We start from the raw sequence: 572314 nt of genomic DNA, 5'->3' as shown, positions 1-572314 counted from the left end.
GTAAACTTTTAATAATTGTGAGCCGTTCTTATAAAATCAGGCCTGCTCCCCAGTGTATTACCCGGTTGGTAATTGGAAGTTTGTGCTGTCATTAAAAATGACAGCTCCCTCAGATAAAATCCGGGCGCTAGTAACATGCAGATAACTCAGCCTATATTTAACTCAGCTGGTGCAGCCTTCCTGCCACAGTTAACTCACTGAGGTGCTGGATGACACCATAGAGCCATAGCCAGAAACAGCAGCTTTGTGCTCCCAAATGCCCAAACCTGAAACAACTGGGATTTTTAAAAATAAGCCCCGACTGGACTCGCTTCTCTCTTCTCTACTGACACTGCTGCTCATGTTGAAGTTTATTTATATCTTCAGTCAGCCACAGAACAGAGGTCATTTCTATTGGCCTAAAATTTTAGAGGCTTTTCTGCTTGCCTAGGAAAGCTGAGCCACTCAGCACTTAGGCTGGTAAGGCCAAGCTTGTCTTTGTAGCAGCTTTTCTAGCTCATCGCATCCCTACTCCCACCACCGCTATTTCCTTCTCTGCGATTTATTTTCAAATGTGAATAGCTGGAGAAGGTGCGTCCCTGTAAATGAGCTCTCCTCCTCTAATGGGTTCTCGCCAGGCAGCAAACCTTCCATAAAAGAGCCACTAATTAAGCAGAAAGCAGTTTGTCTTGCCCAGCCACGTTCCCTGCTCCAGCAGTCCATTTGGAAGGGGCACAACACCCTTCTTTCGAGCCTGACTTTAATACCAGTGCTTTGTCTTCCTGCCAGTGGGAAAGGTGTTTTGTACATATGTATGCTGGTCCCCATCTTCTCCCTCGTTTAGAGGAAGACTCGTGGCTGTGGTCTTTTATTTTCACGGGATTTCTTGTTCAAGTTTCTCTTCAAAGCTCACACTGGGCCCAGCCTTTCTGGCTGGAGAGCTCATCGGGAAAGCATGTTGATTTGCAGTTGAGGTACAAGCTGCTTTCAGGAAAGACGCCTGTCAGTCATAGAGGGGTCTGTGTAGAGAGGCCTGAAACTCGCCGTCTGTCCGAGTAGGCATCACAGGCTTAAGATGGCTAACCCGGGCAGCAACACAGGCAGGCTGCCACGGTGCCCGCTGCACAGGCCTCCTAACAGAACCTTTAGCTCCCGGAGTCCAGCCTCGTTTTGTCAAGTGTGTTATTAAAGTGCAGGCGGCTAGGAAAAGCAGAGCCCTCTTAATTAGAGAGCTACATGCTTGCATAGGAGGAGTGTTCTGTTCGTGGCATAATTGTCACAGCAAATTACCAGTTAGGTTAAATATTGAGCTGGTAGTTCTCCGAGCTTCAATTATTTGCTCCACCCCACTCCCCCCACCCCCGCCAACCCTCGCCATCACCTGCTATCCTGCACTTCTAACTTGATCTTCTGCCAAGTGGTAGCTTTTAAGGGAGGCTTAGAAAAGATACACTTTACAGCCGGAGCAATACATCTGGCTTTGGGCAAGTTATAGGATGCCAGGAACATCTGAATGAGGGGGTGCAATTTTTTTGCTAGGCTGTGTGGAGAGTTGGTATCATCTTACAGGTCTTCTAACTAGTTGTAAAGTGACTAGGGATAGAAAAACCTAAACAGGCTGGAAGAAGAAGGCCTAAGTTTGTTCCCCCAAGCACCCCAGGAGCAGTCCCTGTGTGCAGAACTAGGAATAGCCTCCAAGCTTGGAAATTAAAACAAAAACTCAGTCAGCTTAACTAATAGTGATGTCTTTTTGGAGGGCTGAGGTTCTGAACTGATGGTTCTGAACTAAGGAATCACTCCTAGCAAACATGAGAGACCATATGAGTGCCAGGACACAGGTCGGGCGTGTGCAAGGCAAGCATCCTACGTGCTGTACTATTGCTCCAGCCCTAACATGGATGTCTTTAAAATGAAACCCTGGTTTGATATACTACAGGAATTGCCATGGAAATATCAAATTTCATACTTTGTCACAATATTCACCGTGAGGGAAGGCCCACAAGATGGAAGAGCAGTAGAAAGAGCAAAAAGCAATGGAGAGCAGATTGAGAGAGAGAGAGAGAGAGAGAGAGAGAGAGAGAGAGAGAGATGGGCACAAGGACAGAAGGGTGTTGGAGAGGCAGGAACAGAATCTGGTGGGGGCCGTCAAAATGTGTGAGTTTGTCAGCATAAAGGTGAGAAAACTGGAGTGGTAGGAAGAAAAACGTCCATTTCAAGCCTGAGTAGCAGCTCACTGTGTAGGCACAGGAGTAGGTGACAGCAAAGCAGGTGGCACATATGGTACCCGGGAACTCAGTCCGGCTGCTTTTGTTGGAGAAGTCTGCTGCCTCACAGCAGAGCAGCCTGGACTTAGATTTCCTCAGTGCTTAAGCCCTTTGCAGTACAGGTCTCAGTGAGTGTCCTTGTCTCTATCGACCTTCCCGTGACTGGTGTTCTGGCAAGGCCAGGTACTGGGAAGATTGCTCCAGTGCAGCCTGCTCTGCTTAGCCAACAAAATAGCTGAGGAAATCCTGCAGGGGATGTTATTGGAGTGTTGTACACTCGATTCCTCACAAGCTTCATGCTGGGCTGCTCATTTTCTTTGGACAAAGATAGACTGGCTCCCTCTCTTGTTGATGGAATGAAAATTCTCCCCTGCATTATGGCTCATGTGATAACTTGGGTGGCAGTGGTGTGGGGATAATGAAGAGTCTGTTAATAGCTCTAGTTAAACCCAGTAATATCACTCTATCAACCTTCAGCCGGCTGTGGGAATCTAACCCAGTTTTGTATTCCTAAACGTCTAAAGCCTGCCACCAGCATCTTGTGAGCACTAATAAGGAGCTGGCTGTCATCTGTCTGTTTCCGGGAGCATATTTATAAACCGGTGGCTCGTTTCTTAACTCTAGGACGGTGCCTCTTCCAATTCCAGCTCCCCAGCCTGAGGTCAGTCTCTTTGGGTAAACTGGGAAGCTGAAGTCATTTTGGCCACAGCACCATCCTTCCCCCATCTCTTAGTTACTGGCATGCTGGTTTAATACCCCCAAAGGAAGAGAACTCATTTTATTCTGGAAAATGGGGAAATGAATTTGCTTCAGGATCTGCCTCTAATTAGTCCTGTGTAAGCAGGGCTCGCTCAGTGGAGGGAGCAGCATGCTGTGCCTATGGCGTGTGCCCAGGCGTGCCATTGCCTCCGATAGATCACAGGTTAGCCTGCTTACATCCTTGCTGCAAGAGAGCGAGTGGATGAGGCCACCTGACCGCCCCTTTGCCTTAGTGAAAATGTCCCCCGCTTCACAGGGAGAAGTAACCGGATTGGATGTGGCAGGAAAGGCAACTTTCAGGTGCACCTGAATGGAACAGGGAATGGCAGCCACATGCTGAATCCCAGAAAGGGGCTTAAGGGGGGGACTGGGGAGAGAGGTCATCTTCATCTAAATTAAATAATGGAAATGACAATTATGAACAGCAATGAGCAATGATTTGGCAGCCAGAACTACATGACCGTGACAAATGGCTCCCCTGAGAGATAGGGTTCAGACAGTCTCCTCTCGGGGACCTCAGTGAAGGGGTCTCACCAGCAACCTGGGGCGGGCGCAGGGCCCGGTGCTGCCTGATTTAGCCTGGAAGTGAAAATCACTGGAGCGGTTTATAGAAACACCAGAGCGAGCCGTGGCACACAACCAGTAGGCAGGATCCAGAGATGATGGCAGAAATGTTTCCAATGTGCTCAGGGTAATTAGTTTTGAATTACCATGTGCATATTTTAAACATTTAAACGATCATCCCAGGTTTTCAAAAACAGTTTCACAGGGCTTCATGTCGCTCCCCCTCCCAGCGCCGCCTCCCGCCTCCCGGCGGGGACTCTGAGGCAGCGGGTGCTGCCACGCTGGGGATGGAGCCAGGTGGAGCAGAGCTGCTCTGCAGCTTCGGGGAGGGACGCGGCGGGAGCCCTGCTAAACCCTCGGATAAAGGAGGATTAGGCCTTCGCCCCGGGTCCAGGCGCAGCCTTGCTAGCTGCCCAGGACTTTCCTTCCTCCAAGCCAGCATGCTTTGTGCCAATTTTTCAAAAAACAATTTGTTCAGCTTTTAAGTTTTTTATTGCGCATGAAAATGCAATTCCATTTGGGTTGGGTTCTCTCTCTCTCTCTCTCTCTCTCTCTCTCTCTCTCTCTCTCTCTCTCTCTCTCTCTCTCTCTCTCTCTCTCTCTCTTATGAAGATCTGGAAAGTTGGGAAGCTTGAAAAATGATTAGGCAGGTAGGAAGGACACAAGGGGGCCAGGGGAGAGGTGGGGTACAGGGAAGGAGGCACATGGTGTTTTAAATGCTGAACACACTCCCCCACCATTCTGGGCCAACTCCTTTACAGCAACGTCCAGCAACCTCGGTTTTTTGTTTTTGTTTTTGTTTTTTTCCCAGTGTTCTTCGACCCAGAATGGGAACAGCAATTTCTAAAATCTCACGTTTAGGAAATAATGAAAAGGGTAAAGGTATTACAGCTCCTGAGTCGCACGAGCGCCCACAGGAATTGATAAAAAAAAAAAAAAAAGTGGGGGATCCCTAGTGTCTGGCAGAGGCCACTTGAGATTCTGGAATGAGTATTTCTGTTCCAGATCTCTAACTTTGGGAACCTCAGACCTTGCGGAATTTAGAATAGTGGCTTGGAAAAAACTGCCCTGTGTCCTTTTGTCTCTGCTAACTGCTATTTCTCCAGCAGGTGGAGCTGGGAGAATGAAAACTAGGAGCCTGTGCTTGGGACTTTGGAGTGGGAGCTATCTGTGCTGAGATTCTGATTGAATGAAAATTGTTCATTATGCAAACTGTCTGGTTCAATACACTGAGGTGGCCCCCAGGCACAAACCCCAAGTAGTAGCTTTTTCTCTCCCCAGATTAAAACATGTGAATCGCTTTGATGTAATCTTATAACAAAGCCTAATAGAAATTTTATTTCTTCTGAAGTTGTCTGTCATTTCCTACTACCCCCCTTTCTGTCCTATTAATACCCTTCCAGTCTAGGGTATGTGGCTGAGTTTAGACTGTCTTTGAGATGGAACAGTATGTGTTCCTTTGCATAGCCTGGGCTATTTAAATACAGTTACACGATTTGCAATATGCTTACTCTCTTGATTCCCCCCCTCCTGCTGCTATTTATCATTTTAATGGAACGCTACAGAATATCACATTATGCAATGTGTTTAAATTGATAAATTATATTAGAAGAATATTGGATAGGGGTTTTTTTTAATGGTAAGTGGGGTTTTGTAGAAATATTTTCTCATTAGTAGATCAGCTGCTTGCAGGGTAGAAATGGTTAGGATTTGGGAATAAGCTATATTTATGACCTATTTGGCTAATTAAAATTAAAGCATAATTTTAGCATGGAAGTTCCTGCAAGACTTTGCAGAGAGGGTGGAGGAAGAAACTTGCCCAAATCCAGTTACTTTTAAATGTCAGTTGCCATAACAACTTCACATGAGCCATATTTTTACTTGAAAATTCCTTTTAGGATTCAGTTGCTATAATAATTTGCCTCCGCTCTTTTTAGGAGGTATATTTTCCTATTTTCTCTTTGTGATCATTTTAAGGCTTGCGTTACGGTAACAAAAATGACCATGCAAAACTTCCTCTCTTCTTTTTCCCATGTGCTGGAGCAAAGTGCCTCCCTCCACCCCCAGTGTGGACTCAGAGGAATTCTGAGAGGAGGTTCCCCAGGCCCAAAGGGAGCCAAGTTCCAGGGTTTGTTGCCATAAGAGCCAGTGCCCTACTGGTGGGAATTACTGAATCAATGGAATTTTTTGTCTTTCTCTTATTGTTTGTGTGTTTGTTTCATGTTATTTTTTGGACCACATCCAGCTGTTCTCAGGAATTTACTTGTTCCCAGGGATCACTCCTGGTGAGACTCAGGCAACCATATGGGATGCCAGGGATTGAACCCAGGATGGCTGCTTGCAAGGCAATTGCCCTATCTGTTATACTATCTCTACCGCCTCTCTTTAGTTGTTTTTTGTTTTGTTTTGTTTTTGCTTGCTTTTGGACCATACTTGCCATTGCTCAATGGTTACTTCTGGCTTTGCACCCAGGAATCACTCCTAGAGATGTTCATAGGTCCATATGGGATACTAGGGACTAAACCCAGGTCAGCTGCATGTAAGACAAATACCCTACTTGCTGCACTGTCACTCAGGTCTTTGTCTTTGTTTGAAGGGATGCTATGTGGTGTTTGGGGGACCATGCAAAGCCAGGGATGGAACCCAGGACTCCTGCATACAAAACTATACTTCCAGTTCTTGGAGTCATCTCCCTGGCCAATGGAACTTTTTGAACAAAGTATGACTCTTCAGCATTTTTTGTGTGTCCTGGGAGGGGGATGTTTGCTAAAGGTAAAGATCAGTTTGCCCCTGTGAAGGAAGAAGATGTCTGCTTATATATTCTGAGGGCAGATGATGACCGCCACTTGTCCTTCAGTGGAACTCCTGGCATTTGACAGGCAAGTGAGGCAATCCCCAAAGTATTCCATTAGAAGCAAAGTGGTGGCAGAGTAAAGTTCAGTGCCTTTTTGTTCACTATTTAGCTGTCAACCTCCATTCATTAAACAATGTGACCTCAGAGAAGCACCTGCTTCTAAAAGTCTTTCTGACCATGGGCACAGCAGAGGGCCTCATTGCTGCCACCTTCCAGATCTCTGAGGCCAACATTGTCATTGTTTTTGTTTGTATTTGCTCTTGTGGGTCACACCGGAAATGCTCAGGACTTATTTCTGAGAAGAATCAAGAATCACTCCTGGTGGTGACCAAAAGACCATAGGAATAACCGTGATTGAATCTGGGTTGGCCACGTGCAAGGCAAATGCTCTACCCACTATGCTATTACTCCAGCCCTGACATTATTATTGTTGAGGACAAGTCATGGTATCAAGGAAAAGGTCTTACAACTGACAGGAACATTTTTAGGGGGGCGTTGGTCACACCAGTGGTGCTCAGGGGTTACTCCTGACTCTGCGCTCAGAAATTGTTTCTGGCAGGCACAGGGTACCATATGGGATGCCGGGAATTGAACCAGGGACTGTACAGGGTTGGACACTTGCAAGGCAAATGCCCTACCCTGTGCCCCTGACAAGAAAAATTTTTTGGTTTTTGTTTTTGGGGTCACACCCGGCAGCACTCAGGGGTTACTCCCTGGCTCTACACTCAGAAATTGCCTCCTGGCAGGCTTGGGGGGGACCTTATGGGATGCCTGATTTTGAATCTCCATCCTTCTGCATGCAAGGAAAACGACCAACCTCCATACCATCTCTCTGGCCCCAACAAGAACATTTCTAAACATTTCTGGTTCCATGTCCTGGAAGGTCACCATTCTCACCTCCCACTTTCCTGGCAGAAACAAATTAAATGTCCAACTTGAACCCTGCCACCAACAGCTTCAGTGGCCTCAGCTGCCCTTCCTCCGTTCTGCCAGCCTTCTGCCTCTCCTCCCATCTTTCTCCAATCACCCAACTCATTATCTCATCTTTGGGGAGAACTTTGAGGTTTTCTTTTTTTTTTTTTTTTTTTTTTTTTTTTGGTTTTTGGGCCACACCCTGTGACGCTCAGGGGTTACTCCTGGCTATGCGCTCAGAAGTTGCTCCTGGCTTCTTGGGGGACCATATGGGATGCCGGGGGATCGAACCGCGGTCCGTCCTAGGCTAGTGCAGGCAAGGCAGGCACCTTACCTCCAGCGCCACCGCCCGGCCCCGAACTTTGAGGTTTTCAAAGTGATAGTGGATCTCCCTAACTGTCTACCAAGAAAGTAATGAGTAGAATAGAGGTGAGCCTCCACCAGACATCCTGTGGGACAAATCCCTTCACTCCCGACTTCATGATTTTTGTGGAGAGAGTTCAGTCAATGTCCTCACTGCAAAGGGTAGAAGTGAGGAGTAATTGCATGATTGGAGGAGAGAAAAAACCTCCAATATTCCGTAAGTGTGTGAGGGATATATTTTTTTTGGGGGGCCACACCTGATGATGCTCAAGATTCTCTCCTGGTTCTTTTCTCAGAGTTCACTTCTAGCAATGCTCAGGGGACCATATTGGATGCCAGGGATAGAATTGGAGTCAGCATATACAAGAAAAGTGCTGTACCCCCAAACTATCTCTTCAGTCCCAGTAATAATTCTTATATTTTCTTCTCTCTGAATCAAACTTAGGATATCAATTTTATTCTGTGAAATAGTCAACCAAACTGGCAACACGAAACTTCTTTTTAAACCTCAGCAATATGCCTCTCCAGAGAGACTGGTGAAAGTTCGCACCTGGCACTGCTCCAAGTTTTGATTGTTCATACTTGTTCCCCTTGGTGTCTGGGCTACACCCCATGATGCTCAGAGTTATTCCTGATTCTGTGCTTAGGAAACACTCTTGGCAGTGCTGGGGGTGGAGGGAGACCACATAGGATACCAGGGATCAAATGTAAATTGGCTGTGTGCAAGGCAAGCACCTTAATCACTTATTCACAGGCTCCAGGTTCTGTGAATCATAGAATTGTAGTTCTTTTGATTTATTTTGGTTTTTGAGCCACACCTGGCAGTTCTCTGGGTATACTCTTGGCTCTGCATTAAGAAATTGCTCCTGGCAGGCTTGGGGGACCATATGAATGCCAGGAATCAAAACCAGGTTCGTCCTGGGTCAGCCACATGCAAGGCAAACACCCTATCGCTGTGCTATCTCTCTGGTCCCCTGAATTGTAGTTCTTGACATTTCTTGAACACTCATTTTGTGTGTGTGAGCGAGTTTGTGTATGTGCTGATTGACTGAACTATCTATCCTATGCATGGCAACCATCTATCCACTGTATACCTCTCTGACACTAGTGAAGGGTATTTTCATCCCCTCAACAGGTTAAAATAAAGCATCTTCTGGGGGCTTTGTGGTGACCTTCTTATAGCTCCTGAAGGCAAATTGAGGGCAATGGGTGAAAGGCATTTCTGGAAGAGTGGTTTAGATTCAATGGAAGAAAACATTTTCTAATTATCAGAACCAAGTGATGACATAATAAGTTACTTTCAAATATAATGAGTTCATCCCTTTTCTATTCAGAAAGGACTAGTAGAAGCTAGAGAGATAGTACAGTAGGTACTTGCCTTCTATGCAGCTGACCTGAACTAGATTCCCCCACACCCCCATATGATCCATGAGCCCACCAAGAGTGATTCCCTGAGTACAGAGCCAGAAATAAACCCTGAGCACTGCCATGTCTAGCTGAAAGTAAAAAACAAATATATTTGCAATATATTTGCAAAGCCCCTGAAGGAGCCCTGAGTCTGACCTTTCAACTCAGAACTTCATATGAGGACAGCCCTGAGGAGGCATCTGCACACTCTCCTCACCTCCTGCAACCATCCTGGTCCTCTTCTTCCCCTTGGATTCCTATGGACTAAATGCTTTGCAATATCCCCACTCAGGTACTGAGGCAAGTGCAGGGATGAAGGCTGGGATATTTTCCAAGATCAAAAATGGTTTTAAAGACATGGGAACAAAAATTAGAGTCCTCGAACTCTCGGGAAATTTTGCCAGCAGGAAGGGGTCAAAAGGGAATTAGGCTTGGTCTAGGGAATGATTGCAGAACATTCCTAAAAGGTACAAGCCATCAGAGTAACTTGAATGGTGATTTTCAGCCCTCCCTTCCCCTTTCTCCAAAGTTATTCCTACTGGAAACTATAAATTTGACCCTATTTGAAAAACAAAGCAAAACAAAAAACAAAAACAATAAATAAAAAACTGAGTGCTTGCTTAGAGATAGATCGTACAGAGATTAGGCATTGTTGGCTTTACATGTGGCTGACCACACTTCCAAGCCCAGCATCACAGAATCCCTAAGCCTCTGAGCACAGAATCAGGAATCAGTCCTGATCGCCCTCTAGTGCAACTACCCCCAAAAAATTTCAAAAAGTGTTCTTTGCAGATATATGTATGTTAAGATTCTCAAGATAAAATGGACTTAAATTAGAATGAATTCTTTTTTGGGGGGTGGTCACACCCACCGGTGCTCAGGGGTTATCCCTGGCTCTATGCTCAGAAGTTGCTCCTGGAAGGCTCGGGGACCATATGGGATGCCAGGATCACCATCAGTTCTGGGTCGGCTGCATGCAAGTCAAGTGCCCTACCGCTGTGTTATCTCTCTGGCCCCAAACTAGAATGAATTCTATGGGGCTGGAGCAATAGCACAGAGGATAGGGTGTTTGCACACAGTCAACCCAGGCTAAATACCTGGCATCCCATATGGTCCCTCAAACCTGTCAAGAGTGATTTCTGAATGCAGAGCCAGGAGTAACATCTAAGCACCAGTGTGGCACCCTAAAAAATTAGAATGGACTTATTCAAAACCAGTGGAAAATGTCCTTAGAAGAGAAGGATTGTGGATATACAGAGAGAAGATGATGTGAAGAAAGAAGCAGAGACTGTAATTACACTTCCCTAATCCAAGGGGTACCAGCAGCTGCCAACAGCTCTCAGAAACAGAGGTAGGGAACATATTCTCTCATGAGCAACCTATTGATGCATGAGACCCTACCCCCAATAATGAGTTGTGACTTGGCCGTGTTCTATCCCTTGCAGTCTTCATTTTGTTTTATTTTGTGGTTGGGGGTACATCAAGTGGTACTCAGAGGTTACTCTTGGCTCTGTGCTCAGGGATCAATACTGGCAAATCTTGAAGGACCATGCAAAGTGCTGGGGATTGAACCGGAGTTGAGTATCAAGCCTTACACTGGTACAACCTTACCAGTTGGTTGTACTGTCTCTCCAGCCTCCAACACAACAGTTTGTAGACAGTTGTTGCAGCAGCAAAGGAAGTCAGCTATGGTTCTGCCATCTTGAATTCTCTTGTGTATACTTTTACCTGGGTCAGTACAGAATCTGGGAACACTCTCAAATTTCCATGTAATTCCATGAACAGCTGGGATTCCTCACTCTTCCAGGGGCTGTTCAATGGGCTCTTTATCTCTGCCTCAATCTTCTCTTCCCCCAAAATGCACCTGGAGGACATGGGCATTAGTGCAGCAGGTAGGGCATTTGCCTTGCATTGTGGCCTATCCAGGTTCGATTTCTGGTATCCCATATGGTCCATTGAGCACTGTCAGGAGTAACTCCTGAGCACTGCCAGGTAGGACCCAAAAATAAAACAAATAAGCAAACAAACCCAAGTGCTTTCTAGTTCTGTTTGCTTCCTTCTACTTAGGGCATAATTGGGCCATATTCCTAATAGCAAGAGTTTTATTGCTTAATGATGTCTGAGCCCCAGCATGAGTGAATACAGGGCCAACAGCATAAGCCCAAGCACAAAAAGGCATCTCACCCACAGAAAGGACATTTCTGGAAATCTATACATATGCACACACACACAAACACACACACACACACACACATGCACACTTATACAAAGCAGCAGCAGCTAGCATGTGGCCCACAGCTCTTAGCCACAGTCTGCTTGGCATAAATTTAATCTTCTTTGACCTGGACTCAGCTGTTTTCCTCTCCTTTCTTCAACATCTTATTTCAAACCGGCAGTAACCGAGTGCCCATTGTCACTGACAGTGAATTTTCACATTGAAAGACACTTTAATGAAAGCGTTGGCACCATGTTCTGCAGCTCAGTGGATATTGTTCCCTCAGCAGAGTTTTTAGTTAATGAGTTTGGGAGTTTTGATCTGGGAAACGCTCGGGAAGAGAGGCTGGATGGCCCAGCAGTGACATTGCTTTGGGGACATGCTTGAACCAACACAGTTTTTCTAGAAACTGCAGGTTAGCCTGGAGGTGACTGCAGGAGAGGCAAGTATGCTGGGAAATCTGCCCACTCAGCCATCACACTGGCCCACTGCTTTCTTTGGGAGAGCCTCAGAACCACTCATGCTAAGCCTCTGTGAGCTATGGTGGCCCAGCTGCTTCTCAGAAAAACATATTGCTTCTCTGCACAGAGGAGGATTAGCATGGAAATAGAGACATCATTCTTTAGAGGACCTCTGTTGACATGTCTTTCCCACATCAGTATTGGGGAATCAATCCCTGGGCTGTGCTCAGAGGAGAGAGGACACATACATCCTGCTCCAGGAAGATGGTACTCATGGAACTCTTGCATTGGGCCATGTTGCTTCACAATGTTGGACATTCTGGCTGTCTCAGGCAAGGATGAGTTCAGACCAGGATACCTTAGGTATGGCATCTCTCTCTCTCTCTCTCTCTCTCTCTCTCTCTCTCTCTCTCTCTCTCTCTCTGTCCCCTTTTTAAATTTTTTGGTTTTGGGGTCAGATCCAGTGTGCTCAGGACATACTCCTGGCTCTGTACTCAAGGATCACTCCTCAGGGGCTCAGGGAACCATATGGGATGCCAGGGATGGAACCTGGGTCAGCCACATACAAGGCAAGCTCTGTACTATTGCTTCAACCCATCTAATTCTTGGAACAAATAATAACCTTTTCCATCTTTCTCACTTTCTCCTCCCCACACTTTTAATATTCTTTTCTGTCTGTATGAAAGCACCAAGAACAGAATGTTGTACAATATGAAGGGAGTGAAATGGGAAAAAATCAGAGGTTACCCTCCAACAAGAGCTGAAATGTGGGGCCAGAGCAAGAGCACAGTGGCAGGGCATTTGCCTTGCATGCAACCAACCCAGGATGGACCTGGGTTCAATCCCCGGCACCCTATATGGTCCCCCCAAGACTGCTAGGAGCGATTTCTGAGTGCAGAGCCAGGAGTAACCCCTGAGCACGCTGAGTGTGGCTATAATAAATAAAAGAGCTGAAATGTGTCTTGAGACCATATCTGCTCCCCAGGTCTGGGCCCTGTACAAAAGAGGAAGTCCAGGCCCCCTGCTCTTCCTGGAAGCAGCACCCATCGACAACCATTTATGGTCCATATGGCTCTGCCCCTGCTGCTTCATTATCAGTAGTACTGACTCCCCAGAAAGTTTCTTTCTGCCACAAAGATAGCTCAGAGGCTAGAGCACAGATTTTTATGCAGAAGATGAAGGTTCAATTCTCAGCACCACATATTTCCTCAAACACCACCACAACTGACCCGCAAATTCCACTGGGTATACATTCCCCACCAACCCCAGAAGAAGAAAGCCTATTTTGTCAACAAATCCATCAGTCTTCCTCCCATGGAGAGGAGGGCAGGGTGGCACAGAATAATTGAGAGGAGAATAATATTTGGGTGCTCAGGAGGCCAGGAGAGCGCTGTTTCTGCTTTTCCACAGAAAGGAGGCATCTTTGGTGAAGTCCTTAGCAGCAGCAGAGGGAGGGGTGCTGGAGGGAGATGCGGGAAGCTGCAGTCTGAAGTGTAAATATGATGATTGTTGTCTCTTTCAAGGGAAGTAAATAAATCAGCTTGCTGGAGATTGGAGAGGTGGCTGGTGATGTTGTGTACTTAGACGCGTCCTGATCCTGGCCTCTTCACAGCGCTTCAGACATTGATTCATTACACCTTCCACTAGCCCACCCAGGGTGGGAGGTGGAGGGCCTTATTATCCCTGCTCTCAACTTGGGGTCTGAGAGAGGCCAAGAGGCAGTAAGTTGGGAGTTGAACACAGTAGTCCCAGCCACTGTCCAGAGCTTCTACCACTAGATTATGCTCCATTTAGAAGCAAGTAATTGTCAGGTAACCTATTTTTCGGGGGCTAATTTCAGCATAGGAAGAGGGCTTTGTCTCCTCTGTATATTTATTTACCTGAAAAATGTATTACATTAAGAGCAGGAAAGAATTATTTTAATCACATGCCAAGCTTGTCCAGGAACCAAGGATCCAAGCCAGGGAGCTGGAGAGCATCTGTGATCTGCCCCTGGCCAAGCCCCTCCTGAAGGGGTCCCTTTGGCACACAGAGAAAAACCTTGGAAAGGAAAATGCATGGTATAAACAGGTTTATGGCCTTGGGCTTCTGGAAATTGTGGATCAAAATTGTCTTCTCACTAAGAATCCATTGAGCAGGAAGACCTGGTTCAATCTCAGGCACTATATACTATATATATATACATATACATGATCCCCTATGCACAGAGCCAGGAGCCTTGAACACCACTGAAAGTGATTTCAAATCCCCCAAAATTAAAAATTAGAAACCTGGAAGAAAGAGCTAAGGACTCAGCCCAGGAAATGGCTGTATACTGCTGGTCCTCTCAACAGCTGACAGGAGGCAGAAGCAAAGCAGCAGAGGTTTGCAAAGAGGAGGCAGGTGTGTGAAACTTGATCAGTCCAGGTCCAAAATTCAGTCGGACAGTCTAAGAAAGCCACACAGTGAGGAAGGGATGGATTCAGACCTGGGGCACAGTACCTGGAAGTGATTTTCTGCAGTTCTGGGTCCATCTGAGGTTCTCCTAACCCCAGGCCTGCAGCTCTCCTGGGGTGCCTGAGAATGGGAGGTGAGAGGTGCGAGTTACCAACAGAGCGCTGTCTTGTGTGTTACCAAGGAGCAAGTGAGCAGAGGAAACTGCTTGTAGGTCCCCAAAGACCAATTTCCTGCAGGCCCAGCAAGTGCACAGAGCCTCTGCCAGTCTCTTATTGTCAGGGCAGTGGCTCACTGATGGCAGTGAGTAAAGGTGGGGGAGGGTTGTTGGCCCCTGAGAGCCTATGGTTCCTTCTCTAAGGGAGAGCACATCTGGGCACACCTTCCCAGATACCGTTTGGGTCCCATGTAAGCCTTGGGTACCCTATGGGGAGTAGCAGAAGCAGGAATCACTGGCCATTGGGTTTTTCTTTCTTTGACGGCTACACCTGGCTGTGCTCAGGGCTCTTTCCTGGATCTGTGCTCAGGGATCACTTTTAGTGGGCTGGGAACATAATATGTGGTGCCTGGAATCAAACCTAGGTCTGATATGTGCAAAGCAATGTTGCTGTATTGTCTTTCTCTATGTGTTCTCACTGCCGCCATTATGAATCTCAGATTCCCTTGCTGTTCCCCTTCTGGTGTCTCCCCTTCATCTTCTCCCTCCCCACTTTCTCTTTCTCTTTTTCGCACTCTGCCTCTTTGCTGAATTCTGCATTGACATCAGCACTTCCAAAAACAACAACAAAGGAAAGTAGGTCATGGCAGTTCCAGGTCGGAACTGAGCCCTGGAGCCTGCTGAATCAGGGGCTGAAGCCCATCTCACGGAAGATGGAAGAGCACCCCAATCTCTGTGCCTGCTGCCCTGCAAATGAGTCTGGTATTTTTGTTTTATTTTGTTAATTTGTTTGGGGGCTACACCTGGTGATGCTCAGGGATTACTCTTGGCTTTGCACCCAGGAAATACTCCTGGCATGAGGTTCAAGGGACTATATGGCATGCTAGGATTGAGCCTGGTATGACTACATTCTTGACAAGCACCCTACTGACTGTACTATTGCTACAGCCCCTGGTTTCCCCTAGTAGACAGTGGGGTACAATAGGTATGTATATAAATATGTTTTTGTGCACTGGCTCAGAGCTGGGAAAGGTTGGCGTTCCCTCACTGAGGACAGCTCCCAAATCAGAAACACCGACCTGACATGTGCTCTTGGGTTCCAGCCTGCAAACAGCCCTGCTCTCCCGTAGTCATGTGCACACAAGCCCATCGGCTCTGCCTTCTCTGGCCTAATCCTCGGGGGCTTCACACAGTATATTTTCTCTGCTCTCTCTGGTCATGGAACTCCCAGTTCTACTTGAAAGATTACCCAACACGCTAATTGGGACTCCTGCTATGATTAAAAAGAAATTTCAGATTAGAGCCACCATGCCATGGAGCTCAGGAAGAAAACAGCTCTTTATAAACCCAGCAGGAGGCAGCTCCAGAGTGGAGGTTTGTGGTTTGTTGTTGTTGTTGTTGTTTTTATGATTTTTGAAGAAAACTGCATCGCTGTTGTTTTGCCCACAATAAGTCAAGTGTAAACAGCCACCAGGTAAAGAGAGGTGTACTTTTGAGGAGATAAAAATCATAAAAATTGCAGCTTTCCCCCCTCTTTTTAATGCAACAACTGTAATGGAATTATCTCTTGTAAGCTTAGCTTCTGCCACCTTCGGCCTGAGGACTTGGGAGCTGCCTCAGTTCACTCAGGCTCAGCCTTTGCCTGGGATAAAGCTTTTATGAGCAGCCAAGGGTGAGGAGCACATTTCAATCATGCTCCCTGAAGCGATTAGCTCTGGAGGTCTCCAGAGGTGGCCGGGGGGAGATTTAAGCTGTGGTCAGGAAGAGGCAGGCACAGAGCGAGGGCAGCACTTCTGAATGATTTTACTAGCAGGGCTGAGCTCATTGCATTGATACTCTTAGATCTCATTAGCTTGGGGCGGGCAGGCTGCACATTGTACCAAGTCCCCTGGGCATCGTACCTTTTAAAACAGCTCTCAGCTCTCGTTTCAAGAGGTAAAAGGCCTCCCGACTCCTTTTCTACCCCAATCATCAGCCCCAAGCAGTCAACCCCTTATTCAGATTTTGAAACTTTTAACATTTGGCTTTATGTAAATAAGGTATCTCCCTAATATCAGTTTTATTTAAAAAAAAAAGGCTAGAAAAGAACATCAATGTTTGCTGATGAAAGAATATAATTGTCTTTAAGGGTAATTGGCTAATTATTGAAGATAATTGTCTGCAAATAACTGAGAGGCAGGTAACAAAGAGGAAGGAGGCTGGGGAAAGGGTCGAAACAAGTAAGCAGGTTCCTAGACCAAAGGGGTTAGGTTGGGACCAGAGGGCTTGAGGCAAATACTGCTCCTCTAGGCTTCTCCAGAACAATAACATCCCAGAATCTAGAAAGACCTTGGAGGATCTTACCAGGTTATCAACATTTTGGCTAGCCAACTAAAAACACTGAGAAACAAGTAGCTGTTGTGATCATGAATTTATTAAATTTAAGAAAGAAATCCTTTTAGGACACCCTCTCCCAACCGAAAACAGGGACACAGTTTCAGAACAAAGGGTTATCTTTAGATTGAATAAATTTGGCTTAATGAAAGGCTGGCTGCATTAATGCTATACGGTATTGCAAATCGGCAAAATGGCAATTCCCAGCTTCTCTTGGTTTTCAAACTAGTGCTTAGAAATCAGTTCCCAGGAACCTTTGCGTCTCTGCCTAGTGCCATAGTTTATTGAATGGAAAGATTACAGAGAGCCTGGTTATAAAATATTGTCTCTTTCTTTGGGGGAGGGGAGAGTCTTTCCGTCCACTTTCACTCCTATTTCCCTAGATTAGAGAAAATTTGGTTAGGAATGACTGTTTTCTCCTCAGCCCTTGCAGTTTCCTACCTCCTCCATGCCCTTACAGCCTGTCATTGCAAACGCAGAGCGCCACCTAAGGGTAGGGGTGAAAAACTGCAGCGATGTCGTCTGGGATGGTAGGTTAAATTTAGTTTTAGTCTGAACTAATTCATAACCTCTCATCAGATGCACAGCTCTCTATATGTTACCAGAGGCCTTCCATTGAATTCTGGGGTACTATGGACACTCTCCTCCCTCAATCTTTCAACTCTGGCATGGACTCTCTTAAGGAACACAGAAATAGGCAAATATTTCTCATCTTTCATTACTTAGTTTCATGGTGAATTCACAATTAAAGTCTCAAGCTTTCACTCAGAATCATACAAGATAAAAACTGGTCACTTCAGGGCTGGAGAGGCGGCGCTAGAGGTAAGGCGTCTACCTTGCAAGTTCTAGCCTAGGACAGACCTCGGTTCGATCCCCCCTGCGTCCCATATGGTCCCCCCAAACTAGGGGAGATTTCTGAGTGCATAGCCAGGAGTAACCCCTGAGCATCAAACAGGTGTGGCCCAAAACAAAAAACAAAACAAAACAAAAAAAACTGGTCACTTCAGGGGCTGGAGTGACAGCACAGCAGAAGGGCCTTTGCACGAAGCAGGCCCAGGATGAACTGGGTTCAATTCCCAGCATCCCATGTGGTCTCCCAAGCCAGCCTGGGGCGATTTCTGAGTGCAGAGCCAGAGTAACCGGCTGGGTGTGATCCAAACAACAACAACAACAACAACACACACACACACACACACACACACACACACACACACAACCTCAAAACCTGGTCACTTCAAGGGTTGGAGACATAGTACAGTGGGCAGGGTTTTTGCCCTAAATAGTGCTGGTCCAGATTCCTTCCCTAGCATCTCATATGGTCTCCTGAGCCTGCCAAGAGTGATTCCTGACTGCAGAGCCAGGAGTAACAACTCCTGGGTAACAACCACACATGGGTGTGGCCAAAAACAAAAAAAGAAATGAAATTGGTTGCTTCGGGCAGAGAGATAGGAAGTGGGTAAAGTGGTGCTTGTCTTGCACTCAGCTGACTCAGTTCAATCTTCAAACCTCATGTGGTCTATTGAGCCTGCTTGGAGTAAAATTGGGTGAGGCATATAGGACCTCTGTGCCTTTTGGTAGGGGAAGGGGAGCAACTTCCTGTGAACTTCCAAATTAAATCCACGTACAAGGCTAGTGCTCTACCTGCTGTACTATCTCTTTGGCTTCTAGGAGCAATTTAAAAGCATTGTAATTGAGGGCTGGAGTGACAACACAGTGGTAGAGCGTTTGCCTTGCACACTGTGGACCCAGGACAGACCCGGGTTCGATTTCTGGCATCCCATATGGTCCCCCCTAGGCTGTCAGGAGCGATTTCTGAGAGCAGAACCAGAAGTAACCCCTTGAGCACTGCAGGGAATGATCCCAAAACAAACAAGCAAACAAAAATAAAAGCATTGTAATTGCCTTCTCATTTTTCAGCCAATTTGCTATTAGACTATTTAAAAATTGGAATAAAAGTTTTAAACTCATGAAAATATTCCCCAAAGTCAAGATGACATATTTGGCTGAAAATTATTATGATGATTTTAATTTCTCAAATGATCAAAAACAATAAAAAGAAAATACAAATTCTTAAAATCATCCAAGGTTCACGAAAAACTCTAAGGCAAGGCCAAATATTGATTATGAAAAATGCTGAAGGCACAAAGAATCATTTTTATTTTTGTTTATTTACTCATTTATTTTTGGTTTGGGATCACACCCCGTGGTGCTTGGAGACTAGTTTTTACTTAGTGCTTTCGGGTTGCTCCTAGAAGTGCTTGGAGGGGGGTGGTCCAAGCAGTGTTAGGGTTCAAATCTTTGCTTATACTCAACCTTTTGAGCTATCTCTTCTGTCCCGAAGAATTGTGGGGGTTTGTTTGTTTGTTTGTTTTACTTATTTTTTTTTTGGCTTTTGGGCCACACCTGTTGACGCTCAGGGGTCACTCCTGGCTATGAACTCAGAAATCACTCCTGGTGGGCCCAGAGAGATAGCACAGTGGTGTTTGCCTTGCAAGCAGCCGATCCAGGACCTAAGGTGGTTGGTTCAAATCCCGGTGTCCCATATGGTCCCCTGTGCCTGCCAGGAGCTATTTCTGAGCAGACAGCCAGGAATAACCCCTGAGCACCGCCAGGTGTGGCCCCCCAAAAGAAAAAAAAAAGAAAGAAATCGCTCCTGGCTTGGGGGGATCATATGGGACACTGGGGGATCGAATAGCGGTCTGTCCTAGGCTAGTGCTTGCAAGGCAGATGCCTTACCTCTAGCGCCACCGCTCTGGCCCCTATGCTTCAGATTTTTGAGTCATGATCCCAAGGAAGTATTTTATTATAGTGACTTTTGGGCTTAGTTTTCAGGGGCTATTGCTAGCTCTGTGCTCAGACATGATCTCTGGCAGTGCTCAGGGGATCATATGTGGTGCTGGGAGTGGAAATGAGGCCAACCAAATGCAAGGCAAGTGCCTTAATTCCTGTACTATCTCTCCAGTTCTCAAAGAATTGTTCTTAAAAAGTAGGGCTGGAGTGATAGTACAGTGGGTGGGGCATTTTCCTTGCACGCAGCCGATTTGTGATTAATCCCCAGCATCCCATATGGTCCCCTGAACCTGCCAGGAGTGATTTCTGAGCTCAGAGCCAGGAATAACTCCTGAGCACAGCCAAGTATGGCCCAAAAAACAAAAACACTGGGGCTGAGAGTTCCTCTAAATGATAGAATCTTGACCGTCAAGTAGGAGGCTGATGTTTCAGTCCCAGCACACTTCATGTATTAGAGCGCTTCCCAGCAGCTCTGACAAGGTGCTTAGGAATCTTCCAGAGGTCAGATGGTCATCCTCAGCAATAGTCTTCTTTTCATATGTAGGAGAAGCACCCCCAAATCCCAGAGTGGTGGGCTTGCTGATGGGGCTAGAGTTCCCTCTCTGCCTTCCCTACTAGGGCCTGCTAAACTTCATGTGAGTCCTGTGAAAAAATGAGGACCAGGGGCCTGAGAAATAGTACAACAGGAAGGGCACTTGCCTTGCATGCAACTAACCCAGGTTTGATTTCCAGCAACCCATATTGTCCCCCAAGAACAGTCAGAAGTGATCCCTGAGCTCAGAGCTAGGAGTAAGCAGTGTTGGTGTGGCCTTCTTAACCTCTTAATAGATAAATAATAAAATTAGGACCTAGGGGTAGCTGCCTAAAAAGTAGAGAAGCAGCCCTGGCCAGCATGGAGGATTTCTCTTCCTATACCCCTATTCTTGGTGGGAAGAAAAGCAAAAACAGCGGTGCTGGAGGGTCCCTTCAGCTGGATTCATAATCCCAGTTACCCCATCTGGAAATATGAGGGTCAGGAGAACAGAGAGAGTGTCTTAAGAAAAGTAAAACAATTTTGCAAGTCTATCTGAGCTGAAAATGCCTTAGGGTGGGAGGGAATATTGGTCCCCCAGTGTGGTTGTTCTCTCAGCCATGGCTCATGAAGTGTGAATTCACTCATGACAGCATGATCCTGGGGCTGCCCCAGTGCTCCGGTCACTTCTACTGAGAAAAGAACATGCAGAGCTCTGGAGAGCAAGTCCAAGTTCTCGCTTGGACTCAGAAGCACCAGTTTGAGTAACTCAGAGAATCACTTCCATGTGCTTAGGATGCAGATGGCAGTCAGATCTCCTCAGGGAGCTGGAAACCACACCCCCTACCCCTAAGGAGTCAGTCTTAACCCCCAAATACCACATGGTATGACACAAAAACAAAGACACAAATCCCAAATCCTACTCAGGTTAAAGAAGCTTTTTCCTTTCACCATGACTGGCTTTAAGAGAGGATATGGGCTACAGCTTGGTCTGAGCCCTGTTCCTCAGGGGTCTGAGTGAGACCAGGGGACCCCAGGAGCAGCTTCTGCCTGTGGCTGCAGGGCCACTTCCTCACCCCCCTGAGGCTGGGGACTGGGGGACAAGCTGTGAGGTGGCAAGAGTAGCCTTGGGGGCAGAAGTTTGGGGAGAGATTTCCTGTAGGCTTGTCTGGGTATGAAGGAAGAGGGAAGTGATGTTTGGGGTGGAGAAGGGCTACAACTGGGCAGGTTTGGATAAGGTTCTGTGATAGGGGGGCACACAGTCCCAGCAAATGTGGCCCCCCCAGCAGTCTCTTGTGAGGATTCCAAGTCTCCCCCATCACTCTTTTGTGGGTACAGAGCAAGGCAGGACCCTCCCAGCATGAGTGAAGGGCTCCTTTCTGATGAAGCAGCCGCCTGCTGCCCCCGAGACACAGCCTGGGGTGCTCTGGGAAAAGGGGCTGGTGTGAAAGTCAGAAGAGCTTGTATCTAGACTTGCAAAGTGCCAGACGCTCGGCGGCACTTTAAATGACACAGATGAAACAGTGAGAGACTCTTGGGTGGCAGTCGGGATGAGGGGTCAGGGACCTCAGGTCTCTGAGGCTCAAAGCTAGGATAAAGAAGAAAAACACCTTGGAGACCCCGGTGACCCCAGCATGAAGAGAGAATGTCAATGCAGCTCACCAGCAGGACTGGAGCCGGCCCAGAGCTGAGAGAAGCCAGCGGGCTGGGCGATAACTGTCAGGGGCACCGGGACCCCTTGAAGCTTCCGGATTTAAGGAATTGACAAAACCCCCCATGGTCACATCTCAGGGGGCCACACCAGGGCCAGGATCTGCCTGTCACCACCACCCTCATGGCTGATCACTGGTCTGTTCCTTCTGTTCCTCTCCTCATTACCCCTTTCAGCACCCAAGAAAGGGGGACTCTGCTGCCCACTGCTTCCGCCCTGTGACGGGCACATGTCTGATCCACTCCACACACACCCACCAGCCTTGCATATGGTGCCCTGCTCATCTGGAGCTATGTGACTGCCCCACACTTGCTCAGGAAAGAAGTGACAGTGAGTGGTATGTGTGCAGTGTCTCTATGTCATGCCCTCCTGTTTGTCTATCCTTCAGTCTATCAGTCTGCAGGATACCTTGCTCTGCCTCTGGTCACATGAAGGTTTGTTTTCCCTCTCCAAATATGCCCTTTGGGGTCTCCCTCTGACTCTGCCTTCCCTTCCCTTGCCCCAAGTTCGCCTGACCACGTGCCCCACTAAACCATCATCAAACAGCATCAGATTTGGTAATGACCCTCCGTGATGACTGATCTCGGATCTGCATCTCCGCTGCATTGGGGTTGAGGGTGGGGATAAATGTGTGGTCTTGCTGGAGGTCATCCTTAAATTTGGGGCAGGAGCAATGGCATGCAACAGCACTGGCCGCCACTTGTCCAGCCCCTGAGCACGCGGATTTCCTTCTTCCTTCCTGTCTACCTCCTGGGAAATGGCTTTTACAGAGATTGAAGAGCTTAATACCTTGCTCACTTCCTCTTTCATCTCTGAGGCACAAATGGGAGCCGCAGAAGCCAAGCTGGGAAGTGCCCCTCACCCCCCACATATTGACCCCCCTATGCCAGTTGTCTGGGTGCAGGAGGAAGGGGTGGTGAGGCACTGGGGGAAAGAGCCATGACCCGGCACACTGCAGCAGGCAGTGTTGAGTCCTGCAGCTGTGCAGGCATGCCATTAGTGTGCGCACACACAGAAATCGGGACAAAAGGCACAGCCTCCTCCCTCCTGGTGCTTAGAAACTCAGCGCTAATGAGAAACGAGAGCTGCCTGGAGAGGGAGGCGGGCCGACCCACTTCTTGTGGTGGTGAGGGGCCCTGAGGACCAGCTCACTCACAGCACTGCAGGCTTCCCTGTCCTTCCTGCCTTGGGTAGCTTTGTCAATGGGGCACCCTTGAGCTCCGCCTCTCTCTCTCTCTCTCTCTCTCTCTCTCTCTCTCTCTCTCTCTCTCTCTCTCTCTCTCTCTCTCTCTCTCTCACTCACTCTTTCTCTTTTTTTCTCTCTCTCTCTTTTTTCTTGGTTTTTGGGTCACACCTGGCAGCGCTCAGGGGTTACTCCTGACTCTACGCTCAGAAATCACTCCTGGCAGGCTCGGAGGACCATATGGGATGCCAGGATTCAAACCACCGTCTTTCTGCATGCAAGGAAATGCCTTACCTCCATGCTATCTCTCCAGCCTCTCTCTCTCTCTCTCTCTCTCTCTCTCTCTCTCTCTCTCTCTCTCTCTCTCTCTTTCTGTTTGAGGGCTATACCAGTGGGTGCTCAGGGAATACTCCTGGATCAATACTTTGGGGTCACTCCAGTTAGTGATGCTTAGGGAATCATGTGGTGCCAGGGATGGGATCTGGGGCTCTTGCATGCCCTCCAACCTATTTGACTATCTCCTCACTTCTCTCTTTCTCTTCAGGGGCACCCTGAGCCCGTTAGCTCACAGGATTCTTTTAGGACCACAGACTCCGCTGATCCCAGAGGCCCTCTTTAAAGAGAAAGAGGAGGAATACTAGGCAGAGCGCGTAGGCGGCATCATTGTCCCCAGCCTTCCTTGTCCCTGGGCTCTTTGTGTTGCATTCTTTAGCCAACAATAGATGTTTCTGTGTTTTTCTGAGCGTGTGTATATATTAATGGCCTGACAAGGGGAAGACCGGGAGATTTATACTGAAAGTGCAGTGAGTTAAAAGGGACAATTAGAGGAGCAGAGAGAGAAATGGAGCAGAGAGTTGTAAGGAATATTTTAATGCACAATCAAGGGTTCTTGGAAATATTTCCCGAGTAGATAGAAAGTAAAAGAAAATCGGTCCATTACAAGATGATAGTGGTGAATTGGTGACAATGGCTTCTAGTGATAGCTAAACTACTTAGAGCCAGAAATCAACCCAGCTAAGTTAGGAGCTTCATAGTAGAGTGATGGGACCAGCCTGCCCCTAATTCCCACCTGGTCTGTTTGAGAATGTGCTCATAGAAAAAGGTTGGCATCTCCCTAGGGCTGATGAATCTGGCTCCAGGAAGTTGGGTGCTGAGGAGGGACCAGCTTGGCAGAATGATGAGGACCAGGAAGAGTTTGCTCAGAGCTGTCGATCCTTGTGGTTTCTGCCAGCTCTGGGGAGAGCCCTCCCAGAAAACTCATTTTCTTTGACCTGGACCACAGCTCATCCACCAAGAAGCCATCTTTCTTATGCCCCAGCAGCCCCCACATCTGCGCACAGAATGGTTGGAACCCTATTTACATGGTGGCAGAGTGCTGGTGATTAGTTAGGTGACGAGTAAACATTTGCTAAATGGGATTCTTGGCTCCCTGGTAGGAGAGAAAAGAGGAAGATGTAATTGGGGATTGCAAGTGATTTTCCAGAGCTACTCAGGGAGAAGGCAGCTAAGAGAGTGTCTGGACAGCATTCTTGGAAGAAAGGGATGAATGAGGAGGGTTGCGGGAACAGGAAGAGAGGCGGCACCAAAGCGGCAGTGTTTAGGGTCCTTGTTGTTTTTGCCTTTTCTTTTGGGGTCATATCTAGAGGTCTGAAGGCTTACTCTTGACTCTGCTCAGTGATCACTCCTGTCAGGTTCAGGGGGCCATATAGGGTACTAGGGATCAAACCCAGGTTAGCCACGTGCAAGGCAAGTGCTCTGCCTAATGTACTATGGATCCAGCTCAGGGGCCTTCCTGATTTTGGAAGTAGCAGGTGTCTGGACATGGGACTCCAGCTCAGGCTAGTTTCCAGGGAATGAGCCAGCTTTCTGGCTCAAGGGGCAGATCTGGCTGAGCATAAGAGGCAAGTGGAAATTATGAAATCCACTGTTGATTGTGGTGTGCCAATTGTGGTGTCCACGTGCTCCAGGAGCCTGGGTATGGAGCAGGAAGGAGGCCCTGGATAGAGGAGGCCCTGGATAGAGGAGGCCCTGGATAGAGGAGGCCCCATCCCCTTGCCAGACTCCCTGCCAACCCTCCCGTGTTCTGAGGTACCTACCTCAGTGTAGTGACAGTGCCTGTCTTTTTGTCTTCCCTCCCCTGCCTCTGTCTCTTTGTTTTCTGTTACTGAAGTTGTGATGACCAGGAGTTGGGCACAAGCCTAGTTCTGATGCTCACACATGTTTAGCTGTGACAGGCATGAGGCATCATGTTCTCTGTCTTGGTGCTGTTGGCCAGGTGCTCACTCATCTATCTACAGTGCTGGCACACGTGCCTGTCAGCACTCACATGCCCTAGCCATGGTGCTCATTTGTTTCTGGTTGTGGGGCTTGCCAGGGGTCATTGCTTTTTTTGTTTGTTATTCTGGACATGCCCAATTATGCACAAGGGTAACTCCTGGCTCTGCACTCAGAAATCACTCCTGGTGGGCTCAGGGAACCTTATGAAAAGCCAGGGATTGAACTCTGGTCAGCCATGTGCAAAGCAAATGCCCTACCACTATCAATCAGTGACCCCTTAAGAGGGGGTCATTGCTTTTTTGTGGTGCTTTACACACACCCAACTGTGGGGCAGTCAAATCACTTGTAGGAGCTGGAGCAATAGTACAGTGAGTAGGATGCTTACCATTCATGTAGCCAACACAGCTCTGATCCCTGGCATCCCATGAAGTCTCCCAAGCCCATCAGGAGGGAGCCCTGAGCAGAGAGCCAGGAGTGAGCCCTGAACACCACTGGATGTGACTCTAAAACTGTGACATAGGGGAATCATAAAGGTCTTAGAGATATTAGCATCATGTTTGGCACATGTGGGATTCTAGGAATTCAAACTCATGCCTATATGCTTGCAAGGTAGCTGCTCTCCATGCCCTTGCTATTCCTCTGGGTCCCATCAGACCTTTGATCTGCACTTAACTGTATGAAAAGTTCAAAGTCAGCTGAGATCTGCAGTCACTGAGACTTCATAGTGGCTGAATAGGAAGTTGGGAGGAGAATGGAGAGGAAGATAGTTCACTTCTAGACCCTGGAGAAAGCACTGAGTGAAGATGGTGGAGGGGTTAGGCCTGGGAAACAGTGGAGGGCAGGACTCTGGAACAAGAAGTCATAGCTCCCTTCTCTGAATCTCCCTGAGGGGTCCTGGTGAGCAGAGAAGCTTCAGCTTAGCCCTAACTCTCCCACCTGCTCCAGTGTTCAGGGCAGCCATGCTGTCATGGCCAGATGGCACGTGAGCTGCTCAGAAACAGGGGAGCCATGAGGAGAAAACTACTATAAATAACCCTGGCGCCCTGGGCCCCTCGGCCAGCCTCTACTCACAGTGGGCAGCCAGAATCTGTGCTGCCCTTGACGGAAGCATATCATTTATAAAACATTAGCATTCCTTCCACCGACATCTCACTTCCATACTCCAGCACTTACCAAGTCTTTTTAAAAAATTTAATAAAGTGCTCGGACTTTTGATTTTCCCACTGAGGCTGTCTACAGTTGAAAATGAAGTCCAGCAAGAGAAAAGGCCCAACTTTGAAGGAGCAGCCAAATCTTGTTTCTGGCCCCGGGAAGACTCTTGGGGAGCCTGATGGTTGGTTCCGCCCAGCTCAGGCAGCCTTGAGTGGCCTTTTACAACCTTATGCAAGAGGAGACTTATTTAGCTGGAAACACAGTGTTCAATGCTTCTCTCTGGGAAGGTGTTCCTTTCTGTTTTCAGTTTATTTTTTTGAGGATGATGGGGGGAGGATTACACCTAGAAGTATTTGGGGGTGGTCCCTGTGGTGCTGGGGGAACAAAACTTGGTTCTCCTACATGCAAAGCCTGTATTCTGGTCACTTTCCTTTCTCTGAAGCCAGAGAGGCAGGTACAGCCTGGCTTGTCCCTGGCTCCCAGGACCTTGCAGTTCCTTCCCAATCCCTAACGATAGAAACTAGTTCAGCGCCTCTGGGGAGCAGGCCAGAAAGGAGATGGCACAGCAGAGATGGCACTGACCTGTGCAGCCAAAGCTTGGAAGTGAGTCATGTGTGCGCGGGTGAGGGAAGAATCACAGAACGGAGACCAAGTGTGCGGGTGCGCACAGGCACGCGAGCTGCAGTGAGTCACTGTGCCCTGGACCCAGGCAGCTTCCTCCTGCCAACAAATCTGCTGTGTTCTCAGAGCTGTGCCCAGCCAGGCTCGCCCACCACACCAGAGCCTGGTATCTGCCACCCCTTCAGGAATGCGGAGCAAGGAAATGAGAAACAGAATCTTGTCCAAGAGAAGTTTTTATTATTATTTTTTTTCTCTCTCTCTCTCTCTTAGTTGGATTCAGTTTTTCTTGCTCCTCACACGCATCTCTCGGGTGGGGGATTCGGGTTTGTGCAAAGCGCAAAGGAGATGGTGTCTGCCCGAGTCCTAGACAGCAGCACAGTGGCCTTTGACCCAAGTCACCAGCCCATCTGGACACCTCTAGCCCTAGCAAATCCCTGGTCCTGGTCCCTGTGCTTGGCCTTCTCCCACCTCTGCTTATTCTCCAAATCTTCAGACCCTGGCAGTTGAGGCCTCTGAGATAACCAAGATGGCTCTTGAAGTGCCCCCTTCCCTCAATCTTTCCCTTCTACCAAGGCCACTGGATACTTTCCTGACTACCACCTGGCTCAGACCTTGTCTGGGGTCCCCTCCAAGATTCATAAGAAGTCAGCAACAGTGCTGAGCTAGAGCTGAGTCTGGGTTCAGACTCAGAGTCTCCCTGGCCTGACCAGACTATCACTGGTGACATGCCAGGCATAGGGCACTGCACAGGCAAAAGGACTAACACTGTGAATGCTGCTGCTCTCCCACAGGCCCCCCCAAACCAGCAGCCCCATCCCCCTTCTTAGTCAGGCCCATCTGCTGGGCCTGATTATCAGATACCAACAAGCAGCTTTTCACTCTCACCCTGATGCCAGCACCTACAAGCTCAAGCTCAACCTCGAAGGGTGAGGGAATGCCTCGGGCGGCTGATGGGTTTGTGTTGCATAAAAAACCAGTGATGCTCTAACATCTAAGAACATTGGTCCCCTAAAGTGATCCTCGCTACCTCTTTTCTTTCTTTCTGGCTCTCCCCCACTGACCTCTTGGAGAGCCCAGGTTCCATGAGGGGACCACATTTAGATTCTGGACCCAAATCCTCTATCTCTCTTTTTGCTAGAAATCACCAGTACAATCCTTAGTTCAGCAGATATAGTTTTCCATATAGTTTATAAATGGGAAAAGACATATAGTTTGGTAAGGGTGGGGGACGGGGGTGTGCATCTGTGCGTGTGTTATATATATATATATGTATATATAAGTGGACATAGTTATAAAACTGCACCTTCTGTGAGAACTTTGTTCCACTGGAAGTTCTCAATTTCAGCCTGATGACCTTTCCTTTGGTAACTGGTTCTTGGAGCCCAGCGGGTGGGCCTGGGTCGGCCAGGGTTGCCTGAGACAGCAGGAATGAGAGACATCACCCCTGAGGGAGGAACTGAAGGTGGCACATGGATAGTATCAGGGCAGGTGACTGAGTGATCTCCGGCAAGAACCCACATGTGCCAGCTCCTGTGCACCCAGAGGGCTGCTTGGCCCAGCCTCTGGGTCCATGCCCCTCCCAGTCCTGCTTCCTTCAGGAATGTCAGGGGCCCTCAAGACCTCACCAAAGGACCAGGATCCCCAGAGCCCAGCTCCCGGGGCACACAGTCCTGTTGTTGCACACGAAGGATTTCCTTGGCCGGCCTTGGGCAGCCTTGCTGGCTCGATGTTGTCCATGGGTGCTCTGCAGGGGGTTGGCCGGGCTGGCTGGGTGCAAGGCCCACATCCTGTCCCTCCTGGAACTGTACACTTTGGGTTTATTATCGGCCGGGCAGGGCCCACACAGCAGCCAAAGCCTCTGCCAGCCTCTGCCTGAAACCCAATAGATCCTCCACTTGTTAAAATAGAAAGAAATTCTGTTCCTTGGTGGACATGTGGCAGTGCTGGGTGTTGACGTCCTGGGGGGGTCAGCGGAGCGTCACCGCCAGGCCCAGTATCCAGACCAGGAGAGAGGCCTCCAGGGTGTGGCCCGAGGAGGCCTGCTGTACTCCGATGGGGGCGCGGATGGGGGTCCTGCGGGCACATTTGCCCTTCCTCTTGGGCCGGCCTGTGGGCATGATGTCAAAGCTGAACTTGTGCTGGTAGTCGGGGGCATAGTCCTGCAGCTCCTGGGCCTGCTTCCCAGCGCCCGCCTTGGAGACCTGGTTGCGATTGCGGTGGCTGGTGCAGTTCTTGCCAGGCTTCCTGTGGCCTGGCCTGGAGCCGGGCAGATGGCCATGCGGGTGGCTTTTGTCCCGGGCGGGACTGTGCGGCAGGTGGTGTTCCTTGCGGGCGGCCCTGTCGGTGGTGGTGAGCGTGTGCGACTTGATCTGGTGCGGGGAAGCTGGCCCGGTGCAGTTCCGGAAGTCCTCCGCCCGCAGCTGCTTCAGGTCCTGGCCCTGTCTCAGCTCCGGGGTTGCGCAGGGGACAGCTGAGCTGGAACCCCGAAAGCGCCTCAGCCATTCCCACAGGGAGCGAGCGCGGCAGCCGCAGTCCCAGGCATTGCCATTGAGGCGCAGGAACTCCAGGGCAGCCAGGGGGGCCAGGCAGTCGCCCTGCAGCTCTGAGAGGCTGTTGTTGAAGAGGAAGAGGGTGGTGAGCCTGTGGAGGTCATGGAAAGCCTTGTGGTGCACCCACTGCAGCTGGTTCTCGTGGAGCAACAGGCGGTCCAAGTTGACCAGGCCGCGAAAGGTGTCCTGGCCCAGGCTCCACAGCTTGTTCCCGTGTAGGAACAGGTGGCTGAGGTTGACCAGGTCCACAAAGATGTCATCCTGCAGGTACTCGATATGGTTGTCCTGCAGGTAGAGGTACTGCAGGCTGTGCAGGCCCCCAAAGATGCCGGCCGGCAGCATGCTGAGCCCGCACTTGTAGAGGTAGAGGGCGTGCAGCTTTACCAGGCCCTGGAAGGTCTCAGGCGCCAGGGTCCGCAGATGCCGGTTGTCGCCCAGGTCCAGCTCCTCTAGGTGCACGAAGCCTTCAAAGGTGCTGGGGTCGATGAAGGTAATGTTGTTGGAGTAGATCCATAGCGTGACCATGGCGGGGCTGAAGTGGCCCTGCTGCAGGAAGGTGATGTGATTGTTCTGCAGGAAGATGCGCTCACTGTCCTCCGGGATGCCCTCGGGGATGGCGGCAAAGTTGTGTGCCTGGCAGCTGACAGTCATGGGGGCTGGATAGCACACACAATCCCTCGGGCAGCCGCCGCCCAGGGGCAGCTCCCCGGCCAGCAGTAGCAGCAGCAGTAGCAACTCCGCACAGCATCCTGCAAAGAGAGAGGGAGAGAGTATGGCCAATTCAGGGGCTGGAGACGAATGGCAAGGGGGTGGGGTGGGGAGGGCATGGAACCCTGGAGGGGCCAGCACTCTGTTCTGGTCTTTGGTGTGTGTTTTTGTTTAGGGGCCACACTCAGCAGTGCTCAGTGCTTACTCCCAGCTCTGTGTTCAGGGATAACTCCTGGCAGGCTTGGGGAACTTGATGGGGTATGGAGGATCAAACCCAAGTCAGCCATGTGCCTTACCCACTGTCCTGGACTTGACTGTGCTTAGTGGTCTGGGATAGTGGCCTGCTTAAGGGTCTGGCTCCCAACAGGAAGAAGGCAGGTTTCAGGGCCTGAAGGACAGTACAGGCTTTGCATATGACTGGCCCAGGTTCAATCCCTCATACCCCATCTGATCTCCCAAGCCCCTCCAACAGTGATCTCCGAGTGAAGAGTCAGGAGTAAGCCTTGAACACCACTGGGTGTGGCCAAAAAAATTAAACTAAAAAAGGCAGAGTTCAGGCCCAGCCATCTAAGCCCCATATTTCTACCCTCCGCTTCCATCTCTACTGGGATTCAACTACTGGATGTGAGTTTGAGGAAAGGCTCTGATCATCCTCATATTCCTTACTCCTACTCACTGCCTCTGACTCTGTTCACCCTGTTGAGCCAGGTTCAGAACCCCTAGAAGGGCCAGCAGCCTCATGTTCTGGTCCCAGCATGACTGACACTTACTTGCCATTCTCTGCATGAACAAACACGGTTTCCGACTCTTGTTCCACCAAAGAGAATTGAATTCACGTGGAGTCCTGAGGTGTCTCTTTATTTAAATGATTCCCCATAACAAGCAAGTCGTGCATGCGTAACACCCAAGTTCATCTCGGAAGACATCTCACTTACAAGGCCTCTGCGACTTCCAGGCCACACCCCTGTTTCTGAATAACCATCCTGGCCCTTGAAGAATGGTGAGGACGTACTGAGGGAGTTCACACGAGTGAAAACAAGGAAAGGCAGCCCCCTGCCCTCCGCCCCATTTGCCTTCCAGCCCCCTCAGAGCTCTCCTGCTCTGACTGGAGCAGCAAACTCAGCCTTGTGACCGTCCGAAGTATTTCCTCTGTAGCTTCCTCTAATTGGGCATTAATTAGGCATTCGTTAAATGGATCCTTAAAATAATTTATTTTCGGATGTGTCCAGCCTGTGGTCGGATAATAGCCCCGTGCTCATTATTGAGCAGCCTCATTATGGACGATCGTCATTACCTGCCTTTTTCTAGGATCGCAGCTGTCCTAAGCAGCCAGCAAGCTCGTTGGTGAGGAGGAGGCCTCAGGCCTGCAGACTCCAATTGCAGGACCTCTCAAGGGATTGACCTCCTTCCTCTGCCCCTCTAGCAGGCCTCTGTGGAGAGCCAGCCTGGCCCAGGACAGCCTGGCTGATTCCTCCTCCTGTTGCTGCTGTGCAGGAGAGAACCAGCCTCCCGGCCACTCTCAAGCAAGCCCCAATCCCAGGCCTGCGCCAGCCCAGGCAACCAGCAGAATGGGGCCACCACTGCCACCCTCCGCCCCCAATCCGAGCAGCAACAGCATCGTAAATAAGTGACAGCCCCCAGCTGTTGGGAGTTATGGGTTCCCAGAGAGTGGCAGCTGCTTCCCGTCCCCTTGTAATCACCCGGCTTCGACCGAACGTTTCCAACACATAAAAATCATTGCACATAATTTGGTTTTTGCATAATTGGGTTCAGTTGCGATTTCAGAGCAATTATGACCTCGGCAGTGGTAGCGGGCGGTGCAGCTGTGAGGACTCTTTCTGGGTCGGGCCACAGTTTCTGCTGCCCCTATGGCGCCTCCATCCTCCCACCACTGGGTGGCATGTGCATGTGGGCCAGGCTCCAGGCTGCGGCTTCCTCAGCCTCAGTTTCCCATTTTGTAATTTGAGTAGGAGATGACCCTCCCCACTGGAGGTTCAGGTCTCAATCATCTTCATGTCCGTCCCCCCCGCCCCCGCCGCAGCAGACCCTTAGGGGTTTGCCCACTGCCCTGACCCCCAACAGCCAGAGTTGGAGCAGAGCCCAGCCTCAATGGCGTCCTATCACCTCTCTAGGCTGTACCCCTATCCAGCCATGCCCCTAGGGAGGAGTCCCCCACTCTCCATCTGAAGGAACCTGAGTGCTCCTCTGACTAAGGGCTTTCACAGTGCTCAGAGCTTAAGGAAACCAGTGCCTTAAGGCAATGCCACCAGGCCCTGGCAGGACTTGGCGGGCTTCAAAGGCCAAGACCCTTCCTGCTCAGGTCTGCCCTGGGGAGGCTAGAGGTCAAGGGTGGCTAAGCCAGATTGATTTGGGGAAATCTCTACATGTGCGTGGTATAAGGAGGGGCAGGAGCCATAAGGTATGGGGAGAACACTTGCGTTGCACACAGTTCAATCCCCAGCACTACATAGTTCCTTCAGCACCACCAAAGTGATTCCTGTGTACAGAGACAGGAATCCTGCCTGATCTGTGCAGGGTGTGGTCCAAACACCCTTTCAAAAAAATAAGGAGTTTGGGCCCGGAGAGATAGCACAGCGGCGTTTGCCTTGCAAGCAGCCGATCCAGGACCAAAGGTGGTTGGTTCGAATCCCGGTGTCCCATATGGTCCCCTGTGCCTGCCAGGAGCTATTTCTGAGCACACAGCCAGGAGTAACCCCTGAGCAACGCCAGGTGTGCCCCCCCCAAAAAAAAGGAGTTTGTAGAATACTTCGACTCACATCTCTCTGATCCCCACTACTACTGGTGCAGAAAGGGACTTGGAGTTGGCTTTCTTCCCTCTCACCCCCAGAGCCCTGGCTGGCACGGGTGACGATAGCCCTTCTGCTTGCAGTTGTAGCTCAGCATCCCTAAAGCCCTGGGACAGGACTTTGGGAAATGATCCCCTGGGGTGCAAAACAAGCTGCACAGAATTCAGTGCTCAGCAGTCAGCATGTGGACATGCTTAGGGAGAGGATGAGGGAGCCAGAACATATGCCCTTCCCCTGAGAGGCGTCCCTGAGGAGGACGGGACCCCCCCCCCCCCGCCCCCCGACAGGGGCCTGGAGCTGCCTTGCAAATGCCAGGGATCCAGAGTCATCCTTGTATAGCCCAGACACTCGCTCCCCCTGGAAGGGGAGCGATCAGCAGGGTCTGCTTCTCACTTCTCTATCCTGGAAGCTGGCCCCATCTCCAGGGCCCTGGGCCAGCCAGGAGCCTCAGCGCTGGATCGTCACCTGCACAGGGAGGCTGGCACTGTGGGTCCTGAGCTCCTCCTGGGCTCCCTGTCGTTTTGGGGGAGCCCTGACCAGTGTCTGATTGCTGATTAATGCACTAAAAATGAGCCTTTGCTTTGCATTTTAAGATGCCAAATTATCAGGGATCTGAGTCTCTGCTGAAGAGCCATGAACCCCTTCCCCTCACCTCCTCTTGAATGGCAGAACTGTGCTGGAAGTGGGGGGCTGTAGAGGCCCTCTGCACTCCCTAGCCTTTGGTTCTTCTATCTTTTGTCCAGGACCACACACCCACGGGGTGCTGCTCCCCAGCCTGCCTCCCCCTATCTGGGTCTGCAGCTGCTTTCATGCTTCCTTCATGCCCATTTGCTGCTTGAGCCAGACAACACATGCGCTAGGGAGCTGGGGCTTGTGAAAGACAGAGACATGTCTATAGCAGTCATGGCAGGTAAGGGGTCCTACACTACCAGGCAGGTGTCAGAGTAGGTGCCTGCAAGGGGCTCAGGGAAGGCTGTGCTGTTCCTGTGCTGTCTCCTTCTCCATAAAGTCCTGTGGCAGCACAGAGGATAAGGAGAGGGGTGCACAGGAGAGAGGTGCAGTCCTCAGGTCCTTACTCTCCCTACAGCCAAATATCCCCTGCTGGGTGAGAGCTGAGGAGAGGGACTGAGCATAAGCAGATTCTACCCAGGGCAGATGTGCTCCCGAACATCAGGTCCACAGGTGAGCCTGCTGAGAGGGCTGGGAAGAGTGTGCCAGACAGAGGGAAGAGCACATTTTGGCAAGGCTGGCTAGCTCAGTCACCCACTCTTACTTCACCTCATCTTCCTTCACCCCACCTGGCCCCCACGTCAGCTTCTAAACAGTAAGGGTCAGGTTGGAAATCAAACCCAGATCTTGCAAATACAAGCAAGAGCTCTGTTACTGAGCTACATCCTGGCCCAACTACCAGATTTTGGTTTGTGTGTATGTGTGTGTGTTTTTTTGGGGGGACACACCCGGCAGCACTTAGGAGTTACTTCTGGCTCTATGCTCAGAAATCGCTCTTGGCAGACTTGGGGGACCATATGGGATGCTGGGATTCGAACCACGGTCCTTCCACATGCAAGGTAAACGTTTGCCCTATCTCCATGCTACCTCTCCACCCCCAGGTTTTTTTTTTTCTTTTAAAGTTGCTGTGGATGGGGGCAGCAGGGCACACCTAGTAGTGTTTAGGGGCTAGTCCTGGCTCTGTGCTCAGGGATCACTCCTGGCAGTGCTCAAGGAGCAAATATGGAGCAGGGGATTTGAAACAGGGTCAGTACAGGACACATAACGCCTGCAGCCCATATGGATCATCCACCCCCCTCGCTCTTGAGCACCAGGTTTTTCCTATGGGATCCTCAGAAAGTATCAGATAAAAAAGGAAAGAAACAAAAAGGATGGGTCTGGAGCCATGTACAGCAGATAGGGTGCTTGTCTTGTAGGTGACAGACCTTGGTTTGATCCCCAACATCCCATATGGTCTGCCCTGTGTCTACCAAGAATTATTCCTGAGTGCAGAGCCAGGAGAAATCCCTGATTACAACCAGACTGGGTCCCAAATCAAAACAAAAATCAAGAGGCTGGAGCGATAGCGATAGCGGTAGGGCGTTTGCTTTGAAATGGCTGATCCAGGAAGGACCTCAGTTCGATCCTCAGTGTCCCATATGGTCCCCCAAGCCAGGAATGATATCTGAGTGCATAGCCAGAAGTAACCCTGAGTGTCACTGGGTGTGGCCCCTCAAAAGAAAAAAGAAAAAAATTTAAAAATCAAGAAGGGAAGGAAGATGATGAGAAAAGGAAGTAATGGGGGGACAGGGGTCAGGGCTTCGGTTATACAGGTGACATGGGAGAGTGGTATGGCTGTACATCCAAAGCACAGACTCCAAAAAACTGAAAACATGAGATTTAAGCTGCAGCTCTGTAATTGCCTGCCAAGGTGGCAGGTGTGTGTGGGGGGGGTTGTGTGTGTGTGTGTGTGTGTGTAGCATACGAATACTGGTAGAAGTTGACCCTGATGGTGGAACTGGTGTAGAAAAATATGTGTAAAACTCAACTATCAATAACTGTAAACCAAGATTATTTAAATAAAAACAAAAATTATTAAAAGAAAGAAATGGGGACAGAGCGGTGGCGCAAGAGGTAGGGTGTTTGTCTTGCATGTATCTGACCTAGGACAGGCTGTGGTTCGATCCCCTGGCATCCCATATGGTCCCCCAAGCCAGGAGCAATTTCTGAGAGCATAGCCAGGAGTAACCCCTGAGAGTCACCAGATGTGGCCCAAAACCAAAGGAAAAAAAAAGAAAGAAAGAAAAAGGGCCAGAGTGATAGCACAGCAGTAGAGCATTTGCCTTGCACACAACTCACCTAGGACCAATCCCCAGCATCCCATATGGTCCCCCAAGCCTGCCCAGGAGTGACTTCTGAGTGCCACTGGGTGTGGTCCCCCAAAACAAAACAAATAAATAAAATAAAGCAATAAAAAGATAAGGAAACAAAGGAACAAAGTAAGGAAAAAAAGAAAGGACCAGAGTGATAGCCTCGCTGCCAGAAGTGATTTCTGAGCGCAGAGCCAGAAGTAACTCCTGAGCGCACCATATGTGGCCAAAAAAACAATAACAAAACAGAAAGAATCAGGCAGGTGTGTCCTTTCACAGAGCAAGACAGAGTGCAAGACACGCATCTGGCTCTGGCACACAGGTGAGGATCTGGCATCACAATGGGCCTCACCCAGAAGACTCTAAATTTAGGTGATCTACATGGCATAGTGGGGACAGGGGAGGAAGGGGGAGGGGTGGAAGCAGTGACTTCACTTAAAGGGTGGGACAGAACACTCAATTTCCAGATCTCAGGTCTCACCATTTGAGTCTGGCCAGTACCAGAGGTCACCTCTCCCTGCACCAATGGTTTTTGGTTTTTGTATTTTTTAGGGGGAAGAGGATACCACACCTAGTGGTGCTTAGGGGTTACTCCTGACTCTGCACTCAGGGATCAATCCTGGCAGGTTTGGGGGATCATATGGAATACTGGGATTGAACCCAGGTCAGCAGCATGCAAGGCAAATGCCTTACCCATTGCACTATCCCTCAGCCCTCCCTGCACTGATGAGAGAGAAGCAGAGAGGCTGAACCCTAGAGTCTTGGGGAATTCTGTGGGAACACTCTGAGGCTCTAAGAGCCCATCTTCCAGTTCTGCAACTGCGCCCTCATCCTGCACAGAGCCCAACGCACCTCCTCCTCACCAGATGTTCATTAAGAAGCCAATCGATGCTAACCCAATGGCTCCGCTGGTCAGATAACAGCCTCAGGCCAGGCCGGCTGAGCTTACAGGGCGACTGGCGCCGTGGCCACTTGGCACTGTCCTGATGCTGCAGCCAAGCACAGTTTGCTTCCTGGTGGTCCTCTCCCAAGCAGGCCTGGCCCAACCTTGGGCAAGGAAGCCAGGCAGAGCCAAGATGGGCCTCCCTCCTCACTCTGCACAGACAGGCCTGGACAGAACAGCTGGCTCCTCTCCTGGGCCCAGGTCTTTGACCCACAGCCAGGGTAGTGAAAGACTACAGGCTTTGAAGTGAGAGGAGCCTGGCTGCCTCTATTTATTTGTTTTCTTGTTTATTGGTTTTGGGGTCACCCCAGCTAGGCTCAGGGCTTATTCCTGACTCTGTGCCCAGGAATCATGCCTGGCAGGTTCAAGAGAACCACTGGGTGCACGTGGCCAACACAGGACAGACCCAGGTTCGATCCTCAGCATCCCATATGATCCCCCGAGCCTGCCAGGAGCGATTTCTGAACTCAGAGCCAAGAGTAACCTCTGAGTACCACTGGGTGTAGCACAAAATTTTAAATATTAAAAAATCAAGGGAACCACTAGGGATCAAACCAGAGTCTGACAAACATGCAAGGTAAGTGATTCAACTCTTGTACTGTTTTTCTAGTCCCATCAGATTCTCAACTTCTCTCTCTCTCTCTCTCTCTCTCTCTCTCTCTCTCTCTCTCTCTCTCTCTCTCTCTCTCTCTCTCTCTCTCTCTCTCTCTCTCTCCCCCCCCACCCCCTTTTGGATTTTCGGCATACCTGGTGCTCAGGGGTTACTCCTGAGTCTGTGCTCGAAAATCAATCCTGGCAGGCACAGGGACCATATGGGATGCCGGGATTCGAACCAATGTTGGTCTTGAGTCGGCCGCTTGCAAGGCAAACTCCCTACTGCTGTGCTACCTCTCCAGCCCCTTTCTTTTTTGGGGGGGCTATTTTGGGATTTTGGGGCCACATACGGTGATGCTCAGGGTTTACTCCTGGCTGTGTACTCAGAAATCATTGCTACTGGCTTGGAGGACCATATGAGACATCAGGGATCAAACCGAGGTCCATCCTGGGTCAGCTGCATGCAAGGCAATTGCCCTACCACTATGCTATCACTTTGGCCTCTCTTTTTTTTCTTTTTCTGGTGGGGGAGGTACATTTGGTGATACTCAGGGATTACCTCTGGCTCTGAGCTCAGAAATTACTCCTGGCAGGGGCTGGAGAGATAACATGAAGGTAGGGCATTTGCCTTGCATGCAGGACGAGCAATAATACTAAACCTAAGCATGTGGTTCCCATTACCCTGATAAGAGACACAAGTCTCATCAGGGCCCACAGGACACACACACACATTCTACACACACCCTGCTGCTTCTCTTTTCCCCCTCCCCTCTTCTCTCATCTGTTGGGGATTGGTCCCTGTCTTCAAGCCTATAGCTGCCCTTCCCTCTGCTTGGAACACTTCTCCAGAGACCTGCAGGCTGCCCCTACAGGAAGGCTAATCCTCATTTCCAGTGTTCCTTTCCCAAGTCATTTCTGACAGACCTGCCAAAAAGTCTGCTTAATTTAAATGGTCTAAGTTTGGGTCTGCTACACCTGGGTGCTCAAGAACTTCTCTCAGCTCAGTGTTTAGGGTCACTCCTGGAGATGCTCAGGGGACCATGCAGTACCAGGAATCAAACCCAGAGTTCCTATATGCAAATCATGTGCTCAGCCTTTTGATCTATGTCTCTGCCTGGAGCCACCATCTTAAATGGATCCCTTCCCAGAGATAATGCAGGGTATAAAGCAATTGCCTGCCAGGTGGCTAGGCCCAGTGTGATCCCCAGCACCATATATGGTCTCCCATGCATTGCTAGGAGCAGCCCTCAAATACAGAGATGTAAAAAGGCCCATAGCACTATGGTCCCAATAAATAAGTGCATTAAAAAATAATGAAAATAGGGGCCGGAGAGATAGCATGGAGGTAGGGCATTTGTCTTGCATGCAGAAGGATGGTGGTTCGAATCCCAGAATCCCATATGGTCCCCCGAGCCTGCCAGGAGCGATTTCTGAGCATAGAGCCAGGTGTAACCCTTGAGCGCTGCCAGTATGACCCAAAAAACAGACAGACAAAAAAAAAAACAAAAAAGAAAAGAAACATGCCTCTTCCCTATTTTACTTTCCTCCACTTTTTACAGTCTCTCCCATTCACACTTACTGATGTTGCTTGTGTCCCAGCCCATGAAGATAGGGAGGGTGTCTGTGGCATTCCATGTATCCCAGATCTGACACACAGCTGGTTCTTTCTTTAGTGAGCCACACTCAGCAATGCTCAGGGTTTATTCCTGGCTCTGCACTCAGGAATTACTCCTGGCAGTGCTCCGGAGACCATATGGGATGTGAGGGGTTGAAAACAAGGTTGGCTGTGTGCAAAGCAAATGCCTTCCCTGCTGTCCTATTCCTCTGGCCCTCAGTTGGTTCTTATGAGTATGAGGTCCAGGGTGAAAGCAGACATCTACTCAGTTGTTTTGCAGGGGAGGGCACTTTAGAGTCAAGCAGGCAGGCCTGACGGGGGCCTTTTCATCGCCCAGAAATTTCCAGCATGCTGAACTTTCAGGGCTAAAACAGGAAGCCCCTAACAAACCAGTTAGTCACCGGATCTGGGGGCAGCACTATGTCTCCCCAACTCTCAGTATCTCTGGGCACAGGCAAAGGAGGGTCTAGGTAGGCAGGTGCAAAGCACGTGTGCTCCCAGACACCCACATGCTAGGCCTAGCCCAGCCATAGAGCCAGAGTGAGCAGGGGGTTCATGCACACCTGGGTCTCCAATGCATGTGCGTGTGAGATGTGCATGTGCAAAGGGAGCAGGTTTTATTTCTGCAGATCCTGGGTGGGGCTGGTGGGCTGGCACCCCACAGGGGGAAAGAGAAGCACACATCCTCCAGGCATCCACTCTGGCCTCACTGTATGCTTTGCCTGGCCTAACGTGCTGACTTAGGAACCCACTCCAGTTCCCCACAGCATACCCCACACCCAGCTCAGTCCCCCTGGGAAGTGGGTGGGCCCTTCCAGGAACAGCTTTCAACTGCTCAGCGCCTGCCTCCCTACCCCACAAACCTCAGTGAGCCTGGCTGGAACTCAGCCTTGCTAATTGAGCCACAAGCTCTGCAAGGCCTGAGGAGGGGGGCTGGTTGGAGAAATCTTGGCTCTCCTCCTGGAACAACCCCCCACAACTGTGATTCCCCACTTGGGGCAGGGACTCAAGAACTTCCACCCCCAGGTCCTGCCCAGCAAGCCCAACTCCAATGGATGTACAGTTCAGCTGGACAGCCTGGGTCAGGTCCCTAAGTCCCTGAGACCTCAGTTTCTTATGGGTTGGGGAGGGCATGGGGGTTAGAAAATCAGCCCAGCTGCTTGGGAGCTGCTGCTAAAGGGAAAACTGTCCTTAAAGGGGGCTGCTGCCTCCTCCCTCATGGTACCCCCAATCACCAGCAGACCCTAGACTTTGCCCCACCATACCCTGGTCTCCACAGACCCCAGTGTCATAACAAAAGGACCTGACAGATCTGATGCCCACTTGAGGCTCAATTCCAGAGTTCAAGGTCATCTGCCAGGCCATGGTGTTCTCTAAGGCACATCCAGGGGACAAGGTTTTATTGTTGTTATTGTTGTTTTGTTTTGTTTTGGTTTTTGGGTCACACCCAGTAGTGCTCAGGGATTACTCCTGGCTCTAAGCTCAGAAATTGCTCCTGGCAGGTTTGGGGGACCATATGGGATACCAGGATTCGAACCACTGTCCTTCTGTATGCAAGGCAAACACCGTACCTCCATGCTATCTCTCCAGCCCGTTATTGTTGTTTTGTTTTTGTTATTGGCCCATATCCTGCTATGCTCAGGGCTCATCCTTGGAGACCTTGAATTTGGGGGATTGAACCTATGTCAAGCACATGCAGGGCAAGAACCCTACCTATTGTACTACCTCTCTGATCCTCCAGGGACAAGCTCTTGTCTTCTCTTCTTTCCACTTTCTCCTATTCATCCATCCCATCCCAAATAACCAGCTTTTAGGCCAGGGATAGTAAAGAACTGTCCTAGTGTGAGTAAGGTCTTATGTTGGATCTCTGGCACTGAAAAAAAAAATAAAAAGGTCCAGCTGCCAACATTTTCCAGGAAGCTAGAGTGCTATCACCTCATGAAATCCTGCTGGGCTCAGGAACTATGTAAGTCAAACTCACATCATTCAAACTCCCTCCGTAGTTTGGGAGTTCCAGAAGCTACACTGTGGCAGCTTAGACTCCAGGCCTCCAAGTACCCTTTCTTCTGGAAAAACCTTGGAATTCCTCCCCCTTCATCTGCAAATCCCCCCCCCAAACCACAACAAGCTGGGACCCTTTGCCCACAGAGCTGATGGGGCAGGGCACCTCAATAGGGATGGGGCAAGCTCATGGGCAAGTATCTATAGATACTGCTAGGGCATAGGTCTGTGAAAGGTTTGAAGACTCCTCAAGGCAAAGGAGACAGGTGAGGAAGTGGGGAGATAATTTAATAGAAGGCTTAGCAGGGGAGAGGCACAACGGGCTCTGAAGGAGACAGCAGACAGGAAGATCTACCAGGAGTCCTTCCAGGAAACATTCTTTCCCTCTCTGCTCTCAGGAAAAGGTGTGATGGCTCTGTGCACAGCTCAGACAATGCTGATCATCCCATATTAAGTCTGTCCCCTCCCAACTCCTTCAGTCATGGAAGACACTGAACTCCATGGCCCAAAGGAATCTTTTAGGGTCTAGCTTCTTCAACTGTGGGTTGAGGCCCCAGATGGGTCACATTACTGAATACACAAGGATCACAAAATTTTTGGCATCAGTAAGGCATTTGCTTTGAACATGGCCTACCTGGGTTCAATCTCAGCATCCCATATGGTCCCCCCACACAGCCAGGAGTAATCCCTGAGCATTGCCAGGTGCGGTCCCAAAACAAACAAAAAAATACAGTAAAATGTTTCTGAAGGAGCAACAAGCAAAAATTAATTCAAAATCAAATGTATAATGAATCTAAAGTGTTTCTGGCATCACTGGCCCATATTGCATTTCTCAAGCATGAATGGGTCATGAGTAGGTGAAAGTCTAGGATGCCCTTGACTTAGAATATCTGCCTTTTAAGTACAAGGTCTCAAGTTCAATCCTCCATGCCCCACATGTGCCAGTCAGGATTTTGACAGCTCTGATGTATGTGATCCTTGGTGCTGCCAGAAATTTCCAGCAGCAGATGCATGTGAGCACCACCACTTAAGGGATTGTGACCCCTCCAAGCACATGTGTGAACCCCACAACCAACTTCAGTACAGCAGCACAGCATGCGAGCCCTTAACCTGTAGCACCACCTCCAGTCTCACAGCCATGAAGGAAAATGGGGAAATAACAAAGTTAAATTTGAAAACAGAAAAAGGAACTGAACTGTGTTCGGCCTAGAATAGTGAGACAAGTTCCTTCCCTCATAAGTTTCCTTTCCAGGTCCAGGCCCTGAATACAAAGGAAGTGAACCAACCAAGGTATTAAAGGTCATTGGGCACACAAATGTGGTCAAGGTTGTACTGGAGCAAGAGTCCAGCTTGCCTTGCACTTGCTAGGCTCGATCTCCGGCATCCCATATGGTTCCACAAGCACCACCAGGAGTGATCCCTGAGTGTGCTCAGGAGGACCTTCCCAAGCAGTGACATCTGAGGGAACACCTGAGCGCTGCCAGGTGTGACCCATAAACAAACAAAGATATGTGAAGGGGCCATAAGAACATGCTATGCATGCAGAAGTCCCAGATTTGATTCCAGCACCACAACCCCTCAACCCCTGAGCACTAATCAGAGAGAGAGTAGCCCCCTACCACAGTAAAGAGCTTAGGTCCATTCTGGGGTGGCAAGAAGGTAATTGTGTGGAGGTCAGAGAAGGGAGGAGTGGAGGTACAGAGGGAGAGAGTACAGTAGGTAGGGTACTTGCCTTGCATGGGCTGACCCAGGATCAATCCCTGGAATCCCATATGGTCCCAGAGCTCAGTCAGGAATGATTCCTGAGGTCAAAGCTAGGAATAAGCCCACGTATCACTGGGTGTAGCCCAAAAACAAAATCAACGAAAAAACATGAGAGACAGAAGAGAGAGAGAAGAGAGAGAGAACCTCAAAGAGCTGAGCTTTGCATGTGGGTTCAAACTCTGGTACTACATGGTTTCCTGATATGTGTGCGAGCACACACACACATATGCACACACACAGAGCACTAAAGGAGTTCTGTGTAGGACTTTGAAGGATAGGGACAGTGGTGAGGTCAGGGGGAGATGAGAAGAGTGGCATTACCAAAGCTGAGAATGTTTCGAGCAGGAGAAATCAGCATTAAGAGAGCTCTGAGAGTTCTTGAGAGGATGGAGATGCATCCACCAGAGCTGACAACACAGAGGGAATTGGTGGTGCTAGAAAGTTCTTTCTGGTGGGAATGTGGGGACAGTAAACATACGGGGCAGTAGAATGACAATGAGTGGGAGGTGAGGGAAAGCAGGCAGACAGAAGCCAAGGGCCCACCAGGGACACTGAGAGAACAGGTGACCCCAAACTCTCACCCGCTCTCCAAAACAAAAGCTGGGTGCTGGCTCCTTCAGACACACTTTGACTCTGCTTTTCTCACACTGGTCATTCAGTCCCACAGTCCAGCCTGTCCCTGGTGTAGGGAAGACTGTCCCTGAAGAATCAGGAGCAGTATCTGTACCTACCCAGAGGCTTTGAAGAAGCAGTCCACCTATTTGTTCAGGAAGTTTTGCTCTGACAAAACTAGAAAAGTAGGAAAAGAGGCAGGACCTGGAGGGACTTGGGGTGCAAGTGTGTTGTTAACTTGTGTATGTATGTTTTGGAGCCATGCTCCAGTGGTGCTCAGGAGTTACTCCTGGCTCTGTGCTCTGGAATGACACTGATGGTGCTCCAGGGATCAAAGCAGTGGCAGGGACTGAACCAGGACTGGTCACAGGCAAAACAAGTTTCTTAACTTCTCTACTATTTCTTCAGCCCATGCTCTCTTTCTTTCTCTTTCTCTTTTTTCTTTCTTTCTCTCTTTCCTGCCTCCATTCCTCCTTTTTCTTTTTTTTGGTTTTTGTGCCACACCTGGCGGTGCTCGGGGGTTACTCCTGGCTGTCTGCTCAGAAATAGCTCCTGGCAGGCACGGGGGACCATATGGGACACCGGGATTTGAACCAACCACCTTTGGTCCTGGATCGGCTGCTTGCAAGGCAAACACCACTGTGCTATCTCTCCGGGCCCCCATTCCTCCCTTTCTTCCTTTCTTTTATTGTTTTTTTTTTTTGAGGAGGCATACCTAGCAATGCTCAGGAGTTACTCCTAGCTCTGCACTCAGGAATCACTCCTGGCAGTGCTCAGGTGTCTATATAAGTTGCCACGGATCGAACTATGGTTGGGTACTTGTAAGGCAAGTGGCCTACCAGCTGTAATATTGCTCCAGCCCCTTGGGTTTTTGTCTGTGTGTGTGTGTGTGTGTGTGTGTGTGTGTGTGTGTGTGTGTGTGTGTGTGTTTTGTTTTTTTGGGTCACACCCAGCAGTGCTCAGGGGTTACTCCTGGTAGGCTCGGGGGACCATATGGAATGCCGGGATTCGAACCAACGTCCTTCTGCATGCAAGGCAAATGCCTTACCTCCATGCTATCTCTCCGGCCCCTGTTTTTGTTTTTAACATTAAACATCACAGTCTGTTGGTGATACTTTTTCTGATTTATTTTGTGGTACAGGGATGGAATTCAGGACCTTACTCATATGAAACATGCCTCTACCATTGAGCCATATCTTGGGTCCCTGTTAGCTTTCTAAGATGGTAAAAATTAGATCCTATTTGCACGTTTATAAGCAGGATTTAGGAGGAGGAAGAAGAAAGAGGGAAAATGGATGCAGAAGGGTTAGGTTTTAGTGACTTCTCTACTAAATAAATGGCAGTCATCAGAAGGGAAGCAAGATAGGGTTAAAGGTGGAAGTTTGAGGAAAAAGAAAAATGAAACAGGCATGTTATGTCCTGGGAAGCTTGACCCCTGAGTCCCAGCAGAGCCTTGTGGGGCTGGAGCCAAGGATGCAGGAGTGTTTGCAAACCCAGATTTCCGGCATCTACAACTCAGCCTCAGCCCTTCTTGCATCTGGACGATTGGGGCATTTTGGCCCCCTTCAATCAGGTCTCATCATTCCCCTGCTGAGACAGATTCAGCTCTGCAAATATTTACTCTCCCCCTTCCTCTGGGTCTGGCATCATGCCAGGCTGACTCTGGGGACAAAACGCTCAGTTCTCAGCTTTCTCAATCTCAGTCTTCCTGCCTAGCTTCAGGATCATGTGCTGTATGTACACATCTGTCCCCATTTGAGCCATCTCACAGCTAGATCTTTTTCCTGATATGGGAGATGGGTCAGTGAAGTAAATCTTGGCTGAAAAGAAAAGGCTCAGTCGCAGCCTCCCAGGCAAGTTAGGCCACACCCATGGTCTGGGTTCTACCACCCACAACCCTCTCCTGAACTGGAAGTGAATGATGCAGATTAGTGCTCGAGGAGGGCTGGAGAGAAGGTACAGGGGAAAGGCACTTTCCTTGCATGATTATATCCCTGGCACCACCACATATGGTCTCCCAAGAGCCACCAAGAATTATTCCAGAGTATGGCCCCAATCCCCCCTCCAAAAGATAAAAACTTGCTTTTAGAGGTAGTGCAGGGGTGAAGGCACTTGCCTTGCATAGTCATCCCTAGCTCAATCCCTGGTACCACATACTGTCCTCCCAACCCCTGCTAGGAGTGATCCCCAAGAACATAGGCAAGATTAAGCCCTGAGCACTGCCATTGCTGGTGTGTTCCAAACTTAAATAAACAAAAAAGAAGACTGAGGGACCAGAGAGATGGCTGAGCATAAGCAATTCTCCAAGCACAGAGCCAGCAGAAGCCCCTGAGCACCACCAGGATCAAGCACAATTCCAGCTTGCAAGAGCAGGGCCTGTGGGGCCGGAGAGATAGCATGGAGGTAAGGCATTTGCCTTTCATGCAGAAGGTCATTGGTTTGAATCCCGGCATCCCATATGGTCCCCTGAGCATGCCAGGAGCAATTTCTGAGCGTGGAGCCAGGAGTAACCCCTGAGCACTGCCGGGTGTGACCCAAAAACCAAAAAAAAAAAAAAAAGAGCAGAGCCTGTGACAGAATCAACAGTGGTGAGAACATTGGAGGTACAAACTGGAGGTGTCTGTTTTCACTTGAGGCACAGCTCATACCCGTACAACTCCAACTCTCTGGATAATTCTGCTAACTACCCACAATGAGTCTGCTTTTTGTGTAAGTTAATCTGGTGTCTGTTACTTGCAAATAAGTTTCCTCTCTGATAACCCATCCAGTTGTGTCTAGCTTCAATGCCCATTCATGGTCTGGCTCCCCACATTCCCACACTGCAGGAATCAGTGCAGTTCAGTGACTCCCATCTCATGTCTCCCAGTAGGATCATCTTCCCAAGTTCCCTCAAGAGCCCCTTGTCCCCTTGCAGTGGCTGCCAGAGGCAAGACTGTCAATCAAGGGCCCCAGCAGAGCCAGCAGACTATCCCTAGGAATGACGAAAACTGGAGGCAGAGATTAGTCCCTCCCACTTGTAGTCCTGCAGCTACTTCACCCAGGAACTGTCATGAGGACATCATCTCCAGTTGGGCTTTTCTACCCAAATCCCCGGACACCCAGGTTCCTATTCTCCCCAGAGCTGGACTGTTAGCTTCTCCTGGTGGAGCTGGGGAATCATTTGTGCTGCTGGGGAAGGTCAGTAATGTTCAAGTCAAGTGCTAACTATTGTACTATCTAGCCTGGTCTGAAGGTCAAAGCCAGATAGACAATGGAGCAAGAAAATGGAGAAGCCTGGAGAGATAATACAGTGGGTAGGGAATTTACCTTGCACACTATCAACCTGGGTTTCATCTCCAGCATCCCATATGGTCCCCTGAGCACTACCATGAATAACAATGCTGAGCACTGCTTGGTGTAGACTCCCCCCTTAAAAAATATAGGTGGACAGAACCTGGATCCACAATCCCTTTTAAAATTGAATTTTCCATTCCATCAGCCAATAATGACCTAATAAATTTTCCAATGAGCCAGCCAGAGTAGATTTCTCTTTCTAAGAACCAAAGAAATATAACTTCCTACTAACAGCTCATCTAGGACCAGGGGCAGGATTCCTCTGGGGTGACATTTCCCATCCTCAATGTGCCCTCTTACCATTCTCTACTTGTCACCTCCTTCCACTACCAAGCATGGAACAGCCAAGAATCCAAGCAGTACCTGTACTAAGTCATTCATGTGTCTCCAGTGAATGGATAAATGAATATTTACATGATAGAATTTTGGGGGCTGGAGTGATAGTACAGCAGGTAGGGCATTTGCCTTGCTAGTGGCTGACCTGCATTTGATCCCTAGCATTCAATATGATCACCCAATTCTGCCAGGAGTGATCCCTCAGTGCAGAGCCAGAAGTAATCCCTAAGCATAGTCAGGTGTGGCCCCAAAACAAAACAGAAGATATTTCTAGTCAATGGGGCCAGAGAGATAGTATGGAGATAGGAAATTTGCCTTGCATGCAGAAGGACGGTGGTTCAAATCCCAGCATCCCATATGGTTCCCTGAGCCTGCCAGGAGTGATTTCTGAGTGTAGAGCCAGGAGTGACCCCTGAACGCTGCTGGGTGTGACCCAAAAACCAAAAACCAAAAAAAAAAAAAAAAAAAATTCTAGTCAAAAGCAAAAAAGGCTGATGCCTTAGTTAGCCACACTGACTTGAAGGTAAATGTAGACACAGAGTAGCAGGCCAAGTCCCGAAGATGCTACATCATGACTAAGAAGAGAAAAAATGATTTTACCATTTGCTTCATAGACCTTTTCATTTTGACCCCTCCGCAGAATCCCTCCTGAATGACCTAAGCACCCTGCAAGGAATTATTTCCATGCTGGTCTGCTTCTTGATTTGTTTTGCTTTGGTGTGTGCAGGGAGGTAGGAGAGTTTGAGACTTGGTTTTGCAAAGTATGGTACTTTGGGGTTGTTCCTGGCAGTACTCAGGAGACCTGGGCCTTCCTTTTTGGGATGGATAGTCCTTAAAAAAATATTAGAAACTGGGGCTGGAGTGATAGCATAGCTGTAGGGTGTTTGTCTTGTACAGGAGTCTCAAACTTGCGGCCCGTGGGCCACAAACGGCCCTCCGTACAACATTTTGTGGCCCTGCCCTAGAGGAATCTTTTTTTGTTTTGTTTTGTTTTAGTTGTTTGGGTCACACCCCCCAATGTTCAAGGCTTACTACTGACTTTGCACTCAAGGATCACCCCAACTTTGCCTCCTGCGGCTGCAGGTAAATTGAGTTTGAGACCCCGGTACGTGGCCAACCCAGGATGAACCCAGGTTTGATCCCCAGCATCCCATATGGTCCCCAAACCTGCCAGGAGTGATTTCTGAGAGCATCATTGGTTGTGACTCTCACCAAAAACAAAAAAAAACAAAACAAAACAAAACAAAAAAAACAGTGGGGGAGTGGTTACTTCTGGTTCCAGCTAGGTTCCTTTCCTCATGGATTTTGCTTTCACAAGCATGGTAAATGAGCTTACCAAAAATCTGCCAGACTTTTTGTAAGAAATGTGGAAAGCATCGGCCCCACAAAGTCAAACAATACAAGAAAGGCAAGGATTCTCTATATGCCCAGGGAAAGTGTTGTTATGATAGGAAGCAGAGTGGTTATGGAGAGCAGACTAAGCCAATTTTTCCAGAAAATGGCTAAAACTACACAGAAAATTATGTTGAGATTGAATGTGGTATGTTGAGTCAACTGCAGGTCTAAGAGAATTCTGGCCATTAAGAGATGCAAGCATGGGGCCAGAGAGATTAGCATGGAGGTAAGACGTTTGCCGTGTGTGCAGAAGGTCAGTGGTTCGAATCCCAGCATCCCATATGGTCCCCAGAGCCTGCCAGGAGCAATTTCTGAGCGTGGAGCCAGGAGTAACGCCTGAGCACTGCCGGGTGTGACCCAAAAACCAAAAGAGAAAGAGAGAGAGAGAGAGAGAGAGAGAGAGAGAGAGAGAGAGACAGACAGAGAGAGAGAGACAGAGAGAGAGACAGAGAGAGAGACAGAGAGAGAGAGAGACAGAGAGAGAGAGACAGAGAGAGAGAGACAGAGAGAGAGAGAGATGCAAGTATTTTGAACTGGGCGGAGATAAAAAATAGAAAGGGACAAGTGATCCAATTTTTTTAAACTTCATCTTTTATTATGAAGACAAGTTTTGGGTTGGTGTTTGAGGAGGGAAATGTAGTGTCACGAATAAATTTCTGTTGAGGAGAAAAAATAGTGGGAGAGTGTAGTTAGGGTAGAGAAGGAATCATTATGACAATGACAGTTGGAAATAATCACTCTGGACAAGAACTGGGTGTTGAAAGGAGATAAAGTGATGTTCATGATACCCCTCAGTAACAATATTGCAAACTATAGTGTTTAAAAGAAAGAAAAAAGGAGAGAGAAAAGAAGAAGAAAAATGTCTGCCACAGAGGCAGGCCAGGAAGCAAGTAAGAGGAAACTGAGAGTATTGTTGGTGGGAAATGTGAACTGGTGAAGGGTGTTTGTTGTACATTGTAAGACCGAAATTCAATGATGAACAACTTTGTAACCATGTATCTCATGGTGATTAATTAAGAATTTATTTACCAAAAAAATTTATTAATATATATGTAAAAAAATCCTAAGCCTCCTACATCAAAGCATACTCACGATGAGCTATTTTCCCAGCTCTAATCTATTTCTTTAAATGAGCAATTGGAAGTGAAGGGCAGGACAGAGAGATGGTATAGTGAGCAGGGCACTTGCCTTGCACATGACCAATCTGAGCGTGATACCCAGCATCCCCTATGGTCTCTCTCTCTCTTTTTTTTTTTTTTTTTTTTTTGGTTTTTGGGTCACACCTGGCAGCGCTCAGAGGTTACTCATGGCTCTATGCTCAGAAAATCGCTCCTGGCAGGCTCAGGGGACCATATGGAATGCTGGGATTTGAACCACTGACCTTCTGCATAGAGCCTTACCTCCATGCTATCTTTCCAACCCCCCATATGGTGGTCTCTTGAATCTGGTCAGGAGTGATTCCTTTGTGCAGAGCCAGGAGTAACCCCTGAGCGCTGATGGGTGTGGCCCCCAAAACAAAAAAATTAATAAGCAATGGCTGCTGGGAAAATAGCCAAAGAGCTGGAATTTATGCTATGTACATAAAAGATTGGATTTGACTCCTTATACTACATGGCCCAGCTCTAATGAGGAACAATCCTGCTAAATGGACCCAGTTCTCCCTACACACACACACACACACACACACACACACACACACAAGCAATGGGCTTAGGGATATTAATTTTCTTATTTTCTATACTATATATATGTATATGTACTGTATTCTGATGTGCATACTTACTAATTAAAGAAATAAATCATGGGAAAGAAAGACACCCTGCAGAGTATAGCTGAGAGTCTCAAGTCCTGTTCTTGAATTGCCTCCTCCAGCCACTGACCTAAGCCCTGCAGCCCCCTAGAATTCACCACCACTACCCACTAGCCTCTGAGTCTGGCCATGGGGCTCTGGCCCAGGAAGTGCTCAGCACTTGCTCCCCACTGTGCTTCCCAAGCCCTGCTTCCCTCCAGAAGGATTTCTTTAACATTACTCTTCATTTATTTCATTTTGAAAATAATACTTGCCAATTATGGAAAACTGTGAAAGGCAGCAAAGAAAGAAAGAAGGAACTAAGAGCACAGCCCCACCCCTTGACAACCACTAGCAGCGCCGTGCTGAACCTCCTTTCAACACTGCCCGCATTTATGCAGGGACACAGAAAACGTAAGTAAACTTTTTATGTAAAGAAATAAAAGACGGATCGTGCTATATAGGCAGCTCTGTCTCTCGTGTCAGTTGAGACCATTCATTCATTCAGCAGCTCCCCAGGTGTCTCCATCTGTAAGACCCTTCGTGAATGCAGCCAGGGGGAGCCCAGCGTGCAGGTGACCCCGTCTGCGGATGCAGTCTGATGGAAAGCAGACATTTCATGAGCAGCCACATCCACTTATAACCACACCCTGTAAGGAGGCGCACTGGGAAAGATCTATGTAGCTAGGACAACAGCAAGGGCTCCCCCTGTCAGTGGGGGTAGGGAGTCCAAGAGAACCTAAATTGAGAAACTAGGGGTTGGGGTGCTGGTAGAGGCTAGGGATCAAGGTCAGAAGCAACACATAATTAAAGAAGTGTAAGGCAGGCAGGAGACTTATGGTCCCCTGAGCATTGACAGGAGTGATCCCTGAAAAGAAAGTCAAGAGTAAGCCCTGAGCTCTGCTGGGTGTGGCCCAAAACCAAATAAAAACAGTGTCTGGTGGACCAAGGAGATAGCTCAAAAAGATGCAACCCATGCCAGCCTATGCTCACCCAGAGTTTGATCTCTTGGCACCACATGGCCTTAGAGCACCAGCAGATGGAGCCAAGGTGCTCTCTTGCCCCAGCACCATCAAGTGTGACTGGTGGCTGCCAGCATTGCAGAACTCAAATAGCGCCGCAGCAGCACCGGCCCAAGCACTGAATCATCCGGCCCACACAGCTGGGCTCAGCATTGCATTCATTATGCCCCCCTACCCCAGCCCTGAGATCTGCTGGGGAGGTCCTTCCAGCCTCCACAAAAAGTATGTGGCAACAAGCACAATTTTTAGAGACTGCGGAGTATCCTACAGTATGGACAGTTCATAATTTATTTATCTATGAAACATTTAGATTGTTTCTCATTTTTCACTGTCATAAATTACCATAGCAAAGTTGGTAATAACAGTTGCCTCCTGGGAAGCAAGGTGGGGAAACTTCACAGTATACCTGTCAGGGCTTCTGGTTCATTATTCTGTGATGTACCCAGTGATTCTTTTTAAGAATCACTTTTCAGGGGGCCGGAGAGATAGCATGGAGGTAGGGCATTTGCCTCGCATGCAGAAGGACAGTGGTTCAAATCCCAGCATCCCATATAGTCCCCCCGAGCCTGCCAGGAGCAATTTCTGAGCGTAGAACCAGGAGTAACCCCTGAGCGCTGCCAGGTGTGACCCAAAAACCAAAAAAAAAAATCACTTTTCGGGGCCAGAGTGATAGCACAGCAGTAGGGCATTTGCCTTGCATGCGGTCAACCCAGGACAGATCCAGGATCGATTCCCAACATCCCATATCGCCCCCCAAGCCTGCCAGGAGCGGTTTCTGAGCATAGAGCCAGGAATAACCCCTGAGTGCTGCTGGGTGTGACCCAAAAACAAATTAAAAATGCCCTAAAACGAAACAAAAATAAACAACAAACAAAAAGGAGTGAAAACTAAGATATGTTGGGATGAACATTTTAGAAGGGGGCGTATTTTGGACCACAACTGCTAGTGTTCAAGACTTAATCCTGGCTCTGTGCTCAGAGATCATTACTGGCAGGCTCAGGGGACCATACAAGGTTCTAGGAATTAAAACAGCATTGGCCACTTGCGAAGCAAATGCCTTTTCTTTGGCCTACATAACTAATTCTTTCCCCACATCAGATCTGTTGCATCAAAGCTCTTCCTGAATGGATCTCCCAGAAAGCTCTGCCCCAGGGAGTCTGCTCAGATGCCCTTTCCTTTGTTTTATCTCCCCACTAAACTGCGAGCCACTGACACAAGAGAACTATATACCTTCTGAAAGATGAGATCTCTGGGTAGGAAAGCACTTAAGTGTCAGACCTGCCATCTTGGGGGTATCCACACACAAAGAGAAAAATAAGGCTGGATAAATAAAGTGGACATGCAGAGGCCAGAACGACAGTATAGTGGGTAGGGTGTTTACCTTGCACATGGCCCACTTGAGTTCAGTCCCCTATAGCACATATGGTCACCCAATCCTGCCAGGTGTGATTCCTGAGTGCAAAGCCAGGAGTACATCCTGAGCAAATATGACTCAAAAGATGTGACTCAAAAAAACAAGGGGCCGAAGTGATAGCACAGCAGGCAGGGCATTTGTTTGCTTTGTATGCGCTGGCCAGGGTTCCATCCCTGGCATCTCATTATGATCCTCTAAACCTGCCAGGAATAATTTCTGAGTGCAGAGCCAGGAGTTAACCCCTGAACCCCACAGGGTGTGGCCCCAAAATAAAATTAAAAAAAAAATCAAAACACACCAAAAAAGCCCCAAAGTGGAGATGAGCCAAGATGGCAGAGCCAGGATTCTAAGACTGTTCACAAACTGCATCCAGTAAAGGGAGGTGAAATTTGCATTTCCAGGGTTGGGGATTGAACTCAGGACCTCACACAGAGGAGGCAAACATCTCACTAAGCATACACTCTCCTTTGAGGTTGTTGCCCTTCTGAGTCCTTCTCCCAGCCTCTCCTCCCAGCCACGGTCTTATTCCCTGGCCAATACCTCCCCCCTTCATTGTTTATTTCCTCTCCTCATGCTTCACACTCACCAGCCTGCGGAAATGGACTAGGCAGATGGAGAAGGAAGTGGAAATTCTGTGTAATACCATCATCTGTATCACAAAACTTGTCTTAAGTGCCAGCCCCGGGGACTTGCTGGAGTTGGTGCGACAGAGGTGGGGCTGAAGGTCAGATTAAATTGGACTGGTAACCCCAGGGGGATACTTGAAAGCAGTTGCTAAAGAAAGCCTTTCCAGCAGGAATGCGGGGCTCGGCGGGCTGCCGGGCAGTGGGCGGGCAGGCAGGCCGGCAGGTCAAACCTGCTTAGCGGTCTGGCTGGTGACAGGCCGGCTCTCACGTCGTCCTTCCCAAAAACCCAAAATTGTGCCCCCCCACCCCCATAATGAGTTGGTTTAAAAATGGATCTTGAATAAAACTGTCTGCAGTTTCCAAATTTCAAACTGCATTAGTCAAAATATATCAAATTTCCGTGTACTGACTTACCACCTGCTCAAAATCTGATCCTTTTTCAGCTGGAATATATTGAAATATGAATCACCTCCTGAGAGGAAAAGGAGAAAAGAAGTAGAGGGAAGGTCTTCTCCAAATATGCTGGTGGGCGAACTGGAATCCTGGGAGACTAGCCTTCCCCCACAGTAACTCCTCAGGGCCCCAAATCCATTGTCCACATCCTTTTGATATTTGTTTCTGGCCTGAACCCTGTGCAGTGGGCACTCTGCCATACAGAGCTGAACAGAATCGTTTCAAGTCCTCTAGCTTTTAATAAGCACCTACCATGCACTTGGCACTCAGAGCACCGGAGGGGCCAACCTTGAATCAGCACTAAATCCTGAAAGTGGCTTTTGTCCTCACCTGCTTCTGCGCCTTCTGTGGTTTTTCGGGCCACACCCGTTTGATGCTCAGGGGTTACTCCTGGCTAAGAGCTCAGAAATCGCCCCTGGCTTGGGGGGACCATATGGGACGCCAGGGGATGGAACCGCTATCCTTCCTTGGCTAGCGCTTGCAAGGCAGACACCTTACCTCTAGCGCCACCTCACCGGCCCCGGACTCTGATATTTTTATGTTGTTGGGGTTTTGTTTGTTTTGGGGCCACACCCAGCAGTGCTCAGGGATTATTCCTGGCTCTACATTCAGGAATCACTCCTGATGTTTTCATTTTTTGTTTTGTTTTGGGTTTTGGTTTTGGGCCACACCTGGCTTCACTCAGGGGTAAACTCCTGGCTCTGTGTTAATAAATTGCTCTTGGTAGGCTCAGGTGACCATATGGGATGCCAGGGATTGAACCTGGGTCCTACCTGGGTTGGCCGCATTTTAGGCAAATGCCCTACTGCTGTGCTATTGCTCTGCCCCCCCACCCCATGTTTTCAAAGGACCATATGGTATGATGGAATGGACCCCAGGCAGGCTGCATGCAAGGCACTTACCCTATACACTCTACCCAGCCCCATATATTTTTATGTGATTAAAAACATTTTTTGTGTGTGTTTTCTCTTTGGATCACACATGGTGGTATTCAGGACTTACTTCTGACTCTACACAAGGATTACTTCTGGTGGATCTCAGGGACCATTTAAAAAAAATTATTTTTTTGGTTTTTGGGCCACACCCGGCGATACTCAGGGGTTTCTCCTGGCTATGTACTCAGCTTGGGGGACCTGGCTTGGGGGACCATAAGGGATGCTGAAGATCAAACTCGGAGGTTGATTTGCCAGTCCATCCCTGCGGACTCTCAGGGACCATTGTGTGTGTGTGTGTGTGTGTGTGTGCCACACTCGGTGTGTGTGTGTGTATGTGTGTGTGCCACACCTGGTGATGCTCAGGGGTTACTCCTGGCTATGAGCTCAGAAATCGCTCCTGGCGTGTGTGTGTGTGTGTGTGTGTGTGTGTGTGTGTGTGTGTGTGTGTTTGGGCCACACCCGGTGACACTCATTGGTTACTCCTGGCTATGAGCTCAGAAATCGCTCCTGGCTTGGGGGGGGGGTGTATGTGTGTGTTTAGGCCACACCTGATGATGCTCAGGGGTTACTCCTGGCTATGAGCTCAGAAATCACTCCTGGCTTGGGGGACCATATGGGACACCTAGGGATCAAACCTCGGTCTGTCCCAGGTTAGCGCTTGCAAGGCAGACACCTTATCGCTAGTGCCACCACTTCGGCCCCATCAGGGACCATTTTTGATGCTGGGGGTTGAATAGGGTTGGCAGCATGCAAACAAAGCAAGTGCCTTACTCCTTGTACTATCTTTCAGACATAGGCTCTATAGCTTTGTTTTCTACCTTCTTGATAGCTCCTTCTCTTCCAGATCTGTCTCCCCAGGACTCTACCCTTAGAACTTCTCTCTTCCACAGCCACCTAGCCTTAGATGAAATGCCATCTCTGCCAGGAGAAGTATGTTTCCATCCAGATCTCATCAGTCTGTCAACTGCTCTCCAGACACAGCCATGAATGCAGACATCAAGATCCAGTTGAGTACAAACTCCACACGCCCTAACAAGTGAGGCCCACATCAAGCCTTCCTGATCTCACTCAGTGGCAACTCCATCCTCTGAACACTCAAGCTGAAACTGTAAGCATTATTCTTCCTTTCCTTAATGCTCTTTCCCCCTTATCCATTACGTTGTCTTGGTTCCACCTTTAAAATATATCCCATGGGACTGGAGAGATAGCATAGTAAGAAAAGCACTAGTTTTGCATGTAATTAATCCAGGTTCAAGACCCACCACGAGTGATCCCTAAGCATAGCTGGGTATGCACCCTCCCCCCCCCAAAAAAAAACCCAAAACAAGAACTGAAAACAGAAGTCTGGAGAGATAGCACAGCTGGTGGGACATTTGCCTTGCATGGGACCAAAACCTGGGTTCAGTCCGGGGCATCCCATATGGTCTCCGGAGCACCATTAAGAATGACCCCTGAGGGGGCCGAAGAGATAGCATGGAGGTAAGGCGTTTGCCTTTCATGTGGTAGGTCATCGGTTTGAATCCCGGTGCCCCATATGGTCCTCCGTGCCTGCCAGGAGCAATTTCTGAGCCTGGAGCCAGGAATAACCCCTGAGCACTGCCGGGTGTGACCCAAAAACCACAAAAAAAAAAAAAAAAAAAAAGAATGACCCCTGAGTGCAAAGTCAGGAGTAACCCCTGAGCACAGCCAAGTGTGGCCCAAAATACAACAAAACAAAAAACAGTAAAACAAAGAAGTATATTCAAATTAGCACCCACATCATTCCAGCCCATTGCCCACACTCAAACAATGCCTCACACATCCAAGGTCTATATTGTACCACTGAACCACAACCCTGGTCCCTCCCTGCTTTGTGTCAATCATATCACACCCAAGGTTTATATCAGGAAGGTTCACAGAACCTTTAAGAACAGTAAATTCTGGGGCCTGAGAGATAGCACAGTGGTAGGACGTTCGCTTTGCATGCAACTGACCCGGGACAGACCCGGGTTCAACCTGGCATCCCATATTGTCCCCATAGCCTGCCAGGAGAAATTTCTGAGTGCAGAGCCAGGAATAACTCCTGAGCATCACCATGTGTGGCCCAAAAACAAAACAAACAAACAAACAAAAAACACAAAAGAACAACAACAAAGGGACCAATAAGTTCTATCCTGCCACTTTCCTACTTGAAACCACTCAGGGCCTTTCCTTTGTACAGAATAAGATGCAAACACTTTTTAGACCCCACAGCATCCTCAAATCATCCCCATGACTTCACTCTAGTCTTCCCATCATTAGCTGTAGCTGTACCACCTTTTCTGTTCCTAGGCCACATTCTTCCTTTGGCAGCCTTCTTTAAAGGGAGAGATATATAGTACCGTGCTCTTGAGATATAGTACAAATGCTCTTTCCTTGCACATGGATAACCCAGATTAGATCCCTTGCATCCCATATAGTCCCTCAAGCATTGTAGGGAGTGATTCCCTAAGCACAGAACCAGGAGTAAGCCATCAACATCACTGGGTATGCCTCCCCTCAAATCATAAAATACACAACATAAAATATACCACTTTAACGATTTCAAAGCATACACTTTAGCTGAATTTGAATTTAGTACATTTACAATGTTATGTAGTCCACCTCTATTTATTTCTAGAACATTTTCATTTTCCCAAATGGAAACTCCATTAGTAGTCACTCCCCCACAACCCAGCCTGACCTTAGCCCCTCTCAAGGAATCCATCTGCTTCCTGTCTCTGTGGATTTGTCTGGGAAGGCTATTTCTTACTAATGGGTTAGTCCCGAGTTTTGCTTTAAGTGTTAGTACTGCTCCAGAGCCTTCCTGGACCATTCTTTTAAAACAGGCCACTTCTGCTCAAGCATCACCTTCCCGATCTAAACAGAGGCACCATCCACCCTTTCACTCTGGATTATACAAGTACCTCCCTTCCCCTCCCAGTTCTTTTTTGTTTGTTTTGATGTATCACATCCAGTAGTGCTCAGAGGTTACTTCTGGCTCTGCATTCGGGAATCACTTCTGTCAGGCTCAGGACACCATATGGAATGTTGAAGATTGAACTTAGGTCAGATTGAGTACAAGGCAAACACCCTATCCACTGAACTATCTTTCTGGTCCCATTCTTCTTAAACTCTTAGCACTCTCCCACTTTTATTTTTATTGTCTTCTCCCTTGTCTACTTGTACCCAGTCTGGAATGGTGCCAAGCATCTTGAAGGTATTCAATTATTTGTGACTTGAGTAAAGAGAAACATTCTTGGGTATCACCTCCATGAAGTTGTCTATGATGTTCTAAAAACATGGATGAGGAGTTGGAGTAATAGTATAGTGGGTAGGGTGTTTATCTTGCACATGGCCAACCTAGATTCCATCCCTGGCATCTACATGGTCTCTTGAGTCCTGCCAGGAGTGATCCTTGGGCACAGAGCCAGGAGTAATCTCAGAGCACCAAAAGTAGCAAAAAATAAATAAAATAAAATAAAATAAACACAGATAATAGAGGAAGGAATTTATGCAATTGCAATGAGTAGGGGCTCAGCTTGCTTTCCATAGTGGAGAAGGAAAATGTTCTGGGTGGAGGGTGCTGCATTGGCCAAGGTGTGTTGGCATGCAAGAGCACTTGTGTTCTCTGATTGGAAGTCCCACTACGTCTTCTCTAACTCTGCAATTCATCCCGATTTCTTCACCATTTTCTCACAGTGAAGACACGTACATGTCAGGGAGTTTGGTTTGATTCAAGGTTGGACTTTTTATTTTTTGGCTTTTGGTTTTTCCAGCCATGCCAGGTGACACTCAGGAGCTACTCCTGGCTTGGGGGACCATATGGGTTGCTGGGGGATAGAACCGTGGTCTGTCCTAGGCTAGTGCGCCCAAGGCAGATAGATGCCTTATCGCTTGCAACACGCTCCGGCTCCAAGGTTGGATTTTTGAATTGTACTTATTTATCTTTGGTTTGGGGCCACATTTGGCTGTGCTCAGGGCTTACTGTTGGCTCAGTTCTCAGAGGTAACTCCTGGCAGGCATTGTGGGGACAATAGGGTATCAGAAATCAAGCCCAGGTCAGCCAGCATGCAAGGCAGACACCTTATTTTGTGTAATATCTCTAAAGTCCTGGTTTTGTGGTTATTTTTATATTAATTCTTTGTGGTGTCTGCCCCCAGCTTAGTGCTCAGGCACCCATGCTGGGGATCAAACATGGAGCTTCCACATGCAAAATGTGTTACAGCCCTTTGAGCCACCTCCCAACCCTACAAATTAAGAACAACAGAAACAAGAACTAAATGTCTCTTTCGTTTGCTGCTTCTCCCTCACCTCAGTCCTAACCTATACTGAACACCCCCACCAAAACAAAGGAAAATAGACAAGCTTCCTGTCTTTTGGGGGTGGTGGTTTGTTTTTGTCTTGCTTGGTTTTGTTTTGGGATTTTGTTTTGAATTGTTTTATTTTTAGTGTTTGGCCTACATCCAGCAATGCTTGGGTGTTACTCCAGGATCTGAGCTCAGGGAATAATTCTAGCAGGGCTCAGGGAACCATAGGGTATTAGAAATCAAACCTAGCCCGCATGCAAAGCAAGCACCCCTGTACTATCTCTTTGGGCCCTGCTTTCTGTTTTGTTTTGTTTTGTTTTGTTTTTTAATTTGGTTTGGTTCTTAGGCCACAGCTGGCTCGGCACAGTGATGGTGGGTTCCAGGAACCATATAGGGTGCTGGGAATTAAGCTCAGATTGACAGCTAGGAAAGCAAATGCCTTACTACTGTATTATCTGATCCCTTCTGGTTTCGAGTCATCCTTCAAACATAAGAAAGACATGGAAAGGTAGTAGTGATGAATATTACAAACAATTGTCAAAGGTATCTTGAGAGCCTGGAGACTCCCACATGGGCCTTCCTGATATCATCTTACAAAGCTGAGCCCCCCCCCCCCCAACCTCTCAGGTGCTGGGTCATCTGTCTGGGCAGAGTCCTTCATCTCTCCAGATTGAATCAGGCCCAGCTGACCCTGGCCCTGTGAAGGAGAGGTCCTTCTCCAAAGCCGGGAGGCTCAGGAGGACAAATTCAATTGTGCACAAGGCAGATGCTATTAACCTGTCTGTGGACTTCGGTGCCCCCACCCTCTCTCCCACTGCCAGAGTCTATCCAGGCTGCCTTGCAGGTCCCAGACTACTGATTCTTCAGGGCCCCTGGCTCCCAGCTGCCCTCAGTTGCACCCACTTCCCATCACCTGCCTCTAGGATGAAACAAGCTAAGAAACAGACCCCTGGGGAATCAGCCTATCTTTGGAGGCAAGAGTGACCTTTAGCCCTGCTTGCTTACCCCCTCCAGCTTCTTCAGGGGTCCTCCTGGGGAAGGGCCCCAGACACAAGCGGAATGATGTGAGAAGAATGGCAAGGTCTTAAGTTCTAAGTTAATCTAAGGCAGTGAATGTTTAACTGGGACCAAATGGCCTCTCTGTGCCCCCCAGGACATTCTAAGGATCATCCCATCCCATTATGCAGTAGAAACTGCATAATGAGGGACCCGTGGTATGAGATGAAGAGGTGAACCTGTAAGACAGAGGGGCCACAGGTCAGACAAGGGTTGAGAATCACTGGTCTAAGGCCCAGTTGAACCGCACCAGGGCAAGTGCCCACATGTGATGCACACTTGAGCTGTGGTTATTTCAAAGACTTGTTGTGAAAAAGAACGTTGGCTTTTATTGAGTACATATCAAAATGGAATTATTTTTAATGCAGCCCTTTAAAGAAAATTATTTTTAAGTGGATTTCACCTCTGACACTGAACTCTTTCTGTCTGATTCTTTTTTGGTTTGTTTTTTTTTTTTGGGGGGGGGGCACATAAAAAAAAAAAAAACCCTCCGAGATGCTCAGAGGTTACTCCTAGCTCAGCACTCAGGAATCACTCCTGGCCAGGGTTGAGGGACCATATGGGATGCTGGTGATTGAACCCAGGTCAGTACTGGGTTTGCAAGCCAAGTGCCCTACCACTATGCTATCAATCCTGGCCCTACCACTGAACTCTCTATTTCCTCTCAGGAAGCATTATAGGGAGGTGGATTCTGAGACTGGCCTGAGTGGAAGGCGGGGCCTTTGGGAGGGCGTGGCACCACCCAGTGGTCCCGCCCATTTGGGGCAGACTGGAAGAGGGCGGGCCATCCTCCAGGATCACTAGGCTTGCTGAAGACAAGACCCACCTACAAACATGTTTGTAATCATGGTGCTTAAATAAAGATATTACAAAAAAAAAAAAAAAAAGACCCATTCCAAGGCTTTCCCTAAATGATGAGGCAAAGGGCGCTCCCGCTGGGAAGTGTGTCCCCTGGCAGTTCCTGGGGGCTGCTCCCACAAGAGCAAGGGGTCCTGCCCTCAGACACTGCCCCTCCAGCATAGGCAGGATGCACTGGTTGCTCTGTCCAGTCTCCAGCATTAAATTCATGAGCCCAGGAGAAGCTCTGGCTACAGCAATCAGAAGATCCCCAAGCAGGAGGGTGGCAGGGTTGAGAGGAGAGCAGAAGTGAGTGAGAGAGATCAGGAGGGAGAGAGGAACAAGGTGCCTGTTTGGGGGTGGGGATGGGGGGCCAAGAGTGGAGGAGTGTCAGTGAGGAGAAGGCCCTATGGAAATGCCAAAGAGGAGTTGCAGAAATTCACGGGCTACAAATAGTGAAGCAGTGCAGCTAGGGCAGAGAAGGAACCACTATGACTAACAATGATAGTTGGAGCTGATCACTCTGGTCAATAACTGGGTGTTGGACAGAGAAAAAGTGATATAAACAGTACCCCCCATTAACAATAGTGCAAATCAGTGTCTAAAAAACAAGAAAAGGAGGGGCTGGAGAGATAGCATGGAGGTAAGGCATTTGCCTTTCATGCAGAAGGACGGTGGTTCGAATCCCGACATCCCATATGGTCCCCCGTGCCTGCCAGGGGCGATTTCTGAGCGTAGAGCCAGGAGTAACCCCTGAGCGCTACTGGGTGTGACCCAAAAACCAAGAGAGAGAGAGAGAGAGAGAGAGAGAGAGAGAGAGAGAGAGAGAGAGAGAGAGAGAATGAGGGAAGGGTGGGAAGGAAACCAGGGCCATAGGTGGTGGGAAATGTTCATGGTGAAGGGTGGTGTACATTGTAAAACTGAAACTCAGGGCCCGGAGAGATAGCACAGCGGCGTTTGCCTTGCAAGCAGCCGGTCCAGGAACAAAGGTGGTTGGTTCGAATCCCGGTGTCCCATATGGTCCCCCGTGCCTGCCAGGAGCTATTTCTGAGCAGACAGCCAGGAGTAACTCATGAGCACTGCCGGATGTGGCCCAAAAACCACACACACACACAAAAAAAAAAAAAACTGAAACTCAATCATGAACAACTTTGTAATCATGGTGTTTAAATAAAAGGGAAAAAAGTTCACTGGAAGTTTCTGTGCAAAAATGGGGCTCTAAGGGAGCATGTCTTCCATGTGCCAGGGAGCAATAAATACATGGGGACAAGTCAGTCCTGATGGAAAGGAAAAGTCTGAACAGTGCATTCAGACAGGCCACTTGGGCCAAGTGGAGTCTCCTTAAAGTCTTCTCAGCTCCCCTCCGAAGGTCCTCAGAAGGGCTGCCCAGCTGCATTTACTGTAGAGTGGAGGAAGGATGTTCTTCTGGTTAGATCAGGCTGACCTCACAGTTCCACAGGGGCAAAGCTAAGAAGAGATGGGGTCTGTCATAGCTTGTGTCCTAGGTGGGGGCCCCCCTCCCATCAGACAACCAACTTGCTCCTCAGCTTTGGCTTTTTGACCCACCTGAGCTCAGTTTATCTAATGGCACATGTCACCAGGAAGGACTGTGGTGGCACTTGGGGCCTTGGAGATAGCCCAGAATCAGGCGTTTGTGCTATGCCTGTGCAAGGATCTGAGTTCCAGGCCTAGCACCCCATGGCTCTCTGAACATTGCCAGGAACAGTCTGGAGGTCCCCAGCACTGCCAGGGCAGTTCCAGTGGCCTTGCATCACTGTGCCTTAGCAGCACGACATCGCCAGGCCTAAGCCTTGAGCCACATGGCCCAGTGGGCCAAGTATCACCAGGAGATGTCCCCTGGGGGCCTCAGGAACATTGCTCCAGGGAACCCTGACCAGAAGAAAAATTTTTCGAAAAGAGAAAAAAAGGCTGTGGCTTCATATCTTTCTGGAGAGAGAGACAGCCTGTTCCCTATGCCTGCTTCAAAGCTCAGAGCACCCTTTCAGGCTCTCCACAAAGCTCCTGTTTCCAGCCCAGGAACGGGGCCAGCAGGTTTAGGCAGCTGGGATGAGAATACCTATGGAGCTAATGAATGATTGGAGCCTGCAGCTCAGGTCAGCAGCCCCCACCAACCTCCTCGGGCCTCTGTGATGGCTCATTATTCCAGTATTCCCGGGAGACAGACTGAACCTTCCCCAACACCGCCTAATTGCATTCCAGCTTGACGTGGCATGATGACATGTATCCCTGCCACACTCGACTCCCAGGAAGACTGGTGGGGGGCAGGAAGCTTGCACAAGAGGTGCTGGTGGAAAGTCTTCTTCTGGAGGTGGGTGGAGCTGTTACCTGGAGGTGGCCTCCCAGAAGGGCCCCCCTTTTGTTAAGAATAAATCCTAGTAGGGTGACTATGGAACTAGTGCTTAAGCCACGGCAGAGCAAACAGGAGAGCAAAATGAGGATGACAGGGTGAGGGCTTCATCGAGGGCTCTGTTGAGGGCTCAAGTGATGGCGGAGTCTCAGGTCAGTCTTGGGAGTAGAGGCCTCCCTGGGCTGGTGCCTCCCCTGAGCCCAGGGGAGCTTCTCAACCTGGGAGTCTCCCTGGGATGGGCAGGAGTCCTGTCTGTGTAGCCCAACCTCAGGGACAGCCACACCCACTCAGAGCTGAGCTGAGAGCCATGTCAGGCTCCTCATCCTCTCCTTGCAGCTATCACCAGCCACTTGAGCTGGAGACACTGGTAAATCCCCCAGTTGAGTCTCTGCTGGCCCAGAGTGTGGCTCCCCTGACTTTATTCCAGTGACCCTAGAGCTTCCTCCTTCCCTCCTATGGCAGTTCTTAACCCATCCTCTTTCCTTAAATCCTAAACCTTGGCCTCTCACTTTCGAATATATGGGCCTCAGAACTACTGTCCTGGGGCCGGGCGGTGGCGCTAGAGGTAAGGTGCCTGCCTTGCCTGCGCTAGCCTAGGACGGACTGCGGTTCGATCCCCCATCGTCCCATATGGTCCCCCAAGCCAGGAGCGACTTCTGAGTGCATAGCCAGGAGTAACACCTGAGCATCACTGGGTGTGGCCCAAAAACCAAAAAAAAAAAAAAAGAACTACTGTCCTTCTATCCCTCCATTTTACTTTCATGTCTCTGATCAGGGTCACTCCTGGCAGAAATGGGGTACCATTTACAGTGTTGAAGATGGAACCCAGATCATTAGGGTGCAAGGCAAACACTTTAACCCCTGTACTGTAATTCCAGCCCCTTCCACTCTGCTTTCAATACCAGTAGAGCCCTGACTGGGAGCCCCTTTCTCTCCAGTGTGTCCCCTGCTCCTCACTGCCCCCTCTCTGCCTACAGACTCACCCAGGTTTTTCACTTCTCCTGTTGATCAGGACATCTCCTAACTACCCTCCCCACAGTGTTCTCCTACTCCCTTCCTGGCCTGAACAAACTGCTAGAAAGTTCCTTCCCTGTGTTAGATCCTGTTTTCTTGCCTGTTTCTCTCCATTCAGATTCCAGCACTAGGAATCCACCCACCCCACACACCAATACCCATGTGCCCCAGACTCTATGCCCGTAGGGCAAGCACCCCTTGAAATTCTCTTGACATGCCATTTCCCTGTCAAAACCACAGGGAATCTACTCAGGGTTTTGTTGGTGGTGTTTTGTTGTTGTTTTTGGTTTTGGGTGGGTCACACCCAACAGTACATAGTGCTGACTATGACTCTGTACTTACTCCTTTTGGACTCAGGGGACCATATGTGGAGCAAGAGAGTCAACCGAGGTGAGCCCCATGCAAGGCAAATGGCCTACGAGAGAGAGAGAGAGAGAGAGAGAGAGAGAGAGAGAGAGAGAGAGAGAGAGAGAGAGAGAGAGAGAGAGAGAGAGAGAGAGAGAGAGAGAGAGAGAGAGAGAGAGAGAAAGGTAGCTTTTCTCCTTGTAAACTCTACGTTCTCTTCCCTTTCCCCTGCCCCAGGTTGGACAACTAGAAAAGTCTGATGACGGGGCCGGAGAGATAGTATGGAGGTAAAGTGTTTGCCTTGCATGCAGAAGGTCAATGGTTCAAATCCCGGCATCCCATAAGGTCCCCTGAGCCTGCCAGGAGTGATTTCTGAGCGTAGAGCCAGGAGTAACCCCTGAGCACTGCCGGGTGTGACCCAAACCCCTTCCCCCCAAAAGAGGGAAACTTCTGCCTTCATCCTCATCTCTACCTTCTCTCTTTCTCTCTCTCTCTCTCTCTCTCTCTCTCTCTCTCTCTCTCTCTCTCTCTCTCTCTGGATTTTGGGCCACACCCGGTGAGACTCAGGGGTTACTCCTGGCTATGTGCTCAGAAATCACTCCTGGGGGCCGGAGAGATAGCATGAAGGTAGGGCATTTGCCTTGTATGCAGAAGGACGGTGGTTTGAATCCCGACATCCCATATGATCCCCCGAGCCTGCCAGGAGCAATTTCTGAGTGTAGAGCCAGGAGTAACCTCTGAGTGCTGCCGGGTGTGACCCAAAAACCAAAACACACACACACATACACACACACACAAGAAATGGATCTTGGCTTGGGGGGACTATATGGGACTCAGGGGGATCGAACTGTGGTCCATCTTAGGTTAGCACGTGCAAGGCAAACCGCCCTACAACCTGTGCCACCACTCCAGCCCCCACTTTCTCTTTCTTAACATGACTCTGATGGTTCCATTCCAGAAGTCTGAATCTCATCTCTGAAGGATCCTCTGTCAATGTCATTCCCTCCAAGTCCAGCACAGCATAGAGAGATGGCTCAAAGGGCTGAAGTCAGGTAATGGGAAATGTGCACTGGTGAACAAACTCTGTAACTGTGTGTCTCACAATGATTCAATTTCAATTATTTTTTCTAGTTTTTGGAACAAACCCAGAGGCGCTCAGGGTTTACTCCTGGCAGCTTGGAGGGTCCATATGAGATGCCAGGGATCAAACCTAAATTGAACTCATGCAAGACAAGTACCCTGCCCCCTGTGCTACATCTCCAGCCCCTAGATTTAAAAAATTACTTTAAAAAACAAAGGTGGGGGGCCGGGAAGGTGGCGCTAGAGATAAGGTGTCTGCCTTGTAAGCGCTACCAAGGAACGGACCGCGGTTCGATCCCCCGGCGTCCCATATGGTCCCCCCAAGCCAGGGGCGATTTCTGAGCACATAGCCAGGAGTAACCCCTGAGCATCAAAAAAAAAAAAAAAACAAAGGTGGAGGGGCCAGAGAGATAGCATGGAGGTAAGGTGTTTGCCTTTCATGCAGAAGGACGGTGGTTCAAATCCCGGTATCCCATATGTTCCTGAGTCTGCCAGGAGCGATTTCTGAGCATAGAGCCAGGAGGAACCCCTGAGCGCTGCCAGGTGTGACCCCCCCAAAAAAAAAACCAAAACCAAAACCAAAACAAAACAACACAACAACAAAAACAAAAAACAAAGGTGGGGCTAGAGAGATGGTACAATAGGTAGAGCATTTTCCTGGCACACAACCAACCCTGGTTTGACCCCCGGCATCCCATATGGTCCCCTGAGCCCACCAAGAGTGTTTCTTGAGTGCAGAACCTGGAGTAATCCCTAAGCACCACAATATGTGACCCCAAAACAAAAAGACTGGAGCACATGCTTTACATGCAGAAACCCTGGGTTTAATCCTCAATACTGATTGCATAATCCCCAACCTAGCAGTTACCTTGAGCACTGAGCCAAGAGTAGCCCCAGGGCACCATTGGGGTATGGCCCCAAAACAAAGTAAGCAAAAGGGGTCTAGTGAAATGAAGTAGTGCCTTAGAAGGTAGGGTGCTTGTTTTGCAAGGTCCAAATCAGTTTTGATATTCAGGACCTCATATGGTTCTCTGTGCCCCACCAGGAATGATCCCACATAGCTGGGTGTGGGCTAAAAACAAGCAAAATAGATCCCCTGTAGGGGATCTCACATGTTAACCATGTGAGAGAACCACAACCATAAAGTGCAAGCCTGGTGAACACAACCATAACTGTGTCCCTCGGTTTAGAGTGCAACTCTCGCTCAGCACGTGTAGGAACCTCAGTAAAATGAGCACAAACCTCAAGAAAGTTACAGCAGTAGGAAGAAGCACCATTACCTGACAAACCCCCAACCCTGCTGAACACTACCTCTAACAATGAGGGAGTACCACAGCAAGGAATGTCTGCAAAACGCCCCCCCCCCCCATCAACCCAACAACATCAACAACAATAATGAAGGGAGAGGGGCTGGGGAGAAGAGTCAAAGAAAGGGCTAGTGCACAGGCTTTGAATACAAGAGGCTGAGTTTCGATCCCTGGCACTATTGGTCTTCCTATGCTGGGAGCAACCCACAAGCACAGAGCCGAAAAGAGCTCCCAAGCTCTTGGGCTGAAGAGATAGCACAGTGTGTAGGGCATTTACCTTCCATGCGACTGACCTGGGGGTACAATCGGCAGCATGCCTTATGTTCCCCCGAACCTGCCAGGAGTTATTTCTGAGTGCAGAGCCAGGAGTAACTCCTGAGTGCTGCCAGGTATGACTCAGAAACAAAAGAAAAAAAGAAAAAAAAAAAAAAAAAGAGGAACTTAGGCTGGAGCAATAGTACAGTGGGGAGGGAATTTGCTTTGTACATACTCGGCCCAAGTTTAATCCCTGGCATCCCATAAGGTCCCCCAAGTATGCCAAGAGTGACCCCTGATCGCAGGAGTAAGCAAGCCCTGAGCACCCCAGTGTGGTCACTCCCCCACCAAAAAAAAAAAAAGGATTTTGCTCTCTAATTCACAGCAAGGAAACCATCCTCTTTTCGACAGCCAGAGACTGGGAGTGGGTGGTGATGGAGGATGGTCCCCTTCAGAGACTGGCAGCCACACAGCTTGCTTCCCGCAGACTCTACACTTGGTCTCTGGGCCCTGGGCATTCAGCAGGGAGCCAGAGTCAGTGCTCAGCTTGGCTTGATGATCAAGGGCATGAGTTGGGGCTCCTCCAGCCCTACAGAAAGGCTCGTGCCTGCCTTCCCTGCCCCCAGGCCCACTGTGTGTTCTGTCTGCAGAGCCCTGTTCTCTGCTGCTTCACACTCTTCTATTTTTAAACCTCTCAAGCACTGAGTGGTACTTAACATTTTTTGAATCAGGGACCCCTTAGGGAATCTTAGGAGAACCAGGGGAGACCCTCTCTCTGGAGTAGGGTGCCTCTAATGTCATCTCTCCTAATTTTGCATGACATCAATGTGACCACTGCCCTTTCCTGAGCTCTGCCGTGTGCCAGGATCATGAGATCAGCATCACTGTTACCTGATTTTCGGAGCAGGGATGGGACTCAGGGGCAGAGCACTTGCCTGCCAAGCAGCTATGGCAGTCACAACCCTGATTCAACTCCCCCACACCACAAATGGTCTCCTGAGCACCACCAGTGATCCCTTCTGAGTCAGGAATAGTTCCCATGCACCTGCTGGGTATAGCCCACCCCATCCCCAACAAAAAAAGACCAAGCAACAAGGAAATCCTGCTTAGGAGACCCATTCCATACAATGGGGGCCTTTCTGCTCTCTTTTCCTTCTTTCTCTCCTTTTAAATAGTCTCTTCTAGGGGGCAGGGGCCGGAGTGCTAACACAGCAGGTATGGTGTTTGCCTTGCAGGCGGTTGATCCAAATCTAATCCTTGGCATCACATATGATCTCCTGAGCACCATCAGGAGTAAACAAAGAGCACAGAGCAAGGAGCAATCCCTGAGCATTGCCAGGTGTAGCCCCAGAACAAAATAAACAAAATCTCTTTTGAATTCTTCCTCCAAATTATTTCTGAGCCACCTGCCAGAAGTAATTTCTGAACACAGAGCCAGGAGTAACCCATGAGCACCACCAGGTGTGGCCCCAAAACCACACACACACACACACACACACACACACACACACACACACACACACAAAATAAATCTCTTTTGGTGCTAAAGAGAACAGGTGTGAAGGTACTTGCCTTGCACATGGCTGACCCCAGTTTGATCCTCATATGGTTCCCTTAGTATCTCCAGGAGTAACACTAGCCAGATGTAAACGCTGAGCACTTCCAGGAATAGCCCAAACCCCACAAAAAAAGAATAAAATAAAACCTCAGGTCAGCATGATAACAACACATAGAGTGCTTACTTTTCATGTGGCCAACCCTGGTTCAATCCCCAACATCCCATATGGTCCCCCGAGCGCCACTAGGAGTAATTTTCTTTTTTTTGTTTTTTTCTGTTTTTTGTTTTTGAGTCACACCCAGTAGCACTCAGGGGTTATTCTTGGCTCTGCGCTCAGAAGTTGCTCCTGGCAGGCTTAGGGAACATATGAAATGACGGGAATCAAACCAGAGTTCGTTCTGGGTTGGCCGCGTGCAAGGCAAATGCCCTATTGCTGTGCTATTGCTCTGGCCCAGGAGTAATTCTTGAGTACCAAACAGGGAGCAACCCCTAAGCATGGCCAATTGTAGCTCCAAAATAAAAATCTCTTCTGAATTCTTTTTTTTTTTTTTTTTGCTTTTTTTTTCTCTTTTCTTCTGAATTCTTAAAAAAAAAAAATCAGTATACAACTAGAAAATAGCCTTGGGATTCAGAGCTACTGTACCCTACTGTGCCCTACTGTACTCTACAATCTCAGGATATTGGTGAAAAAGACTCTGGAGTAAGTATGAACCCCAGGTTAAAAATTCCTTCTCCCGGGCCTGGAGAGATAGCACAGCAGTGTTTGCCTTGCAAGCAGCTGATCCAGGACCAAAGATGGTTGGTTCGAATCCCGGTGTCCCATATGGTCCCCCGTGCCTGCCAGGAGCTATTTCTGAGCAGACAGCCAGGAATAACCCCTGAGCATCGCCGGGTGTGACCCAAAAATCAAAAAAAAATTTCCTTCTCCCTTGGGGCTGGAGAGATAGCGCAGTGGTAGGATGTTTGCCTTGCAAGCAGCCGACCCAGGACCAACAGTGATTTGGATCCCAGCATCCCATATGGTCCCCTGTGCCTGCCAGGGATGATTTCTGAGTGCAGAGCCAGGAGTAACCCCTGAGCATGGATGGGTGTGACCCAAAAAACAAAAAAAAAAATTTTTTTTCCTTCTCCCAGCCAGAGTGATAGCACAGCAGTAGGGCATTTTCCTTGCACATAGCTGGCCCAGGACAGACCTGGGTTCGATCCCTGGCATCCCATATGATCCCCTGAGACCTGCCATGAGTAACTTCTGAGCGCAGAGCCAGGAGGCATCCCTGAGCACTGCTGGATGTGACCCCTTCCCCCATAAAAAGATTTCTTCTCTGGGTTCCAGAGAGATAATACAGCAGGAAAGGTGTTTATTTTGCATGCAGTTGACCCAGGTTCGGTCCCATGAGTCTGCCAAAAGTGATTTCTGAGCACAGAGCCAGAAATAAATCCTGTGCACAGCTGGGTGTGGCCCAAAATGGTCGAATTCCCATATGGTCACCCTGAGCACAGAGCTACGATTAAACCCTGAGTGCTGCCGGGTGTGGCCCAAAACAAAACAAAACAAAACAAAAAGAAGGAACTCTCATTCACTGCTGGTGGGAATTTTTATTGGTCCAGTCTTTTTGGAAACAATATAGCCATTTCTCAAAAAACTAGGAATTAAGATTCCAGAAGACCCAGAAATTTCACTTTTTGGAATATACCCCAGGAACTCAAAGCACAAAGCAGAAAAGACATTTGCACTCCTATGTTCATTGCAGCACTATTCACATAATAGTCAATGTCTGTAAACAACTCAAGTACCCAAGAGCAAATAAAGAAACTATAGAACACATATACAATGGAATACTACTTGAATACTAGGAAAAGAAGAAGTCACGCAATTTGCTGCTACATGGATGGATCTGGAGAGTAGGGTGCTGAGTGAAGTTGACAGAGGAAGACACAAAATGCTCTCTCAGAAACATTGTAGGGGAGTAACAAATGCCCAAAGGCAATAGAAACAGTGAGCAAAAGAACTGATTGACAGTAGGAAACTTGCCACGGTGGGTGATGAGGGGGTAGGTAGACACAGGTCATTTGTGGGGGAAGTGGTCACTCTGAAGGAGACAGAAGCAGAAAGGAGGTATAAAGTGGGGGGGAGGAGGGAAAATGGGGAGGGTAGTGGTCATTGGTGAAGAGATTGGTGTTGGAACATTGTATGACTAAAACTCAAGCATGAATAACTTTGTAATTTAGAAATTCAATTAAAAAATTCCTCTCGGGCCGGAGAGATAGCATGGAGGTAAGGCGTTTGCCTTTCATGCAGAAGGTCATCGGTTCGAATCCTGGCGTCCCATATGGTCCCCCGAATCTGCCAGGAGCGATTTCTGAGCATGAAGCCAGGAGTAACCCCTGAGCGCTGCTGGGTGTGACCCAAAAAAACAAAAACAACAAAAACAACAACAAAATTTCTCTCCAAAGAAATAGAGTAGGTGGGGGGGGGCAGAGTGACAGTGCAGCAGTAGGACGTTTGCCTTGCACGCGGCTGACCCAGGATGAACCTGGGATCGATCGAGATATCTCCAGCATCCCATTTGGTCCCCTGAGCTAGGAGGGATTTTTTTTTTTTAACTTGATTGATTGATTGATTTTTGGGCCACACCCGACGGCACTCAGGAGCACTCCTGGCTCTACACTCAGAAATTGCTCCTGGCAGGCTGGGGGACCACCTGGGATGCTGGAAATCGAATCTGTTCCCTCCCGGGTCACTGGCATGCAAGGCAAACGCCCCACCTCTGTGCCACCTCTCCAGTCCCCAGGAGCAATTTCTGAGCGCATAGCTAGGAGTGGCGTAATCCCTGAGCATCACTGAGTGTGCCCCCCCAAAATAAATAAAATTGTTAGTCTTAAACATTTTTTTGAAAAATAAATAAGATATGGGCCCGGAGAGATAGCACAGCAGTGTTTGCCTTGCAAGCAGCCAATCCAGGACCAAAGGTGGTTGGTTCAAATCCCAGTGTCCCATATGGTCCCCTGTGCCTGCCAGGAGCTATTTCTGAGCAGATAGCCAGGAGTAACCCCTGAGCACTGCCGGGTGTGGCCCAAAAACCAAAAAATAAATAAATAAATAAATAAATAAATAAATAAGAGTAGGTGGGGAGAGAAAGACATATATGAAATAATGGGTGAAAGGAGTCAGGGGATGCAGGTACATTGATGGTATGAAAGAAGGACATTTGAACTAAATGTTCAAATTATGCAGTTAAAAACACTTTGGTCATAAGACCCGAAATTTAACAACCAAACTTCTTTTTTAGTTTGTTTTATTTTGGGGGGCCACACCCGGCTCAGGGATTCCTCCTGGATCTGCACTCAGAAATCGCTCCTGGCAGGCTCAGGGACCAAATGGGTTATATGGATGCTGGGGATCAAACCAGGTCCACCCTGGAATGGCCACTTGCAAGGCAAATGCCCTACCACTGTGCTATCATTCCAGCCCAACTTTTAAAGGTACCTGTTGGGGCCGGGCGGTGGCGCTAGAGGTAAGGTGCCTGCCTTGCCTGCGCTAGCCTTGGACGGACCACGGTTTGATCCCCCGGCATCCCATATGGTCCCCCAAGCCAGGAGCAACTTCTGAGCGCATAGCCAGGAGTAACCCCTGAGCGTTACCGGGTGTGGCCCAAAAACCAAAAAAAAAAAAAAAAAAAAAAAGGTACCTGTTATACTAGCTGGCTAGGTGGAGGGAGGTAAGGGAAGGATTCTGGGAACATTGATAGAGGGAGGCCAACTCTGGTGTTGGGATTGATGCTGGAACACTGTATGGTCAAAACTCAACCATGAATAACTATAAATCACAATACTTTAAATAAGCAATCAAAAATTCCTTCTCTGGAACAAGGAGATGGTTCAAAAGATGGAACACATGCCTTTCATTTGTCAGACTCTGGGTTAGATCCTCAGCATTAAGAAAAATGTCTGGGCCTGGAGAGATAGCACAGCGGCATTTGCCTTGCAAGCAGCCGAACCAGGACCAAAGGTGGTTGGTTCGAATCCCGGTGTCCCATATGGTCCCCCGTGCCTGCCAGGAGCTATTTCTGAGCAGACAGCCAGGAGTAACCCCTGAGCATCACCGGGTGTGGCCCAAAAACCAAAAAAAAAAAAAAAAAAAAATGTCTTCCCTCAGTAGGGCCTACCAAGTGTTATCTTCTGGCCTCTAAGCTACAGAACACTCAGCCCAGCCATTCTCCCTACCTGCTAAATTTTAGGTCATTCCCAGAACACCCCAATTGCTTCCTTCAGTTTGAGCCTCTGAAATTCTTCTTGCCATGTTGTCTCACCTGTGAAATGCCATTTTACCCTCTTTTTTTGGGAACCACACCAGGTGGTGCTCAGAACTTTATGGTATGGCTCTATGTTCAGGAATCACTTCTGAAGGGATTTAGAGAACTACATGGGATGCTGGTGACTGAATCCAGATTGGCTTAGATGCAAGACAAATGTCCTACCTGCTGTGTTATGGCCCCAATCCACTTTACTCACTGTCTTTACAAGAAGACCAAGGTTCCCGTCTCCAGAGCTGATTCCCTCTCCAGCAAGAGAAGCACAAATCTCAAAGAAGTGTTAGCTTTCTTCACCCTTTCTCACCTCCCTAGAGGCACTCAGGTCCGTGCTGATACTTCACAGACTCCACCCCATACCCTTTTCCCTGCTCTCCTTTAAGTCCTGATTTTCAAACCTAAGGATCAAGGTTGTCAGGAATGAGAGGTGGCTCCTAGATGCCTAGGAGCAGCCAGGACACAGCTTCAGCACCAGCTCAGGCTGTGCCCATAACGAGCACTCCAGTGGGGGGTGCTACTGTCCCGTTTCCTTCCTTCTTCTTTCTTGCATTCTCAGGGGACACATGTTGCTTAAAATCTGTGGCTGCTTTCTTTCCCAGTAACACTAAATGAAGATGCAAGGAATCCTGTTTCTTTTTTCATCGACTCCAACCAGCTGTGTTCAGGGATATTACTCTGAGCTCTCCAGAGTTTCTATGGGTAAATTGGAACTTCTCAGGGAAACAGAGACCAACTTCTTGAATTATGGGGGCTGGGGCAATAGTACAAGGTTAGCCTTGCCCATAAACGACCCAGGTTCTTTCCACCAGCATCCAATATGATCCCCTGAAAATGCCAGGAGTGACCCCTGTGTACAGAGCTATGAGTAAATTATGAGCACAGTAAAGTGTAGGTCCCATAAAAATCCCTAACTTTTTGAGTTCTATAGAATTCTGCTACCCAATATACTACACCACACCCAATCACCACTCAGCAGTGCTTGGATTATGGACCAAAAGCAGAAAGCAGGATTCATGGACAGACATTATTGACTGTCCCTTCACTTTTTCTGGTTCTGAAAGTGAAGCTTCAGGTCCTGGGTCAAGCACAAGGCACCCACTGTAACCACACAAACAAAATGTTTCATAATAAAATTCATCTGACAGGCAAGGGAAGGGGGTTTCAAGAGTTGAATGACAAACATAGGACTACTGTATCAGTCAGTTGTCGGTATGTCATCTGAGAATAGTTAGATAAAGTGACAAAGATATGAACAGGCCTAGAGAACCCAGGATGTGAATGAACTGGAGAAATCACCAATTTTACCAGCAAGTTAAAAGTAGAGATGGAAGGGACTGGAAATCAGAACCTAGAAGCTGTGAGGAGATGCAAGACAGATGTAGGGCCAGCCTATAAAAGAGGGAAGGTTACCCCAGTACTCTCTCCTCAGTGCTCTGCTGACTGCACTTAAAGCTAGAGAGTAGAATTCCATAGGTCAGCTTCTAGGATGGATTGGGGTTAATGGTGTTCCCTAGCTCCTCCCCTAGCTGGTGGCACAGAGTCAGCATTTAAAGGTAGGATAGAGAGTACAGGGGACTCTGTACTCAATCAATCCCTTGCATGTCATATGGTCCTCCAATCTCTGACAGGAGTGATTCCTAAGCACAGAGCCAAGAGTAAGCCCTGAGCACAGCTGGGTGTGGCTCAAAAGTAAAGAAAGGGTCCAGAGAGGTAGCATAGTGGTAGGGCATTTGCCTTGCATGCAGATGACCTGGGACGGACCTGAGTCAATACCCAGCATATCATATGGTTCCCCGAGCCCGCCAAGAGAGATGTCTGGGCGCAGAGCCAGGATTAACCTCTGAGCATCACCAGGTGTGACCCAACACCAAAAAATAAAATAAAAATAAAGGCAGAGACATATCAGACTTAGCCACTCTGCCTCCTAGAGCAAGGTCTCAGCCTTCTGGTCCCCTCCCCCATTTCCATAGAACACACCAGAGAGGCCCAAAATGGGAGCATTCACACTTGAGGTTCCCTAAAGTTGGCTCTATTGTCAACCCCAATCATCATAATCTAACCTTTACCTTGCTTAAAGTAAACCTTCCAGTTCTTTGAGAAGGTATGGGGAGGGAAATACATTTAGCAGAGGGGTGCTATGATTCCACAATTAATCTGAAAGCCTCTTATTAGTGTCTTGGCCTAAAAGTTCCTCAAAACCCACAAAGAAATGGGTCTCCTCCACACCGACTACTCCTCCATACTGACTATCCGACTGACTTCCAGCTTGGGGAGCAGAAAGGGTGACAGCCAAGCTGCGGACGGAGGTTTCATAATTCAAAACATCAGCATTGGGGGATGGGGCCATGGGGAGAGGGGTATGAGATTAGGTTGTACCCCTGTGCCAGAAGCTGAAGGCTAGCCTAGGGCACATCATCTCGTTCGCTCCACTTGCAGATTTATTAAAACGGGAGCTGATTCTGACACAGTTTCTTTTAAGCAGCTCTTCCTTGCAGGTGTGCAGAAATTTGAGATAAAGAAAACCATTACAGGGAGAGCACAATCTTCAAAGCCCACCTCTGAGACCAGAAAGAAATAAACAGTAGCCTGTACAAATGTGCAATTAAGTTTCCAAATACTTAAGAGCCATGAGAAACACCATCCCCATGGAGAACAGGTCTTTAAGGCAATTTTCTGAACCCTATTCAGCACTCACTCAAAATGTCTTTTAAAAATAACATATGATTTTCCTCCATCTCCAAAGCTTCCCTTGTTCTCTCTTGCAGGTAAGAATGAGACAGCTCTGGAGTGAGAAATGCAGCCTCTCATTTTGATAGGAGATGATGGACTGTTTCCAGGAAGGCAGATAAGAAAGCCAAACAAGCATGGCTGTCCACGGGTGCCTGAGGCTTGCTGAGATGTGGGGAGAACCAATGGACTGTCCCCTCCAAAGAAGGTCACATTTCCAGAGACCAGACTGGACTCTGAGGAAAGGTCTCTAATCACAGTCCAGGCTGAGTTTGACAAATACCATTTATTCCTGTGTAGATATCTGAACGATTGAGAGAGAAAAGACTCTGTTCTGCTGCGAATTTTGCTAAGAACCAAAGATTCCACATCTTTCTGTGTGAGGCTGAGTGTGCTACCAGGATATGCAAGTAGGACTCAGCACTACAGATGCACAAGGGGCCTGGTCCTATCACCCAGCAACAGTGCAGCCTAGGGCAGTGGCTTGGCCTTTCTGAGACCCAGCCTTGAGCTTTATTTGTTTTTGTTTGTTAGCTTTTTGGGGTCACACCTGGTAATATTGAGGGATCACTCCTGGCTCTGCACTTAGGAATAACGCCTGGCAGGCTCAGTCCATATGGGATGCTGGGGATCAAACCCAAGTTGATCTAGAGCAAGGCAAATGCCCTACTTGCTATACTCTGTCCGGACCCATCCTGAGCTTTAAATGAGACTCTCTGAAGAGCTGCTGGGGACTGAAGATATAGCACAGGTGTGAAGGCATGTACCTTGCACATCACCACCCTTTGCTTGATCTCCTATACCGCATATGATCCCAAGAACACCACCAGGAGTGATCACCTGATCACCATGAATATCAACTGATGTAAAAAGCATAAAGGATTGTTGATTTAACCTAGAAGGTTAAATCATTTCACATCCTGGAAAGAATTCTACCCAGTCTCAGGGAAGGGGCCAAGAAGCAACATAGACCACACGGAGTGGCCAGTCCAGAAGGAAACTCATCATTCAGTGTCTCTCTAACCTTTGGCCAAAGCCCTTAACATCTCTGAACCTGTTTCCCTACCTGCAAAATGATAGTAAGAGCCAATCAGTATGAGCTCATCTGTACAAAGTGCTTAGCCAGTGTCTGGCACAGCCTAAGTGCTTAATAAGCAGTTATTTTGTTATGCTGTGGCCCTCCCTCCCAGAACAGACTCCATGTGCTACGATTTAATAACATTTTTCTCTGTATTTATTTCTGCAGTTACTTTCTATTTATGGCAAGTGATACTCAATCTCCGTGTATAGAAGTGTTATCAAGTTTCCCTTTTAAATACATTTATTTAAGCTAAAGTGGGTCAATATACGGAAGGAGAAGGAAGTGAAAAAAAAAATAGTGCAGGTGGCTCACAGACGGCAGAGACTGTGGGAAGGTGTGAAGCAGAGACTGGGCTTTGGGAAACACCCCTATACTAACCTGTTTGTAAACCAGAGCCAGGCCCCAGCCCCCCTCCCTGCATTCAAGGCCAGAAACCTTAGTGCCTCTCCTTCCTGGGGGAGCTTATGTGTGATCCTGTGTGTTTAGGGGAGAGTGCAGGGTTCAGGTGGAAGCCCCCAACCCGAGGAAGTCTTGCCCCAAATACCCAAGGGAGCTGTGAGAGACTCCCTGTTTCTCTTCCTTCTCTGCCCCCCTTGGGTGCTTGGGTCCCAGGAGTGAGTTCTGGGGAATCCTGAGAAGACCCTGGATTGCTCGGGGATTTGAGGCGTGGGGGGTCCTGAAGAAGGGGAGATCCTTTAAAGAGGGAAACCAAATGCTTCTGTTCACAACTTCTAAAGAGAGACCTGGAGCAGCCAGGAAACAAAACCTCCACCCCAGCTTACCGCTGAGGTGTTACTACTTGGTCCCAGTTGCCTGGCAACCGTGCAGGTGTGTGATAGGGCGTGCGGTGCTCCCGGGGAGCCAACCAGCGCCTGCGGGGCCGGCCCAGGTGGAAAGGGGCGGGGCGGGCTCGCAGTCGCATCCAGCATCCTTGCAGCCGCATCCAGCATCTCTCAGCGGCTGCATTCCCTCGCGCTCCACCACCCTCCCCTGACCTCCTCTGGTCTCCTCGGAGAGGGAGGAGCCAGCTGGGACTCGAAGAGGCCAAGTTTGGGATCCTCGTCTAGCACCCGTGATCGTGCCTCCATGGCTCTTCCTAGCCAGTGTTGAGTGTTGGGACCAAGCGCCCTGACCCAGGGTGCAAGCCAGTCACCAGCACCTCTGTCTACATCCACTCTAGTGCGCACCCGGACTTTCACAGAAGCCCAAAGAATGGGGACTGCTGGCATCTCTCTTTCTGGGATCTGGACTCTCCTTTGGTAGTAAATACTCTTCCTTTGGTCCCTGGAGAAGGTGCTAATGGAGAAGCACCCCTGGAGGATTTTACTGTTGGACTCCTACAGTAGCCATGCAGGGTATATGCCAGCACAGCAGCCAGGAGGAGTGGGAATTAGGCCCGCCAGGGAACTGGGCTTCAGCTCCAGCCAGTAGCATAACCTTGAACAAGTCACATCACCTATGTTTACTCTCCTCTGTACAGTGGGGAAAGACAGCACCTACTTTCAGTGCTGTTGTGCCCATGAAGTTAACACTGAGAATATTTGGCACAATGTTTAGTAAATTCTCAGACCTCAGGGAATCTCAAGGAAACGAAACAGTTTCCATTAGGACTCTGAGATGGTTGTCCCCAAGCATAAGTTCCAGAGAAGACTCTCTCCCAGGACACTCAGCATCCCAACCCCTCTATAAAATCTGTTCTAGCAGCCTTTTTTTTTTTTTTTTTTTTTGGGCCACACGGCATTGCTCAGGGGTTACTCCTGGCTGTCTGCTCAGAAATAGCTCCTGGCAGGCAGGGGGGACCATATGGGACACCGGGATTCGAACCAACCACCTTTAGTCCTGGATCGGCTGCTTGCAAGGCAAACGCCGCTGTGCTATCTCTCTGGGCCCCTCTAGCAGCCTCTTGATTGGAACCTTAGTAAAGGATGCTGGGTCTCTGCCTCCTTTTGCTGCCTCCTGGTGATATATTTGCAACCATCCTGTCCAAAGGCTGAGGGGACAATCTCTGTTTCTCTCTAAGGCTGATTCGTCCAGGGGCCTCATATTCTTCCTTCACCAGAAGGGTTGTTGTTCATATGCAGCTTGGGGAGGGCAGACACTCACCCCAACCTGCACAGGGGTAGCAACTCACCCAGCCCCTGGATATAAGTCTGATGGGGCGACCCTTCTCCTGGAGGATATGGCCCCTACTCTCCTCCTGCTTTCCTCTACCCTTCACTGCCTTCCCCTTGCTGCCAGACAGATCAAGTGTAAAAGAGCCCCTTTGGGAAATGTGTGCGATTTCTGGGAAGAGGAAATCTCCAGGACTAAGGTAAACCCCTGCAGCCTTCTGGTGGGGGGGGTGGGACCTGAGAAGCCTGGCTGAACCCTAGGGACTGACAGCCTAGCTCACTCCATGCCCCCTGGCCTGAGGGTGCCTCCAAATCCCTGTACTTCAAATCTACTTGGCTCAGATGTATTTTCTTATATTAATCCATGGACTCCTGGGCAGCTTTTTGACATAGCTGGTTACATGGGATTTTTCAAAGCTCTACCTTGCAATCAGGCCCTGGCATTGAACTGTGGAGTTCAGCTGGCTAAGAATCACCAGGAGCAGCCCCTGGGCACCCCAAGCATACCACGGGAGAACCCCTACCTTCAAAATTAAGCTCTGCCTATTAGTGGAAAGTCAACATATTAACATTAATAGCTGTGCCTTACTGCCTTAGTGCCTCAGCTCCCCCCTCCCCTCTTCTGCTTCTTTACAATTTTTACACTTTTCTCATTTTCCACATATGGCACATATTATTTTTATAGTAAAATTAAAGACAAAAATAAGCAAACAAAGATGCATTAGTGGGTCTGCTCAGAAACCTGTTTCATTATTATCAGAAGTGTAGCAGAGTTTCCAAAGGGACCAAACAATGAACAATGGTTCCTGTCCTTGGTTCCACGCTGTAGCATGGTGCCACATGAAGCCAGAAAAGGAGTGTTCTGAGCAGATGTTCCAGGGGACACAGCTGTGGTGATCACAGTGATCACAGCAGAAAGAGGAGACATAGATTCCTGGGAGTCACCTGTCTGGAAACCAGTCAAAAAAAAAATCTACAAGCTATGAGCCCTTTATACCAGGTTGCCTACATCCTGGCCTCACCCCAATGCTCAGCTGTCTCTCCAGTGATGTTAGGGAGAGACCAGAGAGATAGGACAGCAGGTAGGGCACTTGCCTTGCACAGGTCAACATTGGTTCCATCGCAGACACAACATATGGTGCCCCAAGCATCGCTCGGGGTCATTCCTGAGCACAGAGCCAGGAGTAGCCCCTAAGCATGCTGGCTGAAATCCCCAAAACAAGATAGAGAAGTTAGGAAGATGGTGGGAGCTATCTCATCTGCCCACCCTGCCCAAATCTGCCCAGAGCTCTGCCTCTGTATCACCAACATGTCCCAGAGTATTGCCAGGTGCTCTGCCGACATCTCAGCATCCTTTTCCCAGAAAGCTCAAGGACCAGAAATGAGAGTCTCAAGGATGCTGGAGAGAACAGAGTGCAATGTCCAATGAGAGGAAGTGTGGATTTCCCGGTGCTTGGCCTGAGCCTGGAGAGACAATGTAGCTGCTATGGCACTTGCCTTGCATGCAGGCAATCTGGGTTTGATCCCCGATTCATGGCATTACCAGGATAGGAAACAGGGATAGCAACTCACTCAGCTCCTGCCAGTCTGGTGGGGGTGACCCTTCTGCAAGATATGGTCCCTACTCCCTTCCTGCTTTCTTCTACCCTTCCCATTGCTGCCAGACAGATCAAGTGTGGCTCTACCTATGGTCCCCAAGTAATGCCAGGAGTTATCTGTGAGCACAGAGCCAGGAGCTCTGACAACAGCTGGATGTGATCCCCATAAACCAAGCAAACAAAAACAACTATGGTTCCGGGCTGATCTTCCACATGTAAAATCCCTTCCATTCTCAACACCCTGACATGAGGTGTTTTTAGCCATGCCCCAGGTGGTATCCTGGATCTCAGAAAGGATCTACCATAGGGATACATCCACCCCTCACACCCCGCCACATGCCACCCGCCATGGCAGAGCACAGCCAAGCTGGGTGGTCTGAGCTCGCCTCTGACTGGCATGTTTTCTGTGCAGTGCAGGAGTCGCATGACTATTACATAAGGCAGGACTGGGGTCAGCTCCACTCTCAGTGCCCCAAGTATCCACCATCCAGCACATTCACCCCACACTAAGGACCTGGATCCAGACCCCTGCTCTCTTCTCCCCTCCTCAGTGGCCCTGCAGGAAGCTCCTTTTCTTTTCCTGCATGGACGACAACTGTCAGAGTCACCAGCTTGGGACCCCTAAAAATGGAGTGAAGGGGGCTAGATACCAGGCAAGTACAGATCAGGGGGAAAAGTCAGAGTTTACCCTCATCCAAGTGTGCTCATTAAAGGCAGGGTAGTAGCCAACTAGACTAACCCCTCTGGGTGCATTCTGCCTTGGGAGCCTAAAGTGTGGGATAGTGCTGGGACTCCCATTCCATACCCGTGGAGACCTGCATTAAGACCAGCAGCTGCTGATTTATGACAATAATAACAAATTCTTATCTACCCTGCCTGCCCCATACCCACCCTGCCTTGCATCTTATTCTAGTTTCATGATTTGTTTTTCTTTTTAGTAAGAGGGGTCCCCAGATTCTATAAGCCTTAGACTCCACTTCACAAACTGGCTCAGAATACCCAAACCTGGAAAGTGCCTCCAACCACACTCTGTTCAATGAGACATTAGCCGGTTGCTCACTGAGATATCTGGGGGTCTAAGGGTGTGCATGGCCATAGCACCAAGCAGGAAGTAAAAAGTTTGGCAAGACTTAGAGACCCAGATCATAATTACCTCTTCATCACCATCAAGGCAATGTCTATCCCAAATGCATTTGAGGACAGAGGGCAGCCACACCCTCAAAACTGACATCAGTACCAGAGAGTTTGTTGAGATTCTACATCTGTTATTTTGTTTCTATTTTGTTTTGTTTTGTGGGCACACCAGACAGTGCTCAGAAGTTACTCCTGGATCTGTGCTCGAAAATTATTCCTGACAGGCTGGGTGCAGGGGAACCATAAAGGATGTCAGGGATCAAACCCAGGTAGACCATGTATAAGGCAGACACCCTACCTACTGTGCTCTAATTAGTTCTTTTTTGTTAGTTTGCTTCTGTTTTATTTTGGGGTTATTCCTCAGGAATCCCTCCTGGCAGCAAGGCAAGCACCTTACCTGTAGTACTATCAATCTGGCCACAATATCTAATTATTTCTGCATCTTATGTGGTCTGCAGACCTGAGCACCCTCTTTTGATCTTTGGGAATAACAATAAGAGAATAGGAGCTCACTTATACAATCCCCCATTTCATGCAATAAACATTTTCATATGTTTGCTCATTTAATTCTCTTTACTTTGTGGAGTGAATATTACTTTTTTAATTAAACTAAATTTTTTAAATTGTAGATGAAATAATAAGATTATAATAGTACTAATACAGTGTGTGTGTGTGTGTGTGTGTTTGGGCCTTAATCAGCAGTGATCAGGGCTTACTCTTAGCCTTATGCTCAAGGAACACTCCTCTATATTTTGTTTTGGGACTACGCTGGCTATACTGAATCTTAGTTCTAGTTCTGTGCTCTAAAGTCAAGGGGCCATATACAATGTCATGAATAGAACCCAGGTTGGTGACATGCAAGGCAAGTGCCTTACCTGCTACATTAATTCTCCAATACCATTGTCCTAATATCACATCTGTCTAATACTTCCAGTCCCCTCCCTGCTTGGTGCTTCAGTTCTGTATTTAAATTCCAAGGGTGGGTGCCATTAAATACTGTCTATTCCTTTGCTTGATTCTCTGCATACCATAGCCAAATGATCTCATAGATGTCTATCTTTCTCCCTCCAAATGAATATTCTTTTCTTTTTCTTTTTGTTTCGTTATTATTGTTGTTTTGGGGCCACACCTAGTAATGTGCAGAGGTTAATCATGGCTGTGCATTCAGGAATCACTCCTGTAAGAATCAGGGGGACCCTATGGGATTCTGAGAATCAAACAGCCACATGCAAGGCAAGTGACTTACTCGCTATACTGTGCTTCAGCCCTGGATGAAGACTCTTCACTTAATTTCACTTATCAAAAAAATCTCTCTGAAGGGTTGGAGTGATAGTACAATGGGTAGTTTTTGCCTTGCACTCAGCTGACCCACATTTGATCTCTGGAATCTCATATGGTCCCTGGACCCAACAGGAGTGATTCCTGAGTGCAGAGCCAGGAATAACCCCTGAGCACCACCAGGTATGGTTCAAAAAACACAAACAAATAAACAAACAAATAAATAAACAAAATCTTTGAGCAGGGAAATAGTTTGCAGAACTAGAGGTTTAGTTTCACCTTCAGCACCATAAAGTAGAACTGGGAGTGATCTCTGAGGACCAAGCCAACCATCAAGCACCTCTGGGTGTGGAATTCCGCCCCCCCAAATAAGTTCTCTGTCATGATGTGTATTCAGGAACTTCCATCAAAGGCTCAAGGTTTGTTATTGGATCTTTTGGACTGCGTGAGCCTATACATTTACCCCACAAGTCTACCTTTGCTCCCTCCTTCTTTATACTCTAGCATTTTTGCCATGAAATAAGTGTTTTTGGAGCTAGAACAAAAATATAGTGCCTGGGCATTCGCTTTGTATGTGAGCCCACCAAATGTGATCCTTGAGTGTAGAACTAGAAGTAAGCCCAGAGCATAGCTGAGTATTATACCAAAACAAACAACAACAAAAAACTCCAAAAACATCTATCTTTCAGGGCTGGAAAGATTGTATAGGTGTAAGGTTCTTGCCTTGCAAGCAACCAACATGAGTTTAGTCCCTCACACCTCATATGGTTTCCTAAGCACTGCCAGGAGTGATCCCTAAGCACAGAACTAGGAGTAAGACCTGAGCATAGCTGATATGGTCCAAAAACCCAGCAACAACAACAACAAAAAACCAACCTCTCCCCCTCCCTCCCTCCCTCCCTCCCTCCTTCTTTCCTTCCCTCCTTCCCTTATTCCCTCCCTCCTTCCTTTCTTTTTTTTTTCTTTTTTTTTTTTTTTTTGTGGTTTTTGGGTCACACCCGGCAGTGCTCAGGGGTTACTCCTGGCTCCATGCTCAGAAATTGCTCCTGGCAGGCACAGGGGACCATATGGGACGCTGGGATTCGAACCGATGACCTCTTGCATGAAAGGCAAACGCTTTACCTCCATGCTATCTCTCCAGCCCCCCTCCTTCCTTTCTTCCCTCCTTTCCTCCTTCCTTCCTACCTTCCTTCCTTTCTTTTTCCTTCCTTCTTCCTTCCACCATATGCAAGAAAAATGCCTTACTCCTATTTCTCCAACCCTTAAATATATCTTCCTTTCCCACCTCTTGGCTTCCAGTCACCTGCCTTCTACTCTCTGTCCACAGGGCTTGCAAGCTGCCTACAGGTCAGGACTGAGGACCCCTTTCCCAGTTTTACCAAGTCCTTCTGAGCCTTAAACCTCCTGGGGTGTTGCTCTGCAGTGGGGGAACAATGACTGACTGGAGGTGATGATTGGACTCGGGCCTGGAGCAGCACCACCCAGGTTTGAAGTTCCAGTCTGAAAGCCCAGATTAATCGCTCTGAGCTGGTTCTGTCACACACAGGGATATATTTTCTTCTTGGAATTTACAAGTAGTTCCATTTGAGAAATAAACAACCAGAGATAAAAATTACATTGTCACAGAGCAGGTGTGATAGATGTCGGAAGGCAGCCGTTGTAGTCGCTGAGGAGGCTCTGCTGGCGGAATCCACCAGATGAGACCTAGAGAAGCCCCAGGTAGGGGAATGAGATGCTGATGGGCTGTTGGTGGACCGGGAGGCAGGCAGGGACCTCTGCAATTCACATTCCATCTCTCAATCACAGGCTCCCAGGCAGCAGGAGTTCAAGTGAGAGGATGACTGGCAGGAAACCCCCTCAGGCCATGCCTCTTAGTTGGAGGTGGCCCCCCCCCCACACACATTCCACCTGCATAAAATGACAGGCCCCAACTTAAGAGCTAGCAGGGGGCGCTCTACTTCACTGTGGCAGTTCTGTCCACTGAGACACCACCCACCAGTCTTGTCTCTGCTCCTCTTGGTGATGTGAGGTAACCTGTGCTAACCTGAACTAACCTGCAAAGACTGGCACCAGGAGAAGGCCACAGTAAGTCCAGCTTGGGGCCCCGATAAGAATCACTAGAATGAGGCCAGAGAGATAATACAGTGGGTAGGGCGCTTGCCTTGCATGTGATTGATCTGGGTTTGATCTTTGGCATCCCATATGGTCCCCGGGGCCCCTGAATACACAGCCAGGAGTAAGTTGTGAGCATCCCTGGGTGTGACCCAAAAACAGAATAAGAGAGTCATCTTTGGAGCTGGAGTGATAGCAGAGTGGGTAGTGTGTTTGGCTTGCATGCAGCCAATCCAGGATTCCATCCCTGGCATCCCATATGGTCCCCTGAGCCTGCCAGGAGTGACTTCTGAGTGCAGATCCAGGAGTAACCCTTTAGTGTCGCTGGGTGTGGCCCAAGATTTTTTTTTTTTTTTTGGTTTTTGGGCCACACCCGCTAACGCTCAGGGGTTACTCCTGGCTATGTGCTCAGAAGTTGCTCCTGGCTTGGGGGACCATATGGGACACTGGGGGATCGAACCGTGGTCCATCCAAGGCTAGCGCAGGCAAGGCAGGCACCTTACCTCTAGCGCCACCGCCAGGCCCCCCAAGATTATTATTTTTTTTTTTTTTTTTTTTTTTGGTTTTTGGGCCACACCCGTTTGACGCTCAGGGGTTACTCCTGGCTATGTGCTCAGAAATCGCCCCTGGCTTGGGTGGACCATATGGGACGCCGGGGGATCGAACCGAGGTCCTTCCTTGGCTAGCGCTTGCAAGGCAGACACCTTACCTCCAGCGCCACCTACCCGGCCCCCCAAGATTATTTTTAAAAAGTCATCGAAATGTTTACTAAGACTTACTCAGGACTCAGAACTAACCCCCCAATCAATCTTCCTAACAACCCTATGAAGTAGGGAGTGGGTTTTTGGTGGAAGGGGCCTTCCCTGTGATTCTTGAGGAACCAGGCCAATAATTCATTGTGAAGCCCTGAGGCTGCAGAGCTGCTTGGGCTTGTAGTGCAGGGGATTAGCGGGGCAAATACTCAAAGGGATCATGTGGTACTGTGGATCAAACTGGAGTCAGTGGCATATGAACCTAATTCCTGGATTATCTCTCTAGCCCTGAAAGTAGTACTTGGCAGTGCTATGGATTACTCCTAGCTTGATGCTCCAGGGGTATGAGATGGACCATGTAATGCCAGGGACCAAACTCAGGGTTCCTTAGACAAACTATGTGTTCTAGTCTCTGCACTATCTCTCCTGCCTGAAGTCGGTTCCATTGCCATCCCCACTTTATACTTGACAAACTGAGTTTGAGAAAGATTAACTGACTCACTCAAAGTCCCTGGAGTGGATTGAATAGTTCCCAGGCCCTCCCTCCTCTCTCCCTACCCCCCAAAAATAAGGTATGTTCTTATCTAAATTCTTGGAACATATAAATGTGAACTTATTTGGAAAAGTAATCTTTGCAGATGTAATTAATTAAGGATTTGTGATGAGATCATCCCGGACTACCCAGATGGGCCCTAAATTTAAAGACAAATGTTCTCGTAAGCATCAGAAGACAGAACTGAGAAGCCTCGTGAAGACAGAAGCAGTGTGGAGGGAAACAATCACAGGAGATGTCAGGCATTTCCTTCTCAGAAGATGGGAGCAGTGGGGAACAGCTTGTCCTCCAAAAATATGGAGGGAATATGACTTGACGAACACCTGGATTTGAGCGTTCTAACCTCTGGAATAGTGAGAACACATCTTGGCTGTTTCAACTGCCAAATTTGTTCCCATTTCCTTAAGAAAGTAACAAATGGCAGAGGCAGGACTCACATCTGACAGGCTAACCCCAAACTCAGTACTGTCCACCAAGTGATAAGGCTGGGCCCCATGGTCTGGCTGCCAGTTCTCCACTGCTCCATTGCTATTAAAGTCTATGACCTTGGGAAAGTTATTCATTTTCAACCTCTCAACCTCATCATCTGTAAACTAAGGGTATTGAGGGTTCAAAGATGGCTCAGTGGGCTGAATGCATGCTCTGCTTGCAAAAGATCCAGGTTCCATTTTCTGTAACACATGGTTCTCTGAGTATCTTTGGGCTCAAACCTCATATACTGAGTAAAGATAGTGTTCAAGGGTTCTTTTTGTGGAGGACTACACCCATCTGTGCTCAGGGCTTATTCCTGGCTCTATGCTCAGGAATCACTCCTATCCTAGTGGTGCTTAGAAGACCATATATATAGGGAGTCAGGGTTTGAACCTAGGTTAGCCATATTCAAGGTAAGAATCCTACCACTGTGCTATCCTTCCAGCCTATCCCCAATCTCTTCTTCATGACAAGCAATTGCAAGGTTCTTTCAGGAGTTTCTCAATGTGCCCCATTTTAAAAAGCATCTTCACTATTTCATAGTCCATGATCATTCAACAGTTATTTTCTGAGCACTTAGTATGTGCCAGTTGCAGGTAAGAGCCAGAAACACAAAGTCAGTAAGGGGACAGAATCTCTGTACACATGCAGCTTGCACCCCAGAAATAAGCATGAGTGATTACAGCCTCTAGCAGCTGACCCTCTAGATACCATCCTGGTCCTGCTAGCCTCTCCTGCCTGGGATCTGCGATGTCTTCTGCCTTCTCTTCCTTGAAGCTCTTCCCCACATGACAGTCATGATGATCTTCAAAAAATATAAATTCTTCTTGGGCCCAGTGAGGTGGCGCTAGAGATAAGGTGTCTGCCTTGCAAGCGCTAGCCAAGGAAGGACTGCGGTTCCATCCCCCGGCATCCCATATGGTCTCCCCAAGCCAGGGGCAGTTTCTGAGCACTTAGCCAGGAGTAGCCCCTGAGCATCAAACGGGTGTGGCCCCCCAAAAAAACCAAAAGAATATATATAAATTCTTTTTTATTTTTATTTATTTATTTATTTTGGTTTTTGGGTCACACCCGGCAGTGCTCAGGGGTTACTCCTGGCTCTATGCTTAGAAATCACTCCCAACAGGCTCGGGGGATCATATGGGATGCTGGGATTTAAACCAATGACCTTCTGCATGAAAGGCAAACGCCTTACCTCCAATGCTATCTCACCGGCCCCCAATATAAATTCTTTCTAATGTAAACCTCAAGGGACTGGGCAGATCACTTAGAAAGGGACTGGAGCTCATGTCTTGCATGCACACATCCTTAAGTTTGATCCCTGACACCCCATTAACCATACCCCCCAAAGTTCTCAGTACTGCCAGGTACAGCTCTAGCAGTCGCCAACAACCCTAGGCCTGAGCAGTGCTGAAGCGTTGAAAGTGTGTCTCCTATGACTCCCCATTGTGCAAGCAATAAAATTCAGTGACACAGGGAGATGGCTCAGTAGCCTGGAGCACATGCTTGGCATGCAAAAGTCCTGCATTCAATCCTGGTTCTCCCAGCAGTACTAGGAGTCACCCGCTAAGCACTTAGCTGAGATAGACCTTGGTTACTATAGGGGTGTGGCCAAAACAAACAAATCTAGTGATATACATTCTACATAATTTGACCATCCTGCCACCTCCCTGACCCTCCGTTTTGTGCCCTGCCAGCCTCTTGCTGTTTCTAAACAGGTCAAACACACAACCTCCAGGAACCTCCTCAGCCCAGCTCCTCTCCAGCCCAGCACCTAGATGACCTCTCACTCCACCCTGAGTCTCTGGTCAATGTCACTATCACCACAGTAGCTTGCTTGAATTGTAAACAGCCAGTGTCTTCTCCTCCCAGGCCTCATTGGCTCAGGTGTCCCTTTTTTGGATACCCCAGTGTGATGTCCATGAGGCAGGACTGCATCTTTTTTTTTTGGTTTTTGGGCCACACCCGGCGTTGCTCAGGGGTTACTCCTGGCTGTCTGCTCAGAAATAGCTCCTGGCAGGCACGGGGGACCATATGGGACACCGGGATTCGAACCAACCACCTTTGGTCCTGGATCGGCTGTTTGCAAGGCAAACGCCATTGTGCTATCTCTCCGGGCCCAGGACTGCATCTTTTTTGCTCATCATGGTGTTCTCAGCACCCCACTGATGATTTTATTTTATTTATATTTTTATTTTTGAGGCCACACTCAGTGACATCAGGGGTTACTCCTGGCTCTGTGCTCAGAAATTGCTCCTGGCTTGGGGAACCATATGGGACTCCGGGGAAATGAACTGCGGTCCATTCTAGGTCAGCCCCGTGCAAGGCAAACACCCTACCTCTGTGCCATCTCTCTGGTCCCTGGTGATTTTAGATGTCTGTTCAATGTGTATAAATGAGCATTGGATGCTATATGTTCACAGCAAGTTAGGATTCACAAGGAATCCTAACGCAAGTGCCCTTTGAACTTATCTCTATAAAGGAAGTAATTAAACAGGTGTGCGGTGGGACAGGAACAACTGCAGGCAGCACATCTGTTTGTGTGAAGACCCTGATGTGGCGGGAGATGGTACATGATGGGAAATGAAATCATCAGGATGCAGGTAGGGGAAGGGCGTAAGGCAGGAGCTGCAGACTGGGTCTAGCTATCACTAAGCCCTGAAAGCTCTATTTGAAGTTGGGTCCACTGTTCCCAAAGCCACAGGAAGTCACCAAAGGGACTTGAAGCCATCAAAGGAATGTGATCAGATTGTATTTCTGAACATCGAAGGTCTGCAGAGAGGACCAGGAGACTACAGAAGAAACTAGAACACCAACTAGGAGGATACTGCACTAGGCTGATCAAGAGACGTGGAAGCAGTAGGGGACCCAGAGATATCTTAGTGCCTTGCAGGTGTGAGGTTGAGAGTTTGATCCCTGGTATCATCCAATATGCCAAGTGTGATCCCCAGCAGCTCTTTGGCTTCCTGACATCACAACGAAGTGTGCACACACCAGTGAATGGCACCCAATTGTAGCATGAGCACCACAAGCAAGTGTGAGTGACTCCCAGCACTGCAACTGAAACAAAGGGAAGGGAAGTGGGAAAATAGTCTTGTTTGGTTTGTACATGGGAGCCACACCTGGTGGTACTCGGGGCTTACTCCTGGCTCTGTACTCAGAGATCACTACTGGCAGGGCTCATGGAATGATATAAGTGCAGGGATGGCTACCTATAAGGCAGGCGCCTTTACCCCTGTAATCATAAATATATCTATATATAAATAAATATATATATATATATATATATATAGTTTTAAGATGGTAGGTGCCAGAAAGAGGAGAATGGGATGGAGGAATGTAAGCAATGAGCATCGATGGACTTAACTGGTGAAAGATGACAAGGGAGAGGATGACTCATTGGCACACAGCATGGAGCAAAGCAGGTCCCTCGCCGTCCTAGATTTGGGTACTTCTATTAATGCGGCCAGAGATACAGAGGCTTCTTTTTTAGTAAAAGGCTTATCAAACTTTCTGACTCACTATGCTAGCAGGCAAACACTTCCTGATCATAAGTATTGCTGGGACAAGAAAGCTCTTGTGAGCAAGCTTAAGCGATCCTGGGGCCTATAGCAAGCTGCTGGGTCACAGCCTTGACAAAGGTGCTAGAACATCACCTACCAGCTGAGAATCATTCAGAGACTCTCAGGAGGCAAGGGGGCAGGGAATCTGCTTCAAAAATAAGTGAGAGGTCACAGGCAATGAAGACATGCCCTCTTCTTCCTTCATGACAGCGAATTCTTAACACAAGGAAAAAAGAAATAGAGAGGTGCCATCACTATACTAACATCTCTATTTCTAGAACCTTCCATGACACCCTTCCCCCATATTCTACTGGATCTCTAATATCTCTAATATCTTAGATAATTTCAAAGACCAAAAAAAAAAAAAAAAAAAAAAGAATCCACCTAAGAGGATCCATCCCAGAAGCTATAGTCTAAGTTTGAAGCACAGCACAGGTCAAGGAAGAACTCCTTAGGCATAAATGAAGTACTCAGGAAGAGCTGTTTCTCAGGCTTTCTCTATCCTTTAACAATTATGCTAGTGATACCACTAAAAATGGTAATAGTGGGGGCTACAGAGATAGTATAGTAGTTAAGGCATTTGCCTTGCATGTGGCTGATTCTGGCTCAAATAGCAGCATAGTGAATGGTCCCCTGAGTACTTCCAGGAGTAATTACAAAGCAGGAGTAACCTCTGAGTACCACTGGCAAAATTCCCCCCAACACACACAAAATGCTAACTGAAATACAGTTCAATGGGCTGGAACGTATGTTCTGCACACAGAAGCCCAGGGATCAGTTCCCAACAATTTATTGTCCCCCTAGTACTGAGCTGCAAGTAGCCCCCAGAGCTTCTGGGTCACCAGACCAACAAGCAAAAAGAAACCAAAAAAAAAGATACCTATGATTGCACACCAATGAGACTGTACTTAATACAATAGAACAAAACACTTAAAAATAGCTAATAAGGGGGCCGGGCGGTGGCGCTAAAGGTAAGGTGCCTGCCTTGCTTGCGCTAGCCTTGGACGGACCGCGGTTCAATCCCCCGGTGTCCCATATGGTCCCCCAAGCCAGGAGCAACTTCTGAGCACATAGCCAGGAGTAACCCCTGAGCATTACCGGGTGTGGCCCAAAAATCAAAAAAAAAAAAAAAAGCTAATAAGGGGCCGGTAAGATAGTATGGATGTAAGGCATTTGCCTTACATGCAGAAGGATGGTGGTTCGAATCCCGGCACCCCATATGGTCCCCCGAGCCTGCCAGGAGCGATTTCTGAGTGTAGAGCCAGGAGTAACCCCTGAGTGCTGCCGAGTGTGACCCAAAAATAAAACAAAACTAAAAGCTAATAAGGGGCTGGAGAGATGGTGCTAGAGGTAAGAAATTTACCTTGCAAGCGCTAGCCGAGGACGGACCGTGGTTCAATCACCTGGTGTCCCATATGGTCCCGCCAAGCCAGGGGCAATTTCTGAGCTCATAACCAGAAGTAACTCCTGAGCATCAAATGGGTGTGGTCCCCCCCCAAAGAAAAGGCTAATAAGAGGTTAGTGAGATAATACAGCATGTAAGGTACTTGTCTTGCATACAGTCAATCTGAGTTTGATTCCCAGCATCCCATGAGCACTGCCAAGAGTTTCCTGAGTGAAGAGCCAGGAGTAATCCCTGAGCACCTACAGGTGTCAACCAGTAAAATGAAAATAAAAAGCTCTTAAAATTTTAGGGTTGGAGTAATAGTACAGTGGTAAGACATTTGCCTTGTATGTGGCTGGCTGGGGTTCAAAACCTGGCACCCCATATGGCCCCATAAGCCTACTGCTAGGAGTGATCCAAGAGCACAGAGCCAGAAGTAACCCCTGAGCATCTTATGACCAGGTGTGTGCTACCAATATAAAAAACTAAAACCTGGGCCCGGAGAGATAGCACAGCGATGTTTGCCTTGCAAGCAGCCGATCCAGGACCAAAGGTGGTTGGTTCGAATCCCGGTGTCCCATATGGTCCCCCGTGCCTGCCAGGAGCAATTTCTGAGCAGACAGCCAGGAGTAACCCCTGAGCATCACCAGGTGTGGCCCAAAAACCAAAAAAAAACAAAACAAAAAAAAAAAAAAACTAAAACCTAACTTGCTTCATAAAAAAAAAAAAAAAAGGCTAACCAGGGGTCAGGGAGATAGCTCAAAGGACTAGAGTGCATGATTCCTGGTATTGCATGGTCTTCTGAACAATGCCAGGAGTGACCCCCAAGAGTCGAGTTAAGAGTAGTGAGCCCCTTCGTTGCACCAAGTGTAGCCTCCAAACAAATATGAAAGACAAATGGTAAAATATATGTTCTGCATAATAATAAAAAACAATACCTTATAGTCTATAGAGATAAACCAATCACATTATGCTTTATTTTTTCCTCCAAAATGTCTACTAGATGGTTACTTTCTAGCCTATGGGTGGATGCATAAAACAACAGATAATTCATTATCACTCTGAGGCAAGAATTCCATCTTTTTTCTATCTCTGCTATAAAGTTCTTGAAATAAAATCAGACTGGCTAATTTTTTTTATGATGGAGCTGTTGAAGCCTACCACAGATGCACATCTGAATCGGCCTCTTCCCAGAACTGGACCTTCCTATCACACCCATTCTGCTTCTGGAAGTCGCTCTGCGCTGTCTCAAGGACTCGAGAAAGAGGGATGCCAAGCCCCACACTCATCCTCTTACCTTGCATGCATGGGTACCAAATCCCTTGTGACAAGAAGCAACATCAGAATAGAAGTTTCCACTGCAAGCAGGGAGAGGCCCTTTCTGGATTCAGAGAGAGCCAGCCTGAGTGGGATTTGGAGTCTGACCTTCGCCAATTAGTCCCTTGCTCAATGTAACCAACCGAATCGCGGATTCAATTCCATTCAGCAAACATTTATTGAGCATCTCAGTGCCAGCCGAGTTCCCCTGTTCTATAAGTGCAATGAAGCTCAGACTTCACACCAGATTAGGTTATTTGTATTCGAAGGCAAAAGGTAGGTTTTAAGTACCTGTAAGAGGCAGTAATGGATGCCTTGGGGGTGGGGTCTGCCTGGGCTGGGGCTCAGGGAGAGGAACTAATGGCCTGAAGGTCAGGGCACAGCACCTGGCTCAAGACAGGGAAGAAAAGGTAGATTGTTTTTAGATAAAGTCAGATAAAACCTGGGGGTAGCTCTTCCAAACCTGCCTCGACTGGGCTGGAGACTTAGTGTGTGTGTTTGCACACAGCTGAACCCAGTTCAATCTCTGCCACCACATATGGTTGCCCAAGCACCTGCAGCACAGATCCTAGAGCACAGAACCAGGAGTATACCCTAAGCACTGCAGGATGTGCCTCAAAAAGAAAAAAAATCAACTCCACCACACACACACACACACACACACACACACACACACACACACACACACACACACACACACACACACACACACACTTTCCTCCTCCTCTTTTTCTGGTACCAGGAAAAGAACACCAAGCCCCACACATACAAGGAGAGTGCTCTACCAATGAACCACATCTCCAGCACCCCACTCCCACTTTCTTCTTTATCAAAAAGATAACACATGCACAGAGTAAGAAAAAAAATTAAGGTCTACAATGAAAAATGAATCTTTCAGACCTTCAGTCCTCAGTATCTTTCTTCTGAGACATCCCACAACTAACAGTTTCTTTTGTGTCTTTCAAAAAAATTTCTATCACATCCAAGTATATCTTTCCTTTTAGAACACAAATGGCTGTGCAGTATATTACCTTGCTTTCTCACTGAGAAGTATGTCTTGGCATCCATGCCATGCCGGCACATATAAAGTATTCACTCCTTGGGGCTGAGAATCCCATTGTACAAGACACTGCACAGGTGCCTTCTGCCCACAGGTGGAAGGGCTGAGTGAGAAAAATTCACGAATATGGTACTGGTCTATTCAGAGACTTGTGACAGGGCTGTGGCCAGCAAAGCCAGCAAGGGAGAGAAGGGGGTGTTTATTGACCTCTGAGCTTTCCCCCTTCCTTGTACATAAAGCTATTCCCAAGAACCCTTGTAGACATGCAGCCATATCAGAGCAAGGGTTGGGACTGCATAGAGGGAGACTTCCTCTGAATTCAAAGAGTCCCTTTGGATTTATAAAGTCAACCTGCGGAACTGGAGAGATAGTAAAGTAGGTAGGGTGCTTGCATTACATGTGCCTGACTTGGGTTTGATCCTATATGGTCCCCTGAGCACCACCAGGAGTGATTCCTGAGTGCAGAACCAGGAGTAACTGAGCATCTCTGTGTATAGCCACCCCCCAATTAAAGTTACTTAAAAAAAAAAAAAAGCCAACCTTATGATAGAAATCCAGCTGAGAGCTCAGACTGTGACATGCTCCAGTGAGGGACTCAGAGTACACAGAAGAGAGGATGAGGGGATAAGGCACTTGCTTGCCTTGCGCACAGCTGACCATGTTCAATCATTAGCACGAAGTATAGTCCTACAAGCAGTCAAGAGTGTTCCCTGAGCACAGAGCCAGGAGTAACCTTGAGCACCTTAAGGTGTGTCTCCAAAAGCAACAAAACTAAAAAAAGAACAGGTAGAGGGATCCTAGTCTAACCATAATGGATTTAGCAGAGTCCATCACATGAGTGCTCCAGCAGCTGCCTGAGCTACATCAGAATAATAATTACAAGCATTATCCAGAGGTTGAGGTAATAATAATTATCATTATTCTCAGTGTGATCACCGTTCAGAGAGAGCCTTGTCTTGACAGTGGCCAAGAAAGAGCTGTTTGGTCCAGGAGTCCAGTTGGTTCTGAATCTCAGACTGAAAGCCTGCTCAGCTTTTGGATCCACCGAGAGCTGAGACAGGCAGTTCCCACTTATCACCGCTTGGCATCTGGAACTCCCAAGCCTTTGCCAGTGCCTAATAAACACCATACTTCATGCCTCGCCATTGTCACCCACACATCCCCTGATGCCCGCTGATGATGTCTGCCACAGCACACAGTCAGCATTTCATCCGCACACGACTCCTTGATGACCTGTTTTCTTTTTTAAGCACCGAGTGCAGCCCGAATGATGTCATCATGACATAATGAAACTAAATTTGTGTGTTATTGGGGACAAAGAAAAGTAGGGTAGATACAACAGAACTCACACACCCCTAGGAGAACCAGCTTTGGGCCAAGGAGATGGCTCAGAAGCTGGAGCACATGCAGCCATTTTTGGCACTACATAGTCCCTCCAAGAGTGACTGTGGGGTGCAGACCCAAAACAAAACCTACAGAAAATTAACCTTGGATAAAAAAAGAAAAAAAAAGAAAAGAAAAGAAAATTAACCTTGGAGCTAGAGAGATGCTCCAATGGGCCAAACATATATAGCACAACATGATCCCTGAACATCAGCAGGAGCAATCTCCAGCACAGGGCCAGGCAGGAATAGTCCCTAAGAACCATAAAAGTAGCCTCCTAACAGAAAAGCAAACAAGAAGGGAAATGGCCTTGAGTTTGGTGTCAACCAAACCTGGGTTCAAATCCTAAGCAGATACTTCCAAAGCCCTGGCAGTCTAAAAAGTCATTTAACTTTCTAGAGCCCTAATTCCCTAACCTACGAAATGGACATAGAGCTTGTTCTAACAGTATTTCTATGCGGAGTAAGAAAGATAATAAATTATTTATTATCTTTTTTTTTAGACTGGCCTTATTCCAAAAATGATTTCAGGCAGTTAAGATAATATATGTAAAGTGTACAGCACATAACAGCAGCTCAATAAAATATCAATTCCTTTCTCCTGTTCTTCTGGCCAAGGAACTAATTCCCTTCCCCACTTCAAGGTTCTACCACCCCTAGAAGGGTCCCCTTGGATTTTGAGCCTAAAGAGAAGAAAATTCTCAGCAATGAAACAAATCATACTGTAAATGACTCGTCCCCTTTATTTACAGCACAGGGCTTCAAATTACTTTTGGCCTTTTCAGAAATAAAAAAAAAAAAATCAAACCCACCCTTAGAGGTGAAGGATCCACCCTGGCAGAGGCTATTAAGAGGAAAATGTTGTGCAGCCTGAAGCAATTTCCCAGGAACTCAGCAACTGTTTCAAGCCAGCACAGCAGAACTGGAATGAGAGTGTGGCCTCCCTGAGCACCCTAGGGCCCCTGCACTGACCCCTCCAGACTGGGAACACTTCCATTCAAAATCTCTTTGCCCCAAAATCCAACTCCCTGCTCCATGGCTTACAATTCTTAGTTGTGGAAGAAAATACATTTTACCATGCCTGATGTGTGCTGACAGGTGGAATTTCTGACATCGGTGTGAGGAGCTGACAGGGAAGTATAAGCTAGAACCAAGAGTGACCAGGCCTTCCTCCAGCTCTTCTGGGACTCTGAGACAAGAGCCCAAGATCTGTGTAGGCACTGCAGTGTCTCAAGACACAGAAAACACTGTCTTCTGGAATCAAACCCACTTGTTTCATTTGATTCCAGCCTCAGTTAAACACAGCCCTTCCAGGGCCCCAGGGCTCTCCGGCCAAAAAGCATCACCACTCCATCTGCTCCCTGACTCAGTACCTTCAATTCACAAAGCTATACTCTAGAATAGACCCCTGGTCCTTCAGAGAAAGCACAGGCAAGTGGCCAAGTAAACCAAATCTCTCAGAATTCAAATCACTCGAATGGCATGAGAGAACTCTACTGCCAGCCATCTCCTAGCCTCATTTTCCTCTCTGGCAAAACTAGTAAAACTTTTGAGCCAAAGTGATAGTACAGGCAGGATTCCTGCCTTATACATGACCATCCTGAATTCAGTCCCCAGCACCCCATATTGTCCCCTAAATCTGTCAGGAATGATTCCTGTGCACTGCTGGGTGGCCCCCAAACAAAATCAAGAGTGTGATTTTTTTTCCAGGGATGGGAAAAGGATCGTCAAGGAGGGGACTTACAAAGATTCAGTGAGGTGATGGAGGTCCTCCAGGACCCTGGGTGCAGGTCCCACAGGAAGTTCACAGGAAGTCTGGGACATATCCTGATGCCCCAGCAGCTCACTGGACACTCCTGCTGTCTAACAAAGGTGGGTAGGAGCGAACCCACATAAGCAGGAGGGCCTAGGATGTATTCTGGAGGCACAAATTCTGGGGGTTGCCTAGGGGTTCATTCAGAGAAGTACCTCTCCCAGTCGAGGAGAGAAGGTCCAGGGAGTACAAAGTTTACTGGCTGAAATGGAGCCTCAGCACCATTATCAAGCTTCTGTGATATCTCCCTGCAGCAACACAGTCAGTTAAAGATAAACAAGTCCTTACCCTCTTGCTAATTGGTTCAAATCGATTGACCTTCTAAGTGGGTCTGATGTACAACTGGTAAAAGATGGTCTGGATGCCAAGCAACCTGTGCACTGAACTAGCTGCCGCTCAAGCAACTGAAAAAGGCACAGAAACTCAAATTTCACAAGGCACCTCCCCCAGATAGGTTGCAGAGTCAGTGATACTCCTGCTGGCCAGACACTAGTTGGGTCAAGGCGAGAGGTGCTAACCCTAGTGGTGTGCTGGCTGGCTGCAGACCAGGAAGCTCGATTTTCTTGGCATTTTCCTCACCTGTCTCCTGACCTGCTTCCTCACTCATCCTTTTACCAGGAAAGCTTGGATCCGTGTCACTAGCTCTAACTTTGGCTCACCGCTGCTTTGCAAGCAGGAGCTGATGTTCAGGATTTGGTTGTTGTTGGATCTGAAAGAGTCTGGAAGCAGGGAAAGACATGAGACACCTGGAAATGGCCTCAAAATTGGGACCAAAATTAGTGTGGCCAGCAGCTCTCCTTACCTACCCCAGCTTCCCTGATTTTCCAGGGTGGTCAGCTAAGCTCTAACTTTGCTCTGCCCAGTTTATAAGGCTCCACTAAGTTCTTTCTGGTCCCCTCCTCCAGGTGTATCTTGCTGTTTTGCCTTATCAGCCTTGCTTTTTACAAGCACTTAAATTCATGAGAAAAGGGAAAAAAAAAAGTGAAATCAGATAGAAATGCAGGTCTGTTTGCTGTTTTCTCCAATGAAATGGTACTGGGTAAACAGCAGACGCCTTTGATGAAATCCCAGCAGGCTTAAACAATAAAGCTGGTTACAAACTCAATCTGGCAGAGATATCAGATCTGAAATTGTTTCAAAAAACATGTCAACATTTTCTAATGCTCCCAAAAATCTTCCTGGACTGTCCACTGTGGAGTCTGGCCTGAGGATAAAGAATGGGGTGACTCAAGGGCTCAGTTCTGCCCAGGTCCCTCAGGAGGGGTCCAGGAGATGTCCAGACATCCTGGAAACCACTGGCCAGTGGTGCCACACAGGCCAGGCCTCTTCCGCCACGTCCACACCTAATTGGAACTTCCTGACTCCACCCTTAATTCCCTAAGCTTTTTACTCCTTACTGAAGCCAGCAGAAGCTTTTAAAAATGTAAATCAGATCATGCCATTCCAATACTTAAAAATCCCTAATGCCTTTGCCCTGCACTCAAGAACAAAATCCGATGCCTCCCACAGCCTGCAAAACCGATGGGATCTACCTTCTACCTCTTCCTTCTCCCACACACTCACACCTGGCTCTAGACTGAACCCTCCAACATCAGCCTCCTTCCTGCCTCTGGACCTTTGCACTTGTCACCAGACTGTTTGGGCTTCTCTTGCCCCAACCCATGGTTACTACTCAGTTCTCTGATCCCACCAGCACTGCAGATGTCTGGTGTGTATTGCTCTTCCTCAGGTCATCTCAGTATCACATTGCAGCTGATTGTCTACATGAATTCCAGCCCCTCTCTGAGATCACTGTATGTGTTTATTTGTTAACTGTTTCCTCCTTTCAAATGCAATTACTCCACAGGCTCCAACTTGTCTCTTTGCTGGTGACTGGCACCCGGTAAGTGTCTTTTGCATGTATGAATGAACAGCCGGCACTGTCACCTCCTCAAGGCATTCTCTAGAGTGATGCACAGGAGGCTGGAGTACAGCAGCACAGACAGAAATGCCCACCAGCCACCTACAGGGTTCCAAGGTTGCCCTCACCCCACTCAGAACACTCCTTGGCCACTGTCTTGACTTTAGTCCAGTAGGCTTAGGGGGGGTCTCCTCTCATGAGAAGGAGTGGTGGGAACTCAGGCAGCAGCAGGGCACTGAGATGGCCCCTATTTCACTGCTTCTTCTGGAAGCTGCCCCCACCAGCCTCTCAAGCTAAAACCCAATTTGGGGAGGTTCACTCCTGGAAGGCTTTCTTGGAAAACCTGGGTATTGGTGCACATGGGCTTCACGGGTCTGGGGCTTAAAGTCAGGGACAATGATGCCACCCTCGGGTGTGGTCACCTATCCTAGCAGCCCTGACTGCCATCGATTCCTGCCTCTGTGTACTCATTACCAGCGAGAGCTGCCAAGCTGCCAGAGCAGCCAGACGCTGCGAAGGGGGCAGGGAGGCCTCTTTGGCTCCTAGGTCTGGATTAAATATTTATTATGTTTTGTTTGGCCTTTGGGGGGGTGGGGCAGGAGGGCTGTTGCATCTGAGTTAGCTCACTAGGCCCCACAGACTCAGGGGCCAGGGTGGTGCCCAGGCTGGGTGCCCCTCTCTTCCAGCTTGCCTGCACCTCAACCTCTGGCAGGGCTGACCTAGGGCTCCCAGGACCCACCCTTGTGGTGGGATTTTTGGCATGCAGATGCTGATAGATCTGGGTTATCCACTGCCAGCACACACGGAGCCACTGCACCCAGGAAAAATGTCCCTTTACAAGGGAACTCCATCCTCCCACCTGCATTCTATGTGGACCCTCTTCCTCTCCAGGGGTCTCAAACTCAATTTACCTGGGGGCCGCAAGAGGCAAAGACAGGGTGATCCTTGAGTGCAAAGTCAGTAGTAAGCCTTGAACATTGGGGGGTGTGACCCAAACAACTAAAACAAAACAAAAAAAGATTCCTCTAGGGCAGCGCCACAAAATGTTGTACAGAGGGCTGCAAACAGCCCACAGGCCACGAGTTTGAGACCCCTGCTCTAGCCCAACATCGAGTGACCCAGGGAGGGTGGCAGGATCCTGGCTCCACCAACCTCACGAAGTCCCAGAACTAAGCCCCCTTCCCAGTGCCTTTGTGCGTGATCCCCAGAAGCTCCCCTGTTACAAATGTGACATTGGAAGAACAGAAGGTAGAAGTGGGTCAGACTAGGGGTCTTCTCATTAGCTGACATGGCCCCGGGCATGTGTGCTTGGATCCCTGCACTCACCCATCTGGCAGCTCTGAGCAGGAAAAGGGGGATTCTCAGCACCTGCTAGGGGTCCCTTCCTCACATGACTCCTGTCCCTCCTTCCACCCAGGAACAGGCACCTTAACAGTGCAGGGCCCACCTAACTCCTGGTGCTTGGCCACTGCTGTTCTTGGCTGTCCCTCTGCCGAATATACATACAGTGAGACCCTGAGAGCTCCCTGAGTTGAGTGTGTGTTGGGAGAATAAACAAAAAAATACTAGGGGGTCTACTTTCCAACACCCCATTCCATGATGTACTCTTACACACACACACACACACACACACACACACACACACACACGAAGGCTACTGGGGATAAGCTTCAGCCTCCAGCCCAGCTCCTATTTAAAGAGAAGCCTTGCTGGAAAAGGAACAAAAGCAAAGCAGGCTATAAATAGCCACCTCCCTCCCAGCTTTTCCTGCCCTCCGGCCTGGCCGCCTTGCCTCGCTCCCGCCTCAGGGCCCAGCGCAGTCAGAGTAGGCCTGTCCCCCAGGGGCAAGTCGTGGGGGCTCAGCTGCCTTGTGGCAGAGCACTGGCCACTGGGGCAGGTCAGATATTCTGGCCTGGGTGGGTTTAGGGGCACAAGGCCCACCACCTGCCTGTGCCCAGTGCAAAGAACACCCACGTAGGCCTGAACTGCTGTCTCAGCAGAATTGCAACTGGACAGGAAGAGGAGTAGGGGGCCCCATAGCCACAGCTGCCCCAGGCTCTCCTGCCCCCCAAAACCAGGCTTTCTCTGAGTTGGATCTTGGGCCAAGAGTCTAGGGTACTGGTCAGGAGTCTAATGGTGGCAGGACAGGAGATAGGAGAGGAGTTACCCTGAGTTCCAATTCTGTCCCCCTAAGTGGCCCAGCCTGGGGGTCCTACCCATTTTCTAGGTGTTGAAAACACTGTCTAAAAAACCAGTGTGTCTTCCAGGCACGTGGGAACTAAGGGAGTGTGAGATGGGCAGATCATAGTCAGTCTCTCTGTAGCTTCAAAGACTTGGCCAAAAAGAAGAACATAATCGCTTATTTATGCTTCATTTTCTATGTGCTAAGAATTTACTTTGAAAAAATAAAAATAAAAAAAGAATTTACTTTGAGCTTACTTGACTGACCCTTGAGACATAGCCTCTGTTAATGCTCCCATTTTACAACTGGAGAAACTGAGGCTTGGAATTGGCTCCTAGACTCCTCTAGCACAAAGCAAGGTTACAAAACCAAGTGGGGACTTACTTTTTCTTCTTCTCTCCTTCCTTCCTTCCTTCCTTCCTTCCTTCCTTCCTTCCTTCCTTCCTTCCTTCCTTCCTTCCTTCCTTCCTTCCTTCCTTCCTTCCTTCCTCCCTCCCTCCCTCCCTCCCTCTCTCTCTTTTTTTTTTTGGCTTTTGGGTCACACCTGGCAGCGCTCAGGGGTTACTCCTGGCTCCATGCTCAGAAAATCACCCCTGGCAGGCACAGCGGACCATATGGGATGCTGGGATTCGGACCACTGTCCTTCCACATGAAAGGCAAACACCTTACCTCCATGCTATCTCTCCAGCCCCGACTCTCTCTCTCTCTCTCTCTCTCTCTCTCTCTCTCTCTCTCTCTCTCTCTCTCTCTCTCTCTCTCTCTCCTCTCCTCTCTCTCCTCTCTTTTTCTCTCTCTCTCTCCTCTTTCTCTCTCTCTCTCTCTCTCTCTGTCTCACACACACACACACACACACACACACACACACACACATATTTCTAGCAAGCTCAGGGGATCATATTGGATGCCAGGGATCAAAACGACACTTGGGTTGCCCAAGTGCAAGGCAAACACCTTACTCACTATACTATCTCTTTGGCCCCATCAGCCTTTCTTTCTGATATTTGTGCTGTGGGAGGTTGGGCGTTAGTTCCTGGGCTAACCTCTCCTGGTGGACCTGGCTGATTCCCCAAGCTAGCCCAGAACCACAGCTAGAAGAGCCTCAGAAAGAATAGCACCACCACCTACCCTGTCCCTGATGCCCCCCAACCTACCTCCACCAATCCTGGGGGAGGGGTAAAAAGATGGGAGCTCAAACAGACCTACTTTCAGGCTTTAATCCTTGTTGCTTAGAGGTTTTTTTTTTTTTTTTTTTGCTTGGGGAAGACTTGGTCTGATCAGAAGCAAGACATAGGGAGCTGACAAGCTGCAGAGGATGGGGGTGAGGAGAAAGAAATACATATTTATTACTCTCAATTATTAAAAAATAGATAACACCAGATCTGAGATCCCGGCAGATGCTGCAGTGCCGTTAGTGCGAGAACTATTACCTTTCCTTTCCTTTCTCTTATTTTTTTTACAACATATTTTATTTGTGGCTTAATTCTGTTCAGATTGGATCGCGCCTAACTCATTAGTGAAAGAGTCCTGTCCTGTTCCCAGTGGATGACTGTAAGTTCTGGGGACTAGACATGGGGGCACAGCCTGCAGTTGGGAGAAACAAGGGGGAGTTGGCACCCCATGTCAGAGGAGGGGGTGGACAGCAAGGGGAAGATTGTGCTCTGGTTCTAGGCTGCACAAGTGAAGTCCAAGCAGGCAAGGCCCCTCACCCGCCAACAGCTCTCTCAGGATCCCCACCAATAACACCTCACCCCATGCAGCTGTTCTTTTCAGGCTGGCAGTGAGGGGAAGAATCGATTTCCTTCCGCTGCCTCCCCGAGGGGCACTGAGAGCTCTTACCCCAGACTTCAGAGGGCCTTGCCCAGGGGCACAGCCAGCTCCCAGTACATTCTTCTCACAGAATCCGACTAGCCTATGAGAAGGGGCCTCAGCTTGGTGTCAAGATAACCCAGACAGGCTGCAAGAACGGCTTCTGACCCCGGTGGGCGGGGGGTGGGGGGGTGGGGGGGGGCCTGATCCTAAAAGCAGATAGGCAACATTTCCTTCTCTTCTGACTTGGATCCTACAGCTCAGAGCCAAGAGGGAGACAAAGTTAGGGGAGGAAGCCAGGAAGAGGAAGACTGGCATTTTCACCTTGGCACCAGGTGGCCTCATACATGGCAGTTGGGTCCTATTGTGAGGCTTTGCCACCTGCCACCAAGGCACTTTCCATGTGGTCACAAATTCTCAGAACCCCTAGAGACAGGTGGCACTGGCCCCACTTTTCAGATGACAAAACTGAGGCCCAAAGAATTGAAAGCACTTGGCAGAAGATGGGCAGCTGCTAAGTGGCAGCCTGGGGCCTGACTCCCGTCTGTCTGGCTCCACAGTCCTTGCTCTCATCGGTTTGGCTCCATTTCCAGAGGCAGCAGGAAAACCCAAGCAGACCAGAAATAAGTTTGAGAGGAATCAAGCAAGCGGCACAGACCAGAGACCAAGGCCCTAGGGGTAGGGGTGGGTTTGGTTTTCCTTTCTAGAGGGAGACTTTGTTTCAGAGAGAAGGGAAGGCAGGAGAGCTGGTTAGGGGGATGAAACATCAGCTCCGTGGGGAGACTTCCAATTCCAGATCAATCAGTGAAAACGCTTGCTACAGTGGCCCTGCTCTGCCCAGGGCCTAAACCCTGGCGTTGATCAGGGGAGCAGAGAACAGATTCACCCCTCAGTGATCCAAGGGTTCAGAAGTTCCTGGGTGTGAACACTCACAGGGCTCAGCTGGGACCCCAGAGCATGCAAGAAACTCCTACCACGAGGGCTGAGATGCAGGTGACAGTCATCAAGCTCCTATTCTGGGTCACAGTACAGAACCAAGTTTTTTCAGCCTTTTTCTATAACCTACAAAGGCATCACTGCCTACAAAAGAAACATGGCCTTAGCCCCAGTATAAAGCGGAACAAATTCAAGTTTAGAGAAATAAGGTCATTTCTGTGACTTAAACCTGGATCTGGACAGAGCCTGCAAGTTCTACCATGCCACTTAGAGGTGGAGGTTTGGCTGATACAGATACAGACACACCCCTGCTACCTGTTGGGGGGCTGAGAGCTTCCATCAAGCATGGACTGCCACCAGCAAACTGGTGAAGCAAACAGTGGGGCCTGTTGCAGTGAAGAGCAGCTGAGAGAAATCCTGGATATGGGGGATGTTACCAGCCATGTTCCTCGGACATTTTGTGGGACATTTTGTTTTTGTTAGAGGGGTTCTTTTTTGGGGGTAGGGGGTTGTCTGTTTTGTGTTTTAGGTCACACCTAGTCATGTCCAGGAGATCACTTCTTTTGTGTGTGTGGGAGAGGGGTTTGGGTCACATCTGGCAGTACTCAGGGGTTACTCCTGGCTCCATGCTCAGAAATTGCTCCTGGACCATATGGGATGCCAGGATTTGAACCGATGACCTTCTGCATGAAAGGCAAACGCCTTACCTCCATGCTATCTCTCCGGCCCCATGGGGATCACTTCTGACTGCATTCAGGAATCACTCTTGGTGGTGCTTGGGGGGACCATATGACATACTGGGAATCAAATCCAGGTTGGCTGCATGCAAGGCAAGTGACCTATCTTCTATAATCTCTCTCTCTCTCTCCAGCCCTGGGTTGGAGGTTTTTTTGTTTGTTTGCTGGAGAGGGGCGAGTGTCAGGGTGGTCTGCTGTGCCCAGCGACTGCTCCAGGTGGTGCTGAAGATAGAGCCTAGGAATCCAATCCTTTGAGTCATCTCAGTCCTGAACATTTGTAGGACATGCCAGCATGACACCTGGGCCTTCAGATTTATCAGCTGAGCTCAAAGTTTCCTTCTAGCACCAAATTTGAAAGATCCTGTAAATCTGTCAAAGTCACACAAATCCCCTGGTTCAAGTCAGAAGCAGATGCATGCTCTTCCTTAACACTTCAGCCTCAGGAATTTCTGGAGCTGTAAGTCACCCCGATCCCAAGGAAAACTACGGCCTCATTCTCTTGCCCCATACCTTCTGCTTCACTGGAGATGTAGGCAAGTTCCACATGTGCACACGCATGCATGTGTATACACATAAGCATTCACACACTTAGATACAAACTCACATGCATAAGCTCATGCATTCAGACACAAAAACACACATGAGTATATGCTTCGTGCATCGCATACATGCACACTCGTAAACATACATATACTCATGTACACGCGTGCACACACAAACACTACATGTGCAATACTGGTGCACTCACATAGCACACTCACATGAATGCATGCATGCATTTGCACAGAGTCGCATACACACGTAGTGCAGAACTCTCTCAAGTACAGTGACCTTCAGGTCTGACAGGTTGCCATTTGGGATGGTGTCAAAATTGCTCACCCAAGGAGCACTACTGTTGTCTCACCAAGCTCTCTCCCCATCTCCTGGCAAAGACGATGGTCTCTGGCCCTTTGTTTCCCCCCTTTCCCAGAAGTCTCCTCAAACACAGATCAAGGCTTATGCTAAGAAGATGGCTCAGAGACTTTAAGAACTTGCCAGCACAGATTGTGAGTTTAAACCCTAGAGCTGATGCATGCAGACTGAGGTAAAACAATTGGAGCTTGTTTTGTCTTGGGGGATTCATACCTAGTGGGACTTATGGGACCCTGTGGTACTAGGGATTGAGCCTGTAAGGCATGCACTCCAGACTTCTGAGCTATATTTTCAGCCCAAAGACAAATTGTTATTATTACTACTACTACTACTACTACTACTATTACTACTACTACTACTACCACTACCACTACCTTACCAGTACCACCACCACCACCACCACCATTACTACTACTACCAGCTACTGCTACTACTACTACTACCAGGGATGAAACCCGGGATCACGCACATGCAAAGCAAAGGCTCTATCCCTAAGCCACATCCCTGGCTCCAGTCCCACTTTTTGTGATCCCTGGTGAGAAGGGGTTTATAAGATTGCTCAGGGGCTTAAAGCACTGCCCTACAAATGTAAAGCTGGGCATTTTAACCTTAGAGCTGCCCACAAGTGCTGAGGCTATTCTAACAGCTCTACTGGCACTGAACTCTAGCAAGAGGGCCCAGAAGATTGGTTAGTGGTTTAGAATGTGCTGAGGGCAGCTGAGAGACTATGAGCTTAATTCCCAGTAAATCGCAGAGATGATCCTAACAGGAAGGGAAACATTACACATATTTGTTTTTGGGCAATACCTAGCTATGCTTAGGGGTCACTATTGGCTCTGCACTCGGGAATTATTCTTGGTGGTTCTTGGAGGCTCCATATGGGATTCTGGGTCCTGGATTCTGGGTTCTGGGTTCTGGACTCAAATGTCCCAGGTAGGACATTTGCAAGTCAATCACCCTACCCACTGTACTATCTCTCCAGTTAGGACACATTTTAAAAATAAAAGAACGAGGGGTGAGGAGGGAATAAAATAAAATAAAGAAAAAAAGGTAAAGATTTGTGCACAAATATTGGTCGTTGGATGGTCTCTGACAGCAAAATAGTTGGAAACAGTCTCATACACACTACCTAGAGGGGCTAGTAGCTATACAATGGAGTCTTTGCAAACATTAAAACAGGGTTAGGGCCCGGAGAGATAGCACAGCGGCGTTTGCCTTGCAAGCAGCCGATCCAGGACCAAAGGTGGTTGGTTTGAATCCCGGTGTCCCATATGGTCCCCCGTGCCTGCCAGGAGCTATTTCTGAGCAGACAGCCAGAAGTAACCCTGAGCACCGCCGGGTGTGACCCAAAAACCAAAAAAACAAACAAACAAAAAACAGGGTTAGAATCACCACTCTGGGGACTGAAGCAATAGCATAGTAGGTAGGGCATTCGCCTTGCATGTAGCCGGTCAGGGTTCAATCCCAGCATCCGATAAGATCACTAGTCTGCCAGGAGCAATTTCTAAGTGCAGAGCCAGAAGTAACCCCTGAGCACTGCTGGTTGTGGCCTAAAAGGCCAAAAAGAAAAAAAAAAATCACAGGGGCCGGAGAGATAGCATGGAGGTAGGATATTTGCTGTGCATGCAGGACAATGGTTCAAATCCCAGCATCCCATATGGTCCCCCGAGCCTGCCAGGAGCGATTTCTGAGCGTAGAACCAGTGTAACCCCTGAGCGCTGCTGGGTGTAAACCAAAACACCAAAAAAAAAAAAAAAATCACCACTCTGGAAATCTGGAAATTGCATGGATGCAATAATGCCTTGTTTTGTTGAATTAACAGACAGAACAGTGGTTCGAATCCCAGCTGTGGACAAGCCATGATTTTCCAATGTTTTCTTCCAATTTGGGAAGTTTCAAAAAAATGTACTCTGGGGAGAAATGGCTGATATCTAAGTAAGGCAATGTGAAGACATGACCACACACACAGAACTGAGTCCCATGTTCCTGAAGTAAATGAGAAGGACTGTGGGAATTGACTGAGCTGTGGCCTGGGCTACCTTAATAGCTGAGAACAAATGTCAGCACCCAAGGGGAAGGGAGAGCACAGACCCACACCTTATCCTTCATCCTCCTCTGTCTTCTGCTGTTGCACTGTGGCACCCCATCCCCACCTTCAAGAGGTTGACGAATTTGGGGCAGCTTCCAAACTCTGTTCTCCAAAGGAATACTGGAAACTACCCATGAGTTTGACCTTAGGATGCCTACCCTCAATCCCAGCTGCAGATACCCCAGATATTGTATTAAGCACACTCCTACCCTAGGGTCTTTCCCAAAAAGTTGCTCTCTCCCTTCACTTAAGGCTCTGTTCAAATGTCATTTACCAGGGAATCTGCTGGGCCCATCTCTAGGAAGCAACTTTCTATTCTGTAATTAATCCTCTTTAGATTTTCTTCCTAGGGGTTACCCCACCTGTGAATAAAAAGTGTTATCCATTGTCTCCACCTCCCTCCCCCCACAGATGGTAAATACCTTACAAACAAGCGACTTGGTTTTTAATTCATTGGTTTTTCTTATTTGTTTGTTTGGTTGGTTTTTGAGTCACACCTGGTGGCACTAAGGGGTTATTCTTGGCTCTGTACTCAGAAATCGCTCCTGGCAGGCACAGGGGACCATATGGGATGCTGAGAATCGAACTAGAGTCTGTCCGGGGTTGACTGCATGCAAGGCAAATGCCCTACCGTGTGCTATCATTCCAGCCCCTCATTGTCATTTTTTTAAATAAAATTAATTCTTTTTTTTTTTTTTTTTGGTTTTTGGGCCACACCCGGTGGTGCTCAGGGGTTACTCCTGGCTGTCTGCTCAGAAATAGCTCCTGGCAGGCACGGGGGACCATATGGGACACCGGGATTCGAACCAACTATCTTTGGTCCTGGATCGGCTGCTTGCAAGGCAAACGCCGCTGTGCTATCTCTCCGGGCCCATAAAATTAATTCTTTAACTGAATCACTGTGATAGTCACAAAATTGTTCATGTCTGAGTTTCAATCATTCAATGTCCAAGACCCATCATTTTCTTTACCCTTGCACTTTTCCTTCCCAACATCGCCCCTGTGCTCTTCCCTGCCTGCATCTAGGACATCTCTCTCTCTCTCTCTTTCTCTCTCTCCCTCTATTTTTTCTTTTAGACACCGTAGTTTGCAATATTGTTATTGAAGGGTTATCATACACATCACTTTACCTCCTTTCAGCACCCAGTTCTTGTTCAAAGTGATCATTTCTAACTAATATTGTTTTATCCTCAGTGCCAAATCAGCAGCAGACATAAAGGCAATAACTGTGAAATAAGTGGGGTTTTTTTTGTCAAATGGGGATAGACATCCCACACCCCTCTTGGCTGACAGGACAGAGTGACCAGTTCATCCTTGGAGAGATAATCCATGGGTGAACGTGAGTGATCTTGAAAAGTGTCTGGCATGGAAAAGTGGTTGGTTCAATGGAGTTTTCCTTCTGGAAAGTGTAACTGGAAATATCAAGAACATGAGGCCACAAGCCACGTGGCTATGTTGGGCTTTGTAAATAATGAGAAATCATGGGTAGAGGTAGGCAAAGAGCAGATGCAGGAGGAGCTACCCACTTTCCTAGAAGTTTTCAGAGTTCAGGTCACACATCTCCTTGTAAAAACAAAACAAACAAACAAAATAACTATTTTTCACCAGCTACCTTGTCTCCCTGCAATCAAACTGACTTTTGAAAGGCCAAGATATAGTCCAGCAGGAGCCAGAATGATAGCACAGTGGGTAAGGCATTTTCCTCACATGTGGCTGACCTGAGTTTGATTCCCGGCATCCTGTCTGGTTTCCTGAGCCTGCCAGAAGTAATTTCTAAGTGCAGAGGCAGGAATAACAAGAGCACTGCTGGGTGTGGCCCCAGATAACCAAAAAATAAAAAAAAAATAGTACAGCAAGTAGGGGCTTTCCTGGGTTCCATAGCCAGCATCCCATATGTCTCCTCTAAACTGCAACAAATATGACCCCTGAGCAGAGACAAGAGTAAGTCCTGATCACAATCAAATGTGGACAACAACAACAACAACAACAACAACAAAATTACCCTTGGAAAACAGAACTAGCAGGGACCAGGGGGCCAATGACAGGAAGCTGCTAACCACTGCTACCCAGAGACAGCCCCAGAGCAGTGGTAACCTGTCATTTGGGGACAAAATTTCCCTTTGGCTAGTGCATTCTCCCAGCATGGCCCTGTGAACTGTCCAGGCCTCTCTCTCCCTCTTTCTCTCTGCCCACTCAGAGATTCTATTTCAACCACAAGTCTGGGCAACAACTCCCAAGTCCTCACGTAGAGAAGAGGAAACAGTTCCAAGGAACAAGTCATTTGCACAGACTGGAGACAAGACAGAAGAGGCTGCGTCTTCCCGCCCTGGCACCATCTGAGCCCAGCTTCTTCGGGCAATTTCATCTCCTCCCGTTCAGCCTCATTTAAACATTTCAGATCTCTGAAGCCCAAAGTGTCCACAAGAGGTTTTCATTTGCCATAGAATCAATAGTGTAAATTTTGTTCCATAAAAATCTGCCAAGTGCAGTCCTAAACTTTTCCAAGAGAACATGCTCTCTTTTTTCCACGTTCCTGCCATGCTGTGCGTCCACTGTGGTTCAGTCAGTCGACTCATCTCTGTGTGTCTGTGACCACCGAAGAAAAAGGCTGTGCTGCGCTGGGGTTAGCCAATGTAGCAGCCTGTTGCCCAAAGGAACATGTAGCTGAACCTCAGTGTCCTTGTTTGGGGATAATCCCACTTGTCTTGTGTGCTTTTAATTGAGGAACTGGCAAAAGTTTCTGTGAGACTCCTATACTATTGCCTCCTCCTGAGAAAAGACTTTCTCCTAAATCCTGGTCATAAGTTTTCTTGGGGGAGGGGACTGAAGCAATAGCACAGTGGATAAGACACTTACTTTGCTCATTGACAACCCACATTTGATTCCTGGCAGATATCCCATATGGTGCCCAAGTACTACTAAGTGATTTCTGAGTGCAGAACCAGGAGTAACCCCTAAGCAGCACCTGTTGTGGCCCAAAAACAAAAGTTTTTTCCTGGATATGTGTGTTTTGTGAGATTGGGGGATCAGTGAGAGAAGTTCCAGGGACTGAATCAGAACCATGCATGTTCTTGACCACTAAATATCATCCCCAACCCAACCTCTTTCCCTTAAGCCCTAGATTATCATGATTTTGTGGGTGAGGAAGTGGAAGAAGACACACTTGGATGTGTGCTGGGGGACCATGTATAATGCCAAACTACTAACACAACTGTAGCTGCAAGCAAGGCAAGTGCCTTAACCACTGTACATCTCTCCAAGCCCTCCTGACTTAACTGTGTTTATATTTACATAACAATTTAAAAATTAGGGTTTGGGGGCCAGATCGGTGGTGCAGCAATAGGGCATTTGCCTTGCATGCAGTGACCTAGGACAGACTGCAGTTCAATCCCCTGGCATCCTGTATGGTGCCCCAAGCCAGAAGTGATTTCTCAGCACAGAGCCAGGAGTAACCCCTGAGCATCACTGGGTGTAGCCCCCAAACCAAAAGAAATAAAAATAAAAATAAATAAATAAAATAAAAATTAGGGTTTTTAATCAAGTATCTTGGGCTCCTAACATCAGGATACAATCATTCAATCTACATTTCCAGTTAACTCATAAAAATCTGACGTTATTGATCCCATCCTATTTACTAAATGTCAATATGTGCTCCTTTTTATTTTGTGTAGGGTGGTGCTTCAGTTGGATCCTGGGAAGAAATAGAGAATGCTCACAGATTGAGTAATTTGATGGCTCTGTAATACAGATGAAACAAGAAGTAAAGCAGGCCCCAGAGAAATAATGCTGCTGCTTCCCCTTTCCCTCAGTGAGAGCAGGGACAGAGCACAGAGGCCCTGGCAAAATTGTATAACAGAAAGTCCTTCCATAACACTGGCTTTTATCATTTGGGCCAACATCAGCCTGATTCTAAAGACCAGAATCTTCTTTACTTGAGGCCTTTCTCTCATAGTGGTGGTGACTCTGCTTACACACAGTGGAGGGGTAAAGTGCAGGGGTTGATGGGTGTGCTGTTGAAATGACATCCGTGAGAAGCCATTATTAATTGTATAAAAAGACTTTTTGTAAACAAAAATAAAATAAAAAGTGCAGGGCAATGAAAACTCCAAAGGAAGAGCCGCCTTAGAGGGTGGGAGCTGTGACTAAGTCTCCAGTTCCCTCACCTTATACTATAGATTGTATCCCGGAGTTATGCAAGGGGACTGAGCCCAGAATTCACCAAATGTTTCACCTTTAAATACTCACTATGACTTGACCTTCTTTCTTTTTTTTTTCTTTTTTCTTTTTTTTTTTTTTTTTTTTTGGTTTTTGGGCTACACCCAGTGGCGCTCAGGGATTACTCCTGACTATGTGCTCAGAAATCACTCCTGGCAGGCTCAGGGGACCATATGGGTTGCAGGGAATACAATCCGTTTACAACCACTACCCTGTGCCCTATCACTGTGCTATACTCCAGTCCCCCCCTTTTTTTTCTTTTCCCTTCCTTCCTTCCTTCCTTCCTTCCTTCCTTCCTTCCTTCCTTCCTTCCTTCCTTCCTTTCCTTCCTTCCTTCCTTCCTTCCTTCCTTCCTTTCCTTCCTTCCTTCCTTCCTTCCTTCCTTCCTTCCTTCTTTCCTTCCTTCCTTCCTTCCTTCCTTCCTTCCTTCCTTCTTTCCTTCTTTCCTTTCTTTCTATTTCTTTCTTTCTTCTCTTTCTTTTTGTTTCTCTTTCTTGCTTTCTTTTTCTTTTCTTTTCCTTTCTTTTCTTCTTTCTCTTTCTTTTTGTGGTGATGGGGAAAGCATCCCAGGCCTCATACATGCATACTGCTGAGTCACACTCTTAAATCTGGAGCTATTCCTCATGTGTTGCTTCTACTAAGGCTTGGAGAACCAAGGTATCAAACCCAGGCTCCTGCATACTAAGCTTAGGCCTTGAGCTATCTCCTAGTACCTTATCTCCTTTTTACCTTCTTTTTGTTTGTTTTTGCACCATACCTGGTTGTACTTAGGGTTTTTCCTGGCTCTAAACTCAGGGATCATTCCTGGCAGGGCTCCAGTATGTGGTACCAGGGATTGACACTAGGTTTGTCACATGTGCAAGGCTAGTGCCCTGCCCATTGCACTCCCTCTCTGGCCCTATTTCCTATCTTCTTATTTCACATGCCCATTTGCCCTCTAGTCTACGGACACTTTTCTCCCAAGACTTGCATTTGAATCTCTTGGTCAGGTATACTCCAGAGAGCCCTGGGGTGAAAGGTTGTGAAAATAATAGGAACCCAAGGCAATTTCCCATTGGCTGAGCAGAACTGTCAGAGGAAAGAGGGCATGTAGTAGTTGGGTTTCTTTTTTTTTGGGGGGGGGCACACCCAGAGTCGCTCAGGGGTCCCTCCTGGCTCTGAGCTCAGAAATTACTCCTGGCAGGCTCGGGGGACCTTATGAGATGCTGGAGATCAAACTCAGGTTGGCTGCATGCAAGGCAAATACCCTACATGCTGTGCTATTGCTCTAGTCCTAGGGTATGAGTCTTGGACAGGTCAACTTCCCTCAACAATACGAAGGCTGAAGAGTGGCTATCAAGGATGGAACAGAAAGAATCAGTCTTCTTCATGGACTTGTAGATCTTGGCACGTGGGGGAGGAAGATAATTTAAATCAATTGATACAACAGAGATGGGGGTGCATGACGGGACATCCAGAACCAGAAGAGAAAAAAAAAAGTTTGCCAGGGACGTGATCCGCAAGCTGAATCTTGAAAGATTGGGGCTGGAGAGAGAGCACAGTTAGGGTGTTTGTCTTGCAAGCAGCCTATCCCAGGATGGATTCAGGTTCTTTATCTAGGTCTTCCAAGCCTACCAGGAGTAACCGGAGTGCCGCCAGGTGTGCCCGACCCCCCTGGTTTGATCCTTGGCATCCCATATAGTCTCAAGCACCTGATTCCTGAGTGATTTCTTTTTTTTTTCTTTTTTCTTTTTCTTTTTGGTTTTGGTTTTAGGGTCACACCCAACAGCATTCAGGGGTTACTCCTAGCTCTATGCTCAGAAATCAGCCCTGGCAGGCACGGGGGAGCATATGGAATGCTGGGATTCGAACCACCGTCCTTCTGCATGCAAGGCAAATGCCCTACCTCCATGCTATCTCTCTGGCCACCTGAGTGATTTTTTTGTTTTGTTTTGTTTTGCTTTTGGGCCACACCCAGCTGTGCTCAGGGGCTACTCCTGGCTCTGTGCTCAGAAATTGCTCCTGGCAGGTTTGGGGAAACATATGGGATGCCAGGGATGAAACCCGGGTCTGTCCTGGGTCAGCACCAAGCAAGGCAAAAACCCTACCACTGTGTTATCACTCAGGCCCCCCTGAGTGATTCTTGAATGCTGAACCAGGAGTAATCCTTGAGCACTGATGGGTGTGGCCTATTAACAAACAAAAAAGATGTGTTAGAGGGAAGGGAGAAAAGAATGGGCATCACTTCAAGATGCACAAATGGGAAAGGATAGGTTTTCAGGACAAGTAGGGGTGTGGTCCCAGACATGGTGGGGGTACAGAATCTGGGTGAGTGCAGGGAAGATGTGGGGAAGGCTGGAGGGGCTTTGTGCAGGACAGAAGGCAGTGCTGGACCTATAAGCAACATCTCAGGTGGAGTTTACCTTAGCCAAAAGGTAAGTTGCAATTGGGCCCTGTGGTAGCCTCAGGGTATCCTGGCTCTCTCCGAAGCCCAAGTAGAAAGACCCAGGGAAGACTTAGGGAAGAGCCTTACTGGGAGAAGGAAAATGGGGAGGTAAATTTGGCCATAAAGGCTGAGGAGCAGCATCCAGGGCAGCAGGAGAAAGAAAACCCAGTACACTGACTTCAGGGAAGCCACCAGGAGGTTGTGAGTGGCTGGGTTCAAGAGTCTGCGCACAAAGAAATATCTAGGGGGCGGGGGTCCAGCAACGATCTAGAGCTGGGACAGAGGGAGGATGAGTAGAATAGTCAGAAGTCCAGGCTACAGAGAGAGAGAGGGCAAAAAGATGCCCAAGGTCTCTAGGGTCAGGAGGGCCCAAAGGGAGGCAGCTCTGAGCACTTCAGGTTCCTCAGGACAGCTCTGGGCCTCCAGTATGCAGTAACTCTCAGCCTTGGCTTGCTAAGAAGGTTCAGTGGGGACCCACAGCCTCTCAACAGGAGGGTGGCAGAAGGCCTTCGGGGCCTGAAGCCCCACAGTTCTGACCCAGACTACCCACACTAACCCTCTTCTTATCCTGGGCTCTGACAGTGCACATCATTAGAAAAATATCAAAGCATTGAGTCAACAGGCAAGTTAGTTCCAGTACAGATGTGACACTGAGGTCAGAGGGGAGGAAGCATGTGCTGGGTTCAGTGAGTCCTGCAGGGAAAACCAACTGCAGCATTGACTCTCCAAGTCTGGAGTTCTCTTCCCTACCCACAGGGGTAAGAAGCAGAAAACCAGGGCAAGATGTAGATATGGGGAGCATATAATGGGAACAGAGGGTAGTCTACAGCCATGATAAGGAGGCATAGGGTAGCTGGCAGAGGCAGACAGCCCATGTTCACAAAGTCTGACAGGAGAGCAAACTCCACACAGCAGTGGGCCACACCAGCACATGCCAATGAGGCAGCCAGCACTGGCTGCTGGTAGCATTGGGCAGGACTGCTCCCTCAGCATGCAGCCTACGCTGCACCAATGACCCTTGAGCACTACCTCCCTTGAGCCAACCAGCCAGCCTCAGCCCCTAAACCCACCTTGCTGCAACTCCTTCCTTCTCCCAGCCTGCTTCCACAAGCCCATGAATAGAACATTAAAGGCAAAATTCTGAAAGAAAAAGGCGCTCCCTGGTAGGAGTCACCCCACTAAATGTCAAATGCAGAGCAAGTCTTCATGCCTCTGTGCGTCTCATTAATGGAGGCACCTTAGCCTCCACATCCCCAGTCCAAACCCCCATAAATAAATCATCGTAAGAAGAATGCCAATTCCCCCCCTACGGCCTCATGAATCTCTCTTTAAGCATATGTGAAGGCCCTATCACTAAAGGCTGGCACAGGTGCTGAGCTTGACGGGCACAGCTAGGACCATTTTAGAGACAGAAACAAACTTTCACTCCTCCTCCGTGGGCTATACCACCTTGGGAGCTCCAATTTTCTCCAACTTTTGCTCAATTTCCTTCCGACCCATACTGACCATGGTGCTACTGACTTTTCTATGTTTTGGTTTTTCTTTTGGGGCCACACCTAATGATGATCAAAGCTTACTACTAGCTCAGGCATCATTCCTGGCAATGCTCAGGGACCATACGTAGTACCAGGGATCAAACCCAAGTCAGCTGCATGCAAGGTAAGTGCCTACCTCCTGTATTATCCACCACTCTGGACCTACTACTGACTTCTGCAAGCTGCCAAATGGTTACAGTGGTCTGTGAAAGAATCTGATGAGTTGTGCCCACCTACCCCTTCCTGGGAAGCCACACACACTGTATGGAGCTTTGTTTTGACACAAAGAGCTCAACCCTGTCTACTCCTGCCCTCCCCCAGTAAGTAGGCACTAGCCCACTCCTCATACCTATGTCATGCTTGTGGATTCTGGCTTTGGGGTGGTACAAAGGGCACACATACACGGGGTAGGGGACAAAGACATTCATGGTCCTGGAGCCTGCTGCATGCTCACCAGGGGTTTCTGAGAAGATTTGGGCAGAATATACACAAAAACACACACACATGCACATAAACATGCACACACACATAATGTCCACCTTTTGCAAGGCCAGCACAGGGGACCCAGAGCCAGTGACTGCTCTCAATGAGGGAGCAGGCGCTGTTTGCAGTTTGGATCCCAACTTGCTTCACTGATAAGACAGCAACCATAGATCTGAGACACCTTCCGCATCCAAAAGATCTCACACACACACACACACACACACACACACACACACACACACACACACACACACACCCTCCCTTCACTTAGTGTAGGGAAGTCTCCATCTGACGGGGCTCTCTGTTTGCTTACACTACCTCATTCTCTGCACACACACACACACACACACACACACACACACACACACACACACCCTTCCTTCACTTAGTGTAGGGAAGTGTCTCCATCTGACGGGGCTCTCTGTTTGCTTACACTACCTCATTCTCTGCCTTACTTTATTTTCTTTCTTTTCCAAACCACAGCAAGTATTGGCCACACTGAAGCCCCACTCTGCTCAGAGTGGCCAAAGCAGCCGGTCGGTAGTCTTACAGTGACTGTCCAGTGAACAGGTTCCAGAACTCTTGAGCAGGCCACCCCCCTAGGGTAAGCTCTAAAAGGAGACAGGCCCACATGGAGGAGCAGCTTTACACAGGCCACCAATCACCACCTTCCTGGGCCAGCGTGCTCCAGGGCGGACACTCCAAGGCAACCACGGAGTGTCTGGGATGTGACTGTGTTAGCAGTCTGGAAGGACAGCAGGGAGAGCAGATCCCCGGGGACAGCCCAGCCTTCTCAAGGGCATGAAAGCAGGCAGGACAGACACAATGAAGCCATAGCAGGAGAGAGCAGGTGAAGGGAATGTCTGCCCAGACACAAAGGGGAAGCAGGGTGGGAGAGGACACCTGAGACTATGGTGCAAGAGACAAGGAATCTCAGGCTCTCGTTGGACAAACAGCAGGTGGAGAGTGAATGGATCTACCAAGCAGCTCTGTTATGAGCTGTCATGAGCAAATGTACCAACAGTACCCAGCACCTTACAAATATATAAATCAAGGTCATGAGTGCATGAGCAGAGTGGCCAACAAACCCCAGAACTGCATCCTGACTACCCTGTGCCAACCACATGACAAGGCAGGGGGATTCACTTGTGGGCCTGTAGAGAGGGGCACAGACCCATCTTGCAGGGTAGCAATGGTAGCAGTACTGACCAGGAGTGGCACTACTGTATGGCAGTGCTCCCAAACACATTGATGACAAGACCAGAGATTGCCCATTGGGCTATGGTGCCAGAAATCCCTAACTGCAGGGGCTAGGGAGAGTACAGTAAGTGGTTAAGGTGTTTGTCTTGCACACAGCTGACCCAGATTCAATCCCCACTACCCATATGGTCCCTCAAGCACTTCCAGGAGTAATTCCTAAGTGCAGAGCCAGGAGTAACCCCTCAGCATGGTCAGGTGTGGCCCAAAAACTAAAAGAGAAATCCCAAACCACAGACACACTTGAGTAACACTTATACATGTGGAGTAGCAATAGGGATCCAATCCACCACCTCACTGACCTCAGGTTAACAAGGCAGGAGATTCTTTTACCACTGAGACATTTCTATACCCACCATCAGTAATTTTCTACACCTGTTGTCAGCACCTGAGCAGGAAGCTAAAAGAGCCCGGTCTCTGCTGCCCTATTTGGCAGTGCCCCCTGGGTGTGCTTGGAGAGCTGCGGTAGTTTCAGCTAGCGCTGGTAATGGGCACCAATGTCAGCTGTGCATCGCCTCCGAGTCTGTTGATATCTAAGGAGTTCCTGTTTGTGGGTCCCCTAGCCTTGGAGCTGCTTCTCCCTGATCTTCTTCCAGGCCTTGAGAAGGCCACAGACTCCTAAAGTCCCTCTCCCTCCTCCTTGGATTCACTTCTACCCAGGGAGGCCTGGCCAGAGCACCTCAAAGAAGAGACTGCTTCCAGAACTCTATGGTACAAAGGTCCTGCCTTCTGCTGTCCCTGGAGATTCTGCTCCCGTTTCACCAGCTATTTTGCTTTCTTGGCCATCTGTTCCCTCCTGTCATCTCTTCTCTGCTTTAACCTTAACCACTACTTTGCTGCATATGGTACAAAACAGATTCATTCTTGACATCTCTTATGATGTGTGCCCCCTTCTCATTCCCACTAAATGAACCTCTGCTCTGTCCTTTTCAGAGCCCAGACTCCAAAGCATGGAGTTGGACTCAGCCTACAAGCTTCCCTCCTGGGTCCCATCTGCTGTCACATTGGCTACAGGTCGGGGGGGCAAACACCCACCCTTTCCCCTGCTCTTTCCTTTTCCTAACAAGATATTTTCTTTTCCTACTTGGCTTTAAACCTCTGCTGGCACCAAATCCACCGTCTGCTCCAGCAATTTAACGGGTCTCCATAAACAGAGCCACTTAACTCTCCAAAGAACTCAAGGCTGGTGGGCTGAAACTGAGAACAGAAGCTCTAGGACTCGTATCTGTAGCTGGGAGTTAATGTGCCCCTGCTAGCAATCGGGATCCTGAACAATTTCTCTGCAAAAAACAGGACTGAGAGCTGCAATGAGAAACTGCCCCGCAGCTGGCATGACAGGAGCCAAACTCAAACACATTTTTCACACAGTCTCTGAACATAAGAGGAACTCTGCTTTCTTTGCTTTCATTCTGGTTACTAATGAGAAAATGTTTGCAATGGTTTTATTTAAAAACTCATTCTACCACTCCTTTCTAATGTGGTATTCCTCCTTTTGGCTTCTCTTTTGGAGGTCTAAAGACCAGGACCTTTATGTTTTGTTTGTGTTTTTTTTTTTTGGGGGGGGGGGGTCATTACCGGCAGTGCTCAGGGATTACTCTGGCTCTATGCTCAGAAATCGCTCCTGGCAGGCTCAGGGGACCATATGAGATGCTGGGATTCGAACCACCATCCTTCTGCATGAAAGGCAAACGCCTTACCTCCATGCTAGCTCTCCGGCCCCAGACCAGGACCTTTGAGGAGAGAAAAGGCTCAGAAGTTCCCAGATAAAGAAACTGTTTTGGCAAGATGGATTCCAATAGGAACCAATTTCTTTCTTTCTTTCTTTTTTTTTTGGTTTTTGGGCCACACCTGGCTTGCTCAGGGGTTACTCCTGGCTGTCTGCTTAGAAATAGCTCCTGGCAGGCACGGGGACATATGGGACACTGGGATTCGAACCAACCACCTTTGGTCCTGGATCAGCTGCTTGCAAAGCAAACACCGCTGTGCTATCTCTCCGGGCCCAGGAACCAATTTTTTGAGCAAGACAGAATTGGTTGTTGTTTTGGGACCACACCTGGTGATATTTAGGAGTTAAACCTGGGCCCGGAGAGATAGCACAGCGGTGTTTGCCTTGCAAGCAGCCGATCCAGGACCAAAGGTGGTTGGTTCGAATCCCGGTGTCCCATATGGTCCCCTGAGCCTGCCAGGAGCTATTTCTGAGCAGACAGCCAGGAGTAACCCCTGAGCACCGCCGGGTGTGACCCAAAAAAACAAAAAAAAAAAAAAAAAAAAAAAGGAGTTAAACCTGACTCGGCATTCAGGAATTACTCCTGATGGCTTCGGAGGAACATAAGGAGTATCAGGGATCAAACTCAGGTCGGCTGCATGCTAGGCAAACACCCTAACCTCTGTACTATCACTGATAAGGACAAAATTGAACTGGGAGGACTGAACCTCTACTTCTGCACATAGTTTAGATTTAATATCCGCATATCTGACCTCTCCATTGGGCTCTCATGTTTCCCTTTTACATTTCCACTGCAGAGCAAGTATGTCTGGGCCATTCTTTTTTTTTTTTTTTTTTGATTTTTGGGCCACACCTGGTAATGCTCAGGGGTTACTCCTGGCTATGTGCTCAGAAGTTGCTCCTGGCTTGGGGGACCATATGGGACACCGGGGGATCGAACCGCGGTCCGTCCAAGGCTAGCGCAGGCAAGGCAGGCACCTTACCTTTAGCGCCACCGCCCGGCCCCATCTGGGCCATTCTTAAAACCTTTTCCATGGGTCCGTAGAGATAGCATGGAGGTATGGTGTTTGCCTTGCATTCAGAAGGATGGTGGTTCGAATCCTGGCATCCCATATGGTCCCTCAAGCCTGCCAGGAGTGATTTCTGAGTGTAGAGCCAGGAGTAACCCGAGTGCTGCCGGGTGTGACCCAAAAACAAAACAAAACCAAACCTACCTCCTTTCCTCTCTTCGTGTGGCCAAACCAACAAGGGCCACCATAGCCCAGCTCTGGAAAATTCTATCTGTTCCCAACTGACCAGAGTTTCTCCCATTATTCAGCTCAGCTTTTCTCAACCATTTCCCAGCCATGGTCCCCTTCCCATCTTATTTCTTTCTTGGGGCCCATTATCCTGTCAACTGCCATCCCTATTCCCAGTCTTATGGTGTGACCTTTCCTTGATTCGACTTTCATGGTGCTCCTTCAAATATTCTAGGGACCCACAGGGGGCTATATGACCCCTAGTTGAGAATTGCTGATCTAAGAAAACTCTGGATTCAAGTCAGTCAGGCACCTCCTTCTCTCTTTGCCTTTCCTTCTTCCCACAAACAGACCCAATCCAGTCCCCAGACCAGCCTATCTGGCTATGGAAACCCAAAGAAATGCATCTTATGGGGTTGCAGGACCTAATCTAGCTCTTGCTGAATTATTCAGGGGTGGCGTTAACTTATAAATGAGTGTTTGACTGATTTTGTGGTTGATGTACAGATAAATTCTAATGAAAGACAGCTACAAGATTTTAAATTATTAATTAGACTGCCACTTAACAAAGCCTATTTGGCACTCTATTTCCTTACTTAACAAGACAAAAACTTTAAGGTTCTGTATTAGCCCAGAGGCTGTTGATTTGCATTCTGTTTTTATAGCTCTAAAAATGAAAACCATAGATCCTGACCTTAAGCAGGCTACTTCTGGCAAAGAAAACCCCCAGCAGGCCACCCTTCCTTCCTGGATTCTGTTGGGTGGCTGGGGGCCGGCCTCTTTGCTTGCCTGCCTCCCTTTCTGACCAGAGCCTTGCTTTTTATAGCCCTAGTCCTGCCTGAGGTAGGCCAGAGGATGGAAAAGTAGGCAGGGCTCCTGCTGAAGCCTATAGCACTGTCAGCACCAAGAGACACTGAGCACAAGAGGTATGGCTGTGGCCTGTGGAGTCAATTCATTATAGGATGCAAGGCAGCATGTAGTTTCCCAGATGTTCTGCTGACAGCACCCAGTTCTCTTTTTTGTTTGGCAAACAACAGAAATGAGGGGCCAGGGATATAGTTCAGTGGCAGAATGCTTGTTCTGCTTATATGAGGTCCTGGATTTAATCCCTGGTGAAGGAATGAAGAAGAAGAAAAGAGGGAGGGAGGGAAAAACAAATGGAGAGAAAAAGGAAGAGAAGGAAGGAGGGAAAGAGGAAAAGAGGCAGAAACAGAAAGGAAGGATGGGGAAGAAGGGAGGGAGGAAGAAGAAAGGGAAAAAGGAAAGGAGGGAGGGAGGAAGAGAGAAATGAAAGAAAGGAGAAAGGAAGAAAGGAAGGGAAGGAAGAAAAAAGGTGAGGAGAAAGGAAGGGTGGGTGGGAAGGAAGAAATAAGAGATAAAGGGAGGAAGGGAAGACGGGGAGAGGAAGGAAGGATGGAAGGGAGAAAAGAAAGAGGGAGATAAAGTTGGGGAAGGAATAAATCAGAAATGACTCTTTGGTCCAAAACCTCCTCTCATTGAGGTTCCAGGCTCCCCAAAGCACAGTTGTCAAGGCCATGACCAGAAAGAGGTTATTCTCAATCTTTTTTCTTCTATTAAATTCTTTCCCAAATCATAATTAAACTAGAAACTGCCTCAGGTCTGAGACCCCATGCAGAGCTCTGCACCTGACAGGCTGGAAGCTGCAAACTCTCCTCTCTCTCTCTCTCTATTTCTCTCTCTCTCCCTCCTCTTTCCTCTTTTTCTCCCTCTTTCCCCTCTTTCTTCTCTCTCCTCTTTCTCTCCCTCCCTCTATCCCTCTCTCTCAACTAATTTTTTTGTGTGTAATCTTGGGGAACAATTCAGGAAGCAGAAACATCAATGGCTGCCTCTTAGCATAACACCAGGCATCCCTTTGGTTTTGGACACATACCACACAGTGTCTGAGTGAGCTGCAAAGGGGTGCAAATGAGAAAAATCTTAGAATGAGGATTGGGGCTGAGGGAGAACACTGCCCAAAAAAATAAACAAATTGAAGGTCCTTTGCTCACACCATGTCCTAGTCACAAAGTTCTGGTTGCAGGAGCCCAGCCCCTCCCAGGCAAGGGTCTCTGCTGTGTCATAAAGCCAATCCAGCTAGAAACCTCTTTGTAGGAAGGACCTCTCCCGCAACTAAGCTGTTCAGGAAGGGAAAAATAGCCCGAGTATCAAACACACGTGACTGCCAATCCTCCAGTGGCCTCCTCGTGAGCGTGGTAAGCAAGCTTCCCCCTCCAGGGAGCGGGCCCAGCAAACACTGGGCTCACTGGGCTCCTCCTGAGTTGGGCCTCTGGCCTAGCAGGGAAGGAAGAGGCTGGTTCCTCGAGGCTGCTCAAGTTTCCCTTGGCACCTCAACCGAATAAATGGTGTGTGGGCTGCTTAGTGGCTCGTTTTTTTAACTGTAGACTGACAAAAAGACAAAAAACCCAAAGGCAAGTGAGCTGTCAGGCCCTCTCTTTTCTTGCCAAGCCAGACCTGCATGCATCCCATTACGGAAGCCTTCCCCAACGGGCAAGTTGACCTGGAGTCTCAGCCATGGGCCTGAGCTCAACTTCCTAACAAGCACCTTCCAGTGTGCGGACAGATGCTGAGCAGCAGGGCTGCAGGTCAAGATGACTTTTCACCCCAGTCCCGCAGGGGTGAGACACCAGGATGAAGCTGGTCCCTCAAGCAGCCACACAGATTTGCCCCACACTACGTGGGGTGACACTCAGCGGTCCAGCCCCTTGCAGCAGCCTCCCCCATCAAGCACCCACATGAAGGGCACAAGTCACTCCCAAGTTTGTGATTCTGAGCTAAGGGGGCTACCGAGGCACCTCTGGGGGGCCTGGCTGGCCGGGACCATCACAGCCCCGTGTGGAACCAGGAGAGACTTCTTCACGCACCCGTCCAACCTGCCGAGTAGGTCCTCAGCCTTCACCCCACCTCCAGTCGCTCTAACCCACCGGGGTGGGTAGGGGGTCCGCTTCCTCGCCACCGCCCCCAGCCCGCTGTCTCCTTCCCATCCCACTGTGAGGTCACAATCCCGTGCTGACGACACCTCGGTCTGTTGCCATGGAAACAGGGGCGGATTAAGGCTGGAGCTCGGAGCTCAGGGATCAGGCCCCTCGGCTACCTGAGCTCCCGCCTCGGCCGCTCCCGCAGGGCCCGGGCAGCCCGCTGCAGGTGCCGCGGTTCCCCCACACCCGGCCGCCGGGGCCCCCGCCGGCCGCTCAGGGCGCTTCGAGGGTGCCGCGGTAGGACCTCGGAGGGCTTCTAGAATGCAGGCGGAGAAGTAGGGTCCGGGGGCGATGGGACCCGCGAGCGCCCGGCACGGTCACCCACCCAGCCTCCTCCCGGCCCCAGGGACAGCTCCCCGCGCGGCAGCCACGTGGGGGCGCGGCGGGACATCCCCGGCGCCCGCGCCAACTTTGCGGCGCTCCGCAGCGAGCCCGGCTGCCCGGGGTGCGGGTGCGGGTGGGAGGGGGCTCGCCGAGAGGGGCGCTCGTGGGAACCGGGAGTCTCCGAGTTGCGCCCCCGCGCTCGCGGCGCACGCTTGCGGGCGCGGTCGGTCACCCTGCGCAGCTCTCCCTCCACTCTGCATCTCGCCACTCCCGGCCTCAGGAAAGTTTGGAGATCGGACGCCGGGCGCTGAGCGGTCCCCTCGGAGGGTGATAACCAGAGCCCAGCGCCGAGGACCGAAGGCGGGCATCCGGGAGCCAGGTTCCCGCGTCCCAGCGGGGCTGGATGACCCGAGCGCGCGACGAGCTCCCGGGCCGCGCGGACACTGGCCGCGAGCTGCGCCCGAGCGCGGGGTCGTCCTCGGCCCCTCCGGAGCCGCAGGAGCCGGCTGGAGCCCGCAAGTGCAAAACTTTATACCGGCCGAGCGAAGGAAGGTCCCGGGAGGCCGGCTGCGCCGGCACCACGGACAGCTCCGCCGGATCTCCGAACGCCCCGGCCGGTTCCGATCCCTAGGCCCCGCCGCTGCGCGCACGGGGAGCGCCTTCCGTGGGTCCCAGCGGCCGCCGACCCGGGCTGAGCTTCGGCAGCGGGGTGGGGGGGGGGTCCCCTCCAGGAGCGAACCCGCACAGCCCGCCTGCCCGCGAGGGGCTCGGGGCTCGGGGCCGCGCGCCTCCAACTCCCAACTTGCCCCCCGCGGCTCCAACTCACCTTTGCGAAGCATGTTGGCCGCGGGGCCGCCGCTCCGCGCTCGGCCTAGGCGTGCTCCCTCCCGGGGGTCCAGGTTCAAATCGTCGGGCGCCGGCTGCAGCTAATCCGAGCGCGTCGAGGCGGCGGCGGCAAGCCCGGAATCTGCTCTTGCTCTGGACCCGCGGCCCGGCCCCGCAGGGGCATGGTGAGCCCGAAGCCCCGGACCCAGGGCACCGGCACCCACCAGCAGCCGCGGGGCGAGCGGTCCGCGCCACGGAGCCGGCGGCCTGCTCGTGCAGCCGCGAACACTTTGCAAAGGGCGATCTGAGGAGGGGACGCCGCCCCCGGCCCCCTTCCCTCCTTTCCGCGCCCCTCGGGCTGCTGCAACCCGGGGCGCTCCGCTCGCACGCTCCGCCGAGCTCCGGGGAAAGCGCCCGGCGCGCGTTTGGCAGGACCGAGCGGCGGAGAGGAGAGGAGAGGAGCGGAGCGGAGCGGGGCGCCTCCCTTCCCCGCCCCCCGGCTCCCCCTTCTCCCTTCTCCCGTCCTCCCTCCTCCCTCTCGCGCTCTCGCTCGCTCGCTCGCTCCCTCCCTCCGCTCCCCGCCCCCGCTCACGGAGCGCCTCCCATACAAAATTTATGAAAGTGCTCTCTGCTCGCGGAGCCGAGCGCCGTCCTATTCCCAGGGCGACCCGCTCAGCCGCGCGGCGCCGCCTCCCAAGGTGTCTTCGCGGCGCCCGCCCCTCGGGACGGTCCCGCCCCAAGCGGGCCGGCCCCCGCCCCGGACCCCCAGCGGATCCCCGGGACCCTCGAGAGCCTCTCGGGGAGCCCAGCGCTCCCACCCGTGGCCCAGCCCTCCCGCCCGCCCGCTCGCCCTTCTCGGCTGGAGGTCACCGAGAGAACCGAGTGGAAGCACGCTCTGTCGGCCGGCGGGACAGGAGCCCCGCACCCCAGGGTCCCGCCCGCTAGCCCACACCCCTGTCCATCGCTGGCCCGGCTCCCCTTCCTCCCGAGAGGCTCGACGGCTCCTCCCTCCGCGGGACTGTCCCCCCTCGGCACGGCCGCCTCGAACCCCGCGTCCCAGGACACTGTTCTTTGCAGGGCAGGTGCGGGATGGGTGGCCCTAGGCTGCTGCTCTACCTCCCGCTGGCCCGACCCGCACCCCAAAGTGAAGGAAGGCCCCCCGGGAGCCCCGGGGAGGGGGACTGACTCTCACTCTGCCTGAGGAGTTCGAGTCTCGGTCCACACAGACCCGCCCCTCGCTTCGTGGAAAATGGAGGCATCGCCTAAGAAAGCAGGTCCCACGGCAGGCAGGTCGGTTAGGCAGAGTTTCGAGCAGCCGAGACCGAACCGTACGTGGAAGCCAGCACCCCCTACTGGATTGGGAAAGAAGGGGTCCTGAGAGAGGGGGGAATGGGCAAAATCCCTCATTCCAGACTATTGAGGGGGACTATGGGTGGGATGCATTCATTCCTTGGGGATGTAGTCAACGCAAAAGACAAGATCCCACTCTTCTTGGAGCTTACAGTTTAGTCTAGTAGGAACATGAGTTTGGTGCTTGGAAGAAAAGCAAAAGGGGAGTTCCTTTGGAGCAGAGGGGTGGAGGGTCTGAGAAAGAGTCTAACTGAAATGAGTTTGAGCTAGGTGATTCCTAGGAGAAATACTTGTCAAGAGAGGGAAGAGAGGGGGACCTGAGCGATAGCACAGCGGTAGGGTGTTTGCCTTGCACACGGCCAGGACGGACCCCATATGGTTCCATTTCTGGTATCCCTATGGTCTCCCGAGCTGACCAGGAGCAGAGTGCAGAGTGCAAGAGTAACCCCTGAGTACCTACTGGTGTGACCCACCCACCCCCAATACAAAAAAAAAAAAAAAAGAGAATAAAAACACCAACATTATTTGTTGCATTTGATGAAACACACCTGGTTTGAGATAACTACAGTGGGCTTGGATTTCTAGAAACTTATGGCTTGATGTGGAAGGAAAGTATCACTAGCCATTTTAGAACGTGGCAGGTGGGTAGGAGAGATAGCTTAGTGGTCTAGAGCATATGTTTTGCATGTACAAGGCATGGGTTTTATTCCTGGTGTGATCCCCTAAATGCAAGGTCCCCCTAAGAGATGTTGGGGGAGGGAGGATGACACAAGAAGATACAAAATCTGAGAATTCTGTATGTGAAGGACCCAGAGAGAAAATTTCTCAGTAGACAATACACTTGGGTTAAGTCTTGGGACTGAGTTCATCGAACTGAGAAGGGGAAATGCCATTCCAGGAAGGAGAAAGATAAAAATGCTTGAAGTTTAAAAAATAACCTTGTTGGGCCAGAGAGATAGCATGGAGGTAAGGTGTTTGCCTTGCATGCAGGAGGACGGTGGTTCGAATCCTGGCATCCCATATGGTCCCCCAAGCCTTCCAGGAAGCGATTTCTGAGCCTAGAGCCAGGAGTAACCCATGAGTGCTGCCGGGTGTGACCCAAAACCCAAATAAATAAATAAATAAAAATAACCTTGTTGAGGCCAGAAAGGGAGTACAGCCCATAGGGCTCTTCCTTGTGTGTGGCTGACCCTGATTAAATTCCTGACACCACATATGGTCCCCTGAGCACCGGGAGAAATGATTGCTCAGTACAGAACCAGGAGTAAGCCCTGAGCCCTGATTCTTTTCACTCCCAATACCCTTGTCACAATAATTTATAAGAATGCATCATCTTGGAGTGGTAACAAAAAGTGAAGCATTCCCTTTTTTGAGAGGTGGGGCCTGCCTGGCAATACTTGGGGTACCCTGATGTGTTGGGGAATAAAACCTAGGTCTTCTACATGCAAAGTACATGCTTCAGGCCTTTGAGTCATCTCCCCAGCCCAAGTGAGACAATTTTGTTTTGGAGCCATACCCAGATCTGCTCAGAGCTTACTCCTGACTCTGTACTCAGGGATTACTCCTGATGGGGCTCAGGGGACCATATGGGGTACCAGGGATAATACCCAGGTTAACTACATGCAAGGCAAGTACCTTCTCCTCTATACCATCTCTCTGCTCCTCCCACTCCAGTAAGGCATTCTCTCTCTCTATTTCAATCAACTGCAGGGCTGCAGTGCCCTAGTAGGTAGATATTAAACCTGAATTCCACGACACCAAGGATTAGGAGCCTTTTACAAGTAAACCGAGGCCCAGGAAAGTTGAACAACTTGCTCAGTGACACATAGCAGATCAGTGCCAAAGTGTGGGCCTGAATCAGGGTGTGCCAATCCTCCTTCCACCTCCTCAAGCCGCCTTCCTCTGACCTCCTGCCCCACAAACTCCAACATCTTAGGCAAAGTTGGCTGGGGCTGGGTAGAGAGTGTGAGAAGCAAAGTTATTTCAGGCCTCAGGAGGGCTGGGTACTGTTTCTGGAGATAAGCCAGGGGATGGGGGCGACTGTAGGCTGGTGGTGTGGTGTAATGTGGGGGTGCACTGTGGCTGCCTTCTTGTCAGGCAGTAATTACTCAGACTGCTGAGTAACTCAGGCAGGGAGACCCCCGTGGACAGATGGAAGTATTTTCAGTCGAGGCAGAACAGCAGACCCCAACATCCTCTACTGCAGGATCCCAGGGGACATGTTCACATCTGTCAATAGGTCTAGCTCTCCTGGATATCGAGTTTTCTAGTGGGGAACCAAAAGTGCTCCATTGGGCACAGAGACTGAGAAATGCTTAGAGGAGGGGCTTTTCACATCTGACATTATTTCTACCTGGGAAAAGGTCCCAAGGACTCAGGTGCCTTTTGGGAAAAGCCACTGCCCTTCTGAAGCCAATCTTTCCTCTTTAGAACTCCCCCTGAAATCAGAACTAAGGAAGTCCAAGTTGGACTCTCATTAAGATGTGAGGGGACCTATTTGGCCACATTCCTATCTCAGACAATATCCTGAGAACATTGGCCAGTGGCCTGCCGGGCAGAGCACTGTCCACTTCTGGTCCACTACTTGGCTGCTCATTCCCAGCCTACTCAGCCATCTCTCCACTCTGGGCAGCCTCCCAGGCAGGTTCTGTCCCTGGCTGCTTGTTTTTCACTTCTCCCTGCACCTTAATTAGGAGTTTCCAGGCAGGGAGGGCCTCCAGGGGAGCCTGAGGCCACAGAACTGCCTTAAAGGCCTAGCAGTGCACACATCACCATCTACAGAAAAGGGCTGCCAGAGGGCTGAGTGGGCAAACATCTGTAGGACACTGTTGCTCTCTGGGGGCAGATCTTGCTGAAGGCCAGTCCTGCTGATGCATTACTCTTCCAAAGGTCAAGGCTGTCTCAGTGCTCAGCCTTCTGTGGGAATTCCAGAAACTTGGGGGTCATGGGCAGGAGAAAATCGGTGGAGGCAATGCGGGACAAACACTGGAGAGGATGCCAAGTCCCTAGGCTGCTGCCCCCTCCCAAAGCAGCACCCCAGCTTCAAAGCATTCCCTTGACAGGACTTCACCAATGAGCATCTGCTTGATCGAAGGTGACAAGGACACCTAGTGCTCGTGAGTCTGTCCGGCGTCTGGTCCGGCCCAATGGTACCTTCCAAGGTAGAGAACAAAGTCCCATCGCGCAGCGTCTGCTGCCCATCTAGAGAAGGGGGGAGGAAGGAGGCAGGAGAACTTTGGGAACGAAAGCTGAAGGACACCTAGTGGTGTCCCTGTCACAAGACCTGCCTTCCAGAACCCTGGGCAGGGAGTTCGCAAGTAGGTGAGGCCCAGGTTGGGGTCAGCAGGGAGGAGAGGAGGAGACAACCGAGTCGGGTGGCTGGGGCAGTGCCAGCTCAGGGGATAACAGGAGCACTTCCAACCAGCCTCCCAGGAGTTCAGACTTCGGCAGCCAAGATCGGACCCACTCCTAGTCCCGCCCTCCTCCTCCTCCTCCTCCTCCTCCTCCTCCTCCTCCTCCTCCTCCTCCTCCTCCTCCTCCTCCTCCTCCTCCTCCTCCTCCTCCTCCTCCACTGTCCCCGCCCAGCGGGGCAGGCTCCTCTCCGGCCGGCGTCTCGGCGATCGACCGCAATGCCTGCGCTTTCCAGGCTCCCCTAGTGCTGCCTTGGGGCCCCCACGTGTGCTGGGCGGCGATGGCGGCGCTGGTGGCGTCGGAGTCGGCTTCGCCGGGCGGTCGCCACGGCCCTGGCAGAGGTGGGTGCGACCCGTCGGAGGCCTCTGCACCTCGCAGCCCGGGCTGGGACCGAGACTAGAGACGAGTCCGGGACCCAGGAGCGTAAGAGCCGCGGCCTATGTCCGCTTTCGCCTGCACCGACCCTGGGCGCTGTCACCGCCGCCCAGAAGCACCTTTGCAGCCCGGGGGGCTCCATCGAGGAGCCCGGAGCCCCCTAAGCGCCAGGGCTGGCCCCGCTCTTTGGCCGGCAGGGGCACGGAGACCACCCGAATAGGCTCGAGCAGACGGGAAGGGAAGGATCCGGACAGGCACTCACTCCAACCCGGGAAGTGACACCAAGTTTCTTGCTAGCTAGTCACTCACTGGGTACTAGATGCGGAGACCAGAATATGGTCTTTCCCGCTGGGAAACTCGCGGAGGCTCACAGATGTAAACAGAAGATCGCAGCCTTGTGATAAAGGAGGCGCCTACTGACCCCTGGGGACCCGTTGAGCTGCCAAGACTAGCGACTCCCACACCCCCGGGTCTCAAAGGACTTGGGCCTGCGAGAGCAGTTTCTATGAGGGGACCAGGGAGGCTGGGTTGGTAGTTCCACTGCACAAAAACAATAGCAGTGATAACATTCAGATCTGGTATCTGGGGAACAGGGAGCTGGCTCCAATGGCTGGAGCTCATGCTTTGCATGTGGGAGCCCAGGGTTCCATCCCCAGGTACTACATGATCCCCAGAGCATGCTCCGTTGGTCCCCTTAGCAGCCTGGAGTGGCCTCTAAGCACTAGAACTAGACTAACTGTGGAGCACTGTTGGTTGTGACCATCACCTTCCCTCGCCCCAATCAAACTGAAAATACTAGTTAGTGTCTGGGCCCCAGTTTGCCGTATTTGGCACCAATATCATCACCATCACCATGTTGAGGATGAGAATCAGAGTTGGAAGAGTCCAGTAAGGGGACCTAGCAGAAGTTTTGCCATAGCATACAGGCTCAATAAATATATGTTCAATAAACTAATGCCTTGCCTTGTCACATTTCTTTCTGGCTCCTAAAAATATAAAAGGCTTAAACTCAGCTAAGTTATGGGGATAGGATGTTGAGCTAGGGCTGACACTTTATTTAAGGGCTAGCTTTTTTCCCCTTTATTGATCTTTTTACTTGGGGGTGGGACAATCTGGACGTGCTTAGGGCTTATTCCTGGCTCTGCACTCAGAAGTTATTCCTGGTGGTCTCAGGGGATCAAAGTTGAATTGGCCTCATCCAATTGCACTACGCATTGTACTATCACTCCAATCCACCCCTTTATTATTATTATTATTTTGTTATTTTGGGCCACACATAGTGACGCTCAGGGGTTACTCGGCTATTCACTCAGAAATCGCTCCTGGCTTTGGGGACCATATGGGATGTCCGGGGTTTGAACCATGGTCTGTCCTAGGCTAGCACCAGCAAGGCAGACAGACGCCTTACCGCTCTGCGCCACCACTCCAGCCCCATTATTATTTTTGGAAGCCATCCAAGTAGTGTCCAGGGGCCTGCAGGCCATTCACCTGCCGTACTTGACCAATCATGTCAGATGGCTCAATTCTCAATTCCAAAATGTGGTGTGTGTGGATCAGACCCCTTGGTACTCAGGGCCACCAGAGTAGAGCTGGGGGGTAGGATATTGAGGGAGTATTGAGGGATGGTAGGAGAGAGACATAAAGTTCCTAGAATCAAACTTGAGGCCTCAAGTATGCAAGGCATGTGCTTCTGAGCCCTGTGCTGCTGCCTCCCTTAGCCCCATATTTTCTCCTTTAATCAGAGATTTGATCAGGGTTTCCTGTATTTGCTCCCACTAGAATATTATCCCCTAAAAGGTAACATTAATTTTTTGCCCTTAATCTGTTTGTTTATAGTTCTGTCTCAAGTTTGTTCTTTCTACCTTTTCTCTTGTGGGAAATGAAACAGAACAGTAGGACTAAAGAACTTAGCTCCATTTAAATGGGGGGGGGGGCGGAGAGATAGCATGGAGGTAGGGCATTTGCCTTGCATGCAGAAGGACAGTGATTCAAATCCCGGCATCCCATATGGTCCCCGGAGCCTGCCAGGAGCGATTTCTGAGCGTAGAGCCAGGAGTAACCCCTGAGCGATGCCAGGTGTGACCCAAAAACCAAAAAAAGAAAAAAAGAGAGAGGGGAGAGTATAGAGGTTAGTAAGGAGAACTGTATTTGAAATTAGTGCTTATAAATATTCTCCTTATATATTACCTAACTCAAGCTGAATCAGGAGGTCACAGTTATCTCAGTGACTGGGTGAGGAGAGAGGCATTTTCCTAGAGTCTTGACCTCAGTTTTTTCTGAGGGGTGGTTCTCTTTCAAGGAGCAGTTGTGGGGCTGGAGAGATAGCACAGTGGTTGGGCTGGGCATTTGCCTTGCACACAGCCAACCCAATGACTAATGGTGGTTTGATTCCTGGCATCCCATATGGTCCCCGAGCCTGCCTGCCAGGAGCGATTTCTGAGCACAAAGCCAGGAATAACCCCTGAGCACGGCCAGGTGTGACCAAAACAAACAAACAAAAAATCAGTTGTATGGACTCTTTCCTGTTTTCCCATCAGTCCAGTCCTCTATGTCCCTTTGCTTACATGGGATAATAGGTGGTCCATACCCAGTGTATGGGCTCAAGTATTTAATTCCTAATAATCTCACAACATAGAGATTAGTCATGTAGCTTTTTCCTGACTTGATGTGTTGGTCCTGCAATTTCAGGATGAAGTTTTTTGAGGAGCAAAGCTGGGCCAACTCCCTAGACAGTTCGGGTCTGGGCCTTAAATTAGACTCCGTGGAGCTAATAGATGAGCTGAGTCTAGTTATGGCTTGGGTCAGGCACCAACTCAGGTTTTTGTATTTATCCTAGGTCAACCTGCTCGACGCCATTTGGCTAATCAGATCCCCCCTAAGATTCTGAACGACCCACATCTGCAGGCTGCCATCCAAGTCCTGCCTTCCAACTATAACTTTGAGATTCCTAAGACCATATGGAGAATCCAACAGACCCAGGCCAAGAAAGGTGAGTCCCAATCTTTGAGCTGGGGTGTCAATGGGGAGGTCCCTCTTTCTCCCCCTCCTCTCAGATCTCTGCTCTGTCTTCCTTCCAGTGGCCTTGCAAATGCCTGAAGGCCTCCTTCTCTTCGCCTGTACCATTGTGGATATCCTAGAAAGGTGAGGCTTGGGGCATCATTTCCCCCTTCTGCCCTTCTGAACCTCTATTTATCCTGATCTTCCTACAACCACACGCACAAAACTGGAAACCTGGAGAGAAACTACCAACCTGCTCAGATTTCTCTCAAAGATTTCCTCCACGATTGGGCAGGAGGCATAAATCTATCTTATTTATTAATTTGGTTTGTTTTTGTTTGTTTTGGGGCCACAACAAGTGATGCTAAGGAGTTACTCCTGGTTCATGTATTACTCCTAGTGATAATTCCTCAGGAGACCATATGGAATGGCAGAGATCAAATTCAGGCCGGTCTCTTGCAAAGCAAGCAACCTGCTTGATGTAGGTATGACTCCAGCCCCAGCTTGAGTCTGTTTCAGTGTCTTCAAAGCTTGACTCAGAGCAGGTTGTGAGGAACCCTGAGGAGAATCCGCAGAGCTGACCCTGGGTTGGGCTTGGTGATCAGAGAGGAGTCTGACTGGGGGAAACTCAGGCACATTTAGGGGACCCAGGCCAGGAGGGACTTGGCACAGGGAGAAGAACCTGCTATGAGGCTTCCAGTTCTTCCATCTCCTTCTGTCTTAAGTTCTTAAAACAATGAGCCATCCTGGGGAGCAGGGCTGAGTGCTCAGCCATCTGGAAGCTGGCGGGTGGGGTGGGGAGGGGGGAGGGATGGAGAAAGGGAGGTCATCTCTTGGTGGTAGGAACCTCCCACCTCCCTGCTGCTGCCCTGCCCCCACCTATTTCTCTTCCCACCCCAGCCCTACAGCCGCCTTCCTACTCCCACCCTCTTGCCCCTTGGGGATACTCTCTGGGGCGCAGGCCAATTTGCATACATTTTAATCTATAAAAAATTAAGTGCTCAGGCTGAGTCAGGCGCCTGGGCTGCATTCTAAGGAGCTGGAGAATCTGCTCCAAGCTCAGCCTGATTGGGGGAAGCGGGAGGAAGAGAGGCTGACTGGCAGGTGCTCAGATTGCCCATCACACACTCCCCAGAAGAAGGGGGAGACACGCCAGTGCTGAGGCTGGCCTGCCCTGGGGTCAGTCAGACAGCTGGCTCTCCAGCTCCTTTCCTGTGGTGAGTTAGGGGTGCAGGGTCTCTACCCCTTCCCCCAGTGTTTCAGGCCTGGCAGCAGATCACAGGCAGTGTGCTGGCCAGAACCCATCTTCCTGAGGCCCCAACCAGGCACGTGGGTGGTGCCATGTGCTGCAGGGAGCTGTGCACGGGTCTCCCCATTCTGGGCACATCCGTGACTAGGAGGAGGCAGTGGAGGTCTGGGGGTGATCAGGCAGTCATGTTTTCATGAGTGTATGCCCACCCCCATGTATACTCACAACCCCCATGTGCCTGCCCATCCCCATTCCCATTCCCCTGTGACATCCCCACTCCCCATGTAGGAGCTCACCCCCATGTGTGCTCACACCCCTCCCACCAGTACCTACCCCCATATTTGTGCCCACACCCCCACAGAGCTGGCATGTAGGTGGGATCTGAGACACTCAGGGCTCCTGGTGGGCCCCGTATGACTGAGCTGCATGCTTGGTCGAGGGGTGGGGTCCTTCTTGCTGTCTGCACCCAACGGAGGAATCTGGGTGCTGCAGACACTGTCTCCATAGAGCACAGTGCCAGGAGCTGCTGCCAGGGCTGGGGGAAGTAGCAGCTGGGCCCCTCCTACTCTTTGTTGGCAGAAGTAGCAGCTGCCAGCCCCAGGGATTGGGCGAGGTAGGGAGAGAGGCGCTGGGTCTTGAGCGACCACTGCACGACTTGGCACTTCCCACCTCACTCCTGTTCCCCCCTTCCCTGCCCACAGGTTCACAGAGGCAGAGGTGATGGTGATGGGTGATGTGACCTACGGGGCCTGCTGTGTGGATGACTTCACTGCCAGGGCCCTGGGAGCAGACTTCCTGGTGCACTATGGCCACAGCTGCCTGGGTACCGTGGGTCTAGGATGCAGGCTCCCCTCCATCACAGAGCTTTCCTTCCTCTTAGCAAAGAAGAGGGCCCTTCTGATTCTGGGGGTGGCCTTGGCCTTCCTGCTCCACAGGTAGATCTTTCCTGGGGATTGGTCGCCTTGGAAACAGAGCAGCCATCCCTGATGCAGGTGTTGAAAAGGCTGTTGGGGGTGGAACAGTGGAACAGGCTGGGTGCTGGCTGAATGACATAGTGGAGCCCATCGGATCCATGCACCCAACCCTAGCCCCACCCCGTCCAAGTTGAAGCCACTGGCCTGGCTCCTCAGAGACCTTGGACCCAGTCAGACCTTCTGCCCCTCCTGCCTTGCCAAACCCAGAACACTCAAACTCCTGCTTCCTCTCAGTTCCCATGGACACCTCAGCCCAAGACTTCCGGGTGCTGTATGTCTTTGTGGACATCCGGATAGACACTGCCCACCTGCTGGACTCTGTCCGCCTCACCTTTCCCCCTGCCAGTGCTCTTGCCCTGGTCAGCACCATTCAGTTTGTGTCAACCCTGCAGGTAAGAGCAGCTGCTCCCTGGGCTCTTCCTGAAATTCCCCTAGTCCCCCACCGTGTGTCTGACACATCCTCCCTGTCCACCTGCTCCCCTTTACTTGATTCCTTGTAGGCTGCTGCGCAGGCACTGAAGGCCGAGTACCGTGTGAGTGTCCCACAGTGCAAGCCCCTGTCCCCTGGGGAGATCCTGGGCTGCACCTCCCCACGCCTGCCCAAAGAGGTGGAAGCTGTTATGTAAGTGAAAACTGAGGAGCAGGGCTCCATGTGCGGGAAGAGAAACTGATTCTATAGCTGTCAGTCATTTATTCAAGGTCACCCACAAAATGCACCCTAGTGGGGATCCCGGTCTCCTCCCCACCCCAGCCTTCCCTTCCCCTGTCCACTGTCCAGAGGGCAAGGAGTCAGAGGGCCTGATGCGGGGGTGGCTGGAAAAGGTAGGAATATAATTGGGGAAGATGGATGGGCACACCCAGGCTCTAGCCCCATTAATTTAGCATCCGGACAACTAACAAGTGGGAGCTGCGTGTCTCCTGCTGCCTAATTATTTTAGGTAATGGAAATGCTTAATGTTGTGTGAATGCTGCCAGCCTCAGAGCCAACTCCCGGCTGAACCGGGGATGGGAGTCCCATTCCCAGCTAATGGCAACTGACTCAGTCTCACCTCTGCAGAGTATGCTGGTCCCCCCAAGACAGGATACCCCACATTTGGCTCCCTGCAGCAGTCTCCCCCAACCCCATGCCTGGAGCTTGGAGATGAGCCCTGGCTTCACTGTATGTACAGTGGCAGAGGGAGACACCCTGAATGTTGGCCAGACATCGAGATTTGGTGTCATAGCCATGAGAGGAGGCGCTACTATAGTGGAAAACAGCTCTGCTCTGGGTTCTCTGTGGCCTGAAAAGGGAGTGACGGGGACAGAGGCTCTTAATACATGATCGCTACAATCTAGGCCCCCATCATGTTCCGACCCTGCTGCTTCATAACAGAGTAACTCTGGGCATGTTTCTTTCTTTTTCTTTTTCTTTCTTTATTTTTTTTTTTTTTTTTTGTGGTTTTTGGGTCACACCCGGCAGTGCTCAGGGGTTACTCCTGGCTCCAGGCTCAGAAATTGCTCCTGGCAGGCACGGGGGACCATATGGGGCGCCGGGATTCGAACCGATGACCTCCTGCATGAAAGGCAAACGCCTTACCTCCATGCTATCTCTCCGGCCCCCTTTTTCTTTATTTTTGCTAAGTTCTTTGACCCTGGCTATGCTCAGGGTTTACATCTGGTTCTGTGTTCAAGGGTCACTCCTGATGGTTCTCAGGGTTCCATCTCTAATGCCAAGAATCAAACCAGGGTCAGCCATATGTGAGGCAAAGCACCTTCCTGCTGTACTCTTTCTCTCTTTCTGGTCCCTGGGCACATTTTTGTTGTTGTTGTTGTTGTTATTGTTGTTTTGGGGCCATACCTGGAGGCACACAGGTATTACTCCTAGCTCTGCCCTCAGAAATCACTCCTGGCAGGCTCGGGAGACCATAAGGGATGTCGGGGATCAAACCTGGGTTGGCATTGTGCAAGGTAAACACCCTACCCGCTATGCTATCGCCCTGCCCCCCCCCCCCCCAGCACATTTCCTTATGTCTCTAAACCTCTTAAGGGAGGGTCTTTTCTGGAAAATGGGGAAATGGAAATGAAAAGATAGGTTGGAAAATTACTAGGACAAGTGATATTAGGTGTGGTGGATGCTTTGTCTAGGCCTGGGCCATAGAGGCATGAGTCTCATAAACTATAGTTCAAGAATTGGGTGCAGGGGCCCAGAGCAGTAGCACAGTGGCAGGGCATTTGCCTTGCATGTGGCCAACCCAGGACGGACCTGGGTTCCATTCCTGGCATCCCATATGGTCCCCTGAGCCTGCCAGGAGTGACTGCTGAGTCAGGAGTAAGCCCTGAGTGCTGCCGGGTGTGGCCCCAAAAACAAAAACAAAAAAGAAGAATTGGGTGCACATTAATTGTTGCAGAGTAGCCACTGTTTATTCTGAAACCTCACATATGGCACTGATGACACTCTGGACTCTATTTCTAATACGAACAGGGAGACTCTTAACAAATTAGGGTCTCCAAAGCCCTAATCAACCTTCCTTAGCTATCCCCACTACTCCTCCCCCAGCACAGTTCTCAGATCCTGCACTAATCATTAGAAAATTTAGGGCCGGCGAGGTGGCACTAGAGGCAAGGTGTCTGCCTTGCAAGCGCTAGCCAAGGAAGGACTGAGGTTCGATTCCCCGACGTCCCATATGGTCCCCCCAAGCCGGGGCAATTTCTGAGCGCTTAGCCAGGACTAACCACTGAGCATCAAACGTGTGTGACCCGAAAAAAAAACAAAAACAAAAACAAAAAAAAGAAGAAAATTAGAAAAGTATATTTTCCTTCCTTCCTCCCTTCCTCCTTCCCTCCCTCTCTCCTTCCTTTCTTCTTTTCCTTCCTTCCTCTCCCTTCTTCCTTCCAATTTATTTATTTATTTAGGTTTTTTTTGGGGGGGGTCACTCCTGGCTCTATGCTTAGAAATTGCTCCTGGCAGGCTCGGGGGACCACACGGGATGCCGGGATTCGAACCACCGTCCTTCTGTATGCAAGGCAAATGCCCTACCTCCATACTATCTCTCCAGTCCCCCAGTTTATTTCTTAGGATTTTAGACCATATCCAACATGGTGCTCAAGCATTACTCCTGTTTTTGCACTCAGTAATCTCTCCTGGCAGGCTTGGGCAGCCATATGGGATGCCAGATATCAAACACGGAATGAACTGCATGCAAGGCAAAAGTCCTACCCTCTGTGCTATATATATCACTCTGGCCACAGCCAATTTTTATTTATTTATTTATTTACTTTTTGTTTTTTGGACTACACCTGGCAGTGCTCAGGGATTACACCTGACTCAACACTCAGAAGTTGCTCTTGGCAGGTTTGGGCACCATATAGGATGCCAGGGATTGAACCTGGGTCCATCTCGTGTCATCTATATGCAAGACAAATGCCCTACCGCTATGCTATCACTCCGGCCCCAATTTGTTGTTGTTGTTGTTTTTTTCTGGCCACACTTGGCTGCGTTCAGGGTTTACTCCTGGCTATGTGCTCAGAAATTGCTCCTGGTTTGGGGAACCATCTGGGATGCAGGGGATTGAACCCAGGTCCATCCTGGATCAGTCACAGGCAGGGTGCAGGCAAGGCAAACACCCTGCTGCTGTGCTATCGCTCCAGCCCCTTTGTTTTGTTTTTGGTGCCAAACCCAGCAGTGCTCAGGGGTTACTCCTGACTCTGTGCTCAGAAATCGCTCTGGCAGGCTCGGGGGACCATATGCTATGGTGGGAATCAAACCCGGATCCATCTGGGGTAAGCCACATGCTGTGCTATCTCTGGCCCCCCAATTTTTAGTTTTTGAATCATATTCCTTTACTCCTGGTTCTGTGCCTAGGGGTCACTCCTATTGGGCTCAGAAAAGTACCTGCAGTGCTGGGGGGACTGAGCCTGGGCTAGCCACACACCAGGGTAAGCACCCCACCCACTGAACTATTGCTCCAGCCCAAACTCCTGGTTTTCCACGTGAGAAGCAGAGACTTCAAGAGGTGGAAGGATGCTGTGTCCTAGTGCACATGCCTCAGCAGCAGTACCACTAGCCAAACCCTCAACTCCCTGGCTTTTCAAGCCAGTTTCTGTTGCTTCACTTCCTGCCCTACTCACTATTCCTTTACCTCCACAGATATCTGGGAGACGGCCGTTTCCATCTGGAGTCTGTCATGATTGCCAATCCCGGCATTCCTGCTTACCGGTACAAATACACAGGCTGTCAGTGTGGGAGAAGTGGGGTTCCCTGCCCTTGAGACCCTCCATCAACTGGAGCTTCCTAATTCCTGAGCATTTATCAGCCTCGTTCTCTAAGGCTTTTACCACCTGGGTGCTAAATGTATTGTCAGACCCTGCCTACCACAGTGCAGCATAGTGTCCAGGGATGCTCCGAGAAATGACACCTTCTCCCACTTCTGCTTGCTTCTGTTGCCAGAGCTTCCCTATAGTTATCTCTGCTCTGGCCTTTCATAATGACCAGCCTGGAGCCCAACGGTTTGGGAATTAAAAGTCTGAAGTGGAGAAGTGGGTCCAGCTTAAGTTCGTGAGTTGTTGTATCCAGGGGCCTGACCACCTTTTCTTTTCTAGTTATGATCCGTACAGCAAGGTCTTGACCAGGGAGCACTATGACCACCAGCAGATGCAAGCCAATCGCCAAGAAGCCATAGCCACAGCCCGCACAGCTAAATCCTGGGGCCTGATCCTGGGCACTTTGGGCCGCCAGGGCAGCCCCAGGATTCTGGAGGTCAGGGATGGCCTCTGGGGGGCTGGGACCGCAGAGCCAACTGGAAGATGGTTTGGGGTGGTAACCATAGCTCCCCAACTGTAGTGACGCAAGCTCTACTGCCCTCTCCCCACAGCACTTGGAGTCTCGGCTCCATGCCCTGAGACTTCCCTTCCTGAGGCTGCTGCTCTCTGAGATCTTCCCCAGCAAGCTGAGCCTGCTTCCTAAGGTGGATGTGTAAGTGACCCAGCATCCCTTACAGGCCTTCACTCTGGCTAAAGCAACTTAGAATCTGGTCTCTGCTGGAGTCAGTGTGCTCTGTTTTATGGCTATAAGATTTTGGGGATTTTTGGACTGTTCCATTCTCCGTGTTGTCATTCACGGTGGTGATCAGGCAATCATGTGGTATCTGGTTGAGCCTGGGGCTCCTGCATACAAAGTGTTGTCCAGGGGCTGAAGAGGTAGTAAAGGAGGTGATGTGCTTGCCTAGAACGTGGCTGTGGTGGCTACAACTCTGGTTTGAATTCCCAATGTCCATATGGTTCCAAGTCTTACCAGGAGTGATTCCTGAGCATAAAGCCAAGGCTAAAGCCCTGAGCACCACTGAGTGTGGTCCTGAAAAGATTCTTTCCGGAACATTTCTTTCTGGGGCTCCCCAGCTGTAGGCTATGCCTGTATTAGGGCTTTGAGGCTCATAAGCACCAATAATATCACAGTTGTCTTGTGTGAGATGAGTTTAGCCAAGCTTGAATTCTACTTTTTCCATAAATAAGCTGCCCTCAGAAAACTCAGTCAGTGGAGAAAACAGGTAACACTAGCATTTTTCAAGTAGTCAGGCGAATTTTTATTTTAGAATTAATAGGGGACCGTCATTTCTCCTCTACTTTCTGGCTAACCAGTGATCCTGGATGTAGGAGACATGTGTTGGGGTCTCTTCAGTGTAGGTGGCTCAGAGATTTGAATTCAAGGCCTGGCCCTTGAAAGCACTGAGCCATCTTTTCTGGCTACCCCATCATTTTCTTTAGTGTGCTTCCCTGGAGAAGGGGAGGTGCACACCTCGAATCTGACCCGACTTCCATTCTCAGGTGGGTGCAGGTGGCATGTCCACGCCTCTCCATTGACTGGGGCACAGCCTTCCCCAAGCCACTTCTGACACCCTATGAGGTAACAAAAAGTTTTAAAACTCCCTGGGGGCTAGTGGACTTTTACCTGGTTCCCTTAAGGGCAGAATCAGAGGTGTGTGGGACATTGCTAGCTGGGCAAGTGCCTTAATGTCTCAGGGCCTCATGTTCTTCATGTGTTATTGGGACTAATGGGGCTTTCTGGAGCTAGGGATGGGACTCAGTTATAGATTACATGCCCGGTATATGTAAAGTCCTGGGTTCTGTCCCAGCTGCACATAAAATGACAGGACTGAATTATGACATTGTGTGCACAGATGTTACTGTCCGATTTTTCTTGCCTAGGCGGCGGTAGCCCTGAGGGACATTTCCTGGCAGCAGCCCTACCCAATGGATTTCTACGCTGGCAGCTCCTTAGGGCCCTGGACCGTGAACCACGGACGGGATCGGCTCCCTCCAGCTCCTGGGCAGCCCACTGCGGGAAAGGTAGGCGGGGACTCCGGGGACGAGCGGCCTGGCCTTGCAAGACGGGCCAAGACTACCGCCTCGTGGCCGCTCCGGGAAATGCGCCGGGGCCCGGTGGAACGTGTCGCCAAGGTGGTATCCTGACGGAACATGTGGCTTCAGGTGCAGCAGGTGCGGTCCGGGCGCCCCACTCCAGCCGCGACTTGCGAGAACTGCAGCTGCGGAGATGAGGAGGCACCGCCGCCGGCTCTTTGACACGCCCGGGGCTCGGGCCTCGCAGGTATCCGAGTCAGTTCTGGGAGCGCCCGGGCTCTCCCTGTTGTCATGGCAACGTCGCTGCTCGGGGCGGGGCTCGGCGGGGCATTGTCCCGCCTCCCCGCGCGCCGGACTTCCGCTTCCGGTCCCGCGCGCGCGCGCGTGTCCTCGCGTCATGGCTGCCCCGCCGCCGCTGCGGGTGTTGTGCCTGGCGGGCTTCCGGCAGAGCGAGCGGGGTTTCCGCGAGAAGACGGGGGCCCTGAGGAAGGCGCTGCGGGGCCGCGCCGAGCTCGTGTGCCTCAGCGGCCCGCACCCGATCCGGGAAGCCGCCGAGCCAGACTCTGGTGAGGAGCGCGGGCCCGGAAGTGCGCTCGTGTGTACCTTGCGCCTTGCAGTCACCGCGCCCCACTGCTCGGAGTGCGAGGAGGCCCCTGCAGCCTCCCTGCGCTCCGTCCTCCTTCCTGCCCTCGTCCCCGCGCACCCCGCAGCCCGGCCCCTTTCCCATTCGTTCTCCTACCCCACGCCCTCGCCTCCGTCTGTCTCCGCAGAGCTCTGCGCCCCGGAGGAGCTGCCTCGAGGCTGGTGGTTCTCGGAAGCCGGGGCCGACGTCTTCACCGCGCTGGAGGAGCCCGCGGAGTGCCGAGGGCTGGAGGCGGCGCTGGACACGGTGGCCCGGGCCCTGCAGCAGCTGGGCCCTTTCGACGGGCTGCTCGGCTTCAGCCAGGGCGCCGCCCTCGCCGCCCTGGTGTGCGCCCTGGGCCAGGCAGGCGACGCCCGCTTCCCCTCGCCACGGTTCGTGATCCTGGTGTCCGGCTTTTGCCCCCGCGGCCGGGACTTCAAGGAAGCCGTCCTTCAGACGCCCTTAGCTCTGCCTTCACTCCATGTGTTTGGGGACACGGACCGTGTCATCCCCTCGCAGGAGAGCAGGCAGCTGGCTAGCCGGTTCTCTGGAGCCGTTACCCTTAATCACACTGGGGGCCACTTCATTCCGGCAGCCGCACCCCAGCGTCAGGCCTACCTCAAGTTCTTGGACCAGTTTGCAGCGTGAGAGCAATAAATGTCTCAGCTTCTTTGCAGACGCCTTATCTCTAGTGGGGCCACCTGACTCTGGGCATCTTCTGTAATCCTTACTGTCCCGTTTTCCGTCTACTTTCGGACCGCTATTGCTGCATTCCTTATCGCCAATGGAGAGACAAGTAATTTTAATGTTTTTGTTTTGGGGCCGCTAGTGCCACCGCTCTGGCCCCCCCGAAACAAATAATTTTAAGCTTCAGAAGAGGAGCTGGAGCAGTGGCACAGCGGTAAGGCATTTGCCTTGCACGCAGCTGACCTAGGACGGACCACGGTTCAATCCCCCGGTGTCCCATATAGTCCACCAAGCCAGGAGTAACCCCTGACCATCACCGGGTGTGCGCCCCCCCCAATAGAAAACAAGATTCAGATGACTTGAGCTTAGCTTTGCACTTCCGAAAAAGGGCAACTGATGGTCTTAGTGGATTTTGATTAAAAAATAAGAAAAATACCAGTGTACTCCGGATGAGAGTAATGAGAAAACCAGAGGCCAGAGCAATAGCACAGTGGGTAGCATCCTATATGGTCCCCCAAACCTGTCAGGAGTAATTTCTAAGTCCAGAGCCAGGAATGACCCAAGCCCCACCGGTTATGACCCCCCCCAAAAAATAAGAAAACACAGAATTTGCCCCCACTGTAGCTTCCACACATTTAAGCAGTAATTTGGATTTGTGCATCTTTTTTGCCCTTGACACAGAAAATTCTGTCAGGTCATACTTAGCCCTGTAGTGTGGGCCTGAAGGTTCAGTGCTCTATTGAATTCAGGTCCTTTGCATGTCATGCAAGTGCCCCAATCCTTTACGTCATCTCCACTACCTCAGAAGTCTGAATTCTGACTAGAAACACAGCCTCTGGCAGTACCACACATGAAGGTGTGTCCAGTTAGGTGCTTCCCATAGACCAACTATCTGCTGAGACATGCACATGTGTAAGTGCTTACCTGAAGGAAAAGAACAATCTGGCTGGCTCAAAACAAGTTGCGGAAATTCTGTAGAATAAAACGTTTTGGGGAAAGGTTACCATAAAGATTCTGCCTAGGTCATGGTTTAAAAGGAAGAAGTAATGTTTTCATAACTGTTAGCTTGATATAGAGGCCAAAAATGTCAGAAGTAGCCATTTTCCAAACAACCCCACTTAGGAGTTTCTAGAATAGGCATTTTATTGAAAGATTGCCTGTTCAGCCACTCTTTCCTGCTCCCACACCCCTCTTTTGACCTAACTGCAGAACACCTTGACAGGTCCCTTTTCTGGAAGATTTTTTTTTTTTTCTTTTGGTTTTTGGGCTGCACCTGGTAGTGCTCGGGTTACTCCTGGCTCTGCCCTCAGAAATCACTCCTGCTAGGCTTAGGGGACCATACAAGATGCCAGGGATGGAACCTGGGTCTGCCCCATGTCTGCCGTGTGCAAGGCAGATACCCTACACTGCTATCACTTTGACCCCTGTTTTGTCTTGGGCCACACCCCAATAATAATAAATTACCTGAAATTTTTACTTCTTTTAGATAGCAATGTGTGGCCGGGGGGCGGGGCGCAGGAGTCAATCAGGCATGACCGACTGGGTTTAGGACCTTTTATAGTGGGGTATGGAGTGTCTCTTCCTTGTAATTGGTTGTTTTTGGTTTTTATGTCACATCCCTCGATGCTCAGGGGTTACTCCTAGCTCTGTACTCAGGAATCACTCCTGGTGGGCTTGGGTCCCTATGGATGCTGGGGATCAAACCCTGATTAGCCCTGGGCAAGGCAAGTACCCTACCGCTGCACTATCTTTCCAGCCCCGTTCTTGTTATTTTGTTTTGTTTTGTTTTTGGGGGGGCCACACCCGGCAGTACTCAGGGGTTACTCCTGGCTGTCTGCTCAGAAATAGCTCCTGGCAGGCACGGGGGACCATATGGGACACCGGGATTCGAACCAACCACCTTTGGTCCTGGATTGGCTGCTTGCAAGGCAAACACCGCTGTGCTATCTCTCCGGGCCCTGCGTTCTTGTTATTTTAAGTAGGTTCTTCCCTTAGCAAGAGAAGATGCTGAAATGGACTGAATTCTTCCTACAGACCTGTTAGGTTTCTGATTTCTCTGAACAGAGGCAGAGAACATAGGCCCATGTGGCCTCATGGCAGTCATAGACGGTCTGCTACCTGCCCCCTTAGTAAGGTCCCTACAGATGGGAATGGCATCTTCATCTGGTGCAACTTGGTGCAACTTGGATCATTGTGAAGGTTAAGACAGAAAGGGAATGCTATATTGGGAAATTAATGCAAAGCTTAAAATTAGAAAGAGAGTACAGAAAAGCAGTGTTAGGTGAAGTGTTACTTCTTATGGGGAATCATGTTCAAGCTAGAAAGAAACCTAGTTCAATGGTCCCCAGCAAATTAAGTAGCTCTCCTGCAAGTCCGTAACAATAATTGAGAATCTAGAGGGCAAGAGGATATGTAGCTCAGTGATAGAATACTTCCCATGTGTGAGTAATGGTCAATTTCCTGACCATTCAGCCAGGTTGGCCCAAAAGCAAAAAAGGGGGCCAGAGCTTTACTACAGTGATAGGGCATTTGCCTTGCATGAAGCTGACCCTAGTTTGATCCATAGAACCCTATATGGTCCTCCTAACCTCTCTGAGCATAGAGCCAGAAGCTTCGAGCATTGCTGGGTGTGACCCCAAAACATTTTCCAAAAGTAAAAATATATGAGAACAGGCCCGGAGAGATAGCACAGCGGTGTTTGCCTTGCAAGCGGCCGATCCAGGACCTAAAGTGGTTGGTTCGAATCCTGGTGTCCCATATGGTCCCTGGTGCCTGCCAGGAGCTATTTCTGAGCAGACAGCCAGGAGTAACCCCTGAGCAACAACAGGTGTGGCCCAAAAACCAAATATATATATGAGAACATAGGGTGTTATGCCCAGCCCCCAGAGAGTAGAATACTTAAAACTCAGGATTTGATTACTGGAACCTAGGAATTCATTTTTATGCTTTGCCTGGCCCCTTGCATGTGAATATTTTAAAACAACTGTATTAGGAAAGGTAGAATGTAAGTCTGGGAAATGTGTCTTATGATTAGCTCTATTAAGGGAGGGTACAAACTTTAATAATTGAGGGTTTTTTTTTTTTTTTTTTTTTTAAGTAGGGATGCCTCCAGAGGTATTGCAGGTAGTGTAGGCCTGGTAGTTAGTGGGGGGTTGGTGGTTGGGGTGGGCCTACAGATGAACTGGTTTTTGTTCTCCAGTATTCCATATGGTTCTGAGCACTGCCAGGAGTAATTTTTGAATGCAGTCAGGAGTAACCCCTGAGCATCTACAGGTAAGACCAAAGACATAAATTAATTAAAAAGGAGCGTGACTGGACAGATAGCATGGAGGTAAGGCAGATTGCCTTGCATGCAGAAGGGCAATGGTTTGAGTCCCGGCATCCCATATGGTCCCCGAGCCTGCCAGGAGAGATTTCTGAGTGTAGAGCCAGGAGTAAACCCTGAGCACTGCCGGGTGTGACCCCCCCCCCAAAAAAAAAAGAAGCTAGGTACATCTTAGTTATGAGGGACCCCATAGCTGGTGGCTTAGGGGGTTACTCCTGGCTCAGTATTTGGAAGTTATTCCTAGTGGAGTTCAAGAAATCATGATACTGGGACTTGAGCCTAGGCCTCCTGCATTCAAGACGTGCTCAGGTTGTTGATTTGTCCAGAGAGGACCCTCTTTTTTTATTTGGGGGGGGGGGTGTACACTCAGCAGTGTTCAGGGATTACTCCTGACTCTGCACTCAGGAATTACTCTTGGTGGGCTCAGGAATCACTCCTGGTGGGCTTGGGTTCCTATGGATGCTGAGGATCATATGGAATACCAGGGATCAAACCTCGGCTATGTACAAGGTAAGTACCTTATCCACAATACTGGCAGAAGTGGTGGGGGCACACCCAACAATGCTCAGGGTTTAGTCTTGGCTCTGTACTCAAGAGTCACTCCTGGGACCGAAGAGATAGCACAGCAGTAGGGCGTTTGCTTTGCACACAGCCAACCCGGATTCAATCCCTGGCATCCCATATGGTCTCCTGAGCTTGCCAGGAGTGATTTCTGATCTCAGAGCCAGGAGTAGCCCCAAAACAAAACAGTCATTCCTGGCAATGCTCAGCTCAGGATCATATGGGATGCTGGGAACTGAACCTAGGTCTGCCATGTACAAGGAAAACACCCTACCCGCCGTACTGTCACTCTGGGCTCCAGACTTAATCATTTTATTTAACAAGTGAGGGAATAGGCAGAAAGACTAACTTACCTAAAGTTGGATTCAGATATTCAGATCCATTAACTTTTTGTTGTTGTTGTTGTTTTGTTTTTGGGTCACACCCAGCAGCGCTCAAGGGTTACTCCTGGTTCTACGCTCAGAAATAGCTCCTGGAGATAGCCAGAAGGATGGTGGTTCGAATCCCTGCATCCCATATGGTCCCCCGTGTCTGTCAGGGGTGATTTCTGAACACAGAGCCAGGAGTAACCCCTGAGCGCTGCCGGGTGTGACCCAAAAACCAAAAAAAAAAAAAAAAAAAAAGGAAAGAGAAAGATATCGCTTCTGGCAGGCTCGGGGGACAATATGGGATGCCAGCATTCAAACTACTGACCTGCATGCAAGGCAAACGCCTTACCTCCATGCTATCTCTCTGGCCCCTTAATTCCAATTCTTTACTAGTTTTCTCTGCCACATAGTAGATGAGCAGAAAGGGCACTCTTTTTTTTTTTTTTTTTTTTTTTTTGGGTCTGGGCTTTAATCCATAAAATAAGTTGGGGTGGGATGCACTAAGTAGTTTCCATGAAACTTTACAATCAGTTCTCTGCCCCTCCACCTCCACCGAATTTGGGGTTCAAGTTGCAATACCTGGTCTCTTGAAAATACCGTTTTCAGGGGCTGAAGAGATAGCATGGAGGTAGAGCGTTTGCCTTGCATTCAGGAGGATGGTTGTTCAAATCCTGGCATCCTATATGGTCCCCCAAGCCTGCCAGGAGCGATTTCTGAGCATAGAGCCAGGAATAACCCCTGAGTGCTGCTGGGTGTGACCAAAAAAAGAAAATACTGCTTCCAGAGCAATAGTATAGCAGATAAGGCATTTGTCTTGCACGGGGTTTCAACTCTAGGCATCCCATATGATCTCCCGAGCACTACCAGGAGGTGCAGAGCCAGGAGTAACTCCTGTGCTGCTGTGGCGCTGGGTGTGGCCCAAAAACAAAATTGATCTAGGGCACTGATACCCCGGTACAACATATGGTCCCAAAACAAAGTATTTTAGTTGTTTTGTTGGTTTTGCTTTTTGATTAGCTTGGGTGCTCGGGATCAGACTTGGTTGGTTGCAAGGTAAATGCCCATTGTACTATTTCTCAGGGGCCCTAAAAGTATTATTTTTAGAAGCTGGGGATGTAGCTCAGTGTTAAGAGTGCATGCCTTGGGGCTGGAGAAATAGCATGGAGGTAAAGTGTTTGCCTTTCATGCAGGAGGTCATCAGTTCGAATCCCATATGGTCCCCTGTGCCTGCCAGGAGCAATTTCTGATCCTGGAGCCAGGAATAACCCCTGAGCACTGCCGGGTGTGACCCAAAAACCACACACACAAAAAAAGAGTGCATGCCTTGGGCTGGAGATATATATATATATATATATATATATATATATATATATATATATATATATATATATATATATATACATACACACACACATATATATTATACAGTAGGTAGGGTGTTTGCTTTGCACGTGGCTTAACTGGGTTTGATCCCCAGCATCCCATATGGTCCCACGAGTTTGCCAGGAGTGAGTCCTCAATACAGAGCTAGGAGTAGCCTGGGCATCAGCCAGGTATGATCCCAAAACAAAAACAAAAAAAGAGTGCATACCTGGGAAAGTGAGAGTTTCCTGGGTTGATTCCTGGCACTGCAATAAACATAAGCACTACAACAACACTGAGTAGTTTAGAAAAAGAACTATGGATTAATAATATGTGGTAGTTGATTTAACCATTCTTTTTTTGGGGGGTGGGGGTCACACCTGGGCAGCACTCAGGGTTCCTCCTGGCTCTAGACTCAGAAATCGCTCCTGGCAGGTTCGGGGGACCACATGGGATGCTGGGATTTGAACCACCGTTCTTCTGCGTCTACGGCAAACGCCCTACCGCTGTGCTATCTCTCTGCTCCCTTTTGTGTGTGTGTGTTTTTTCTTTTGTTTGTTTTTGATTTAACCATTCTTAACAATGTCTTTAGCAAATCCCGACCCAATGTCCAACAGTCAGCCCCTGCAATGTGATGGGGCCAGTGGCAGGTGACATAATTATTTCTGAAATATTATTCACATAACCATGACAGGACTTTTTTGTTTTGTTTTTAGGCCACACACAGCGGCGCTCAGTTCCTCCTGAGTCAGAAACTGCTCCTGGCAGGCTAAGGGGACCAAATGGAGATCTTACCTGGGTTGGCCTCATGCAAGGCAAACACCCCACCCGCTGTGCTATCCCTTCGGGCCCCTATGACAGGATTTTAGCTTCTCAGCTTACTCTTCACATTAGGTTTATTGAAGTAGTTCTCAATTTGACTTCAGCACCTAATGAATGAGGTGAGGATACTAACACGGTCGGGCTCGGGCGAAGCTTTAGAGGAAACTGGGTCAGTTTACACACGTCCTCGCCTCAGGCTTGGGAACCGCTTCTCCTACCTGGCTCTGAGCAGAACAAGGAGTGAGGGGAAAATTGTGACCTTGGGGGCCGGGCGGTGGCGCTGGAGGTAAGGTGCCTGCCTTGCCTGCGCTAGCCTAGGACGGACCGCGGTTCGATCCCCCGGCGTCCCATATGGTCCCCCAAGAAGCCAGGAGCAACTTCTGAGCGCATAGCCAGGAGTAACCCCTGAGCGTCACAGGGTGTGGCCCAAAAACCAAAAAAAAAAAAAAAAAAAAATTGTGACCTCGTCGTAAAATTGGCTCAAGGGATACTCTACCCTCTTCCTGGACTCAGATAGGGGCTCCTGGAAGCAGGTTGCGGCCTGCTTAGGAGAACTTTTCTTCCTCTGCCCGCTTCAGCCAGTCCTCAGGAAGCAACCGGCTCCGTCTTCAGATTCCAGCAATTTCCCGATCCACAACCACGCACACCAAGCCCGGAGAAAGACTATAAAAAAGTACCAATCCCTAACCTGCCTCTTGGCACGCTATCCTCCGGTGCAAAACCTCGGCTGGGAGGCCAGGCTCGGCCCGTGAGGAGGAAGACCAGCCTTCTGGCAGACCGTACCCACTCCGCGCCTCCCTGCATCCTCCTGCATCCTCCTCCATCCAGCGTCCTCCCTCCCTCCCCTTCTCCCCCCTCTGCCCCTCTCCCCCTCGGGCTCGCCGCCCCCGCTTCCTGCGCTCCGGGGCTCCCATCCCGCGCTGCTGCGGGCAATGCGGCTCGGCGTGTGCGGCGGCGTGGGCGTGCTGCGGGGCGACCATGGCTGTAGACTGTTACCTCCGGTTCCCACAGTAACAATCGAAAGCCACGGTTGCCCTGGAGACGCGGGGGCGGGGCGAGGCGGGGCGCGAGCTGACGGTCGGCCCCGCGGCGGCTGCAGCCCGGCTGACGTCAGGGTCCGGGGCGGGGGGCGGGGGCGGGGTGCTGGTGCGGGCGCCCCTCCCTCCTTCGCAGCCCCCACTCCCCAGGGCTGGACGCGCCCACGGCGGCGGCCCGGCGGGAGGGATCAGCACCTCGGACAGCGGCATCGGCGGGGGCGGGGCCTATGTCGCGGGGCGGGGCGGGCGGGGGCGCGGTCCGGGGGCGGGGCCAGGCGTCGGCGGCCGTGACTGGAGACTGTTACTGAGGGCGGCCCGGGCAGTAAGCAGTCTAGAGCCAAGGTGCCGGCGCGCTGCCCGGGGGTGGGGTCAGTCCCGCCCGCCCGCCCGCCCGCCCGCCCGCCCGCCGCTCTTCGGCCCCCGCCGCCCCCGCCTCCGCCCCCTGGCCCGGGCACGCGGCCCCTGACGTCAGGCATCTGTGACGTCAACGGCGTCCCCGCGGGGCACTTCCGGGCGGGGGCGGGGCGGGGCGGCGCGTGCTTGGCTTGGCTCCGCCCCCGCCCGGTCCTGAGAGAACAGCTCCTCGCGCCCGGACGCCTGAGGGGCGCCGGGCCGGCCTGAGGGGGCCCCCGGGCAGAGTGGGGTGGGGGCGGGGGTGGGGGAGTGGGGCGCCCGGTTGAGGGCGGAGAAACGGGGTCCCGGAGAGCCGCGGGGGACTTAGGGGCCGGGCGGGGGCGGCGGCGGCAGGTGGGCGTCCGTTCGTCCGTCGCGGCTCCCGGCGAGGCTGAGTCACGGCGCCACCTTCGCCCACTCTCGGGTGGGGGCGGGGAGATGGCGCAGGAGCGGGAGCCCCCCGCGAAGCCGCGGTCCGTCGGTCGTCCTCGGTCGGTCCTCGGGCCGGGCTCGCTCCTTGCCTCCGCGCTGCGGCGCCCCGTCCCTGTCGCGGCCAGGGGTCCCCGCCTCAGCCCCCGGCCCCCATCCGCCCGCCCCGTTGGGGTCCGCCAGCAACCTGCCGCCCGGCCTCCGCGTCCTCGCCTCGGCCCGGGTCCTCCCGCGCCCGGCCCGGCCCGGCCGATCCCGCTCACCTGCCAGCCGACCGGCCGGCCGGTCTCCGCTCGCCGCCTCGGCTGCCTCGCTCGCTCGCTGGCTCGCTCGCGGCCCGGCTCCCTCCTGCCCTCCCGCTCGCAGCCGGCCGGCGCGGCGGCGGCTTTTATAGGGCGCGTAGTACTCGTGCGGCGGCTCATTCATGCGGCCGGGCTCCTACACACTGACGCGCTGCCGACGTCAGCGGGGAATTTAGGAACCGGGAACGGCGGCTATTTTTAGAGCGGGCGGGGGGGGCCGCCGCGGAAGAGCGGAGCGGGGCCGGGGCGGCAGCCCGCGTCCCCCCAGCCGGGCGGGCGGCCTTCGAGGGCTCCAGTTTCCGGAACTGCGGCTCCGTGGGGAGGACGATGCGTGGAGACACGGTCGTTTACCCCGGGACCCTTCGGGGTGCAGGCCACCCCCACCATCTCCCCAAGTCTCCATCCGGTGGCTCGCACCCCTCCGTACCTGGACCCGACGTCCTGCGACGTCACCGATGCCCCCGGGGGGCCTCATACCCGTCCGTGTCATCCCCCTCTGGGGGCCCGCCCGGAAAGGACGCTGGACCCTCGGAGGGGGCCTCGGTCGCCCTCCGGCGCTGTTTCACCCGGAGGGGGGATAAGGAGGAAGAAAAGTTGGGGTACCTAAGTGTCTGGGAGGGTCTTGTCTGAGGCCGCCGGACCCAGGAAGGCCCAGTGGAGGTCTAGATGTCCCTCCCAGGGAGGACTGGAGACCCTACAGAAGACAGAACAGCTGGAGAGGGTGGCTTGGGGTCCCGGGAAAGGAGGAAGGGTGTCTTGGAGGAGCCGGGGAAGAGGAAATTTCAGCAGGTACAGGGGAGGGACAGTTTCCTCTGCGCAGGCTGCCACTCGGTGAATTCCATTTAGGACCCTTTGGCGGTCATTGCGGGGCTCCGATGTAGGTTCGAGGAGACCGAGGATGCGGCTGGGAAGAGACTATAACTGATGGCTGGGAGAAACCGTTTCTTGGAGGAGTTTAAGTTCCTGGAGTTCAAAATTGGCAGGAAAGGCCTGTACCGAGTGGAAGGAACAGAGTTCTGCTGGACGAGATAGAGCAACAAGAGATCTTAGTCCGGCCCAACTCCATCAACACAAGAAAATATGGATTGGGCTAGGGAGGGACTGCACCAGGAAAGGCTGGTACAGCTAAGGATGGAAGGAATGTGAATGAGTGTAAAAAGAGGGAAGTTCACTGGAAGGCAAGAGGACCGGGTGCAGTGGGATCCTTTCATAGCACTTAAAGGTAGGGGCGAGGGGCAGTGAGTTCAACCAAGAAGAGCGCTAAACGTAAACAGTGGGGGTGGGGGCCTGAGCGGTAGGCGTTTGCTTGCACGCGGCTGACCCAGGTCGGACCTGGGTTCGGTACCCGGCGTCCTATATGGCCCCCCAAGCCAGGAGCGATTTCTGAGCGTATAGCCAGGAGTAACCCCTGAGCGTCACCGGGTGTGGCCAAAAAATGTAAACAGTGGGTACCACTGACTCGAGAGGTTTGTTTCTACAGTGGGGAGTGCTGATGAGAAGGAAAGGAGGGGCTGGAGTGATTACACAGCAGGGAGGGCATTTGCCTTGCCTTGCTGACCCTGTTCCACCCCCCATCTCTCCCCAAGCATTGACCCCGAGTCAACCAGGGGTGATCCTGAGTTAGAAGTAATGTCTGAAGGACCCTGGGTGTAGCCCAAAAACAAAACAAAACTAAAAACTGGGGCCAGAGAGATAACATGGAGGTAAAGCGTTTGCCTTGCATGCAGAAGGACGATGGTTCGAATCCCGGCATCTCATGTGGTCCCCTGAGTCTGCCACGAGCGATTTCTGAGCATAAAGCCAGAAGTAACCCCTGAGTACTGCCGGTGTGACCCAACACACACACACACACACACACACACACACACACACACACACACACACACACACACACACATACACGAAGAACAGAAATCAGAGACGTAGTAAAGTACATAGGGTGTTTGCCTTGCAAACTGGGTTTGCCCCCAAGCTCCGGACAGATACATGGCAAAGACCTTTTGGATCTAGCTTCCTACAATCTAACTTCCTAAATCTAGTTTCCTAGAAGCCCCTACACACATACACATGTCTTTTCTTTCCTTGTTTTTCTTGTTGTTTTGTTAGAGTTGTCTCGGAATGCCTTCCTGACTTAGTGAAGAGTTCCTATTCGTCAGTCAAAAATCAAGTCTAGGCAGCGCTTCTCCTGAGGACCCTTCCCTAGCATTTCGCACTTTTCTAGCTCAGGCTCGCAGCGTCTCTCTTGGCCAACGCGTCATAGAACCCGAAGCTTCAGAGCTCCGTGATTATTGCTAGAACTTTCTCACCCTCCTTGTGAGGACGTGGTGGGGAGGCGGAGGAGAAGGTAACGAGGAGATGGAGAGGAACACGGACAGGAAACGGGGTCAAGTTAAAGACTGCTGACGAGAAGGACCCGGCTGGCCCAGGAGCCACAGTCCTGAAGTCCGTGGAGGAGAGGAGAGGAGAGGAGAGGGCGCCTCGCGGGGGCGCCCGAGACTCAGCGTCTCGTCGGAACCGCGCGTGTCCGCAGCAGCAGCAGCAGCAACAGCAGCAGCAACAGCAGCAGCGCCGCCGAGTGACTCACTGGCCTGGCGGGGGTGTGCGGGCAGCGGTGGGCGGTGCGCTGCCCCCTCTCGCCCAGCGGCCTCTGCTGGTTACGAAGCTCCCCAAGGCCTCGGGAGACGCGAGCAGAGCGAACCTCCTGTTACCACGGTAACTGCGCCCCAGACTCCGGTTCGGACGCCGAAGGAGGGCGGCCAATCAGAAGCCGCGGGCGTTTTAGGGGACCCACTCTCACCCCTACGTGTGTGTGGGGGGCGGAGATGGGGGAAGAGGAGCGTGGGTCGCAAGGAGCCTGCGCTCGCTAGCAGATCTCAGACTGCCACTAGGCCGCTTGGGGACCCTTCCCGAGTCGCCAGGAGAGTGCCCTCGAGCTAGTGCTCCCCTTTCTCTTTGAGGGGGCCATTCGCATGAACCGGATTTTCACGCGGGATGGGGGCCTTGCGGGCGGGGGCGGGAGCCACTAGTTCAGTCACAAAAGCGCGCCCTCTTCATCTTGATCTCAGGGCGATGGTCCTACAAGTGGCCCCTTCAAACGAGTGACAGGTTAGCTGGGTACTGGATTCGCTTCTGCGGGACCACCACGATCGGTGTCTTGACAATTCCTGACTTAGTAGGATTATCCGTAGATTCTCCTGCAGTCTCTCGGGACTTGGAGCGATAGTACAGCCTGGGTTCAATCCCAATACTCCAAGTGGTCCCCCGGGTCCCACCACGAATAATTCCTGAATACTGAATATTGATGGGTCCCTATCAGTGCTGTGGCTCCATCAACATTGTGCTCCCTCCCCTCCCCAAAGAGTATCCAGGGATCTCTTTAGGTACCTCTTTACTTACTTTTGGCGGCAACCACGGAATCCTACGTGGAACCCCTTGGAGAAACCCAACAAAAGCGGGAGTTGGATCCTGAAAGGGACCAAGAGGTGTATCTATGCAAACATGAACAGCACCATATGTGGTGTTGGAGCCTAGAGAGAAGATTCGGTTACAAACGGGACATTTCTTTTTTCTTTTTCTTTTTTTTTTCTTTTGGGCCACACCCGGCGGTGCTCAGGGGTTACTCCTGGCTGTCTGCTCAGAAATAGCTCCTGGCAGGCACGGGGGACCATATGGGACACCGGGATTCGAACCAACCACCTTTGGTCCTGGATGGGCTGCTTGCAAGGCAAACGCCGCTGTGCTATCTCTCCGGGCCCACAAACGGGACATTTCTATCCATGCGGAAGAGTGTGGATGGCTATGGAGGGGGTGGGTGTAAATGACAGCCCCCTCTAGGAATGTCTGAGCAGTGTCTGCCCAGGGCCCTGTCTTCTTGCTCCTGGTCTTCTTCCCTTAGGATTTCCATAGCCTACTTTCCACCATCATCCACTGCCACCCGGGTCCTCCTCCTCGAAGGCCTGAAGTCTCCAAATCGGAGCAATGTGAGAATGTAGAAATAGGTGCTGGGGCGCACTCAGGACTCGATGAACCATGTGGGAGGGCGGATCTGGGCATTCCCCGAGTGAGCGAGTCCCGGGCCGACGGGCCAGCTGGCACCCCAGGTGCGCCCGAGGAACGTCGCCGCGGTGCCCGTCAAGTCCCGCGCTGCCGCGAGGTGGCGCTCCAGCCGCACAGCGCCGGCCGGCCCGGGCCGCTCCAGATAAGAGAGTGCGGAAAGCGCGGCGGGCTGAGACGCGGCCGGGACGCGGGGAGGACGGACCAGCAGGACAGACCGACCGCGGCCCCGGCGGACGGAGGGCAGCAGCGCGCAGCCACGTCCCCCCTGGATCCGCCGGCAGCCGGGCCCGGGGCTTCCGACATGCCCCCCAGGTGGGTCCTCGAGGAAGCGGGAGGGACGGGGGCTCGGGCGGACCGGTCCTCGCCGCTGGCAGCCTCAGGCGCATCCTCGGGCGCGGGCGTCCCGGGGTGACTGGCGCTCAGGGACCGGGATCGGGGTGCCGCCCCGGGCAGGCTCGGGACCTCGGAGCCGCGGTTCGGCTCCGGGTTCACGGCGGGGTCAGCGGTCGGGCCGGCTCTGCCCGCACATGGGCCGGGGCGACGGGGGGAAGCGAGGGGAGCTGGCGGGCGGGCGGGGCGGCAGGGGCGCTGCCCTGGCACGGCTCGGCGCCTGGCAGCGGGGCGGGTGGGGCGCCGGCGAGGAGCTGCCACCGCGCGGGAGGGACGCCCCGACAGGCTGCGGCCGCAGGTAACGGGCCTCGAGGCCCCGCGGACCAGGGGGGCCGGGGCGGGCGGGTGCGAGCGCGTCCAGGGCGCTCGGGGCTCGGCTCCGGGCCCCGCGGCCGTCTGTCCGTCGGCCGGAATGGGGCCCGAGCGCGAAGGCTGGGAACCGAGCGACGGGGGCTGGCTCGCGCCTCCAGGCCGGTTTGAAGTTGGGAAACTTTCCCCCAAGTTTGGGGCGGCGGAGTTCCCGCGGGGCAGGGGCCAGGGGCGCCGGGCAGGGAGGGACGCGGCCGGCGGCGGAGGCAGCGCTGGGGCCTCGGAGCCCGGGAGCGGGCCCGGGTGGGGCGCAGGCCGGGGTCAGGGCGCTGGCGGGTGCGTGCCGTGCCCGCCCGGGGCGCTGCCCCCTCCCTCCCCTGGGAGCTGCGTGGCCCCCCCTCCCCCCCACCTGCTTCCTGCCTCAGCCTCCTGCCCCGATATAACGCCCTCCCCGCGCCGGGGCCGGCCTTCGCGCTCTGCCCGCCGAGGCGGCCGCTGCCTCTGCTCCCCGCGCGGCCCGAGCCGCAGGGGCCCCCGGCGGAGGAGGGTCTGACAGTCCCCGGCCGGCCGGCCGGCGCTCCCCTCCTGCGGACCACCGCCCCAGCTGGGTGGCTTCTCCCGAGGCGGGTGGCGTTTTGGACTCGGCTCCCTTCTTCCCCACTTGGGCAGACTCCTCCGCCCTGAGTGACTTTTCCTGAAGCGGACATTTTCCTCAAATCGGGGAACAGTCTTCAAAAGGGTCGCTCCGCTCGAAGGAAGTTTTCTGTCCAGGAGGCCCCAGAACCGGCCTGGCATCGCAGGGGCTCCGGGGACACACAGATCGTCCTGACCCACCCGCCGTACTCCTGCAGCCGCTCCCGGCCTGGGTCTGCAGGGCCGGGTTTCTGCGCCCGGAGGCCTCTGAGCCTCACCGGTGCCCAGGCCGAGGGGCCGATGCCCTGGCTCGGCGGCGGGGAAGGGGAAGTGGAGGGAAGACGTGCGGGTTTGGTCGCAGGCAGCAACGGCTCTGTGCACCTTTGACCCGGCTGCTGTGTGTCCCTGCAGGAGAGCGTGCTGGGCAGACGATGCTGGACACGATGGAGGCGCCTGGCCACTCGAGGCAGCTGCTGCTGCAGCTCAACAGCCAGCGCACCAAGGGCTTCTTATGCGACGTGATCATCGTGGTGCAGAACGCCCTCTTCCGCGCGCACAAGAATGTGCTCGCGGCCAGCAGCGCCTACCTCAAGAGTCTGGTGGTGCATGACAACCTGCTCAATCTGGACCATGACATGGTGAGCCCGGCAGTGTTCCGCCTGGTGCTGGACTTCATCTACACCGGTCGTCTGGCTGATGGAGCAGAGGCCGCAGCTGCCGCGGCGGTGGCCCCGGGGGCCGAGCCGAGCTTGGGCGCTGTCCTGGCCGCCGCCAGCTACCTGCAAATTCCGGACCTCGTCGCACTGTGCAAGAAGCGCCTCAAGCGCCACGGCAAGTACTGCCACCTGCGGGGTGGCGGCGGCGGGGGCGGCGGCTACGCTCCCTACGGCCGGCCGGGCCGGGGGTTGCGTGCCGCTACACCCGTCATCCAGACCTGCTACTCGTCCCCAGCCGGGCCTCCGCCGCCGGCTGTCGCCGAGCCGCCGTCGGGCCCCGATGCCGCGGTGAACACGCACTGCGCCGAGCTGTATGCTGGCCCGAGCCCCGCCGCTGCCCTCTGCGCCCCGGAGCGACGCTGCTCCCCTCTCTGTGGTCTGGACCTGTCCAAGAAAAGCCCGCCCGGCTCTGTGCCTCCTGAGCGGCCTCCCGGAGACCGAGAACTGCCCCCCGCGCCCTGACAGCCCTCCCAGCGTCGGCCCCATTGTCTACAAGGAACCGCCGCTCGCCCTGCCACCCCTGCCGCCGCTGCCCTTCCAGAAGCTGGAAGAGGTCGTGCCGCCTCCCGACCCTTTTCGGAGCGGCAGCGGCAGCCCAGGACCCGAGCCCCCGGGCCGCCCCGACGGGCCCAGCCTCCTGTACCGCTGGATGAAGCACGAGCCGGGACTGGGCAGCTACGGCGATGAGTTGGTGCGGGAGCGCGGGTCCCCTGGGGAGCGCTGCGACGAGCGCGGAGGAGACCCGTCCTCACCTGGGGGGCCGCCGCTGGGCCTGGGGCCTCCGCCACGCTACCCAGGCAGCCTGGACGGGCCTGGTGCCGGGGGCGACGGCGACGACTACAAGAGCAGCAGCGAGGAGACGGGCAGCAGCGAGGACCCCAGTCCGCCCGGCGGCCACCTCGAAGGCTACCCATGCCCACACCTGGCTTACGGCGAGCCCGAGAGCTTCGGGGACAACCTGTACGTGTGCATCCCGTGCGGCAAGGGCTTCCCCAGCTCCGAGCAGCTGAATGCACATGTGGAAGCTCACGTGGAGGAGGAGGAGGCCCTGTATGGCCGGGCTGAAGCAGGCGACGTGGCCGCGGGGGCCGCCGGCCTAGGGCCCCCTTTTGGAAGCAGCGGGGACAAGGTCCCTGGGGCTCCTGGTGGCCTGGGCGAGCTGCTGCGGCCCTACCGCTGCGCGTCGTGCGACAAGAGCTACAAGGACCCCGCCACACTGCGGCAGCACGAGAAGACGCACTGGTTGACCCGACCCTACCCGTGCACCATCTGCGGGAAGAAGTTCACGCAGCGCGGGACCATGACACGCCACATGCGCAGCCACCTGGGCCTCAAGCCCTTTGCGTGCGATGCCTGCGGCATGCGCTTCACGCGCCAGTATCGCCTCACTGAGCACATGCGAATCCACTCGGGCGAGAAGCCCTACGAGTGCCAGGTCTGCGGCGGCAAGTTCGCTCAGCAACGCAACCTCATCAGCCACATGAAGATGCATGCCGTGGGTGGCGCACCGGCCGGTGCACTGGCGGGCCTGGGCGGCCTTCCTGGCGTCCCTGGCCCAGACGGCAAGGGCAAGCTCGACTTCCCCGAGGGCGTCTTCGCCGTGGCCCGCCTGACTGCTGAACAGCTGAGCCTGAAGCAGCAGGACAAGGCGGCAGCCGCCGAGCTGCTGGCACAGACCACGCACTTCCTGCACGACCCCAAGATGGCGCTAGAGAGCCTCTACCCGCTGGCCAAGTTCACCGCGGAGTTGGGCCTCAGCCCGGACAAGGCGGCCGAGGTGCTGAGCCAGGGAGCTCACCTGGCGGCCGGACCCGACGGCCGGACCATCGACCGTTTCTCTCCCACCTAGAGCACCCCTCTCCGGCCCACCTCCGCGCCGCCTGCGCCATGGCCTGGGTCCGCCTCTGCGGCAGCAAGTGGTGCTGCATCTAGACAACTGTAGCAGCAGCAGCAGCAGCGGGCAGCGCCGCCGCCCCACCTGGCCTCACTGCTTTGTGCCTTAGCCCGGGGTTGGGGGTGGGGGAAACCTCGGGTCAGGGGTGGGATGGGGGAAAGGGAGATTTATATTTTTGATATCAGCTTTGACCAAAGGAGACCCCCAGCTCCACTCCGCCTCTTCCTGTGGTTCGTTGGCCCCTTCCCCCAGCTCTGTGCTGCTCTGGGGGGCAGGGTGTCACTGTCGGGGCGCTCCCAGCCCTACCTCCGGCCCCTGGGACCACACCCATTCTCACTGTGAATCTCCCCGCTGGGGTCGGAGTGTTGGGCAGAGTTGGGGAGTGGGGAGGGGACTGAGCCGGCTGGATGGGGCCCCCCACCTCCACTCCCGCCCACCCCGGGGACTGATAATGTGAAGTTCCTCATTTTGCACAAGTGGCACTAGCCCCAGGGCCAACCTTTCCCTCCTGATGTTAGAGTATGAGACAGCCACAGCCTTCCTAGTCTCTCACTCTTACGGTGTCCCCCTCATTACCCTGGGGCCCCGGACCATATTTATTGCATGCACCCCCGGGGCCCCCATCCCGAGCCCAGGCTGGGCTGGAATGTGGTCTCTTTAGCTCCCTCCTCATTTGTATATTTTCTACCTTGTACACAGGCTCTTTTAGAGCCGCTTCCATTTTCTATACTCGAACCAAACAGCAATAAAGCAGTAACCAGTGACCCCGGACCCTGCTGCTCTCTTACCCCTGCACAAAGACCTGGGTGGGCCACACCGGGGTGGGCAGAGGGGCCAGATCGGTTCCCTCCTACGGGGGCTTGGACTTCTTCCCTTCCCATCCCGAGACAGATGAGCCAGAGGTCAGTAAGTTTCATAACTAAAAATTTATTAAGGAAACAAAACCAATGCTGCAAGTGGAACAGAAAGGAGTTGGATCTCCCACCCACCCGCTTTCATCTGTGGGAGAGAAGAGGGTGGGGACCTGTACCCCACACAGCCCATGCTTCTGAAGTCCTGGGAAGGTTCAGAAACTGGACCACTTGCCTTGGTTCTCTGGCATAGCCACACTCTTTCAGGCATGACCTGGGTCTGAGGAAGGGCACAGACTTGCTGCCGTCCAGTGGGCAGGGGCTGTTGATAGCCAAGACAGAAGGCTCTGGGGGATCCCCCATTGGTCCCATCAAGACTTACTCCTAGCAACTCCTCAAACCTCTGGTCTCATCCCTGTACTGGGATATGGGGACACATTCCCAGCAAGAAACCTCCTGAGTAAGGCTTTAACACAGGTGCCAGCTAAAGAGGCTAAGGAGCCTGTGTCAAGTTTTTCTAGGCAAATCTAGAAATGGTTAAAACCCCAAGCTAGACAATGCTCCTCTCCCAGGCACTGGCCCCACTAAAACCCTTCAGACCAGGTAGAACAAGTCTAAAAGTTTCTAGGATCACTTAGGCCAGGGCACGGCAAGGGTATAAAACAGCTTTATTAAGTATGTGCCATGGGTACAAGAGGAGGACTCAGCATGAGGATCCCTTTGGCAAAGGAATGGAGGGAGGAAATGGAGGAGACCACAACAGTGAGATGACTAGAACAGGAAGGAGGGTGAAGGGGATAATTCAGGACGGAGAGGGACAGGAGAGAACTGACAAGAGTCTGAGGAAGTTGTGTGAAGGTGAAACTAGAGCAAAAGAAGAAAAACGAGGGGTGAGGGAACAAGCAAAGGCCACCTGGAAGCATGGGGCAAGACTACATGTCCTTTTCCTCTAGACTCACGACTGTCCGAGGGCAACACAAGCTGCCAAGTGATAAGGGCAGGAAGAGCAGCATGACGGGAGCATGTGTGTTTGAGGTCAAAGGAGTAGAAGAGGTGGGATGCCAGGGATGCTGTCTTAGGACATGGTGTCAGAACCCGACTTGGCCCATGGGAGAACTGGACCTCAGGAGAGACTGGGCACTCAATGGCATGGCCAAAGCCTCTTGGACACACTGAGGATGGTCTCTGAAGACAATTAAAGGGACCTGTGACTTCACCTGCACCTGATGGAAACTTTAAGCCCAAAGCCCCATCTCCACCTGAGAAAAGTGGTTGAGTCCCTGGCGGAGTTCTTTCCCCAGCTCTGGAACTAGACAGGAGGGAGAAAGGCTGAGAGCATGGGCGGCCTCTGTGGCTGGTCCACCTGCTTTCACTGCAGCCAGCTACCGCCCTGCTAAATCCCAGCAGCCCAGGAAGATCCCAGCAGCTTCCGCCCGACCCTTGGGAGGGGCTCTGTGAGGAGCAACTCCCCCACAGCATGGCCACGGTGTGGGTTGGAAGAGGATGGTTTATTTTCTGGGTGGATTGGTGGCTCAGGCATGTGGGCATCTTCTGTGCTACACTAGGCGCCTCGTGGCCTCTCAGGAACGGTTCCACAGGGTGGGCCCTGGTGTGGGCCCCTCAGCCCACCTGGGCCCATGAGAGGAAGGCTGGGATGTCCCGCACAGGCACATTCCTCGTCAGCGCCTTCACTCGCAGGTTACGGTCATCGGTCAACAGCACCACCTCCCGCAGCAGCCGGATGGGCTCCTCTGTTGGCAGGAGAGAGCAGGACTTCATTGAGGTCAGGAAGCAGAGGCAGTAGCTGCCTCCCCTCTCTCTGGGGAGGAATGTGGTCCCCAGATGAATGGTGGGAGAGGATTAGGGCCACTTCTTGGTCTTTCCCTCATTTGGACACTTAGCCAAGGGTATCCCTACCCTTCTAGTTGAGAGGGCCACACTGGGCAGGGGGGCTGGCTGCCTTCCTTCACCCTGAGAGATGCCCAAAACTCTGGTCTCAACAGATCTGTCTCCAAGGACTTTGGACAGAAAGAGAAGGCCCTTTCCTTCCACTACTCCTGTCTGCTCAGCTGACTCACAGCACTCTCTCTGCACACCCTCTCCTTCTCACTGCATCCAACCAAGAGGTAGAAAAGTAAAGACAGGAGACAAAATGTACCCAAAGCTGCCAGATGTCAGAAAAGGGGACAGGCGCTCTGAGGAATGGAGGGTAAAAGTTCATGGCAGAACTGTGCCATAATGGCTGGCCCTGAGGCTATAGATAATTTTTTCTCAAATAAAAATAATCTATATACATGGTAAAAACCTGGGACAGTACAAAAGAGCAGCAAGCAAGGGTAAGGAGGAAGGATCATCCTTCCTGCTCCCTTTCAGTGTCTGTTCTGCTCCCAGAGGGATATCTGTGTGTGTCCAGATACCTTTCTGCACATTTACAAGTATGTATGCTTGTTACATAAGCCTCTCCCACCACAGCATTATGATCATATTAGACATACTTTATTCAGTTTCTATGTATTCTAAAGATCTATGTTGGCACAAAAACTGGTCCTTGTTCTTTTTATTTAGTCACCATGAGTTATGATATTATTAATATTAATGTTCCCTCATTGTTTTTATATATTTAGAGTGAGGGCAGGATGAATTCCCCAAACTTACAATGTATGGGGAGAACTTAAAAAAAATTTACTCACACAACCTACTCTCTCCTCCTCCCCAATGCGATCATTTCCCCACCCTAGCAAGGAACTTTAGGTGGGTCTCCTCAGTGCTGGCCTGGCTGGGTATTTCCTATATGAGGCTGAGAAGACAGACACGTGAACTGTCCACCAGGGCTCGGGGCTGTTAATGTCATACCAGAACCGAGCAGTTCCAAGTGTGGCAGCTCCAGGGGTTGCCATAGCCTCTGGAGTATGGGCACAGAGGAAGAGAGAGACTCTGGGGGCTAAGAGTGGGGGCCAGGAAGAGGACCAATGAAAGAAGGCATGACGGGAAGTGCAGAGCTGTGGTGGGCACTGAGAGAAGATGGCGGCCATGGGTAAAGAGATGTTTTTAAACTGTTCAGCTGCCTGGGCCTGTCCTCTGGGGTGTGTGAATGTGGTTTGAAGGGTGTGGTGTATGCTGGTGTTATGTGGGGCTCCCAGCTGGCTGCCTGAGTCTGTCTGCAGACCCACGATTCTGGACCTGGGACTCAAGAGCAGGAAAGCTCCAGGCCTTTGGTCCAGTTAACCAAGGCTCAGCATTGCTGGCAAGGGTCTGCAAAGGTTTCTGTGGAACTTTGAGACATTTTTAACAATAAACATCCTCCGTTTTGACACTGGTAACTTCACTTTGTTAGAAACCAGAGACTGTCATCTTGTCAGGCCCCATCCGCCATAATCCACATGATTTTAAAATTCAAACATCGTTTACACATAAACATTTGGTGATAGTTTCTCTATGAATCTGACAAGTTAATCTGCTAAGAATTCACACTGACAAATGGGGTTTGATTACACCAGCCGTTGCTGATGTAATTCTGATAGGGGCGGTCCCCAGGATGGCAATGGGTTCCTGTAGGCTGTTTGGGGTCAAGTAAGGCGTGGGGGAGATTATGGGGTCAAAATGTCTGGGTGGGTGGGACTGCAACAAGGCTTTCTGTCAGCCTGTCTACCTCTCCCTCTAGGAAGCTGCCTGGGAGCAGAGCCCACGTTCCTAGGCTTAACTCAGCTAGGATGTCTTCTTCCTACTTGAATGTTCTAGGGAGTTTGTACAAGTCACAAAGCGGGGTGGGCATCTCCAAAAACACAGCTCTTGGTCTATCATGTAGGACACTTTACTCTGGAAGAAAGAGGGGCCAAACTAACAAGAGGGGAGGAAGAGCAGGAAGAAATAACCTCCAATGCAGCCAAGGTAAATGACTAGAGCAAAAGAATGGGAAACCAGGACTCAAAGAAATAACCTAGGAAGACAGAAACCAAACGAAGACAATGACTAGCACATGACACTGATCTAGGAGCCTGAGAAATCCTTCCAAAAAGACAACTAGATGTGTCCTGGGAAGCAGGGGAAGAAAGTATTAGAGCTTGTGGTCTCTGAGGGGCTGTAAAGAATTGACAGCTCTGATTGAGGGTGAGGTGCTCAAGTCCCTATAAGATCACAGGGTGGGGGGCCAGAGAGATAACACAGTGGTTGGGCTTTTGCCTTGCATGCTGCTGACCTGGGATGGACCCGGGTTTGATCCCTGGCATCCCATATGGTCCCCTGAGTCTGCCAGGAGTGATTTCTGAGGGAAGAGTCAGGAGTAACACCTAATCACCACTAACTGTGGCCCAAAAACAAAACAAAACCAAAACCAAAAAAAAAAAACAAAAAACCCAAAACCCAAAAAAGATCACAGGGTGGGCCTCTGCTTGCTAGACTAAATTCTGCTCACCAAAAAGATGTCGCAACTTTGCTAAGAATTCTCAAGCTCTCACCTGCCTCCAACTCCAGACAGTCTACAAAGTATTACAGTAACCACAGAAACAGGTAGAAAGGATGCACTACTGCAGGGGAAGTCCCTCCGCCTGGTATGATGAGGATAAACATTATGGGATGAACTAGGAGGGCAAGAATGGCCAAAAACAAAACAAAACAAAAACCCACTGCAAATTTTCCAAATTGCAAAAGGTTGGGCTAAGAGACCATGGTCAGAATAAAGTACCTCATCTCCTATCATAAAGGCATTCTCACTAGGGCCCGAGTGATAATAAAGTAGGCTGGGCTCTTGCCTTGTACGCTGCTGACTGGGGTCCAACTCCCCAGCACTCTTTATGATCCCTGAGGCCACCAGGGGTGACCACTGAGTGCAGAACCAGGAATAAGTCCTGAGCATTGTGCCAGGTGTGTCCCAAAACCAAATAATAAAAAATTGTTTCACTGTCAAGAGGACCCAGGACAGAAACAGATACAGATACATGGGTTAGGGAAGCTCACCACCTAGTGCCTATCTTACTGAATTAGGCCCATTCTTATTTGGCCCAGGGGCTAGCACATTCCCTGGGTGGGAGCTGACTGTGGGGAGGAAGGGCAATCTATGACAGGGAGGTGTGACTTGCAGGAAAGAAGGCCACTGGGTTGGTCTTAGGCTTGTCTCAAACTTTCTAGGCTGAAACTGATAGAATGACCCCTAGGAAGAGGCAAAGCTGCCTACCTTTGTTGGTGGGCATAAAGTCCTTAGCTTTGTCTTTGCAGTAGTGGAGGCAGCAGGAGAGGATCAGGTCATCGTTGTTACCCTGCAAGAAACCGTGTGAGACATGCCATGGGCAGGAGGGGGCGCCATGAGGAGGTGGCACAGGTATCACTGGGTGCTGGGAGGTCACACCCTCTCTTACATGCCTAGGCTCTGCTGGGCTGTGTCCAACTGTGCTTCGAGATCTAGGGGACGGGAGTCTGCCCCTCCCAGGGCTGAATAGTGGCTGCCCCCTATGCCCAGAAAGACCTTCCTTTACCCTCTTCCTGGAGCCTCTATTCTGAAGGTTGGCTACAGGCCCTCCCTTTCTAACAGGGTCTCAGGGGCATCCAGATGCCCAGGATGACCTTCCTTTACCCTCTTCCTCCTAGAGCTCCTATTATGAAGGCCGACTACAGGCCCTCCCTTTCTAGCAGGGGTCTCACCAACTGGCCAGTGATGTCCTCACTGCGGAAAGCGATAGATTCAAGTTCATTGCCACGGCTGGTCAGAGCCCGGAGGCAGGAGTCTCGACTCTCGAATCGCCGCTCGAGGAACTCAATGGATTTTCGGGCCTTTTCCTGTACCACACGGGCGTAGCCTCCAGCACGGTGGTCTGTCTCCTGCCCCTTGGCCAGGCCGTCCAGCTCATTGATCACTGATAAGAAAGAGTTTCCGCAAGTTATTAGCCTGTGTGCTATCTGCCTACACCATTTCTCCTTTCCAAGTCAAGAACCCATCTGATCCCACAGGACTCTTCTAGAGCACTGAGGGACCCTCGAGAGCAAGTGTTCCAGACTTATTTTTGAACCATATCTGGCAATGTTCAGGGCTTAGTCCTGGCTGTATTCAGGGGTCTGGACACCACTGAGTAGTGGTACTCAGAAACCATATGTGGTGCCAGGGATAGAACTAGTGTGGACTGTGTGCAAGGCAACTGTCTTATTTTCTATACTCTCTCTGATCCATGAAGTTAGTGTTCCAGACTTTTATTTATTTATTTTTTGTTCGTTTTTTTGGGCCACACTTAACTGTGCTCAAGGATTGCCCAGGGTTGTGCTGGAGTACCACATGGGATGCTGGAGGACCATATATGGTGCTGGCTGCATGCAAGGCAAATAATTACCTTACCTGCTGCACCATCTCTCCAGCCCATGTTTTAGACTTTCTACAGTGGTCTATTCCTATCCTCCCCTTCCTTCCACCCTCAGGGCTCCACTGTATCCCCGGGTATCTTACAAGGATTTTCTAGAGCTGCTGTATTCAGAAAAAGAAACCTGGCCTCGCTATTACATTCCTTAGACATAGGATCAAATTGAAAGGATCCCTCAGGAGAAGCAAGGGTAGGGAGAAGCTAAAAGAAAAGAGGCATTTTTCCTTATTCACTATAACATCACAAATAATTGTTCAAGAGGGAAAAAGTTTTATGTCCCGTCCTCAATTGTGTGCAAGGACATCACCAAGTGGGAAGCTGTGATCACAGCCTTCCTCGCAAGACCCTTAGTATTCCCTAAATCTGTGCCCTTGGCACATCCTCCTCCTGATACTGCACGTGCGTCTGTGTGCGCCTGTCTGCCTATGTGTCTGGGACACAGCTTCATTTTCGAGTGAAGATTCTTTCCAAAATTCCAGCCAAAAGCCTGAGGTCAAGTGGGAAATATGCACTCCTTGGGGGTTCCGGGAGTGTTTGGGGTCTGAGGCCTCTTCTCAGTGTAATGATTCATGGCTTGGAGTTGGCGTGAGCATGCTGTTCCATGGTGAGCCTGGCACTCATTGTCTGGGTATTCAGAGATGCTTTCTGGAAAGAGCCCATATGGACAAACAAATGGACAGACAGAGAGACAGACAGACAGACACACACACTCTTTCAGCAACCTGAGGCTTCGATGTTCACACAACGTATGGCGGAGGCTGAGGAGCAGCAGTGGCTGAATGGTACAGCAAACAGAACATCAAACAGGAAAAACTGGTATTCCACCCCAAAATCTGCCTTCCTGCTTCCAAACTAAACAGGCTTCAAAGGGGAAGCTTGTTTGTGCTTCTGCACCAGGCGGGGCTTCTTAATGCTGGGGTCAAGGCAAAGGAGCATGTAGTAGGTTAAAGAGCACAAGAAACAAGCAGGGATGACAGCTGCCTTAACCCTTCATGTTTGGTGCACACAGTGAGTCTACTGAGGAAACCTCTTGGACAGAAGCCCTTAGACTCTCCGTATATCCAGGGCTGTGCACAGAGGAGGAGGGTTCAGGACACTGGCTGGACTGCTAGTCTTGGGCTGTTATTTCCTGACATACTTGAAGCCATCTATTCACTTTATATGCATTCTCTGGGTGTTCTCTTCTATTTTTGTGGAGGGACTAGTGGATGTTAAGGAGATTCAGGGCCCCATTCATTATTCTCAGTTCTTCGAAGAGGCCAGTGGCTTGATACAAGGGCCCGGCTCAAGAATGTGATGCTGCTTGGGCCTTGTGTTGCTAATAATACCTAGGTTACCCCAGCAGCACTAAGGGCCTCCAGAGCTACACCACTGTTGCTCCAGGACCCTGGAGCATGAACCAGGACCATGAACTTGGGCCAGGGGTAGGCTAGGCATATGCTGTAATGATTGTCTCTCATTCCCACCTTGCTCCCTCCCTGCCAAATATGACATTCCTTTCTTCTCAAGGTCAACACCTGCATGCAACTTGCCTTCTGCCAATTCCTGAAGCACAAGGAGACAAGACACAGTAGGACATAATCAGTGCTGGTGACCAGTAGGGCACTTGCTTGCACGTAGCTGACCCCATATGGTTTTCGAGCCTTGCCAGGATTGATACCTGAGCACAAAGCTAGGAGTAAGCCCTGAGCACTACTGGGTGTGGCCCCAAAACAAACACAACACAACAGAACAAAAACCTGGCTTGCTTGGAATGGTACTGGCTCATTTCAAGTTTGTCTTAGGTGACTCCTGACCTATCAGCTAACCTCTCTCTTAGAATATTTCTTATTGTATAGGCCAAAAGCGATCAATTTCCTTTCTTCCTTGTACAAATCTCCTGGTTAGAAAAGCAGAGATTTGGGGCCGGCGAGGTGGCGCTAGAGGTAAGGTGTCTGCCTTGCAAGCGCTAGCCAAGGAAAGGACCATGGTTCGATCCCCAAGCATCCTATATGGTCCCCCCAAGCCAGGGGCAATTTCTGAGCATGTAGCCAGGAGTAACCCCTGAGCATCGAATGGGTGTGGCCCAAAATACCAAAAAAAAAAAAAAAAAAAAAAAGAAAAGCAGAGATTTATCTCAAAGTTATGCCACTACAAGACTCTGTGGGGAGCAGCAAAGCTGAAATAATTTGATGTCTTGCTGCTCAGTCTTTTGGGGGAAAGAAGGAAGAGAAGCTGCTCAACTTTTGAAGATCAGCAGCAAATCTTCCTTTAGGTCTCAGGGCCTAGATTTAAAAGGTTCTGGCCAGGCCACATGGGGAGGGGGAAGGAAGACAGGGAGGGTGGAGGCGGGACGAGGGCTGCTTCAGTGCCAACATTCTCAGGTGGTGCTAACGTGTTTCCCACAACCCCCCAGGGTTCTATAGCCTCTGCAGGGGCGGATGTTTCCTGCCCTTTGTTTCCACCCTCATCTGGCACTAAGACACTTGGGACTGGGAGGGAAGGCCCAATGGAACATCTTGGCATGCATGTCAGAGGTGGCTTGGCAGGCAGACTGCCAGTCTGGCAGCCTTTCCAGAGGACAGGGATCCTGAATGTGCTCCAAATAGTGGCTGTTGAGGAAGGGACGCTGAAAGCTTGGGCTTTCCAATCATCTAACTTCCCTCCCTTCGCTAATAATAGCTATTTTTACTATATCATCTTCATTAGATTGGAGCCCAAAGCACAGAACTTGGGCTGAGATTGACTGGTGCAGAGCTCCAAGAACTTAGGGTGCCTAGACAGTCCCTAGAGACAGACCAGCTGGGCTCCTCTGCCTGAAGCCTTGCGGGTAGACACAAGCTAGCTGGGTCCTGAGATGCTGACCCTGCCCCAGCACCAATGTTTGACAGTGGCAAGAGCCCAAGTGACGGGAATCTATAGGCATGAGCCAAGGGCTTGCTCTGGAGGGTTTCTGTCAGCCTGGCCTTAGGGTGACATAGGCCAGAAGAATGCTACCTCCAACCAACAGAATGATCATGAAAGCTGCAAGACAATCAGACCAAAGGCATCTAACCACTTCAAAATCCTCCCAGCTTCCCTGCCAGACCACCCAGCAGCACTGCCGTTATCTGCCAGGGCTGAGTGTTTACCAATAACGGGAACCAGCTTTGCTGTTTTGCTGCAAGCTTTATAAGGATAAAAACAAGGGCTGGGCTCAGGCAGCCTCTGGTTGCTGGGACACAGGAGTCCATTTGCTGAAGCAGTTTAAGCCATGGATCAGTTATAATAATTTGAACTGCTTTGATTATTAAACAAATTTCCTTGTCCCACACATTCCCTACTTCCCTGCAAATCCTGTCTTACACATTCACCAGGGTGCTGGCTGGCTGGCCCCTAGGCTGAGGACCATTGGAGAGGGGGTTGCTGAGCATGTGCAGGGCTTGCTCTGGCCTGACTCACCAATAAGGGGCACCACCAGGATGTACTTCCTGCTCTCCAGAAGCTGTGCCAGACTGGCCAGGTGGTCAATGAAGCCATTGGTGTCTGGTACGAGAAACAAGGGTCTGATCTCGAGTTCCATCTGCCTCATCTGACTCTGGTCTTCCAGGACGGCCTGCAGAAACACAGAATGGCGAGCCACAGTGAGTGGGCAGGAACTGTGGATGAACAAACAGGGCCCTGACTCCACAGTGTGTCAGCATCCTACCCTCTCACCCCTGGCTCTACTCACTCCTCCAGAATAACAGCAGGCCCTAGTCAGGCCTGAGGGACAGGCCCAAGGCTAGGCAATCCACTGCAATAAAAATCAACATAGACCAAATGGCTCAGGGGTATGAGGCATGATTAATTAAAACTCTGTAGAGGTGGCTTGAGTAATATAGCAGAGCAGGTAGGGCATTTGCCTTACACTCAGTTGACCAGGGTTCAATCCACAGAAACCCATATGTACCTGAGAACAGCCAAGAGTAATTCCTAAGTAAAGAGCCAGGAGTAACCCCTAAGCATCACTGGGTGTGACCCCAAAAGAAAACAAAAACTGAACAACCCACAGAAAAAAACTCCAAAGAAACCATTCTGTAGGGGACTGAAAAAGGACAGTGTGGGTATTAAAAACCAAAACTAAAACAAAACAAAATGAATAAACAGTAACAGAATGGGGTAACCTTGAGCTGGGGGCCTATGAGATAGCATGGAGGTAAGGCATTTGCCTCGCATGCATAAGGTCAGTGGTTCAAATCCCGGTGTCCCATATGGTCCCCCGTGCCTGCCAGGAGCTATTTCTGAGCAGACAGCCAGGAGTAACCCCTGAGCATCGCCGGGTGTGGCCCCCAAAAAAAAAAATCATCTTCTTTTTTTTTCTTTTTTTTGGTTTTTGGGCCACACCCGGCGATGCTCAGGGGTTACTCCTGGCTGTGTGCTCAGAAATAGCTCCTGGCAGGCACGGGGGACCATATGGGACACCGGGATTCGAACCAACCACCTTTGGTCCTGGATCCGCTGCTTGCAAGGCAAATGCGGCTGTGCTATCTCTTTGGGCCTCATCCTCTCTTGATTGGTAACAATTCAAAGGGTCTCTACAGCATACTTTGGAAAGGACAGGTCTAAGCTTGTCAGTTGTCAGTTACAGATGCACAGAGAACTTCCTTGAAAGATATTTCCATCTTTCAGGGAAGCTCTATGTACATCTGTGAAGTCCCAATTGTGTGCGTGCGTGTGCGCTCGTGCAGTTCCATGATGGTGCGTAGGGTTTATTCTTGGCACTGTGCTCAGGGATCAGTTCTGGCAGAGCTTGAAGGACCATCCATCCATCCATCCATCTATCTATCATCTATTCATCTATCTTTCTTTCTTTCCCTCCCTCCCTCCCTCCCTCCCTCCCTCCCTCCCTCCCTCCCTCCTTCCTTCCTTCCTTCCTTCCTTCCTTCCTTCCTTCCTTCCTTCCTTCCTTCCTTCCTTCCTTCCTCCCTCCCTCCCTCCCTCCCTCCCTCCCTTCCTTCCTTCCTCTCCCTCCCTCCCTCCCTCCCTCCCTCCCTCCCTCCCTCCCTCCCTCCCTCCCTCCCTCCCTCCCTCCTTCCCTCCCTCCCTCCATCCATCCCTCATGGCTCCATGCTCAGAAATTGCTCCTGGTAGGCTCCGGGGACCATATGGGATGCTGGAATTCCAACCACTGACCTTCTGCATGAAAGGCAAACGCCTTACCTCCATGCTATCTCTCCAGCCCCGAGGAACCATTTCTAGTGCTAGGGATTGATGGGGTTGGTTTTGTGCAAGACAAGCACTATTTCTTCAGCCCCCCCCCCCCCCGAATACCCGTGGTGTTGCTCAGGCCAACCGGTCTCCTGAGTTGACTGCATGCAAGGCAAACACCCTACCGCTGTGCTATCTCTCTGGCCACCCAAATACCCATTTTTGTCACACTTGAGATAACCTTACACTTGGTATGCCTGTAACTATTGAACATGGTCACCACTGTACTTTTTTTTTTTTTTTTTTACCACTGTACATTTAGTCTCAGGACTTAAGACAAGATGCAACCATGTTTGCTGGAATCTTTTCAGATAGCATGCCCCCTGTATGTGGTGTTGGAGGACACCCATGCCAACATGAGGAGCAGGCAAGCAGGTCCCAGCACTATCATGCCCTCTCCTGGCCTTTTCCCACATACCAACTTACAGGAACACAGAGAGAGGCACAAGGCATCGGGGGAGTAGATGTGCGTGCCAACTGAGATGGGAACTGTAGCTTCAGCTGTGGCCACTAACAGTCAGTGAAGACTGCTGAGGTTTCATTGGCAGTGACAGTAAAACTGAAAGGGCATGACTTCCAATGTTGGGGGTGGTTTTTCTGTGACCTGTTGGGGACCTTTCCCTATGAGTAAGTTGTCACTGCCACTGCCACCACAGTTGGTGGAAGGCACAGGCCACAGGCCACTGGCAGGCATGAGAAATGTGGCTGAGAGGCCCAGTCTGTTGAGGTCTTCCTACTGAGCTCACCTCATTAGGGGAAAGTACCCATAACTACTTTCCCAGGGGACATGGGTTACTGTCCACTCCACACAAGACTGTCAAATGGAGTATGACAAACATCCACCAAAGTTGGCTTGGACATTTAAAATTTTTGTTACTTTTTACTGAGCTATAATTGGTATAAACCACTGTGTAATGGCTTGAGCATTTTTTTTTTTTTTTGGTTTTTTGGGCCACACCCTGTGATGCTCAGGGGTTACTCCTGGCTATGCGCTCAGAAGTTGCTCCTGGCTTCTTAGGGGACCATATGGGACACCGGGGGATCGAACCGCGGTCCGTCCTAGGCTAGCGCAGGCAAGGCAGGCACCTTACCTCCAGCGCCACCGCCCGGCCCCGGCTTGAGCATTTTTAAAGAATACTTCCCACTTAGGTTCAGTTAACCACTCCTTCCTTTCTTCTCCGTGTGATCTTTATTTTGGTTTTGGTTTGGGGGCTACACCTGGTGATGCTCAGGGGTTACTCCTAATACTGAGTGAAGTAATTCTGGCACTCAGGAATTATGCCTGGATGGGTTCAAGGGACCATATAGGATGCTGGGTATTGAACCAGGATTGGCAGCAGATAAGGCAAATACCCTACCACTCACTCACTATACCATCTCTTTAGCCCCTTCTCCTCACTTTTTCCCAGAACCTGGTATTCTATAGCTAATTTTCCACTAAAGTCTCCAAATCTAAGTGAGAGGAAGCAGAAAAAGTACTGACTGACCCTAGCTGGGCAGACTGGGGAGACAGGTACCTGTGATGACTGAGTCAGGGACCTGATTACACTACGTCTGGCCCACTCAGTCCTGTTACCTCCTATCTTGCTTTGAGAAATGATAATGTAGCACTGGCCTGTCTCTAAGAAATGGAACTAACTGCCAATTTTTACTTGTGTGAATAATAAGCTTCTTAGATCTTGTATCATACTACCCTCAGAGCTGGCATCAGGGACTTGGGAAGTAGCTCACATGGTAGAGCACATGCTTGGGCTCAATCCGATGCCACATTACCAAATGCTTCCTGAGAACAACGGTGAAAAGTATAAAAGGTAAGAGCTGGTAAGAAGCAAGAGGTCTTTTAAGACAGGTGGCCAAGGAGGCTAAGATCAAACTGAGCCCATTGTGTATTCTGACACAGAGTAGAAAAAAAATCTAGGAAGAGTTCAGTGAAGCTCTGTCTTTGAGCTTGGAGTTCTTTGAGCTCTGGCTCAGGGCCAGAAAGGTAAAGAGGCCACAGCCTTGCTGGTTCCCTGGGGGTGATGTGGGGTCAATCTGTTTGAGGGTGGTTGGGGTTATGCTGCCATCATCCGGTCCCAGGGACGCCTGAAGACAACTTCCCTTAACCTGGTCCTGCCCAGTGAGTCACCACACAACTGCTTCCTGTTCCCCACATGCCCTCAAGGAGTCTCAGGAGATTAAATGAAGCTACCCCCTTTCTCCTGGGGTACACCAACAGGCCTCTGGGGGCTGAGGGTCGTACCTGGGTCATGAGACCGGTCTGGTTCCCTTCAAACAACGGCAGACGAAAGAGGGACCAGGAGTCTGCAGGCCTCTTCTGTGGGTCTGTGTTTCCGGTCCTCTCTGAGTGGCGCTGTGTATGTGTGTGTTTAGCATTTGCCCTCCCAACTTTTCCAGATTTTACCCGTCAGATTCCTGGCAGCTGTGCACGGCGCCTGTGCCGGCCGTCACGTCCCATTCTGATCTCTGGGTCGCACGGTGAGAGAAGGACACAGGATGCGCAGGGAGTGAAAAAGTGATGTCGGTAGGGAGGGTGCCAAGTCCCCACTCACATGGGACACTTGGGGAGAAGGGGAAGCATGCTGCTATGGAGTTCAGAGGCCGGTAGTAAGATTTATTTTTGTTTGTATGAGTAAAAAGCTGGAACAGCCTCTGGTGGGGGTGAGGGGGATGCAACAGGAATGCTGGGACTCAGGCGCACTAGCCCTGGCCTGGAGTTCAGTGCGATGACTCGGAAAGAGCACTCCATAGGAAGCCTCTGTCTGTAGCTCAGGTTGTGTCACAGTGGGCCTCAGATATGAATGCTGGGAGCCCAATGCAAGCCTGAACACTTTGAATCAGACCAGTGGTAAAAAAGTACCAACTATAGTATGGGGAAAAAAAAGGACACAATTCTATTCTAGAAGGACTAAGCAACCAACTATCTCTGATGTATAGGATCATCCTTGAGAAAGCTGGTAGGAACTAGAAAGAAAGAACAGACAGAAGAACAAACAGTAATATTTGATAGGGAAGCTAAGAAGCATAGGCCCCCTGCTCGAGTTCCTTCTTCTGGACCATAGGGATGATCTGAGGATCAAACCCGTAAGAGATTGAGAAACTGAGAATTACAAATGAAGGTAATGCAATAAGCTGATACAGGAGCTGTGGAACTTGAAGAACCCAAAGTTACAAAGTAGAGCAAGATAAAGAGAAGAGCTTCTGAGGTGTTCCTTCTGCTCCACAGGGAACAACGTTGCTTCCCCTTCCCTCGACTGGAACACAGAACCATCTCTCCTGGCTCCTCTGGCCAAAGCATGTTGTCACCATAAATGAGAAGTTTTGTAAAACAGGAAACTTCCACCTTTATCTTATATGTGAAAGTATCATGCAAAGTGCTAGAAACTTATTTGAAGTTTTAGAAACTTATTTATCAAACGTCATTCTCCTTTCTTCTAGTTCAAATGCATTTTCCATCTCTGTCTATCCAGGTGGGTGGTTATCTGGGTAAACCATGAAGGAGCAGATCCAAAAGTAGAGCTGGTGGGGCTGGAGCAATGACACAGTGGAAGGGCGTTTGCCTTGCACATGGCTGATCTAGGACAAACCCAGGTTCAGTTCCCAGCATCCCATATAGTTGAGCCTGCCAGGATCAATTTCTGAGCATGGAGCCAGGAATGATCCCTGAGCGCCGCCGAGTGTGGCCCAAAAACCAAAACCAAAACCAAAAGAACCCCACAAAAAAAAAAAACAAAAAAAAACAAAAGTAGAGTTGGATAAGGCAGAGAATAGTTGATTTCTCTAAGAGTCACAGTGTTCATTTTTTTCTTTCTTTTAATAATATGGACATATTATATCATTGTTGCTACAGAATTGGGAACTGTACCTGGCAGAGGTGCTGGTTCCTCTCATTTGTGAGGCATGTGGCCTAACTAGAGTTTTCTCTTGGCCCCTGTGAACTTATTATTAATATATTTTTGGGCCATACCCGGCCATGCTAAAGGGTTACTTCTGGCTCTGCACTCAATAATTATTCTTGGTGATGTTCAGGATAGGCACATATGAGCACATGTGGGATGCCTGGGATAAAATCTGGGTCATATGTGCAAGGTAAGCATCTACCTGCTGTAATATATTTCCAGTCTCTGTAGATGTATTATTTAAAATAAAAAAATGGAAGCGAAATAAAAATAAGATTACTTGGTAAGAAACAACCAACAGTGCAAGCAGGTTTTTCTTGAGCTGGAGAAGTCAAAGGGAGCAGATAGTCCATTTGCTCTAGAAAGAAGACAGAGCCAACAGATTCCCTGGGGACAGTATGGCCAATATCTCCAAAATGGGTTGCACATAGCAAAGTTTCTGCTTAGGGTATCTGGGTGATCACAATCAGCTCCATCGACTCTAAATTATACTTTTTTTGTTTGTTTATTTGTTTTTTGGGCCACACCCGGCGGGGCTCAGGGGTTCCTCCTAGCTATCTGCTCAGAAATAGCTCCTGGCAGGCACGGGGGACCATATGGGATGCTGGGATTTGAACCAGCCACTTTGGGTCCTGGATTGGCTGCTTGCAAGGCAAACACCGCTGTGCTATCTCTCTGGCCCCCTAAATTATACTTTTATTTATTCTTTTTGAAAGGAGAGTTTCTACCTGCAGTGGTTGGGGGGCTAATCCAAACTCTGTGCTAGGAGTTAGCTCTCAGTGGTATTCAGGGCACCGTGTGGTACAAGGCATAGAAACTTACTTAAAAGGGTTTTGGGGCTATAGAGAGAGTACAAGGTTTAAGGCATTTGCCTTCCATACAACTAATTCTGGTTTGATTCTCAGCATTGCATATGGTTCCCTGAGCACCACTAGGAGTGAACTCTGAGAACAAAACCAAGAGTAGTTAAGACCTGAGCAACATGTTTTGTTTGTTTGTTTTTGGGCCACACCCATTGACGCTCAGGGGCTACTCCTGGCTATGTGCTCAGAAAACGCTCCTGGCTTAGGGGGACCATATGGGACACCAGGGTATCGAACTGCAGTAAATCCTAGGCTAGTGCTTGCAAGGCAGACACCTTACCTCTAGTGCCACCGTTCCAGCCCAAGACCTGAGCAATATATAGAGAACAACCGAGATGCCTTTCAACAGATGAATGGTTAAAGAAACTGTGGTACATATACACAATGGAATATTATGCAGCCATCAGAGGAGAGATGAAGTCATGAAATTTTCCTATACATGGATGTACATGAAAACTGTTAAGGTTCAGCGAAATAAGCCAGAAGGAGAGAGTCACACACAGAATAATCTCACTGATTTATGGGTTTTAAGAAAAATAAAAAGACATTATTATCATAATCCCCAGAGATGAAGGCTGGAAGGACCGGCTCATGATATGAAGCTTACCACAAACAGTGGTGAATGCAGTTATAAAAATAACTACATTAACAACTACCATGACAATATTAATGAGTAGAAGAAATAGAATGCCTGTCTCAAATACAGGCAGGGGGTGGGGGGAGGAGGGAGATAGGGGGCATTGGTGGTGGGAATGTTGCACTGGTGAAGGGGGGTGTTCTTTGTATGACTGAAACCAAACTACAACCGTGTCTATAATCACGGTGTTTAAAATAAAGACATTACAAAAATATAATAAAATAAAAACTATAAACACACATACACACACACCTGAACAACACCAGGTTTGGTCCCAACACCTCAAAAAAAATAAGTGCACGTAGGGCACTTGCCTTGCATGTAGCTGACCCGAGTTCAATCCTCAGTCCCTGTATGGCCACCCAAGGACCACTAGGAGTGGCAAAAACAAAAATCTGTCTAAGGTGTTCTAGCTAATCATTCAGCAGAATGAGAGGAACCCATGGATATTGGAGATGAGAACAGAGATGTGAGAGAAACAGTCTGTGGAGAAGTTGATGGGCTCTAGAATGGACTTGACCCAGGAGGGCAGCTGCCCAGCTCCACAGGCTGATAAATTTTCCTGCCCTAGCGTGAACGTGCCCCTGGCCTGGTAGTACACTGGCTCCCACCCTGTATCCGACAGCTAGGAGCCAGAGCTGAGTGTCTGTCTTCCGCTAGCTTCCATACAGGTGTGGGGGGCTCTGTGCAGGCTCCATTGTTCCACAGTGGCCCCCCCCCCAGCTGGGTGGCAGTATGAATGAGCTGCAGCTATATTTAGAGTGAAACTCCTGGGGCCACCACAAAGGAGTGACTGCATCTTCAGGAGGGTGGGTGGGCGGGAAGGGGACAGAAGAGTGTAGCTATTTTCAGAACACATGTCATTGCTGGCTACAGAGCAAGACTGTGGCTATAATACTAAGGGAAACAATAGCCGTGGCTAGAGGAAGAGCCTGTTATGTTTCAGGTGGGATGTTTGCAACTGCTCAGGAAACCTGACCCCACCCGACAGCAGCACAAATCACAGCAAAGCCTCATGGAGGCGGGGGATTCACAGGGCCAGGCCCAGTATGAGGTGCCAAGAGGCCACACCTCATGCCTAGAGAATTGTCAGTGACTGCTTTGCTCTGTGGGTCTGTTTAGGGATGAAACACTTTGACCAATCCCTCAAGCCATCATGTTCTCCAGTGTCTGGACATCACCCAAGAATTTTAATAGGGGGCTAGAGCGATAGCACAGCAGGTAGGGCTCAATCTCTGGCACCCCATATGGTTCCCCAAGCCCACCAGGAGTGACTCCTGTGCAGAGTCAGGAGTAACCCCTAAGCATCATTGGATATGACCTAAAAACAAAACAAAACAAAGAGAGAAGATTTGTAACTGAATGAAAAGAACTTAGGTGGAAAGCAGCAAGGTGGGCAGAACCAATTCACTCACTCTGGAGAGCCATATCAAACAACAGGGCGAGACTGCAGAGAGGCTTTGTATGAGCACACTTGGCTTCCCAGCACCCAAAGCTTCAGCTGAGCACATATGGTTCCCCTGCAGCTGGGGCTTACTTGGGTGCCACAGCTCCAGATGCAGAGACCCAAAGCACTGTCTACACCCCTTTTCTGACCTCCAGTTGGCCCTCCTCACCAGACTCTGTGCAATGCCGGAAGAGGGGAGGGAAAAGCTGCAGAACAGGCCAGGCCTCATCCCCCCACCCCCCCGCCAGCCCCACAGATGAGCCCAGGGGTCTAGGTGGATGCAGGGAGGTGGGGTGTGTGGCTAAAATCCCAGATCTCAGTTGGACTTTATAGCCATCATGGGGGCCAGGAGAACTTTTCCCCAACCCCATCTTCATATCCTTTTCCCCAAACATGTGTGGTTCCTGTTTCGCTGCATCTGTAAAAGGCACTGGGAGCTAGGGACTTGCCTTACACCTCTCAGTTAGCGCCCCTGGAGACTGATGGAGTTCAGAGCAGTGTAATTTACAGTCCATCTCTCCGATCTTAATTCACTCGATGCTCTTCTCTTCCTTATTGTATTAGTGTGACCCAGGTACCTGCCAACAATAATGGCCTCTCAAGCAAGGAGCCTCTCCCCTGCTCCCAGGACAATTTATACCTTTTCCTTGGGATTTTCCCCCATTAAATTAAACAAAAAGAGGAAAAATAAGAAAAGGTTAACATGGGTTTGGAGAACTGCAGCCCCGTGGTTCTGGGCAGGGAGCCAATGGCCTGAGGGCACACACATGTGTGTGCTCTCCCAGAAGGGCCTTCACCGGCCCTGTTTTACAGCCACCTCGGCACAGACTCCAGGGTTCACGCATATGGCCAGACAGATGTGTCTGGCTTACGTTCAAGGCTGGAAAATGAAGAATTATGGAAGTGAAGGGCCCCGGGCATTAAAGCAGGGAGGAGGGGGGAGAAGGAAGGGGGGAATTTTTCCTCTGCTGAGAAATCCTCCTGTGGCTCTGAGGCTGGAGGAAGAGGGCGGACAGGAGGCAGGGCTGCCATCAGCAGTGCATGTGGGGCCTGTTCTTAAAGGGCCCACAGCAGATCTTGGGCATCTGGGCCTAAGAAGCCTTCCTTAGAAGTAGCTGGGTAGGCAACTGGGGTACTGGGAGTCAACTCTTATATAAGACCTCTTATTTGTAAGATAGTATTAATAGAGAGACTGAATGAACACTCTTACCAAAAAGGCCTTGGCATAATATGTATACCCACAGCATCCTGTACTTCCCTTCTGTAACAGCCCTTGCTCACACTTTGAATTACTACTGGCTTCTCTACCCTCATCACCTGAATGGAACTTTTAAAACTTATTCTTTGTCTTTTGTCACTTACTAATCTGAGCTAAAGACATGGTACCTAATTCTAAGGAGTTCAGAGTACCACAGGGGAAGAAACAAGTCCAGAAATAACTGTAATATGAGACATCATATAATTTTCATAAATAAAGAATAATCAGTGCCACAGGAACACTGAGCAGAGAGATGAATTCCTTCAAGAGGAATCAGGGAAGGCTTCACTGGGGAGATGGAGTTTCATCTCCAGAATGAACAGGTAGTAGGAAATGTGGAGTAAGAAAGCATCTGTTGATTTAAGGACGTAACAGAAACAGACCTGAGAACAGGAAAGTGCAGGGTAGGGTACGAGAACAGAGAGAAAGGTAATGTGCCAGGCAGCAATGCCTAGTATCTATCATATCAGGCACTTGTCTGATTAATGGGGATGCTATTACCTCTTTCATTTTTACAGGTGAGAAGACAGACTTAGAGAAGTTACATAATAAGCAAGGAATCAACGGGGATGGAAGCAGAAGCTCAAAAACTATCTAGTTTGGGAAGACAAGAAAGTCTTACATACTATAATAAGGAATTAGACTTTATTAGCCATAGGTACTGATGTTTTCTGAGAAGTGGCCCTTTTGAGCAGTGCATAATGAAAACATTCAAGATACATTGGTTGCAGTGGGGTAAAAAAGGAGACTGGGATTCAAGTGGCAGGGTACATGCCTAGCAAGTGAGTAGGCTCTGACTTTGGTTTCCAGCTCAGCATGGGCTTCTGAGCACTGACTGAGTGCAGCACACTGAAGAGTATCACTTGCAGCACACTCTATAGTTACAACACTGCTGGGTGTGGTTCCTTTTAAAAAAAAAGGGAGGGGCCACGCAGGTCTGAGAGAATGCAAAGATAAAGGCACTTGTCTAGCAAACAGCTGTAGTCTGGACCCTGGTTTGAATACTGGCATCACATATGTCCCTCAGCACCACCAGGGTTACTATTGGTATAAAGTACTATTACTATTCATTTTTTTTTTGGGGGGGGGGTTGAGTTTTGGGTGACACCCGGCAGAGCTCAGGGGTTACTCTTGGCTCTATGCTCAGAAATCGCTCCTAGCAGGCTCAGGGGACCATATGGGATGCCGGGATTCAAAACCCCGACCTTCTGCATGCAAGGCAAATGCCCTACCTCCATGTTATCTCTCCCACCCTATTCTTTTCATTTGTTTTTGGTTTTTGGGCCACACCCGGCGATGCTCAGGGGTTACTTCTGGCTGTCTGCTCAGAAATAGCTCCTGGCAGGCACGGGGGACCATATGGGACACCAGGATTCGAACCAACCACCTTAGGTCCTGGATCTGCTGCTTTTAAGGCAAACACTGTTGTGCTATCTTTCTGGCCCCTATTCTTTTTTTTTTTTTTTTTAAGTACTATTACTATTCTACATACAGCTTTTGTATATAAATTTCAATACTACTTTTGGTATGAGAGAAGGGAAAGAGGGGGAGCGAAAGAGAGAAAGAGAAAGAGAGAGAGAAGAGAGAGGGAGAAGAGAGAGGAGAGGCCTGGGATATAGAAGCAAAAGCCTAAAGATGGAAAATTGGTTCATTCCTGGCATTTCAAAGTCATCCAAGTAATAGGCCAAGAACAAAACTGCAGGAGGTACCATTCATAGACTATGAGGCAAATAATGCCCTTGTGGAGTTGTGCAGGGCAAAGGGATTGACTACAATTCAAGTCAGTACCTGAACTAGAATAACAGCATTAACAGTAGCACAGTGAGTAAAGGGAATACATGAGAAATAAGAGAAATAAGATTAATAAATCAGCATAAGGACTGGAGAGATAGTACAGTGGGCAGGGCACTTGTCTTGCAAAAGGCTAACATGGGTTCTAGTCCTAGTAAACTCTATGGTTCTCTGAGGCTCACCAGGAGTGAACCCTGAGAGCAGAGTCAGGAGTAAGTCCTGAGCACTGATAGGTGTGCCTTCTTCCCCCAAAATACAATACTAAAAACAAAACGTTAAAAGAAATAACAAAAACAGGGGCCTGGAAGGTGGCGCTAGAGATAAGGTGTCTGCCTTGTAAGCGCTACCAAGGAACGGACTGCGGTTCGATCCCCCGGCGTCCCATATGGTCCCCCCAAGCCAGGGGCGATTTCTGAGCACATAGCCAGGAGTAACCCCTGAGCGTCAAACGGGTGTGGCCCAAAAACCAAAAAAAAAAAAAAAAAAAAAAAGAAATAACAAAAACAAACAAGAACTTTTGGGAAATCTGAGAATGAGGGGGAAAAAAAACCAGCCTGAGGATGAAATAACTTTGAGGGCAACAACAGAGGTTTCCACAGTCCATGGAAAGGCTGTGGATATAGCAAGGCCACCACAAATAATATTGGCAGAAGTAAACACACGATTCGAATTGGCAGGAAAGCATAAATATGTCTAAAGATTGATGCATCCTGATGGGCATTCATTTCCCTTTCCAAGATAGGGGACCTGTGATAGGTGATTAGACTAACAGAGCTCACTTAGGGAGTATATATTGCACATATACACTGTGCTAAGTATTTTACATACACTTTCTCCTGAAGGCCTCACAGCAATTCTAAGAGATAGGTGTTATTACCACTTTTGTTTTATGACACAGAAATAGTGTGAATTAAGCAACTGAGAAGTTAAACAACTTGTCCATAGTAAAAATATATTTAGCAAAAGGTGAAGTCCAGATTAAAACTAGGTCTGTTTGACCTCAAACACCATCAAGTCCTATATCAAAAGAGAGAAAAGGCTGCAGAGAGAGAGCTGAAACTGAAATTCCTAAAGAGGCCAGTCTGCTACCCTATGCTTGCAGCTAGTCCTAAAGGAAGAAGAGAAATAGGACTGCCCTTCTGTCTGACCTAAGAGGAAGTGAGCTTAAAATGCAAAAGGACAGACCAAAGAGAGCTACCAAAATTTTTTTTGTTGAGGTCTAGAGAGATATAACACAGAGGTAAAGGTGCTTGCCTTGCATGTAGCTGATCCTGGTTCGATACTTGACAGATATGATCCCTTAAGCACCACCAGAAGTCACGCTTGAGCACTAGCAAGTATAGCTACAAATACCCATTAAAAAAAAAACAAGCTGGGGGCCAGAGTGATAGCACAGTGGGTAGAGTGCTGCATATGGCTGACTTGCGTCCCATTCCTGGTATCCCATATAGTCCCCCATGTCACCCCACCCCCATCTTTTTTTTATTTTGTTTTTGTTTTTTTTTTTTTTTTTGGGTCACACCTGGCAGCACTAAGGGGTTACTCCTGGCTCTATGCTCAGAAATCACTCCTGGCAGGCTCAGGGGACTATATGGGATGCCGGGATTCTAACCATGGACCTGCTTTTTTTTTTTTTTTTTTTTGCCACACCGGCGGTGCTCAGGGGTTACTCCTGGCTGTCTGCTCAGAAATAGCTCCTGGCAGGCACGGGGGACCATATGGGACACCGGGATTCGAACCAACCACTTTAGGTCCTGGATCGGCTACCTGCAAGGCAAATGCCGCTGTGCTATCTCTTCGGGCCCAACCACCGACCTTCTGCATGAAAGGCAAACGTCTTACCTCCATGCTATCTCTCCGGCCCCCCAAACCCCATTTCTACATAACTTTACTTAGGGTAAGACCTGCCCATTTCTGGGAATTGGGAATTTCTGGTCTTGGGAAGGTCTCAAAAGGTTTGGCCGGAAGGCTAGGAGAGGAGATTATAGATTATGGAGGAGAGAAGCGACAGAAGGAGAGATGGCTGAAAGTCAAGGTACAATGCAGGACTGACAAGGGATCCAGCATAAATGGTTATGATAGGCCACACATGTTGGCCAGGGATGAATAAAGATGATATCTCCTGAACCCTGACTGCCTGTGAGTTTTCTACCTGCCGCTAACCTGAAGGTGCAGACCCGCCTACTGGAGGGGGTTGGAGAGACATGGCCCAAGCTGGAGGAGAAAGGCCTCTCATCCCTCCATCACCATCCACCACCATCCAAAGGGCTTTTATGCAACACCCGAGCCTGCCAGGAGTGATTTCTGAGCACAGCCAGGTGTGATCCTAAAACCAAAACTAAACAACAAAAAAAGATGAGCTGAAACATGGTACAGCTGCTAGTGTGCTTGCCTTGCATATAACCATCCCAGGTTTGATCCCTGGCATATATGGTATCTCAGGTCTGCCAGGAGTAATTCTTGAGTGCAGAGCCAGAAGTAACACCTGAGCACCTGCTAGTATAAACCAAAACAAATAAACAAAAAAATTACCCCAAAAGAAAAAAATTGGCTGAAATGAAGGTACAGTTCACAGAGGGCTAATACCAGAAGATTCAGAGTGGAGACTGCGTAGCTTTTTTCTTGGATGGCTGAAAGTGTCCTGTCAAATAATGACCTGGAACAGGCCTCAGAAGAAAGGGCATTTTCCATTCACCCCTGAACCAGGGAAGCCATCCACGAAACATCCAGGTTTGTCTATAACATCACCTGGAAGCAATCCTCTACCACGGAAGACCCTACCTCTGCTCAGACATCGACCTGCTCAACAGAGACTTCCCTTAACACTGAGAAGACTTAACAACAACGACCTCCTTACAGGACAGGGCTTCCTGCTTTGCCCTTTAATGGTGAGGTGAAACGAGAGGACGCTCCACATCCTGACTTCAATGTAGGATATGCAGATTCCAGGATCTTTAATACAGAAACATGATACCAACAACAGAGACTGTGTGAAAAGTGTGTTGGCACTACAGACAATGTCTTGGATTGGACGATCTAACTTGACTGGAGCCTAGAGTTGGTCTTATGCCAGGAAACTTCAGGGGTAGGGTCTCTATGTATTTAGGCCAAGGCTATTCCTTTCAAGGCCTCTCATATTTTGGTGGGCCTATGCAAACAACAATTGCCGCTCTAACACTGTTTTTTACTGTGCTCCTTAGACTCTAATCTTAAAAAAAAAACCCACTTAAAATTTGAGGTTAACTTAAGCTAATATGCATGTACGTGGAAATGTAAAAAATACTATGCCTCTAATGTTTGAGTTATGTAAATTTTATGGCTTTAGATTGCCTTGTGTGCTGTTAAGAAATACTATAATGTGTTACAATCTGGAGACTTGAGGGACAAAGTAATTGTACATGGATTCTGTTTTATTTATCTTAATGTTCTTTGGCTGAAAGTTCAAAGTTAAGATATCAGTAAGGGGACTTCTTCTGAGAATTATGCTATAGGTGATTGTCCTTCCACTGTAACGTTACCTTGTTCTCTTTCTTTGCATCTTTGTTCTCATAATTAAAAAAAAATTAAAAAAAAAAAAAGAAAGTGTCCTGTCAAGAAGATGATGTCCAAGAGCCATCAATCATAATATTGGGCATCCAGATAAAAAATCTGTGGCTATGACTGGAATTCCCCCAAGAACAGCAGTTCTCAATGGAGAATCCATGAGATTCCTAGAGAAGAATTCTGACTAAGGATTCTGAGAAGGCCTGACTAAGTGTTCATGGGAACTTGGAATTCCCTAAAATGGTGTAAAATTTCTGCACTCTTATGTTCACTGTAGCACTATTCATGGTAGCTAGAATATGGAAACAACCCATGTGTCCATGAACAGATGAGTAGATAAAGAAACTAAGGTACATCTGGAATGCTATGTATGCAACTGTTCGGAAAAATATGTCATGAAATTTGCTTATATATGGATGGATATGAAGAATATTATACTGAATGAAATAAGTCAGAGGGAGGAGAATAGACTGAATAATCACATTCATTTGTGGGAAAAGAAAAAGATAGTATAGTAATAATATCCAAAGATAATAGAGACAAGGGACAGGAGGACCAGTCCAGTCAGTTCATGGTAGAAAGCTTGCCACAAATAGTGGGGGAGTGCAGTTAGGACGGAAAAGGGATCTATGACAATGATAGTTGGAAATGATCCCTCTGGATAAGAACTGGGTGATGAAAGGAGATAAAGTGATAAAGCATGATAACCCTCAGTAACAATATTGCAAACCATAGTGTCTAAAGGGAAGAAAAAAAGAAGAGAGAGAAGAAAAGTGTCAGCTACAGAGGCAGGCAGGGAAGAGGGCAAGAGGAAACTGAGGGCATTGTTGGTGGGAAATGTGCACTGGTGAAGGGTGTGGTACATTATATGACTGAAACTCAATCACAAACGACTTTTTTTTGGTTCGTTTTTGGTTTTTGGGTCACACCTGGCCGGTGCTCAGGGGTTACTCCTGGCTGTGTGCTCAGAAATCGCTCTTGGCAGGCTCAGGGGCGCATTTGGGGTGCCAGGAATGGAACCCAGGTCTGTCTTAGGTTTGCCGTATGCAAGACAAATGCTCTACCATTGTGCTCTCAGGCCTCACAAATGACATGATTCAATTAAAGAATTTATCTATAAGTTAAAAATACTTGAGAAAAAACGGTGTGAAATTTTCTGTATGTATGGTATACATGTATAGATCATCACTGGGAGAGAACTCATTTAAGAAAAAAGTTGGGGCACCTGAGAGATAGCATGGAGGTAAGGCATTTCTTTGCATGCAGAAGGTCAGTGGTTCGAATCCTGGCATCCCATATGGTCCCGAGCCTGCCAGGAGCAATTTCTGAGTGTAGAGCCATGTGTAACCCCTGAACGCTGCCGGGTGTGACCCCAAAACCAAAAAAAAAAAAAAAAAAAAAGAAAAGAAAAGAAAAAAAGTTGGAAAGTTGAAGTTGGGGAGCTATAATTGAAGGCCTGCTCCTGGTTCTATGCTCAGTATATGTCATGGTCCCAAGGAATCCAACAGACTCCAACCCAGGTATTCTGCATACGAAATATGTACTCCAGCAAGTTGAGTTAGCTCTCTGAACCCTGAGGTAGAACTTTCTCAGACTCTCTGAGAGCCTGTCTCTTACCTGGAACCCAGGAGAGAGCTTCTAGTCATTAAAAGTGCTACCAGCATTTACTGAGAACAGGTGAAGTAGAAAGGACACTGTTAAGACTCTTGCTGAGAGGATCCTTCACATCAAAACTGTTTGCTCACAACTTCCTCCTATGCCATGAAACCACCACTCTAATGGGATTCACTGTGTCTACAAAGGTCCCACCTGGATCTTTTCTTGGCGGCGTTGCTGCTCGGCTATCTTTCTGGCCAAAGCCAGCTTCTTGGCCCGAAGTTCCCTGATGTCATCTTCACCTCCGCTGCCTTCAGCCTCTGATTCTTCCTCAAAGTCTTCAATTACCACATCCTCCTCCTAGGGGTGGTGGAATAGACCAGGGAAAAGAGAAGACCATGAGTTCATGGCGTTTACCATAAACATCTTTCTGTCCTTCTAAAACATTCACTTCAAGCTTATTTGAAGCACTCACTCACTGCAAAAGCAACCAGGTGTGCATGTATCATTAACTAGGATACATGACTAGGGGTGGAAGAAAGAAGCTTTCATTTCCTGACACCCCACCCCAACTGCTCCCTGAATGCCCTAGAGCTCTTTCTTCTCACAGAGTCACAGATCCTTACCATGAGTCACTCATACACACATGCTTCCATGCTTATACAAGTAACTTTTCATTCTTTGCATACACCCACAAAAATCAAGCTTTGGGCCTACTTTCAGTTTGAAATCACCAAAGGAAAAAACAGAGAAAGTTAAACCACCCAATTTAAACTAATTTATACTAACGATATGATAGGAATCAACTCTGGCCAACAGCTGGGAGTTAGGCGTGGAAGCTCTTTTGCCCCAGACAACGTCAGGGAGCAGATGCTATAGCTCAGCAGGCTTGTCCTGGTCTCTTTTTAAGACCACAGCTTGGTGGTGTGGGAGATGCTGTTATAGGAATTCCTGTTAGAGGAATTCGCATGACATGACCTTGCTCAGCTGCTGTTCTGGGGTAAGAACAGGGAAGGAGATGGCTGGTTAGTTTATGGAGTTTCCTGCCAGGCTGGTGGAGCATTCCCCAGGGATGGCACCTCCCTGTCTGTAGCTCCAGCTCCTCAGAAGCAACCACTGCCCGGGTGGTCCCAGGCTCCATTCCTCCCTCCCTCTCATTTTTGGCTTTGGTCAGAAGAGAACATGCAGCTGCCCATGAGAACTTCCCTTGAGGGACAAGGTTAGCATGGGTAACAGGGAGAAATTTAAAAGATGTGTGTGTGTGTGTGTGTATGTGTGTAAAAGATGTGTGTGTGTGTGTGTGTGTGTGTGTGTATTTTATGGTGGTGTAGGGATTTAACCTAAAGCCTCACACATACAAGAAATGAAGATTGTTGTGTTTCAAACCAAATGATAAAGGGTCAAGAGATAGTACAGCAGGTAGGATACTTGTCTTGCAGGTGGCCAACCTGGGTTCGATCTCTAGCCTCCAATATAGTGTCCCAAACCTGCCAGGAGTGACTTCTGAGTACAGAGCCAGGAGTAAGCCCTGAGCACTACTGGGTATGGCCCCCAAACCAAACCAAGCCAAATTGAATGATGGTAATGACAAAAACAGATGTCATTTACTGAATACTTATTGTTGGCCAGGTATTGGGTTGAGCTTTTCATAAATTAGCATATTTAATATAGCAGCCTGTGAAACGGGTATTTTTGTCAATGCTAGTTAAAAAGGAACATTTTGAAATTTAAAGTGCTAAATGATGGGGCAGAAGAGCTAGTACATTTGGCAAGGTTCTTGCCTTGTATGCAACTGATCTAGGTTTGAACCCAGCACCACAAATGTTCCCCTGAGTACTGCCAGGAGTGATCCCTGAATGTAGAGCCTAGAGTCTGCTCTGCACATAGCCGGGTATGGCTCCCCCACAAACAAACAAACAAACAGGCAAAAAAAAGGCTAAATGATTTATTCAAGGTTACAAAGTAAGTAAATGATAGAGCAGGGAATTAATCTCAAGCATCTGATTCCAAAGTATGTGCTCATATCGAAGTGGGAAGCAGCAGAGGCTGGGGATTCCAAATCTAAATGGTAAGCCCAGGCTTACCTCAGTATCCCACCTTTGCTAGGCATCACACAGTCAACTCAGGACACCAGACTGCCCTCTCCTCTAAGTATTTTTTCCCCTTTACTTCTAGAAAAGAGGGGTGTGTGTCTGTATGTATCTATAGATCTATGTGGTGCCAGGAATTGACTCTGGGCTTCGCAGCTCTTCTGTAGTTTTTTGGACCATACCCACTGATGTTGTTCAGGGCTTACCCTGGCTCTGCAGACTCAGGGATTACTTCAAGTAAGCTCTGAGGACCATATGGAGTACTGAGCATTGAACTCAGGCTGCATGCATGGCAAATGCTCTATTTGCTATCTTATCATTCTGGCCCTTTCTCTAGCCCCTTACCTGTCCATCTTAAGAAGACTGTCTGTAGTAGTTTCCTAGCTGAAAATAGTTAGTACATTGTATAGGTATGTAGGTAATGCTTGTCTTAAAAGCAAAATATAGGCACAGAAAGACAGGCACTTTAAACATTTTTTTTAAATAGCTAGAAGTTTTAAGGCAAACTACTGGCTTTCTGCTCATTCTTGGAGGTGCCTTGGAGGACCATAGATGGCACCAGTGATCAAATTGGAGTTGATCATGAGCAAGGCAAGTGCCTTAACTCTGAAAAGGTAGGTGTTTTGGTAGTGTTCCTAAGGAACTGGACTCTGTTCTATATAGGAAAAATGATGTCTGATGAAACAGCTCTTTTCTCCTGATCAGCTTAAGTGTTTGTCTTGCAGTTTATTGAGAGATGAGATCTCACGATGGGGTTAAAACTGCCACTGTCTTAAGAGGCAATAGGCGTCTGGTGTGCTATCCACAATCACCAAGCAGCTGACAACCACAAACTATGGTGTCATAGGGGTCACTTCCAGAGAGGCCCAAGTCATGGGAAGGAGAAGATTCCTCTCTATTCATGAAGCCAACCTGGACCAACATGAGTAAAATAGTATATCTGACTGGTCTTGGGGAAACAGTGTCTCTGTTGCTCTTATCAGGGATACCAGGGTTATCATGGGGCTTAGAGGGAGCCTGACAAAGGTTAAAAAAAGGTCAAGTGAGGCTTGTTGGAGGTTTACTCAGCTCTCACAGAAAACGGGGAAGTGCAGAGTTATGAAATTACACGGACTAGGATAGGTAGGTTTCCCAGGGGCCAATAACATAAAGGAACCCAGGAGCTCGTGGGAAAAGGAAGAAGTGGGCAGTGTGGTATATGGGTCACAACCTTTGGTTAATCAGCCTCAGAAAGAGGGAGTGAGATTGACTGACTGGAGTGTTGGCTTGTTCCCTGGAAGGGTAGAGAACCTTGCCTGGCCCTCAAATTGTGCCATTTTGGGGCAGGAGCACATGTGGCTATGCTCAGGGGTTAATCTCTTGACTGCACTCAGGAATCACTCCTGGCAGGACCATATGGGGTACTGGGGATTGAAGCTGGAACCAGTCATGGCAAAGAAAGCTCCCTACCTGCTGTAGTATCTTTCTGGCACTAATACACCATTCCCTTCTTTGTGGATCTTTTCCTACATTTCCAACCTAGTTGACTGTGGTAGATAGACTCCACTTGTCAGAAGACCTCTCTTATGGAAACCTTTAAGAACTGGCCTTGCAGGGCCGGAGAGATAGCACAGCGGTGTTTTCCTTGCAAGCAGCCGACCCGGGACCTAAGGTGGTTTGTTCAAATCCCGGCATCCCATATGGTCCCCCGTGCCTGCCAGGAGCTATTTCTGAGCAGATAGCCAGGAGTAACCCCTGAGCACAGCCGGGTGTGATCCAAAAACCAAAAAAAAAAAAAAAAAAAGAACTGGCCTTGCTTATCTTCTTTCTACTGCCTGCCTCAGGCTTGTAGTGTAAGAATAGTGCTTCTTTATTTATTTATTTGGTTTTTGGTCCACACCCAGTGACACTCAGGAGTTACTCCTGGCTATGCACTCAGAAATCATTCCTGGTTGGGGGACCATATGGGACACCGGGGGTCTAACTATGGTCTGTCCCAGGTTAGTGTGTATCAATGCAGACACCCTACTGCCTGGACCACTGCTCTGGCCCAAAATAGTGCTTCTTTTTATATTTGGTTTTTGGGTCACACCCGGGAGCACTCAGTGGTTACTCCTGGCTCTATGCTCAGAAATTGCTCCTGGCAAGTTTGGGGGACCATATAGGATGCTGGGATTCGAACCACTGACCTTCTGCATGCAAGGCAAATGCTTTACCTCCATGCTATCTCTCTGGCCCAGAACAGTGCTTCTTGACCCAGGCTTCTTTACCCAGAGTTTAGGGCTTGGGGAACATAGCTGTTCATGTCATTAAGCATGGAAACCCCAACAGCTTAATTTTTTTGCCACACCCGGCAGGGATCACTCCAGGAAGGCTCGAGAGACCATCTGGAAACTGAACCCAAGTCAGCCTTGTGCAAGGCAAATTCCCTACCCGCTGTACTATCACTCCGACCCCCCACCCCAACAGCTTTAATAATCCGACTGTCTCCTCCCATACTGACAGCTCATTCTTTCCCATTATTCCCTGCCCAGGTTTCATCTGGAGAGTTTGGAATCATGGGCTCAGCTTTATCCCTGGAACCACCTCTGTCCTGGAAGCTAAACCCTATGTCATCAGGGAGGGGTGGGGTTCTCCAGCCAGTCCAAGATTTTGCTGCTCCGAAGACTCTGAACCAAAGGTGGCCCACTCTATCACTGCTTCAGATCATAAATGACAGCTTCCAGCTGACATCTGGCTCCCTGGCTTGTTGCTGATTTCATCCCTGCACCCCACCCTGCTCCAGCAGGCACTTGAGACTGCTGTGGGCCAAATGACTGTGTTGGCCTACGGGTGACCTGCCTCTGGCTAGAATTGCTTCCGTCCCTTCCCTAAGTCCCATGTTCTTTCCACCTAAGTCCCCTTTGACTTCAATATTGTGGGGGTAAAAGAAGGCAATGGTGGTTAATCTTCAGTCAAAAGTGAACTGTGTGAGCACACACCCAGACAGAGTTACCCATGCCCAGACACACAGCAGGGCAGCTGGCAGTGCTGTTACATGAACTGAACCATACATGCACTGAACCATCATATACTCACATTTTCTCAGAATGCACAGACAGCAGGGAAGTTGGCAGCAGTATTCATTTAAACAGACACACAAACCCAGCATATACAGACCCATGTTAATAATCATCCTCTGGAAGATGCATATAGCATGGCAGGGTTACTGCCAGCTTAGTATGAGTGGATGTATTAGTGTATGCATATGTAGGCTCTAAAGTGAAGTAAGGACTACAGAAACAACCAAGGGCAAACAAACGAGAATTCCTTAATCACATCAGGATGTGCGGGAGGGAGGGAAGGAGGGAGGGAGGGAGGGAGGGAGGGAGGGTTATGCAGGGGGAGGGGGTGATTTTCCACACAGGCCCAGCAATGTCAGCCCTTCCTGTATGTGTGCTGGAAGCTGGAGTTCAGGCCTGTGCTGTGCTGAGCTCCACACATCTATAAACTTGATCCTCAGCCTGAACCTTAATGCCATTCCCCTCCCTTTCCTAAGCCTCCAGAGCTGCACATTATTAAACTCTTTCCCTCCCTTCTACTCCAATGTAACATTAAAAAGAAGCATCTGGAACTCGTAGTAGAGTGAGATGGAGGCACTGGGGTGGGACTGGCAGGAAGGGGCACCAGCAGAATGCACTCTTGAGAAATTGGCCAGTCACATTAACTTTGACGCTGCTGAGTAGTTATAAATAACCAGGGGTAGAGAAGTCGAAATCATGGGCAGAGCAGGGCTGGGGGCAGAGGGGGAGGATAAGGGAGCCTTCCCCTCTGCCACAGCGGGCTCTTCCCGCATAGTACCTCATCTTCCAGTTGTTTTCCCTCTTGGCTTCCCATTTCCTTTCCCATGGTGTCTGGGACGGGTGCCACTGACACATATTTTCCACCCTTGAATGCCAGCAGAGGCTCTTCTTGTCCACAAAGGGCTTCCAGAAAATACTTCAGCACTGTGACCCTTTTGCAGTCGGCTGCAATAACCTACAGGGTAAGAGGGAGAGAAGAAAACAACATTTCTGAAAAGGAAGATAAAGGAGAGACACTGTTGGCTGAAGGGCATGTGAGAACAATGTCAAAGTACTAAACAAGGGAGGTAGAGTGAGGAGGGAAGGACTGTGTGAATGAGGGCCATTGGGTGGATTCAGGATCAAGATTTTTTTTGGTGGAGATCATATCCAGCAATGCTCAAGGCTTACTGTGCTTTTGTGTTTAGGGATCACTCCTGGAGGGACTGGAGGACCATATGGGCACCGGTATCAAACCTGGGTCAGCCACATGCAAGGCATGTGCCCACACTGTGTTATTGGCCTCTGAGGAGCAAGGCCTTGGAAGGAAAAAAGTCACCACCTTCCTAGGTCATCTCTGAGGTAGCAGACAACCCCACAGCCAATGACCAATGACAGTTACCCTTTGGGGTTTTGCCTTTCTTTACTGAAGTCCTGATTTAATTTTAAAAATTAACAAAGAAAATAATAACTATGTTGACACAATATTAATAATAAAAATCTTAATCTTAAGACTCAAAAAACTGAAGCACCTGGTTTGCAAACTGGAACCTATGTTTGATCCTTAGCGTTGATGCATGGTCCTCCAAGCAGAGTCAGGACTAGTCCCTTGAGCACTGCTGGATGTGACCTTCCAAAAAACAAAATTAACAAGATAAATGAAATTCTTTTCACTTTGCTATCTAATTGGTTTAAGGGTAGAATACAAAATACTAGCATACATGGAATACAGCTTTCTAGTAGTGCTCACTGCCACCCTCCATCTTCCTCTTACCTTCCCTCTCTCCAGACTCCCTAAAGGAAAATTAGCTTTAGTGTAAAATAAATGATGAGAGCTTTCTTGGCCGTTTCATTCCAGCTAGATCATTTTGGTCTTCTCCTGATAGGTTCCTGCTCCACCTAGGAGCTTCTCATGTTCAAGAGACTAGGTCAGTTAGGAAACTTGTCAGGAGAAAGGGGCTTGTGGGGGTATTTCACCAAAGCTCTGCTCCTCTGGGGTTCACACCATGTTCTCACAAGGCCATATCAACACATAAGCCAAGGCTGATTTAGCTAAAATGAAATTCAGTAACTTGAGCAATCATCAACTTTTAAGTATCTCTGATGAGGTTTCTATGGTCACCCTGATGAGGGTTCTCCAATGAGACATGCATGCATGACCTCACAAATTCATCTGCTTTGCTGATACCCTCTCATGATACCCATCTCTTCATCTCCAGCCCCTGACAGAGCATCACCAAGTATAAGGAGGGGCTCTTGCTTGCATTGGAGCTGGAAGATGGTAAATGCCATTCCACAGAGGAGGCCATGCTTAAGTGGCCAGATAAACCATAGTATGTGTTCAACTCATCACTGACTTTAGTCCACTTGAAGTGTGCCCCTTCCCATTGATATTTTGCCATCCTGCGATGTGGCAGGAATTTCTGCTTTTACGACATAGGAAAATACTAACTTGAATTTTGACAGATTATTCATTGCTTTGCAGGTCTGTACGCTACCTCCACCTGAACAACAACACTGTGGTGGCAAAGACTACATCTTGTACTTTCCATGCTTTGCTGGGTGCCAATAAAAATGGGCTGTACAGGAGGTTTGCAGTAAGAACTGACTTGCAGAGAAACTCAGCGGGACAGCACGTGCGGCAGGTGTGATTCACATCCTTCAGGAAACTAGAAAACTGAGCACTACCCTGACAGCCAACTGGTCAGAGAAAGTGCAACACACAACTGTGAACTGCAAGCTCCTGACTCCATTTTCAACCCCATTTCTTTCTTCTTTTTTTTTTTTTTTTTTTGTTTTGGGGCCACACCCAGTGATGCTCAAGAGTTTTTTTTTTTTTTTTTTTTTTTTTAGTTTTTGGGCCACACCCGGTAACGCTCAGGGGTTACTCCTGGCTATGTGCTCAGAAGTTGCTCCTGGCTTGGGGGACCATATGGGATGCCGGGGGATCGAACCTCGGTCCGTCCAAGGTTAGCGCAGGCAAGGCAGGCACCTTACCTCCAGCGCCACCGCCCGGCCCCAAGAGTTATTTTTGACTGCTCAGGAATCACTCCTAGTGAGCTCAGGGGAACATATTGGGTGCTAGGGATCAAACTCAGTCACATATAAGGCAAACACTGTGCCCACTGTACTATCTCTCCAGCTCTCCCCATTCTTGCCGCCTTTTTCTAGCCAAGCCTGTCACATTATAGGTCTGCATTTTAGGTTTAGGCTAGATACCTAAGTCATCAATGCCTGAGAGGCTGACCTAACAGGTGCTCAGCTACCCAGAAAAAGCTTCATCTTCAGTTTAGGTGCCTGATCTTAGGCTTAACCCCTTGAAGGAAGAAGTTTCTCCAAGAACCAGCACAGGCTGCCATGGGTTCCATTGCGTGTACTCAAACATGTGATGAGGAAGGTTAGAAATACAGAAGCAGGGGCTAAAAGGCATTAAAGAATAGAGTTGAAATGAGTAATAGCCTGGCAGGCAGCACGCACAGTGGCCTCCCTGCATCCCCAGCCTCTCACTTGCAGAGGAAACTTCTGCATTTCCACAAGACTGCCAGTTTCCTCTGTGGTCTAATTTTAACCACCTTGTCGTTACAGTGTGTGTCAGCCACCTGACCCTACCACGACCTCTGACCTTTTGCCCCAGCTACTGCTTGCACTCTGAAGAATTATGTAATGGGTCCAGGACTTTCCTTTCTGGTGTGAGGCTACTGCCAGTGAATGGAGTGGGGGCAGGGTTTGAAGGTGGGCAGAGAAAAAGCTCCTAATGGTTCCTGGCTTTACCTGGATAGTAAGAGATAAGCGGGCACCCCGCTGAGTGGTGCAGCAGAAATATTCACAGGAGGAGAATGTGGCTATGGGCAGGCAGGAGACTTCCTGCTGTTAAGAGCATGGGCATGCAGGATGGCTCAGGAAGGTGTAATTCCTGGCCAACAGGGAGAGAGAACACATTTGTGGACGTGAGACTCCTGGAGATGGGGATTTCCAGGGCACAGCAGGGACCAAGGGATGTAGACATCCTGAGCCTGCTAGTGGCATATCCTTAGAAGATCAGGAACGGTCATTTTCATAGACACAAAGGAAATCTCCCTTAGCCTATGTCTGCTTAGAAGCACTGGGAATTCTTTTGTTTGTTTATTTGTTTTTGGGCCACACCCAAAAACTCAGGGTTTACTCCAGGCTCTGCGCTCAGAAATCGTTCCTGTAGGCTCAGGGGACCATATGGGATGCTGGGAATCGAACCCAGGTCCGTCCTGGGTGGGCTGCGTGCAAGGCAAACACCCTACCATTGTGTTTTCTCTCTCTGGCTCTGCACTTGGAAATTCTGTATGCTTATTCCTCTAGACTCTGCAATGGTCCTCAAACTACGGCCCACGGGCCACATATTGTATTTATTCCCATTTTGTTTCACTTCCTCTTTTTTTTTTTTTTTTGGTTTTTGGGCCACACCCGGTGATGCTCAGGGGTTACTCCTGGCTGTCTGCTCAGAAATAGCTCCTGGCAGGCACGGGGGACCATATGGGACACTGGGATTCGAACCAACCACCTTTGGTCCTGGATCGGCTGCTTGCAAGGCAAACGCCGCTGTGCTATCTCTCCGGGCCTTGTTTCTTCACTTCTAAATAAGATATATGCAGTGTGCATTGAAATTTGTTCATAATTTTTGTTTTTACTATAATCTGGCCCTCCAACAGTCTGAAGGACAGTGAACTGGCCCCTGTTTAAAAAGTTTGAGGACCCCTGAGAGGGGTAGGCATACTCATAGCTGATTCTAAAGAGGAGAGATAGAACGGGGGGGGGGGGGCAGGATGCTTGCCTTGCACATAGTCAACCTGGGTTCGATCTCTGGTAGCCCAATCAGCTCCCTAAGTATCGCCAGAATGACCCCTCAGAGCATACCCAGGAGTAACCCTGAGCATTGCCGAGTGTGGCCCATTTGAAAATGAAGTTTTCAAAGTTTCAGTTGGTGCTAAGAGGTTGAAAAGGATTCTTACACCCCCCCCCCTTTTTTAAAGGTTTTCAGGCCACACCTGGCACACTTACGGTTACTCCTGATTCTGTGCTCAGGAGCCTCAGGGGACCATAGCTTTTGGCAGGCTTGGACTATATAGATGCTAGGGATCAAACCCAGATTAGACATGTGCAAGGCAAATGTTCTACCTGCTGTGCTATCGCTCTGCCCCAGATTCTACCTTTGGAAAAAAGTCATCCAGCCTTTAAGAAGAGGCTTCTTTTCCTGTTTGGGGAGTGATAAATATGGTTCTACCTATTAGAAAAGAGGGGAACTGAGAGGAAGAAAGCCTAGAACTTGGCCAGGAGCACAGAAAAAAATTTTGTCTACTGTAGTCCCACTGTAGCCTAATGTTCAGCAGGAAGGAAACCACAGTTCTATTGATCCTCAAGTTCTGCAGAAGCTTAAAGGAATGCCTCTTAGATGAAGCCTCAAGAGCTGGGTCATATAGTTAATATGGGACATCATGAGAGAAGCCCTTCAAACCACCCACAAAGAGCGACTCCAAGATGATCTCTGTCCAAGGAGGAGAAGGGTCAAAGCTAGGCTCTCTGCTAGCAGAGGAAGGAGTCCAGATGAATTTATGACATCATCTCCACAACAGCTCTGTTCATGAGTACATTTTTCCATTCTATAGCAATGAAAACAGAATGTAAGTGGTATGTACATTTTTGCTCTGGGCAAACTCTAGATTCTCTAGAGAGAAAAGAGCTGGCAGAAATGGCCCTTTTCCTAGACTTTTAAGAGGTTGGGCTAGACTGAGGCAAGCAGCAGCTAAAAGGGAGGCTGGCTAGGGAATCTCTTCTCTCAGCAGCAGTCCTGGCCCTTCTGGTTGTAGACTCAATGCACAAAGATCATTGACAATCTAAGAGTAAATTTCAAGTAAGATACGTATCATTTTAGTTAGCTTTGTCATTAATATATATATATATTAAAAAATATATATATATATATTTGTGTGTGTGTCTGTGTGAGCACACATGTGCGTGACTCCCTGCAATGCTCAGGGCTACTTCTAACTTTCCACTCAGGAATTATTCCTGGCAGTGCTGGGGCACCATATTGAATGCTGGGGATAAAACCTGGGTCATGTAAGGCTCCCTCTCCATTGTAAAATTGCTCTGATCCCTGTCCTTAATTTTTAAAACAGAAGCCACTTTAACAGTATTTGAAGACCATCTGAGTTACTTTGGCAGTACTGAGGGTTTAGGGACATCTGTAATGCTGACAGCAGAATTTGAGGCCTAACACTCCATAACACTGAACTATCCTTCTGGCCCTCTTATAAGCTTTGGAAAGAATTGGGGTCTTATGGCAGGTAAGAGTTGAAAGGAAGTTCACCATCTTCCCCTGAAGAACAACTAAGGCAGCATGCTCCTTCAGTGGGAACTGAAACCTCTACATTTTGGGTTCCAGTTATCATTGGGATCAAGTCCACATGCAAAGAACCAAGCTGAAAGGAAAACTGAAAGTGAGATGCGGCAGGGCGATACAAAAGCCAGATCTGTCCCCAGCTCAGTTCCTGAGAGAGATTAAATATGCCATGCGTGGGGTAAGTAGAGGCTTCAGTGAAGCAGAAGGTTAGGTTCTGAGGAAAGCAGGAAGAAATCTTTGGGTCAAGAGAGAAAAGAGTAAGCAGGCTGGATTACAAGTCTGGCATATTTTAGATAGGGCAGTATCAGTGAGGAATGGTGTTCTCAGAAAACTGGTTACTTTCTACACTACCTCAGGAGAGGTCAAGCCTAGGCTGGGCAGATAGACCCAGGAAGGAACAGAAAATGAGATCTAAGTGATCTATCTTTTGGTAGGCAGGGGGAGGGGGAGAGAGAGAGAAAAGGAACTGAGAACCAGGCACCACTGGCCAATGTACTCTTTAGTACTGAGGCTTAATGCTCCCCAAGAAGGGAATATAGGAATCAGAGTGCTGAAGCAGGACTCTGGGTGCAAGTCTTGATAAGTCTCTCACTCCGTTTAATTTTTCGTTTAAGGGCAAAACCAGGCAGTGCTCAGAATTTGCTCTGCAATCAGGGTTCACTCCTAGCAGTACTTAGAGATCCTATAAAGTGCTTGGGATTGAACCTGGGTTAGCAACATGCAAGGCAAAAGCTCTACTCACTGACCTTTCTTTCTCTGGCTTCTTGGCAAGCTTTTATCTTTTTTGTGGGGGCGGGGGCTGTCTCACCCAAAGGTGCACAAGGCTTACTCCTGGCAGTGCTTGGGGAACTATAAAGGGGAATTGAACCCAGGTCACCCGTGTGCAAGGCAAGTGTCTTAACTGCTGCACTCTCTCTGGATTCAACCCAATTTTAGTAGTGTTCTTATTTTCCTCAAATAAGTTTTGTGGATAGGATAGTGGATAAAGCACTTGCACTCAGCAGATATGGTTATGATCCCTGGCACCCTATATGGTTCCCAGAGCACGGCCAAGAGTGATCCCTGACAGTGGTGCCAGGAGTAAGCACTGAGCACTGCTGGGTGTGGTGCTGCTCCAAAAAAAGTTTCAAGGAAGATACAGATAGTATGCCTGGGGCTGAAGCGATAGCACAGCGGTAGAGCATTTGCCTTGCAAGTGGCCGATCCAGGACGGACCTTGGTTTGATCTCCAGCATCCCATATGGTCCCTGAGCCAGGAGCAATTTCTGAGCGCATAGCCAGGAGTAACCCCTGAGTGTCACAGGTTGTGGCCCAAGAAGAAAAAAAAAAAAAAAAAAAAAGATTATGCCTGATTATTAATTTTTCTAAATTCCTGGTTAGGAAGAATCAGAATTTGATCTTGTACTTAACAGCCAGTTCTATTTTTTTTTTCTACTCTTAAAATTTTCTTGCTACTGCTCCTTTGGCTAAAAGTGAAAAATTACATGGGTTTCCCCTACAAACTCAAGTTTACAGGTTATTTTTCTTGTTTCTTTAAAAGGAGCCAATTATTCTCACATTTGCTGAAACCTTCAATCATACTTTATAGCTTGTTAATTTTACAGAAAGTCCTAAGAGCAAATAGGATGCAGACAGGAAAGTGGAGTATTGTAGAGATTATTAAGAAATCTTAAAATAGCCTACAAATCCACCACCAATGCTGGTAAAATACAGGCTTCTTGGCTGCCTTCTGAGATCAATTAGCAACGGGTTAATTATCATCTTTAATGAGCCAAGCCTACAGGATTAGTTTTAGGAAACTGAACTCAGACTAAAGTGTTTTCACAAACACAAGAACCTCACGACTCACCCTCACAGGAGACTGAGGATGGGTACGGGAATTCTGTGGTGATCAAGGGTAGGTCAGTCTGAAAGGAGATCTGCCAATATAAGTTCAGACACAGGGAATCCTCTAGAGTTGGGAGGACAGAGGAAATGGTCTATTCACATTCCTAGGGGGCAGAACTTCCAGGCTGGGAGCACACTCCAGAAGCTGGAGTGGAGCAGCCACAAGAATGCACAATCCCTCTGAGACAGTGGCAGTAAGTTACTAAGAGTGACAAATATTCATAGCTTACCTGAGGGGTGAGAAGAAGCTGATTTTGAATTAGGAGAAAGGGCCCTAGCTCAGAGGGGGAAGAGAGAAGAACCTGTGCTAATGCTGAATGACAAAGGGGACAGAAGAAGAAAAGGTCTGGGTTCTTGTGTCAGACATGGCATGTCCTGAAGGCCAGGGTATGCTGCTTCCCAGTGTCGTCTTCTTTCCCTCCATTTTTCGGCCTCCCTCAACTGTGTTCAAAGCTTACTCTTTGTTCTATGTTCAGGCATCACTCATTCACTCATTGTGGAATTAGTGGAAGGACCTTTGGTGGTGCCAGGGGTTGAAACAGGGATGGCTGCATGCATGTACCTGGCCCTGAGATCTTATCTCTCTTTCTTTTTGGCCACACCCAACTTAGAGATCACTCCTGGGATACTATATGGGGTGCTTGGTAAAGAACCAGGTCAGTTGTGTGCAAAGCAAGCACTTTCCCTGCTATACTAGCTTTCACTCATTTTCTTTCTTTCAAAAAATTTTTTTTGCCCACACCTTGATGGCAGTTCTCAAATGTTATTCCTGGCTTGGAACTTGGTGTTCAGGGATCATTCCTGGTGGTGCTCAGAGAATTGTGTGGTGCTGGCAATCAAACCTAGGCCTTCTGCATGCAAAATATGTGTTTATTCCCACGAGCTTTTATTCCCTACACATGCATATATGTAAGAAAACTGTGATTTCATGGTTCCAAAATGTATGCCCCTACTTATTTCTTTTCCAGGCCATATTAGCAGGCTATAGGGGATCAGGGAGCAAAACGGGGTGCTGACACGCCCACTATGAAAAAGATGTCAGTTTACAAATGATCAAGACAGGGTCCAGAATACAGTGGGTAGGGGTGACCCTGAGTATTGAGCTAGGAGTAAGCCCTGGTGTTACTCAAAACAAAACAAAAACTAACTTATCAACAATGAATGCCTCTACTTGTGATATAAGCAGCTTGAGGAGGTTCCTTTGTCCACTGAAAAACCTCATTTCTAATCGAAGTAACTAAACATAAGGTCCTTCCCTTGGTCCCTTTTGCTGTTATGAACACCCAGCTATTGGGGTGGAGGGGCATGTGATGCTAGAGATTAAATCCAGGGTCCTGAACATGCAAGATTATGTCCTCTATCACGTGAGTAACATCCCTTGTCCCTCCCCAATCCTAGGTTTGGTCTGTGCCAGCTGAGAGTTCCAAGCAATACAAAACAAAACGTTAACATTATGGCCTAAACCACAGTAGTCACAGTATTACAAGTATCCAGTTCAAATAGCTGCATTTTCTTTCTCCAGAGGGGATATGGCAATGGAGGCATTTATCAATCAGCTGAAAAGGCACAGATACCTGTTCAGAATGGTTGCAAAGTTTGTTCCATCCACATCCATTGAGTGAGGGTGCATGTGGGTGTGCTGGTACTGTCTCTCATGGAGTAATGGGTGGGATCTGACAAAAGGTTAGGTGGAAATAACTAGGTGCATGTATGGAAGGTGTCTGTGTGTGTGGAGAAGTGACCTCAACAGTTATATCAAGTACAGGTACAGGTACTTGGTTACTGAGTGGGTGTTATGTTCACATAGGAAAGGAAGTCAGAACAGAGAAACGTGGAGCATACATTGGCAGTGAGAAGGGAAGTAATCTAGGAGAAAAGGCAAGTTTAAACAAAACCAAGTGTTGGCCAAGAGACTAGACTTGTGAGCTGGAAAGGCAGCTTCATGTGCTGAGCATGTATTTTACAAGCAAGAGACCCAGGCTGGTGCCCCGACACTCCAGGAACCCCAAATATGGCTGAGAGAGAACCTGAACAGAGAGCCTGGAGCAGCCTGAGCATGGCAGGATATGCAGTAGATGTTTGTCCTCCCAACCCCCACACAAAGAGACTGGCCTTTAGAGTCAGAGAAGTGAGTTCAAGTATTAGGTATGGGGATGGCTAAAGAGCCTGCTTTGTAAATGTGAGGCTAGGAGTTTGATTTCTTGGATTGCCAACAAGTACACAGATTGAAATTCCCCTCCACCACTAAGAAACAAGGTTAAGTGTGTGTGTTATTACAGATGAAAGGTGGAAGGTATTAAATACCACTTTTAGGGCCAGATAGAGCAGGGGTTGCCTTGCATGTAGATAACCCTGGTTTAATTCAGATATTTTTTTGGTTTTGGGCCATACCCAGCTGTAGTTAGGGGTTATTCCTGGCTCTTACTCTATACAGAAATTAGCCCTGGTGGTGCTTGGGGGACCATGAGATGCTGTAGATTGAACCCAGGTTGGCTGTGTGCAAGGTAAACACCCTAAGCTACTAAGTACTATGGCTCTTGGCTCCCCCCCCACCCCCCTGTTCAGTTCTTGAGACCACAAACGATCCCTAGAGCACTGCTGGGTATGAGTCTCCACACTAAATATTCCTCCCTTCCTTTTTTTCTTTCTTTCTTTTTTTTTTGGGGGGGGGAACAAAACTCGTGATGCTCAGGGGTTACCCCGGCTATGCACTCAGAAATCACTCCTGGCTCTGGGGAACCATATGGGACAGCAGGGGATTAAATGCAGGTCTGTGCTGGGTCAGCCACATACAAGGCAAATGCCCTATTGCTCTGGCCCCTAAACTAAATATTTCTGAGTTTACTCAAGTTGTTTAAAAGATAATGTGTATCAAATATGTAGCAAGATGCCTCGGCCTGATAAGTGCTCAATGAACAAATAGCTCCTATTTTTTACCCTTCGAGAAGCACCTGTCTAACCCCACAGAGACCTGTGAATTTCAGACTTGGGCAGGAAGGAAGCTGAGGGCTGGCATATAGCCTGCAGCTGAGGGGAAGGGGCGCTAACATGCTCACTTGTGATTGAAGTAGCAAAATTATTTTACTTGATCTAAGGTACTAGGTTCAGGCTGCTAGGCAGCCACTGGATGGCAGAGAAATGGCCTAGTATCTCTCCAGTTCTTCATATCCTCCAAAAAGATTTCTGGACCTAATCATAGGCATGCAGGTACTTTACAGGACTTAAGGAGACAGACCCAAAGGTTAGGGTTTTAAGAAAAGAATGTCACTGATGCAAATATTAGAAATAAAATCCTGGGCCTGGAGAGATAGCACAGCGGCGTTTGCCTTGCAAGCAGCCGATCCAGGACCAAAGGTGGTTGGTTCGAATCCCGGTGTCCCATATGGTCCCCCGTGCCTGCCAGGAGCTATTTCTGAGCAGACAGCCAGGAGTAACCCCTGAGCACCGCCGGGTGTGGCCCAAAAACAAAAACAAAAAAAAAAGAAATAAAATCCTATAGTACAATATTAGAGTGGCCTTGCCCATCAATTTTTTTATATTAAGGAACATGTGCAGTAGATTTATTTTATTTTATTTTGCCACATAAAGTTCTGTGCTCAGAGATCACTCCTAATAGTGCTCAGAGGACCAAATAGGATGCTTGGGATCAAACGTGGGTTGGCAATGTGCAATGTACCCTGCCCATAGTACAATCTCTTCTATCCTGGTTGCTGTGCTTTAAAATAAGTATTATTAAATAAGACCTAGAGAGGGGTTAGAGAGAGTACAGAGGTTAAGGCACATGTCTTGCCTTTATTTTTTTCTGAGCACCTAGAAGTACTCAGAGCTTACTCCTGACTCTGTTCAAGAATGACTTTTTTTTTTTTTTTTTTTTTTGGGCCACACCTGGCAGTGCTCAAGGGTTACTCCCAGTGCTACACTCTGTGCTATCCTTGGCCTCAAGTCTACATTTTCTTTTTAGTTTTTTTTTTGGGGGGGGACTTTGGGCCACACCCGGCAGCACTCATGGTTACTCCTGGCTCTGTACTCAGAAGTCACTCCTGGCAGGCTCGAGGGACTATATGGGATGCCGGGGATTGAACCCAGGTCCTTCCCAGATCGGCCATGTGCAAGGCAAACGCCTTACTGCTGTTCTATCACTCCAGCCCTCTCCATCTACATTTTCAATACTAAAGAAATGATGAGTATAACTGCTTATGTGCTATATTCTACCCATCTCTATTTCCTGAACTTGTACATTCTGAACAAAGCCAAACAGGAGCCTGGGATTTTCTGGGGAAAGTACAATCTTTTCTTTTTCCTTTTTGGTTTTTGGCCCACACCTGGTGATGCTCAGGGCTTACTCCTGGTTCTGCACTAAGGGGTCACTCTTGGCAGTTCTCCAGATACAGGAAATTGAACCTGGGTCAGTAACATGCAAGGCTAAATCCTACCTGCTGTTTTATTCCTCTGGCTCCAGACTGCTCTTTTCTTGAACCATTCCTTCAGAGAGAGAAACTATTTGAGCTTCAGCTGTCAAGCATGGCTCATTCTTAACAGAGATTATCTTGCAGATTGCAAACTATGGAGTGTAGTAGCTCAGGCGGCAGTCCAATCTACTTTCCCTGCAGAGTGCTTTGAAAGCAGCCACCCACACTGGCAGTGGGGAATGGCACTGCCAATACACGTTTTGCAGGTCTGACTGGCTTCAGCTGGTCTGAAACCTGGAACAAACACAGGCGCTGGGGCCTTCACTGAACCAGCAGGGGAGGCTACAAGCTCAGTCCCTGGGGATGAACATTCTACATTCTCAGTCTGCAAATACCCACACAAGCACACAGTGTTTCTACATTAGCCGTGTGTTCTGGACCAAGATCACTAGCACTGTGTCTTGGGTTCTTGTCAACCTGAGTCACATTCTTACTTTCCTTTTAAAAATCCAGGGCTGGAGACTATTGCTTAGTTTGTATTTAGGTTCCTTAACCAAATTTATTCTGTTTTATTTTAGGTGTGTGTGGAAAGAGTGCTGTTGCCGAAACACTCGTAGCATTCAACAAATTCAACTGACTTTAGTTAATCTTTAGTTTATTTAGTTAATTCAACAAATAATCACTAAATGACTACTATGTGTCCAGTATACAAGGTTTTAGTAGACAACATAGGAATATTCTGCTCTACACAGCAGTGAGGCTACTGGTATCACCTTCAGAATATCTGCTTCTGTGTTTCCCAAAATGGGTTAAATAAAATGATCCAGGGGCCAGCAGCAGTCTCAGGTGTAATGGGGACGACATACTTTCTGGTTGTTTACTTAAAGAAGGTAGATTTCTAGGGCTAGATATGTAATACAGTGGGGAAAGCCTTGCATTTGGCTGACCCCTTACATTTGCCCAAGTGTTGTCAAGATTAATTTCTGAGTGCAGAGCCAGGATTGAGCACAGCTCAGTGTGGCTCAATTACAAATAACAACAAAAAAGAGTAGATTTCCAGAGTATACTTTAATTTTATTTTTAGACCACATCTAGTGGTAATTCAGGACTTACTCCTAGAAGTTTGGGGGACCATATCAAACCCAGATTGGCAGTTTGCAAAACAAACATCTTATCTCTAATTTACCCCTCTCCCCCAGTTTTCTTCTAAAAATGGATGCTAGACCAAAGAAACCTGGCAGTATTCAAAATAAATTTCCTCTCAAATCTCAAAACCTGGGGCTGGAGACACAGTACAGCAAGGAGGATGTTTGCCTTGTATTTGGCCAACCTAGATTTGATCCCCAGCATCCCATACGGTCCCCGGAGCGCCACCAAGAGTGATTACTAGGGCCCAGAGAGATAGCACAGCGGTGTTTGCCTTGCAAGCAGCTGATCCAGTACCAAAGGTGGTTGGTTTGAATCCCGGTGTCCCATACGGTCCCCCGTGCCTGCCAGGAGCTATTTCTGAGCAGAAAGCCAGGAGTGACCCCTGAGCACCGCCGGGTGTGGCCCAAAAAAACAAAAAACAAACAAAAAAAAAGAGTGATTACTAAATTCAGAACCAGGAGTAATCCCTGAGCACTGCTGGGTTTGACTCAAAAATCAAAACCATGAGGCCAGAGTGATAGCATGGCGGTAGGGCGTCTGCCTTGCATGCAGAAGGACAGTGGTTCAAATACTGGCATCCCATAGGTCCCCTGAGCCTGCCAGGAGTGATTTCTGAGCATAGAGCCAGCAGTAACCCCTGAGCATTGCCAGGTGTGACCCAAAAAAACAACAACAACAACAAAAATCAAAACCAAACAAAAAACTTCAATACCCTACTAAGAGCACTCAGGACTCTAATCCTAAATCTAATAAATTCCTTTATTTACTCATTTTAAACTAATGGACCCTGAAGCATTCAGGTTAAGAATCTCCTTGGATTCCAACTTCCTACAGAATGAAATCCCAATCTCTCTTTTTCTTTCATTTATTGGTTTTTGGGCCATACCAGGTGTCACTCAGGGGTTATTTCTGGCTCTGTGCTAAGAAATTATTCCTGGCAGGCTCAGGGGACCATATGGGATGGGAGGGATTGAACCCAGGTCAGTGGCATACAATACAAGGCAAACACCCACCCTGCTGTGCTATTATTGCTTTTGCTCCTAAACCTCTCTTTTCCTTAATCTGTGTCAAGGAATCTTTTTTTTTTTTTTAATTTTTTTTAAGGGGGTCATACCCGGCAGTGCTCAAGGGTTACTCCTGGCTCTAAGCTCAGAAATTGTTCATGGCAGACTCGGGGGACCATATGGGATGCCGGGATTCGAACCACCAACCTTCTGCATGAAAGGCAAACACCTTACCTCCATGCTATCTCTCCGGCCCCAGGAATCTTTATAAACTCTTTACCATTCACTCTGCCCCATCAGACATCACTACTTTCTACTTGTTATTTTCCCCTAATTCTCATTTTTTTTTCCTTTTGCAGGGGTGGGAGGGCTAAGCACTCAGAAATCACTTCTGGTGGGCATGGGGGACCATATGAAAGCTCGGGGTCAAACACTGGCTGTGGCTTACCCACTACATTCTCTCTCTAGTAACTCTGTTGTTTGGATCACAGCTGGCTGTGTTTGGCGTTACTTTTGGCTCTGTGCTCAGGAACTACTCCTGGAGATGCAACAGGGACATATGGGATGCTGGGAATCAAATCTGGTTGGCTGCATGCAAGGCAAGTGCCCATTGTGCTGTATTATCATTCTACCCTTACCCTAATTCTCAAATCTAAGACCTAAGCAACCCTATTCCCCTGCATGCCATTTATTCCTGCTAGTTACTTGAGATTTCATGACATTTTTCCAAACCTACAAATCAACTTTCTTTTTAAGAAGCCATGGTATCCTTAAACGAGGCTGACCCAGGATGGATCCTGGTTTGATCCTTGGCATCCCATATGGTCCTCCAAGCCAGGAGCCATTTATGAGCGCAGAGCCAGAAGTAACCCCTCAGCGCTGCTGGGTGTGGCCCAAAAGCAAACAAAAAAGAAAGCCATGGTACTACCTGCCAGCATGCTCCACAAAAATTTTTCTTGGTGACTGGGGCTAAATAAGACATTTTTTTTTTTTTTTTGGTTTTTGGGTCACACCTGGCAGTGTTCAGGGGTTACTCCTGGCTCTTTGCTCAGAAATTGCTCCTGGGAGGCTCAGAGGACCATATGGGATGCTGGAATTCGAACCACTGTCCTTCTGCATGCAAGGTAAATGCCCTACCTCCATGCTATCTCTCCTGCCCCTATATCAGACATCTTGGGTACATGATGGAAAGAAGGTACATAAAATCTTTGGATTCACAGAAGCTTTAGTTAGGAGAGAAATTATAGTGACCCCACACTGACCTTTTCTTGGCTTCCTGTTGTACTTCAGCACCTATGGGTTAAGCCTAGGCTTCCTTCATTTTCTCTGGTCTCATGAGTAGTCTGGATATCTATATTGCTCATATGTGATAATTAACCATCATTCAAAACTACACTAGAATCTTCTCTAATAAAATCCTCTTTCCTAGGGGCCAGAGCCATAGTACAGTGGTAGGGCATTTGCCTTGCAAATTCATTTGCTGACCCAGACGGACCCGGGTGTGATCCCCGGCATCCCATATGATTCCCTGAGCCTGCCAGGAGAGATTTCTGAGCACAGACCCAGGAGGAGGACGAGTGTCACTGGGTGTGGCCCCCAAACAAAAACAAAAAATGTAAGGATATGGGAATAAAGGATTTAAGGGTATGGGTGACATTTTAAAATTCTCTCTACATAATACTTAAGAAATATAGAAGTTTTACAAATTTTCACTCCCATTTATTTCCAAGTCCTGGCCCTGGGGAATGAGAATCTGTTAACTGTCTTCAAAGGGGTTCATTTCCTATTAGGGAGACCACTCTATTTTTGGACGTTCCTAGTTGGCAGAATTGCCTATTCCTTTTAAGCCAAAATCTAGGACTTCCTAGGACTTCCAATTCTGTTCTCTGGGGCCACAAAAACAACTCAAATTTTGTTTCTAGCCGACTGTCCTCAAATTATCTGAAGTTTGCTATGTTATTCCTTCTCTAGGCTAAACAGTCCCTTTTCCTTCAACTAATCCTCACTTCAACTGTCTCCTCAACATCCTGGTTATTATTTCAGTAAAACTTTCACTAAGACTAATGTGTTTTGTTTTGTTTTAGTTTTGGTTTTTGGGTCACACCCGGCAGCACTCAGGGGTTATTCCTGGCTCTATGCTCAGAAATCACTCCTGGCAGGCTCGGGGGGACCATATGGGATGCCGGGATTCGAACCACCATCCTTCTGCATGCAAAGCAAACACACTACCTCCATGCTATCTCTCTTGCCCCTTGTTTTTTTTTTTTTTTTTTTTTTTGATCATGAATACCTGTGTGTAATTTGGCAGCAGAAAAAAAAACCAACTAGGGAGGAGATATCTTTGATCTGTCATTGGATACCTCAATTCTACAAACAGGAAAAACATGGCACTAGTTCTTGTTATTTATTACCTTGCACTAATGATACATTTGAGCTAATTTATAAATCTCCAATTTTTTTTACACATATGTGGCTAAATGCTATCTCCCCTATTAGTGCAATTGTGTGTGTGTGTGTGTGTGTGTGTGTGTGTGTGTGTGTGTGTGTGTGTGTGTATAGAGTACCTGAAATATACTGTTGATCCTATGATATGTATGTTTTTGTCTGCAGCAACTAAAGGACAACTAAAGGGTCCTTAGACAACATGGATGATTATATGACAGGTGACAATTCCAGGACAATATAATTAAGGAAAGAGTGCCAGCCATAATGTAAATATTAAGTGAATCAGATTCCTTGTGTTGTGTAACACAGACACAATGAACAGACTCCATGATGTGACTTTCTGCTTTGGGTGGTACTCACCTTAGATGTTCCAGGTCAAGAAGGGACAGGTGCTTTTTCTTGACAGGCTACCTATGACTTTTTAGTTTGAAATATGATACTATAAGAAGCCAAGCCCAGGGCATGTCTTGCCTTGTCTTAACTACAGGCTGTTGCCCCAGGGCAAGCTACCCCATACCTCAACAAAAGCTGAGACTTATGCTCTCAAAGCACTGATGTCATGTTCTGAAAAAAAAAAAAAATCCATACCCATTTACTAAGAATCATAGTATATTAAACAAACTAATAAACCAACCAACCGAAGACATACAGCATCAGGAAAGCAAATGCAGGCAACAGAGACATCCTTTTTTATTAGTTTTTGGGTCACACCTGGCAGCGCTCAGGGGTTACTCCTGGCTCTATGCTCAGAAATCGCCCCTGGCAGGCACAGGGGACCATAGGGGATGCCGGGATTCGAACCACCGTCCTTCTGCATGAAAGGCAAACGCCTTACCTCCATACTATCTCTCTGGCTACAACAGAGACATCTTATGAAAAATTATTTTTTTCTGGTTACCTATGAATACCACAAGTGTCTTGCTTGTTTTGATAGAGGGCCATACCTGACAATGCTCAGGGCTTACTAGCTGGCTCTGTGTATGCTCAGGAATCACTCCTGGTGGTACTTAGGAAATCATATGTAGTTCTGGAAATTAAATCTGGATTGGTAGAGTGCAAGGCAAGCACCCTACCCAGTTTACTATCTCTCTAGCTCCCAAAAAGTATCTTTAAAAAAACAAAAGTGCAGATCTGGGATTCCCCTTTGGGTTAAATGAATTAGTATTTCTGGATAGGGTTTTGGAATATATACTACACTTAAGGATTATATGCTTTAAAGCACAGAATGCCTGGTGAAAGTTGTCACAATTTCAGTCTGTACGTCAAAATACAACACTACCTTTGTTTTGGGGCCACATCCAGCGATGCTCAGGGAGACCATATAGGGTATTGGGGATAGAACCTGGGTTGGCCGCTTGCAAGGCAAACACCCTATCTGCTGTACTATTGCTCCAGCCCTAAAACTCTACTTTTTTTTTTTTTTTGGTTTTTGGATCACACCCAGCAGTGCTCAGGGGTTACGCCTGGCTCTATGCTCAGAAATTGCTCCTGGCAGGCTTGGGGGACTATATGGGATGCTGGATTCAAATCACCGTCCTTCTGCATGCAAGGCAAATGCCGTACCTCCATGCTATCTCTCCAGCCCTAAAACTCTACTTTTGCTGAGGAATAAAACACAGTATATCGCACTTTCCATGGTACTGTTAAAATGTAGAAAGGGGGTAGCCAGAGAGATAGTATCAGGGTTAAGGTACCTGCTTTGTATTTGTGGCCGACTCAGTTTGATCCCTGGCACTGATATATGGTCAACTTGAGATCTACCAGGAATGATCCCTGAGTAGATCCAGAAGCCGAAAGCACTGCCACATAAATCTCCAAAAAAAAAAAAAAAAAGGTGAAACAACAAAAATTCATTAAGTCTCAGCAACCTATGAATGATAGTATGTTTGATCATAATAGAAATGGGGAAACTTAAGAATTAAAGCCACAGAGAAATAAATAAAAAGGAAAAAAAGAATTAAAGCCAAATATGATTACGTCCTAGTTCACTATACTACTTTTGCCTCTTATGGAAGTTGCTTCTGGATCTTCTAGGGCAGGGGTCTCAAACTCAATTTACCTAGGGGCTGCAGGAGGCAAAGTCGGGGTGATCCTTGAGTGCAAAGTCAGTAGTAAGCCTTGAACATTGGGGGGTGTGACCCAATGTCAAAACAAAACAAAACAAAAAAGATTCCTCTAGGTCAGGGCCACAAAATGTTGTACGGAGGGCCGCAAATGGCCCGCGGGCCTTGAGTTTGAGACCCCTGTTCTAGGGCATAAGGAAAACCTTGGTGACCTTCATTTAATTACCATGGATAACTTAGAAAATGGCTATTACATATCAGGCAGAGGGTCAAATGCCTTACAGGAAGCAACTCGTCTAAGTTCCTTGATTCTGTGAAGCAGGCACTGCTATTATTCCATTTTACAGAAATATAAAGTAACTTATTCAGGTCACGAAACAATAAGAGAGCTGGCATGTGTCTCTATGGTTAATCAGTATTCCAACAGTCCTTAGCTTTCAAGGATCCAGGACATTTGCTTAATTGAGCCAGGACCATCATTTGTACAAGGGGAAAGAGTTAATCTAACATAGAAACTCAAAGCAGGCAATCCTTTCTTTCGGATTTTGTGAAGACTGAAATTCTGAGTTTGAGGTACTTCTGGTAGCTGACAAGCCTACCAGAGCAAAACAGGATTTGAAGCAGAGACACCTATGCTTCTTTGGCCTTTCCAAAAGAAAAAAAAAATCATTAGGTACTCCCTTGGAAATCTACCTTCTAAGGGAAAAAACAGAAAGCACCCCCCAAGTATACTCTGTGTACTACTGTATATCCCCTCCCTCTGGGTATTATTAACTACTTTGAGAAACACAGATCTAGAAAAAACTTCACTTCATGCGCTGCAAACTTGGGTAATATTTGGAAAACTGCTGAATCTTGTTTGCAAAATGAAGATGACCCTGAAATTCCCTTTTCATTCCTAAAGGTTTCTATGATTCTGGGCAGTCATCTTGGAAAGCAGGAGAGGAAAGACAGTCCTGCCATTGACCTTGATGCTGGAGCGCAACTCTTAAAAGAGACAGTGCCAAAGGTTGAGTTTGGATTTTCTGAAAGAATGAAAAAAAAAAAAATCAGAATAAGAACTAACAGTGAAAAGCTGGATAAATTCCTGATAGAAAAAGGTGGTATACCTTTTTCTCAGAGGATACGCTACTCAAGAAGTCTTGGAGCATTTTATGGAATCATTAGCACAGAACTCTTCTCTGGCCACAGAGCAGAGGAAGAAATAGCAGACCAGTTTATAAAGCTCCAGAGCGGAAAATTTCTGTTGGTGTCCAAACTAAGTTTTTGGCTTTCTACAAGGGTTGGAAAGCCTTATACTGATGTTTTAATCACCTGTTTAGTGTTCTGAAGACTCTTGTCAGCAGCCTCATGGAGTCTGCTCCAGCAGGCAGCAGGGAGCTGCTGGCTCACACACCATGGTGTTTTTTTTTTTTTTTTTTGGTGAGCTGTTTCTTTCCCATGGCTGTATCTGACACCCTGTAGCTCCCTCTAGGCCACTTGGTGGGTACAAGCCAAACCCGTGAGCTCTGTGTAGGCTAAGGACAAGCTATCTGGATTAACTTCTCACTGGCTCCAAAGCCAGGAAGGGCCCCTTAAGAAAAGCCAAGGTGCAAAGAGGTAAGGAGTGGTCTCTGGAGATCAGTCTGTCAGCAACGCCTCTGCGGCATGGCAGAAAGGAATCAGGCTTGCCTTATAAGAACCACCATCCAGATGTTCTAAAGCCCTTGGGTATTGATCATGAAATAATCCTCCTAAGTCGGGGGTGGTGGTGGTGGGGGGTGTGCGTTGAGGGGAGGGACTTAATAAACTCAGGGTAGAGCAGATCTTCGGAACTAAAATGCAAAAGCATGCAAAAATCTTTTTAAGGAGGCTTGATGTGGTGGCAAGCAGAATAGCGTTTCAGTTCCTCTAAAATATCCCATTTTCTGGGAAATCTTCCGTGGAGATGAAGTGGTGACTCAATGGTTACTAGACCCTGTTGTTTCATCTGAGTATCACAATAATCCTTTGAGATAGAAAGAAGAGAGATAGCATGGAGGTAAAGCATTTGCCTTCCATGCAGAAGGACAGTGGTTCAAATCCTGGCATTCCATATGATCCCCGAGCCTGCCAGGAGCAATTTCTGAGTGTAGAGCCAGGAGTGACCCCTGAGCACTGCCGGGTGTGACCCAAAACCCAAACCCCCAATCCCCCTAAAAAAAAGAAAGAGGAAGAAGGAAAGAAGCTCTGAGGAAATCAACTTCCAGTGAAGTGGTAAAGCTGGGATTTGAACCCAATTTGTCTTATTCCACATTCTGTGTTCAATCCATTAAAATTTCTGGCCTCTTAGAATAGTAATGATACTTTGCATGAAGCAAAGGCCATTTTTAGAGAAATGGACTTGGACCCAAGAGATAGTACAAAGGGTTAAATTGCCTGATGTGCACATCACTAATTTTAACCCTTTTTGAAATCACTGGCACTGCATATGGTTTCCCAATAACTCCAGGAGTGATTTGGATAAATTTGTATTTAGACAAACAGAAACTAAACAGGTGCTTGGTCATACAGAGATCCTATAATTAAACATTTTTCAGAATACCTGTCCTGCTGAGTTCTATCATTCCAATTCACTTCATCATCAGGATAAGAAGGATAAGATTTAAGCTGATCAACTGAATGGATATGGGAAAGCAGTAATTGCTGGAGATCTAAAATCCCAAAAAGAAAACAAAAAATCCTCCTATGATGGTTTTCCGAAACTTTTCTGCACTACACAGTCATGGACTCTGGATGTGCATAAAGAGGAACGTTCATTAGAGGACATAGGAACAAGACAAATCAGATCAAAGCTCTCTCTGTCCACCTGGCACCCAAAGGATCAATAGATCTGTTAATCCAAGAAATTTATTATATAATCAAAGAGTAGGTTGTTCATTTAGTAATCCTTGATGATCTTTTTTTTTGGGGGGGGGGGTCACACTCAGCAGCGCTCAGGGGTTACTCCTGGCTGTATGCTCAGAAATTACTCCTGGCAGGCACAGGGGATCATATGGGATACCGGGATTCGAACCACCGACCTTCTGCATGCAAGGCAAATGCCTTACCTCCATGCTAACTCTCCGGCCCCATCCTTGATGATCTTAAAGCAACACATGAGTGAGATGGGAGATAATAATAGTTTACTTCTCAGTAGAAAGACTAGGTTTAGAAAGGAGACGATAGTCTCAGATTGAGCTCCCTGCCTCAGAATTTTTTATTTCCACCCCATCTTTTTCTTACTCTTCTTTGTTTTTTTTTTTTTCCAAGGAAAGTTTCTTCAACTGTCTGCTCTCTCTGTCTGAGAGTTAATTCCTTTTGTCTGGCCGGACCACTCCAAACATGCCATTGTTCACTGCTCTATTATGCCTGAATTCAAGCAGATAACCGCCAACATGGTTTTTAGTGAAAGGAGGAAGGAAAGGGGTCTCTCAAGGGAACTCTGCTTACTGAAGGAAAAAGAGTCCTGTACTGGTAAATGACACATACTGACCTTCCTTGGTGACTTCACAGGAATCTACTTACTTACATAGACCACAGAGAGGGAAGAGAAAAGGAAAGACTAGGAGATTGTGACCAAAGAGGTCTTAAGTCCTAGAGGAATGACTCTGCAAGGATAAGAAAAAGGCTGTCTTGTCACAGGGCAAAATTAACCAGACCCATCAGATTATGACAAAGTGAAAGGGAGTGCTGGGATAATGAATGGAGCAGCTTACAGATCACTGAATATAGAGGAGAAGAGTGTTCCAAAGCTGATGACAAGGCAGACAGGAAACTTACATGTCCTTGCTGACAGGAAAGAAAAGAGTGAAATTCTGGGTCTTCTCTCTGCAGGATTTCTAATAGGCATCTGAAGTTCACCCTCTTCCCAAGGATGTGCTGACAGCTGGGAATACTGCCCTTCAGGTCAAGCAGGGCAGGGATCTAGACCTTTCCAGGAGTTCACAAAGAGGTTCAGTAAGGACTCAAATCACGATCCAAAACATAAATAGGACTGCCATTTCCTGCTCGATTTCCATGCTGTAAAAAGTGGAGGAGAAATGCCAACTACAAAGAGCTGTGTCTTCTGTGGAAAATGAGAGTATGCAATGTACACTCCAGCTCTAGGTTCTGACTTGTAAATCTAAGTGAGAACTAGTTGCTAGCTGCTAGAGGATTAGTGTTAGATACCTTCTACCACCCAACCTGCCAGCCTTTCTGTTCACTGTCTGTAAACTTTTCTTTTCCCTGTTTGTTTTGGGGTCACACCTGGAAGCACTAACGGGTTACTCCTGGCTCTACACTCAGAAATCGCTCCTGGCAGGATCGAGGGACCATATGGGATGCCGGCATTTGAACCATCGTCCTTCTGCATGCAAGGCAAACACCCTATCTCCATGCTATCCCTCTGGCCCACTGTCTGTGAACTACTTCTTTTTTTTTTTGGGCCACACCCGGCGGTGCTCAGGGGTTACTCCTGGCTGTCTGCTCAGAAATAGCTCCTGGCAGACACAGGGGACCACATGGGACACCGGGATTCGAACCAACCACCTTTGGTCCTGGATCGGCTGCATGCAAGGCAAACGCTGCTGTGCTATCTCTCTGGGCCCTGTCTGTGAACTTCTACGTAAGCTGATGACAAAGCTGTCTTGGGCCTCTACAGGAAGGACAATCTTGTATTTAACAGCTCCTTCTGGATCCTAGCTCACTGTCCTATGTTCTTAAACGGCTCTAATGAAACAAGTCATTGGTGAGGGTTATTTAACTTGGAAATTGAAGGTGAGGATGTGAAAAAATTAAATTAAGCAGCCAAAGGATGAGACCAGAGAGATAGAAAGTGAACAAGGAGGTGGGATTTGGCCTGGCAATTCATAGGACTAATATGCCAGGGCTAAGTGTGTGTGTATATGGAAAAAGGCAGCAGAAAGGGGCCAGTGTGGGGGCCAGAGATATAGCACAGCGGTGTTTGCCTTGCAAGCAGCCGATCCAGGATCTAAGGTGGTCGGTTCGAATCCCGGTGTCCCATATGGTCCCCCGTGCCTGCCAGCAGCTATTTCTGAGCAGATAGCCAGGAGTAACCCCTGAGCACTGTGGTTGTGACCCAAAAACCATTCACAGGAGAATCCTGGGATACAACACACCTACCTAAAAACTGGTTCCTGTCAAATTTCTTGCTGTTCCTAAACCTTAGGCTAAAAAGCAAATCTTTTTTTCTTTTTTTTCTTTTGGTTTTTGGGTCTCACCCGGCAGTGCTCAGGAGTTACTCCTGGCTCCATGCTCAGAAGTCGCTCCTGGCGAGCACGGGGGACCATATGGGACGCCGGGATTCGAACCGATGACCTTTTGCATGAGAGGCAAACGCCTTACCTCCATGCTATCTCTCCGGCCCAAGCAAATCTTTTTTTTTTTATATCCAAAGTTACAAGGTTACTGCTATACCTGAAAGTGAATATGGTAGAGGCTCTAAGGAAATTTTGTTTTTATGTTTTGTTTTCATTTTTTGGGTCACACCTACAGTGCTCAGGGGTTACTCCTGGCTCTATGCTCAGAAATCACTCCTGGCAGGCTTAGGGGACCAGAGATGCTGGGATTTGAACCACTGACCTGCATGCAAGGCAAACGTCTTACCTCCATGCTATCTCTCCGGCCCCTCTAAGGAAATTCTTTTTTTTATTTTGGTTTTGGGTCACACCCAGCAGCACTCAGGGGTTACTCCTGGCTCTATGCTCAGAAATTGCCCCTGGCAGGCACAGGGGACCATATAGGATGCCGGGATTCGAACCACTGTCCTTCTGGATCCAAGGCCAACACCCTACCTCCATGCTATCTCTCTGGCCCCAAGGAAATTCTTATTAACTACAGAAAACAGTGATAGAAACTCAGGATATAAAAAGATGCATGGAATTTTTTTTTAGTTACTGTTTTGTTTGCTCTTTGGTTAATATCTGGCTGTGCTCAGGATGAACTATTTATTTATTTGTTTTTTGGGTCACACCCAGTGGTGCTCAGGGGTTACTCCTGACTCTGCGCTCAGAAATTGCTCCTGGTAGGCACAGGAGACCATAAGGATGCTGGGAATCAAACCCAGGTCTGTCCTAAGTGGGCCGCATGCAAGGCAAACACCCTACTTCTATACTATTTCTCTGGCCCCTAGGATGTACTCTTGGCTCTGTCTTTAGGGATCTACCCTGGCAATGCTTGGGGGATGCTGGGGAATGAACCTGGGTCAGCCACATACAAAGCAAATGCCCTACTCGCTATACTATTGCTCCAGCCTCTGTTTAAATGTATGTGTGTGTGTGTGTGTGTGTGTATTTATTGCTCCAGCCTCTGTTTAAATGTGTGTGTGTGTGTGTGTGTGTGTGTGTGTGTGTGTGTGTGTGTGTGTGTGTATTTTTGGGTAACAGCCACAGGTGCTTAGGACTTATTCTTAGCTCTGTGCTCAGGGGTCATTCTTTGTAGTGCTTGGAGGGGAACATATGCAGTGCCAGGAATTGAATGTGTGTTGGCCACATGTATGGTAAATGCCATGGTGTTAGGAGAATTGACAGACTTAGGGGGCTGGAACAATAGCACAGCAGGTAGGGTGTTTGCCTTGCACATGGTCTACCTGGACTCAATCCCTGGCATTCCATATGGTCCCCCGAGCCTTTCAGGAGAGATTTCTGAGCTCAGAGCCAGGAGTAACCGCCGAGTTCCACTGGATATGGCCCAAAAATGAACAAACAAAAAAAAAAATACAACAAAAAACCCCAAACTCCCAAAAGAAAGTCTTAGCAAAGGCAGCAAAAAAAAAAAAAAAAAAAAAAAAAAAAAAAAAAAAAAAAAACTAGATGGGAGATTGTCTTATCCACCAATCATCAAGTACAACAGATCTGAGAGTGATCAGCAATAACAGATCTTTCAAGCAGGCACTGTCAAATGACGAAAGGCTGGGCTGGCCATAGGGAACAATATTTACTTATATTAAAATGTGGAAAGAGGGGGAGAGAAGAGGGCATTGGTGGTGGGAATGTTGCACTGGTGATGGGTGGTGTTCTCTTTATATCTGAAACTCAACTACAAACACGCTTGTGATCATGGTGCTTAAATAAATATTTATAAAAAAAAAAAGACAAAAAAAATGTGGAAAGAGTACAGAAGGTAAGGCACTTGCCCTGTACAAAGCCAACCTGAGTTCAATCCCCAGCATCCAAAATGGTCTCCCTAGAAGTGTTACCAGTGATAATTTCTGAGTGCAGAGCCAGAAATAACCAAGCATCAGATCCACTGTGGCTCCAAAAACAAAAGCAAAAACAAAAATTGTGCCATCTGTTTTGCTGCCAAGAAAGAGCTCACACATAAAAGCAATCAACATCTAAGAGGTCCTCAACTACTTGAAAAACAGAAACAGGGCCCGGAGAGATAGCACAGTGGCGTTTGCCTTGCAAGCAGTTGATCCAGGACCAAAGGTGGTTGGTTCGAATCCCGGTGTCCCATATGGTCCCCCGTGCCTGCCAGGAGCTATTTCTGAGCAGACAGCCAGGAGTAACCCCTGAGCACCGCCAGGTGTGGCCCAGAAAACCAACAACAACAACAACAACAAAAATTAATGGTGTTAATTTAATCACTACTTTATCCCCTATGTTTTGGCATGAGGTTTTGGCATGAGGTGCCTTGAACAGCTGAAGTACCCCTATGGAATATCCTATGAGGGATGATATATAGCTACTACAGAACAGAAAGCAATATGCTAGTTATATCAGAAGATATAACTTATATCTTAGAAGTCTGAGGTTCTATTTTGTAACAGGACTCTATTGCAGAGGGCAGAATACAACTTTTTCCTCACTAGACAGTAGTTCCAGAAACATTCAAATATAATCATTCCACTAAATTCCTTCAATAAATATTTATTAAGCATCTGCTATATGTGGAAAGTTTTATTCAAGGCTGGGAATAGAGAAGTGAATAAAACAATGACTCTGCCTTCACACAATTTAATATTCTTATAAGACTGAGAAACAAAAAAGAAAATAAACAGGACAAGTAGTGGGAAGTAAAACGACAACACAATAAACAAAAAAGTAAGATGAACAAAGTAATAGGATGGCGAACAGTATTGGTCAATTTTGTTCATTTTACTTTGGACTATACCTAGTGGCGCTCAAAGGCTACTCCCAACTCAGTGTTCAGGGGGCCATTTGGTACCAGGGATCAATCCTAGGCCACCTGCATATAAAGTATGTGCTCATTTCCTTGAAGTATCTCTGTAGGAGCTGGAGAGATAGTGCAGCGGTAAAGCGTTTGCCTTGCACACAGCAGACTCAACACAGACCCGGGTTCGATTACCGGCATCCTATATGGTCCACCGAGCCTGCCAGGAGCAATTTCTGAGCACTGAGCCCGAAGTAACCCCTGAGTGCTGCCAGGTGTGGTCTCCCCCCCCAAAAAAAAACAAAAAACCCCAAACAAGTAAATAAAAGTATATCTCTAGTCAGAACATTGATATTATATAAGATGAATGAAAAGACTCTTAAAATGCCATTTAATTAAACATGAAGAACTGAACCATTAACTCCTTCATGTTAAGCAGAGAGAGCTTAAGAGTGAGTTCTTAGATAAAGAACTGGAGTGATAGTTTCTTTACTTCAACTACAAGTGTGAGCAGAGAATAGCTTCTTCTAGCTCATCCAGGTGAGACAGAGGCCCCTTGGAGAGTTTATGTGGCTTGCACGCCTTCCATGCATTTTCTGGAGAGCTTCCATTGCAGAAGGGAGTTTTATGTTGAATTTAAATTGACCACAAATATTTAACTTCCCTGGACCACAAATGTACTATCTTCTTTGTGGTTTTGCTGGCACCAAGTACATATTTACAAATCTTTATATGTCTGCCTGTTATTTAAATTTCTTCTATGCCTGCCAATGTCTTTAGTTCTGATTTACTCCCTTTTACTTCATATTAGTGGCTATGCCTAATCAGGTCTTTTTCTTTTTTTTTCTTTTTTTTTTTTTGCCACACCTGGCAGTACTCAGAAACTACTCCTGGCTGGTACATGGAGACCATAAAGAGTACCAGAGACTGGGGACTGAACCTGGGTCGACTGCTTATAAGTCAAATGTCCTAACCACTGGCTGTGCTATATCACTCTGGCCCTCAGGCCTAATTTTTGAAGAAAGAAGGTGGTATCTTTTTTTTTTTTTTTTTATAGTTTTTGGGCCACACCCGGTGACGCTCAGGGGTTACTCCTGGCTATGCGCTCAGAAGTCGCTCCTGGCTTGGGGGACCATATGGGACGCCGGGGAGATCGAACCACGGTCCGTCCTAGGCTAGCACTGGCAAGGCAGACACCTTACCTCTAGCGCCACCACGCTGGCCCCAAGAAGGTGGTATCTATAATTAAAGACTTAAGGTCTTTCTAAATAAATTTCCAAACACTACTTTCCACTACCAAAAAAAAAAAAATCACTGGAGGTCTATTCCAAGTCCTTGAATTTAAAATTACAATGTAAGGGCCAGAGCAGTGATAGGGCATTTACCTAGCATACAGCTGACCTGAATTCGATTCCTGGCATCCCATAAGGTTCTCCAGCCTGCCAGGGGGATATCTGAGCACAGAGCCAGGAGTAACTCCTAAGTACTGCTGGCTGTGGTCCACAAACCAAAACCAAACAAACAAAAAATTACAATGTGAAAAAAAAAATAAAAACAAAAAGTTTTCTCTTTTCCTCTGGAACAGTGTTTATTTTTTGTTTTGTTTTGGGGCCACATCCATTGACGCTCAGGGGTTACTCCTGGCCATGGGCTCAGAAATCGCTCCTGGCGTGGGAGGCCCATATGGGATGCCAGGGGATTGAACTGCGGTCCGTCCCAGGCTAGTGCTTGCAAGGCAGATGCCTTTCCTCTAGTGCCACCACTCTGGCCCCTAAAATAGTGTTTATAAGTGGGTAAAACTGCTATTCCCTCCATCGAAAAGGAATGAGAGAGGGGTTGGGGTTTACCAACAGAGCCCATACTTCACACATGTAAAGTTCTGGTTTCAATCTCCAGCATCCCCCACCATACACAGAAGCACTCAAACAAATAAATATTTAAAGGGCAGGAAGATGGGGCTGAAGCGATAGCACAGTGGGATATTTGCTTTGTACAAGATCTGGGTTCGATCCTTGGCATCCCACATGGTGCCTAGTTGCCAAGAATAATTTCTGAGTGCAGAGCTAGGAATAACTCCTGAGAACCATCCTGTATGGCCCCCAAAACAAACAACAAACTACCAAAAAAAGTGGGAAGATGGCTCAGAGAACTGGAATACACATACACATTTTGCCCTTTTTGGGCAGGTAGAGGAAAGAGGTCCACATCTGGCTGTGCTCAGGTTCTGGCTCTGTCCTCAGGGTTCATTCCTCGAGAGGCCCAGGGATTGAACCTTGATATATAAGGTTCTGAGATCGAACCTGAGTTAGCTTTACACAAGGCAAGCTCCTTATTTGCTGTTCTATCTCATCAGTCCCAAGAAATGCATGCTTTGCACATGGAAGTTTTGGGTTTGGTTCTTAGTATTCTTAGCTGGGAAGTTGGCCCTGAGCACTCCAAGTATGTGTTGCAACCCAAAAACTGAAAAAAAGTGAGGGGAGGCCAAATGAGTGAAACTCTCTATTTGGGAAACTCTGCCTTAGGGAATTAAAAATAAAATTAAAAATCAGGGCTGGAGAGATAGCACGGAGGTAGTGCATTTGCTTTGTGCGAGGCCGACTGGGATGGACCTGGGTTTGATTCCCAGCTCCCCCAAAAAACGCAGCTGACCTAGGACAAACTGTGGTTCAATCCCCTGCATCCCATATGGTCCCCCAAACCAGGGGTGATTTCTTTTTTTTTTTTTTTTGGTTTTTGGGCCACACCCAGCGTTGCTCAGGGGTTACTCCTGGCTGTCTGTTCAGAAATAGCTCCTGGCAGGCACGGGGGACCATATGGGACACCGGGATTTGAACCAACCACCTTTGGTCCTGGATCGGCTGCTTGCAAGGCAAACGCCACTGTGCTATCTCTCCGGGCCCACCAGGGGTGATTTCTGAGCACATAGCTGGGAGTAACCCCTAAGCGTCTCCAGGTGTGGCCCCAAAAAACAAATGCCTTACCAACCCCCCCAACCCATAAACAAAAACAAAAACAAAAAACCCACAAAAGTACATATACTTTAACCACAATGAAAGCAAAACACTCCTGGCAGTGTTTGGGGGCCTATATGGGATGATGCTGGGGATCAAATCCTGATTGACCTCGTGCAAGACAAACACCCCACCCACTGTGGTATCGCTGACCCCTCTACTCATGCTTTAAAGATTTTATTTGTAGAAACCAGAATAAATAGTATGTCAGGTAGGGCATTTGCCTTGCATGAATCCTATTTGGTTCCTGAATCTAAGGTAGGTGTGATCCTTGAGAACAGATCCAAGAGTGAATCCTGAGGATTGCTGGCTGTTGCTCCAAAATAAACAATAACAAGAACAAAAATTTCTGGGTCAGGGAAATGAAACTGCTCAGACACCTATATTACTGTGTTTGCAAGAAGCCTGGGTTTGGTCCCCAAGCACCACCAGTGTGATCCCAAATGAAAAGTGTTTCTAACCTGCCAGGTCAAACACTTTCAAAATTTTAACCCTAAAAAAAAAAAAAAAAAAAAAAAAAAAAAAAAAGAAAAACCATTCAAGGGGGTGGGGGGCACCCTGCAGTGATCAGGATTTATTCCTGGCTCTGCACTCAGGAATTACTCCTGGCTGTGCTCCAGGGAATATACTGGATGCCAGGGATTGAACCCAGGTCAGCCACATACAAGGAAGGCACTCTGTCTAGCACATTATCTAACTGGCCCCCTGAAGTGAGTCATTCTTAAAAAGTGCTGTTTTTATGTCTGGGACTAGTTCTTCTTAACAAATAGCTTTGTTGCTTTCCTGTAAAACTCAGGTAGAAACTATCAAGTGATTCATAAAGATGCCTCTGTATTGAGTCTCAACTCTGCAGAATGCTATCTCCTTCACCAGACTCTAAACCACCCTGCTGCTGCCTGATTTTCAGTAAAACCATTGCCCAAAGACCCACTAAGCTTCACTGAGAAAGGTAATGACAGCAACTAAGGGACTAGAGATAGTACAGCATGTAGACACTTTTCTGCAGACAGCCAACCCTGGTTCGATCACCAGCATTCCATATGGTTCCCTGAGCACGGAGCCAGGAGGGAGCCCTGAACACCACTAGATTTGGCCCCCCCAAAACAAAGCACACTCATAAAGCTACCTGGGAGGGCCCGGAGAGATAGCACAGCAGTGTTTGCCTTGCAAGCAGCCGATCCAGGACCAAAGGTGGTTGGTTCGAATCCCGGTGTCCCATATGGTCCCCCGTGCCTGCCAGGAGCTACTTCTGAGCAGACAGCCAGGAGTAACCCCTGAGCATTGCCGGGTGTGGCCCAAAAACCAAAAAAAAAAAAAAAAAAAAAAAAAAAGCTACCTGGGAGTCAGAGTAATATACAGTGGGTAGGGTGCTTACTTTCACATGGCTGACCTAGATTTGATCCCTTACATCCCATATAGTCCCTGAAGCACTGCTAGGAGTGATCCCTGAGTGCAGTCAGGCGTACTGGTAGGGCGTTTGCTTTGCATGCTGATGACCCGGAAGTGTCCCAGCATCAATTCCCAGCATCCCATACAGGAGCAATTTCTTGAGTGTGTGTGTGTGGGGGGGGGGGGTGGGGCTACACCCAGCAGCACTTGGGTTACTCCTGTATCTGTGCTCAGAAATCACTCCTGGCTCTGGGTACCTACATGGGATGCCAGGATTCGAACCCAGGTTGGCCATGTGCAAAACCTACTACAAGACCCTATTGCTATGCTATCTCTCTGGCCTTGCCAGGAGCAATTTCTGGGTGCAGAGCCAGAAGTAATCCCTGGGCACAGTTGCGTGTGGCCAAAAAACAAAAATAAAAAAAAAGAAAAAAGAAAAAGCTCTTTTGAACTGAATGATAAAACAATGTGATAAATAAGATAAAATAAAAACAATGCAAATAGCTACATAATTTAGATAAGTGAGCTTAATTCCTTATTAAAAAGTTAACCACAAAAATTCTAGACCAAGCTATTTATTACTAGTAATTTTTAACAAATATTCAAAAAAGAATACCAATATTACACAAACTTAACAAATGAAGAACTTTACAAGTCCTTAAATGAAGCCAGCATAATTCTAATGCCCAAATCTGACAAGATATAACAACAATAAAATTATATAATCCTCCCAAGTACCACCCAGGAGTTATTTATTTATTTATTTATTTATTTTGGTTTTTAGCAGTGCTGGCAGCGCTCAGGCGTTACTCCTGGCTCTCTGCTCAGAAATCGCTCCTGGCAGGCTTGGGGGACCATATGGGATGCTGGGATATGAACAATCATCCTTCTGCATGCAAGACAAACCTCCATGCCTTACATTAGCCTTACCTCCATGCTATCTCTCCGGCCACCCAGGAGTTATTTTTTGAGCACAAAGTCAGGAATAACCTTTGAGTTCTACTGGGTATGACTCAAAAACAAAACAAAATTTTGGGGAGGGAGGGACGATGCAACTGTACAGTGGGTAGGATGCTTGCCTTGCACACAGCTGACTTGGGCTTGAGCTCTGGCATCCCATACAATCTCCTGAAACCCACCAGAAGTCATCCCTGAGTGCAGAGCCAGTAACAAGCCCTGAGCATTACTAGGTGTGACTCTCTAACACCCCCTCCAAAAATCGAGGTGGGGAAGAGATAGTACAGTGTGTAGGGTGCTTACCTTGCATATGGTCGACCTGGGTTTGATCCCTGGATCTCCATAAGGTCCTCTAAGACCTACTAGAAGTGACCTCTGGGCCCGGAGAGATAGCACAGCGGCGTTTGCCTTGCAAGCAGCCGATCCAGGACCAAAGGTGGTTGGTTCGAATCCCGGTGTCCCGTATGGTCCCCCGTGCCTGCCAGGAGCTATTTCTGAGCAGACAGCCAGGAGTAACCCCTGAGCACCGCCGGGTGTGGCCCAAAAACCAAAAAAAAAAAAAAAAAAGAAGTGACCTCTGAGTGCAGAGACAAGAGTAAGCTTAGAGCACTGCAGGTATGGTACCACCAAGTCCCCAAAAAATCAGGTCTGGGGATGTGGCTCAGTGGTCATGCACATGCTTTGATATATGAGACAAATTAAAAAAATGCACACCCCCAACACACACACACACACACACACACACACTCTCTCTCTCTCTCTCTCTCTCTCTCTCTCTCTCTCTCGCTCTCCTCTCCTCTCTCTCTCCTTCCCCCCCCTCCACCCTCCCTTCTTTTTTTTTTTTTTTGGTTTTTGGGTCTCACCCGGCAGTGCTCAGGAGTTACTCCTGGCTCCATGCTCAGAAGTCACTCCTGGCGAGCACGGGGGACCATATGGGACGCCGGGATTCGAACCGATAACCTTTTGCATGAGAGGCAAACGCCTTACCTCCATGCTATCTCTCCGGCCCCCCACCCTCCCTTCTTAAAACTGAATAAAATAGGGGCCAGAGCAGTGGCGCAAGCCTTGCATGCGCTAGCCTAGGACGGACCACGGTTCGATTCCCAGTGTCCCATATGGTACCCCCAAGCCAGGAACGATTTCTGAGTGCATAGCCAGCAGTAACCCCTGAGTGTCACCGGGTGTGGCCCAAAAACCAAAAACCAAACCAAAACAAACCAAAAAAACCCTAAATAATAAAAAAAACCACATGTGGGGCTGGAGAGATAGCACAGTGGTAGTAGGGCATTTGCCTTGCATGTGGCTAACCCGGGATCCCAATTCCTGGCATCCCGTAAGGTCCCCCAGCCTGCCGGGGGCGATTTCTGAGTGCAGAGCCAGGAATAAACCCTGAGCACCATTGGGCATGGCCTAGAGACCAATCAATCAAGTTTTAAAAAAAGAGCACACATCCTGGAATATGAGACATATAAACAAAAGACACCCCCCAACACACATACACATGACTAAAAACAAAATATAATGGGGCCGGCGGTGGCGCTAGAGGTAAGGTGCCTGCCTTGCCTGCGCTAGCCTAGGATGGACCGCAGTTCGATCCCCGGCGTCCCATATGGTCCCCCAAGCCAGGAGTGACTTCTGAGTGCATAGCCAGGAGTAACCCCTGAGTGTCACCGGGTGTGGCCCAAAAAACCAAAAAAAAAAAAAAAAATAATAATAATAAAAAGACAAAAAAATCTAAATATCTGAACAACACTTTACACCAAACTATTTATATAGGTGGCAAATAAAGCTTATGAAAAGATGCTCAACATTACAAATCATTAGAAAATTAGAAATTAAGGGATGGAGAGGTGGCAATAGAGGTAAGGTGTCTGCCTTGCAAGCGCTAGCCAAGGAAGGACCGCGATCCCCCGGCGTCCCATATGGTCCCCCCAAGCCAGGGGCAATTTCTGAGTGCTTAGCCAGGAGTAACCCCTGAGCATCAAACGGGTGTGGCCCAAAAAAACAAAACAAAAACAAAAACAAAAACAAAACAAAAAAAACCTAGAAATTAAACACTGATAGCCAGAGTACAAGGGTTAAGATACCTGCCTTGCCGGTCAACTGCAGTTTCCAGTTCTATCTCTGCATCACATATGGTCTGCAAAAGTTATCCTTGAGCATAGAGCCAGAAGTAATTCCTGAATATCTCTAGGTGTGGCCTAAATGTTCATTTCTTCTTCACACCCAATTTCGAGCAAGTAAGAGCAAGAGAGTGAGAGCAAAAGAGAGTGAGCGAGAGAAAGAGCAACAGAAAGATAAGAGAGAGAGAATAGCTCAATGGCTGAGTGGCTGAGTAAATTCTTGGTCCAGGTTCAATAAATAGCACTGCATGGTTCTTTGAGCACTGCTGGGAGTAGCTCAAACCACAAAGCCTCCACCATCCACACAAAAAAATGAGATACAGTTAGAAACACTCACTAGAGAAAGACTAAATTCCAAGACAGATATTACTAGTTAAAAAAAAAAAAAAAGAAGCAACAGGGACTTTCATTCAGTTTTGTGAGGATAACAAATGGTATGGCTAGGCTACTTCAAAGGCAGTTTGATAATTTCTTTTAAAGGTCAGTGGGGATAGTTCAAAAAGCAGAAACTCAGGGATGAAGAGATGATGCAGAGACAGGGCTCTTGATTTGTGTGCATCTGACCTGCAGTCAATTCTGGCACTCTATGGTCCCCTGAGCACTGGAGGAGTATCCCTGAGTAAAGAACCAGGAGTAAGCCCTGAGCACAACCAGGTGTACTCCCCCAAACAAAAAAGTTAGAACTCATTCCTCATATGAATAGGAACCTGGGTTGAATTTCCAACACCACAGGGCCCTCCTGAGCACTCCATTACAAAAAAATTCTGTACATACTTTTTTTGTAAGTAAACCTAGTAGAACATATATAGATTATACAGAATATATACAGATTTTTAAAAATCCTAATAGTCTTCTTTTTGGGGGGCACACCCGGGACACTCAGGGGTTCTCCTGGCTATGTGTGCAGAAATCGCTCCTGGCTTGGGGGACTATAGAGGATGCCAGGGATCGAACTGAGGTTGTCCTGGGTCAGCCATGTGCAAGGCAAACGTGCTACTGCTTTGCTATCACTCTGGCCCCTAATAGTCTTTAAAAAAAAATTTTCCCCCCATCAAAAAATGGGGAGAAGAAATGAGCAGACACTTTGAAAAAGAAGAAAGGCAAATGGCCAAAAGGCACATGAAAAGATGCTCAACATCACTAATCGTCAGGGAGATGCAAATCAAAACTACTATGAAGTACCACCTCATGCCACTGAGATTGGCACACATCACAAAAAAGGAAAACAAGCATTGCTGGCGGGGATGTGGAGAGAAAGAAACTCTTTCACTGCTGGTGGGAATGCCTTCTAGTACAACCTTTATGGAAAGCGATATGGAGATTCCTTCACAAACTGGAAATTGAGCTTCCATACGATCCAGCTATACCACTCCTAGGAATATACCTGAGGAACACAAAAATACAAAAATCCCTTCCTTACACCTATATTCATTGCAGCGCTATTTACAATAGCCAGACTCTGGAAACAACCAAGATACCCTTCAACAGATGAGTGGCTAAAGAAACTGTGGTACATATACACAATGGAATACTATGCAGCCGTCAGGAGAGATGAAGTCATGAAATTTTCCTATACATGGATGTACATGGAATCTATTATGCTGAGTGAAGTAAGTCAGAGGGAGAGAGAAAGATGCAGAATGGTTTCACTCATCTATGGGTTATAAGAAAAATGAAAGGGGCCGGAGAGATAGCATGGAGGTAAGGCGTTTGCCTTTCATGCAGGAGGTCACTGGTTCAAATCCCGGCGCCCCATATGGTCCCCCGTGCCTGCCAGGAGCAATTTCTGAGCCTGGAGCCAGGAAAAACCCCTGAGCACTGCCGGGTGTGACCCAAAAACCACAAAAAAAAAAACAACAACAACAAAAAAAAGAAAAATGAAAGACATTTTTAACAGTATCTCAGAGACAAGAGAGATGAGGGCTAGTAGGTGCAGCTCATGAATGAAGCTCACCACATAGAGTGATGAGTGCAGTTAGAGAGATGACTACACTGAAAACTATCATAACAATGTGAATGAATGAGGGAAGTAGAAAGCCTGTCTCGAGTACAGGTGTGGGGGGGTGGGGAGGAGGGAGATCTGGGAAATTGGTGGTGGGAATGTTGCACTGGTGAAGGGGGGTGTTCTTTACATGACTGTAATCATACAATTATAATCATATTTGTAATCACGGTGTTTAAATAAAGATAATTATAAAATTTTTTTTTATTGAGACCATTGTGAATTACAAGCCTTTCAGTTGTATTTCAGGCAGTTAATGACAGTGAATTAGGGCCATTCCCACCACCTGTGTTTATCTCTCCCTCTACCATCATTCCCCGAATGCTTCCCATACCTCCACCCCTAGCCCCCTGGACTACTAATGTAACAGTCCATTATGTGTTTAGCTTGTTGTAGTTTGGGTCTCTTGATTCTTTTTTTGTGGGGGAGGGTCACACCCTGTGGCACTCAGGGGTTACTCCTGGCTTTGTGCTCTGAAATTGCTCCTGGCAGGCTTGGGGGACTATGTGGAGTAGGATGCTGGGAACAGAATTCAGGTCTGTCCTGGGCCGGCCACATGCAAGGCAAATGCCCTACCACTGTGCTATCTCTGGCCCCATCTCTGATTCTGTTGTCATTGACTTTGGATTGCATATTTAGATCTGACCTGTTGTTTTTTCCTCATTCAATGCTCCTGAGACTGTCTGGCCCCTGGGCCCCATCTACTTTTTATTATTATTATTTTTTTTTGGGGGGAGGGCATACCCGGTGATGCTCAGGAGTTACTCCTGGTTATACGCTCAGAAATCACTCCTGGCTTGGGAGACCATATGGGATGCTGGGGGATCAAACCGCGGTCCGTCCTAGGCTAGCGCTGGCAAAGCAGATAGATGCCTTACCGCTCTGGCCCCCACTTTTTTCTTATTTTGTAGGAAGACATAGAAATATGAGACAGTACAAAATGATTCAAGTTTATGAGTCTATGGAAAAGGTGGGAGTTCCTATCTAGAATATAAGTAAAATTAAAAGAAGAAAAGAAGGGACCGGAGAGATAGCACAGCGGTGCCAGGACCCAAGATTGTTGGTTCAAATCCCGGCGTCCCATATGGTCCCCTGTGCCTGCCAGGAGCTATTTCTGAGCAGATAGCCAGGAGTAACTTCTGAGCACTGCCGGGTGTGCCCCCCCAAAAAAAAGAAGAAAAGAAAAAAGGGGGGGTAGGTGTAGCCTTTATTTTTTTGCATAGACATAGCAAACGTTGGGGAAATTAGAAAGAAAATTCCATTGACCTAAGAGATACAGTGTCTCCACCCATGAAGCATACTGTCAAAAGCCAGGCTTCAGGCATGTTGGTTGTCCAACCCCCATGTCTCTCTTTATGGATCCAGAAAAAGTTCTACTCAGTGTGGTTGTCCGTCTTCTGTAGTTAGAGATCTTGATTTTTGCACAGGTAGAAATCCTAATGGTCTTCTAGCATATGTTTTACCGATGACATTTGTCAGCATGAGTCAATGAGTTGAAAACCTCTTACAAAAAAAAGTCTGTACATACTTAAAAGTATCCTTCAGTGCATACTGTAGAAAAGGCAAAACTAAACAGTCTTGCAAAACTGTAAAAGCAGTAGTTATCGAAATAGAAAAAACAGATGAATGAACAGGTTGAATATGGAGGTTATTAAGAACAGTGAAATGGGCTGGAGCGGTGGCTCAGGGCGTAAGGCGTCTACCTTGCACGTGCTAGCCTAGGATGGACCGAGGTTCAATCCCCTGGCATCCCATATGGTCCCCCCAATCCAGGAACGATTTCTGGGCTCATAGCCAGGAGTAACTCCTGAGGGTCACCGGGTGTGGCCAAAAAACAAAGCACAACAAAAGAACAGTGAAACAATATATTACATATGATAGTGTTATGGTGGACATATCATTACTTAGATGCTTCATAGAGAAGATATACAGAAGACCAATAAACGCATGAAAAGTATGTAAATTGTATCTGTCATAGGAAAATACAAACAAACCAAAATACTTCCTTCACCCCAACTCCATGAGGACTGTAAAAAAAACCCTGGAACTATCACACACACTGTTGGAGTAAACCATGATTATTACCTTTGAAAAGGTAGCTGCCTGTCTCTAATTTATTTATTTTTTGTTTTTTTTGGGCCATACCCAGTGGCACTCAGGAGTTACTGCTGGCTCTGTGCTCAGAAATTGTTCCTGGCTTGCTCAGGGAACCATATGGGATGCTGGGGACCGACCCGGGTCCATCTTGGGTTGGCCACATGCAAGGCAAATGCCCTACCACTGTGCTTTCACTCCAACCCATGGCCATCTCTAATTTTTGTTTGTTTGTTTGTTTTTGGGTCACACCCAGCAGCACTCAGGAGTTACTCCTGGCTCTGCGCTCAGAAGTCATTCCTGGCAGGTTCAGGGAACCATATGGGATGCTGGGATTTGAACTGGGTCCGTCTTGTGTTGGCTGCATGCAAGGCAAATGCCTCACTGTTGTGCTATCACTTTGGCTCAAGCCATCTCTAAATTAAAACAATAAACTACATCAACTATCTAATCCAGCAATTTCAATTCTAAAGCCAAGAAAAAAAAGAGGGTAGTCATAAAAATATCACGTGTAAGTATTCATAAAAGCGCAAAACTAGAAAGTCTAGAATCAAAAATCAAGAAAAATGATGTTGAGGCCAGAGCAATAGCACAGTGTTAGGGTGTTTGCCTTGCACACAGCCAATCCGGGACCAACCCAGGTTCGATCCCCAGCATCCCATATGGTCCCCCAAACCTGTAGGTGCAATTTCTGAGTGCAGAGCCAGGAGTAACCCCTGAGTGCCACTGGGTGTGGCCCAAAAACCAAAACCAAAACCAACCAAACAAAAAAATATATAGTCTGTGGTCCTTGGGGTCTGGAACAATAGTACAGTAGTAGGGCATTTGCCTTGCACGCTGTCAATTGGGACGAACCCAGGTTAGATCCCTGGCATTCCATACAATCCCCCAAGCCTACCAGGAGTAATTTCTGAGCACAGAGCCAAGAGTAACCCCTGAGAGTTGCTGAGGCTGACCCCCCCCCGAAAAAAGAATATAGTTTGTGTCAAGTAATGTAGGTGAAAATAAGGGAGCAAAAAAATAAGATTCTGTATTTTGACATGTTTTGAGTTAAGCAGGTGATATGTTTTTTCAGACCCTAGAAAAGGTTATCATTTCATTGTATGTAAAAATTTACCTAAAGGGGAAAAAACATAATCTTCCAGTTAAGAGAGCTAATAAAGCAGGTAGGGTGCTCACCATGGGCACATGGACTCAGATTTGAGTTCCAGCATCCCATAAAGTTTTCCAAGCATTACTAGGAGTTATCTCTGAGCACAGGACCAGAAGTAAGCTCTGAGCACAGCCAGATGTAGTTCCCAAACCAAACAAACCAAAATAGAAGCCTGAAATAGTTAAATCTAATTAAAGATTAGTCAAAAGAATGTGGATAAGAGGTAGTAAACATGTCTTACATTTAATGACACTGAATTCCAAGAATGCAAAAAAAAAAGTTATAAATGCAAGAAAAGTTTAGAGAGAATATACTGAAAAAGAAATTGATGATGGATGTACAGAGAGACACAGTATGGACTGACACAATAAAGCAAGTAAACAAGAATGATAGATTCTAGATGCTGAAGACATGTGAGCTCATGGTAAAATTATTCCAACTGAGTATAATAAAATTTTGGAAATTCTATCACCAAAATAAAAAGACAATATACATTTGGATGCAGTGGAAAAAGCTGTTTGGATCTAAAAAAGAAAATCTGTTTTCATTTCTATTGCCTTCACTAAACAGTTTTCTTACTCATTATTAAGTATCAGAATGCTGGCTTTGCCAACTAAATGAAAATTTTAGTTGGTTTTGCTAACATTGGATTTGATATAAATCCTACAATTCTAAAGGTTATAAATACTGAAAATGTTGAGATAATTTTAATTTCCAAGAAGTAAGAGTGCGAACCGAGAGATAAATTTGACTGTGGTAGAGCATGGGAAAGGGGCAATGACTCTTCTAAGTTATAAATGACTAGCCAGAGTCTCTCAAACCCAGGCACATTTTTTGGGGGAAAGGGAGGAATGACCCTGGTGGTGCTCATTGGTTACTCATGGCTTTGCATTTAGGAATCACTCCTGGCGATGCTTGGGGACCATATGGTATGCTGAGGATTGAACCCAGGTGCACGGCAAATGTTCTGCCTGCTGTACTATTGCTCTGACCACAGTTCCAGCAGTTCTGTATGTAGAACTCAGCCCTTTAGATTTCAAGAAATGAGAGGATCTCACTAGTGGGATCAACCAGAGCAGCTGAAACACATTCCTGTAAACAATAAATGTTTATTTGGGCAGATAACCTGGCAGATAGCCACATCCTGATCACAGGCAACTTGAAACCTCACAATGGGAGGCTGAGCATAGAAAGGCCCTTAGCCACATGGGAAGAGGGCAGAGATGAAGGTGGTCCTGGCTCCCACTTTGAGAGGTGGCAGGAAGCCACTCTGCAAATGCCAGCTTCTCCTCTGCTGGGTGACGGCCAGATTCCTTTAAAGAAAGAGGGTGGGGACAGAGAAGTCAAGTCAACCAACACTAAACAATGCCACCACATAAAGTTGGCTGTTACACCACATCCCTGAAGGTATGAGGAGCTCTGGTGTTTGGCTGCAGCCACAGGAACCACATTGGCTGAGGGCTTCCCCAGGCCTGGGTGGGAGGCTCATCACTGACTCCGGCCACACACACAGGCTCAGTCGCCACCTCCATCAGTGGCAACCAGCTGCTGAGACAGGAGGGGCAGAACGGGGATGGTCTGCTCTGCACAGCAAAATCTGCCACTTTATGAGACTCCAGACTAAGTTCCTAATACTTGCCACAAACTTCAATCTCTCGGTAGGGAGCAAACAAAGGGGCAGAGTAAGGGGAAAAGGAAGTTGAAAGAAAGAAATGGGTTATGTAGATGGATTATGCAGATTCCTTTCATTGACAACTGTCTGTGAACAATTTACAACTAGTTCTGAAACCCCACTCCCTAACTGAGGGATTCAATCTTGGCACTGGCTATTCCTCCCATGTATATGCCTCTACCCACACTCCTCTTGGGACGGGGAAGTGGAACCCACCGTTTACCAAAAGGAAAAGTTCAGCTTTCGTTCAGCAGGTTATAGCCAAGTTCTCGCTCATTAAGCGAAGAAAGCTAAATTAACCAAAGTCCTTTAGTTAGGAAATATTACCAAAGTCAAACCCAGCTTGAACAATAAGGGTGTGGATCTGGGATAGAGCCAAAAAGGAGGGAAGAAGGGAAGAGAGAAACAGGGGTGAGAGATAGGGAGAGAAGAGCCTGATTTAATCTTTTTTGGGGGTAAGGATGCCAATACATTCTTTTGATTTCTGATGCACTTACAGCTGCTTTATAATCATTTCCTGAAAACACAGTAGGAAGAGAGTGGTATTTGTTCACTCCACCCTCCATATAACCCTACCCTAGCAATTCAACTTTGTGCTTTTAAACTGAGAAGAGGCCAGCTTTTTTGCCTTTTGGCATCATTGAAGGCCAGACATTACCAGCACTCCTGTGAACAGCTCAAAGCTCCACCCAAATAAGACTGCATATACTGAAATCCAAGAGGAACAGCATTCCAGGGTAACAACCCAGGAGAAAAAGAAGAAAACTGAGGAAGCTGGGTGGGAGAGTTGGGACACTTGTAAGTTCTGACACCAGAACACCCAAGTGTTTAGTACTGGCATTCTGGCAAAGTGGAGAGAGAAAACAATTCCAGTGTGGGAAACACCAGATGCTATAATAAAGAGGTTGTGGTTATCTCTACATAAAGAGGGGGTGAAAATAAAAGTAAAGTATAAGGTATAAGACAGTGAGATAACAGAATAATTTTTAGAGAGCTGGGTAATTACTAAATAGTTCAATGCTACACATAGGGCATATATTCCACTCTTTTCAGGAGAAGCTGATGGCACGTATGGTTAAACTAGGACATACAAGTTCCATTTTTGATATAGATATGGGTGTAAGTTCCTCTGTAGGGGGCTGGAGAGGTAGCATGGAGGTAAGGCATTTGTCTTTTTTTTTTTTGTTTTTTTTTTTTTTTGGGCCGCACCCGGTGGTGCTCAGGGGTTACTCCTGGCTGTCTGCTCAGAAATACCTCCTAGCAGGCACGGGAGACCATATGGGACACCGGGATTCGAACCAACCACCTTTGGTCCTGGATCAGCTGCTTGCAAGGCAAACACCGCTGTGCTATTCTCCGGGCCCAGCATTTATCTTTCATTCAGAAGGACGGTGGTTCGAATCCCGGAATCCCATATGGTCCCCTGTGCCTGCCAGGAACGATTTCTGAGCGTAGAGCCAGGAGTCACCCCTGAGTGCTGCTGGGTGTGACCCAGAAACCAAAAAAAAAAAGATCCTCTGTAGGAAAGTTACAACAATGTTGATATAAACATCACAAATGTACTATTCCTCGAACTGCAAGGCTGCAGGCATCTTTTTTCTAGAGAGCTCTTTCCGACAGTTTTTTTTAACTCTTAAGATACATCATTTTATTTATTAAGTTTTCCTGCTCATGCTGAGATCTGCAGACCTCCTCAGGGAATCATTAAAAGTATAATTGGGGGGGCCGGGCGGTGGCGCTGGAGGTAAGGTGCCTGCCTTGCCTGCGCTAGCCTAGGACGGACCGCGGTTCGATCCCCCGGCGTCCCATATGGTCCCCCAAGAAGCCAGGAGCAACTTCTGAGCGCATAGCCAGGAGTAACCCCTGAGCATCACAGGGTGTGGCCCAAAAACCAAAAAAAAAAAAAAAAAAAAAAAAAAAGTATAATTGGGGGCCGGGCAGTGGCGCTGGAGGTAAGGTGCCTGCCTTGCCTTCGCTAGCCTAGGACGGACCGTGGTTCAATCCCCCGGCGTCCCATATGGTCCCCCAAGAAGCCAGGAGCAACTTCTGAGCGCATAGCCAGGAGTAACCCCTGAGCCTCACAGGGTGTGGCCCAAAAACCAAAAAAAAAAAAAAAAAAAAAAAGTATAATTGGGGGGCCGGAGAGATAGCATGGAGGTAAGGCGTTTGCCTTTCATGCAGAAGGTCATCAGTTCGAATCCTGGCATCCCATATGGTCCCCCGTGACTGCCAGGAGCGATTTCTGAGCATGGAGCCAGGAGTATCCCCTCAGCACTGCCGGGTGTGACCACCCCACAAAAAAAAAAAAAAAAGTATAATTGGGGAGCCGGAGCTATAGCACAGAGGTAGGGCATTTGCCTTACACATAGCCGATTCAGGATGGAGGGTGGTTTGAATCCTGGCATCCCATATGGTTCCTGTGGCTACTAGGAGTGATTTCTGAGCACAGAGCCAGGAGTAACTCCTGAGTGCCACTGGGTGACCCCAAAACAAAAAATAAATTAATTAGGGCCCGGAGAGATAGCACAGCGGTGTTTGTCTTGCAACAGCCGATCCAGGACCAAAGGTGGTTGGTTCGAATCTCGGTGTCCCATATGGTCCCCCGTGCCTGCCAGGAGCTATTTCTGAGCAGACAGCCAGAAGTGACCCCTGAGCACTGCCGGGTGTGGCCCAAAAACAAAAACAAAAACAAAAACAAAAATAATTAAAAGATCCTGGGCTCAATTTCTGGCACCACCATTAAAAGAAGAGAGGGGAGAAGGAAGAGAGAAAAGGGGGTCAAAGATGAGGGGAAGAGAAAGTACTTTAAAACATTCTATTTTGGGCATATGATCATTACTTCTATGGAAATAGGGAAAAGGAAAAAAAAGATTCATTTTTTTTTTTCATTTTTTCATTCAAGGATGGCAAAAATCTGTCTTTTGCTACCTGCCCTCCTTTTTTTTGCCGTACATGGTGGTGTCCAGGGATTACTAGTGGCTCAGTATTCAGAAGGCTGTAAGACAGTCTGGACCCTTTGATAATTTTTTGTTTGTTTTTGGGCCATACTCAGCAGTGCTCAGGGGTTACTCCTGGCTTTCACTCAGAAATCACCCCCGGCAGGCTCAGGGGACAATATCAGATGCAGGGGGTCAAACTCAGGTTGGCTAAGTGTAAGGCAAACGTCCTACCCGCTGTGCCATCTCTTTGGCCCTGATAATTTCTTCTTTTTCTTCTTCTTCTTTTTGTTTTTTGGTTTTTGGCCCACACCTGGTGATGCTCAGGGGTAAGTTACTCCTGGCTATGCACTCAGAAATCGCTCCTGGCTTAGGGAACCATATGAGATGCCGGGGGATCACACCTCAGTCCATCCTAGGTTAGCGCGTGCAAGGCAAATGCCCTACAGCTTGTGCCACCACTCTGCTCCCCCATATAATTTCTTAAAGTAATAAATACCGGTAATTTAAAATAAAAACATTTGAATCTCTTGATTTGGAAGAAGCTAGGCTTTTAGATTAATTTGACTTGTGGGGGCACTCCCAGTGATGCTCAGGGGTTACTGCTGGCTCGCTTTCTAGAATTACTGCTGGCAGTGCTTGGCAGACCATATGGAATGCTGGGGATCTAATCCAGATTGGTTGCAAGCAAGGCAAGAATTCTGTCAGCTATATTATCACTTCAGTCCCTAAAGTTAAAGTCAGACTTTTTGTTTGTTTTTGGGCCAATCTCTGTAGTGCTCGAGCTCTGGGCTCCTGGCTTTGCACTCAATTAATTACTCCTATCAGGCTCAGGGGACCATATGGGAAGCCAGGAGTCAAACTTGGTTTAGCAGCATGAGAGGCAAATGCCTTCATCACTGTTATTGCTCTGGCCCTAATGAAGCCAGACTTTTTTTGCTTTGTTTTGTTTTGGGCCACACCTGGTGATGCTCAGGGGTTAGTCCTGGCTATGCACTCAGAAATCGCTCCTGGCTTAGGGGAGCAATTGGGACACTGGGGGATTGAACTGTGGTCCATTCTAGATACCTTACTGCTCCGTGCTAACACCCTGGCCCTGAAGCCAGACATTTTTAAGAAGGAAAATGGAGGCCTGCTGTTGCATGACATTTAACCATCTTCTATCTCCAAGAGAGGTCACCTGGTAGGGCCTGACTCCCACTATCTGTACACCTCATTAATCAGGCTTCCCATATGGCACAAACACACTGACTGGCATCAAAGATGATTCAAGCACTTAGAGGTCTCTGTAGATGTCACCATAGCCCAATGTTTTAAATAGAAAACAAATCTTGGGATGATTTTCTATGGGATCCTCTCCAGCAACATACCAACTGGCCAGATGTGGCTAAAATGAAATACAAATTTAGGGTCATAAAGAGAAGTACATCCTATATCCATAAACTGGAAAATTAATATAAAAATGATAATATTATCCAAATTGATCTACAGATTCAATAAAATCCTTATCAAAATCCCAATGAGATTTTTGCAGAAACAGAAAAACATACTAACATTCATATGGAAGTAATTTTTTGGAAGGGCTGGAATTGAATCTAGGGTCCTAAGTATGCAAGTGCACTAACCCTAAGCTATATCCCAAAGTCTCTTTATATGGAACCTAAAGGATTTCCAAATAACCAATACAATCTTTTTGTTAGGAGGGACACATATTAGTGCTCAGGGGATATTCATGATTTTTTTTCTCAGGAGCCATTACTATGGTATTCAGGGGGGGTGGCATATGTACTGGGAGTCCTGGGGATCACACTGGGGTCACATGCAAGGCCATTATAACATCAAAATGATGTTAAAGAAAAAAAAAAAAAAACAGGGGCCAAAGAGAATACAGTAGGCAGGACACTTGTCTTATATATGGCTATCTGGGTTTGATCTCCAGCACCAAATAGAAATGGATTTAATGGTTCCTCAAAAAGTAACCCCTGGGCTATCACTCCAGCCCAATCCGCTGCACCTTTCAACACCTTCTCCCACCTTCTGTAATCTCATTTATGAAGTGAAGGCTTAAGGAGTTCCTTTTTTTTTTGTCCTTTGGTAATTTTGGGGGGATCACACCTGGCAACGCTCAGGGGTTACTCCTGAGTCTGTGCTCACAAGTCACTCCTGCCAGGCATGGGGGACCATATGGGTTGCCAGGATTTGAACCATCATCTGTTCGAATCTGCTGTATGCAAGGCAAATGCCCTACTGCTGTGCTATCTCCTGGCCCCTAAGGAGTTCTTTTTAAAAGGACAATGTCTGTTGGAATTAAGACTTGATTTTTAAGTTTGTGTTCCTGGGCCAGGCCAGATGATAGTACAGTAGAATTGGGTTGGGTTCTTGCCTTCCAAGTATCTAACCCAGGTTTAATTTCCAGCATCCCATATGCCTCCTGAGAACCACCAGGAATGAATTCTGAGTGCAAAGCCAGAAGTAAGCCCTGAACATCACCAGGTGTGGCCCAAATTCCCACTCCCCCTCAAAATCATTTTGTGTTCCTTCTACAACTACTACCCACTATGATCACTTTTACCACCACTGAACTCAAGAAAAAGCCTTCACTTAGCAGTCATAGTAATATCCAGGAAGCTGTACGGAAATGGTTGACAAACATCTCCTTAAAAATTTTCTTTTGTGCTCGCTTCGGCAGCACATATACTAAAAATTGGAACGATACAGAGAAGATTAGCATGGCCCCTGAGCAAGGATGACACGCAAATTCGTGAAGCGTTCCATATTTTAAAAAAAAATTTTTTTCTTTTGGGCCGGCCAGAGAGATAGTATAGCGGTAGGGCATTTGCCTTGCACACAGTGATCTAGGACAGATGGTGGTTTGAATCTCGGCATCCCATATGGCAGGGGTCTCAAACTCGCGGCCCACGGGCTGTTTGTGGCCCTCCGTACAACATTTTGTGGCCCGCAGCCGGCCTTCAAATATCGCAGAATTCGCAATTATTCGCTTACCGAATAATTGCAATAAAAATTGCATTAGTAAGAAAAAAATCAAATTAAGCATTCGCATACCCCGAACGGAACTGCAAATATTTAATATGCAAATATTTAATGCGATTTTTTGCAAATTTTTTTTTGCGAATATTCGGTAAGCAAAATTCCTTATGCGGCCCTGCCTCACCCCGACTTTGCCTCCTGCGGCCCCCAGGTAAATTGAGTTTGAGACCCCTGCCATATGGTGTCCCTCCACCCCCGTTACTGCCAGAAGTGATTTCTGAGTGCAGAGCCAGGAGTAACCCTGAGCGCTGCCAAGTGTGACCCCCAAACAAACAAACAAAAAACCTTAGCTGATTCTTCTCAGGCCGGAGAGATAGCATAGAGGTAAGGCACTTGCCTTGCACACAGAAGGATGGTGGTTCATATCCTGACATCCCATATGGTCCCTCAAGCCTGCCAGGAGCGATTTCTTAGTGTAGAGCCAGGAATAACCCCTGAGCGCTGCCAGGTATGACCCAAAAATAAACAAACAAACAAACAAACAAAAAAAAACACCGCAAAAAACCCCACAACTTTCTTGGAGCAGTGGAGCAGTGGCACAGTGGCAGGGCTTTTGCCTTGCAGGCGGCTAACTCAGGATGAACCACGGTTTGATCCCCTGGCATTTCATATGGTCCGCCAGGAGTGATACCTGAGGTGACGTCATCGGATGTGGCCCCCAAAACCAAATCAAAACAAAAAATAAACAAAATAAGAAATTTTCTTTTTTTGTTGTTTATTTGTTTTTGGGCCACACCCAGTGGTGATCAGGGGTTACTTCTGACAGTGCTCAGAGTACCATATGGGATGCCAGGGATCAAATGCTGGGCAGCCCTGTATAAGGGAAACACCCTACCTGCTGTGTTATCACTCTGAGCCCCTCTTTAAGAATTTTCAACTTCAAACATGTCTCTCCAAAGAATTTCTTCTTCAATATTCCCATTTTTTTAATCAACAGAAGTTAAAATGTTCTAGTTTGGTCTCAAAATTTTGTAAAAACATCAACCTTCCCTTTGTAATCTTTATCTGCAGAAGAAATACCAAGTCATAATGCTGTTCCCATTATCTGTTCTATCCTTTGTTATTACAGTTAGTCTGAGCTAGATTCTCATGTTCAGTCTTAGATTTATAGTTGTTCTATTCTTTTATAGTGCTAGCAGATTAGTCCGTTATGCCCCAAATTGTCATGTTATTCCCAAAGTCCTCAATTTGTTCCATCAATATGAAATTTATGGAAGACTGGAGAGATAAAACTTGAACTGGCTGAGCTCATGCTTTGCTTGAGTGCTTGGGGCTTAAACCTACTACCACAAGGCTCCCAACCACTGGCAGGAGTAACCCTCAAGCACACTGCAGGAAGTAACTATCTCTCACACCTATCCCAAGTACTGCCAGGTATGGCCAAAAAATCTAAAGTTTAAGGAGTATAGTCTACCATATGTGATTAAAAGAAAAATTTTTTGGGGGGGTCCAAACTTAGCAAGATTTATTCCTTGCTCCAGGATCACTCCTGACAGTCGAGCTTGATCCTTGGACTATGTAGTGCTAAATACTGAACCTAGGTTAGCTGTATGCAATGCAAGTGTCCTACTCTCTGTGCTATTGCTCCCAGTCCCCTAATTTAAAATGTTTTTAAGTTTTTATTTTCCCCTGGGAACGGGGAACCACCAGGTTGCCTAAGGAGGGGCGAACCGGCCCAGGTCGGAAACGGAGCAGGTCAAAGCTCCTGTGCTGATCAGTAGTGGGATCGCGCCTGTGAATAGCCACTGTACTCTAGCCTGGGCAACATAGCGAGACCCTGTCTCTTAAAAAAAAAAATTTTTTTTTTTAATTTTCCTTTCTTTCTTTCTGGGCCACATGCAATGTTGCTCATGGGTTACTCCCGGCTCTGCATTCAGGAGCCACTCCTGGTGGTTGGTACTCAGGGGACCATAATGAATGCTGAGATTAAACCAGTATTAAACCCTACCTGCTAGGTTATTGCTCACGCACCCTAATCTAAAATTTTTTTAAATTATTTTTTCTCAGAAATTATTGGGCCCGGTGAGATAGCACAGCGGCGTTTGCCTTGCAAGCAGCCGATCCAGGACCAAAGGTGGTTGGTTCGAATCCCGGTGTCCCATATGGTCCCCCGTGCCTGCCAGGAGCTATTTCTGCGCAGACAGCCAGGAGTAACCCCTGAGCAATGCCAGGTGTGACCCAAAAACCAAAAAAAAAAAAAAAAAAAAAAAAAAAAGAAAGAGATTATTGCAGGCTCAGGCAACCATATGAGATTGCCAGGGATTGAACCTGGATCAGCAGCGTGTAAAGCAATTGCCCTACGAGCTGTGCTACACTTAGACTCTAAACTGTTCTTTATTTTCTTTTTTGGGCCAAACCCAAAAACTATTATGTAGGTGAGGCCAGAGTGGTGGCGCAAGCAGTAGGGCACGTGCTAACCTAGGACGAATTGCAGTTCAATCCCCCGACGTCCCATATGGTCCCTCAAGCCAGGAGCAATTTCTGAGCGCATAACCAGGAGTAACTCATATGGTCTCCCGAGCCTGGCAGGGGCGATTTCTGAGAGCAGAGCCAGGAGTAACCCCTGAGCGTAGGGCATTTGCCTTCCACACAATTGGCTTAAGTTTGATCTCTGGTCCCCTGACCCTGCCAGGAGTAATTTCTAAGTACAGATCTAGGAGTAACCCCTGAGAGCCACTGAATTTGGCCCTAATACAAAAAATAAACACATACACAAACACACACATACAAACAAATATAAAGACTCAAAGTATAAAAAAAACCTCAAAGTATAACTAAAGAAAAAAATAATAATGAAAATATTCACAGTGAGTTCCAAATTTAATAATGTGACTAGAAATATTGCTACTAAAGATAAAAAAAAGTAAAAATTTGTTACAGCTGCTTTTATTAGAACTAACAACAGAAAGGGTGGTAAACCAAAAAATTACACTCATAACTAGTAGTAGTCCCATGAGTGTGGCCCCCAAAAAACCGAACAGAGATCAAATGACAAAGCATTGTATATAAAGAACCGTAATCCTTTAACCTACCTTTTATTAGTGGGATAAATGGATTACTTAAGCTACAGAGATTTATAGATAATAACATTAAGCACATCTGCTACTAAAAGATCCCAATGGGCTTATTTTAATTAGGATATTTTTTCGGGGGTGGGTGGGTGGTTGGACTACACCAGAGCTCAGGTGCTACTCCTGGCAGGCTTGGGGATGTCTGTGGGATGCTGGGGATCAAACTCAGATTGGCCACGTGCAAGGCAAACACACTACCCACTATATTATTGCTCCAGTCCCCTAATAAGAAAATTTTTATCACAGAAATGTCAAAAAGCACAAAAGTAGAAACTAGCCATATATAAATATAAACTTTCCTTTTTCTTTTGTGATGTGATGCTAAGTCACATCCCTGGCCTCAAGGAAGAATTCCTTAAATAAGATATAAGCCATAATATAATTGATATATAATATAATTGATAAACTTATCAGAAAATGAATGATAAAATGAAAACTCTATGAAAGAACAAATAAAATGAGCTAAAATGGATAGAAAATATAAACATAAAATTTATTTATTTGTTTAGGGTCACACCCGACAGTGCTCAGGGGTTACTCCTAACTCTGCACTCAGAAATCGCTCCTTGCAGACCATATGGCATGCCAGGATTCAAACCGGGACCTGTCCTGTATTGGCTACACCTTACCACTGTGCTATCTCTCTAGCCCCTAAACATGGAATTTAAAAAGGAGAAAACCTGAAGCTAATAATATGTAGAAATGTTTAATTTCATAGTAGACAAAATAAAAAAACATGATTTTAAATCATAAGTTTAGAAATGCCTAGAATTGACAAGAGTGTAGAAAATTTGGGATTTGTACTTTTAGTGGTAGTGTAAATTGGTTTAATTACCTTGGAAAGTAATTTGACAATTGCTAGTAAAGCTGATGGTGACTATGTCTTCCAGTATAGAAATTCTTTTTTCTGGGCCAGGAAGATGGCATGGAGGTGGGGCGTTTGCCTTGTATGCAGAGGGATGGAGGTTTGAGTTCCGGCATCCCATATGGTCCCCCGAACCTGCCAGGAGCGATTTCTGAGTGTGGAGCCAGGAGTAGCTCGAATGCTGCCGGGTGTAACCCAAAGACCAAAAAAAACTGAAGGTTGGACATACTCAGTGGTGCTCAGAATTCATCCCTTCATGGTACTCTGGAAACTGGGGGGCTAACTGAAGTTAGTTACACACAAGGCAAACACCTTAATACCTGTAGTATTTCTGTGTGTGTCTAATATAGCAATTATGCTCCTAGATATAATCCTCATTTTTAATTACAAATTTTTAAAATTTTTGGTTTTGGGGTTATACCAGTCCTGGCTCTGCTCAGGAGTTAACCCTGGCAGTGCCTAGGAGAGTGTAGGTGGTGCTGGGAATTCAAAGAGTGGTGGTAGGATGCAAAGCCTTTTATGCTAGACTATCTGGTCCCCTGCTCTTCTAGATGTAACAATAATAATACTTATTCTTTATTTTGTTTGTTTTCTGTTTGTTGAGAGAGTCACACCTGGCAGTACTCAGAAATTGATCCTGGCAGGCTCGGGGGACCATAAGGGATGCCGAGATTCCAATCACCGTTTGTCCTCTGGGTCAGCGGCATGCAAGGCAAACGCCCTACCACTGAATTTGAAATTTTAATTAAAATTTAAGTTTGAGGGGCCAAAGAATAGCATGGAGGGTAGGGCATTTGCCTTGCATGTGGAAGGATGGTGGTTCGAATTCTGGCATCCCATATGGTCCCCCGAGCCTGCCAGGAGCGATTTCTGAGCGTAGAGCCAGAAGTAACCCCTGAGTGCTGCCGGATGTGACCCAAAAACTAAAAAAAATAAAATAAAATTTAAGTTTGAATACATATACACAGTGAATGTAACCACCTCTGTTATGGCAGAGTAACCTTTATAGTGAGATATAGGAAAGAGAAGCAAAGTATGTGTTTCCTTTTACCTAACTGATGTAATTAATATCTTTTATTTTTGTTGTTGTTGGACTACACTTGGTGGTGCTTAGTATTTATTTATTATTGTTTTCTTGGTGACACTCGGGTTACTCCTGGCAATGCGCTCAGAAATAGCTCCTGGCTTGGGAGACCATATGGGACACCTGGGATCAAATCGAGGTCTATCCTAGGTCAACCAAATGCAAGGCAAATGCCCTACTGTTGTGCTATCACTCTGGCTCCCTTAGTATTTCTTTTTTGTTTTTGGGCCACACCCAGTGACACTCAGGGGTTACTCTGGCTATGCACCAAGAAATCGCTCCTGGCTTGGGGGACCATATGAGAAGCCGGGGATTGAACTGAGGTCCATCCTGGGTCAGCTCTGTGCAAGGCAAATGCCTTACCACTGCGCTACCACTCTGGCCCTAGTATTTATTTGTAAATAAATATTTGTAACTGTACTCCGGAATCACTCTTAGTAAGGCTTGGAGGACCATATGGGGTGCTGGGGATCAAAACCAGGTTTGTGCAAGGCAAGCACTCTACTCGCTATACTCTCCAGTTTTAATTTCTTTTCAATACCTATGCTAAAATGCTTTTCTTAGGTTACTCCTGATATGCCCCTAAAGCCTTAGGGAGTTATTTTTCTATTTGTGACTTGGTGCTTGCTTATCTCTTTCCCAGAGGAATAGATTTTTCCCCAAGACACATACAATGCCTTAGGGTAAAGTTTTACTGAACATAGCAAATTAACTAGATTCATGGACTATACTACAAAATGAATCCTTTTTAGGTCTAAAGACACTTAAGTTCAATTATCCTTCTTGTTAAGTCCTTATGTGTATAAGTCTTGTATGCACTTTTAATTAAATAAAACAAGAGGAGAAACAAGTCTTAGTTTGATCCTAGGAGATCAAACTAAAAGAAATGGCCTAAAGCAAGGTTACTGACCATGGAAAGCTTAGTATAATAAATAAAGTTGTCAAAATAAGCTGTCAACTTGAGGAATTATTAACTTAATAATGGGGGATGGAAAGTTATCTAAACTAATACTACAAGTAATTTCACTTCTAGTGAAGGATTGCTAACTTTCAACAATGCTAACTTAACCCTATAAAAAGAAACAAGTTATTGGCTTGTTCCATTTGTCTGCCAAACCCTAGACACTTTAGACATTTCTTAACCTGTGTGTGTCTGTGTGTGCTTGTATGTTGAGGTTATGTTTCTGCTGACTGAGAAACTGCTCTGAGGTTTCTCTTATTGGGTTGGTAGGCAAAATAAAAACGTAGTTCCAAAAGTACAGGGTGCTAATATAGGTTTATGCTTTTTTTTTTTTTTCACACCTAGAAATTCTCAGGGGTTAATCCTAACTCTGTGCTTAAGAATTACTCCTGGGGCCGGAGAGGTGGCGCTAGAGGTAAGCTGTTCTGCCTTGCAAGTGCTAGCCTAGGAAGGACCTCAGTTGATTCCCACCCCCCACGTCCCATATGGTCCCCTCAGCCAGGAGTAACCCCTGATCATCAATGGGTGTGGCCCAAAAACAAACAAACAAAAACAGAAAACAAAAGAATTACTCCTGGCAGCACTTTGGGGACCATATGAGATTCTGGGGATGAACCAGGGTCTGCCTTATGCTTTTTGTTTTGTTTTGTTTTGTTTTGGGGGGCCACACCCAGTGACGCTCAGGGTTAGTCCTGGCTATGCGCTCAGAAGTTGCTCCTGGCTTGGGGGACCATATGGGAAGCTGGGGGATCGAACCGTGGTCTGTCCTAGGCTAGCTCAGGCAAGGCAGATAGATGCCTTACCACTTGCGCGACTGCTCAGGCCCCAACTTATGCTTTTTTAACTGGAAAGACACATGCTAGAATAATCAGCTTGACCCTGATGACCCCTCCAGGCTGCTACTCAGGTGCTCATGTTTTAGATGTGAGCAAAAGTGTAATTTCTTCAAAACTCCTTGATGTAAATCCAAGAAATGATGTGACAGTACTTGCTAAGATTTTCCCTAGAGGCATACCAGTATGACCTTTTTCAAATGCAAATGAGCTTACTCATTATAGCTGTCAGATTTCTTGGGGAGGAGCTTAAAAGTAAAGGTAAATCTCCCCTGACTAAGACTTATGGCTGACCCATTAAGTATGAAGGAGGAACAAGAAAAACACTTGGTGAATGAATGACCTTTTGAGAACTTGGGCTGAAGAGAATTCTATGGGAAATGAAAGTGTCTGGGTCTTTATATGCTTGATTTTAACTAAATTTTGGCATCTCATTCCATACTCCCTCAAGATACTCACTGATCTTAAGTATAGAATTCAAAATTCCCCCAGACCTCTCAGGCAAACCCTTTTTACATTAGGACAGAAGTTCCCATAAGCCAATATCATACAGACCACAGACTTACTCATATAGGAACTATTTACTAAATAAGCCCATAGGAGAGCTCCAGCACCAGTCCAGATATTTGGTAATGTCTTTAAGAGATAATCTGTGGTGCTTACAATCAAATGTGAAGCCATAAAAGCACATCTAGTAGGGAGCTGTAGCAAAAGTATAGTGGGTAAGGTGATTGCCTTCACACTGCTGTTCTGTATTCAATCTCCAGCATCCCATATGATCCCGAAAGCCTGCCAATAGTGATTCGAGTGTAGAGCTGGGAGTGGCCTAAAGTATATGTAGACAGAAAGAAATGAAAGACAGCCATCCAGAACCAGAGTGATAGTACAGCAGGTAGAGTGCTTGCTTTGCACTCAACTTAACCAGGTTCAACCCCCAGCATTCCATATGGGGAATTACTCTGAGCACAACCAGAAATAACTCCTGACTGCAGACACAAAAGTAATCCCTGAACATCTCCAGGTGTGGCCCCAAAACAAAAACAAAAACAAAAGCATGGCTCCATGAGAAACATTCCATGCACAGAAAATGTCTGGTCCTTCTGGGAGCAACATGGTAATGTAGTTTATTTAGTAAGGGTTGGAGATAATATCCTATAATTTCAGAAATAAGGAAAAACAAAACAGAACAGAAAACACAGAGTAAAGGCAGGTAGTAGTGGGATTAATAAAAATGACAGAATGGAAGCTTTAGTCTCATCTATAAAGGCCAGGAAAAGGAGGCCTGGAAATTCAAACAAGCCTAGATTAAGAAGCCTGTCCCCATCTACAGGAAGTTTATCCCTAAGATCTAAATAGTCATGTTTTAAAATCAACAAGTTTGCTGGTTTTCAGCTGCCACTGACCGGAACCCCCAGTGGCTCTGGCCCACAGTGTAGACAGACTGTGCCCGGCCAGACTAGATGAAGACATACAGCCGGAAGTCAGCCAGCCAGGCAGCCTGACCCCTCCCTGTTTCTGGAAGACTAAGAGCAAAATGCTGCCCAGCCACATGAATACTAGACTAGATACTTTAACCATAGCAGCACACGGCTATCCAAGAACCATGCATCTCAATCAGCAGATGCAGAAAATAAATGATCTATAAATGAACTCCAAGAATGAGAACAGAAACCTACCAGCAAGATCACCAGGACCTTTGGTTCCCCACTGCTCTCCCTCCCGGTCCACTGCAGTTACTATTCACGGTCACAGTCACATACTTTGAAATTTTGATATAATTATCTCCTAGAAGTTACTGTATGTAGTCTCTTGGGATCTAAAGTAATTAAGCAAAGATAAATTTCTTTCATGGAGCAAGCTGTCAAAGGATGAAGCAATTTCATTCCCCATTTGAAGTGGAAGCTTTGGGTCATGCATGGTTTATTTGAAACAATGCCATCACCTAAAGCTGCTGATCTTATCTCTAACTCTGTTCTCCATTTCAAGCTGCTGAAGATATGTAGCGTGGCACTGCCTAGAGTTATGACATCTGGCTGAAGGCCAGCAATAGAACAAGTCAGCTCCTCTTCTAGGTTTCAAGCATAAGAGGACAACAATCATATTAAAAAAAAAAAAGATAGCTATACAGGTAAAGGCTTAACTGAATCTTAAAAAGAAAAGGTGTTCCCAGAGCACTGAGTTTGACTCTATGAGCACCCCGACAATGAAACATGATAGGAGAGCACGTAGGAACTTCCTTTTATCCAAAGTTTGCAAAAAGGGTAAAAGCAACAGCATAGCAGTAGCGCGTTTGCCTTGCATCAAGCAACCTGGGACAGACCTAGGTTTCGATCCCCAGAATCCTATATAGTCCCCTGAGCCTGCCAGGAGTGATTTCTGAGCTCAGAGCCAGGAGTAACTCCTGAGCACCTCCTGGTGTGGCCCAAACACACACACACCCCAAATAAAAATAAAGTGTGCAGATAAACTATATACCAGAGAATCAAGTTTTTCTTCTATGAGATAGCAATACCAAATAACAGAGCTTATTTCATGAAACAGTCTGACAGAAATCATAGCAGACTGAGAACAAAGGCCAGAGTTCCAATTACAATACTAAAATTTTGTGTGTGCGATTTAGTGGTAAATCTTATTGATTCCTTTTTCTTTTGAACTGCAGCTGGTACTTTTTACTTTTTTTAAAATTTACTCTATTGGAGCCCGAGAAATAGCATGGAGGTATGGCATTTACCTTGCATGCAGAAGGATGATGGTTGGAATCCCGCCATCCCAAACGGTCTCCCGGGCCTGCCAGGAGCGATTTCTGAGCATAGAGCCAGGAGTAACCCTGAGCGCTGCCAGGTGTGACCCAAAAACCAAAAACAAACAAAAATTTTACTCTATTGGGGGCAGAGAGATAGTGCAGGTGGTAAGGCACTTGCCTTTCATGTTGTTGATTCTGTTGTGACACTGGTTTGATTCCAGGCACCAAATTATGGTCTCTTGAGCCAGAGCCAGGAATAGCTCCCATGCATTTTCAGTAAAGCCCACTTCCATGACCCCCCAATTTTCAATACTAACATTTTTTATTTTATAATATAAAACATATTTTGTAAGTGATGTTATTTAAGATTTTCTTTTTTTTGGTTTTTGGGTCACACCCGGTAGCACTCAGGGGTTACTCATGGTTCTATGCTCAGAAATCGCTACTAGCAGGCTCAGGGTATCATGGGATGCCGGGATTCGAACCATGGACCTTCTGCATGTAAGGCAAATGCCTTACCTTCATGCTATCTCTCCGGCCCCTATTTAAGATTTTTTTTGGGGGGGGCCATACCCGGCGGCGCTCAGGGGTTACTCCTGGCTGTCTGCTCAGAAATAGCTCCTGGCAGGCACAGGGGACCATATGGGACACCAGGATTCGAACCAACCACCTTGGGTCCTGGGTCGGCTGCTTGCAAGGCAAACGCCGCTGTGCTATCTCTCCGGCTCCTATTTAAGATTTTTTAATATTAAAATCTTCAAGTTTTTTTGGGAAGGGGTCACATCTGGTGGTGCTCAGGGGCTACTTCATTCAAGTGTTTGTTTTTGGCCCACAAAACAAAACAAAACTTTTCAAGTGCAAGGCAAATGCGCTACTATCATTGTGGCCCTAAAATTCTTTTGTAACCAATTTTATAATTACTTACTGCCACAGAAAATCATTCCTTCTTATACCTTAAACAGTTTTCTGAGGTACATACTCTAGGTAAAATCAATTTCCTTAATAAGGATATCTGGTAACATAATTTTTTTTATCAGATTTTACTACCGAAAATTTCTTTATAACCGTTAGAGATGTGGTTCAACTGGCTGACATTATGTCTTACATCTTCATGTTTCTGACATCATATAGGCTCTCCCAAGAACTGTTTGGAGTGAACCTAAGCACTTCTGGGTACAGCCCCAAAATAATAAGCCCATTTTATTCTAAACCCCCCCTTTTTTTTTTGGTTTTTGGGTCACACCCAGCAGCACTCAGGGGTTACTCCTGGCTCTATACTCAGAAATGGTTCCTGGCACCCTTGGGGGACCATATGGGATGCCGGGATTCAAACCACTGTACTACATGCAAGGCAAATGCCCTACCTCCATGCTATCTCTTTAGCCCCTCTAAACTCTTTTTTTTTTTTTAGTTTTTGGGCCACACCCGGCGTTGTTCAGGGGTTACTCCTGGCTGTCTGCGCAGAAATAGCTCCTGGCAGGCACGGGGGACCATATGGGACACTGGGATTCGAACCAACCACCTTTGGTCCTGGATTGGCTGCTTGCAAGGCAAACGCTGCTGTGCTATCTCTCTGGGCCCTCTAAACTCTTTTTATAATACTAAACTATATATAGGAGACAAAAAAAAAGTAGATTACATTTAGACAAATTTCAACAGAGTGAAAAGACAACATGTAGATTGTCAGGAAATGTTTGCAAATCATTTATCCGATAATATATAGACTGGAGCGATTGCTCAATAAACAGGAGAACAGACTTCATATGCAGAAGGCCCAGTTCACTACCCAGTACCACAAGGTCCTTGAGCACACATGAGTACCACTCAATGTGGCCAAGACAAAAAAAAAAAAAAAAAAAGAAAAGAAAAGAAAAGAAAAAAAGAATAAAACCAGATAGCCAAGATACATGTAATAATATTCAACACTATCAGTTTTAATATATAGTTTATTATATCTTGGTTTTTGGACCACACCCAGCAGTGCTCAGGGCTTATCCTGGCTCTATGCTCAGGGTTCACTTCTGGTGGTGCTCAGAAAACCATATGAGGTACCAGGGGTTGAACCTGGGTCAGCTGTGTGTAGGTATCACTTAACATGCTACAGTAGAGTAAAGAAAATATGGAAAAGTAGAGTCCTTATTCATGTGTAGCTGTTAAAAATGTAAAATGTTACAGCTGTCTTGGAAACAATCTGTTCTGACAATTCCTCAAAAAGCTAAACAGAAGGCAAGAGAGATAGCATAACAGGCAATGTGTACTTGTTTTGCACACAATCAACCTGGAGTTCAATCTCTGTATCACATGAGAGTCCCCATGCTCTGCCAGGATTGATCTCTGAGCACAGAGCTTAGAGTTAGTACTGAGTCAGACAAACATTTGTGGGAACAATCCAAATGTCCTTCAAGTGATAAATTATAAATAAAATATGGAATTTCATAGACTAGATTGTTATTCCGCCACATACAAAAAAAGAAGTACTGATATACACAGCAACATGAGCCCTGAAAACATTATGCCAAGTGAAATGTTAGTATGATGAACCATATAATAATACAATTTCAATTGTACAAAATACCCAGAATAGGTAAATTTAGAGGGTGAAACAAGATCAATAGCGGACAAGGGTTAAGAGAAGTGTGACAGAAAATTAGATTTTATTTATTTTTTTGAGGTGATAAAAAAATTCTATAATTAGTGATGATTGTTATAAACTTTAGTATACCGTGTGTGTGTGTGTGTGTGTGTGTGTGTGAATGCATACATATACACACACAATGCAGCATAAACGAGACTGTGAGCATACCCATTATCCTTTGGTAATTGTTTCCTCCTTCACATGACTTTAATATTTCCATTTTCTATAAATGGATTCAAATAGTATATATTCTTTTTTTTTTTTGGTTTTTGGGCCACACCTGGCAGTGCTCAGGGGTGGGGTTACTCCTGGCTGTCTGCTCAGAAATAGCTCCTGGCAGGCACGGGGGACCATATGGGACACCGGGATTCGAACCAACCACCTTTGGTCCTAGATCGGCTGCTTGCAAGGCAAACACCGCTGTGCTATCTCTCTGGGCCCATATATTCATTTTTATGTATCTTCTTTTACTCAACATAAAGATTTTGAGACTATATTACTACTTTAATTCTGCTTATTGCTGAGCAGTATTCCACAGTACATATGTATCACAATTTGATTATTCACTTTAATTGAATGTTGACATTCTAGTTTTTTCAGATTGGGGCTATCAAAAATAGAGCTACTATGAATATTATATACAAATCTCTGTGCAAATATGTTGTTTCTATAAACATTTTCCTTTAAATGATAAGTCTTACTAGAAATGACCATTATTTTCTCTCAGCATATTAAAATTGTGGGTTGATTTACAAAGAACTTTATCCATGGAAATTCTTTGAGATTTGTATTGAAGCTGACTTTCTTGAGAGGATTTATCTTTACTTTTGTCAGTCATCCTCGGACACTTTCAAAGAGATACCATTTTAGATTAAACTATCTTTAAAATTCTTTAACATAACAGGCAATATGAATTTAGCTTAAATTCCACGTGAGGGTTAGTTTATAGTTAAAATTCTAAATAAAGTTTATTCTTTAATCACCTTTTAGTATCTAGGACTTTAGGAGTTCTAGCTTCTTAAGTAGTCTTTTAATATATCTGTGGTAAGAGTGAATCTTAAACTGTCTTGTCTAGTCTCAAATTCCAAACTGCCTATTCTTATTGTTTTAAAATTATTTTTGTTTTGGAACTATACCCAGTGGTGGTCAGGACTTACTCCTGGCTCTTATACCAGTGCTTTGGGATCACTCCAGGTGGAGCTAGAGGAACCGACATAGGGGTGATTGAAATCAGGCCAGTCTTGTGTAAAGAAAGCATCCTACATGCTATATTATTTCTCTGGCTCTCTTCCAAACAGATTTTAAAGTGTAAGCTCGGGGACTGGGTATGTAGCTCGGTGGCAGAGTATGCTTCACATGTGTAAATTTTGGACTCGATCCTCAGAACTACAAAACAAAACAAACAAAAACCCCTTAGGAATTGAAGAGATAGCTCAAAGGGCTGAGCACATGTTTTGCACATGGTTTGATTACCAGCACTACAGAGCTCATGAGTATCACTAAAAGTCACCCCAAGAGGGGCCGGAGAAATAGCATGGAGGTAAGGCATTTGCCTTTCATGCAGAAGGTCATCGATTCGAATCCCGGCATCCCATATGGTCCCCCGTGCCTGCCAGGAGCAATTTCTGAGTATGGAGCCAGGAGTAACCCCTGAGCACTGCCGGGTGAGATCCAAAAACCAAAAAAAAAAAAAAAAGTCACCCCAAGCACAGAGTTGGGAGTCACCCCTGAGCACCTCTGAATATGTTCCCACCTTCCTCGACAAAGAAATGAAACCAGGAGTTGAGAAGATAGTGTAGCAGGTAAAATGCTTGCCTTGCATACAGCCGATCCAGTTTGGACCCTGACATCTTTTATTGATGTACAGATCCAGGATTAAATACTGTTGAGGGGCTGGAGAGATAGCATGGAGGTAAGGCGTTTGCCTTGCATGTAGAAGGACAATGGTTCGAATCCCAGCATCCCAAATGGTCCCCCGAGCCTGCCAGGAGCTATTTCTGAGCATAGAGCCAGAAGTAACCCCTGAGTGCTGCCGGGTGTGATCCAAAAACTCAAAAACAAAACAAAACATAACACCCCAAAACAAGCAAACAAACAAAAACAAGCTATATGCTCAAAATCTTGAGGATTTAACAAAAGATGTCAGGACAAGTACCAGTTAACCTTTACATTCACTCACTTTCAGGGATTTGGTTTTTAGTATCTGAAGATTTCTTGTTTTTAATGCCAGCTCAGGATGCATGATTTCATAGTCACTACTTTAGTTGTTTCAATTAAGATAGTCAACTCAGGGCCCGGAGAGATATAGCACAGCAGCATTTGCCTTGCAAGCAGCCGATCCAGGACCAAAGGTGGTTGGTTCGAATCCCAGTGTCCCATAGGGTCCCCCGTGCCTGCCAGGAGCTATTTCTGAGCAGACAGCCAGGAGTAACCCCTGAGCACTGCCGGGTGTGGCCCAAAAACAAAAACAAAAACAAAATAAAAACAAAAAAACCAAAAAACAAAAAACCAACCGATGACCTCCTGCATGAAAGGAAAACGCCTTACCTCCATGCTATCTCTCCGGCCCCGCAAAACATGTTCTTTAGCAGGGCTAAAGTTATGGAATTTGAAGTTCAAATCCCAATTCTGTCTTTCAATAAAGTAAAAGCCAATTTCTTGAGCTTTTATTTCCTGATTCTACAAGAATAGTATTATGATTTCTTTCATAGGGCTGTTGTAGAGATTTAAGGAAGAAAGCAGATGAAATACTTGACATATATGGAGGCTGGCACACTGTGATACATACTTGCATAGAATTTATTGTTGTTGTAGTTGTTATTTCTGGGGGCCACACCCAGTAGTACTAAAGAATTACTCCTGGCTCAATACTCAGGAATTACTCCTCAAGGGCTGGAGAGATCATATAGATGCCAATGATTGAACCTTGTTTCACTGTTAACTGTGAAAAACCTTGTTTCCAAGTTTCACTGTGGACAGCTCTCCCTTGAAGTTCCTTAGCACCACTGAGTATGGCATCTGATGGCACTGCCAGACTGTACAACACTGAACCATCCGGTCCAGTTGACCAAATATCATCAGGGTGTCCTGAGTACTACTAAGGTATACTGCCACCCAGAAATAGTATTATTATAAACAGCTATCATCTCAATATTATTATGTTGAGATTTCTGGACCTGTGTCCAGAAAACTAGAAGCTTTTCTTTTTTAGAAACATATCTTAAGAAAAATTCAAATAGTGGGACAGGAAAGAGAGAGTACAACAAGTAGGATGGTTGCCTTGCACTTGGCTGGCCCAGGTTCAATCCCCAGTGGCCATATGTACTACCAAGCTCTCCCAAGAGCGATTCTTGGGCATAAGAACCAGGAGAAAAGAGCCCTGAGCACCATGGGTGTCGTCTCCAAAAAAAAACAAAGCAAGTTTTCAGAAAGTGATAAAATACAGGAAAAGAAGAATCAAAAGCTGTAGAGACAGCTTAAAAAATAGTTTTACTTCCCATATTTTTCCTATTTCATTTTTTGGTTTGTGCGCCACACCCGGCCACTCTCAGGGATTACTTCCTTCTCTGTGCTCAAAAATTAATCCTGACAGGCAGGGGATCATATGAGATGCTGGGGATCAAACCCGGGTCAGCTGTACACAAGGTAAGTGCCCTATCTATTTATGCTATCATTCTGGTCCTCCTGCCCATTTTGACTAAATTAGACACTGATATAGTAAATCAAATAGGGATGTGTGTGTGTGTGTGTGTGTGTATCAAATAGGGGTGTGTGTGTATCAAATAGTGGTGTGTGTGTGTGTATCAAATAGGTGTGTGTGTGTGTGTGTGTGTGTGTGTTTTGTTTTATTATGTTTTGGGGCCACAACCAGCAGTACAAAGGGCGTGTGTGTGTGTGTGTGTGTGTGTGTGTGTGTGTATCAAATAGGGGTGTGTGTGTGTTTTGTTTTATTATGTTTTGGGGCCACAACCAGCAGTACAAAGGGCTTCCTCCTGATTCTGTGTTCAGGATCACTCCTGATGGGGATCAAGGGATCACATGTGGTGCTAGCAATCAAACAGGGTTAGTTGAGGCCAGAGAGAGAGCACAGTGGTAGGACGTTTGGCTTGCACCAGGATGGATGGTGGTTTGAATCCTGGCATCCCATATGGTCCCCCATGCCTGCCAGGAACAATTTCTGAGCACAGAGCCAGGAGTACCCTGAGTACCACTGGGTGTGACCCCCCCCCCCCCACAAAAAAAAGGTAAAAAAAAAAACCAGGGTTAGTTAAATGCAAGGCATTTATATTATCACTCCAGTTTCAAAATAATCTTGGAGGGTACAATAACATTCTGCAACAATTCATCAATATAGATAAATGATGTTCCAAACTAAGTCTCTTTTGTTTGTTTGGTTTTTTTGGGTCACATCCAGCAGCTCAGGAATTACTCCTGAGCTTGGGGGACCATATGAGATGCTGGAGATAAAACCTGGATCAACCATGTACAAAGCAAAAGCCCTATGTGCTGTGCTAATGTCAGGCCCAACCCAAGTCTTAATGAATGATTCAGATGTCACTAAATATTTCACTATGCAGAAGCAAAGTTACAAGAAGAAAACAAAATGAGTACAGAACATAAGATTCAATGAAAAAATAATGTAGAATCTCACAATACACCAGATGATACTAATGCAAAAAATGTATATTAAGTTAAACTTAGTAAGGTAGATGGGGAACAAGAAAGTTAGTTCTTTTATAGTACATGGTAAAAGTGTGTTGATTATCAAATAAACTTACTTTATTTTTTTTTCTTTTTGGGCCACACCCTGTGACTCTCAGGGGTTAATCCTGGCTATGCACTCAGAAATCGCTCCTGGCTTGGGGGACCATATGGGATGCTGGGGGATCGAACCAAGGTCCATCCTAGATAGGCCGTGTGCAAGGCAAATGCCCTACCACTGTGCTATCACTCCTGCCCCTAAAATAAACTTAGTTTATGCATAAATGATGAAGCTAATATATTTATAGTTTCAAACAAATGTGATGAGATTTCAGTGGTCATATTAGGGGAAGGGAAAATAATACCAAGTACTTTGATTCCTTGAGTTCAAGAGATAAAGAGCATCATTGGGAGATGATGAACTATGACTAAGAAGTAATGCTTTTTTCCTCTCAAATATTAAAAAAGCTATAGCCTTTGGCCTTAGACAAAATAACTAAATTTGTCTTTCTTTTAAGTTTGATGAAAATTTTAAGAGCAGTGAACTTAAAAGTGAGATGGGAGGCATCACTTTCCCCAACTTCAAACTGTACTATAAAGCAGTAGTTATTAAAACAGGTAATATGAGAGTAAAGACAGACTCTCAGATCAATGATCAATTAATCTTTGATAAAGAAAAAGAAATATGAAGTGAAGAAAGCAAAGTCTTTTCAACAAATGGTGGTGTGAAGATTGGTCAACTACTTGTCAAAAAAAAAAGGGGGGGGGGCTGGGAAGGTGGCGCTAGAGGCCTTGCAAGCCCTAGCATAGGACGGACTGCGGTTTGATCCCCACCCCCCCACCCCCCGGAGTCCCATATGGTCCCCCCAAGCCAGGGACGATTTCTGAGCTCATAGCCAGGAGTAACCCCTGAGCGTCAAATGGGTGTGGCCCAAAAACAAAACAAAATTCAGACCTCTCTTTAATGCCATGTCAAAATAGATGGAAGAACTTGATATCTGACCTGAAACATAAAATACAGAGGAAAATGAACACAGAACACTTCATGACACTGAAGCTAAAAGCATCTTCAAGGATGAATACCACTGTACAAGCAAATGAAAGCAAAGTTAAACAAATGGGACTACATTAAACTAAAAAGCTTCTTCACATCAGGGGCCAGAGAGATAGCACAGAGATAGGGTGTTTGTCTTGCATGCAGCAGATCTAGGACAGACAAAGATTCAAATCTCAGCATCTCATATGGTCTCCTGTGCCTGCCAAGAGCCATTTCTGAGCACAGAACCAGGAGTAATCCCTAAGCACCACTGGGTGTGACCCAGAAACAAACAAACAAACAAACAAACAAAAAGAAGTTTCTTCACCTCAAAGAAAAGAATGAAGAGGACACAAAGACTGCCTACATAATGGGAGAAAATATTTACCCATTAACCATCTGATAAAGGGTTAATTTACAAGTTATACAAGGCACTGGTAGAGCTGAGCAAGAAAAACAAATCTAACTCCATCCAAAAATAGAAAGAAGAAATGCAGACCATTTCCTCAAAGAAGAAATTCAGATGTCCAAAAGACACCTGAAAAAATGTTTCATATCAGGGGCCAGAGTGATAGCACAGAGGTAGGGTGCTTGCCTTGCATGCAGCTGATACGGGACAGACGAGGTTTGATTCCCAGCATCCCATATGGTCCCCCTGAGCCTGCCAGGAGTGATTTCATACAGCTGGGTATGGCCCCCACCAAAACAAAACAAAACAAAAAAAGCTTCATATCATTAATCATCAGGGAGATGCAAATCAAAGCAATAATGAGATATCATCTCACATCCACAAAGACTGGCATACATCACAAGGAAAAGAACAACCAGTGCTGGCATGGATAAGGGGAAACAGGGAGTCTCTTTTATTCTCATTTACTGGTGGACTGTCGACTGACCCAGCCTTTTTGGAAAACAATATGGACATTCCTCAAAAAATTAGAAATTGAGCTTCCACCTGGCCCAGCAATACTGCTCCAAGGAATAAATCCTAGAAGCCCAAAAACAATGTAGAAAAGTCCTCTGCATCCCTATGTTCACTGCAGCATTATTCACAATAGCCAGAATCTGGAAACAACCCAAGTGCCTGAGAACATATGAGTGGTTAAAAAATGGTGGTACATTTATACAATGGAATACTACATAGCTGTTAAGAAAAATGAAGTAATGACATCCACTTATACATGGATGAATATAGAGTAATATGCTGAGTGAAATGAGTCAGAGGGAGAGGAACAGGCAGAATATCACACTCATTTGTGAGATATAAAAAAAATTGTAGTATGGTAATAATATTCAGAGACTATAGAGAGGAGGGCTAGGAGGAATAGTCCATGGTAGGAAGCTTCTCACAAATAGTGAATGAGTACAATTAGGTCAGAGAAGGGACCCTATGACAGTGATATGATCACTCTGGACAAGAATTGGGTGCTCAAAGGAGATAAAGTGATAGACATGATGTCCATTAGTAACAATATTGCAAGCCACAGTGTCTAAAAAAGGCGGGGAAGTGAGAATGTAAGGGGGGAATGTCTACCCCAAAGTCAGCCAGTGGAGAGGGCAGAAGGAAACTGAGGACTTCAATGGTGTGAAATGAACACTGCTAAAGGGATGTTGTATATTGCATGACTGAAACTCAACCATGAATAACTTTATATCTGTGGGAAAAAAACTATTATGAACGTCCTAGTAACCATAGTGTTTTAAAAAATTAATTAAAAAATAATCAAAATGTGGTATCAGTTATATATAAATATATTATTCAGTTGTGGGCCAGAGTAATACATACAGCAGGTTAAGTCATTTGCCTTGCTTATGGCTGACTAGGGTTAGATACCTGGCATCCCATTTGGTCTCCTGAGCTTGCCAAAATGCAGTCAGAAGTAAAATCCAAGCATCGCCTGGTGTGGCCCCAAAATAAACCAAAATATTAAGTCTTTAAAATTTGGAAGAACAGATCCCACAGCTGCCATCATGTCAGCTCATTGGCCCAGCTCTAAATATTTATGATTAGTCTATTAAGAGATGCAAGCTGAGCTGCAAAAATTATGTGTACATCAGTCTTCCAGCCAAAAACTCTGAGGCACCCTAAGGAGGTGCAGACTGGATCCTGCTCTGTTGAAACCCTTGCAGCCACATGTACACTCAACACAGCAGCTGCCATGTTAAGAGTTCCAACTTCACTGCTTCAAAAGTAATCTCTGCAGAGACACCTAATGGACAAAAACTCTAGATACACAGGTGTTTGGCCTAACAAATCTGAATCTTCTCAGAGTGGGTACAGGGAGCTTCTACCCCTGTACTTCTGTTTTTGTTTTTGTGCCACACCCGGTGACACTCAGAGGTTACTCCTGGCTATGCACTCAGAAATTGCTCCCAGTTTAGGGACCATATGGGACGCCAGGGATTGAACCGAGGTCCATCCTAGTTTAGTGATTGCAAGGCAAACGCCCTACCGCTTGTGCCATCTCTCCAGCCCCACATCCCCATACTTCTGGGATTCCCAGCAACCACATCCACATCTCTCAGCCAATGCCATGTAAGTGCATATGCCCATTCCTATAGATCCACAAATGCAGTTATGTGACACCCCAAATTCCACGATATTGAGATTAGTCAGAGCATACCAAATTAGATAGGAAAGTAGCATAGAAGTCAACTAATAAGCTCAATAAACAAAAACAATACAGAATGCTCAATTAGCAACAAACAGCTTAGCAAACCCTTAATGACTTAATGGCCCCATTTTACAATTATTTTCACAAATTTTCTTTTACTGAAGTATTTTCAACAATTCCATTAACCATTTAGTTGCAACAAGCAATATAAAAAATTTGGCCTGCCAAGGGGACAACGGGAGGAATATTACATTGGAGGTAGGAATGGTGCTGGAACACTGAGGACCAGAAATAACTGTCTTACAATTAATTTAATAAATCATGGGTATTTAAATAAAGTTAAAAAATTTTTTTTGAAGATCGGACCAGAGAGATACCTCAATGAGCTATAGTGAATGCTTCTGTGATCTCCAATACTAAATACCCTAAGCACTTAAAAGAATGATCCCCAAGTCCCACTGGTTGTGGAATAAAAATAAGCAGTTGAAAGAACAATATGACATGTACTACTTGTACTTCTGTGCTCAGAAGTTGCTCCTGGCAGGCACGGGGAACCATATGGGATGCCAGGATTCCAACCACCATCTGTTAGAATCAAGGCAAGCAAGGCAAACACCTTACTGCTGTGCTATCTCTCTGGCCAAGTTGTTAATTATTTTTAACTTTTTTTGTTTATTTGTTTTGGGCCACACCCAGTGACGTTAAGGGGTTACTCCTGGCTATGCGCTCAGAAATTGCTCCTGGCTTGGGGGACCACATGGGACACTGGGGATCGAACCATAGTCCATCCTAGGTCAGCCGTGTGCAAGGCAAATGCCCTACCACTGCACCACCACTCCAGCCCCCATAGTTTGTTTTTAAACTATAGTCTAGCCCTCCAATGCTCTGAGGGACAGTGAACTGGACCCGTTTATAAATTTTGAGGACCCCTGCTCTTGAGTATCAAGAGTCTGTTAACAGCCAAAATCTGTTAATATGTAGTTTCTTGGAGATCGATCACCAAAAAAAAGGGGGTTGTCTGTCACTTTAAGAGCAAGGGTCCTCTTAAATAGAAACTCCAGTGCCAAATTGAGAAGCAGATGCCAAAGGCCCATAAAAACCCTAGCTGAAGGGGCCGAAGTGGTGGTGCAAGCCATAAGGCATCTGCCTTGAGCATGCTAGCCTAGGAAGGTCCACTATTTGATCTCCCAGCGTCCCACATGGTCCCCCAAGCCAGGGGCGATTTTTGAGCGCATAACCAGAAAACCCCTGAGCATCATCGGTGTGGCTGAAAAACAAAAACAAACAAAAGAACTCTAGCTGGAATTCTGTGGAGGAGGCGTTATTGAGAGTTATTGGTAGAGACTGACTGGAGTATATTGCAAGAGAGTTATTGGGGGAGAGTTGGTGGGGGCGAGTTATTGGTGAAGAGTTATTGGAGATTGTATTGAAGGCTGACTGGACTTTCAGAGCGGCATTGTTGTAAGACCCTGGCCCCACTTCCTGTTTTGTTCTATTAAACCCTTTACAGAAAAACCCTGTTTGGCTGGAGTCCTTGCCAATGGACAACAGGAAAATGTGTTTGTTACAAGAGTTTTACAATGTACTGATTAAGACAATAGTTAAATTCTCACCTAGTTTGGGATAGATAATCTATCTTGGACTAGAAAGATAGTGTTTAGCTGACCCAGGCTCTATCCCTGGCATGCATATCCCTGAGCACTGCCAGGAAAAAAAATCCCTGAGCACAAAACAAAGAATAATCCCAGAGCACTTCCAGGTATGGTCCAATAACCCCCCCCCCCAAAAAAAAAGGGGTGGAGGGATCAGAGAGATAGCATGGAGGTAGGGCATTTGCCTTGCATGCAGAAGGACAGTGGTTCGAATCCTGGCATCCCATATGGTCCCCGAGCCTGCCAGGGAAGATTTCTGAACGTAGAGCCAGGAGTAACCCTTGAACGCTGGTTTTTTTTTTTTTTTTTGGGTGTGACCCAAAAACCAAACCAAACCAAAACAAATATAAGAGCTGGAGACTTAGGTGTCTGACTTGCATGCATCCAACAGGATTTAGGATTTGGTCCTTGGCACCACATGGTTTCCCAAGCTCCTCCATGAATGATCCCTAAACACATGCAAGAATATGCCTTAAGCACATTGAGTGTCTCCAAACTAAGTTAAACAAAAAGATTATGATCCCTTGACTCTTAGATGCTCTGTAACTGATCAAACCCAATTCTAAGATGGTCTTCAGATGTTCTTCATATTGCACTGGCTATTTCAATTATAAGGCATATCACTGTTATCTTTCCCTATATAAAATATAAATATCTTCTTGTTTTTGTTTTGGGGTCACACCCGGCAGCGCTCAGGGGTTCCTCCTGGCTCTACTTACACTCAGAAACTGCTCCTGGAAGGCTCGGGGGACCATATTGGATGCCGGGATTCGAATCAGTCCTTCTGCATGCAAGGCAAATGCCCTGCCTCCATGCTATCTCCCCGGCCCCTAAATATCTTTTTTTTTTGTTTGTTTTGTATTTGGGTCACACCCAGCAACACTCAGGGTTTGCTCTTGGCTCTATCTCAGAAATCACTTCTGGCAGGCTGGGGGGTGGGGTGGAGACACAGACCATATGAGATGCTGGGATTCGAACCACCGTCCTTCTGCATGCAAGGCAAATGCCCTACCTCCATGCTATCTCTCTGGCCCTAAAATATAAATATATATTTTTTAAATATAAATATCTTTTAAAGAATCACAAATGAGGAGCTGGAGTGATTGCACAGCAGTAGGGCATTTGCCTTGCATGTGGCTGACCCAGGATGGACCCTGGTTCAATCCGCAGCATCCCCATATGGTACCCCAAGTCTGCCAGGAGCGATTTCTGAGTGCAGAGCCAGGAGTAAGTCCTGAGTGCTGTTGGGTGTGACCCAAATCCTCTTACCCCCAAAAAAAAACCAAAACCCACAACTGGGCATCAGAGTCACACGGGTATCTGATAGTCATATCATGTCCTGAAAATGTAAAATCTTCAAGTTCTCAAGCTCATTTGAGTGGATGTAAAAACTAAAAGTGTGTGTGTGCGTGGGTAACACAGCTGTGACACTTCCTTCCACCTCTACCAATACATCTGTTTCCTACAAAGTGCTACTGCCTCAAGTGAGATGCATGAGGCTTCTGTAGATACTGTGGAACAAGATGGAACAAAAATGTTTCACACCTGGCTCCCAAATTACAGGAACGCTGGACTGGGGCCAACATAAGCTGGCACAGTACCAGCTCAAATGGACATCAATTAAGGAGCTTGTCATCTTTCAAGACTGCAGGGTCTTTTTTTCACTCTGCTATCCGCATTGCTCCACAAACCAGCCACGGCACCACTGGTACAGTTTTCCAGATGGGATAATTTCCTTAGATTCCACATTTGCAGATTGGTTGCAAAACTTGTTTTTAACTCCTCCCTTTATTTTTAAATCCTAAACTATTATACCATATTTCAGTTTTATCTTTAATTGAATCTATTCGTCTTTAGTAAAGTGAGAAATCTGTACTTTTGTGAGCAGAAAAAGAAAAATTTTAAGACTGCCTAAAACAGACGCTTTGTTTACAAAAAGGCATGCAAATAACTGAGATTAGTGAAGGGTCAGAAATTCTTCTCTGTAGACATCACTCCTACTGGGGTCAGAAGCCAGAGAGCCTTGACCAGACTGTATTATCCTGGAGTAATGAACAGATCTCCAGGACAAGAGCAGGCCTCCTCCAAACATCACAAACAGTGTTAGTAATCCAAATCAGAATAAACTGCTAATGTATAATCAGAATACTAATGTTATTTAAGAAAAAGAAAGACCTACGAGTGAAATTCCACATAGGCTCTTTTCTTGACTTTGGTCCAATGAGCAAGACCCATTTACTTTCCTATACATAAGTGAGCTACCTCATGAAAAGAATTCCATGCAACATGAAAGAGTACTATGATAAATAAATATTCACCCACATTTAATGTATGTTCTGAGAGCTGAATTCCATTCCCTCAGGGGGCTGCTGCCTGTTGTTGCCAATTTGTTTCTCATGGCAGAACCCTATGTGGCAGAGTACCGACTAGGCTCTGCTGATGCTTGTTTGGAAAAGAGTCCAGCTGGAGATGAAAGAAGCGTTTCAAAGTGGATGACTCCTAGGAGGCTATCACTTAGAGCTTGGGAAATGATTACTTATCAAAAACTACTTCAGTCTGGAATATACTCTGGGTAAGAAGCTGCCATGCCCTCTTGAGTAACAGAGCTAGAGAGGCCTCCAAAGTTTGAGGGATGGAGGAAGCAAAGAACCTAATTGAAGGTAAAAAAACCCAGAATTTTCGTCATAGAAGAGCAAAGAGAGAAGATGATTAAAAATTTCAGATATTGAAACACAGAGTGAGTCAAAACTTGAGAAAAATTCCTTTTTTTTTTGTGTGTGTTTTATTTGGTCACCCTCGACAGTGCTCAGGGGTTACTCCTGGCTCCATGCTCAGAAATTGCTCTTGGCAGGCACGGGGGACCATTGGAATGCCGGGATTCGAACCGATGACCTTCTGCATGAAAGGCAAACGCCTTACCTCCATGCTATCTTTCCGGCCCCCAAAAATTCCATTTTTAAGGAGAGGGTCACACCCGCCAACGCTCAGGGGTTACTCCTGGCTCTACGCTCCGAAATTGCTCCTGGCAGGCTCGGGGGACCATATGGGATACCAGGATTCGAACCAATGACCTTCTGCATGAACGGCAAACGCCTTACCGCCATGCTATCTCTCTGGCCCCGAAAAATTCCATTTTGATAGAACTTAATTATATCAGCTCCCTACTCTCTCTTTTTTAGGCCACACCTGCTCTATACTCAGGAATCACTCCTAGAAAACTCAGAAATGCTGGGAATTGAACTCAGGTCAGCTATGTGCAAGACACGCACCCTACCTCCCATTCTAGCCCTCATTTTCTTTTTAAATTTTGAGAAGAAACCCAGTGATGCTCAGGAGTTATTTCTGTCCCCAATCATGAGTCATTCCTGGCAGAGCTCAGGGACCAAACTGTATGTGGGCTCAAGGATTTAACCTGAAAGGATCACAAGCAAGCAAGCGTCTTACATTGTACTTTCTCTGTTTCCTGTATAACTCAATCTTTTTTTTTTTTTTTTTTTTTTTTTGGAGGAGTTTGGACTACAACCTGTAGTGTTTAGGATTACTCAAATTGCTGCCCATAGGGGATCACTCTTGGCAATGCTCAGGGGACTAGATAAAGTGCTGGGGATAGAACTCAGGTTGATGTACCATCTCTTTCCAGCTCCATTAATCTTGACCTTTAACCCACCCTTCACCCTCCTCTTTTTATTTTTTTATTTTTTTTGTGGTTTTTGGGTCACACCCGGCAGTGCTCAGGGGTTACTCCTGGCTCCATGCTCAGAAATTGCTCCTGGCAGGCACAGGGGACCATATGGGACGCTGGGATTCGAACCGATGACCTTCTGCATGAAAGGCAAACACCTTACCTCCATGCTATCTCTCCGGCCCCCTCTTTTTATTTTTTGGTTTTTGGATTACATTTAGTGCTTAGGGCTTAATCCTCAATCTGTGCTCAGGGACCAGTCCTGGTGGGCTCAGTGAACCAAAGATCAAACCCTGGTCAGCCATGTGCAAGGCAAGTAACCTAACTTCTATATTATTGTTCTGCCTCTCTCTTTATTTTAACTAAAAACCTTCAAGAGGAGCGGATCTAGCAACTTTCTGCTTACTAATGCTCCTACTAATATTCCTACTTTCCTCTATCAAGAAAGCCTGAAACTTCTGCCATTCAATATTTTAGTCAAAAGTTGGTCTCTGGGGCCGGGCGGTGGCGCTAAAGGTAAGGTGCCTGCCTTGCCAGCGCTAGCCTTGGACGGACCGCGGTTCGATCCCCCGGTGTCCCATATGGTCCCCCAAGCCAGGAGCAACTTCTGAGCGCATAGCCAGGAGTAACCCCTGAGCGTTACCGGGTGTGGCCCAAAAACCAAAAAAAAAAAAAAAAAAAAAAAAAAGTTGGTCTCTAGGAATCGGAGTGATAGTACAGCAGTAAGGCGTTTACCTTGCATACGGCCACCACAGAACAGACCCTCGTTTGAATCCCTGGCATCCCATATGGTCCCCTTAGTCTGCCAGGAGCGACTTCTGAGCACAGAGCCAGGAGTAACTCCTGAGCACCACTGGGTGTGACCCCAAAACCAAAACAAAAAAATAAAAGTGAAAAGACAAAAAGAATGGGGCCGGAGCAATAGTGCAGCAGGAGGGCGTTTTGCCTTGCATATGGCTGGCCCAGGACGAACCTCGGTTCGATCCCTGGTGTCCTATATGATCCCCAAGCCAGGAGCGATTTCTGAGCACACAACCAGGAGTAACACCTGAGTGTCACCAGATGTGGCCCAAAAAACAAAAACTAAAAAAAAAAAAAAAAAAAAAAAAAAAAGTATTTGCAACACAATCTCTAACAAAGAACTAAAAACTGCAACAAACAAAAAACCTACACACATAACCTCTCAACCCCCCCTCCCCAAATACTTCAATTAAAAAAGAAAGTAGGACCAGAGAGACAAGACCAGGTAGGATGCTTGCCTTGCATGAAGCAAACCTGAGACTGAACCCTGAAACTGCCAGGAGTGATCCCTGAGCATAGAGGAATAATCCCTGTGCAATGCCAGGTGTGGGCCCCCCAAAAACAGGTAAGAACAACAACAAATACCTAAAAACATGTATAAAAGATTTAAAGAGGTCCCATCAAAAACACAAAGGTGGCACAAAAAAGATACTCAGTATCACTAGCCACTAGAAGTGTGCTAATTAAAACTGCATAGGGACAGAAAACAGACCAGAGATTGCTAGCGCCTGGAGTGCAGGGAGAGATTTGTTGCAGGAGAGAGTTGTTTTGGGTGAGGAAAATACTCTGTATCTTCACTGCAGAGATGATTATATAATTAGTAGATTTTAATGTATGTAAACAAACAAGCAAATCTATTGTTTGGGTAAGGGATGAAAAGAACATCACTCCATTAGGTGGCTGTATTCACGGAGCCACGGGGATGATAAAGAACTCACTCTCATCCTGAAATTGGAAGTAACATTAAACAGACCCAGATTTCTGCTGAATAAAAGAAACTTTGTGCTCTTTGTCCCTCAAACTTTTCACTGTTGCAGAGACAATGCGATCTTCATTATAACCAAAAATGATGCCAAGTCTGGTTTTTCCATTCACCTTCATTAACTGTTTTATTTGAAAGAAGGCTCTTTTTCTCCTAAGGGCAATTTGAATATGAAAGTTAGAAAATCCCCATGAGGGGCCGGAGAGATAGCACAGCAGTAGGGTTTTTGCCTTGCAAGCAGTAGACCCAGGACCAATAGTGGAATCCTGGCATCCCATATGGTCCATCCCCGTGCCTGCCAGGAGCGATTTCTGAGCAGAGAGCCAGGAGTAACCCCTGGGTGCCGCCGGGTGTGCGGGTGTGGCCCCAAAACAAAACAAAACAAAACAAAAAAAAAAAAAAAGAAAATCCCCAGGAAAGTCAGAAACCTTGACCAGTTGGACAGCTTTCGACTGAATGGGTTAATGTGCACAAAATCTAGTAAAAAAAAATAAATCCTGAAGATATATATGGGTATCTACAAATATATTCATACATATAGACACATATAGCTTTGTTGTGTTTTTTGGGGGAGTGGGGGAAGCCTCTTCAGCAGTGCTGAGGCTCTGGGGCTTCAGGCCCAATAGATTCAGTGCTATGACTTGGCAATATGAGCTAAAAGTCATCAGGGCACTCAGTGGGGTGAGGAAGGGGCTATATGGTACCAGGAATCAAACTCAGGGCCTAGCAAAAGATGTACTAAAATCCTCTGAGATATCTACCTGAGCCTATAAACATGTTTTAAAAAATAATAAACAAGTACTTGCCAACCTCTATTTTTTTGTTTGTGGGCCACACTCAGAGGTGTTCAAATTACTATTGGTACTGACTCAGGGATCATTCCTGGTAGGCTTGGGGTGCCAGAAATCAAATCCAGATGGCTGTGTGCAAAGCAAATATCCTGTCTGCTGTTCTATCTCTCCAGCCCCAGCCCTATAATCAATTGTATTCTCCAGGAGATAATTTTGTTTTTGTTTTTAGCAAGTAAGGTTAAAAAAAAATGTAAAGGTGCTGGAGTGATAGCACAGCGGTAGGGTGTTTGACTTGCATGTGACTGGCCCAGGACAGACTCTGGGTTTGATCTCAGGCATCCCATGTCTCCTGAGCCAGGAGCGATTTCTGAGCCCAGAGTTGGGAGTCCCATTGGGTGTGGCTCAAAAACAAAAAAAAAAAACAAAAAGTAAAATATACCTGTTATACTAGTTTCTTTTACATCATTATCAAATGATAAAATGATGGGCGTGGACATCTCCAAAAGTAAAATTTTGTTGTTGTTTTTGGGCCACACTCAGCAGTGCTCAGGGGTCACTCCTGACACTGCACTCAGAAATCATGTCCTGGCAGGTTCAGGGGATCATAAAGGATACCAGGAATTAAACCCAGGTCCATTCCGGGTTGGCCGCATGCAAGGCAAATAAATGCCCTATTCTGTGCTATAGCTCCAGTCCCCTAAAGGTAAAATTTTAAGAGAAAAACTGTATTTCCTATAAGGAAGCAACAAGAACATTGAGAGTCAAAAGGTATAGTGTATAAAGATGTGTATATCTGATACTCTCTTGGAGAGTCAAGAAAGCACCTGCTTTCTTTTTCTTTTTTTTTCTTTTTTTTTGGTTTTTGGGCCACACCTGGCATTGCTCCGGGGTTACTCCTGGCTGTCTGCTCTGAAATAGCTCCTGGCAGGCACGGGGGACCATATGGGACACCGGGATTCGGATTCGAACCAACCACCTTTGGTCCTGGATCGGCTGCTTGCAAGGCAAACGGGGCTCCTGCTTTCTTAAAGAGAGACCAAAGTTCACTTTTTTGTTTGTTTTTAGGCCACACCCAGGGATGCTCAGATGTTACCGTATTTTCCGGTGTATAAGACCCCCTAATTTTGCAGTTAAAACAGGTTTAGGCCTATATTCGCTGTATCAGACAGAATGTTCCTGTGCTGCAACTTTATGTACCACAGTGAGCCAATCACAACAAGCAAAGGTTCAAAGGTTATACTGTAGGGCCCGGAGAGATAGCACAGCGGTGTTTGCCTTGCAAGCAGCCCATCCAGGACCAAAGGTAGTTGGTTCGAATCCCGGTGTCCCATATGGTCCCCCGTGCCTGCCAGGAGCTATTTCTGAGCAGACAGCCAGGAGTAACTCCTGAGCACAGCCGGGTGTGACCCAAAAAAAAAAACCAAAAAAAAAAAAAAAAAAAAAAAGGTTATACTGTAATAGACTTCCTCTCTGACTCTGGCCAATCTGAGCAGGCTTTTTACAGTGTAGATTCGGGTCCAGAACATTGTCTAATTTGCATGCATAAAAAGCCTGCTTGGATTGGCTGAGTTAGAGAGGTGGTCCAAGCAGCCTTGTAGTGATTGGTGCAGGATAGAGTTAGAAAATTCGTTTTCTGGCAATATTCAGACAATTTTTGTTTAGCAACATATTGAAACATTTTTCGGGATATACTCGGCATATAAGATGACCCCCGATTTTTGGTTGACTTTTTTTTTTGTTTCAAAAGTCGTCTTATCACATGAAAAAATGCTCCACATCACTAATCATCAGGGAGATGCAAATCAAAACAACTATGAGGTACCACCTCACACCAGAGAATGGCACACATCACAAAGAATGAGAATAAACAGTGTTGGCGGGGATGTGGAGAGAAAGGAACTCTTATCCACTGCTGGTGGGAATCCGTCTAGTTCAACCTTTATGGAAAGCAATATGGAGATTCCTCCAAAAACTGGAAATCGAGCTCCCATACGATCCAGCTACACCACTCCTAGGAATATACCCTAGGAACACAAAAATACAATACAAAAATCCCTTCCTTACACCTATATTCATCGCAGCACTATTTACCATAGCAAGACTCTGGAAACAACCAAGATACCCTTCAACAGACGAATGGCTAAAGAAACCGTGGTACATATACACAATGGAATATTATACAGCTGTCAGGAGAGATGAAGTCATGAAATTTTCCTATACGTGGATGTACACAGAATCTATTATGCTGAGTGAAATAAGTCAGAGAGAGAGAGAGAGAGAGAGAGAGAGAGAGAGAGAGAGAGAGAGAGAGAGAGAGAGAGAGAGAGAGAGAGAGAGAAACGCAGAATGGTCTCACTCATCTATGGGTTTTAAGAAAAATGAAAGACATTCTTGCAATAATAATTTTCAGACACAAAAGAGAAAAGAGCTGGAAGTTACAGCTCACCTCAGGAAGCTCACCACAAAGAGTGATGAGTTTAGTTAGAGAAATAACTACATTTTGAACTGTCCTAATAATGAGAATGTATGAGGGAAATGGAAAGCCTGTCTAGAGTACAGGTGGGGGTTGGGTGGGGAGGAGGGAGATTTGGGACATTGGTGATGGGAACGTTGATCTGGTGATGGGTGGTGTTCTTTACATGACTGAAACCGAAACAGAATCATGTATGTAATCAAGGTGTTTAAACAAAACAAAAAAATATATAAAAACAAAAACAAACAAAAAAACAAAAGTCGTCTTATACGCCGGAAAATACGGTACTCCTGGCTCTGCATTCAGGAATCACTCATGGGGGTGCTCAGAGGACCATATAGAATGCTGAGGATTGAACTCAGGTTGGCCACATGCAAGGCAAGTGCCTTACCTACAATGCTATTTACTGCTCAGGCCCTTCCCCCCTCACTTACATTTTTAAGGGCTTTCTCACCTCAGCTTCAGTTTCTAGTATTTCATGGGTGCATCAGGTGAAAAGCATTTCAGGTTGGAAATGGTACTTGGTGATTACTATCATATCATGAAGCTAGAAATGTCTAATTTCTACCTTCAAAGCTCCTACCACAAGCATATAAGTGAATGAATGCAGAACAAATGCAAAAAAGAACTTTCTCATTTAAATGGAGGAAGCTGCCATGTCTACCTCTATAAGCAAAAATATTAATCATCCACCGTCTGGTTTTAATCCACACGCTCCTGATCCTGCATTTGAATACACTGTTATCAGGGGAAGGAACATTTCTGCTCAATCTTACTCACCAGCCAAGAAACTTGAAAATGTAAAAACCATATTGGTAAAGTGCCTTCTTGGGGACCCAGAAAACTCTGAGCTGCTGCCTTATATATTTTTTCTTTTGGTCTGTTTATCTTTTAAAAATAATGAACCAATCTGAATTTAAGAGAGAATGGGGGAACACATCTCAAATTTCATGTCCCTCATATCTTGGGAGTGACAAGATACCCTCAGGGAAATTAGTGTTTTTTACTATATTTCCTAAAGGGGATCCAGTCACACAACCTGACTGACATCAGCCTGTCAGATGCAAGTTGGGGCACACAGGTGCATCTCTTACGAGCACTACATATGAAATGGCAAGCCCTAACAACAAGCCTTTCCCTCGTCTCCATTCTTTGGGTTTGTGTTTTACTATAGTAAAGGCAGGAACTCAGAAAGCATTTGTATGTGTCTAAGCTTGCTTCTTGCACTGTTCCGTACCAAAGACCCTTCCCCCTCTCTAAAAAGGGTCTCCAAGCCAGTATGTGGCTAAATGTCTTCAAAGCCATTAGTCACTTGTTGGAGTCTCACTCCAAACTGAGAATGGGGCCACCCATGACACAAAAACTCTGGCAAGATTAGGGGTTAGCAAGAGCAGAAGAAACCACAAAATGCCAGAGACTCCCGGAAGAACAATGACTAGTGCGGGTAGAGAACAGACTGACAGACAGAGCAGACAGACTCTAACCAGGCCTTGCTCTGTTTTCGATGCAACACAAATGTTTTCCATTAGAAGTTCCCTGCCCCACAAACACTCATACATGCAGCTATGAAATCCACATACTTCTGATTTTCTGGCACTCTGGCCCAACTACCTCTCTTGTTCCTCTGGAAGAGAGCAAAATTGACAGTAAAGAGATTTTGGTGCTCCCTGAACAGAGATAAAGGGAAGAGAACTACCTGACTTGAGTGTGTCTGAGAAAATTAAAGGGAAGAAAAGAGTAAACATGGGCTTTTTGTGTTTTAACATTTTTTTTCTTGCCAAGAAAAGAAATAAGTATTCTACAGTTCTGGCTCTTACTGGTTGGCTTCTATGCTTTCAGCTTAGTTTGGCTTTATTTTCTAGTGAAGTCTACAGCTGATCTTCATCAGGAGGTGTTGGTCGCCATCAAAAACAAAACAGGGAAAAAACTCAAAATATTCATTACTAAGTCTGCAAATTCTAGTGCTGAGAAATCAGGGAATGTGGATTAATTAGTTACCATTTTCAAATAGCAGAACCACAAAGGCTGAAAGGATAGAAGAGTGGGCAGGGCACTTGCCTTGCAAGTGAATAACCCAGGTTTGATTCCCAGCACTCCCTATGGTACCTCTCCCCGAGCCCTACCAGGGGTGAACCTTGAGCACAAAACCATGAGTAAACACTGAGCACTGCTGGATATGGGCAAAACCCCAAAAACAAGACCACAAAAAACAAACATTCAAAACTAGCTGACTTCTGCATTTGGGAAAAGAAATTAAACTAGAAATCCTTAAACCAATGACAATTACCATCCTACTACTTGTAGAACCTGACCCATTTTTTTCCTGTCTGATTTTTGGGCCACATCCAGCAATGCTCAGGGGTACTACCTTGCTCTACAACCAGGAATTTCTTGAAACAGTGCTCTTGGGATGCCAAGATGTCAGCCATGTGCAAGGCAAATATTCTATTCATTGTTCTATCTTTCCACCTCCAAACCTGGCCCATTTCTAATCATTATTCATGAAAGAGAGAACATACAGATGTCTATCTATTATATTCCATGAAAAAAAAAAAAACAAGAAAACCACAAATAAATAAAATAAAGAGAAAAATTTAAAGGGCATGTAAGAAATAAAAGAAAATCCCCTATTCAAGCAGCTCTGGAGTTTCCTAATTGCACAAGAGTAAAAGAGACACCCCCCCCCCCCAATGATTCTTGAATGCCTTGTGAAGCAATTGCTCAACCTACACTCATTGCGCAATTCCAACCTTCCAAAATTTCTGCTGCACATATGTGAAACATGTTTGCCACTACATTTTAGAACTAAGACCAATTCTCATTTTTCTCTTTTGCACTTTGTGGTGGTGTCTACACATGAGCATAAAACAAAAAAATCCAGTGTTTCATTTGCATTCACTACAAATAAAGTTTTACATTCTTTCATCTGGTTATTTCTGAATTTACTGGTAGTAAAGAAACATTTGGATTTACTCTTTAGCAGCTAAAGATTTGTTTTTCCTGTCATCAACAATGATATCACAAAAAAATTGTCCATAATTGGGGCCAGAGATGATAGTATAGTGGGCAGGGAGCTTGACTTGATTGCGACTGACCAGGTTCAATCTCTGGCATCTTCTATGGTCCCCTGAGCCCACCAGTGATTCTTCAGTGCAGAAACAAGAGTGACTCATAGCATCACTGGGTGTGACCCCCAAAACAAAAACCAAAAACTTGTCCATTAAAACATTAAGTTTCAAAAGATATTCTCAATGCTTATAATTCTGTAATATTTTGAGCAGTTAAAAATGTCAAGACCAAAAAAAAAAAATGTGGCAATGTCTACTCTACAGTCAAAATTCAAAAAGAAGCTTGGGTAAATCACATTATATCCTATTAGAACATGAAACTTTCTTTTCATTGAACTGAGCTTACCTGGGAGAGTTCCTGGGACATTGCAGAAGGGAAAGCAGCAATGTGGGGCTGGGTCTGAGTATTAAATAGTGACTCATGAAGCTGTACATTGACAGTATTATAAATCATGGTGTATCAATAAAAATAGGAGAAAAAAAGCCCTTTCTTTTTAGAGATTTTAAGTTAAACAGTCAATGAGAGGGTATATACGGATGAAATTATCAGAGAAAAGCCAGAGATCATATAGAACAAAAAATATCTAATTCTATAGATTAAGCTGGGCATTGTAAAAACACATAAAAGAGAGGGGCCGGAGAGATAGCATGGAGGTAGGGCATTTGCCTTGCATGCAGAAGGACGGTGGTTCGAATCTCAGCATCCCATATGGTCCCATGAGCCTGCCAGGAGTGATTTCTGAGCGTAGAGCCAGGAGTAGCCCCTGAGCACTGCTGTGACCCAAAAACCAAAATCCAGTGAAGGGAGGTGTACTTTACATGACTGAAACCCAATTACAATCATATTTGTAATCAAGGTGTTTAAATAAAGATATTCATATAAAAATAAACAAAAAAAATAACATTATAAAACAAGTTATCGCAGTAAATTCAACATTGAGCTGTCATATAGCCCAACAATCCCTATTTTTGTTATCTGTCCCCAGGACACAAAGACATTTATCCAAAAGAATGTATGAACACCGCTATTCATTGCAGCACTCAGTACAACAGCCAAGAGTTGGAATCAACCTAGATGACCAAAAACCAACGAGTGGATCATGAAGATGTGGTACATATATACAATGGAATACTACATAGCTGTAAGGAATGATGCAATCATGCAGTTTGCAGCAACATGGATAGAATGGGAAGATACTATGTTAAATGAAGTTAAGACAGAAAGATAAATACAGAATGATATCACTTATATGTGGTATTTAGAATAGCTGCATGAAGAAATGCAATTGTCTAAATGGGAATTGCTTCAAAAACCCTTGGCCCCTAGATATAGAAGGAGAAAGAAAGAAATTGATTGGAAGAAGAGAAACACAAATATAAAAAGGGTGGAGCCAAGGACCAGGTGGTCAAAAAGGGCAGAACTAAATATCCAAGCCAAAGGCAACAACAATGAAATAAAGAGAACTAGGGGGCCGGCGAGGTGGCGCTAGAGGTAAGGTGTCTGCCTTGCAAGCGCTAGCCAAGGAAGGACCACGGTTCGATCCCCCGGCGTCCCATATGGTCCCCCTAAGCCAGGGGCAATTTCTGAGCACTTAGCCAGGAGTAACCCCTGAGCATCAAACGGGTGTGGCCCGAAAAACCAAAAAGAAAAAAAAAAAAGAAATAAAGAGAACCAAACGTTAACAATCTAAACTCAAAATGGGCAGTTATACTGGCAGGTTGAAGGTGGGAGGTGGTGTGGTATGGATGCATTTGGGGAACAATTGTGGAAGGAGGTGGATACTGGTGGTGGCCTGATTCATTATAAGTCTGAAGCAAAATATCAAGAACTTTGGTTTCAATAAACAGAAAAAAAATTTTTTTTTGGTTTTTCGGGCCATATCCGTTTGATGCTCAGGGGTTACTCCTGGCTAAGCGCTCAGAAGTTGCCCCTGGCTTGGGGGAACCATATGAGACGCCAGGGGATCGAACTGCGGTCCTTCCTTGGCTAGCGCTTGCAAGGCAGACACCTTACCTCTAGTGCCTTCTCACCAGCCCCCAGAAAAATATTTTTAATATAAAAAATGAAATGATGGCATATAAAGATGCCCAAAACCAAAAGAAATAATAATTTTTGGAGGGTATGGGATAGAACCCAAGAAATAATACTTAATTTAAAAAATGAATAAAGTGATAAAATGCAAGTCACAGAGGAATAAATAACAAAAAATATACAGAAAATCTCTTTTTGAGATCTCAAGTAAAACTTTTCAACCCAAACAAATTGGCAGAAATTAAAAATATTGATAGAGAATACAGTATTAAGAGTAAAGAGTATGAAGAAACAAATCAAACACTCATATATGTATATATAATTAAATGAGAGTATTAATTGGTAAGATAATTTTTGGGGGGTATTTTGGGAGCCATATCCAGAAATGCTCAGGGACTACTCCTGGCTTGGGGCTCAGCCACACAGAACACGTGTCAATACCATCTATGCCAGTGATGGCTAACTTTTTTGAGCCCGCATGCCCAAACTGCTGCACAAAACCAAATAATTTCCTCAAAAGTGCCAGTATGTCAATTAAGCCTTAATAACAAGATTTTAGTATCTAAAAACTATGCGGCATGCACAGCATCTCTCTCTCTCTTTTTTTTTGGGGGGGGGGGGCTTTCGGGCCACACCCGTTTGATGCTCAGGGGTTTCTCCTGGCTAAGCGCTCAGAAATCGGCCCTGGCTTGGGGGGATCATATGGGACGAATAGAACCGCGGTCCTTCCTTGGCTAGCGCTTGCAAGGCAGACACCTTACCTGTAGCACCACCTCGCCGGCCCCTAAAAACTATGCGGCACGGGCTGCATATCTTAATTGTGGACCTTCCCGTGTGCCAGCTGCAAGGCCTTCGTGTGCCACCTTCGCGTGCCACAGGTTCGCCATCCGGGTCTAAGCTATCTCTTTTGGAGAGCATTTTAGCAAATATTTGACTACTCTTTGACAAGGCAATTCCATGTGTAGGAATCCATTCTATAGAAAGTCTTGTAAGCACATGTCTGGCGTGGCCAGGGTCCCAGGTTTGATCCCTGGTATGAATGGTTACCCAAGTATAGCCAGAGTAGTCTTGGAAGTGCTAAAAAAAATATAAAAAATCCTAAAAATATGTAAAGATGCAGGTACAGATTTGATTTTCAAGTTGATTTCATCACTATTTGTAATAAAAATTGGACATATTAAAAACCACCCAAAAATCATATGGATAAACTATAACTCTATAGTAGAAAGTGATGTAGTTGGGGCCGGAGCAATAGCATCGAAGTAGGGCATATCCCTTGCATGTCGGCCGACCTGGGATAGACCTGGGTTCGAGTCTCAGCATCCCATATGGTCCCCCAAGCCTGCCAGGAGCAATTTCTGAGCACAGAGCCAGAAATAAAACCTGAGTACTGCTGGGTGTGCCCCCCAATAAAGTAATGTAACTTGAAAATTAGCATAGATTTATATGTACCAATTTTTAAAAAATTAAAATATTTTCCAAGGTAGATCAAGCAAAAGAGAAAAAAATGAATATATGGCTGAATAAAAAGTTCAATGAGTTGAGCACACACTTTTCTTTTTTTTTTTTGGTTTTTGGGCCACACCCAGCAGTGCTCAGGGGTTACTCCTGGCTGTCTGCTCAGAAATAGCTCCTGGCAGGCACGGGGAACCATATGGGACACCGGGATTCGAACCAACCACCTTTGGTCCTGGATCGGCTGCTTGCAAGGCAAACACCGCTGTGCTATCTCTCCGGGCCCAAGCACACACTTTTCATGTAGGAATTCTAGTATGGTTCTCCATGCACTGCTCGGATCAATCCCAGCAAAAAACTGTTAAATGGTTCCCCCAAAGCATATACATATAGCAGGCATTTTAATTATATGTGTGTGTGTATATATCTATATCTATATCTATATATCTGCAAGAATGGTTTCCAAACTATTAATGGCACTATCTTTAGAACAGAAGCTGTATTCTTTTTCTATAGTTATTATTTTAATATTCTGTAGAGAGAATAATTACTTTTTCTTTTGTTTGTTTTTTTGGGTCACACCTGGCAGTGCTCAGGGGTTACTTCTGGCTCTACCCTCAGAAATTGCTACTGGCAGGGTCAGGGGACCATATGGAATGCTGGGATTCGAACCACCATCCTTCTTCATGCAAGGCAAATACCTTACCTCCACGCTATCTCTCTGGCCCTGAGAATAATTTTTTTTGTTTGTTTGTTTTTTGTTTTGTTTTTGGGCCACACCCCGGCAATGCTCAGGGGTTACTCCTGGCTGTCTGCTTAGAAATAGCTCCTGGCAGACACGGGGGACCATATGGGACACCAGGATTCGAACCAACCACCTTTGGTCCTGGATCGGCTGCTTGCAAGGCAAACACCGCTGTGCTATCTCTCCGAGCCCCAAATAATTACTTTTATAATTAAAAAGTAGTAACAAGGCTAGCCAGACTGATAGTATGGTGGGTAGGGTAATTACTGAACTATAGCATGAACTACAGATGACCCTGGCATCCCTGATACTGTCCTCTAAGCCCACCACAAGTGAGATATTAGCCCATATTGTGTACCCCTGAGCACAAAGCCAGGAATAAGCCTTCAGTGTTGTTGGGTGTGGCCTCCTCCCAAAAAATAGCAGTAACAATTATTTTGTTTCTGAACCTGGGGAGTAAGTGGTACTTCACTAGTCCTCCCACAATAAACAGCTATAAAATACATGAGGCAATTGTTCTTAGGCAGTACAGCACTATGATCCCTGAGAGCGAGAAAAAAACCTAATAAAATAAGTCTATGTTGCTTAGTTTTTTGCTTGGTGATAATATCCCAACTATGAAACAGAAAGCATAGTCTCAAGAAAATTATGGTAGTGCTACTGAGGTGAAGACACAGAGAACACAATTTTAGGCAGCTTAAGAGCTAGAATTTGACACTAAGGAAACAAATAGGAAGAAGTTGTGCAAAAAAGGGTACAAATGACCAGAGTGACAGTACAGTGGGTAGGGCGCAACTCAGATTCAATTAGTTTGGCTGCCTTGTATGCAGCTTATACCAGTTCAATCCCTGGCATCACATATCCTGAGTACTCCCAGTAGTGATCCTTGCCCACAAGCCAGAAGTAAGCCCTGAATGAATACCTCATTTATGATAAGCACTACATCAACTGGTCAGTGACAAAGGGCCACCAGTGAGAAAATGAATTATCAAATAAAAGTGACTCATTGAGGTATTGACTACACCTAAAATGAAAAGAAGGTCTTCAATTCCAAATCTGAAATTGTAACATTTATCTAGATATAAATGAGAGGACATTTCAAAATATTAACTTTTTATCAAGTTTACGTTATATAAAGGGTTCCATGGATTAAAAAATTCAGGAGAAAAATTAGACAGAAAAAAGAAAAACCATAAACGGATGTGCAATCCACAGTGAGCAGCACAGCAAAACAACCAACCAAAGTTGTGATGGGTCTCAGAGATAGTACCAGGGTTAAGGCATTTGCCTTGTATGTATCTGACCAGGGTTCAATCCTTGATATCGCATATGGTTCCTTGAACACTTCCAAGTGTGAACTCTGAGCACAGTCAGGAATAAGATCTGAGCAATGCTAGGTGTAACCCAAAATAAAAAGTATCAGTACTAAAGATAAGGATATGTGTAATACCTGGCCATCAAAACATTAACGGCAATAACAGAGGGAAGTGAGCAAACTGGAAAAGAAACTAGAAAACATGAAATAAAATAAGAGGACAAAGAGTACAGTGGGTAAAGTCTTTGTCAGCCTTGGATATATCTGACCCAAGTTCAGTCTCTGGCATTTGGGTTCCCAGAGCTTGCCACTCTGAAGAGCCAGAAGTAGGCCCTGAGCCAGGTGAGGCCTAAAAACAAGAACACAGAAAATAATCATAGGTGAGGCCTAAAAAGAAGAACACAGAAAATAATCATATTGCCAAATAAATGAAAATACCTGGAAGCTGGTCATTAAGAGCCAATCTCTATCTTCCTTTTCTAAAACAACAGCTTCTAAAAAAATTTTGTTTTTGTTTTTGGACCACACCCAGTGGCACTCAAGTTCTTCCTGGCTCTACACTCAGAAATCACTCTTGGCAGACTTGGGGGACCAGACAGGATGCCAGGGATCGAACCAGGTCCATCCTGGGTCAGCTGTATGCAAGGCAAATGCCCTACCACTGTGCTATTGCTCCAGCCCCAGCTTCTAAAATTTTTCATTAAAAAAATATTAATTTAAGGGCCAGAACATTAGCACAGCAGGTAGGGCATTTGTCTTACACGTGGCCAACCCAAGTTCAATTCCAGGCATTCCATATTACTCTGCAAGGAGTAATTTCTGAGCACAAAGCCAGGAGTAGCCCCCAAGTGTCACTGGTTGTGGCCTAAAAACAAACAAAAATTAATTTAGGGGGCACAGAGATAGTACAGTGGGTATGGTTTGCTTTATATAAAGTGGCTGGACCTAAGTTCAACTCCCTGCAACCCATATGATTCTCTGAGCATTGCCAGGAGTAATTCCTGAGTATAGAGCCCTGAACATCACCCGGTGTGGTAAAAATAAATAAATAAATAAATAAATAAATAAATAAATAATTAAAACAACTTTTTTGTTTGGTTTTCATTTTTTGTTTTTTGGGCCACACCCGGCAGTGCTCTGGGGTTACTCCTGGTTGTCTGCTCAGAAATAGCTCCTAGCAGGCATGGGGGACCATATGGGACACCAGGATTCGAACCAACCATCTTAGGTCCTGGATCGGCTGCTTGCAAGGCAAACACCGCTGTGCTATCTTTCTGGCCCCAATTAAAACAACTTTTAATTAAAATTTTTATTTCATGTACCATATTTTCTGGTGTAGAAGATGACATTGTTTTGTTTGTTTGTTTGTTTTTTTGGGTCACACCCGGCAGCACTCAGGGGTTACTCCTGGCTCCATGCTCAGAATTTATTCCTGGCAGGCTCGGGGGACCATATGGGATGCCGGGATTTGAACTGATACCTTCTGCATGAAAGGTAAATGCCTTACCTCCATGCTATCTCTCCGGCCCCATAAGATGACTTTTTAACCATGAAAAACTTCTTAAAAGTTGGGGGTCAACTTATACACTGGTATACAGTATGCTGAAACATACTCCATCTTCAGGGAAGAGTGATCTGGCCCCCTCTTACCGACATACCCCATACAACTGCCAGGTGTTATCTCTCAGTTCTCTGCTTGTCCTGATTCATCTTTCAGGGCACACAGAGGAGCTGAGTTACAGAGTGTTACATCTCATCCAGCTGTCATGAACGCAGCTTTCCAGTGCTCAGTCCTCTGTTAAACTTTTATGGGACACAGAGGCAGCGCTCTGTCTCCCTCTAGCTGCCCTATTAGTCACCACACCCCAGCCAGCTGCTCTTGGAGGAGCCCCCTCTCCCAGCTCTCAACGCAGATCACAACTAAAAAAAATCACAGTCACTCATTACAAATGACAAATGTAAAATGTTATTGTCACTCTAAAGTTTAGTTTTATTGAACATTTACTGTTTTTTTTTGTTTGTTTTTGGGCCACACCCGGCAGTGCTCAGGGGTTACTCCTGGCAGGCAAGGGGGACCATATGGGACACCGGGATTCGAACCAACCACCTTTGGTCCTGGATCAGCTGTTTGCAAGGCAAACACCACTGTGCTATCTCTCCAGGCCCTAAACATTTACTGTTAACCTATGAGGGTTCTACTCTTTTTCTCTTACTTTTTTTTTTTTTTTTTTGGTTTCTGGGTCACACCCAGCAGCGCTCAGGGGACCATATGGGATGCTGGGATTTGAACCACTGACCTTCTGCATGCAAGGTAAAAGCCTTACCTCCATGCTATCTCTCCGGTTCCTTCTCTTATGCCTTTTTTTTTTTTTTTTTTTTTTGGTTTTTGGGCCACACCTGGCGATGCTCAAGGGTTACTCCTGGCTGTCTGCTCATAAATAGCTCCTGGCAGGCACGGGGTACCATATGGGACACCGGGATTCGAACCAACCACCTTTGGTCCTGGATTGGCTGCTTGCAAGGCAAACACCGCTGTGCTATCTCTCCGGGCCCCTCTTACACTTTTTAATTTCCATTTGGTGTGCATTAAAAGAAAGGTAGTCTTATATGGCAAATATAGCCCAAACCATATATATTTTAACAGGAAAAGTAGAGGGGGGGTCCATCTTATACACCGTAAAATACAGTAGTATATATATATAAATATGGACCTGATTTTTGGATACTATTTCTATACATCAATTATGCTAAATTAATTTCACTTTTGGGTTTTTTTTATTTGGTTTTATTTTGGGAGGGTCAACACCTTGTTTTGCTCAAGGTTTTCTCTCTTCTTTTTAAACTGTTAGGTTTTTTTTTTTAATTTATTTATTTTGCTTGAAGTGTTAGGCTCACTTCATTAATTTTAAAGAAATATTTATAAATTCTCAAATAAAAGCAACATTAGTTATCTGTCAATTGATCTTTCTTTTTGTTTGCTTTTGTTTTGGGGCCACACCCAGTGGCACTCAAGCATTACTCCTTGCATAAGTTGGGGACAGAGAAATAGCACTGCTGTAGGGCATTTGACTTACACGTGGCCGATTCAGGATTGACCTGGTTCAATCCCTGGCATCCTATCTGGTCCCCCAAGTCTGTCAAGAGTGATTTCCTGAGTGCAGAGCCAGGAGTAACCCGAGTGCTGCCAAGTGTGACCCAAAACCAAAAAAAAATTGCTCCTGGGGCCGGAGAGATAGCATGGAGGTAAGGCATTTGCCTTGCATGCAGAAGGACGGTGGTTCAAATCCAGGCACCCCATATGGTCCCCCGAGCCTGCCAGGAGCGATTTCTGAGCATAGAGCCAGGAGTAACCCCTGAGCACTGCCAGGTGTGACCCAAAAACCAAACCAAAACCAAAACAAAACAAAACAAAAAAAAAAAGAAATTGTTTCTGGCAGGTTCAGTGTACCAGATGGGATGCCAGGATTGAACCCAGGTCCTTCTTGGGTTGGTTGCATGCAAAGCAAATGCCCTACTACTGTGCTATCTCTCTGGTCTGGTTTTCTCTTAATTCTGCACTCAGGGATCATTCCTAACATGCAACAGGGGAAAAAATAGAGCACAAGGGAGTGAATCCAGGTTGCCTGTGTCCAAAACAATCAACTTAGCCAGCATATGATTTTTCTGACCCCTGATAAATTAATTTTAATAAGTTATCCTATTTTTTTAAATTTTCTATGTATCTATTTCTGCTTTAGCAAAGTCACCACAAATTTAATGGCATAAAACAAAAGAAATGGAAAACAGGGAGAACTCTCAATGACACTGAAGCTAAAGGTTTCATCCAAGGATGAAACACCATTGACCAAACAAGTGGAAGCAAAGATAAACAAAATAGGACTACATTAAATTAAATTAAATTAAATTAAATTAAGAATTTTTCTGCCCCTCATAGAAATGAGGACCAGGATACAAAATCCACCCACAGAATGGGAGAAACTATTAACTCAATACCTATCTAATAAGAGGTTAATATCTGAGATATATAAGGCGCTGGTAGAACTTAACAAGAGAAAAATATCTAACTCCATCAAGAAATGGGGAGGAAAGGGGACAAAGCAATAGCACAGCAAGTAGCGTGTTTGCCTTGCATGCAGCTGACCCAGGTTCAATCCTCGGCATCAAAGATGGTCCCTGAGCCTGCTAAGAGTATTTTCTGAATATAGAGCCAGAAGTAACTTCTGAGTACCATCAGGTATGGCCCCAAAACAAACAAAAAACAAAATAGGAAAAAAGATAACCAGACATTTCCTCAACGAAGAAATACAGATGATCAAAAGGCACATGAAAACATGTTCTGGGGACAGAGCAATAACACAGTGGTAAGGCATTTCCCTTGTATGGGGCCAATCCTGGCATCCCATATGGTCCCTCGAGCCTGCCAGGAGTGACTTCTGAGCGCAGAGCCAGGAGTAACCCCTGCATGCTGCTCGGTGTGACCCAAAAACCAAAAAAGAAAAGAAGAAAGAAAAAATGTTCCACATCAATAATTATCAGGGGGGCCCGGAGAGATAGCACAGTGGTGTTTGCCTTGCAAGCAACCGATCCAGGACCAAAGGTGGTTGGTTCGAATCCTGGTGTCCCATATGGTCCCCCATGCCTGCCAGGAGCTATTTTTGAGCAGACAGCCAAGAGTAACCCTTGAGCATCGCAGGGTGTGGCCCAAAAATAAAAAAAAAAATAATAAAAAAAATTATCAGGGAGATGCAAATTAAAACTACAAGGTAATATCACCTCACACCACACATCAAGCACAAGAACAACCAGTGTTGGCATGGATGCAGGGAGAAAGGGTCTCTCATTCACTGCTGGTGGGAATATAGACTGGTCCCACCCAACTTTTTGTAAAACAATATGGACACTCTTTAAAATACTAAAAATTGATCTCCCATATGCCCAGGCAATACTGCTTGTAGGAATACACCTTAAGGACCCAAAACACAATGCAGAAAAGATATCTGCACTCTTATGCTCACTGGGGCAGTATTCACAATAACCAGAATCTGGAAACAACACAAGTGCCTAATAACAGATGAATGGATAAAGGAATGGTGGTACATCTACACAATGAAATATTATGCAGCTATTCTAAAAAATGAAGTCATGAAATTTGTTTACTCATGAATGGGTACGGAGAATATTATGGTGAACGAAATAAGTCAGAGGGATAGGGATAGACAGAATGATCACACTTGTGGAATTTAAAAAAACTATGATAATAATACCCAAAGACAACAGAGATGAGGGCCAGGAGGACTGGTCTGTGATAAGAAACGTGCTACAAACAGCAGGAGAGTGCAGGTAGGGCAGAGAAGGGACCACGAAGGCAATGATAGTTGAAAATTATCACTCTGGACAAGAAATGGGTGCTGGAAGGAGGTAAAGTGATATGTATGATACCCCTTCAGTAACCATATTGCAAACCAGTGTTTAGAAGAGAAAAGGGAGAGGCAGAGAGATGGAGGGAGGGAGGGGGGTAGATCGAGGCAGAGAGGGAGAGGAAGAGAGAGGGATGGAGAGAGGGAGGACAAGAGGGGGAGGGAGAGAGAGGGGGAGAGTGAAAAAGAAGGGAGAGAGGAGGAGGATGTCTGCCATAGATATGGCAGAAGGGAGAGTGGGAAGCAAATTGGGGACACTGTATGACTGAAAATCATAAATAATTTTGTAGAAGTATCTCATGGTGATTCATTAAAAATGTATTTAAGGGGCCGGGCGGTTGCGCTAAATGTAAGGTGCCTGCCTTGCCTGCGCTAGCCTTGGACGGACCGCGGTTCGATCCCCGGTGTCCCATATGGTCCCCCAAGCCAGGAGCAACTTCTGAGCGCATAACCAGGAGTAACCCCTGAGCGTTACCGGGTGTGGCCCAAAAACCAAAAAAAAAAAAAAAAAAAAAGTATTTAAATTCACATTGGTTTCAACAAAAGTTATAAAAAATATATTTAAAGGGCCGGAGAGATAGCATGGAGGTAGGGTATTTGCCTTGCATGCAGAAGGATGGTGGTTCGAATTCTGACATCCCTGGGGTGATTTCTGAATGTAGAGACTGGAGTAACCCCTGAGTGCTGCCAGATGTGACCCAGAAACCACCCCCCAAAAAATATATATTTAAAAAATCACTTATCTATAAAAATAAACAATAAATAAAAGAATTTCTAGGTTGGAACAATAAAACAGCAGTTAGGATGCTTGCCTTGCAAGCAGACAAGCCAGGTTCAATTCCTGGCATCCCTGACAAGGGTGGTACCAATCTCCTGCCAGATTCTTTTATTTTATTTTTGGGTCACACCTAGCAGCGCACAGGGGTCACTCCTGGCTCCAGGCTCAGAAATTGCTCCTGGCAGGCTCGGGGGACCATATGGGATGCTGGGATTCGAAACCACCGACCTGCACACAAGGCACCTGCATACAAGGCACCCTGCTGGGTGCTTTTAAAAAGTCTCTGGATGGGGCCCGGAGAGATAGCACAGCGGCGTTTGCCTTGCAAGCAGCCGATCCAGGACCAAAGGTGGTTGGTTCGAATCCTGGTGTCCCATATGGTCGGTCCCCTGTGCCTGCCAGGAGCTATTTCTGAGCAGACAGCCAGGAGTAAACCCCTGAGCAATGCCAGGTGTGGCCCAAAAACAAAAACAAAAACAAACAAAAAAAAGTCTCTGGATGCCTCCATTTTTGGCTTCCTGATTTCCTGCATGATGCAGCTGAAGACATCCCCTGTTAACTTAATCCCATCAAGGCTCCCAGGCCAGGTAGGTTCTTCTATCCTGCTTCTGTAGCCTTGTGCATCTTCTAGTCAATGAACTGACAATTACACGTAGAAAAAAACAACACTACAAGTGAGACAATGGGGGAAAAACACAGGTCAAGTTCATGTATAAAGAATGAAGTGGGCAGTTCTGAGGACCTGAGAAGAGCCAACCACCTAGTTAGCCTCTCAGATAAGGAGTTTAGAGAAGAAATATGGAGAGTGTTCATGGAACTCAAAGAAAGCATAGATCGAGTTGAACATAGCACAAATAAGAATCAAGAGTATATAAAGATAGAAATCAGAAAATTCCAAACTGAAATAACAGGTCTGAAAAACTCAGTAGACAAATTGAAAACCTCAATGGAAAACCTCTCCAACAGACTATCATGAGCTGGAAGATGAGATGCAAAACAACTCCATTTAACAGAAGAGATTGGAAAAGAGCCTTAAAGCAAATGATCAGACAATGGAAAATATACTCAATTCCTGGCATCTCATATGGTCCTACAAGCTCACTATGTATGATTCCTGATTTCAAAGCCACTAAGACTTGCTAGTTGTGCCCCAAAAACCCAAACCACCAAACCAAAAATGTTTTTAATAAAAGTATCAAAGTGTAGATAGGATTCTGGGAGAATTCTGTTTCCTGCCTTTTCCAGTATTCCTCCATTCTTTGGGGAGGGGGGTAGTGTTGTTGTTGTTTTCGGGTCACACCCAGGGGCACTCAGATCACTCCTGACTGCACTCAGAAATCATTCCTGGCAGGGTCGGGGGATCCTCTGGGATGCCAGGGATAGAACCCATGTCGGCCACATGCAAGGCAAACACTCTACTCACTGTGCTATCATTCTGGCACCTTCCTTCATTTTTTATTTTTATTTATTTTTTGGAGGGGAGGCACACTGAGTGACACTCAGGGGTTTCTCCTGGCTATGTGCTCAGAAATTGCTCCTGGCTTGGGGAACCATATGGGACAGACGCAAGGGGGGGGGGGGGACACGAACCGGGATCCATCCTAGGTTAGCATGTGCAAGGCAAATGCCCAACCACTTGCGCCACCGCTCCAGCCCCACCATTATTTTTGTTTGTTTGTTTTGGGTCACACCTAGCAGTGCTCAGGGGTTACTCCTGGCTCTATGCTCAGAAATCGCTCCTGGCAGGCTTGGGGACCATATGGTTTGCTGAGATTCGAACCACCATCCTTCTGCATACAAGGCAAACGCCTTACCTCTATGCTATCTCTCCGGCCCCCAACCATTTTTTATTTTTATTTATTAATTTTTGGTTTTGGGCTACATCTGGTGACACTCTTTGGTTATGCCTGGCTATGTGCTCAGAAATCACTTCTGGCTCAGGGGACCATATGGGACACTGGGGATTGAATCCAGGTCCGTCCTAGGTTAGTGGAGTGCAAGGCAAATGCCCTGCTGCTGTGCTATCGCTCTGGCTCCCTTCTTCCATCTTTAAAGCCAGCTTTATACTCTAAGCTTTTCTTTTCCCCATCTACCTGTTATTTGATTTCTGGTTCAATTATCATATTCTTTTACTGGCTCTGACACTTCTTCCTCCTTATAAGGATTCTGTTGACTACAATAAGCCCCCTGGATAGGCCAAGATCTTCCCATCATCTCAGCAAAGGCCTGATTGCTTTATAAGGTAAATTTTTGATGGGTGTGGGAATTAGATGAGAATCATCTTTTGGTTCATTACTCTTACTCTGCCTCATTATAGGGTGAGGACATATGGCAGGTGTAGCACACCACTTGGAACCTTTTCACTACTACTCATAGTCAGAGTATAAAGTCATAGTTCAGAGGCCCAAAGTAAACTATCCACTGAAAAGGAAGTAATCAGAGGGTGGAATTTCTTCTTGACAGAGCAGATCACAAGTCTAGGAAGGTCAGAAATTGCCAAAGAGGGATTGGGGGGGGGGGGGAGTTTGGAACTCAAAGGTCTGGAACTCCTACTTTGCATACAAAAGCCTTAGATTTGATCCTTTGTACTGCACAGTACCTGAGTACTTTGCCAATAGTATAGGCCCCAAACCAAAACAAACAAAAAGAACCTATTAATTTCCATATAGTTATCTGGGGAATATGATATGGATTTCGTTTTTTTGAGCTCTAGGTTAAGAGGAGAGCAAATGCAAAGAGTCTTAGGTATGAGTCCTTGAGTTATCTGTGGAACAGCCAAGATACCAATGTGAATAAAACAAAATAGATAAGAGGAGAGCACTAGGGGCCAGAGAGATAGAATAGATATAAGGCATTTGCCTTGTATGCAGAAGGTCGGTGGTTCGAATCCCGGCACCCATATGATCCCCTGTGCCTGCCAGGGGCAATTTCTGAGCATAGAGCCAGGAGTAGCCCCTGAGTGCTGCTGGGTGTGAGCCAAAAACCAAAAATAAATAATAAATAAATAAATAAATAAAGAGGAGAGCACTAGGAAGTAAGGCAAAAGAGTTAAGAGGTAATATCAGATCACTGAAAGCACAGCAGGTTATTGTTAAAATTTTTATTTATGGGGGCCAGAGAGAAAGTATAGTAGGTAAGGAAAAGAAATTTAGGCATTTAGACCTGGGGACACTATGCCTGACATATCTGCTTCACAATCCTTAAAATGGAGACATATCTTAGTCAAACTAAGCTGCAATTGTCCCAGGAAACCTGTGAATCACCACCACAGGCTGAGAATACTGATCATTAGTTCTGTGTTCTTTAGCTATATCATATATGTATTAAAAGTATATATGCCACATTGCATATTTATATGTCTATAGATAGATACATCAAATAGATGAATGTATTCACATACTGAGACCAAAGTTGGGAGAGCTGGTGAGGAGAGAGAGTATAGGATGTGTGAAGCTAGTTAGGATTCCTTCCTTGTTTTGCAGAGCTGACCCAATAACGAAAAGCACCCTCTTCTGGACTTAAGACCACCTTAAAACCACAAAAGATGAGCAGGACCTTCTGGCACAACACATGGTTATTTATCCTATTTTTCTTCTCATTCTTCTAACTGAATAGCTTCCAAAAGTGTAAACTTATTAGCTTGTCCTCAGCTTTACATACTACAACTTCTCATTAGTATCCCTTTATGAGATGAGAAGAGCAAGATGCTATTCCAAATTTTCACTGAAAGTAAAAATGGGGCGGGGGTGGAGGAAATTGTTGAAAGGACACTGGTATAGAAATAATGCATGTCTGAAGCCCAATCATGAATAACTTTATGACTTAATGGTAACTAAATTTAAAGTTTTTTTAGGAGATTAAAAAGAAAACAAAGAAAGAGGCAAACAAACAAAAAAGTATTCCTCTTGGAAGAGAGAAGCTCTCACAGTTCAAAGATCCATTAGTCACTTAAAGCATCCACAGTGGGTGGGGTTTTTAATGTCTAGAACTATTATCTGCTTACAGATATCTACGCAAAGGGAAGGGAATATATGTTAGGAATCTGGCTGTAAGAAATTCACTCACTGTTTATAATGGTTGGGAACAGCCCTTTTAGTCAATTAAAACTTGAGAACATTCCTTTGGTTCGATAAAGAAAACAAAGACTGCTTAAAGAAATCTTGACATATAAAAGAATACTGTTATCACTAAATATGAATCCATATAAGAACATGTTAAAAACTATTAAGTGAAGATGAGGACAGAGCTCAGCAGTATAGTGCATGCTTCACATGTATCAGGCCCTGGATTCAATCCCTCGTACTTCCAAAATATTATAAAGTATTTATGTACTTTATAATATGAAGAGAGGAATACAAATAGTATATATGAGTCCCTCCCCCCATTTTTTTTTGTTTTTGGGCCACACCCAGCGGCGCTCAGGGGTTACCCCTGGCTCTGCATTCAGAAATTGCTCCTGGCAGACTTGGGAACCACTTTTATTTTAAGTGTTATATGTGTTATATTAGAAGTTAAATATGATTATATATTATTAGCAAAATAACATTGCTGTTACCTAAGTAAAAGGAATATGGCTAAAATTTTTACAAACTGTTTACAATGCTCATGTACTTTTTTTCTACTAAAAATATTTAAAAATTAAATTGCAACTTAAAGTTTATATCCACAACTTATTTGTACCATGACTTTAGAAAACAATAACAAGAAAAACCCCAAACCAAAAATACCCAAAGACCAACCTCTCTCTTTCTAAATTCTTCATTTAGGTCAAATGACTTCCTCCTGAGAAGTCATTTGTAGACTCTTCCCTAGGGGATATGATGCTAATAACTCTGCAGCGAGGTCAGTCCCTGGGTTCCCTGGGCCAGTGCAAGAGACTCTGGTCCCAGGGTCTATGGGTGCTGCTTCCCCCTCTGAGCAACCATGACACCAGAATGTGAAACAGAAGGGACCTACTCTCCACACCTGGTCAAAGATTCAACTACTAAACAGGGACTATGAGTTCCATAGTTCCCACCAAGGCAACAGGCAATGAGCTTTGTTTTTTATAAACAGACAGGCAAGAAAAAAAGTTCAGGTTAAAATACATCCTTAGAGAAAGAAAAAATAGAAACCAGGCTGTGGGGAATGCTTCATATTCCTAAAAGCTTTTTTGTAAGTTAACACATGGTGTCTGCTTCTCTCTAGTCACCTATTTATCACTCTCCTCCTTAGAGAAGGGAAAAAGCCCTGGCTGTTTTCCTAGTGCAGTTTTGTGGCTGGGGGAAAAGAGGAGAGGGGGGAGGAAGGAGGGTGCTTTAAGCATGATGCAAACCATTTGGAGTTGAGTGAGAGCACTGCCAACACAAGCTGCACTATTTAAACAAGTGAGGAAATGATCGTATATACAACATGCCAGCGAGCACACACACACACACCAAAGGAAGTCGAGAGGGTTTTTTTTTTTTTCAGGACACAGAGCTGGATGTCAACGGCTAAAAGGTCGATATTTTCCCTTAACACCCTTCTCAATGACTTAATCATGTTCCGTTTGCACAGAAAACTTCCCAAGAATAAAAAAGTCTGGAGAATTAAGAGGAGGGGTGAATGGAGAGAGATGTTTGGCCTGGAGCTGACCTTATCTGAGGTTTTCTCCACGTAGCAGGGGTCCTGAGGGGCAGCCAGCAAGGGGACAAAGCCCGAGAGAAGACGATCCTCTTCCAGAGTAAGAAGGGTGAGGTCATCATCAGAGTCCTTGTACAGCGGCACCTCAGACTGATTCACGGCAGTCAGTATGTTACAGAAATCAGCCAGCACTGACCACACATCTACAGCAACCCTGTAAGGAATAAAGTAAGAACACATGAGTATCTCTAAATAGTGACTAGGTACAGTTTGGAGATATCTTACCAGGGTTAAGATGCTTCCCTTGCATGCAACCGATCCTGGTAAAACCTCCAGTACCACATATGGTCCCTAAGTACCACCAGGAGTGATCTCTGAACATAGAGGCAGGAATAAGCCCGGAGTACCAACACATGTGCAAAACAAAAAAGGGAGGGGGAACAAACCAGTTTGAAGTATTTGAAGCACATATGAGTAGAGGGTGAAACTTGTGACAAAAGTGTACTGCTTACTATTAGCATCTGCCAAGAAATCTTACCTCAAAACTAGGATACAGAATTTCCCTTATGGCAATTTGGTGTGTGCTTGTCCCATTTTTAAGCAAGGTTGAAATTGATTAGAAGGAATTTTTAATCTTAACCAGAAAGGAAAAAGAATTTAGAATTTAGACAATCAGTTGCCTGATGCAGGCTCTGTCACCTTTCCAGACAGTGTGCCTGAGACACTTTCTCAAATACTCTATAGACACCCAGTGCCCGAGGCGGCTCCCAGAATTTTCCCGCTGCAATCCAGCCAAGTAAGTGCCACACAAACAGCAAGAGAGTACCAATCTCTCCACCTCCTGCATAACCACACGGACCATCACACCACTCAAAGTCATGTGTGCTTCCTCCTCACTGCCCAATAACACACATGCTTTAAAAGTAGCTTCTTGTATAAGCAGGAAAACAGACATACCCAACAAAAGCTTTATTCCTCTACTGAAGTGATAGCATAGCAGCTAGGGTGTTTGCTTTACATGAGGCTGACCCAGGTTAATCCCCAGCATTCATATGGTCCCTTGACCCTGCCAGGAATGATTTCTAAGAGCAGAGCCAGGATCCTGAGCACCTCCAGGTGTGGCCCCTAAAACAAAACAAACAAACCAATCTACTTTATTCCTATCCAGCCAAGATCCTCCCAGAAAGGTAAAGTTTCCATGCATTTTAACAGATGAATCAGTTTAAGTACTGTCTTGACCATGTTACTCACTCTCCTTTTCCTTAGCTGTGAAAGGTTTGATAAGAGTATCAAAAAACTGAGACTGTCCCAGTTTTAGCCAAGAAAAGGTCCTCATTTCCCAAAACCCCTTTCCCAAGTAAATTGGGATGATCAGTCATTCTAACTGCTTATCACTAGAACCTGGCTAAATAAAAGAAACTATGAAAATGCATATTCTGGCTCTGCTCAGTTCAAATGCCAGGATCAAAATTTTAAAAATAAGATTCATTTCTCTGTTGGCATTGTTTGTCAAAATTCTATTATGGTTATTCAGATCCTACTTTGATGGGAGTTAAAGAAACTCACAGTTCTCCTTTTGCCTGCTCAAGGCACAGCTCAAATAGTCAAACTGTGGTCAGATCCAGGGCTTGCCAAGTTTACAGAACTTGGCTTTCATCTCCAGAGGACCACCAAACTAGGAAGTCTGGGACAAGAAGTACCTTATGGAGACTAAGCTATATTCCAGAAGGAATGAGACACATAGGAGAATTACAAAGGAAAGCTTTCTAATTAGGTTCAAGAAGTAGAGTGGCAAGTGGAAAGAAGCAGAGAGCCATACCAATGAGTGACATTCTGGAATCTTCCCAGAAGTTACTGCGCATGAGCCAAAAATGTTTGGGAGGGGCCTCAGACTTCAGAAAGTAATTCGTTTCCCTAGAGGCTAGACACCTTTGAGAGATACTAGAAAAGAAGGCATTTAGGGAACATGCCACTGCAAGTGATAGGGGGTGGAAGGTAGAGACAAAGTGGACTGAAGCATGGGGACTCACTAACTGGACCCAGGTGAAAGGAGCCTGCACTAGTTTATTTACTGTAATCATGGCACTACGAAAGGCAATGAAATGAAACATCTTGTTTTCAAGAGTGTCCTGGGAACCAGGCAGAACACTGCTCCATTAATCACACAACAGCACATAGTCAACACACGTGTACAGCAGAAGTAACTCACTTCACAGGCTTTGCCTAAGAAAAAAAGCACATGCTTTAGAAGAATCACCAGAGGGACAGAGGGACAAGAGTTTTCTAAGTCTCTCTCTGCACAGACATCGACAATCAGATTCATTCACAAAGCTCTATCTTTTGGCTCAGCTGGGTTTGGCTGTCAAAAATGTTTAAATATGGAAAAAAATAAACAGTTGCAACACGTTTCTGTGCAAAGATCTGCCTTAGCCCCTTTGTGATGTAATGGGAAACACGGCATTCAGGCTACCAGCTGTAGAATAAACAGAACTTTGAGGGTTAAAAGGAACTGAACTTTCCACGACCCCATCTGCAGAGAAGAAAATAATAAGAGGAATGATGCACTGCCCCACAGCTCTGATAGTTTATCCTCCAGTCCCGGCTGCAGAGACAAGCACCGGATGTGATAGGGCTGCTCAGGGCCGCCTCCGAGGTTAGCGCTGCCCATGGGAGATGCACAGGGAGGTTCTTCCAGCTCTCCGCTTCCTCCCCCAGTGCCCTGCTGGCCACTTGAGCCCACTGCCTGAGTTCAATCCCACAGCGCTGGTGAGCTCTGGCCAACAGGCACTGCTCGGCTGCAGAGCAGCAATTTGGAAAATAAACAGGAAAGACGACAGTGAGAAGGAAGAAGGTGAAAAGTCTCCCAGCTGAATTCTTGGCTTGGAGGCCTTGGTTGGTGCTGTGCAGGTCAAGGCTGTTGCAGGACATAGCTGGGGGTGTGGGGTAGCAGCATCCCAAGGCAGGGAGAGGCGGCAGAAAATTACCCACGGCTGCCACAGTGGGAGGCCCCACTTCCCTCTCTCATCCTCCCACCCCTACCATCTTGGATCCAAGACGAAAAAATATGTGGTACCATGTGGTTCTCATTACCATGCTCTCCTGTTCCCTAAGGCTCAGATAAACCAAAACTGACTCCTCCCAGAGATTACTGGCCACCACTAGGGACCCCTGCCCACATCTGCCTTTTGCCCATTACCACCCACCTTGTGCCAAAACCTGAAGACACTACAAAATGAAGTAGAAAAGTTTCTATCACAGTACTGATTTGTACAACAGCAACTGATGCCAAAAGGCATAGGAAGTGTCCTGAATTCCCAACTCAGAAAAATAAAATGGACTAAGGGCCAAACTAGTCTGAGAAGAACCGAGGAAATATACTAAAAGCTTCAACCAAAGGTCATTTCTGCTCAGATTCGTTTCAAATGACTGAACTCGATTCTGAGTTCGCTCCTTTCTTCTGGTTTCTCAATAGAATTGATCTGTCCAAGCACACTTCACAATTCCTCCTCTCTTACCGGGCACTATGGACATGAATATAACTAATCCAGTACTGTGGGCTATATGGTAACTCTCTACAGTGAATGTGAGTTATGAGAGAATATTAGAAAACTAAGGGTTTAGTTTAAGAATTGTTAAGGATGAGGTGATTCCTGAAACTTGGGTTATATATCACTCCTGCTTAGTCAATCAGACCTTTGGGCTGAGGAGTCAGTTCTTTGGGTGAACCCAGAGTTTCCTGTCTGAGCAGAAGGGAACAAACTTGGTCACTTTTATCTTTGTAATAGGTGGAGCAACCAACTTTCACCGACCTTCACCCCACTGCAGTTAACTAGGGAGTTAAGGTAGGTGGACCAAGAAGCCCAAAGTCAAATTCTGATGGCTGTGCGTTTTAAATAGTTCCCAATCTTGTGAAAATGTTTGGGAAACTCGCATACAACTATTAAACCAGAAGGATCCTTCTAAAGTGCAATGGGTTTGTTCTAATCCTAAGGCATATTTGGGGGAAATTTCTGAGCCCACTAAAATTAGGGTGTGCTTTTCACTAAGCAGACACAAAGCAGTCAGAGAATGTGAAGCTTTGCCCAGAGAGCCCATTTTTGGCTTTCAGAATGGTGACTCTCAGCAGCCATGAAGTGGTTAGTATACAGGAATCAGCAGTTACAGGATCACCCCAAGAGCCCAACACCACAGCACACACCACACACTAGGACCCCTGGCTGGAGTCTGATCACCAGATCTTAGATTGGGACAAAAACAGCAGTGGCTAGTTAGAGGTATGCATTCAGGACCAAGACCCACTCACTTCCCCACAGACATGCATTCACTTACTCTATAAGGAAAGAAAAAAAAAAAGAGTTAATTTACTTTTTATTGCCTCAGAATTCCAAGGTTTAATGTAGCTGTCAGTTTGAGTGCACTGCAGCTGCTGGCCGATACAATGCAGCCCAGGCCAGCCCAGGTGACTGGGGAAACACATTTCACAGAAATGAACCAACACACACTCTTGGCTGGTTGTTTGGGGGATATTGACTTGGGGAATCAGATTAACCCTTCAGGAAGGGGTTAGTTCTGCAAACAGTAATAGAAGAGCACTTTCGGTCCCTAGGACTGAGAAACCCTGATCTTAGGCAGACTAGGTTTCTGTGTTTCTACAATCTTACAATTTTCTCACACAAGAGATGTTATTCAATTACAACATGTTCTGAAAGATTAAAGTATGAGATATGTGAGGCAAGTTATACCACACTTCCTAGAACTTAGAAAGGCAGATCTGCCAGCTTTATAGGGAAGAGGTCAGGTAGGATCTTTTTCTGCAAATTCCATTTGCGAAAGGATTAAGGGAAGGGTACAATTTGGAAAGAGAGGAGTGCTAGGGTCCTACCAAGCTTAGGCTATCCTTCTGGCAAATCTTTGGAGGACCAAGCCCTCACACACCCCTTCATATTTTTACTGGGGGAACAGGCTGACTGGTGATTAATATCAAGTACAATGACCCCATGTTACAAGCCTGCAGGGGCCTGTGGAGGTGGCCATTTCCTGTGTAATACCAGCTTGTTTAAACACTAACATTCAAACTCCACAGCTGCAGAACAAACCCGGAAAGAGTTGAGTGAGAAGAAGCCCTGCATTGTGTTTTGGAGTTATGGAAGATCAGAGAAGTAGTACAGATGGAAAACAAGTTGGGTCTTTTGGTTCTTAGGGTGAGGAGATCTGGAAATATGACCAAGTTGGTAGAGAAACTAAGCATAAGGAAGTTGAAAAGAGAAAAATCCATCGACTATATGCACTGACTGACATAAGAGAAAAGCTTTTAAGAGATGCAATATTCTCTTCATAAAACTTATTTGGCCATTAGATTCTAGCCTCCAAATCTCTACACAGGATTAATGGCCAACGTAAGACTCTTATAGGAAGCAAAGAGGTAATAGCAGACATAACCAAAATCCAGGAAGACTGGTGTAGGTAAAAATAATAATGTGGGGGGTTGGAGCGATGGCAAAGAGCAGTAAGGTGTCTGCCTTGCCGGTGCTAGCCTAGGACAGACCACGGTTCAATTCTCCAGCATCCTATATGATCCTCCAAGCCAGGAGCAATTTCTGAGTGCATAGTCAGGAGTAATCCCTGAGCGTCACCGAGTATGCCCCCCCAATTTTTGGAGCAATAGAATAATGGATAGAGCTGCTAGCCTTGCCCACAGATGATCTGGTTCCACCTTCAGCACCCCATACATTCCTGAGCATCTCCAGGAGTGATCCCTGAGCACAGAACCAGAAGTAAGCCCTGAGTATTAACTGGTGTGCCTACCACTCCCCTCACCTAAAAAAGAATAGTTTCTAGTTTGGGGCAGGAGAAATAGTATAGGGCTGAAGGTGCTTGCCCTTCATGTAGCCAACCTGGGTTTAATCCCTGAGCCCTGTCAGGAGTGATCCCTAAGCACTGAGCCAGGAATAAGTCTCAGTACTAGAGAGTGTGGCCCCAAATAAACAAAGAAGCAGAATCACTCAATTAAAAAAGGTCTTAAAATAACTTAGTAAGCCCGTTGGGTATCGTGCCAAATCTGTTTTCAGAGGGTTGAAGATCTGGATCTGTTGATGCCTCATTGTAGATAACTCAAGGTCCTGAAATGAGGTGGTAATGGGGTGGGAGTAGGGAGGACATGTGTAGGAGGGCCAAATCTATGTAGCTCTCTGGGACACTTAGAAACTACAGGGGCCGGAGAGATGGCATGGAGGTAGGGCGTTTGCCTTTCATGCAGAATGATGGTGGTTCGAATCCCGGCATCCCATATGGTCCACCGAGCCTGCCAGGAGCGATTTCTGAGCATAGAGCCAGGAATAACCCCTGAGCGCTGCCGGGTGTGGACCCCCCCCCAAAAAAAAAAACCAAACAAACAAACAATAAAAAGAAACTACAGGGAATCTTCCAGATTCCACCAAGATACAAAGAAGAGATAGAGGTGTCAGAGACCACTGTTCATGGAGTTAAGTCATGGGCAGCAAGAAACCATTCTCCAAGAATAACAAGAGCGTATTAAATGGCAACTGAAGAATATAAAGTTCAGTTAAAAATGATCCCTTCTGCCTTTCTAGTTTATACAAACAAGTCAACATGGGCTCTTGAAAGAGTGCCCGACAAATTAATTCTCTCCAATAGGGTAAATCCAATTCTGAAGCTCAGTCATTCTACACTATTCTAAGAATATCAACTTCATATTCTAAGCAGTGCAGCTGGAGCTCAATTGCCAAAGCAGGTCAGAATAACCTCATTCCCATATTTCTCAAGTATAGGAGCACCTCTACTATGCCTCTCTCAACATCTATCAAGGTCAGTGCCTCATTTGATTTCAATTCTCTCAAGCTATATTCCTATGGATACCCTCTGTCACATCAATATGGTATGTTAAACCCATCAGCACTCTGTTTGGGAAAAAGCTGCCCCCAGGGGACCTCGACATCTCCACAGCATGAGTGAAGTCCTCAGTGGCCTCCCTGGTGCGGATTCTCACGGTTCCTGCCTCTCAGAATTTTCAGTTGTAACCACTCCAACACATCTTCTTAGTTTAGCACACACTAGACCCAAATAACCTCAGTCCAAAGCTGGAAAGTACTCTCCATGGGGTCAGCTGTACCCTATTGGGGTCAGATTAAAGTCTTAGGCCAACACCCTTTCTTCTCACAAGGAGTCCTTTGGGAGAAGTGGGGAGGGGAAAGAGAGTCCTATCGTGGGAGAGAACACGTGCACCCTACACTCAGCACTTGGAAGAAGAGGAACCCCTTGGTGCCAGGCTGTGGTGCTGACGCCCGGACCCGGAGCCAGGCAGACGGGGTGAGGAGCCAGGGTAGCAAAGGGGCTTCCCACAGTCACCACCACTTCCTTCAGGGAAGTGCTGATGGACTATTACTTACTGACCTCCTAAAATGCCCTTTTAGGGAAGATGTATTAAGTGTCCTTGAAGGGGTGCTGATTAGACTTGGGGTTAGTTTTTATTTCAAAGTTGTCCTATAAGGATGAGCAGATGAGCTGTTTTCTGAACTTCAGATTTTCTTTCTTGTCTACTGGATCAATACACATAGGCTCCCTGAGCAAATAAACTTATTGCAGATCCTGAACATATCTCTGTGACAGTACCACAGAGAGCTCCCTATAAGAATTACACCATGTTCTATAGACTATACAAGACAAACCATGGAAAGGCAGCAAGTCCAGGAATTTCTGGAGCCTTTTTAAAAAAAAAAACAAAAAACAAAAAAAAAAACAGTGTTCCAATCCAACAGTGTGATAAATGCATCTGAGCTACAATTAGGAAGATATATAGCATCAGAATGCGAAGGTCTGGGCAGCCTGGTGAAACGCGGGCTCTCCAGAGCCCCAGCTATGTTTCCCATTATGTAACCCTGGTCATGGGCAGACAGCCAGACTCCAAATGAAAAAGAGACTCTGGCTTGGCACTGGTTCTATTTTCCTATCCTCATTCGGGGTCAACGCAGTGTCATACAGCTGCAGAGAAAGCTCTGGGGATTAAACCTGGGAAAACCTCCAAGACCAGGACCTGGGTTCAAGTACCAGCTGAAAGCAATAAACCAACTGCCACAGCTGGGCTAGGTTTGGATGTTCTCAAAGTCCCCTGACTCTTTCACTTACTGAGAACTAGAGATCAAGATGAGGGAAAATTTGGCTTCAGCAGAGAGTATGAAATGAGGTAGGTTGTCCTACTGCCCTAGCCTTGCCAAAGGTCCTGGGATACAAGGGGTCACTCTGCTCAAGCTCTTGGAAGCTTGTTGCTCTGTTCCTCTGCATCACCTGACATTCACAACTTTCCTCATGCTTACTTAGTAAAGTGGAAAGCAGCTGTCTCTCCTTTCTAACAAGAGCCTTAAGAAAAAACTGGGATCTGTGCTCTTCTTTCAAGCACCCATCAGTACATGGTCCCTGGAAATATGGTACTTAGTCTATTTACAATAGTCTATATAGGCAAAGTGCTTTACACTAACTTCTACAGTACCCCAAGACAACTTTACACCCCTGCTATAGTCTCTGTATCAAAATCCCCTGGAATATAAAGCCACTCTCTTATAACTCCAAACAGCTACAAATGGGAAATCAATTCATTTCCAACTCTGGCACAGATACCAACTAATAAGTTACACAAATAGGTCTAAAATCCTCTCATTACCACCCTGTAGTGTCAGTGATGCTCTGTCATACTAAGTATGCCATATATGTTAAAGTGGTTGATCCAAGAGCATAAATTTGGCCAGAAAATGAAATGGGAAAAGAGAGAACCAAGGAGACTAATTATAAATTTTTGAATTTAGGAAAGTGAAAGATACTTTAAAGTATTGCTTTAACTGTATTAGGAAAGAAGATACAATATTTAAAAGATAGAACAAGTGAAAGGAACATTTTAAGAATGAAATAAGAGAGCAAATGTGGCAGGGAGACAAGTTGACAGTGGAGGTTTCTAGAGAACAAATTAACTGAAACATAGGCGATCTAGCCATTTCCTTCCTAGTCTCCTGAGAGTGTTCTAAACCCTCCCCAAAATGAAGATCAGCAAAGGACCCAGAGAGTGTCAGAGGGATTATTGTTCTGACATCCACAGAGCTATCTGGAGTATGTTATTCCCTATAGCTTTAAAAGGCTCCAGGCCATGGGGTATATAGCTCAGCAGTAGATAGAGTAAGAGTGAGGCCCTGGATTTGATAGATTGAAAAAGGAAAAGAAAAGAAACAAAAGGCTGGAGAGATAGCATGGAGGTAAGGCACTTGCCTTATGTGCAGAAGGACGGTGGTTTGAATCCCGGTATCCCATATGGTCCCCTAGACCATATGCCTGGAACAATTTCTGAGTGTAGAGTCAAGAGTAACCCCTGAGCGCTGCCGGGTATGACCCAAAAACCAAAAAAAGAGAGGAGAGAGGAGAAAGAGAGGAGAGAGAAAAAAAGGAGGGGAGAGAGAGAGAGAGAGAGACAGAGACAGAGAGAGACAGAGACAGAGACAGAGAGACAGAGACAGACAGAGACAGAGAGACAGGGACAGAGAAAGAGACAGAGACAGAGAGACAGAGAACAAAATAAAAGGGAGGGGAGGACTTTACAGTATGAAAGAACATGGGATTTATATAAGATACAACCAGAGTCACCCTATTTTGTGAACTTCTCAATCATATTTATTTAGTTACTGTTATACAGGCAACCAAAAATGAAGGTAAATTTATATTCTACTTTTCCGCAGTGTGTGGATCTGAAGGTTATGATGTGAGTGGTGATCAGGCCAGATTTATACTCTACTCTATCCAACCGTGGTAGAGATATCACACCACAGTGGATCCATCCAGCTCCACATCAACGAGGCCCCTCTTTATGTTTAAACTTTCATTCCAGATAACTAGCTGATCTTACCAGCTGAGAGACAGCACAGAAGGGGAGTCTATTCTCTACAAAAATGATTTTTCTAGACTAGACTACCTTTGTTAGATAGTAAATAGTGCCCACAAATACAGGAATTAGTTTAATGGGTAGATTCAGCATTATTCAGTGAGGGTTACTTTCCCTGTGAAGAAAAGTCTGAAAAACAAGCAAATCTCATTCAAGTGTCCCAACCCCCTCTGTCTCTGTAGCCCAGGAGGTGAAGCCCAGCTGAGATAGCCACAGTTTGGACCACGTGCCCAACTGCAGACTGAGCCCTTGCCCAAAGATGGGCAGCAACTCACATAAGCCGGCAATGGGCCATTTGCTGCAGCATCCAAAGAGAAAACAGACTCAGCACTTCAAGCAAATGAGGCCCAGCACTTCCTGTGTGAGCTTTCTTTCCATTTCCTCAGCCAAACAAAGTTGAAGGGAGTGAGACACTGGATGAAGGGACATGGGCTGCCTATAGATGAGAGTTAGCAGGCCTCATATCCCTGGCTTATGTGGGTAAACAGGCTGAACCAGAGGTACTTAAGTACCTTTGGTTATGAGGCAAGGTGAGTTAAGGAAGGCTGAAGCCTCTGATACACAAATAGACTGTGTTCTCATTCTCCAAGAGGAAGAAAAAATTTTCTGTGACTCCTGCATATGCTCAGAAGCAGTGGCTTCAGAGAATTGGGAGAGCTGAGCACTTTCTTTGTCATTTATTTTATAAAACTGCAAGTTGCTGACTCAATCTGAAAGGCTTGAGCTATACAAGTCTCCTCCCTCTCTTCTCTTCTTCTTCCCTCTCCTCCCATCCTCCCCCCTCCCATTACTCCTGGTAGGCACGAGTGACCATATGAGATGCCAGATCAAACCTGGGTCATCCGCGTGCAATGCAAACACCCTACCCACTGTACTATAGCTCTGGCCCCTGTACATGTTAAGTTAACTCTTTGGGGAACAAAATGGAAAATGACTGGCCTTGGTCAGCAGATTAATCTGTTCCTTTGTGTAGTTCCAATGTCCAGCAATTAAGATCAAATGGCCTCAGTCTTTAGTGTATTTTGGAAATCTAGAAGAAAGGTTCATAGGAAGGATGCAGAGAATTGTTCAATACCTTGAGTATCTCCCACTTAGAGCTAAAGATGGGGAAGAATGGAAAAAATGGAATTAACTGGGGCTGGAGTAGTGGTGTAGGACGTAAGACATCTGCCTTGCGTGCACCAGCCCAGGACAGACTGCGGTTTGATCCCCTGGCATCATCCCATGTGGTCCCCCAAGTCAGGGACGATTTCTGAGCGCATAGCCAGAAGTAACCCCTGAGCGTCACCAGGTGTAGCCCAAAAACAAAAACAGGAATTAATAGTTTGGAAGGTACTTCTTGGGATGAGGAACAAGTAAATTAATCTGAGGAAGGACAGCAGGAAGAATAAGACTACAATCTACGCAGAACTATCTATCACTAATGGCCTAAATTTTGTTGCAGTCTTTCCTCTCCAGGTCACTCATAAGTCTAGAAGATTCAGAAGGGTTGGCCCTATGCCCAGAGAAACATACCTTTTTATTCTCTAGAAATAGTAGCAAAAGCTGAAGTCTCTATACTCTATTATCCAGCATTTCCTCCACTTCCTCCCTTCCAGAGAAACTCACTGGGAAAAGTGATGATACGCTGGGTATAGAAGAGTGTTTCGAGACAAACAAACAAACAACACACACACACACACACACACACACACACACACACACACACACACACAGGAGATGAATTTTGTGTGCACTAGACCTGACAGATCACATTAAAGAGAAAGGGGAGAAGAAGGGAAAGGGATAAAAAATAGAAACACAGTAAGGGAAAGTCAACAGAGTTGGCCAGAGGTGACAGGTATAACATTAAGACACTACTGTGTACGCACAATTGGACATTAATGCAGAACAGAATGAGCATAAGGGAACATGGATATAGATCAGCAATCTTTTTCTGTAATGGCTTAGTAAATATTTTAGGTTTTTGCTGACCATACAATGTCTATTGCAACAGTTTAACTTTCCTATTACACTAGGAAAGCAGCCATAAAAAAATGTCAACAAATAAGCATGGCTACTTTTCAATATGAGTTAATGTACACTGAAATTGACTTCTATTTAAATTTCTTCAGGAGTCTTGAGATACTATTCCTTAACTTTTCAAAAACTGTAACTATTTTGTAGTTCACTGTTTGCTAACCCCTGACACAGACACAAAAAAGGCAGAAGCAGATAAGAGAGGTAGACAAGATAAAATGAGGCAAGGAAATAGGTAAGGAAGGCAGTAAGACAGAAATAACATTATCAGTGGTGGAAGATACAGGCAGACCTACATCCAAAGACAGTGAAAGACAACAGGGACAATGAACACAAACAGTTACTGAGGAGCATAGACCAACATATTTCCACAACACACAGTCACATATAGACCCAAGAACAGGATCAAAGTGAGCACTGACACAGAACCAGACAGACATGGGTATGAACAGAGAACTGGATACACAAGCACACATTTAAACTGACCCTTCATAAGGCTACATAAACCCTGTACAGAGACCCACAAAACCAAGGGTAAATGAGACACCACATGCACACATAAATTTGGATAGAGCACACATGGCAATATATACTTTGGGCATGCCAAAAGACTCGTATTAAGACCACACACACATACTCCAACAAAGATACTCAGATATGCACACAACAAGACTTAGGTTTACAGTGAGATACAAACCATATATAGACACAGACATAAGAAAAAGAAAAGGTCATCTATGGTTACATGACAGTATAAATATAACATGCCATAGAACTACACACAACTAACCTTAAACATACAGACTTAAATTGTGTGGGACCATATGTATTTTTGTTTTTATTTTTGTTTTTGGGTCACACCCGGCAGTGCTCAGGGGTTACTCCTGTCTCTACACTCAGAAATCACTCCTGGCAGACTCGGGGGACCATATGGGATGCTGGGATTCGACCACCGTCCTTCTGCATGCCAGGCAAACACCCTACCTCTATGCTATCTCTCTGGCCCACTATGTGTATTTCTTTTTTTTTTTTAAATGGTTTTTAGGTCACACCTGGCAGTGCTCAGAGTCTCTATACTCAGAAATCGCTCCTGGCAGGCTCTGGGACCATATGGGATGCCTGGATTTGAACCACCATCCTTCTGCATCTAAGGCAAACTCTAGCAGCCCAGGAGGTGATAGTGGGGGATATGGGTTGCAGGAAGGGAACAAAAAATTTTAAAAAATTTGCAAAATGGGGGCTGGAGAAAGAGTTCAAGGGTCAGGCCCCAAATCTGATACAAGTATTTCATGGCCCTCCAAGAAATATCAGATATATCCTAGTGGTCCCTAATCATTGGCAGTGTGGCTCCCACATAACTGGGTCCTAGAATTAACCTGTCCAGACCAGTTAACAAAGTACTGCAGGGCCCAGAGAGATAGCACAGCGGTGTTTGCCTTGCAAGCAGCCGATCCAGGACCTAAGGTGGTTGGTTCGAATCCTGGTGTCCCATATGGTCCCCCGTGACTGCCAGGAGCTATTTCTGAGCAGACAGCCAGGAGTAACCCCTGAGCAATGCCAGGTGTGGCCCAAAAACCAAAAACCAAACAAACAAACAAACAAACAAAAAACAAAGTACTGCAGAAAGTGGTCTTCTAAGAATTCTGAAAAAAAGGAGGCAAAAACCTCCTATTCTACTCAGTCATAAGAAAAGATAAAATCATGCAATTTGCTGCTAAGTTGATAGATCTAGAGCAGGGGTCTAAAACTCGCAACCCACAGGCCGTTTGTGGCTCTCCGTACAACATTTTGTTGCCCTACCCTAAAGGAATCTTTTTTTGTTTTGTTTTGTTTTCGTTGTTTGGGTCACACCAAGGTTTACTACTGACTTTGCACTCAAGGATCACCCCGACTTTGCCTCCTGCGGCCCACAGGTAAATTGAGTTTGAGACCCCTGATCTAGAGAGTATATTGCTAAGTAACGTTAAAGGGAGAAGACACAAAATAATTTCTCTTCTCTCATAATGTAAGATATAAAGAAACACAGTAGGGAATAACAAATGTCTAAAGGTAATAGAAACAAAGAACATGAGAACTGGTCTTCAGTAGGAAGCTTGCTACTGGGGTAGAAATTATAGGACAAGGAAGAGAATGTTAAAGTGATATGCATGGTACCATTAGTAACAGTATAATAAACCACAGAGCCTAAGAGAAAAAAAAAAAAAAGGACACTTCCAGAGGCAGGCAGGGGGTTGGGAGGGAAAAACAGTACATTGGTGAAGGAAGCGAGCACTGGTGAAGGGAATGGTGTATAAACATTGTATACCTGAAACCCAATCATGAATAACATTTTAATTCACAGTGATCCAATGAAAAATATAACAGAAATAAAACATGGCTAAAAATGATATGGTAAAATTTTAATTTTAGAGCTAGAGAGATCATACAGCAGGTGAGGGCCAGAGCAGTAACACAGTGGGGAGGGTGTTTGACTTGCACGCAACTAACCCAACCCGAGTTTGATCCCTGGCATCCCATATGGTGGTCTCTGGAGCCAACCAGGAGTGATTCCTGAGTGCAGAACCAGGAGTAACTAACCCCTGAGCGTCACTGGTGTGTGGGCCACAAAAGACACATACTTGCCCTTGTATGTGTCTGACTTGGGTTCAATTCCTGGTACCCATATTTTCCTGAGCCCTGATAGGCGTGATCCTTAAGTGCAGAGGCCATGAGTCAGTCCTAAACTGAGCAAGCATGGCCCAAAATAAAATAAAAATGTTATTTTAACTCAACTTCAATAAATTTTATTTTACACAAATATACAAATCTACACAGATATGCCCATTGCAATCCACAATGTCAGACAACAAATGTCAGACAGATACCAAGCTCAAGCACAGAGACAGCAGGTCGTAGCAGGGAACGCTAAAGAGACAGGGAATAAAATAAATAGTATAATACTGAGAGGTGGCTGCATTCACCTCCTCCTCCCATACTACACCATGAAAAGAAAGCAAGAGATAGAGTATGAGAGCACAAGAAGCAGTGGGAGGTAGCCTGAGGGGGTGCATAGAAGGAAAGAGGGTTGGAGATATGACTCAAGTAGTAAAACACATGCCTAGCATGTGTAAGGATCTGAGTCTCAACCCTGAGACCACAATTCACTGCTAGGTGTGGTCCATATTAAAATGTAAAAAAACAAAAGTGAAAGAGACAGACTCTCAAACACCCAGATTTAAGGGGAAACTGAAGATTACGAGTATTAATTTAACAGTATAGAATGAGAACACAAGAGCTAAGGGTTGGAAAATGAAAAAGCAAACCCTGGAGTGAGAAAAAAAAGAAGACGGAGGATGAGAATAGGCAAAATTAACCCAAATCATAAGAGAAAGAGAATGATTCAAGAAAGAGAAAATCTAAAAGTGTCAATGAGATGGGTGTGGGTAAAAGAGAAAAAAAAATGATGACTAGGGAACTATGGAAGCACAGGTGGGCTACAGACAGCAGTAGCAAAGGAAGGAGCAAGCTGACTCACTGTGAAGGCAGATCCAAGGCTGTGGGTGGAGGATTCCAGGTATCTGGGTAACCGAGCATCCAATCTGACCAAACTTTCACACTGGGGAGCAACTCCTTCAGGTCCGGGACAAAGGAAGATACCTTGATGTCATCTTGGTCATCCTCATCCTCAGGAGAGGACAGTTGAGCTGCAGAGGCAAAGGGTGAAAACTGGGCGTATGTCTGCTGTGGCCCCTGTGTGGGCCAGGGCGCTGGGTTGGCAGCAAACTCTTAGGGAAGGGAGACCAAGTCCACAGGAAAGCTGGGCCCAGAAGCGAAGGACAAGTGTCAGCACCTAAGAGGATTCTGAAAAGCAGGACAAAGAGAAAACGAGTGCACTGGGTTTGCTCCTGCAGACAGCTGTTACTACTTCACCTGTGGCCTGCTCTGGCCTCTCTAGCCCACCCTTTAGCTTTCCTCCAGCACAGAAGTAAGATGGCACCAGAGTTCTGGCCAAAATTATACAGCCTTAATTGGAGCTGAGGAAATACCAGATAAGCCCAAACTAAGGGCCCTTCTGCAAAATAAATGGTTTATATTCTTCAAAAAATGTCAAGGGTAGGCTGAAGAAAGAGCATAGAGATTAAGATGCAGCCACCTCAAGTACCATCCTCAGCACCATACCTGATTCCCTAAGCACCACCAAGAATGACCTGTGAACACAGAGTCGGGAATAGTCCCTGAGCACCATCAGGTGTGATTCAAAGACAAAAGTCAAGGTCATGAAAGACATAAGAGAATACTGGATCATTCCTGGCAGTGCTTAGAGTTGTTTACGAGGTACTGAGGATTGAATCCAAGGGTCGGCGTGAACAAGGCAACCGCACTACCTGCTGTGCTCTCTCTCCAGCCTCAAGAGTTCTTTTTTTTTTTTTTCTTTTGGGTCACATCCAGCACGCTCAGAGGTTACTCCTGGCTCTATGCTCAGAAATCGCCCCTGGCAGGTACGGGGGACCATATGGGATACCGGGATTCGAACCACTGTCCTTCTGCATGGAAGGCAAACGCCTTACCTCCATGCTATCTCGCTGGCCTCGCCTCAAGAGTTCTTAACATTATTATTATTATTATTATTATTATTATTATTATTATTATTATTATTATTATTTTATGTTTTGGTTTTTGGGCCACACCTGGAGGTGCTCAGGAGTTACTCCTGGCTCTCCGCTCAGAAATCATTCCTGGCTCGGGGGGAGGGAGTTATATGGGACGCTGGGGATCAAACCCAGGTCCATCCTGGGTTAGCCATGTGCAAGGCAAATGCTCTACCATTGTGCTACCAATCTGGCCCCTTAACATTATTTTTTTTTAGCTTTAAAATTAGTCTTATATTTTCTTTAAAAAGGTGTGTACGAGGGGCAGGAATGACACCCCAGCAAGCTAGGCATTTGCCTTGCACACAACTGGCCCAGGTTTGATCCCCAGCATTCCATATGGTCCCCTGAGCCACCAGGAGTGATTTCTGAGCACAGATCCAGAAGTAACCCCTGAGCGCCACACAGTGGCTCACCCCTCCCCCCCCCCCCAAAAAAAAGGTGCCCCAGAAACTGAAGGTTTTCATAAAGCTGATGTGTTTGGAGGGTGCTACAGAGGACTCACTCCTCAGTACTGAGGAGTTGAAAACTTCAGTCCTACCTCTAACTTCTCAGCAATCAGGCTTGGAATTCTAAGATCAGCTTTAAAGGATGTGGGACATCACTCAATCAAAGGGTTAAAAATATCCCAGGTATAATTCTCTACCCATCCATAACAGATCAGGACAAAGCAGTTATAACACTCATCAGGATGACAAAGAGAGACATGGGGATGGGGAAAGTCACAAAGAACCAAAACACATCCTTCATGAACAAAATGGAAAGATACTCTTCTTTGCTGATTGTTTGTTTATTTGTTTGTTTTTAAGTTGCAGGAACCCACAGAAGCTAATACGTACAAAGAAAAGCCTAACTTAAAGGGGGCACAACTATTTAGGTGAGCAAAAGGGAAACAGGGAAGAATGGAGAGTAGAGGAAGATGTTATTGAGAAAGCAGCACAGAATTCTGAGGCTTGTCTGAACAGGGCCTAAGTAGCTGCAGAGCCCACCAATCAGGAGGACCCTCAGCTGCTTACCTTTGGCAGACTCCTTAAGTAAGTAGGTGCAGCGTTGAACCAGGAGAGAAAACATGGCCAAGCCCAGGGCTGCGGCTTGCTCCTGAATCACAGAACGACACTCCTCGGAGAAGCAGTCTGAGGAGAGGCAAATACAGTCCTATTAGTAATTTGAGGGTCAAGGGCTATTTTCGCATCTAGATCATGCTACTGAGGTTCTTTACCTCATCTAAGATTGAGGGGAATAACATTCCTTCTCTAGGGGCCAGGAAGGTGGCGCTGGAGGTAAGGTGTCTGCCTTGCAAGTGCTAGCGTAGGACGAACCTCGGTTCGATCCCCCGGCGTCCCATATGGTCCCCCCAAGCCAGGGGCGATTTCTGAGCGCATAGCCAGGAGTAACCCCTGAGCGTCAAACGGGTGTGGCCCAAAAACCAAAACAAAAAAACAACACATTCCTTCTCTAGAGGTAGTTGTAATGCTAAATAAAATAATACATATAAAACACCCTGATACCAGGCATAAAACAAGCACTCAAAAATGTGACCACAGGGGCCCGGAGAGATAGCACAGTGGTGTTTGCCTTGCAAGCAGCCGATCCAGGACCAAAGGTGGTTGGTTTGAATCCCGGTGTCCCATATGGTCCCCCGTGCCTGCCAGGAGCTGTTTCTGAGCAGACAGCCAGGAGTAACCCCTGAACACCGCTGGGTGTGGCCCAAAAACAAAAACAAAAAACAAAAAAAAATGTGACCACGGGGGCCAGAGAGATGGCATGGAGGAAGGGTGTTTGCCTTGCATGCAGAAGGATGATGGTTCCAGTCCCGGCATCCTATATGGTGCCCCGAGCCTGCCAGGAGCGATTTCTGAGCGTAGAGCCAGGAGTAACCCCTGAGCGCTGCCGGGTGTGATCCCCCCCCCAAAAAAAAGTGACTATAAAGACTATATCACCCCAGCATCAGTTACCCTGCGGTGGGCAGTGTGAGTCAGAGCTATAGAAGCTACTTTTAGCTGCTTACTGATATTATACTATAGCAACAATAAGTCATATTTAATTAATATCTCTAAAATATAAAGAGCAGGATACAACCATCAGTGAAGACAGAAAATAAAAATTTTGAAGTTATCTTCTTGAGGAGGTTGAAAGCATGACAACCTGGGTTCAATCTCTGGCAACAAAACGCACTCTAAGAATGGCTGAGCATAGTCCTGGAGGCCTCACTAGCTAGCTGCTCCTGGTAATCCCTAGTATTTCAGGGTCTGAGCAGCAGCATATCCCTAAGACAGCATTGATCCAACAGCCTGGATGACCAAACATTGCCAGGACGGGCCACTATGATACCAAGCCCTGCTTATGAGGTATAAAAAAATAAGCTTCGTTCTTCCTGAGAACCCAAGACACTTAGAAATAACCTTTTTTTTTGGTTTTTCGGGCCACACCCATTTGATGCTCAGGAGTTACTCCTGGCTAAGCGCTCAGAAATTGCCCCTGGCTTGGGGGGACCATATGGGATGCCGGGGGATCGAACCTCGGTCCTTCCTTGGCTAGCACTAGCAAGGTAGACACCTTACCTCTAGCGCCACCTTGCTGGCCCGGAAATAACCTATTTTTAACTAATGAGTTGAATTTTAAATAAAACAGTGCAAGGTATATGATAAGCAGTCAGTTATTTTCTTTTTCTTTTTTAAAGCCAGTCAAATTGAGTAGTGGGGGAGGTTATATACCAACTTTTGTGATACTAACGTTAATAAGTTCTGATAAACCACTGCCATCGGACCAGCCTCAGTCAGCTATTTTTTGTTAAATTCTTTCCCCTTGAGCTAATAAAAAAAATCTGGAGGCAGAAAAGACAGGTAAAAGGACAGTGTGGTTCCCTGAGCAACACTGGAATAACCCAAAACCCACTCCCCCCAAATAAAAGGGAAGGAGAGAAAGGGAAAAAGAGGGGATGAAGAGGGTAGAAGATGATGATGTTTTAACATTTAATATCCCTTCCCCCTCACTTCCTTAACTTCACCAACTTCCTTCTAGCTACAGATCAGTGAAAGAAGCTCTTCTTTGGCAGAGGACACACACACATGCACACATGTACCTGCTATCTATGCCTACTTACTGTCAATGGCCCTCTCTGTAACTTAAACCCACAATTGAGAGGAACTGGTGACAAACAGAAGACAGTAGTCCAACCTGCTGCCTCAGAGAAAGTAACAACTAAATACTCCAAAATAAAATCAGAGCCTGGACTTGGGACTCTAGCAGCAGCTAATTTGGTAATTCCCTCTGTAATCCAGAGTTCTTGGAAGCTCCAAATGCCAAAAGGATAATTAGCCACATGTTTGATCTCTGTCCCTGCCTGAATTTTAACCTTGAAAGTCAATAGTGAGACCTCTTCACTGACACTAGTCTTGTCAATGAAGCCTAACTGAAGTCTTTACTCACGAGATGCTACACAACCACAGTCATTCCTAACTGTCTTCACCACAGGGAGCAAACATAATTGGAGTATACAAAAACAGCCCCAAACCACTTTAGGAAACCCTGGGGGTAAGAAGGAACAGGCTGCTGCTCAGTAGGCCCCAGCATATGAATAGCATCAGAGCAGCAATTCTTCTATTGTGGCTTTCCCACCATCCTTCCAGATGCCTGTTGGTCCCAAATGTCATCCTCCAACTTTCCAACTCAACTATGACAGTAACAATTCATATGTTTAGACTAGATCTCCACTCTGATTCTTTTGGTAAGGTCCTAAAACTCTAACAGACAAAATACAAGCATCTGAAAACTAAGACAAAGGAAGACAGAAAATTGGGAAGGAGAAGATAAGTAGCTATTCCACGAAAAGCTGCTTATTTTCCCAGACTCCTATCCATAGGCAGCAGCACTGTGCCACTCTAGTCCAAGCTTCTGTTAGCACTGTCAGCAGCTTGACTCACTGGTAAAGGGAGGGGTGGCGGTGTTCTTTTTATGACTGAAACCCAACTACAAACATGTTTGTAATCATGGTGATTAAATAAAGATATTAAAAAAAAAAAAGAGGAGTAAGTTCAGAATAGTGTTAAGATGAGTAGAGGCACATCCTGGTAGTTGACACACTAAATACACAATACTGTCTCTCATCAATGGGGCATCTTGGTCAGAAGTTATCTAAATACAGAAGGGACAAAGGAGTCTATCTGAGCTCTATGAGCCTGCTATTTTAAGAAGCACAATGCTACAATATGCTCTTGTTTACCTGCACAAATTAGTAAGATGTAGCGTAGAGAGATTACTTTTACCAAACTCACTTATATTTTTATGACAAATGACCTTCTCAGGATAGATTCTTAGAGTTCCAGAGTTCAAGGTGGAGAATGAATAAATTGCTTTAGAACAATGAAATCTACGTTCTCTGGGGAGTCCTTTGTTAAGGATGTTTGTTAAGTCCCCTCTAATAAGATCTGGGTAAGAACAACTGGGTCTTTTTTTTTGCAGTAAATCTGAAAGAGTCCTGCTAATTCTGAAAATAGCAGATGAAAAGTGACACAGCTACATTGTTATCAGTCACCATTATGTCACCTTAGCCCTTCCCTTGATCTCTGCCCACTTCCCAGGAAGGGACTGACCTGCTGTGTATTCTGACAAGGAGATAAAAATCAAGAAGCTGCCATCTTCTGATCAAGCAGTAGGTGTTATCACAACTATATGAGATAAGTCCTTTGGGTGAACATTTATATAGGGTACTTGGTGGGAATTTTGCCCTTCTCCAGGGGTCTCAGGGGTATCACTAGCACTTACTGAGTATCTAAAATGGACCTGTCCTATCTAGATACTAAGTTGAACACAGCTACAAATAAAACAAGGTCTCTGAAACTAAGTTGCAAAACCTGAGGGGGGGGGCAGAGGCAGTTTGTCTAAGTAGCCATGGCACTATAGGGGAAATATAGTACAGCAGGTACGTCATTTGCCTTGCATACAGTCAACCTGGGTCTGAATCCCTGGCATTTTGTATGGTCCCCCATGCCTGTCAGGAGTGATTACTGAATACAGAGCCAGAAATACTGGCCACCACCAGGTGTGGCCCCAAAACAAGCAAATTAAAACCATGATAACATGGGGTTGGAGTGATAGCACAGTGGGTAGGGCATTTGTCTTGCACACAGCTGACCCAGATACCATCCTCATCATCCCATATGGCCCCCAACCGGGTGTGCCCCCCCCCCAAAAAAAAAAACGATAAGTAGGTAGGTAGTGATGCTGCAGAGGAGGAGGAGGAGGAAATGGAGGAGGAGGAGGAGGTGGAGGAAGGGACCACTTCCCTTAAAGATAAACGAGGAGGATATTAATATTAATAAGCCATGGTAACATGGACCTGATGCTTCCAGGGAGAAATATACTGAGCAACACATTATCTTCAGGAGACATTCTTTGCCTCATTTAGGTTTCTGTAGACTAAAAGCCACAAGGTGTCATATATATATATGACATATATGTGTGTGTGTGTATTCCTATATCTATCTATATAGATAGATCGATATGATTGATAGATAGATAGATAGATAGATGATAGATAGATAGATAGATAGATAGATAGATAGATAGATAGATAGATAGATAGATAGAAAGATAGATATCCCTAGAGTAGGGCTGGACCAGGCCAACAGTGATGCAGGGTGGGGAAGGAAAAGGCATTGTTTGCCTTGGTATTTGCCTGGGTTCCTCTGGCTTTGTGTCAGGTAGCAGGAGACTGACAAGAGCTGAGGAACTCATTAACATTGTGAAACAGCCTTTCCCCTTCTTTCCAAAAGCAGGCTTGCTCAAGGGTTATGGGGGGATGGTCTTGGCTAAGGACTCCAGACGGAAATATTTCCTACCAACAAAGTCACCTGAGGTCTGAATTTGATTCTGCCCCTTCCCACATGCTCTCAGATGGGCAGGTGACCACAGTTCCTACTACTCCTGTGGTCAAATTCTGACTAAGGCAGAAGTCTCACTCCTATAGAACAGTAAGACTTTCTCATTTTTCTGAGAATATATTCATGGAAAACATAAACCAACTGTCGTCAAAGTTGTATGAAATCAGGAAATGGAGCGGCCGGGAGAAGGCTGCCATGTGGCCGGATGTTATGTATTTCTAATTAGTGCTATACATCTTTCAACAGCAAGTGTCCTTCTGCTGGGAAACACAACACACTGCCCTTGTTATTGTAACTGTCAGAGAAGTGCTTAAACAGATAATCTCCAGGAAAAGTGATAAACACGTCCCCTCTCCCAACAGTGAGTGTGCACTGGTGCTGCCAAAGCAAAGCTGTGCTTGATGGCTCCATGATGGCAAAGCATCCTCCTGCAGGAAATGGGAGTAAGGCAAAGGGGTGGAGAGGGAAGAGGAGTGGAAGAGAGGCAGACCAACCTGCCTGAGCCCTTAAGCCCAGCCATGGGACACTGCTTTTGATCAACTTCTGGGTCTGGGAGAGTTTTGGAGGAAACCAGTAGGGGGGTGTGGAGGGTGAATTGGGAAGGTTTGCCTGGTCACAGAAAAATCTGACAGCAAAAAAGAGTTCCCCAGGAGCACACAACTAGCTTCCCGACAAAAGAATAACGAAGATGGGGATGGAGGGAAAAAAATAACAAAGGAATGGCACAGGATGGATGACACTAAAGTTTAATTCCCTGAAAGCAGCAGAAGGGATTCACTGGGTTCTCCATTCCAATAGAGGAGCAACTATTTGCCAGCAGCTTCACTAAGAGCTGGAGAAAAATGCAGGCAAGACCATTTATTCACTGATTCCTCCTCCACAACCTCCTCCCTAAGAGAGGAAAAGAAAGGCCAGTCTTCCAAACTAATACCACCTGGAGGTGATTTGTTGCCTCTTATCTTTCAGACATAGACTGCTTTTCTCATGAGTCAGTCATCAGTCAGACACAGGGCTGGCAGAGTTCCTAAGCAGCTCACCCAAACCCCCTTGTCTACAGGAAGTGGGCAGTGAGAGCATCTTTTGATGCTTCAGTACTGCTGTCTGAGCCATACAATTCCCTGTGGAAGTTGCTTGCCGAGGAGAAGGTGGAGGCGGCAGTCACTGTATAGGCATCAGACAAAATCTCAAAGCAAAAGCAGAGAAGTCTATGATGTCTGGGCATCATTTTATTTCTTAAGGAGTAGAATGAATGAGTCAGAATAATCAGAAACCAATACAGCCAAGATAAGTATTTATGTACAATGGCAAGACCCAGGTGAACTCTAGTTTACTTGTGTCTTGGTATAGTCAAAACAAGAAAAGAGAGCATGGGGCTGGATAGAGAATACAGCAGGCAGGGTACTTACCTAGCATGTGGCCAGCCAGAGTTTAAATCCTGAACCTGTCTGGTCCCCCAAGCACCACCATGAGTGATCCCTAAGTGCAGAACCAAGAGTAGGACCTGAACATCACTGGGTGTGGCCCCCCAAAAACAAACCCTATCTCAAAAGAAAAAGGTAATGTTTTAATCTCTATTTTCATGCTTGATACTTCTCCTTTGGGTTTCCTAGGATTGTAAAACTTGACTAGATGTGGGAAAAAGAAAATCTTTTTTTTTGGGGGGGGAGTTTGGGTCACACCCGGCAGTGCTCAGGGGTTATTCCTGGGTCTATGCTCAGAAATCGCCCCTGGCAGGCACAGGGGACCATATGGGATGCCGGGATTCAAACCACCGACCTTCTGCATGAAAGGCAAACGCCTTCCCTCCATGCTATCTCTCCGGCCCGAAAACAGAAAATCTTAACAAAGAAGCCTTCAAAATAACATTTCATAAATATTATGGAAAATGTAAAGGAAAACATAATTCTGTCTGCGAGAAATTAATGAGGAAGAAGACATAGACACCCAAATAAAAGAATTCAAGACTATTCTATGTTATAAAGACAGTAAGGTTGGAGAGATAGTAAAGAAGGGAAGTTGCTTGCTTTGCATGTGGCTGATCTGGGTTTGATCCTTGTTACTGTATATGGTCCCCTGAGCACTACCAGGAATCACTCCTGAGCACAGAGATAGGGTCAGACCAAGCACCACCAGAATTGGTCCCACTAATCCCCCACGATGCCTCTGTCACAGTAGGTGGTGTGTAATAGAGGTGGTTTGTGGAAAACAGCCATTCTAACTAGGGTGGCAAATAATGAACATATACAGCATTGGAACATATACAGCAAGGCATTCATGTAAGGACACATCAGGCAAATTATGCAGAATCTGTACTTAGCTACCAGGTATGTAATAGGAACTATAAAATACAGGTCTGTGGCATCATAGAAAGGAACGTATACTTGGTTCAATGCACAATTAGGAAGATTCATTCATGGTTTCTAAACAAAGCTAAAGATGAATATTTTATGAAGACTAATTTATTTAAAGTATTTAGATAGATTAGGGTAGGGGCCAGAGAGACAGCATAATGGTAGGGAGTTTTCCTTGCATGCAGACGATTCAGGACAGACAGTGGTTCGGAATCCTGGCATCCGATAAGGTCCCACGAGCCTGCCAGGAGTGACTTCTGAGCACAGAGCCAAGAGTAACCTCTGAGCGCCACCAGGTGTGATCAAAAAAACAAAACAGGGCCCGGAGAGATAGCACAGCGGCGTTTGCCTTGCAAGCAGCCAATCCAGGACCAAAGGTGGTTGGTTCGAATCCCGGTGTCCCATATGGTCCCCCGTGCCTGCCAGGAGCAATTTCTGAGCAGACAGCCAGGAGTGACCCCTGAGCACTGCTGGGTGTGGCCCAAAAACCAAAAAAACAAAAAAACAAAAAAACAAACAAAAAAAAAAAAACAAGATTAGGGTAACTAGAAAAAGGTGAAAGGGAAAGTTCAGTTGGGATGTCAAAAGAGTAAGGCCAGGGAGAACTGACTGAAACGGAGTCAGTCAGTTCTGAAAAGGAGAAACGACTGAAGCACACGCTTTGTGCCTGTTTAAACCTTTGGCATAATATTGGACCCCTAAGTGCCAGACTGGAAGCAGCCCCCCAGTGTGTAGAGAGAATGATGCTTAAAGGACTTCATAAACATTATAATACCACATTAATGTGATATATTTCTTATAAGAGTGAAGGAAAGAGCATGTCTATGAAAAAAATGAAATAAGAAACCTAAGAGAAGGAGACAATGTAGGAAGAAAAAGATTTACTAAACAGTCAATTCACTGGATTAGTGAGAGTCCTGTGACTCTCACTGATCATCTTGGCAGGTTCTAGAGCAGGGGTCTCAAACTTGGGGCCCATGGGCCGCAAATGGCCCTCCGTACAACATTTTGTGGCCCTGCCCTAGAGGAATCTTTTTTTTTTTTTTGGTTTTTGGGCCACACCCAGCAGTGCTCAGGGGTCACTCCTGGCTGTCTGCTCAGAAATAGCTCCTGGCAGGCATGGGGGACCATATGGGACACCGAGATTTAAACCAACCACCTTTGGTCCTGGATCGGCTGCTTGCAAGGCAAACGTCGCTGTGCTATCTCTCCGGGCCCAAGGAATCTTTTTTTGTTTTGTTTTGTTTTAGTTGTTTGGGTCACACCTCCCAAAGTTCAAGGCTTACTATTAACTTTGCACTCAAGGATCACCCCGACTTTGCCTCCTGCGGCCCGCAGGTAAATTGAGTTTGAGACCCCTGTTCGAGGATCCTGAGACCTCAGGAAGGATATACCTACCACCCACCAAATGAAATCAAGAAAAGAAGAAAGTTGGAACTGCAGAACACCTGGAGCTAGGAAAGTATATATCAAGGAGTCCCCAGGCTCCCACCCAATTGGCTTAGAGCCAGTCTAGTCTTTGCAGAACAAAGACACTTCAGGGGATCAGAAATACTTGAGGAAGACCTGGCCTAAGAAGTCCTGGGAAGACTGAGGGGTCTCTCCCTGTGGAAGCCATTAGATATTCAGCACTTCATTTGTTTCCAATTCTTGTATGAGTGCAGCTTCAGGCTGTGGGGTGAGAGGCTCTTCTCTGACGTAACCAGGAAGCAGCTGCAAAATTAAGGAATCCCTCATGACATCATAAAAAGGGTCGATGGTTTAACTGGGGAAAGTATAAAAATTAATTACATAGTCCCACATGATTTCCCTCCCTGAAAACTGTATATACCTCTTCCCACCCCTACACAGTCTCATCAACTACATTCAGAAGTCACCTAGCTGATGGTACAAACAAGGTACAAAAGGGCCAACAAAAGCAAGGAAGAAAAAGTTCTTTGAAGACTTACTGTCTGCCTCTGGCTTTAAGAACAAAATAAGTTCCTTGTCTTAGAGTTAATATACATATATCATGTTTTTCCAATAAAATTCTAAGTACCTTGAATACAAGAGCTAAGTCAAGCTATGAAAAATTAGCATATAAAAGGGGGTTCAAGAAACAGTCTCTAATCATAACAGTAGGCATAGGCACACCTGCTGCTTTCTCATGTGTGGATCATAACTATAAATGATATGAGTTCACTATGTAAAACCACTAAGTACAATATGTATTAAGGGGCCGGGCGGTGGCGCTGGAGATAAGGTGCCTGCCTTACCTGCGCTAGCCTTGGAAGGACCGCGGTTCGATCCCCCGGCATCCCATATGGTCCCCCAAGCCAGGAGCGACTTCTGAGCGCATAGCCAGGAGTAACCCCTGAGCGTCACCGGGTGTGGCCCAAAAAAAAAAAAAAAAACAAAAAAAAAAAAAAAAAAACAATATGTATTAAGACCTGTATTAGGCACAGAGCATTTTTACACAGTGCACATTCATTTATTTCTATGATAATAAGGATCTTAGTGACTAAAAAATAAAACACCCACAATTCCAAAAATCTTGTGAGGATGATGAGAAACCAGACCACATATATATTACTGATAGGGATATAAAATGATACAACTGATATGGAAGCAGTTTGATAATTTTTCCTATAACTAAAAATGTACCGGGCCGGGGCCGGGCGGTGGCGCTAAAGGTAAGGTGCCTTGCCTTGCCTGCGCTAGCCTTGGACGGACCGCGGTTCGATCCCCCGGTGTCCCATATGGTCCCCCAAGCCAGGAGCAACTTCTGAGCACATAGCCAGGAGTAACCCCTGAGCATTACCGGGTGTGGCCCAAAAACAACAACAAAAAAAAGTACTGGGCCAGAGCAATTAACACAGAGGGTAGGGCATTTGCTTTGCCGAATTTGATCTCGGCATCCCATATGGTCCCCTGAGCTTGCCAGGAGCTATTTCTGAGCATAGAGCAAGGAGTAACCCCTAAGCACTGGCGGGTGTTTCACCAAAATAAACAAATGAATGAATGAATAAATATGTACTTAAGATATGACCCAGCAATTGTTCTCCTGGGCATTTATTTATCCCAGAGAAATAAAACGTGTTTGCATGAAAATAGTACACAAATATTGACAGCAGCTTCATTCAAAACTGCCTAAAAATGGAAACAACCCAAATGACCTTCAATAGATAAATAGCTAAACAATGTTAAACATCTATATCATAAGATACCATTCAGCAATAAAAAGTACTGACCCATGCAATAATTTGAGTAGACCACCAGGAAATTATGTTGAATTAATTTCAAAAGGTTATGTACTGTATGATTCCACTTATATAACATTCTTGAAATAATGTAATTATACAGATAAAAGAAAGCAGGAATTTCAATTTGGGGATAGAAGAAGACAGGGATAGTTCTTTAAAGGAGTAGCACTAACAGTTCTGCATCTTGATTGTGAAAGGAATCATATGAAGCTACTTGTGTAGTAGAATTACATGAAAAGATAAAAACACAAACAAGTGCATATATATGTGTGTGTGTATATATATATACAAAATGAAATCTGAATAAAGTCTGTGGAACATGCCAATCTCAAAATCACACTAAATCTATGCAAGATGGGGTGCAGGAAATAGCTCAGAGTTAAAAGAAATACATATTTTAAATGCCAGAGTCCTGGCACAACATGGTCTCAGGGTCCACAAGCAGCATTTGGGGAGTACACCTGAGCACCGCTGGGTATGGATCAAAAAAACAAAACTAAACAAATAAAAGTTACTAACATTGGGGATAGAGAGATGAGTATTTGTGTTATACATCTGTGGGCTATTTTTTCAATTAGCTGATTACTCGGCAAATGCACTAGTTCTTTTTCTCATTTGTGCTACCTGATGCTTCAGATGTCCAGCTGGGTGGTTATCTGGTTTGTGCACAAAACTGCCAGTGGCAACCAAAAGGAGTGAAAAGGCCAGAGTAGTAGACCAGCAGATGCCTTGTACACAGCTGACTCAGGTTCGATCCCCAGCATCTCATATGTCCCCCAGCACAGCCAGGAAATAATTCCTGAGTATATAGTCAGGAGTAACCCCTGAACACCACCAAGCATGCCACTAACATCCCCGCAAAAAGAGAAAAGTGGGGGGAAAATGTTCATAGAAGACAAAACTTTGTCTAAAGGACTAAAGCAGAAAACTTCACTAACAAGGCTCTGACTCATCAGATCAGTAAAATTCATGTTAAGTGGCACAATATGAAGGTGATGAGAAAGTGAAGAAAGATGACAAGAAGGAACTGCAAAAGCTAAGTGAGATGTTTGAACATGTTCTTACTGCCCCCCCAAACTAAGTAAAGGCATATAAATCTCAAAACAATGGTATGTGCATTTTTCAAAAAAGGGCAAACTGGGGGGAAAGTTGCTAAATATGAGCCTTCAGATTGTTTTATTCATAAATGAATTACTTGTGCATTTTTCTATTTTAGTAGAGCTAAGTAATTTTTAGTAAACAAAATTTGCTTAGGAAGATGTGAGAGGGAACAAGAAATATGTGCTCAAAGAGAACACAGACCTCTCCAAAGTGGAAATAGGCAAGCAAAGAAAGTGATATGGAATATAGCAGAAATAAATTTTGGGTTTGATTTTCAGAACTCTCGGCTCCGGGAGAACATGGGCTTGAAGAACAAGTCCATTTGTGCATTTTTAATTCTTCTTCGTACTGGACAATTACTCAAGTAGGGTTTTTCTTTTTCTTTAATTGAAACTGTTTTGATTTGCAAAGTCCTTTATAGTTGGGTTTCAGGCATACAATGAATCAGGGCAAATCCCATCACCAGTATCTACCTCCCTCCACCGATATTCCCAAGTGTATCCTGTACCACCACCACCCCATCTCCCAGCCTGCCAGTATAACAGGTCCATTTTAAGTTTAGATTGTTAAACTTAGGGTCTCTTGATTCCATTGCTATTGACTTTGGCTTGGATATTTAGTTATGTCCTTTTATTAACACCACCAATGTACTAGGTAGTTTTTTTTTTAACTGAAATGTTGACACATATAAATTAGTTAAATGGTTAGGTATAGAAATATGACATCTATATGCATTATAAAATGGTAATCAGACACTAAGATTTATTTTGGTAGCACTATTTGTAATAACTGCTAAACTGCTCAACAGCCAATGAAACAATAAAGATCAAATTTAAAACAAACAGAAATTTTTTTAAATACAATTTTTAATTTTATCACTGAGATACAATTAACAAAGTTGTTTGAGACACTTTGTCAAAGGAGAAATACAAATGGCCAAAAGGCACATGAAAAAATGCTCCACATCACTAATCATCAGGGAGATGCAAATCAAAACAACAATGAGGTACCGTCTCATCTCTCTCTCTCTTCCCCCATCACCCCCCCTCTCTCCCCTCTTCCCTCAATTTCTCCTCTCTCTTTAGAGATTATAGTTTGCAATATTCCTACTGAAGCAGTATTATGTCTATCACTTTACCTCCTTTCAACACCCAATTCTTTTCCTTTTCTTTTTCCTCCTTCCCTTCCTTGGTTTTTGGGTCACACACCCAGTGGTGCTCAGGGATTACTCCTGGCTCTGCACTCAGAAATAAGTCCTGGTAGGCCCAGGGTACCTGGGATGCCGGGGATAAAAACCAAGTCCATCCTGGATTATCCTCGTGCAAGGCAAATGCCCTACTGCTGTGCTATCACTCCGGCCCTAAGCACCCAATTCTTTTTTTTTTTTTTTTTTTTTTTTTTTGGTTTTTTTTTGGTTTTTGGGTCACACCCGGCAGTGCTCAGGGGTTATTCCTGGCTCCAGGCTCAGAAATTGCTCCTGGCAGGCACGGGGGACCATATGGGGCGCCGGGATTCGAACCGATGACCTCCTGCATGAAAGGCAAACGCCTTACCTCCATGCTATCTCTCCGGCCCCAAGCACCCAATTCTTGTCCAGAGTGATAGACAAACAAGAAATTTCATCAAACTAAAAATATACTTTCTTTCCTTTTATTTGAAGCAGTGCTTAGGGGCCCCATAACCATTTTAGATAGTATTTCAGCCCATGTAATACTGGGAAAAGAATCCAGCACCTTTGCATGCCAGGAATGTGCTTAAGTCCTTTGAGCTATCTTCCTTACCATGAACCTCCCTCCCATCCACCCAAAACATTTCAAAATATAAAAGTAAAAAGAGAGGAGGCTAGAGAGATAACACAAGAGTGAAGGCACTTGTCTTCCATGTGGCCAACTCTGGTTCAATCCCCAGCACTGCACATGGTCTCCTAAATACTACCAGTAGTGATCCTAAGCACAGGGCCAGGAGTAAATCCGGAGTGAGCTCTGCTAGTGTGGCCTGACCCTTTCTTCCAATAATATTAACAATAATAAATGAGAAGATAGAGAGAAAAGTTTTTCACTGATAAAAAATACAAGTAAGGGGGCCGAAGAGATAGCATGGAGGTAAGGCATTTGCCTTTCATGCAGAAAGACGGTGGTTCGAATCCCGGCATCCCATATGGTTGCCTGTGCTTGCCAGGGGCAATTTCTGAGCATAGACCCAGAAGTAACCCCTGAGTGCTGTCGGGTATGACCCAAAAACAAAACAAAACAAAACAAAACAAAACAAAACAAAAAAATAAATATAAGACATGTAAATGACAAAGTATACAGTTACATATAACTAGTATATAGAGCTATTAAAAATAAATCAAAATTAGGGGCTGGAGAGATGGCATAGAGGTAGGGCATTTGCCTTGCATGCAGAAGGATGGTGGCTTGAATTCCAGCATCCCATATGGTCCCCTGAGCCTGCAAGGAGCAATTTCTGAGCATAGAGCCAGGAGTAACCCCTGAGCACTGCCGGGTGTGACCAAAAAAAAAAAAAAAAAAAGATAAAACACCATGACCCAAGAAGACAACTCAAAGAGCTGGAACATATCTTTTCATGCAGGAAACCTATTACTTTGGGCAGAGAGGGGAGAAGTTGAGCCATGCCCAGCGGAGGTAGGGGTAAGGGTTATGCTATTCTTTGCTCAGTGCTCAGGTTAGATCCCTGGTGGTATTTAGGGGACCAGATGTCTATATGTAGGACCAAGGATGGAACAAAGGGTCAATCACATGCAAAACAAGTGCCTTACCCTTCTGTTATCTCTCTGGCCCACAATCCCAGGTTTGATCCCGCACCACATGGTTTCCCAAGTATTCCTCGGTATGACCCCAACACACTAAGCTGAAAACAGCTTTCCAGCACCACCAAGAATTGACTCAAATTTTGGGGCCAGAGCGTTAGCACAGCAGTAAGGCGTTTGCCTTGCATGCAACCAACACAAGACGGACGGTGATTCGAATCCCAGCATCTCATATGGTCCCCCGAGCCTGCCAGGGCTGATTTCTGAGCATGCAGAGCCAGGAGTAACCCCTGAGCACCACCGGGTGTGACCCCCCCCCCAAAAAAAAAAGAGTTGATTCAAAAGTCCAGTTTTTCTCTCCCTCCCCTGCCCTTACCTCTCCTGAAGAAAGTTAAAACACCAAATGACCCAGCTATGTCACTTCTGGGTATTTACTTAGTAAAAATAAAAGCATATGTCTACTTGAAACTTAAAATTGAAAGTTCAAGGCAGTTTTATTCAAACAGTCAAAAACTAAAGAAAAAATATTCTAGCAACAAGAGAATGGATAAACCAACTATGGTATATTTATATAACAAGAAACTACTCAGGGGACCCAAGAGATAGCATAGAAGTAGGGCATTTGCCTTAGACTCAGAAGGACAGTGGTTCGAATCCCGGCATCCTATATGGTCCCCCGAGCCTGCCAGGAGTGATTTTTGAGTGTAGAGCCAGGAGTAATTCTGAGCGCTGCCGGATATGATCCAAAAATAAAAACAATAAAACAAAATAATAAGAAACTACTCAGAACGAAAAGGAACAAACTACTAAATCACTTAATAACATTAATAATAATAATAAATAATCATTAAATTCATTATGTGGTGTAACGGAGTCATGACAAAAAGCAGGAGTGTGGGGCTAAAGAGATAGTACACAGAAGGTGCTTGCCTTGCATCCACTTAATCTGGGTTCAAACTCTGGCACACCATATGGTCTTCCAGCACCACCACAAAGAATTCCTGAGTGAGCCAGAAGTAAGTCCCAAGCATTGCTCTGTATAGCCCCAAAACAAAACAAAAAATAAAATAGGTATGGTGGAGGTAAAACAAAAACTACAGTCAAATTCTATAGAATGTGTTCACTATTTTAACTGTGATGGTAACTCTATAAATGTATACATATGTAAAAATTCACCAAGCTATACTATTTAAACATGTGATCTAAAACACAACAGTTACATATCCATTAAACTATTGGATTATTTTTAAAACAGAAGAGCAGGTCAGAGGAAAAGGCTCAAAGGGATGGCTCAAAGGGTTCCATGATCAACCTCCAACAAAATATGCCCACTTTACCCCACTACCCAAGCACTGCTAGGTATGACACCCCCCCCCCCCCCGGGACTGAAAAGTATGGCATCATTGAACTAAGCAGCAAAACTGGCAGACCAAGGTGAAGCAGTAACATAGCGAATAGGGTGTTTGCTTTGCACACAACTGACTCAGATTTGATTCTGACATCATATAAGGACCCTGGAGCACCACTACGAGTGATTCCTGAGCTCAGAATTAGGAGTAACCCCTGAACACTGCTGAATGTGGCCCAACAACGAAACAACAACAACAACAACAAAAAAAAAACAAAAAGAAACCAGAAATTTCCAGCCCCACAAGCTGGGCTAAGTATTACCATGAATGGCTTTGGGAATCCCAAAAACCACAGGGAAAAAACAAGCAAATAGAGGAGAGTTATTATAAGGTCATCATTCTGATTCAACACTTCAGATTTTAAGAACTCATAAATTAGAGGTCGAGTTTATTAAGAAAACTGAATATTTGTGGAGTATCATATATTAAGGCCCTAGACAGTGTTTTACCAGGGATAACCTAATTTGACACTAAGAAAATTCTTAGTAAGTGCATCAATATCCACACTTTAATTATTTTGGTGTTTGTGGGCCATATTAGTTGTACTGAGATTGAGCCCTCACTCACTACTACTATGTGGTGCTTGGGATCAATTCCAGGTTGGTAGAGTGCAAAACAAGTGCCCTACCCACTGTACTACCACTCAGACTTTCACGACAAGGAAAGTAACTCTCAAAGAGGGTAAGTCAGCTTTTTTCACTAAGGTCACATAGTTGATAAATAGCTGAGTGGAGAATTCCAAACCATGATCTGCTTGACTTCCAAACTCATTATAGCATTACAACACAACTGCTACCTTTGAAGGTGAGAAAATGATCTCCAGACGTGCTAGGCCCTCTTTGGAAGACAGCTTTTCCTTCTCCTTTATATGTAACTTTAAAGCCAAAAAATGTCCTGAGGGCTCTATCAATACCTTGGCAAGGTATCTATCTTGGCAAGACAGCAAACCATTTCTATTCTATACAAGGAAAAGAAGAGAAAAAACACTTCTAAAAGGAGTGCTTAGCTTTTTTGAGGAAATACCAAAGTAATTTAAAATATAGTGCTTCTGGTAGGCACATAACTTACATAGATGTACAAGACTTGGGGTTCAATACTGCTACTGCATAGCACCCTCATTCTCAGTGCTTACATGGCATAACATCCCCTTTTCCCATGCAACCACTGGAGGGTAAAGGGGAGCCGAGAAAACCATCAGGAATTGTTCCCACACCATTTTTAGCTGTTTAAAAAAGGGGAGGTGGGGCCAGAGAGACAGCACAGCCGGTGGGGCGTTTGCCTTGCATGCAGATGATCCAGGACAGACAGTGGTTTAAACCCCAGCATCTAATATGGTCCCGAGCCTGCCAGGAGCAATTTCTGAGTGCAGAGCCAGGAGTAGCCCCTGAGCGCCAACGGGTGAGACATAAAAATAAATTAAATAAATAAATAAATGAATAAATAGGGGGACATAAGGGAGGAAGGGAAAGAAAGCAAATATACTCTAGCCATATCTATCAAAGTTGATAATTTTGTCACACAAAATATCCTTTTTTTGGTTTTGCTTTTGGGCCACACTCCGTGACACTCAGGGGTTACTTCTGGCTATACACACAGAAATCGCTCTTGGCTTGAGGAACCATATAAGACTCTGCGAGATCAAACTGCAGTCCGACCTAGGCTATTGTGGGCAAGGCAGACACCTTACCCCTGTGCCACAGCTTCGACTCCAGGTATATCCGGCCTTATTCCATGATTATTCAAATGCATGCCCTCTTTGGGAATCAGAGGTGCTACCAGCAAAACTGCAGGCTAAAATCAGTTGTGTCCCCCAGGAATGAAGTCCAGCAGGAGTTTTCTATTCCAGAATCTCATTTGGAATAGTTGTAAATAGATCTTACAGGACAAAGTTTCTGCTTCTAGACTGTCAGAGGTTGGGGGAAGTTTGACTCTTCCAGTATTTAAGGAAATCAAAGAATAGCAGCTTCTTAATTATATCAAGTAGGTAAATTCTTTTTTTTTTTTTTTTTTTTGGTTTTTGGGTCATAGCCGGCAGCACTCAGGGGTTACTCCTGGCTCTATGCTCAGAAATCGCTCCTGGCAGGTTTGGGGACCATATGAGATGCTGGGACTTGAACCACCGTCCCTCTGCATGCAAGGCAAATGCCCTACCTCCATGCTATCTCTACGGCCCCCTCAAGCAGGCAAATTCTTAAAGAATTCAGATCTGAGTGTCCTCTGTCAAAAGTTATTCAAGTTGGGCCCGGAGAGATAGCACAGTGGCGTTTGCCTTGCAAGCGCCGATCCAGGACCAAAGGTGGTTGGTTCGAATCCCGGTGTCCCATATGGTCCCCCGTGCCTGCCAGGAGCTATTTCTGAGCAGACAGCCAGGAGTAACCCCTGAGCATCGCCGGGTGTGGCCCTCCCAAAAAAAAATTAAAAATAAAAAAGAAGTCCTGAGCACTGCCAGTATGTTGCTCCTCTACCAAAAAAACAAACAAGCAAAAACAAAACAAACAAAAAAAAAAGTTATTCAAGTTTATGGGCCAGAGCAATAGCACAGTGATAGGGCATTTGCCTTGCACGAAGCTGACCCAGGACGACTTGGGTTCGATTCCTGGCATCCCATGTGATCCCCGAACTTGCCACGAATGATTTCTGAGAGCTGCTAGGTGTGGCCCAAAACCAAAAAAGAAAAAAAAAGTTATTAACGTTTGTAAAAAAAAATAATAATAAGGGGGAGGGGGAGAAAGGTACAGAGGGACAGTGTAGCGAGGAAGACTGATCAACCTGAATTCAGTCCCTGGGAGATAGTCCTTATGATCTTCCTGAGCACAGCTAGAAATGATCCTCTAGCTCGAAGGAGGTGTGAGAAGGAGAAAAGGAAGATTTTGCTGCAAAAGTGAGAAGAAATCAATACTCCTTCTGAAAGAACACGCCAAGTTTTGGCAGCTGATTTAGACAAATAGTTTGAAACCCACCTGTGCTGTTATGAGATTTCAGGAGCCCTATATGCCTCAAGTAAAACTTAATGAGAGATAATGCCTGCAGACATTCTGTTTCAGAAGTTCCTTTGATATGGTAGGCAGAAGAGAAGAGAGGTATTCAACCATCATTTAACAGATCAACTCAATTTCTTTTCTTTTTATGGCTTTCTGAGAGATTTTTAATAATTGACAGTTTGCAAACAATGCTAAAAATAAAGCAATTCTGAGATAGGTAGGCCAGAGAGGTACCCAGGATAGGGAGAAAAGTTTTAACTCCTTCAAGATTCTACAATACAAAGACTTATTAGAGTCATTGAACATTGAGGAATACTAAACAATGAAGCCAAAATAAGATATAATGCTAGGGCCCGGAGAAATAGCACAGCGGTGTTTGCCTTGCAAGCAGCTGATCCAGGACCTAAGGTGGTAGGTTCGAATCCCGGTGTCCCAAATGGTCCCACGTGCCTGCCAGGAGCTATTTCTGAGCAGACAGCCAGGAGTAACCCCTGAGCACTGCTGGGTGTGGCCCAAAAACAAAAAAACAATAAAAAAAAAAAAAAGATATAATGCTTGTGTGGTTCTTTGTGACTATCCAGAAAAGTACACTACTGACTCTGCTCTAGGAATTCACTTTCAAAGGTTATTCAGGGCTAGGGAAATGGCTTAAAAAATTGGACTGCATGCTTCACGCACAGGAGTCAAGGGCTCAATCCCTGGTCTCAGATGATCCCCCATCCATCATTGGGAACAACTTTCAACAACCTCTGGAGAAAACGGAGTAGGACAACCTTGTGATACTCCCAGCTCATAGTTCAGAGGTCTCAAACTCAATTTACCTGGGGGCCGCAGGAGGCAAAGTTGGGGTGAGGCAGGCTGCATAAGGGATTTCGCTTACCGAATATTTGCAATAAAAAATTGTATTAGTGGGGCCGGGTGGTGGCGCTGGAGGTAAGGTGCCTGCCTTGCCTGCGCTAGCCTAGGACGGACCGCGGTTCGATCCCCCGGCGTCCCATATGGTCACCCAAGAAGCCAGGAGCAACTTCTGAGCGCATAGCCAGGAGTAACCCTGAGCGTCACAGGGTGTGGCCCAAAAACCAAAAAAAAAAAAAAAAATTGTATTAGTAAGAAAAAAAATAGCAAAATATCGCATTAAACATTTGCATACCCTGAACGAAACTGCTTGGGGTATGCGAATGTTTAATGTGATTTTTTTCTTACTAATGCAATTTTTATTTACCGAATAATCGCGAATACTGCGATATTTGAAGGCTGGCCGTGGGCCACAAAATGTTGTACGGAGGACCGCAAATGGCCCATGGGCCTCGAGTTTGAGACCCCTGTCATAGATGGATAGCTCTCTCCAGCCTCTCCTAAGCATTGCAAGGTTTAGTCCTAAACCATAATGAAACAAACCAAACCCACTCAAAAAGGCTATTCAAAGCTTTATAATATCAAAACTGTATCAATAAGTAATGATTTCATTCAATCCCATTCATGGTGGAATAGGAAGCTTTTAAAAATAATTTATTGTTGAACTCAGACCTCCATCTAACCCCATGCACAAACGTCAAATCCAAACGAAATTAAAGACCTTGATATCAGTCCTAAAACCATAAGGTATATAGAATATCACGTAGGTAAAACACTCCATGGCACTGAGACTAAAGTATCTCAAGGAGAAAACAGCATTCTCCAAACAAGTGGAAGCAGAGATAAACAGATGGGACTATATTAAGCTGAAAAGCTTCTGCACCTCAAAGGAAATACCTAGGATACAAAAGGCACCCACAGAATAGGAGAAACTATTCACCCAACACCCACCAGATAAGGGGCTAATATTGAAAATATACAAGGTACTGACAGAACATAACAAAAAAAAAATCTAACCCCGTCAAAAAATGGGGAGAAGAAATGAACAGACAAATCCTCAAAGAAGAAATATAAATGGCCAAAAGGCACATGAAAAACTGCTCCACATCACTAATCATCAGGGAGATGCAAATCAAAACAACAATGAGGTACCATCTCACACTACAGAGACTGGCACACATCACAAAGAACAAGAACAATCAGAGCTGGCAGGGATGTGGGGAGAAAGAAACTCTCATTCACTGTTGGTGGGAATGCAATATAGTCCAGCCTCTATGGAAAACAATATGGAGATTCCTATAAAAACTGGAAATTGGGGCTGGAGAGATAGCATGGAGGTAAGATGTTTGCCTTGCATGGATAAGGACGGTGGTTCAAATCCCAGCATCCCATATGGTCCCCCAAGCCTGCCAGGAACGATTTCTATGCGTAGAGCCAGGAGTAACCCCTGAGCGCTGCTCAGGGTGTGACCCAAAACAACAACAACAACAAAAATTGAGCTCCCATATGATCCAGCTATAACACTCCTAGGACTATACCCTAGGAACACAAAAATACAAAACAAAAATCCCTTCCTCACACCTACATTCATCGCAGCACTGTTTATAATAGCCAGACTCTGGAAACAACCAAGATGCCCTTCAATAGATGAATGGCTAAAGAAACAAAACCCACTTAAAATTTGAGGTTAACTTAAGCTAATATGCATGTACAAGGAAATGTAAAAAATACTATGCCTCTAATGTTTAAGGAGTTACGTAAGTTTTATGGCTTTAGATTGCCTTGTGTGCTGTTAAGAAATATTATAATGTGTTACAATCTGGGGACTTGAGGGACAAAGTAATTGTACATGGATTCTGTTTTATTTATCTAATATTCTTTGGCTGAAAGTTCAAAGTTAAGATATCAGCAAGGGGACTTCTCCTGAGAATATGTTATGGATAATTGTCCTTCCACTGTAACTTTACCTTGTTCTCTTTTTTGCATCTTTGTTCTCATAATTAAAAATAAAAATTTAAAAAAAAAAGAAACAGTAGTACATATACAATATGGAATACTATATAGTTGTCAGGAGAGATGAAGTCATGAAATTTTCCTATACATGGATGTACATAGGATCTATTATGCTGAGTGAAATTAGTCAGAGGGAGAAAGATAGACACAGAATAGTCTCACTCATCTATGGGTTTTAGGAAAAATAAAAGACAGTATTGTAATAATGCCCAGACAATATGGATAAGGGCTGGAAGGACTGGCTCATGATATGAAGCTTGCCACAAAGAGTGTTGAGTACAGTTAGAGAAATAACTACCGTATTTTCCGGCGTATAAGATGACCCCCTAATTTTACAGTTAAAACATAGGTTTAGGCCTATATTCACTGTACAAAACAGAACGTTCCTGTGCTGCAACTGTATGTACCAAGTGAGCCAATCACAACAAGCAAAGGTTCAGAGGTTATACTGTAATAGACTTCCTCTCTGACTCTGGCCAATCTGAGCAGGCTTTTTACAGTGTAAATTCATTACAGAACATTGTCTAATTTGCATGCATAAAAAGCCTGGTTGGATTGGCTGAGTTAGAGAGGTGGTCCGAGCAACCTTGCAGTGATTGGTGCAGGATCGAGTTGGAAAATTTGTTTTATGGCAATATCCAGACGATTTTCATTTAGCGGCATATAGAAACAGTTTTCGAAATATACTCAGCGTATAAGACGAACCCTGATTTTCGGTTGACTTTATTTGTTTCAAAAGTCGTCTTATACGCCGGAAAATATGGTACACTGACAACTATGGTGACAATGTCAATGAGTGAGAGAAATAGAATGCCTGTCTTGAATAAGGACGGGGGGGGGGGGGGGTATTGGGGACACTGGTGATGAGAATGTTGTACTGGTGAAGGGGATGTTCTTTATATGACTGAAACCCAAGTACGATCATGGCTATAATCAAGGTGCTTAAATAAACATATTATTATTATTATTTTTTTTTTTTTTTTTTTTTTGTGGTTTTTGGGTCACACCCGGCAGTGCTCAGGGGTTATTCCTGGCTCCAGGCTCAGAAATTGCTCCTGGCAGGCACGGGAGGACCATATATGGGACGCCGGGATTCGAACCGATGACCTCCTGCATGAGAGGCAAACGCCTTACCTCCATGCTATCTCTCCGGCCCATAAACATATTATTTTAAAAAAATTTTTTTAAATAGGGTCCAGAGAGGTAGGGCATTTGCCTTGCACATGGCTGACCCAGGATGAACCTGGGTTTGATCCCTGGCATTCCATATGGTCCCCTGAGCCAGGAGCAATTTCTGAGAACAGAGCCAGGAGTAACTCATGAGCGTCACCAGGTGTGGCCTAAAAAGAAACAAAAAAAATTACTGTTGGGGACCCAGAGATATTACAGTGGGTAGAGCATTACCCTTTCATGTAGCTGACCTGAGTCTGATCACCAGCACCCTGGGACCTCATATCGTCTCCTGAGCCTGACAGGAGTGATCTCTGAGCTCAAAGCCAGGAGTAAGGCCTGTGCCCTACCAGATGTGGCACCAAAACAAAAAATGAATAAATACACTTGTTTATTAAGGCACTGTGATTTATAAAAGTACTCATAGTTCAAGTTCAGGAATACAATGTTCCAACAACCCTACCAAAGTTGACTTCTCTTCACCAATGTCTTCAGGCTCCCTCTCACCCTCAACTTGCCTCCTTAACAGTACTTTTTTAAGTTTGGTTATATTTGAATCTTAGGCTTTCTGTGCTGTTGGTTTTGTGGTTTAGATATACAGATATACCATACATCTACACCACAGATGTGTCCACGGCCCCTGACTCCTGCCCATTATTTTCTGTCTATATCTTCTATCTCAATTTCTTTACCTCCTGCTCTCTGTATCTATAATTTCTATAATAAAGACCAGAGTAACCTAAGTATTCCTATTTTGATACTTTATTCTGTTACTCTACATACCACATATAAGCGAGATTATGGAACATGCAGCTTTAAAATAGAGAGGTACCAGAGAGTAGTTCAGGAGCTAAGGTGTTTGCCTTACATGTAGTCAATCTCAGTTACATCTCCCATACCACAAATGTTTCCCTGAGTACTACCTGAACAAATAGCCCCTGATCACTTATAGGTGTACCACAAAAGTACAAAATAAAATAAAATAGAGATAAACAGATTAACAGCTAATGTGACATGGAGAAAGCTCAAAGGGACAGAGAATATGCCTTTCCACTGTGATATCCATTTTGATCTCAGGCACTGCTTGGCCTCCTCAGGGTGCAGTCCAGGTGGCTCTTGGCACAACTAGGATTGAGCTGTCACATGCGCACCAGACTGGCAGTTTCCTCCCTAGAATTTCTGAGTGTAGCTTTTTTTTGGGGGGGTGGGGGGACACACCTGGCAATGCTCAGCAGTTACTCCTGGCTCCTGGCTAAAGAGACCATATGGGATGCTGGGAATCAAACCTGCATCCATCCTGGGTCAGCCTAATGCAGGCAAATGCCCTACCACTGTGCTACCACTCCAGCCCCTGAGTGTAGCCATTATTAAAAAAGAAACAGGTGTAGTTAAAGCAAGTATGCCATGGAAGTTGATAAAGCTAACACAATGAAGGTTATTAGATCCCCACCAAGGAATCAGCTGTTCCAGTCCTTAGAAACTCTAGAAAGGTCATTTCTTTATTAACAGTCCTTCCAAATTAATATTCAGTTGGCTGGCCAGTTTGTCAACTATTACTAAAACCTATACAAACTATTTTAAACTATCAGTTTTTGTTGATACTTACTCTTTTTTCTTGGGAGGGGGGTCACAACCAGCAGCGCTCAGGGGTTACTCCTGGCTCTATGCTCAGAAATCACTCCTGGCAGGCTCGGGGGACTATATGGGATGCCAGAATTCAAACCAATGACCTTCTGCATGCAAGGAAAACGCTTTACCTCCATGCTATCTCTCCAGCCCCGATACTTACTCTTTTATATTTCATTCCATAAATAATTTAGGGCAACCTAAGGCAAACTCATAATAAAATTAGATTAAAGAAGATTAAGACTAAGAAAAAGAGAAATACAAATATGGCAATCCTGTGGGTTAACAGTGTGCCATCAATGAAGTTAAAATCTGCCTGATTTCCTGGTAGTCAGAGCAAGAAAGGAAATGCTAACAATTGTATAGCTGTTGAAACAAACAAAAACAAGCACTCCTAGCACACAAAGTCCAGAGATGTAGCTCAAATAGTAGAGCTTGCAAGTACATGAACTTGTATGAATGAGCCCTGGGCTTGATAGCAGACACTGTTGTCCCGAAAATCACTCTGTGTAGCTCCCTAAAACTGCAAAAGCAGTAGATTGTATACCAAGAGTACATGATTATTAAAGATACTATTTACTGAGCCTTATTACTTGTCAGGAAATGGAGAAGAGAGGACCAAATATGTGGCCAAAAGCAAAGAAACAGAAAAAGGCCTTCCTAGGGCCCAGAGTGAGAAAGTACAGCGAGTAGAGTTTTTGCTTATACAGCCAATCAGGTTCTGATCCCTGGCATCTCATAGGTCCTGAGCCCTGCTAGAAGTCATTCTTAAGCACAGTCAGCAGTAAGCCCTAAGCATTTAGTGTGGTTCAAAAATTAAACAAACAAACAAACAAATAGATAAATAAAAAATAAAAGTTGCTGTTGTTGTTGGGTCAGAACCTGAAATTAAACCTGGGTTGTAGGACCAGAGTGGTGGTGCAAGGGGTAAGGCATCTATCTATCTATCTATCTATCTATCTATCTATCTATCTATCTATCTATCTATCTATCTATCTATCATCTATCTATCTATCTATCTATCTATCTATCTATCTATCTATCTATCTATCTATCTATCTACCTTGCCTAGCTAGCCTAGGATAGACTGTGGTTGGATCCCCTGGCGTCCCATGTGATCCCTCAAACAAGGAGTGATTTCTGAAAGGATAACCAGGAGTAGTAGCCCCTGAGCATCACCGGGTGTGGCCCAAAACCAAACCAAAACAAAACAAAAGAAAACAAAAAACTGGGCTGTGCATATGCAAGGCAACCTCATATGATTCCCCAAGCCAGGAGTGATCTGTGAGACAGAGCCAGGAGTAAGTCACTGGGCACACCACCAAATGTGTACATTACAGTTTTATGTAAATTTTAACTCAACTTAAAAACAAACAGGTTTTTGCGATCTCAGCCCAGATACATAGAAGCCACTGGAATCAATATCAGAAATACTGTAGGAATAATACCAGTGAGGTAGTAAAGATTTGGGTGCTGCTCAGATTCCTTTCAGGACTAAAGCACTCAGGCCTCAGCAAATCCCTCTCCCAGACTTCCTCTCAGCTGAAGGAATGTCTCCCAATATCACTTTGCCTTCCTGTGGGGTAACTCATTCACTCACTGGTTGGTGGAGTTTGGAAGAGAGTAAAAAGATTCACTGCTTCCATTTGACAAGGGACTACTCCAAAGGCTAATTCAGCTTCAGAGTTCTTTTAGAAATAACTGAGGCTGCAGAGAAGTTTGACTTACCTTTGTCTAATCTTGCTCTCCTATAAGTTCCCCCACCTCCAGTACTAACTAAGAGCATTCACTAAGTATTTCTTAGAGGATAAAATTCTCCATCTTAAATTTTGTTTCCTGGAGTTTCTAAACACTTGAGAAATAGAAAGAATTAAAATTCTTTTTTGGAGGAGCACATTTTGTGGTCCTTGGGGACAACTCAGGGAACAGGGCTCAGGGTTGCTCCTAAATTCTGTCTGGCTGAGGAGGACCTTACGGTATTAGGAATCAAATCCAGGACTGCTAAATGCTAAGCATGTGCTGGAATCAGATTTTTTTATTGTTTTGTTTGTTTGTTTGTTTGTTTTGGAGCCACTCCCTGGGTGCTCAAAGGCATTCTTAGTTCTATACTCAGGACTGAACCTTGGCATCTTACCTTTGTCTGGACCCAAGAATAAATTTGAGTGCTCTACCCACAGTATTCCCTCTCTCTCTTTAATAAGCTTGAGATTTCAGGTGACAATATCCAATAAGAGATAAGAAATGCAGGCTAAAGCTCAGAAAAAAGAACTAAGCAGGAAAGAGATTTAAGAATCACAGTTGAAACCATGAGATTTTATAGTGTACCAGGGTGGAAAGGATTGAAGAAAAGAATGACAAGTTTATCTTAGAGCTGACATTTAGGATGGTGAATGAGAGAAGAAATCCAAGAAACTGGGGGGCGGGGGGGGGGGGAGGGAGAGAGGGAGAGAGGGAGAGAGGGAGGGAGAGAGAGAGAGAGAGAGAGAGAGAGAGGGAGAGAGGGAGAGGGAGAGAGGGAGAGGGAGAGAGAGAGAGAGAGAGAGAGAGAGAGAGAGAGAGAGAGAGAGAGAGAGAGAGAGAGAGAGAGAGAGAGAGAGAGAGCTGAAAGAATACAGTAATACTACTGAAAGTATTCAGGAAAGTTTGTAGTCAACAAAAGCAAACACATTTCAAAAAGCTGAAAATTAGGCATGTAACAAATACTTAGTAAATTGTTGTTAGCTGAACAGAGCGAATACATGGCATGCAAGATGCTCAGATTTTGTTGGATTATTTGTCTTTAGTTTTCTGACCTAAAACAGTAGACACAGATTTACCACAATGTCCTGATGCAAACCCACTATTAGGGTTTAAGTCAAGAAAGCTAAAATGGTATGTGTCATATACATACATATATATACCTACTAAGGTGAGCTAAGACCAAATTCAGCTACTTGAGCAATTTGAAAATTATTTTGTTTTTGTTTTTAGTTTATACCCAGAGGTGCTCAAAGCTTGTCCCTGGCTCTGCATTCAAGGATCATTCATAGTGGTACTCAGGGAACCCATTGGGGTGCTGGAGACTGACCTTGCATTGGCCATGTACAAGGCAACCCCACCTGCTGGACTATCAGTCTGGCCCAAAATTTCTTTCTAAAGGTTTCTTTTTGGAAAAAAAAAAAAAAGACTTAAAAAAAAGATTTTCTGAACAAACAGAAGAATGATCAACCTTACAGAACAAAATCAAGGTCATGGTAATTCACATGGATATTTAATTCCAACACACTTTGGTGGGGGCATGATCAGACCATAGATATAAAAAACAGAAAAGTTAATAATATGGACACTAGCAATATCATCACTGCTTCAAACACAAACAAATGCTCCTGTACCATAAAACCTTAAACAACATGCCACATCAACAGGTGTTATTTGACCTTTTATCCTTAGATAGAGTAAACAAAAATTTAGCTCCCATAAATAGGAGAAAACTATTTTCTGCTTCTGCATCTAGCCCAGTTAGGCAGTATTCTTCAATGACTCACTGACTTTCCCTGTTTTCCTTTAGGTGTTCCCAGGGGATCCCCATATCTACTTCTCTTGTTCCAGTTTCTCCTGCCCAATTCACAAAGACCAGTGCAAAAAGTATTGCAGACACCCCAAGACTCAATGTGGCTATATTTTCCACAGAGATATGAAAACCTAGTGGCGTTCCAAAATTCAGCACCAATTTCAAATCTGATCAGCATTTCTGAAAGTCATAGTTGCCATACAGCTGAATAAAATATTTTTTCATAAATTTAACGCCAGCATGTCTGTATTTGGAAACTTTGAAAATACATGTTGTATGGTTTACTGCACTGGAAAAGGTGCCAACAGAGTTTCAAAGGAAGGGAAGTGTATAACTGTTTCCTTTCAAATGCATTTTCCAATGGGATCCATTCAGGGAAAAGGCTGGAACTAACTAAAACATTATTAAAAACTGTTATGGAAAGAGACAGGGAGATGGAAAAAGATAGACCCAAAAAAGTGAAACATATAACTAAGAGTGAAACAGACATACAGGGAAAAAGAAATGGGATCTGGGCAGAAAGACAGGTTGGGCAGGGAAATAGAGTGAGATGGAGTTTTGTCTGGCAGTTGCTGCTCGTGGTCTCATATTGTAGCAGATCGATTGATCAGGGGGTGCAGTGCTGCTGGCCCAGTGGCACAAAACAAACCACAGAGTTGGCTTTTGGTTCAGTACTTGTGAACTGCTGACCTTTGGTTTTTAACCAAAAATATTCTTTGGGAAACAGTAATACCAGGTTCAGCTCAATCAGCCAAGCAAAAACAAGAACTATAACCTGAAGTAACACCCTACTCAGTTACATCAAGCACCAACCCTTCACAGACAACTGGGATGTTTGTGAACCTGAAACCACACCCACTGAAAATGAACTCCAGGTTCTGACTCAATCAATTAAGTAATGATAACCAGAAATACTAAAACAAGTGACATGATATTTCAAAGCTGGCTTTACCAGGACCTACTTGAGCAGGAAGGCCAGTTCTTTGTCACAGAGCCAGAGATACAGCAATTTTGAGGTCACATGTGTGATTCTAGCGGAATATGCATGCAATGCTTAGGACAGGGTTTGTGCTGACTTTAAAAACCATTACATTTATAGCTAAGAATTGACAATTTGTTGTGTGTTACTTTTAAATGTTTTGCTAAAATCTTCTAGGCTAAGTTGATGCTAAAATTAACTGACTAGGTGGGGAAGGAAAGATAGTACATCGGGTAGGTTGGTAGGTTCAATCTCCAGCATCACAGATGGTCCCCTGATCCTCACCAAGAGAGCTCACTTAGTGAAGAACTAGGAGTATGCCCTAAGCAACACTAGGTATGGTCCAAAAAAAAAAAAAATTTTTTTTTTCAAGAAAAAAAAATTTTACTGACTAAATTCTGTTTTTAACTAGTTGAGTGAAAGGGTGTTATGTTCATTTATAAAACTGGGCCTGCTCCTGGGAAAACTGGACATTATTTCAGGTTAAGCTATAGATGCTCCTAGGTCAGTCAGTATTCTAAAATCTTAGCTCAGAAGAATCTTTATAAAAAGTCAGTACTGCTCTTGATTAGTGCCAAAACACTTTCTTTTTCAACTCCTCCAATGGAGAAGTAAACAAACCAACTAAGCTAACTGCAAAAACTAACAAGAAAGATTGAGCTGACAATAAGGATTCTTGAGAAGCTAAGAATTCCAGGCAGCAGCTTCAGGGGAAAGGGAGCTGTGCCACAGATGGAGCTGCTGAGGCCGATCCTCGGGCTTCTCAGTGCTAGGCCCCAATGCCTCAGCCAGCCTCAGTCGAGTGGAGAGTAGGCAGACCTTTGTGCAAGTTTGCTGTGTTCCAGGACATCATTCTTGAGGGTGTAAGAACCATGGGCTGTAGCACACATGTTGAGGGATGAGGGGAAAAAATAAACAGAGAGACAAAAGAATGAGGATGCACTGCCAATTTCAATTGTGCAGCTTTTATTTTTAAATGCTTATCAAGCTGAGAGAGAGAGCAGAGTTCTTGGAAAATAAGGTTTCCTTTATTCCAATGCCAGGGTAAAACACCCTCAAGGACGGGCACTGAACAGACTGTAACAAGGAACATGGTTCTGCATCTTCCTAGCAGCACAGTCCACCATAGATCCCATGGCAGGACCTGATCTGATTTCAACTCAGCTGAGAATTCAAAATAACAAGCCCACTGCCTTTGGTAAAAACTGCTCTTTTAAAACATTTTATTAAATCTCCAAACTAGCTATTTTAGAATTACAGCCCATTACCTACAAACTCTCTTCACTAATAAAATAAAAATTTTAAAGCCCAATTACTACTTTTACTGAATTAAACTGCCTGGGGATCCAGTACAGGAAGCCGAAGACTCAACCAACTTTCAACAAGGGGATGATAGCAAGAATGGAGGAGGACCTCGAGTCACCAGCAGGATAGAACATGAGTTCCAGAGACAAATTTCAGAGTACATGCTCAAGAAGAAATAAAAAGGCACTAATGGGGTTAGAGAGATAGTATAGTTGGTAGGGTGTTTGGCTTGCATTTGGCTGACCCAGGTTCAATCACCAGCACCATTATATAGTCCCCAGAGCCTGCCAGGAATAATTCCTTGAATTTAAGAGTCAGGAATAAGCACTAAGCATCACTGGGGGTGTGGCCCAAACTCAAAAAAAAAAAAAAAAAAAGTAAAGAGGCACTCAGTGCTGTTTTTGTTCCTCAGAGCACTGTGAGAATCTATGCCATTGTGGCATTTTGGGAGGCAAGTCATGAGTTGCAGAGGCCTATGCTATCCCAGCTCCGGCTCAGCAGAAGAAAAGGACTATAGTCCAAGACAGATGAATCCTGGCTAGACATTCGAAGGGAGCCTTGGGAGTCTGACCATTAAGGAAACAAATTGTCCTTCCCACCTTTTTCACTCTTATTGTTCCACCCAATCCAGACCCCAATAACAAAAAGCAAACAATAATAACAAATGCAAGACAAATACAACAAAAAATTGCATAAGAGCTGTATCTGAGGGCCAGGGCGAGGCCGATACTTTTGGGTTGTGCCCTGCTCCTGATGCCAGAACATTAATTACAAAGCTGGAAACGATTCTCACACACTGAGCCAATCAGCCCCTCATCCAGGATTGATGCTGAGAAGTTTGACAGAAAACTCTGACACTCTAATTTATTTTTTAAAATAAATTGAACAAGGGACCGGAGAGATAGTATAGCAGTAGGGTGTTTGTCTTGCACGAAGCTGACTGAGGACGGATGGTGGTTTGAATTCCAGCAACCCATATGGTCCCACGTGCCTGCCAGGAGCAATTTCTGAGCGCAGAACCAGAGTAACCCCTGAGCACCAACAGGTGTGACCCCCCCCCCCAAAAAAAAAAACACCAAAAAAAAAATAATAAAATAAATTGAACAAGTGAGTTCAACTTTAGACAGAAATAGAGACAAAACATTACTACTATTCTTAATGGTATGCAAAGAACCCTCCCAGGAAAATTCCATATATTCCTTCAACTTGAAAACAATTTCTCCTCCAGAGAACGATGAAAATCAACCTTGCCAAGGTGTCTCTTTTTAAAAGCATCCCAATAAAAAAAAATTTTGCTGTGGCAGATGAGACAAACCTGTGGTGGTCATGTCACCCTTTTGGGGATGACTAGACAGAGCATTTCATGGAATAGAAGTCTGCACTTACTCTGCACACATGCCACATGTCTAACCCTAAAGAGTTAGGAGTGTTAGGGAAAAAATTCTAGCAAATGCTGTGATACCAAAGCCACAACTCCATGGGCCCCTGGAGCCTCTCAAAGTAAGCTGCCAGCTAGGGAGCTAACACTAGCTTTGGATAAAATGCAGCTCTGGTAGAGTAATTAATTTTTTTTCTTAACCAGGATTACATTAATTTTCAAGAACTAATGGAGTCCAGCTGTAATGAGAAGAGTTGCTGCCGATGCACAAAGGCACTTGTGCGTACAACATTATAAACATACACATATACACATACAGACCTATAAAAAGGATCCACTATAAGAGGATATTTTTAGTTTCTACAATGCTGCACTAAAAATACAACCCCGGCTGATACATCACAGCAGAACTATTCTTTCTGTGTCCCTTCAGGAACAGTTTAAAACATTTATTTTTGTTTCCTTTAGCGATGGTCAGAGTAGAGAGAGAAAATAGCAACTCATTGATAAGAGGAAACGAGAGAGACATGAAAAATTGAAAACTACCTAAAAACTCATGGAGAGGTTTATTTTATTAGTTCTTAATAAATATCTTGCAGATTTCCTCAGGAAATACACCAGATCACATGTAAAATAGTTTGATACTGATGTCAACTGCATCAACATATGAAGTCTATTAGGGTGAAGCCGCAGCAGGGTGATCAGCGTGCTGAAAAACTCCACAGTACTTGGGGGGAGGGATCTCACGGCCTTCCAAATTCTTCGAGAGGTAAAAAAGTCAGCCAAGACGCAGAGAGAGAGAAAGAGAAAAAAAGAAAGATCCCACATCCTGCTTTCAGCTGCCAGCAATGTGAAGTGCCCAGAGATTAATTCTACGTCTGGCCTAGAAATGTGACTTTAAAGCATGGGGGGAGCACTGAGGAGGAAAGAGGAAAGAGAAGGCAGGCTAACTGAGGCTGGCAGCAGGCCACTAACCCCCTCCCAAGCCATGTTTCAATGTAGACAGAAGTAAACCCCAATAGACAGCAGTACCTCAGCCTGCCAGGACCTTACACCAGCTGCAGTGCATCTCGCTCTCTCCTCTCAGCCTCAAGTGCAGATGTTCCCTACAGCATCACTTCCGAAAGACTTTCGTTTAAAGAAATAGCACACATATGTAGAAGAATTTCCACCACTTCCAAAAGGACTTTCCTTGCCTTAAAGGGTTTCAAAGCAGGGGCAAAATTCTGATAGCAGATCCACAATGGCTGAATGCTATTCCATTCTCCCTCGAGAAGCAGCATACAGGGCGTAAAAGACTACTTAACTAATTAGAATTTCTTTATAATTTTAACTTCCTATTATCTTCATAGATAAGGAAAAGGGAGGAGGGATAAATTTTAGGCTGGGGTGTGTGTCCCACTCCGTAGTCATCAGGAAACCATGTGGTACTGGGGATGATATCTAGGCCTCTTACATGCAAAACGTGTTTCAGCCCATTAAGCTAACTCTCTGGTTCTGGTAACTTTTACATATAATGTAAAAATTTACTCACAAGGGCCTAAGCGATAGCACAGCAGGTAAGACATTTGCCTGGCATGCAACTGACCCAAGTTCGTTCCCCAGCAACCCATATGGTCCCCCAAGCTTGCCAGGAGTAATTTCTGAATGGAGAGCCAGGCGTAACACGAGTGCCACTGGATGTGGCCCAAACAAACAAGCAAGCAAAAATTTACTCTCACAGCACGTTATCATTTAATTTGATTAAGTTTGGTTTCTCACATCTCAGCAATCAAAAAAAAAAAAATCACCTAGCAAGTGATGCTAGGAAAGAAAATAAATTTGCACAGGCTGGTTGGTAATACAGTGGGTAGGGCATTTGCCTTGTATGCAGCCAACCCAGGTTTGATCTCTGGCATCCCATATAGTTCCCTGAGCCCTCAAGGAATAAGTCCTGAGCACCACTGTATGTAGCCCCTTCAAATAAAAAGAAAATAAATTTGCATAAAATCATACCTAGTAGAAAGACCTTTTAAATTTAAATTTAAAATTTAAAAGAGCAGTGAAATAAATTACATAAAATGAGAAATGGCATATTCTTATTTTAAAAACAAATTTTGTACATTAAGTAAAAACTTGGGACTAGGGATACAATTCAGTGGTAGGGCGCATACTTTGCATGTATAAGACCCTGGGTTCAAATAACTGGCATCAAAAACAAAACAAAACAAGCCCAAACTATACACATAAAAAAATCAAATGAGGACAAAAAAAAAAAATCAAATGAGCTGAGGACATAGTACAGAAGAGAAATTAGGGGCACATTCAAAGCATGAAGATGGACCTCAGGGTTTTGTTGTTGTTGTTGTTTTTAATTTAAATAATAACCCCACACCCAGCTGCACTCGGGGTTACTCCTGCACTCAGAAATTATTCCTGGCAAGGGGCTAGATTGGTGGCTCAAGTGGTAAGGTGTCTTCCTTGCCCGAGCTAACCTAGGATAGACCACGGTTAGATCCCCCGGCGTCTCATATAGTTCCCCAAGCCAGGAGCGATTTCTGAGCACAGAACCAGGAGTAACCCCTGAGCATCACCAGGTGTGGCCCAAAAAACAAAAAAATAAATAAAATAAAAATATTCCTGGCAGGATTGGGGAACCATATGGGATGCCAGAAATTGAACGTGGGTCTATCTCCTGTCAGCTGCATGCAAGGCAAATGCCCTATTGCTCTGCTCTCTCTCCAACCCAACCTCAGTTTGAGCTCTGTTACCATATAACCCCTGAGCCTGAGTGTCATCCCAATGGTCCCCAAGAACAGCTGACTGTGGCAATGGTTGTTCCTAAGCACCACTCGGAATAGCTCGAGTGATCCCCAAGAATACAAAACCAAAAGAGCACCAGATACTTGAGCCCTGGCACCAGTCCAGTTGAAGGTAGCTAAAAGTGTCTGAGCCATGTTTGGGAGGCCCAACTAAAACAAAAAAATTAAAGGCAAATAAGAAAATTATCAATAAGGGGCCAGAGAAATGACATAAAGGTAAAGTGTTTTGCCTTGCATGCAGAAGTACAGTGGTTCGAATCCTAGCATCCCATATGGTAGCCCCGCCCGCCTACCAGGAGCAATTTCTGAGCGTACAGCCAGGAGTAACCCCTGAGCTCTGCCAGGTGTGATGCCCCCCCAAAAAAAAGAAAATTATCAATAAGAGGTCAGAATGATAGTACAGTGGACAGGGCACTTGTCTTTTAAGTGATAGACAGATTTGATCACCAGTACCCCAAAAGGTCTCTGAAGCCCACTGGGAATGATCCCTGAGCACAGAGCCAGGAGTAAGCCCTGATCACCACCAGGTATATCTCAAAAAATCAAAAAGAAAAGAATATGATTGATAAATATACAATGGACTTATTATAATGATTTAGTAAACTAATTCGAACAATTAAAAAAGAAGTAGAAACCACCCCCCACCACCACCACCACCCCCAAAAAAAGTAGAAATCAAGCTAAACATATCAGATTGTTAATAAAGCAAAAGAAAAGATGTTCACTCTTTTGTCGGTAAGCAAAACTTGAGGACCCTGGAAAAGAGCTCTAGGGGCTGTAATGCAAGTCAACATTCTTTTTTTTTTTTTTTTTTTTTTTTTTGGTGTTTGGGCCACACCCGGTAGCGCTCAGGAGTTACTCCTGGCTATCTTCTCAGAAATCGATCCTGGCAGGCACAGGGTACAATATGGGACAGCAGGATTCAAACCAACTACCTTAGGTCCTGCTTAGGCTGCTTACAAGGCAAACGCCACTGTGCTATCTCTCCAACCCCAGTCAGCATTCTTGATGCTCTGAATTCTATCTACCTACAGGATTGAAGTATTACCTGACCCTCACGTTATACCAGGTACTGATGGGCGTGGCTCAGATAGGTTTGAGCCCAAAAAACAGCATATTACCAGCCCAGTTCTAAACCTTTAGGACTATACCACTTGGCTGAGTTATCACTTAGGCGCTCAGGCCTCTTGGGAGGCTCTCCATAAAAAAAGAAAACATAGTAACAAAGATATGCAATTTAAAAGGAGAGAGTGCCAGTAAGATACCTCACTGGACTGGAAAACATGCTTTGCATGTGGGAGGCTGGGTTCAAGCCCCAACAATGCATAGTCCTTTCCCAATCACTACTGGGAGTAACCTCAGCATAGAGCTAAGAGTAACCCTAAGCACCATTGTATGCGACCCAACAAAACAAAAATATAAATTAAAAAAGAGAAGACAAAGAGTTGGGCAAATGACTAAATACAGTCATACCATATGATCAAGCAATCACACTCTGATATTTTTCCAAATTAGTTGAAAACTAATCCATACTAATCCATACTATCCATACTAAAATCTGCATACAGATGTTTTACAGCAGCTTATTCATTACTGCCAAAAGTTAGACGCAACTGTGATATGCTTCAGTAGGCTGACAGATAAATAAACTTTGAACATTCACACAATGGAGTAACATTCAATGCAAAAATAAAGTGAGTTACTAAATCATGAAAAGCTGCACAAAAACTTTAAATGTTTTATTTTTTTGGGGGGTGTGGGGTGGGCCACACCTGGCAGCACTCAGGTTATTCCTGGCTCTGTGCTAGAAATCTCTCCTGGCAGGCTCAGGGGACCAAATGGACTGCTGAAATCTAGCCCAGGTCCATCCTGGGTCGACCGCATGCAAAGCAAACACCCTACCACTGTGCTATCACTCTGGCCCCCTAAATACATATTTCTAAGTGAAAAAGGCATATCTGAAAAGGCTAGTACATGACGATATGTACTAGATTCCAGATTCATGACATTCTGACTAGTGGATAGCCAGGGAAATGATTTAAGTGGTAGCACATAAATGGCCCTGCATGTGCTGAGACACTGAGTATAATCAAACTGTATCATCCCACCACCATGGCCCACACAACACCACACCAGAATGTGTGACCCTGAGGACCCTCCAGGACCACCATGACCAAAACAATAAATTAGGGAGCTATCAGAGGCTAGAGGGAGGAGAGAGATAAACTGAGAGTGCATAAAGGACTTTTTTAGGGTATAAAACTAATCTATATATTACAATGGGTTGATACATGCCATCAGACATCTATCAAACAATAGAATGTTCTTGGTCTTTATGGTTGTTGAGTCACACCTATCAGTGCCATATATATATATATATATTTAAATGCGACATAAATATAATGTATATATTACCTATCTACCCTGCCAGGAGTGATTTCTAAGCAGAGGCTTTTCCTCTATCATTTATTCAACATATATATGACTAACTACTTTGTGGAAAGAATTATAAAACAGTAAAAAAATAAATCTGAGCATTCTGAAACACAGCAGTTTAAGCTGGCACATTCTCTTAGAAAGTAATCCAGTTTAGGACCAGAGCGATGACACAAGCGGCAGGGTGTCTGTCTTGCACGCACTAACCTAGGATGGACCGCAGTTTGATCCTCCATGTACCATATGGTCCCCCCAAGCCAGGAGCGATTTCTGAGTGCATAGCCAGGAGTAACCCCTGAGCGTTACTGACCAGGTGTGGCCCAAAATACAAAAAAAAAGTAATACAGCTTGATGTAGCTCATTGGTAGAGTGTTTGCTTTGTATGTGTGAGGCCCTGGATTTGATCTTCTAAAAAGCAATAAAGAAAGCACATAGGCGTGCACGTGCACGCACACACATGTACACAGAGTAATTCAGCATCACACATCAAAAGAGTACCAGCTATGTTCAGAGCTTACTCATTGCTCTGCACTCAGAGATCATTGCTAGCAGTTCTGGGAAACCATATAAGATACCAGGTATCAAACCCAGGTTGGCCATTTGCAAAGTAAGCACCTTTAAGTACTGTACTATCTCTGACCCCAAACTTTTATTCTTGATAAACTAAGTTCAAAACATATTTACTGAGAATGAATTGTTCCAGATACTCACAGTATTAGTAACTGAAGGAGGTAAGGAAGTTCTAGACAGGAATGGCTTATCTGATAAAGATTATGGCTTTTACGGAATAAAATGCAAGCCAGTGAAGGAATATGAGCGGTGACATGATCTAATGTTTTTAGAAGAATCACTACTGGGCTGAAGAAATAAAGAGCAGGTAAGGTGACCATCTTGCTATGTCCATTCTAGGCTCAATCTCCAGCACTGTATATATAAGATCCTGAGCCCTGCCAACTGCTCCCTAAGCCAGCCACATGTGACCCATAAAACAAATCACTGCTTAACAAAAGAATGTATGTATGTATGTATGTATGTATGTATGTATGTATGTATGTATGTATGTATGTATGTATGTACTTGGGCAGGTGAGAAGAAAGTGAAACAAGATTATTTTAAAAGTTTTTATTCTGGGGCCGGGCGGTGGCGCTGGAGGTAAGGTGCCTGCCTTGCCTGCGCTAGCCTAGGACGGACCGCGGTTCGATCCCCCGGCGTCCCATATGGTCCCCCAAGAAGCCAGGAGCAACTTCTGAGCGCATAGCCAGGAGTAACCCCTGAGCGTCACAGGGTGTGGCCCAAAAAAAAAAAATCAAAAAAAAAAAAAAAGTTTTTATTCTGGGGCCGGCGAGGTGGCGCTAGAGGTAAGATGTCTGCCTTGCTAGCCCTAGCCAAGGAAGGACCACGGTTCAATCTCCCCCCACCCCACCCCACCCCCGTGTCCCATATGGTCCCCCAAGCCAGGGGCAATTTCTGAGCACTTAGCCAGGAGTAACCCCTGAGCATCAAACAGGTGTGGCCCGAAAAAACAAAAAAATAAAAAAGTTTTTATTCTTTCTTTATTCTTTTCTTCAGTTTTTTTTTTTTTTTCAAGAAAGAGATGGGGGCAGGGATGTTTAAGAGAGGACATGGGCTTCTCTGAAGTGGAAATAGGAAAGCAAAGAAATGGATGAACAAGTGAGATAAGTGTTCAAGGGAGAACACAGACTTGAAGACCAAGCCTCTCCTCATGCTTAAAAGATTTTTTCAGAGATGTATTCGGAAAGATATCTCTTCTGAGGTGATCTACATTGTAAGACTGAAAATCACAAACAACTTTGTAATCACGGTGTTTAAATAAAAAAAAAGTGAGAAAAGAGATAATGAGATTAAAAATAAATAAGTATGGGGACCAGTGGTAGCACAGTGGTAGGGCATTTGCTTTGCACATGGCCAACCTGGGACAGACCAGGTTTGATCCCTGGCATCCCATATGGTCCCACGAGTCTGCCAGGAACATTTTCTGAGCACAGAGCCAGGAATAACTCCTGAGCGCAGCTGGGTGAAACCACATAAACAAACAAATAGATAATCAATCTCAGGGGCCCGAGCAATAGCATAGCAAGTAGGGCATTTGCCTTGCACACAGCTGAGGGGGGTTCTATACCTGACATCCCAAAACAACAACAAAAGATTATCTCTTCCAATATGAAACCTATTCTGGGGAGTGGGGGCAGTACACCTGGACATGTTCAGGGCTTACCTATCTCTTTGTTAAGTGATCACTCTTGGAAGTGCTGGGGATCATACATAAACCAGGGATCAAACCTGGGCTAACTGCATGCAGGTAAGCCCAGAACCCTCTGTACTATATCTCCAGCATTCAACTAGGATCTGGAAGAATGTGGCAATGGCCTGTAATTGTGTCCTTTGTAGGCATTTCAAAACAATGACTGCCAAATATTTCTATCTGTTCATTGCCCTGGCATGAATTCTAGGCATCACCCTCTCTCAAGGGAGCGGTGAAAAGAGGTTATGCAGAACAAGGAATGATAATAGAATTACGTCACATGTATGCCTCAAAAAGCCCCCAGTGAGCGTGGCTCATAAGCACTCTAGAATAATTTACTCTACCCTGCCAACACCAGCTGGAGAAGAGATGAAGAAAGCTGACACAGCCTTAAGCCCTGGGCAAGCATTATAAGATCTTCTCCCTCTAGTCCCCTGGCATGCCCTCCCCCCTCCCCTTTCATCCCTACTTCAGAAGCCAAAGTGTGAATAGCACGTGTCTGGATTTCAAAAACCTGCCCAGCACTTGGAAATTCCCTGCAGCGTGTCAATTGCTACATCTGCTGTTGGCACTTGGGGCAAGAGATCACATGGGCATTTTCTGAAATAAGCTTCTTCAAGATGGGAGTCTTATATGTAAAGAGGGAGCCAAAGAAACCAGATAACTCCAATTAAAGTAAATAAATTGTTAAATATATGACAGTCTCTCTTCTCAAAAGAAACCCAAGATATACATGCAAACCAAACAGCTTAAGAACATCAGTAGTCGGAGAGATAGCACAGCGGCGTTTGCCTTCAAGCAGCCGATCCAGGACCAAAGGTGGTTGGTTCGAATTCCGGTGTCCCATATGGTCCCCCATGCCTGCCAGGAGCTATTTCTGAGCAGACAGCCAGGAGTAACCCCTGAGCAATGCCGGGTGTGACCCCCCCCCCCCCAAAAAAAAAAAGAACAGCAGTAGTCAAGAACAAAAGCAGAGAGCTTTGACTAATGATTTTGTAGGCCATCGTGTTCACCAACTTTGTAATGTAATGTGGCTGAAACAAGATAGCACTCTTTTCCAGAAATGAAACTCAATGTTTTTTGCTAGAAAATGGCTTCTTTATTTCAGCTTCAGGCCTCCTCCTCACTCCTTTCACTTTTCTCTCATGAAGGTATCAATCTTTGACTTAAACACCTTTTAGATGGTACAAGAATAAGGAAAGACCCTCAGAACGATAGAATAGAACAGAAAATCTAGAGACAGATCTTCCAGTTTCATGATCAGTTTATCATTGGTAAAGGAGCAAAAAATATGAAGTACAGCAAGGAAAGCCTCTTCAACAAGTGGTGCTGGGAAAACTAATGAGCCACGTGCAAAATATTGAACTCATGGGGCCAGGGTTAAGAATACAATAGCCAGGCCCGGAGAGATAGCACAGCGGTGTTTGCCTTGCAAGCAGCCGATCCAGGACCTAAGGTGGTTGGTTCAAATCCCGGTGTCCCATATGGTCCCCTGTGCCTGCCAGGAGCTATTTCTGAGCAGACAGCCAGGAGTGACCCCTGAGCACTGCCGGGTGTGGCCCAAAAACCAAAAAAAAAAAAAAAAGAATACAATAGCCTGGTCATTTCCCTTATATGCGAGCTACACAGGTTCAATCCCTAGCATCCCAAATAGTCCCCTGAACACTGCCAGAAGTAACCCCTGAGCATTGCTGGGTGTAGCAAAACAAACAAAAAAAACCCTCTAATCTATGCACAAAAGTCAAATAAAAAGATTCAAGATCTCAATATCAAACTGGAATCCATAAGGTACATAGAAGAAAAACAGACAGACCTCTCCATCACACTGAAGCTAGTGGTTGAAATCCCACTGACCAAGTAAGTAGAAGCAAAGATAATAAATGATACAACATTAAATTAAGAAGTTTCTGCACCGCAGGACCACAGCAATAACACAGAGGGTAGATGCTTGCATTGCACACAGCCAGCCCGGGTTCAATCCTCAGCACTCCCTGAGTCTGCCAAAGACTAATGCCTAAGCACAGAGCCAGGAATAAGCCCTGATCACCCCAGGTGTGGCCCCTCAATATTTTTTAAAGGAAGCTTCTGTACCTCAAAGGAAATAATAACCAGAATACAAAGACAGTCCACATACTAGGAGGAACTATTTGCCTACCACTTATCCAATAAAGGATTAATAAACAAGATATATAAAACACTAGTAAACTGTGCAAGAAAAGAATCCAACCCTACAGAAAAAATGGGGAGAAGGGACCAGAGCAAAGGCACAAATAGTACAGACAGTAAGGCATTTGCCTTACATGTGGTGGACACTGGTTCAATCTTCAGCATCTAATATGGTCCCCTGAGCACCACCAACTGATTGCAGAGCCAGGAGTAACCCCAGAGCATCTCTGGGTGCAACTCCCACTCCCTCCAAAAACAACAGCAACAAAAACAACTACAGTACATACATATAATGAAATACTACTCAGCCAGGGGCAGGGAGGAAATAAAAAAAAATACTACTCATGGGGGGGGGGGTAAAAAAAAAAAAAGAAGAAATAGGGGGTCGGAGAGATAGCCTGGAGGTAAGGCATTTGCTTTGCATGCAGAAGGACGGTAGTTCGAATCCCAGAATCCCATATGGTCCCCTGAGCCTGCCAGGAGCGATTTCTGAGCGTAGAGCCAGGTGTGACCCAAAAATCAAAAAAATAAATAAATAAAAGAAGAAATACTACTCAGCCATAAAAATAGATAGAGGCTGTTATGGGATGTCTGTTATGGGATGGGTCTGGAGAGTATCTTGTTCAGTGAATCAGTCAGAGGAAGAGAAATGGGCTCAGAATGAACTCTCTCAGATATGAGATATAAAGAAACTTCCTATGGGAATATATAATGTCTAAAAGAAATAGAAACAAAGACAAGGAGAACTGGTGTTCAGTAGAAAGCTTGTCAAAAGGCAAAGTTGGATGATAAGCTAGTGAAGGGAACCCTGGGACAATCGGAGAGTGAAAATATGTCTGCCACAAAGTCAGGCTGGTAGACAGGAAGGAAATTGGGTGTACTGGTGGAAGGTAATGGACACTGGTGAAGGGGCTGGTGTTGGAACACTGTACATCAAAACTAAATGGCAAATAAATATTTTGGCATGAAACCATACTTTATTTTAATAATTTGTGAAATTGCATAACATCATATCAGTTATATCTTATTGGTGACACAGACCAACCATATTATAATGTGTACAATGTGATAAACTACACAAAATGAGAATCTCACAAAATGACATAATTGGAGACCATCTTTCAGGCTAGCTGACACAGAAGAATAAAAAGTGACCAGATAGGGGCCCGGAGAGATAGCACAGCGGTGTTTGCCTTGCAAGCAGCCAATCCAGGACCAAAGGTGGTTGGTTCAAATCCCGGTGTCCCATATGGTCCCCCGTGCCTGCCAGGAGGTATTTCTGAGCAGATAGCCAGGAGTAACCCCTGAGCACCGCCGGGTGTGGCCCAAAAACCAAAAAAAAAAAAAAAAAAAAAAAAAGGGACCAGATAGGAGCTGGAGTGGTGGCAAAAGGGGTAGGGCATTTGCCTTGCACATGTTGACCTAAGATGGACTTCAGTTTGATTTTTTTAACTTTGTAATTCACAGTGATTGAATCAAAAAAATTTTTAAACACGTCTTAAGAATAAACTTTTAATGTGAGCCCAGAAACAACATATGTCATAGAACAAGACTGGAAGTTGGAGAAGGAGCTATTTTTTGAAAGATTAGTGTACATGCTAATCTTTGAGTAGTGACATGCTACACTAGATACAGGTACCTGATCATAATTCTCACAGGTATAACTTTTTTTTTGTGTGTGTGATTTTTGGGTCACACCCAGCAGTGCTCAGGGGTTATTCCTGGCTCCATGCTCAGAAATTGCTCCTGGCAGGCACGGGGGGTGGGTGGGGGGACGACGACGACACCATATGGGACGTCGGGATTCAAACAGATGACCTTCTGCATGAAAGGCAAATGCCTTACCTCCATGCTATCTCTCCGGCCCCAAGGTATAACTTTTTAAAATAAGCAGAAGTAAAGAGGATAAAGAGAAAAAAAATGACAGCACTTCCTCTATTAACTAAACTCACTATCCCAATCAAATAACTATACTGGGGAAAGTTTTATTTTGTTTTCCTTTCTTTGTGGGCCACATTTCACTGTGCTAACACACAAACATACTGTGTGTTTGTTCTCAGTAGTGCTGAGGAGACTCTGTGGTGTCAGGATTGAACCGGGGGCTCTAGCACACAAATCATGCTAAAGCAAAGTTGTTGTTGTTTTTTAATCTTACAAGATTTTTAAACTCTAAGAAAAAAAAAAAGAGAAAGAAAAAAGAAAAAAAATATTTTTAAACTCATTGATGACTTAGTAAATTAAAAACAAATCCCCTGGGGCAGAAGAGATAGTATAGAGAATGGGATGCTTGCCTTGTATGTACCAGACTCAGATTCAATGCACTGCATCACCTATGGTCCCCTGAGCCCCACTGAGCACCACTGGTGTGCTACCCAACCCCCACCCCCTCAAGTAAACAAAAGATCCAAGTCCAGATGAATCATTAAAACATAAAAACATAAGGGTCCAAGGATATGGTTCAGTAGTAAAATATTTGCCTTGCAAGTATGGGGCTGAGTTTGATCCTGGCACCACTGCCAATATGATTCTCAAAAGCACAACTATGTGATCCTTGGATTGGGATACACAACCAAGAATGAGAGCACTGCAACCAAGTGTGTGACCCCCTAGACTTCACAACAACAAAGATAAGTAACACTGTAAAAATATCCAAGAGTTAACAATAAAGGGGATGGCAGAGATGGTTCAATGATAGAGTGCCTGTCTTATAGAAATGAGACTGAAAGTTCATTCCCTTGGTCCTACATGCCCAGTGTGGCCCAGTGATAGTGATGTGTTAATAATCATGAGTGCCACAACTAAGTGCTAAGTCTCTGGCGACTGCAGTCATATCTGTGCAAACCCACAAATTTGCAACCCCTGAGAGCACAGCTAAAAATGTAACCACTGCAAGACAGTGCTTATACAATTCAATCACCACAAAAAACAAAACAAAACAAAACAAAAAAAAAAACCCTAAAGGCCAGAGAGTTAATTGAAAAGAACTGTGTATATGCCCAGGTTCAATCCCTGCCACCCTTCAGCACCCTTCATTCAGCACCAGACTGATTCCTCAAGCACAGAGCCACAAATATCCCTGAATATCACTCTCTCCCAAGCCCTCTTTCAGTACCCTCATTCCTACCAAAGATTAAAAAGCATCCACAATGAATTATTATTACTGGCCATCTGAGACCAGTGTGTAGTTTACTAGCTGTGCAGCCTTGCTTAAAAATCTTAACATTTCGGGGGCCGAAGTGATAGCACAGCAGTAAGGCGTTTGCCTTGCACATGGCTGATCCAAGATAGACCTCGGTTCTATCTCCGGCGTCCTATTTTGTCCTCCAAGCCAGGAGCGATTTCTTTTTCTTTGGGGGGTTGGGGTTGGGTTTTTGGGTCACACCCAGCAGCGCTCAGAGGTTACTCCTGGCTCTACACACAAAAATCACTCCTGGCAGGCTCGGGGGACCATATGGAATGCTGGGATTCAAACCACTGTCCTTCTGCATGCAAAGCAAACGCCCTACCTCCATGCTATTCCTCCAGCTCCCTCCAGGAGCGATTTCTGAGTGAATAGCCAGGAGTAACCCCTGAGCATCACCAGGTATGGCCCAAAAAAAAAACCAAAAACAAACAAACAAAACTTAACCTTTCAGACAAGAAAGGGTACAATGAGAGTACAATAAAGGTATAAGAGAGGGTACAAGAAAGGGTCCTTGTCTTGCACGTGGCTGATCCAAGACATCCCATAAGGTCTCCCAAGCACCAACATAAGTAATTGCTGAGCAAACTAAGAATAACCCCGTGGGCATCATCAAGATGGGCCCCCCAAATAAATAATTTTGACTTTTCTGATAGATTTATCATCTATAAAATAGGACATGAAGTATCTGTCCCATCTGTCTCAGAAGATAGGAGATAGCAAATGAGAACACATATGCAGCAACTATAAAACTATCACGTTATTTTATTATTATTCTGTGATTCTTGTTGGCCACTACCTCTGTAATCTACAATTTTCCGACCAACAGTTACTTCTTAGGGGTCCAATGTACAATTTACTATTCCATTGCATACCTCAGTAACATACCCACTTTCTCTGCATATTTAATAGTAGATATTTAGTCTGAAGTCTGAGTCTACTCAGGCAAAATAAGGTACATTAGAATCTTATTCTTCAGGGCCAGAGAGATAGCATGGAGGTTTGCCTTTCATGCAGAAGGACCTTGGTTAGAATCCTGGCATCCCATATGGTCCTCTGTGCCTGCCAGGGGCGATTTCTGAGCATGGAGCCAGGAGTAACCCCTGAACGCTGCCGGGGGTGACCCAAAATAACAAAAAACAACAACAGCAACAAAAAAGAATCTTATTCTTGGGCCCGGAGAGATAGCACAGCAGCGTTTGCCTTGCAAGCAGCCGATCCAGGAGATCCAGGACCAAAGGTGGTTGGTTCGAATCCCGGTGTCCCATATGGTCCCCCGTGCCTGCCAGGAGCTATTTCTGAGCACACAGCCAGGAGTAACCCCTGAGCACCGCCGGGTGTGACCCAAAAACCAAAAAAAAAAAAAATCTTATTCTTCAAGATAAGCTTAAAGAGAGCCAGAAATATAAACCAGCAAGCCACAGCACAAGCTTAGTTATCAGGAGGCCATATTTAATTCCCAACATATGTGGATATTGTCTCTGAGCACTACCAGTGAAGCACCAAACACCAAGCAAAAAAACTGTTGGATGGGATGAATAGAAAAAGAAGGGAAGAAGAGAAGCTTAAAGAGAGGTAGGAGGAGGGGGTAGTAAAAGGAATCTTAAGAATACTGTTGCTGGGGCCCGGAGAGATAGCACAGCGGCGTTTGCCTTGCAAGCAGCCCATCCAGGACCAAAGGTGGTTGGTTCGAATCCCGGTGTCCCATATGGTCCCCCGTGCCTGCCAGGAGCTATTTCTGAGCAGACAGCCAGGAGTAACTCCTGAGCACAGCCGGGTGTGACCCAAAAACCAAAAAAAAAAAAAGAATACTGTTGCTGGGGCCGGTGAGGTGGCGCTAGAGGTAAGGTGTCTGCCTTGCAAGCGCTAGCCAAGGAAGGACCACGGTTGGATCCCCGGGCGTCCCATATGGTCCCCCCAAGCCAGGGGCAATTTCTGAACACTTAGCCAGGAGTAACCCCTGAACATCAAATGGTGTGGCCCGAAAATCAAAAAAAAAAAAAAAAAAAAAAAAGAATACTGTTGCTGGGGCCAGAGAGATAGCATGGAGGTAAGGCATTTGCCTTGCCTGCAGAAGGTTGGTGGTTCGAATTCCGGAGTCCCATATGGTCCCCTGAGCCTGCCAGGAGTGATTTCTGAGCATAGAGCCAAGAGTAACCCCTGAGCTCTGCCAGGTGTGACCCAAAAAAACAAAACAAAACAAAAAAATTGTTGGATGGATAAATGGAGGAAGAAGGGAAGAAGAGAAGCTTAAAGAGAGGAGGGGGTAGTAAAAGGAATCTTAAGAATACTGTTGCTGGGCCCCAAGAGATAGCACAGCGGCGTTTGCCTTGCAAGCAGCCGATCCAGGACCAAAGGTAGTTGGATCAAATCCCGGTGTCCCATATGGTCCCCCGTGCCTACCAGGAGCTATTTCTGAGCAGATAGCCAGGAGTAACCCCTGAGCACCGCCGGGTGTGGCCCAAAAACAAACAAACAAAAAAAAAAGAATACTGTTGCTGAGGCCAGAGAGATAGCATGGAGGTAAGGCATTTTGCCTTGCCTGCAGAAGGTCGGAGGTTCGAATCCCGGCATCCCATATAGTCCCCCAAGCCTGCCAGGAGCGATTCCTGAGCATAGAGCCATGAGTAACTCCTGAGTGCTTCCAGGTGTGGTCCAAAAACCAAAAACCAAAAAAGAATACTGTTGCTGGGGCCAGAGAGATAGCATAGACTAGAGGTAGGGCATTTGCCTTTCATGCAGAAGGATGGTGGTTCAAATCCTGGCATCCTATATGGTCCCCCAAGCCTGCCAGGAGAGATTTCTGAGCATAGAGCTAGGAGTAACCCCTGAGCACTGCCGGGTGTGATCCAAAAACAAAACAAAAAGAAGAATACTGTTGCTGGTGGGGCCCAAATGATACTACAGGTAGGGCACTCATCTACATAGGTGACTTGCATATACTGGCCATGGTGTGATCTCTGGCATCCCATATGGTCCCCGAGTTTCACCAGGAATAAAACTTCTGTCCTGTGCACCACTGATTGTGACCCAAAAACCAAAATAAATAAATAAAAATAAAAAGTAATTTGGGGGGGAGGGACCCACATCTGGCAGTGCTCAGGGATTACTCCTGGCTCTGCTCTCAGAAATTGCTCCTGGCGGGACTGGAGAGATAGCATGGAGGTAAGACGCGTGCCTTGCATGCAGAAGGTCGGTGGTTTGAATCCCGGCATTCCATATGGTTCCCCAAGCCTGCCAGGAGCGATTTCTGAGAATAGAGCCAGGAGTAATCCCTGGGTGCTGCCGGGTATGAACAAAAAAAAAAAAAAAATCGCTCCTGGCAAGCTCAGGGGACAATATGGGATGTTGGGAATCAAATCCAGGACCATCCTGGGTCAACTGTGTACAAGGCAAACACCCTACAGCTGTGCTATCTCTCTGGCCCTAAAAAGTAATTTAAAAAGTATTTTAAAAGAATACTGCTGCCGATGTTAATTCTAATACTGTCTCAAAAGAAAAAAGAAAAATATTTGAGAAGTTATAAAAGCAAACATATAGTTTAGTGGTAGAATGCATGCTTTACATAAATGAGGTCCTGGGTTGGATCCTTGGCACTAACCACTAACCAACCAATAAATAATACAAGAAGTTACAAAAAGGCAACAAAGATGGATCGAGCCTGCATTAACTATTAGGCAGCAGTATGATATGCTGAGCCACCATTCACCTCAGAGCAAAAACAATTTCTTTAACAGATGTAAGAGACCTAAATTTATAATAAAATATTAGTAAATTCATTCAGTTATTCAGAAAATAATTGGATATCTCATTTCTTTAGTTTTTCACAACTGCTTCTCTAGTGGACTTTGAAAACAAAAAGGACTCTAATAATTCAGTCATAGGGCCCGGAGAGATAGCACAGCGGTGTTTGCCTTGCAAGCAGCCAATCCAGGACCTAAGGTGGTTGGTTCAAATCCCGGTGTCCCATATGGTCCCCCGTGCCTGCCAGGAGCTATTTCTGAGCAGACAGCCAGGAGTACCGCCCGGTGTGGCCCAAAAACCAAAAAAAAAAAAAAAAAAAAATTCAGTCATAAAGATAGATGGTCCTTTGCCATACTCACATTTTTTCTCTTTTAGAGATTTCTGAAGGGAAAAGACTGTGCCCATATAGTCTGTTGATAGCTGTATGTCCCTCAGAGAAATAAAGGATATAATTGAAGAAAAAGAAAAAAACTTTTTTGGGCCACACTCGGCGTTGCTCAGGGGTTACTCCTGGCTGTCTACTCAGAAATAGCTCCTGTCAGGCACGGGGGACCATATGGGACACCTGGATTCGAACCGACCACCTTTGGTCCTGGATCGGCTACTTGCAAGGCAAACGCTGCTGTGCTATCTCTCCGGGCCCAAAATAAATTATTTTTAGTTGAGAAAAATTTTACTCCTTTAGTGTACCTTCTAAAATCTAGCCTATTCTGATCCTTATGTCTATTTCTCACAGAATTTGTTGGCCTACATGACCCTTTCTTTGTTATTTTCATCTAAACCAAACAATCCTAAAATTAAAAGTTAAATAGTATGGGGGCAGGGGCCAGAGAGATAGCATGGAGGTTAAGGCATTTGCCTTGCATGCAGAAGGATGGTGGTTCGAATCCTGGCATCCCATAATGTCCTCCGAGCCTGCCAGGAGCCATATCTGAGCATAGAGCCAGAAATGTGTGACCTAAAAACCAACCAACCAAACAAACAAACAAATAGTATGGGGCTGGAATGATGGTGCAGCGGTAAGGCCTTTGCCTTGCATGAGTCTGATATAGGACGGACAATGGTTCGATCCCCCAGAGTCCCATATGGTCCCCCAAGCCAGGAGGGATTTCTGAGCACATAGCCAGGAGTAACCCCTGAGTGTCACTGATTGTGTGTGGCCAAAACAAAACAAAACAAAACAAAATAAAAAGTTAAGTAGTATAGATTGCTACAGAAGTAACCCCTGAGTGTCACTGATTGTGTGTGGCCAAAACAAAACAAAACAAAACAAAATAAAAAGTTAAGTAGTATAGATTGCTACAGAAATCTACTAGATCTAGGGCCAAAGTAATAGTATAGTGGATAAGATGTTTGCCTTGCAGATGGCCTATCTGGGTTCAATTCCTGGCACCTATATGGTCTCCCTCGCCCTACCAGGAATGATCCTTGAGCACAAAGCTAGGAGTAAACCCTGTGCACTGCCAAGTGAAACCCCACACACTCCCCCAGAAAAAGATAAAGAAATCTCCTGGATCCTTATGGGGGAAAAAAAAAATCAAATGCTTCTGCTACCAAAGAAATAGGAACAATGAAAGGGACAGTTTATATAGCCAGACTCAAAGTAATACTCTTATGTAATTACTCTATGTAATATTCTGACAAGTAGAGTTAGGCACTTGATACCTTGTTTGGTTAAGATGCTTGAATTACTAGAGTAGAGCAAACTCTTTTATTAAAGGTCTCTGAGATTGGTTGTAAATCAAAGTTCTTAACTGAAGTTAACTTCCATACACAATAATGATGACATCAAATTGAGATTCCCACCTCAAGCATCCCACACATGTGAATTAAGCTCTATCTGTCCCATGTACACAGTTGTGGTTCTCTACCTCTCAAGAGGTGCAAATATAGCACTCTCTACCTTCTGAATTTAAGATTAATATCTAAATATGAGCAAGCACAAAAGAAAATGAAAGGAATGCCAGTCCAATTCTGTCCCATTCTCAGCCCCTCTAAATCCCAGTAAGCAGGAAGCACCAAAAGCAGACACAAGAAGTGTCTCTTGGGTGCCCTCTTGCTGAAACCAGGGATTTTCTGCAAGGCTGAAATACTACTGTGACAATGAATTGGTAAAAGAGGAAAAGAAGGGGAAAAGAGGAAAAAGAGGGGGTTAGAGCAAAAAAAGGGAAGTTATTGCAGTGGTGGCCAATGAATAACATCCAATGATTTATAGGAAGTATAATCCAATAATACTGTAAAATAAAACAGTGTGTGCCTGAGATGGTTTTGATTCCAGGAATTATAAAACTTTTTTTTTAAAGAGGGAGAATGGCGGGGGGAAAAGATGAGGGGGGAAAGGCCAGATTGGAGTAAATTGGGCACAGATGAAGGATGCATTGGAGTTTCAGTGATGCCCTACCACAATGTTGCTTCAATTATTCGTCTTCAAGAAACTAAAGTTTTGTTTCCTTAAATTACAGAATTAAAAAAAAATTTAAATTCTTGAAGTACTTGTGGTTTTAGATCAGCAGTTCACCCTCCAGCAACATGGCAGCCAATCAGATGGCTACTGAAGTGTTAAATGCTGAGACACAGGAGAAGGCCCCATTTCTCCCTTCAGGCTCAAGAATGCCACAGAGAGATTACCAATTGTGACATCACTCTGGGAACCACCTATCTCATCACCACCCATCCTTTGCCAAAGGACAATTTTGGACACTGGCCATTAAGGAACATAATGTTCAGTGAATGCTGCCCAGAACTATGGCCTTCTTCATCCATGCATTGAATAAAATACTGAGTGCTTAATAAATAACAGGCATTATTCTAAGGACTAAACATTCTTCAAATTTATCTGTCCCCAATCACCTTGGTGTAAAGTATTAGAATTCTAGACACTATAGTTCCAAAGAAATAGGGTTTCTGCACATGAGTATACATGAGTGGAGATATAGGTCTCCCACCAACATCACAGAGCTCTGAATTTTAAGATCTCTGCCAATACTTGAAAGTATATTTGGCTAAATTTTCTCCCATTGGAAGCAAAAGGGGAAAATAGTACAAGTCTTCCTCACAACCTCAGCCTCCATAAACTCCAAGGAAAACTGTAACCTAGGAAAAGAAATATGCCTTTTGTCAGTATCTAAGTTTTTCCCCTTCTTTTTTCACCTATGAGGTGTCAAAAAAATTTAAATTTAAAGAGTTTTATCTCTCTCTAGACTACAAAGAAAAAACATTTGAAAAATATTTATATTGAAAAACAAATTGATTTATATCAATCAATCATATTGTTACTATCATTTCATCCCTAGACTTCTGATATTCTGAAAAGAGTATATATGCACAGCTCTGAACATCAAAAAGTGAATTAGAGGAAAGAACACACTTTTTTTTTTTTTGGTTTTTGGGCCACACCTGGCGGTGCTCAGGGGTTACTCCTGGCTGTGTGCTCAGAAATAGCTCCTGGCAGGCACGGGGGACCATATGGGACACCGGGATTCGAACCAACCACCTTTGGTCCTGGATCGGCTGCTTGCAAGGCAAACGCCGTTGTGCTATCTCTCCAGGCCCAAGAACACACTTTTTTAATAAGGATTTCCCTGTTATCTCCAAACAGAACTCCTTCACTTTATATTAATCATATATAACTATATTTAAATACCAGGTGTTCTGCTGTGTTTCCTTCTTCACTTATATATGGAAGGCAAGGCATAGATTGAGAGGATCCCAAGTGTGCTTTGGGGACCACAGATCACCTCTGTTTCAAGGTGGAATGCTCGTTCTCTACAGAGTTCAAAATATGACATACGCAAACACCCACCCAGAAGGACATAATGGAATGAAAAATGATGGACCAGATGTTCTATAATTTGCAGTACTGCCAAATCAATACAGACCCCAAGCACCTGGGAGGGCCAGGAAATATCAAGCCTTGGCTTCTTAGTTTCAGACAGCCAGGGACCCATGTGGCTGAGTGGCAACTCTGACAGTATACAGATTGGCCTAGAGAGAAGTCTTTAGAAGGGCATGAGCTGACAGGAATGGGGGGCTGAACACTCAGAGCTGATTTATCACTTCCTTACTCATAAAAATGTGATTCAAACTGCTGCTGATTAGTGAAGGATTTAAATCTTTACCCTCTCCCCAACCCTCTTCCCTCTCCACCCCCGGCACAGATGCTGCTGCTCAGCCACAACACCCCCTTCTTGCCACTGTCCGTGCAAGCACGGCACAGGGGCCCAGAGAAGATGAGTCATCTGCTGGGAAATGGAAAAGTGCATCTTCCCACCAACCAGCCCTGCTGAGTGCTCTGCTTACCCCTCTCCCAATGGCAGCCCACACAGTGGGGTCTGGAAGGCTGCCTCAGCTGCACACCGGGTACTTGGCAGCACATCCACAGAGCTCTCTGTCCTAGTTGAGTGTTATATCCTGTAGCCCAGGCTGTTTTCCCGATACACCCTTGGAGCTCCTGACCACCTCAGCTTCTACTGCTTTCAACCCCAGTTGCTTTTGGAGGTGAGAGTCAGGACAGGGCCAGGTCATTAGGGTCTCAGAACAGACTCTCAAAGGTTCTTCCTGACTTCCTCATTAAGACCAATCTCCTCCTGGGGGCTGGAGAGATAGCATGGAGGAAGGGTGTTTGCCTTGCATGCAGAAGGATGGTGGTTCGAATCCCGGCATCCCGTATGGTCTCCCGAGCCTGCCAGGAGCAATTTCTGAGCAGAGAGCCAGGAGTAATCCCTGAGTGATGCCAGAAGTGGCCCAAAAACAAACAAAATAACAGCAACAAAAAGACCAATCTCCTAGAAAACGTACCTTATTCTCAAGAGAACCAACTATTTTCCTTTTTCTCTGTTCTCACTATCTCACCCTTCCTTTTACCTGTATTTTGTTAGCCTTGACTTAATGAGGTCTACCCAAAAAAGAACTCACTGAAGCTTTATGAAAAGTCCAATTATGGAGAAAAAGTTGTTGACACAAATGCTTTCCAGGGAAGAGCTGCAGGTCCTTCATAATCACATCTTCATTCACATAGGTCACTAGATGCTAGAACAATACCTAAGCAAAAGTGATGGCTCTGTGATAGAATACACTAAAAACATCGTGAATTGTTGTTAGGGGAGGTAAGAAAATGAACAAGAAGATACCTTCAGAAACCCCATTTCTCGTATCCAGTGGTATCTTTGTGGTAGCAGAACAAGCAAAGTTAATGCTGAAGAACTCCATCTCCCTCACTTTGGATTTCACAGCCTCGCATGATAGCACTTTACAAACTTTATTTCCTCTTTTCTGGAAACCACCACCACTCATCAGAACTCCAGTCTTCCTCAAAGCTGTTTAAGTCTCAAAAACAATAAGCTAACTTCAAAACTGTACCTAAGTCTGTGCATCTCATCTAAATGCTGTAATGGATATAGGTTGGGAAAGACCTCTAAAATTCCAAGGTGACTAAAAACCTGGATAGACAAGCAGAACACCTTGCAGTGGTCCAAGAAAAGTCAGATCCCAAGGAAAAATGTAGCAAACCCACTTATCGGGGGAGAAATTCTCCCACTACCAGCTAACACATAACTTCTAAACATAATTGGGAAGGAAAGTAAAACAAATCAAAGTAAAAGAGTACTTTAAGAAAAGGTACAGAGGAGCCGGAAAGATAGCATGGAGGTAAGGCATTTACCTTTCATGCAGGTCACTGGTTTGAATCCCGGCGTCCCATATGGTCCCCCGTGCCTGCCAGGAGCAATTTCTGAGCACGGAGCCAGGAAAAAGCCCTGAGCACTGCCGGGTGTGACCCAAAAACCACAAAAAAAAAAAAGAAAAGAAAAGAAAAGAAAAGGTACAGGGTGTTGGGGAGATGGCTCACAGGAACAGAGTACATGTGCAAACACACACAAAATAATGTTCCCCCTATGCTACATATTTATATATATTTATATATATATTTCTATAAAGTCAAATCACACCATCCTTAACCTAGCTTGGGTAGAGGTAAAGAAAAGGACCCTAGTAACATATTTTGACTATGTTCCGGTTATTTAAACACTTAAAAATCCTACCAATCAGTGGCTGGAGAGGTAGTGCAGCAGGTAGAGCACTTGCCTTACATGCAGCAAATATATAGTATCCCATATAGTCCCCCATGTCTCACCAGGAGTAACTAACAAGCTCAGTGCCAGGAGTATTGCTGAGTGTGACCCATAAACTTAAAAAAAATCGTACCAATTAATTCATCTCTCCAAGCTCCCAACAGCCCCACATTGTAAAATTATAAAGAAAAATCCTGAGTGTTCATAAAAACATTTCAGAATACACATCAGTCTATTAGCCAAATTCTGGGCCTGGTGATTTTTTTTTCTTTGTGCTTCCAGATTTGAGTCACCAACGCTCATCAATTCTCTGTTTTTTAGTCCCTGGCAGACTCCCACAAGGGATATCCCATAGGGAACTAGACTTTTCCATATTGAACAAACAGGGTACATGAGTCCAGAAACAGCTATTCCCAATCCCTGCCAAGCATATGGTCTCTGCAATGAAACATTTCAGCAATGCCTCTCCCCAGGGAGAGGCTCTAGGTTTGCAGCCTCCAAGAGGCCTTGCTGCTGCCTTTAGCATGGACAGATGTGCAACAGCATCTCTGAATTCGCAAATTAGGCTCAATACCCATGATTCTCTTTTCATCCCACCCAAGCACTAGAGAGTCATACAGATTTCAGACAATACATTAAAGATCAAGGAGAAAATAATTGGAAAGGCTGTGTGTGTAATGATATGGGAGCAAAGAATCTAGATCAATCTTTTAACTGTCTAGATCAGGGGTCTCAAACTCAATTTACCTGGGGGTCACAGGAGGCAAAGTCAAGGCAAAGTCCTTGAGTGCAAAGTCAGTAGTAAGCCTTGAACATTGGGGGGTATGACCCAAACAACTAAAACAAAACAAAACAAAAAAAGATTCCTCTAGGGCAGGGCCACAAAATGTTGTACAGAGGGCCACAAACAGGCCGCGAGTTTGAGACCCCAGGTCTAGATTAAAAAAAAGAACTCGTCATTCCTTACCTTTCAGCTGGGAGTTATGTACAGCAAACATGTTGATAGTCATAAGCTGCAGCATGCGAGTACTTCCAATAGGAGAGGGACTATGTTGCAGCAATACCTGGAACTCCTTGAGAACCTTCTCAGCGACTGCAGGGAATGTCTCCATCCTATAAGCATAGCACCCCATCAGTGAGGCATATTTTCAAGAGTATTTGGCATACACATCCACTCACTCTCAATCTCCACATCTTTTCTCTTGGAAAGCAGAAAATTAGCACCTAGGCTATTCCTTTACTATTTTCACAGAACTTTCTGGGATCAAATTTAAGATTGTGAACAAATTTAAGAGAAAAAAGTGTTCAAGGTCAGAGATGGAAACAACTCAATATTTTGATAAATTACTATGAGTTATTATGCTTTGGTATGCTATTTCCTAACCCTTGGCAATAACTGGATTCAAGCTGAAAGCAGTTTCTCTCTGAAACAATTAGTTTTTCTAAAGAACAAACAAAGTTTCCTTAAAGATCTATGATACATATCCCTAAATTCTCTGATATAAAAACTGCATAATATAAAATAAGACTCAGGAATCTAAATATTCTAAAGATGATGGTGCAGCAACTTTGTATATCATAAACATAAGCATTAAAACTATTGTAAACCAGGGCCGGAGAGATAGCATGGAAGTAGGCCTTGCCTACAGAAGGTCAGGGGTTTGAATCCAGCATCCCATATGGTCCCCCGTGCCTGCCAGGAGCGATTCCTGAATAGAGGCAGGAGTAACTCCTGAACGCTGCCGGGTGTGACCCAAAAAAAAAAAAAATAATAAAACAAAACAAAACAAAAACTATTGTAAACCATGTTACCTCAGTTAAGAAAAAAACTTTTTAGAATATAAGGATTCTTAAAGATTTACCAAACTTTTGGGGGGCTATCTTGTTAGGCACTATTATCCTAATTGATCCACCAAGGAATCGCAAATTTCCCCTTGAAGATTCCCTAAACCTAGGGCTCATTATCTGCTTCTTCAATCTTTTCTTTGCTATTCTTCTCCTCCCTCTCACAGGACTCTACTCATCAGAGCCTGTGTATTTTCAGGCCAGTGGAAATATAATGCCCTGGCCAACTGCCACTCCCAATACAGGAAGAGCCTGTAAAGTAGGGAGGTAGAAATCTAGCAAGTGACCTAGGACTCCTAAAGAGAGGTCATTCAAACCAGTGCTTGCCAATTGTGGCCACTAGATCCCAAACAGCAGTGCATGGCCTGCAGTTTCTTTGGCAACAAGAACAAACCACAGCTGAAATCCTCAGAAACAAAAAGCAAACTTGAACTTGGTGCAAGAGAGAAAAACCAGGCACATGTGCCTTGTGGCCATGCTAAACAACTCATGGTCCGCAAAGTATCTTTTATCCATCTTCAAACCAACCCACACCCTGCAACAAATAAACTGAGATGTGGAGTGAGGTACAGCTTTAGACTGAATTAATAAATAGCTTCTGGAAAGCCACAGAAAAGAGAACAGTTCCGAAGATACAAAACAGTTTCAAGTCCTAGAGCAAGGTACTTCCAGTTACACCCAAACATTGGCTCTTTCCCCTACTAAATAGTACCCTCCCTAAATAAAAAATATGGAAGGGAGAAGAGAGAAGGGGGGAGAAGGGAGAAGAAGGGAGGAAGAAGGGGAAGGGGAAGAGGAAGGAGGGAAGAGGAGGAAGAGACGAACGAGAACAAGAAAAAGAAAATTACAGTTTTGTGACATCTTAGTGATCTGCATTCCTTACTCTTAGATGGCAACTCCTATTATTGACCTTCTGGTACCCAGAAGTCACACCACAATATGGGTCAGTTACAGTTTATATTCCCGTTCCCTTCTCTGCTAGCTGTCTTCATTTTCACTGGCACAAAACATGTCATGCATTTCCTCCTGCCCACCCCTCCCCCCAGAGTTCTACTACATGTAACTCTCCCAGCCTTACAATAAATATGAAACAACAAACCTTCCAACCCGCTCCCCACACCCCCAAAAGCTTCAGAATCTTTAAACTCTTCGCAGATTTGGAATGGCAGAGAGTGATATGTCTTAAGGCTGGATTGAATCCATTTTCCCCCAAGGACTATAACAAAGGTTTCATTTTAAATCCTGACACTGTGCAGCACTCTTTCTGGTTGGAGGTGAGGAGGGGGGCTAGCACTTCTCATTACGAGAATAGCAGAGTTCACTTTGCTTGAAAAGCAGCCACGCTGGGCAAGTTTCAGAGACATGTGTCTCCGTGTTGAAAGGCAGCAGAGAGCCAGCACAGAACAACATGACAGACTGTCACGTGGGACAGTCTTACTTCGAGGCTGTGTCTGAGGAAGCCTCTTCCTGGGGATGGGAACTGAAACGGATCCATTAATATGTCCTAGATCAGACTGAGGTCTCAAATGAACACAAGTCCAAACATCCACTTTTTTTTAAAGTTGTAAGAAAAAAAATTCCCTTCATCTTTCAACTAGTCCAATGTGATTAAAATGAGGGGAAAAAATCAAATGCTCATTAATTTGTTAGAGAAATTTGAATTTTGAGATACGAGAGAAGTTGAAACTACCCAACTGAGATAACAATAGAAATGTGACACAAATAAAAACTCTTCCTCAGAGCTCAATAACAAGGTTTCTGGTTGACAATTTTATAACGAAACCTAATCTAATTCTAGCCTCAAAATACATTTAGCTACAGGAAAGGTGCTCGTCTTGCACAAAGCCAACATGGGTTCAATCTCCAGCACCACATATGATCTCCTGAGACCCACCAGAAATGATGCCTGAGTACAAAGCCAGGAATAACCCTTGAATAATGACAGTGAATCCTCTCCCCTAAACATTATGTGTAGCTTTTTTTTTTTTTGGTTTTTGGTTTTTGGGTCACATCCGGCAGTGCTCAGGGGTTACTCCTGGCTGTCTGCTCAGAAATAGCTCCTGGCAGGTACGGGGAACCATATGGGACACCGGGATTCGAGCCAACCACCTTAGGTTCTGGATCGGCTGCTTGCAAGGCAAACACCGCTGTGCTACTTCTCAGGGCCCATGTAGCTTTTATATTTCTCTTTGAGAAAAATCTTTGCTCCACTCCATATTACAGAATGAACATCAAAATAATTTTGAGAGGGGGACAGAGAGATAGCACAGCGGTAGGGCATTTGCCTTGCATGTGGCCAACCTGGAGGGACCTGGTTTGATTCCTGGCATTCCAAAGGGTCCCCCGGCCTGCCAGGGGCGATTTCTGAGTGCAGAGCCAGGAGGACCCCTGAGCTTCACTGGGTGTGGCCCAGAAACCAATCAATCAATAAAGTTTAAAAAAAATTTTTTTGAGAGAGTGAAGGAAAGATAGTACAGCGGGTAAGGCACTTGCCTTGCAAACAGCTGACCAAGTTTCAATCTCTGCTATTCCATAGGGTCCCCTGAGCACTGCCAACTAGCTCTAAGCATCACAGGGTGTGTGGCACAACACCTCCCCATTTGAGATAATGACAGATTTGTTATCTCAAATTTATATTCAGAGAAAAACAACTATGTTTTTATGTTTACATTTAAGTATGTAAATGCAGTAAAAAAATAAAAAGAGGAGGGGAGGACATCAGCAAGGTTAAGGAACCACTCACTCCCAGGGTGTCTAAGTGACCCGGCAGTGTTGTGGATCAAAACTGAGACTCGGGGCCGGGCGGTGGCGCTCGAGGTAAGGTGCCTGCCTTACCTGCGCTAGCCTAGGAGACGGACCGCGGTTCGATCCCCCGGCATCCCATATGGTCCCCCAAGCCAGGAGCGACTTCTGAGCGCATAGCCAGGAGTAACCCCTGAGCGTTACCGGGTGTGGCCCAAAAACCAAAAAAAAAAAAAAAAAACTGAGACTCACCCATGAAAAGTGAGTGTTCTACCACTGGTCAAATCCCTGGCCCATATATCCTGATACTTTGTGTTGCCTCTTTGGGAAACAAAGAGGAGAGAGCTGAAAGATTCTTTAGCTTTAGCTGAGGGATAATTCAGCACTAAAAGTACTTACCTTATTATAAGCCTAAAGCCATGGGCTCAATTCCCAGTGCCTCCATTAAGTACCAAGTTTGATTCCAGCAACTTTGCCAAAAGACCTTCAGTGTGGCAACATGCCGCCAGCCATACATAGCCAAGTGTATGTGCCATCACAACTAAATGAGTATAATGTCTGGCAAAAATGTTGGCCAGGTGGGCTGGAGAGATAGCATGGAGGTAAGGCATTTGCCTTGCATACAAAAGGACGGTGGTTCAAATCCCGGCATCCCACATGGTCTCCTGAGCCTGCCAGGGGTGATTTCTGAGCGTAAAGCCAGGAATAACCCCTGAGCGTTGCCGGGTGTGACCCAAAAACAAAAACAAAAAAAAATTTTGGCCAGGTGTGTGAGGATCACACAAGAGCAAACCTCCTTCATCACAATAGCAGCAACAAAGAAAAGGGTGGGTTTGTTGTTGTTGTTGTTGTTGTTGTTGTTGTTGTTGTTGTTGTTAAAAAGAAAAAATGGTAAGGGCCAGAAAGAGTGTACACTGATTAAGTCACTTGTCTTGTACATGGGTGACCTTGGTTGGTTTGATCCTCTGAGCTCAGGAATAATCCCTGAGTATAGAGCCAGGAGATTGCCAAGATAGGGAGGGAGAAGGAAAGGGGAGTATTTAGAATTACTTAATATTTGGGGATTTCTTTTTTGTTTATTTGGTATTTGTGCTTTATGTGGTATTTGTGGTTCTTGGAGGACTATATAGCCTCAGGCAAGGTAAGAGCCTTAGCCTCTATGAGGATTTTTTTTTTTTTTTAATTCTGGACCACACCCAAGCAATGCATAAAGCTTACTCCTGTCTTTGAGCTAACAGGTAAGTCCTACTGGGGCCCACAGACCATATGTGGTGCTTCAGATCTAACCTTGGTCAACTATGCCCAAGGCAAGTACCCTACCTGCTAATTATCCAGTCCTGTAACATTATTTTTAAAAGGAAAGCTATATATATTTATGTAATACTTGTAAAAATTAGTCAAAAAGCAGTAGCACATTAGCAGATAAGGAAAAAAGTAGGGAAAACAGAGAAAGCATAAAAATATGGTTATCTTTTTTTTTTTCTTTCGGCTTTTGGGCCACACCCGGCAGTGCTCAGGGGTTACTCCTGGCTGTCTGCTCAGAAATAGCCCCTGGCAGGCACGGGGGACCATATGGGACACCAGGATTCGACCCAACCACCTTAGGTCCTGGACCAGCTGCTTGTAAGGCAAACACCACTGTCCTATCTCTCCGGGCCCAAAAATATGGTTATCTTAAGGTTAGAAATGCAGCTCAGCAGTACAGCATTTGTCATATTATGGATTCCATTGCTTAAAAGAGGAGAGGAAGGGAAACAAGAGAAGGGAAGAGGAGGAAAGAGGAAGAAGAAGAAGAAAAAGGAGGGTAGAAGAAGGAACAGGGGGAGTGAGATTAGGGGGAAGGTGTTTAGGATTAAGGAGAGAAAGGAAGGGAAGAGAGGCAAGGGGAGAGGTGGGAAAGAGAAGGAAAGGAGGGGAGAAAGAAGAGGAAAGGAAAGAAGAGAAAGGAGGGAACAAGAGAGGGAGGAGTGGAGGGAGAGAAGAGGGGAGAGAATAATCTCTAACAGCAAAAATATCAGAAACAACTTAAAATACCTGACAATAACATATATCCATACAACTAAATTTTCTTTTTTATTTTGGGTTTTGGGTCCACACTCAGCAGTGATCAAGATACCATATGAAGTGCTGAGAATCAAAATAAGGTCAGACTCTGTATAAGGCAAGTACCCTACTCACTGTACTACCTATCTAGTCCCTAAATTTTTTTTTTTTTTTTTTGGTTTTTGGTTTTTGGTTCACACCTGGCAGCGCTCAGGGTTACTCCTGGTTCAGAAAGTGCTCAGAAATTGCTCCTAGCAGGCTTAGGGGACCATATGGGATCCTGGGATCGACCCACCATCTGTCCTGGATCTGCTGCGTGCAAGGCAAACAGCCTACTGTTGTGCGATCTCTCTGGCCTCTGAATTTTATTTTTAATCTAAGTTTGGGAAGTTCAACATGTATTAAAACAGCTTAATGTGACCCTTTTTACATATATTTATAAAAATAAATTTGTTGGGCCCGGAGAGATAGCACAGCGGTGTTTGCCTTGCAAGCAGCCGATCCAGGACCAAAGGTGGTTAGTTCGAATCCCGGTGTCCCATATGGTCCCCCGTGCCTGCCAGGAGCTATTTCTGAGAAGACAGCCAGGAGTAACCCCTGAGCACCGCGGGGTGTGGCCCAAAACCCAAAAATAAATAAATAAATAAATAAATAAATAAATAAATAAATAAATAAATGTGTTGGGGCCAGAGTGTTGGTGGCACAAGTGTTAAGGTATTTGCTTTGCACATGAACCTAGGATGGACCACAGTTCGATCCCCCAGCGTCCCATATGGTCCCCCAAGCCAGGAGTAACCCCTGAGCATCACTGGTATGGCCCCAAAACAAACAAATAAATTTGTATGATGTACAGAAAAAGACAGATATATATTACCATGTACTAATAGTGGATAACTTTCTCTAAATAGTAAGAATACGAGTAATATTTTATTTCTTCACGTAACTGAGTTTGTCAATACTTTACAAAGAGTGCTACGTATTGTAAAAACTCTCCCCACAATTGGTATCTGACTCTTTTTTTGAGGGGGGGGTCAAACCCGGCAGCGCTCAGGGGTTACTGAGCTCTACACTCAGCAATCACTCAGCAATCACTCCCGGCAGGCACAGGGGACCTTATGGAATGCCGGGATTCGAACCACCGTCCTGCATGCAAGGCAAACGCACTACCTCCATGCTATCTCTCTGGTCCCCGATATATGACTTTTGTATTTTTAAAATATTTCAATTTTCATGGTCTGGAGTGAGAGCTCCTTGGGCTAAGTGTAAGTACAGCTCTGGTTTGATCACCCAAGCCGACAAGCTCCTCTAAGCACTTCTGGGTAAAAGTCAAAATTTTTGTTTTTAAAAATTAACCAAGTCAAAAAGAAAAAAAAAATTAACCAAGTGAAGATAAAAAATTGACCAAGTGGGTTGTTCAGAGAGAATACAGTAGGAAAGGCACTTGCCTTGTATGTTGCCAATCTGGATTCAATTCCCTGCATCACACATGGTCCCTGGAGCAATCCTGAACACAGAGCCAGGAATCAGCCCTGAGTACCATTACGTGTACCCCACCCAAAAAAAAAAAAAAAAAGCCAAGAGCTATGGAGATGACTCAAAGGTCTGCAGCATAGTATGTAGAGGGTTCTGGGTTCAATTACTGGCACTACATGGCCTCTAGACCATCATTGACTATGACTTGGAGGTCCCCAACACTACCAGGGCATCCCCCCATCTCCCTATACACACACACAAAAACAGAAAATAATGAAATTCAAGATAAAATTTTCTAATTAAAAGATATTGAAGAGAGGTGGCACAAGCGGTAGGGCATTTGTGGTGCATGCACTAACCAAGGACGGAGCTTGGTTTGATCCCCTGGCATCCCATATGGTCCTCCAACCCAGGAGCAATTTCTGAGTTCATAACCAGAAGCAACCCCTGAGCATCATTGTGTGTGGCCCCCAAAACAAAACAAAACAAAACAAAATATAAATGGGGTCAGAGCAGTGGCGCAAGCCATAAGGGCGTCTGCCTTGCATGCACTAGCCTAGGATGAACTGAAGTTCGATCCCCCCGTGTCCCATATGGTCCACCAAGCCAGGGGCAATTTCTAAGCGCATAGTCAGGAGTAACCCCTGAGCATCAACGGGGTGATGCTCAAAAAAAAAAATATATATATATATGTATATATATATATTGAGGAGCCGGAGAGATAGCATAGTGGGTAGGGTATATGTCTTACATGCAGGCAACCAATCCTCAATCATCAATGCTGAGGTTCAATCCTCAGCATCCCATATGGTCCCCTAAACATGCCAGAAATGACCCAAGTGCGAACCAGAAGTCCTGAGAACCAATGGATGTGACCCACCCCCCCCAAAAAAAACCTTTTTTTTTAAATCCAACAGTCACAAGGAAGTAAGGCAACAAGGTCCTTTTTGGGTTGCAGAATCACCATTTTCACACTCAAGTCAGTGCCCCCAAGAGAAAGAGAAGTTCAGGAAAAGAAGAGAGGTCTTCCATTCACTCTAGCTTCATTCCATAGCTATGCATTTCTCCCAATCACTCAACCACACAACACACAACTCCAGACTACAAAGGTAACAATGGGAAAACACAGAAGCCCACATGGTTAGTGAGCGAAAATGGTAGTTCTGAAGACCCAGCCAGCTATATAATCTACCTGATAAGATCTTTAGAGAGGAAATATTGAGGATGTTCAAGGAATTCAAAGAAACCATGCAATAGACAGCCAATAAGACTCAAGAGAATATGACAGCAGAAATAAAAACAACTTCAAATAAAGGGGCCAGAACAATAGTGCAGCCATAGGGCATTTGTCTTGCAGGCTGCCAACTCAGGACAGACCTGGGTTCGATCCCTGGTGTCCCATACGGTCCCCCAAGCCAGGAGCAACTTCTGAGCGCAAAGCCAGGAGTAACCCCTAAGCATCACTGGGTGTGGCACAAAAACAAAAACAAAACCTTCAAATAGAAATGACAGAACTGAAAACCTTTGTAGGCGAAATTAAAAACTCACTGGAAAGCCTCACCAACAGAATAACAGTTGCTGAGGATACAATCAATTAGCTTGAAGACGAGCGGCATAACACCTTCAGACAACCCCATAAGGTGAAAAAGAATCTTAAATAAAGAGCTGACAGGAGAACTTTGCGGTGAATTTAAGAGGAACGATGTAAGAATCAATAGTGTGGGCCCGGAGAGATAGCACAGCAGCGTTTGCCTTGCAAGCAGCCGATCCAGGAGATCCAGGACCAAAGGTGGTTGGTTCGAATCCCGGTGTCCCATATGGTCCCCCGTGCCTGCCAGGAGCTATTTCTGAGCAGACAGCCAGGAGTAACCCCTGAGCACCGCCGGGTGTGACCCAAAAAAAAAAAAAAGGATCATTAGTGTTACAGAGGGCAGGAAGACAACCCCTTTGAAGAAGCAACGGTCAAGGACATCCAGTGGCCAGAACTGGAGAGTGCATATGCCCACATTCTGGATGCTCAGAGGGTACCAACTAAGAGACCAAATAAAACAAAATTCTCCAAGGCACATTCTAATCAGAATATAAAAACCATAGATACAGAATGCTGAAAGCAGAAAGATCAAAGAAGAAAATCACATACAAAGAATCACCCTTAAGTTTTACAGCAGATTTACCAAAGCAGCCCCTGCAGGTCCAAAGGCAGTGATAGTTGGGTGTTTGCTTTACTCTCGGCTGACCAGGGTTTAATCCCCGGCACCCCATATAGTCCCCCAAGTCTGCCAGGTGTAATTTCTTTTTCTTTTTCTTTTTTTTTAAGAAAGTCTTTTTATTTTCTGTTTTGTTTCGTTTTTGTTTTTGGGGTCACAACCGGCTGTGATCAGGGGTTACTCCTGGCTCTATGCTCAGAAATCGCTCCTGGCAGGCACAGGGGATTATATGGGATGCCAGGATTCGAACCACCATCCTTTTGCATGAGAGAGTAAATGCCTTACCTCCATACTGTCTCTCCGGCCCCCGAGTATAATTTCTGAACACAGAGCCAAAAATAAATCCTAAGCACCATCAGGTGTGCCCCCCCCAAACAAACAAACAAATAAACATAAGGCAGTGGTGGGATATAGTGAAAAACAATAAAATTAATGCCTCATCATAAAACACTTTACCCAGCCAAACTCTTCTTCAGATCTGAAGAAATGATGCACAGCTTCATGGATAAATAATAACTAGGGAAATTCACAGAATCAAAACTAACTTTAAAAGAAGAACGAAGTGGGTACTTTAAGACAAAACAAATTCCACAAGCACATCACACTTCGACAAAAAGATGGCATAAAATTCCACGACAATAACCTCTCAATGTCAAGGGACTAAATGCACAGAGTGACAAAATGGATTTTAAAAATAAATCCATGGGGGCCAGAGAGATAGCATGGAGACAGGGCATTTGCCTTACATGCTGAAGGACGGTGGTTTGAATCCCGGCATCCCATTTGGTCCCCCAAGCCTGCCAGGAGTGATTTCTGAGCTTTGAGTCAGGAGTAAACCCTGAGTATTGGCAGGTGTGACCCAAAAACAAAACAAAACAAACAAACAAACAAATAAATCCATGAGGCCAGAGAGATAGCACAATGGTAGGGCATCTGCTTGCCTGCGGCTGACTCAGGATAGAGCTGGGTTCAATTCCTGGCATTCCATTTGGTCTCCTGACCCTGCCAGGAGTGATTTCTGAGTGCAGAGCTAGGAGTAATCCCTGAGTGCTGCCGGGTGTGGGCCAAAAACAAAAACAAAAAAATTTTACAAACAGAAATAGAATAGAGAAATAGGGGCTGCAGAGATAGCACAGTAGTAAGGCGTTTGCGTTAGTAGTGGCAGACCCAGGACAGATGGTGGTTCAATTCCCAGCATTCCATATGGTTCCCCTGACCCTGCCAGGAGAATTTTTTGAGTACAGAGCCAGGAGTAACCCCTGAGCAGCGCCGGTGTGACCAAAAAAAAAAAAAAAAAGGAGAAATAACTCTAACACCTGGAAATTAAGAAAGGAAATGAAGAGATTAGAGATTCCTGGAATCAAAACAGAATGAGGGAATGAGGACATGAACTATCAGAATTTGTGGAACACAGCAAAAGCAGTGTTAAGAGGAAAGTTTGTAGTTTTGCAAGAAATCATCAGGAAGGAAAAAAGGAACCACATAAATAACTTGACCGAAAAGCTTAAGAAATTGAAAATGACCAACAAAATGAACTTAAAGTAGGCAGGAGGAAGGAAATAATAAAACTTAGAACAAAAATTAATGAATTGAAAACCCAAAATCCAATCCAAAAGATTAATAACAAGAGTGGGCTCCTTGAAAAAATAAACAAGATCAATAAACCTTAGCAAGATTCACAAAGAAAGAGATAAAAAGCCTACTAAAGCAAATCAGAAATAAAAGGAGGAAATGTTACAACAGATTACCACAGAAATTCAAAGGATAATCAGAGATTATTGAGAATCTTTATGCCATGAGTCAATAACCAAGAAAAAAAATGAATAAAAAAATGTATAAATTCTTGGACTCCTATAACCTCCCAAGGTGATCTGGAATATCTGAACAGACCAATCACTATCGAGAAAATTAAAATTAAACTGAAAATCAAAAGTCTTGCCCAAAATAAAAATCCAGGTCCTTGGGGCCAGAGAAATAGCATTTGCCTTGCATTTAGAAGGTCGGTGGTTCGAATCCCAGCATCCCATATGGTCCCCTGAGTCTGCCAGGCGCAATAGAGCCAGGAATAACCCCTGAGCGCTGCTGGGTATGACCCCCCCCCCCCAAAAAAAAAAATCCAGGTCCAGAGGATTCACTAATGAATTCTCTCAAACATTTAAAGAGAACCTACTGCCAATCTTTTTCATGCTGTTCCAGGAATTTGAAGAAACAAAAATATCCTGAACAGTTCCTATGAAACTAACATCACTCTAACACCAAAATCAAGCAAATACACCACAAAAAAGGAGAATTACAAGTCAATATTCTTGATAAACATAAAGACAAAAACCCTCAACAAAGTATTATAAAATAAAATATGACAAGTCATCAAAAGAACACACACCAAGACTAACTAGGATTCATCCTGGTCATGCAAGGATGGTTAAAATATGCAAGTCAGGGACCAGAGAGATAGCACGAAGGTAGGGCCTTTGCCTTGCATGCAGAAAGACAGTATCCCATATGTTCCCCCGAGCCTGCCAGGAGCAATTTCTGAGCATAGAGCCAGGTGGAACCCCTGAGTGCTGTTGATTGTGACCCAAAAACCAAAAAAAAAAAAAAAAAAGGCAAGTCAACATAATACAGCATATTAATACAAGAAAAATCATATGATCATATCAGTAGATTCAGAGAAAGCATTTAACAAGACCCAAAATCATTCATGATTTTAAAAAAACTCACAACAAGATGGGAATTGAAAGAACTTTCCTCAATATAGTCAAAGCCATTTATCACAAGCCCATAGCAAATATTATACTCAGTAGGAAAAATATTAAAAGCTTTCCAAGACCTAGCACAAGACAAGGTTTCCCACACTCATTTCTATTCAATATAGTACTGGAAGTACTTATGACAAGGCAAAGGTATCAAGGACATCCACATAGAAAAGAAAGAAGTCAAGCTCTCATTGTTTGCAAATGACATGACATTGTATTTTAAAAATCCTAAACACTACTAAAAAGCTTCTAGAAATAAGTTTTTTTTTTTTATAGTAAAGAGGCAAGCTAAAAAATAATTAAAAAGTCCATGGCTTTTCTATACACAAATAATGAAACAAAAGAAAGGCTTTTCTTTTTTTAATTACTCAGGGTTAGAGATAGTCCAACATGTTAAATACTTGTCTTGCACATGGCCAAATTGGGTTCAACCCCCAGAAACCCTAAGCACTGTCAGGCAGAATTCCTGAGTGCAGAGCCTAGAGGGCTGGGTGTGAGCCAAAAAACAAAGGAGGAGAAAAATGTGATGTTCCCCAAAACATTGTACAGATTCAAAGAAGTCCCTATAAAGATACTCAAAATGTTTTTCAAAAAAAAGAAAAAAACCGAGAGGGGGAGGGGGGGAGGGGGAGGGGGGGAGGGAGGGAGGGAGGTGGAGGGGGAGGGGAGGGGAGGGGGGAGGGAGGGAGGGAGGTGGGGAGGGAGGGAGGGAGGGAGGGAGGGAGGGAGGGAGGGAGGGAGGGAGGGAGGAAGGGAGGGAGGGAGGGAGGGAGGGAGGGAGGGAGGGAGGGAGGAAGGAAGGAAGGAAGGAAGGAAGGAAGGAAGGAAGGAAGGAAGGAAGGAAGGAAGGAAGGAAGGAAGGAAGGAAGGAAGGAAGGAAGGAAGGAAGGAAGATGGGAGGCATCATTTTTCCCAATTTCAAACTATACTACAATTCGGTAGAGATTAAAACAGCATGGTATTGGAATAAATTCCTTCCTTCCTCCCTCCCCCCCCTTCCTCTTTCCCTCTATCTCTCCTTTCCTTCTATCTTTCCAATCAATGGAATAGACATGAAGATCCTGAGACAAACACTTCAGTATATGATCAATTTACAAATATTCAATAAAAGAGGAAAGTAAGTAAGGAGAGTCTCTTCAACAAGTGGTACTGGGAAAAAAATAACTATGCAAAATAATAAGGGGCCGAAGAGATAGCATGAAGGTAGGACGTTTGCCTTACATGCAGAAGGACGGTGGTTCGGATCTCGGCTTCCCTGAGCCTGCCAGGAGCGATTTCTGAACACAGAGTCAGGAGTAATCCCTGAGCGCTGCCAAGTGTGACCCAAAAACAAACAAACAAACAAACAAAAATAATAATAATAATAATAATAAAAAATTCAGACCTCTAACACCATGCACAAATCAAATCAACATTAATTTTTGCCTTGCATGAAGCTAACCCAGGACAGACCTCCGTTAGATCCCTGGCATCCCATATGGTCTCCCAAACCAGGAGCGATTTCTGAGCACATAGCCAGGAGTAAGCCCTGAGCATCACAAAGCGTGGCCCAAAAAAACCCCAAAAAAAACCCAAAACAAAACAATTTAATTTAAGATCTTGATATCAGACCTGAAACTGTAAGGTTGTATAGAGGAAGAACTTCCATGACACTGAAGTTGAAGGAATCTTTAAGGATGAAATACCACTAACCAAGCAAGTGAGAGCAAAAAACAAATAGGACTACATTAAATTAAGAAGCTTCTGCACCTCAAAGAAAATGATGACATAGGTTGCACATAGAATGGGAAAAATTATTCACCCAATATCTATCTAATAAGACATTATCATCTAACATACATAAGGAGCTGGTAGAGCTTTAGGGAAAAAAACCACATCTAACCACATCAAAAAAGTGATAAGAGATAAATGAAAACTTCCTCAAAGAAGAAATACAGGTGGCCAAAAAGCATATAAAAATGTTCCACATAGGACCGGAGAGATAGTACAGTGGTAGGGTATTTGCCCTGCATGCAAAGAAGGGCAGTGGATCGAATCCCAGCATCCCATATGGTCCCGCAAGCCTGCCAAGGAGCGATTTCTGAACACAGAGTCAGGAGCAACCTGAGTGCCACCAAAATCCAAAATCCAAAAAAAGAAAAATGTTCCACAAAAGAAAGAATCAGATCTCCTTAGCTGCTTCTTCTTCTTCTTCTTTTTGGTTTTTGGGTCACACCCGGCAGTGCTCAGGGGTTACTCCTGGCTCTACACTCAGAAATCACTCCTGGTAGGCTCGGGGGACCATATTGGATACCGGGATTTGAACCACCGTCCTTCTGCATGCAAGGCAAATGCCCTACCTCCATGCTATCTGTCTGGGCCCCCTTAACTTCTTCATATTAAAAATTGAACAAGACAGAAAGTAACACAGTAACAAAAACAAAGCCATGTAACTGATAGAAATGAAAGGGTTAGGAGTGAAGAGGATAAAGAGAACCAGTGTAAGTGCCCTGCCCACTATACTATCTCTCCATCCCCAGACATCATTCATTTAAACGACTGATAAAGAAATTGAAGCCCAGTGAGGTTTTGACTTCATACAAAGTCCTTCCTGAATCTAGGTAATGGTAAAAGTAAATTTTTTTTCACACTCCCAAGTACTTTTGCTGTTTTAGTTTTGTTTGATTTTTGGTTCAGCAGTTCCTCTGGGGTTCTTCCTGGGTCTGTACACAGGAATTTCTCTTGCTGGTCTTGAGGGAATATATGAGATTCCAGGAATTGAACCTGGGTTGGCCGCATGCTAGGCAAATACCCTACCATTGTACTATGACTCCAATCCCAACCCTTTTTTCTTTTTCACTGAATAATGAGATAATGAAAGAAGCCTCAACTTACACATAGTAGGCTCCATAGCAATATTATAACTTGGAACACTAAATATAGAAGACAAAAACCAGACGAACAACAACAAAAAAAAAATTGTGATGTATCTTCAGCTGCTCCCCATTACAATCTCCTCACTCCTAATTCATTTTCCACGCCTCCCACAATTCACATCTTCTTAGTAATTAGGCAACTGTCCATGATGTTATGTGTGGAAATTGAAATCATTGCTTTTCTAGTCTTAAAGATTTTTATACTTTTTTCCAGTAGAAAAAAAAATCTTGCTTTTTCTGTTTTCCAGAATAAATATGATGGTCAATTCTCTTTAACCTCCAGGATATATAATGGCATGAGGGGCCGGTGTGGTGGCGCTAGAGATAAGGTGTCTGCCTTGCTTGTGCTAGCCTAGGACAGACCAAGGTTAGATCCCCCGGCATTCCATATAGTTCCCCAAGCCAGGAGCGATTTCTGAGCACATAGCCAGGAGTAACCCCTGAGCATCACCGGGTATGGCCCCAAAACCTAAATAAATAAACAAACAAACAAACAAACAAACAAATAACAGCATGAGATATACTTGAGGCTGTAGTATCTAGAATTTACATTTTCCTCATGTGAACACTACCACAATTCATTTTCTGTGAAGGTGAAACTAGATTGCATTATCCTTCTGCCAAAAGAATATCTTATATACAGAAATAGCTGAGAAAGCAAGTAACCTATTGAAAATGAAGTAATATTATAAAGGTTTCCAGAAAAAAAATTCTCAAACATCTTTCCAAGGAATTTTTTTACACCTAAATGCAAATGCAATCGGAAACTATTTTTCTCTTCCTGTTATCCCATAAAAATCTAGGCTATCTGGTTATAACTCTTTCATATTTAAACACAGTTAAGGTACCTAATTTCTGTCTTCATATTTTTTCTAAGATTAATTTCTCCTCTCAAATCTAACTTTGCAGCTTCTTTTTTTTTGGGGGGGCCACACCCGGTAATGCTCAGGGGTTACTCCTGGCTACGTGCTCAGAAGTTGCTCCTGGCTTGGGGGACCATATGGGACACCGGGGGATCGAACCTCGGTCCATCCAAGGCTAGCGCAGGCAAGGCAGGCACCTTACCTTTAGCGCCACCGCCCGGCCCCACTTTGCAGCTTCTTAATCATCGTGGTTCTTTCTGAAACTTACATCAAATAAAATGGCTCTAAATACAATATTCTTTTTTGGTTTGGGGGCCATACCCACCAGTGTTCAGTGGTTATTTCTGGCCCTGTGGGATTAAACCCAGATAGACTACATGTAAGGTAAATGTTCTACCCAATATGCTCTCTCTCCAATCCCTAAATGTGATCATTTTAACAGGGGAAAAAGTGGCTTTAAATAATGCCAACCTGATAAAAAAAATTTATATAAAATATTCCTATATTCAGGATTAAGATTTATAAATAAGTAGCCAAATCTCTTATGAAGGTCATTCTAAATCAAGAAAAATTCTGCCAGGCTGGAGCAGTGGTGCAAGTGGTAAGGTGTCTGCCATGCCCGCGCTAGCCTAGGACAGACCATGGTTGGATACCCATCATCCCATATGGTCCCCAAGCCAGGAGTGATTCCTAAGCACATAGCCAGGAGTGACCCCTGAGCGTCACCGGTGTGCCCCCTCCCAAAAAAGAAAATTTCTGCCACCCAAGAAACACTTGGCAAATATGGAATAACTTTTAATTATCACAAATGGGAAAGCAGAGGGTGTACTTCTGGCATGTATGGGTAAAAAACACAAAAGCCACTTAACATTCCACAATGTATAGGATATCCTTCCTATAATAAAGCTCTAAATATCAATAGTGCAAAAGTTGAGAAATCCCAACTTATGAGTAACAATAACTTTAATAAAAGAAAGGAAACGGGAAGAAGAAAAAAAAAACGTTGAGTGAAAAAGATTTAAAAAATGAGAACTAGAGTCAGGGACATGGCTCAGTGGAAAAAAATGTGTTACCATGCACATATAGTTTAGTTTAGTCCTGAATTTAGGTTCCAACTGCATAACGTAAGAAAAGATTCCTGTAAGGCAGAGAAAAGGAGATGAATAGAGGGAAAGAGAAAGAAATAGAATGCCATAAAATATTAAATAGAGGAGGCTGGAGAGATAGCACAGCGGTAGAGTGTTTGCCTTGCATGCAGCTGACCCAGGATGGACCTGAGTTTGATTCCCGCCATCCCATATTGTCCCCCAAGCCTGCCTGCTAGGAGCAATTTCTGAGTAAACCCCTAAGCGGCACTGGATGTGGCCCAAAACCAAAAAAGAAGATAATGCATAGTGACTAGTTTAAGTGTCGCACATGATATTTCCTACTAAAATTTGTTTTATAAAATGATGTTGATACCATCTTACCCACCTTTTGTTTAAGTTTGGTTTTGGCTACTCTCACTAGTATTCCTCAATGCTCAGGCACCATGTGGTGCCAGGCATTGAATCTGGGTCTCTCACATGGAAAGTATGTGCTCCAAATCTTTGGACTATTTCCTCAACCCTTTGTCCATTTTATACATTCAACTTAGCATTACTCATTAGTGACTGGCCTGCCAAAAGAACAGCATATCCCTCACTATCTCATTATCTATCTAGTTTGTTTTGTTTTGTACTGATTTACTCATTCATGAAACAAATATTTTTGAAGCAACTATTATATTCTAGACACTAGAAATATAATATTAGAGAAACATTTTGCCAGCAAAGAGCTTTCCCGGAAAAGAGATAAGAAGATACCAATGCACCTAACTTGTTAAGGGTTTTTTGTTTGTGTGCTCAGGGATCAATCCTGGCAGGATTCAAGGGACTATATATGGGATGCTTATGAGATGCTGGGAGACTGAACCTGGGTCAGCTGCATGCAAGGCAAGCACCCTACCTGTTGTACTATCTCTCTGACCCCTATACCTAGTTTATTTTTCCTAATTCAATTACCTTATGCTTAATTTCTATTGGCATTAGTCCATGTTTCTCAAGTCAACTCAGAATCAAAACTATTCTTGTGAAGGTCTCAATGTGACCTGTTGAATAGGCAAACTAGTTTCTAGTTTACCATTCATGACCAGTGTTTCTACAAGAAGGAAAAGCATTTCAGTCACTCAAAAATTACATGGCCATAGAAATGGCTCAACAGGTTGAGTTTAAGGTCAGGTTCAGCCTCCCAGCATGCAAGAAATGCAGTAGTGACTCTAAATACAGAGCTGGATCTGAACACTACCAGGAATGACCCATAAAAAAATGAGGGTTTTTTTTTTTTTTTTCAGAGAGATAGCATAAAGGTAAGGCATTTGCCTTGCATGCAGAAGGATGGTGGTTCGAATCCCAGCATCCCATATAGTCCCCCGTGCCTGCCAGGAGTGATTTCTGAGCATAAAGCCAGGAGTAACCCCTGAGCGCTACTGGGTATGATACAAAAACAAAACAAAAACAAACAAAAAGAAACAAACTATTTTGGTGGCAGTGGTGTGCAGTGATTTTGTATATAAATAATATAAACTTGGGGTGGAGCAGAGTAAGGCATATAGTCCCCTGAGCACTGCCCCAAGTCACCCCTGAGAACAGAGGATGGAGGAGGGGGGTTGTCTATAGTCTAAAACAACCTCAGAAGTTAGCTAACAATAAAGTCTACAACTCAAAATACATTCAAAGGCAGAAGAAAACCTGTCTGCAAGCACTGCAACCTATGACTCTCATGGTCTAAGACGGCAGTCAGCATATTCCAACTGGCATGCACTCACAGCATAGTTGTTGGCATCACTCCTTTTTTTGTTTTTTTGGACCACACCCTGTGGCTCTGCTCTCAGAAATTACTTCTAGCAGGCTCAAGGGATCATAGGGATGATGGGAATCAAATCCAGGTAGGCCACATGCAAGGCAAACAAGCCCTATACACCGTGCTATTGCTCTGGCTCATCACTACTTTATACCTTGATCCAACAAAGGAATATACCAAATTTGTTCTTTTAAAGATTTAATGGGTCTATATATATCAACTTCCCTGAAATTTATATGTAAAGCATGGTAGGCAGTGAACCACAGTCTTGGTATTTATGATGATCAACAATGTGGTACAGGAACCTAAGTACAGAAAGAAACAGTATGGTTCATAGGAAAAAAAGATGCTGGAGAAAAGAAAACATTACTCTTCTCTTCAAAGGAAAAGTGGTGAACTGTATTCTCACAAGGAGGACTCAGCTGTACCCAGGGACTGAGCCTAACTTCCTTGAAGAGTTCACCAGGGGGTAAGCCAGAAAGCAATAGAAAGAAATACCCAGAGGGATTAGAGTGGGGGTTGGGAAAACACTATTTAAGAATGGGGTGGGAGTGGGGTCTTGGTAAAGCTAGAAAAAGAGACAGGAACAGAGAGCAATGTTTCCCAGACTTCACGAGCACAGTAGGAGAGTGAAGGGAAGAGAAGGTGGAGGCCTCTAAGAATTCACACCCTGTACCCTCAGTTACAAACACAGTCTAGTTGCTAACAATATTAAATTCCAAAATGACTTGTAATGTAGGAAAATAAAATAAACATCCTGCACACTTACCCAATCCGGGTAAACAGCTTCCCATGGGCATGGAGAAAACTGAGGATGAACCTTTTGTTCAGCTGCATGGGAAAGAGAGAAAGGAGAAAACAATTAAACTTTCCCCAGTTTCCTGTTACTGAACAGAGTCCCTAGTGACACAATAACCTGGCCAGGGTCTAAGGGGTGGGCACTACGGATGGGAACCAAATGGACATGCCCAAACTCTCACACAGACCTAGGGCACATGCCCAACAGCTGTTATTCAGCTGAGCCAAAATGTCAGCAGGCTCAGTGAGTGGATGGCACCCTCTGCTGGCCAATGTATGGGGGTATGAGATGAAGCCATGAAGAGAAAAAACTAAAGGATGAACAGAAGATGCAAGCAGCTCTCTGATATCTAAAACTCTCCTGGTCCCCTAATGATGAAAATAAAGCATTTAAAAGAATGAGAAAGATAATTAACTTTAGAGAAGTCCAAGAACTTCCATGTATAATCTTTTTTCTCTTTAAAAAAATTGGAAACTGAGTCTCTAAGTGAAATTCTCTGGCTTTTGACTATTGATTATGAATGAAATTAAAATATTAAAATCCAGCATTCCATTTGGTTCCCTGTTCTCCACCAGGTAATTCCTGAGTAATTCCTAAGTACAGAACCAGGAATAAGCCCTGAGCATCACTGGGCTCAGGTCAAACAAATGAAAATTTTAACATCAAATTATTCAACACAACTTTGTCAGTCACATCTGGCCTATAAAATACCAATTTACAATCTTAGCTCAGGGGCCGGAGGGATAGCATAGCGGTGTTTGCCTTGCAAACAACCGATCCAGGACCTAAGGTGGTTGGTTCGAATCCCAGTGTCCCATAGGGTCCCCCGTGCCTGCCAGGAGCTATTTCTGAGCAGATAGCCAGGAGTAATCACTGAGCACTGCCGGGTGTGGCCCAAAAACCAAAAAAAAAAAAAAAAAAAAAAAAAGGTGTACTATCTTAGTTCAAGTTTCTAAATACTTTACTATCAAAACTAAAGGGGAGAGTGCCCCCTGAGAAAAACAGGGGTGGGAGAAAAAGACAGTTTCAAAGACAGAACAAATCTTGTCATGGTCCTCTGAATCAATATGGTCTCTTTGAATCAATATGCTCAGGAAGAAAGATCAAGAATCCTGAGCTTATGATGACAGTTAATGCAAGGAACAGTCCAGGCAAGTACAGACAAGCCAAATATCATATAGATACTTTGCCCAGAAAGAAAAAATGCTCTGGTTTATACTCTTGCAAAAACAGAACAGCAATCTATTGTATGCAAACTATGCATGAGAAAAGGAGTACATTCTCATTTCACCAATGACTTCAACAGCAAACATTATACGCATACTTTACTGTTCTTGCTTAAATAATTAAATTTAAATTATTGTTACATTATTAACCAACACTACTAAATCAAACTCTGATATATATAAAGTGCTGGGATTGGGAGGAATATGGGTCAGTAACTAAACCACCTTATCTTACATGCATGGGGCCACAAACCCAATTCCCAGTGCCACCTACATGCAATGAGCATGATCCTGTCAGTTCTGTTGTCTGTGATCACTGGTACAGCAGACAATTTCCAGCTGCACCAGAGCCAAATGTCTGCACTCACCACAACTGAAAAGGTATGTGAACACCAAAGTCAAGAATATAATCCCTCAGTGAAGTATTTGGTTTGGGCTATTTTGTTTGTTTTGTTTTGCTGGGGCCCACCTTGTACATGCTCATTACTTACTACTCCTGGCTCTGTGCTCAGGTATCAATCCTGGCAGGGTCAGGGACTAAAGATGGTGCTAAGGGCTGAACATGACTCAAATACATACAAGTTAAATTCTTAAATTCTCTATTACGCTAATTTCTGACCTTATTGAAACACATGTCTAAATATCACAATTAGGAGTGCCAAAGTGAGAGCACAGCAGTAGGGCATTTTCCTTGCGTGTGGCCAACCCAAAATGGATCTGGATTAGATTCCCTGCTTCTCATATGATTCCCAGAGCCTGCCAGGAGCAATTTCTGAGTGCAGAGCCAGAAGTGACACCTGAGCACTGCCAGGTGTGGCCCAAGACATAAAGAAACAAATAAATATCACAATTTAAATGTGACCCCTAATGAGCACTAAAGTTGAGTGCATGAGCAACTAAACCTAATGTGCCATCAATAGCAAGCACAAGTATGTGTGTGAGGGGCAATCCCAGTTCTCAAAATAGCAACTTCAATAGTAAAAGGAGTGGGCGGAAAGGTTCAGGATACTTCACTAGGTTCCATAAATACATACAAGGGAAAGATGCAATGTTGCAAAATAAAGTGCCAATGGTAGACCAATAAAGCAGCCTAGGTAAGGAAGTTTGTAGACCTTAGATCTACTAATAGAGAAAGTGACTAAGTTAGGATTAATAGAGAAATTAATTAATAGAGAAAATGGTTCAAATCCCGGACGAGCCCCCGCCCAAAATAGAGAAAATGATTAAGTTAGGATGTAGGCCTTACATCTACTAATATAAAAAGTGATGAAAATCCTGAATTTTCCCATCAAACTGACTTTCTGCCACTTTGGTCTGGGATCTTGTGCAGCTGAGCAAATAATACAGTGGGTAGGGAGCTTGCCTTGACAATGGCCAACCTGGGCTTGATCCCTGGCACCACATATGGTTCCCCTAAGAACAAAGAGCCAGAAAACCTGAGCAGCACTGGGTGCGGGGGAAAAAAAAAAAAACACTCACACCATCAATACATTTCTTTCTACACAATGGAAATAGAATTTATATGTTAATGGTTGATGGGATGGCAAGTAAAGCAAGGTTGACATGTTGTAATCATGTTTAGCTGAACATTCTCGCCTAATGAAATGAAAAATAAGTGGCAAAATAAGTTAACAAAAGGCTGTAGGCTAACCAGGGTCAGTCAGTTCAAAGCAGTACAGAAATTTAAGTGACATAAATCAGTAAACTTGTCTTAGTTTTGGGTGTTTTTTTTTTTTTTTTTTTTTTTAGTTGTTCAGTTTGTTCGTTTTTGGGCCATACCAGACTATGTTCAGGATCACACCTAATGGGATCTGAAGACCATATGGAGTGCCAAGGATTGAACCCAGGTGTAGAGCATACAAGGCAAGGCACCTTACCTGCAGTACTATTTAAATAGAATTAAAATGGGACTAGAATTTGAACCCAGGTCTTTTTTCCCCAAAACAGTTCTCCTTTCCTTATGCTGCAGCCATTTTAGGAAAAGAATTGGTGGGATTATTGATAAGCAGCAAATGAGAAAATGAGAGCAAACAAAAACAAGTTCAGTTTTAAGTTTTCCTTATGATTAGGCAGAAAATTTATATCAGGCGCCTCACAATACTTCCTGGAGTAAATTAAGAGCACAAAAAGGTTTTTGTTTTTTTTTTTTTTTTTTTTTGGTTTTTGGGCCACACCCTGTGAGGCTCAGGGGTTACTCCTGGCTATGCGCTCAGAAGTTGCTCCTGGCTTCTTGGGGGACCATATGGGACGCCGGGGGATCGAACCGCGGTCCGTCCTAGGCTAGCGCAGGCAAGGCAGGCACCTTACCTCCAGCGCCACCGCCCGGCCCCTACAAAAAGGTTTTTATAATATTGTGGTCTTATTTATAATTCCCAGAGAACCTACCTTAGAGTAGAAGATAAAAGCTCACTAAAGCCACACATACCATTATCATATTTATTTTTTTTTTTTTTGGTTTTTGGGTCACAGCCTGTGACGCTCAGGGGTTACTCCTGGCTATGCACTCAGAAGTTGCTCCTGGCTTCTTGGGGGACCATATGGGATGCCGGGGGATCGAACCGCGGTCCGTCCTAGGCTAGCACAGGCAAGGCAGGCACCTTACCTCCAGCGCCACCGCCCGGCCCCCCATTATCATATTTTAACTCTATCATGTACAAAGTGAATTTCAATGCACTGCATTCCCACTGAGTGAAGGGGATCTTAGGAAACGTCTCCAAAATGCATACACTCTCAGTCCCTGGTTACAACTATTATATTTTTAATTTGAAAGTATCAGTCTACACGTTTTCTTTTTATTGTCAGCAGTAGAATTTTAAATAAAAATTAAAGAGGTAAAAGCATCCTAGAGAGGAGTATGACATGTTATACTGAGAAAGTGTGTTTCTGGGGCCGGAGAGATGGCATGAAGGTAGGGCGTTTGCCTTGCATGCAGAAGGACGGTGGTTCGAATCCCGGCATCCCATATGGTCCCCCGAGCCTGCCAGGAGCGATTTCTGAGTGCTGAGCCAGTAGTAACCCCCGAGTGCTGCCAGGTGTGACCCAAAAGCCAAAAAAACAAACAAACAAACAAAACAAAACAAAAAGTCTCTCATTTTCACTACTTATTGACTCTGTTTTGGGGCCATACCCTATGGTGCTCAGGGCTCATGCCATCTTGGAAGGATCACTCCTTCCAAGGCTCAGGGACCATGTGTGGTGCCAGGGATTGAACCCAGGTCAGCTGAGTTCAAGACAGGCATAATGTGTGCTGTATTCTCTGTCCCAACTTTTTGTTTCTTAGCAAAACACTCAGAGATGGCGTTATTCAGGGGAAAAAATGGTATTCTGCCACTGATAAGACTTCTACTTCCAGTTTTTTCTTTCTTCAATTCTACTGGTCACAAGAAACTTAAAATGTTTCTTGGCCTATGTAGCCTTAAGAGATAGGGGTGTAGTTCAGGGGAAAAGTACCATGCCTTGCATACATGAGACCTTGATTTCATCCCTGAAAACACATACACACACGCAAGCATGCAAGCAATCCAGGAGTGACCCAGGAGAGTGGATTGTAAGCTTTAAGCACTGTCAGGTGTCGCCCCAAAAAACTAATATATAAATGAATAAGTAAATAAATAACTTTTTTTTTTGTAGCCACACCCGGTGATACTCAGGAGTTACTCCTGGCTATGCGCTCAGAAATCCCTCTTGTAATGGAGGGCCATATTTGACACCAGGAATCAAACCAGGTCTGTCCTGGGTCAGTCGCGTGCAAGGCAAACACCCTACTGCTGAGCTATCGCTCTGGCCCCAACTTTGTTATATTTTAAGAGGGAAACAAACACTAACCTCTTAGGTTTGACAAAATAGCTAAAGACCTATTTTCTTTTTTTTTTTTTCTTTAATTGGTTTTTGGGCCACACCCGTTTGACGCTCAGGGGTTACTCCTGGCTATGTGCTCAGAAATCGCCCCTGGCTTGGGGGGACCATATGGGACGCCGGGGGATCGAACTGTGGTCCTTCCTTGGCTAGCGCTTGCAAGGCAGACACCTTACCTCCAGCGCCACCTACCCGGCCCCAAGACCTATTTTCAATTGTACCTACTAACAATGTCCAAGAAAAATCAAAGCATATAATCAAAGTCCATGGATTGTCACTCTAAAGCACTGAGATCGAAATGAAGGTGGATAGGTGGATGTGGGCAGATGTAATGCTAACCACCTTCATCATGTGCTCCTATGACAAGCATCATCAAGAGCAAAGAAGCAACATAGGATATTCAATGCCATATAAACTGTACTCCAAACTAAAAACAGCAAAACAATTTGCCAACTATCCATTTATGCTCTAAAATTTTTCTAAGACAAGGCCTACAAGCTAGGAAGTTGCCAAGAGGCATTGTGTTTTTCTTACAGATACTGTCCCTCAATCAACCAGTGAATCCTTGAGTGAGGTGAAATCTTTTTAAAGTAAAGAAAAGCAGGCTTGGGCCCGGAGAGATAGCACAGCGGCATTTGCCTTGCAAGCAGCCGATCCAGGACCAAAGGTGGTTGGTTCGAATCCCGGTGTCCCATATGGTCCCCCGTGCCTGCCAGGAGCTATTTCTGAGCAGACAGCCAGGAGTAACCCCTGAGCACCGCCGGGTGTGGCCCAAAAACCAAAAAAAAAAAGAAAAAAAAAAAAAGAAAAGAAAAGCAGGCTGGGGCTGGAGAAATGCAGATTGGGTAGGGTGTTTGCCTTGCATGGGCCACCCTGGGATCAAACTCTGGCATCCCAAATGGTACCCAAAGACTGTCAGGAAAATTTTCTGAGCACAGAGCCAGGACTACCTCAAGAGCCACCAGGTTGGGGGTGGGGGGGAAGGTAGGCAGGGAGAGAAGGGAAGAAAGGGAATAAAAATTCGGAGTAGAAGTAACATAAGAAAACAGGTGAAGAGGGGAACCAGAGAGATAACACAGTGGTAGGGCATTTGCCTTGCATGTGACCGACCCAGAAGGGACCCGGTTCAATTCCCAGAATCCCATATGGTCCCCCAGCCTGCCAGGGACGATCTCTGAGTGCAGAGCTAGGAGTAATCCCTGAGCATTTCTTTTTTTTTTTTTTTTTTTTTTTGGTTTCTGGGTCACACCTGGCAGTGCTCAGGGGTTACTTCTAGCTCTACACTCAGAAATCACTCCTGGCAGGCTCGGGGGACCATATGGGATGCCGGGATTCGAACCACTGACTTTCTGCATGCCAGGCAAACGCCTTACCTCCATGCTATCTCTCCAGCCCCAATCCCTGAGCATTTCTTGGTGTGGCCCAACAACCAACCAACCAACCAACAAACAAACAAACAAACAAAGTTCAAAAATAAAAGAAAAAAAATAAGAGGGGTGAAGAGGGGTGATGGCACAGCAGTAGGGCATTTGCCTCACACACAGCCGACCAGAAACAGATCGGTTTGATCCTCAGCATCCCATATGGTCCCACGAGCCTGCCAGGAGTAAGCCCTGAGTACTGCCGGTTATAGTCCAAAAATCAAAAACCAAAAAAAAGGAGAAAAAAAAGAAAGTAAGTGAAGAATACTAGGCATTTGGTAGTAATATGGTAGAGTAACTGTATATCCAAAACATAAATACTGACACACTATAAAAAGCTACCTAAAATAAAGCAATAATAATTTATAAATTCTAAATTTATATAAAAGGATTTACAAATAGTAAAATAATAAAAAACTTCAATGAGAAAGGACCCACGCAAACAAAAATGTGGAGATATATTTCAATAAGTTATTAATGCCAATAATCACCTAATAGAGATGAAAATTACTCCTTAGGAATTTTTTGTATTCCTCCTTTCAGGACACAGAGAAAGAAAGCATAAGTAACCATGACTCCAAGACTTTGTAGAGGTTCTGTGTGACAGAATAGTAGGTAGGAAATTAGCCGGACATGCGGCCAACAATCCCTGGCCTATATAGTCATGCCCATCAGTAATGATCTCTGAGCGCAGAACCAGGAGTAAGCCCTGAGTTGTGGCATAAAAACAAAACAAAAGGGGCCAGAGAGATAGCATGGAGGTAAGGCATTTTGCCTTGCATGCAGAAGGACGGTGGTTCAATTCCCAGCATCCCATATGGTCCCCCGAGCCTGCCAGGAGCGATTTCTGAGCATAGAGACAGAGTCACTCCTGAGCACTGCTGGGTGTGACCCAAAAACCAAAAAAAAGGGGGGGGGACACAGGAGTGATAGCGCAGCAGTATGGCGTTTGCTTTGCACGTGGCTGACCCAGGACAAACCTCAGTTCAAACCCATCATCCCATATGGTCCCCCAAGCCAGGAGTGATTTCTGAGAGCATAGCCAGAAGTAATTCCTGAGTGTCACCGGGTATGGCCCAAAAACCAAATAAATAAATAAATAAAGACAGAGCAAATAAATCAATGAGGATCCCTAAATTAGTCCAGAAAGTGAATCAAGGCTGAGGTAAAGAAGAAATGTCGGGGCCGGGAAGGTGGCGCTAGAGGTAAGGTGTCTACCTTGCAAGCGCTAGCATAGGACGGACTGGACCGCAGTTCGATCCCCCGGCCTCCCATATGGTCCCCCCAAGCCAGGGGTGATTTCTGAGCGCATAGCCAGGAGTAACCCCTGAGCTTCACCAGGTGTGGCCCAAAAACCAAAAAAAAACAAAAAAAAAAGAAGAAGAAATGTCAATAACTCCTCAACATTAGTTTGCCAACCCCTTAATTGTTCTGAACAGGATGACAGCTCAATCAGCTCTAATCAAACACAACTTCCATGTAACGTCATGTTTTTACAATCATTCATTTAATCCTTTGAATTCAAATATAAAATGTGTCTCTTAAAGATACATCTTCCAACTATGCTTACTTTAAAACAACACTTTAAAAAAAAACAGCAACTTCCTATCATTTCATTATCTTTCCTACTTAAAAGCTAGCTGACTGGAAGGTAACTAACTGGGATAAGCATCAAATCAGTGGTCACCTCCAGAAAATCTAGCCAGCAAGAATAGGGTCAGCTAAACAGAGCAACTGGCTCTCGAGATAAAGTAGGACTAGTTATAAAGAAAAGAAGCAAGAGCCAGAGAAGTAAATTAGCTCAAGGGCTAGATCTCGTGCTTTTGCATACAGAAATCTCAGATTTGATCCCAGGTAATGCATGGTCTCCTGAGCACCAACCAGGGGTCTCAAACTCACGGCCCGCGGGCCAAAAACGGCCCTCCGTACAACATTTTGTGGCCCTGTCCTAGAGGAATCTTTTTTTGTTTTGTTTTGTTTTAGTTGTTTGGGTCACACCCCCCAATATTCAAGGCTTACTACTGACTTTGCACTCAAGGATCACCCAACTTTGCCTCCTGTGACCCACAAGTAAATTGAGTTTGAGACCCCTGATAGAGCAAAGGAGAGAGGGTTCATGTGGTCAAATGGTGCCAGAGATTAAACTCAGGGTGTTACACTTAAATATGGCCTCTACAACTTTAGCTGACTTCACAACCTCAACAAATCAGCATTTATAAATAAATTTTTTTTTTTTTTTGGTTTTTGGGCCACACCCGTTTGACGCTCAGGGGTTACTCCTGGCTATGTGCTCAGAAATCGCCCCTGGCTTGGGGGGACCATATGGGACGCCGGGGGATCGAACCGCGATCCGTTCCTTGGCTAGCGCTTGTAAGGCAGACACCTTACCTCTAGCGCCACCTTCCCGGCCCCTAAAATTTTAAAAAATTATAAGGTAGGGGCCATAGAGATAGCACAGCAGTAAGGCGTTTGCCTTGAAAGCAGAAGGGCGATGGTTCGAATCCTGGCATCCCACATGGTCCCCCAAGCCTGCCGGGGGTGATTTCTGAGTGTAGAGCCAGGAGTAGCCTCTGAGCACTGCTGGGTGTGACCCAAAAACCAGGAAAAAAAAAAAAAAAAGGTAATTCTGATTTGAGATAACCACTAAAAAAGACCCAGGGTCAACAAGATGGATTTTCTTTGGGCCCGGAGCGATAGCACAGCGGCTTTGGCTTGCAAGCAGCCGATCCAGGACCAAAGGTGGTTGGTTCGAATCCCGGTGTCCCATATGGTCCCCCGTGCCTGCCAGGAGCTATTTCTGAGCAGACAGCCAGGAGTAACCCCTGAGCACCGCCGGGTGTGGGCCCCCCCCCCAAAAAAAAAAAGATGGATTTTCTTTGATGGAATCTACCTTGCTACCTAATTTATGGCCTATGTGCTAAGGATGTTTCTAGTTTTAATGACTAAAACAATTTTAATATTTGGTATAATAATTACATGAATTGGGAAGGGAAATATCAAGCCACAGCCAATAGCTCACGGGAGCAATTTACTTTCTTTTGGTTTGTTTGGGGTTTTTTTTTTGGGGGGGGGGGGCACACCCGGCAGCAGGCTCGGTGGTCCATATGGGATGTTGGGGATAGAACCCAGGCCTGTCCCAGGTCAGCAGCATGCAAGGTAAACCCTATCACCATGGTTATCACTCTGACCCCAGGAGCTATTCCTTACTCTAAGCTCAGGAATGACCCCTGGTGTTTAGGATTCAAATGTGGATGAGCCACATGTGAAATAAAGATCTTATTTCCTGTACTATCTTTTATGCCTTTGTAATTTTAACTTTAATGTCTAAGTTCTATTGAAATAGTCACATTTGGGGCCGGGGCGGTGGCGCTAGAGGTAAGGTGTCTGCCTTGCCAGCACTAGCCTAGGACGGACCGCGGTTCGATCCCCCGGCGTCCCATATGGTCCCCCAAGCCAGGAGTGACTTCTGAGCATATAGCCAGGAGTAACCCCTGAGCGTCACTAGGTGTGGCCCAAAAACAAGAAAGAAAGAGGAAGGAAGGAGGGAGGGAGGGAGGGAGAAAGGGAGGGAGGGAGGGAGGGAGGCAGGGAGGGTGGGTGGGAGAAAGGGAGGGAGGGAGGGAGAAAGAGAGGGAAGGAGGGAGGGAGGAAGAGAGGGAGGGAGGAAGGAGAGAGGGAGGGAGGGAGAAAGGGAGGGAGGGAGGGAGGGAGAAAGGGAGGGAGGGAGGGAGGGAGGAAGGAAGGAAGGAAGGAAGGAAGGAAGGAAGGAAGGAAGGAAGGAAGGAAGGAAGGAAGGAAGGAAGGAAGGAAGGAAGGAAGGAAGGAAGGAAGGAAGGAAGGAAGGAAGGAAGGAAGGAAGGAAAAGAAAGAGAGAGAAAGAAAGGAAGGAAGGAAGGAAGGGAGGAAGGAAGGAAGCAAGGAAGGAAGGAAAGAGAGAGAGAAAGAAAGAAAGAAAGAAAGAAAGAAAGAAAGAAAGAAAGAAAGAAAGAAACAAAGAAACAAAGAAACAAAGAAAGAAAGAAAGAAAGAAAGAAAGAAAGAAAGAAAGAAAGAGAGAGAGAGAGAGAGAGAGAGAGAGAGAGAGAGAAAGAAAGAAAGAAAGAAAGAAAGAAAGAAAGAAAGAAAGAAAGAAAGAAAGAAAGAAAGAAAGAAAGAAAGAAAGAAAGAAAGAAAGAAAGAAAGAAAGAAAGAAAGAAAGAGTCACATTCATATTAACTTTTTTGTTTTTATTGTTGCTTTTGTTTGTTTTGGGGTTATACCTGGCAATGCTCAGGGGTTACTCCAGACTATGTACTCAGGAATCATTACAAGTGAATTTGGGGAAACAGATGGTATACCAGGGATTGAACATAGAACCTCCACATGTAAGGCAAAAAGCCTTACCCATTGTACTATCTCTTGGGACCTTTTTTTAAAAGGGGGATACTCAGCAGTACTCAGTGTTCTGTCTCTTCACCGAGATATCACTCCTGTAGGGATCAGAGAACCATAAGGGGAGGCTGGGGATTGAATTTGGGTTGGTTGTACACAAAGCAACTACTCTAGTCACTGTACTATTGTTCCAGTCCCTAGAGCCATATTTGTTTATGGGATGCATATGGTTGTTTTCCCTCGGCAGAATAACTGCAGCAGAATATATGCCATAAAAGCCTAAAATATTTGTGCCCTACTCACTGTATTATTTTTCCAGCCCCAATTTACTGTCTGATTCTTCACAGAAAATGTTTGCTGGGGCCAGAGAGATAGCATGGAGGAAGGGGGTTTGCCTTGCATGCAGAAGGATGGTAGTTCGAATCCCAGCATCCCAAATGGTCCCCCGAGCCTGCCAGGAGCGATTTCTGAGTGTAGAGCCAGGAGTAACCCCTGAGCGCTGCTGGGTGTGACTCAAAAACAAACAAACAAAAAAAAAAAAAGAAAAGAAAATGTTTGCTGATATCTAGGCTACATGTGTCCATCTATAATCTTGCCGGGTGTGACCCAAAAACAAAACAAAACAAGAAAAAGAAAAGGTTTGCTGATATCTAGGCTACATGTATCCATCTATAATCTTGGTGTCTCAAAAAAATTTGCACCTGCATAACATTTGAAAGCTACCCTCCAATGTATACACACACAGAGACGCAAAGATTTGCATAGATGAGGCAAAAAGGAGAGAATTCCCTTGTCCAGAATATTTTGATATCTAACTACTTCCTACCAATGCAGGAAAATCTCCAATCTACAGTTTATCTCCTATGTTAAAAGCCCACAATGGTTAAAATTAAATCCAACTTTTCATTCCAGTTTTTGAACAAACACTATTCTAATCTATGAGAGCACAAAAAAACACTGAATGCCAAAAAACTTGCTACTCATAGCTTTTGAACTCAATTGCCCTGGAATTTTGACAGAAAAATTATGAATAGGGTTCTTCAGGTTTCTACCCTGGATGCACTGTGAAACTAAGTGACTGGATGGAATTACACCCTAGCCCAATAAAGATTTAGCTTAAGTCAAAGCACCACTGAACATCTCCAAGCGTTCCTTATAAAGGGGAAGTTTATTCATAAACCAGATTAAGGCTTATGAATCCCACTGCTACAGTCTGGCAAACTACAGCACCAACTCCATAATGTCACCAGTTTAGTCTCTCAAGGTACACAGAGAGAAAGTTCAGCCAAAGGGTAATATTGTTGCTCTGACTAGGTTACTTTCTGAATGACTCTTCCTTCTGACTCATCTCTCTCAGTGCCTGGGAACTCTCATAGCTAGCCATTCTTCAATTTGAGCAAGGGCGGAGCCAGGTTACCCCAAGTCTACAATGTACAAAGTGAAAGAGGAAGAAAATGGATGAATCTCTGACTTTGTAATGCAGTGAGAGGACAACCAGAAACTATAGCTCCAAAGGCATATATACAAGTTCAAATGCATTTCTAGATCTTTATTTCTCAAGAGTCCCCCAACCCAAGGAGCATATGACCTCAAGAGAATATACCCAGTGATTCCTGGGTACTAACTGCATACATGGAGAGCCAAAGAAAAAGGTTGAACAAATTGTTCTAGATGAGTCAATAAAGATTCTTTTCATACTCTGTCCACCTATTTATTGACTGATTCAACAAAAACTTTTTTAGGACACTGCATCACGTTATAGATAAAGGAACTCTATTCCCTACTTCGTGGTAACACAATTATAGTCAACATTGGGTAAGTACAGAATGCTGTATATTTCCAAAGCAGTATTAACAATCACAGGAAAAGATCAATTAGTCAAAATCTAAAGGTTGAATAAATTAATCAGTTGGGGGACCAAAGCGATAATATAGCAGGTAGGGTGCTTGCTTTGTACATAGCTAACATAGGTTCAATCCCCAGTATCCCACATAGCAGGGGTCTCAAACTCAATTTACCTGGAGGCAAAGTCAGGATGAGGCAGGGCCGCATAAGGGATTCCACTTACTGAATATTCACAATAAAAAATCGTATTAGTAAGAAAAAAATTGCAAAAATTCGCATTAAACATTCACATACCCCCCAGGGTATGTGAATGTTTAATGCAATTTTTTCTTACTAATGCGATTTTATTGCGATTATTCGGTAAGCGAATAATCGCGAATACTGCAAAATTTGAAGGCCAGCTGTGAGCCACAAAATGTTGTACGGAGGGCCACAAATTGCCCATGGGCCTCGAGTTTGAGACCCCTGCCATATAGTCTCCCAAGACTATCAGAAGTAATCCATGAGCATAGAGTCAGGAGTCAACCCTGAGCACTGCCAGATGTGAACACCAAAAACAAAAATTATGGGCCCGGAGAGATAGCACAGCAGCATTTGCCTTGCAAGCAGCCAATCCAGGACCAAAGGTGGTTGGTTCGAATCCCGGTGTCCCATATGGTCCCCCGTGCCTGCCAGGAACTATTTCTGAGCAGACAGCCAGGAGTAACCCCTGAGCACCGCCGGGTGTGGCCCCCCCCCCAAAAAATTAGTTAGTTTTAGAGGAGATACTGCCTATGTGATAATTCTAAGAAGGATACATTATAGACTAGCATAAAAGGAGTCTAGATAAATATTTAGGAGCTTATGTTAAAGAGTTTAATGTACTTAATCTTGAGACCCCCATAAGCTAGAAAATAAAAGGAATTAAAGCTAATGATTTGCAGAGAGCCAATCCTGGACTGGTTCCCAGGCACCACATGATCCCAAGCATTAAAAAAAAAAGGGAGGGGGGGCTGGAGAGATAGCATGGAGGTAAGGCGTTTGCCTTTCATGCAGAACGTCGGTGGTTCGAATCCCGGCATCCCATATGGTCCCCTGAGCCTGCCAGGAGCAATTTCTGAGCATAGAGCCAGGAATAACCCCTGAGCGCTGCAGGGTGTGACCCAAAAACCAAAAAAAAAAAAAACAAAAACAAAAAAAACCAAGCAGCACATCTCAGACTGAGGACTGATTGAGAACTAGCAGATGGGCCAGCCCACAGATATCCAAAGCACTACTTAGAAGGCCTCAAATAAAATAGGGCTAGAAAGCTTGCCCAGCAGGTAAGGGACATGCCTTGCATGCAGTCAACCTGGGTTTGATCCCCAAACCCAATGTGGTTGGTTCCTTAAGCCTTACCAGGAATAATATCTGAGCGCAAAACCAGGGGTAATTCCTAAGCACTGCTAGGTGTGGCCCAAAAACAAATAAAATAAGCTTAGGACTTGGAATTTGGCAGTGGAATCTCTAGCACTACTACACATGCCAAGTGTGATTCTAGTGTAATTCCTCTGGGATCCCCAACACCATAACAATGTGCAAGTATAGCAATCATGGGAATGCCATCTCTGGTCTTTGCAAAAGTAACCACAAAATAAAGGGAAGAGAAAAAAATAAATAACATGAGTTACCAAAAGATTTGAGCAGTGAGATTATGTAAGCAAACTGCATTTTATTTTATTTTTGGTTTTTAGGTCACACCCAGCACAGGGTTACTCCTGGCTCTACATTCAGAAATCTCTCCTGGCAGGCTTGGGGGACCATATGGGATGGCAGGATTTGAAAACCATTGGTCTTGGGTCAGCTGCTTGCAAGGCAAATGGCCTACCACTGTGCTATCTCTCCAGCCCCAAAACTGCTTTTTTTTTTTTTTTAATGGTTTATTTTAGCCTCTGTTTAGGGTTGTTTTGTTTTGTTTTTGTTTTGGGGTCATATCTGGCAACACTCAGGAGTTACTTATTCCTGGCCCTGTGCTCACAAGTCGTTCCTGGCAGGCTCGGGGGACTATATGGGATGCCAAGATTTGAACTGAGGTTCTTCCTTTGTTGGTCACGTGCAAGGCAAATGACATGCCGCTGTGCTATGGCTCCGGCCAATTTTTTTTTTTTTTTTTGGTTTTTGGGCCACACCCAGTGATGCTCAGGGGTTACGCCTGGCTATGTGCTCAGAAATCACTCTTGGCTTGGGGGACCATATGGGACGCTGGGAATCAAACCCAAGTCCTTCCTGTGTCAGTCCAGTGAAAGGCAAATGCTCTACCGTTGTGCTATCGCTCTGCCTCTCTTCCAGATTTTAATTTTAAAAGGAGAAATTGGAACCATACCTACAAACGCAGTCATCACGTTCACACCAGACCAGCTCCATAGACTCACTCTTTTCTTGAAAGAGATGTAAACCAAGTTATGAAAAATCATGGGTACACCAGCCACACAACTGAAAGCTGGAAATCTCAGGAAAGGGCAGGCCAAGCCCCTGCCCTGTCAAAGCCATACCTGCTGCATCCAACAACCACAATCACCACTTTGCCTATAGCCCTGCCTCACCACTCCTCTACAATTCTCTTCAGAGAACCAAATCTGACCAAACTTCAGATAGACTAGTACTTGGGCTGATATCACCAGGGTTTTTTGAGGCAAGAGTGGGCACCTTGCCCCTGCATCCTCCTTCTTCTGGGAGGCCTGGCTGCTGAGAACAACCCCCACAAAAGCCACAGTAGCAATAGTAGTATTTTGAATTCCTGAACAGCTTCGTTTATTTGCTGTTGTCACCCCTACAGGAACAAACCAACTTAACAAAATGGGTAGCTAACAACAGGAGCTTTACTAAACTTTCTGCCTTAACTTTTTTCTATACTCATGACTTCATTGGAGATACAATAATCCTCACAAATTTGCTTGCCACTATACTTCCTTGTTTTTAATTTTCTTTTTTCTTTCTTTCTTTGTCTTTGGTTTTTGGTTTTTGGGTCACACCCGGCGGCACTCAGAGGTTACTCCTGGCTCTGCTCTGGCAGGCTCGAGGGCCCATATGGGATGTAGGATTCGAACCGACATCCGTCCAGTGTTGGTTGTGTGCAAGGCAAATACCTTACCACTGTGCTATCACTCAGCCCCTCTATTTTTTTTAAATTACTTTGCTTTCTCTTATCTGGAAACAAATATATTATGGTCAACCTATCTATATATGATGCATTTTCTTTAAATAAAGTATAAAAACAAAAAAGAGAGAAAGTTGAACAATTCAAGTCTGTGGAGGCAATGAGACCAGTTAAGTTACTGCAGGAATCAGAGATAGTACAAAAATTAAGTCTTGCATGCATTGACCTCGGTTCAGTCCTAAGCAATGAATACCAAGAATAGCCCTGAGCACCACCAGATGTGGTCCAACACCTCTACGCAACCCCACCTCACATCAAAATAAAAATGCAGCTGTTACAGGTCCAGGGAAACAGCTCAGAAAGGCTACAAATGAATGTTTTGTATGCACTAGTCCCTGAGTCCAATTCCTGGCACCACATGGCAGCCCAGGCAGCAAATGTAACCCCAGAAGACCTCAATACCACAGAGAGCTAGCAGCACCACAACTCCAGCCCCCAGCACTGAAATGTCAGTCAAGTATTGCTGGAAGTATCCCCCACAAGCCCTAGAATGCTGTTCAGGAGTGCTCTCAAATCTCTCCCTCCCTTCCAAAAGCACCCTACTGTACTCATTTAACAGGCACTGAAGACAGAGATGAGAGATAAAGGAAATGATCATTCTATAATCAGACAATCATGATCCTTTGTCCTTAACTTCCTTAGAGCAAAGAGTGAGCACTGAACACCACTGGGTGTGACCCAAAAACAAATAAAATTCATTTTTAAATGGTCCATCGTGGCGTTTGGTACTTTGTATGTACTCAATAACAGGACTATTGAAGAACTTATTCAAATATAAGCAGGATAGTGATTAAATAGTGATAGATCAACTGGATAATATGAACAAAACACTCACTAGGAAAAAACATGCAAGACTACCATTAATGTTCTAGGGAAGTATCAGTCATTACTATCTATGAGAATTAAAGTATCTTTTTAGAGGGTAGTTTAGCAAACCCACACAAAAATATTCACAGAAAAAGAGTTCAGTCATGATGTAAATTTTAGGGCTCTGATTTTGAGTAATAACAGTTCCTCTGCTACATTCCAGTCCAAGAGTGTGGACAATAATAGATCACAGTTAACATCAGACTAAAATCAAACTTGGGCCAGAGATATATTACAGCAGGAAAGGTGCTTGCCTTCCATTCAGTCAACCTAGATTTGAACTCTAGCATCCCAGTTGGTCCCCCAAACCCCTCCAGGAGTGATTCCTGAGTGCAGAGCCATGAGTGACACCTGAGCATAGCCAGATGTGACCACCACCCCACAAAGAAAAGGAATAAAAGCTAAGTAAGTGGCCAGAGATACAGTTCAGATGCTAAAATACTTATTTAGCATAGGCTGAAGCCCTGAGTTCAATCCTGTGATGGGCCCTGGTGACTTCCAACACTATTTAGCATTTGGGGGTTTTTTTGAATTTGTTTTTTGTTTTTTTTGGGAGGTTATTTTTGTTTGTTTGGTTGGTTGGTTTTTGGTTTTTGGGTCACACCCAGCAGCGCTCAGGAGTTACTCCTGGCTCTATGCTCAGAAATCGCTCCTGGCAGACTCGGGACCATATGGGATGCCGGGATTCGAACCACTGTCCTTCTGCATGCAAGGCAAACACTTTACCTCCATGCTATCTCTCCGGCCCCTGGATTTGTTTCTTTTGTTTTGTTTTGTTTTGTTTTCAGGCCACACCAGGTAATGTTCAGGAGTTACTACTGGTTATGTATAGTTCAGAAATCACTCCTGGCTTAGGGAACCATATGAGATGCCGGGGATAGAACTATAGTCCAGCTGTGTGCAAGGCAAACACCCTACCACTGCACTATCACTCCGGCACACATTTGTTTTATTTCAAAAAAAAATGTTTCTAAAGTGACTGGACAAAGTACATGGGTTAATGATGCACTTGTCTTGCATGTGGCAGACACTGGTTTAATATTTGGCACCACTTTTAATCCCCCTGATCACTGTGTCAGGGGTGACCCCTGAACACAGTGCACAGTCTCTGAGTAATGCCAGGTGGTGGTCAAAAGCAAAAAACATTGTATTTTGGGGCCAGAGCAATAGCACAGCAGTAAGGTGTTTGCCTTGCACATAGCCAACACAGGACAGACGCCAGTTCGATTCCTAGCATCCCATATGGTCCCCCGAGCTCACCAGGAGCGATTTCAGAGCTCAGAGCCAGGAGTAACCCTAGCCGAGCACTGCAGGGTGTGCCCCCACCACCACAAAAAAAAAGAAGAAACAGAAAACAGCGTCAAGATTCAAAGAACAGGGGCCAAAGCAATAGAACAGCAGTAGGGTGTTTGCCTTACAAGCAGGTGAATCAGGACGGACCTGGGTTCAATCTCCGGCGTCCCATATGGTCCCCCGAGCCAGGAGCGATTTCTGAGCATATAGCCACGAATAACCCGTGTCACTGGGCGTGGCCCAAAAACAAAAAACAAAATAAACAAACAACAAAACAAGATTCAAAGAACACAGGTGCTTTCACATACTATCATTAAAGAATTGTTAGCAGTCCTTCCCTGGAAGAAAGACAAACCTTTCTGGAAAATGCCTCAACCTCTTAGAAAAGGGAGAGGCAAGAATCAATCCTATAAATTCAAAGAGAAGAAAACTTCAGTTAAGAAACATGTGGCCATGGGCCAGAAAGATAGTACAGCGGATAGATGCTTGTCTTGCACGTGACGGACCTAGATTCAACAGATCCAGATTCAATCCCAGCACCCCATATGGTCCCCTGAGTACCACCAGAAGTACTTCTGAGCAAGCCAAGCATGCTAAATAAATTAATTAACTAATTAATTAATTAATTCAGCCATTACTGCAAACTACTCTGCTGTAGGTACCAAAATAGCAAATAAACAATATACAGGGAGGGGCCAGAGAGATAGCAAAGCGGTAGGGCATTTGCCTTGCAAGCAGCCAACTCAAGACCAAAGGTGGTTCTAATCCATATCATCCCTGTGCTTGCCAGGAGTGACTTCTGAATGCAGAGCCAGGAGGAACTGCTGAGCACTGCCGGATGTGACCCAAAAACAAAAAACAAAAAACAAACCCAATATAAGGGAGTTCTGTGTAAGCTTCCCATTTGAGCAAGGCACCAAATAAGGGAAGGATTCTAGTAATCAACTAGAAAAATGTTTCAGCAAAAACAGGGGCCAAAAGTGATAGCACAGAGGTAGGGCATTTGTCTTGCATGCAGACAACCCGGGACAAACCCAGGTTCGATCCCCAGAGTCCCATATGGTCTCCCGAGCCTTCTGAGTGCAGAGTCAGGAGTAAACCCAGAACTCCACTGCTGCCAGGTGTGGCCCAAAAAACAACAAGCAAAAAAAAAAAGGTTCAACTGTGTACTTCAGTGACCACTAACAGCAGAAAGAAGTTAAAATAACAATGGATAAGGGTGCAACAGATAGGTCAACAAACTGTTGGTTTGGTTTTGGTTTTTGGGTCACACCTGGCAGGGCTCAGGGTTACTCCTGGGCCGGGAAGGTGGCACTAGAGGTAAGGTTTCTGCTTTGCAAGCGCTAGCGTAGGATGAACCGCGACGAACCGCGGTTCGATCCCCCGGTGTCCCATATGGTCCCCCCAAGCCAGGAGTGATTTCTGAGCGCATAGCCAGGAGTAACCCCTGAGCATCAAACGTGTGTGGCCCAAAAACCAAAAAAAAAGAAAAAAAAGAAACCGCTCCTGGCAGGCTTGAGGTGTGAGGGATGACCATATGGGATGCCAGGATTCAAACCACTGTCCTTCTGCATACAAGGCAAACGCCCTGCCTCCATACTCTCTCTGGCCCTTGGAGCACATGTTAACATGGAGAAGGCCTGTATTCAATCCCTAGATAGTCCCCAAAACACCACCAGTATAATCCTGGAGCACTGCTGAGTGTGTGCCTCTCACCACTACCACCACCAAAAAAAAGTGGGGGAGGACATACATAGAAAACATGACCTGGTACAGTCTGGCATTTAGTTTATATTAAAGGCTATGAACAAGGGAGTCAAAGAGATAGCACAGAGGTAGGGCGTTTGCTTTGTACTCAACGACTGACCCGGGTTCAATTCCCAGCATGCCATTTGGTCCCCTGAGCCTGCCAGGAGCGATTTCTGAGTGCAGAGCCAGGAGTAACCCCTGAACGCATCTGGATGTGGCCCAACATCTTCAAATGCAGGGAAGTCATAATAGCAGTCACTCTAAAATAAATATGTATCATTCAACACTAAAATGAAAACTATAGCCTTTAGGTGAGAGACAGTTTCACTGTGACTGGAACACATGGTCTGCTTCTAACTAGATTTTTATCAGTCACATATTTTCTACGCTAGTTCCCAGACTATCTTGTACTTAGGGGAGAGGAGGTTATTATTGCCTCTGGTTTTTGGAGTGATATTTAGTAGTATTCAGGGAACCATGTAATGCCAGAGATCAAACATAAGCTTCCTTTCTGCATGCAAAGTTGGAGCCATAAGCTACCTCTCTGGCTCCTCAAACTATCTTGTTTAAAAGTCATAGCAATTTGTATGGAACTAGATGACATCATTCTGAATAAAGTGAGTCAGCAGAAGGACAAATACAAAATGCTCTTTCTTGTATATGAAATATAAAGAAACATAGTAAAGGAATAATAAAGAGCCAATGATAATAGACAATTGTTAGAATAAGCCTACAGAACTAGTGTGTAGGATAGAATGGGGTCTGGGGTAAACCTTGAGACACTGTTGGAGAAAAAGCTAATTCTTGGGTAGTGAGTGTGGTGGTCTAACATTGTAAATCAAGATGCCTGAACAAAAACTGAAGGAAAAAGACACCTGCCTTTATGCTGCTGACTTGGAATCAATCCCTGTGCCACATATAGTCCCAAAACCTACCAGTAGTGAGTGCTCCCTGAGCACAGAGCCAGGAGTGAACTCTGAGTATGCTGGAAATGGGCCAAACATTGGGACTGGAGAGACAGCACGGAGGGCATGTAGGAGGACAGTGGTTCAAATCCCAGCATCCCATATGGTCCCCCGAGCCTGCTAGGAGCAACTTCTGAGCGTAGAACCAGGAGTAACCCCTGAGTACTGCCGAGTGTGACAGGAAGGAAGGGGAGGGGAGGGGAGGGAAGGGAAGGGAGGGAGGGAAGGAGGGAGGAAAGGAGGGAGGGAGGGAGAAAAGGAGGGAGGGAGGGAGGGAGGGAGGGAGGAAAGGAGGGAGGGAGGGAGGGAGGGAAGGAGGGAGGGAGGGAGGGAGGGAGGGAGGAAGGGAGGGAGGAAGGGAGGAAGGAAGGAAGGAAGGAAGGAAGGAAGGAAGGAAGGAAGGAAGGAAGGAAGGAAGGAAGGAAGGAAGGAAGGAAGGAAGGAAGGAAGGAAGGAAGGAAGGAAGGAAGGAAGGAAGGAAGGAAGGAAGGAAGAAGGAAGGAAGGAAGGAAGGAAGGAAGGAAGGAAGGAAGGAAGGAAAGAGGAAGGAAGGAAGGAAGGAAGGAAGGAAGGAAGGAAGGAAGGAAGGAAGGAAGGAAGGAAGGAAGGAAGGAAATGGGCCAAACACAAAACAAAAATTTCAAAGGGGGCTAGAGAGATAGCATGGAGGTAGGGTGTTTGCCTTACATGCAGAAGGTTAAAATCCCAGTATCCCATATAGTCCCCCGAGCCTGCTAGAAGCAATTTCTGAGCAGAGCCAGGAGTAACCCCTGAGCGCTGCTGGCTATACCCAAAAAAAAAAAAAAATTATTTTATTTTTTTATTTTTTGGTCACACCTGGCAGCACTCAGGGGTTATTCCTGGCTCCACGCTCAGAAATTGCCCCGGCAGGCACAGGGGACCATATGGGATGCCAGGATTTGAACCACCTTCCTTCTGCATGAAAGGCAAATGCCTTACCTCCATGCTATTTCTCCAGCCCCAAGAAAAAAACATTAAAGCTATAAAAAAAAAAAAAAAAAACACCTCTCATAGGGGCTGGAGAGATAGCATGGAGATAAGGCGTTTGTTTGCCTTTCATGCAGAAGGACAGTGGTTCGAATCTGAACCCCGGCATTCCATATGGTCCCCTGTGCCTCCCGGGGGCGATCTCTGAGCCTGGAACCAGGAGTAACCCCTGAGTGCTGCCGGTGTGACCCAAAAACCAAAAACCAAAAAAAAAAAAAAAAAAAAAACTTCTCTTCGGATGGAGCACAAAAAACAACAACAACAACAACCAAAAAAAAAAAAAAACCTCTCATCATTTTTGTTTGTGGGCCACAACCAGCGGCGATAAGGAGTTTTACTGCTGACTTTACACTCAGGTCATTTGTAGCAGTGCTTAGGGAACCACAAGAGGTACCAGGAATCGAACCAGTTAGCCACGTGCAAGGCTAACACCCTACCTGTGGCCCCAAATTTCTTATCTTTGATCTAGTTTTCTGCCTTCTAAATTATCTTTATAATCCATATCCTATTTCAACAATTAAAATCTATCTTAATTGGCCTACCAGAAAGAAAAACAGAGCAATAACTCTGTCCTAATTTGTTTACATAGTGTGATATTCTAGCTATTTAAAGACATGAAAAAAATTGAGTTTAGAGTTAGAAAGAAAAAAAAGCAAAGTAGTGTAAGTTAAAGCCAATTACTCAGGGCCAGAGTGACAGTACAGTGGAAGGGTAGTATCTTTCAAGGAGCCGACCTAGGTTCAATTCCTGGCACCCTTTATGGACTCCCAAGCTCCACCAGAATAGATCCTAGAGCACAGAAACAGGAGTAAGCTAAAACTATATATTAATAATAAAAAAATTTAATTAAAAAGGAATAGATTGGGGCCGGAGAGATAGCATAGAGGTAAGGCATTTGCCTTGCATGCAGAAGGACAGCGGTTCGAATCCCGGCATCCCATATGGTCCCCCAAGCCTGCCAGGAGCAATTTCTGAGTGTGGAGCCAGGAGGAATGGATCATAGAAGCAAAAAATTTAAGAGTATAAAAACCAGCTTCTTATGAGTACCAATGGCAATTATTAGTTCTTTCCTCAAATTTCTGAGAAATGGCACTTTCAAGTATTAAAAAAGCTATATGTTTTACAGGTCTCTTCAAAGTCGAAAGGAAAATCTGCCAAAAAAAAAAAAATTTCCTCACAGAATATCAACTGACTTACACTGAGTTTTGCTTTACAAATTAGGACCTAAAACTACAGAGGTCTGAGCCACAATTCAGCTCAAAACTCACTTTAAAACAACATTTTAGGGGCTGGCAAGGTGGCACTAGAGGTAAGGTGTCTGCCTTGCAAGCGCTAGCCAAGGAAGGACAGCCATTTGATCCCCCGGAGTTCCATATGGTCCCCCCAAGCCAGGGGCAATTTCTGAGCACTTAGCCAGGAGTAACCCCTGAGCATCAAACGGGTGTGGCCCAAAAAGACAAAAAAAAAAAAAAACCCAAGATTTTAGAATCTTTACCAAACACTTCAGAAAATGCAAATCTACAAAAGGTATCACCACCTCTTTTCTGTATGCTTTAGTAGTTACAGTCCTATTGTGAAGAATAGGAACAATTGCCAATGGTTACAACACAAAACATAGCTTATTCTTAAACCAAGCTGGATTTGGCTCAGAAAGCTTCCCAGAATGATGGAAGGCATGACTTTAGAATGACTCAACCTTTGCTAATGCATAAAATAAAACAGAAAAGAATAATCTGATGGATATACTTCTAAGTGTGGGCCAAATGAAAAGTTCAAAGTATTTACTTTATGATGAATCTTCATTCCTAGTTGACTGATTAAACAGCATCAATGTGGATAGGCTATGATACTCCAATGAGACACTCTTGGCTGGAATCATAAATAACGGCTCACAGTTCCTCACACCGTGTTTTCATTCATGTTGTTCTACTTGCCAGAAAGTTTGTTACCAACATCTACCCAAAGAATTTCATGCTTAAAAATAAGAATACAGGGCCTGGAGAGATAGCACAGCGGTATTTGCCTTGCAAGCAGCCGATCCAGGACCAAAGGTGGTTGGTTCGAATCCCGGTGTCCCATATGGTCCCCTGTGCCTGCCAGGAGCTATTTCTGAGCAGACAGCCAGGAGTCACCCCTGAGCACCGCCAGGTGTGGCCCCCCCCCAAAAAAACCAAAAATAAATAAATAAATAAGAATATAGCTTACGTAGCTTCCACTGTTTATCGTGAGTTAAATCTTTCTCCTTTGTACTATAGTCCTCCTCAAACTGTAAAAATTACTATATATTTACACTTGTGACACTTTATTGCCAAATACTTTTTCATAAACTTATTTTTCCTATGAATGAGCCTGTATATTTGAAGGAAGTGTCAATATCTTTAATCTTCCTATATACCATGCTCAAAATAATAACTTCCAGAGAAAGGAACTCACTTAATATTTATGGTTATAACGTGGAAGGGGTCAGGAAGAACCTTGATCCTCTAGTGATGACAGACATGAAAAAGGTTTTATAATTGTTCAAACAAGAAAATGAGGACTGGAGATATAGTATAAGGGTCACGATGTTTGCTTTGTATAACCCTGATCCAGGTTCTTTCCACAACATCACATATGATGCTCTGAGCACCAGCAATGAACAGTAACCGGGAGCAAGAAGTCAGGAGTAAGCCTTGAGCACAAATGGATGTGGCTCCAAAACAAAGAAGGGAATGGAGGAAAATGCCCATAAGAAACTGTAAGAGTGAAAGCGTAAATGGTTGGAGCACAAACTTTGAATGCATTAGTCCACAAGTTAATCCCTGGCACCTCATACTCCACATATGTACGGCCCAGATCACCCTGAGTACCATGGGGGGATGACCACAACCCCTAAGCAGGTCTGGGAAACACCTCTTTATAGAGATAAGTATTGAAAACAATGAAAATTAATATACTGTACTGTAAAATAAATTTATTTTCTTTTTCTTTCTTTTTTTTTTTTTTTTTTGGTTTTTGGGCCACACTCGGCAGTGCTCAGGGGCTACTCCTGGCTGTCTGCTCAGAAATAGCTCCTGGCAGGCACAGGGGACCATATGGGACACCGGGATTCGAACCAACCACCTTTGGTCCTGGATCGGCTGCTTGCAAGGCAAATGCCGCTGTGCTATCGCTCCAGGCCCTAAATTTATTTTCTTTAGGGGCCACACCTGATGGTTTTAGGGCTTAACTTTGGCTCTACACTCAAGGATCACTGCTGGAGGTACTGGGTGAACAAATAGGATGCCAGTGATTGACTTTGGGTCAGCTGTGTACAAGACAAGCACCTACCTGCTGTAACATCTCTCTAGCCCTGAGATAAATTCTTTAAAAAAGAAAAAAATCAGGGTCAGAGAGATAGCACAGAGTATAGGGTGTTTGCCCTGCATGTAGCCAACTTTGGTTCGAACCCCGGCATCCCAAGTAGTCCCCCAAACCTGCCAGGAATAATTTCTGAGCATAGAGCCAGGAGTAACCTCTGAGATCCACCACCAGATGTGGCCCAAAACAAACAAACAGACAAAAATCAGAAGGACAAAGATTAGAGGTCAGTAATAACATAGCAGTAATAGTAGCAGTAGTAGAAAGCAACAGCAATAGTAACAGTAAAAGACAACATAAAATGCATGTTTCACAAAGACAACATCATATAATACAAATAGCAATTAATCCTAGGCCTCTTCACTATTATTAGTGTTAATATAGATAGATGATCTTATACCAACTACATTTTAGTAGAAGAGATCACTTTTAGGGGCTGGGGGGGGGTGGCGCTAAAGGTAAGGTGCCTGCCTTGCCTGCGCTAGCCTTGGACGGACCGAGGTTCGATCCCCCGGTGTCCCATATGGTCCCCCAAGCTTCTGAGCACATAGCCAGGAGTAACCCCTGAGCGTTACTGGGTGTGGCCCAAAAACCAAAAAAAAAAGAAGAGATCACTTTTAGAAATCAATATATCACCTAGGTCCTCGATGGAGAACCTATGGTACTCAAGCCAGTGGTGGCATGCGTGCCTTGCAGCTGGCACTTGGGAAGGTCTGCAATTAAGATATGCAGTGCGGGCCCGGAGAGATAGCACAACGGCGTTTGCCATGCAAGCAGCCGATCCAGGACCAAAGGTGGTTGGTTCAAATCCCGGTGTCCCATATGGTCCCCCGTGCCTGCCAGGAGCTATTTCTGAGCAGAAAGCCAGGAGTAACCCCTTAGCAATGCCGCATGTGGCCCAAAAACCAAAATAAATAAATAAACAAACAAACAAACAAACAAATAAGATATGCAGTGCGCGGCAAGTGTGCCCAGTGTCTGCTTTGTAGCTCACCTGGCAACAGGGCCGGACTGGCTATTGGGAGGACCGGGAATTGTGCGGCAGTTTGGGCACTCAGGCTCCAAAAGGTCAGCCATCACACCTAGGTCCTAGGTACTATGTTTAGTAATTCTCACAGTACATGCTTACTAAATTTAGAATCAGTGGAAAGGAGGGCAAACAACTGGGGGGGGGGGGGATCGAGTTCCTAAAAACAAAAATGTGGGCCCGGAGAGATAGCACAGCGGCGTTTGCCTTGCAAGCAGCCAATCCAGGACCAAAGGTGGTTGGTTCGAATCCCGGTGTCCCATATGGTCCCCCGTGCCTGCCAGGAGCTATTTCTGAGCAGACAGCCAGGAGGAACCCCTGAGCACCGCCGGGTGTGACTCAGAAACCATAAAAAAAAAAAAAAAAAAAAATGTGGGGTTGGGATACAGAGAAAATACTTCAAGGAACTGAAGTGCATGCTTTACAGCTGGGAGTTCCAGGTTCAATCCCCAGAACCCATAGTCTGCCAGACCCCATAATCCTAGCCCAAACTGGGAATAGCCAGTTGCATGACATGATATTTTTTTAAAAATGCACTTACATGGTATTTTTTTAAATGTTGTGGTAAATACATTTTACAGGGATTCAAGCATTATAACTAGTCTCTAAAATATTTTAAGTTCCTCTGGTTTACAGTCTATATATGAAGAATATTAGGGAAAAATAAAACTGAATAGTAACTTCAATATTAAAATTTTATGGGTAAAATGAAAATCTTCCAAAGGGAAAAACCTGGAGTTTTCCCTGGAGCTAAATAATCTGCTGAATAGGAAAAGACCATGAGCCAAGAAAACAACTGCTTCATATTCTCAATCTTAACCAAAACATCACATCCAAGGCAGTGAAAACAGAGGAGATAGATGAAATTTTGGAGACTTTAAGAGGAGAAAGGGATTGCAGAATCATAGAACTATGAATACATTTTCCCAAGAGCATATTCAGAAACAAATCCAATACAGGAATTTGGTTAGAAAACAACATGGAAAAATAACAAATGGAGGACAATCTCTTACCCCACACAAGCAGCAGTATTTTACCAAATATGTGTTTTTCCCACAGTAACATCACCTCACTATTGTATTCCTTCCTAAAGCAGCTGCAGAGTGAATAAGGATATAGTGTAAGGGTATTATTCGTATTTGGAAGATTTTCATAGACTAGGCAATGGATCCTAAGGGAAGATTTATAGTACACCCCACATACATTCCAGTTGGCTGGAACTCAGCAGCTGATTGCTCCCTTGTCTAACTTGGTGAGAAGCCAGAGGAGGACTTTTCTCAGTCAACTCTCCCAGGCTGGAAAATTCTCTAACCCCAGAGTTTTGGCTTAAGTCTAAGTATCAGGTTCTTCTCAAGATGCCAAAACTATGTCTTTACGTTGGCTCTGAACAAATCTCTCAAGTATACCATACAGATTCTTACAGATCGCAGAATCCTTGGGACATTAAAGTCAAAGATGGCCACTTTTCCTATCACATAGAAAGAAACATACTTTTCAAAGCATGAGTAACAAACAGCAAAACAAACTTTTCATAAACTATATGTCAATTTCAATAATCCTGAAGGGTAAACAAGCAACTAACACACTCCTTAAATGTATTTAGTGAAAAAAAAAAAAAAGTTCGAGTTTGGGGACCACGCCCAGTGGCATTCAGGGATTACTTCTCGCTCTGTGCTCAGAAATCACTCCTGGTAGGCTCATGGGACCATTGGGATCCCAGGGATTAAACCCAGGTCAGGGGGCCAGAGAGGTGGCACTAGAGGTAAGGAAGGCGTCTGCCTTGCAAGTACTAGCCTAAGACTGACCATGGTTCGATTCCATGGTATCCCAAATGGACCCCCCACGCCAGGAGCGATTTCTGAATGCATAGCCAGGAGTAACCCCTGAGCGCCAATGGGTGTGGCCTAAGAACAAAACAAACAAAAAAACAAAAAAAGAAACCCGGGTCAGTTGTGTGCAAGGCAAATGCTTTATCTACAGTGCTATTGTTCCAGGCCAAAAAGTATTTAATGAAAATTTTATTCTGCTCTTTGGAAAACTGCTTATTCCTATTTTTCTTTCTTTTTTTTTTTTTTTTGGTTTTGGTTTTGCTTTTTGGATTTTGGGTCACATCCGGCAGAGCTCAAGGGTTCCTCCTAGCTCTATGCTCAGAAATCACTCCAGGGGGCCGGAGAGATAGCATGGAGGTAAGGCGTTTGCCTCTCATGCAAAAGGTCATCGGTTCGAATCCCGGCGTCCCATATGGTCCCCCGTGCTTGCCAGGAGTGACTTCTGAGCATGGAGCCAGGAGTAACTCCTGAGCACAGCCGGGTGAGACCCAAAAAAAAAAAACCAAAAAAAAAAAAAAAAAAGAAATCACTCCAGGCAGGCTCAGGGGACCATATGGGATGCTGGAATTTGAACCACCATCCTTCTGCATGCAAGGCAAACTCTCTACCTCCATGTTATCTCTCCAGCCCCTTATTCCTATTTTTCTAGCTCAGATTATCTCCCAATATAGTTGATCCCTAAGCCATGAAAAGCCAAGTCCCAAATCTGTTTCTCTGAAAAAGAAAAATTTACCAAAGTTTTTTTCTACTTCATTAAGAGCTTTTATCAATTATTCATAGTAGCACCTCTTCCAGGGAATGCTTGAAAGTGGGTCATTACTACCTCTAACGGGAAGGGTCAGAAATACTAAGCATCCTGCAGTGATAGACCCTCTATCCCTCCAACCGCCCAAAGACAGTAGTACCATCATAAACAATCAATATCAAATTAAGAACCTCAGTATTGGCCATGGCATGTGGTTCAGTGATAAGAGTGCTTGCCTTGCATATGAGGAAGCCTTGTATTGTGTCCCTGATGCAACAAAAAAGAAGAAAAAGGACCTCAGTATTAACTGCCTTCATAGCTTCTGTTGTAGTGGTTGCAAACTTTTTCTATGAGGGAGTCATACAGTATGATTTAGGCCGGCAGGCCACCTGTTATCTCTCCCAAGTGTAAATAAGAATCTAAACCATTATTTGCTTACAGACCACTGGTATTTTCCCTCCTCTGGGGAGGTCACTAGTAGCAATACTCACAGGACCATATGATGTCATATCCACAGCTCCTATATGCGAAGACTATCTCTGGCTCTTTAGGTTATCTCCACAGCTCACACTGGCACTTTAGAGGTACTGATTCTAGAATGTGAACTGAATCATTACAATCTCTTTATATAGAGATGCTGATTAAAATATGATGCAGCATATTATAAATTACAAAAATGTAAACCATTTCTGTTGGGTTTTTTTGTTTGTTTTTTTTTTTTTGGTTTTTGGGTCACACCCGGCAGTGCTCAGAGTTTACTCCTGGCTCCATGCTCAGAAATCACTCCTGACAGGCTCGGGAGACCTCACGGGATGCCGAGATTCGAACCGATGATCTTCTGCATAAAAGGCAAACACCTTACCTCCATGCTATCTCTCCGGCCCCAAATGTAGACCATTTCAAGCATGTAGAGCTTCAAAATTTAGCCTTAAATCCCTTAAAATAAAGGGGGCATGTATAACCTCTAATAAATTTTTATTTATTTATTTATTTTGGTTTTTGGGTCACTTCGGCAGTGCTTTGGGGTTACTACAGGCTCTACGCTGGGAATTCGCTCCTGGCAGGCTTGGGGGACCATATGGGATGCTGGAATTTGAACCACCATCCTCTGCATGCAAGGCAAATGCTTTACCTCCATGCTATATATAATTCCATCCTCTCCTCTCTTCCTTATTCCTTGTACATTTATATTGCAGCTCTTCTTCCTGTTCCTTTTCAAACACATTACTGGAAGGAGCATATGTACTGTCTTTTCTCTTTCTTTAGAATAGACTACTCCATATTCATTATGCATGCCATTTAAAATTTTCTTTAAAACTAAGATGTTGAAGGTAAAGCAATAATAGTACAGCAGGTAGGACACTTGCTTTGCATGAGATTGACTAGCATTAAATCCCCAGCATCCCATATGCTCTGCCAGGAGTAATCCCTCAGGGCAAAACCAGGAGTAACCACACACTGGGTGTGGCCCAAAAAGCAAAAAAAAAAAAAAAATTAAAACTACTAGTGTTAACATTTTCAAAAATATCTAAACCAAACCAACGTCTGGAAATTCTGACTGGTATCTGGGTCCGGATGGTAACTAAAGGTCACGTGGGGTGGAAAGTGGCCTGTGGGTAACACAGAATACACAGATGCACGCGAACAGGATATGTTGGTAATCGGTTTCCTGAGACATGGTAAGTATAAAGAGTTCTCACCAACACCCTTGAGGAAGATGAAAAACCTTACGTTGAGAAATAATGGATTTTAAACAGGAGTCCATTGTTAGATTTACTTTTAAAAAGGAAGGGGGCTCAGTATACCTCTTTTTCCTCTATCTTTTATTTGTCTAAACTTACAAACAAAACAATAAAAGGCAAAGTGAGTAAACGAGGTTTCTTCACGGTGTGGAAGTTGATGTTTGCAGCATGGTTTATGTCACGTCTCAGGCCCAGAAAGACGAAAAATGTGGTTTTGGTGTTTAACCAGCCTCAACTGCACCCTGGCACTCTGTTTCTTCCCCCTAGAGAACTTCACTAAGTTAAAGGAAAGAAACCAACCTCACATCTTGAAATGAAACGGCTAGGATAAAAATAAAGCCCTGAAGTGGTTTGGTGACCGAGGTCACAGAGGGCCTTAAGGGTTTGTAGGTAGGACCAAAGTACTTTGAGAAACTTCCACTCACTGCCAACCACAAAGAGAAAAAGAAAGACATCAGCCCAAAAGTCCAGCAGTGATCCTGGCTAGCAGTCCTAATCCTTATCTCTTCTCATAGCACATTTAAAATCATCAATATCTAAAATACTCAGACCTAGTTCTGACTGTCAGTGTTATCTCCCAAGATATTTATTTTTCTCTTTTCTTTCCAATGTCTAAAATTATATCCAAGAGGTAAAAGATGGGACACAACAGTTAAATTAAGAGGCAGTACACAATCAGAAGGAAGAAGTTTCCTGAAAAGCTTGAAGGAGGTAAAAGTACCCAGTACTAATTTTCACAAGCTGTTTCTTATAATCTAGGAAAAACAGAATCCACCTCTGATCTCTTCCTATAAAATGAGGCTTTTGTGATCAACTGTCTCCACATGCTGTCAAATCTCAATTCACAAAAGAAAATTTCAAACTGCTTCTAAGGTAAAAAGCATAAGAAATACTGCCAGGGGCTGGAGAGATAGCATGGAGGTAAGGTGTTTGCCTTTCATGCAGAAGAATGGTGGTTTGAATCCCGGCATCCCATGTGATCCCCTGTGCCTGCCAGGAGCGATTTCTGAACATAGAGCCAGGAGTAACCCCTGAGCGCTGCCGGGTGTAACCCAAAAAGCCAAAAAAAAAAAGAAAAGAAAAGAAAAGAAAAAGAAATACTGCCAACTAATTTAAAAGGGAAAGACCGTTGATTCAGTGAGTGGCTAACAATACCTGCTTATAAACATGAGACAATCTTAGGCATTGTTTCCATGTACTGAGCATAGTTCCAGCAGACATAGTATTTGGGATCCCTGGTGCCACAACTGTGTGCAATCTCTAGTGTACAGCCAGGTGAATGTGAACACTACTAAAATATTCACATGCACGTGGTAAGTACTGCAACAAAAAATAAAAAATGTGTGGGCAACCCCTGGTAAGCATCTCTGGCTAGTACTACAACCAAAATGTGTTCACGCACCACAACAGAAAGCACATTTGCAGACACCAACAACCTGATGTGCAAGTCCCAGTGAGCACCACAACCAATCATGCAAGCAACAGAGCATACATGTGTAACCCCCAAGCATATAAAAAACAACAAATATGTTGTTTCATCATAGCAAAAACAACAGGAAAAAAAAAAAAAAGCATAGGGTCCTGAGAGATAGCACAGCGGCATTTGCCTTGCAAGCAGTCGATCCAGGACCAAAGGTGGTTGGTTCGAATCCCGGTGTCCCATATGGTCCCCCGTGCCTGCCAGGAGCTATTTCTGAGCAGACAGCCAGGAGTAACCCCTGAGCAACGCCAGGTATGGCCCAAAAACCAAAAAAAAAAAAAAAAAAAAAGGCATAAAAACGAGTTTGATCCTCCTGGCACCACGGGAAAAAAAATGTAAAGGATATGATATGAAGTCACATATCCCATAAGGATTCCCCCCGCCAAAATATTGCCTGGTATTTCATCTTACAGATAGGAAATTTTTTTTTTTTTTGTGGTTTTTGGGTCACACCCGGCAGTGCTCAGGGGTTATTTCTGGCTCCACGCTCAGAAATTGCTCCTGGCAGGCACAGAGGACCATATGGGGCGCCGGGATTCGAACTGATGACCTCCTGCATGAAAGGCAAACGCCTTACCTCCATGCTATCTCTCCGGCCCCCAGATAGGAAATTTTTATATAATTTGGCACAAAATTAAGTTTACTTGTTTTGCTATGACGATATCATTACAGGACAATTAATCATTTGCATTTGCATTTCTTCTAGATGTAGAAGCAATGATTTAATTCCTGAGGACAGAGAAAAATAAGCCTCTCTGCTAGTTTTTATTTTAACTGGCCAGAAGTACTGCCAGGTGATATCAAAATACACACATATACACACACTCAAAACAACCCATAGAAAAATGGACCAATATATACAGGCAAAAATTAAAATTTCTACTCTTCTCTTTGAGACCCACTAATGTACATTATCCTCCTGGTAATGTGTGAACTCACTTATGAAGATTATGCTAGAGACGGTCTATCCTTTATGACAGACTTTCATGTCTACTCTCATGCTACCCAATCATAAAACTCCAAACAGTATTCAAGGTGCCTTTGGAAAAGACAAGGAACACAGCGACCAAAGACCACTTTAGTCAAGTCAAAGACCACTTTAGTCAAGCTCATCTGCACCATTCTCAGAACAATGAACACATGGTGTGGCTCTACTATCTTTCCAGTCCCACACCACCAGGGGTCACTCTTAAGCACAGAGCCAGAAATACCCCGAGTACTGTCAGGTGTGACCCCATAACCTAAATAAATATAAATTAATAAACCAGAGCCAGTGATAAAGTAAGGAATTAAACTCTTGCCTTGAATGTAATCAAACTCTAGCATTACATGGTCCTCAAGCAGCCCTAAGAGTGATCCCAGGGCACAGCTTCCAAACCAAATATAAAAACTAAAACTTTAAAAATCATGTATCATATACTATATGTGATTATATTATATAGTATACATTTTAAATACAGCTACTGACTTAAAAGATTATTTTAAGGCCCAGAGAGATAGCACAGCGGTGTTTGCCTTGCAAGCAGCTGATCTAGGACCAAAGGTGGTTGGTTCGAATCCCGGTGTCCCATATGGTCCCCCGTGCCTGCCAGGAGCTATTTCTGAGCAGATAGCCAGGAGTAACCCCTGAGCACCGCCGGGTGTGACCCAAAAACTGAAAGAAAAAAAAAAAAGATTATTTTAAAGCCAGGGATGTAGCTCACTTATCTTGCATGTGAAAGGTTCTAGATTCATTGTCCAGCAATGCCCCCAAAAAATCCAAAATTATTATAATGCAATTATTTTTTAAATGTAAATAAGTACGACTTTCCTCATATCTGCACACCTGTGAAAGATATGGTCAGCAGAACCTCCAGATCAGTACTAGACTGTAAATGAGGAATTACAAATAATCTGAAGTGGCTATCAGTGTCCAGACCAGAACTGACCGATACAAAAGGAGGGCTGCAGAAGTTGGGCCCCCTGATTTGGACACAGCAGCTTCCAGAAATGACTGAATTCTTAGAGACCCTTGGAGAGGCACCCTCCAATAATAACTTTTCTGACCAAAGCTTACCATTACACTAGAAATTATTTAAATAGTTGTAAAAGTGTCAGTATAGAAAAAAGGCATTTTAATAACCTGAGAAAATAACTTAAAACTATATCCTGTATCCAATAGAAGTTAATATATAATGTTAAAATAAACAAACAGAAAAGTGTCCAAAATAATGGATGAAAACAAAACTTGGGGAAAAATTCAAACATAAGAATTCAAATGTTGGAGAGGTAGCATGGAGGTAGGGCATTTGCCTTGCATGCGGAATGACAGTGGTTCGAATCCCTGCATCCCATATGGTCCCCCGAGCCTGCCAGGAGCAAGTTCTGAACCTAGTAGAGCCAGGAGTAACCCCTGAGCACTGTCGGGTCTGACCCAAAAAAAAAAAAAAATTCAAATGATGTAGGGCCTGGAGCAATAGCACAGCAGTAGGGCATTTGCCTTGCATGCTGCTAACCCAGAATGAACCTGGGTTTGATCCCGGACATCCCATATGGTCCCCCAAGCCAGGAGCGATTTCTGAGCACAGAGTGGTGCTCAGAGAACCATATGTGGTGCTAAATATCAAACCATGTTTGCCACATACAAAGTAAGTGCCTCACCCTTGAACTATTTCACCAGTTTGTAAAATATTGCCTACCCTCATGCAAAGCATATGATCAGCCCTTTGAATATCTCTCAAGCAATATTTTTAATGTTTTAAACAAAATAAAATAGTCCACTTGTCACCAGCTACCCTAAGGGCCCAAAATTACTTTCTAAATGACCATTTGTTCTGCTATATTCACTGCAGCACTATTCACGATAATCAAGATCTGGAAACAACCCTAGTGCCCAAGAACATTTAACCAGATTTAAAAAATTATTGTAGGGGCCAAGGCAATAGTACAGTGAGTAGGGCATTTACCTTGCACGCGAATGACCCACATTCAATCTACGGCATCCCATATGGTGACTTGAGCACCAGCCGTGAGTAATTTCTGAGTTCAGAGCCAGGAATAACCCCTAAGCACTGCCAGGTATGGCCCAAAAAAAGAGAGAGAGAGAACATTGGTATATATAACCAGTAACTACTCAGCCATAATAAGTAATGAAATTATGCAATTTGTCATAACATGGGTGGGATTAGAGGGTATCATGATAAATAAAAGTTAGTCAACAGAGGGGGAGAAATACAGAATAATCTGTCTCATACTCTGGATATAAAGAAACATAATAAAAGCACAAACAGGAGATCTACAGAAGTGAGCGTTCCTGACAGGAGGAAATGGAGAGGTCTTTGGAGAATTCAAGCAGGCATTAGAGTGCAAGAAAGTCAAAAGCACTTAAGATATGGACAGTAAGGAAATAAAAAAAAAAAAACCCAAACATAGAAGCAAATAGAAACAAAAAAATTGCAAAATGTGAAAACAGAGTAAAGCAAAAGTTTAGACTCACAATAAAATAAATCCAAAGACACACACCAACAGATATTATCATCAAAGTGTTAAAAGGGTGAGGGTTATACAAAGCAACAGTATAAAAGGTAAGGCATTTGCCTTGCACCATCCAGGCTAAATTCCTGGCACTCAATATGGTTCACCAAGCTCTGCCAGGAGTAAACCTTGAGAACCACCAGGTGAAAAATTTTAAAAATTTTGTAAAGACAGGCAGGAACAGAAGACTACAAATTACAAACTAGAAAAATAGGTCAATGAGATAGTTCAAAAGGCTGTGGAGCATATTTTTCATTCAGAAGGCCCACAGTTGGGGCTGGAGCGATAGCACAGTGGCCAGGGTGTTTGCCTTGTATGCGGTTGACCTGGGACAGACCCAGGTTCGATCCCCGGCATCCCAATTGTCCCCCAAACCTGCCAGGAACAATATCTGAGCACAGAGCTAGGAGTAATCCCTGAACGACGCCCGGTGTGACCCAAAAACAAACCCAAAAAATCCCCAAAAAAACAGAAGGCTCAAAGTTAATTCCAATCATCATAATGGTCTTCAGGAACAACGACAGAGCACCAATGCCAACAGTAGTTCCTGAGCACAAAGCTGGAAGTTGTCCCTGAGCACTATCAGGTATGGTCAAAAATTAGAAAATATACTTATCACTTATATACTTTTCAACAGGAACCATGCAGGATGGATCATAAGAGGATTGCATAAGATATTCAAAGTAGGGGGCTGGAGTGATAGAACAGCAGGTAACGAACACAGATTCAAACCGTGGCATTCCATATGGTCCCCTAGGCTTCCGTGAGTGATTGCTGAGTGCAAAAGCAGGAGTAATCCCTGAACACAACCGGGAGTGACCCAAAAAAATAAACACAAGAAAGATATTAAAGGGGTCAGAGAAATAGCATGGAGGTAGGGAGTTTGCCTTGCATGCAGGACTGTGGTTCGAATCCCAGCATCCCATATGGTCCCCTGCGCCTGCCAGGAGCGATTTCTGAGTGTAGAGCCAGGAGTAACCCCTGAGAACTGCTGGATGTGACCCAAAAACCAAAAAAAAAAAAAAATTAAAGTACTAAAAGAGGGACCTGAGTTGTGGCACAAGCAGTAGGGCATTTGCCTTGCACACACTAAACTAGGACAGACCATGGTTCGATCCCCCATATGGTCCCCCAAGCCAAGAGTAACCACAGGATTTCTGAGCACATAGCCAGGAGTAACGCCTGAGGGTCATCAGGTGTGGTCCAAAAAGCAAAAATAAATAAATGAATAAATAAATAAAGTACTAAAAGACTTTCATTTTTTGTTTTTGTTTTTTTTTGGGGGGGGTCCATACCCATTTGATGCTCAGGGGTTACTCCTGGCTAAGCACTCAAAAATTGCCCCTGGCTTGGGAGGACCATATGGGACACCAGGGGATCGAACCGCGGTTCTTCCTTGGCTAGAGCTTGCAAGTCAGACACTTTACCTCTAGCGCCACCTCACCGGCCCCAAGACTTTCATTTTTTCACTTTATTGATTGATTGGGTTTTTTGGGCCACACCTAGCAGCGCTCAGGGGTTACTCCTGACTCTGAACACAGAAATCACCCCTGGCAGGCTGGGGGACCATATGGGATGGTAGGAATCGAACTGGGTCCCTCCCAAGTAGGCCACATGCAAGGAAAACTCACTTCCGCTGTGCTATCTCTCCAGCCCCCTACTAAAAGATTTTCAAATGAGAATACCTTATTCTTTCATATTATCATTTAATATAGAAAATATAAAAAATATTTGATTTTGCTTATGATGGGTGTGTTCCACAGTTGGTAATGAATGATAAGGCATTAATTTTGGCTCTGCACTCAGAAGTTATTCTTGGTGGGGCTCAGGGGACCATATGGAATGCAGATGAACCTGAATTGACTGCATGCAGACAAGTGCCCTTCCCACTGTACTATCTGGTGCAGGAAGGATAAAGAATTCTCCAGATAAACGAAAAATAAAACAAACTAAGCTGGCCTTGCAAAACAATAAATAAACACTAAAAATCTGCTTATAAAATTGAAATTTGTCTCACTGAGGAGAAAAAAGGGGAAGGGGGAAGGGAGGAGAAGGGAAAGAATAAGGGAAGGAAAGAGGAAGGGGAAGGGAAGGGAAGGGAAGGTGAGAGGAAAGGGAAGGGAAGGTGAAGGAAAAGGGAAGGGAAAGTGGAGGGGGAAGGAAAGGAAGGAATGAAAAGGAAAAAGAATGGAAGGAAGGAAGGAAGGAAGGAAGGAAGGAAGGAAGGAAGGAAGGAAGGAAGGAAGGAAGGAAGGAAGGAAGGAAGGAAGGAAGGAAGGAAGGGCCAGAGAGATAGCATGGAAGTAAGGCATTTGCCTTGCATGCAGAAGGACGGTGGCTTGAATCCCGGCATCCCATATGATCCCCCAAGGCTGCCAGGAGTGGTTTCTGAGTATAGCACCAGGAGTAAGCCCTGAGGAATCCCAAGGAAGAAAGGGAGGGAAGGAGGAAGAGAGGGAGGGAGGGAGGGAGGGAGGGAGGGAGGGAGGGAGGGAGGGAGGGAGGGAGGGAGAAAGGGAGGGAGGGAGGGAGGGAGGGAGGGAGGGAGAAAGGGAGGGAGGGAGGGAGGGAGGAAGGGAGGGAGGGAGGGAGGGGAGGGAGAGAAAGAGAAAGAGAGAGAGAAAGAGAGAAAGGAAGGAAGGAAGGAAGGAAGGAAGGAAGGAAGGAAGGAAGGAAGGAAGGAAGGAAGGAAGGAAGGAAGGAAGGAAGGAAGGAAGGAAGGAGAAAACAAAAGAAAAGAAAAGAAAAGAAAAGAAAAGAAAAGAAAAGAAAAGAGAAGAAAAGAAAAGAAAAGAAAAGAAAAGAGAAGAAAAGAAGAAAAGAAAGCAAGCAGTGGCACTGCAACCAAGTATGTGACCACAACAAAGTGAGCACCGAAACCAAACTGTCAAATGCTTTCTCAGCTTCTATTGTCATTGCAGCAACAACTGCAATAGCAAGCACAGAAAACACATCTTAGCTTTGTGAAGGGTAGAAATAAGGGAGGAAAAAAAGAGTGGAATAATACAAGCTGGAGAAAGTGGTGTCACAAGTAAGCCCTGCCAGATGTGGGGGGAGGGGAGGACAGGAAGGAGGAAAGAAAGAAGGAAAGAAGGGAGGCAAGATGGAGGGAAAAAGACTTTTAAGGAATAGTGCAAGGGCGTAGAGCACTTTCCTTGTAAGCATAAATCTAAAATGCACGGAGTGCTATCCAGGCAATTCTGCTACCTAGCCATTCACCTGTGTAGTTTGTTATCTCTGGCACCTCAAGACTTCCAAATCCCTGGATGCCAGGAGTGATTTTGAGTGTAAAAGCCAGAAGTAACCCTTGAACACTGCTGGATATGGCCAAAAAAAAAAAAAAAAAAATTCATGTGAGGTCAAAGAAATAATATGGCAGATAGGGCACTTGCTTTGCACGTGGTTTACCCAGGTTCAATCCCTGGAATCCCATATGGTTCCCAAGCACTGTCAGGAGTAATTCCTGAGTGCAGAGCCATGAGTAACCCCTAGACATCACTAAGTATAATTCAAAAATATTTTTTTCATTTGGGGCTGGAGCAATAATATAGCAAGTACTATTTATTGCCTTGCATTTGGTTGATCTGGGTTTTACCATCAGTACCCCATGTGGTCACAAGTCCAGAGCAAAGATGAGCACCAGGAATATGCCCCAGCACAGCCAGGTATTTCCCAAACATCCCATCCATAAAAAAAATTATTTTTAAGGGGCCAGAGAGATACTATAGAAGTCAAGGTACTTGCCAAATTCTTACCAACTTGCACACAGCCAACCTCACAATACCCAGGGACCACCAAGCCCTGCCAGATATGATTCCTCAGTAGTGAGGAAGAAACCATGAGCACAGTTGAGTATGGCCCAAAGACTAACAAAATTAGATCATCATCAGTGGATGGGAGGTTAACTACTAATACTCACCAGCAGCACAACAAAGAACCCTAGAAAACAAACGGGAAAACACACAGAAGCCCACCAAGCTCAATAAGCAAAAAAAAAATTGTATCATCAAACACATAAATAACATCAGTAAATCCTCCATGTCTTTATGAGTTAAAAGAAATGATAATATGGGTAGTCAGCAAAACACAAGAAAGTATCAGAGTTAAAATTAAAGGAAATAGGGGCCGGAGAGATAGCATGGAGGTAAGGCGTTTGCCTTTCATGCAGGAGGTCATCGGTTCGAATCCCGGCGCCCCATATGGTCCCCTGTGCCTGCCAGGAGCAATTTCTGAGCCTGGAGCCAGGAATAACCCCTGAGCACTGCCAGGTGTGACCCAAAAAACAAAAAAAAAAAAAAAAAAAAAAAAAAAATTAAAGGAAATAAACCAGCAACTACGAGTCAGAAATGAAGAACATGGTAGGTGACAAGAAAAAGTCAATAAAATTCTGAACAGAAGAATAACAGAAGCTGAACAAAAGATCAAGGAACTATAAGTTGAGAAAGAAGAAACCACTAGGAAATATCAAAAGATAAAAATACTCTGAAAGAAATGAACAGCATATCAGAGAACTATGAATTGAGTGCAAGAGGAACATCAGAGTCAAGAGGAATCATCAGTTTCTGAAGAAACAGGAAGGCTGGCACAGCGGTGCTTGCCTTGCAAGCAGCCGATCCAGAACCTAAGGTGGTTTGTTCGAATCCAGGTGTCCCATATGGTTCCCTGTGCCTGACAGGAGCTATTCTGAGTAGACAGCCAGGAGTAACCCCTGAGCACCGCCGCGTGTGACCCAAAAACCAAAAACCAAAAAAAAAAAAAAAAAAAGAAACAGGAAGGCAACTGTGATCAACATCAGGTAAAGAAATCATCAGTTGGGGCTGGAGATTTGTCTTGTAAGCTGAAGGACGGTGGTTCAAATCCCGGCATCCCATATGGTCCCCCGAGCCTGCTGGGGCCAATTTCTGAGTATAGAGCCAGGAGTAGCCCCTGAGAGCTGCCCGGTGTGGGCCCCCCCCCCCCAAAAAAAAAAAAGAAATCATCAGTTGTTTGCCTTTCAAGTGGCCGACCCAGAACAGACCCGGGTTCAATTCCCAGCATCCCATATGGTATCCGAACAGGCCAGGAGTGATTTCTGAGCACAGAGCCAGGAGTAACCACTGAGCACTGCTGGGTAAGCCCTAAAAACAAAACACAAAAAAAATGCAAGAACATGGGCCCGGAGAGATAGCACAGTGGCGTTTGCCTTGCAAGCAGCCGATCCAGGACCAAAGGTGGTTGGTTCCAATCCCAGTGTCCCATATGGTCCCCTGTGCCTGCCAGGAGCTATTTCTAAGCAGATAGCCAGGAGTAACCCCTGAGCACTGCCGGGTGTGGCCCAAAAACCAAAAAATAAATAAAAAATAAAAAAATATGTGCCCGGAGAGATAGCACAGTGGCGTTTGCCTTGCAAACATCCGATCCAGGACCAAAGGTGGTTGGTTCGAATCCCGGTGTCCCATATGGTCCGCCGTGCCTGCCAGGAGCTATTTCTGAGCAGACAGCCAGTAGTCACCCCTGAGCACCGCCGGGTGTGGCCCAAAAACAAAAAAAAATTAAAAAATTAAAAAATAAAAAATAAAAAAAGCAAGAACAAAACAACAATGGTGAGGACTAGAGTGAGAATACAGTGGGTAAGGGACTTGCCTTGTACATGGATGATCCAGGTTTGATCCCCAGGAGTCCAGAAGGTCCCCGGAGCACCAATAGGAGTGATTTTTGGAAAGCTATAAATATACCCTGGGGCCAGAGCAACAGCACAACAGGTGGGGTGGTAGAGAGTTTGCCTTGTACATGACTGACCCAGGACTGACCTGGCTTCAATCCCAACATTCAAGGAATGATTTCTGAGCACAGAGCCAGGAGTAACCCGAATGCCACTGGGTGTGGCCCAAAAACCCAACCACCCCCACAGAAAAAAAGGACACCCTGAGCAAAGCCCGGTATGGCTCAAAAAGCAAAAAAAAAAAAAAAAAAAACATTATATATATAATAACATAAAAAAGAGAAAGAATATGTCAATTTCTTGTTATGACTAACCTCTAAAGAAACTGAACCAAACAATTATCATCATGATTCTGCATATGTATTATCTCATTTAACCTATCATTACCACCATCTCATAGATGAGGAATATCAATTTGGACATGTTTAGGAACATGCCAACATTCTCACAGCTGACAGATGATAAAACAAAGACTGATTAAACTTAGGACTTTCCAAAGTCCAAGTTATTAACCTGCATGTTACCTTTCTCCTTTTTTCGTTTTTTCTGGTTTGGGGTCACACCCTAAGGTACTCAAGGCATACTCCTGGCTCTGCATTCAGGGATCACTCCTGGGAGGCTCTGGAGAACATATGGGATACCAGGAATCGAACTTGAGTTGGCCACATGCAAAGCAAGCACCCAGCCTATGATAATACAGCTCTGGTCTCACTTCAATTTACTCCTAATTCGAGCAGCTTTCTCATGAAATGGACCCTGCAAATTCAATCTTCTGAAAATTGGGGGTCCGTGATTTAAAGCCACTTGGGGTCTTGGAGGCTACGGTTGCTCCCAGCAGCAGACTGGGAATATGCAGCACTAGAATTGAAACACAAGTCTCCTGCATAGAGGTCCTTTAAGCTATCTCTAATCGCAATGTCTAAAGCTTCTCGAACTTAAGTTCCTTATTCATATGACAGTACACTAGATTATCACTCTAATTGTACTACTTTATAAAGCAGGATGCAGATAATAGTGCTGACCTAGAGCTAGATAGATAGTACAGGGGTTAAGGCCAACTGACCCCACCACCACATATTCCCTAAAACAACTAAGGGTAACCCCAAAGCACAGAGTTGGCAGTAGCCCCTGAGCAGTGCTGAGTAAGACCCAAACCACCAACACCCCAGCAAATTATTGACCTAAGATATCAGAATATCATCTGCAGATGTGGTAAAGACATGCATGCCTTAAATGAATGAGAACTGTTTTGATAAACAGTCCGGGGGGGGGGGGTAAAGGGGAAAGAAATTACCAGATTAATAGGCAGACATATTTTACTCTGAATGCTGTACACTATGTAACCATATAGGTAGGACACACCTTAAGTTGTTAACAGTGGTCATCTCTAGATAGTAGAAAAATAATTATTGTTTATCTGCAGTTTCTTTTTTCTTCTTTTTTTTTTTTTTTTTTTTTTTTTGGTTTTTGGGCCACACCCGGCGGCGCTCAGGAGTTACTCCTAGCTGTCTGCTCAGAAATAGCTCCTGGCAGGCATGGGGGACCATATGGGACACCGGGATTTGAACCAACCACCTTTGGTCCTGGATTGGCTGCTTGCAAGGCAAATGCCACAGTGCTATCTCTCCAGGCCCATATTGTTTATCTGCAGTTTCAAATTTATTTCAGTAAATGGCCATGAAAATAGCTCATCAGATGCAGTATATACTTTGCATCCAAGATCTCCAGCACAGTATGGTTCTCAGAATACTGACAGGAGTGACATCTGAGTACTGACCTTAAAGTAGTCACTGAAAATGATGATCCTAACCCCAAAAGTTTTCTTTTGAAAGGGCCACACCCAATGATACTCAGGGTTAACCTACTGGCTCTACACACTGGGATCATTCCTGAAGGTACTGTGACAGGAGAATGTGAGAACTGAATTCAGGTCAGGTCAAACACGAGTGAGGCCAAGCACCCTGTTCACTTCGTTTGCTGATTTTTGGCTTATGGGCCATACACAATGTTCAGGGTTACTCCTGGTTCTGTGCTCAGGAATTACTCCAGGCAGGCTCTGGAGACCATGAGATGCCAGGGAATAAGCCTGGACCAGCAACACGCAAGGCAAATACCCTATTCTCTGTATTATTGCTCTGCTTTTTTGTTTTGTTTTGGGGCCACACCTGGTAGTGCTCACAGGTTACTTCTGACTCTACTCTCAGATATCGCTGTTGGCAGACTCAAGAGGATCATAAGGGATATTGTGGATAGAACATGGTCGCATGCAAGGCAAATGCCCTACTCACTGTGCTATATCACTCCAGCCCTATTGCTCTGCTTTTATCATCATATCTTACTTGATTTTGTTTTAGAATAAGCATGTATTGATTTTGTAAGCTTTTTACTTTATTTTGGGGGGCATACCCAGTGAGCCTCAGGGGTTACTTCTAGCTATGTGCTCAGAAATCATTGCTCCTGGCTAGGGGACCATATGGGACACTGGGGATCGAACCAAATCCATCCTGGATCTGCTGCATCCAAGGCAAATGCCCTACAACTGTGCTATGGCTCTAGCTCCTGATTTTGTAAGCTTTTTCAAGCAATGAAAACAAATGATGAAGAAAAAAGTTTACCCTAACTAACTGAAATCATCAACAATTTCCTCAAATAACCAAGACACAAAGACTAAAAGACAGCTTAGTGGTTTTAAAGCATTAGAAAGCATAAGGCAGGGATTTCCAACCCTAGAGCTGTTACATGTTCCAAGGCAGTAACAATCCCACTGTGTGATTCCTGGAGGAGAGGAACCTTAAGATGGTTCCAGTCTCCAATCTTCTCCCCACCCTAACCCACCCCAATAACTAAAGCAATTCTTGGGAAAAAGAAGATGGGAGGTCTGAATTTCCCCAACTTAAAAATGTACCACAGGGAGACCGGAGAGATAGCATAGAGGTAAGGTGTTTGCCTTGCATGCAGGTCTGTGGTTTGAATCTCGGCATCCCATATGGTCCCCCAAGCCTGCCAGGAGCGATTTCTGAGCATAGAGCCAAGAGGAAGTCCTAAGCGCTGCTGGGTGCGACCCAAAAACAAAACAAAAATAATAAAAATAAAAATAAATAAAAACGTACCAGAGACCAGAGTGATAGCACAGCGGTAGGGCATGTATGTGCCTTGCACGCACCTGATCCAGAATGAACCCAGATTCAACCCCCAGTATCCCATTTGGCTCCCCGAGCCTGCCAGGAGCAATTTCTGAGCACAAAACCCCTGATCACCACAGCCTGGATGAGGCCCCAAAATATTATCTTTGGGAACTATTTTTATACTTTTGTTTTTGTTTTGTTTTTCGGGCCACACCCATTTGATGCTCAGGGGTTACTCCTGGCTAAGCGCTCAGAAATTGCCCCTGGCTTGGGGGGACCATATGGGATGCCAGGGGACGAAACCGCAGTCCTGATCCTTGGCTAGCGCTTGCAAGGCAGACACCTTATCTCTAGCGCCACCTCGCTGGCCCCTATTTTTATACTTTTTTATCTCAGATTCTGGCTATTGTGAATAGTGCTGCAATGAATATAGAAATGCAGTGAAAGCTGGAAAGGGATTAATATGACAATAATAGTTGGTCACTCTGGACAAAAACTGGATGTTGAAAGGAGGTAAAGTGATAGTAACAGTATTGTAAAACACAATGCTACAAGGAAAAAAAAGGAAAGAGGAGAGAAGAGAGAGGAAAGAGAGAATGAGAGAAGAGAGAGAAGTGTGCCAGAGAGGCAGGTTGGGAGGGATGGGAGAAAAAATGGAGAAATTGATGGCAAAAAATGAACACTGATGAAGGGGAACCAGAGTACAGAAGTAGGGTGTTTGCCTTGCACAAGGTGATCCAGGATGGACATTGATTTGATCCCAGAATCCCATATGTTCCCTGAGCCAGGAGAGATTTCTGAGTGCATAGCCAGGAGCACTAAGTGTCACTAGGGGTGGCCCAAAAACTTAAAAAAAATGAACACACTGATGTAGTAATGAATGTTGGAACATTGTATGACTAAAACTAACTTAATCATCAACAACTTTTTAACTCTGTATCTCACAGTGATAAAATAAAATAATGTTTAAAGGAGATGAAAAAAATGGCTCCTGCACCTTAAAAACTTGCCTAGGAGGGGCCAGAGAGATAGCATGGAGGTAAGACATTTGCCTTGCATGCAGAAAGTCGGTGGATCAAATCTCGGCATCCCATATGGTCCCCCGAGCCTGGCAGGAGCGATTTCTGAGCGTAGAGCCAGGAGTAACCCCTGAGTGCTGCCGGGTGTGACCCAAAAACAAAACAAAACAAAACAAAACAAAAAAAACTTGCCTAGGAAACACCAAGGCATCTGGCAAGTATCAAGGGGATCTGGAAAACTCTGCTTATGGTATTCCAAGGAGAACTTCTGAGCACACACTGGGTGTGGTAATAAAATCAAACAAACACCCAGAACAGAATCCAAAGCCAACCACTGCCCCATGTCTGCCCAAATAGCCAGCATCAGAGTCTCACCTATCTTGAAAGGAGGCAAAACTAGCAGCAAAATTTATGGACATAACTTCTTCAACTGATATCTCTGGGACCCCTTGAGACAGGGGTAGTCTCTCCCCCTCACCTCTGCAGAAGCCCTGGCGCACACACAGACCCACCTCACAATTATTGCATGGCTATGGTCCACCTTCAGTGCTTCTTCAATTACTGTATATACTCAAGTATAAGCTGAGTTTTCTGGCACAAAATTTGTGCCGAAAACCCCCGAACTCGGCTTATACTTGAGCCATACAGCTTATTTGATTTGATGCACATGCAGCGAATTAAATGCACATAGTCACCAGTAGTCTTCTGCCATCTGCGGGAGGAGGCAGTGCTTCAGCTCAGTCCACAAGTCGCAGCTGAGCTGAAGAGGTAGGCAGCTGAACTGAACTGTATGCCACTGAACTATTTAACCCACAATATTCAATGGCACATTTAAGTGAAAAGCCCATTTAAGGCAGTAAAGTCATGTAAATAAATGTTTATAAATCTGAATCCTTATAATCAGGGGTTTTGGAGTATAAGGATTCAGGATTTTTAACCATTTATTTACAATGCTTTACTGTCTTTTTTTTTTTTTTTTTGGTTTTTGGGCCACACCCGGCGGTGCTCAGGGGTTACTCCTGGCTGTCTGCTCAGAAATAGCTCCTGGCAGGCACGGGGGACCATATGGGACACCGGGATTCGAACCAACCACCTTTGGTCCTGGATTGGCTGCCTGCAAGGCAAACGCCACTGTGCTATCTCTCCGGGCCCGCTTTACTGTCTTAAATGGTTTGTTCACTTATTAAAGTTGCCATTGAGTACTATGGGTTAATGTGGTTTGTTCACTTATTAAAGTTGCCATTGAGTACTATGGGTTAATGTGGTATGTTAATGGTATACAGTATATCAAACAATCATGTATGTCAATGTAATCATGTATTTATTTATTTATTTATTTACTGATTCCTCAATTATTATAACTGCTTTGGGTATATATTTTTATTTTTGAAATTTATCAGTGGCTGCTGCAGTTTCCACCTCGGCTTATACTCAAATCACAAAGTTTTCCCAGTTTTTTCATGGAAATTAGGAGGAGTTTGCTTATACTCAGATCAACTTATACTCAAGTATATATGGTATCTCTCAGAAACACCTAGCCACCAAAATCTCCAGATATGCCAGTTATGTAGTTGACATCTCCAGGATGCCTGTGTGGACTAGACTAGACCCCATCCCAACCTCCCACTCACCCCATTCTGTACTTCCAGAAGTCCTGGCAGCCACACCCATACACCACTGCTTCTTCTATATAAACTCATCAGCCCAGCTCCACAGATCCTTAAAGTCCTGGACCATGCAGGCACTTACCTGGCCTTGTGATATAACCATAATTTTAATACTGACTTCCCAGTACGACTACACCAAATAGAAGTGAAATTATAATAGAAGCCACATTAGCTCAACAAACAAAACCAACAATGCTCAATTGCAATAAACATCTTAGTAAACCCTCGGACAATGGCCTAACAACCCCAGTGCAAGATATAAAAATCTCAACAAAATGGGGCCAGAGAGATAGCGTGAAGGTAGGGCATTTGCCTTGCATGCTAAAGGCATGCTAAAGGATGGTGATTAGAATCCCGGCATCCCATATGGTCCCGAGCCCGCCAGGAGCAATTTCTGAGCATACAGCCAGGAGTAACCCCTGAGCACTGCTGGGTGTGACCCCCCCCCCCAAAAAAAAATCTCAACAAAATTTCTTTTAATGTAAGTTTTTTTTTTCAATAATTCCATTATCGGGGCCAGAAAGATAACATGGAGGTAGGGCATTTGCCTTGCATGCAGAAGGATGAAGGTTTGAATCCCGGCATCCCATATGGTCCCCCAAGCCTGCCAGGAGCAATTTCTGAACATAGAGCCAGGAGTAACCCATGAGCACAGCCGGGTATGACCCAAAAAACAAAAAAACAAAAAGAAAAAAAAAAGAATTCCATTATCATTTAATTGTACCAAACAATACTGAGTAAATTATTCATGCCTTCCAAAGGGAAGAAGGCTTCAGGGAGGCTGGGAAAATGGTGACTATGAGGAAAGAAATGTTTCATGGTAATGGAACAGATGCTGGAATATTGAATGCCAGAAGTAACTATTAGAAACAAATCTGTAAATCACAGTTATTTAAAATAAAAAAATTTAATTGAAAACAAGACAACAGGGGCCGGCGAGGTGGCGCTAGAGGTAAGGTGTCTGCCTTGCGAGCGCTAGCCAAGGAAGGACCGCGATTCGATCCCCCGGCATCCCATATGGTCCCCCCAAGCCAGGGGCAATTTCTGAGCGCTTAGCCAGGAGTAACTCCTGAATATCAAACGGGTGTGGCCACACACACACACCTGAACAATGGATACCATCTGTGGAAACAACCACAATTGTCTTTAACACTACCAGGATCCAAGCCTCTACCAGAGAAGACCTACCACTGCTTTGGCATTGATTTACTCCAAAGAGTGCTGCTCCCAACACCCAGGCGACTCAGCAACAGTCTGCATTCAGGGCAGATCGCTCTGCATTTAATGATATGCTGAAACTAGAGGATGCTCCACATCAGCCTGACATCGATGAAAGAAATGCACAGAATCCAGAGTCTTTAAATATAAGAGTCTGATACCAACAATAGCTAAAGTGTGAAAAAGTTTCACTGGGATCTTGAGAATGACTGGAGTCGGATAGATTGGTATGCCTGGAACCCAGAGTCTGTCTTATGCCAATAAACTTCTGGGGTGAGGCCTTTTAGTAATCAGGTCAAGGTTTTTTTTTCCATTTTCTCCATTTTTCTGAACCTATGCAAACATTGGCAATTGACAATATCACACATTTACTATATTTTTTTACTCTTATCCTTTAAGGAAAAAAATACAACTTACTGAACTTAAAAACAAATTACTGTAGTAGAATGCCTGTCTCGAATACAGGCAGGGGATGGGAAAGGGGGAGGGGGTAATGTTGCACTGGTGAAGGGGGGTGTTCTGGTTATGACTGTAACCCAAATCCCAAATATGATCATGTTACTTAAATAAAAATATATTTAAAAACAAAACAAAAAAAACAAGACAAAATAAAATTTGTGTGGGACCAGGGGCCAGAGAGGTAACATGGAGGTAAGGTATTTGCCTTGCACGCAGAAGGTCATTGGTTCGAATCCTGGCATCCCATATGGTCCCCTGAGCCTGCCAGGAGCATAGAGCCAGGAATAACCCCTGAGTATTGCCAGGTGTGACCCAAAAACTAAAAACAAAAAAAATTTGTGTGAGACCAGCGTGATAGCACAGCAGGTAGGGCGTCTGCTTTGCACGAAGTCCAGGTTCAGTCCCCAGCATCTCCTATGGTCCCACAAGCCTGCCAAGAGTAACTACTGAGCACAGAGCCAGGAGTAACCCCTGAGCACCACCAGGTGTGGCAAGAAAAAAAATTGTAGGCAGAAATTTTTTTTTTTTTTGGTTTTTGGGTCACATCTGGCAGCACTCAAGGGTTCTTCCCGGCTCTACGCTAAGGAATAGCTCCTGGTATGCTTGGGGGACCATATGGGATGCTGGGATTCGAATCACCGACCTCCTGCATGCAAGGCAAACACCTTACCTCCATGCTATCTCTCCAGCTCCAGACAGAAATTTTAATTAAAATTAAAAAGTGCGTTTGTGGGCCCAGAGAGATAGCACATCGGGGTTTGTCTTGCAAGCAGCCGATCCAGGACCAAAGGTGGTTGGTTCAAATCCCGGTGTCCCATATGGCCCCCCCGTGTCTGCCAGGAGCTATTTCTGAGCAGACAGCCAGGAGTAACTCCTGAGCACTGCCGGGTGTGGCCCAAAAAAAAAAAAAAAAAGTGCGTATGTTGGGACTGGCACAGTAGCAAAGTGATTAGGGCATTTCCCTTGTACATGGCAGACCCAGATTCAAACCCTGACATCCCATATGGTCCCTTGAGCCTGCCAGAGTAATTTAAGAGCATAGAGCCAGGAGCAATTCCTGAGCACCATGTGGTATACCCCACCCCCCGCAAAAAAAAAAAAGCACATGTGGTTCTAGTGTTAGATCAACACTTTGCATGAATGAGGTTCCATAAGTTCAATATTTAGTACTACCAAAGATCATTAATTGAATATAATCTCCAGTATTCCTGCTGTGATCTCCAGAGTCACAAGTGTGTAACTCTCCTGGATCACAGCCAAGTATGTTGCAATAACACCTCAACAACTATGTAATCCCTGGACAGAGCAACTATAAGAAAACTACAAAGGGAAGGAAGAGGGGGTGTGCAGAAAAGGATAACCTTTAAGTGTTACCTTCCAGCCAGGCAATTTTTTTTTAACTTTTGGGCCACACCCAATAGTGCTCAGGAGTTACTGCTTACTCTGCACTCAGAAATCATTCCTGGCGGGCTCAAGGGACCATATGGAATGCCAGGGATCAAACCCAGGTGGGCCATATGCAAGGCAAGCATCTAGCAACAACACCTTACTAAATTTAATGAATGAAATAGTACTGCTTTGATTGAATTAAATAATGCAGATGATGTATAAGCCAAAGCAAAATCCCAGAAACAAATTATTTCCTGAACCCAGAATTACTATAGAACTAGCCCACTGACCACCTACTCCATGTAAATCAGCACCAAATGAGAAAGTAGTTTTCTGCAGAAGACTCAATCTCTACCATTCCAACTTTCTCACATTATTTCTCATTCCAAATTCCAGAGTATGATATTCTGCAAACTTTTTGTTGTGTCACATTTCCTGTCTTTGCTCATGTTGTTTCTTCTACTTGGAACACTTTGCTTAGTTAGTTTCCAGGAAACTTTCACTCTTCCTTTGCCTTCCTCACAATTTATGCTTCTTCTAGAGCTGACAAGATGCCCTTCTGTGCTTCTGCACTACCAAGTCTCCTCATAACACAACTTGAGAATTCACCTATACACCAAAATTTATTACTAACACCAAAATAGGGGCTGAAGAGATGATTGATACAACAGATAGGGGCATTGCCTTTGATCCCCAACATCCCATATGGTCCCCTGAGCATCACCAGAAGTAATTTCTAAGTGCACAGCCAGGAGTAACCCATTGGCATTGCCAGGTATATCCCAAAAGCAAAACAACAAACTAAGTACTTATGGTGCTCCTGTAGCCATTACAGAATACATAGAGCAGGGGCTGGAATGATAGCACAACAGTAGAGTGTTTGCCTTGCACAGGGTCAAACCAGGATGGACCACGGTTCAATTCCCAGCATCTCATATGGTCCCCCAAGCATGCCAGGAGTAACTTCTGAACACTGCCGTGAGTGACCCAAACCACCCTCAAAAAAAAATTATATAGGGGCCAGAGAGATAGCATGGAGATAAGGCATTTGCCTTGCATGCAGAAGGACGGTGGTTCGAATCCCGGCATCCCATATGGTCCTCCGAGCCTGCCAGGAGTGATTTCTTTTTTTTTTTTTTTTGGTTTTTTTTTTTTTTTTTTTTTTTTTTTTTTTTTTTTTTTTGGTTTTTGGGCCACACCCGGTAACGCTCAGGGGTTACTCCTGGCTATGCGCTCAGAAGTCGCTCCTGGCTTGGGGGACCATATGGGACGCCGGGGGATCGAACCGCGGTCCGTCTCCTTAGGCTAGCGCAGGTAAGGCAGGCACCTTACCTCCAGCGCCACCGCCCGGCCCCAATAAATTGTGTGATGAACATTTTTTTTTTTTTTTTTTTTTGGTTTTTTTGGGCCACACCCGCTTGACGCTCAGGGGTTACTCCTGGCTATGTGCTCAGAAATCGCCCCTGGCTTGGGGGGACCATATGGGACGCCGGGGGATCGAACCGCGGTCCTTCCTTGGCTAGCGTTTTTTTGGTTTTTTTTTGGGCCACACCCGGCATTGCTCAGGGGTTACTCCTGGCTGTCTGCTCAGAAATAGCTCCTGGCAGGCACGGGGGACCATATGGGACACCGAGATTTGAACCAACCACCTTTGGTCCTGGATCGGCTGCTTGCAAGGCAAATACCGCAGTGCTATCTCTCCGGGCCCCAGGAGTGATTTCTGAGCGTAGAGCCAGGAGTAATCCTTGAGCATTGCCGGGTGTGACAAAAAAAAAAAATTACATAGAAAGAGTAGCATTAACCACTGCCCCAAACTAAGGCTTTGAACAAAGATGGTCCAAGTTGATCCCTAGCACTGCATAGTCTCTTTACTCCTGCAATCAGTCACTCTAAGCAACAAACCTGAATTAGTCCTTGAACACTACTAGGAAAAAAAAAAGATTGAAAACTGATTTGAGCCTAAGATAGCAGTTACAAAAGTGAAAAGGACACTTTTTCCCTGGTTTTTTGGCTGAATAAAGATATAATTATAAAACTAAAGACTTGCCCAAGTGCCAAAAACTTAAGTGTCATTTTTGCTTCTCTCTCCTCCCTTAGCTCCTCAGATCCACCTAAGTCCTTTAGATTCTATCCTCATTTATATTTCATATCTGATCTCTTCTCCACATCTCTAAAACAATTTCCTAGTTCAAGTCCTTTCTACACATCTCTTGGATTAATACTATGCACCTATAACTCTTTATTTCTAGACTTATTTCCTAATTTTTCATGAAGCGTGATATATATGTGTGTATATATACATATATGTAAAAATATATACACATACATAAAATACATATTGAGTATTTTCTCTAAATTATTCAATACTCCTTACTAACTTCAGGAAATTCCTGACTTTCAAGATCTGGTCTAAATAATAACAATACCATAAATGTCAACAAATCTGATCCCAGTAATATCAATAACCATAAATGTTAACACTATTTTAACCATGTAATACCAAAGTATAGTTTAAAAGAAGGAAGTTTGAGAAGTGGCAGAGTTAGTATAGTAAGTATGGCATTTGCCTTGCACACTATTCTCCCAGGTTCAAGATCCCTGACATTCTACATGGTTCCCTGAGCAGTGATCCCTGAGCAGAAAGCCAGGAGTTAGCCCTGAGCATCCTCGGGTGTGGTCCAAAACAACAATAAAAATCTGATCCCAGCTTCCTACCTCTACACATTCTTCTAAGTATTTCACTCCTCATGGCAGTCTTAGCTTCCCTACAACTAATCTCTCACAACAAACACAAAATCCCCCACAAAAACCTAAAACTTCATATTCTTCCAAATCTAGAATAGCAAAAATTTTTCATCCTAAACTCCATAAATCTTCATTCAGAAAAATTACTTTTACTAAATTCTATAGTGCCACATAGTGGTGAAAGAAGGAAGCACAAAGTAAAGAAAAGGTCCAGGTCAGAGATAGTACAGGTGCTGGCAATGCCTTGGGCCTAATCCACACCTCCACTACAGTTCAAGGAACACAGCCAGAGGTCACTGTTGAGTACAGAACACCACCAAGTGTGGCTCAAAAACCCAAAACAAAAAAGCAATTTAATTAAGAAGAAATGCATAGAATCCAGAATCTTTAAATATAAGAACCTGATACCGGGTTTGGCCCCAAAAACCAAAAAAAAAAAAAAAAAAAAAAAAAAAAAAAAACCTGATACCGGGGCCGGAGAGATAGCATGGAGGTAAGGTGTTTGCCTTTCATGCAGGAGGTCATCGGTTCGAATCCCGGCATCCCATATGGTCCCCGTGCCTGCCAGGAGCAATTTCTGAGTCTGGAGCCAGGAATAACCCCTGAGCACTGCCGGGTGTGACCCAAAAACCAAAAAAAAAAAAAAAAAAAAAAAAAAAAAAACCTGATACCAACAATAGCTAAAGTGTGAAAAAGTTTCACCAGGACCACGGAGAATGACTTGGGTTGGACAGACTGGTATGCCTGGAACCCAGAGTTGGTCTTATGTCAATAACCAGAGTTGGTCTTATGTCAATAAACTTCAGGGGTGAAGCCTTCTTGTAACAGGCCAAGAATTTTTTTCCGTTTTCCCCATATTTTTCTGGGCCTATGCAAACAACGGCGATTGCCACTATCACACCTTTACTATATTCTTTTACTCTTATCCTTTAGAAAAAAAACAATTTACTGAACTTAAAAACAAATAACTGTAGTAGAATGCCTGTCCCAAATACAGGTAGGGGATGGGGGTGGGGAGGGCAGAATGTTACAGGATGTTCTGTTTGTGACTGTAACCCAACTATGATCATGTTACTTAAATAAAAAATATATTTAAAAAAAAAAGAAGAAATAGACAAGAATATTAAAGGAGTCTTAATGGGGCCAGAGTGGTAGCGCTAGCAGTAAAGGCATCTGCCTTACAAGCGCTAACCTAGGACGAACTGAGGCTCGATCCCCCAGTGTCCCATATGGTCCCCCAAGCCAGGAGCTATTTCTGAACGCATAGCCAGGAGTGACCCTTGAGCGTCACCGGGTGTGGCCAAAAAAACCCCCCAAAAAATAAAAAAGGTGGGGCCGGGTAGGTGGCGCTGGAGGTAAGGTGTCTGCCTTGCAAGCGCTAGCCAAGGAAGGACCGCGGTTCGATCCCCCGGCGTCCCATATGGTCCCCCCAAGCCAGGGGCGATTTCTGAGCACATAGCCAGGAGTAACCCCTGAGCGTCAAACGGGTGTGGCCCAAAAACCAAAAAAAAAATAAAAATAAAAAAAATAAAAAAGGAGCCTATGGGGGCCAGAGAGAGAGCATGGAGGTAAGGCATTTGCCTTGCATGCAGATGGACAGTGGTTTGAATCCTGGCATTCCATATGGTCACCCGAGCCTGCCAGGAGCGATTTCTGAGCGTAGAGCCAGGAGTAACCCCTGAGCGCTACTGGGTATGACCAAAAAAAAAAAAAAAAAAAAAAAAGGAGCCTTAAGTGATTCAGTAGATTCAGTATCCTCATCATTTTATGTACTACAGACTCAAATGTCTGATTCATTGCAACTCCTCAAGAACTTACATCATTGGGACTCAGGCTACCCAGCCCATTTTCCTGTTCAGAATCTTTCCCAGATTCAGTTCCCTTGGAGGAACGTGGATGGGATGGATGAATCCAGATCTCCAAGCGGGTGGTGTCCTCTCCAACATGCCGAAATGTAGACTTCTTTCCTTTCCGCCACTGGTCAGGGTTTAGTTCCATTTCCTCATGTTGCTTCTTTTCCATCTGTTCTGCCTATACAACAAACATAGAAGTCAGATTCCTGAAATTCAATTAATAAAGAATAGTACCCACTTCAGTTTATTGCAGGAGTGAAAGTACAGCAGGTAGAGTGCTTACCTTGTACATGCCTTATCCAAGTTAAATCCCGGGAACCATATATGGTCCCCCAAACCTGCCAGGAGTGATCCCTGAGCATAGCCAGGTGTGGCTCAAAAACAAACAAACAAACAAACAAACAAAAAAGAACTAAGAAATAAAGACTGCCTCAATTTCAGAGTATTAGAGTAACATCTATTTGGTGTCATAAAATTCTATAATCCAGATTCTGTGTAAAATACACATCTAAGGGCCTTACAAGGCTCTCTTTAAAATGAGTCTGATAGGGCCAGAGAGATAACACAGCATTAGGGCGTTTGTTTTGCACGTAGCCGACCCAGGACCAATGATGGTTCAATTCCCAACATCCCATATGGTCCCCTGAGCCTACCAAGGACGATTTCTTTTTTTTTTGGTTTTTGGGCCACACCCATTTGATGCTCAGGGGTTATTCCTGGCTATGCACTCAGAAATCGCCCCTGGCTTGGGGGGACCATATGGGACACCGGGGGATCGAACCACGGTCCGACCTACGCTAGCACTTGCAAGGCAGACACCTTACCTCTAGCGCCACCTTCCCGGCCCCCCAAGGACGATTTCTAAGCACAGAGCCAAGCCAGGAGTAACCCAAGCATCACCGGGTATTACCCAAAAAAAAAACAAAAGTAAAATAAAATAAAATGAGTCTGGTATGCATCAAAAAATGAAAAGAAGTGCAGTAGGTAAAATGCTTGCCTTGCATACAGCTGACCTGGTTCAATCCTTGGCACCACATATGGTCCCCAGAGTACCAACCAGGAGTGTACACTAAGCAAATAGGAAGGAAAGGAGGGAGGAAACCTAGAGACAATGATAGAGGGATACTGACATTCTGATGGTAAATGTGATGTAACAACACTGTAAGCCTGAAACATTTCTATTAACAGCACTGCATATCATAGTGTCTATATTAAAACACTGAAGAGAAATAAGTGAAACAAATTAGTTTATTTTGCTTAGGTTGAGTTCTGATGGAACTCCCTTCAAGAACATTAGTCATGGGGACAGATCGGTGGCAGAAGCTGTAGGACATTTGCTGACCTAGGACAGACCTCAATTAGATTCCCGTGGCGTCTCATATGGTCCCCCAAGCCAGGAGCGATTTCTGAGCGCATAGCCAGGAATAACCCTTGAGCGTCACACAGGGTGTGGCCCAAACCCTCCATCCCCCACCCCCGGGAAAAAAAATTAGTCATCATTAACTGAAGAAATGGGGCACTATGGAAAACAGTCTTCTAGGAAAGAGTGATTCTGCCAGCATGCCCACTCACCTTTCGTTTGGTCTCTTCAAACAAGCTCATAAGACTCTCCTTGGCAGTCAAGATAGGGTTGCTGGCTGCTAAACTCCGCATATAGTAATACACAGCATCAAGCTTTCTCCTCTGTGAAAAAGCCAAAAACATATTAAGTTGACCTGAATCAAGTGACAAATGAAATCCTATCTCTCTCAGTCTGTGTGCCCCAACCTGTGACGATTTCCTGTAAAAAAAAAATTGGGATGCTAATCATGAGTAACCCAAAGACAATTAGATCAAAGATCTCTTTTTTTTCTTTTTCTTTTTCTTTTTTTTTTAACCACTCAGACTGCATCCTCTCCCTCTACCCCTTCCAAAGGAAGGGAAGAACGATCGTCAATGGCCAAAGGCAGCCGCAGAAGCAATACCTAGAGCTGGCTTCAAGCTCAGGAGAGGATGCTCTGGCTCCTCCTCATGACTTCGGGTGCTCTACCCGATCAGAGAAACTTCTCTAGTTACCTACTATAGAAGTGATCCCTGAAAGTATAGTCTTGGGGGCCGGAGAGATAGCATGGAGGTAAAGCATTTGCCTTACATGCAGAAGGTTGGTGGTTCAAATCCCGGCATCCCATATGGTCCCCTTAGCCTACCAAGAGCAATTTCTGGGCATAGAGCCAGGAGTAACCCCTGAGCGCTGCTGGGTGTGACCCAAAAACCAAAAAAAAAAGGAAAGTATAGTCTTGATCAGAGATCTCTTTTTGCATAGTATCTAGTACTAAGAATGGAGAAGATAAGAATAAAGAGTTTCATAAAATATTTTTCATTTTGAGAAAGAAAATTTTATTTTTGGGGACCAGAGAGATAGTACAGCGGTAGGGCCTTTGCCTTGCAAGCAGCCAACCTAAGACCAAAGGTGGTTTGAATCCCGGCATCCCATATGGTCCCCCTTGCCTGCCAGGAGCGATTTCTGAGCACAGAGCCAGGAGTAACCCCTGAGTGAAGCCATATGTGACCCAAAAACAAAAAAAAAAAAAAAAAAAAAAATTATTTTTTTTCTTTCTTTTATTTTTTGGGGGGAACAGGGGTCCACACTCAGCAGCACTCAGGCTCTGTTACTTCTGGCTCTGCGCTCAGAAATCACTCTTGGTAGGTTCAGGGGACGAAACCCAGTTTGGCCACATGCAAGACAACACCCTATGCACTGTGCTATCACTCCAGCTCCACCAATTTTTGGGCCATACCTGGTGACGCTCAGGGGTCACTCCTGGCTATGAGCTCAGAAATCGCGCCTGGCTTGGGGGACCATATGGGACGCCGGGGAATCGAACCTCGGTCCATCCTAGGCTAGCGCAGGCAAGGCAGGCACCTTACCTCTAGCGCCACCATGCCAGCCCCACCAATATTTTTTTTATTTTATTGTTTTTGGTGCGTGGGCTTACTCCTATCGGTGCTGAGGTACTACTCCAGGAGGGGCTTGGGGGACCCTATGCAGTGCTGAGATCAAATAATACAAGTTGGCCACTTGTAAAGCAAATGCCCAACCTGTAGTACTATCTCTGTCCAGTTATTTATTATCTTAAAAAATAATAAATGACTAACTGGAGAGACAGCTCAAAGAGCTGGATCACATGCTTTGCATAGCAAAAAATTGGCTTCAACCCTTGGCACTGCATGAAACCCTAAGCAATGAACTAGAAATAGTTTCCAAGCACAGCTGGGTGTGGCCCCAAAACTAAAAGTACAAATGACAATGTTACTAACTATAAGGTAGTATTGGCCAGCACTTCATAGATATAAACTCTCAAGTTAAGAATACTAGGACAAAAAAAAAGAATACTAGGACAACAAGGCGGGTGGGGCGTTTGCCTTGCAAACAGCTGATTAGAAAAGACAGTGGTTCAAATCCCGGCATCCCATATGGACCCCCGTGCCTACCAGGAACGACTTCTGAGTGCAGAGCCAGGAGTAATCCCTGCAGGATGTGACCCCCCCCAAAATAAAAACAAAAACAAAAACAAAAGAATACTAAGACAAGGGCCAGAGAGACAGTATAGTACAGTGAGTAAGGTGCTTATCTTGTATGCAGCAACTCAAGTTTGAACCCCAGCATCCTATATGGTCCCCAGAGTATTATCAAGAGTGATTCCTGAGTGCAAAGCCAGGAGTAACCTAAATAACATCAAATATGAACAAAGAACAAAAATAAAACAAAACAAATAAAAAAGAACACTAGAGGAGCCAGATCGATAGCGCAGGGGTAGGGCATTTGCCTTGCACAAGGCTGATCAAGGAAAGACCTCAGTTAGATCCCTGACATCCTATATGGCACCCCAAGCCAGGAGCAATTTCTGAGCACATAGACAGGAGTAATCCTCAAGCATCACCAGGTGTGGCCCAAAAACAAAACAAACAAACAACAACAAAAACCACTAGGGCAGGGGTCTGAGCAGTATATACCTGATAGGGAATTGGCCTTGCATGTAATGAAACGAGTTTGATCTCCGGTTTCACACATGGTCCCTTTAACACCACAAAAATCACTGGGTGTGGCCAAAATAACAAACAAAAACAAACCAAAGAAAAGAGCACAAGGGCAGAAAGCTGGATCATTTGCCTTTGATCCCCTGTACCAGATGAGTCCTGCCATTGGTAATCCCTAAGCATAGAGCTAAGAGTAAGACTGAGCATTCTCGGTATCACCAAAAGTTAAGAAATATTATAAATTCTGGGGCCGGGTGGTGGCGCTGGAGGTAAGGTGCCTGCCTTGCCTGCACTAGCCTTGGACGGACGGCGGTTCGATCCCCAGGTGTCCCATATGGTCCCCCAAGCCAGGAGCAACTTCTGAGCACATAGCCAGGAGCAACTCCTGAGCGTTACTGGGTGTGGCCCAAAAACCAAAAAAAAAAAAAAAAAAAAGAAATATTATAAATTTGACCAATAAGAAAGATCAAATCAGGGGCCAAAGAGATAGCACAGTGGTGTTTGCCTTGCAAGCAGAAGACCCAGGACCTAAGGTGGTTGGTTCGAATCCCGGTGTCCCATATAATCCCCCGTGCCTGCCAGGAGCTATTTCTGAGCAGGTAGCCAGGAGTAACCCCTGAGCACCGCCAGGTGTGGGCCAAAAACAAAACAAAACAAAACAAAAAAAAAAAGATCAAATCCTAAATATGTCAAATATTTATTAGTGTTCATTTGGGGACCTCCACAGAAGTGCTATAAGTAAGCAAGATTACACCTAGAGGTATGCAGGAGGCCTCATGGTGAGAAAAATCAAACCAAGGATCCTGTGCATAAAAGGAATGCACTTTAGTCCTTTAAGCGATATCTCTAGGTCATATACCAGAAGTTGAATCTAGCTCTCTGTCTGACTACTTAAATTCATTTTTTTGTTTTGTTTTAGGGCCACACCCTTCAGTGCTCTTCTTACTTCTGGCTCTGTACTTACTGTACACTAACTACATGGCAGAGCTCAGGGGAACTCAGTGCTAGGAACTGAAACTGCATCAGCTGTATGCAAGGAAAGAACTTAAATTCACATTTCTACTATTATCATGTTGATTGTGCTGAGAAAAGAAAATATAAAACTAATCCCACCACCACTCACCACTACCACCACCAACAAAAAACAAAAAAAAGAAAAAAAGAAAAAAAAAAAAGACCAGAGTGATAGCACAGCGGTAAGGCATTTGCCTTACCTCGGCAACCCAAGACAAACTGGGTTTGATCCCTGGCATCCCATATGGTCCCCCAAGCCTGCCAGGATGATTTCTGAGAGAAGAGTCAGGAGTAACCCCTGAAGTCTACCAGGTGTGACCACCCCCACCAAAATAAAAGGGAAGGAAAAAATGTTCACTAAGAGCTATTTATAACAGCTGAAGACAATTTCAAGGGCTAAGGGGAATGCCACTACTTAATAATGAAAACCTGTTTTAAAAAAATACTAGCTTTTGGGGTCGGAGCAGTGGCGCAGTGTTAGGACATTTGCCTTGCACATGGCTGACCTAGGACAAACCATGGTTTGATACCCGGCATCCCACATGGTTCCCCAAGCCAGGAGTGATTTCTAAGTGCAGAGCCAGAAGTAACTTCTGAGCGTCATAGGGTGTGGCCCAAAAACCAACAACAACAACAAAATAATAGCTATTCTCTCTAAAATCTAATCATTCTTCAAATATCAATTTTTGCATTTAGAAGTTAGAAGTGATCCTTAAGAATAGAACCAGGGGGCTGGAGAGATAGCACAATGGTAGGGCATTTGCCTTGCACTAAGCCAAACCAGGATGAATGGTGGTTCAAATCCCGGCATCCCATATGGTCCCCCGGGCTTGCCAGGAGCGATTTCTGAGAGCAGAGTCAATAGTAATCCCTGGGCACCACCAGGTTAGGTGTGACCCAAACACCAAAAACCAAAAAAAAAAAAAAAAGAACAGGGCTGGAGATAGGGCATTTGCCTTGCATACAGGACGGTGATTCAATCCTGGTATCCCATATGGTCCCCGAGCCTGCCAGGAGCGATTTCTGAGCATAGCGCCAGGAGGAACTCTTGAGCACTGCCAGGTGTGACCCAAAAACCCAAACCTCCCCCCAAAAAAAAACAGAATCAGAAATAAAGACCTAAGCAGCATCAGGTATAGCATAAAAAAAAAGGCAAAAAAAGAATATCAATCACATATTGCTTCAAATATAATTTGTATTACTACCTATACATCTCAATTACTAAAAAAAACAAGTTTTTTTCAGTAAAGAAACAATATCCTGGAGACTGAGCCATATTACAATGTGGGGGCATTTGCACTGAGTTAATTCCATATGGTCCACAGGTACAGCCTCTGACTGATTCCTGAGTACAAAGCCAGCACTAACCTGAAAATTGTTTAGATATAGCTAGATATGGCCCCAAAACAAAATAGAACAAACCAACAAAAAACCCAATATCTGGGGGCCAGAGCGGTGTCGTAAGTGGTAGGGCGTTTGCCTTGCAAGCACTAACCTAAAACAGACTGTGGTTTGATCCCCCGATGTTCCATATGGTCCCCCAAGCCAGGAGCAATTTCTGAGCACTTAGCCAGGAGTAACCCCAGAGCATTAATGGGTGTGGCCCAAAAAGCAAAAAAAAAAAAAAAAAAAAACCTATCTGATGAGCAAGAGGGAATGATTCAATCAAGCACAGTACCGCTTAGGACCCACTAAACTAAAATTTTATACCCATTAAAATGTATTTCCTGGGGGCCGGGCGGTGGCGCTGGAGGTAAGGTGCCTGCCTTGCCTGCGCTAGTCTAGGACGGACCGCGGTTCGATCCCCCGGCGTCCCATATGGTCCCCCAAGAAGCCAGGAGCAACTTCTGAGTGCATAGCCAGGAGTAACCCCTGAGCGTCACAGGGTGTGGCCCAAAAACAAAAAAAAAAAAAAATGTATTTCCTGGAGAAATAGTACAGTGGGTAGGGCATTTGCCTTGCTCACAGTCAATCTGGGTTTGATCTCCAGCATCTCATATGGACCCCAAGACTGCCAGAAGTGGTTCCTGACTACAGAGCTAGGAGTAACCCCTAAGTAACTGTTGGTGTAGCCAAAAAATAATTTTTAATAAAATACATTTTCTCATTCCATCCCCACCCCCACCACTGGTATTTTCTCTTATGAATTTGTTCATAAAAGAGCTAATATAAATGAAATTGTAAAGTTTCTTTTTTTATTTTTAGGCCATACCCAGTAGTGTTCAGGGGTTAAGCCTAGCTCAGTGCTCAAATAGTATCCTAATGATGCTTAGGAGACTATGAAATGGTAGAGATCAAATTTAGGTCACCAAATAGCCAACAAGCATGAGAAAAGATATGGAAAATAATTGGTCTTTGGAAATGCAAATAAAACCACAAAGAGATATACTTAACACTCAAACTGTAAATATCAACAAATACTAAATGGAAAAAAAATTCTGAATGGAGAACTGGAGTCTGCACTTAGGAAAAGCCTCAAATACACAAACAGATAACAAGAAAATTTTGGGATGAATTCAAGAGGAACAACTTAAGATTCACTGGGGTCCCAGAGAGCAGGAAGACAAGCTCCATGAAGAAGCAACAGTCGAAGACATCACTGCTGAGAAGTTCCAAGAGCTGGAACTTAGAACATAGCATTCACATCCTGGAGACCTAAAGGTAACAGCTAAAAGAGATCCAAATAAAAACACCCTAGGGCACATCCTAATTAGAATAATGAAAACTATAGTGAGACAGAATATTAAAAGAGGCATGGTCAAAAAGAAAAAGAAATTATGTATATATACAAATATATAGATATATACATATATACATATATGTATACATATTATACATACATACATACATACATACATACATACATACATACATACATACATACATACATACATATATAAAGGAACATCCTTAAGATGTATAGTGGGCCCGGAGAGATAGCATAGCGGCGTTTGCCTTGCAAGCAGCCGATCCAGGACCAAAGGTGGTTGGTTCGAATCCCGGTGTCCCATATGGTCCCCCATGCCTGCCAGGAGCTAGTTCTGAGCAGACAGCCAAGAGTAACCCCTGAGCACCACCGGGTGTGACCCAAAAACCAAAAAAAAAAAAAAAAAAAAAAAAGATGTATAGCATATTTTCCAGAGAAAATGCTCTAGGTCCAAAGACAGTGGTGGGATATAATGGAAAAAAGTCAATAAAATGAATGTATCACCAAGAAGAACACTTTTAGAACATATACAACTTCACAGATAAACAACAGCTCAGGAACTTCATAAACTCAAGATTAATCCCACAAACACACTAAAATTCCTATAGAAAGATGATACAAAAACTCAGTGACAATAATTTCTCTCAATGTTAATGGACTAAATAAGAGACAGAATATGGCAGGATGGATTAGAAAATTGAACCATAGGGCCCAGAGTGATAGCACATTAAGTTGGGAGTTTGTCTTGCAGATAGAAAACCAGGGACTGACCCGGACCAACCCAGGAGTGATTTCTGAGTGCAGAGCCAGGAGTAATCCCTGAGCACTGCCAGGTGTGGCCCAAAAAGCAAAAAAATAAAATAAAGGGGCCGGAGAGATAGCATGGAGGTAAGGCATTTGCCTTACAAGCAGAAGGTCGGTGGTTCAAATCCCGGCATCCCATATAGTCCCCCAAGCCTGTCAGGAGTGATTTCTGAGCATAGAGCCAGGAACAACCCCTGAGCATTGCCGGGTGTGACCCAAAAACCAACCAACCAACCAACCAACCAACCAACCAACCAACAAAAAACAAAAATAAAATAAAATAATAATTGAACCATGTGCATAAGTGCCCCTTGGGCCTGTATGCAAATATCACCCCTCATTTCCCTCTTTATTATTTTGGTTTTTGGGCCATACCCAGCAGTTGCCAGGGGTTACTCCTGATTCTGTGCTCAGAAGTCATTCCTGGCAGGCACGGGGACCATATGGGATGCTGGGATTAGAACCACCATTGGTCCTGGGTCAGCTGCTTGCAAGGCAAACGCCCTACAGCTGTGCTATCTCTAGCCCCTGGACTTTTCTACTTTTTTTTTTTTTTTTTTGGTTTTTGGTTTTTGGGTCATAGCCGGCAGCGCTCAGGGGTTACTACTGGTTCTATGCTCAGAAATCATTCCTGGCAGGCTTGGGGGAACCATATGAGATGCCGGGATTCAAACCACCGTCTTTCTGCATGAAAGGCAAACGCCTTACCTCCATGCTATCTCTCCAGCCCTGACTTTTCTACTTTTATACTGTGTTGTGTACCTGGACTCTCCCTCCAACTGTAGAGAAACCATGTCTCTCTTGAGTGTATTAATCTCTTCCTTTCTTATCCTCTCTTTCCCCTTCCTCAGTACCTTTGAATAAAGCCTGATTTTACTAAGAAAAAAAGATAGGATAGCAGGTACGGCACCAGCCCGTCATGTGGCTGACCTCGGTTTGATCCCTGACACACATATGGTCAGTCCCGAGCACCACCAGGAAAGCTCTGAGCAAAGCTTAGTGTGGGCCAGAAACAAATAAAAAAAAAAAAAAAGCAGTAATGAGTAAAAAGGAAGTAAAATTCTGACCAGTTGAGGACTTTGACAGATTTAAAGACTTAAAGATGTAAAAATTTAAATTCTAGTAATGAGTAACCTAGTTCAACATGATTCGGAAGGGAAATAAGATGAGATCCAAGGGCCAGAGAAATAGCACAGTGGTAGGGCGTTTGCCTTGCATGCAGCATTCCATATGATCCCCCAAGCCTGCCAGGAGCGATTTCTGAGCGCAGAGCCAGGAGTAACCCGAGCGCTGCCGGGTGTGACCAGAAAACAAAAACAAAAACAAGGGGCCGGGCGGTGGCGCTAAAGGTAAGGTGCCTGCCTTACCTGCGCTAGCCTAGGACGAACCGCGGTTCGATTCCCCCGGCGTCCCATATGGTCCCCCAAGCCAGGAGCGACTTCTGAGCACATAGCCAGGAGTAACCCCTGAGCGTCACCGGGTGTGGCCCAAAAACCAAAAAAAAAAAAAATAAAAATAAAAATAAAATAAATAAAAAAACAAAAACAAAACAAAACAAACAAAAAAAGATGAGATCCAGACTAGAAGTCATAGTCAAAAATACAAAGTACAGGGGCCTGAGAGGTGGCGCTAAAGGTAAGGCATCTGCCTTGCAAGCGCTAGCCTAGGAAGGACCAAGGTTCAATTCCCCAGCATCCTATATGGTCCCCGCCAAGCCAGGGGCGATTTTTGAGATTATAACCAGGAGTAACCCCTGAGCGTCAAATGGGTGTGGCCCGAAAAACAAACAAAAAAAAAGACTAACAGTGAATAAATATTTGGGGCTGGAGAGATAGCAGGGAGGTAGGGCATTTGCCTTGCATGCAGAAGGACAGTGGTTCAAATCCCTGCATCCCATATGGTCCCCTGAGCCTGCCAGGAGCAATTTCTGAGCGTAGAGCTGGGGGTAGCCCCTGAGCGCTGCCAGGTGTGACCCATAAACTGGGAACAACAACAACAAAAAAAAAACTATGAACCATACCTCTAAGTAAAAGATAAAGGGATAGTACATAGATTGTGGATTTGCTCATAGTTGACCCAGTTCAATCTCTAGTACCACATAAAGTATCCCAAGCACTACTAGGAATGACCCCTGAGCAAAGAGTCAGGAATAACCCCCCAACATTATTGGGAATGGCCCAACAACAAAACAAACAAAAAAGAGTGATAGAGGGGCCGGAGAGATAGCATGGAGGTAAGGCATTTGCCTTTCATGCAGAAGGACAGTGGCTCGAATCCCGGCATCCCAAATGGTCCCCTGTGCCTGCCAGGGGCGATTTCTGAGCATAGAGCCAGGAGTAACAACATAAAGAGAGGGCAGAGGAAGCAAGTCCCTGGGATTACGGTGAGCAGATGAAATGAACTGATTTTCTTTCTAGATGAAATGACTTGAAAAACACTTCCCCTATACACAGGATTTCTTACCGTATATACTGCTAACAGAGCCAACTGGTTATAGGGCCTCCCATTTTTAGGAGCAATATGCTGAGCCTTCAGGTACCAACTAGAATAGAAAAACAGGTTTTTTTTATTAAATTAAAAAAATTTTTTTAATTTTTTTTTAATAAGTATAAAGCAGAGCTGGAGGGTTGGAGAGATAGCACAGCAGTAGGGCATTTGCCTTGCACACAGCCAATCCAGGATGGATGGTGGTTCGAATCCCGGCATCCCATATGGTCCCCCGTGCCTGCCAGGGGTGATTTCTGAGCACAGAGCCAGAGGAACCCCTGAGCGCTGCCAGGTGTGACCCCAAAACAAAAAAAAAAACAAAAAAAAAAAACAAAACAAAACAAAGCAAAAAAAGCTGGGACGGAAAAATAGACAGCACAGAGGTAGTGCATTTGCCTTGCATGCAGCAGATCAGGATGGACAGTGATTTGAATCTAAGCATCCCATATGGTCCCCTGAGCCTGCCAGGAGTGATTTCTGAGTGCAGAGCCAGGAGTAACCTGAACACTGGCAGGAGTGACCCAAAACAAAATAAAACAAAACAAATTATAAAAGCTATGGGGCTAGAGTGATAGCACAGTGATAGGGTGTTTGCATTGCAAGTGGACAACCCGAGAAGGACCTGGGTTCGATCCTCAGCATCCTATATGGTCCCCTGAGCCTGCCAGAAGCGATTTCTGAGCACAGTTCCAGGAGAAACCACTGAGCACCGCCGGGGGTGGCCCTAAAACAAAAAAACTAGTATCAACTCTCCCAATTCATCATAGGATAGTCCTTACTACTTAAGGCATAAATAGGAGTGTCAGAAGTAACCCTAGAGTCACAATGCATGACTCAAAGACCAATAGAACCATCTGTAAGACATTTATATTTATTTATGCAAGGCAGCTAAAATGATCCTTTTTTCATAATCATTTTTTTTAATTAAAAAAAAATGGGGGGGGGGGTCACACCTGGCAGCACTCAGGGGTTCCCTCCTGGCTCTGCTCTCAGAAATTGCTCCTGGCAAGCACGGGGGACCATATGGGATTCAGAAATTCAAACCACCGTCAGTCCTGGGTTGGCTGCATGCAAGGCAAACTCCCTACCACTGTGCTATCACTCCAGCCCCCTTTCTTAATCTTGATTTTTTTATTATTGGTTTTTGGGCCACAACCGTGGCACTCAGAAGGTGCTCAGAAATCACTCCTGGCAGGCTCGGAGGATGATATGGGATGGCAGGGACTGGAATCAGTCCATCCCAGGTCAGCTGTACTCAAGGTAAATGCCCTACCGCATTTTTTTTTTGAATGGGGGGCCACACCCGGTAACACTCAGGGGTTACTCCTAGCTTTGTGCTCAGAAATTGTCCCTGTCTTGGGAGACCATATGGGACGCCTGGGGATCAAACCGCAGTCTGTCTTAGGTTAGTACATGCAAGGCAAATGCCCTAGCCCTACCGCCTACGCCACCACTCCAGCCCCCCATGATCTTTTTTTTTTTTAATTTTTGGTTTTTGGGTCACACCCAACAGCACTCAGGGGTTACTCCTGGCTCTATGCTTAGAGCCTAGGGCCGGGCAGTGGCACTAGAGGTAAGGTGCCTGCCTTGCCTGCGCTAGCCTTGGATGGACCGCAGTTCAATCCCCCGGTGTTCCAATATGGTCCCCCTAGCCAGGAGCAACTTCTGAGTGCATAGCCAGGAGTAACCCCTGAGCGTCACCAGGTGTGGCCCAAAAACCAAAAAAAAAAAAAATGAAAAGAAAGAAATAGATGGCAGACTCGGGACCATATGGAATGCCGAAATTCGAACCACCGTCATTCTGCATGCAAGGCAAACTATCTAGTTCCATTTTTAAAAATAACTTTTTATTTATTTATGACCAATGATTTTTTTTTGGGGGGGGGGGTTTGGGTCATACCCAGCAGCGCTCAGGGGTTGCTCCTGGCTCTATGCTCAGAAATCACTCCTGACAGGCTCTGAGGACCATATGGGATGCCGGGATTCGAACCACCAACCTTTTGCATGCAAGGCAAACCTCCATGCCATCTCTCCGGCCCCTACCAATGATTTTTTTTAAAAGGCTTAGATAAAAGCCACATAAGAGAAGCAATGAACATGAAGCAAAAGTACCTGCGTGCTTTCCCATAGTTTGCTGTGTCATTGGCTTGTTCCCGATATCTAGCAATATCTCCTTGGCAAATCATACATCGCTGGGCACTGATCAAGGCATATTTTACCTTCAGGGAAAAAAATTGAGTTTAATATCATGCTTAAAAAATTATACTGCAAAAAAATAAATAAATAAATAAATAAAATTATACTGCAGTCTTAAATAATAAGGATGAAATCAAATGACAAAGCAGGGGCCAGAGGTACGGTGGGCAGGGTGCTTGCCTTGCATACAACTAAGCTGTGTTTAATCACTGGTCCCATAATGTGCCCCCAAGTCCTGCAAGGAGTGATCACTAAGCACAGAGCCAGAAGTAAGCCCTGAGCACAATTGGGTGTGCCCCTAAAACAAACAAAACTGACAAAGCAGCATTAATAAGGCACTACTGGTTCTCACCAAATAAAGTTTAAGCCTAGGCTTAAGCAAAAAAATGTCAACTATGTAATGTAAAATTTACTAAGACAGCTTAGCAGAGTGCAAAGAAAGCCAATCTTCTTTTGAGGCCCAAGTTAATGGAAGAAAATATTCTGAAAGTCAGAGTTTAAAAATCTATGTAACAGCTGCAGAACTTTATGTACCAAAGAAATCACTCAAAGGGCTAGTATGCAGGCTTTGTATGCTGAAAGTCAAAGTCTGATTACCAGCAGGGGGCAGAGAACTATTACAGTGAATAGGGCACTTGCCTTGCACACAGCCAACCCAGGCTCAATCCCTGTGGTACAACAGGGTTCTTGAACACCAAGAGCAAGAATACTCACCCACACAAGTTACATGCTAGGTATATCCCCTGAACAGTGCTAAGTGTGGCCCCAGCTAAAAAGAAACAGTTTGGGGTCTGAGAAATAGTACAGCAGGAGGGAGGAAGTTTGCCTTGCATATGGCTGACCAGGGTTAGAATCCAAGTATCTAGAGGCCGGCGAGGTAGCACTAGAAGTAAGGTGTCTGCCTTGCAAGCACTAGCCAAGGAAGGACCGGGGTTCGATCCCCCGGCGTTCCACATGTCCCCCCAAGCCAGGGGCAATTTCTGAGCGCTTAGCCAGGAGTAACCCATAGCATCAAACAGTGTGGCCCCCCAAAAAAAAGTCCAAGTATCTAAATATTTCCCAAACTCCAGCATAAATGATCCCCTAGGCTTTCGATTACTTCCGTTCTTTCCCAACCCTGATCCAAATTCATTTATTTGCCAGAGTAGATGGCTCTAAAAACAAATCTATGGGGCCGGGAAGGTGGCGCTAGAGGTAAGGGGTCTGCCTTACAAGCGCTAGCCAAGGAACGGACCGAGGTTCGATCCCCCGGCGTCCCATATGGTCCCCCCCAAGCCAGGGGCGATTTCTGAGCACATAGCCAGGAGTAACCCCTGAGCGTCAAACGGGTATGGCCCAAAAACAAAAAAAATAAAAAAATAAAATAAAAACAAATCTATGTGGTACAATGGCAAAACATATGCCATGCATGAGAGGCATTTCAATTGTCAGTACCAAAAAAAAAAAAAATTAAGTAAATAAGGGCCCAGAAAAACAGCACAGTGGTTTAGAGAACCTGTCCTGCAAGTACATGGTCATGAATTCAAATTTCAGGTGTTCTAAATATGCCAAGAAGGACCTGGAGGGGCCCGGAGAGATAGCACAGCGGCGTTTGCCTTGCAAGCAGCCGATCCAGGACCAAAGGTGGTTGGTTCGAATCCCGGAGTCCCATATGGTCCCTCGTGCCTGCCAGGAGCTATTTCTGAGCAAACAGCCAGGAGTACCCCTGAGCATCGCCGGGTATGGCCCAAAAACCAAAAAAAAAAAAAAAGGACCTGGAAGTTGCTGTTTGAACCAGGCAGTCATGCCATCTGTAATCTCTGCCATCACTAGGGATTTCCAGTCACAGCAATCAGGTATGTTTGAGCACCAATAAAAGGGGTGCTACTACAAGTAAGAAGTAGACACAATTAAAAAGATATGTGAGGAGCTAGAGTAATAGCACAGCAGGTAGACCATTTGCCTTGTTACACAGCTGACCCAGGTTCAATCCCCAGATTCCATATGATCCTCCTGAGCTTCCCAAGAGTAATTTCTGAGTAACCCAAAGAGTAACTCACGTGCCACCAGGTGTGGCCCAAAGACAAAAAAATAAAAAATAAAAGATATGTGAGTGCCCAAGATCAAGAAATGAGGGGCCAGAGAGATAGCATGGAGGTAAGGCAAATGCCTTTCATGCAGAAGGTCTGTGGTTCAAATCCCGGCATCCCATATGGTCCCCCGAGCCTGCCAGGAGCGATTTCTGAGCGTAGAGCCAGGAGTAACCCCTGAGTGCTGCTGGATGTGACCCAAAAACCAAAAAAAAAAAATTAGAAATGAGACCTCTGCCAAATAGCTGTGTCAATATATACAGGGTACACTCACAGGGAGCACAACCTGGGTGTCTTGACTAGAAGTATGAGACCAAACAAGCATTTGTGCAAACATACAACTAAAGGAGTACAAAGAGCCAGTACAGTGGATAGGCACTGTCATCCCATATGGTTCCCCGATCACCACCAGAAGTGATTCCTAAGTGCGGGACAGAAGTGATTACTGAGCATTGCTGGATGTCCCCCGCATAAAAGGAAAAAAAAATATATATATATATATAATATATATTATATATATTGTATATATAAAAATATATAAAATATATAAAAATAGAAAAACAAATATGACACATAATAATTATATGTTAATATATTAATATAGAATATATATGTGCATATATTAAAGCTCAGTGAATACTGCCAGCCAAGTTTGCAAGCATAACCTCTGCAAAAAACAGCTAAAAACTGTATGAGCACCACAGCCAGTTTGTGTGTGCAACCTCATTACAACAATGAAGAAAAGGAGAAAGGGAGGATGGAATAAAAGAGTAAGAAAAGTAGAAGGGCCAGAGTGATAATACAGCAGGTAGGGAGTTTGTCATACATGCAGTCGATCTGGGTTCAAGCTCCAGAATCCCATGTGGTCCCCTGAGCATTGCCAAGAATGATTCCTAAGTGCGGAGCCAGGAGGGTAACTCCTGAGCATCACCAGGTATGGCCCAAAACCCAAAATACAACAATAAAACTAGAATTAAATAGATAAAAGAAAAAAATCAATGCTATCCATTTGCTAAAAAACCTATCACTAGCACATCATAGCTTTCACAATGAGTACAAACTCTTCAGAGTTCATATATAGAGTTTATGACCTATTCTTTACTATTTATTGGTTTGCCTCCTATTTTCAACTATACATAGTTCCACTCAACTTGTTGCAACTCAACTTGTTGCATTTTTCCAAGCCCTGATTCTTTCCTCCCTCTGCTATTATCAAATAGCCATTTCAGCTCCTAATCAAAATCAATCTGAAAATCTCTTAGAATTCCTTGAGCCCACTATACTATAAACCAAATCCAATTCTCTCTTTGCTTATCAAAGATGCTTTATATACCGAAATCAGTATACTCAGACATCACCTTATAATTGGTTTAATATCTGTTCTCACAACAGAAAAATCTTTTTTTCTTTCTTTTTTATTTTTTGTGCCATGCTAGGAAGTGCTCAAGGATTAATCCTGGCAGGGCACAGGGGATCATATGAAATTCCAGGGATCAAACCCAGATCAGCCTACCCACTCTGGCCCCCAACACCTAGCAATTTCTCTAAAAATGTAATTCTAAATAAATTTTCACTAATAGATGAGTAAATATACGAAAAGGAGATAAAGAGAGTACAGAGGTTACAGCATTTGCAATGCATACAGCGGCCTCTGGTTCAATCCCCAGCACCACATGGTCCCCTCAGCACCACTGAATATGATCCTCAAGCACCACCAGGTGTGGTCCAAAACCCCCACTCCCTAAAATAAACATAAAAGGTAAAGAGTAAGGCTTACTGTCTTGCGTAATGGTTTGCTGCGAATGGCAAGACCATCCATGTAGTCTTCCAGTTTGAACTTGTAAGTAACTTGAAGCTTCTGAAGCAAACTATCAAAAAAGTCACTACCCTGTAAATGGAAAAAGTAAAAGGTAACTTGGAGCTGGGAAATTAGCTCAATGGGGAGAGCACTTGCCATTCACACAGCCAAAACAGGATCCATCCTGGCACCCTGCATGGTCTCCAGACCCTGCCAAGAGTGATCAGAACAAGGTGTAAGCCCTGAGCACAGCACAGTGTAACTCAAAAAAATAAAACTAAATTAAATCACACCCTTCTGATTAAATCTACCCATCAGAAACTGGGGCAACTTACACTTTTGCAGGTTAACATTTACTTATTCCACAGAAATAAAAGCACTTATTTAATGGTCAACAAATAAGCACAAAACATATATATCATAAGCCTTTCCATAGTTTTAAAGATATGAACACACATTATCCCCTTTACCCACAAAAGCTTCTAAGCTCAGAACTTAAGTAAGCAACAAGGTATGAACTCAAGGAAGCAACAGAGAAAGGTAGACCTAAACCCAAAAAATAGAACATGCATATTTGTCAATGTTTTGTTATTTCCACTGACAAAAACCGAACATACTACAGGATGCCAAAGATTTTAGCCTACAGATAATGAAGGTTTACCTCATCCAAGAGCTCCAAAAGTCTGTTCCGTATCTGCTCTGGGTTCTCAACGTTCGGATCCTTGAGAAGCTGCCTGAACTTCTCAATTACCTGATAGAAAGCATTCTTCCACAGGATCTGATCCACATTCTGATTATCAGAGAACTCAATATCTAATAGAATAGAGCGTTCATACAGCTGCAGTAGCTCAGCTCTGAAATAAAATAAATGCAAAAGCTAAGCCCAAGATTTGATCTTCCGGGGCCGGGCGGTGGCGCTAGCAGTAAGGTGCCTGCCTTGCCTGCGCTATCCTAGGACGGACCTCGGTTCGATCCCCGGCGTCCCATATGGTCCCCCAAGCCAGGAGCGACTTCTGAGCGCATAGCCAGGAGTAACCCCTGAGCGTCACTGGGTGTGGCCCAAAAAAAAAATAAAAAAACAAAAAAAAACAAAAAAAAAAAAAAAAGATTTGATCTTCCTACAAATTATAAACCTTAGTTGTCAGGAAATCCAAAAGGCCACACAAAGTACAATACTAATTTACATTCTATATAGCAGAATGTCATCTAAAGAAAATCATATATTGGATATTAGCTTTTCTCCATAAGTCTCCACCTAAATTTAACAACAGAAATAAAATCTTTTTGGGGCCAAAGAGATAGCATGGAGGTAAGGCGTTTGCCTTTCATGCAGAAGGTCATGGGTTCAAGGGGTCGGCAAGGTAATGCTAGAGGTAAGGTGTCTGCCTTGCAAGCGCTAGCCAAGGAAGGACAGCAGTTCGATCCCCCGGCGTCCCATATGGTCCCCCCAAGCCAGGGGCAATTTTTGAGCGCTTAGCCAGGAGTAACCCCTGAACATCGAACAGGTGTGGCCCGAAAAACCAAAAAAAAAAAAAAAAAAAGAAGGTCATTGGTTCGAATCCTGGCATCCCATATGGTCCCCCGTGCCTGCCAGGAGCAATTTCTGAGCTTGGAGCCAGGAGTGACCCCTGAGCGCTGTTGGATGTGACCCAAAAACCAAAAAAAAAAGAAAGAAAGAAAATCTTTAGGCCCGGAGATATAGCTCGGAGGTAGGGCATTTGCCCTGCATGTAGAAGGACAGTGGTTCGAATCCCGGCATCCCGTATGGCATCCCGTATGGTCCCTGAGCCTGCCAGGAGCGGAACGATTTCTGAGTGTAGAGCCAGGAGTAACGCCTGAGTGCTGCGAGTGTGATCAAAAAATAAATAAACAGGGGCCGGGCGGTGGCGCTGGAGGTAAGGTGCCTGCCTTGCCTGCGCTAGCCTAGGACGGACCGCGGTTCGATCCCCCGGCGTCCCATATGGTCCCCCAAGAAGCCAGGAGCAACTTCTGAGCGCATAGCCAGGAGTAACCCCTGAGCGTCACAGGGTGTGGCCCAAAAACCAAAAAATAAATAAATAAATAAATAAATAAACAAACAAACAAACAAAATCTTTGCAAGTTAGATGTTCATTTTCTGGCATTGTATAAAGTCTTTCCTTTACCGTTTCGTTATTCCATGCTTTTTTTTTCCTTTCTGGTTTTTGGACCACACCCAGTGATGCTCAGGGGTTACTCCAGGCTATGCACTCAGGATTTGTTCCTCGATTGGGGGACCATATAGGATGACAGGATCTAACTCAGGTCCATCTGGGTCAGCCACATTGCAAGGCAAACGCTCCACCGCTGTGCTTTTGCTCCGGTTCCTCTTTTTTTTCTTTTTTTTTTTTTTGGTTTTTCGGGCCACACCCATTTGATATCGACCGGTGGTCCTTCCTTGGCTAGCACTTGTAAGGCAGACACCTTACCTCTAGCGCCACCTCACCAGCCCCCTCTTTTTTTTCTTAAAGAAACTATGAGGGCTCGGAGAGATAGTACAGCGGCGTTTGCCTTGCAAGCAGCCGATCCAGGACCAAAGGTGGTTGGTTCGAATCCCGGTGTCCCATATGGTCCCCCGTGCCTGCCAGGAGCTATTTCTGAGCAGACAGCCAGGAGTGACCCCTGAGCACCGCCAGGTGTGACCCAAAAACCAAAATAAAAAAAAAAAAAAAAAAGAAACTATGAGCATGATTTTTAGAACTAGAAACATTTTCTTTTCTGCTCTTTTCCAACCACCTCTCTGTTAGAAACACCAATGTGAGAGAACACCCCGTGACTTACCTAAAAAGTTTCAACCTCCATCAGTTATAGGAACCTAAACACATCCCGCTTATCCCTATATCCCTACAGAAAGGACAGAATACGCCATACCTGAGTTGAGTCATCTTCTCCAGGCCTTCAGGACTGATGCGGTCCCTGGAGAGCAAGTTACTGAGTTGTAGTTCCTGGTTGTCAGCTACCCGGAGAAGTCGATGTAGTTCTTGTTGCTGCATGTTCCTCATGTGTTGCTCCATCTCCTCGGGACTCATGGTGCTGGCAGGAAGAGGGCTACAAACATACTGTCCTGATGGAGCTGGATAGCCTGGATAGTAGGGTCCTGGGTACACCCCATTCGCAGGGCCCACTGGATACTGCAGAGGGCTATAGCCTGTATAAGGGTACTGGGAAGTAGGGCCTGGTGTTCGGGGATAGTAATAGGGGTTGTCAGAATTTTGAAACTTATAGAAAGATGCCTGAGCCTGGCGTGAGTCACCCCAAGAAGTAGGGCTCACTTCATCATCAGTGTCTAAAAAATGTAGCTGAGGTGTCTGGCTCTTTAGAGCAGGTTTCTGATCAGGATTATTTGGGTCCCATAATCTCCGAGTGGTACCTCCACGACCCCAACTCCGAGATCCTTTACTACCTGATCCAAATAAAAGCCGAGGTCCCAAAGATGTAGATTCTGGAGAAGTAGCTGAACTAACAGACAGAGTGGTATGGGCAGGTAGAATAAGAATGCCACGGCCACGACCCCGAAGTTCCTGTTTCAGGTTTTTGCTCTCCTGCTTCTCGGAGCCTCTGCCAGCACTGCTCAAGGCCTTGTCAGGCTTTATCCTATCCACCTCTCTGCCTGACCTTACTGTGACAGAATCTTTGTTCATGGTTTCTGCATCAAAAGTGACACGAAGAGTGCCTCTATTTTCTTTACCATTGCTTTTCTGCTCTCCCTCACCACGGCCAGACCAACTTCTTTCTAAAAGTTTCGTCCTTTCTGAGCTCTTCCTGGGCCCATCAGGTTCATCTATTCTGTCCTCATCTAAGGAGTCAGTTGAAGACATAGAGACTTGTTTCTTTAACCGAGGTCTCTCCTTGGTTCGATCCTGGCGACGGCGGCGACATCCATTATCAGTCATGCCAGCCCCTTCGGTGCTATTGTTGCTACCAGCTGAACTAGTACTGCAGGTGCGGTAGCGGTTCCTTCGTTTGTCTGAACGGGAATAGCGCTTTGCAGAACCAGGCTTCCCCTGTCCAGGATCATCGATCACTTTCTTTACCCCTTCCCCCTTTTCAATTCTCTTTCCTTTTTCTCCCTTTACAACAAGCTTTACTCTGTCATTGTCTAGGTTCTTTTCTGTCTCATCTTTGTCTACTTTATTCACAGCCTGCTCTTTTGTATTTCCCCTACTCTCATTTTCCTCCACTCTCAGTTGTTCAACCTGGTTAAGAATTTCTTCTTCATCCACCCGGTTATTTATTTCTTTGGTAATTGTCTGCAAACGCCTCCCAGGCTGATATATCTGCATGTCAGGTTTCTTTGTTCTCTTGATAATCCTTAGACTTCGATCCTCTTGTCCAGCAGTCCTAGAAAAAGAATCCTGCGCCTCAACATTTTCTGCGTCTATTGGGCCATTTTGCTGTTGGCTGTTTAATTCCTTGCAAACATCTTTAATGTGCTGTGTTCCATTTCCAACAGAAGAATCCCGATCATTAACCATTTCATCTTTACATTCATCATTGCCAGATGGTTCCTTGACTTTAGTTTTGTTCCTTAGCCGAGAAAGACCAGGCTTATAGATTTCCAGATCTGGGCGTCTATTATCTTTACGCTGCCTGGGCTCCTTCATGTTTTCTGTAATATTAAAAAAAAAAAAAAGGCAAAGAGTAGAAAAATAAAGGGGGCAGAGGGAAGGTTGTATGTCATTCTGGCAAAGTAACAGAAAAGCGAGCAAGAATTACACACAAATGTTGCCGGGGAGATAGCACAGTGGAAGAGCATTTGCCTTGCATGCACCCGATCCAGGACAGATGGTGGTTCAATTCTGGGCATTCCTTATGGTCCACTGTACCTGCCAGGAGTGATTTCTGAGCACAGAGCCAGGAGTAATCCCTGAGCATCCCAGGTGCGAACCAAAAACAAACAAACAAACAAACAATATATATATATTGCTAATAGCTGGGGTCGAAGAGATAGGATAGCAGTTAAGTCTTGCAAACAGCTGAACTAGGTTTGATCCCTGGCACCACATATGATTCGCCAAGGTCACCAAGATTGATCCCTGAGCACAGAGCCAGGAGTATGCCTTTAGTACCATTGGATTTGGTACAAAATCCATAAAGAAACAAAATAAGTAGGGGCTAATATTAGTGGACAATAAAATTTCTGCAGAAGCATCGATTCCACTAGCTGTACAACATATGTTGTAGATCTAAGAACGTAATTGTATTGGAACTACCACACAATTAAATAGAGGGGCAGGGGAAAAAATACTCCCGATCAAGCCATAATATTCAAATCCCTAAGACCCCAAACTACTCATCATTATCAGAATAAAAGACATCTGTTTCAACATAAACAGTTCTCTTCTATAAGCCCCTGCATCCATCCACCTTAGGTTTTTCTTCTTCTGCCTCTAATGTTTTTCCAGACTAAATTTTGTGTGTGTGTGTGGTTTTTGGGTCACACCTGGCAGTGCTCAGGGGTTTTTCCTGGCTCCGTGCTCAGAAATTGCTCCTGGCAGGCACGGGGGACCATATGGGACACCGGATTCGAACTGATGACCTTCTGCATGAAAGGTAAACGCCTTATCTCCATGCTATCTCTTCAGCCCCCAGACTAAATATTTTTTAACATATTAATGGACTGAGGGGGGTGAGGAGTGGGAAGTGAGCTAAAAAAAGAAGAGAGGTATGCATAACTAATCACAATTCTGGACATCCCTAAACAAAAATCTACAACTCATCTCTGAACTTGGCCAGGACAATCTTCTTTTTCATATCGATTCCTCACACATACCTCCTCTTGAAGCAAACAGAAAGCAACAGATCCTTTCACATTCTTCAACTCCACTCATGCTCACCAACTGTCTAACAGCAGCCAGTAAAGTCATTTCAAGTAAATGCTGCTCAAACTATCATCATTAGAATACTGAGACCAACTGCTACTATGATGATGGAATATGAAAAGAAAAAAGTTCCATGAGAGAGCTTTCCCTGCAAGATGGTAGAAGTATTGTGACATGCTCTCAAAACACCCAAGTCTGAAGCACACAAGTATAAGCAAAAAGACTCAGCACCTCTCTCCAGGCTCCATGAAATTGATAAATGGCAGATAAACAAGTATGTAATTTTTGTACGTTATTTTTTTCTATGAAAGAGAGAGCCTATTTTAAAAAAACAAAAAAAACAGAAAAACTACCAGGATCTGAGCAATAGCACAGCGGTTTGGCTTGTACATGGCTGACCCGGGAAGAACCTGAGTTCAAGTCCCAGCATCCCATATGTTCCACAGAACCTGCCAGGAGCAATTTCTGAGAACCTCTAGGTGTGGTCCACAAAAAAATAAAAATAAAATATAAAAAAGTAGTGGTGCTAGAGGTAGGGTGTCTGCCTTGCCAGCGCTAGCCTAGGACGGACGCGGTTCGATCCCCTGGTGTCCCTATGGTCCCCCAAGCCAGGAGCGACTTCTGAGCACATAGCCAAGAGTAACCACTGAGCGTCAGCGGGTGTGCCCCCCCCAAAAAAAAAAGTAGTGAAGAGATAGCATGGAGGTAAGACATTTGCCTTGCATGCAGAAGGATGGTGGTTCGAATCCCAGCATCCCATATGGTCCTCTGAGGCTGCCAGGAGCAATTTCTGATCATAGAGCCAGGATTAACCCCTGGGCACTGCCAGGTGTGACTCAAAGACAAAAAAAGAAAAGGGAGGGAGGGAGGGAGGGAGGGAGGGAGGGAGGGAAGGAAGGAAGGAAGGAAGGGAGGGAGGGAGGAAGGAAGGAAGGAAGGAAGGAAGGAAGGAAGGAAGGAAGGAAGGAAGGAAGGAAGGAAGGAAGGAAGGAAGGAAGGAAGGAAATAGCATTTAAAAAGCTACCAAACATGCACTTTGGGAAAATGAAAGAAATCGAGATTACTCGATCCTCAAAAAGAATGCTCTAAAATACCATCATATAAACACCAATTCAAAACAAATCCCTAGCAGGAATCATGTGCTTCAGGAACACCTGAGAAGTGAAGGATATTGCTTTGGTCTTTTCAGAAGTTTAAAAGGCTGCTTCACCAAATATGAAGAGCTACAGCTCTTTGGCTCCAGAATTGTTCATTCAGCCTCAGCATCCTTTTGGGCCAAGAGAAGTGAAGCACTACTTTCCCGAGAAGAGGAAAAAGGAAACCTGAATTAATCCAATGTAACTCGTTGGTGATAAAAACCAACTTTCCAGACTTTGGACCACGAACCTGCAGCAGAAGCACATCTATCCCCCTAACTCAAGTCCTAACTCCAGCGCCTAACGAAAGGAGACGGGAGGAAGGCCCTAGAATCCTTCGCAGAGTTCTCCAGGTTGGGAAAGCTGCAGAAAGAGACCCCAAGTCGCAGGTAGAAGAGCATCCTGATGAGCACTCCTCCCATGCACACACACTAGAGCTGAACAAGGAGGAGTGAGTGAGCTGAGGTCCCGGAGCCCTCAGCACAGCTAGAGGCACAACCTTCGAGGCTACTTGGGGAGTGTGTGTGGGGTGTCAGCCAGTTGGTCTCCCCAAAGTGTCCTAGCGCCTGCTTTCCCCCCTCTTCTTCTCAGCCCCAAGGTGGGCTCGAGAGACGGCGGGGGAGACCTGGAGGTGAGTGAAGACCTCCGCCAGACCCACGGATTTCCAGGGGGAGTAGTAGTCAGTCCAGTAGTCGGTCCAGAGGGCTAATCGGGGAGCAGCACTAGAGCAAGGGGGAACAGTCCTCGGGCTGGTTCTCACCGAGGGGCATGGCATGTGAGAACTCCGAAAATCGAGGCGAATTTTTGGAGGTTGCTTTATTCAAAAAATGGAGAAGAGTCAATCAGTACATTTTTTTGGAGGGTTGCTTCCAAAACCCAGGCTTGCCTGAATAAAGCGACCCCCCAAAAGTGCACTGATGGACTCGCCTGGGTTTTTGTACAACCCAGGGATACCCGAATAAAGCAAATCTCCCAAAAAAAAAAAAAAATGCACCGAGGGACTCGCCTCGATTCGAACCCAGGCACACCTGAATAAAGCAACCCCCGAAAAGTGCCTGGATCTGTGTCGAAGCCAGGGATACCCGAATAAAGCAACCTCCAAAAATGCGCTGATGAACTCGCCAGGATTTCCCGAGTTCGAACAGGCACCAGGCAAGGGAAGCCCGCAGGCGCCAGCAGCCCTCGGGGAGGCTTCGGGGCCGCTCCGGCCGCTCCTCCGGCCCGCCGACACCCCCAAGTGCCGCCGCGGGGCCGACCGCCTGGAGGAGGCGGAGGCGGAGGGGCGAGGGCGAGGGAGGCGGGTCCCGGCAGGCCCGGCCCGGCCCGGCCCAGGCGCGGGGCGGCGCGACTCCCTCGCTCACCTCTGGCCCCGGCCTGAGGCGTCAGGGTGGCCAGGATCCCTCGCAGCTCCGACGCGGAGATCCGGACCCGCTCCAGCCCCTCCGCCATCTTCGCGGCTCCGGCTCCGGCCGCGGCGAGCGACTCGGCCGCCACCGCGCGCAGCCAGGAAACGCGACGGACCGACGGGCGGGCGGGCGGGCGGTGCGCGCTCCTCGGCGCCTCCCACCGCCGCTTCCCTTCCCTGCCCCGCTCCTCCCCGCCCCCTCCCGCCTTGCCGCCTCCGACGACGGTGGCCGCGCTGGGATAAAAAAAGACGCGCGCCGCGCAAACGCACGCTCGGCCTCTGGAGACCGGAGCGCGAGGCTGGGCGGAGGCGGGCGCTGCGCGTGCGCAGACGGAGTGCGGTCGGGCTAGGTGAGCTGCGGCTGGACCGAGCTGGAGGCTCGGCACCCAGAAGGTGAGCTCGGGCCGGGCCGGGCCAGGCGGGGCAAGGCCAGGCAAGGCCAAGCCGGGGCAGGCGGGCGGACTGAGGCTCAATTAGAGGAGACGCCCAGCGTCATTTTAGGCCGGGGTCCCCCTCTCTCCCTCGCAGGCCGGCCTAGTACCCGACGCTTTCTTTCGGCCGGAAAGCCCCCAGGTTGTCACTTTAGTTGGATGGCTTAATTAACAACAACCGAGTTAAGAAGGAACCCGAGGGCCCGGAGAGATAGCACAGCGGCGTTTGCCTTGCAAGCAGCCGATCCAGGACCAAAGGTCATTGGTTTGAATCCCGGCGTCCCATAGGGTCCCCCGTGCCTGCCAGGAGCTATTTCTGAGCAGACAGCCAGGAGGAACCCCTGAGCAACGCCGGGTGTGGCCCCCCCAAAAAAAAACAAACAAAGAAGGAACCCGAAGAACGGTAGAGAATTGCTTCCCCCCCCCCCCAGTGATGCGAGGATGCGAACCCTTAAAGCAAATTGCATCTTCGGGCTTTTTTTTTTTTTCCTTTCTTTTTTAATCGAGTGCAGTTGGGTCTTGCTGAGGAAAAGAGGGGGGGGAGTCGTGTGGAAGTGAATCTGGAGGCGTTCTAGTTCGAATTTCGGGGTCCACTTTGGCTCCTGGGGGAAATGATTTATTGCACCGGACTGCTCAGGACCTCAGGTGGCTGCTTCCCGACTTTTGGAAGCGTTCCTGGAACCTAAGACGGGTCGTTGGACTTCGTGTTCAGCCCTAGGGAAAACCCTCTCCTCCTCCCCACGGCCTCCACCGCCTCAGCCTAGTGGGGTCTTTGGGCCAAACCCCCCAACCAAAGAGCCGACAGTTTCGTAGTCTGATCTGGAGCTTCTGAGAAGCTCTGGAGACTCGTTCAGGGTCTGTTGTGTGACAGACACCTCAGCGGCAGGTTAATAAGCAAAGGGAGGGGAGATCGAGTCCACTTACCAGTTCAAAGGAAGAGTAAGTCGTTCATCAGGGCACAGGGCAGTCTTGGGGGAACGAAGAGGAAGATGGGGGGGTGATGGGCATGGGTAGGAACACGGGTGGTGGGATCTGTGTTGAAATATTCTAAACCTAGGACCGGCGAGATAACAGCGGTAGGGTTTGCCTTGCACGCAGCTGATCCAGGACAGATGGTAATTCGAATCCTGGCATCCCATAGGGTCCCCCGAGCCTGCCAGCGGTGATTTCTGAGTGCACGGACAGGAGTAACCCCTTGAACACTACTGGGTATGACACAAAAAACTAAAAAATATTTAAAAAAAGAAATATTCTATATCTAAAGTTTAACTATCGGTGACTTTGTAAATCACAGCTTTTTAAATATATTATTTTTAAAATCTATGGATTGAACATTAAAAAATCAAAACAGGGGCCGGAGCGATAGCATGGATGTAAGGCATTTGCCTTGCATGCAGGACGGTGATTCGAATCCTAGCATCCCACATGGTCCCCCGAGCCTGCCAGGGGCGATTTCTGAGCGTAGAGTCAGAAGTAACCCCTGAGCGCTGCCAGGTGTGACCCAAAAAAAAAATCAAAACAGGAGCTGAAGCGATACCGCAACGATGGGGCATTTGTCTTGCACACAGCTGACCCGGTTTTGATTCCCTGGGATCCCCCAGGATCCCCCAGATAGTCCCCGGAGCCTGCCAGGAGTGACTTCTGAGTGTAGAGCCAGACATAGAATGACGCTGTGTGTGGCCCACAAAATAAAGAGAGTTGGAGCTTGAGCAATAGGCATTAGTATATGTATATAGATAGGGTGTTTGCCTTAAATGCCACTGGATTGATCTTCAGGATTTGATCTTCAGCACCTCATATATGGTCCTCTGATCTCAGAATCAGGAGTAAGAAGCCCTTAGCACATTGGGTATGGTCGTAAGAAAAAAAGAACAAAAACTGTTCATGTCACTTATCAGAGCACAAAATAATTAAGCTAGAAATGAATAACCACATGGCCTGAGAGATAGTGCAGCTGTTAGGGTGCTTACCTTATTTTTATGCACCATTGGAATTTAATCCTTAGTACCATATGTCATTTCCTGAGCACTGTGGCCCCCCTCAAATAACCACAGGGGCCGGAGAGATAGCATGGAGGTAAGACATTTGCCTTGCATGCAGAAGGATGGTGGTTCGAATCCCGGCATCCCATATGGTCCCCGAGCCTGCCAGGAGCGATTTCTGAGTATGGAGCTTGGACTAACCCCTGAGCACTGCCAGGTGTAACCTGAAAACCAAAAAAATAAATAAATAACCACAAATTAAAACTTTGAATGTTTTGGTGTTTTGGTTTAGGAAGGTCAAATCCAGCAGTCTGGACATTTACACAGAAGTTGTGTGCATACTACATTCAAAGAATGTGCTCAGCCTGTTGAATTCTCTTTTCAACATTTTTTTTAACATTTTTTGTTTAACATTTTTGTTTGTTTGTTTCGAGCCATATGTAGTTGTGCTCAGGGGTTGTACCTGGCTTTGTACTGTGGAGTCACTCCAGTGCTCAGTGTGCCATATGGGATGCCAGGGATGGAATGCAAGGCAAGCACCGTACCCACTATGCTATATCTCCAGCCTCCATACTTTGACTTTTGGTTTGTTGGTTTCTTTTTGGTTTTGGGCCACAGCTGGTGTCGCTCAAGGATTGCTCCTGGCAGGCTCAAGGAACCATATGGGATGTTGGGGATCAAACCTGAGTCCTTCCTGAGTCGGCAGCATGCAAGGCAAACATCCTACTGCTGTGCTATCACTCCAGCCCACTTTGACATATTTTTTATAGTGTTTTTTTCTGGGGGGCCACACCTATTAGCACTCAGGGGTTATTCCTGGCTATGCGCTTAGAAATCCCTCCTGGCTTGGGGGGACCATATGGGATGCTGGGGATCAAACCACGGTTTATCCTAGGCTAGTGCTTGCAAGACAGATGCCTTACCTCTAACACCACCGCTCCAGCCCTGCACTTTGACATTTTTTTAAAACACCAGTCTTAGAGTCCAGGGTGATGATACAGCAGTTAGGGTACTTAAGTATCGTCAGGTGTGGCCCAAAACCCCTGAAGCCCCAAAAATTATGTAGTAAAACCAATGGAATATAATTAAAGCTATACTTAGAGTATAATTGGTAGAAACTTGAAATATAATATAGTAAGTAGGGTGTTTGCCTTGCATATACCCGGCCTGGGCTCAGTCCCCAGTATCTCATATGGTTCCCATCCCATATGGTCTCCCAAGCATACCAGGAGTGATTCCTGAGTACAGAGCCAAGAGGAACCACTGATAATAACAATAAATAATAATATATAATCTAATAATATAATAATAACATATATAATAACAAATAATAATAATAAATAACAAACAATAACAAAAAAAGTATGACTTTTAGCCTTGAGTGTCTTTATTACCCTAAAAGTATAAGAATTTAGCCAAAGAAATAATACAACAGTTGGAAAGCTTGCCTTGCATGAAATTTACATGAGCTCTATTCCTAACGCCATATATAATCCCTGACACTGCCAGATGGGCCTCAAAACCAAAATGTAATAATAAAAATCAAATAATGGGGTAGCACAAACCAACAAATATACAAAATAAAATGGAAATTAAAATTAAAGGGGCCGGAGAGATAGCATGGAGGTAAGGCGTTTGCCTTTCATGCAGGAGGTCATCGGTTCAAATCCCTGCACCCCATATGGTCCCCCGTGCCTGCCAGGAGCAATTTCTGAGCCTGGAGCCAGGAATAACCCCTGAGCACTGCTGGGTGTGACCCAAAAACTACAAAAAAAAAAAAAAAATTAAAAAAATCAACAATTAGGAACAAAAAATAAAATAATATAAAATTAAGAACTCATTCAGAAATAGACATTAAATAAAAATAAAACATTAAAATAGACACATTACAGTGAATAGAGCACTTGCCTTACATGTGACTAACCCATACTTAATCCCATATGGTCCATATGGTCCCCTGTGCACCACCAAGAGTGATTCCTGAATACAGACCCAGGAGTAACCCCAGAGCATGACTCGTTATGGCACAAAAAAAGAAAAAAATAGGGAGCCAGAACAATAGTAAAATAGATGCATTTGGGGCGCTAGAACAATAATACAGCTGGTAGGGTTCTTGCTTTGTACATGTCCAACCCAGGGTTGATTCCCCGCAACCCAAATGGTCACCCAAGCGCAGCAATGAGTGATTCCAGAGTGCAGAACCAGGAGAAACCTTTGAACACCAAGTGTGGCCAAAAAAAAAAAAATTTATTTTTAAACTAAAATGTACATAGTTGGGGCCAGAGCCATATTTCAGTGGGTAGGGCAAAGTTTGCCTTGCATGCAGACAATCCAGGTTCAATTTGCAGCACCCTATATGATCCCCCAAACCAGCCAGAAGTAATTCCTGAGCTGCTGGATGTAGCCCCAAAACAAAAAATTAATTAATTAAGGGGCCGGGCGGTGGCGCAAGAGGTAAGGTGCCTGCCTTGCCTGCGCTAGCCTTGGACGGACCGCGGTTCGATCCCCCGGCGTCCCATATGGTCCCCCAAGCCAGGAGCAACTTCTGAGCGCATAGCCAGGAGTAACCCCTGAGCGTTACCGGGTGTGGCCCAAAAACAAAAAAAAAAAATTAATTAATTAATTAAATAGGCACACTTGAGGGCTGGAGAAATTAGAACCTGCAGAGATTAGACTGAAGACAAGGATTAAGGCCCTTGTCTTTGACTATGACTAACCCTTGTTCTATCCCCAGCACTGTATATGGCCCCTGAGTACTACCAGGAGTTACTCCTCAGTTTTTCCTGGTTTTTCCAAACCCCTACCCCAAAATAAAGGAAAAGGTACATTTCTTTTTTTTTTCTTTTGTTTTTTGGGCCACACCCATTTGACGCTCAGGGGTTACTCCTGGCTCTGCGCTCAGAAATCGCCCCTGGCTTGGGGAACCATATGGGAGGCCGGGGGGATCGAACCGTGGTCCTTCCTTGGCTAGCGCTTGCAAGGCAGACACCTTACCTCTAGTGCCACCTTCCCAGCCCCAAAAAAGGTACATTTCTGAATATAAAAGACATCTTTCAGGATATATCTCATAAGCAATTCAAACTAGCACACCAATCCTTAAGAGTTTTCTCCTAGTGTACTAGTTTCTTCACCTGCCTTTTCATTTTTTTTTTCTCAAATTCATTTTTTTTTTTGGGGCCACTCAATAGTGATGCTCAAGAGTTACTTCTTGGGCCCGGAGAGATAGCACAGCAGTGTTTGCCTTGCAAGCAGCTGATCTAGGACCAAAGGTGGTTGGTTCGAATCCTGGTGTCCCATATGGTCCCCCGTGCCTGCCAGGAGCTATTTCTGAGCAGACAGCCAGGAGTAACCCCTGAGCACCACCGGGTGTGACCCAAAAACCAAAAAAAAAAAAAAAAGAGTTACTTCTTGCTCTGCACTCAGAAATTTCTCCTCAGGGGTCTACATGGTTTGCCATATAGTCAGGAATTGAACCCAGGTTAGCCACATGCAAGGAAAGCACCCAACCTGCTGTACTATCCCTAAATTCCCGCTTATTTCTCTCTTTTTTTTTTTTTTTTGGTTTTTGGTTTTTGGGTCACACCTGGCAGCACTCAGGGGTTACTCCTGCTCTACACTAAAAAATCGCTCCTGGCAGGCTCTGGAGACCGTATGGGATGCCAGGATTTGAACCACTATCCTTCTGCATGCAAGGCAAATGCTCTACCTCCATGCTATCTCTCTGGCCCCTTATTTCTCTTTTCTAACACTTGCTTTGTTTGCTCCTATTTTCCTTCTATGTTAAGATTTAAGGCAGTTATACTGTGTGATTCACACTGCCACAAGAGCTTTCTCAGTTTATCTTATTTCCCATTCATTACAATTCTCATTCTGTCCTTTCAGTAGCTCAACTGGTGAAATGGTAGCCACTTCTCCAATATTTCATATATATGTTCTTAGAGATAGATTATCTTTGAAAAATGTATAGTATTGTTCTGTGTATATTTGTGCTTTAAATGTACATAATTGAATTGTGTAATAGAAATCATTGTTTTCAATATTTCTGTAAAAACTAACTGTTGTATATTATTGTCTTAAATGTCCTCATATTTAATCACTGATCCTGATCCAGCCGAGGCTAATCAGATTTTTTAAACTAAAACTGAGAAAATCTTTTTCAAGTATGGAAGCCATAAAAATGTAAAATATAGGAGCTGTCAACAGCCACCTGCCCTGCCAAGTGAAAACAGCTGATCTACAATGAAAAAATTGAAGCCATCATGCTGAAAGCAGCAGAGGTGAGAATCAAGAAAACCCTGGAAACTCAAGACACTGGTTCTAATTTTTCCTGAAACTCCTTATTCTTGCCTTTTCTTTGGGTCATCTATCCTTGGTTTCCATGAGCCAGTGAAATTCATCACTCTTGTCTCGTGCCAAACCAGTTCATGTTGGGGGTCTGTCTCTTGTAATCAACAATCATAATCAATAGACTCCATTTGTTGTGTTTTTAATTGTTATTTATTTATTTATTTATTTTTTACAATGCTAAAAATTGAATGCTAAAAATTGGCTTTATTCATACAAGATATGCACTCTACCACTGATGTACATCCCAACCCTATTATCTTTTTTAATTGTAGTAAAATACACATAACATAAAATGTATGGGGTCAGGAATATACATACATGTTTTGTATCTACAAACTCTATATTCAATCCCTGATACCACACCACATTATAAACAAAACATATCTAAAAAAAATGGGGGCCGGAGAGATAGCATGGAGGTAAGGCATTTGCCTTTCTTTATTTTTTTTGTTTGTTTGTTTTTTGGGTCACACTGGCGGTGCTCAGGGGTTACTCCTGGCTGCTCAGAAATAGCTCCTGGCAGGCACAGGGGACCATATGGGACACCGGGATTCGAACCAACCACCTTTGGTCCTGGATCGGCTGCTTGCAAGGCAAACGCCCGCTGTGCTATCTCTCCGGGCCCCAGCATTTGCCTTTCTTGCAGGTCATTGGTTCGAATCCTGGCATTCCATATGGTCCCCCACATCTACCAGGAGAGATTTCTGAGCATGGAGCCAGGAGTCACTCCTGAGCACTGCCGGGCGTGAACCAAACCTCCCCCCAAAAAAAAAATAATGATGGTGCTCGCTTTGGCAGCACATATACTAAAATTGGAATGAAACAGAGAAGATTAGCATGGCCCCTGCGCAAGGATGACACGCAAATTCATGAAGCGTTCCATATTTAAGAAAAAAAAAAATGATGGACTGGAGCAATAGCACAGTGAGTAGACTGTTTGCCTTGGATGTGCCCAAGCCGGGTTTGATCCCCGGCATCCCATGTGGTCCCCAAGCCTGCCAGGAGTGATTTCTGAGTGCAGAACCAGGAGTAACCCTTGAGCACTGCTGGGTGTGACTCAAAAAACAAAATAAATAAATAAAATAGGGCCCGGAGAGATAGCACAGAGGTGTTTGCCTTGCAAGCAGCCGATCCAGGACCAAAGGTGGTTGGTTCGAATCCCGGTGTCCCATATGGTCCCCCGTGCCTGCCAGGAGCTATTTCTGAGCAGACAGCCAGGAGTAACCCCTGAGCACAGCCGGGTGTGACCCAAAAACCAAAAAAAAATAAAATAAAATTTAAAAATATGCAGTCTGGAGAGATTGTAAAAGGGGTGTTTGCATACACTACAATAGTTTGAATATCTGATCTCAGAAATGGTCCCCTGAACATTGCCAGGTGCCACTCCTGACCATAGAGCCAAAAATCGCCCCTGAAATTAAGCCATTTGACTTGCATAGACTGCAGCTGCAACAATGGTTCAAATTCCAGCACTATTAATATGGTCCCCTGAAAAATTGCTAGATGTGGTCCCTAACCATAGAATCAGAAGTAAGGCCTGAGTCGTGAAACTTTGTACAATATAGGTGAGTACTTCTGAGAAAAAAAAAAAAAAAACAGGCCGGAGCGATATCACAGTGAATAGGGTGTTTGACTCGCATGCAGCCAACCCAGGTTCAATCCCAGCATCCATATTCAAGGACCACCAGAAGTAACCGATGAACATCGCTGGACATGACCTAAAAGACAAACCAAAATTTTCTTTTCTTTTTTTTTGTTTTTTGTTTTTGGGCCACACCCGGTAATGCTCAGGGGTTATTCCTGGCTATGTGCTCAGAAATCGCTCCTGTCGTGGGGGACCATATGGGATGCCAGGGATTGAACTGAGGTCCATCCTGGGTCAGCCACATGCTGGGCACACACCCTGCCACTGCATCTCGTCTGGCCCCAACAAACCAAAAATTTCTATATACAGACTTGTAAAAGAGCACTACTAGAATAAAACGACCTTTTGTAATTTGCTGAGATTTAAGTGGTGTTTAATGGTGTTAAGCACATTCACATTGTTGTGTAACTAGTCTCTAGAACTTTGCAAAGCTAAAACTAGGGGACAGAGAGATAGCATGAAGGTAAGGCATTTGCCTTGCATGCAGAAGGTTATTGTTTCAAATCCTGGCATCCCATATGGTCCCTGAGCCTGCCAGGAGTGATTTCTGAGCATGGAGCCAGGAGTAATCCCTAAGCACTGTTGGATGTGACCCAAAAATTAAAAAACAAACCAAAAAAAACTAAAACTAGACCCATCAAGTAACCTCCATTTTTGTCTCATGACAGTATAAGTAAAACCATGTAGTACTTTTCTTTTATTGTAATTGGCTTAAATCATTTAGTCTAGGGGCTGGCGCGGTGGCACTAGAGGTAAGGTGTCTGCCTTGCCAGCGCTAGCCTAGGATGGACTGCGGTTCAATCCCCTGGCATCCCATATGGTCCCCCAAGCCAGGAGCGACTTATGAGCGCAGAGCTGAGCGTCACCGGGTGTGGCCCAAAAAACAAGCAAAAAAAAAAAATCATTTAGTCTAATATTCTCTAGACAAAAGCAATGTTTGCTCAACCTTTTTTGACTGTGGCCCTCTTCCAACCATTTTCCTTCCTATGATTCCCTGTCCTAGTGGTTATTCCCTTATCTTCTGCTGCTGTAACTCACTCTTTACATAATTTTTGAGAACCACACCCAGAGGTGCTCAAGGGTTACTCCTGGCTTTGCACTCAGAAATGGTTCCTGGTATGTTCAGGGGACCATATGGGATTCTGGGGTTCGAACCCAGGTTCATTCCAGGTTGGCTGTGTGCAAAGCAAATGCCTTACTACTGTTCTTTCACTCTGGTCACCTATTTACATAATTCTTTATCTGTGACCCCTTGGAATACTCTGAGGCCCATAGCAGGGCCATATGACTTCTGGTTGAGAAATGTTGAAGAGGGCCCTGAGAGATAGCACAGCGGTGTTTGCCTTGCAAGCAGCCGATCCAGGACCAAAGGTGGTTGGTTCGAATCCCGGTGTCCCATATGGTTCCCCGTGCCTGCCAGGAGCTATTTCTCAGCAAACAGCCAGGAGTAACCCCTGAGCACCGCCGGGTGTGACCCAAAAACAAAAAACAAAAAAAAAAAAAAAAAAGAAAGAAAAAGAAACGTTGAAGAGCATGGAAAGGCCAGAGAGAGGGTTCAGACACCTGGAACATGCTTTACCTGTGGGAGCCTCATGGGTTTTTTTTGTTTGTTTTTTATTTTTGGGCCACACCCGGTGACACTCAGGGTTACTCCTCGCTATGCGCTCAGAAGTCGCTCCTGGCCTGGGAGACCATATGGGACGCTGGGGGATCGAATTGCTGTTCGTCCTAGGCTAGCGCTGGCAAGGCAGACACCTTACCTCTAGCGCCTCCGCACCGGCCCCGGGAGCCTCATGTTTGACACACCCTAGTATCATCAGAAGCTCCTAGCACTAGTGTGTATGACCTTCCCCCAAAAAATAAGAGTATCCACATTATTTTAGTATGTATCAGAATTCCCTTTACCTTTAGGCTGAATAATACTCATTGTGTATGTGTACTTTTTCTTTATCCATCTGTCAATAATTCCTTGGGTTTCTTCCACCTTTTCGCTATTGTAACTAATGCTATAATCATAATACTCAAATATATTCTTGAAACACAGCTCTCAACATACATAATCCAGAAATAGACTTTCTGGGTCACTCATTTTATATTTGATTCTTTGGAGGAATTTCCATACTATTTTCTTTTTTTTTGTTTTTGTTTTTGGGCCACACCCGGCAGTGCTCAGGGGGTGACTTCTGGCTGTCTGCTCAGAAATAGCTCCTGGCAGGCACAGGGGACCATATGGGACACCGGGATTCGAACCAACCACCTTAGGTCCTGGATCGGCTGCTTGCAAGGCAAATGCTGCTGTGCTATTTCTCCGGGTCCATACTATTTTCAATAGTAACTACAATGGAGCTGGAGAGATAGTATAGGGGGGTAGAGCACTTGCTTTACATGCAACCAATCCAGGTTCATTTCCCCAGCACCCCTTATGTTCCCCCTGAGCCCTGCCAGTGTGGCCTCCCATTCCCCCACCCCTGTCAAAAAAAATAGTAATTGGGGCCGGAGAAATAGCATGGAGACAGGGTGTTTACCTTGCATGCAGAAGGACAGTGGCTCAATTCCCAGCATCCCATTTGGTCCCCCGAGCCTGTCAGGAGTGATTTCTAAGCCTAGAGCCAGGAGTAACCCCTGAGCACTGCTGGATGTGACCCAAAAACCAAAAAAAAAAAAAATTAGTAATTGTATCTACTTTATATTTCTACCACGTGTACCAAGAGTGCATAAAGTTCACCGAAATTCATTCTATTTTCTCTACATTCCTTCTTTAGATAACACCCAAACTTTTAAAATTCTCAGGGTTTCTGGCTCTGCACTCAGGATCATTCCTGGTAAGCTCCGGGGGTCATAGAGAGTGCTAGAGATCAAATTCAGGTCAGCTGTGTGGAAGGTAAATAACTAACCTGCTGTTTTATCTTGCCCCTAAAAACTTTGTAATATCAGAATCTTTTTTTTTTTCCAAAAAATATGGAATGTTTTACGAATTTGCGTGTCATCCTTGTGCAGGGGCCATGCTAATCTTCTCTGATAATAGCAGAATCTTAATATTTATAAGGTAGTATGTATTTATGAGAGTATTTTTGGGTTGGTTTGGGGATGGGGTTTGGGTTCATGTATGTAAAACAAGTATCAGACCTGTCATTGTGGGTTTAGGTTGCATTATGGGCTTTGGGTCTTGGATTTTTAGTTTGTTTACTTGGCATTTGGACCACAGATGGCCTTGATGAGGGGCTAATTCCCCCTCTCTTATTCTAGGTTGCTCCTAGCATTGCTTGGCCTTATGTGGTGCTATGAATTTGAACTAAGATCAGCTACATACAAAAGTCTTGTTTTGTTTTTTTTTTGTTCGTTTGTTTTTGGGCCACACCCAGAGGTGTTCGGATTACTTCTGGCAATGTGCTCAGAAATACTCCTGGCAGGCTCAGGGACCTCATGGGATGCCAGGGATCGAATCCAGGTCTGGTGCATGCAAGGCAAACACCCTACCTGATGTGCTATTGAACTGGCCCCAGCCTTCCATTGCTCTTAAGAAAAAAAAAAAATCTAGGAGGCAGGAAGATAATACAGGAAGTAAGGCATTTATCTTACATGAGTCATTCAATCCCTAACAGTACATATGATCTTGGGCAGGAGCAATAGCACAACAGGTAAGGTATTTGCCTTGCCCAGCATCCCATATGGTCCCCAGAGCACTGCCAGGAATGGCTCCTGAGCAGCACTGGGAGTGACCCAGAAGCAAACAAATAGAACATTTGATCCTCTAAAGTCACTGCTGAGCAATGAACTACGAAAAGTCCCTAAGCACCAACCATTGAAAGTCACCCAAATCACCACATAGTCACCCAAAGAAAAATGGCCAAAGGGGCCAAAGAGATAGCCTGAAGTTAGGGCATTTTCCTTGCATGCAGAAGGACATTGATTCAAATCCTGGCCTCCCACATGGTCCCCCTAGCCTGCCAAGAGCAATTTCTGAGCATAGAGCCAGGAGTAACCCCTGAGCACTGCCGGGTGTGACCCAAAAAAGAAAAAAAAGTCATGATCCAGAGAGAATACAAACAGCTAAAGGCACATTTTGCAGGTTTAGTAACAGGCACCACAGGATTCTGTAGCAACACCAGGACTCCCTCGAGCACAAAGCTAGAGGCGTCCCTGAATACAGCTGAATATGACAAAAAATGGACACAAAATCTATTTGTCATGGTCCCTGAATATCTGGTCACTGCCAACTTCACTCTCCTATCAATTCTCATTTGATACTATTTTTACCCGCATTGACCTTTTTATTGGGGGGTGTCACACCCAGTGACACTCGGGTTACTCCTGGCTTTGCGCTCAGAAAACATTCCTGGGGGCCCGGCGGTGGCGCTAAAGGTAAGGTGTCTGCCTTGCCTGCGCTAGCCTTAGACGGACCGCGGTTCGATCCCCCGGCATCCCATATGGTCCCCCAAGCCAGGAGCAACTTCTGAGCGCATAGCCAGGAGTAACTCCTGAGCGTTACCGGGTGTGGCCCAAAAACCAAAAAAAAAAAAAAAGAAACCATTCCTGATGAGGGGAACCATATGAGATGCTGGGGTTCCAACTGAAGTTCGTCCTGGGTCAGCTGCGTGCAAAGCAAACACCCTACTGCTTTGCTATCATTCAGGCCCCACACTGACCTTTTAGATTCTAAATTATTCCAAGCTTTTTTTTCTCCTGAAAACCTTTATATATGTTAGTCTCTCTATATGAAACTTTTAAAACAATCCCCTTAAAGTATTTATATGTGTTAGTTTCTGGGCCAGAGAGTACAGTAGTGCTTATTTTGGATGTTTCAAACCTAGGTTTCCATCCCCTGGCACCACAAATGTTTGTCTAAGCACTGCTATGTGTGATCCCTGATTACAGAGCCCTGAACACTGCTGGGTATGCACCCAGAAACAAACAAACGACAACAGCAGCAGCAAAAGTATCTCTCCCTGGGGCCAGAGAGAGAACACAGCGTTAGGGCGTTTGCCTTGCAAGCAGCTGCCCAAGATGGACCTGTGTTTGATCCCATATGGTCTCCCAAGACAGGAGCTATTTCTGAGCGCATAGCCAGGAGTAACTCCTGAGCATCACCAGGTGTGGCCCCCCCCCAAAAAAAAGAAAAGATGTATCCTTGAAACTTACCCTCTGCTCTGCTTATTCATCCTCTACTCAAATTTTACAAGTGGTTTCAATCATGAATAATTTTGTAACAGTATATCATGGTAATTCAGTACATTTTAAAGTAATATTTTACTATTGAAGAGATAGTTAATGGTCTGAAGGCTGTGGATTGCATCCAACCTGGATCCCTTACCAGATGATCCCTGGAGCAACCATAAAGAGCAGCTCACAGCACCAAACTGAGAGGAGCCAGACACATCTGAGGTCCTTCCTGAGGCCTCCCTTAGGCTTCCCATCTGAATAAGATTCCCTATTATATGGATCATAATAATTATCCAAAGTAATGTAAGAACATTTGTAAAACATATTTGGGATTATTTATTGCACATTATACAACTCTACTAAGCAGGGATAAATGTTTTTTGTTTTCAGGGCCAGAGCGGTTGTGCTAGAAGGTGTCTGCCTAGTAAGCGGTAGCCTAGGACAGACCGCAGTTCGATCCCCTGGCATCCCATATGGTCCTCCCAAGCCAGGAGTGATTTTTGAGCACACAGCCAGGAGTAACCCCTGAGCGTCAACGGGTGTGGCCCAAAAACAAAAAAAAACAAAAAAATAATGTTTTTTGTTTTGGATTTTTAGCCACATTAATGTGTTTTTGGCTATTCCCGGTTTAATACTTTGGAGTTGCTCCTGGTGGTATTCAGAGACTGTATGCAATGGGAATCTCAGCCCATTGACCTATCTCTGGACCACAGGCTTGTTTGGGGAGAATATAGAGGAATTATTCCACATCTAGCTGTGTTCAAGGCTTATTCCTGATTTAATTCTCAGAGGTCACTTATGGTAGGAAGACTATATATGGTGCTGGGGATTGAACCAGTGTCAGCTACATACAAAGCAAGTACCTTACTTTTTCTCTGCAGCCAATCTAGTATTTGACATATAGAAAGTGTTCAGTGTGTGTTGACTGTAAGTGAATAAATTACACAAAGATATTACTGTGTACAATTTTGTATTAATTTTGAGCTTTAAATTTGATGATTTTGTTAAAAATACATAAGTGACTGAATTAATTCAGAAGGTGGAAAATTCATAGACAACACTAAAAAAGTTATCAGAGGGACTGAAGTGATAGTACAGTGTATAGGGTACTTGCCTTGCACATGACTGACCTGGGCTTAATTCCTGATACCCCTTAGGTTCCCCGAACCTGCCAAAGAGTTATACATGAGGGACTGAAGCCATAGTACAGCAGGTAGGGTAGGTAGATATCCTTGCATGTACAGCTAACCCGGGTTCAATACCCTGCATTCTATATGGCATCACAAGCACCATCAGGAATGCTTTCTGAGTGCATAGCCAAGAGTAACCCCTGAAAAATGGAGTGGGTAGAGCGGTTGTACACGGCTGACCCAGGTTCAATCCTCGCCACCGCCGGGAATGAACCTTAGCACCACCAGGTGTGGCCCCCCCAAAAAAGATTAACCCCTAAGAATTGTTGGATGTGGCCCCAAAACAAAAATTATGAGTGCAGAGCCAAGAGTAAGTCATGAGTACGGCCTGGTGTGGCCCAAAAATAAAAAATAAATAATGGTTTTTTAAAAGAAAAAGGTGAGACTGGAGTGATAGCACAGTGGTTCTATAACTTTGCATGAATTTATGGTTTATGCTTATTTTTATGAACATTGCCTTGCATGCTGCTGGCCCAAGAAGGACCCGGGTTTGATCTCTGGCATCCCATATGGTACCCCAAGCCTGTCAGGAGCGATTTCTGAGTGAAGAGATAGAAGTAACCCTAAGTGCCACTGGGTGTGGCCCAAAAACTAAAAAAATATGATATAAGGGCTATGGTGTGGAATGACATTACATTGAGTAGGACATTTGCCTTACATGTGGCCAATCCAGTATCAATTAGGGTTTAATTCCCAGCATCCCATATGATCCCCCAACCCTGCCAGGAGTAATTTCTGAGCTCAGAGCCAAGATTAACCCTGAGCACCACCGGATGTGGCCTGAAAACCAATTCCCAAACAAGAGCCAAGACTTTAGCATCATTGAGTGTGGCCCAAAATAAAAATAGGGCCCGAAGAGATAGCACAACGGCATTTGCCTTGCAAGCAGCCGATCCAGGACCAAAGGTGGTTGGTTCGAATCCTGGTGTCCCATATGGTCCGCTGTGCCTGCCAGGAGCTATTTCTGAGCAGACAGCCAGGAGTAACCCCTGAGCACCGCCAGGTGTGGCCCAAAAACCAAAAAAAAAAAATAGAGGCTGGGGTGATAGCACAGCAGTAGGGTGTTTGCCTATCACGTTAGCCACCCAGGAGAAACCCAGATTTGATCCCCAACATCCCAGGAGAGATTTCTGAGCACAGAACCAGGAGTAACCCAAGTGCCACCTAGTATGGTCCAAAAACCAAAACCAAAGATAAAATAATAATAATAATAATAATAATAATAATAATAATAATAATGAGAGCCATTGGGGCTGGAGAGAGATCATGGATGTAAGGTGTTTGCCTTTCATGCAGAAGGATGGTGATTCGAATTCCGGCATCCTATATGGTCCCCTGAGCCTGCCAGGAGTGATTTATTTTAGCATAGAGCCAGGAGTAACCCCTGAACACTGCTGGGTGTGACCAAAACAATACAAAAAAAAAAAGAAAATGAAAGCCAAATGATAGAGCATATAGGACATTTGCCTTGCACACAGCCAATTCAGGTTTGATTTCCAGCATACCATATTGTCCCCCAAGCCTGCCAGGAGTGATTCCTGAATGCAAAGCCAGGAGTAACACAAGTGCTGCCAAGTGGGGCCAAAAAATGAGAAGGAAGAAACATCAAAGAATAAGAAGAGTTAGAAACCGGAGCAATAACAGCGGTAGGGCATTTGCCTTGCACGCAGCTGACTCAAGACGGACCTGAGTTCAATCCCCAGCATCTTTTTTTTTTTTTTTTTTTTGTTTTTGGGCCACACCCGGTAACGCTCAGTGGTTACTCCTGGCTATGTGCTCAGAAGTTGCTCCTGGCTTGGGGGACCATATGGGACACCGGGGGAACGAACCGCGGTCCGTTCAAGGCTAGCGCAGGCAAGGCAGGCACCTTACCTTTAGCGCCACCGCCCGGCCCCAATCCCCAGCATCTTATATGTCCCCCAAGTCAGGAATGATTTCTGAGAGCACAACCAGGAGTGACCCGGGTGTGGCCCAAAAACAAAAGAAGGAGTTATGGTATTAAACTTAGATCCAGAAAGGTAGTCTAAATATCTAGAGAGCTAGGAAATACTTTTTTTTATCTAGTTCATGACAAATTCTTAAAAAAGTATTAGCCTTTTGGGAACTGGAGCAGTGGTGCAAGTGGTAAGGGCCTTGCCTGTGCTAGCCTAGGACGATTCGATCCCCCGAGTCTCATATGGTCCCCCAAGCCAGGAGCGATTTCTGAGCACACATAACCAGAAGTAACCCCTGAGAGTCACCAGATATGGCCCGTCCAAAAAAAGTATTAGCCTTTTGGGGGCCAGAGAGATATCACAGTGGCAGGGCATTTGCCTTGCACAAAGCCAACCCAGGATGGATAGTGGTTCGATTCCCAGCATCCCATATGGTCCCCCGTGCTTGCCAGGAATGGTTTCTTTTTTGATTTTAGTTCTTGGGTCACACCCGGCAGCGCTCAGGGGTCACTCCTGCTCTACACTCAGAAATCACTCCTGGGGGCCGGGTGGTGGCGCTAAAGGTAAGGTGCCTGTCTTGCCTGCGCTAGCCTTGGACGGACCGCGGTTCGATCCCCCGGTGTCCCATATGGTCCCCCAAGCCAGGAGCAACTTCTGAGCACATAGCCAGGAGTAACCCCTGAGCATTACCGGGTGTGGCCCAAAAATCAAAAAAAAAAAAAAAAGAAATCACTCCTGGCAGGCTCGGGGGACCATATGGGATGCCGGAATTCGAACCACCATCCTTTCGCATGAAAAGCAAGCACCCGGGGTCGGCGAGGTGGCGCTAGAGGTAAGGTGTCTGCCTTGCAAGCGCTAGCCAAGGAAAGGACCACAGTTCGATCCCCCGGCGTCCCATATGGTCCCCCCAAGCCAGGGGCAATTTCTGAGCGCGTAGCCAGGAGTAACCCCTGAGCATCTAACGGGTGTGGCCCGAAAAACCAAAAAAAAAAAAAAAAAAAAAAGCAAGCACTCTACCTTCATGCTATCTCTCTGGCCCCCAGGAGTAATTTCTGAGTGCAGAGCCAGGAGTAACCCCTGAGCACCCCTAAGTGTGGCCCAAAACTAAAAACCAAAACAATGTATGTGCATCTTAAGTGGTCAACAGAGTAAAGCTAGTATTATTAACATATATGTGTATATAAATGTATATATGTATGTGTGTGTGTGTGTGTGTGTGTGTGTGTGTGTGTGTGTGTGTATGGAGCCGGAGAGAGCATGAAGACAAGGGTGTTTGTCTTGCATGCAGAAGGATGGTGGTTCAAATTCTGGCAGCCCATATGGTCCCCGGAGCTTGCCAGGAGCAATTTCTCAGCGTAGAGCCAGGAGTAACCCCTGAGCGCTGCTGGGTATGACTCAAAAACCAAAACAAACAAATATATATATATGGGGATGTAGAGCATAATACAGCAGGTAGGACACTTGTCTTGCATGCAGCCAACTATGGTTCAATCCCTGGTTCCCAGATGGTCTCCTGGGCCCACCAGGAGAGATCCCTTAGTGCAGAGTCAGGAATAAATCCTAAGCACAGCCAGGTGTGACCCAAAAACAAAAAATTACTTTAGAGCAAGAGCAAAGATATAGTACAGTGGGGCAGGAGCTTGCCATGCTGGTAGCTAAGCCAGATTCAATTCCCAGCACCTACTATGGTTTCTCCAGAAATTTAAGAAGTGATCCCTGAATGCAGAGCTAGGTGTAAGCCCTGAGCACCAAGTATGGGGCCCCAAAAATTTACTATTGGAGGGGCCAGAGAGATAGCATGTGGGTAAGGCATTTGCCTTGCATGCAGAAGGATGGTGGTTCAAATCCCAGCATCCCATATGGTCCCCGAGCCTGCCAGGAGCTATTTCTGAGCAGATAGCCAGGAGTAACCCCTGAACACTGCCGGGTGTGACCCAAAAAAAAAAATACTATTGGTGGGACTGAAAAGTAGAACAGGTAGAAAGCTTTCCTTGTATACCTTATAAGGTACTCCAAGCACTGCCTTGAGAGATTCCTAAGCACAGAACCAAGAGTAAGTTCTGAGCACAGCCAGTTATTGACCAAAAACTAAATTAAAAGAAGTAATACAGGGCCCGGAGAGATAGCACAGTGGCGTTTGCCTTGCAAGCAGCCAATCCAGGACCAAAGGTAGTTGGTTTGAATCCCGGTGTCCCATATGGTCCCCCGTGCCTGCCAGGAGCTATTTCTGAGCAGACAGCCAGGAGTAACCCCTGAGCACCGCTGGGTGTGACCCAAAAAAAAAAAAAAAAAAAAAAAAGAAGTAATACAGGGGCTGGAGACATAGTACAGTGGGTTAGAGTACTTGCCTTGCACATAATCGATCCAGGTTCGATCCCCTGTATCACATATGGTCCCCTGAGCACTGCCAGAAGTAATTCCTGAATGCAAAGCCACGAGTGAGCCCCGAGTACTAATGGTTATGGCTCAGTAAATAATTCAAAGTAAAAATAAATAGGAACCAGAGCAGTGGCACAGCATTAGGACATTTGCCTTGCACGCAGCTGACCCAGGACGGACCTTGGTTCGATCCCCCAGCGTCCCATATGGTCCCCCAAGCCAGAAGTAACCCCTGAGCATCACTGGGTGTGGCCCTAAAAACAAACAAAAAAGTAAAAATAAATCATAGGCAGCATGGGACCGAAGAGATAATATGGAGGTAATGTGTTTGCTTTGCATGCAGAAGGTCATTGGTTCGAATCCTGGCATCCCATATGGTCCCCCGGGCCTGCCAGGAGTGATTTCTGACCATGGAGCCAGGAATAACCCCTGAGTGCTGCAGGTGTGACCCAAAAACAAACAAACAAAAGCAACCAGAATGATAGTACAGTGGATAGGGCACTTGCCTGGCACATAGCAACTTAGGTTCAATCCCTGTCAGCCCATATGATCCCCCAAGCACTGCTAGCATTCCTGAGTCCAGAACCAGGAGTAACCCCTGAACATTGCCAGGTGTGGCCCAAAGATTAATAAATACATACTACTGGGATCAAAGAGATAGTATAGTGGGAAGGGCATTTGCCTTTTATGCACTGACCAGAGTAAGATGCTCAACGCCCAATAACGTCTTCTGAGTCCCACCAGGAGTGATCACTGAGCTCAGAGCCAGGAGTTGTCCCTGAGTCATGGGTGTAATGAAAAAAATATATAAACTATAAAGTTGTTTTTTTCTTTGGTCACATCGGTAGGGGTTACTGTGGCTCTATGCTCAGAAATCGCTCCTGGCAGGCTCAGGGGACCATATGGGATGCTGGGATTCAAACCACCGTCCTTCCGCTTGCAAGCAAATGCCCTACTTGTACCATGCTATCTCTCTGGCCCCATATTAAGTTTTTTTAAGTTGTATATTTATGACGAAGGGATAACCAAAGCTATCAAAAAAGTTTCTTCAGGGCTAGTACAATAAATAATAATAGGGACTGGAGCAATAGTACAGGGCATTTGCCTGCATGTGGCTGACCAGTTCAATTCCCAGCAATCCATATGGCTCCTGATCCTTCCGGGAGTGATTCCTGAGTGCAGAGCCTCTGAGTGCCACCAGGTAACCTCTGAATGCTACCAGGTAAGACCCCAAAACCGGGCTGGAGAGATAGCATAGTGGTGTTTGCCTTGCAAGCAGCCGATCCAGGACCTAAGGTGGTTGGTTCGAATCCCGGTGTCCCATATGGTCCCCCTGTGCCTGCCAGGAGCTATTTCTGAGCAGACAGCCAGGAGTAACTCCTGAGCACCACCGGGTGTGGCCCAAAAACCAAAAACCAAAAAAAAAAAAAAAAAGAAACCCCAAAACCAACCTACAAAAAAAAAAAAAAAGGGTCTAGAGACTGTGAGTAAGTGGTTGACCCAAAGTACAATCTCTGGACTGGGTATGGTCCCCGAAGCATTGCCATGAGTGATTCCTGTGAACACAGAAGTAGGACCCTTACACACCACAGAGTATGAGCCCAAAAACCCAAAACAAAGAAGTATATCAATAAAAATTATTAAAATTGTGACTGAGATGCTATGTAAAATTCAAACATTTGAGGCCAGATCAATAGTATAGAGGGTAGGGCACTTGCCTTGCAAGTGGCCAACTTGGGTTTGATCCCAGCACTCCATGCTCCCCCATGCTAGAAATGACCCAAGCACTACCAGCTGTCCCCCACATGAAAAAGAGGTCATACATTTACTTAGCACAGGTGAGGTCCTGAGTACGATTCCCAGCACTAACACACACACACACACACACACACACACACACACACACACGTTAAAAAATGGAGGTATAAAAAAAATGGAGGTATAATATTGAAAATTATTTATTGATTTTTGGGTCACACCAGCAGCGCTCAGGGGCTACTCCTGGCTCTACACTCAGAAATTGCCCCTGGCAGGCTCAGGGTACCATATGGGATGCCGGGATTCAAACCACCGTCCTTCTGCAAGCAAATGACCTACCGCTGTGCTAACTCTCTGGCCCCGAAAATTATTTGTTGAAATATAAAATATTGAAACAATATTAAAAATTACAATTCTGGAGTAATAGTACAGCAGATAAGTGCTTGCTTTGCATGAGGCTGACTTAGGTTGGATGTCCAGCATCCCATATGGTCCTCCAAGCCCTTCAGGAGTGACCCTGAGGACAGAGTCAAGGTTACCTGAGCACTGTTGATTGGGGCCCCTCTAAAATTAAAGATAATTAAAGATATGAGGGGACATATGAGAAGATATGTTTTCACGAGAAGAACATAGGTCTCTCAAGAGTGGAAATAGAGACAAGCAAAGGAGATATGCATTCAAATAAAGACAATATTTTTTATTTTTATGTGTGTGTGTGTGTGTGTTTGGGCCACACCTGGTGATGCGCAGGGGTTACTCCTGGCTATGCGCTCAGAAATCACTCCTGGCAAGATAGTATGGAGTTAAGGCATTTGCCTTCATGCAGAAGGACGGTGGTTCGAATCCCAGCATCCCATATAGTCCCCTGTGCCTGCCAGGGAGATTTCTGAGCATAGAGCCAGGAGTAACCCCTGAGTGTTGCTGGGTGTGACCCAAAAACAAAAAAAAAATCACTCCTGGCTTGGGGGACCACATGGGATGCCGGAGATCGAACCCAGGTCTGTCCTGGGTCAACTGCGTGCAAGGCAAATGCCCTACCGTTGCTCTATCGCTTTGGCTCCCTATCATTTTTTTTTTGGCTCCCTATCTTATTTATTTATTTATTTATTTATTTATTTATTTATTTAGCTACACCTGTTTGATGCTCAGGGGTTACTCCTGGCTAAGCACTCAGAAATTGCCCCTGGCTTGGGGGGACCATATGGGACACCGGGGGATCGAACCATGGTCCTTCCTAGGCTAGCGCTTGCAAGGCAGACACCTTACCTCTAGCGCCACCTCACCGGCCCCTATTTATTATTTATTTGATTATTTTGGCTACACCTAGTGGTGCTCAGGGGTCTAGATAGAGTGTTATCACTCTGGCCCCTGCTTTTTATTTTTAAAAGCAAGATAAGTTTGGGGACTGGAGTGTTAATAAAATGGAAGACAGGAGTAAACCTTGAGCACTACTGGTGTGGTGTGACCCAACAACAAATATAAATAAAATAAAGCAAGTGCCAGAGCAATAGCACAGCAGTTAGAGTGTTTGCCTTGCAAGCGGCTAATCCAGGTTCAGACTTGGATCTCATATGGTCCTTGAGCCTGCTAGGAGTAATTTCTGAGTGCAGAGCCAGGAGTAAACCCAGGAGTTGCTGCCAGGTGTGCCTCCCCCCCCCAAAAAAAAAAAACAAACAAAAAGAAAACCAAGATAAGGGTTTTTTTTTTGGGGGGGTTGGGCCACACCAGTAACGCTCAGGGGTTACTCCTGACTATGCGCTCAGAAATCGCTCCTAGCTTGGGGGACCATATGGGACACCGGGGTATTGAACCACAATCTGTCCTAGGTTAGTACAAGCAAGGCAGAAGCACTACCGCTTGCACCACTGCTCTGACCCCAACATAAGTTCTTTTTGAGGGGAGGGGACCCACACCTGTAGGTTTCAAGGATTATTCCTGGTTCTGCACTCAGTAATTACTCCTGGGAGTGCTCAGGGGACCATATAGGATATGGGATGCTGGATATTGAACTTGAGTGAGCTGGGTACAAGGCAAAACCCCTACCAGCTGTACCTCTAAACAAAGATGATATTTTTTAGTTAGGGGCCAGAGCAATAATACAGAGTGTAGGGTGCCAACCTTGGTTTGAATACCAGCATTCCCATATGGTCTCCTGATCCTACCGTGAGTGATTCCTGAGCGCAGAGCCAGGAGTAACCCTTGAGCACTGCCAAGTGTGGCCCAAAACTAAAACCAGAAAAAAAGAAAAGGATAGTTTTTATTGAATAAAACTTAGAGGGATAAAACAATATCACAGTGGGTAGGGTGTTTGCCTTGCATGCAGCTGACCCAGGTTCAGTCTCCATTATCCCATATGGTCCTAAGCCTGCCAGGTTTGTTTGTTTTTGGGTTACACTTGGTGGGGCTCAGGGGTTACTCCTAGCTCTGCACTCAGATATATAATCTATGGAAAGCAGGTAGGGTATTTACCTTTTATGTAGCTGACCTAGGTTCAATTCCCACCACTTCATATGGTCCTCTGAACCCTGCAAGAAGTGATCCCTAAATTCACAGTCAGGAGTAAGCCTGAACACTACTGGGAATGACCCAAAATCAAACCCCCCCAAAAAAAAAACAAAACAAAGATCACAAAGACAAATAAGCAAAATACAGACTTGAAGAACAACTTGGTGTTGTTTATTTATGATCTGCATTTTCAAATCTCTTTCAATAAACACATTATCTCAGGCTTTGCTTTGATCCCCTTCCTTGTTTTTGCATTTCAGAACCATGAATGCTCAGTACTGCATCTCCTTTGCTGATGTCGAAAAAGCTCTTATCAACATTCAAGATTTTGTTCACCTCACACCAGTATTAACAAACTCCACTTTGAATCAAGCAACAGGGCGCAATCTTTTTTTCAAATGTGAACTCTTCCAGAAAACAGGATCTTTTAAGGTAACAACCCATCTTGGTAGTATATTATTTTCCTTTAAAAAAATTTTTTTTTGTTTTTGTTTTTGGATCATACGGCAGCGCTCGGGGGTTACTCCTGGCTCTGCGCTCAGAAATCGCACCTGGCAAGCATGAGGGATGACATGGGATGCCGGGATCCACTATCCATGCTGAATCAGCTGCATGCAAGACAAACGCCCTATCACTGAGCTATTTCTTCTGCCCTTTGCCTTTTAAAATATTTTATGTGGGGCTGGAGATAGCACAGTGGTAGGGCATTTGCTTTGCATGCAGCTGACCCAGGACAGATGGTGGTTTGAATCCCAGTATTCCAGATGGTCCCCTGAGCCAACCAGGAGCGATTTCTGAGTACAGAGCCAGGAGTAATCCCTGAGCACTGTTGGGTGTGGCCAATAATAAATAAATAAAATAAAAAATAAAATAAAATATTTTATGTATAAAATTTTTTGATCCACCAGAGTGCTTACAAGGAAAGATGAAAAGAAGCGTTAGCCCCGGGCCTGGAGAGATAGCACAGCGGCGTTTGCCTTGCAAGCAGCCGATCCAGGACCAAAGGTGGTTGGTTTGAATCCCGGTGTCCCATATGGTCCCCTGTGCCTGCCAGGAGCTATTTCTGAGCAGACAGCCAGGAGTAACCCCTGAGCACTGCCAGGTGTGGCCTAAAAACCAAAAAACAAACAAACAAACAAAAAAAAGAAGTGTTAGCCCTGGGGCTGAAGAGATAGTATGGAAGTAGGGCATTTGCCTTGCATGCAGAAAGATGGTGGTTCGAATCCCAGCATCCCATATGGTCCCCGAGCCTGCCAGGAGCTATTTCTGAGCGTAGAGCCAGGAGTAACCCCTGAGAGCCACCAGGTGTGACCCACAAACCAATAAATAAATAAATAAAAATGCCTTCTTAGCCTTCTAACTGGCATTATTAAAAAAAAAAAAAGTGTCAGCTTTAGAGGTAGCCTGGGGTGGTGGTGGGAGGGAATCTGGGGACAGTGGTGGAAGGTAGTGGACACTGGTCAAGGATAGAGCTTGAATACTATGTGAGTGAATTTAATTGTAAAACTTTGTAACTTTGTATCTCAGGGTAATTCAATAAAACAAAACAGTATTTGTCCTCCTGACTACCCAGTGAAGTAGAATTACTACTTTTTTTCGTGGGGGGGGGGTGTCACACCCAATGGCACTCAGGTGATACTCCTGGCTCTGCGCTCAGAAATAGTTCCTGGCAAGCTCAGGGGACCATATGGGACACCAGGAATTAAACTGGTGTCACGTTCTGTGTTGGCCACAATCAAGGCAAACGTCCTACCTCTGTGCTAGTGCTCCGGCCCCATAATTATCACTTTTTTTGTTTGTTTTTGGGTCACACCCAGCAGTGCTCAGGGGTGACTCCTGGCTCTTTGCTCAGAAATTGCTATGCTGTCTCTCCGGCCCCCAGAATTATCACATTTTATGCTGAAAAGGAGTTGTAGAAAATTTCCTTCGGGGGCCAGAGCGATAGCACAGCAGTAGGGCGTTTGCCTTACGCACAGCTGACCCAGGACGGACCTGGGTTCTATTCCCATATGGTCCCCCGAGCCTGCCAAGTGTGATTTCTGGGTGCAGAGCCAGGAGTAAATCCTGAGCACTGCCGGGTGTGACCCAAAAACAAAAACAAAAAATAGAAAGAAAATAAAGAAAATTTCCTTTGATCAAGTCCTGATATCATACTTCTAGTGAATCAGTTTTATTCAAGTTCAGTTTCTTCTCATTAGTGATCATATAACCATTAAAGTAGGGCCCATTGACATGAAAGTGAACCTTTTAATAATTAAATCAAGACAATAGATTAAAAACCTGGTCTACAAACCGGAGAGATAGCATGGAGGTAAGGCCTTTCATGCAAAAGGTTGGTGGTTCGAATCCTGGTATCCCATAGGGTTCCACGAGCCTGCCAGGAGCGATTTCTGAGCACAGAGCCAGGAGTAACCTCTGAGTGCTGTCGGGTGTAACCCAAAAATAAAAAATAAAATTAAATTAAATTAAAAAAAACCTGGTCTACTAAAAATAAAATGGGAGTGTGATTAGTCAGTATCAGACCTGTTTAAGGGAGCGCGGAGCAATAGCATAGTGATAGGGTGTTTGCCTGGCACGCAGACAACCAGGGACAGACCCGGATTCAATCCGTGGCATTCCATATGGTCCCTTGAAACTTCCAGGAGTGACTTCTGAGCAGAGCCAGGAGTAACCCCTGAACACTGCTGGTGTGACCCCCAAAAAACTAACAAACGAAAAGACCAGTTTAAGAGCCAGTGTAATAGAATAAAGTACTTGCCTTGCCTTGCAAGTAATCAACCCTATATGTTTACCACACCAACCTCTGAGCACAATCAGGAGATACTCTTAAATTTTCTTACCATTAGTTGATCTTTAAGATTCTTTTCAGTGAATAAAGAGCTAAGAAAGGGAGCACTTGCATTGTATGTGTTATACCCTGGTCCAATACCCACTACTGTAATGGTCCTCCCGGTACCACCAGAAGTAGCCCTGACATATCAATTTGGTGGATCCCAAAATCTCAAAACAAAAAGAAGTAGGTTGAAGGCTGGAGCAATAGCACAGTGGGTAAGGTGCTTGCCTTGCATAAGGCCGACCTAGGTTTGGCCCCTGACATTACATATGGTCCCTCAAGCCTTCCAAGAGTGATTCTTGAAAACAGAGCCAGGAGTAACCCCTGAGTATCACTGGTTATGGGGAATAAGGTTGATGAGACATGGTAGTCTCCTAACCACCTTCAGGTGTGGCACAAAAAGCCAAAACCAGGGGCTGGAGTGGTAGGGTGTTTGCCTTGCATGCGGCTAACCTAGGATCAAATCACCTGAGAACTTATTAAAACATATTTCTGGGTCCCCATCCTGGACTTTTTTGTTCTGGTATGTCTAGAGTGGCTCTGAGAATTTGCAGTTTTGGTGGAGAAAGGAAGGTCAGGGCCACAACTGACAGTGCTCAAAGGACTATGCTAATCATGGATTGAGTCACGATTGGCTCATGGGGCCAGAGCAAAGCCTCTGTAGTAGAGCTTTTGCCATGCACGCGGCTGACCAAGGACAGACCTCGGTTTGATCCCCTGACGTCCCATATGGTCCCCTAAAGCCAGGGTGACTTCTGAGTGCAGAGACAGGAGTAACCCCCCAAGTGTCACCGGATATGGCCTCCCTCCCCCCAAAAAAAGTCAAAACCAGCTTCCACAAGATTAGCACTTTTAGACAGATTAGGGAATGGAGGTTAGAAACAACAGATGGGCCAGAGATAAGAATTGTTAGTGCATGTTTTCCATGCAGGAGTTCTGAGTATAATCCCCATTACTGAATCCTCCAAGCACTTTGGGTGTTTTCCCCCAAAAAAGAAACAAACAAAACATATGGGGCTGGCTAGATAGCATGGAGGTAAGGCATTTGCCTTTAATGCAGAAGGATAGTGGTTCGAATCCCGACATTCCATATCGTCCCCCGAGCCTGCCAGGAGCGATTTCTGAGCGTGAAGCCAGGAGTAACCCCTGAGCGCTGCCGGGTGTGACCCCCCCCCAAAAAAAAAAAAAAACAAAAAAAAAAGTAAATAAAAAAAACACAAAAAAACAAAAACAAAAACAAACAAACAAAAAAAAGAAATTGCTCCTGGCTCAGGGGATCATATGGGATGCCAGGAAACAAACCGGAGTCTGTCCATGGTTGGCGCATGCAAGGCAAACAGCCCTACCACTGTGCTACTACTATGGCCCCAACATTTACCATTTCATTTTTTTTTTTTTTTTTGGTTTTTGGGCCACACCTGGTGGTGCACAGGGGACTACATGAGATGCTGGGATTCGAACCACCTTTGGTCCTGGGTGGGCCGCTTGCAAGGCAAATGCCCTAACACTGTGCTATCTCTCTGGTCCCAACATTTACAATTTTAAAATTGGGGGAGCTGGAGCGATAGCATAGTAGTAAGGCGTTTGCCTTGCACGCGGCCAACCTGGGACAGACCTGGCTTCAATTCCCTGGCATCCCATTTGGTCCACTGAGCCTGCCAGGAGCGACTTCTGAGCACAGAGCCAGGAGTAACCCCTGAGTGTCACAGGGCGTGACCCAAAAACCAAATAAAAAAAAATTTTTTTTTTTTTTTTTTGGTTTTTGGGCCACACCCTGTGACGCTTAGGGGTTACTCCTGGCTATGCGCTCAGAAGTTGCTCCTGGCTTCTTGGGGGACTATATGGGACGCCGGGGGATCGAACCGCGGTCCGTCCTAGGCTAGCGCAGGCGAGGCAGGCACCTTACCTCCAGCGCCACCGCCCGGCCCCTATAAAAAATTTTTTTAAATTGGGGCCAGACAATAGCACAGTGGCAGGGCTTTTGCCTTGCATGCAGTCAACCCAGGATGAACCCGTGTTGGATTCCCGGCATCCCATATGGTCCCCCGAGCCTGCCAGGAGCAGTTTCTGAGCACGGAGCCAAGAGTGACCTCTGAGTGTCACCGGGTGTGGCCCAAAATTCATAAAATAAAAAAATTAAATGCTTAAACAACTAAAATTAAAAACATTTAAACATTTATAAGTCAGATTTAGTGACATAAACCAGAGACAATATAGTGCATAAGAAACCTGCAGGCAGCTGACTCAGATTCAATCCCTGAAAGTACCCTAAGGAGAAATCCCTAATCACAGAGCCAAGAGTAAACCTTGAGCATTGCTGGGTCTAGCTTCAAAACCAAAATCAAACAGGGGCCGGTGAGGTGGCGCTAGAGGTAAGGTGTCTGCCTTGCAAGCACTAGCCAAGGAAAGACCACGGTTTGATCCCCTGGCGTCCCATATGGTTCCCCCAAGCCAGGGGCAATTTCTGAGCACTTAGCTAGGAGTAACCCCTGAGCATCAAATGTGTGTGGCCCCCAAAACAAAACAAAACAAACAAAAATAATCAAGCAAAAAATGTCTTAGTAGATTGGATTTGCAGAATTGGAAAATGTAGGGGTTGGAGCATGATAATACAGCAAATAGGGAGCTTGCCTTGCCACATAAATTTACCCGGGTTTGATGTTCAGAATCCCATATGGTCCCCCAAAACTATCAGGAATGATTCCAGATTCTAGATTAGGAGCAAATCCTGAGCACTGCTAGGTGTGCGCCCGCCTCACCCCCCAAATTGGAAAGTATAGTAAAACTGATTTTGTTGTTTTGGCCATATCCTACGAAGCTCAGTGGTTACTCTTGTTTCTGAGCTCAGAAATTACTTTTGGCAGACTTGGGTAACAATATGGGATGCCAGAGATCAAACATTGGTTGGCCACCTGCAAGGCAAGCGCTTTACTACTGTGCCATTGCTCCAGTACCTCCTTCATTTATTTATTTAGTTTGGTTTTTGGTTTCTGGGCCACATCCAGAAGCACTCCGGTTACTCCTGGCTCTGCACTCAGAAACAGCTCCTGGCAGGCTCAGAGGACCATACGGGATTCTGGGAATTGAACCCAAGTCTGCCCTTGCATGACCGCGTGCAAGGCAAACAACCTGCCGCTGTGCTATTGCTCGGGCCCTTGCTCCTTGATTTTTCTGATAAGAAAAATAAATTCAGGGGGGCTGGAGATTGGGAATTTGCCTTGCATATGGTTGACCTGTGTTTGATCCTAGGCACCCCAAAAGGTTCTCTGAACCCTGCCAGGAATGATCCGGTGTAGAACCAGATGTCAGTCCTGAGCAGTACCAGATGTAGTTCAAAAACAAAGAAATTCAAATGTGTGAATTCACTATCCCTTTTCCAGATTCGTGGTGCCCTGAATGCAATCAGAAGCTTGATTTCTGCCACATCAAAGGAGAAGCCCAAAGCGGTTGTTACTCACAGTAGTGGAAACCATGGACAGGCTCTTGCCTATGCTGCCAAGTTGGAAGGTACTTGATTTCTTTCTCAGGAAAATGAGTAGGATCAGCAAAGGAATTGGAAATATCATTTACTTTAAGTGAGTTTGATATGAGTGATGAAAAGTAAATTTGTCACTCATTACAGGTAACCAAACAGAATTCTTTCATCTTACTTGTATAAACTGTATTAATTTGAAAATATATTTATAGAGCAGTTTAGCAATATCATCCTTTGTAAGTTTGCCTTACTTATACTAAACATATTTTTCCTTCCCAGGGATCCCTGCCTATATTGTGGTACCCCAAACGGCTCCCAACTGTAAAAAATTGGCAATTCAAGCCTATGGAGCCTCTATTGCTTACAGTGAACAAAGTGATGAGGTGAGGAAAACAATATTTAGTGTTACCTTAACTGTTAAATGAGGAACTGCAGATATATAATGCTTCTTTGCATGTAGTCAACCTGGGCTCAATCTCCAGTATGCCACATGGTCCCAATAACTATCAGGAGAGATTCCTAAGCGCAGAGCCAGGAGAGAGTCTTGAAGACAGCCAGATGTGGCCAAAAAAACAACCAAACAAATAACCCAATTTATCAAATAAAGGGCTTACTGGCAGGGATCTCAAACTCGCGGCCCATGGGCCATTTGTGGCCCTCCGTACAACATTTTGTGGCCCTGACCTAGAGGAATCTTTTTTTGCTTTGTTTTGTTTTAGTTGTTTGGGTCACACCACCCAATGTTCAAGGCTTACTACTGACTTTGCACTCAAGGATCACCCCGACTTTGCCTCCTGCAGCCCCCAGGTAAATGAGTTTGAGACTCTTGGCTTACTGGTTGCATCTACATAATCTCATTAGTCTCATAGTTTAAAATTTTATACTCCAATTGATTCCAAACTGGGCTTTACCTTTCACCCAAACATTCAGTAGTTAACTGATATGATATTCATTTCGTATCATTTTAACTTTAGTCTTTCCAGTCTCTCATTTGAATATCTGATCTTCTGTTTTAATCTTCTCACCCTTTTTATTCACTTTACTTTATCTTTTGGTTTAATGTCTAAAACCAATTTTTTTTTTTTAACCACCTCCACCCCATAATGCTCAAGGATTATTCCTGGTAGTGGTTAGGGGATTTACTAGCTGTAATTGGAGACTTCTGTGTTACTGTTTAGGCTCATTGAGGTTGACAGATTTCCATAGAACTTTCTCAGGGGCCAGAGATATAGCATGGAGGTAAGTCGTTTGCCTTTCATGCAGAAGGTCATTGGTTCGAATCCCAGTGTCCCATGTGGTCCCCCGTGCCTGCCAGGAGCAATTTCTGAGGATGGATCGAGGAGTAACCCTGAGCACTGCCGGGTGTGACCCAAAAACCACAAAACACACACACACACAAAACTTTCTCATCAGATTTCCTGTGTACTACTGTGCTGATACCACCGTAAGATATTGAAGTCATGTGTCCATGCAGTGCAAAATCTATAGATCAAAAAAAAATTTTTGGTGGCTTGGAAGTTTGATAAGATTGTGGTGGGTCATTTCTATTGGAGGGTAGGGGATGACATGCAGATGTTGTAGCTCACGTGGAAAAGGGAATCTACCCACCTACCCTCCCCTTTCTGAGAATGCCAGGGTTATCAGACAGAACTGGACTACCTGGGAAGTATCAGCAGCCATTATTTTAAAGTATACACTCTTGGGACCAGAAAGACATAGCACAGTGGTAGAACATTTGCCTTGCATGCTGCCGACCCAGGACAGACCCAGGTTTGATTCCCAGCATGCCTTATGGTCCCCCTAGCCTAACAGGAGCAACCCTTGAGCACTGTTGGGTGTCCCAAAAATAAAACAAACAAACAAAAATCAAGCATACTTTTTTCTTTTGGTTTTTGGGCCACACCCAGCAGTGCTCAGGGATTACTCCTGGCTCTGAGCTCAGAAATTACTCCTGGCAGGCAAGGGAGACTATATGGGATGCTGGGATTCGAACCACTATCCATCCTCGATTGGTGCATGCAAGGCAAATGTCTTGCCGCTGGGCTAGCTCTCTGGCCCCAAGCATAGACTCTTAAATCGTGCAAGCTATTATTGTGTTATAGCTACCAGACTTAATTTTTCTTTTGTGGAGTGCAGGTTAGGCCATACCCAGCAGTATTCAGGGGTTACCTCTCTCTGCTAGATCATTGCTGGCAGTCTTGGTACTATATGCAGTGCCAGCAGTTATTGAACAAGGGTTGGCCATGCAAAGTCAATAAATACCTTAGTCCTTATCCTATCTCTCAGGTCCTTTCTGGTCTTATTCTTTTTGTTTTGTTTTTGTTTTTTTGGGTCACACTCGACAGCACTCAGGTGCCACTACTGGCTCCACGCTCAGAAATTGCTCCTGGTAGGCTCGGGGGACCATATGGGATGCCGGGATTCAAACTACCTACCTTCTGCATGCAAGGCAAACGCTTTACCTCCATGCTATCTCTCCAGCCCCAACTGGCCTTATCCTTATTAAACTCACAAATACTTTGGGGCCGGGCGGTGGCGCTGGAGGTAAGGTGCCTGCCTTTCCTGTGCTAGCCTAGGACGGACCGCGGTTCGATCCCCCGGCGTCCCATATGGTCCCCCAAGAAGCCAGGAGCAACTTCTGAGCGCATAGCCAGGAGTAACCCCTGAGCGTCACAGGGTGTGGCCCAAAAACCAAAAAAAAAAAAAAAAAAAAAAAAAAGAAAAAAATGCCAGTTAGTAGTTTCTCAGAAAGGACAAATTCTGTTTTCAAGGGGCCGGGCGGTGGCGCTAAAGGTAAGGTGCCTGCCTTGCCTGCGCTAGCCTCGGACGGACCGCGGTTCGATCCCCCGGCGTCCCATATGGTCCCCCAAGCCAGGAGCGACTTCTGAGCACATAGCCAGGAGTAACCCCTGAGCGTCACCGGGTGTGGCCCAAAAACCAAAAAAAAAAAAAAATTCTGTTTTCAAAATCTAAACACATAACTCTCTCTGAAATTCTGGAGTTCAACAGGACTTGTTCGAAATATTTTGTATAGCAGGCAAGGTGTTTTCACACAATTGACCCAGCACCCAAATGCTCCCCAAGTCCATCAGGCCTAATTCCTGAAGAGTCAGAAGTAAACCATGGAAAAAAAATAAACCGTGAGCACTGCAAAAGTATGGACTCAAAATAAGACAAAAAAATAACATAACTAGAAATAAAGAAGTTATAAGTTCTTAGTCCCTTTTAGGCACTTATCTTACAAGCAGCTGATCTGGGTTAGATCACCAACCCAACATATGATACACGAGCAGAATGAAGTATGCTCCAAGCACCAATGTCTAGCTCCAAAACAAAATAGCAGATGACTAGTTAAGTATTTAAATGACTGAATCTAATTTGTGAACTTTCTTGGGGGGCGGGGGGAGGAAGGGAGTGGAGAACCACACCAGCCATGCTCAGGGGTTACTCCTAGTTCTGCACTCAAAAACCACCTGTGGTGGTGCTCAGGGGACCATATAGGATGCATGGATGGAATCCTGGTTGGTTGCATGTAAAATAAGCACCTTGCCCACTGTATTATCTCTCTGGCCTCTGACTTGGGAACTTTCAAGTAATCGCTGTATTTTTTCAGTCCAGGGAAAATGTTACCAAAAGAATTATGGAAGACACAGAAGGTATCATGATACATCCTAATCAGGAGCCTGCAGTGATAGCTGGGCAAGGGACAATTGCTTTGGAAGTGCTGAACCAGGTAAAATGTTAGGTATAGTTCTTATCTAGCTACTGATAAAACTGGTGTTATATTAGCCCTAATTATTTTATACATGTATATATAAAAACTGGCTATTTATTTTCCTCACTGAAGGTTCCCTTGGTAGATGCAATGGTAGTACCAGTAGGAGGAGGTGGAATGGTTGCTGGAGTAGCAATTACAATTAAGGTGAGAAAACTTCTGGAAAGTAACCTATTTCAAGAATAAAGCATTTTATTTTACATTATAGTACACTGGATACTTTTATCCCGACATTTTGCCCTACCCACTAACTACTGACCTCACAACACTTTTCTTACATAGAACAAATAAGCTGTTCTGTTTCATCTTACTATGCAAATCAGATGATATTCTTTCCAAATTATTCATAGAAACGTATTAGGCAACTGAAGGTAAGCATTAGGAATACAATTTAAAGTGTTTGAAAGTCAAATGATCTATCAAAGAGAAAGCAGAAATGTTACTTGGGGCCAAAGTAAGTACAGTGGGCAGGACACTTGCCCTGCATGTGCATGTGGCTGATCTGGGTTTAATTCCTGGCATCCTGAGTCGTGCCTAGCAGTGACCCTTGAGCCCCTCTGGGTTAACCATTCCCCTGCCACCCCCCTCCAATTTTTTTTTTTTTTTTTTACTGCAGGCCAATGTGGCTAGCTTTATGATATCAACTATTCATTTCTCTTCCCAGGCACTAAGACCTAGTGTGAAGGTGTACGCCGCTGAACCCTTGAATGCAGATGACTGCTACCAGTCCAAACTGAAAGGGGAATTGACTCCTAACACTTACCCTCCGGAAACTATAGCAGATGGTGTCAAATCCAGCATTGGATTAAACACCTGGCCTATTATAAGGGACCTTGTGGATGATGTCTTCACTGTCACAGAGGATGAAATTAAGGTAAGGTTTCTGGGGGCCGGAGTAATAGCACAGCAGTAAGGCATTTGCCTTGCTCCTGTCCAACACAGGATGGACCCCAGTTCAAACCCCAGCATCCCATATGGTCTCCAAGCCTGGCAGCAGTGACTTCTGAGCACAGAGCCAGTAGTAACCCCAATACTGCCAGCTATGGCCTAAAAACCAAAAACAAAAAAGACAACAACTAGACTTTCTCCTCTCATTCACTAACTCTTATTGCTTTTGTATCAACAGCATGCAGCCCAGCTGGTGTGGGAGAGGATGAAATTGCTTATTGAACCTACAGCTGCTGTTGGCATAGCTGCTGTGCTGTCTCAGCATTTTCAAACAGTTTCTCCAGAAGTGAAGAACATCTGTATTGTGCTCAGTGGAGGAAATGTAGACTTAACTTCCCTAACTTGGGTGAAGGAGGCTGAGGCTGAAAGGCCAGTTCCTTATTAATCTGTTTAATTTAGTAATGTAAAATAGAGATGGGATTTAATGTTAAGATACTTGGAAATTGTTACCTACTTATTATCAACTTCCTAACTTTTCTTTTTTTTTTTTTGTTTTGTTTTTGGGCCACACCCAGCCATGCTCAGGGGTTACTCCTGGCTGTCTGCTCAGAAATAGCTCCTGGCAGGCATGGGGGACCATATGGGACACCGGGATTCGAACCAACCACCTTTGGTCCTGAATCGGCTGTTTGCAAGGCAAACGCCCGCTGTGCTATCTCTCCGGGCCCCCTAACTTCTCTTCTTAAGAGTAGCTATTTCAATAAAACTTGTTTTTCTTTCTTCAACTTAGTAGCAACAGGGAACTATCCAAACTTAAAACATACCTTGTAGAGTTCAAAAAGGTTCTTTTTTTTTAAAGTTTTTGAGCCACACCCTGTGGCTCTCAGGGGTTATTCCTGGCTCTGCACTCTGAAATCACTCCTGGCATGCTCAGGGAACCATATGGATGCAGGGGATTAAACCGAGGTCCATCTGGAATCAACTGCATATAAAGCAAATGCCCTACAGCTGTGCTACTTATCGTTCTGGCCCCCAAAGCCAAGAAAGTCTTATTTTGTGAACAGGGACATAAGAACTATGGGATAAAGTAGATAACATAAACTTTGTCCAAACACAACTTGTATGTATCCATCACAAGAATGTTAATTAGCAGCATTTAATCCATTACTCCATGTCCACTTCACGCACTGTTGAAATCTCATTTTTCATCCAAGATATTGGTTCTGGCACATATGCATCATAAGTCCATTTAGGGAAAACTCGTTTATATAGATTCATCAGCACTGTGTCCTGAGATTTTAACTTCCCATCAAAACTACACTTCATATGTCCATGAGTACCTAGAAAGAAAACACAACAAAGTCAAAATGAAATAGCAAAACTTAAAACGGTTATCTTCTGTAACTCAAGCCACTTCCCTAGTAACACTAAGGAAATTCTCTTACCTAAAGGTTCTTTGATGTGTCCCCTTCGACCCCATTTTGTTCTCAGTTCCACTGGTTTGAACCACAGCACATCATCTTTGAATAAAATAGAGAAAAAGATGAAACAAAACAAGAAGTTTTGGGGGCCACATCCAGTGGTGCTAGGGATTAGTTCTGGAAGTGGTCAGGGGACCATATGTGATGCACGGGATCAAACCCAGGCTGGCTACATGCTAGACAAGCACCCTAGGTAGGTGCCTGTCTCTCTAACTCCCAAGATATAACTTTTGTCTTGTTTTTGGGGTTACCCTGGCTCTGCATTCAAGAATTATTCCTGGCAGTGCTTGGGAGACCATGTGGAATGCAGGGGAACTGAACCAGGTTGGCTGTATACAAGGCAATGTCCTACCAATTGTACTATCTCTGGTCCATAGTTCCAAGATGAAAATTTTATATACAAACATAAACCAGGGCTAATATAAAGTAGGTAAGGATGTTGATTAGCATGCAGCTGATCCAAGTTCAATACCCAACACCACACATGATATCCAGCACTGCCAAAGTGATCCCTGAAGTAAGCCCTGCTGTGGGTGAAAACCAAACTACACCAACCTTTAGCCCAGTGTTTTTCAACCTTTTTTGTGCAAAGGCACACTTTTTTCATGAAAAAAAAAAAAAATCACGAGGCACACCATCATTAGAAAATGTTAAAAAAAAATTGGGGCCGGAGAGATAGCATGGAAGTAAGTCATTTGCCTTGTATACAGAAGGTCGGCGGTTCGAATCCTGGCATCCCATATGGTCCCCTGACCCTGCCAGAAGCAATTTCTGAGTGTAGAGCCAGGAGTAACCCGAGTGCTGTTGGGTGTGACCCAAAAAAATCCCCCAAAACAAAGCAAAACAAAAAATTAACTCTGTGTCTATATTGACTATATATAAAGGAATTCTCTTGAATAGGAATCAAATAAAGACCAAGAAGTTATTTTATAATTACTTTATTATGAAATAAATCACTAGAATCTAATGATTGGTCTATCTGTGAGCTGAAGTCACGTTATGAATGAAATTGAAATTTTTCCCACTGCACACCAGACAATATCTCACGGCATTCTCATGTGCCGCAGCACAGTGGTTGAAAAACGCTGCTTTAGCCCACAAAAGCTATCATGTCCCATCTTTATACCTACCTCTATTGAAGAACATGTAACGTACTACTGCCATCTTAGTAAAAATTTTGAAAGGATGACCACTCAAAACAACTCTCTTGATGATCATTCTGTCTGGATCCACTGACAACAGATGGCCTGTGGCAATTAGACTGTGCATTCCTAAGGAAGAAAAGCTGAGTTAAGCCTTCACTTGTAGTTATTGAGACCTATAACAATTTTTTTTTGGGGGGGGCCAAACCCAAGCAGCACTCAAGTGTTACTTTTGGCTTTGTGCTCAGAAATTATTCTTGGCATGCTGGGGAACAGGGGAGAAGAATGGAATAGATACGGGATGGGACCACATGGGATGCTGAGCATCAAACCCAGGTCAGCCGCATGCAAGGCAAATACCCTACCCACAGCGCTAGTTTCAGCCCTATATATAAAACATAATGTATAAATATGTATATATATATAAATATAAATATAAAATCTTAAAGTAAGGGCATATTATGCTACTCTCTATGTTAATTGCAAAAATTACTAAGTTATAATACTCATAAGCCTATCCTCAAAAGTTTGTTTTTGTGCCACATTTGGCAATGCTCAAGAGTTATTCCTTGTTCTGTGCTCAGAAATCACTCAGGGTGGTGCTCAGGGGACATTATGGAATACTGGGGACTGAACCTAGGTCAGCTACATGCAAGACAAACACCTGGCTTGCTATACATTCTCTCCAGCCCCTCCTCAGAAGTTTTTGGTCCTTGATTTATTTTTGAGCCACACATAGCAGTGCTCAGGGGGAATATATACAGTGCTAAGAATTTGAACCAGGATGGATTGCATGCAAGTAAAGTACCTTATCCCTATCCTCAGAACTTACCTTATTATAGCACTTGGAACTTAGTTAAGGATTGCAAGCAAGATAAAACTATAATTCCTGCTGAATGAATCACTGTTTTATATATTGAAAACTATCAGTGCTTTTCTTTTTTCTTTGGGGGGGGTGGGTGGAAGATTCAGTCACACCTAGCAGTGCTCAGGGATTATTCCTGGCTCTCAGCTCAGAAATCACATCTGGTAGACTTGGGGGACTATATGGGATGCCAGAGATGGAAACCAAGTTGGCTGAGTGCAAGGCAAATGCCTTCCACACTGTGCTATCACTCTGCCAGCCCCTATCACTGCCTTTTCATATCTGTGTCCTAAGTCTAAGGGCAGAAAATAAAAGTTAAACCTATTACGGACATGCAGGCCTTTGTACATTCAACTTACCATCATTATTCTGCTTGAAGAGCAGTACAGATGCAGGAGGAAAAGTGATTGGGGCATACACCGTCACAACCAGGGCCGTGTCAGCAGTTAGAAATCTCTGAAATTTATGTTTATCCGCTGCCATATAAGGGTTACAAAATAAAACCAAAAACATGAGAAAATATAGGTGAATCAAGTCTATGAAAAGCTATTATCAGTACAATTCTTTTTTTTTTTTTTGGTTTTTGGGCCACACCCGGCGGTGCTCAGAGGTTACTCCTGGCTGTCTGCTCAGAAATAGAGCTCCTGGCAGGCACGGGGGACCATATGGGACACCAGGATTCGAACCAACCACCTTTGGTCCTGAATCGGCTGCTTGCAAGGCAAACACCGCTGTGCTATCTCTCCGGGCCCTCAGTACAATTCTTAAAACTAATACAGCTAGTTTTTCTTTTTTACTCTGTTTTGTTTAGTTTGGTTATACCCAATGGCGCTCAGAAATCACTCCTAGATCAGGGGACCATATGGGATGCCTGGGGATTGAACCCGCGTCTGTCCTGGGCCAGCCATGTGCAAGGCAAACACCCTATTACTGTGCTACCACTCTGGCCCCAGTGAGTTTTTCTGTATCTCCATTAGTTCTCTAGGTATTTCCCTGTCTCATATAAAAAATAAATATCCAAAGTTTCTTTTTTTCAGGGGGCACCCAGTAACCCATTCAGGGGTTACTATTGGCTCTGCACTCAGCAATGCTTCTGATAATGCTTAGGGGGCCATATAGGATGTCAGAGATCAAATCTATGTCAACTGCATGCACTATTATGCACATGAGATGCTGGAGATTAAACCTGGGTCGGCTATATGCAAGGTAGCCACCATACCCCCTCTAATATTTCCAAACCTGCACACAATTTTTTTTTGGGTGTTTGGGCCACACCCGGCAGTGCTCAGGGGTTCCTCCTGGCTGTCTGCTCAGAAATAGCTCCTGGCAGGCACGGGGGACCATATGGGACACCGGGATTCGAACCAACCACCTTTGGTCCTGGATTGGCTGCTTGCAAGGCAAACGCCACTGTGCTATCTCTCCGGGCCCAAACCTGCACACAATTTTATGAAGCAGGTAACAAGTAATGACTATTTAAAATCATTCAAAATATGGGGCTTGAGCAATAGTACAGCAGTTAGCATTTACCTTGCATACGGCCAACTTGTGTTTGATTACCAGCATTCTATTTGGTCCCTTGACCACTGCAAGGAGTAATTCCTTAGTGCATAGCCAGGAGTAAGCCCTGAATGCTGCCAGGTGTGGCCCAAAAACCAAACACACACACATACTCAGGATCAAAAAACTCATGACAAAATGACACTGGAGCTAAAGGTATCTTCATTGACTCAATACTACTGGCCAAGCAAAGATAAACAAATGGGTCTATATCAGACTAAGAGCTTCTGCCCCGAAAAGGAAAGGATGACCAAAATAAGGAAGATACCCCACAGTCAGGCTTGGGGTGTGGGAAGGAAACTGGGGACATTGATGGAGGTAAATTGAAACCCGTAGTGGGATTGGTATTGGAACACTGTATGCCTGAAATAATTGTAGTATGAACAATTTTGTAAATTCCAAAAGGTTTAATAAAATTAAAATAAGATTGGGATAAGTATTTGCTCATATTCATCTGATAAAGGGTTAAAATCAAATATGGCTGGTCCGATGGCAGTGGTTTATCAGAACTTATTAACGTTAGTATCACAAAAGTTGGTATATAACCCCCCCCCACTGCTCAATTTGACTGGCTTTAAAAAGAAAAAAGAAAAAGAAAAAAAAATCAAATATATATGAAGCACTGGAAGTACTTATAAGGAAAAAAAAACCCTGGGCCCGGAGAGATAGCACAGTGGCATTTGCCTTGCAAGCAGCCAATCAAGGACCAAAGGTGGTTGGTTTGAATCCCGGTGTCCCATATGGTCCCCTGTGCCTACCAGGAGCTATTTCTGAGCAGACAGCCAGGAGTAACCCCTGAGCACTGCTGGGTGTGGCCAAAAAAAAAAACAAAAAAAAAAAAACCATGTGGCCAGAGTGATAGCACAGTGGATAAGGCATTTGCCTTGCATGCTGCTGACCTGGGACCAATCTGGGTTCAATATCTGGCATCCCATATGGTCCCCTGAGCCTGCCAGATGCAATTCTTGAGCACAGAGCCAGGAGTAACCCGAGCGTCACTGGGTATAGATCAAAAACCAAACCCAAAAAAAACAAAAACCAGGGGCCGGAGAGATAGCATGGAGGTAGGGCGTTTTTGCCTTGCATGCAGAAGGGTGGTGGTTCGAATCCTGGCATCCCATATGGTCCCCCAAGCCTGCAAGGAGTGATTTCTGAGCATAGGGCCAGGAGTAACCCTAGCGCCGCCAGGTGTGACCCCAACCCCCCCCCACAAAAAAAACAAAAACCAAACCAACCAACCCCATCAAAAAGTAGAGGGGGAATGGAGATGAACAAAAACATCCTCAAAGATAGCCAAAAGGTGCATGAAAAAATGTTCTACATCGGGGCCGGGTAGGTGGCGCTGGAGGTAAGGTGTCTGCCTTTCAAGCGCTAGCCAAGGAAGGACCACGGTTCGATCCCCCGGCGTCCCATATGGTCCCCCCAAGCCAGGGGCGATTTCTGAGCACATAGCCAGGAGTAACCCCTGAGCGTCAAACGGGTGTGGCCCAAAAAAACCAAAAAAAAAAAAAAAAAAAATGTTCTACATCGAGGCCAAGTCAGAATGATAGTACTGTAGGGGTAGGGTGCTTGCCTTGCAGCATCAGGAGTGGAGTGATGCCTAAATAGAGCCTGTAGTCAACCCTGAACACTGCTGGGTGTGGACCAAAAATAGAAGCTCTAGTGATATATCATAAGGGAAATTTGCCTTGTACACAGCAGTGATCTGAATCCCGGCATTCCATATGGTCCCCCATGCCTCCCAGGAGTGATTTCTGAGCACAGAGCCAGAAGTAACCACTGAGCACCGCCAGGAGGGACCCAAAACCAAAACAAACAAAACAAAACAAAAAACCCAAAGATTAAAAACCAGTGTTGGGCAGGAGAGATAGCACAGCAGTAAGGGATTGTGCCTTGTATGCGGTTGACCCAGGATGGACCTGGGTTTGATCCCTGGCATCCATATGGTCCTGAGACTGCTAGGAGCACAGAGCCCAGGAATAAACCCTGAGTACCATTGGGTGTGATCCCCCCCCCCCTCCAAATGCTACAGATACACAATGGAATACTACTGGTATTTTTGTTTGTTTGTTTTCGGGTCACACCCGGCAGTACTCAAGGGTTAATCCTGGCTCTACGCTCAGAAATCTCTCCCGGCAGGCTCGGGGGACCATATGGGATGGCGGGATTCGAACCACCATCCTTCTGCATGTAAGGCAAATGCCCTACCTCCATGCTATCTCTTCGGCCCCTGAATACTACTGGTTTTATGATGAAATCATACAATTGCTGCAACATGGACTGATGTAAAGTATTGGGCTGAGTAGTCAGAAGGAGAGGGACAGACAAAATGACAAAATCCTGGGATATAAAGAAACACAGTAGAGGAATAGCACATGCCCAAAAGGCAATAGAATAAAGAGAACTGGTCTTCCCCAGGATGCCTACCATGGGATGGGGGAGCACTGGGGCAATGATGGGAGAGGGGAAGTTGACATGGCAAGAGTAGTGAAGGATTGCATTATATATCAACCCTGTCATCAACAGTACTGTTATCCATGGTGCCTAAAATAAAAAATAAGCCAAAACCTCATAGCAAGAAGCCTCAGCATCACAAAGATGTGGCATCACTGGGATGCTTCAGACAGGTTCAGACATTTTGAACACATCATTGGCTCCTAAATCAGAGTACTGGAAACATTTCTAAGCCAGAGACGTAGTTTTAAATTAGTCCCTACAGACCCACAACATTTGGCTCTACAATATAACATAGTTACCTGCAGTGTGCTGAGAGAATAAAGGAGAGGCTCGGAAGCGTCTGAACCCACAGTGGAAAATCAGTTCCTCTTTGGCTTTCACAGGTTCAGTGTTGCCAGGATGCCGGCTCACTACCATATTCAAGACTGACATCTGGAATCCAAGTCGTCAGGATAGAAATTACTTGAGAATAACATCCTAACTTTGTTGGTTTTGTTTGTTTTGGGCCACACCTGGCAATATTCAGGGGACTATTTGGGGTGTTCAAACCTAGGTTGGTCTCCTGTAAGCCAAGTACTATCTCTCTACTCCCATTTTTTTTTTTGTTTTGTTTTGTTTTTGGGCTACACCCAGCGGTGCTCAGGGGTTACTCCTGGCTATCTGCTCAGGAATAGCTCCTGGCAGGCATGGGGGACCATATGGGACGCCGGGATTTGAACCAACCACCTTTGGTCTGGTCCTGGGGTCCTGGGACAGCTGCTTGCAAGGCAAACGCCACTGTGCTATCTCTCTGGCCCCTCCACATCCATTCTAACCTCATTTTAATTTGTTTGTTTTTGGGCTACACCTGGCAGCACTCCCGGCTCTGTGCTCAGAAATCGATCCTGGCATAGGGGATCAAGAGATGCTGGGATTCAAACCACCGTCCATCCTGAGTCAGCTGTGTGCAAGGCAAACGCCCTAATGCTGTGCTATCTCTTGGCCCTAATTTTAATTTTTTTTGTATTCTGGCCAGATCTGGGGTTTCTCAGGACTTATTCCTGACTGTGTTCAGGGACTACTTCTGGTGGGACATCAGAATGGGGTACCAGGGATGAAACTGGGCTGGCCACATGTAATGCAAGCACCCTACCTGATGTACTATCACTGCACTTACTCCCAACTTTAAAAGAACAAACAAGGTGTTTGGGTGTGACCCAAAAACCAAAAAAAAAAAAAAAAAAAAAAAAAGCTGGCAATATTGGGGGTTGAAGAGATAGTACAGCACGTTTGATTCCCAGTACCCTATAATGGTTCCCTGAGCACCATCTCTCCCTTAAATGAAATGGCAATACTAGAGAGTATAGTGGATAAGATACCTGCCTTGTATGCATCCAACCCTGGTTTAATATCTGGCATTCCATATAGTCCTTGCACCACCACCAGGATTAATCCCTCAGTACCACTGGGTGTGGTTTCTCCCACCCTGTTCCTTGTACCTTGCCCCCCAAAACACATAATGCTACCAGGTATATTGGTGAGGGCCTGGGTTTCTACCCTAGAATAAAGAGGGAAAGGGTGTATGTCATCCTTTCAATGTTAATTTATGATTGAGTATACATAGGTAAGAAGCATTTACCTTTTCTCTCCCATCAGTACTTGTATTCAGATCATAACACAGATTGATCTTCAGAATTCTGATAGACCCTCTGTGCTAATTCAGCATCCCATGTACAAGCTCAACACCTGTCACACTACCAGCATCTCCATTTATTTAAATTTCCGATCATACTCACTCAAGCCTACTTCACTAATCTGCACTTACATTGATCCTGGACCAGCACCCATATATTACCCCAAAAACATAACTAGTGGCCACCAAGAGAAAAGAGATCCATGTGTCGGTTTTGACCCTTTATTTGTGGGCGGGAGGGTGATTCCTGAACTTTTAGGTCACCTGGTAGCAATCAGGGCTTATTCCTGGCTGTGATTAGGAGTCATTCCTGATGGCACTTGAGGAATCATATACTGTCCTGGAGATTCGACCCAGGGGGTAGAGCATGTGGCTGACCCAGTTTAAACCCTGATGTTCATGTAGTCCTCCCACCAGCACTGCCAGGAGTTATTGCTGAGTGCAGAGTCAGGAATGACCTATCTCTCCAACCCTCTTAAATTTGAGTTTAAGGTTATCAATTTGACTAAATGTTCACCTGACAAATGCATAGTTTAATAGAGTAGTCTCAGAAACCATAAATACTGCATCACTGAGATGCTTCAGACAGGTTCAGACAATGTTAGCTAAAACCATCATCGACTTCTCTTATTCTGATTCCTAATTATAAGGCAGCATTTTCATACCATAGAAGCTTTTAGATGGTCTAAGCTGGCCTGAAGTGTGTTCACAACTCTCCAATTCTCAGAGGATTAACTTACCTTCTGTTCATGAGGTAGTAAGCAGAACGCAATCAAGGGTAGTCCCTGCTTAAAGCACTCATTCACTGAGACAGGAACTTCTGAGACATGAAGTGTGACATACCAGCCAACCTGCCAGAAAAAATACCAAGCAGTTACTCAGTGGATCTCAATAACAAAGTGCTTCCCTTTTTTGGGTGGTGGGGAAAATTAGCCATATACCTATACCTAGTGGTGGTTCTGAGTCTGTGCTTGGGATTATATGAGATGCTGGAGATCAAACCAGGTTGGGCTAGATTCAAGGTAAGCACTTTAATCTCTGTACTATCTCTCTGTCCCATAAGATATTCCTCCAAATATATTCAGTCTTGGGACTGGAGCAAAAGTACAGTTGGCAGGACAATCCAGGTTCAATCCGGCATACCATATGGTCCTGAGCCTGCCAGGAGTGATTACTGAGTGCAGAGCCTGCAGACCTCCAAGTGACAAAAAAACCCAAAAAACCCAAACTAAAACACACACATACAAATATATTCAGACTCACAGAATAACTATGGAATAGCTCAATAGGCTTGATACATACTTTGCATGCAGGCCTGGCAAATGCTGGCACCACTTGTTTCCCCAAATAATTCCTGGAGCAATCCCAGGGCTTTTAGGAGTCCCTGAGCACTTCTGGTGTGGCCTAAAGAAAAAGTTCTTTTATACTATCTTAAAATCATTCCTTGCCCTTCACAAAACTACCCAGGGCCAGAGACATAGTGCATAGAGCATGTGGTTGACCCAGTTTAAACCTTGATGTTGTGCTCCTCCCCCAGCACTGTCAGTAGTTATTCCTAAATGCAGAGTCAGGAGTAACCTCTAAGCACTGCCAGGTATGACAAAACAACAAGAAAAACAACCCCACTTCACCCCCCAGAAACAGAGTGGTGGCACGGAGTGGTAAGGCATCTAACTTGCCGGTGCTAGCCTAGGATGGACCTCTGTTTGTTCCCTTGGAGTCCCATATGGTCCCCCAAGCCAGGAGCCATTTCTGAGCACATAGCCAGGGAGTAACTCCTGAGTGTCACTGGGTGTGGCCGAAAAAATAAACAAACAAAAAACAAACAAAAAAAACCCTCAACTAACCCAGTTAAAACTTTTTCAGTTGGATCAGAGTAAAAGTATAGCAGGTGAGGCACTTGCCTTGCATGCAGCTACCAGAGTTCAATCCCTGACATCCCATATGATTCCCGAGCCCATCAGGAGTGATTCCTGAATGCAGAGCTAGAAATAATCCCTGAGAACTGCTAGGTTTGGGCCCCCCAAACAAAAGAAGCCTTTTCAGTTTCTGGGCCAGATAATAAGTACAAGGGGGGGAGGAGGAATGGGCCTGGCATGTGGACTAATCTATGCTTGATACCCAGTACCACATAAAAGCAACACCTTCAGGAGTAATCCCAAAGCAGAGCACAATTAGGAGTAGCTTATCTCCCAAAGCACATCTGATGAAATCAAGCATATTCAGGGTAGTATGACCTTAGACTTTCTGTTCCCAACTCCACTTCTATTTATTTGACTCAATGGTTTCTCCCATTTTGTGTTCTACTGCAAACAAGATGGGACAGAAAAGGAAGGCAGCTACCTCAGCTCCTTCAAATTCTTTTTCCTCAATCTCTTTAAAGATGCGTTTCCTTGTATTAGTAAAGTTCTGAAACTGAAAGATCCGAGCATAATCTCGAGGAAGATTTTCCTTAGGATCCCAAGGAGATGTCCTGAAGCTCTTGAGACCTCTGTATTTCTGAAATCTAGAATAAAGGTTTTAGAGAAATAGAAAACCTCTCATGAAGTGCATGCTTTGATCTTAGCACTACATATACCCCAAGCACTACTGAGCATGACAAACCTGCTATTCCCCTCCCTTCCCATCTTGCTTGGTGTGGCTCAAAAACCCAAAACCAAAACAGAAACATCTCATTTTAGGCTGAACAGTACCTAAATGATAGTACAGAATTCACATCTAGTTCTGGATTGATCCGTGGGACCCAAAACAAATAAAAACTCACCAATACTCTAATCTTGTAAAAAAAGAGGCTGGAGCGATAAAGCAGCAGAAAGGGTTCTTGCACATGGCAGACCCAGGTTTAATTCCTAGCACACAGTTGATCCTTCAGATCAAAAGAAGTGATTCCTGAGTACAGAGTGAGTAACCTGAGTACCAGAGGGTGTGTCCTCTCCACCCCTAAATCAAGACTACAATCTAGAATAGTTTATAATACTGTAGTCTCAAGACAACAATAATACAATAATACTGTTGTCTCAAGGACAAAACAATTTACTGTGGTTTTTTTTTGCTACACTGTTTCCAGTAATGTAAAAGTTACCCTCCTACATAGAATCTCAGCCCTATAGGGGGCCAGAGAGATAGCAAGATAGGTAAGGTACTTGCCTTGTATGCAAAAGGTCGGTGGTTCAAATCCCAGCATCCCGTATGGTCCCCCGAGCCTGCCAGGGGCAATTTCTGGGCATAGAGCCAGGAGTAACCCCTGAGCGCTACCGGGTGTGACCTCCCCCCCCCAAAAAAAGAATTATTCTGATATAGTTCAGAATCACATAGCTTTAAGTAGACTGATTTTTAGACTTGATGACTAACCGAATTCTGGCAGCCACATCACGGGGGGTATCTATTTCATCTGGAAACATTTCTTCCAGTCTTTCTTGTTTATATTTTTCCAACATTTTTTCCTCAGTCTCCTCATCCAGTTTTTCATCATACAGATCATCACGCACAGATTCCCCTATGGTCATTGTTTCACATTCCTCCTCTTCCTCTTCTTCACTACTCTCATCCTGCAATATAAAGAACTGTGTTTTTAATGAGCCCATAGACATTTCTTCCCTGAACGAAGGCCATTAACTTGAGGGCGATAAAAATAGCCTACTTTGGACTGGGGTGACAGTACAGAGGAAAGTCAACTTGCTTTGCATATGGTCAACCTGAATTGGATCCCCAAGCACCCAAAATGAAGGAATGATACAATAGCAGGTAGGGCATTTGCCTTGCATACAGCCAATTCAGATTCAATTTCTTTTTTTTTTTGTTTTTTTTTTGAGCCACACCCGGCATTGCTCAGGGGTCACTCCTGGCTGTCTGCTCAGAAATAGCTCCTGGCAGGCACGGGGGACCATATGGGACACCAGGATTCGAACCAACCACCTTTGGTCCTGGATCGGCTGCTTGCAAGGCAAACGCAGCTGTGCTATCTCTCCGGGCCCTCAGGTTCAATTTCTAACACTTTGTATGGTTGGCTGTATGATCCGAGAGTAATTCTTGAGTGCAGAACCAGGAGGAATCACTGAGTATCTGTGAGAGTGGCCCCAAACCAAACCAAAACAAGAGTGATTCCAGAGTACAGAACCAGGAGTAAGCCTAGAGTCAGGATTATAGGTTTATGTTAAAAAAAAAAAAATGATAGCAAACTAAATACATGTTTTGTAAGCAGGAGACCCAGGTTCCATTCCTGGTGCCACAGAGTTCCTTAAGTATTGTCAGGAATAGCTTAAAAGCACCTTTAGGTAGGGCAAAAAAACCCCAAGGTTATGGTCCCCCATGACTGCCAGGAGCAATTTCTGAGCATGGAGCCAGGAGTATCTCCTGAACACTGCTGGGTGTGACCCAAAAACCACACACACACACAAAAAGGCAAAACAAAAACCAAGGTTAAGGTGGTAGTGGGGAAGGACCATTAAGTTAAGAACAAATAATTTACTAGATTCCTAGTCCACTATTAATAATACCAATTCTAATAGATGTAAAGTTATATAATGGAAACAATGCACGCCTCACTACCTTGAAGGTCAAAATTGTATTTTGCCTTCTTGCATTTGGGGTTCTGTGGGCTATAGGCCCAATTTCCTAACCTGAGATTCTTCTTCCATAAAATCCTCATGTTCTAGATAATCATCCTCTTCATCTTCCCCATTAGTTTCACCATCTTCATCCAAAATCCATTCAGCCTGGTAACTGGATGTTCCTTTGGGTACCTTCTTCACCACCTTGGACCGTTCCTTCAGATGGTCTTCATAGCAAAACAAATTTAGTAAATTACACACCGCCCTTCTCTTATTATAGATTCTCTCAATTAAGCAAGATACTAGACACTACTGTCAACAACAGGGGGCTGGACCCAGATTCAATCTCTTGCTTTCCATATGGTCTGCCAAACCTGACAAGAATGATTTCTGAGTGCAGAACCAGAGTGCAGAGGTGTGGCCCCAAAAAACAAACAAACAAAAAAAGACAAACTAACAAATAGAGAGGAAATTATTTTTAAGTTTATCCCCAAAACTGATAATATACACAATTAAGTAAGAAGGCAAACCAGGGGCTAAAGAGATAGCAAAGCAGTGGTTAGAGTCGCAGCATCCCAAATTGTACCCCGAGCCTACTGGAGGCGATTTCTGAGCATAGAGTCAGAAGTAACCCCTGAGCGCTGCCGGGTGTGACCCAAAAAAACAAAAAAAAGTAAAAAAGAAAAAAAGGTGGCAAACCAGAGAGACTGGACTACTCAAAGGGCTAGAGAATGATTTGTATACAAGAGACCTGGGTTTCATTCTTGGCACCAAATGATGCCATAAGCCCTGAGCTAAGATTTACCCATGTATACTATTCAGTGTCCCTCCTTTCACATCCCAAAAGCCTGTAATGAAGGAAAGTTGTTTATTTGTTAGGAAATAGTGCTTTTTTTCAGGCTTTGGGCCACACCATGAAGTTCTGGGAACCATGAGGTGCAGGGTATTGAAACTGGGGCTCCATGATACAAAAAATGCACTCCAACCCTCTGAGTCATTCAATTAACTAATAATTTTGAGAAAAGAAGCAAAATTGGGGACTAAAGTAAAGAGATTACTTTCCTTGTATGCAGCAAACTCCAGTTTGATTCCCAGTAGAATCTCAGCATAGAGGCAGGAGTAGCCCCTTGATAATCACTAAATATGGTCTCAACCTTCCCTCACCCCACCCAAAGGTGTATCGTTTTGAAACAGGAAAGAATAAGCACAAAAGACAGATCTCAAAATACACCTATATAGATGTATTATATATTACACATATATAATATATAACATACATGTTACATATATAACATATATTACATTACATATAGGGTCCTCACTGTGAGGAGCTACACAAAACCAATACCTAGCAAAAATAAGTGTGCTAGTACCAACCATTTGCCTCATTCAGTTCCTCTTCAGTGGGCCAAGTCTGTTCTCCCTCCATTGGATCTGGGATCACCTCTGTTTGCAGAGATTCTTGTCTATGAGGATCTGCTTTCATTAGGACCTTAACATCTTCCTCCATATCAGCTACAGTATCTGTAGAACAAATCTGAAAACCAAAAGCATCTGATTAATAAAGAACCGACTAAATTCAACAATCAACTCAGAGAGAAATAATGTAGTTCCCAAGTGTATGAATGAATGAAATAGGATGAAACAAAAGTCAAAACTTGTCAAGAGGGGCTGGAGAGACAGTACAGCAGGTAGGATACTTACCTTGCACGGCCTGAGTTCAAACCCAGGCATCCCATATGGTTCCCTAAGTCCTACTACCAGGGCTGAGATCACAGCCAGGAATAACCCCTGAGCTGCACAGGGGTAGCCCCCAAACCAAAAACAGCAAAACAAAGCCTTGACAAGAGTTCTCAAGTGGTTCTATTTCCTAAACTGGCAACCATAATCTACTTATTAGTTACCTCCTTCCCTCCCTCCAAGCTTTACTTCAAAAAGATTCACTGATCCATAACTAGTCCTAAGATTCATGAAGTCTGACTTCTAAATATTCATCTCATTTCACCTCATAAATCACACTCATCCTTCTCAAATACTTGGTTTTCATCTAACCTCTTTTGTGAAGTTTGCTATTTTATTTTTTCAACTGCTGCAGCAGGTCGTTACTTAAGCAATATTTAATTTTTTAAAAATAATTTTTAAGTTAACAGTCTCCTCTCACCCTCCCTGACACTGGTAACATTGGTGGCAAGAATTGCGCACTGGTGAAGAATGCTGTACATTGTATGACAATAACTTAGTCAAGAACAGCTTTATCTGTTTTTTTTTGTTTTTTTTTTTTTTGTTTTTTTTTTTTTGGTTTTTGGGCCACACCCGTTTGAAAGAACAGCTGTATCTGTAAAAAATAAAACAAAACTGTAGTATGAATTCTGTAACCATGGTATTTAAATAAATATAAATTTTTTTTGGTTCTCACCCGACAGTGTTCAGGGGTTACCCCTGGCTCTATGCTCAAAAATCACTCCTGGCAGGCTCGGGGGACCATCTGGGATGCCGGGATTTGAACCGCCATCCTTCTGCATACGAAGCAAATGCCTTAGCTCTATACTATCTCTCCAGCCCCCAAATAAAAATAATTTTTAAAACTGAAGAGATACACCAAGACACAATTGTATCACCAAGAGGTACAATTACAAATTTGTTCTTGACCAAGTTTGTCATAGAATGTTTAACACCCATCCCTTCACCATGCACTTTTCTTTTCTTTTTTTTTTACCATGAACTTTTTTTTTTTTTTTTTTTTTTTTTTTTTGGGTCTCACCCGGCAGTGCTCAGGGGTTACTCCTGGCTCCACGCTCAGAAGTCGCTCCTGGCAAGCACGGGGGACCATATGGGACGCCGGGATTCGAACCGATGACCTTCTGCATGAGAGGCAAACGCCTTACCTCCATGCTATCTCTCCGGCCCCAACCATGAACTTTTCTACCACCATCTCCAGTTTCCTTTCCACCCTTCTCCCTGCCACTATGGCAGCTAGTTGTCTTGTCTTTCTTTTTTTCCCTTTAGATATTGTGTTTTGCAATATTGTTACTGAACAGGTATTATGTATATCATTTTATCTCCTTTCAACACCCAGTTCTTGTCCAGGGTGATTATTTCCAACAATAACTGTCGTATTGGTCTCTTCTCTGCTCCAACTGCACTCCCCCCAAGCTTCCTATCATAAATCAGTCCTCCTGACCTTCATCTCTATTGCCTTTGGGTATTATCATCATATTTTTTAAAAAATAGCCGACAAATGGGTGTAATCAGGGCCCGGAGAGATAGCACAGCGGCGTTTGCCTTGCAAGCAGCCGATCCAGGACCAAAGGTGGTTGGTTCGAATCCCGGTGTCCCATATGGTCCCCCGTGCCTGCCAGGAGCTATTTCTGAGCAGACAGCCAGGAGTAACCCCTGAGCACCACCGGGTGTGGCCCAAAAACAAAACAAAAAAAAAAAAAAAAAAAAAAAAAGAAAATGGGTGTAATCATTTTTTTCTTTTGTTTTTGGGCCACTTTCAGCAGTGCTTAGGGATTATTTACTCCTGGCTCTGCACTCAGAAATTACTCCTGACAGACTTGGGGGACCTTATGGAATGCCAGGGGTCGACCTCAGGTCAGTCACATATAAAGCAAACACCCTACCCGCTGTGCTACCACTCTAGCCCCAGGAATAATCATTCTATGTCTATCCCTGTCACTCATTTCACTCATCATAATACTCTCTATATCCATCCATGTATAAGCAAATTTCATGACTTTATTTATATATATATATTTTTTGGTTTTTGGGCCACACCCAGCAGCGCTCAGGGGTTACTCCTGGCTATCTGCTCAGAAATAGCTCCTGGCAGGCACGGGGGACCATATGGGATGCGGGGATTCAAACCAACCACCTTAGGTGCTGGATCGGCTACTTGCAAGGCAAAAGCCACTGTGCTATCTCCGGCCCCAAGACTTCATTTTTTCTAATAGGTGTGTAGTATTCTATTGTGTAGATGTACCAGTTTCTTTATCCACTCATTTGTCTTTGGACAATACTTGATTTTCTTCTCTACTTGTGCTTGAGTTTTTTTTTTTTAACCTATTTTTCAAGAGAAAAAAAGGGGGAAGGTCTTATTGGTCTTTTTCAAACTCAACCAATGCTATAAAAGATACCTTACAAAGTGTGGGATAAGGGAGCCGGAGAGACAGCATGGAGGTAAGGTGTTTGCCTTGCATGCACAAGGTTGGTGGTTCGAATCCTGGCATCCCATATGGTCCCCTGAGCCTGCCAGGAGTGATTTCTGAGCATAAAGCCAGGAGTAACCCCTGAACACTGCTGGGTGTGACCCAAAAACATAAAAACAAAATCAAAAAACAAAACAAGCAAACAAAAAAAAACAAAGTGTGGGATAAATGTGATATACCAGCGTATTAGCATTGTAATGATGTACACTAATGCAGACATTTTAGGTGTTTCACTTTGTTTCTATTCCTTTTCTTTTTACTTGGTTTTGGGCCACATCTGATGACACTTAAAGGTCCTGGATCTGCAGTCAGAAATCGCTCCGTGGGCTGGGAAACCACATGGGATGCCAGGGATCGAACCCAGATTGACAGTATGCAAGGCAAAACTACACACTGCACTACCACTCTGGCCCCAGGTGTTTCTCTTTGAACTAACATTCATCTCTAGAGATAACACTACTTGCCTAGGTAAAGAGATGATCATTTCTGAAGTTAGTACCTATCCTGAACCAATTTATACATGAATCTACTGTACACATTTGAAGAACATGCATTTATCTTACCTCCATCATACCTGAGTCCTTTTGAGATTTGATGACTCGAGGACTTAAAGGGAAAGGATCCACAGGGGCATCTATCTGCTTCATCTGGAAATCACCATGTCCAACAATATGCAGCAAGCTATTTACATTCAAACTCTGCCCACGAACATAGCCTGAGATTTTCATGGTGCCCACCAGGTTATTCTCTTCACTAGGCACAAAGTCAACAGCATGGGCAAACAAGTAAGCTCGCCGATCTCGAAAGGCAAGATGCCGCTGCTTTTGGTTAGCCAAGTGCCTCAGCAACATTCCTGCTTCTTGTTGAGTGTCTAACAGGAGGAGTTTGTCATCAGGAAAGCGCTTCTCCACTGCTTTACTTAACTTCTTCTTGGCATCTATTTGTTTCTTCAGTGGAAGGCCAGAAACTCCCTGGATAACTAGGGCTATGAGCAAGAGAAAAGATTTCATTATCTGTGCAAAACAGTCAAGCTCTCGGCTATCCCCTAGAAATTTTATAGCAAAACCAAGCTTCAGGGGCCAGAGCGTCTGCCTTGCCCGCACTAGCTTAGATCGGACTGCAGTTCGATCCCCTAGCGTCCCATATGGTCCCCCAAGCCAGGAGTGATTTCTGAGCACATAGCCAGGAGTAATCCCTGAGCGTCACTGGGTGTGGCCCAAAAACAAAACATAAAAACACACACAAAAAACAACTAAGCTTCATATTCTTTTTCCTTTGGGAAAGGAAATCCCAAAATAAAAAGCCTTACAGAATTATAAATAATGGACTAAGTTTAGCCATACACATACAATCCACTGTCAGCTAAATACAGGATATAGTTGTATTCGTTTATCAAGTATCAGAGTCTGATAAGTAATACACAGGTGTACAATAATGTTAATTTAATACCCAACTCACTTACTATAGGTGGGAAGGCCCTGAGCAAAGAGGCAGGAAAGGCAGTAATCCCCTGTACTGTCCCAGCCTTCTAATGGATCAAGGAGAAACAGAATGGTATCAGCCACTTTAGCCAAGTCTAAGGTAGTGTGTAGATCCCCTAGAGATAAAAAAGATGGAACACAAAGTTAGTAGGAAGATGGGGTTAACATCTGCACATTATATTGAAAAAATAACCACTATTCAAGACTTAACAATAACAAAAATATCATAAACCCTAACCTGGTCTTGCAGATGTGAAAAACCATCGATGTTTCAAGCGAGGGCATAAAAGCATAAAGCTGGTGCTTCCCCTTGCGTCCAAGTGTACAGTTCCAGTGTTGTTATCCTGAAGCAGCCTGAAAGCCTCTGGCAGGGAAATCCTGTTGTGCAGGGGTATCACCAACACCTGATGAGGGGGACCATCCTTGCTGCCTAGTTGTCTCTTCTCTGCCAGAACCTGAAGGAACAAAGTTTCAGTACTTAGTAATATTAGGGTATAAGAAAAAAAAATACAGATGTCCCCAATAATCAAACAAGCATGTCTGTCAGAGGGGTCAGCAAGAGCATAAACCAAAGGAATGTTTCAACTGAGTCTAGATCTAGATCTGCCTGGGATGGGCTTTGACGTTAGTATTCATTCCAGGTCTCTTCCCAAGGCCACTTTTTTTTGTTTGTTTTGTGCTCAGGGGATCCATATGGGATGCAGGGATCAAACCCGGGTTGGCTCCGGCCCCCCAAGGCCATATTTACTACTTTAAAGCACTCCCACCCAGAAAGGTTGAGAAAATACAACCTTCCAAGGCCCATTCTTCTTACCGCCTCCTTCTTCTGCTTTCGGAGCTGGCTGGCGCGATGTCTCTGGTCTACTCTGCTGAGCTCTTTCCTTACCTTCTTGCTTAGGATTTTCGGTGCTACACGTCCTAGAGAGCAAATCAGAAAAGACGTAACGTGGGGCATCCTAGAAGGCATCCTCAGAAAAGCGGTCCCTCCCGGCCCAACTTAGCAGCACGTGCTGGAGGGGCGCACTGAGGGCCTGGGCAACACAAGAGGCGAAGACTAGTTCTCCTTCCTCTCACCCCATCTTCTCACCTTTGCTGTCCTGCTGCGCAGAGGCGCGGCTCCGATGCCGCCCGCTCTTGTGCGCTTTATTTTGCTGCTTGAGCGGCCCAGACCGATGGGCCGCCATGCTGCCGCTCACGTGGCCCTCCTCGCCACCACTTCCGGGCGAGGCTCGCACTTCCGGTCTCTGGGCGGGGAGGGCGGGGCCTCGCGGTGCTCTCGCGAGAGTGCTTCCCCAGGCTCCGGGAGGGCTGTGTCGGCGTCTGGGCCGAGCCGCGGCTCAAGCTTTAGTCTCGCCAGCCTGTGGCCGTGGGCTTTGGAATCCAAAGCCGGAAGTGGATGTGGATGTGGGTTGAGCCGGGCTCTGAGTCCCTAAGGGATGTTTGGTCCCCCTGTAGGGCGCGCGCGCGTGTGTGTGTGATGTCAAGTTGCTTTCTGTAAGGGAGGAGTCTTTATTCCGTGTGTGTGTCTGCGGCTGAGGGCTTTTCCAAAGCTGGAAATGAATCCGTGGATGTGGGGTTCAGGCTCTAAATTCCTAAATTCCTAAGGGATGTTGGGTCCCCGTGTGTGTGTGTGTGTGTGTGTGTGTGTGTGTCTGCTGCTGTGGGTTTTCCAAAACTGGGAATGGATGTGGATGTGGGGTGGTCCGTGTGTGTGTGTGTCTGCCGCTGAGGGTTTTCCAAAGCTGGGAATGGATGTGGATGTGGGGTTCAGGCTCTAAATATCGAAGGGATGTTTGGTCCCCCTGTAGGGTGTGCGTGTGGGTGTGGGTGGGGTGGGCTGTCTGCGACTGAGGGCTTTTCCAAAGCTGGAAATGGATATGGATGTGGGGTTGAGGTTCGGGAGGGGGAGGGAGGGAGGGAGGGAGGAGAGAAGAGGAGAGAGAAGAGAGAGAGGAGAGAGAGGAGGACAGAGAAAGGAGAGAGGGGGAGAGGGGGAGAGAGAGAGAGAGAGAGAGAGAGAGAGAGAGAGAGAGAGAGGGAGGAGAGAGAGAGAGGAGAGAGAGAGAGGAGAGAGAGAGAGGAGAGAGAGATGAGAGAGAGAGGAGGGAGAGAGAGAGAGAGAGAGAGAGAGAGAGAGAGAGAGAGATATGTCAAGTTGCGTTCTGTAAGGGAGGAGTCTCCATTCCCCGCCCCTCGCCGCGATCCGGGCGCTAGGCTGCTACAGGTCTTTTGCAGCAGCAGGTGTTTGTCACTTGGAACTTGGAGCGCCCTTTCCGCTCCCTAAGTGCCCTCCTCGCAAGGCAGACTCCCAGAGGTGCTGAATCTTGCAGAAAGCGCGATTTCCCCTCTCGGTTTTCGTATAAGATCACTGATCCCTTTATGCCTTCTCCGCGCCTCTTACAACAGAGTTTCCGAGTCAGACTCGACCAGAAGACAACCCCATCCCACCCACCCACCCCCAAAAATAGAGGCCTGGCGTGGGCTGGAGCCAACCAGGTTCCATCCCCAGCACTCCTTGTGGTCGCTGAGCCCACTTGGGAGTGATTCCTGAGTGCAGAGCTGGGGGTCGGTCCTGAGCTCTTCTAGATGAGGCCCCCCAAAAAAAAACAAACAAAAAATAAGAGGCTCAAGGGCCGGAGAGATAGCATGGAGGCAAGGCGTTTGCCTTGATGCAGAATGACAGTGGTTCAAATCCCGACATCCCATAAGATCCCCGAGCCTGCCAGGAGCAATTTCTGAGCGTAGAGCCAGGAGGAACCCCTGAACGCTGCCGGGTGTGACCCAAAAACAACAACAACAACAACAAGAACAACAGATAATTATTATTGGGCCAGAGAGATAGCACAGCAGTAGGGCGTTTGCCTTGCACAAAGCCGATCCAGGACAAACAATGGTTCGAATCCCGGCGTCCCACATGGTCCCCCGAGCCTGCCAGGAGTAATTTCTGAGTGTAGAGCCAGGAGGAACCCCTGAGCGCCGCCGGGTGTGACCCAAAACAAACAAAACTAGAGGCCTTGAGGGGCATCCTATGGCCGTCGTGCTCCCGGTGCCAGCGGGACTCCCACTTGTCTTCTTTCCCAAGAGTTTTGCAATCGAGGGCCCGGGAACCTCCCCGGCCGCCCCCGCTGCCCGGTGGCCTGGCTCCCAAGACGGAGCACCCGAACAGGGGCGCGTGGGAGTCGTCGGCACCCAGCCTCGGGCTGTCAGGGCCGGGGCCGGGGCCGGGGCGGGCGTCACAAGGCGGGTTCGAGCCCCGGGCGGCGCGGGCGCGTCGTCATGACAGCGCCCGGGGGTGGGGAGCGCGCCCGCCCGCCGCTGCCCGGCGCGCGCTGCCTCCCGGCGCGGCCTCGCACCCCCCGCGCGCAGGGGCCGGGCCAGCCCTGACGTCGGTGCGCTCGGAAGATGGCTGCGGAGCCGGGCCCCGGGCAGCGGCTGCGGCGGCGGCGGCGGGCGGGGAGCGCGGCGGGCGGGGGCGCGGCCGGGCGCGGGGGGCGCTGAGCCGGGCGCGGAGCCGACGCGAGGGCGTGGGAGTCGGGAGCCCTCGGCCCGGTTCCCGCCACCGCCGCACCATGGGCAGCGCGGAGGACGCGGTGAAAGAGAAGCTGCTGTGGAACGTGAAAAAGGAGGTGAGTCGGGGAGACCCTCGAGGGGCGGGTCCGCGCCCACACCCGCCCCCCGGGGTAACGGGGCGCGAGGGGATCCCGGGCCTGGCCAGGTCGGGGGCGGACCCCCATCCAAGCGTGCTACAGCGCCGGGTGTCTTCGGGCTCCGGGGAAGCTCCCGGAGGACCAGATCGGTATTGGGGGGCACTTTGCTGGCTCCGAGGTCCCCAGCTCCCCACCCTGTGCCGGCTGCGGCGCCCGCGGGGGCGGGGCGGCGGCGTTTTCGGGGACCCCCGGGCCGCCCATTCATTGCCGCGCCTGGGGAGGGGGCGGGGCCGCGCTGTCTTCCCGTCCGTCTGGGCTGAAGGGATCTCGGGGGGCTTGGTGTGTTTGGCACCCCACCCGTGCGGAGGTCCTCTGGGACCCGAGTCGAGACTGGGTTCCCTAGAGCTCTCTGTTTCTTCCACGCCCACCTCCCAGTTCTCGACATGCGGGGTTTTTTTGTTGTTTGTTTTTGAGAATGAGTTTTAAGACTCCTTTGGCTCCCCTTTTGAAGGAGGCCGACCCCTTTCCCCCCCCCCCAGGGTGGAAAGAGGAAAAATAATAATTCTCTCCAATTACGTCCTTTGACGTCTACCTTGACCCTGCCTTGAAGCCAGTTTCCATTTAGTGGGGTGTGGAGGGGGGGGGCATACGTATGACTCACCGTATCTGAGAGCTGGAGAGCTCCAATTCACTGAATGATTAGGGTGAGTTAAGGCCTGTGGAGCCTTGAACTCCTCCCACCTCCCCTAAATGGCTGTTTTCTGCCCGCTGTTTAAAGTCAACGCGGAGAACCTTTTCTTTTGTTCATTACTCTATTCCCTGCGTGACTTAGTAGACAGTGATTTACTTGGTAAATCAACCAACCAACCAAGCAACCAACCTTGGCAACTGCAAAATCTGTTAAGAATGCATAAACTGGTGGCCAGAGTGATAGCACAGCAGTAGGGCATTTGCCTTGCAGGCAGACGACCCGAGATGGACCTGGGTTCGATCCCCAACATTCCATAGGGTCCCCTGAGCATGCCAGGAGCGATTTCGGAGCACAGAGCCAGAAGTAACCCCTGAGCGTCACCGGGTGTGCCCTCCCCCCCCCCAAAAAAAACAAAAAAAACAAAACAAAACAAAACTCCACACAAAGAAAAAAAATGAGAGCATAAACTTCAAAATAGTCAGAACTTTGTATGACCTCTGATAAGCTACCTTCAAATATCAACTTCTGTACCTTTAATGAGGGTAAGTGGCTGGAGTCATAGTACAGTGGGTAGAGCGTTTGCATGTTGCTGACCCAGGTTTAATCCACAACATCCCACTTGGTCCCTTAAGCACTGCCAGGAATAATTATTGAGTTCAGAACCAGAAATAACCCCCCTAAGCACTGTCAGGTATGGACTCCAAACAAAAATAAATAATTAAAATAAAACGAGGATAATGGAATCTGCTTCATATACAAAAGTTTAAACACTATCAATTCTTTCACTCCTTCCTAGAGTTACAGGGTTGAAGTTGATCCCAGATTCTCATGAAATTCTGGAAGGCTCTAGAATCAGGGGTCCTCAAACTTTTTAAACAAGGGGCCAGTTCACTGTCCCTCAGACCATTGGAAGGTCTGACTATAGTAAAAACAAAACTTATGAACGAATTCTTATGCACACGGCATATATCTTATTTTGCAATGAAGAAACAAAACAGATACAAATACAATATGTGGCCCGCGGGCCATAGTTTGAGGACCACTGCTAGATGAATCTTCCGCTACTGAACCCTAGCATTTGTTTTCTTTCCTATTGTTGGCAAAGATGTGCTTGGAACAATCACTTTACAGCCTCCAATATGTCTTTGCTGTAAAATGACCAAGAAACAGCTTTTAGAACAGGAGTCTATCAAATCAGCATTTAAGCCTAACCTTGGTTTCCTTAACGGAAGAGAAATTTCAATCCAATCAGCAATTATCTTCAGGAAGCAAGCAGTCTAGTGATAGAGATATACATGTACAGTGTAAACAGGAATGAAATATGATTATATTCAAATTGTGGGTAGATATGCTAGGACTGTCGGTGTGATGGAAATGTGGGGTTGATTAGGGATAACAGGAAAAGTTTTTGAGTAGTTAGTGATTCTTTCAATTCTTAGAAAGCTATATGTACTAAGAATATTTCCCAAACAACTGTTAAAACTGTCCTAAAATGCTGCACTCTGGACCAGGAAGTTAGCTCAATGGATTGAGTACATGCTTTGCATGTGGGAAGCCTTTCTTGGTTCAGTTCTCTGGCATTGCATGGTACCATTAGTACTATCAGGAATAATCCCTGAGCCAGAAGTAGCCTTTGACTACCATAGTATATGACCCAAATCTCTCTGTCTCTCTATCTCTTTCTCTCTCTCTCTAACTCTCTTTCTGTATATTAATGACAAAAATTTGCCTTCTGAGAGAAGCATATTTTTTTCCTACAAGATCAAGGGGATAATTGTAATCAGGTTTGGACTCTTATAAGGAACCTTTGGTATCATTCTAGGGACATATCTTGCTTATAACCACAAAATCTATCCCATCAGTTGTTTCAGATGCCTACAGGTCTTTGAGCTATGATGTTATGCTGTTTAATGCAGACACCCCTTGGGAAGTAATCTAGGAAGCTTTTTAACAATTTGGAGTGCAGAATCTATCTGATCTCACTTTACCTAATGGCTAAACCTGAACAGTTTCCATCAGAAAATCTCATCTAGGTCCTTTTCCCCCTTCTTCCCAAGCTTCAAAAGTTCTGTCACCCTCGAAACTGTACAGCCTGGGGCCAGAGAGATAGCATGGAGGTAAGGTGTTTGCCTTTCATGCAGGAGGTCATCGGTTCGAATCCTGGTGTCCCATATGGTCCCCCGTGCCTGCCAGGAGCAATTTCTGAGCCTGGAGCCAGGAATAACCCCTGAGCACTGCCGGGTGTGACCCAAAAACCACACAAAAAAAAAAAAAAAGAAAAAAGAAAAAGAAACTGTACAGCCCCAGGTGAGCAAGGCATGTCTTATGCAAACATTGACAAAGATTAAATACCCTAGCCCATAATTTATTTTAACAATTTACACTAGAAGTAGGAAAAACAAATTATGTGGTGTCTCAAGTAATACATCCATCTCAATCCAATCTCTAGTATAATCTCCAATATCTGTCTCTTGATATGTTTGCCCAAAACATCAAAATTGCTTGACATTAGTGTTGAGAGCTACTAGCGCTTGCGCTAGCCAAGGAAGGACCGAGATTTGATCCCCCGGTGTCCCATATGGTCTCCCATATGGTCTCCCCAAGCCAGGGGCAATTTTTGAGCGCTTAGCCAGGAGTAACCCCTGAGCATCAAATGGGTGTGGCCCGAAAAACCAAAAAAAAAGGGGGGGGGACATAGATAGTATAGTAAACAAGGTGTTTTTTGTTGTTGTTGTTGTTGTTGTTGTTGTTGTTTGGCTTTTTGGGCCACACCCTGCAGTGCTCAGGGGTTCTCCTGGCTGTCTGCTCAGAAATAGCTCCTGGCAGGCACAGGGGACCATCTGGGACACCGGGATTCGAACCAACCACCTTTGGTCCTGGATCGGCTGCTTGCAAGGCAAACACCGCTGTGCTATCTCTCTGGGCCCAGTAAATAAGGTGTTCGCCTTGTACACAGCCAACCAGGAATTGCTCCTTGGCATCCCCTTGATCCCCTGCATTCACTTCAGGGAATGATCCCTGAATGCAGAGCCAGGAGTAATCCCTGAGCATTGCTGGGTATAGGCCTCCCCAAAAGCATCAGAGAGATAGTACAGCAGGTAGTGCTCTTGTCTTGCATGCGACTAATCTGGTTCAATCCCTGGCATCCCATATCATGTCCCAAAACCCACCACGAGTCATCCATAAGCACAGAGACAGAAATAAGTCCTGAGTATCTCTGAGTGTAAAATCAAAAATCAAAATAGCAACAACAAAATAATTATAAAGTCCTGGGGTCAAAAAGATAGTGTTGGGTTATTATTATTATTATTATTATTATTATTATTATTATTTTTGGTTTTTGGGTCACACCCGGCACCGCTCAGGGGTTACTCCTAGCTCTATGCTCAGAAATCGCTCCCAGCAGGCACGGGGGACCATATGGGATGCCGGGATTCGAACCACCGTCCTTCTGTATGAAAGGCAAATGCCTTACCTCCTTGCTATCTCTCCAGTCCCAGTGTTGGATTATTTTTTATTTTATTTTATTTATTCATTTTTTTGTTTTTTGGGCCACACCTGGCATTGTTCAGGGGTTACTCCTGGCTGTCTGCTCAGAAATAGCTCCTGGCAGGCACGGGGGACCATACCACCTTTGGTCCTGGATCGGCTGCTTGCAAGGCAAACACCGCTGTGCTATCTCTCCAGGCCCCCAGTGTTGGATTATTAATCCCAGTTCAATCCAGGTGTGATCTCCAAAACAAAAATAAATGAATAGGGGCCAGAGAGTAGCAAGTGGGAAGGCATTTGCCTTGCACGTGGCCAACACAGGATGGACCCTGGTTCAAATCCTGGCATCCCAGGTCCCCCGAGCCTGTCAGGATTAATTTCTGAGCACAAAATCCAGGAGTAATTCCAGAGCGCCACTGGGTGTGGACCCCCCCAAAAATAAATGAATAAATAAAAGCCAGAGCAGTGAGTACCCAAGGGAGTAAGGAAAAATGGCAGAATGGGAAGGGCTGCTTTGGAATGCTGGTCACTTGTTTCTTATTCTAGCTGCTGGCTTCACTGTTGTTCAATTTGTAAGCACAAATTGGTTTGATTATTGTATATAACCTTTTCTATATTTCTTTTTTGTTTTGTTTTGTTTTTGGGTCACACCCGTTTGACGCTCAGGGGTTAATTCTGGCTATGCGCTCAGAAATCGCCCCTGGCTTGGGGGACCATATGGGACGCCGGACCGCGTCCTACGCTAGTGCTTGCAAGGTAGACACCTTACCTCTAGCGCCACCTTCCCGGCCCCACCTTTTCTATATTTCTACTGCATCAAAGTTTTGTTATTTATACATTTTTCTATATTTCTACTTTATTAAATTTTCAAATTTTGGGGGGTTTGATTGGATTTTCAACACTAAGGAATCAAACTCAGTGCTTAATGTGTACTGGCAATAAACTATGTCCTCATTCCTTGTGGGTTTTTTGTGTGTTGCTTTTTGGAGGGTGGGTAATCATACCTAAGTGGTGTCATGGTACTATTTCTGGTTCATTGCTCCTGGGATCATTCTTAGCAGTGCTAGGAGGCCAGGGATGGAATTTAAGCTGCTTCCATACAAGCAGGCATCAACTATTGAACTATCCCACCAATCTTTAAATGTTTTCTTAGAAGTTTTTGAGGGGGGCAGATTTGAGCCACATCTGGTAGTGCTCATGGGCTACTATCTGACTGGGCTCAGAAGTGACCCTTGGCAATACTCAAGGGACTGTATGCAGTGCCAGGAATAAAACCAGGATCATCTGCCTGCAAGACAAGTGCCTTGCCTCCTGTACTCTTGCTCTAACCCTTTTAAGTTCTTCTTAAAGATGTGGGGCTCAGGGCCGGGCGGTGGCGCAAGAGGTAAGGTGCCTGCCTTGCCTGCGCTAGCCTTGGACGGACCGCGGTTCGATCCTCCGGTGTCCCATATGGTCCCCCCAAGCCAGGAGCGTCTTCTGAGCGCATAGCCAGGAGTAACCCCTGAGCAGCAAACGGGTGTGGCCCAAAAACCAAAAAAAAAAAAAAAAAAAAAAGATGTGGGGCTGGGACAGAATGATAGCACAGCAGTTAGGTCCTTAGCCTTGCAGCTGCTGTCCCAGGTTCAATCCCTGGCATCCCATATGATCTCCGGCTTGCTAGAAGTGATTTCTGAGTGCAGAACCAGGAGTAACCCCTGAGCACTGCTGGGTGTGGCCCCAAAACAAAGCAACAACAACAAAAACATCCTGGAGGAAGTGCCATGTCATGGAAGCAGATTAAGGAGAATTTCTGTTCTGGACTGCAACATCTGTAGTAATTGATGATTTCAAAGCATCTCTTTGCCCTGGTCACATTTTGTTTTTGTTTTTGTTTTGGGGCCACTCTTGGTTGTGCTCAGGGTTTACTCCTGGCTCTGTGCTCGGGAATCACTTCTGGTGTGCTGGGGATTGAGCCTGGATTAGCCTCATAGAAGGAAATGCCCTACCTGCTTTACTCTTGCCCCACACTTGCCCTGGTCACATTTCCAAGATGCTCAGAGCTGTCAGCTGAGAAAGTTTTGCCTCTCTGCCCCTCCTATCACTAATATCTACTCTTTTTTTTTTCATGATACCCAGTGGTACTCAGGGGTTACTCCTGGATCTGTGCTCAGGGTCTCTCCTCTCAGGCTCGGGGGACCATATGGGATGCCAGGATTCAAACCATGGTCCATGTTGGCCGTGTGCAAGGCAAACACCTTACTGCTGTGCTATTGCTTGAGCCCCCTAATATCTACTCTTTAACTGTTTGAACTCAGACCACAAGGTCAGAATCAAACTATTTACTAGCCTAGAGGCCATTGATCAGACTAAGTAAGCACAATGCTTTCCCATTTGTCGACAGGTAAAGCAAATCATGGAGGAGGCTGTCACCAGGAAGTTTGTGCATGAAGACAGCAGCCACATCATTGCTCTGTGTGGTAAGTGACTGATGGGGGGGGGGGGAGAGGGTTAGTAGGAGGTAGGTTAGAATTGAGAACACTGTGCTGGGGCTGGGGAAAGATGAGCTGTCAGGTTTAATAGTTCTCAAATCTTACTGCAAGTCGAAATAGCTCATAAGCACATTTTGTTTTTGTGGTTCTGGAGCTTAAGCCCAGAACCTCACACATAAAATAAGTGCTTTCCTACAAACTATATCCCTGCTCCAACTAAGAAGCTCTGTATATCTTCCTAGGCCTCATCCCAAACCTACTGAAAAGTGAATCTACAGGACACAAAAATCTTCACTCTATGGTTGTGTGTGTGTATATGTGTGAGTGTGTGAGATGATGGTGGTGGTTGTGACTTTTGGGGTGGGACTTAGGAGCTCATAAATGAGGATCAATTCATACTTAAGTTCTACCACTGAGTACTTTCTTGGCCCTTTCAAGATGTTTTTAGTTCCCAAGGACAAGGACAATATTGTTTTGTTGTTGGGTTTGGGGGGGCCTCAGTTGATAGTGCTCAAGAGCTATTCCTGATACTACTCTTGGCTCTGTGCTTAAGAGTTACCATTGGTAGTGAATTTTGGACCATATGTGTGGTACTGGTAATTTGAACTGGTGTCAGTTCTATGCAAGTCAAGACTTGTCTTAATCTCTGTACCATCTCTTCCAACCCATATTTTAGTATGGGTCAGGTCACTTGAGAACTTATTAAAACATATTTCTGGGTCCCCATCCTGAATTTTCTTGTTCTGGTATATCTAGAGTGGCTCTAAGTATTTGTATCTTTGGTGGAAAAGGGAAGGTTAGGGCCACAACTGGCACTGCTCAGAGAACTATGCTGATCAGGGATTGAATCACAATTGGCTCATGGGGCCAGAGCGGTGGCGAATTCGTAGGGAATTTGCCTTGCACACTGTTGACCCAAGACAGACCTCTGTTTGATCCCCTGGTGTCCCATATGGTCCGCCAGAGCCAGAAGCAATTTCTGAGAACATAGCCAAGAGTAACCCCTGAGCATCACCAAGTGTGGCCCAAAATCAAACAAACAAACAAACAAAAAGGTTGGCTCATACAAGGCAAATACCTTAATCACTCTATTATCTCTATGGACTAAAAATTTGTATTTTCTTTTCCCCCCTTAATATCTATCTATCTATCTATCTATCTATCTATCTATCTATCTATCTATCTATCTATCTATCTATCTATCTATCTATCTATCATCTGTCTGTCTAACTAGGAATTTGCATTTTTCTTTATCTGTCTGTCTACCTACCTACCTACCTACCTACCTACCTACCTACCTACCTACCTACCTAAGAATTTGCATTTATTTTTGTTTTGTTTTTTGGGCCACACCCAGTGGTGCTCAGGGGTTACTCCTGGCTGTCTGCTCAGAAATAGCTCCTGGCAGGCACGGGGGACCATATGGGACACCATATGGGACACCGGGATTCGAACCAACCACCTTTGGTCCTGGATCGGCTGCTTGCAAGGCAAACACTGTTGTGCTATCTCTTCGGGTCCGCATTTTTCTTTTTCTATAGAATCTACCTACCTACCTACCTACCTACCTACCTACCTACCTACCTACCCACCTACCTACCCACCTACCTACCCACCTACCTGAATTACAGTGTTTCCCTCTTTCTCCTTCAAGTTGGAATTTTTCTTTGACTTTTTCTTTTCTTTACTCATCTCCTTGAACTTTTCTTCCTAGCTGTGTCTCTAAATCTGAAGCACTTTTTTTTTTTTTTTTTTTTTTTTTTGGTTTTTGGTTTTTAGGTGACACCCGGCGGTGCTCAGGGGTTATTCCTGGCTGTCTGCTCAGAAATAGCTCCTGGCAGGCACGGGGGACCATATGGGACACCGGGATTCGAACCAACCACCTTTGGTCCTGGATCAGCTGCTTGCAAGGCAAACGCCGCTGTGCTATCTCTCCAGGCCCAAATGTTTTTTGTTTTGTTTTGTTTTGTTTTTTTGTTTGTTTGTTGTTTTTTTTTGGTTTTGGGGTCATACCCAGCAATACTTGGGTTGCTCCTGGCTCTATGCTCAGAAATCGCCCCTGGCAGGCACAGGGGACCATATGGGATGCCGGGATTTGAACCACTGTCCTTCTGCATGAAAGGCAAACGCCTTACCTCCATGCTATCTCTCCAGCATTGAAGCACTTTCTATGTGCTGTTTCCTCTCTCCTGAAATTCCCACTACTCTCTTTGTTTTAGAATTTTTTTTGGGGGGGGGCACACCCAGCATTGCTCAGGAGTTACTCCTGGCTGTCTGCTCAGAAATAGCTTCTGGCTGGCACAGGGGACCATATGGGACACCGGGATTCGAACCAACCACCTTTGGTCCTGGATCGGCTGCTTGCAAGGCAAATGCTGCTGTGCTATCTCTCCGGGCCCTGTTTTAGAATTTTTACTTTACATTACTATACTTATGATTCTTTTTGGTTGTTATACCATTCGTTGTGGAAGAAAGATTTTGAAACAATTTTTGAGTATCATAATATTTGTTGTGCTAGAAGTATTTTAATAATGGAACAGCAACTACGTGTACCTGATATATTATTTTGAAACATGAACTGTTTTAGAGTGTTCATTGCTTTTCTCTGAGATCCACTCAGGAAAGTGGATCAATAATGAAAATAGCCAAATCTGAACATCAGAAGGATCCCCATCCACTGGTGCATGATCTCCAGTTCTGAGAAACAACAATATTGTGTGTGTCAGTGGAGTAAAGGAAGTGTATGTGAAAAAGCTTTGTGTGCACGTGTGCATGTAGATTAGTTCTGAACGATGATGATCACCTTTCTTATTAACCTTTATTGCCATGAAAGTTCTACACTTGATCTAAGCTAAAAAAGGGGAGTGTTCATTGTTTACCTACCTACCTGTCTAGTGAGTTTGGGCCACAACTGGTGATGCTCAGGGGTTACTCCCACATCAGCAGTCAGGAATCACTTCTGGCAGTGCTGGGGAGACCATAAGCTCAGGATGTCAGAGATGGAACTAAGCTTGGCTGTATACAAGACAAATACCCACCAGCCATACTATCTCTCCAGCCTAGAATGGGCATTTCTTCTTCTTTTTTTGTTTGTTTTTGGGCCACACCCAGAGGTGCTCAGGAGTTACTCCTGGCTCAGAAAGAACTCCTGGCAAGCTCACAGTACCATATGGAATGCTTTGAATTGAACCTGTGTTGGCCACATGCAAGCCTGCCTACTTCAGCCCCAGAATCTTTTCTATTATTTATTTATTTATTTATTTATTTATTTATTTATTTATTTATTTATTTATTTATTTATTTATTTATTTTGGGGTTTGGGCCACACCCGGCAGTGCTCAGGGGTTACTCCTGGCTATCTGCTCAGAATTAGCTTCTAGCAGGCACGAGGGACCATATGGGATGCCAGGATTCGAACCAACCACCTTAGGTCCTGGATCGGCTGCTTGCAAGGCAAACGCCGCTGTGCTATCTCCCCGGCCCCTCTATTTTTTATTTTTTATTGGGCATTTCTAACAAGTATGTAGTTGATACTGATGTTGCTGGTTCAGAGTCCACTCTTTAAGAACCATTGCTGTGAGGCCAGAGAGAGCACAGCGGTAGGGCGTTTACCTTGCATGCAGCCGTTCTAGGATGGATGTTCGAATCCTGGCACCCTATATGGTCCCCTGTGCCTGCCAGGAGTGATTTCTGAGCGCAGAGTCAGGAGTAACCCCTGAGCGCCACCGGGTGTGACTCAAAAACAAAAACAAAAATAAACAAATAAACAATAAACACTGCTGTGTGTAATTTAGGTTTAATTTTGGGTTAAAGTTTGTGTTTTGTGGAAACTTTTATTTTGGGTTATAGTTTGTGTTTTGTGGAAACTTTTTGTGCCATATCTACTTTTAATATTTTTGTTGGTTTGTTTTGGGGCTATACCCAGTGGTACTCAGGGTTACTACTGGCTCTGGGTTCAGAAATTGCTCCTGGCAGGCTCAGGGGACCATATGGGATGCCAGGAATTGAACCCAGCTGTATGAAAGGCACTCTACCCAAACTGTACTATCCACCAAATTCTCTTAAGTTAAAAAATAACTATTGTGGGGCCCGGAGAGATAGCGCAGCGGTGTTTGCCTTGCAAGCAGCCGATCCAGGACCAAAGGTGGTTGGTTCGAATCCCGGTGTCCCATATGGTCCCCCGTGCCTGCCAGGAGCTATTTCTGAGCAGACAGCCAGGAGTAACCCCTGAGCACCACCGGGTGTGGCCCAAAAACCAAAAAAAAAAAAAAAAAAATAACTATTGTGGGCCTGGAGAGAGAGCACCGTGGCGTTTGCCTTGCAAGCAGCCGATCCAGGACCAAAGGTGGTTGGTTCGAATCCCGGTGTCCCATATGGTCCCCCATGCCTGCCAGGAGCTATTTCTGAGCAGACAGCCAGGAGTAACCCCTGAGCAACGCCGGGTGTGGCCAAAAAAAAAAATAACTATTGTGTATAGTTGGGTTGGGTTTTGTTTTGTTTTTATTGAAGCAAAGTAGTTTTTACTGAATGAAACTTGCTTAGAAAAATGTGAGAGAAGAGGATAAATGGAAATATGTATTAAGAGAGAATACAGACTTATCCAGAGTGAATATAGGCAAGCAAAGAAACAGACAAGCAAGATAGATAGTTAGGTATTCAAGGCAAACACAGGCTTAAAGTGCAAGCTTATGGTCTTGCTCATATTAATGCAAGATTCTTCTTGTTTTGAGAGAGGGGGGTCTCAGGTCAAACCTTGTGGTACTTACTTTGTGCTATGGGGTCACTCCTGTTGGTGCTTTGATGCCAGGGATCAAATAAGATTTTGCTGCATGCAAGGTAAGAAAGTGCCTTACCCTCATACTATCTCTTGCACACCCTCCTTTTAGAGGGCAGGGCACAACCAGCAGTGTTCAGGCTTACTACTATTCTACACTCAGGATTCACTTCTGGCAGGTCTCGGGGGACAATAGAGGATTGCAATGATAGAATCTGGATCAGCTCTGTGGAAGGTAAATACCTTCCATGCTGTACTATCTCTCCAAACGCTGAATCTTTTTATTGGGCAGGGCACATCCAGCAGTGCTCAGGCTGACACCTGGCTCTGTGCTCAGGATCACTCCTCACAAGGGTTAGGGGAGCAAATGGGGTACAAGGGATCAAATCCAGGTTGGCCACATGTAAGGCAAGTATCGACTCACTGTACTATCACTCTGGCTCCATCTCATCACTTCAACTTGTAAAGACAAAATAATGGTTTATTATAGACTCTCCCTTCTAAACAAAAATGTTTTGGTGGTCTATCCTTAACTAATGTTTCATGGGTTTGCTTTGGTTATTTTCAGATCACACCCTGCATCTGGTGATTCTCAGGGACTACTCTTCATTCTGTGCTAAGGTGTGACTCCTGGTAATGCTTAAAGACTGAACCAGGATTGGCAGGATGCAAGGCTATTTAGTGCCAGAGCTATCTCCCCAGCCCTTACATTCATGTTCTTTTGCATCCAAAAAAGTGTTTGAAGAATTGCAACGCTGGTACAATATAGGTACGATTAAAAAGTAGATGGAGAGAAAAGTAGTTGGAAAGAAAGTACAATGGATAACGTACCAACCCAGGTTAGGTCTCTAGCACCACGTAAGGTCCCTGAACATCACCAGGAATGATCTTTGAGCAGAAAGCCAGGAGTAAGCTCTGAGAACTGACAGATATACACCCCACAATGCCCACCCACAAATAAATAAAATGTTAAAAGTATAGGGCCTCGGGGTCTGGAGAGATGGCATGGAGGTAAGGCATTTGCCTTGCATGCAGAAGGACAGTGGTTCGAATCCCAGCATCCCGCCTTCCAGGAGCGATTTCTGAGCATAGAGCCAGGAGTAACACCTGAGCGCTGCTGGGTGTGACCCAGAAAAAAACAAAAAAACAAAATAAAAGTATAGGGTCTCATGGGATGCTCAGGATTGAATCAGGATGGAAGTGCCTTACCTGTTATTATTATTATTATTTTTTTGTTGTTGTTTATTCTTTTTGGCCACACCTATAGATGCTCTCAAGGGTTACTCCTGGCTCTACACTTAGCTTTTTTTTTTTTTGCTTTTTGGGTCATACCCGGCAGTGCTCAGAGGTTACTCCTGGCTCTATGCTCAGAAGTCACCCCTGGCAGGCACAGGGGACCATATGGGATGCTGGGATTCAAAACACTGTCCTTCTGCATGAAAGGCAAACGCCTTACCTCCATGCTATCTCTCTGGCCCCTGGCTCTACACTTAGGAATGACTCCTGAGAGTGCTTGGGAGACCATGTGGGATACTAGGATCAAACCCCAACACCACCAGGAGTAATTCTTCTTTTTTTTTTTGTTGTTGTTGTTAGGAGTAATTCTTGTATGCAGAGCCAGGAACAACCCCTGAGCATTGCTGGGTGTGGGCCCCCCCCCCCCAAATAAAGAGAAAACATAGGCTTGTAAAAGCATCCCTGCCGAAAAAGAATTACTTGGATCAGCCGGATGCCTCAAAGGGCTGGAGCACATATTTTTATTATGTATAAATTATAAATTAATTATATAATTATATAATTAACATAAATTATATAATTAACATAAATTATATTTATATTATGGGAAGTCTTGTTCAACTCTTTGCACTTCTTGGTTCTCTGAGCACCTCCAGAGTGACTCCCTAGCATCAAGTAAGGGATGATCCCCAAAACTAAAAGGAATTCTTTGGGGGAGGGAGCCACTATGCACTCAGGGGTTACTCCTGAGCCCTGTACTCTCAGGAATTATTCCTGGTGGGCTTAGGATATTATATGGGATGCTGGGGATCAAACCCAGGTCAGCTATGTGCAAAGCAAGCACCCTAATATTGTTCCAGCCCCTAAAAGGAAATTTTTCAGAGGCTAGAAAGATAGCACAGTGGTAAGGCGTTTGCCTTGCATGCAACCAAGCTAGGACGGATGGTGGTTCTAATCTTTTTTTTTTTTTTTGGTTTTTGGGCCACACCCGGTGGTGCTCAGGGGTTACTCCTGGCTGTCTGCTCAGAAATAGCTCCTGACAGGCACGGGGGACCATATGGGACACCAGGATTCGAACCAACCACCTTTGGTCCTGGATCAGCTGCTTGCAAGGCAAATGCCGCTGTGCTATCTCTCCAGGCCTGGTGGTTCTAATCTTGGCATTGCATATGATTCCCTGAACTGCCAGGAGCGATTTCTGAGCGCAGAGACTAGCAGTGGTCCTCAAACTATGGCCCGCAGGCCACATATTATATTTATATCTGTTTTGTTTCTTTATTACAAAATAAGATATAAGCAATGTGCATAAGAATTCGTTCATAAGTTTTGTTTATACTATAGTCAGACCCTCCAATGGTCTGAGGGACAGTGAACTGGCCCCCTGTTTAAAAAATTTGAGGACCCCTGGACTTGAGTAACCCTTGAGTGCTGCCAGGTGTGACCGAAAACAAAACAAAACAAAACAAAACTAAAAACCCCAGAATTTTTCACTTCTCAAAATTGATGGTCAGAGGACCAGAGCAATAGCAAAGCAGTAAAGCATTTGCCTTGCACGTGGACAACTCTGCACGGACCCCAGTTCAATTCCCAGCATCCCATATGGTCCCCTGAGCCTGCCAGGAATGACTTCTGAATGCTGATCCAGGAGTAATCTGTGAGCGCTGCTGGGTGTGGCCCAAAATAAAAAAAAATTAATTGATGTTCAGAATTGGAGTAAAAAAGGGGCCGGAGAGATAGCATGAAGGTAAGGCATTTGCCTTTCATGCAGGAGGTCGTCGGAGGTCGTCGGTTCGAATCCCGGCGCCCCATATGGTCCCCCGTGTCTGCCAGGAGCAATTTCTGAGCCTGGAGCTAGGAATAACCCCTGAGCACTGCCGGGTGTGACCCAAAAATCACAAAAACAAAACAAAACAAAACAAAAAAACAGAATTGGAGTAAAAAGATTAAGGCATTTGCTTACAGATGACCTTGGTTTAATTAAATTTTTTTTGGGGGGGCACACTCAGGGAATCACTTTTTTGGGGTTTACTTTTGTTTGGGAGCCATACCTGGAAGTATTCAGTGTCTATTCCCACAACTGTTCTTGGGGTCCCTTTTGGTGGTGCCTGCGATTGAACTCAAGCTTCCCATTATAAAGCAGACTCTAGCACTTTAAACTATTTCTTGAGGTCTGCATTTATAGTTTTTTTTGGGTTTGTTTTTGTTTTTGAACCATATCCAGTGGTGCTAAGGGATTATTCCTTGCTCTGTGCTCAGGTGGTGCTTGGGGGTCTAATATATGGTGGTAGCTATTTGAACCAGGGTCTATAGGAATGCAAGACAAGGAAGCACCTTATACTGCTGGTAGGTTTCAAGATACCATATGTGGTCCTGAGTTGGTCCATATGCAACTTTGTTGTTTTGTTTTGTTTTGGGAGCTACACTCATCTGTGTTTAGAGATTACTCCTGATAGGTTCAAGGAGCTATATTGGGTGCTTGGGATATGACCTGGGTTGGCTACATCCAAGATAAGCACCCTACCCACTCTGCCTCCTTTATTTATTTTTTATTTTGTTTTGTTTTGTTTTTGGGCCACATCCAGTGGTGCTCAGAGTTACTCCTGACTCTACCTTCAGAAGTCATTTCTGGCAGCCTCAAGGGATATTTTGGATGGTGGGATTGAACTGCATTGGCTGTATGCAAGGCAAACATCGTATTGTTGTGCTATTGCTCTGTCCCCCCTCTATTTTTTTTTTGGTTTTTGGGTCACATCTGGTAACACTCAGGGATTACTCCTGGTTCTTGCTCAGAAATCGCCTCTGGCAGGGCCATTGGACCATATGGGATGCTGGGAATCGAACCACCCTTGGTCCTGGGTCAACCTTGTGCAAGACATACATCCTACCACTGTGCTATCTCTCTGGTCCTTACCCCCTTTTATTTTTATTTTATTTTTGGGGGGGCCACACCCAGTGACGCTCAGGGGTTACTCCTGGCTATGAGCTCAGAAATTGCTCCTGGCTTGGGGTACCATATATATGGGACTCAGGGGATCAAACCATGGTTCTTCCTAGGTTAATTTGTGCAAGGCAGACACCCTACTGCTTGTGCCACCATTCTGGCCCCTTATTTTTATTTTATTTATTTTTTTTGGGGGGGTCACACCCGACAGTGCTCAGGGATTACTTCTGGCTTTTTGCTCAGAAATCACTCCTGGCAAACTCAGGGGACCATATGGGATGCTTGGATTCGAACGACTGACATTCTGCATGCAAGGCAAACGCTTTAACTCCAGGCTATCTCTCCGACCCCTTTATTTATTTATTTTTTGTTTTGTTTTTTGGGCCACACCCATTTGATGCTCAGGGGTTATTCCTGGCTAAGTGCTCAGAAATTGCCCCTGGCTTGGGGGGGACCATATGGGACACCAGGATCGAACTGCGGTCCTTCCTTGGCTAGCGCTGTCAAGGCAGACACCTTACCTTTAGCACCACCTCGCCAGCCCCCCCCCCTTTACTTTTTTTTTTTTTTTTGGGTCACACCTGGTGGTGCTCAGGAGTTATTCCTGGCTGTCTGCTCAGAAATAGCTCCTGGCAGGCACGGGGGACCATATGGGACACTGGGATTCGAACCAATCACCTTTGGTCCTGGATCGGCTGCTTGCAAGGCAAACGCCGCTGTGCTATCCCTTTGTTTGTTTGTTTGTTTGTTTGTTTTTGGGCCACACCCTGTGACACTCAGGGGTTACTCCTGGCTATGCGCTCAGAAGTCGCTCCTGGCTTGGGGGACCATATGGGACGCGGGGGGATAGAACCGCGGTCCGTCCTAGGCTAGCACAGGCAAGGCAGGCACCTTACCTCCAGCGCCACCGCCTAGCCCTTAGGTGCATTTTCATCTTTTATGGCTTTTCCTAGGTGAGAGTTAAACAGAAAATTGTCCAAGTTTCATTTTTGATCTCTACATTTGTAGGTCAGTACATGTGCTTCAAGGAGGTAAAATTGCTGTCTACTTATTAAGGGATCTTAAATAATTTAGGTATAGTACAAGAAAGGCCACTTTTTCTCTGGCATGTTTTCCTCTCTTTCAGTTCTGGGAGTATTTCTTTTTTCTTTTTTAATTTTTTATTTTGAATTATGAGAACAAAGATGCAAAGAAAGAGGACATGGTAAAGTTACAGTGGAAGGACAATCACCCATAACATAATTCTCAGAAGAAGTCCCTTTGCTGATATCTTAACTTTGAACTTTCAGCCAAAGAACATTAAGATAAATAAAACAGAATCTATGTACAATTACTTTGTCCCTCAAGTCCCCAGATTGTAACACATTATAATATTTCTTAACAGCACACAAGGCAATCTAAAGCCATAAAACTTACGTAACTCCTTAAACATTAGAGGCATAGTATTTTTTACATTTCCATGTACATGCATATTAGCTTAAGTTAACCTCAAATTTTAAGTGGTTTTTTTTTTTAAGGATTAGAGTCAAAGGAGCACAGTAAAAACGGTGTTAGAGTGGCAATTGTTGTTTGCATAGGCCCACCAAAATATGAGAGGCATGGAAAGGAATAACCTTGGCCTAAATACAAAGAGATCCTACCCTGAAGTTTCCTGGCACAAGACCAACTCTAGGCTCCAGGCAAGTTATCGTCCAATCCAAGACATTGTCCGTAGTGCCAACACACTTTTCACACAGTCTCTGTTGTTGGTATCATGCTTCTGTATTAAAGATCCTGGAGTCTGCATATCCTACATTGAAGTCATGATGTGGAGCGTCTTCTCATTTCACCTCACCATTAAAAGGCAATGCAGGAAGCCCTGTCCTGTAAGCAGGTCGTTGTTGTTAAGTCTTCTCAGTGTTAAGGGAAGTCTCTTTTGAGCAGGTCGATGTCTGAGCAGTGGTAGGGTCTTCTGTGGTAGAGGATTGCTTCCAGGTGATGTTATAGACAAACCTGGATGTTTCATGGATGGCTTCCCTGGTTCGGGGTGAATGGAAAATGTCTTTCTTCTGAGGCCTGTGCCAGGTCATTATGTCAATGTTCAGGGTGTAAGGTCCCTTTGTACTACAAGATTTGTATATTCCAATCTCTATTAGATAGGATCTTATTTGTATGTATTTTTTAATGTGCCTATGCAAAAAAGGAGCAATGCCACGTGGCGTTATTGGTGCATATGGGGGACATAAGAACAAGTCCAATAATCCCCATGACATGGTTCAATCATAAGCATTAAACTGGGGGATCCTTCACCAAAATTCCTTGTTGAACAGCTCATAAAGAGAAGATAAAAAGTAGTTAGAGGGGCCGGGCAGTGGCGCTAGAGGTAAGGTGCCTGCCTTGCCTGCGCTAGCCTTGGATGGACCGCGGTTCGATCCCCCGGTGTCCCATATGGTCCCCCAAGCCAGGAGCTACTTCTGCCAGGAGTAACCCCTGAGCGTCACGGGTGTGGCCCAAAAACAAAAAACAAAACAAAACAAAACAAAAAAAAAAGTGGTTAGAATCGTAATTGTATAAGAGAATATTTAGTAAGACTTATAGTTGTCAGGGAAAAACAAAATATTCTAAAGACATACGTGTCCATTTTATGTCTTTTGAAACAGTTCAGGGTTGTTACACACAATGCACACCTTTGGTCTGTGATTAGGATTGTGCAATACTTAAGTTAAAAAGAGTAATGTGGGGCCGGAGAGATAGCACAGCGGTAAGGCGGTTGCCTTACATGCGGAAGGTCGCTGGTTCAAATCCCGGCATCCCATATGGTCCCTCGAGCCTGCAGGGGGTGATTTCTGAGCGTAGAGCCAGAAATAACCCCTGAGCATTGCTGGGTGTGACCCAAAAACCAAAAAAAAAAAAAAAAAAAAAAAGAGTAATGTGGGTTAGTGATGTTTGGGTGAGAGAGTTAAGGAGTAAAAATGAGCTTTGAAGGGGTGTGGAAAAGGGCAGAATACAAAATGGACATTCTGGATACACAAAACATAATATAATGATAAGGAATACTCTTAATACAAGCAGTGCGCGCGGGGGCACTAGCCCCTGTGCGGTTTTCCATATGCAGAGTGGTCAAAATTGCCAGTGACAAACTTAGCACAACCGAGCAAATCTCAGCACACCCCAAGTTAGGACCAATCTTGTCTGGCCGCCTGGGCTGCCACCCCAGAAGGCCTGGAGGCCGGGGGCAGAAGAGGGGAAGGCTGGGAGCCTATCAAGGCTGCCAGTGCACCCAAGTTAGGGAGAAGGCCTTCCACATGGGGTCTCCCCCAGCCCCATGCCGGCTAGAGCTAGCCTCCAGCTCAAGAGAGCAGTTCTGGAAGTATTTCTATTTGCTCCATTCTACTTGGTGCTAAGGTTGGATTTTCATTTTGTTTCATTTTGTTTTGGAACCACACCCAGCAGTACTCAGGAGTTATTCCTGGTTCATTCTGTGCTTGGATGACACCTGGCAGTAAGTAGTTGTAGGATCATATATGGTACTATGGATTTAAAAAAGAGTTGGTTACCTCCACAAAGACCCTAATACATGTACTATCTGGCTGGATTTTAACCTTTGCTAGAGAGAGCTGGATTTTTACAATATTCTCTGAGAGGTTCCTTTCTTGACATATAAGATTCTCAGGCTCTGAAGAGTCCTCAACTTTTCATCTGAAGCATTGGGGCTGTTCTTTTCCTTTAGCTCCCAAATTTCCTTGCTCTTGTGCTCTCCTGCTCTCATCTGTCAATCTGAAGGTTGCTTCTGGCAAATTATGTGCTTTAATAGGAGAAAGGGGTGGAGTTTGTGAGGCTAGGAACCACATCACAGCTTTATGAACCCAATTTGTTGCTAAGCAGCTTTCATTAGCTTGGAGATAGCTGCTGTGAGGCCCTCTGAGGAACGGCAAGGAGATGCTAATGGACTGGGAGAAAGGCAGGTGCTGCTAAAGGATTTCTTCCCACCTGAGATATTGCTGCCTGAGATATTTCAACACATTTAGAAATTCAGACATCAGGCAGATTTTTATTTGTTTGTTTTGTTTTGTTTTGTTTTTTGAGCCACACCTGGCAGTGCTCCGGAGTTGCTCCTGGCAGGTTTGGGGGACATTTTGGGATACTGGGGATCGAACCCAGGTCCATCCCAGGTCGGCTGTGTGCAAGGCAAATGCCCTACTGCTGTGCTATTGCTCCAGCCCTAAGGCAATTTTTTTTTTTTTTTTTTTTTTTTTTTGGTTTTTGGTTTTTGGGCCACACCCGGCGGTGCTCAGGGGTTACTCCTGGCTGTCTGCTCAGAAATAGCTCCTGGCAGGCACAGGGGACCATATGGGACACCGGGATTCGAACCAACCACCTTTGGTCCTGAATCGGCTGCTTGCAAGGCAAACGCCGCTGTGCTATCTCTCCGGGCCCCTAAGGCAATTTTTATTCAGTGACAAGGAATTCCTTTTGGCTCTTCCCACCCGAACTAAATAAATGAACAGCTGATTTGGGAGACATCTGAATATTGACTTCCATTTGCAAATCACCTGGTAGGAAGAATGGCCTGCTCTCTAGGGAACTGGCTCCCCTTGACCTATCTGGGGGCATGCTGCAGGCATGTGGTGATCACAGGCATGTGGTGTAACAGTTAAGACCACTGTTACAAATTAATAAAATATTTTTTATTAAAAAGATATTTAGGGGGGGGGCCGGGCGGTGGCGCTAAAGGTAAGGTGCCTGCCTTGCCTGCGCTAGCCTTGGACGGACCGCGGTTTAATCCCCCGGTGTCCCATATGGTCCCCCAAGCCAGGAGCAACTTCTGAGCACATAGCCAGGAGTAACCCCTGAGCATTACCGGGTGTGGCCCAAAAACCAAAAAAAAAAAAAAAAAAAGATATTTAGGGGGCCAGAGAGATAGCATGGAGGCATTTGCCTTGCAGGCAGAAGGACAGTGGTTCGAATCCTGGCATCCCATATGGTCCCCCGAACCTGCCAGGAGCGATTTCTGAGCTCATAGCCAGGAGTAACCCCAGAGCGCTGCCAGTTGTGACCCAAAAAAACAAAAAACAAAAAAAACAAAACAAAAAAAAAGAGAGAGAGATTTAGGGGCTGAAGAGATAACATGAAGGTAGTTTGTTTGCCTTGCATGCAGAGAACAGTGGTTTGATTCCCGACATCCCATATGGTTCCCTGAGCCTGCCAGGAGCGGATTCTGAGTGTAGAGCCAGGAGTAACCCCTGAGCACTGCCGGGTGCGACCCAAAAACAAAAACAAAAAACAAAAAAAAAAAGAGATTTAAGGGCTGAAGCTGTAGTACTGTGGATTGGGCATTTGTCTTGCATGTGACCAATTCGGTTTTTGGGCCACACCCGGTGACGCTCAGGGGTTACTCCTGGCTATGCTACTTAAGTATTGAGAATCAAATGAGCTATGCTCAGTGGCTGCTCCTGCCTCAGGTACTACTTCTTCCAATGCTTATAGGATCATGTGGTACTAGACATTAAACAGAGCCTCAGCATGCATTACTACAATGACATTTTTCAGTGTATATGCTATGCTTTATGGAAATGAGGACTAATAAAAACTATCAATGGTTAAGAATTCCAATCATCTTGGGCCCAGAGAGATAGCACAGCGGCGTTTGCCTTGCAAGCAGCCGATCCAGGACCAAAGGTGGTTGGTTCGAATCCTGGTGTCCCATATGGTCCCCCGTGCCTGCCAGGAGCTATTTCTGAGCAGACAGCCAGGAGTAACCCCTGAGCAATGCTGGGTGTGGCCCAAAAACCAAAAAAAAAAAAAAAAAAAAAAGAATTCCAATCATCTCTGTCCAAGAAGCCCAATTGGGAATTAGTTTAAAGATGGTTGGCATAGAGGGTTTCCTTTGCTTGGAAAGTCGAGTTGAGAAGAATTTCTCCCAGCCATTGCCTGACTAAACTTAGGGGCACTAGGATGATCAGGGAATTGGATTTGATTCCTGGCTTCTCTCAATATCTCTTATTATTAATTCTGTGGAATGCCTCCACTCGTGCCCAGAGAACCCTGAGGCTTATATTCAGAGATTGCTTATATGGTGGGGAAATCTAAGTAAGCTGGAAGTGCTGCTGCCCCCGTTACCAGGCTCCCAGCCTAGTTGCTGGATAAGGTAGGAAGGCTAATGATTCATTATCCCAGCATTTAGTCATATATCTGAGTCACAGAGATTTGGACTAGTACCACCTGCTTCCACTCTAGTTCTGTTCAGAACTGCTTCTGTCTCACTCTGGATGAGAAGTCTTATCCCCCAAATGCTCATCACCATCCTATGGTGGATAAGTATGGACTGAAAGCCGCAGCAACCCCAGGCCCAAGAGACTAAGGTAAAGGCATCTCCACTCTACATGACAGGGCCACACAAGACATTCAGGAACCAAGGGATCTTGGTGAACGATTAAGCAAAAATACCCCATGTGACCCAATATTTACTTGCACATGTGGCTACATCTATATAACTTGGACTTTTCAAGTTAAAAAGTTCAAACAAAATGTTTTTTCCCTTTGTTTTAGTACTATACTCCCTGAGGTGCTCAAGAGATCATGCAGTGTCAGGGACTGAACCCAGGTCTCAAGCATGCAAACCACATGCTTAGCCCTTGGAATTTCTCTCCACACACTGGGGAATATGTCTGAGGACTAGTGTGAAGTGAGGAAGTTCTCAGTAAATATGGATCGTTAGACATTGACTTTAAGCAAAACTATAGCAAATGTGATCCTCTTAATTTTCATTCAGTGCAAGTCAAGGTTGTTATTATTATTATTATTTTTTTTTTTTTTTGGTTTTTGGGCCACACCCGGCATTGCTCAGGGGTTACTCCTGGCTGTCTGCTCAGAAATAGCTCCTGGCAGGATGCTCAGGGGTTACTCCTGGCTGTCTGCTCAGAAATAGCTCCTGGCAGGCACGGGGGACCATATGGGACACCGGGATTCGAACCAACCACCTTAGGTCCTGGATCGGCTGCTTGCAAGGCAAACGCCACTGTGCTATCTCTCCGGGCCCTCAAGGTTATTTTTTCTCAGCAGTGTTGTAACAATGATGAGAAAACATTGAACAAAATTATGTTAAATATATACATTATCAAAAAACAAAAAAACAGGGGCTGGAGAGATAGCACAGTGGTAGGGCATTTGATTTGCATACAGCTGCTGACCCAGCATGAATGGTGATTGGAATCCCGACATCCCTTATACTAGCAGTTGTCCTCAAACTATGGCCCGCGGGCCACATATTGTATTTGTATCTGTTTTGTTTCTTCATTGCAAAATAAGATATATGCAGTGTGCATAAGAATTCGTTCATAAATTTTGTTTTTACTATAGTTAGGCCCTCCAATGGTCTGAGGGACAGTGAACTGGCCCCCTGTTTAAAAAGTTTGAGGACCCCTGCATAGTCTCCCATGCTTGCCAGGAGCAATTTCTGGGCACAGAGCCAGGAGTAACCCCTGAGCACCACAGGGTATGACTCAAAAAAAAAAAAAAAAAAAAGAGAGAGAGAGAGAGAGAGAGAGAAGGGCCCGGAGAGATAGCACAGCATCGTTTGCCTTGCAAGCAGCCGATCCAGGACCAGAGGTGGTTGGTTTGAATCCCGGTGTCTCATATGGTCCCCCATGCCTGCCAGGAGCTATTTCCGAGCAGACAGCCAGGAGTAACCCCTGAGCACCGCTGGGTGTGACCCAAAAACCAAAAACCAAAAAAAAAAAAAAAAAAAAAAAAAAAGAGAAAAAAGAACAAAATGGTTATTTGAGTATTTGCTAATATATGTAAGACCCCTGGTACACAATCTGACATATTGGACCTTTATCCATGTAAATTCTTGGCAACTCACCCCTTATTCTACAGGTCCTGTTCAACTGCTAGCTGGCAAGGATCAGCAGTTGAGGGTTAGTATTCAGGGATCTCTTCTGATAGGAAACGCTGGAGGGAGAAACATGGGATTCCCAAATGGAAAGTGGAGAAGCCGCTATCTTAGGTAAAGGGGAATGGGGACACAGTTAAATCCCTGGCACTGCTGGTGGAATCTTAGTGCTACAAGGACAAACACCCCCAACCCCAACCTCTGCCACATATCACAACAGAGTGTGTGAGCAATGAAGTGTAAGACCTCAGGACTGTGGTTCTTCCAGGGAAGAGAACAACAGAGAAGAGAAATGGGAGGGAAAAAAAACAGAGAGGAAAACAAACGGATCCTCTGTCTGTTATTGTTTCTATTTTTGTGCCACCACTGGTTGTGCTCAGGAATTACTTTGAACCAGGTTCAACCATATGCAAGTCAAGTGTCCTACCCATCTCTTTAGCTTCCATTGGGCTGTTTTGATTACTAGAAATGAGGAGTGGGGGGCCGGAGAGATAGCATGGAGGTAAGACATTTGCCTTGCATGCAGAAGGTCGGTGGTTCGAATCCCGGCATCCCATATAGTCCCCTGAGCCTGCAAGGAGCACTTTCTGAGCATAGAGCCAGGAGTAACCCCTGAGCGTTGCCAGGTGTGACCTAAAAACCAAAAAATGAGGAGTGGATTTAGGAAATAATCACGAAAAACAAATTCTAGTCTGTTTTTTGTTGCATTTTAGAAACTAAATGGAAGTCATATTTAAATTTTTGTTTGCGGGGCCGGAGAGATAGCATGGAGGTAAGGTGTTTGCCTTTCATGCAGGAGGTCATCGGTTCGAATCCCGGCGTCCCATATGGTCCCCCGTGCCTGCCAGGAGCAATTTCTGAGTCTGGAGCCAGGAATAACCCCTGAGCACTGCCGGGTGTGACCCAAAAACCAAAAAAAAAAAAAAAAAAAAAAAAAAATTTTTGTTTGCTTGGGGAGCCAGAGATATAAACAGTGGGTAGGATACTTGCCCTGTATGCAGCTGACCTGGGTTTAATCCCCAGCATCCCATAAGCACCACCAGTAATAATTCCTGAGTGCAGAACCAAGAGTAATTCCATTAACATCACTGAGTATGGTACCTAAAGCTCCCCCAAAGGAAGCAACATCAGGAGAGTTGTGGTGGGTCTTCGGTTTATGTTGGTGGTAAAGGAGCACCCAAGTGAAGGAGTACATTAAAACAAATGTTAACACTATTATAATCATGTTAACTTTACTACATCTTACCTAAACCAGTAGCTAAGGCACTTGCCTTGCATGTATCTGACCCTGGTATGATTCCTGACTCTGTATATGATCTATATAGTCCCCTGAGCACAGAGCCATAAATAACCCCTCAACACTGTTAGATGACCCCCAAATAACTCCCATGATTTTTTTGTTGCTTTTTTTTTTTGGGGGGGGGGGTCACAACTTGGTGTCATTCAGGTAACTCCTGGCTCTGTACTGCCAGGAATCACTCCTGGCAGGCTCAGGGAACCATATGGAATGCTGGGGATCGATCGAATCTGGGATAGCTGTGTGCAAGGCAAAGCACAGTGTTATTGCTGTGGCCTCCACTCATGATTTTTTTTGGGGGGACACACAACCAGTGACACTCAGGGGTTACTCCTGGCTATGCATTCAGAAATCGCTCCTGGCTTGGGAGACCATATGAGATGCCAGGGGATCGAACCACGCGGTCTATCCTAGGTTAGCGCATGCAAGGCAAACACCTTATTGCTTGCGCCACTGCTCCAGCCCCCACACCATGATATTTTTGAAAAAAAAAAAAAATTTTTTTTTTTTTTTGGTGGTTTTTTGGGTCACACCCGGCAGTGCTCAGTGGTTATTTCTGGCTCCAGGCTCAGAAATTGCTCCTGGCAGGCACGGGGGACCATATGGGACGCTGGGATTCGAACCGATGACCTCCTGCATGAAAGGCAAATGCCTTATCTCCATGCCATCTCTCCGGCCCCGAAAATTTTTTTTTTCTTTGGAGTCACGCCCGGTGGCGCTCAGAGAAAACTCCTGGTTCTGCACTCAGAAATCACTCCTAGCTGGCATGCAGGACCATATGGGATGCTGGATTCAAACCACTGTCCTGACTTGGCTGCCAGGTGTGACCCCCCAAAAAAATTTAAAAAATTTAAAAAAAATTAAAAAAATTAGTTTGACCTTAGTATTGACCACCTCACTCTGCCCCATCTCTGACACACACACATTTTTATTTTTAGAATATACACAAGAGCATGGCAGTTCTGTACACTTCCCTACCAAACCCCTTTGTCCTTCCTGCAGGGTCTATCTATGGTAAGCAGAGTACCAAGGGAGCTAGCCCCGCTCCTAAAAACATGAATGAATGAATGAATGAATGAATGAATGAAGGGAAGCCCTCCCAGCAGAGAAAATAGAAATCTCTAACTTTCATCAGCTGGGCTCATCAATAATTCAGGGCAGCTGTCGGTTCTGATCTCTGCAGTGACTTCATCAATATTTTAGTTCTTTCTCCAGAGCTTTGTTCCTTAGCAACGACATCATCTATGCTTGCAAAAAAGTGGGGTGGGGGCTACTGAACTGCATGCTCCCTTCAGCCAGTGTGGAGATGCAGGAGGTGGTAACTTGTAGTCACTGAGAGGCCAGAGCGATAACACAGTAATAGGGCATTTGCCTTGCACACAGCTGACCCAGTATCGATGGAGGTTCAATTTCCGGAATCCCACCCATATGGTTCCCTGAGCCTGCCAGGAGCAATTTCTGAGCAAAGAGCCAGAAGTAACCCCTGAGCACTGCCGGTGTGTGCCCCCCCCCCCCCAAAAAAAAGAGTCATTGTGGGTCAGAGCTATAGCACAGCTGTAGGGGCATTGGTCTTGCACACAGCCAATCCAGTATGGACCTGGGTTCGATCCCTGGCATCCCAAACCAAACTAGTTTGGTTCCCCAAACCTGCCAGGAGCGATTTCTGAACACAGAGCCAGTAGTAACAGTGCCAGGAGTAATCCCTGAGCACCACCAGTTGTACCCCTCCCCCCCCAAAATCAAACAAAAAGAAACAGTCACTGTGATTCAGCTGGAACCACCAGCTTTGGTCCTTACAGCTCCAGGGCGTGATGCTGCATTTCAGAGGCCTTGCATATATCTTCCTGGGGGAAGGTGGGCATGTCTTAGCCTTCCTGGAGGGGTTCCCAGGACTTAAGCAGAGGAACAGGGAAGATTTTTAAAGGAAAACGGGGTGTATATCCCTGTTGTATGATTAAGCCTTTCTCCCAATTCTAAATGAGTCATGGTTTGCCTTTACCTCCCTAGGTTTTGGAAAGAGGAGAAATTTCTTCTCTACTCTCTTTTTCAGGTATCATTACTTTGGGAGGAGGCATGAGTCACAACTAACTATACTCTGTGGCTACTTCCAGCTCTTCCTCACTTTGAGGGGGCTCACTTGCCGCAGTGCACAAGGGATCTCGTGTTTCCAGGTGTATTTCCAGGTGCCAAACTCAGCCCTCCTACTTGCCCGTTCTTTTTTGTTTGTTTGTTTTTGTTTTGTTTTGTTTTGTGTATGAGAGTGCACACAGAGGTTCTCAGAGACTACTTCTGGACTACTTCTGGCAGTACTTGGGGGACCATGTGCCAGTGATCAAGCCCAGACCTCATGCATGCAAGCATGTACTCAGTCCATTGAGTTCACTCTCCTATCCCTTCTCTTGCCTTTTGTGTTCAGGTGCAGTAGAAGCTTGTCTTCTGCATCAGCTGAGACGCCGAGCTGCTGGCTTTCTGAGAAGTGATAAAATGGCAGCCCTGTTTACCAAGGTGGGGAAGACATGCCCAGTTACTGGGGAGATTTGTCACAAGGTTCAGGAATTGCAGCACCAAGTTGAGGGCAGGTGAGTCCTAGACCAACCCCTTCTACCTCTCCTGTTCTTCCCCCCTTGGCATTTACCACTTCTTAGGTTGCCTTCCTGGATTCTTTTTTGCAAGATATTTTGGGTGAGAATTGAACCTAAGGGTTAGGATTGACTTCTTTCTGGCAAAAGGCCCTGTTCCCAGCCTTAATTCATGGTTAGTCTTCTGGGTTCTTTACTACTTGACCAAACCAAACCTGTAAATAGTGCTGGACCTTCATGAAGCCATCTTCCTCTTTGCAGGAAACCCTTGGGGAGTAACCAGGAGATCCTAAGGAGACAGGGTTCTGTCAGTGGAAAGGCCCCAGCCCTCAGCCTGCAGGCCTTGAAACACATATGGGTACGCACAGCGCTCATCGAAAAAGTGCTCGACAAGGTTGTACAGTATCTGGTGGAGAATTGCAGGTGATTTTCCTGTCCCCAAGCAGCCTCACCAATAGCATGCTTGACCACAGCAGACTATAGACATGCTCCATCTTCTTCATAGCACCCACAAAGCATAGACTGTAGCAGGCATTTCAAAACACTAACTCTCCCTCCCTCCCTCCCTTATTTTCATCCTTCCTTCTTCCCTCCTTCCTTCCTTCTTTTTCTCCCTCCCTCCTTCCCTTCTTTTCTCCCTTTATCTCTTTCTCCCTTTCTCTCTCTTTTTTGCTCCCCTTTTTCTTTCTCCCTTTTTTTCTATTATTTTTTGTCTTGTTTATGGTCACACATGTGTTCAAGGTTACTCTGGCTCTGTGCTCAGAAATTACTCCTGGCAGGCTCAGGGGACCATATGGGATACTGAGGATCGAACCTGGGTTGGCTGTGTACAAGGCAAATGCCCCACCAACTGTGCTATCACTCCAGTCCTTATTTCCTTTGTTCATTTGTTCATTTATTCCTTCCCTTCTTTTTTCTTTCCCCTTTCTTTCTCTTTTTTTTCTTCTTTAATTTTGGCCCATATCCTGTGGTACTCAGATACCTAGCTCTACTCAGTGCTCAGGGATCATTCCTGGAAGTACTGAGGAGTGTGTGGTGCTGGGGATTGGACCCAAGCTTTCCACATGCAAAGTGTGTGCCCTCAGTTCTTTAAGCCATCTTTCTGGCCCTCTCATTTCTTCTTGGTTACTGACATGAATTTGGTCTTTGTGGGGATGTGCCTTGGAATAAATTTGAGAGACCCAGAATTTTTCTTTCTGTCTCTCCCCCTGGCAGTAAGTACTACGAGAAGGAGGCATTACTGGCAGACCCTGTATTTGGCCCCATCTTGGCCTCTCTTCTAGGTGAGCCTGAAAGCAAAAAGGCCTTTGCTGGCCAAGGGGGACTCTGGGGCAGGTACTATGGGAGCATCATTGAAGCTGACTATCCTCTTCACAGTGGGACCCTGTGCCTTGGAGTACACCAAGCTCAAGACAGCTGATCACTACTGGACTGATCCCTCTGCTGATGAACTGGTCCAGAGGCATCGTATCCGGGGTACCCCTAATCGTCAGGATTCCCCTGCAAAGCGTCCAGCCCTAGGAGTAGGTTTCCTTCTTCTTGCCCTTATGCTCATCCAGGCCATGTCCCTGAACCTCTAGGAAGGAAAGGTTCGCCTCTAGGCTTCTTGTAGACAGAGAGCCCTTTAAAGTGCCCAGTCCACTTCAGGAGACCTGGTTGGCACTCACATAAACACCAGGAACATGGGGCTGGAGCGTTGGTGCAAGCGGTAAGGCGTCTGCCTTGTCCGCACTAGCCTAGGATGGACCATGGGTTCAATCCCTCAGCATCCCCTATGGTCCCCCAAGCCAGGAGTGATTTCTGAGCGCATAGCCAGGAGTAACCCCTGAATATCACTGGGTGTGGCCCTAAAACAAAAAAACCCAAACAAATAAAAAACCCACCAGGAGCATACAGCTGCAAAATAAAGGGTAGCTGAGCACAAACTAGGAGGTATAGAGGTCTCTGAGATCAGCTATAGAGGATCAGCTTGGCTGCTGAGGGTTCTTGATGCTGAAGGCTCATTTCCCTCAGCTGTGGGTTGAGCTGTGGCTTTCTGCACAGATCCGGAAGCGTCACTCAAGTGGCAGCACATCAGAGGACAGACTGGCTGCCTGTGCTCGTGAATATGTTGAGTCCTTACATCAAAACTCAAGGATACGGCTGCTCTATGGCAAGAACAATGTGCTGGTTCAGCCGGTAGGAAAACCTGATGCCCTTCTCTCTTCCAAAGGTTCTGGGACTGGAACCTGCCCTACACACCTGTTCCTTTCCTAGGGCTTGACTAGAGAGTTTGCAGTGTTCTTTACTGGTTTACATATTTTCACTCAGCCTTGAGCTGTTGAACCTAGGAATGGTATCTCTTTTGACTAAACTATCCATGAGCAGGAATGAACAGTAGGCAGAGTGAACATCAAACTGAGCTATGGCTGGCCTACGACAAAGCTGACTTCCAAAGGGAGAAAAAGCCCACATGTCAAAGAGCTCATGTTCCCCTCGTCAGCCTGTGATAGCTCTCTCTCGGACTTCCCTGAGATAATGGTCATTAGCCACCCCTACAGGTCTTTGAGTCCTCACTATTTATTTTCTGTGTCTCCTCCCTATAGAAGGAAGACATGGAGGCTGTACCTGGCTACCTCTCCCTACACCAGTCTGCAGACAGTCTGACTCTAAAGTGGACCCCTAACCAACTTATGAACGGGACTCTGGGGGACTCTGAGCTGGAGAAAAGGTGGAGCATTGAGACTTGCATCCAGTGGCTAGGGAAATGGAGTGGGTCCCACAGTAAGCAAAGGGATGGGGCCATTAGCATGGAGGAGGTATATATTACTCTTTACCCATATCCTAAGAATCGAAGAGAAAGGCTGCTTGGATAGGTCTTTTTTTTTTTTTTTTTTTGGTTTTTGGGCCACACCCGGTGGTGTTCAGGAGTTGCTCCTGGCTGTCTGCTCAGAAATAGCTCCTGGCAGGCACAGGGGATCATATGGGACACCAGGATTCGAACCAACCACCTTTGGTCCTGAATTGGGTGCTTGTAAGGCAAATGCCACTGTGTTATCTCTCCGGGCCCTTGGATAGGTCTTAAGGGTTTTTTGTTTGTTTTGGGACCACAGCTGGCTCTGTACTTAGGAATTACTCCTGTCAGTGCTTTGGGGACTATATGGGATTCTGGGGATTGAACTCTGGTCAGCTGAGTGCAAGGCAAGTGCCCTACCCACTGTACTATTACTTAGGCCCTGTCCTAATTTTTCTAAGATCAGTCCTGACCATTAAGAGATTTGCCAAGATCTAGGCAGTAACCTGAGAACAGCATAGAGGACTGGTGGAAGTTACATATTGGCATTGCTCATCCTCAGAAAAGGTGTTTGGGTGTTGGATTTGATAAGGAAGGCAGGTCTTTCTTGAGGTACAGTGACACTACTCTGGTTCCTTTCCAGCGTTTACTGGGACTATGCTTTGGTTGTACCCTTCAGTCAGATTGTCTGCATCCACTGCCATCAGCAAAGTGAGCTTCCCTTGTTCTGGGCACAGGGGGAGGGGAAAGTCTATATTCTTTATTGTACATGACTTAGACATCTATCCTCTTATTGTTTGCATATTCCATTCCCACTTTTCTCTTTCCCAATATGTGGAGCTTGGCTGTCACCACAGCCAGCAAGTCTCAACTTGACTTGCTCACATTCCCTTCACCCTGCAGAGAGTGGCGGCACGCTTGTGCTCGTGAGCCAGGATGGTATCCAGAGGCCGCCACTGCACTTTCCCCAGGGAGGGCACCTGCTGTCCTTTCTGTCATGCCTGGAGAATGGTCTTCTTCCTCGAGGACAGCTGGAACCCCCACTCTGGACCCAGCAGGGAAAGGTACTTCCTGTTTTAGGGTGTTCTGGGAGAAGGGATGTGTGAGGAGAAGCCTTTGGTGGGAACCTTGATGGGCTCTTCCTTGGATAGGCTGACCTTCACCCCACCCTTCACAGGGGAAAGTGTTTCCTAAGCTCCGGAAGCGTAGCAGCATGCGGTCTGTGGACATGGAGGAAATGGGCATGGGGAGGGCCACAGATTACGTGTTCCGGATCATTTACCCAGGCCACAGGCATGAACACAGTGAGTATTCCAAACTTTATCCATGGTGGAGGATAGAAAGATGCTCAGGAAGGCGGGGAATGCATTGTGACCTACGAGGGTGGCAACCAGGTCCTTTGACCAGGCCAAAATAAGATGAGAGGATCATTAATTAGCCTATCAGTGGACTGGCCACCCTTCCACTGCAAATTATCCTCCTGAAAAGTTGCTCTTCTGCCTAGTTGCCCTTCACTTCATTCTAACAGCAAACCCAGAATTACTGTACAATATTCTCTGAGTCATCCTTTCATGCCCTTCTCCAGAAGGGAAAGTGACAAGATCAGAGATTGAGAGCCAGAGGTAAAGCTGACCTATGGTTTTCAGGAGGCCTGAGTTCAAGTCCTGGCATTGCATATTCCCCTAGGCACCACCAGGAGTGATCCCTGAACACAGAGCCAGGAGTATTTCTTGACTACTGTTGGGTATAATCCAATCCCTGCCCCCCACCAAAGAAAAGGAATTAAAAAAAAAAGGTTAGATATAGATGGTGAGGAATGCCCCATTCTCTTCAGCTTATCTGCTCACCTCCATCCTGGGTGGGAGATTGGGGCTTTTTTTTGGAGTCTTCCAGTAGCCAAGCTCAAATCAGCTACTACTGAGAGGAGCTTTAACAGGAATTTAGAGTGTATATGAAGAGGTGAGATGTGGAAGTATCCAGGTACTTGGGGTGCTGAGAAGTTGAAAGGTAGCTTGACCCTTGTGGTCCTGGGCATATATATCTAGGCTCATATGCTTCTAGGTTTCTGGCAACACTGGAGTTCCTTTTATGCTTATAGTCCTGCTGCTGCTTCTGGGATGCTCTGGGCTCAGCTTACTGATCTTGGGATAAGGCGAGCCCAGAGCCAGTCAGACCACCTGTTCCTTAGTTTCATAACTTGTGCCAATAGGTTGTCAACAAGTTTTCTCTGTATTAGCAGACAGATTACTCTGACCACAGACACATAGTACAAGTAGATTCAACAGCTTGAAGGGCATATGACAGGGTGATCTCTCCTCCTCTGCCAGATGTGCCTAATAGGAGATACATCTTTTGCCAGAATGTATTTGTAAATGTGACATTTAATCTCAAATTGTTGCTCAGTTTAGATTACTCAGTCAGTGCTTCCCTTCTTTAGGCCCTAGCTTTTCTCAGTTCTGATCACTTCAAGGACCACTTTCCCTAAGGGCAAACCAGGGCACCAAGGAACTGAAATTTATGTGGTAACTCAGAATCCTTGTGAGCAGCTCCAGAAAAATCCCTGGAGAAGGTCGAACTTACAATTTGAAATAAGAGTAATTTGAGATTCGGTCTGGTCTGACTAAAAAGAAGAATGAGGAGGATCGATTTGGCAGCAGTTGTGTCCATTTCAGCCAGGGCTGATGAACTTCTTAGCTGCCCTCCTGCCCCCATTTGATCCCCACCTTTCACAGTCCCCAAACCCCCATCAGTTCTCTCTCTGTTCTTCTTAAATGCCTTCTCCAATAGTTTCTAACTGTGGCACTTCCCTCACTCTTCATTCCTCCCAGTTAAGTCATCAAAATTGCATTCCAATTCCCTTTCCCCTCTTCATGCCCTGCAGACTCAAGGTGGCCCAGACTCCATTTCACTTCCCAAAGGAAGGGACACTGGGGAGCAGGGTCCTCATGCCTCTGCTTCTCTTGCTATTCTCTTTGAGCAGTCACTATTAACTACCACCACCTAGCGGCCAGCCGCGCGGCCTCGGTGGACGATGATGAGGAAGAGGAAGATAAACTACACGCAATGCTCTCAATGATCTGCTCACGGAACCTCACAGCTCCCAATCCGATGAAAGGTTTTTATCCCTTCCCTCTCCTGACCCACCCCATCCCCTGTCCTCCCCCTGGGCCCCCTTGCCACCCACCGCAGGGGCTCAAATGGCAGTGTTGGCATTATGGGACTTGCTCTCAGGGTGGATTCCTTCTAACAGAGGCCAGAGAGGGTGAAGCCAGGTGATGGCAAGAAAAGAAGACAATGCAGGGCAAAGACTGGGTTCCCCCAGTGAGTCAGAGAAGGAAGATCTACCAGTAGGGAAGCCCATCAGTTAGTTGCTTCTTGAGAACGCCAAATAGTTCTTGGTTTTCTGAACCCTGCTCTTCTTTTTGGGTGTCATGATGGCAAATCCAAGACAGAATCTGTCTCTCCAGCTGGAACGGTCTGGATCCTGAGCCGCTTACTTCAGACAAATCAGGGTGCAGGACTGGACCCTTCCTAGGTAGGAGTAGGACTGAACCAAGCATGCAGACCAATGTAAGTCAAGCAGGGATCTGTGCCACTATAGGAAGAGGCACAGGGCTCAGTTTTCCCAGGAGACCTAAGGGTTCCAACTGCTTTAGCTGAAAATTTAGAAATAGTGTACTGGGCTATAAGAGTGTTCTCTCTCGGGGCCGGAGAGATAGCATGGAGGTAGGGCGTTTACCTTTCATGCAGAAGGTCATTGGTTCGAATCCCGGCGTCCCATGTGGTCCCCCGTGCCTGCCAGGAGCAATTTCTGAGCACGTAGCCAGGAAAAACCCCTGAGCACTGCCGGGTGTGACCCAAAAACCACAAAAAAAAAAAAAAAAAAAAAAAAAGAGTGTTCTCTCATAGTGCATGGTCCCTTCATTGTAAATTACCCAGCCCAGTGCCCGCAACTCTTTGATATTCATTTCTCTGTTCATTACCTATCTTTTTTAGTGCATAAGCTGGTAGAGGTGATTCCACCTTTTTGGAGACTGATCAACCAAGGAATCAGTCAGGGCTAGGCTCGGATGCTCAAGGGAAGACTAATGGCGAGAAACCTAGTGCCAGCTCTCTTGAAGTGTAGGGGGACTTCTCATTTCCATGCCACAGAGTTAATTTCTTCTCTCCTTTCCCTGCCCCAGTAAAAGGTGACTAGTATATCAAACACTCTCCGTTTGCTTCCCAGTTCTGTCAAAGAGCCTATTTCCTTAGCCTAGTCACCAACTCAGTTAGGATTTTCAGGAAACCAAGTGTGGGACCCAGAGCACACCTACCTACCTTACCTTCAGCAGGTCAGCTGCCCTCACCGCCACATAACTGCCCTTCGTCTAGCCCTGCCATTGGAGACTGTAGGCCAGGCCTGGGTGGGAGGACAGGGAAGTCTGACTTCTGCTGTTTACTGTCTATACACAGCCTGCCATCTGGTACCCTGCATACTGGGTTTGGTGCTAATGCTTATTTATAGGTTAATTAACTTTGAGTAGTGCTGGAAAGCTGAGTCTGAGGAGAGCCAGGAGCCCCTGCTTAGCCCACAAACTAGTAGTGAGGCTAGATCCTAGGAATGCCTGGTAGACTCCCGTTTTTTGGAAAACTTGGGCACAGCCAGCCCACCCCTTACTAGTCTTAAAGCTAAGAGGCTTCTAGGAGTGAGGTGACTGACAGGCCCACAGGATCAGAGGCCTCGCAACTTGTCTGGACAAAGTTTTGGGAAACTTGGGGTCTAGACCAACAGAATACATGATCTCTGACTACCCAGTACTTAGGAATAAGAGAAATTTGGCAGGTATATGGCCTGCGAGTCCTTTCCGTCCCCGTCCATAATGACAACACTGTTGAGTCCATTCTGCTAGCCATGCTTTTCAGGCCTGCAACATGCTTGACTTGTGCATGTGAATCGAGTGGCGGGTGTCCAGACTGTCCTCTCCTTCTCCTCCACCCTTTCCTGCTGCCTCCTTACAGAGCAGAAATGCTGTTCACTCTAATTCTGCTCCAGGCCAGGCACCTTTCACTCGGAGTCTAGGGGCTGTGGGGTTCAACTACCCTGATTGTTTTGCTTCAGACTTTCCTCATGCTCAGAGGAGAAAGTCAGAGTCAAAGCTGGCCCAGCAGACACCCACCGCCACCCCCATCTAGCCTGCTGCCCCTCTCCCAGTCACACCAGAGCTCCAGCTGTCCACACTGGGTTCATTTAGAGACAATATTCAATGCTGACTGGTTCAGCTTCTTCCTGGAGAATTAAGGTGAAGAGCATTGACCCAGGAGACTTGCCTTGTGTGGGCCCTGCTTTCTGGGCATGAGCTTGTTTCCCTGTGTGCCCATCCTCTGACCCTTTACCTGTTGCCCCTAGCCCCAACCCTGCCTGCCCGCCTGCTGCCTGCTGCCTGACTGGCTGGGCCTGCTCCCACCCAGCTTCCCTCAGGACTTGCCTTTTTCCTGCTGCTGCAGGAACCTGAACTGGTCACCTGCCTCACTTACCTGCACTTGTATCTGTTCTCCTCTTCCCTTGGGCATGGCTTCTAAACCCTCACTCCCAAGCAACAGCACCTCCTTGCCAATATGATCCCTTCATTTGCTTTGTGGTGGAGCTGAAGGGCCAGATTACTACAAAAATCCCAGCCTAGGTGAGGGGGCTGTTTGGGAAAAGAGCCACAGGCTGACAGGGCAAGCTCCAAGGCACAGCTGGCTGGAGTCTGGGTCCCACAGAAACCAGGCCTAGTTCTGTTCCAGATTTAAAAAGAGACCAAGGGCCCAGCCAGGATTCACTGGAAAAACAAATACTGCTTGAAAGAGGTCTCTTCATCATATACATAGTTCTCTCGCTTTGTTCTTCCTCTTTGTTCTCTTCTTCCTGAAGTCATCTCCTATCCTTTTTCTTCCCATCCTCACTTTGCTTCATCCTTATGAATTACTGAACTTGCCAGAGTCCTACAGAATCAGTACCCTACACATGCTCTGCCTCTAGCTCCTCTTAAGGATCCTGAGTTTTCATTCAGAGCAGCTGGACTGTCTGAAAAGATTCTATCTATGTAGGCCATAGTTATGTCCCTGGAGCTGTCTGCTGAGGCTGCACCTGGGCACGTTCTTCTGGATGGTGTTGTCTTCTCCCTTATCCCCACAGCAGCCTGGTAGCCCTGGGAGTTTTGTCAGCTGTATGTATGTATAGAATGCCCACTGAGTAGTCAGGCTAGGCAGGACCCTGTGTGAGCTGACAGCAGGAGCACCTGACCTGGGCAGGGTTCTTTAATCACTAGTGGGGAAGTCTACAACTTTTGTGGGAGGTCTGTGGATCTGGAAAGGTGACCCAGAGATCCTCAGGGACTTTGATCAGTGGAGATTTCCTGGCATAGGAAGGTTTGTAACCTTCCAAGCACCTTCCTATAAATCTTGTTGGTCCAAGAGGACCAAGGTGAATCCTCAAAGGCCATACTTGCTGGCAGCATGTTAGAGAGCTCAGGCTTTTGTTGATCTTTCTCTTTCTTTCTCTTCATTTTAGAAAAGTGGATGTTTATTCCACTGTTGAGAACAAACTGAAGAAAACAGTCATATTCATCCATGGCTCAATGTATTTTATCACATGCAGAAAGACTAAATGGAGGCTGGCAAGTGTCAGGTGTCCTCTCTTTCTACCATTTCTATCTATGGGCTCTGGACCAGGCAGGAACCATCCCTCTGGTTTCCGACTCATGGGTAACTTAATGCTGCAGCTCTGGGCACAGAGTTGGGCATGCATGATGCATTGGAGTGGATGCCTTCCAACCCTGACTCTATCCCCTTCTTGCCCTTAGATGCTGGTGACATGATCGAGATGCAAGGCTTTGGACCTGGCCTACCATCATGGAACCTGGAGCCCTTGTGCACTCAGGGCTCCTCCTGCCTCTCCTGTTCCACAAGTAGCTCCCCATATGCAACACCTAGCCACTGCAACTGTGTCCCTGACCGGTGAGTGGGCAGGGCCTGATGCTTCAGCTCCCTGTGGGCCTATTTGCATGCATAATTTTTTCCTTAGAGGCTGTCTTACTTAAACAGGCAATCAGTAATTGGACATGCCTAGGTTTGAATTTCTGCCCATATGATTTTGGCAACTTAACTAAGTTTTAGATCCTTAGCTGTTTCATCTGTAAAATGGGAATAATACTACTTGATTCACAAAGAGAGGGCCATCTGGGTGCCTCACATATAGTAGGTGTCATATAGTAGGTGCTTATCTCCTTTAAGTTTCTCTTCTCATGTGAATATCCTGCTATTAGATTTTATATCTGGGGAAATACAACAAACACCTAGGTACCTACCATGTGCCAGGATGTATATGTTTATGATATTTGTGTAAGCACCCTTCGGCAACCAGCACTTGATGCTTTTCTGAGAGCTTTCTTTGACCTGCTTCTTTACCCTTTCATTTGTTTATTTTTAAACCTGTATTCCTGATCACCCTGAGATATTTCTCTTCACTTTCCATGAGGAAAGTCATTTCACTAACATGTTATTTCACTAACATGAAATAAAGTTAGTTGTCTGAGGTCTTTGGGTGGTTGGGAGCCAGGCTGGACCCAAAGCAGTTCTGCCTGTGTGGCCACAGGGGAGGGAGCACAAGACCTGCCTTCCACAGCAGAATGTTCTCCTCATTCTCCTCTCCTGGAGGGGCACAGCCCTATCCCTGCTGAGTCAGGTTGTCCCCACAGGTTGCCCCTCAGGCTACTGTGTGAGACCATGAAGAGGCAGATTGTTTCCCGGGCCTTCTATGGCTGTGAGTGTGGGCTGAGATGGGAAGGGTGGGGGAAGGGGCAGGCACAGTGGTCACAGAACTTGCTCCCCTGACCCTGACCCCCACAGGGCTGGCATACTGCCGCCACCTATCCACAGTACGGACCCACCTGTCAGCACTGGTGCATCACAACATCATCCCACCTGCACGCCCCCCAGGGGCCTCCGGAGGCCTCACCAAGGACGTGTGGAGCAAGTACCAGAAAGATGAAAAGGTGGGCCAGAGAACAAGCTCAGCGGGCTGAAGTGCATGCTTTGCATGCAGGAAGCCTGGGTTCCTGGGTTCCATCACTGGCTTCCACATGGCCCCCTGAGCACCAAGCATTGCTGAATGTGGCCCTCAAACAAATACAAATGCAGATTTGGAGGAGCAGGAATTGAGGCTGGAGACACTGATTACAGCCTTCTCCAGGAGTAGCTATCATAGTACAAATATATATGGTGGGTCAGAGGATAGAGCTCAAAGGGCTGCAGCATATATATGATTTGTAAAAACGAAGCCTAGAGTTTAGTCTCTTGTACCACATAACCCCTCAAACATCTCTGGATATAGTCATGATGGCTCCCAAGCACAGCTAGGGTATCCTCCCCCCCAAAAAAGGTAGTAAGCGGACAGCTTGATAGGCTTGATAGTGGCACTGAAGTAGCCCTAATCATGTTAGAATCTCAGCTAACGGGCCCGGAGAGATAGCACAGCGGCGTTTGCCTAGCAAGCAGCCGATTCAGGACCAAAGGTGGTTGGTTCGAATCCCGGTGTCCCATATGGTCCCCCGTGCCTGCCAGGAGCTATTTCTGAGCAGACAGCCAGGAGTAACCCCTGAGCAGCGCCAGGTGTGGCCCAAAAACCAAAAAAAAAAAAAAGAATCTCAGCTAACTAAATCTATGGTGCCCATGGGAAGAGGATGAGTTTCGTTCTGTTTCAGTTTAGGACAAATTTCTGCAACTCTGTAGAAATCTAGTTTCCTGCACTAGAATGAAGGAGAGTTGAAATGACCCTCATATAGCTGTGATCTGGGGTGGGAAGAACACAATCACCTCAAAGCAGAGTTTTCATGGCTTTTGGCAGTTGGACTTGGCCCCACCTTTCCACTGGATGAAGTCACTCAAAAACCTACAGTGATCACAGAGGTCACACATTCTTTGTTTTTTGGCTTCATCAGAATTATAAAGAGCTGGAATTGTTGCGGCAGGTGTACTATGGTGGTGTGGAACATGAGATTCGCAAGGACGTTTGGCCCTTTCTGCTTGGCCACTACAAGTTTGGCATGACTAAGAAGGAAATGGAGCAGGTAAGAGTAACTTGTTCCAAAAAAAAGAGTAACTTGTTCCTTTGGGCCTGGAGAGATAGCACAGCGGCGTTTGCCTTGCAAGCAGCCGATCCAGGACCAAAGGTGGTTGGTTCGAATCCCAGTGTCCCATATGGTCCCCCGTGCCTGCCAGGAGCTATTTCTGAGCAGACAGCTAGGAGTGACCCCTGAGCACTGCCTGGTGTGGCCCAAAAACAAAAAAAAAAAAAAAGAGTAACTTGTTCCCATAGGAGTAGACTCAGGGGACCACAGAGAAGGGGCCTGGAAACCTCAGCTTCCTTCCAACCAGAAAGAAATGAGGCAGAAAAATTGAGCCTAGCAGTCTCTCTCACTTTGAAACTTAACCCTACTCTCTAGCTGTCTTGGCTCTCGCAGAGGAGCCTGGAATATACTTCCTACCCATGGATTCTATGTGATTTGAGCACAGGTGGATATAGCAGTGGCAGCAAGGTACCAGCGGGTATTGACAGAGTGGAAGGCCTGTGAAATGGCTGTGCGGCATCGGGAGCGGGAGGCTCATCCAACCACACTCACCAAGTTCTCCTCAGGCAGCAGTATTGACAGCCATGTGCAGCGCCTCATCCATCGAGATTCCACTATCAGCAATGATGTGAGCTAGGTGGGATCTGGGAGGGCCTGGGTGAGGGGAGTCATCAGCATTTTATTCATGGGAGCCCTGCTCGACCTCAGTTCTTGCTGCAGTAGAGCTTTGGGAGAATGACTTAATGTGTCTGTGCCTCATTTTCTTTCACTGGAAAATGGAATGATTATTCCTTTGCTACCTATCTGTCTGGGTTTTTAAAAAGTAAAGTAAGATAATGCATTGCATTTTTTGGGGGGTAGGGGTAATCTGGTGTTACTCAAGGCTTATTCCTGGCTCAAGGACACTTCTGATGGGTCTTGGAAATATGTGGTATTGGGAATTGAACTTAAGTGGGCCAAGTACAAGGCAAGTGCCCTAATATCTGTACTATAGCTCCAATCTTCTAGTCCTATGACAAGATGAGTGACTTACCATCTCAGTGATTCTTCACAATGCTATTATCATCCTAGATATAGAACTTCATCAGTAGGGACTGTAATGATAGCACAGTGGGTAGGGTATTTGCCTTGCTCATGGCCAACCCAGGTTCAATCCTTGGCATCCCATATGATCCCCTAAGCCTGCAGGAGTAGTTTATTTTTTAATGTAAATATACAGTTTACTAAACTTTCAAACTTCATTAAGACATGTGCAGGGCCAGAGCAGTGATGCAAGCGGTAGGGTGTTTGCCTTGCATGTGCTAACCTAGGACAGACTGCAATTCGATCCCCTGGTGTCCCATATGGTCCCCCAAACCAGGAGTAACCCCTGTGCATCAACAGGTGTGGCCCAAAAACAAACAAAAAGACATGTGCAATATTGCAATTTTATTGGGGCTTAAACCCTACTAAGATGTTTGCTTGCTGGGGCTTAGCAACAGGGTACATTCACACTTAACACTAATTTTTGTTTGTTTGTTTGTTTTTGGGTCACATCTGGTGATGCTCAAGGGTTACTCCTGGATCTGTGCTCAGAAATCGCTTCTGGCAGGCTTGGGGGACATATGGAATGCTGGGATTCAAACCTGCATCCATCCTGAGTCAGCCGAGTGCTAGGCAAACAGCCTACTGCTGTGCTCTCAGGCCCCATAATTAAATATTTTATTAAAACAAAATGCTTTAACATTCAAAAGAATTTTAGGGGCCTTTCTATTGAAGCTAATGACAGATACAATAAAGGTAAATATGCTTAGGAATAATATTTTAGTTCAGAGCCAGGAGTAACTCCTGAGCACTGTTGGGTATGGTTCAAAAACAACAAAACAACAACAAAAAAAACTTCATCAACAGCTGTTGGACAGTGACTAGGGAAGTACTTAGAGTAGAAGGTTCCATAAGTATTTACCAGCAAGGAGAACTAAAAATGCTCATCTCAGAGCCTATAGCTTTTTCCTAGAGTCACACTTTTTTTTTTTTGGTTTTTGGGCCACATCCGTCGGTGCTCAGGGGTTTCTCCTGGCTGTCTGCTCAGAAATAGCTCCTGGCAGGCATGGGGGACCATATGGGACACTGGGATTCGAACCAACCACCTTTGGTCTTGGATTGGCTGCTTGCAAGGCAAACGCCGCTGTGCTATCTCTCCGGGCCCACTAGAGTCACACTTCTTGCCTTCAGTCAATAGCAAGTCCCAAACTAAGGCCATTAGGTTCAACTAGGCTAAGAAGTTTCAGCTGACCCGGAGAGATAGCACAGCGGTGTTTGCCTTGCAAGCAGTCGATCCAGGACCAAAGGTGGTTGGTTCGAATCCTGGTGTCCCATATGGTCCCCCGTGCCTGCCAGGAGCTATTTCTGAGCAGACAGCCAGGAGTAACCCCTGAGCACCACCGGGTGTGGCCCAAAAACCAAAAAAAAAAAAAAGAAGTTTCAGCTGGGGTCTGGAGAGTGCTTGAAAGGTTGTAGCACATGCTTTATGTGTGGGAGCCTCAGGTTGGGTTGTATTCCTAGCATTGCATGGTCCCTAATCCCCCTGGGAGTAATTCTCCCCTGTCAGTTTTAAGTATACTCTCATTTATTTATAAGCAATTTTTGTGGTGGTGCTCAAAGGACCTGAAGTATGAGGTACTTGGGGATCAAACCACTGTCTCCCACATGCCAAAAATGCATTCAGCATTTATTTACACTATCTCCACCCTCTCTATCTTCTCTGCTTATCCCTAACCTCTGCCCCGTAAGGATATTTATAATCTTTGTTTTTGCTGTGAAATTGCCACATTAATGTATATTCTTGTTACTTTATTAAATCCTTACTAACAGGAAATTCAAGTTGCCACAAGATTTAAATAACTTTAATTACTAGGATATATTTCCTTTCTTTGTTTTTAATCCCTTTGTTTTGGGATGAGTTGGGTGACATATTCAGTGTGCTCAGGGCTTACTTCAGGCTCTACACTCAGGAATCGCTCCTTTTTACGGGGAGGTAACCGCACATGGCATTGCTCAGGTGTTACTCCTGACTTTGCACTCAGGAATCACTCCTGGTAGTGCTCATGGGATCATATTAGGATGCCTGAGATTGAACCCCAGTCTGTCACATATAAGACAACTGTGCCAGGGCCTGGAGAGATAGTACAGTGGCGTTTGCCTTGCAAGCAGCCAATCCAGGACCAAAGGTGGTTGGTTCGAATCCCGGTGTCCCATATGGTCCCCCGTGCCTGCCAGGAGCTATTTCTGAGCAGACAGCCAGGAGAAACCCCTGAGCACGGCCGGGTGTGGCCCAAAAACCAAAAAAAAAAAAAAAAGACAACTGTGCCTTACCTCCTGTACCATCTCTCTGGCCCCATGCTTTTAATTCCCATTTCAAGAACCAATTTCCTTTTTCTCTGGCCTTGAGATTTATGTAATCATTTTGTTGTTGTTTTTAAGCCACACTCATCAGTACTCAGGGATTACTCCTGGCTCTGCGCTCAGAAATCACTCCTGACACACTCGGGGGACCATCTGGGGTGCCAGGGATAGAACCCAAGTTGGCTGCATGCATTCAAGTAAATGCCCTACTTGCTGTGCTGTCTCTCCAGCCCAAGACATTTATGAAATCTTAAGTTGATACCAGTACCTAGTTGCTTAGGTAATATATGATAGAAGCCTCCTTCTCCAGCATTATGCTGAGCTCTGAATTCCCTCAGACTCACAGCCTTCTCTGATATTAACTCAGCAACAAATATTTCCTATATTTTGTTCAAAGTGAAAACTAATTTTCCTTTCTCTACTTTGTCCAAATAGAAAAAGTAGGGGCCGGAGCAGTGGTGCAGTTGTTAGGGCGTTTGCCTTGCATACGCTAACCTAGAATGGATCATGATTCGATCCCTGGTGTCCCATATGGTCCCTCAAACCAGGGTCGATTTCTGAGTGCATAGCCAGGAGTAACCCCTGAGCATCACTGGGTGTGGCCCAAAAACAAAGACAAAAAAACCCCAAAATAAAAAAAAAGAAATAGAAAAAGTAGAGTCTTACTTTCCCTGGACTTTTCTATGGGTCTGAACAATTTCCAATAAGTAGAATGTTTCCTTTTTTATTTCCTTTCCTCATCTTTTATTTTTCTAGGGGATGGAATTTGGCTTCATACCCAGCAGTATTCAGGAGCTATATTCCTGGCTCTGTGCTCAGATGTAACTCTTGGTGATAAGGGACCATAAGTGGTACAAGGAATCAAACTAGGGTTAGCTTTCCACAAGGCAAGCACCTTATCCCTATACTAATCAACCCCAAGGTTATTTTTTTTGGGGGGTACATATACAGTGGTGCTCAGATGCCAGAGATCATCCTTTATTCATCTTATTTGAAATGAATATAACTAATTTGTATTTGCTAATGGAATTTCCTTCCTTCTGCTGAACATTTAATATAAAAGTAAATAATTTGTTTTTCTAGATACTTTCTGAGGCTCTGCCTCCACACCTAGCCACAGGAACTCTCCTGCCCCAGGAAGACACTCAGTTCATACTCAGTTCATAATGGCTCCTGAGGTTCCAGCCTCATTGGGTTCCCATGACCTAAAACTTTGGCTTTTGATTTTTTTTTTTTTTGCTTCATCTGGCTGTCACAGGAGTTACTCATGGCTCTGCACTCAGGAATTATTCCTGGTGGGCTTGGGGAACCATATGGGATGTCGGGGATCGAACAGCTCCAGCCCCTGCTGCCTTGTGCTTCATACTTTTTCTTTTCCCTAATTTTTGTATGTGGGAGAGGATCTGTGTTCAGGACTTACTGCTGGCTCTGCATCCAAGGATCATTCCTGGTAGTGCTCAGGGAGTTATATCGGATACCTTGGAATCAAACCTGGGTTGGCGACATGTAAGGCAAGCACCATGGTGAGAAAATAGGGAATATGACAAGAATTCTCCTTTCTCAGATCTGACCCGTAGAAAGGAGGAAGAGATAAGATGCCAGAATGCAGGTGTGACCCCCTGTTTGTTCACCCCCACCAGGTATTCATCTCTGTGGATGACCTTGAGCCTCCCAAGCCCCTGGGCTCTGAAGATACCAGAGTGGACCCTGAGCAGGACCCAGGAGTGGGCATCCTGAATACTGCTGTGATAGAACAGCAGCAGTCAGTCGAGTTTGATTCTCCAGACTCTGGACTGCCATCCTCACGCAATTACTCCATGGCCTCAGGCATCCAGTCAAGCATAGATGAGGGACAGAGTGTGGGCTTTGAGGAGGAGTATGTTGGTGGGGAGCCTGATGTCTCAGGCCCTGCAACCCACAGTTTCTCTGAGCCCCAAGATCCTACCCAGAAGGCCTCGAGAGCCAGCGAGCTGGAAGCTGCAGAGGAGCTTGCGGCTGTATGTGCTGCTGCCTACACTGTATGTGGACATCCCTGACATCTCAAGGCTTGGGGACAGGCGGGTGGGCTGGAAGGTGGGGGGAGGGTACTCTGACTGTTCTGATTTCCAGCTCATCCCTGAGGGCTCTCCACTCTTTCAGATAGAATTACTGGACACTGTGGCCTTAAATCTGCACCGAATAGACAAGGATGTACAGCGCTGTGACCGGAACTACTGGTACTTCACATCCCCCAACCTTGAACGGCTCAGAGACATCATGTGCAGGTGCTACTGTGGGCAGGGTTTGGGGGAGGCAGGGATTGCCCCTTTTCTGTTCATGGATCAGGAATGCTACTTTTTCTAATGCATCTCACCTCACTGTTCTTGATTCCTGAAGGATTTCCAGACTTGGGTCCTACCATACTCTTCAGAAAACCTTAGATGATTTTCCTGGGGCTTCCCTTGCACCAATATAATTAAATGTATGCATATAAAATTAAATATGTAATATAAATATTATATCTAACATAATTAAATTATATAATATAATTTAATATATATTTATAATTTAAAATATAAATATATTTATAATTTAATATAATTAAATATGAGTACATTAAATATGATTAAATATATACATATTTAATTATATTAAAATATACATATATATAAAGGGGTAATGATTCTCAAGTATGGTCTCCCCAGTGTCTCAGGGGGAGGGCTGGTACATACCCTGTAACTCTGTTCCTGTCATTCCAGCTACGTGTGGGAGCACTTGGACATGGGCTATGTACAGGGCATGTGTGACCTGTTGGCACCTCTCCTGGTCATTCTGGATAATGGTGAGGGATAGACTGGGAGGTTTTTCCAGAATAGAATTAGGAATGGGCTGATAGAAATCACTACACATCAATCAATCAATCAATTAAAAAAGTTAAAGTTAAAAAAAGGGAGGGCTGAGAGAGAGCACAGCAGTGGGGTGTTTGCCTTGCATGCAGCTGATGTGGGAGGGACCCGGTTTGATTCCCAGCATCCCATGTGAGCCCCTGGCCTGCCAGGGGTGATTTCTGGGTGAAGAGCTAGGAGTAACCTCTGAGTACCACCGCCACCACTGGGTGTGGCCCAGAAACAATCAATAAATTTTAAAAAATAAAATAAACCACTAGGGAGTGAGGAAATGGTTCCAGGTACAGCATGCTTTGTATATGGGAGCCCTAGCTCAGTTGCTGGGCACAACTGAGAGCACCCTGAGAACTAAGCTAGGAGTAGCTCCTGCTCACTGCCAGATATAGTCCAAAGCCAAATAGAAGAACCATTAGGTTGGAGGGGTGGGACTGAACACCAGTCATGTCCTCTAAGCCATAGGATGGCCCCTGTAAAGTAAAGTATTGCTATCTCCTGCCCTACTGCCTCACTTCTGTTTCCCCTCAGATCAGCTGGCCTATAGCTGTTTCAGCCATCTCATGAAGAGGATGAGCCAGAACTTCCCTAATGGGGGTGCCATGGATACCCACTTTGCCAACATGCGATCCCTCATCCAGGTGAGCGCTGCCTGTGAGCATGTGGCCATGTGCGTGGATATCATTGGGCTTGTCCATTATCTACGGGGGAATAGGGAGCATTCCAAAATGTCCTTTACTGGGACTAGAGCAGGGGTCTCAAACTCAATTTACCTGGGGGCCGCAGGAGGCAAAGTTGGGGTGAGGCAGGGCTGCATAAGGGATTTAGCTTACCGAATATTTGTAATAAAAATCGCATTAGTAAGAAAAAAAATCACAAAAACTCGCATTAAACATTTGCATGCCCCGAACGGAACTGCTTGGGGTATGCGAATGTTTAATGCAATTTTTTTCTTTTTTTTTTTTTTTTTTTTTTTTTTTTTTGGGCCACACCCGGTAACGCTCAGGGGTTACTTCTGGCTATGCTCTCAGAAGTTGCTCCTGGCTCGGGGGACCATATGGGACGCCGGGGGATCGAACCGCGGTCCGTCCAAGGCTAGCGCAGGCAAAGCAGGCACCTTACCTCTAGCGCCACCGCCCGGCCCCTGCAATTTTTTTCTTACTAATGCAATTTTTATTGCGATTATTCGGTAAATGAATAATTGCGAATACTGCGATATTTGAAGGCCGGCCGCGGACCACAAAATGTTGTACGGAGGGCCACAAACGGCCTGCGGGCCAGGAGTTTGAGACCCCTGGACTAGAGTGACAGCACAGTAGGTAGGGCATTTATTTGCCTTGCCTGACCCAGGTTTAATCCCTGTCATCCCATATGGTCCTCTGAGTCTGCCAGGAGTGATTTCTGAGCAATGAGCCAGAAGTAACCCCTGAACACCACCAGGTTGTTGCCCCCAAAAACAAAAACAAAAAGACCCAAAATATCCTTTACATATGTTTAATTTTTTTCCATTTAAAAGTATTCTCGGGGCCGGAGAGATAGCATGGAGGTAAGGCATTTGCCTTTCTTGCATAAGGTCGGTGGTTCAAATCCCGGCATCCCATATGATTCTCCGAGCCTGCCAGGAGCGATTTCTGAGTATAGAGCTAGGAGTAACCCCTGAATGCTCCTGGGTGTGACCCAAAAACCAAAAAAAAAAAAAAAAAAAAAAAAGTATTCTCAATATTATAAATTGAGCAGGATTGTCAGAATATGGATACTGTGTCCATGAACATTCTGTTAAAGAGTAGGCTGATGCAGTCAAATATCTGGAAACTCATATTGTTCTATGAAGAGTATATCCCTGAGACAAATTAGGGGACACAGCTGTTAGGTTAAGGGGGCTTGGGCTTATGTGGTCAGGGTAGTCAGCCTGAGTCAGTTTGACTTCCTGTTTCCACATATCAGATCCTTGATTCAGAGTTGTTTGAACTAATGCATCAGAATGGAGACTACACCCACTTCTACTTCTGTTACCGCTGGTTTCTGCTGGATTTTAAGAGAGGTAAGAGGCAAGCTGAATGGTGAGCTGGGTCCCGTGGGGGATACTTCAAACAGTGGTTCTCACTCAACCCTAACTGTACTTTATTTGCTTGGGGGAAGAGCATAACTAGTGCTCAGGGCTTATTCTGGCTTTTTACGATATGGGGTACCAGGGAATAAACCTTGTTCAACAGTGCACAAGTGCCCTACCTGCTGTACTATTGTTCTGGCCTTGATTTGCTCTGCACTATCTCTCTGGCTCCTAAATGACTGCTTTAGCTAACAAGAGTACAGGCCAGAGATATAGTATAGTGGAGTCAATTTCTTGCCTTACAGGCACTTCCCAGCACCAGGTATTTCCCCCTTAAACCCTATAATGCTCCCTGAGTATAGAGCCCTGTGCACCATAAAATGTGGTCCAAAGCCAAATCAAAACAAAATATGATAAAAAAAAAAGTACAGGTATAGTGTCTGCTGGACACCTGCATACAGGGATTACAATGACAGAAAAAGGCAGGGGCTTGGCCTGAGGCTAACTCCCACACCCTTCAGACTGGGATATGTGTAATGAAGAATCCTAGGACTTTGGCTCTCTGCACCTGTGGTTCATTTGGAGGCCTGTTAGCAGCCAGGCTAAGCCAAGCCCTTTATTATCTTAGAGCTGCTGTATGAGGATGTGTTTGCTGTGTGGGAGGTGATCTGGGCAGCTCAGCACATCTCATCAGAGCACTTTGTCCTGTTCATTGCCCTGGCCCTGGTGGAAGCCTATCGTGAGATTATCCGTGACAACAACATGGACTTCACTGACATCATCAAGTTCTTCAATGGTAGGAACTGTTCTAGCCATTTTGGTTGCCCCAGAAAGGTTCTGGGGGCCTCCCCTCTGGGTTGGGCTGGAGGGACTGAGGGAATACTGAGTCCCTTTCCTGTTAGCAGGTGTCAGGAGCTTAGCAGTTATAAACAGAGCAGGGTGGGCAGCACAAGGCTCCTCTCCAGTCACTGCTTCTGTTCCAGCACCCACATTTATCCTTGTTTTCCCTAGAACGGGCCGAGCGTCATGATGCCCAGGAGATCCTGAGGATTGCCCGGGACCTTGTGCAGAAGGTGCAGATGCTGATAGAGAACAAATGAGAGCTGTAACCAAGAGGTGGCAGCCAGCCAGAGTCTGAGATCCAGGTCCCTAGGCCCTGCAGAAAGGTGCTGAGGGTTGCAGCCAAGATTACCCCAGCTCCCAGCCAATCATGCCTGCCCAAATGTGTTCATAACAAAGTGCTGAGAGCCTGGGGTTTGACTCCTGCAGTGCTAGCCTTGCAAAGCAGATTGGGCCAAAATGCCCTCAGTTGGCCTGAGTGATGGTGATAAAGGTTAGTGTGCTTGCCTTGCACGCAGCCAGCCTGGGTTTGATCCCTGGCATCCCATATGGTTCCCTGAACACTGCCAGGAGCAATCTTTGAGCACAGAGCCAGGAGTAAGCCCTGAGCCATCTTCGATTGTGGCTCCAAAACAAAAACAATCCAGAGAGGCTGGAGTGGTGGCGCTAATGGTAAGGCGACTGACTGCCTTGCACGAGTTAACCTAGGACGGACCGTGGTTCAATCCCCCAGTGTCCCATATGGTCCCCCAAGACAGGAGCGATTTCTGAGCACATAGCCAGAAGTAACCCCTGAGCATCACCGGGTGTGGCCCAAAAACAAACAAACAAACAAAAAAACCCCAATCCAAAATGCTTGGATCAGGCCAGGGTTAAGGTGTGTCTGGGTTGTCCTTAGAGAGCAGCTCTGAAAGACCTGAACTAGTCCCACTGCCACCTGCAGCCTCAACTTGGACTGTTCCCTGTGGTCTCTCCCTGGTCAGTGTGAGATCCCCCTGGAGGTAGAAGGGCTGTAGTTGCTGGGCCCCATTTTGACAAGGATGAGGTAGATGGTGGGACTCTTGTTCCCTCATACGAGAGTCCCTATTATATGAGTGAACCTGATCCAGTCAGGGCACCCAGGTGGCTTCAGTTTCAGGATTTTGTCCTGGCTCAGACTGAAGCTATCTCTGGGCTCTTTGAGACAAAGGGACATTGAAATGTTGGTCCTGGGAGAGAACAGCCCACCCAGCAGCACTGCCAACTGCCTTTGGCTCTTGCACTGCTCCAGACCATCCAGTACACCCCCAAGTATTAGTCTCACTCATCACCCTGTTCTTGCTTCATGCATAGATGCATCCCTGACAACAGAGGTGATGCTTCAGCAGCGGGATGACCCTGGAATGCAGTGGAATCCCTGTTCCTACCAAGGAATCTCAGGGTGATTGGGTAGGAAATTAGTACTCGTCTCACTTGACCTCCTCTCAGGGACAGTCTCAAAACTGGGAGACAGCTTTCAAGGCATCTGTTGATCAGTGGGGCTGAGGCCTCCTGTTTTTGCCCTAGCAAGGAGCAAGACCTCACTTTCCCCCTAGGCTTAGGGTATCAAGAAGGTTATAAACTCCCCTTAGAGGAGCTCTGTCAGAGGGCTGCTAGGAGGGCCTGGCTCCTGACTCCTTGCCATGAAGCATTGCTCCATCATCTCCACTTCTTCCTGTTATGTGCAGGCTAGGTCCCTGGGTGAGGCCACTCTGCCACTAAGGTCTCGAGACTCCCTGCATCTGAGAAACCGGAAAAAGGGCTGAGCAGCCCTTCTATATCCAGCACAGCCTCCCCACCTCACCCCCTACCCCTGGATACTGCACGGCCTCTTTGGGAACCAGTCTGCCCCATTCCCATTGCCGACCTTTGTGTGTCTTTGGGTCTCCATCAAGTTTGGTGGCCCTTGTGTGCCTGCCTTAGTGACTCAGTGGTTTTGTGAGAAAATTTGTATGTTTTTTTTGGCTCAGAAACTATACTCTTCATTGTAACAAATCAATAAACAACAGTATTTGACAATGCTTGAGGCTCCAGGGGCTATTTGTGGGCTGGACAGTGGTAACTGCACATTGCCGAATTATTTTAGTTGCACCAGCAAATAGATCGCCTCAGCTGTGGGCTGGTTGGGGGAGGCTGACAGCCAGACCCCAAGTACTAGGTGCCTTTCCAGGGACCTTGACTTAAGCAGCAGCCCTAGCCTTTTCCCATCCAAGATGCAGCTTTTCTAGGATTCTGTGACACTTCCTGGCCTTTCCAGCCAGTAGGGAAAGACCTTTGACTTCTGTCCCCTGAGCATTGTCTTTGAGATTTCTTGTTTAAGGCTGAGATATGGAAGGAGTGTTAGGAGGGGTCAAATCCACTGGAGTATGGAAACAACCTAGTTATAGCAGCAGTTTCTTGCCTTACTTCATCCCAGAGGCCTCTGCCTGTTACCATGCTCTATGTAGAGGTGATAGGGTCATCAGCATGGGTTTGGTACAGGGGACACTGGCTTTCTGGACATTAGAGCTGTCCAAACAAGGGAATCAGCTGATACAGGAATCTCTGGGATCAGGGAATATTAGTCTCCCAAGGGAAGAACTTTCCCCTAAATTATGGCACTACCCAGAGCAATCAGAATTTTCTCTGCTTGAAAGTTCACCAAAGTCCCTAGATAAAACTAAAAGTGTGGTTCCTTGAAG

General features: G+C 45.9%; 8 protein-coding genes, 7 non-coding genes and 1 pseudogene across 17 annotated transcripts; 9 read left to right on the top strand and 7 right to left on the bottom strand.

Moving 5' to 3' along the window:
• Positions 1-28157: 28157 nt before the first annotated feature.
• Positions 28158-125217, bottom strand: RTN4RL1 (reticulon 4 receptor like 1). The gene is made up of 2 exons (XM_049782455.1): positions 125101-125217; positions 28158-30284 (listed from the first exon to the last, which is right to left on the bottom strand). Exons 1-2 carry the CDS (start codon positions 125111-125113, stop codon positions 28954-28956), a joined length of 1344 nt encoding a protein of 447 aa, XP_049638412.1. The 5' UTR covers positions 125114-125217; the 3' UTR covers positions 28158-28953.
• On the top strand, positions 48433-49083 carry LOC126014027 (60S ribosomal protein L36a-like; annotated as a pseudogene).
• A 4884-nt stretch (positions 125218-130101) lies between the features above and the next one.
• DPH1 (diphthamide biosynthesis 1) lies at positions 130102-142120 on the top strand. The gene is made up of 12 exons (XM_049782482.1): positions 130102-130201; positions 133072-133224; positions 133313-133376; positions 135183-135304; positions 135690-135847; positions 135956-136077; positions 139582-139650; positions 140034-140190; positions 140306-140406; positions 141255-141333; positions 141636-141776; positions 141918-142120. The coding sequence occupies exons 1-12, from the start codon at positions 130141-130143 to the stop codon at positions 142008-142010; spliced, it is 1320 nt and encodes a 439-aa protein (XP_049638439.1). The 5' UTR covers positions 130102-130140; the 3' UTR covers positions 142011-142120.
• A 65-nt stretch (positions 142121-142185) lies between these two features.
• On the top strand, positions 142186-143106 carry OVCA2 (OVCA2 serine hydrolase domain containing). Its single transcript, XM_049787833.1, has one exon. It carries the CDS (start codon positions 142186-142188, stop codon positions 143056-143058), a length of 873 nt encoding a protein of 290 aa, XP_049643790.1. The 3' UTR covers positions 143059-143106.
• Positions 143107-157515: 14409 nt separating this feature from the next.
• HIC1 (HIC ZBTB transcriptional repressor 1) lies at positions 157516-159752 on the top strand. Its single transcript, XM_049782335.1, is given in 2 exon segments — positions 157516-158247; positions 158249-159752. Coding segments are annotated over 2 exon segments (2133 nt in total). The 3' UTR covers positions 159650-159752.
• Positions 159753-160605: 853 nt separating this feature from the next.
• SMG6 (SMG6 nonsense mediated mRNA decay factor) lies at positions 160606-463985 on the bottom strand. The gene is made up of 19 exons (XM_049782046.1): positions 463841-463985; positions 458393-460130; positions 456165-456357; positions 455483-455593; positions 451553-451659; positions 449417-449495; positions 439984-440094; positions 438377-438589; positions 383756-383817; positions 364230-364375; positions 309008-309124; positions 306878-307046; positions 291420-291621; positions 193038-193214; positions 187342-187488; positions 170307-170460; positions 166180-166391; positions 165716-165797; positions 160606-162296 (listed from the first exon to the last, which is right to left on the bottom strand). Exons 1-19 carry the CDS (start codon positions 463926-463928, stop codon positions 162166-162168), a joined length of 4239 nt encoding a protein of 1412 aa, XP_049638003.1. The 5' UTR covers positions 463929-463985; the 3' UTR covers positions 160606-162165.
• LOC126025526 (U6 spliceosomal RNA) lies at positions 239694-239801 on the top strand. Its single transcript, XR_007501471.1, has one exon. It is a non-coding gene; the product is annotated as a U6 spliceosomal RNA (small nuclear RNA).
• On the bottom strand, positions 440287-440500 carry LOC125995145 (small nucleolar RNA U3). The gene has a single exon (XR_007490740.1). It is a non-coding gene; the product is annotated as a small nucleolar RNA U3 (small nucleolar RNA).
• Positions 463986-464235: 250 nt separating the features above from the next.
• Positions 464236-498724, top strand: SRR (serine racemase). 2 transcript variants are annotated; one of them, XM_049782603.1, is made up of 8 exons: positions 464236-464277; positions 487476-487647; positions 493429-493555; positions 493803-493906; positions 497137-497256; positions 497371-497445; positions 497963-498172; positions 498425-498724. In XM_049782603.1, exons 2-8 carry the CDS (start codon positions 487480-487482, stop codon positions 498629-498631), a joined length of 1011 nt encoding a protein of 336 aa, XP_049638560.1. In that variant the 5' UTR covers positions 464236-464277; positions 487476-487479; the 3' UTR covers positions 498632-498724. The 2 variants fall into 2 exon arrangements, with proteins under 2 accessions (XP_049638560.1, XP_049638568.1); XM_049782611.1 differs by lacking the exons at positions 497137-497256; positions 497371-497445.
• LOC125997167 (U6 spliceosomal RNA) lies at positions 471427-471533 on the top strand. The gene has a single exon (XR_007491638.1). It is a non-coding gene; the product is annotated as a U6 spliceosomal RNA (small nuclear RNA).
• Positions 475242-475344, bottom strand: LOC126028696 (U6 spliceosomal RNA). The gene has a single exon (XR_007502460.1). It is a non-coding gene; the product is annotated as a U6 spliceosomal RNA (small nuclear RNA).
• Positions 498725-499328: 604 nt separating the features above from the next.
• TSR1 (TSR1 ribosome maturation factor) lies at positions 499329-518827 on the bottom strand. Its single transcript, XM_049782278.1, has 15 exons — positions 518690-518827; positions 518417-518520; positions 517841-518057; positions 517584-517718; positions 516685-517106; positions 513291-513450; positions 511983-512140; positions 510715-510911; positions 509707-509869; positions 508104-508214; positions 505991-506123; positions 502034-502150; positions 500798-500938; positions 499632-499706; positions 499329-499526 (listed from the first exon to the last, which is right to left on the bottom strand). The coding sequence occupies exons 1-15, from the start codon at positions 518784-518786 to the stop codon at positions 499351-499353; spliced, it is 2406 nt and encodes an 801-aa protein (XP_049638235.1). The 5' UTR covers positions 518787-518827; the 3' UTR covers positions 499329-499350.
• On the bottom strand, positions 505807-505896 carry LOC126032940 (small nucleolar RNA SNORD91 family). The gene has a single exon (XR_007504104.1). It is a non-coding gene; the product is annotated as a small nucleolar RNA SNORD91 family (small nucleolar RNA).
• On the bottom strand, positions 507898-507992 carry LOC126032951 (small nucleolar RNA SNORD91 family). The gene has a single exon (XR_007504115.1). It is a non-coding gene; the product is annotated as a small nucleolar RNA SNORD91 family (small nucleolar RNA).
• A 2250-nt stretch (positions 518828-521077) lies between the features above and the next one.
• SGSM2 (small G protein signaling modulator 2) lies at positions 521078-570293 on the top strand. 2 transcript variants are annotated; one of them, XM_049782107.1, is made up of 24 exons: positions 521078-521228; positions 527810-527885; positions 548435-548597; positions 548859-549020; positions 549813-549880; positions 549975-550120; positions 550641-550775; positions 551183-551307; positions 552014-552081; positions 552274-552434; positions 552548-552674; positions 554351-554485; positions 558198-558351; positions 559092-559156; positions 559243-559388; positions 560334-560462; positions 560908-561090; positions 565487-565864; positions 565986-566110; positions 566585-566667; positions 567257-567366; positions 568670-568766; positions 569404-569571; positions 569787-570293. In XM_049782107.1, exons 1-24 carry the CDS (start codon positions 521172-521174, stop codon positions 569873-569875), a joined length of 3150 nt encoding a protein of 1049 aa, XP_049638064.1. In that variant the 5' UTR covers positions 521078-521171; the 3' UTR covers positions 569876-570293. The 2 variants fall into 2 exon arrangements, with proteins under 2 accessions (XP_049638064.1, XP_049638071.1); XM_049782114.1 differs by lacking the exon at positions 554351-554485.
• Positions 530525-530600, top strand: LOC126032785 (small nucleolar RNA U2-19). The gene has a single exon (XR_007503988.1). It is a non-coding gene; the product is annotated as a small nucleolar RNA U2-19 (small nucleolar RNA).
• Positions 570294-572314: the final 2021 nt, after the last annotated feature.

This window comes from Suncus etruscus, chromosome 1 (genome assembly GCF_024139225.1).
Source record: "Suncus etruscus isolate mSunEtr1 chromosome 1, mSunEtr1.pri.cur, whole genome shotgun sequence".
NCBI classification, from domain to species: Eukaryota; Metazoa; Chordata; class Mammalia; order Eulipotyphla; family Soricidae; genus Suncus; species Suncus etruscus.
The sequence above is the reverse complement of the archived record's forward strand: the minus strand, read 5'-3'. Positions and strand labels throughout refer to the sequence as shown.

Excerpts from the sequence above, each read along its gene's own strand:
- DPH1 (XM_049782482.1), top strand. The coding sequence starts at position 130,141 with ATGGCGGCGCTGGTGGCGTCGGAGTCGGCTTCGCCGGGCGGTCGCCAC. Across the intron at positions 130,202-133,071 it reads TCGCCACGGCCCTGGCAGAG|GTCAACCTGCTCGACGCCAT; the intron begins GTGGGTGCGACC and ends TATTTATCCTAG. Across the intron at positions 141,777-141,917 it reads GGCAGCCCACTGCGGGAAAG|GTGCAGCAGGTGCGGTCCGG; the intron begins GTAGGCGGGGAC and ends ATGTGGCTTCAG.
- OVCA2 (XM_049787833.1), top strand. The coding sequence starts at position 142,186 with ATGGCTGCCCCGCCGCCGCTGCGGGTGTTGTGCCTGGCGGGCTTCCGG.
- SMG6 (XM_049782046.1), bottom strand. The coding sequence starts at position 463,928 with ATGGCGGAGGGGCTGGAGCGGGTCCGGATCTCCGCGTCGGAGCTGCGA. Across the intron at positions 383,818-438,376 it reads GTAGCCTGAGTCCCAATGAT|CTGAACAAAAGGTTCATCCT; the intron begins GTAAGTTCTTGA and ends TTTCCCATGCAG. Across the intron at positions 193,215-291,419 it reads TGGAGAAAACCTCAGATAAG|GTTATTGCAGCCGACTGCAA; the intron begins GTCAGCTCCAGG and ends CTTACCCTGTAG.
- SRR (XM_049782603.1), top strand. The coding sequence starts at position 487,480 with ATGAATGCTCAGTACTGCATCTCCTTTGCTGATGTCGAAAAAGCTCTT. Across the intron at positions 497,446-497,962 it reads GAGTAGCAATTACAATTAAG|GCACTAAGACCTAGTGTGAA; the intron begins GTGAGAAAACTT and ends TTCTCTTCCCAG. Across the intron at positions 498,173-498,424 it reads TCACAGAGGATGAAATTAAG|CATGCAGCCCAGCTGGTGTG; the intron begins GTAAGGTTTCTG and ends TTGTATCAACAG.
- TSR1 (XM_049782278.1), bottom strand. The coding sequence starts at position 518,786 with ATGGCGGCCCATCGGTCTGGGCCGCTCAAGCAGCAAAATAAAGCGCAC. Across the intron at positions 518,521-518,689 it reads TGCGCAGCAGGACAGCAAAG|GACGTGTAGCACCGAAAATC; the intron begins GTGAGAAGATGG and ends TTTGCTCTCTAG. Across the intron at positions 499,707-500,797 it reads TTACATGTTCTTCAATAGAG|ATGATGTGCTGTGGTTCAAA; the intron begins GTAGGTATAAAG and ends TTTTATTCAAAG.
- SGSM2 (XM_049782107.1), top strand. The coding sequence starts at position 521,172 with ATGGGCAGCGCGGAGGACGCGGTGAAAGAGAAGCTGCTGTGGAACGTG. Across the intron at positions 559,157-559,242 it reads TTCCCGGGCCTTCTATGGCT|GGCTGGCATACTGCCGCCAC; the intron begins GTGAGTGTGGGC and ends TGACCCCCACAG. Across the intron at positions 566,111-566,584 it reads CTCAGAGACATCATGTGCAG|CTACGTGTGGGAGCACTTGG; the intron begins GTGCTACTGTGG and ends CTGTCATTCCAG.